We start from the raw sequence: 576,716 nt of genomic DNA on the forward strand, positions 1-576,716 counted from the left end.
CTAATTCACGCGGTTAGAATTTTTCTTTATAGAGTTTGCAGGTCAAGGACATTGTATGGGAATGGGCATTAGCAAGTAATGAAGGTCGCGTTTCATTTTAAAATACTAATGTTTTCATTAGAGGGACAACAATCTTTGTTTTTTTCCTTCCATTTTCTTCCCCTCATGGAATGTGTGTTCCTGTCATTCATCCACGTTTACACCCATTACACAGTCCACAGTTCTAAAACTATCACGAGGTTTTTTTCTCTGGCCTGTCTCAGGTGCTTGCTTGTCTTCATATGTAAATCAAAATGTTTGTCTACAAACTGAAAGTCACTTCTCATTCAAAAATGAATGAATAGACGGTAACCTTTTAAATTTGCCTAGCTATAACGTGTTTATACATCTCCTAAACTTGCACGTCCTCTCTGTGCCATCGTGAAGAATTGGTTTTTAAATTCTAAGTGGTGTTACCTCATGAAGCACAGTCTACAAAGGTATGCCACAGGGTCTCTCTGATTGTATTTTGTAGTCATCGTAACTTCGTAACCCCATTACCCTTTAAATCCTGTGAATTATAATCATAAAAATGGCATCATATAAAGCAGTGTGAAGGAACTCTCCAGGAGCTCTTAATTGCTTTAGGTAGCTCTCATAAAATCTGCTTTCCTAAAGACATTTACTGCAGAGCTCACTGCAGAAGCCCACACCTGTCCCTGATGGTACCATTTACGTTAATAGAAAGATGACTTAGTATCACTGCATCTTCCCAAAGGGGTAAGAATGAAGAGGGATTCTAAGGGCCCACTGAAACCACTGATGCTTAATACCTCTGATTTTTCACTAAAAAGCCATTCACTATAAATTTAGATACTTTTGAAGTCAAAACTTGGAAGTGTTCATAAGAAACCTTCATGAATCTGAATGAACAAAATTGTTGTAGATATCTTTGGCTACATAAGGACGTGTCGCTGCTGTTGTTGGGTGCCATTGAGTCAATTCTGACTCATTGTGACCCAGTAGGAAGGAACAGAACTGCCCCAAAAGTTTCCAAGGAGTGGCTGGTAGATTCAAACTGCCAAGCTCTTAACCACTGTGTCACCAGGGGTCCTTCAAGGCACGTAAACGTGTTGCTGTTGATACAGTAGACCTCAAATACTTCTGATTAGTTTCACACAGAATAAAGGTAAAACCTCAGTTAAGAGTTTAAAAGATCACAAACACCGAGCAGCACCCTAGGTCTATGAAGCATACTAAGTACTGAGAAAATGAATAGCGTTTCTCTCATAAAGAAGAGAAACGCTAGAGGGAGAAAATCAAGGGCCCAGGTAGACAGCTGAGAGTAAAGAGAATACACCATCTGAAAGTGCTCTTCTCCTTTTATCTCAGTGTTTTAAGGCATATAACTTCTAGTAGTTAGGAAACTCAAATATACTACTTAGCTGGTCACTAAGTTCAAACTTCTCAGCAGAGAAATTCTCTCACCAATAGAATACAACTTTCCATTTTAATAAAACAATACTAGAAAAACAGATTATGCTGGAGGACTGTTTGCTAGACTGCATGTATTCCATAACAAAACATCTGTATACAGATGATGGCCTCAAGGTTTATCATGTTCCCAGGTTTAATTTTTCCCGTTAAACTCCAAGAAAGAGTTCTTGAGCAACGCTCCCCCCCCCAAAAAAAAACATTGCTGTTGAGTTGATTCCGACTCATAGCGATACTATAGAACAGAGTAGAACTGTCCCATAGGCTGCAGATCCTTGTGGGAGCACATCTTTCTCTCTCAGAGCGGCTGGTGGGTTTGAACTGCAGACTTTTGGTTAGCAGTTGAGCGTTTAACCACTGTACCACACAGCTCATCTCTTTTAGCGAAAGGTAACAGAGTTTTTAAGTATATAAAAATAAATCACTAATACAGGCAGTGAATAATGTTTTGGGTTTGTTTTAGGTTGTCAATGTTTTTCTCTAAGAAGGCTTTAGAACATAGAAGAGTATGCAGCTCCTACCTTGGATTACGTAGAAGGTAGCACTTAGAAGGAGAGAAATTTACACTGATAGGTGTTTACGTTGAGGGGTATTTTTAAGGAGTTTGCTTTAAATGTGAAGGAAATCAGTATCACTTCAGTATTAGTCAAATTTCAAAGTAAGACCAGTGTCTTTTATTCCTGAACATAAAATGTGTGTACCCATTCTGAAGCAAGACATTCAGAAACGTTTGTAAAATTCTCTATCAGGTCCAAAAGTTTCCATGCCCATCTGTAGACCCTGAGGAAGGAGGTTCTTTGCGTAGGTTTAAAGTATACGATATTGTAACCATATGAAAGGACTACGCAGCCACAGAAGGGTTTTAAGATCTGTCCCTAATCTAGCATTCCACGTCCTTAGTCACGTCTTGTGGAACCTCTAGGACTCTTAAAGTCTAAAAGCATATTTTAAAAAGTTTTCAACTTGTTCCATTTAAATCTTAAGTGAGAAATCTCAGTTTAGGATTTTGTCATTGCCAGGTCGAACTTTGGTAAGGACTTGATTTTGTTCTGGCCGTGGCATAAACCCTGTTACCATCAGGCTGAGTCTGACTCATAGTGACCCTATAGGACAGAGTAGAACTGCCGTGTAGCGCTTCCAAGGAGTGGCTGGTGGATTTGAACTGCCATCCTTTTGGTTAGCAGCCGAGCTCTTAACCACTGCCCCACCATGGTGTAGATAATCAAAACGTTACCGAGTTTCCCTAAATCTGTACATTCAGGTTTGAGCTTTGTCTGTTCTTGGTGGTAGATAGATTCAGCGGTGTAATTTAGAGCCCCCCTCCCCTTTTTTTTTTTTTCTGATCGCTGTAGCTGCAGAGCAACCCTGTGCTGATGATTGGGCATCAGACCGAAAGTTAGCTGGTAAACCAGTAGTTGGTGAGTCAGCTCTGCTTCTTGGTGACCTCATGTATCAGAGAAAAACTGTGCTCCATAGGATTGTCAGTGGCTGATTTTCCTCAAAAATGCCTCTGGGTGGACTCGAACCACCGTTCTTTAAGTTAGCAGCCAAGTGCTGTTAACTCTTTGCACCACCCTGGGATTCCAAGTGAAAGTTAGGTGTGTTGAATTTGTGTGAACCTAAGCCAGTTCTACACCTCAGCTATAGCTCTTGAAGGGCTGGTAGTCACTGTTATGAAAAGTTTCAGGGAGGGGAATATTTATCTCTGAGAAAAGTAATTGGAAAGGTTGAAATGTTCAGAAGAAAACAGTATTAAAATCTAGACATCATTTTCCATTCTGCTGCTTTGTCACTGAGGGGGTGGGAGTTTAAGGCCTGGGCCAGGAATTTTAAATTTGAGGCCCTTATTGTAGATGTTCCATGGGTCCTCATTACGAGCTTTCAATTGCTAAAATTGAATTTTGGGGGTAGTATTTGTTAAGTGCTACGGCTGCTAACCAAAGGGTTGGCAGTTCAAATCCGCCAGGCGCTCCTTGGAAACTCTATGGGGCAGTTCTATTCTGTCCTAAAGGGTCGCTATGAGTCGGAACCGACTCGACGGCACTGGTTTTACTGGGTATTTGAGATAGTGAAAACCCTGGTGGCATAGTGGTTAAGTGCCACGGCTGCTAACCAAAAGGTCAGCAGTTCGAATCCACCAGGCACTCCTTGGAAGCTCCTAGGCTTCCAAGGTAGTTTTGTTTTGTCCTATAGGGTTGCCATGAGCTGGAATCAACTTGATGGCAAGAGATACGGCTTTTTTTTTTTTTTTTGGTTATTTGAGATAGTATTTTCTGAAAGAAAACTTTATTTCTTTAGTCTACTTGTTTGCCACTTTAAATGCAGCATTTAATTGGTTTTAAATCTTAGACCTTATTCACTGAGTAACATTTGTCCTAGGTGTGAACAGTAAGAAAAAATGGGATGCTCATTTGAAGTAATTGGTGTTGTATACATACTAGCCAGTGTGTTGGTCTGCTGCCCAGCTCCATTTGCATCATTCATGAGCTTTTACAGTGTGCACTGGGTGTCCCTAGGGAGCGTCAGTGCATCCTTCCCTGGGCACCGCCCTCCACCTGGAAGTGCACACCACCATGCAGAAACTTCACTCAGCTCCAAAGAGGGTAATAGGATCACCTGAGACCCATCCATGCTTCAACGTTGATGTTTCAGTGACTGAAAGTCATTTTGGCTATTCTGGTCAAGGAGCTATTCTAAAATAAGCGGACTCTGTAGAGCTGGGTGAAGAATGCCCTTCCGCGTTCTCATATCCCCTAAACCTTGTATGCTGTCGCTGACTTCATTACTGTCGTCCTGGGGAGGAGAAAAGGAGTAATATTACCTCCCCTCTTTACCCTTCTTATTTAAAAAACCCAAACCTGATGCCATCAAATTGATTCTGACTGATAGCGACCCTCTAGAACAGAGTAGAACTGCCCCAGAGAGTTTCCATGGAGCAGCTGGTAGATTCGAACTGCTGACTTTTTGGTTAACAGCCGGGCGCTTGACCACTGTGCCAGTAGGGCTCCTCCTATTATATAAGAATACAAATTGTCATCCCTTCTGGGTTCCTTGTTTTTAATCCAAAAGACCACATCGCAGCCCTTTTGCGATAGAATGACTCTTCTATGCCATTTGGGACAGCCTTACTGTACCTTGGGATGAACGGAGTTTGAAATAGAAAGTCTGGGATTTGAAAAGATGGGCGCTGTTTTGCTGACATTCTTTTACTTCAGTTATTGGGGGTGTGTGTGTATGGATTCATTTTTCACTGGCAATGAGGCTCATGCCTCATTGTGTGTTTTCCCTCTTTTCAGGGAAAATAGAGTGTTTCTAACGAGGGAGTGAGCGAGAAATTTTTATCCTGACATCTGTATTTGATGCAAAACATTTCTATAATATTTAATCACAGTATTTACATATTTTCATTGAAATTCTTTTTTTGGTTTGCTTGATAAGACTGAATGAGGAAGCATCTCTGGTCTATAATTATAGAAACACTGACATCTTCAGTCTGGCAGGGAGAGAGAGAGAGTGAGCTGGGGTTAGCGGCACCCGTGCTGCCGTGAGCAGAGCAGGCTTCAGGCAGGGCTAGGGCCTTGGCAGCTCCGCTTTAAAGCCTTCCATTGCCTAGTCTATAGGAGGAGATTTCAAAACCTTTTCTTTTACTTGACCTAAATGGAAACTAGTTCCCTTGTGCTTTCTGCTGACCCTCGGGCGTGTCGTAAAGAGCAACGTGAATGAGTATCAGGAACACTTTTTTGTTTTGATGTTTTTGTTTTTTTGATGGGCAAGGGAGTTAGCAATGAGCCTTTCCGGTTCAAGAACAACATACACAGTTTACACTCTAAGATTTTGAATGTTTAATACATTTTCTCTTTCAGACCTACTAAGTGAATAGACCAAAAAGCATACAGTAGGATAGCACAGTAGATAAAATGTAAGGGTGAATTTCTTATGGTCCAAGGGTTCCGTCACGGCCCCGGCCTTTCGTAGTATACGTGGTGTAGACTTGGCATCGCGTGTCATTTTGCTTTGCTCCAAATTTTAGAACTAGAAGTGTGCCTGTGTGCCCGCACGATTATCATAGCCTTTAGGATCTGAGAGGCAGCCCACTGAGGCAGCATTTACTGAAGTCACATCTTAAAAGGTAAAGTGACCTAAACATGTACAAGGCCATATTTTAACTATAATTAAGAATTAGTGAATATTACTACAGAACCTCGTGTAGCTTATCTCATGGAACTTTGGGGCAGTTGGGGGGGCCTTGCTAAATTCAGGAGTAAAGGAAACTGGTAGGAACTTCTGGCTTTAAAGCAAAATATTGCAAATTGCTGCCTGATTCAAATAATTTGAAAACCCAAATAAGGATTTTATTATCAGGAAATACTGTTTTCTAAACTTGGCGTCTACCTTTCAGACGGGGACGTAGAAGAGAGGGTGGAAGTAGTTGAAAGGGTAGGATCAAACAGCACCTGGTTTCTGCACCAAAGTTTCAAATAGGAGTAAATGAAAAGGAAGACCACTTAGAAGCCAGCCTAGGGAGGACTCGCCAGAAAGCAGCAGCCCCTGCTGCACAAACAGTGCCTTCAAAATGATTCTGTGTGAACTGCATGCAATCTCGTGTAACCATAAAGTGTAACCTGTATGTGCATGACGTGTTTCCAGAATGTGTAAAGTTAAGATTCAGCAGGAGAGGGGCCTAGCCCTGTCATTGGATGTATCGGCAAACCTGCTGGAGTTGATGGCTACAGTGTGACTTGAGTTTGCAGCATCAGACCCCTGTGTTTGCGTTAAGCAACCGTATCACGAAAATCAGATCCGTCTCCTTGCCTCCCTCTCTCCTACTCTGCAGCTTTGCTGGTTTTAACTGCTTCATTCTTCTGCTTCTTGGTATCTTTTCTTCTTTTGAAATAAAAAGACAAAATAATTCAGAAGAGGCTTGTATTTATTTTACCAGTTGCCCATAATGTACCAGGGGTGTATGTGACTTGTGAAAAAAGAGTTTTGTGTTCCACTTTCTTGGTTGTGATTCTGAGCTTAAGACATGCTCCGTTGTTCCCAAAACTCAGCAGTTACCCTTCTGCGCTTCCGATCTGTCACTAAGGAGAATGCCAGGCAACCTGCTGCGATTACCCTGAACGCGTTCTTCACCACGGCCTTAGCAACGCCGACTGAAAATCCAGTGACATCTTGGCTGTAGGCGTCCAAGGTTACAGTTGCAGACCCTCCATGGGCGGCTGCTGCGTGTGCTGAGCGCCATGTGCGCTGCATTCCCGGTGACTGTGTGATACTCTCCACTTTTTACTGTCAAGTACAAGCTTGATACATCGGGAGTGCTGGTGGTGTGTGCCTTCGAGTCGATTCCGAATCCTAGTGAGCCCATGTGACAGAGTAGAACTGCCCTATAAGGTTTTCTAGGCTGAACCCTTTATGGGAGCAGATTTCCAGGTCTTTTCTCCAGCAGAGCCATGGCGGGGGGCAGTGGGGGTGGGTTTGAATCTCCAGCCTGGTGGTTAATGGCGAGGTGCTTAACCATTGCGCCCCTGGGGCTCCTTCCAAGAGTGGCACTACCTCACAGTCCCTCATTGCTGTGAATGCTTTGGGGTTTGCAAGAACTGCGGGCACACGTATGACTTGATGTAACCATCTTGTTCCACTCTGGATTCCCTCAGAGGCCAGGTGCCTTTCAGCCCAGAATAGCTGTGAGTGTGTCTGTAAAGGTGAGGGCCTGTCCAGGAAGGAGCTTGCTGGTGCCTGAGTGGAAGGATGTGACCATGTTCGAGGTCTGTCCTTGGAGACGTCTTTAACACTGAAGTCAGGGAAGTGGAAGGAGGGCGGTCCCCTTCCCTCATTTCTCAATAGTAGAATGTCTGCCTTACCTCTCCTCCCCTCTTAAATATCTGAGAAGCACAGGGGTTGGGAGAGAAGAGGCTGTGGGGGAATGAAAGCACTTTGAAATTGTACCCTAGAGCCCCCTCCCCCCCAGGCTTCCACATTCTTTGATGTTTTTCATGCCAGTCTAAATCCCATTCCAGCAAGGAGGCTACGCTCCAAGAGACCGATAAAAGCTTTACAACGGCCCTCCTTTCCAAGTAAGCTACTCTTTGGAGCTGGTTGTCATGAGGTTTGATATCCTGAGATGGTGCCTTAATAACTGGCAGCAAGATGACCGGTGGCTGCTGAGCGGTATCTCAGGAGAAGGCAGTCCTGGGGCAGGCTGGGCACGGACCACGTGGCACACAGGAGGGGGCCAGTGCGAGCTTCGGGGGCTGTGTTTTAGCCCTTCTGTTCTCCCACTGTAAAGCGGAGGCTCTGGGTCTTTGAGGTCACTCCAGCTCTAGCGTTCTGTGGTTTTAATATGCTGAGAGCCTGCCACCACAGGCCAGCCAGGCTGACAGGGACACTCAGGATCCCAGGGCTCTGGAAACGGCCTCCTCTGACCCCCGCTGACAGATGGGCACAGAGAGGCCCCATGGGTCAGGGGCAAAGCTCCTCTCTGCAATCTGGGTAAAAAGAACCTCAGTTTGTCCTTTCTCATTGGTCACAGGCGCTGCTGCAGTGTGGGCCTTTGGCTGAGGGGTAAATTAGCATTGGGCTGACTTTAATATCTGTGTAGCCACTCCTGTGGAAAAAGGAGGCACTGAAGATCTATCCTTCAATACTTTGGGGAAAAAAAGTCACCTGGGATATTCCAGTGATTACTGTCATCCTCGGATGATTATAGGTATGAGCCATCACCCCGACCCCCAAGGCAAAAAGGAGCCCGAGAAGGCATCGTGACGATTACCCAGAGGTTTGCCTCTCTGTCCCGCTCCTGAGACAGGCAGGGGTCGGAACCCTGCAGATGGGGGCACGCAGCTAGCCTGGGACTGACCCTGCAGGGAGGCCTGATCCGCTGAGGTAAGGACGGAGGGATTCCAGCTGACCAGGCCACCACGGAAGAGCTGCTGTGGGGAACCCTCACAGCCTGGATTCCCCACCCCAACTCTGCCAGCTTTTTTTTTTTTAACTTCTAATTGAAGGAAAACTTTAAGACAGAAAAGAATACATACGGGTACAGCTCACTCAACAACAGAAATACACCCATTTGACTAGCACCCAGATCAAGAAACAGGATGTTGCCAGGACCCCAGAAGGCCCCTGGTCCTCCCTTCCAGTCTCTGTCCATACCCAGGACAGCACTTCTGATCTCTGAAGCCACAGGTTAGTGTCGCCTATTTCTGGGCTTCTGGGACCCTGCCCTTTCTTCGTGTTTGGCTCCTCTCAGTCATACGCGAGATTCCTCCACGATGTGTGTGGTGGTGAATTCTTGTAGTGTTCGGTTTGGGGCGCTGTTATGCAGAGTACTGCTATGAATATTCTGGCCTGTGTCTTTGGTAAGGGAACCCTGGTGGCATAGTGGTTAAGTGCTACGACTGCTAACCCAAGGGTCAGCAGTTCGAATCTGCCAAGCGCTCCTTGGAAACTCTATGGGGCAGTTCTACTTTGTCCTGTAGGGTCGCTATGACTCAGAATCAACTTGACAGCATTGGGTTTGGTTTGGGTTGGTCTTTGGTAAGCATATATATGGAAGCGTTTCTTTTGGATAGATAACTAGGAACAGGATTGCTGGGTCATAGTGTAGCCTGTGTTCAGCTTCAGTAGATTCTGACCCACTTTTAAAAGCACTCCTACATGAAAGGGACTGGTCAGCGGGGGGGAGAGAGATGCTGATGAAGAGTGAGCTAATTAAATCAGGTGGACACTGGAGAGTGTATTGGCAACTCTTGACTGGAGGGGGAGGGGAAGATAGAGAGGGAAGATGGCAAAATTGGCACGAAACGAGAGACTGAAAGGACTGACTCAATAGGGAGAGAGCAGGTGGGAGAAAGGAGTAAGATGTATGTAAACTTACATGTGACAGACTGATTGGAATTGTAAATGTTCACTTGAGGCTTAATAAAAGTAAAAAAAAAAAAAAAAACACTCCTAGCAGTGAGAGAGAGCCATTTACGGATGCGTCAGCTGGAAGGGCCTAGGGTGCTTCCGTCCACTAGAGCTCACTGAGTAGCCAGCGTCCACAGAGGAAACATCAAATGGAAGAACCAACCTGCTGCAGACCACCAACTTGAATTTGCTTCTATTTCCCTGTAAAACGGAATTAAGACATTTCTGACAGAGCTTCTTCTCCTCTTACTCATTGAAAATACTGTTCATGTCTACACTTATTGGTTTGGAAGATAAAATTTTTTTTTTTCCCTCAGATGAAGTGTTTATACTCAGTGAAATTCCTTTTTTAAAATGAGTTCATTTTAAATTGCCACCTCACGACGTACAGATCTACAGAGCAGTTGTTACTTCCTGATCTTCAGATTATAAAAAAGGTGTAAGCCAGGTCCCACTCTCAGGACAAAGGCAAAGAGGCCCTTGCCCAGTGCCCAAGAAAGGAGCCTGCCTTTTTTTGTTCTCCTAAAGGGCGCCATCTTCCAGCAGAGTTAACACGGCCTCATTATAGCTCAGGAATTTGCTTCACTTGAAGAGGTGATTCCCCCGTCAATTCCAGGATTAGGGCATAAAGTGAATGGTAAAATACAAATCTAATGCCAGTATTTTTTGGCACTAGGAGAAATTGCTTTTTATTATTTTTTTAACTGAGAGCTGTTCAAATTTCTGAAACTTCTTTCCTCTCCTAAATTTTGAGAAAAGGGACTTTTTCAACTTTGTATCACCCTGCATGAGGAAGTTTCCATCTGGGCAGCAGATGGAACTAGAAGTGGGATTTTTGCCCCTTGCGGGTCTCTGGTCCTTGCCAAACACTTGATGGCAGTGTCTCTGTGTCTCAGAGGTGCTTTCTGGCAACTTGGTGATGTGCACAAAGGATAAAAATAGCTACCCCAGGGGGCCAAGATGGCTGACTAGGTAGAAGCCACCTCGGATCCCTCTTGCAACAAAGACTCGGAAAAACAAGTGAATCGATCACATACATGACAATCTACGAACCCTGACCATCAAACACAGATCTAAAGAGTTGACCTGAATGACAGAGACTGAGAACAAACAACCAGGGGGAAGCAGTGGCTGTTTTCGGAGCCTGAAGCCAGCGTCCCAGTCAGGAAACCTTGGTGCCGGGCTTTGGACTGGGCGCAGGGGAGCTGAGCACAGCATCCTGAGACGGCGCAAACACGGTACACAGCCCTAGCCCCCAGAAGTGACCTCGGGGGAAGCCCAGCCAGTGCATGCAGGCAACGCAGCGATGCGGCTGACAGGAGGAGAAGTCACCGGGAGGCAGTGACTGGTTTTGGAGCCTGGAGTGCAGTGTCCCAGCTGGGGAACCTTGGCGCTGGGCTTTGGACTGGGAGCGGAGGAACTGACCACGGCTTCTGAGACAGCACAAGCACAGAACCTGGGCCTGACCCTCGGGGGCAATCTCGACCCAGCCAGCTGCACACAAGCTACACACCCCTCAGGAATCTCAGATAAAACAGTCATCACCAAGCAAGATAAGTAACTTTGTCTATATTCCCGGATGCTACTCTCTCCTATCTATCTGATCCCTCCCCTCCCTTTCCCAGGTGGTTTAATTAACATTGGAATTTCCTGGGCCAGAGAGTGAAGTGCGCTGCAGTTTTTCCTTCTTTTTTTTTGGTCTTTTCCTAACCCATTCTCCTGGCCTGAGAGAGGCAGCTACAAAAAACCCAGGGACCAAAAATTCTTCCCTAATTGGACTGAAAACACAGAACCAGCTCCAGCCAAACATATGTGATCCACAGTCTTGGGCTTTCATCCCTACAGGGAACAAGGTGGCTATTATAATGCAAAGGCAATTCTGATAGGGATGTGACTGTAATTGTTTTAGCAGATTACTGGAAAGACAAGTTTCCCAGGTCTGATATCTCTGCGTATTCAACAGAGCCCTCACTGACCCACAACAGGGAACTGAGGGCTGAAGCTCCCCCCAGACCACCTAGCCTCCTGCCTTAGGGGTCTAAGGAGGGTGACACCTACCAATCTGTAGAGGTACTTGCATTGGGGGCCTAAGTTACAGCTGCAGAGCCCACCCACCAAAGTGCTTTAGGAATAGAGACACACCTACCTCACTGGCATTTGGAGAAAGCCTGTCAGCATCCTGCCCCCACTGGAGTGTGAAGCCCTGCTGCTACCAGAATCTGGTGAACACAACTATCACCACTACTTCTCTAGGTGGATAGGAGACAATCTGCACCACACACTTGATGACCCCAAATCAGATTCTACTCAAGAATAGTGAATGGACTCTTAGGCTTATATACCTGGTAACAGCCCAAACCAGCTGGTAATAGGACGTAAGTGATTAAAGGGCTACAACAATCAAGACCGTGCAATCTAGTAGCCCATGTACGTATATTGAAAGAAAACAAAACAAGATAAGACTCAGTGAGCAAATATAGAATAAATCACTACAATATCTTAGAGATGGCTCGGAGACAGCAGTCGATATCAAACCACATAAAGAAGCAGACCATGATTGCTTCTACAACTCCTCAAACTAAAGAATCAAAATCTTTCCCAAATGAAGATACAATCCTGGAATTGCCAGATGCAGAATATAAAAAACTAATTTACAGAATGCTTCAAGACATCAGGGATGACCTCAGAAATGAAATAAGGCAATCTACAGAAAAAGCCAAGGAACACACTGATAAAGCAGTTGAAGAACTCAAAAAGATTATTCAAGAACATAGTGGAAAAATTAATAAGCTGCAAGAATCCATAGAGAGACAGCATGCAGAAATCCAAAAGATTAACAATAAAATTACAGAATTAGACAACGCAATAGGAAGTCAGAAGAGCAGACTCGAGCAATTGGAATACAGGGTGGGGGATCTGGAGGACCAGGGAATTGACACCAATACAGCTGAAAAAAAATCAGATGAAAGAATTTAAAAAAACGAAGAAACCCTAAGAATCATGTGGGACTCCATCAAGAAGAATAACTTGTGTGTGATTGGAGTCCCAGAACAGGGAGGGATAACAGAAAATACAGACAGAATAGTTGAAGACCTGTTGGCAGAAAACTTCCCTGACATCATGAAAGACGAAAAGATATCTATCCAAATGCTCATCGAACCCCATATAAGACTGATCCAAAAAGAAAATCACCAAGACACATTATCATCAAACTTGCCAAAACCAAAGATAAAGAGAAAATTTTAAAAGCAGCCAGGGATAAAAGAAAGGTCTCCTACAAAGGAGAATCAATAAGTTCAGACTACTCAGCAGAAACCATGCAGTCAAGAAGGCAATGGGATGACACTACTCAGCAGAAACCATGCAGTCAAGAAGGCAATGGGATGACATATATAGAGCACTGAAGGAGAAAAACTGCCAGCCAAGGATCATATATCCAGCAAAACTCTCTCTCAAATATGAAGGCAAAATTAAAACATTTACAGATAAACACAAGCTTAGAGAATTTGCAAAAAACAAACCAAAGCTACAAGAAATACTAAAGGAAATTGGTCAGAAAATCAATAATATCAGATACCAGCACAACACAAGGTCACAGAACAGAACATCCTGATATCAACTCAAATAGGGAAATCGCAAAAACAAATGAAGATTAATTTTAAAAAGAAAAAAACGCTCAAAACAGGGAATCATTGAAGTCAATATGTAAAAGATCACAATAATCAAAACGAGGGACTAAATACAGAAGGCATAGAACTGCCATATGGAGAGGGAAACAAGGCGATATAGGACAATAGAAATCAGGTTTTTACTTAGAAAAATTGGGGTAAATATTAAGGTAACCACACACACAAAAAAAAACCACAAAGAGGTATAACAATTCCATAACTCAAAATAAAAAACAAGAAAAACATAACGACTCAGCAAACATAAAGTCAAATACTATGAAATTAGGAACACACAATTTACAAAGAAAAATGTCTCAGCACAAAAAAGTAAGTGGAAAAATGAAATTGTCAACAACACACATAAAAAGGCATCAAAATGACAGCATTAAACACATACTTATCTATAATTACACTGAATGTAAATGGACTAAATGCACCAATAAAGAGACAGAGAGTCTCAGACTGGATAAAGAAACACGATCTGCTTATATGCTGCCTACAAGAGACACATTAGACTTAGAGACACAAACAAACTAAAACTCAAAGGATGGAAAAAAATATATCAAGCAAACAATACGCAAAAAAGAGCAGGAGTAGCAATATTACTTTCTCACAAAATAGACTTTAAAGTTAAATCTGCCACAAAGGATAAAGACGACACTACATAATGATTAAAGGGACAATTGACCAGGAAGATATAACCATATTAAATATTTATGCACCCAATGACAGGGCTGCAAGTTACATAAACTTTAACAGAACTGAAAAGTGAGATACACACCTCCACAATTATAGTAGGAGACTTCAACACACCACTTTCGGAGGACAGGACTTCCAGTAAGAAGCTCAGTAGAGACACGGAACACCTAATTGCTACAATCAACCAACTTGACCTCATAGACCTATACAGAACACTCCACCCAACTGCTGCAAAGTGTACTTTTTTTTCTAGCACACATGGAACATTCTCTAGAATAGACCACATATTAGGTCATAAAACAAACCTTTGCAGAATCCAAAACATTGAAATATTACAAAGCATCTTCTCAGACCATAAGGCCATAAAAGTGGAAATCAATAACAGAAAAATTAGGGAAAAGAAATCAAACACTTGGAAACTGAACAATACCCTGCTGAAAAAAGACTGGGTTATAGAAGACATTAAGGAGATAATAAAGAAATTCATAGAATGCAACGAGAATGAAAACACTTCCTATCAAAACCTCTGGGACACAGCAAAAGCAGTGCTCAGAGGTCAATTTATATCCATAAATGCACACATACAAAAAGAAGAAAGAGCCAAAATCAGAGAACTGTCCCTACAACTTGAACAAATAGAAAGTGAGCAACAAAAGAATCCATCAGGCACCAGAAGAAAACAAATAATAAAAATTAGAGCTGAACTAAATGAATTAGAGAACAGAAAAACAATTGAAAGCATTAACAAAGCCAAAAGCTGGTTCTTTGAAAAAATTAACAAAATTGATAAACCACTGGCCAGACTGACTAAAGAAATACAGGAAAGGAAAAAAATAACCCGAATAAGAAACGAGATGGGCCACATCACGACAGACCCAACTGAAATTAAAAGAATCATATCAGACTATTACAAAAAATTGTACTCTAACAAATTTGCAAACCTAGAAGAAATGGATGAATTCCTAGAAAAACACTACCTACCTAAACTAACACAATCAGAAGTAGAACAACTAAATAGACCTATAACAAAAAAAGAGATTAAAACGGTAATCAAAAAACTTCCAACAAAAAAAAGCCCGGGCCTGGATGGCTTTACTGCAGAGTTCTACCAAACTTTCAGAGAAGAGTCAACACCACTACTACTAAAGGTATTTCAAAGCATAGAAAATGACGGAATACTACCCAACTCATTCTATGAAGCCACCATCTCCCTGATACCAAAACCAGGTAAAGACATCACAAAAAAAGAAAATTACAGACCTATATCCCTCATGAACATAGATGCAAAAATCCTCAACAAAATTCTAGCCAATAGAATTCAACAACATATCAAAAAAAATAATTCACCATGACCAAGTGGGATTTATACCAGGTATGCAAGGCTGGTTTAATATTAGAAAAACCATTAATGTAATCCACCACATAAATAAAACAAAAGACAAAAACCACATGATCTTATCAATTGATGCAGAAAAGGCATTTGACAAAGTCCAACACCCATTTATGATAAAAACTCTCACCAAAATAGGAATTGAAGGAAAATTCCTCAACATAATAAAGGGCACCTATGCAAAGCCAACAGCCAACATCACTCTAAATGGAGAGAACCTGAAAGCATTTGCCTCGAGAACAGGAACCAGACAAGGATGCCCTTTATCACCGCTCTTATTCAACATTGTGCTAGAAGTCCTAGCCAGAGCAATTAGGCTAGACGAAGAAATAAAGGGCATCCGGATTGGTAAGGAGGAAGTAAAATTATCTCTATTTGCAGATGACATGATCTTATACACAGAAAACCCTAAGGAATCCTCCAGAAAACTACTGAAACTAATAGAAGAGTTTGGCAGAGTCTCAGGTTATAAGATAAACACACAAAAATCACTTGGATTCCTCTACATCAACAAAAAGAACATCGAAGAGGAAATCACCAAATCAATACCATTCACAGGAGCCCCCAAGAAGGGTCTAGCCCCCAAGAAGATGAAATACTTAGGAATAAATCTTACCAAGGATGTAAAAGACCTATACAAAGAAAACTACAAAGCTCTACTACAAGAAATTCAAAAGGACATACTTAAGTGGAAAAACATACCTTGCTCATGGATAGGAAGACTTAACATAGTAAAAATGTCTATTCTACCAAAAGCCATCTATACATACAATGCACTTCCGATCCAAATTCCAATGTCATTTTTTAAGGTGATAGAGAAACAAATCACCAACTTCATATGGAAGGGAAAGAAGCCTCGGATAAGCAAAGCATTACTGAAAAAGAAGAAGAAAGTGGGAGGCCTCACTCTACCTGATTTCAGAACCTATTATACAGCCACGGTAGTCAAAACAGCCTGGTACTGGTACAACAACAGACACATAGACCAATGGAACAGAATTGAGAACCCAGATATAAATCCATCCACATATGAGCAGCTGATATTTGACAAAGGCCCAGTGTCAGTTAATTGGGGAAAAGATAGTCTTTTTAACAAATGGTGCTGGCATAACTGGATATCCATTTGCAAAAAATGAAACAGGACCCATACCTCACACCATGCACAAAAACTAACTCCAAGTGGATCAAAGACCTAAACATAAAGACTGAAACGATAAAGATCATGGATGAAAAAATAGGGACAACCCTAGGAGCCCTAATACAAGGCATAAACAGAATACAAAACATTACCAAAAACGACGAAGAGAAACCAGGTAACTGGGAGCTCCTAAAAATCAAACACCTATGCTCATCTAAAGACTTCACCAAGAGTAAAAAGACCACCTACAGACTGGGAAAGAATTTTCAGCTATGACATCTCCGACCAGCGCCTGATCTCTAAAATCTATATGATTCTGTTAAAACTCAACCACAAAAAGACAAACAACCCAATCAAAAAGTGGGCAAAGGATATGAACATGCACTTCACTGAAGAAGATGTTCAGACAGCTAACAGATACATGAGAAAATGCTCTCGATCATTAGCCATTAGAGAAATGCAAATTAAAACTACCATGAGATTCCATCTCACTCCAACAAGGCTGGCATTAATCCAAAAAACACAAAATAATAAATGTTGGAGAGGCTGCGGAGAGATTGGAACTCTTATACATTGCTGGTGGGAATGTAAAATGGTACAACCACTTTGGAAATCTGTCTGGCGTTTTCTTAAAAAGTTAGAAATAGAACTACCATACAACCCAGAAATCCCACTCCTCGGAATATACCCTAGAGAAATAAGAGCCTTCACACAAACAGATATATGCACACCCATGTTTATTGCAGCACTGTTTACAATAGCAAAAAGCTGGAAGCAACCAAGGTGTCCATCAACAGATGAACGGTTAAATAAATTGTGGTACATTCACACAATGGAATATTACCCATTGATAAAGAACAGTGAGGAATCTGTGAAACATTTCATAACACGGAGGAACCTGGAAGGCATTATGCTGAGTGAAATTAGTCAGAGGCAAAAGGACAAATATTGTATAAGACCACTATTAAAAGATCTTGAGAAATAGTACAAACTGAGAAGAACACATACTTTTGTGGTTACAAGGGGTGGAGGGAGGGAAGGTGGGAGAGGGTTATTTTCTGATTAGTTAGTAGATAAGAACTACTTTAGGTGAAAAAAAAATTTTTTTTTTTAAAGGGAAGGACAATACTCAATACATGGAAGGTCAGCTCAACTGGGCTAGACCAAAAGCAAAGAAGTTTCTGGGATAAACTGAATGCTTCAAAGGTCAGCCAAGCAAGGGCGGGGGGTTGGGGACTATGGCTTAAGGGGACTTCTAAGTCAATTGGCAAAATAATTCCATTATGAAAACATTCTGCATCCCACTTTGAAATGTGGTGTCTGGGGTCTTAAATGCTAACAAGCGGCCATCTAAGATGCATCAATTGGTCTCAACCCACCTGGATCAAAGGAGAATGAAGAACACCAATGTCACACGATAACTATGAGCCCAAGAGACAGAAAGGGCCCCATGAACCAGAGACCTACATCATCCTGAGACCAGAAGAACTAGATGGTGCCCGGCCACAACGGATGCCTGCCATGACAGGGAGCACAACAGAGAACCCCTGAGGGAGCAGGAGATCAGTGGGATGCAGACCCCAAATTCTCATAAAAAGACCAGGCTTAATGGTCTGACTGAGACTAGAGAAATCCCGGCGGTCATCATCCCCAAACCTTCTGTTGGCTCAGGACAGGAACCATTCCCGAAGACAACTCATCAGACATGGAAGGGACTGGACAATGGGTTGGAGAGAGATGCTGACGAAGAGTGAGCTACTTGTATCAGGTGGACACTTGAGACTGTGTTGGCATCTCCTGTCTGGAGGGGAGATAGGAGGGTAGAGAGGGTTAGAAACTGGCAAAATTGTCACGAAAGGAGAGACTGGAAGGGTTGACTCATTAGGGGGAGAGTAAGTGGGAGTATGGAGTAAGGTGTATGTAAGCTTATATGTGACAGACTGACTGGATTTGTAAACGTTCGCTTAAAGCTCAATAAAAATTATTAAAAAAAAAAAAATAGCTACCCGGCATGCCTACAAGTTAGGAAAAAAACAAGAGTCGGAATTCTGGATTGGAGAGCTGTTTTCTGGAATCCTCATGGATTAATGTAGCAGGAATGGGTATTCAACAGCAGCGCTGGGATTGAGGCTATCAATTCCTAAAAGATGGTTATAGAGAGGGTGTGCCAAAGGGCCAGGACCCAAGAACCGTCTGTTAGGGTTTAGCATCAGAGTAACCACGGAAATCATCTGCCCCAGACCTACCAGACACTGACAGTTCAAAGACGCTCCCTCCACAGCTGTATCTCCCTGCCTCTAATAGACGAGTTGACCAGTTGCCATCCACTCCAATTCATGGTGACCCCATATGTGTCACAGGAGAACTGTGCTACATAGGATTTTCAATTGCTGATTTTTCAGAAGTAGATTGCCAGGCCTTTCTTCTGAGGCACTGCTGGGTGGACTCGAGTCTCTAATCTTTCTGTTAGCAGCCAAGTGCTAACCATTTGCACCACCCAGGGACTTAACCCGTTGCTGTCGAGTTGATTCCGACTCATAGCGACCCTATAGGACAGAGTAGAACTGCCCCATAGAGTTTTCAAGGAGCATCTGGTAGATTTGAACTGCCGACCTTTTAGTTAGCAGCTGTAGCTCTTAACCAGTATGTCACCAGCGTTTCCCAGGTACTTAGTCCACCTCTAATAGAGGAAGTGAGCAGGGATAGAATACCGTTAGAATTCAGCCAGGAACGAGATCCAATTCATTTGTAAATAATGCGAATGAGCTTGAAAAGATTATCTTGCCCAAGATGGTAGCTCAGCTTAAGGTTCTCTTTCCACAATAAACCCTATCACAAATGCACAAGAGCCTCAACACCTAGATTAGAACGGAATGATACAATCCACGGTGCCAAATTTCTGGAGGTGGCCAACTTCTGATGCCTTCTGTTGTTAGGTGCTGTCAAGTCAGTTCCGACTCGCAGTGACCCTATGTATAACAGAACAAAACGCAGCCGAGTTCTGAGCCATCCTCAAAATTGTTGTTATGCCTGAGCCCATCGTTGCAGCCACTGTGTCAACCCATCTCATTGAGGGTCTTCCTTTTTTTCGATGACCCTCTATTTACCAAGCATGATGTCTTTCTCCAGGGACTGGTACCTTCTGATAACATGTCTAAGGTATGTGAGATGAAGTCTAAGGAGCAATCAGGCTGTACTTCTTCCAAGATACATTTGTTCATTCTTTTGGCAGTCGATGGTATATTCAATATTCTTCCCCAAAACCGTAATTCAAAGACGTCAACTCTTCCAACTTCCTTATTCATTGTCCAGCTTTCACATGCATATGAGGTGAGTGAAAATACCATGACTTGGGTCATGCGCACCTTAGCCCTCAAAGTGACATCTTTACTTTTTAACACTTTAAAGAGATCTTTTGCAGCAGATTTGCCCAGTGCAATGTGTCATTTGATTTCTTGAGTGCTGCTTCCATGGGTGTTGATTGTGGATCCAAGTAAAATGAAATCCTTGACAACTTCAATCTTTTCTCCATTTATCATGATGTTGTCTTCTACCCACCCCTAACATTGTGAGGCAAGAGAAGAGGGAAAAACATTTATTAATCGCCTTTAAGATGTGGCTTCAGCCCTTAGGTCTGAGTATTGGTGGGAGGGAGGAGAGGAGAATATTGGTGCAATATTTTGGCTTGAATTAGTTTACAAAACAAAAATTACAATGCAAGTGTGACATTATATACAGTAAAACCTGGGAAAGCCAGAACCTGTTAAGGTGGAAAACTGTCAGAGAAGGAAAATTCAAATATTTGCCACTAAAACAAGGGATAGAAAAGTGGTAAGACTGTACTTTGTCAAAGATGGGAAACTTGCGAGGCCTGGAAAAACAAGTGGGTCTTGTCTAGTTCTGGCTTTCACAGGTTTCGTAATGATGGGGAAACATGAAGAAATAATATCTGCTGCCTGGGGGTAATGGAGAAACACAGCTGCAGTGTTAACGGAGGAGCTGGGCTTGCAGGACGACTAGGTAGTGTCATATGTCAAAGGGCATTTCCAGCAGGGAGAGCAACCATCTGGCCTTGGACTTGTGAGAGCGCATGAGCTGGTCAGCAGCAGCCCCATCAATTGGCAAGGCCAGAGTCCGGAGCCATGGGGTGGGGGCCTGGTGGGAGATGGTGTCAGGGGGAGGAGGGGGAAGAATTGGGGACACTGATCACTTTCCTCTGAAATCGCTCCACATGCTACCTTCAACCTCCTGGTTTTTAGGTTCAGAGGTCCTGTTTAGACAGAGGGAGATTGATTCTGGCTTTATGGAAGAAAAAGATCTTAAGGCTCTAGCACTGTGGGACGTTTGCAGAAGATATAAAAATGTGACAGGCTCCCCATCCTCTAGAAACCACAACGGTGTCTGGGTTGACATTCTTCCACACATTTAGACCCTGTGGGAATAACATAGCCACTTAAAAACTTCCATTCGAATCATTTTAAAGCATTCAGAGGGAAAGTAAAAATTCTTGGCCCCTGTAGGAAAAAGAACGGCTTCTCATTTAGTAGAAGATGGCAGTCACGCAGACGATGAGGTGAAGTTATCTGACACATGAGGGATACAGGAAATAATAAACCCCTTGGATCTGCTTTCCTGAGTCTGCTGAGTGAGAGCCAGGGGGAGACGCTCAAGCCAGGGCTCACTGGTATTATGGGAGCCATGGGCCCCATCTGGCGGGACACTCTGGGCCATAAGTAACAGAACACCCAACTTAAAAGTGGCTTAAATAATGGGTTTATTAGCCCACGTGACAATAAACCCTGAGGTGGGGGGCCCAGGGTTGTTAACTAGACAGCTTTTGATGTCACTGCTTTGTTCCCTCAGCCACCTAGAGGCCCGAGACCATCTGCCCCAGCTGCAGGGAGAGGGTGCTCTCCTGAGCACCTTTCCCTTTATTCTCAGGGAGGAGAACTTTTCCCTGGTCCCAGGTGGGTTTCTCTCAGGCCTCAGACATAGCTGGTCCTATGCCCACTGCTCTTCGTCAGCAGAGGGGACTGTTGTTAGCTGCCATCCAGTGGTCAACGAATCGTTCCCCCTGAATTATGGCGACCCAGGCACAACAGAACGAAATGCTGGTCCTGCGCCCTCTGCCGGCCGACGGTTGTATTTTCTTCCCCTCGGTCGGTGGCAGATCTGACCCGTTGGATCCATAGGCCGACTCCAGGGCAGCCAACAAACGCCCGAGAATGAAATCTCACTCCAGCTGACCTGGTCAAATCACTGGGGCCAGGTGCGTGGCTGGCCCGGCCGGAGAGCTGTCGCGAGGGGGCTCCTGAGGACAAGGGCACTGTGTGTACAAAACACCCACCCATCAATTTGGACGCCACAGAAGAAATGTTGACTCGACAGAAGCACACATGTACGACTTTCCTACATGTTCCCAAATGACTAGTCTTTGCCGGTGGGAGTGAAGGAAAAGCATGGCACTGTGCTGCTGTGTTGGTTTGGGGCTGTCCTCCTGATCGTCCCTGGCTTCCAAAGACCTGGCAGACGCTTTGGCAATGGGAGTTTTTCTCTGCTTTAAAAAATCCATCGCCGTGGAGTCCACTCCGACTCATAGCGACCCTATAGGACAGAGGAGAACTGCTCCATAGGGTTTCCAAGGAGCACCTGGTGGATACGAACTGCCGGCCTTTGGGTTGGCAGCCTTAGCTCTTAATCACTGTGCCGAAATGCCAGCTGGCTTCCTCCCCCACGGGTTCGCCCCCTCCACCGCCTCACCAGAAGGGTGTTGTTCCCATTCATCACCAAGGGAGAGAAGCAGAATTCATGGGCGTTATCACCAAATACCTGCTTTGAGCCACATTTGTCATTACCCGCCCCTCTCGTTCAGCAGCCTGCCCTCAGAGGGCCCCGGGTGCTCCATAAGCAAGACATGGGCTTGGTGTCAAGGGGTGCGCGGGCTTCTGGGGGCCCAGTGCACCAGGCAGAGGGTGGGGCGTACCCCACGGGCGGCGGGCCGGGGCCCAGGCGGCCTCCAGGAGCAGCGACCCACAGAGGCTGCTGCAGCTAGGAGCCGAACTCGGCTCGGTCTTCCTCTTGGCTGTGGCAGGCCCCACAGGGCTGTGTTCTGCGTCTCTGCGCAGTGCTGTTTCCATTTTCAAAGGCTTTGCATCACTCCTGGTTACCCCGTCACCGGCAACACCTGGGGTTTGATTCGCACCAGGGGGTGGATGGTTTGCGGGGAAACTACCCAGGCCTGACTCCAGCAGAGCCTTCCAGGAAAGTGAGGTGAAGGGCGGGGAAGGGGCAGCCCCTGCGCCCGCTTTCCTGGGCCCCGAGGGCCACCCGGGGCGCTCTCAGGCCCCAAGGAGCTACGGCGGCGGGTCGCGGAGCTCGGGCGACCCCTGGCGGTCGCGCTCGATGGCACTTTCCTCTCATCATGGTGCGCAGCGCCCTCTGCCGGCCGACGGCTGTACTTTCTTCCCCTGTCTTGGTTCGGGATGAGGACTTGATGTTAATATCCCTGTTTTACAGTTGAGAAAACTGAGACACAGAGGAGTAATCTGTCTACGGTGAAATTGGAAGGTAGGGGATACGGATCAAGGAGTTTTTTTTTGGGGGGGGCGGGATCCAGGAGTTTTGACTGCAGAGTCTGCGTTAAGTTCAAGATTGCTAATATGACCTCTTTACGTACCAAAACGTGCTGTCTGCGGAGACCTCCCCTGTGCCCAGCTGATAGGACCGCTCCAGGATCACCCACTTTTGGAGGGTCATCAGCAAAACAGAACGCGTCCTGACTGCGTGACCTGAATGGTGGGGGACTCAAAAGCCAGTCTGTGAAGAATAATGGAAAAAATGTGGGTTTTTAGCCTGGAGAAAGAACTTAGGGGACATGAGAGCACTCTTCACACACCTGAAGGACTGCCATGGGGAGGTTACTCGAGGACTGGGAGTGCCCTGGAATTCTGTGGGGGAGGCTGCAGGCAGATTTCTGCAATCCAGAATGTTCCACTGGTCATCTCTGTCCTCCAAAGAGAGGGGCAGCCTGGAGATGGCTCACTGCGGGCCTGCGAGCATGCCTGTTCTGCCACTTGCTGGCTGCCAAGGAAAGATTTGGGTGGATGTGGGATACCCTTTAAGGTGTTTACAGCCTCTTTGGAGGATTCAAAATCAAAACACAGATGCTTTGCTGTAGAATTGAGTAGAACTGTCCCATAGGGTTTTCTTGCTGTCATTTTTTACAGAAGCAGATCGCCAGGCCCTCTGAGGTGCCCTAGGAGGGTTTGAAAGGCCAACCTTTAGGTTAGCAGTTGAGCACAAACCGTTTGCTCAGGGCACTAATAAATTAGGAACAAGGCGGGAGGCCACAGCCAGCACTGTGGAGGGGACATGAGGCTGTCTTGTATGAATGGGGTGGGGATGCTCACTAGAGGATGAGTGCCACAGGGAGGTGGAGGCTGGACATGTCATAGGGCAGGACATGCCTGGGACAGCTGAGCCATGTCAGTGGGGCTGAGGGCTGACAACCTCTGATGAGGAGGCGCAGAGCTGTGGGAGGAGATGCTGGCAGGTAGAGGTGTGTTCCCGAAACCGCAGGTGGTGACTAAGGAGGAGTGCCCCGAAAGTCAGAATATAGCACCCCACCCACTGCCCAGCCCTTCTGCCACACAGGAGTCAAGGAGGAGGTGGCTGGCTATCTGACTGTGAGGTGGGGTGATCAAGGTGGGGCGGAGGCTATGGGACCCCCTGGGTAGGTGGGAGGGGGGCCCAGTTCCCACCCCATAGGCTCCTTCTGCCAACACCTCAGGGATCTTTAACTCCTGGTGCAGCCTCTTGGGAAATCCCTGAGTGGTGCAAACGATTAACAGACTTGGCTGCTAACTGAAAGGTTGGAGGTTCAAGTCTACCCAGAGGCACCTCAGAGGAAAGGCCTGGTGATCTGAAAAGTCAGCCACTGAAAACCTCATGGAGCACAGGTCTACTCTGACACACATGGGGTCACGGAGCTTACTTGGCAACTAATTTTGTTTTGCTTTAGACAGCCTCATACCAGGCATCATCCATTGGGCACAAAACAAGGGAAGGTTCTGGGGAGGCTGGTGGCTGCCCCAGCGGACTCTTTCATTTACAGAGGACACGGAGACCCGAGCGTGTGGAAGAGCGTTGTCCGCGGCCACCCAGCAATGGTAACAGCATCCAGATTTCTGACACCTAGTCAGGGTATTGAAAACGCGGGATCAAATTCCCCACTACCAAGCTGCCAAGTTCACCAAATTGATCTCCTTTCGTTTTAGGACGTCCTTAGCACTTACCGATCACCTACAATTTGCTGGGTGCTGGGAACACGAAGAGAAAAAAAGCAGCCTCTGCCACTGGCAAACATGTTGCTTCAGCGAGGTTTGGCTCGAGAGCATGGCAGGTTGGAGACCAGAAAGTTGTTTCATTTATGTGGTTTAATTTCTGAGCGCACGAGCCCTTCTCTAACCCTGAGCCTGTCTCGTTTTTCTTCTCCTCAAGGCTCCCCGGGGAGCTTTCTGCAGCCAGCGCCTACATTTTCCCAGCGCGGCTGCCTTGTGAAAGCAAGCGCGCTCCAGGCGGAGGCCTGCCCGCAGCCGCCACCCGCCCTGTTGGGCACCCAGCTCCTTTCTCAGCCAAACCTGTTGCTTCTAAGCCAAGGAGCCCAGGGTGAGCTGAGGCTTCATCACGACCTTGTCCTAGTGGAGACCCCCGCCTGGAAACTGGCTGCGAGCAGGGGCTGGGGAAACCCGGGCAGGGGAGGGGCTGGCCCAGAGAGGGCCCAGAGAGCTCTGGAACCCAGCACCCTCTCGGGGTTGCTATGGTGACCCGCGCTCCGGGCGGACCTCATCTCCTATTTCCCCTGCGTCTGCCCCGTGGCGCCTGTTACCTGCCACGGGGCTCCGAGTCTACTGATTGGTGAATGTTGTAGGTAATCATTTGGGACCTTAGGCAAAAAGTTGGGTGTTTGGGGTCGGAAGGGGGAGTGTGGTGGGAGAAGAACAAGATGGAAGAAGAATGCGCTGAGGTTTCTTCGGTTCCTGGTCCAGAAATTTCTACTCACCTCTGCAGGTACAGGACCCTCGGAAGCCACTGCCTTAAATGCCTGGTGGCAGGGGCGGATTAACCAGCAAGCACAGGTATGCGCGCCGGCTGGCTCGCAGCGAGCAAGGTATGCAGGGGCTTCCTTGTATTTACTTGTTAATATGCGGTGAGCACTTTCACAGGACTTTCACCCAGTCTTTGATGTCGGGGACAGGTGAAACTGTGCGCTGCAGATTGGTGGGAAGGCGCAGCTGGGCCCCTGCAGCGTGTACCTTGCTACTGGGTAATCCGGTGATTTAGAAAATAACATCGGAGTCATTATTCCCTGACCTTGAGCACAGAGAATGTGACCCAGCTGGAGGAGGGCTCACAAGGACACATCAAGTGGGCCCTGAGGTATAAATAGCCAGGATAATCTTGTAAAATATCTTTTAGGAAGCCTTTCACATAAGCCAATCGAAGACAAAAGACTTTCCACTCTTATCTTTTTCTATTAGCATGTAGTGAATAGAGAATTTGTTGGACGAATGAAGACCCCCGACTGTCGTTACTGAAACCTCTACCAATGATAAAGACAATTCAAAATGTAGGATCACAGTTTCTAGCCAATCTGTGAAAAGGTGAAGCTTTCAGTGGCTTTGCCCATTTTCTAATGTTAATATATACTGATGATTCTGTAATGTTCCTTGGCCTCCGGCAAACTTGGCTGTGGCAGCATGCTTGTCTGTTTCCCACTTTTGCTTTTCTGAATATATGCTGAATAAAACTTCCTTTTTGCTTTGGTAAACTTGGTGTTGTTTTTACCCTAAAACACAGGCCCTGCCGGGAGGGTCCCAGCAGTTTTGGCCTCTTTCTGGGAGGGGAGCAGAGTGCAGGACTGTGCAGGGGTAGCAGCTGTGGCCCTACCTGCAGCCACCAGGGTGGGGGTGGGGGTGCCCCATGGTGCCAGTTACCTGCCACTGGGCTCTGAGTCAGAGAGTTCCTCTGGCTTTCTAGGGTCATCAGATTTAGCAAACAAAAATACAGGGTCCCCAGTTATATTTGAATTTTAGATCATTAAATTTTTTAGTATAAGTATTTCCCAAACATTGCATGGGACATACTTACCCTAATCAAAACCAAACTCGATGCTGTGGCGTGGATTTCAATTCATAGCGACCCTACAGGACAGAATAGATCTGCCCCATAGGATTTCCAAGGCTGAAATATTTAAGAAAGCAGACTGCCATGTCTTTCACTTGCAGAAGGGCTGATGGGATCGAGCCGCCAACCTTAAAAGCCTAACACTTAACCACTGGGCTACTTATACTAAAAATGTATTAATTGTTGATTTGAAATTGAAAACTAACCGGATGCCCTGTATTACTGGAGTCCTGGTGGCACAGTGGTTAAGCGTTTGACTGCTAACCAAAATGTCAGCAATTGGAATCCACCAGCACTCCTTGCAAACCCTGTCCTATGGGGTAGCAATGAGTTGGAATCCACTCGATGTCATCAGCTTTGTTGTTTTTTTTTTTCACTTTCCGTGATGCAAACAGTTTATGCTTGTCTACTAACCTGAAGGTGGGTGATTCAAACCCAGTCAGCAGTGCCTTGGAAGAAAGGCTTGGCAACCTGCTTCTGTAAAGATTACAGCCAAGAAAACCTTATGAAGCAGTTCTACTCTGTAACACATGGAGTTGCCATGAGTCGGAATTGACTCTACAGCAATGGATTTTTTTTTTTTTTTTTGGTCCTGTATTTTATCTGGCAACCGTATGCTGGCTACAGGCACACGGATGGAGGAGCCTGTTCTAGGAAGGAGGTTGTGACTAGACGCCTGGGTGAGGCTCTTTCACACCTTCAGATTGCTGGATTTCAAAAAAGATGTCTTTGCCTATAGCTAATTGTGAAGCAAAGAGCAGGACAAGTGATACTTCCTCTTTGAATTGGTAAGAATCACCTGAGCACTAATTTAACACGTGTTCCTGGGTCCTCCTCTTTAGAGTGGAATTCACTGGGCCAGGGATGGGGCCAGGAATCTCCAGTTTTAACAGCCAACAGGGAATTCCTGCTTTGGGGCAAATTTGGAAAATACTGCCTTAGGACGTCGTTGTTTTTCATTCATTCATTCATTCACACAGCGAATATGCACTGAGTACCTGTAACATGTCAGACACTGATCTAGGCACTTCAGTAAACAGCTTGAAGAATTTGCAGGGCCCCAACCCTCATGGCCTAGTAGTTAAGAGCTATGGCTGCTAACCAAAAGGCCGGCAGCTCGAATCCACCAGGTGCTCCTTCGAAACTCTATGAGGGCAGTTTTACTCTGTCCTATAGGGTCGCTATGAGTCGTAATCAACTCGAAGGCAACATTTTTTTTTTTTTTTCCCCTGCCCTCAAAGGGCTCGCATTCCCAAGGGAGAGGCAGATAAACAAGTAAGCAACTACGTGTACACTGTAATGCCAGCCGTGGATGCTAAGAGAAATAAACCTGAGAAGGGCAGAGTGGATAGGGGTGGGGTGGGCTCTGTTAGATGATGCGGCAGGAGGGGCACCCCTGAAGAGAAGTCGGGCAGAGACCTGAATGAAAGCCAGGAGAGCAGCGACCGTGGGAGGGGGCATCGGGCAGGGTGAGGATGGAGGCAAAGGGAGCAGCAAGCGCTAAGGCCACTGCTGAGGAACCGCGGTGTGGTCTAGCCTCAGATTTTAGTGTGAGCTTGTGAAAGTGCCCTGTCTCTAGATAATCTAACTTTGTGGGTGTGGGGCAGGCAACAGACTTAAGGTTTTAAACCATCTCTCCTGAGAAGCACCATCTTGTGTCAGTCTTACCCCCTACCCTTTCTCGAATTTTCCCCAAACCGCCCAGGGGATTAAACTCACTTTCCTGGGGGTCAGAGCTGGAAAGCCCCTCTGAGGTCACCTGGGCCAAATGTCTCCTTGTATTGATTAAGAAACCAGTTCCAGGGGGTCTTTAAGGCCTTGCCCAAAGGGTTTGTTCCAATAAGGGTGCAGCTCTTTTGTGCCACAGAGAAGTGCCCTGTGGTCAGCTCAAGCATGTGGCTGAAAGGAGTCTGAGGAGCAAGAAAGTGGTTTTAAAGTTGCCCCCAGTCACTGTTGCTTTTCAGACTGGGACTCCTTACCACACCTCCTGCTGGGTGGTGTCCAACCTCTGCCATCCCCTACAAAGACATCGCCCACCTCCTGCCATCACCATTTCAGCTCTTGGTCCCCTGAACTTTGGAAGCACTTGCAGGTCTACCTCAAGCTAGAGTTCAAATTTGTTTCTTCTTTGAAAGAATAAGCGCCAGAGAGAAAGAACAATTAGAATTACCCTTGGAGCTATAGACTTAGAAAGCTCATTGTCCTTCTCCATGTGGGACAATTGTAGGTCTAACTTTCCCAGAGGAGCCTTGCTCTCCAGCCCCCAATGGTGTCTGAGAGCCCACGGCTGTGGAGACCTTCACCACAAAGGCCTCTCTCTGAGGGCACCTTCGTCACCCTGGCTCAGCACCTCCCAGGCCTGGGGTGGCGGGAGGGGGAGGAGGAAGGTTGAGGAGCAGGAATGAAAGTGTAGGGGGCATTGCCCTTGCCGGCTGAGGCTGAGGCTGAGGGAGAACAGCTTCTCCACAGCCTACGTGTGGCCTTGCCCTCTGCCCAGCACCCTCCTGGTGAAGGATACACCACCCGGCATCAGGCATCTCCCCTCCCAGGGAGCTGAGGTAGAAGCAGTGCCAGGCATGAACGCACCCAGAGCCTCACCCAAGAGTGAAAACGGGAACAGGAAATGATCTCAGTCACCCAGGCCACAGAGGGGTAGGTCCCTGAAAGCAGGGGCCTGGTCCCCTGTTCCACCCTCCTCCTCCACCAGGCTCCATAGCATCTTTCTGGATGGCTTGATCAGAAAGCCCCTGCACATAGTAGGAGCGTGCCTGGTGGCTGTGGACTGCTGTCTGTCCTCACCTGACCAGTGCACCCCCAGCCACCCTGCACCTGCAGAGGTGGAGGTGAGGGAAAACACTGGCACACCAGAGCAGGCCCCAGCTCTGGCAGCTGCGGTGGGGCCAGGCCAGTCATTTACACTCTCTGCACCTCCAGTTCCCCAGGCGGCTGTGGTGAATTTAAAGCCAGGACATGTGCCTGAAGGTGCCTGCCTTCTTGCCTGCCCTCCCTGGTGGCCGGTAGGTAGTTATCGGGAGTTGACATGTCCAGGGAAGAAGGCACATTTCGGGTGTCTGCCCAGCTCATGATGACCCTGTTTCTCTGGAGGCAGCCCAACAGAGTGAGCTGAAGAATCCTGGCCCTCCGTGTGGCCGTGTGACCTTGGGGGGTGTAATTCAACCTCTCTGTGCATCTTTTCCCACGTCTGCAAAATGGGAATAATAATACCTACCTCATGGGGTTGTTATAAGGATTAAATAACGCATCAGTACTGTGCCTGTGCTTAACAAAGATCAGCTCTTATTATGCGCCCAAGGGGGAATGAAGCAGAGACCAGTGGATGCGGTGGGTTGCTGGGCTCTTGACGTGTCCCAGCACCCCGACACCATGTGCCCTCTCACCTTTGAGTTCTTTGTGTTTTCTCATCCTTATCCCAGTGGATTGCCTGTTTTGTATAAATTATCTTAAGAGGGTCTTTGTTACTCATGTAACCGCTTCATAAGACTTGAATGTAAAACAAACAACTTTATTTTTCTAAACTAAATGAAATCTGACTCCCAGCCCACACCTTCTTTGGTTGTTTTTGGGGCTCCCCACCCCATGGGCCCAGGTTCCCAGGGCACAAGAGCACAATGAGGAGGCCCGGGCCCTAACCTGGGGGAAGGGGTGGGGGTGGGTAGGGGGCTTTGCAGGGCTCCTTCTGCTCCCTGAGCACTGCCTCCACCTCCAGGGCTCAGAGATGCCCCAGCAGGTCCTCCCAGGGGATCGCAGGCTACACAGCATCCCCCCTTACTGCCCTTAAGACTAGGGGGTGCTGTGGGCATTTGGCTGCCCCAGTTATGGCATTAGGGCTGCTGTAACAAAGTGCCACTAACGGGTGGCTTTAGAACAGAAATTGATTGTCTCACAGTTGGAAGTCCAAATCAGGGTATTGGCTGTGTTGGTTCCTTCTGAGGAGCCTGTTAGTGTAGTGGTTAAGCACTTGGCTACTAATTGAAAGGTCGGTGGTTTGAACCCACCAGCTGCTCTGAGGGAGAAACACCTGGTGATCTGCTTCGGTAAAGATGACAGCCTATGGAGCAGTTCTACTCCATCCTATGTGGTCCCCATGAGTCGGAATCGACTCGACAGCAATGGGTTTGGTTTTTTTTTGGTTCCTTCAGAGGGCAATGACTGTTCCATGTCTGTCTGCTGGCTTCTGGTGACACCCAGAAATTCTTGGTGTTCCTTGTCATTCTGGTCTCTGCTTAAGGGTCTTCACATGCCCTCTTCCCTCTGTGTTTGTGTCTCTTCTATTTTATAAGGACACCACTCAGATTGGGTTAAGACACATCCTACTCCGGTGTGACCTCATGTTAACTGATAACATCTTCAAAGGCCTTATTTCCAAACAAGGTCACGTTCAAAGGAACCAGGGGTTAGGACTTCAACAAATCTTTTCGGGGAACACAGCTCAACCCATTACACAGGCCTTCCCACTGGAGGAACCCCAAGCCCTAGCCTCCCTCCCTGCCTGGCCTCCAGTAACCTCGGTGGATTCTTCCAAGGGCCTGGCTGGTGGTTTTCTTTCTTTTCTGGGCTGCCCCTGAAACACAAAGGATCAGTTCACATTCCCTGTCCTCATCGCTCCTTCCCACTCTGCAGAGTCTGGTTGAGGAGGACAAAGGCCTGTCTGTCCTTCCAGGGTGGGGGCAGAGAATATTTCCTTCATTCTGTACCGGGGTGCAGACAGTTAATTTCACAGCTCTGCTGCACACTTGCAACCAAAGACGTCTTAAAGGAGGAAAAACGATGCGGTGCCAAGCCTTGGTCACAGCCCAGGGTGGCCCACCTGCACCTCTGTGTTCACATTGGAACAAGGGGACTTTCCCACGTCTATCTTCGTTGCACAGAGATGAGGTTTTGCATTTGCTTCTCAAGACCTGGGTGAGCCGGGCACTGTTACATCATCTTTGTGGATTCTACTTCCTGTCCCACCCACATACACATGTTCTCTGAGCCTGCCCCATCAACCACATCACCTTCTGTCTTAGTTTCCTAGTGCTGCTATAACACCAATATCACAAGTGGGTACCTCTAAAGTGTCTAGGAATGCTCACTTTTCCGTTCAAGTAAAAGCAAAGAGATTTATTGAGGGTAATATGATTCTCGAACTGGGGAAACACAGGCAGAGAGAAATCTACCAAGTGCTTCCACCTTCTGAGAGATGAGCCTTTTATATGTTAAGATGGGGAGGGTAAATGTGTGATAAGCCCCAAACCCATGGCTGTGGAGTTGATTCCTATAGAGACCCTATAGGACAGAGTAGACTGCTCCATAGGGTTTCCAGGGAGCAGCTGGTGGATTTGAACTGCCAGCCTTTTGGTTAGCAGCCATAGCTCTTAACCATGAGCCACCAGGGCACCAAACATGTGATAGCACATGAAAAAAAAAAATTTTTTTGCACATGACTAATAGTAAAATGGGGCAGAATAGCAAGAGACCATCAACACCATAATCTCTTTTAACATCAGCAAACCTGAGAGGGGCAGTGAGAGACCACCAACATCCAGGTGCCTCAGTTTGGAGTACTCCTACACATTCCCCCCTTATGATGATGAATCTCTGTAGAGATTCCTTGATCATTACAGTAAGAATGTTTTCTTCTGCAGGGGCTTCTTGCTGGAAACTTTTAGATGGCTGGTCATTGAGCTTTTAAGATCCCAGACACTGCTCACCCTTCTAAGTGTCAGCTGGGCACCATCTGGTTAAATGGATTACTTCACTATGTGATAGCTTAGACACTTTGCTATGTTTGAGCGTATTGTTGCAGCCACTGTGTCAATTCATCTCATTGAGAATCTTCTTTTTTCTAACACCCTACCAAGCATGATGTCTTTTTCTAGGGACTGGTACCTCCTGATAACAAGTCCAAAGTACATAAGATGAAGTCTCACTATCCTTGCTTCTAAGGAGCATTCTGGCTGTACTCCTTCCAAGACATATTTGTTCAATCTTCTGGCAGTCTGTGGTATATTCAATAATCTTTGCCAACATCATAATTCAAAGGAAGCAATTCTTCTTCTGTCTTTGTCATGGACTGAATTGCCGTTGTTGTTGTTAGGTGCCGTTGAGTCAGTTCCGACTCAGAGAGACCCCATGCACAACAGAACGAAACACTGCCCGGTCCTGAGCCATCCTTACAATTGTTGTTATGCTTGAGCTCATTGTTGTAGCCACTGTATCAATCCACCTTGTTGAGGGTCTTCCTCTTTTCTGCTGACGCTGCACTTTGCCAAGCTTGATGTCCTTCTCCAGGGACTGATCCCTCCTGACAACATGTCCAAAGTATGTAAGACGCAGTCTTGCCATCCTTGCCTCTAAGGAGCATTCTGGTTGTACTTCTTCTAAGACAGATTTGTTCGTTCTTTTGGCAGTCTGTGGTATAGTCAATATTCTTCGCCAACACAACAATTCAAAGGCGTCAATTCTTCTTCAGTCTTCTTTATTCATTGTCCAGCTTTCACATGCATATGATGTGATTGAAAATACCATGGCTTGGGTCAGGCACACTTTAGTCTTCAAGGTGACGCCTTTGCTTTTCAACACTTTAAAGAGGTCCTTTGCAGCAGATTCACCCAATGCAATGTGTCATTTGATTTCTTGACTGCTGCTTCCATGGGTCTTGATTGTGGATCCAAGTAAAATGAAATCCTTGACAACTTGACTCTTTTCTCCATTTATCATGATTTTGCTCATTGGTCCAGTTGTGAGGATTTTTGTTTTCTTTATGTTGAGGTGCAATCCATACTGAAGGCTGTGGTCTTTAATCTTCATTAATAAGTGCTTCAAGTCCTTTTCACTTTCAGCAAGCAAAGTTGTGTCATCTGCATAACGTGGGTTAATGAGTCTTCCTCCAACCCTGATGCCCTGTGCTTCATATAGCCCAGCTTCTCGAATTATTTGCTAAGCATACAGATTGAATAGGTATGGTGAAAGGCTACAACCCTGGCGCACACCTTTCCTGACTTTAAACCAATCAGTATCCCCTTGTTCTGTCTGAACAACTGCCTCTTGATCTATGTAAAGGTTCCTCATGAGCACAATTAAGTGTTCTGGAATTCCCATTCTTTGCAATGTTATCCATAATTTGTTATGATCCACACAGTCGAGAATGCCTTTGCAAAGTCAATAAAACAAAGGTAAACATCCTTCTGGTATTCTCTGCTTTCAGCCAGGATCCATCTTCCCGCACTATATCAGACAATGTTCTGCTGCTTATTCATAAGGTTTTCACTGGCTAATGCTTTTTAGAAGTAGACTGCTGGGTCCTTCTTCCTAGTCTTAGTCTGGAACCTCAGCTGAAACCTGTCCTCCATGGGTGACCCTGCTGGGATCTGAATACCGGTGGCATAGCTTCCAGTATCACAGCAACATGCAAGCCCCCACAGTACGACAAACTGACAGGCACGTGGGGATGGATTGAATCATGTCCCCCCAAAAATGTATCAGCTTGGTTAGGCCATGTGTGGTTGTCCTTCATTTTGTAATTTTCCTGAGTGTTATAAATCATAATCTTTGTCTGTAGTTAAAAGGATTAGGGTGGGATTGTAACATCACTCTTACCCAGGTCACCACCCTGATCCAATGTAAAGGGATGTGGCCTGCACCACCTTTTATCTCTCAAGAAATAAAAGGAAAGGGAAGCTAGCAGAGAGTTGGGGACCTCATACCACCAAGAAAGCAGCACCAGGAGCAGAGCACATCCTTTGGACCTGTGGTCCCTGTTCCTGAGAAATTTCTTGATCATGGGAAGATTGGGGACAAGGACCTTCCTCCAGAGCCAACAGAGAGAAAGCTTTCTCCTGGAGCTGACACCATGAATTTGGATTTGTGACCTACTAGACTGAGGAAATAAATTTCTCTTTGTTAAAGCCATTCACTTCTGGTATTTCTGTTATGGCAGCACTAGATGACTAAAACGGTCTTTCTTATTCATTGTCCAGCTTTCACATGCATATGAGGCGATTAAAAACACCATGGCTTGGGTCAGGCACACCTTAGCCCTCAAAGTGACATCTTTGTTTTTTAACACTTGAAAGACATCTTCTGCAGCAGATTTGCCCAATGCAATATGCTGATACCTGTCCATCATGGGTGACCCTGCTGGTATTTGAAATAACTGTGGCATAGCTTCCAGCATCACAGGGACACACCAGCCACCACAGTACGACAAACTGACAGACGAGTGGTGGTTTGAAAGCATAATGGTGACTTACACCTTATGTGATTTGAGAACATTATAGAAAAAACAGCCTGTGGGCTGCAGTTTGCCAATTCCTGATGTACAGAATGAGCTGTGGCCTACTCAGCGTGCTCTGTGACAACATTCCAGGTGGTGTTCCCTCTGTGTCTTTGCATCTGATGTTTCCTCAATCGGGATGCCTGGCCTCCACTCCCTCTCCACCTGAAAATCTCCCATTTGTCCCTTAAGATTCAGCAGCAGCCCTCTTGAGAGCCTTTCCCTGTCCACTGTACTTCCAGGCTGGCCACCTGGCAGCGAGATAGCTTGACCTCTGAGCAACACTAGACCCTGTGACCACACTTTCCTCGAAGAAAACACTGTCTTGCCCCGTTTCCCTGGTTTTCCATCTGCCTCCTTGTTCTCTCCTCCTCAGACTCCTTTTCTTCTGTCAGTCTCAGCTGCTAAGGTGTCTTGCTGCCCCTCACTCACCCTGGGTGCACTCCACCTCACGGCCTCAGGTGCCACCCGAACGCCAATGACTCCCGGGTTTACGCCTCCAGCTGGACAGCTCTGCTCTACATGAGGTTCTTGACTCCAACCAGACACCCACACCTGAATACTGCACACAGCCCAGATTCAGTGTGTCCACACCTGATCTCATTGTCTTTCTCCCCAAGCCCTGCATCCCCTTTCTGTCACACACTCGGCCAAGATGAGCATGGTCCCAGCTGGGCCATTCAGTCTCTTCCCTGGAAATCTGATACTGGGTGGAGTGGGTTTTTCTTTAGGCGGATGGGCCCATACTGTGTGGGTGAATGCTATGGGAGAGGTATGCTCCACCCCACAGGGCCTGAGGAAACCACTCCTGACAAAGGGCTGAGGGCAGGGTGGGGCAGGACTTCCCTTCTGGTCCAGGTGGTTTGGACTAGGTCATCATTACCCTGGTTTTCACAGGATACTGTGCGCTTCTCCAGGCAAAGGGGCTGGGGACAGGGGAGACTCCTCCTGGTGTCTCTGGCCTTGGGACAAAACAAGTGTACCCTATGGTCTCTTCTAGCCTAGCCTGGGAGCCCAGCAGGCCCGAGACATTGCTACCTGGACTGGCTGTTGGTGGGCAGCAGCAGGGGTTGCTGCCTGGTCTGGGTAGAGTAGCGGGCTGTTTGCCAGAAGCCTCTGACAGGCTGACTGCCCCAATGCCAGGAACGCTCAGAGAGAGGCAGTAGGGGCTCGGAGCGCAAACAGGCTTTCCTGGGGGAATTTATTGTGTAAGGCATTATTTTATGCAGAGGTCCCCGGGTGGTGCAAATGGTTAGCACTTGTAAAAATGGCCTGGAGGCAGAGTCTGACCTCCTCTAACTTCACAAGTGTGAGAAAGAGAATCAAGATCAACAGCCCAAGGCTGATCCCTGTGAGGTGGAGTTCAGACATGCCTGCTCTATTCGCCATCTTTACCACTTCTGACACCAACTGTCCCTCCTATGGCACTCTCTACTTCTCTGCCAGGTTGGATAATTCATTGCAATGGCCACACAGAATTCACAGACAATACTCACGATTATGGGGTTTATTAGGGAAGTAACAGACTACAATTTAGGTTGAGGGACGCCCAGAATACAATTCTTCCATCAGGACAGCCTCTTCCCAGCTGTGCTCACAGGCATGCCTCTCTCTGGCCTCTGGGCCTCTGCCCCGCTTGGGCAAGTGTTACAAAGCCCTTTTAGCTCTGCTGATAAGTGCCCGGAAACCCTGGTGGCGTAGTGGTTAAGTGCTACGGCTGCTAAACAAGAGCTCGGCAATTCGAATCCGCCAGGCGCTCCTCGGACACTCTGTGGGGCAGTTCTACTCTGTCCTATAGGATTACTATGAGTCGGAACCGACTGGACGGCACCAGGTCCCACCCCATCAGTAAGCCTCCGCCTAGCATCCCACCCCGTTAGTAAGCCTTGGCCTAAAAGCTCTTAGCTCTAGCTTCGTGGGTAGAAAAACTTAACTCCAACAAGTGCCTGGAAGCACCCTACTCCTCCAGCAGACCTCCCTCCCCAAGTCACTCAGCTTTCTTGCTCCTCGCTGTCTTCAGTGTTACAGCTCTCTCTCTTTCTGTCTCCTGGTTCCAGGAGCCTCTCCGTGCAAGAATTCTGGCTCCAAAGAACACACTTTGCTCTTGGCTGTTCTTTCTTGGTGGTGGTGGAACCCTCCCTTTCCTGCCTCTGGAATGGCTCATGTCAAGCCTAGTGGGATGGCAAAACTTACCAATCCTTTGGTGGGCCACAGTTACCCTATTTGCATAGTCCCACCCAATCACTTGGGTGGGAGTTACAAGACCATGGCGAGAAAGGCCACAGAAAAGTGATCCATTGCACTGAAGCACTCAACTACTAACCTAAAGGCTGGCAGTTCACACCCATTCAGCAGCACCATGGAGGAAAGGCCTGGCCGTCTGCTTCCATAGAGATTACAGCCAAGAAAACCTTATGTAGCACAGTTTACTCTGTGAAACACATGGGGTCACCATGGGTTGGAATTGACTTGATGGCAATGGGTTTGGTTTTTTTAATTTGGATTTTCTGTATCTTTAGTCCATCTAGGTTTTAATGTGTTTGAAGTTGAGCACTGAAGCCCCGTGACCCTGTCTGTGACCTGTAGTCCCTGGGCCAGCCACCCCTCTGGCCCACTGTCCTCCAGACCCCAGCAAATATCATCAGACCTGGAAGGAGGAGGAACAAAGAGTGGATGTGACATGAAGGAAGGAGTGGGCAGGCCCTCCAAGTCCTTCAAAAGCAGCCCCATCCCAACAGTTAGCTCAGGGCAGGGGCAGCAAGCCCCCTTTTCTCTTTCCGACAGAGAGGGGAAATGGCACAAACACTCAGGGACACCGAAAGCAGAGAAAAGTGGCTCAAAGGAGAAGTGAAATTACCAGCTTTCTTTCACTTGCACCCACTTGATCCTGGTGGGCAATGAGAGTGGGGTAGGGGGGGTTTGCTTGTTGAACTAAAATCCTTGAGCCAGGCCCTTGTTGGGGTGATAAGGAGAGGTGTGAGGGTGATGAGAGGTGGGGGGCTGACACTTCACATCCACATGAGGAGTTGCTCACAGGCTGGTGGATTTCTCACTCAATTAGCAAATATTTACTGACACCTACCACGTGCCACAGGAGGGGAAAGGGGCAAGCCCTGAAGGAGAGGTGTTAGGAGGTGGTATGGATACAAAGGAATGAAGCCTGAAGAGGTTAAGGGGGAGGTGGGGGGATGATTGGCAGCAGGTGGCCAGCTGCTGTGACAGCTTTTACCTTAGATTGGATTTTTCTTAAGCATGACAAGAAGAAAGTGCATTGGGACAGGCTGGCTTTCTGAGCAGAATCCAGACTTTGGCCCATTACAACCAATTTTGTTTCATGACAAAAATACTCTGTATCTTTAAAAAAAAAAAAAACCCAAACCTCAGCTAATTATTCCTATATTGCTGAAACGCTTATTATTCTCCTAAACCAGTCCAACAGCTCTGCTCCTTGCCCTTGGCTGAGAGGTCTGCTTCTACACCTCAGCTGCAGGGAAGGGCGGCCCTGACCACAGGCCCCACAGAGGTGTGGAAGTGCCTGGAGGCAGAGCTCAGCATGATTTTAAGAGAATATTCCCTCCCTGGAAACCCTGGTGGTTAGTGGTTAGGTGCTGGGGCTGCTAACCAAGAGGTCCGCCGTAGTGGTTAGGTGCTGGGGCTGCTAACCAAGAGGTCCGCTGTAGTGGTTAGGTGCTGGGGCTGCTAACCAAGAGGTCCGAGGTAGTGGTTAGGTGCTGGGGCTGCTAACCAAGAGGTCCGCTGTAGTGGTTAGGTGCTGGGGCTTCTAACCAAGAGGTCCGAGGTAGGGGTTAGGTGCTGGGCTGCTAACCAGGAGGTCCGAGGTAGTGGTTAGGTGCTGGGGCGGCTAACCAAGAGGTCCGCTGTAGTGGTTAGGTGCTGGGGCTGCTAACCAAGAGGTCCGAGGTAGTGGTTAGGTGCTGGGGCTGCTAACCAAGAGGTCCGAGGTAGTGGTTAGGTGCTGGGGCTGCTAACCAGGAGGTCCGAGGTAGTGGTTAGGTGCTGGGGCTGCTAACCAAGAGGTCCGCCGTGGTGGTTAGGTGCTGGGGCTGCTAACCAGGAGGTCCGCCGTTTGAATCCTCCAGGCGCCCCTCGGAGACTCTATTAGGCAGCTCTACTCTGAGTCGGGATCGACTGGATGGCAGTGGGTTTACCCCCTCTCTTGCTGTGGCTGCTGCTGTTGGTTGCCGGGGAGTGGGTTCTGCCTTACGGCGACCTGATGTGTACAGAGTAGAGCTGTCACTGTCCTCCCAGGGTATTCGAGGCTGTGCCCTTTGGGAAGCAGGTCACCAGGACTTTCTTCTGCACATCTCTGGGTGGGTTCTAACCACCAACCTTTCTGCTAGTAGCTGAACACTTAACTGCTTCACCACCAAAGGATTTTCGCCACCAGCTGCCCATAAAGAGATGACCTTGGGCAGGAAAACACAGGTCTGTGCTCCCTGTCCTCTTCCTCAGCCCTCATTCATTCCTCTGCGTTAACACTGGTCCCTCACCACCAGCATCTTCATCCGACCTGATTGCCAAGACCTTGCACCCTTCTATTCCTCTGCTGCCAGGATGTCCCTCCCTCTCACCTTTCCTTCACCTCTTTGTTCTCCGTCCCCTCTGCTCAGTCCTCTTCCTCTAACCCCTCTTAAGAATTGGGGATCTCAGGTCTTCATCTTGTTCCTCTTTTCTTCCAGCTAGACTCTGGCATGCGACTGATGCACAGGCAAGGACAGGTATGTGCCAATGACCCTGAACTCTATTATGCCCAGTCTCCTCTCTCTAAAGCTTGTTTCATGTACACTGTTGTGGGCATCTTTACTGGATATCTCAGCGGCATCTCAAATGTGTCATGTCCATAACTGAACCCCCTCCCCCAACACACACAAATCCTTGCTCTTCCTTTATTATTCTCTCTCTCTTAATGAATGATGTCACTCTCCTCACAGCCAAGCCCAGAAGCCTCGGGGTCAGAGGGATGCAGGCTTTGAAATTCAATCACCTGTGCTAAAATTCCACTTCTACCATCTCCTGTGTGATCCTGGCAAGTTCTTGAATCCCTCTGTGCCTCAGTTTCCTGGAATAAAAATAGTGTCCTTACTATATAAATATGTTGTTGTTAACCGGCCCCTGACTCATGGCGACCCCAGTGCACAACAGAATGAAATGCTGTCCAGTCCTGTGCCGTCCCCACAATCGATTTCGGATCAGCCAATGTTCCGTTGTGATCCATAGGGTTATTTTTGGCTGGTTTTCGGAAACAAATCTCCTGGCCCTTCTTCTTAGTCTTAGTGTAGAAGTTCAGCATCGTGGCAACATGTAAGCCTTCAGTGACAGACAGGTGGTGGCTGCACTTGAGGTGCATTGGCCCGGAATTCAGCCCAGGTCTCTCACGTGAAAGGGGAAGGATTCTACCACTAAACCACCAACGCCTTTTGTAGAGATATTGTTGTTGTTGTTAGGTGCCTTCAAGTCGGTTCCAACTCAAGGCAACCCTGTGTACAACAGAATGAAACACTGCCCAGTCCTGTGGCAAATTGACAAACATGTGGTGATATAGAGAAATAATGAGGAATAAATGAGATATTCCATGTGAAGTGGAGAGATATTCCATTAGAAGTTGATGTATAGATGAACGAACCAAAACCAAATCAGTTGATGTCCATTCTGAGTGATGGTGGTGACCCACGGGCGTCACTAGGGTTTGTGTCACCCAGTGTGGTAACTCCTGGTGTCACCCCCTGTGCTAATTACCACAATATTGTAGCTAAAATGCCAGAAAATTTGACCAAATCAGCGACTATAAAAACTCCAGCAGCAACAAAAACCACAGTGTGTGCTTGTAGCAGGGGCAGACAAAACTGCTGATTGGAAGCATCACTGTAATTGGGGAATAACGACAGCTCTGACCAGAGCCCAGGAGGAGGTTCAAAAAGTAAATCAGCATAGAGTTTTAGCCTTATAGGTATATTGATACATGTAAGCTGGGATTACAAAAATTTTTTTTTTGTTATTACTAATTATTTTTACAGAAAATAATAAATTTCTGCTGAAACAATGCACAAAAATGTTATAAACAGTCATTTTGGCTGCTAACTGGAAGATTGGCAGTTTGAACCCACCAGCTGCTCCTCAGGAGAATGATGTGGTGGTCTGCTTCCGTAAAGATTTACAGCCTTGAAACCCTATGGGGCAGCTCTACTCTGTCCCGTAGGTTCGCCATGAGTCAGAACTGACTCAACAGCAATGGATTTGGTTTTGTTCTTTTAACCTTGTTTTATTATTACTCACTAATGGGGGTGGACTTGTAATTGAATGGGGGTTCTGTCCTATTAGCCGAAGGAAATAATACAGACATACACCACCAACTGCAAGGGAAACAGAAAGTGGGAATTTATTGTTTACATAAACAAGAAGCAACCCTGGGGCCTAGCAGCCAAAAGACCACAAGCTCCCTGTAGAAGGGAAGCAGGGAGCTTTTACGTTCTAGAGTCCCCAGGATGCAGGGACTGGTTCCCGAAATCCAAAGCCCCAAGCCCTCCCATAACAAACTTGGAAATCTGGGTGCTGAGTCATGTTGCAAAGGAAGGAACCTGTTGCTCTGCAAAGAGGCTGGGGTGCTGCAGTGTGACAGAGAATATCTTCCCCTCCAGCAATGCTCAGGTCCGGGGTCAGGTAAGCACACGATTCTTTAGGTCCTGCTCATGTGCCAAGGTGCTTGTTCACACAGCTGCAGGGTTCTGGAGCCAAATTCAAACCACAGTTAGGGGCCGAGGTGGTGGGGGGGGCTTGGGCCAAACCACGGTCAGAGACAAAAGGGGGAAACCGCAGAGGAGCGGGGGAAGTCTCTGCAGAGATGTCGGGCTCACTTTGTTACTTGATCTCTGCTCACTCCCACTAGAATGTACGCTCCCTGAGGAGAGGGTTCTTATCTGTTCTCAGCACCCAAATCATGTTCTCTGATGAACATATGCTGAAATACATGGTGCTGTGTCAACCGCTACTCAATTTAGTTATCGCCAGCTGCCCGTGAGTTGATCCACCCCTAGTGACCCCACGTATGTCAGAGCAGAATTTAGTTATCGCCAGCTGCCCGTGAATTGACCCACCCCTGGCGACCCCACGTATGTCAGAGCAGAATTTAGTTATCGCCAGCTGCCTGGGAGTTGATACACCCCTGGCGACCCCACGTATGTCAGAGCAGAATTTAGTTATCGCCAGCTGCCCGTGAATTGACCCACCCCTAGTGACCCCACGTATGTCAGAGCAGAATTTAGTTATCACCAGCTGCCTGTGAGTTGACTCACCCCTAGTGACCCCACGTATGTCAGAGCAGAATTTAGTTATCACCAGCTGCCCGTGTGTTGACACACCCCTAGTGACCCCACGTATGTCAGAGCAGAATTTAGTTATCACCAGCTGCCCGTGAGTTGACTCACCCCTAGTGACCCCACGTATGTCAGAGCAGAATTTAGTTATCACCAGCTGCCCGTGAATTGACCCACCCCTAGTGACCCCACGTATGTCAGAGCAGAATTTAGTTATCACCAGCTGCCTGTGAGTTGACTCACCCCTAGTGACCCCACGTATGTCAGAGCAGAATTTAGTTATCACCAGCTGCCTGTGAGTTGACTCACCCCTAGTGACCCCACGTATGTCAGAGCAGAATTTAGTTATCACCAGCTGCCCGTGTGTTGACACACCCCTAGTGACCCCACGTATGTCAGAGCAGAATTTAGTTATCACCAGCTGCCCGTGAGTTGACTCACCCCTAGTGACCCCACGTATGTCAGAGCAGAATTTAGTTATCACCAGCTGCCCGTGAATTGACCCACCCCTAGTGACCCCACGTATGTCAGAGCAGAATTTAGTTATCACCAGCTGCCTGTGAGTTGACTCACCCCTAGTGACCCCACGTATGTCAGAGCAGAATTTAGTTATCCCCAGCTGCCCGTGAGTTGACCCATCCCTGGCGACCCCATGTATGTCCGAGTAGAATTTAGTTATCACCAGCTGCCCGTGAGTTGATCCACCCCTAGTGACCCCACGTATGTCAGAGTAGAATTTAGTTATCGCCAGCTGCCCGTGAGCTGATCCACCCCTAGTGACCCCACGTATGTCAGAGCAGAATTTAGTTATCGCCAGCTGCCCGTGAATTGACCCACCCCTGGCGACCCCACGTATGTCAGAGCAGAATTTAGTTATCCCCAGCTGCCCGTGAGTTGACACACCCCTAGTGACCCCAGGTATGTCGGAGCAGAATTTAGTTATCACCAGCTGCCCGTGAGTTGACCCACCCCTGGTGACCCCACATATGTCAGAGCAGAATTTAGTTATCCCCAGCTGCCCGTGAGTTGACACACCCCTAGTGACCCCAGGTATGTCAGAGCAGAATTTAGTTATCACCAGCTGCCTGTGAGTTGACCCATCCCTGGTGACCCCACGTATGTCAGAGCAGAATTTAGTTATCCCCAGCTGCCCGTGAGTTGATCCAGCCCTGGCGACCCCATGTATGTCCGAGTAGAATTTAGTTATCGCCAGCTGCCCGTGAGTTGATCCACCCCTAGTGACCCCATGTATGTCAGAGTAGAATTTATTTATTTCCAGCTGCCTGTGAGTTGATCCACTCCTGGTGAACCCATGTATGTCAGAGCAGAATTTAGTTATCGCCAGTTGCCTGTGAGTTGATACACCCCTAGTGACCCGACGTATGTCAGAGTAGAACTTAGTTATCGCCAGCTGCCCGGGAGTTGACCCACCCCTGGCGACGCCGTGTATGTCCGAGCAGAAGTGTGCTTCGGAGGGTTTTTCACAGCTCATTTTTAGGAAGTAGATCGCCAGGGCTTTCTCCTGAGGCACCTCTGTGCAGACTCAAACCTACAACCTTTGGGTTAGCAGCAAGCCCGTTAAGCTTTTGTACCGCCCCAGGCCTCCTCTAAGTTCAGTTACTGACTCTGCCCGAGATGGGGCCCTGCCGCTTCCTGATGGCTGTTCTGTTTAGTGCAAACTCCAGTCGGTGAGGCCTCCTTCCTGGACTCCGGATTTTGGTAACTGCTTCTCCTGTGACGTACTGTGTTCTTTTGTGTACAGTTTATGACATTTAATGAGAGCGAACATTTGTTCCAGGATTTCCTATCTGTCAGGAGCTGTGCCAAGTGCTTCACGCATTATCCCTTTTTACCTTTATTACAAGTGGTACAATTTAGGTACTGTCGTTATCTCCGTTTTACAGATGAAGAAAACAGCCACTGACTTGCCCAAGGTCACACTGCTGCCCAGTGGAGAATCTGGGACTCCCGATCCAGGAACTATGACTCCGGACACTACCATCTTGACCACGATGCTATGCCCTCCCCCCAAATAAACCCAGTAATATGCTGTCCAGTGGATTCTACAGATGAAGTGCACCCAAATACATCTTTTCTTATGTAACTGTTATTGTTGCTAGTTGCCATCTAGTCCATTCTGACTCATGGCAACCCCATGTGCGCACGGTAGAACTACTCCACAGGGTCTTCAGTGGTTGTGACCTTTTGGAAGCTGATTGCCAGGCCTTTCTTCTGAGGTGCCTCTGGGTGCGTTCCAACTGCCAACTTCTCTGGCTAGTAGTCAACACAATGAGGAGCATGTTTATATCATACATTGACTAAGGAAATAAAGGCCTCAGTGGGGCGGGAATATGTCCTCAGGCTGTGGCTGCGCTCCTTCTGTGAGGTTGGGCCAGGCCAGTGGGGGTCCTCAGGCTAACAGGTCCTCCGGGGGGTGGGGGTGGGTAGAAGGCACCCTCATCTCTGCACCCCTTGGGCTCTGGTACCCACCTCTTTAGGTGGTGTCTGCCTCAGCCAATGGACAAAGGCTGTTTTATTCATCTTGTTCCACTGCTCTATTGTACCTCTTCTCACTCCTGAAAACCCTAGGTTCTTTTCCCAGAGCCCAGGCGCACGGACATAGGCGTGGGCACGCTGGACCCAAACCTGGGCGCACACCCCCGGGCTCCCACAGGGCTCCAGGAGACCCTAGGAAAGTCCTGGCCTTGCCAGCCACCGAACTGTGCCCAGCGGGGCCTGGTCTCCGTTTTCTTTCCCGTGGCAGAGCGCGGACTGGGGTTCACTGAAAATGGGCCCCGGGCAGCAGGGCGTAGGCAGCGCTCAGACTCTGCCTTCCTCTTCCAAAACAAGACCACCATCCTGGGAGCTCTGGGCTGCGTAGCATCCACTCCTGGGGGTCTTCAGTGGCTTCTGCTGCTTGCCGCCAGAATGGTTGGTTGGACGGAACTCCACCAAACCCAGAAGACAGCTACACCCTGGCACTCCAGCCGCCCCTGTCTCTTTCCCTGGCGCCTCTTTTTTTTGGTCTTCTTAGACCATCTCAGACAGGTGGGGACAAAGTGACGGGAGCCTGAAGATTTCTGACAGGCACAATTCATAGAAACTTTCTTTCTTGCTTTTTAATAAAGGTGCTAGGAGGTACTGTCCTGTCCTAACAACGGAGCCTCTCGGGGTGTCTGTCTGCAAAAGACCAGCAAGTTAAATTACTCAGCTCCCCCAGGAGCCGGGGAAGGTGGTAACTGAACCACAGCGGACTGCAAATGGCGACCACTCTGAAACCAGACATTCTTCTTCCTCCACATTTGCTGTTCAAAGGCTATCTTATTACAACACAGCCATGCCTTTGCTTGTGAAGAAAGGACTGCAAGGGGCCTTCTGTGATGCGCTTTACAAGGTAGAGTCTGCAGAGTCATCAAGCCCCCCACCCGGACCCCCCGCCCAGCATTTAGTGAGCACCTGCTAGGCCCTGCCAGCTTGTTCTAGGGCTGGGACTGAGCAGGGAACAAAGACAAAATCCCAACCCTGAAGGAGCTATTTTTCTAAACATAAAAGGATCCACATATATATGTCTGGTGGAAAGTGCTAAAGGAAGTGTAGAGTGATGATGGGTTGTAATTTTCAATAGAGTGGTCAGGGAAGGCCTGACTGAGAAGGTAACATCAGGCAAGACCTGAAGAAGGAAAGGAGAGAGCCATGGGGGAGTTGAGGATGTGCTCTGGCCGGGGAGGCAGCATGTACAAAGGCCCTGACGTAGAAGCCAACAGCAAGGAGACCAGTGTGGTCCAAGCTGAGTGAGCCAAGGGAAGGGTGGCAGGGGGCGAGGCCAGTGACAGGCACGAGGGACAGGCAGATCCGAAGGGCCTAGTGCATCTCTGTGAAAGATGGAAAGCCATGGGAAGGTTTTGAGCAGACATATGACACAACCTCACTTGCATTTTAAGAAAATAAAAATCACTCATGGCTGGTAGCCTGCCGGGCAAGGGTGGAAGCAAGGAGTTCAATTAGGAGGCAACTGCAATAGTCCAGGCAAGAGACGGTGGCAGTGAGGTGGTGAGAAGTGGTGGGATTCTGAATATTCAGCACTTGGGTGGTAAAGCCAACAGCATTTATCGACAGGTTAGATGTCTCTCTTCTAGTGTAGAGTGTGAAAGAATAAAAAGAGCACTGGATTGGGTGACAGCAAGCATGGCTTCCAATTCTGGCCTGCCTCCTACTAGCCATGGGACGTGGATAAGTGAATCAACCTCAGTTTCCTTATTTGTACAAAGGAGGTTATTTGTGACGTCCAAAGGAGAAACCACAGGTGACAGCACAGACTGCCAAGAGAACACAGGCATCATTTAGTGCCCTCCACTGAGGCTCCTGTCAAATAAAGGCCAACACCCCAAATTTGGACTTCTAGCCTCCTGAACTGGAGAACACGAATTTCTGTTCTCTTAAAGAAAGTCACATACTTGTGGGATTTTGCTACCGCAGCATGAGGACACCAAGACACAGAGGCTTCCTGCTGGGCCCAATGACAGTAAGGATGGTGTGAGTCTTGAGCAACAGGGCCTGGCAATGAAACCAACACAGAGAAGGTAGAGCCAAGAGATGGGGAAGATACTGGATCAAGCTGTACCAGAAACACCACATCTCCCCCTGGACTTCCTGGTTATGAATCAGGAAGGTAGTATCCTTTTTTTTTTTTTTTAATAAGTGACGTTGGGCTTTCAGCTTACTGAAAGGGTCTTACTACGCAGCTGCAGTTCAGACAGGATCACTGCCTACAACTCTGCCAACAGAGTGAGGTCAAGTGAGCCAATGCGACCTTCCTCTTGACATGAAACCCCAAAGACTCCACTGGGAGGAGGCTGAGATATAGTTATGGATTGAATTGGGTCCTCTGAAAAGATAAAGTCCTAACCTCAGTACCTTGAAGGGAACCCTGTTCAGAAACAAGGTTTTTGAAGACGTTATTAGTTAGCGTCTTAGTTATCTAGTGCTGCTATAACAGAAGTGCCACAAGTAGGTGGCTTTAACAAAGAGAAGTTTACTTTCTCACAGTAAAGTAGGCTAGAAGTCCAAATTCAGGGTATCAGCTCCAGGGGAAGGCTTTTTCTCTCTGTTGGCCTTCTCATCAATCTTCCCCCGGACTAGAAGCTTCTCTGCACAGGGACCCTGGGTTCAAAGGACGCGCTCTTCTCCTGGCACTGCTTTCTTGGTGGTATGAGGTCTCCCTGTCTCTCTACTCACTTCTCTCTTTTATGTATCAAGAAATTGCCTCAAGACACAATCCAATCTTGTGGGTTGAGTCCTGCCTCACTAACACAATTGCGGCGCATCCTCCCTCATTAACATCAAACAGGCAGGATTTACAATGTACAGGAAAATCACACAATACTGGGTATCGGCCCAGCCAAATTGATACACACATTTTTGGGGGGACATAATTCAATCCATGACAGTTAGGTTAACACGAGATCATACTGGAGTAGGGTGAGTCCTGATCCTATTATGACTGGGTCCTTATGAAAGAGAAGACGTGATGCAGAGACAAGGAGACAGAAGGAGGAGGCCATGTGGTCTCCTCAAGCCAAGGAGTGCCTGGAGCCTAGGAGTGAGGCACAGGACAGGTTCTCTCTCAGGGTTCAGAAGGAACCAACACAGCCAGTACTCTGATTTATATTTCTAGCCTCCAGAACTGTGAGATGACGCCTTTCTGTTACATATATCCCAGTGTGTGGTGTTTTGTTATGGCCACACTGAGAAATTAAGACAGTTGTTAAAGCTAGAGTTGTGCTGACTGCTTGAAGACCGGCACGGCTGTGTTCTTCAGGAAAAAAATTGTATTTGTATGGATTCTTGGGGTGGTGCAAATGGTTAAGTGCTCACTGTTAACTGAAAGGTTGGAGGCTTAAGTCAACCCAGAGGCACCTGGGAAGAAAAATTCAGCCATTGAAAACCCCATGGAGCACAATTCTACCCTGACACACATGGGGTCACCATGAGTCCGAATCAACTCGATGGCAGCTAACGATAATATACATTTTAGTTATCTCAATATTTGGCACACCTCATAGCACCTGGTTGGCTGGCAAAGTGTGCCCTGACAAATCCTGGATAACCCAGTGCCCAGTGCCCTCGAGTCGATTCCGACTCATAGAGACCCTATAGGACGGAGTAGAACTGCCCCATAGTTTCCAAGGAACGCCTGGCGGATTCGAACTGCAGACCCTTTGGTATAATCATGAGAAATGTGGCAGGAGTTTTCCTTTACTGGGGGAGGGGCTGGTGGGCTTGGACAGAGGGCTGCCTTCCCCAGGGAATCTGCTGCTCACCCTGGATTATCAACTGCTCCTTGACATGGCTGGCACCTCCCTGCCTCCCTGATTTACTCTCTCTGTGCCTCTGCCTGGTACAACCTTCCCACCTTTCCTGTTGTCTGCTGAAATCCCACCCACCTTCAAGGCCCATTGTGAATGTTACCTCTTCCTGCCACCCTTCTTTGCTTGTCCCCAGCGTATCTCTTACTCCTGTGGCAACAGGTACTCCCAGGAGGCAGCATGGCAGAATGAAGAGAGGCAGGCAATTGAATCTTTGGCCCTGGGGAAGCAACAAGATTCCAGGGCGAGGTTGGGTCCAGGTAGAGTGGATCCAGATCAACTGCCAAGAGACGCCTGTGCTCTAGCGTGGGTGGAAGAGGTGGAATGATTCCCTTGGATCCATCCCCTCCATACCTACTCGCCCTCCACTCAAGGTGTTCCAGGGGGCCCAGGAGGACAGGATGGAGACAGATTTAGGCGAGAAAGTGTAAAAAGGGCATGGCAGGGGCATCTGACCTTCTCTAACTTCACAAGAGGGTAGGAGAATCAAGATCAACAGCCCAAGGCTGATTCCTATGAGGTGGCGCTCAGACATGCTTCTAACCACCAACCTTTTTCCAACTCTGACATCAACTGTCCCTTCCACAACACTCTCTACTTCTCTGCTGGGTTCGATAATTCTTTGCAATGGCCACACAGAACTCACAGACCATACTCAGGGTTATGGGGCTTATGAGGGAAGTAACAGGTTAGAAGTTAGGTTGAGGAACGCTCAGGATCCGGTTCTTCCATCAGGACAGCCTCTTCCCAGCCACCTCCCTCTGGCCCCTTGGCCTCCGCCCTGCTTGGGCAAGTGTTACAAAGCCCTTTTAGCTCTGCTGATAAGTGCCCTGAGGTACACCACTCCACCAGTAGGCCTCAGCCAAAGGTGCCTGGGAAGCCCACCTCGCTGTCTCCTGCCAGTCTTTTGGTTCTGCTGCTGCTGCTGCCGTTTCTCTGCTCTGCTTCTTGCCATCTTTGGTGTTATGGCTCTCGCTCTCTGTCTCCTGGGTCTAGGAGGGACTCAGTTCAGGGACCCCAGGTCCAAAGGACGTGCTTTACTCTTGGCTCTTCTTTCTTGGTGGTGGTGAGATCCTCTCCTGCTCTGAAAGTGGTTTAGCATGAGAGAGCTGGGGCTGCAGGCTCTCACATGCTTACGCTGTCGCTCTGGTAATAAAACCGAACCAAACCCATTGCCATCTAGTCGATTCCAACTCATAGTGAACCTATAGGACAGAGTAGAACTGTCCCATAGGGTTTCCAGGAACGGCTGGTGGATTTGAACTGCCGACCTTTTGTTTAGCAGCCTGAGCTCTTAAACACTCTCTCCAAATGCTCCCATCAGAGCACCTGGGAATGGGAGCCATGGGAAGCCTCCAGGCTGACTTTACACTGGGAGGTAACTTCTAGGCCCCTCCCCCCAGACTGACCGCACCCTAACCAGGACAACGTGACAACAGTCCCTGAGTTCCGCTTCCTCTGCTGTGTGCTTAGCACAAGGTGTTCATGTTCATTATCATCCAGTCGGATGGTGCAGAGAATAAATACTGTTCCAGCCTCAAGTAATGAAACGTCCAGAGGCAAGTGGCAGAGAAAGCTGAATGTTTTCATCAAATGTTGTGGGTTTGCATTGATCTCTTTTTCCTAAAGACATGCATTGGTCAATAAAAAAAATGAATAAAATCATCATGGTTCCAGGGCCAAGTCTAATTCTGCCGAGGGTAAAAAACCAGAAACAGACCCTATAAGGGTGGACTGAATAGTGGTTGTTCTGAGAAAGAAGCCCCGTGACAGCGAATACTGTTCTGAGCCCTTGAGGAGAAGGAACAGAGGGACAGAAGGACCAGTTGTGATGGCTCCCATTTCACCATGGTGTTTGCCTAATTCCAGCAGAGCCCTAATTTGGAAGGAAGCTGGTTCCAGGCCAGGTGCTGAGCGCAGCAGAGGGAGTGGGGAGCAGAGATGCCTCACACCCCCAGAGAGAGGGCAGCGTGGGCTTTGGGAGGCAGAGTCAGTGCGCAGGCTGGGAGTGGGGTGTGGAGGAGGGATAGAGGAGAGAGACTAGTGAGAAGGGGGCTTCCTCCTCCTCTAAATACTGTGCATGTAGTCTTCCAAATTCCCCTACCTCCCTGAGGCTCTCCCTGACCCGCCAGGCCTCTGGATGTCCTCCTTTCTGGACCCCTGGCCTCTCACAGCAGGACCACACTGCTGGGCCCCACCGCCATCCCCTGCCTGTCTCTCCCACTGGACTGTGACCAGGCCCTAGTACAGTGCCTGACACACAGTAGGTGCTCGAGTGAATGAATGTATGTCAACTATTGACCCTGAAAGGGACAGAACCTTGGCTGAGGGCTTGCTATGTGCCTGGCAGTTTGCTGAGTGCTAGGTGCCATCCCTTAGTGCTTCCTCCTATGTTATTTTCTTTCTGGCAACCACATTCTGGATCATTAAAAGTGCCTTTGAAATGCAACCTTTCAATTACAGGACCAGACAGATACTACCCCTGGGAAGGCGCCTTTTCCCAGATGCTCCAGGAACTCCTTGGCAGGATGCCCTCCCAGTGGGAAGCTGCCCCGTGAGCAGGGCATCACTAGGGTTGGTGTCACCCAGTGTGGTAACTGACGATGTCACCCCCGTCCGTCATGGACCTCCTCCCATGCCAGACCACACAAAATCCTCAGTAATGGTTTTCTATCAGTCTATCCTTCCCTCGCGTGCTCAGGCCGGGGCAGCTCCTCCTTGCGGCAGGGGACTTGCCCTCAGTGCCTCCCCAAGGCCGAGATGCTGGGAAATAGAGAGGGGTGACTTTCAAGCCAAGGCACTTACAAAAAAATTCTGCTGAAACACTGCACAAAAATTTTTATGGACAGTCATTTCAGTGTCACCCCTTAACAGTGTCACTCGGTGCAATCTGCACCCCGTCTTCCCTCACAACACCCTCCAGTGACACCACTGCCTGTGAGTTTATGTGGCTGTGGGCAGACCACAGGCATCCTGTCAAAGGGGGCCTGGGAGGGGACCCAATGGGTGGGAAGGGGGCCCTATTCCCCTTTGAGCCTGACTTGGAATATGGCCACCACCTCTCCAGCACCCAGGAGCCCCCAGAGAGGCCACAACCCAAAGGGTGATAACTAGAGGTCTCTGCAGACATATTTACCTCCCCTGTATCAAAATATTATCCCCCCCCATGCAAAATGGCATCTTCTTCCTTGAGGTTTCAGTCCTGTGTGTGTCCACTTTTGCCAGCTGGGTTTTGGCTGCCCCAATGTGTCACGGCCATAGCTCTGCCCACAGCTGCCCTTTGTTCTCTCTGGCACAGAGCCAGGCACAGCTGGGGAAGGGGCTGTCTAGGAAACACCTGGGGCAGCTGGGCAGAGATGAGCCGTGACCCTTGTTAACGGAAGAGCTCTATGTGGCCTACAGATGGCCAGTGCACTACACCTCCTGGGATTTTCCCGGGCCAAGTCCTCCATACCCCTCTCCTAGTGCTGGGCAATGCTAATTAAGATCAAAGCAACTCTGAAACTTACCCTGGGGGCACTGGGTCTTGGAAAGGCGGTTTACAACTCAACCTGGTGTCCTCTTCCAGAAATGCCAGGCTGCAGTTAAGCCGCCTTCTCCCAGGGAGTCAGCAACATCAAAACCCACCTTGCAGGGGGCACTTTGAAATCAACTTTATGGCAACTAATAATTAAGAATGATGAAAATCTTGTTGACAGGTATGATTTGGACATTTTCTCCTGTAAGTGTGGCAGAGCCACTCCTGTTCTTGCTTTTTCAGTCTATTCACCTGCTGAGCCAGGTGTGGCCAAGATGGGGGTGTTGAGATCCAGGAGCGCAGAGAGATGGAGGCAGGTGCATCAGGCTTCAGTTTTGTCTCCCTCTAGATGGTTCCAGAAACCTCGAGGGCCAGTGAAGTTCACCCTGCCTGTGCCCTCAAGATGCCTTTTATGTGGCTGTCCTGTTGTGATGTCTCCTCGTGGCTTCATCAGGATGTTCCATTTGACTAAACATCAAGCATCTCTCTCCTTAAATGGAGTTCCTGCGTGGTGCAAGTGGCTGCTAACCAAAAGGCTGGAGGTCTGAGTCCACCTAGAGATGCTTCAGAAGAAAGGTTTGGCGATCCCCTTCCAAAAACAAATCAGCCATTGCAAACTCAACAGAGCCCGGTTCTGCTCTGACACACATGGGGTTGCCATGAATCGGAGTCAACCCCACAGCGACCTGTTTTATCTTTAATTGGCATATCCCTATCGAAACTGTGTGGTCTCTTCAGTTTTCTGGTAAAAAACATTTTCCTTACAGAAGAAAGGCTTGGGGAACTGCTTCTGTAAAGATGACAGCCAAGGAAACCCTACGGAGCAGTTCTGCACTGTAACACATGGGGTCTCCGTAAGTCGCAGTCGAGTGGACAGGTTTACCTGCTGGCTGGACATTTTTTTTTTTTTTTGGACATGGGTGCACTAGTGGAGGGCAGAGTAACTGCTCACAAGGTTTCAGCATCAGGGCTCTGCTCCATTTCTAGTGTTTACACGGCAGCCTCTCGTAGGACAAGCTTCTGTTTTCATATTGCAGGTCTGAAACCACAGAGGCTGTGACTTCTCTGTGCTTCTTCTTTCATGAACTACCAGCAAGCCTCACCCATTTCCTGCCACACGTGCTTGATCTGCAACGACCATTTAATCCAGGATGTAGACACAAAAGCTAAGCCCAGACAATAGAGAAGCCATTCCCAGCCAAAGTTTCCAGCCTTGGCCACGGTTCTGAATCGCCTACTTAAAAAAACGAACAAACCAACTGCCATGAATCAGTTCCGACTCATAGCAGCCCTACAGAACAGGGTAGAACTGCTCCATAGGGTTTCAAAGGCTGTAAATCTTTTTTTTTTTTTTAGTAATTTTTATTGAGCTTTAAGTGAACTTTTACAAATCAAGTCAGTCTGTCACATATAAGCTTATATATACCTTACTTCATACTCCCACTTACTCTCCCCCTAATGAGTCACCCCTTCCAGTCTCTCCTTTCGTGAAAATTTTGCCAGTTTCTAACCCTCTCTACCCTCCCATCTCCCCTCCAGACAGGAGATGCCAACACAGTCTCAAGTGTCCACCCGATACAAGTAGCTCACTCTTCGTCAGCATCTCTCTCCAACCCAGACTTCCACGTTTTTCTCCAGCGGAGCGGGTAGTGGGTTCAAACTGCCAACCTTTCGGTTAGCAGCTGAGTACTTCACTACTGCGCCACCAGAGCTCCTTCCTAGTTAAAAAATGAAGTGTAATTATGCAACAAACCCCAAACCGTTTCACAATCCAGGCTTTTGAAATTGAATTTGGTTAACTCTACCTTATGTATGAAGACATCGATTTATCTCTTGTATTCGTTTTCTTGCAGCTGAGTTTTTGGAAAAAGCTCTTTGGATAGAAGCCGGGACTAAGAGCTTGAGGCTAGGTTTTTGTAGATGCAGATACCTCTGGAGGAGGCTGGTTATTGTTTATTACCAAAAGGACAGCTGGGCCAAGCCAGCAGTTAGCTGGCTGTGTTGATTCAGTGTACTATGTATTCAGTGTCGTCATGGATTGAATCGTGTCCCCCCAAAACGCATCTCAACTTGGCTAGGCCATGATTCCTAGTATTGTGTGGTTGTCCAACATTTTGTGAACTGATGTGATTATCCTATGTGCTGTAAATCCTAACCTCTATGAGGTTAATGAGGCAGGATTAGAGACAGTTATGTTAATAAGGCAAGATTAGGTGGTCTCTTGAGTCAATCTCTTTTGAGATATAAAAGTGAGAAGCAAGTAGAGAGGAGAGGGACTTCGTACCACCAAGAAAGAAGTGCTGGGAAGAAAGCTGGTCCTTTGGACCCAGGGTCCCTGCACTGAGAAGCTCCCAGACCAGGGGAAGATTGATGACAAGGATCTTCCCCCAGCACCAACAGAGAAAGCCTTCCCCGGGAGTTGGCACCCTGAATTTGGACATCTAGTCTCCCGAACTGTGAGAGAATAAACTTCCGTTTGTTAAAGCGGTCTGCTTGTGATATTTCTGTTATAGGAGCACTAGCTGACTGAGACAGGTGTACTACGTGCACAGCCTGTGTCAGCACCACTCAGGGAGACACTGAGGTCATATACAACTTGCTCTCGAAGTGCCTCAGTTTATGAGAGTCAACACCCACTTTAAGCAGCCAGCATCACTGGGTATTTAACTAGGGGCCCTCAGGGAGGGGATAAGGGCCCTCAGTGATGCAAACGGTTTATGCTTGACTACTAACCTAAAGGTTTGTGGTCAGAAGGAAACGGGGCACCCAGGGCAGAAACGGGGTGAGTGCTGACACACTGAGGGGAATGCAACCAATGTCACAGGGCATTTTATGCACAAACTATCGAATGGGAAACTAATTTGCTCTGTAAACTTTCACCTAAAGCACAATAATTTTTTGTTTTTAAAGTCCTGATAAAACTATCATTAGGAAACATTTGAAAACCCAATGTTTCAAAGTTATCTGTAATTTTATTGAAATCTTTTAACAAAAATTAAAATGATGTAAAGAAAAAAGGTTGGCGATTCGAACCTACTCAGCGGCACTGCAGAAGAAATATTCATATATATTACAGCCAAGAAAGCCCTATGGAGCACTGTTCTAATCTGACATACATGGGGTCACCATGAATCAGAACTGACTCAGCGGCAACGGGTTAGGGGAAGGGGACAGAAACTTCTAACCTTGGAGACATCTTTGAGTCCTATGCCAACTCTTTGGGAACCAGGAGAGACTTCAGGTGTCCTTGCCTGGCCTCTCTGAGTCCTTGGTACATCACGTACCACAGCCTCTGAGTTAGGTGCCCTTGAACCCAGCTTGGCCACTTGCTCCCTGTGTCACCTGGGGCAAGTCACCCAGCCCTTGTAGGTGTCAGCTGCTTCACCTGCGAAATGGGGACAAAGGTTCCCACCTTTTGAGGATGTCGTAATGATTAAGACAATCATGGCAGAACTGCACGTTGGCACCTTGTGGAGCTTAGTAAGTAGTAGGTAATATCACACATCTTTGTATTCTACATATGGTCAGTGGGCTGATGCCAGCATCAGCCTGACACTTCACATGGCTTTCTTTCACCCCCATTATATCTTTTCGAGATAATCATGCCAGGACACACGGCTCCCTCCCCAGCTCCCTAAATACTTCCTGGGGTGTCAGCCAAGAATTTGGCTTCCCAGGGACACCCCGTACTCCACCAGCCCTTTGTCACCTCCCTCCCCATAGTGGGATCATGCATGTCACAGGATCAGTGACGTGGATAAACTCTGATGGTCACATAACTCCCTGATCCAAAATGTCATCATAGCAACCATGTCGCCCTTCAGGGTGACGTATTTTCTTTTTTTTGTCCTTTTTTATTCCTTTACATTTTTTTTTTCCCCTGAGTTGACCCTGGCTCATAGTGACCCCATGTGTGTCAGAGTAGGGCTCTGTGCCCCATAGGGTTTTTTTTTTTTAGTTGTTTTAAAAATAGATGTAACACAATATTTGCCAATTCAACGTTTTTCAGGTGTACAACTTAGTGATATCAGTTACCTTAGTCACGTTGTACAACCATCACCCATAATTGATGCCAAATTTCCCATCGCCCTAAAGAGAAACTCAGTGCTTTCCAAACAATGATCTCCTTTATGAATTTAGTTTTTGATTCTTCCAACACATCTTTGTTACATGTCCACCACGGCCAATACCATGACGAGGACACAAAGACAATTAGAGATAATGAAACAGTGCTTGTCTTCAAGGAGCTCCCAGTTGAGGGTGAGGGACCAGGGTGAACGTCAGGCTGATGTGTGGTGACAGCGGGTGGGCAGTGGCGCAGAGCTCAGGGAACGTGCAACCTAGGACTTTGTCAGCCAATATGAGTGCCTGCACGCAGGTGGGGGGCCTCACCTATGGTCAGCTCCCCGTGAGCTCCAGCAAGGCCCCTCTCCCCTCCTCTACAGAAACCTCTTGGTCCCAAACACACCTGGAATGATTTCTGTGTGAGTCAAGCCTTTCATTCTTCCTGTTTAGGAACTTGAAACAGAAAACAAAGGAGTTGGGTATTGTTTGACTCTCTCAGGGTTCTAGTCCTTTTGCTTTCGGTTTCATCTGCTCACAGCGATAAGGTTTTGGAAGGGTCCCTAAGCTCTGTACCACCTGCGTGCTGTGCACAGAGGCCATGTGCCAAGAACAGGACAAGCGTGTCTGGGATGTCCCACCATCTCAGAACCAGACAATCCAGGCTCCTGCCTTGGGTGTATAAAACCTGCTAGGGAGTGCCCAGCCACTTCTGCCGCTTTGAAAAACCCCTCTGTTCTCTGCTGCTTTGCTTCACTGTCTGTTTGTGGATTATGAACTGCTCTCTTCTTGAAAGACATATAAAGAAGAAATATGACTGCAACAGCCAGTTGAGGCAGAGCCAGTAGAGGGAGCCCAGGGATGCCATCAATTATTGTGTTCAGAATTTCTAATATTTGGCACATGGGTAATGGACAAGAAATTTAAAAACCATCCAAATCTTTACGGGGTGGGGGGAGGGAGGGAGGGTGAGAGAGGGTTATTTACTGATTAGTTAGGAGATAAGAACTACTTTAGGTGAAGGGAAGGACAATACTCAATACACGGAAGGTCAGCTCAACTGGACTGGACCAAAAGCAAAGAAGTTTCTGGGATAAACTGGATGCTTCAAAGGTCAGCAGAGCAAGGGCAGGGGTTTGGGGACTATGGCTTAAGGGGACTTCTAAGTCAATTGGCAAAATAATTCTATTATGAAAACATTCTGCATCACACTTCGAAATGTGGCATCTGGGGTCTTAAATGCTAACAAACAGCCATCTAAGATGCATCAATTGGTCTCAACCCACCTGGATCAAAGGAGAATGAAGAACACCAAGGTCACACGACAACTATGAGCCCAAGAGACAGAAAGGGCTCCATGAACCAGAGACTTACATCATCCTGAGACCAGAAGAACTAGATGGTGCGTGGCCACAACCAATGACTGCCCTGACAGGGAGCACAACAGAGAACCCCTGAGGGAGCAGGAGATCAGTGGGATGCGGACCCCAAATTCTCATAAAAAGACCAGACTTAATGGTCTGACTGAGACTAGAGGAATCCCAGCGGTCATGGTCCCCAAACCTTCTGTTGGCCCAGGACAGGAACCATTCCCAAAGACAACTCATCAGACATGGAAGGGACTGGACAATGGGTAGGAGAGAGATGCTGATGAAGAGTGAGCTACTTGTATCAGGTGGACACTTGAGACTGTGTTGGCATCTCCTGTCTGGAGGGGAGATGGGAGGGTAGAGAGGGTTAGAAACTGGCAAAATTGTCACGAAAGGAGAGACTGGAAGGGCTGACTCATTAGGGGGAGAGTAAGTGGGAGTATGAAGTAAGGTGTATATAAGCTTATATGTGACAGACTGACTTGATTTGTAAACGTTCACTTAAAGCTCAATAAAAGTTATTAAAAAAAAAAAAAGCCATCCAAATCTTACCAACAGGGAGCAAAAATTGTCACGGAACACTCCTGAGCCTATGGCCAGAACAAAACAAGCTGATTTTCCCATGAGTGTGGGTGGTAACATGACCTTCAGGAGCCTTAAGTCTGGACTGCTGAAACTGGTGAGTGGTCCCTCATCACCCCCTCTGCCTGAGGAGAGCACTTTCTTTGAGAGCTTAAGGGACTCGGACCTTCCCTGAGCATGAGAGCAGTCCTCAGCTGATGCTGACCTGTGGGCCAGGTCTTAAATGCCTGGTGTGAATCCAGTGAGTACTTACTGCAACATGTAATTAAAAGGCAGAAAGTGTGGTAGAGGCCTTGGTGTGTATACGATGGGGACCAAGAGCTTGTTCAAGTAATTTGAAGGACTTTTTGCCACCTAGTTCCCAATTTTATAATCACATGGGGGTCCAAACACTGTAAGTATTTTTAGGGGGGTATTTTAGGCTTCCGAAGTATTTTCAAACTCCAGGAAAGGTTTTTCCAATTTAGTTATTATAAGCTGATTTGGGGATACTAAAGAACTCACCGAAGATGGCTGTGAGGTCCGAGAAGTAGTAGCAGAACCTGTCAGGGGGGATAATGAGAATCAAGATCAGCCCAAAGCTGAGCCCTGTGAGGTGGTCAGCCATACCTCCACTCTCCAAACTCTTTACCAACTCTTTGACACCAGCCGTCCCTCCCATGGCACTCTCTTCTTCTCTTCTGGGTTTGCTAATTTATTGCAATGGCCACACAAAAGTCATAGACCGTGGTTACAGTTAAAAGTGGTTTAGTAAGGAAGTAACAGGGCACAATTCAAGATCAGGATTGGGAAGCATGCAGGCGAAGTCTGGAAGGCCCCCCTCCGGCCCGAAGAGGAGAGCATATCCCTCCCTTCTTCAGCGCAGGATAGCTCTTTAAACTTCTCTTGGCCCTGCAAACAAGGAGGCCCTTCTCTCTATCATATATGCCCCCTCTCAGGCCCCTCAGGATAGGCCTTTTCTGGTTCCCTTAGGACAGGCTCCTCTCAGCCCCCTTAGGACAGGCCTCTCTGCCTTTGGCCTCTCCACCGTCAGGCTCTCTACTGCTAACTGACCCAGCTCATAACCAGTGTAGCAGTTTTGTTCAGTTCTCTTAGCTGCATTCCTAGCAGATTTCTGCCGCCTCCACCAACTCTGCTGCAGGGCCTCTTCACCTATGTTACAGCCCTTGACCCATGTTACCGCTCTTTTAGGAGGCTACTTACCTCCTCTCTCTCTCTGCTTTTTCTCCTCTCTTGCCTTTTCTCCTTTCTGCTTCTTTCCTCCTTTTCCTGCCTGAAAAGCTTTGTGGGGTTGGCTGCATATATAAGTAAACTCCCGGTCAATTTCAAGGCACGGCCTTCCCCGGGGCCATGAACTGACCAATCTTCTCTTGGTAGGTGCTATTAACTTCATTTGCATAGCAGCCTATAGTCACTTCATTTGCATAGTATAGTGACCAATCCCTGCAAGAGGAATACCAATCACAGGGCAGGCCGCAGCCCAGGGCCAGATAAAAAGTATCAAACCATCAAGTTGTTTAAAGCTTACTGAGGAAATGTCAATCAACCTGGACAAAAGTAACAAACTCTCTGGGGTAGAAAACTAGGGCAAGGTAACTCCTCAGGGCTTAGGGGGAAAGAAATCTCTCAAGTTGTTTTTCCAAAGAACCAAGACGAAAGGCCACATAAAAGAATGCATTTCACCATAATGGCACAAATGCTTTGCGCTTGATTGCTAACCTAAAAGTTTGCAGTTAGAACCCACCCCGTGGTGCCATGGAAGAAAAGACCTGGTGATCTGCTTCTGTTAAGATTATAGTCAAGAAAACCTAGGGAGCACAGTTCTATCCTGTAACACAAAGGGTCGCCGTGAGTCACAACGGATTCGATGGCAACTAACGACACCATCACCGAAGAACTCATCTAGGAAGACAGACCTAGTGATCTACTTTCAAAAATCAGCCAATGAAAACCTTATGGTCCAATCTGCAACCACTGTGGGATGGCACAGGACTGAGCAGTGTCTAGTTCTGCTGTTCACGGGGTCACTATGAGTTGGGGCCTACTTGATGGCGGCTAACAAAAACTCCCGCAGTCAATATCCTGAAATATATGTATATGTTTCAAACGGAGATGTAGCATTGGACATTGAATGCTTACACAGGCAGTCCCCAGGTTATGAGTCTCTGACTTATGTACAACCTGTAGTTACGAACCAACCTGTCAAGCCTATTATATTAAAATTTGAGGTACATACAATGGTCCATAACAACAAATGGGTACTACTTTGAGACACACATCACAACTGTATTACTATTATTACTGTATTATGTTAAATATGTTTTAGTGTATCTGGAAGAATTTCTTTAATTTTTTTATGCAGATAAGGTATATCATATACTACATACTAAGACAAACATTTGAGTAACAGATATTTTTTACGAGCCATATCTAACTGTTCCGGTTTACATACAAATTCGACTTAGAAATAGATTTAGGAATGGAACTTGTTAGTAATCTGGGAACTGTCTGTATGTCTAAAACACATGCCTTGTAAAACTGCATTAGAGAACGTGTTTTGAAGCTTCTCTTTCCTCCTCTGAAACCCAAATGAGGTGGGGTTGGGCAGGTTTGAGACATGAAGTCTGGGGGCTGATAGTGCCGGATAAGGATGGAGACCCCGGGGTCCAGGGGAATGTGCCAAACAATTTGGGACAGTACAAATGGGGTAGATTGGGGCACAGGAGCCCGGGAGGGGGTGGGGTATTGTCCAAGAGCAACGGGGTTCCTGGAGATGTGGCACTCGGATCAGGGCTTGGTTCTGCTTTGGCCACCTGGGCCCCAACTCTGCTTTTCCCTGGGAACCTGAACTTGATTCTGCTCAGGCCTTGTTCCCAGCCCTTTGGGTGCTTCAATAATATCAGTAATAATAACATATTATGATGATATTATAATATCCTAAGTGGCGCAGTGGTTCGGCTGCTAGCCAACAAGTTGGCAGCTCAAATCTACCAGCTGCTCCTTGGAAATCCTATGGGGCAGCTCTACTCTGTCCTATTGGGTCACTATTAGTCGCAATGAATGGCAATGTGTTTCTTTTTTAAATGGGTTTATGCTAATAGGGTTGACTGAAAATATCTTTAAAAATCATAATTTTATTAAGAGAAGATTGATAGTATTTATAGATATTTGTTGAGTAAATATTAATAGTATTAAATATTTTCAAAGTTGTTGTTAGTGGCTGGTGAGATGACTCTGATTCATGGTGACCTTAGGTACAGCAGAGTGAAACATGGCTCACTCCTGTATCATCCTCACAATCGTCACCATGTTCATCGTTGTAGCTATTGTGCCAGTCCATCTCACTGAGGGTCCCCCTCCCCCTCACGGGCCCTCTACTTCCACACAGTATCCTCCTCTAACAACTGCTCCTTCCTGAAGACATGTCCAAAGTAGGCAAGTTGGACAATGTTCGGCTGTAAATCATAAGGATTTCAGTGGCTAATTTTCAGAAGTAGATCTCCAGACCTTTCTTCCTAGTCTTGGTCTGAAAGCTCTGCTGAAATCTGTCTACCATGGATGACCCTACTGGTATCTTAAACACTGGTGGCATATTCCAAGTCCAAAATCACAGCAACATGCAAGCCACCACAGTATGACAAAGGACAAGCAGGTGGTGAATTTTCAAAGTAACTAGAAGAAATTTATGCTGCCCTTTTAAATACACAGATTGTATTGCACTGTACGACTTTTCCACGTATACGCTGTCCACTCAGCATATGGGCAGAAAAGTGTGTTTAAGGCATAGGCTGTGTCATGGATTGAATTATGTCCCCCAAAAAACGTGTGTATCAACTTGGTTAGGCCAGGATTCCCAGGATTGTGTGGTTGTCCTCCATTTTGTGATTGTAATTTTATGTTGAGAGGATTCGGGCAGGATTGTACCACCATCCTCACTCAGGTCACTTCCCTGATTCAAGGTAAAGGGAGTTTCCCTGGGGTGTGGCCTGCATCACCTTTTATCTCTCAAAAGTTAAAAGGAAAGGGAAGCAAGCAGAGAGTTGTGGACCTCATACCACCAAGAAAGGAGCACCAGGAGCAGAGCACATCCTTTGGACCCGGGGTTCCTGCACCCGAGAAGCTCCTCGACCATGGGAAGATTGAGGACAAGGACCTCCCTCCAGAGCCGAGACAGAGAGAAAGCCTTCCCCTGGAGCTGTTGCCCTGAATTTGGACTTTTAACCTACTAGACTGAGGAAATAAATTCCTCTTTGTTAAAGCCATCCACTTGTGGTATTTCTGTTATGGCAGCACTACAAGACAGGCTATTTATTTTTAAAAACTAAACATAAAGGGATCTGAGGAGCCTGCTCTGGACTCAGTAAAGGAGCCGCCCCCCGGTAACACCTGCAAAGGAGCTGTGGGATCCGGGCATGTCTTCCGTGGGTCAGGAGGTGGTTTTGGCCTTGGCTTATAGAGCACTGGGGGTTCTCTCCAGGGCCAGGGGAACGAGCACAGGAAGCATTAGAAAAAGTAAAATCGGAAAAATAAGTGGAAAGTAATTAAAGGGAGAAAACCCATTATACCCATCAACATCAAGTTGATGCCGACTCCTAGTGACCCTGTAGGACAGAGCAGAACTACCCCATAGGGTTTCCAAGGAGCACCTGGTGGATTCAAACTGCCGACTTTTTGGTTAGCAGCTGTAGCATTTAACCACTATGCCACCAGGGTTTCCATAAGAGAGGAGTTATTAAGTTATACAAATGACATTTTTTAAAGTGAGTTGCTATAATGCTCTTTTAGAGGCTAATGCTATGGGAAGCTTTGTAACGTTGGACTTTCAGTACTTTACAAATGGGATCTTTCTGTGTGGTCCAAGGTAAACCTTTCTTATTACATTACATAGGGAAAATATTATCTTACTGAGATTTCAGAAATCTAAGCAGGTAAAAACCATACCCATATAACCAAATCACCTTGAACTAGACTGAAAACCGAAAGGCTGGGAATCCCCAATTCAGAGAAACATGACTTGCTTTGCTGGGAGGGTGGGATCCCTGGAATACTAGCCTTTTGCATTAAAAGCAAGCAAACAAGAGAGTATTTTAAACAGTTTAGTACAAGTATGTAAGTTTAGTCTGCCAAAAGATTCATGCCAATTAATATTGAGAACTGTTGAACAGCTGAAAAGCAGACTCTTACATTCAAATAAATCTATGTCACAATTATGCTTCATCTGGTTAAAAGGTTATAACAGTCATGTGTATTTTCATTCACTTATGTAGGTGTGTGCTGTGAGTAAAATAACTCAATACACCGCTACCCTCCAAATAGGTCTGAGGTACAATCAATTAGCACGCTCTTGCTCAAGTAAAATAAAGACATTTAAAATAATTACGTAAATTTATTTTAAATATTCATCTCAAATATTTTATATCATCATCCTCAAACATGTTTAAGCAGATTTAATTGCACTGGGTACTGAATTAAGTATAGTAGAAAAATTACAGTGATCATTCCCTTGTTACCTAAAAGTGACCATCCTAAGATAGTCCTTTCAAAGTAAGATAGACAGGTAATCCAACCAACTTCAGTATTAGGGCATTAGAATGAAAATAGACCAGCCCTGAGTAAGATGGTAAGAGTAGGACCGTCATCAGCTCCTGTTTAACTTCAGGAGGGGTAATGACCAGGATCAGCCCAAAGCTGGTTTCCACGAGGCGGCGGTAAGCGGCGGTAAGACATACTTCCACTCGCCAACCTTCTTACCAATTCTGATACCAGCCATCCCTCCGTGGCACCCTCTGCTTCTCTTCTGGGTTCGATAATCTGTTGCAATGGCCACACAGAACTCATAGACTGTATTTACAGATAAGTGGTTTATTAAGGAAGTTAACAGAGTACAGCTTGGGATCAGGATCAGGAAGCATGTAGGCAGTCTCCCTTCTTCATTACAGGACAGCTCTCTCAGTTCCTCTTGGTCATGAAGGCCTCCTCTTGGCCCCCTGAGGACAGGCCTCTCTTGGCCCTCCCATCCATCACAACTGACTCCTTTGCTGGGCCCCTTCCGGGCCTGTTGCTGTCTTCAGTGTTACAGCCCTTGACCTGTGTTATAGCACTTTGGGAGGTTCTTTGCCTCCTTTCTCTGCTTTTTTTTCCTTCTCTCTTGCCTTTTCTCCTTTTGGCTTCTTCCTGCTTCCTGCTTCTTTCTGTCTCTAAAACCTCTGTGGAATTAGTTGTATATAAAAAAAAAATATATATAAGCAACTCCTTATCAATTTCAAGGCATGCCCCTCCCAGAGGGGGGCCACATTCCCTATTGGTAGGCCACAGATACTTCATTAGCATAGTAGGCTATAGACACTTCACTTGAACCCTGGTGGTGCAGTGGTTAAGAGCTCAGCTGCTAACCAAGAGGCTGGCAGTTCGAGTCCACCAGATGCTCCTTGGAAACCCTATGGGGCAGTTCTATGCTGTCCTACAGGGTCACTATGACTCAGAATTGACTTGACAGCTATGGGATTTTTTTTTTTTTTTTAAGTCACTTCATTTGCATAGTCTATTGACCAATCCTTGCAAGGGGCATACCAATCACAGGGTGGGCTGCAGCCCAGGACCAGAAAAAAAGTATCAAAATGTCATGGATTAAATTGTGTCCCCCCAGAATATCTGTCAATGTGGCTAGGTCATGATTACCAGTATTGTATGATTGTCTACCATTTTGTCATCCAATGTGATTTCCCTATGTGCTGTAACTCCTATCACTATGATGTAATGAGATGGATTAAACAACAAAAAAAAAACCAAACCTGTTGCCATCAAGTCAATTTTGACTCACAGTGACCCTATAGGTCAGAGTAGAACTGCCCCATAGAGTTTCTAAGGAGCGCCTGGTGGGTTTGAACTACCGACCTTTTGGTTAGCTGCTGTAGCACTTAACCACTATGCCACCAGGGTTTCCTGAGATGGATTAGGGGCAGTTATATTGATGAGCTCTTAAGACTAGATAGTGTCTTAAGCCAATTTCTTTTGAGATATAAAAGACAGAAGTGAACAGAGAGACATGGGGATGTCATACCACCAAGAGAGCAGTGCTGGGAGCAGGGTGCATCCTTTGGACCTGAGGTTCCCGTGCTGAGATGCTCCCAGACCAAGGGAAGACTGATGTAAACCAAGGACCTTCCTCCAGAACTGACAGAGAGAAAAAGCCTTCCCTTGGAGCCAGCGCCCTGAATTTGGGCTTCTAGCCTACCGGACTGTGAGAGAACAGTCTTCTCTTTGTTAAAGCCATCCATTTGTGGTATTTGTTACAGCAGCACTGAGATGACTAAGACAGAAACCGTCCTTGCTTACAGCTTACCCAAAAAATGTCAAATCAACCTGGACAAAAGTAATAAACCTGGCGTAGGAAACTAGAGCACAGGTAACTCCTCAGGGCTTAGGGGAAAAATCTTTTGTTTTTCCAAAGAACCAAGGCAAAAGGTCACACAAAAGGACTCATTTCACTCAAAGAGTCATGAAGGAAAGAATCCAAGGGTGAATGACAAGGATAAGTTCACATGCAAAGTGTGCACAAGAAGAGCTATGGGAGTTCCCTGCCCCCAGAAATATCAACAGAAAAGTCCACAAGCTGTATTCTGACCAGCTGGGAAGTCTCCAGTGTGACCTGACAAGTGGGAGTCACGTAATAATTGCATAATACGAATTGTGTGTGGACAACTAGAAGTTAAAGGCCAGGAGACCCACGAGGCCGCCCTGAGGACCAGGTGGGTTCAGGTCGTGCAAAGGGCACCTGGTTTAGGATCCTTAGACCTGGTTAGACTTTCTGCACCAGCACGTCTTTGCTGACTGTGACCCTGTGCAAGTGTGTGGGCCTCACTGAGTCTCAGTTTCCTCATCACAAAAATGGGGATGATGATACCTACTGTATCATTGAGTTGATTTGCAGATATAAACGCACAGTGCTCGACACACAGCAGGGGCTTATTAGACACTTGTCCCCTCCCCACCCCTTCGCCTTCTCTACCATACTGATGCCAACTGTGGTTGTACCTCACTTTTCCTATAATCAGGGTGAATTTTAACGATAGAATCGGAGCAATTACTGAATAATGTAGGTGCTAAATATTCATCTTAATGGACTAAGCCTTACCTTTGGCCCAGGTGAAGCAACGTGGTAATGGTGTATTGTCTAAGTGGGTACATTCCATCCCACACCAGAGCCCTTGTCTGGCCCTAGGGCAGATCCTGAGTGGGAGGTAAGGATGGGAGGCTGTACTCAGGGACTCACAGTTTAGCAACTGTCTTAGTCATCTAGTGCTGCTATACAGAAATACTGCAAGCGGATGGCTTTAACAAAGAGAAGTTTATTCTCTCACAGGCCAGTAGGCTCGAAGTCTGAATTCAGAGTGCCAGTTCTATGGAAGGCATTCTCTCTGTGTCAGCTCTGGAGGAAGGTCCTTGTCATCAGTTTTCCCTTGGACTGGGAGCATCTCAGCGCAAGAACCTCAGGTCCAAAGCACACACTCTGCTCCCGGTGCTGCATCTTGGTGGTATGAGGTCCCCATGTTTCTGCTAGCTTCTCTCTTTTATGTCTCAAAAGAGATTCGCTTAAGATGCTGTCTAATCTTGTAGACCTCATGAATATAAATGCTGCTAATCCATCTTGTTAATACCATAGTAGCAGGATTTACAACACATAGGAAAATCTCAACAAATGATAAAATGGTGGACAATCACACAACACTGGGAATGATGGCCTAACCAAGTAGACACATATTTTGGGGGGACACAATTCAATCCATGACAGCAACTGTGTCAAAAGAAACCATCACACCTATGCTTTAGTGTCTATAAAAAAAAAAAAAATTTTTTTTTTTTTTTTTTAATCCACATAAAATACACAGAAGGTTTTAAAAAGAAACATTTGATTACGCATTCTGGATTGAGAGATGATACCTAGTTCATACACTGTGATAGAGATGGCGCAGAGAGCAAGAGCAGGGCAGGGGAAGGATGAGAAGCACAGGGGAGGGCAGAGTCGCACTGAAGTGGGGGGTGGGGGAGTGCGATGGGAAGGACAGGGCCAGTGGCAGGGGACAAGAGAGACATGGAGGAGAGCCAGGCTCATAAGACAGAAAGCTTTCTAATTCAGCCTTGTAGACGCCCAGTAACTAGTGCAAGAGGTTCAGAACTTATTATAGTCTGGCATTTTGAAAAAACATATACAATTTCATAATTAACTAATGCATTCATTTATTCAACGGGGAGAAAAACAAAGAGAAATACAATATGCTTTCTGCCTTCCAAGAGAACCCAAAACCAAACCTGTTGCCCTTGAGTTGAAACTGACTCATGATGACCCCATGTGTTCGAGAGCAGAACTGCTCCATAGGGTTTTCATGACTGTACCTAGATGGTGTAAATGGCTTGCACTTGATTACTAACTTTGATGGTTCAAACCCACCTAGCAGTACCACGAAAGAAAGATCTAGTGCTCTGCTTTCATTAAGATTATAGGCAAGATAACCCTATGGTGCAGTTCTACTCTGTAAAACATGGGGAGGCCATGAGTTGGATTCAACTTGACAACAACAGAGTTAATCTTTATGGAAGCAGATAAGCCGGGCCTTTCTTCTGCAGTGTTGCTGCCTAGGTTCCACCCACTAACCTTCAGGTCAGTACTTCAGTGCAAACTGTTTGCGTCACCCAGGAGGCTTTCCACCCGTTGCTGTCAAGTCGGTTCCCACACAGTGACCCATGTGATTTTTTTTTTTTACCTAGACCTATATCCTGATGGAAACCCTGGTGGCATAGTGGTTAAGTACTGTGGCTGCTAACCAGAAGGTCGGCAGTTTGAATCCACCCAGGCATTCCTTGGAAACTATGTGGCAGTTCTACTCTGTCCTATAGGGTTGCTATGAGTTGGAATCGACTGGACGGCAATACGTTTGGTTTTTTATATGTTGATGACAATACCTCAATCTTGACAGCCAAGATCCCCTGGGGAATGGAGCCAAGTACAGTTGGCCCTCCATATCCACGTGTTCCGCACCTACAGATTCAACCAACCTCAATCAACCATGGATCGAAAATATTCCAAAAAGTAGAAAGTTCCGAAAAGCAAATCTTGAGTTTGCTGAATGCTGAGGCCTACGCTGAAACCACGTGAATGCAGTGACGTGCAGGCATCCCCTGCTGTAGCCTCTTGCCATTTCACAACCCTCAGTCTCTCTCCAGCACGTGTGGTTTGAGCATTGTTAACGCTGCATCTTGTTCGGTGTGCTCTGTGCACGCTTTGTTCCTCTGAAAAAATGGCACCTATAAAGCAATAAAGTGGTCAAAGCAATCCCTCAAAGGCGAAGCGTGGGGGGTTGGGGAGAGCGAGAGGAAGGCGTTTCTGGCCAGTAAGGGCTGGCTGGCTAGCTCTGTAAAGAGCTACAGCCTCCAGAACTTCAAGATGGCAGGTGAATTGGCATCGGCTGGTGCCCAGGCAGCATCAGTGTTCCCAGAAGAGCTCAAGAAACTCAGAGAAGAGAAAGGCCACCTTCCAGAGCAAGTCTTCAATTGTGATGAAACAACTGTTTATGTAGCACCTACATCGTATTAGGTATTGTAAGCAATGAGATGAATTACCAGCAGTTATATTGATGAGATATACAAGATTAGAGGCTGTCTCAAGCCAAACTCTTTTGAGATATAAGAGAGAGAAGCAAGCAGAGAGACATGGGGACTTTATATCACCAGGAAAGCAGTGTTGGGAGCAGAGTGCATCCTTCGGACCTGAGGTTCTTGCATGGAGAAACTCCTAGACCAAGGGAAGACTGATGACAAGGACCTTCCACCAGAGCCAACAGAGAAAGCCTTCCCCTGGAGCTGATGCCCTGAATTTGGACTTCTAGGCTACCAGACTGTGAGAAAATAAATTTCTCTTTGTTAAAACCATCTACATGTGGTATTTCTCTTATAGCAGCACTAGATGACAAAGACACTGGGTAAGCTGTAAACAATTTGGTTTGACTGGTCAAGAGACTATGCAAATCAAACAACTACAGACTAAGCAAATGAAGTATATGAAGTATCTGTGGCTTATCAAAAGGGGATTGGCTGGTTTGTGGCCCTGATGGGAGAGCCAGGCCTTGAAATTTACAAGGCATCAGTGTACATATGGAGCCAATCCCACAGAGGTTTTTCAGAAAGGAAGCAGGAAGCAGCAGAGAGGAAGAAAGAAAGAAGAGTGAAGAGGCAAGGAACCTCCTAAAAGAGTATAACATGGGACAAGGACTCTAACCCTGAAGATGGCAATAGGCCTAGAAGGGCCCTGTGGCAGGGCGGTGGTGATAGGCCCAGGCCCGTCCTGAGGGGGGCTCAGAACATCTAAGAATAACATAGCACTGCTTGGTTATTAGGAATAGTATCTTTTAGGTTCTTTGCAGACCTGGAATAGTGATTTCATGTCTGTGTCATTTACTTAGTTCAATATTCTAATATCATACTACCTTAACAGTTAAGGCAATGTAGGCTAAGGGAATTTGCCAAAAAATCACAAATGTTTTCTGACTTCAGAGCGCAGTGTACATTTCTGGGGTTCAGATTTCTACCCTGGGCAAAACAGACAATAAATAGCATCACAAAGAAGATTCCCATATAACCAAGGTCTTTCTAGGTCTAGGAAACCCTGGTGGTCTAGTGGTTAAGTGCTACGGCTGCTAACCAAGAAGTCAGCAGTTCTAACCTGCCAGGTGCTCCTTGGAAACTCTATGGGGCAGTTTTACCCTGTCCTACAGGGTTTCTTTGAGTCGGAATCGACTCAATGGCAGTGGGCTCTTTGGTTTTCTAGGTCTGAGAGATGGGCCATAAAAACAGTGCTTTATCCACATGGCTACATTTACTCAAAGGATGTCTTACGGGGCTTCTGTCAATGTAACCACCAAGCTAAAGAGAAAGCAGGCAGGTGTGTGCTCTTGGTGTTAGGTTGGAAAAGGTTCCCGGCTGACTTCTTTTTTTAAAAAAATTTTTATTGTGCTTTAAGTGAAACTTTACAAATTATGTCAGTCTCTCATACAAAAATTTATATACATCTTGCTATATACTCCTGGGGAAACCCTGGTGGCGTGGTGGTTAAGTGCTACAGCTACTAACCAAAGGGTTGGCAGTTCGAATCCACCAGGCAGGCGCTCCTTGGAAACTCTACATGGCAGTTCTACTCTGTCCTATAGGGTCACTATGAGTCAGAATTGACTCCACAACACTGGGTTTGTTTTTTTGCTTTTATATACTCCTGGAAACCCTGGTGGTGTAGTGGCTAAGTGCCACAGCCGCTAACCAAAACACTGACAGTTCGAATCCACCAGGAACTCCTTGGAAACTCCATGGGGCAGTTCTACTCTTTCCTATAGGGTCGCTATGAGTCAGAATTGACTAGATGGCACTGAGCTTCGTTTTTGGTTTTTATATACTCCCAGTTGCTCTCCCCCTAATGAGGCAGCACACCCCTTCTCTCCACCCTCTATTTTCGCGTCCATTCAGCCAGCTTCTGACCCACTACGCCCTCCCTGGCTGACTTCTTGACACCCCTTTGCCCTGTTCAGGCATGGATGCCCGCCCATCCCAGAATCTAGGGACAGAAATTCCCTTAAATTTACCTGGTAAATGAGTTAAGAAATACTTTGATTAAAACCACACTGCAAAATAGAGAACTTCCATGGCCAGCTTTAAACTCTTGACCTCAAAGGAAGGAAACCAACTAACCAATAATAACTTGGGGCGAGGAGACGGGAGGTTTAGGATCCATACTAGATTCGGAGCTTACGACGCAATGATTCAGCATTTTTGGCGTCAATTAGAAACAGACGTGGGGGAAGGAGGTCAAGTGGCGTCTCATAGTGTGGGCTGTTGTTAACTGCCACCCAGTGACTCCCACTCATGGCAACGCCATGTGTGGGTAAGGGATGGAATTTCCTGTTCAGTGCCATAAGAATAATTTCCTTCCCCACAAAACCCGTCGTGGGTACTCTGCGCGTTATAGGGAACCTTTGGGCGTCCTTTACCTTCCGCCCGCCGGCCCCAAGCTTCTGTGCAGGTCGCTTTCCAGAGGCGCCTCCCTCGCCGAGACAAAGAGCCCAGCTGGCCTTCGGAGCCGCTGCTTGGCCGGAGACTTCTGGGGAGTTTTAACACAAGAAGGAAAGCACTGGTAGGGTTTTGGCAAGAAGCACTCTGGAAGTTGACCGTTATCACTACGTGAATTTAACGTTCTCTTGGCAGCTTCCTACTGTTGCTTTCGCCAAGCCACGTCGCACCGCACAGCCTGTGCTGCGCATCGCCAGGCGGCTGCGGCGAGCGCGGGAGGGCCGGGCGGGGCGCGGGTCCGGGCCGGCGAGGGCGCCTGGGCGGCGGAGATAAGGCCGGGCGGACGGAAGGCTCGGGCCGCACCAGGCGCGCACCGGGCCGCTCCGAAGCCGGGCTCTCGGCCCTCCCCCGGGGCGGGACGGACACGCCACGGCGCGCTGCCAATCGACGGCGCTGGAGACCGTTCAAAAAGCCGAGGAGCCAATGGGAGCCCGCGGAGGGCCGGGCCGGGGCGGCGGGGGCGGCGCGCGGCCGGGTCGCGGGCCCGCGGGCGGGGGAGCGCGGCCGGGTGTCGTCGCGCGCGCGGAACCGCCGCCGGGTTGCTCGGCGGTCCTCCCGGAGCCGTTCGCGTTCCCGCCGGAGCCGGGCGCAGGTGAGCCCCCCGCGGCGCCCACCTCCCCGCGGCGCCGCCTCTGAGGGCCGGCAGGGCGGCGGGGGCGGCTGGCCCGCCGGGCGGGCGGGAGCTGAGGGCGGGCCGGGGTCCCTCCGCGGGGGTCAGACGGCGCCGGGCGGCCCGCTGCGGAAGTGGAGCTGCGCTTTCAAAGTGCGGACGTTTCCCTCCATTTTGGACGCGCCGCGTCGGTGTGAGAGGATGTCGGGGAGGGTTTGCGGGACGGCCCTTTGTCCCCGCCCTGCCGCGGCCGCCCCCTGCCCTCCGAGCGCCTTTTTGACAGATAAGCGGCTGGCTTGGCGGGGCCGGAAGGCCGAGGAGGGAGGAAAGGCGCGGCAGCCGGGCGGGACGGGGAAGCGGGTGGCAGCAACCGGCTGTTGGCGCAGCTCGTCACTGCCTGGAGGGTGCCTGACGTCTCGGCCGGGTCCTCGCCAGCGCGGACCGCGGCCCTGCGCGCTCGGATGTGTCGCGTTCTCTCCCCGGTGCTTCCGCACTCTCGCCAAACGGATATGCAGGCAGGCTCCTGCTTCAGCTCCGTCCTGTTTTTTCACATTTTAAGAGGATTTTTAAATTCTTCATAGTGACAGCCCCGCTTCCCACTCGCTGGGTGCGTATTTCCAGCTCTGGAGGGGCACTTAACTAAGCATTAGGTAGGAGAGGACCTTGTTCTGGGCTCTTCACCAAAATGAGTACACGGCGTGGCCAGGAGTCACACTGGGTACTCCCAGTGTCGCCACTAGAAACACGACACAAGCGTGGACGACCGAAGGGCTCAGCCCCGGAGCGAGTGTGCGGTGTTCACCTGCCGTGGGAGGCGCAGCGCCCCAGGGGTAGACCCGGACGCCAGTCCCAGGCTGCCAGGACCTTGCAGCCTAGTGGGGACACAGTTATTCAACAAAACGAAAAACGCGTGTAATTCTGTGATAACAAATTGTAACAAGTGCAGTGAAGGAGCGGGGAGGGGCTATGAGAGAAGGGGGGCTCGTCTAGACGGGGCGTCTGGGCCGCTAGCCCAGCTTCAGTTCAGTTTCTGGCAAGCTGTCAGGGAGGAGGGAAAGGAGTGAGTGGGAGGGAGTGATGCGTAGCACCAGGCCGTTCTGTCCCTGCAGCCAAGAAGGTGCCGTGCTTTCAGCCAGGAATTAGCGCTTCTTTTGCCCCGGGGTAGAGGGAGCCGAGGGAGGGGAGTTCCTGTTTGTATACTGCGTGGCAGGCCTTCCCTGAGCTCTGGTATTGAAGGGAGGCAGAAGAACCTTCATTTGCACTTCTCTTTCTCCGCCCCATTTAGACTGCTTTGGAAAAGTGGAGGAAGGATGGCCAGGGACCCTTGTAAGGTTGTGCTCAGCAGAGAATAGCAGCAGAGAACTGTCATGTTGATAAGCAGGAACAGATTGGAGCCAGAATGTGTGAGGGACTGAAATGTGTGCAGTCCTGTACAAGCTGACACTGAAGTTAGCGAGCATGAGGCTTAATAGAAGAAGAAAAAAAAAAAAGCTGGAGGGTCTCTATGTTTCCACTGCTTAAGGGAAATGACATTGTGTTCGGTAAACAAAATCTTTCTGTGAGACATTTGGCTAGAAGATTCTTTCTAAGGGAAGCCTGTCCATGTGAATTTCTGTTCATGACACGGGCTCATGTTGGGACTTTTGCATCCTATCTTGGCTAATTCACTCTCAAGGGAGACTTTGAGGATGGGATTGTACTGTATTGTTACGTGTGACTCCTGTGTGTGGCTGTCATGCACAGTGGCAATGCACAGACTATTGCTGACTTCACCTTTTAGGACATTTGTATATAACAGTGATCTCCTAAGGATGGTGCTTTTTTGTTTGTTTTGTTTTTCAACCACCATATGAAAGATCTCTATGGAGTCCCAACTCTTATTTAGCCTTTTTTTAGAATTAAGCTTAGAGAGCTAACAGATAACCACCAGATGTCTTAGTTGGCTTAGTCCAAAATATTTAATTGGTAACAGAAAAATGTTTTTGGCATTGACCTGTGTTCAGTATTACACAGATCAGGTGTACGTAGTCTGTAATAGGCACAGCAGAAATAAATGTATTTCTGATAAGTCACAGAATCTGTTGTTTCAAAGGACTTTTTAAAATGCAGTAGCCCTTAGGTGCTGAAGGGACTGCGCTTCACAAGTTTTTTGTAAAGAGTTGTTTGAAATGTAATACCATGGGGGGGTGGACAGGACTCCAGGTTAGCTTTACTAAACCCTGGTTGATCAGTGTAAGACATCTAGTGCTCATAACAGTAGTCTGATTTTGGGGGTCAAGGAAGGAGGAGTGGGTACAAGAGAAGAGCGAAGGACAGGACATTTCCTTCCTCTTTCTTAGTATTTGGAAGCTCTGAATTAAATGTTGAAATAGGCAAAGCTTGCTGTTGTCACCTTCCCTTTTTGTGCCCTTCCTCCACATCCTGAGGTGTCTCCTGTCCCCTTCTCCCCCTGCTTCCCAGGTGCCCCTCAGGTGACTTCCTCAGCCAGGCTGGAGTTCCTCCCCAAAGCCTCTGGGCTCCTCCCCCAGCCCCCACCCCAATCCGTTGATTGCTGCAGTGGTGTTGTCTGAGGTAGGTGCTGGGAAGAGAGCAGTCTCTTAACAACTGTGTAAATTGACATCCTCTCATCCCCAGATAAGTACTTGTATTTTCTCTTATCTACCAACCTGCCCACTGTCTTTCTAAACAAATGATGTTTGTTAAGTTTTTTTCTCAGGTGATTAAAGCTCAGTGAAGCAATGTGATGCTTAGGAAAGACCCACTCCTGAGAGTGGGTAATGCAACTTTCTCCTTTCTTAGCTCCACGGTCTTCAAAAGTTCCTCTTAATTGTCGTAGAATCAGCTCTGAGCAGCGGCAGAATAAGGCATGCAGGTTTACATGTTTGGGTGATGTGTTGGAGAGCTGAAGGTGACAGCATTTCTGTCATGCCATCTGCTTCCTGGGCTGGGCCCTTGCTGTTGGGCAAGGACGGAGGCCCTGGTTTGTCATGGGGAAACGTGAATCTGCTGAGCGGGGCGGGGAGAAGCACTGCTACCTAGATGCTAGAAGTGCCCAGCTGTCCTTGAGAAAGGAGGGCAAACAGGCCTCTTGTAAGTGCCAGTCCTTGCAGATTCCTTGTGGCTTCTGGGAGTGCCGCTTACAGAAGGGTTCGCAGGCACGTTTTGGTGCAGAGGGAAAGAATGTCAGGATTGGGGCTGATGTCTGCCGTAGGCTGGCGAGAGGTGGGCAGGCACCTGCTGGTCCAGGTAGGCGGTTGGCAGAGGACTTCAGCTGTGAGATTGAAAGCTTGATGAAAGAACCCTAAATTTGTTGTTGATGGTTGATTTGAAATGATTTTTCCTGTTGGTGGGTTATAGTGATGATAATTATGCATTCTTGATTTTCCCAGCCTGTTACGTAGAGTTTATCGTTCTCAGTATAGGTAATTGTTACAGGTATAATTAAATGCATTCTTAAAGCTTTTGTAAGACTATGCAAATTTACAAATCAGAAACTGTGTTCTGATTTTTGATTTGTGAGAAATACGGTCAGATGGGTAGCGATTTGGTGCCTGTATGTATTGGCGCAACTAATCCTTAGTGCCATTTACGTGGGCCGCAGCAGTGAACTCATGCTCTGTAGACTGATTCCAGTTGAGATGTGATACAGCGGAAAGCACCACCCCTGTGTTGTCCTAACTGCCATTCTGTGCAGTCTGTTTTATGCCTTGGACAAGATTAATGTCTCAAAGCTTCAGTTTCTCATCTTTGAAATGAGGGGCTGTATGTCCTCTCCTCCACAGGCCCGTCTGACCCTAAAATCTCGACCAGTTTAAAATTTTAGAAAGTCGTACATTAGCAATTGACCTGTGAAGACAGATTTAAACGTGTGTGCACTGACTCCAAATTTTGTCCTTTAAAACCTTTCAGATTAATCTTAGAAAATGCCAAGTAGGAAATTTGCCGATGGTGAAGTGGTGAGAGGCCGCTGGCCTGGGAGCTCACTTTATTATGAAGTAGAAATTCTGAGCCACGACAGCAACTCCCAGCTTTACACCGTGAAATACAAAGATGGGACTGAACTGGAATTGAAAGAGAATGACATCAAGGTAAGAGCGTCTTTGCTCGCCAGAGTACCTTAAGCGCGAAATAGGCTGCGGTGCAGTTTTTGAGCTCAGGGTAGTCACACTTCTAGATGTTGAGAGGCACAGAGCCCAGCTTCTGCTTTATGCCAGAGACAGTTTTTTGGTTTTTGGCCCCGGGCAAGTACGAATGAGGCGTAGTGCCTTGTCCCCGAGAAGCTTACAGTTGAATGAGGACAGACACTTACATAGGTCATCTACCTTGGCTTAGGATGTTCTGTGATTGAAGTCGGCCTTGGGTGCTGGTGGAGGGTCGGGAAGGGCAGTGTATTTCACGGAATGCTCTCCAGGCTCCTGGACTGAACACTGAGGACAAGTCGGAAGGACTCAGGTTGGGCGGCTTTAGCAGAGGGCAGTAAGCCAAAGGCTTTAGGGGCGGGAGGGGAGGCAGGGCCACAGGCAGCCAAGTGCAGGAAGGGTGTGGTGGGGGCCTGCCAGCCAGGAGGGTTAAGCTGGAGCCAGAACTGGGGTGCAGGGGTTTACATGCCATGCCCAGGGGTTTGGGCATCATCTGAGCACAGAGGGTTTAATCAGGAGGCGATGTTAATTAAAGTCTAGTTGAGGACTTTTCAGCCTATCTGGTGAGGTCCTGGTTTCTAAAATAGCTGATCCATGATGTACAAATAGGTATATAAAATGCCATAGAGATGAATTACTAGGGGAAAAAAAAATCCAAATAAAAGCCCCAAATGCCGGATTCAGTAGACATTAAGTTACTTTGTCAAAGTGCTATAAAAATTTCTCAACGCCTGTCCTCAATTTCAGTACTTGCCGTGACTCAGTAATGGATTGGTCCATGGACTACATGTTGAATGGCCTAGAGTGGGGTCCGGCAAGTTTTTTGAGTGAAGGGACAGACAGTAAATATTTTAGGTGTTGTGGGCCATACAGTCTCTGCCCACAGAGCCTGAAGTATTTTTATATATTTTCTGTTTCTATACTATTGCGCTCTGCCTTGTAGCGGGAAGCAACTCCAGACAGTATGTGAGTAAGTGTGGGTGTGTTCTGATAAAACTTTATGGACGCTGAAATTTGAATTTCATGTACTTTTCAGATGTCACAAAATAGTATTCTTTTGATTTTGTTCACCATTTAAGAACGTAAAAACCATTCATCACTTCCGGGCTGTACCAAGAGGCAGGTGCAGGGTTTGGCCTGGGGTGTGCCCACCCCTGGCCTAGATCATCAGTAGCAGCAGGAGGGCTGTTTTGCAGTGGGCAAGGGCGGGGTATGACATTGCTAAAGAATTCAAATTTTTTACTTGGGTTTCAAGATCTGCTGCTGTGTCTTATTCAGAGTGAAACTGAATAAAAAAAAATTGTTTTAATTGCTTGTGGGCTAATTTCTCTTGGCCTGTTATTTCTGTTTTTATCAATGTTAATGGCAACTCTTCTTGTATAAGTTCTTGGGAAAATGTATGGCTAGTTGGTTTGGACACATTCATTCAGGGACAAAGGCTGCATTTGTCTTAGGAGAGAAGGATTCTTACTGCAGCGTCTTTCATTGGCCTCTGGTTGGTTCTCAGATGTGACGATTTCTAGGGCTGGTTTTAGAGTTAGCGGTGGCCACTATTGCCTTTGTTGCCTCTTCTGTGTGCGTTTATGCTCTGTGGTAAAGCTCTTTGTTTCCTTCTCCCTTTTAGCCTTTAACTTCCTTTAAGCAAAGGAAAAGCGGCTCTTCCTCCAGCTCTCCCTCCCGACGCCGAGGGAGTCGGTCCCGGTCTCGCTCCAGGTCCCCGGGCCGGCCACCGAGGAGTTCCCGCCGGTCCGCCTCTGTGTCCCACCAGCCCGACGTTAAGGAGACCAAGAAGGAAGTCTTGGAAGTGAAATTGACCCCACTGGTGTTGGTACTTGTGTTTTGGAGCTCTTTATCCTTACGTAGGACTTAGTCTGTCCAGAAAACTGAAGTGTCGCCATCTGCCCCTTTATGTACATGTTTATGCAAATTACTTGCTCTCAGCGTGAAAATGTCATTGAAACACCAAATCCAAAGTGATGACTTTGGAAGATTATATAAAAAAATAAATATTTTGAAGAACAGAAAACAACTAAGTACCAAGGAAAAAGAATGTTCCTAAGTTACCAGAAGTCCTATTTAATGGTCTTGAAAAAGCAGTGTTTAAATTTGAAGTAGACATAGGTTATAGGTTGAACTGAATCAATTTTACATAGCGTATAAGCACTCATGTATGAAATATTGAGACATAGCTGTATTATAAACATATTTTTGGTTTCTTAACACCATTAAAGGAGCTCTGGTGGCACAGGGGTTAAAGCATTCGACTGCTAACTGAAAGGTCAGTGGTTCAAAACCACTGGTGACTGTGGGAGAAAGATGGGGCAGTCTGCTTCTGTAAAGATTTACAGCCTTGGAAACCCTGTGGGGTCACTAGGAATGGGAATCATCTTGATGGCAGTGGGTTTTTTTTTTTTTCTTTGTTTTAACACCATTATGCTTCATACTTTCCCTGTTCAAAGATGAGGGTGTTAATGGGATTACTTTCAAAGTGCAAGGTTGGACATAGCGGGGTGTGCAGGGCCTGTTGGGTCTCGCACAGAGGGTTTTAGATAGACCAAAGAGAAAATGTGTTTAAGTGAAAAGAACAGAATAAAAGTCACCCTTTAATTATCTCTTTTCTGGATAAAATACAGACTTTTAATAACTCAAAAAAAAAAAAATGGATTGTATACATACTGTTCGTATTCGTCCTTTACGTTTTAAAACATTGGGAATAACTATTCATGCTATATTTTTCTGCATCATTTTTGCTGGAAACCCCGGTGGCGTGGTGGTTAAGAGCTATGGCTGCTAACCAAAATGTTGGCAGTTTGCATCTACCAGCTGCTCCTTGAAAACTGCATGGGGCAGTTCTCCTCTGTCCTGTAGGGTTGCAATGAGTCAGATATGGTGGTGTATGGGTATCCCAGAAATTATACAGATACAACATAATTTTTAATATCAGCTCTTTTATTAATATTTAGCTTTTTTCTTCCTCAATTTTCATTTTTATAGGCGAGTGTTTTTATATAACACCTAACTTTTCCTTAGGGAGGTCTTACAAGTGGAGCTGCTAGTCAGGTGCACAGAGCCGACTGGAGGCTCTGGAGACATTGCCTCAAGGAAGCTTATTCTTATGTCAGTAGTATGTGAATGCCCGCTTTCTCATTCTGAGTAGGAGTATAATAATTTTTTTTGCCAATGTGATGGTCACAGATTTTCAACTCGCTGTTTTAATTTGCATTTTGCCAGTTACTAGTGAGTTTGAACATTTTGTCTGTTACCGGCTCTCTCAACCTTAACTGGTCAAGTGACTCAGGTTAAGGAACAAGTAGTGCATGTGGCTTTTTGTCGTGCTTTCATTGTTGGCATTAGTGATGGTTATATTTTTACAGCATACCTTATTATAGTCCTGGTGGCACGGGAGCCACAGAGGGGCTAGCCTTGGGCCCAGTGTGCACACATCGTGGGCCTGAGGAGGGTGTGTTGCCCATGAAAGACCAGACCTGGGCCGCGTGTAGCTTTGAATGTCACTTTATCATTGTTTTTGACTCACTTGTGATGTTTTGCGATAACTCGCCTCACTGTGTGAGCATCCCGTTACCATAGGTTTATTTATTTAGCATCAGGGAACTGAGTGGCCGTCAGCAAGGTTTGGGGCCAGCCGACTAGCTGTATTACAGAAATGTGTGTGTGGTTACTATGGATTGCGTCTTAGACATTTGAAGGCCTGGGAAGTTCAGCGTGGCTTCTCTGGTGGGCCCATTTTCTGCTAAGTGGCTCATAGGCGCTTTCGTAGACTTAGGCATGTGTTGAGCATCATCACTGCTCAGGTATGTCTTGATTTGAACTAGAACTTGATACTATATTAATGCCGTCCTCTGCCAGATAGCCTCCCGTGGAATATGCCTGTGTTCTCAATTTGTTTTTCTCCTGTTGATTTATCAGTGCTTTACTTCATCAGTGACTAACAAAGAAACAGAGTGACAGATTTTAGCCATACAGTGACTGACAAACCTTTGCAAGCAAAAATACTCCCCCTGTTCAGTCTGATAAGAAATCCTTTCTCTTTCTTGAAGAGAATATGCATTCAAGGAGAGAGATGGCATCTAGAGAAGACACATAAACTTACTGTCGCGGAGTCGATTCCGACTCGTGGCGACCCTAGGGGACAGGTTTCTGTGGCCGTAATCTCTATAGAAGCGGACTGCCACGTTTTTCTCCCGTAGAGCGGCTGCTGGATTTGAACTGCTGATTTTCGATTAGCAGCCGAGTGCTTTAACCACTGTACCACCACAGCTTTGCTTTTTTTTTTTTTTTTAAACAAAAGCAGGATAAAATTTTTCAGAATCAAGGCTGTGAAAAATCTTTGGTTTGTTTTAATTGTTTGATTTCATGGTAGTCAATTTTGACCACTCTTTTCCTTTTTAATAAGTTTTGGTTCTTATAATGAAAATGTTTTCTGTTCTTCCACGTAGAAGCCATTTGGAAATAGCATCAGCAGATACAATGGTGAGCCTGAGCGCATAGAGAGGAACGAAGTACCTCACAAAAGCATTCAGGTATGGGGCCGTTTTTTTTTTTTTGTCACAGGTAATTGGTTTTTTTTGTTAAAGTGACTTTCCCTAAAGACCAAAAAAAAAACCAAACCTATTGCTGTCTAGTCAATTCCGACTCATAGCGACCCTATAGGACAGAGTAAAACTGCCCCATAGGGTTTCCAAGAAGCCCCTGGTGGATTCGAACTGCCGTCCCTTTGGCTAGCAGCCGAACTCTTAACCGCTACACCACCAGGGTTTCACATTAAAAATCATGATATTTTCTTATCTTTTCTAAAATTTTGTCCTTAGATTTTTCAAGACTGATTGTAACCTCTTTTTAAATTTTATTTATTTTGTTATTGTTGTCGAGAATATACACAGAAAAACATACACCAATTCATAGTATCTCCATGTACCATTTGGTGATGTGACTGAATGTAAGTTAAACGGCTATACTGAGATGCCAAATTAATCAGTGTAGGTTGCATTAGTGATCATTGTTAATTACAGACATTATTTCTTACCTAGGAAAAATTACATTTGTCACAAGAGAGTAGTTATGGATCTACACAGTATAGTCTTCGACCAAGAAGAGAAGAAATCAAATTTAAAGAAATGGATTCTAAGGAAGAAAAGGTTGTTGCAAAGGCACGTGCATCGTCGTCGAGAACATTTGAAGTGACAAGCACACAGACGAAGGATTTAGAGTTTGGAGGAGTACCTGGTAGGCCTCTGAGCCGGGTCTCGGGAGGGCCAGCAAGGGGTGCGGGGTGAGTGGTGGTGCTGTCAGACCGGCAGCGTGTCGGACGGGCAGCGTGTCGGACGGGCAGCGTGTCGGACGGGCAGCGTGTCGGACGGGCAGCGTGTCGGACGGGCAGCGTGTCGGACGGGCAGCGTGTCGGACCGGCAGCGTGTCGGATGGGCAGCATGGGCAGCGTGTCGGATGGGCAGTGTGTCAGACGGGCAGCGTGTCGAACGGGCAGCGTGGGCAGCGTGTCGGATGGGCAGTGTGTCAGACGGGCAGCGTGTCGGACGGGCAGCGTGTCGGACGGGCAGCGTGTCGGACGGGCAGCGTGTCGGACGGGCAGTGTGTCGGACGGGCAGTGTGTCAGACGGGCAGCAAGGCCTCTGTGAAGAAACCTTAAGCAGGCCAGGAGTTGAGCCAGTGGAAATTGGGGGCACAGCCTCCAGTCAGAAGAACAGCAAATGCCAAGGTGGGAGCATTTTTCGGCGTTGTCACGGAGTAGGAGGAGTGCCAGCGGGGCTCTACTCCAAACTTCGGGCAGCCCGTTACTAGGTTTCGTGCAGAGAGGAGCAAAGAAGTGACAGGTAGGCCCACCTGACGGCTATGTTTAGGAAGGATGGTGATTGGTTAGGGAAGAGGGAAATCTGCTAATAATCTGACCTGGGTGACCCGAACAGAGGCCTGGAATCGGCAACGTTGTGTACCGTCCATTTGGTTCAGACTCATAGTAGTCTCCTAGGACAGAGTAGAACTGCCCCATAGTTTTCCAAGGCTGGAATCTTCACGGGAGCAGGTTGCCAGTCTTTTCTCTTGTGGAGCGACTGGTGGGTTCCAAATGCCGACCTTTTGGTTAGCTGAGTGCTTAGCCATTGTGCCAGCAGGGCTCCATGGAATCGGCAGTGGTGGGGGAAGGGGAATAGCTGCACACGTAAAATGGGGTGTGGTGTCTGCCCTGCCTGCTGGACTACTTGATTATGGGGGTCAAAGACTGGAAGTGTTCACTTCCGAAGTCCACCTTTAGCCAAAGTTTAGGCAGATCAATAAAACAAACAGTAATACACATGAGGAACATGCTTCTTATTAGTTCAGTCAAGTATACCAGACCAAATGGGCAACATCTGCCCAAAAACAAAGATGAGAAGGCGGGAAGGGACAGGAAAACTGGAAGAATGGAACCGGGGAACCCGGAGTAGAAAGGGAAGCGGGGAGAGTGCTAACACATTGTGGGGATTGCAGCCAGTGTCACAAAACAATTTGTGTATAAATTTTTGAATGAGAAATTAATTTGTGCTGTAAGCTTTCATCTAAAGCACAGGTAAAGATCTGAAGTGTTCAAAGGTTTGCGGTTATTAAGTGGAACTGGTAATATTTTATGAACTTATAAAATACTTCATGGCAGTGTGGTTCAGAACCCTCCATGGCTTAGCTGCTTCGTGTTTTGTAAGTGAAAGCCCTGGCTAGCTGGTCTGGTGGTGGTGGTGTTCATCAGCCTCACTTAAAATTTGTGTGTGTGCTACATGAATGTCATCTTATTTCAATCGTTAGAAATTTAGGAATATAAAGTTGTTTTTTTTTTTTAAAGATTAGACTGATAATTGTTAGATGTTCTAATCTTAGTTAGTTGGAGTTTCAGCAGTTTTACTCCTCCAGTGGTTGCATCTTCAGCATTGTAGGGCTTGGCTTCTCAGGGAGAATTTAGCCGTTCAGTGTTGGGTGCCCCCGTCTTCCCACGTTAATTCCCGTGGTTGCTTCTCCACTGGACGTGATAGGTAGAGGTTGGGAGTTGTTGACGCTACATTAGAAATTGGTTTCAGCCGGTTACCTGAAGTTGTGTTCTGACCTTAAAAAAAACCCAAATGATTCTTAAAAAAAAGCAACCGAAGAGGGTTGAAATGTGATTGTTTGCAGGCGCATGCCTCATCATGCTGGGCTTGCCGGTCCTCCTCCTCCTGTTGTTGCTGATGTGTAAGCAGCCGGACCCCAGCCTTCTCAACTTCCCTCCTCCTCTGCCAGCTTTCAATGACTTATGGGAAACCAGGGTGTTCGGGGCCTACCTTCTCTGGTTCTTCCTTCAAGCTCTGTTGTATCTGCTGCCCATTGGGAAGGTAAGTCTTTGTTAGGAGAGCATAGTATTGGGAGGCTTCCCTGCCCTCTCACCCCAGTTGAGTAAGTTTGCAGTAGTTCATACTGCCCTTGGTCATAACTACCACACCCACTTGGTTTTCATGAGCTGCTAACCGTTGTATCCTGTAACCCTTGCTTATTAAGCAGAACTATAAAAATTGACATTTTTTGTATGACTTTCCAAACCATGCAGAAAAGAATAAGCCGTTTTGCAAAATAGCCTAATGGTCAAGGTTGCTGCTGCTGCCAAAAAAAAAAAAAAAAAAGAAGCCCCCTCAGTATGTGTCATTTCAGATGCAGAATTTTAAACGATCAATAGGTAGCCACTGAGATCGAATGGACTTCAGGCTGTATTTTTACTTTTTTTTTTAAGTACAGTTGAGAGCTTCTAACTTTCATCCGTTTCAGGAATGTGTTGTCAAAGCTCTTCATGTTCTCTTGACACTCATGAAGTGGCCTGAACGTTTGTCTCCACTGCTTAGTGTAGTTTTTTTTTCCTCTTTGAGTAGAATCATTTATTTGGATATATTGAGAGAAACACGAGCTTCCCTAATCAATCAATCATTTATTTAAAGATCCCACCCTTAGGGCTTTGCAGGTTTGCCAACTGTCTGTAAACCAGGGGATCAGCTTCAGTAGGCGTGGCGTACCCGGTGCGGGAAGGCTAGACTGCTCGTTCTGAGTGCGTTGGAACCTCACCCTACCATTGCTGGCTTCAGCGGGGATTTTTGTGGTATGGACTGTCAGGCATTTTTATGGTGAGGCTCCATAGTAAAAATCACAAATTCAGATTAATTTTGGGTAAGTTAGTCTAAACTAGATAATCTATATTAAGGCAAGCAGTTTCGATAGTTAAAAACCCATAGTCACAGGCTAAAGCCCAGGACAGTAGTCACTGCACACCTTTAACAGGTAGGGCCCTTTTGAAATCAGCATGTGGGGTTTTGCTAATCCAGGCATCTCAATCAGGTTTTACGAGTTCTGTTTTAGAGCTAGTGAAAGGATAAGGTAGTTTAGTCCAAAACAAATGATACCATGTTAGTATTTTACAGTTTAAAAGGAATTGCTGCATTTCTAAATAGTTACTCTGGGGAGCAAAATAAAAATGTGGCTGCCATTGGGTAAGTGGACTTTTAATTTTAACTCATCCAGTTTAAGTCGGGTGTTTCTTGAGAACCGTTTGAGTGTGTGTCACTGTGCTAAGTTCCTGTGTGCTCCCAAGAGAAGAGATGAAATGGCCCCAGTCCATGAGGGGTTCCCAGTCTCTTCATGGAGACACAGGAATCACACAGAATGATGAAATCGCTGGGTGAGCATAGGTGTATAAAAGCAGAGCAGGTAAGTTTATGAGTGAATGTCATCAAACAGCACATGAAGACCCAGGATGTAAAATTGTATTTTGGATACTTAGGGTAAGAACCTGGCTGAGTGCAAGCCAGAGAAGTATGTATTCTATTTTGTAGGCAGTGGGAAGCCATTGAAGGTTTCTGAACTAGGAGGACACTGAATATAAAGGTGTCTTAAGCATACTTAGTCCTGTGGTGGAATGCCGGTGGTAAGAGTCGGGTGGTGGGTGAGGGCACTGCAGGAGTCGCAGCGTGCTGAGAAGAGGTAACTAGATTTACGTTTAAGATACAATTCTGAAGGTGGAATTGCTTCGTCAAAGGGTTTAGCAATTAAGGCTTTTGAAACATGGTATTAAATTACCCTCATAAAACATGATCCTCCTTTTTGGGTATGTTGAATTTTCAGTGATGTTAGAAGAAGGTATATATGTATGTATATCTCATATATATGTATGTTAGTGATGTTAGATACACACGTACATAAGTAGATAAGATATAAAGTGTGCTTTAAAAATTTTTTATTTTATTTTTTTAAGGTTGTAGAAGGGACACCTCTTACTGATGGAAGAAGACTCAAGTATAGACTAAATGGTGATTTTTTTTTTTTTTTTTTAAAGAACTTGAATTGATGACTTGAAAGCTGTAACTTCCCAGTGTTGTACTGTTTGAAACTATCAGTGCTGATTCTGGCAGAGCAGGAAATAGCAAATGACCTCTCAGAAGTCCAGAGGGCAGACCAGCACTGCTTCCATTGCAGCCACCACGTAACAGTGATGCGGTGTAAAGGACCATGGCCCCTCACTCACTCTTCCCCATCGTCCTGTTTTATTTTCTCAGTAGCACTTACCAGTCTCTGAAAATAATTGTGTCTGCATATTCCATCCTCCTAAGCCATCACCATGGCCTGAGCAGTCCTGCACTGAGGCGGGCTTCCCGGCCCACCCGGCCTCATATGCACTCCCACCCTCGCTCACTTGGCTCCAGCCAGCTGTCTTCCGGCTGCCTCTTGAACATGTTACTCTCTCTTCTCAGGGCCTTTGCCTGGAATACTTTCCCCCAAATGGCTGATGGCGGGCGTCTTCATCTCTGTCCTGTCTCTGCTCAGACGCTCTCTCTTCAGGGAAGCCTTCAGGTCTCTCTGTTTTATGTTCTCTAAGGTAGTCGTGCTTCCGGACATCAGGGTATTTGTGCATTGTGCATCTCCCATGCTAGAATGTCACTTTGTAGGCTGGGAGTTGGTTGTGTTCCTTGTGGTGCCCTTGTGCCAGAACAGCTACTGGGTGGGTAGGTGGCACTCATACATATGCATGTTAGATGTGAGGTAGTGGTCTCCCTGGGAATCTCAGGAAGGAGGCAGGCATCGCCCCCTTTTTCTTGATCAGGGCACCTCCCATGGAAGGGGTATGTGCTAAGGGAGTCAGTCAAGCTTCACCTTTTGAAGACTTGGAGAAAGCATAATGGGCTTTTAAGAAACGGATCTAAATTGTTGTCCTGGAACAATTTTCCGTTGGACTAAATGGAGTAGGGTTTTATTGCTTTTCTTGGGGATTACATTATACAGTTCGATTCTTGGTTTTTCTTACCCTATCAATTCTTACTTTTTTTTCTAAGTGGAATACTTTTTGTTCAGTAACTTATCTAGTATCCACTCTATCTGAAATCACTCTACTTTGAAGCCAAGAAATACTTGAGGTATCTTCTGCCTCTCAGTGCCGAGTGAGTAGAGCACCTGGCCAGCCCAGCACCTGACCCCTGGTGGATGCTCAGCCTCGTTGGCTGCTGCTGTCAGACTTTCCGTTTCCTCTTACCAGATCGCTTAGCTGATGGAACGTGCTGTAGGGTCTCTGACACACCGTCTCTCTTCGCGTCGCCAGTGCAGCTCCGGTGAAACTGATGGTCTGGGGACAGGTGGCTCGTTCACTTTTGTCGTCAGGTCTCTGGATAACGGTGTTCCGTAGGCTTTTCTGTCTGGAGTGCTGATTTAAATCTTTCTTAAGTAATCTTGGTTTCTTTGTTTCATACCCCTTTGAGGGGTATCTGCACTCAGAGACTGAGCAGTGTTTGGACGTGGGGCTGCTGGAGTGGAGGAGTAACTGGACTAGCTGCTTGATCCTTTTTGTTTTTTAAAAAAGCTTTGCCTCATCTACTTACTCTGGCCCTAGTATTAAGAGTTTTCTTTTAATGAGATTTTTATTATTATAACCTAGAGATTCGTAAGAAATTTCCAATGATTATTTTTAATCCACGTTTAAGTTAGAGAACATAAAAAACTACTTTATCTACCATTCCTTTTTCTTTACTGTTCCTAAATTTTATGAAAGTTATACAAATATTTAAAAAAGCTAAAGTAAAAATTGGAAATAGCATACTCATACTGTTTAGAGTAAACTTGATACGTGGAAAATGCACAGTTTAAATAATAATTTAAAGGTGGCATTTTATGTTAAAAAAAAGTTTTTAATTTTAGAATTCTTACAGATAACAGCTACCTCTTTTCTGTGTTTGATGGTTTATCCAAATATTATTTGGTGACTTACTTGGAACACAGCTCTTACAGGCACTCAGCTCCTAAAAGCAAGACTTTTCTTTAGCCAAAAGAAAAAGTGGATGGTCCGCTGAGCCTGCGTGTATGAGTCAGTGTCAGCAGGGCTGGCGGCAACGAGAGTGTCCCTGTGGGGCCTCACAGTGTGTGTTTTAATTTGGAGTTGATGTGAATGGCTATGGGTGCAGCAAGCCCCACCCATTGTCTTCCGCCCAGCTGGTGACCCCTGTCCCTCCTGGCTGGAGGAGACGTTTGTCCTGTGGCCTCTGCTTTGAGGGTGGGTTCTTGAGGTCTGTGTGTTCTTCGTGGTTGACTGACCAGGATCTTCTAAAAATGTTATTGACGAGTTAGTTCAAGTATAACAAATCACCTTACCGTTAGGTAGTGGCATTAGAGTTTACAATGAATGTTTGGCCCAGCTCTGTTAATAATTTGCCATTTGGCTTTGGGCCTGAGGATTTGGACTATGAATCTGGAGGTTCCTTTCAACTATTTAACAATTAGTGAATTTCTATCCACTCCTTTTCAGCCAAACTGTAACTAAAGTAGATAATGACCACTCACCATGAGAAAGAATAAGTACGTTAAAATATTTGAGAGATTGTGTGAGAAACGCACTGTCTACACCGAAGATCACATCCATCTCAGGGGCGTTGCTTGTTTGCATATTTGTGTATATTTTTAACCTGAATTGTGAATTTAAGACATTAAAAAATAACATTCTTTTTATTGGTATAAGTGTGTATGGTGTCTGGGTTAACATTAGTTTTTTTTTTGAAGGATTCTATGCTTTTGTCCTGACGGCTGTCATCATTGGAGCATCTGTCTGCTGGGGCGTGGAGCTGTATTATGTCTACAACCATTTCCTTCAGTTCGCGCTGGGGGCAACTGCTTTTTCTGTGGCCTTGAGTGTCTATCTCTACGCACGGGCTTTGAAAGTGCCCAGGAACGAACTGTCACCTGCCAGCTCTGGTGAGCAGCGTTAAAACGTGGGTTGAACAAGTATAGCCCAGAGCCCTAACTTCATTTTAAGGGAGGTGAAGAGAAATAAGAAAAAATTAAAAAGATGAAAAGATTTAAAAATGAATTTAAAGGGAAAAAAATCTAATTTTCCCTCATGCTTACCTATTTTTTCTTTTTAGTCATTTGATGACTGTGAGATATTTTGGTAACTTAAAGGCATCACAATTTATAACAGGTATTTTTTGTCTAAAATAGTAAACAGCTTAAAAAAAAAAAAAAGACACAAACCCAAAGCAGCAGAGGCTACACATTCGTTGCTTCTGACCTAAAATACTTAATTTTTAAAAATAAGTTGTTTATTTAAAAATACTGAGTCTACATTGAAAAAACCTTCAGTTCCCTTAAAATTGGAGGACCTGGCAACACCGGCCCCCATGTCTCCCTAGCTTCGGCCCTCCCACAGGGGCGGTGTTCCCCAGTTCCAGTTGGTCCCTGCCATTCCCTCGTATCTCTTCAGGAGCCCAGTGGCGCAGTGGTTAAGAGCTTAGCTGCTAACCAAAAGGTCAGCAGCTTGAACCCACCAGTCGCTCCTTGGAGATACTGTGGGGCAGTTCTGCTCTGTCCTAGAGCTGTGCTATGAGTTGGAATCGACTTGATGGCAGTGGGTTTGTTTTTTTGGCTGGGGGGTTTTCGTGGCATAGCAGTTAGTACTCGGCTGCTAATCGAAAGGTAGGTGGTTCAAATCCACCAGCTGCTTTGCGGGAGGAAGATGTGGCAGTCTGCTTCTGTTAAGATTATTGTTGTTGTTAGGTGCCGTTGATTTGGTTTTGACTCATAGCGACCCCGTGTGATAGAGTAGAACTGCCGCGTAGGGTTTTCTAGGCTGTAATCGTTACGGGAACAGATCGCCATGTCTTTCTCCCGCGGAGCCACTGGATGGGTTTGAACCACCAACCTTTTGGTTAGCAGCTGAGTGCTTAACCAGTACACCACCAAGCCTCCCTTGTGTAGCCTTGGAAACCCTATGGGGCAGTTCCACTCTGTCCTATAGGGTCACTATGAGTCAGAATCAACTTGTCGGCAGTGGGATTTTTTTTTTTTTAATGAGTCGGTAATTGAATTATGACTCATGGATAGTAGGTGATAGTACAATTTTAAAACCTTGTGACTGGGTTTGGAATACTGTGTGGTAAAAACTTTTCCTTTCTCAGGAAATGCTGTCTATGATTTCTTTGTTGGCCATGAATTAAATCCTCGAATTGGTGCTTTTGATCTCAAATACTTCTGTGAGTTACGCCCCGGATTGATTGGATGGGTATGTCTTTTTTGTTACATTTTTTCGGTTCTGTAGTACAGATTAATTTTGTATTTAAAAAGAACTGTAGACAATTTTAAACTAAGCAGTGGGTGGCATATTTTTAGGGATAATCATAGTTTTCTATAAATCTATTTACTTAAAGTGTTTTCTTACTCCAAATATAGTCCAGAGGTTTAAGATACTCAGTTATAGGTTATTAAAAACGGCAAAGTTTTTGTTTTGTTTTGTTTTGATTATACCAGATTATATTTGTGTAGGAAAGCGATAATATAGATGAATTCATATAAGAAAAAATTTTGCTTTTCCAACCCTTTTAAACAATTTTTATTTTGAACTGATTTCAGACTTAGAGAAAGTAGAGCAGAGTTTCCTTGTATCTCTCATTTAGCTTCCCCTAATGTTTAACATCTGACATAATAACCATAGTATAATTGCACTTCGACATAAAACAAAAATCCTCACAATTGGATCAATAAGTAACATCATGATAAATGAAGAAAAGATTGAAGTTGTCAAGGATTTCATTTTACTTGCATCCACAATCAATGGCCATGGAAGCAGCAGTCAGGAAATCAGGTGATGTATTGCATTGGGTAAATCTGCTGCAAAAGACTTCTTTCAGTTGTTAAAAAGCAAAGATGTTATTTTGAGGACTAAGGTGTGCCTGACCCAAGCTATGGTGTTTTCAGTTGCCTCAGAGGTGTGCAAAACTTGGACGATGAATAAGGAAGACCGAAAAATTAATGCCTTTGACTTATAGTGTTGGTGAAGAATATTGAACATACCAGGGACTGCCAGAAGAACCAACAAATCTGTCTTGGAAGAAGTACAGCCAGAATGTACCTTAGAAGTGAAGGTGGCAAAACTTTGTCTCACATACTTTGGATATGTTATCAGGAGGGACCAGTCTTTGGAGAAGGACATCATGCTTGGTAAAGTAGAGGGTCAGCAAAAAAGAGGAAGACCCTCAAAGAGGTGGACTGACACAGTGGCTGTAATAATGGGCTCGAGCATGGCAATGATTGTGAGGATGGCACAGGACCGGGCAGTGTTTTGTTCTGTTGCACACGGGGTTGCTATGAGTTGGAACCGACTCACTGACACCTAACAGCAACAGCAACGACAGTCATCAAAAAGAGCAGATAAACACTGGTGTAGTAGTATTCACTAAACCCACAGACCTTATTTGAATTTGACCAGTTTTTCCGCTAGTGTTTGTCCTCTTTCTCTGTTCTAGAATCCTCTCCAGGATCTCCGGTCGCGTTAGCTGTTCTTTCGTCGTTGTCTCCCTATGTCTGTAAGGGTTCCGTAGCCTTTCCTTGCCTTTCACGACCCTGACAGTCTGAAGAGCACTGCTTGGTGATTTTGTAGCGTGCCCCTCAGTGCGGGTTAGCCCAGTGTTGTCTCATGCCTGGCGTAAGGGCTATGCATTCTGGGCAAGAAAACCACAGAAATGGTCGCGTGCCCTTCTCCCTGCATCCTCTCGAGGGCTTCACCATGCCGATTTGCCTCATCGTTGTCGAGTTTCCTTTTGAAGGTCGTGTCTCCACTTCCCAGCTGTGAAGCGACTGTCTTTCCCCTGTAGTTGCTGAGATCTCTGGGGAGACACTCGGAGGCTCTACTTCCTTTGCTTATTTCCAGGTGCTTATGAACTTGGTGATGCTTCTGGCCGAGATGAGATTCCAGAATCGTGCTGCTCCGTCCTTGGCAATGATTTTGGTGAACAGTTTCCAGCTCTTGTACGTGGTGGATGCTCTTTGGAACGAGGTAATTAATTTTAGGAGCCAAGGCCTTGGAGCCGGACAGGTAGAGTGTGGTTGAGTGATGTGGCCCTCTTCCTTACACAGTGAGGGTAACACAGCCTGCCTCAGAGGGTGGTTTATACATGCAGCTCCCATAGCCCTGTCTACATTGTTTATACATGCAGCTCCCATGGCCCTGTCTACATTGTTTATACGTGCAGCTCCCATGGCCCTGCCTACATTGTTTATACGTGCAGCTCCCATGGCCCTGTCTACATTGTTTATACGTGCAGCTCCCATGGCCCTGTCTACATTGTTTATACGTGCAGCTCCCATGGCCCTGTCTACATTGTTTATGGGTGCAGCTCCCATGGCCCTGTCTACATTGTTCATACGTGCAGCTCCCATGGCCCTGTCTACATTGTTCATGCGTGCAGCTCCCATGGCCCTGTCTACATTGTTTATACGTGCAGCTCCCATGGCCCTGTCTACATTGTTTATGCGTGCAGCTCCCATGGCCCTGTCTACATTGTTTATACGTGCAGCTCCCATGGCCCTGTCTACATTGTTTATACGTGCAGCTCCCATGGCCCTGTCTGCATTGTTTATACGTGCAGCTCCCATGGCCCTGTCTGCATTGTTTATACGTGCAGCTCCCATGGCCCTGTCTGCATTGTTTATACGTGCAGCTCCCATGGCCCTGTCTGCATTGTTTATACGTGCAGCTCCCATGGCCCTGTCTGCATTGTTTATACGTGCAGCTCCCATGGCCCTGTCTGCATTGTTTATACGTGCAGCTCCCATGGCCCTGTCTGCATTGTTTATACGTGCAGCTCCCATGGCCCTGTCTACATTGTTTATACGTGCAGCTCCCATAGCCCTGTCTACATTGTTTATACCCCATAGCCCTGTCTACAGTGTTTATACATGCAGCTCCCATAGCCCTGTCTACATTGTTTTTATGTGCAGCTCCCATAGCCCTGTCTACATTATTTATACATGCAGCTCCCATAGCCCTGTCTACATTGTTTATACGTGCAGCTCCCATAGCCCTGTCTACATTGTTCATGCGTGCAGCTCCCATGGCCCTGTCTACATTGTTTATACGTGCAGCTCCCATGGCCCTGTCTACATTGTTTATACGTGCAGCTCCCATGGCCCTGTCTACATTGTTTATACGTGCAGCTCCCATGGCCCTGTCTACATTGTTTATACGTGCAGCTCCCATGGCCCTGTCTACATTGTTTATACGTGCAGCTCCCATGGCCCTGTCTACATTGTTTATACGTGCAGCTCCCATGGCCCTGTCTACATTGTTTATTCGTGCAATCCCATGGCCCTGTCTGCATTGTTTATACATGCAGCTCCCATGGCCCTGTCTACATTGTTTATACATGCAGCTCCCATGGCCCTGTCTACATTGTTTATACATGCAGCTCCCATGGCCCTGTCTACATTGTTTATACATGCAGCTCCCATAGCCCTGTCTACATTGTTTATACATGCAGCTCCCATAGCCCTGTCTACATTGTTTATACATGCAGCTCCCATAGCCCTGTCTACATTGTTTATACATGCAGTTCCCATAGCCCTGTCTACATTGTTTATACCCCATAGCCCTGTCTACAGTGTTTATACATGCAGCTCCCATAGCCCTGTCTGCATTGTTTTTATGTGCAGCTCCCATAGCCCTGTCTACATTGTTTATACATGCAGCTCCCATAGCCCTGTCTACATCGTTTATACGTGCGGCTCCCATAGCCCTGTCTACATTGTTTATACATGCAGCTCCCATAGCCCTGTCTACATTGTTTATACGTGCACTAGAACTTCATTTGAATACTTCAAACATAGAAATGGTTTCCCCGCAAACTTTTTCTTCCTTTTCCCTCCCTACATCCTTACAGGAAGCGATACTGACAACCATGGACATTATCCATGATGGATTTGGATTCATGCTGGCTTTTGGAGATTTAGTGTGGGTTCCATTTATCTACAGCCTCCAAGCCTTTTATTTAGTCCGTCATCCAAATGAAATATCTTGGCCAGTTGCTTGTGTAATCATTGCCTTGAAACGTGAGTATTAACTTCAGCCTCTGTGTTAAATGTTACATACTGAGTGAGGCTCTTGTGCTCTGCTACCTACATATTTATGACATGTTCCTTTAATGGCCATAATTAGCTAAGAGTGGAGTCATTAGTGATGGATCAGTAATAAAAAGATTCTGCGTCTTGCGAAAACAATGGATGCTTCATGCCTAGCTCCTTCTTCAGCTCTCTAGATAGGTACTTTTTAATAACAAAAAGCGAACCCACTGACTCATAGACCCCATAGGGTCTCTAAGGCTGTAAATCTCTACGGAAGCAGACTGCTACATCTTCCTCCCTTGGAGCTGCTGGTGGTTTTGAACCTCTAACCTTTCTGTCAGCAGTCCAGTGCTTTAACTACTGCACCACCAGGGCTCCCAATTTTTAATAAGCCATCTTTAAAATTTAATTAAAAATTAAATTTGTTTTAGTAACAGTTGAGCTTTTCTGTCGACTACCTGCTTTCTGCTAGGCACCTTAAAAAGTAGGAAGATTGGTCTTGCCTTCTGGAGGGGAAATACCACTCAGATACTTGTGGTGGGAGGCATATGAATGGGCACCGTAAGAGTGACTTACACAGACTGGCTGTGACGGCAGTTGAAGGCAGGGAGAGAACCTGTCTGTGGAGTACCAGGATTAATGGAGGAGGTGGTATTTGATTTGAGCTTGGAGCTTTAGTAGGTAGAATGGGGTGGGGAGATAGAGAATTCCGGCCAGGAAACAACTTGAACAGGGCGGAGTGGGGGCACATGGGAGGTGGACCCGGCAAGGAGTACAGTTTGGCAGGAGCTAAGGTCACAGCATGGTCAATTGTAGATTAGCTTCAGGAGGGTTTTTCTTTATCTTTCTGTCATTACATTGTTGATTAAACAGCTCCATCAGAGGGTAGGGAGGGAAGATAGCACTGAGTGTCAAATATAGCTAGTTTTGCTACACTGATAGCATTCCTGGGAGATGAAGAAATTCTTAGTTTTATCATTGGATTGGTTATCCATGTCAACCATGCCCTCTGTGTTATTCAAGGCAGCATATGCATGTTTTGCTTTTAAGCAAAAAATAGGGAGTAGCATTCTTCCTATTATTTTCTTGAGGGCTGACAGTGTGCTAGTTAATAGCCAATGATATGTCAGGCCCTGTTGATTTTTGAAATTTGAATAAAGGTACCAACTTGTATGCTTGTACAGAGATGCAGCATCTGTTGACATGTAAGCTGTTCTGTTACTGATTCTGAATTGTAGCTTTATTAATAAAGTGTTCATGTGATGGCCAGTGGGTACTGCAACTAATAGACGCCATTTCCTGTAATTCTGATTACAGCGAACTCTAGGATTGATTTTATTGTGACGCAGACTGTCTCAGGTTTTATTCATGGATGTAGTGTTTTGCCATCAAGGTTTTCCCCCAGGTGGACGCTCAAAGAGTGTTTGATAGTGAAATTTCAGGATAGTTAACATCTTTTGACATTCTGGGATTGAGAGTTTTTGAATTACTAGAAATCAGACTATTCTTCGTTTTGGAAATTTCCTCAGAGCACGGAAATAACTTCTCTAAAATTCTGTTCATATCAGATTGTATCTAAATTATTAACATATACACTTTAAAAAAATTACAGTTTCTGGATACGTAATTTTCCGGTGCGCGAATTCTCAGAAAAATGCATTCCGGAAAAATCCCACCGATCCGAGGCTTGCACGTGAGTGTTGATTTCTTTTCGTTTTCTTCTTTTAATTTCTATTTGTGTTATTTATATTACATAAATATTTTATGTCTCTGTTTAGAGATCATTAAAAATGTATTCTTATTTTTATGTAGATTTAAAAACCATTCATACTTCAACGGGAAAAAATCTTCTAGTTTCTGGGTGGTGGGGCTTTGTTCGCCACCCCAATTACTTGGGCGACCTCATCATGGCCCTGGCTTGGTCCCTCCCGTGTGGTAAGTGTTTAAGCAGCATGTGAATTTGACTTTTTCTCCAGCCACCCAAACGATGCACACGTCCTTTGCTGATGCATAGGGCTCCTGGGAGCCTTGGGGTCCCTCTGCCATGGACCAGGGCTGCCCGACCTGGGCGCTGTCTTCTCATATTGTAGGGCCCCTGGGAGCCTTAGGGTTCCTCTGCCGTGGACCGGGGCTGCCCGACCTGGGCGCTGTCTTCTCATATTGTAGGGCCCCTGGGAGCCTTGGGGTTCCTCTGCCGTGGACCGGGGTTGCCCGACCTGGGCGCTGTCTTCTCATATTGTAGGGCCCCTGGGAGCCTTGGGGATCCTCTGCTGTGGACCGGGGCTGCCCGACCTGGGCACTGTCTTCCTGTATTGTAGCACCTCATTATCCAGCTGCTGAGGGGAGTTAGGAATTTAGGGAGCCTGAGGTTTTACTTTCAACTTCTAAAAGCAAAATTTTCACATTTTTCCTGTGCCCGATAGCTTTTTTCTCAGCAGAATATATGGAAATTTAACTTTTTGTCCTTGACTCACTGTCTGTACAGTGTAGATTATGAAAAACTTTGGTTCTTAAGAAGGGAGGAAAATTCTGCTTTTGTTTGTTTTTTGTACCCGCCTTGAAAGTGTCTGGTAGTTTAGGCCACAGCCTGCAGTGTCCCTGCCTGGCCGGCCACACCCCCTGGGCTGAGGGCAGGAGAGGGAGGGGCCAGGAATTCAGATACTCCCTTCTGCCATACAGCAGTAGGGTTCTCCTGTGAATCACTTTAGTTGTTTTGCCCATTACTGGAGAAAATGAAGTACATAATCTCAAGGCGCATTTTTGCAGCTTTGGGAGGAAAGCAGGAAAAAGTATTGTGATAGTGAAAATATCTAATAGTACTTACCGTTATCATCCACAGGTTTTAATCACATCCTGCCTTATTTCTACGTAGCTTACTTCACCGTGTTGCTTGTCCACCGGGAAGCTCGCGATGAACACCACTGTAGGAAGAAATACGGCCTAGCTTGGGAAAAGTACTGTCAGCGGGTGCCCTACCGTATATTTCCATACATATACTGATCCTCGGCTAGCGTGTTCTGAAAATGCCTCTGATGTCCTGGCTTCCATTTGCAAAAACAAAAACAAAAAGTTCCAAAATGAGCCTTCTTTCATTGCACTGACAGGGTTTGCAAGCTTTCTTTTTGAGTCAGGACTGTAGAGCCAAGCTGTAAGTCTTTTAACATAGCTGTGATTAGTTTCACTAAATTGTAACAATTGCCATAAAGGGAAATATAAAGATGTTAGAAGTTTCATCTTAATCATCTGAAAACAAGATAGTTGTCTTATAAATTTACCGAATTAGATTACTTTTCAAATCTTGACTTTTTTGTTTTGCCAGTGGTTTTTCTTAAAACACTGTTAAATACTTTAAAAAAAAAATGCATTTATGTTTTTATTGCATTGAGAACAGAATTTTAATTCATTTCCTTTTTTAATTAAATCACTTACAGTCACATGATTTGAAAGTAAAAAGTGGTCCTTTGTTAAATACCATATGTAAGTGGGAGGAGAGAGAATTTTTAAGGGAGACCCTTAGTAGCGGTTGACTTAACCTCAGCTTCTAAAGCTGCTTTTGAAAATGTAAATACATAGCTTGCTTTTATGTAATATATGGTGACTTCAGATTTTTCTGTACAGTATTTTAAATGTGACATAATTGTCAGGGCCAAGTATCTTAACAAACACATTTTCAGTATTTTAAATTAAGTTTGGTGAAGTAATACATTTGTGGTTAAAAATTTTGGAACAAAAAATAGAATTCATTTAGTATTGTATAGAAGATGCTTTTAAAACATAGGAAGAATATTTTTCTTAATCCAAAGTTTGTGAATTTGGCTTTGCTACCTCAATTGCAGGTGTTTGCCTTTATAAATTGTTACAAATAGAATAAATATATATTTTTGGAGTAACATCACTATTTAAACATTTTTACACATACTGGTGTTTGAAAATCTGCCATTTCAAGATAATATTTTTGTATGTTTTTGACTTTTTTAATTAAACTTGTTTTTGCTACTGTTTAGTTCCTGCAGTTTATACTGTATTTTGTATATCCTTTATATTTACAAAACTATTTTTGTAAAGGAGTGTTGTGTTCAGCTTTAGAAGTCTCTTCATTTAAAAATAATTCAAGGGAATAGTTTAAAATAGTTTCTCTCTTTTAGTTCAAAAGATGTGCATACAAGGTAGCTTTAGCTGTTATGTTCTAGTGGATATAATCTTTATTAGCAAAGTCACTAAACGTTTGTATAAAAAGTTCAATTATTTTCAGTTTCTTAAACAGAGGGAGATGTAATAAATAGTGTATGTTTGGGTTTTAATGATACATTTTCTGTATGAGCCATTTATATGTGCATTGCAGTTTGAAGTATATTTAACTTAATGTATGTTAATGTGATCATGAAATTGGTTTGCTCTAGCATTCTGCAGCCTGTAGCTTTTAAACACCTTGTTGTGGTGACATTGTCAGTGTTTTTTAGTAGTGATGTGTGCAAGCAGCTTTATTCTCCTGGCATCAGAAAGATGGGACCCTCGCACTAGATTCACCAAGGAAGCTTTGGGAGAGGAAGGGTGTGGTTCTTTCCCTGGCAATGAGAAGAGCCTATTACCAACGCAGTGCTGCGATTTCTCGATGATACCAGCTGCCATTTGTTTTTAATTTTGTTTTTGACATGTTTATTTGACAAACAGAAGTTTTATTAAGTTTGAAATAAAGTTGAAGATGAAGATAAAAAGATGTTGCTTAGATGGAGCCTCATTATTCTTGCTGGGAACTCGGGGGTGGGGGCACAGGGCCCAGATAGGAACTCTGGGGGGCACAGGGCCCAGACAGGAACTCTGGGGGGCACAGGGCCCAGACAGGAACTCTGGGGGGCACAGGGCCCAGACAGGAACTCTGGGGGGCACAGGGCCCAGACAGGAACTCTGGGGGGCACAGGGCCCAGACAGGAACTCTGGGGGGCACAGGGCCCAGGTAGGAACTCTGGGGGGCACAGGGCCCAGGTAGGAACTCTGGGGGGCACAGGGCCCAGACAGGGAACTCGGGGCGGGGGGGCAGGGCACAGGGCCCAGATACGAACTCTTAGATTACCATTCCCTGCTTCTCCTCCACCCCCTTGTTTTTTAGAATCATTTGTTCAGTCATGGCAGCTATTATTAATACAGTAAACGTCAATAAAATCCTGCCTAGAAAAATATGTTTAGACATTAGTCTAATGCACTGACTCCTCACGGCTTGTTTTTAGTGGGAAGAGAGGTCTAGTGAAGTCAGAACCAGACATACGCTCTGTCTGTGACATCAGAACCAGACATACACTCTGCCTTTTTTAAATAGAAGACGATCCCTCTCCTTTGCCTCCGAAGTCTGCATGTGGTCCAGCAGTAGAGTGTTTGTGTTGACTCAGCAGCAGGGCAAAGTATTGCGAACAACTGCTTTACGCGTGTGTATTTTATTGTGTATAACAGTGCAGAAGTCAGTTCTTATAAAGGCACTCCGTGATACTGTGCCCCAGGTACTGTGGTTTTTACTTTAAAAGAGTCAAACCTACATTTCAGGTAATGCTGACCTGTACTTAGAACCCATCTGTGTAGACACTGCATACCAGGTTTTATGTGGTTGGATATAAACAGCTGGAAAATTGCCTTACATGTTGACGTTTTCACATGCAGATGGAGGAAATAGACTACGCTGTTCAGTCTGGTTGAACACGAATGTTTTATGGAGAGTGTTTACTACGTGTCCATGTCTTGGGACATGGGAATCTGATCAGTCAAAAACTAAAATGGTTTGGCATTGCATTTATTTTTCATTCTTTCATCTCACACAGCAATGCAACCCGCATTTTGATCCAGTGACTAGGAGGTTTCCGCGTTGGTAAACACACAGATGTTAAAAAGCTTGTGGATAAACTGGTAGTTGTCACATTCCTTGACCTTTGAGGGGTCTGGTAAATGGGGCATTCAAAAGTATAAAGTTCTGAGTCTGTCTGGTTAGAAGCATCTGGTTTTTCAGTAGAAATCTTAAAAAAAAAAAAACAACAAAAACCCAGTAGTCAAATTGCATAGCTCAGGCAAACCAGTCGCTCATGTTCTGTGCGCTAGATTTGGGGGATTTGTTACACTTTAAATATATTTAGGGTTAGGTGGTTAATGGGACTGCATATGAAAATTATGCCTGGAAAATATAGAGTATTGGGGCTTTATAACAGTACATGCATATTCTTGAGAAATAACATGGGATGTTAATACAGTATTTTAGGTTTTAGCAATATTTGGGGCTATTTTAAATGTACTTTGCTGTCTTAACCATATCATCACACTTCCCGTGTGAAATCATAGGAACTGGGAACTGGAAGGAATGACCTGTATTACTGAGAGAAAGCTCAGAAGATTAGGACTTAGTGATAGAGTTGGGTGGTTACCTTTCTTGGCAAAAAGTAGATTTCAGGAAAATCACAACAAATCTCAAGAGGCAGTGAGTCATCTAGTATTTTTTGTTCGTGATTCCACCTTGCCCCATCGATGAACAAACCAAAAACGTGAACTCCGGTGTGTGACAGGTCGGCGCCCTAAGATAAGAGGAAGGTCGGGTAAGTGGCTCCCCAGGCAGGACGCTTCTGTAATAGCGGAGCAAGACTTGCGGGGGCTCTGCCTGGAGAAGGACACTCAGGGAGGGAGGCAGACCACCTCCCTCCCACCCTCATCTGGGGCCATTCCCACCCAAGGCATGTCTTCCTGGGGCCGAAAATGAATAATTCTTGCCCTACTCTCAGCACTTAAATACGTTTGTAGGTTGGGCTCTATATATGATGTTCCTGAGTTGATGAGTATTTAAAACACAGTCAAGCCCCAAATTCCTGGAATTATCCTATAACCGAGCTTTTTAGAAGGAGCAAGTGAGAACAGCTTCCAGCACTGTGTGGTACTGGTCCTGGAGGAGGAGAAGACAGTCCTAGAACGGGCTGGAAATTTAGTAAACAGTATCGTGGCCCTTCAAATCAGTGGGGGCAAGATGGCAAGAGAGTGGCAGGGCTGCATCCTGTGCCCCTAGCCTGCGCCGCCGTCATCGGGCGTCCTCAGCCACTTGCTGAGTGCCACTGAGTCTCACTGCAAGCTAGGCAGGGGTTTCTGTGTGGGGCCGACCTGAACTCTGGAATGAGTGGGATGCAGGGTGGGCAGGCACTCCAGCTGCTGAGCAGTCGTGAGGAGAGGTTTGCCCTACTGACTTGAAATTTCACCTTTAAATCCTGACCTCAGCAGCATGCCGTCTCCATATATAACCAGTTACCCGGTTGCTATGGAATTGACTCGTGGTAACCCCAGGTGTGCCAGAGTAAAACTGTGCTCCATAGGGTTTTCAGTGACTGATTTTTTGGAAGTAGATCACCAGGCCTTTCTTCCAAGGTGCCTATGGATGGACTTCAGCAATAGGGCGAACTGTACCACCCAGGCGGTTCAGTGGTAGAATTCTCAGCTTTCAGGCAGGAGCCTGCGGTTCAGTTCCTGGCCAATGTACCTTATGCCCAGCCACTGCCCATCTGTCTGCGAAGGCTTGCATGTTACCATGCTGAACAGGCTTCAGCAGAGTCCAGACTCTGATTTATAATAGAGGATAGCTATAGTTGAAAATTATTTTATTGCTTAAATATTTTATTCTTTTATTTATAATTTTTCCCCTTAAAAAAGAAAGAGAAAGATGAGTTTTGATGGCACTGGACTTGAAAGTGGGGCTGTGCCTTGTTTATCCTGGTCTCTAGGGCCTAACAGAGTGCATGGCACCGTGGTAAGTGCTAAATAAAGGTTTGCTGAGGGATATGAATGAATGAGTGAATGAATGATTATCCTATCCACTTTTAAGTACTTCATTACCTTAAAGGCTTTCCTGACTATGTTGAGTTTCCTTTGGATAATTCTGGAGAACTCCTCATCTTCCATGTCAGTGGTGTCAGAAATCACTTGGTGGGTAAACGTGAGGGTGTCTGTAGAGATTCCTCGGGACCTTCCATAATCTTGAAGTACAGCGATAAGGAAGCCTTCAGAGAAAAACACAGACCAAGGAGCTCCTGTGAACCTGAGGGTTGTGTGCTCCCTAAACATTCCCTGGGGTTAGCACACTGACGTCTCCAGAGGAGGGAAGGGAAGAGTAGATGGGGAAGAGAGCTGGGAGAGGGAGGAGGAGGGCCAGGCTCACCTTAGTCAGCAAAGTGATATCTTTGCTTTTTAAGAACTTTACAGAGGTCTTTAGAAGCAGATTTGCCCCATGCTGCTTCCATGGGCCTTGACCGTTGATCCAAGCAGAATGAAAGCCTTGACAACTTCCATTTTCTCCATTTATCATGATGTTGTTCATTAATCCAGTTGTGAGGATTTTCATTTTCTTCACATTCAGATGTAATACATAGTGAAGGCTGTGTCATCTGCATATTGCAGATTGTTAATGAGTCTTCCACCAATCCTAATGCTGCATTCTTCATGTAGTCCAGCTTCTCGGATTATTTGCTCGGCACATGTAGTCCAGCTTCTCGGATTATTTGCTCGGCACATGTAGTCCAGCTTCTCGGATTATTTGCTCGGCACATGTAGTCCAGCTTCTCGGATTATTTGCTCGGCACACAGGTTGAAATAAATGTGGTGGAAAGATACAGCCCTGACGCAGACCATTTCCCGTTTGGAACCATGCAGTATCCCCTTGTTCTACTCAAGCGATTACCTCTTGATCCATGTACAGACTTTGCATGAGCTGCTTGAGCACAATTAAGCGTTCTGGATTTCCCATTCTTTGTAATGTTATCCGTAATTTGTTATGATCCACACAGTCCGACGCATTTGCATAGTAGATAAAACACTGGTAAACATCTTTCTGGTATTCTCTACTTTTGGCCAAGATTCATCTGACATCAGCAATGATATCCTTAGTTACATGTGGTTACAGATTGACTTCTGTCCCCCCAAAATGTGTGTCAACTTGGCTAGGCTCTGATTCCCAGTATTGTGTGGTTGTCCACAATTTTGTGATCTGATGTGATTATCCTATGTAGTATAAATCCTAACCTCTAGATGTTATGTTATGTTAATGAGGCAGGACTCAATCTACAGGGTTAGGTTGTATCTAGAGTCAATCTCTTTTGAGATATAAAAGAGAGAATCAAGTAGAGAGGAGAGGGGCCTCATATCACCATGAAAGAAGTGCTCGGAGCAGAGCGCATCCTTTGGACCTGGGGTCCCTGTGGTGAGAAGCTCCTAGACCATGGGAAGATTGATGTCAAGGACATTTCCCCAGAATTGACAGAGAGGGAAAGCCTTCGCCTGGAGCTGGCACCCTGAATTCAGAAGTCTAGCCTCCTAAACTGTGAGAGAATAAACTGTTTGTTAAAGCCATCTGCTTCTGGTATTTCTGTTATAGCAGCACTAGATAACTAAGACATATGTCTTTTCTGAATCTGGCTTGAACTTCTGGTAGCTCCCTGTTGATGTTTGACTTCAGCCATTTTTTAATTGTCTTTAGCAAAATTTTGCTAGCATGTGATATTAATGTTATTGTTTCATAATTTCCTCATTCCAGTTGATCATCTTTTCTTTGGAATGGGCACAAATATGAATATCTAACACACTTCTTAACTGCTGTCCTTGCCACCAGCTCCTCTTTTCCTTATTTAATCCACCCCGCATACATTTCCAGACTGGTAACTTCATCCTACTTCTTGATCACGTAAGGCCCTTGTCCAGAATCCACCATGTCAGAGCTCATGAAGTGAAGTTCAGTCTCTTCAGTTGGGCAATTGAAGCCCACCTCGTCCTGCCCCACCCTGTGTCTCCTCTGTTCTGCTGCAACATGAGATGCCCACTCAGAAAGTGTATCTTCCTGACTCAGTGTCTTTGCTCATGCCACTAGCCTTGGATACTTTTTCTCAAATTTCCCTAGAACTCTTCAAGGCCAAAGAAGCCAGAAGTGACCTTGCCCGCCTCTGTGCATATTTTAAAGGGCTTCAGGCTCCAGCAGGACAGGCTGCCAAGTTGCTGTTGAGTTGATTTCAATTCATGGTGACATCATGTGTGTCAGAGTAGAACTGTGCTCCATAGAGTTTTCAATGGCTGATTTTTTTAAAAATATTTTTTATTGTGCTTTAAGTGAAAGTTTACATATCAAGTCAGTCTCTCACACAAAAACTTATATACACCTTGCTACATACTCCCAGTTGCACTCCCCTTAAGGAGACAGCCTGCTCCCCCCCTCCACTCTCTCTTTTCGGGTCCAATTTGCTAGCTTCTAATCCCCTCTACCCTCTCATCTCCCCTCCAGGCAGGAGATGCCAACATAGTCTCAAGTGTCCACCTGATCCAAGAAGCTCACTCCTCACCAGCAACCCTCTCCAACCCATCGTCCAGTCCAATCCATGTCTGAAGAGTTGGCTTTGGGAATGGTTCCTGTCCTGGGCCAACAGAAGGTCTTAGGGCCATGACCACCAGGGTCCTTCTAGTCTCAGTCAGGCCATTAAGTCTGGTCTTTTTATGAGAATTTGGGGTCTGCATCCCCCTGCTCTCCTGCTCCCTCAGAGGTTCTCTGTTGTGTTCCCTGTCAGAGCAGTCATCAGTTGTAGCTTGGCACCATCCAGTTCTTCTGGTCTCAGGATGATGTAGTCTCTGGTTTATGTGGCCCTTTCTGTCTCTTGGGCTCGTAATTACCTTGTGTCCTTGGTATTCTTCATTCTTCTTTGATCCTGGTGGGTTGAGACCAATTGATGCATCTTAGATGGCAGCTTGCTAGTGTTTAAGACCCCAGATGCAATGGCTGATTTTTTGGAGGTAGATCACCAGGCCTTTTTTTCCAGGTTGCCTCTGGGTAGACTTGAACCTCCGACCTTTTGGTTAGCAGCTAAGCATACTAATGTTAGTACCACCCAGGGGCTCCAGGAAGATAAGCCCTGTTTTTTTTTAATCATCTTTGAGCCTGTAGCAGGCATACGCTGGCCTCATCTGAGGTGCTCAGTGATCACTGGCCACCCTGTCTCCCTCTAGCCCAGATCTCTCTCCTGAGCTCTAGACCCATATAGCCAGCTACTTACTGTCAGTTTTATTTGGGTGTCTTTGAGCACTTCAAACGCAACAGGCCTATCATTTTATTCTTCATCATTTTGTTCCTCTCCCTGTGTTCCTTTTCAGGAAATAGTATTAGCATCCACCCAGCTTTCCAAGCTAGAAATCTGAGAGTCATGCTTAAATTGCTCCCCCCTTCACGCTTCCCCATCCTCTCAAATATGGAGCCCAGTTGGTTCTGCTTCCTAAATGTCCTCCCTCTACCACCATCACCAGACTCCAGTTGCCGCCAGCAGTTGCCTGGAGTACCAAGCAGCCTGATACATGACCTCTGAGAATTAGTCTTGCTTTCTCCAGTCCATCCTCATCTTCTACCATACTGTAGTCATCGGATCATGACATCTCTTGCCTAAAACACCTCGGTGATTTCCCATTGCCACAGGATGGAGCTGACACCCTTAGTGTCTTACACAGCCCGAAGGAGCTGCTCATGCCGGTCTTTCCAGCTTCGTCCCACACCATTGTTCCTCTGGTTCTTACCACAATGAATGTTTGGTTTCTGTAATGTGGCTTTCTCCCTCTCACCTCTGGGCCTTTGAATGGTATTCTCTCTGATGAGAATGCTATTCCCAGTTTAGTGTAGTGGTTAAGCATGAGAATTTTCAGGTCAGGCAGGGTGGCAAGTTCAAATTTTGACTCAGTCACTTAGTAGTTGTATGACTTTGGGAAAATTACTTAACTTCTCTGAGCCAAATATAGATAATAGCAGTAACAACCTCATAAGACTGTCATGAGAATTGAATGACTTAATATATGCAAAATCCTTAGAACAGTACTTTGTTGTTGTTGTTAGGTGTCGTTGAGTCAGCTTCCACTCATAGCAACCCTATGTACAACAGAAAGAAGCACTGCCTGGTCCTGTGCCATCCTCACAATCGTTGCTACACTTGATCCCATTGTTGCAGCCACTGTGTCAATCCATCTCATTGAGGGTCTTACTCTTTTTCACTGACCCTCTACTTTACCAAGCATGACGTCCTTTTCCAGGGACTGGTCCCTCCTGATAACATGTCCAAAGTATATGAGATAAAGCCTTACCATCCTTGCTTCTAAGAACATTCTGGCTGTACTTCTTCCAAGACATATTTGTTCATTCTTCTCATGTATTTAGTATTTTTCACCAACACCGTAATTCAAATGCATTAATTCTTCAGTCTTCCTTATTCATTGTCCAGCTTTCACATACTTATGAGGTAATTGAAAATATCATGGCTTGGGTTAGGCACACCTTAGTCCTCAAAGTGACATCTTTGCTTTTTAACACTTGAAAGAGATCTTTTCCAACAGATTTTCCCAGTGCACTATGTCATTACATTTCTTGATTGCTGCTTCCATGGGCATTGGTTGTGGGTCCCAGTAAAATGAAATTCTTGACAACTTCATTTTGCTTCAAGTTTGTGAGGTCCAGTTGTGAGGATTTTTGTTTTCTTCATGTTGAGGTGCAATCCATATGGTAGTTTTTGATCTTTATAAGTAAGTGCTTCAAGTCATCTTCAGTTTTCAGCAAGCAAGGTTATGTCATCTGCATAATGTAAATTGCTAATGAGTCTTTCACCAGTCCTGTTTCCGAGTTCTTCTTCACATAGTCCAGCTTCTCAGATTATTTGCTCAGTGCACACATTGAGTAAGCATGGTGAAAGGATACAATCCTGATGCACAGAATAGTGCTTGGCACCTAATAAATATTATGCGAGTGATCCTTCTCTTCTCCCTCTATCCCCATCTGGAAAATGTGTAAGGGGTAGCATGCCTCAAGTCTCATCTTAGCTGTTTCCTTAGTGGCCTTTCCTGACCCTTAGTTTAGGCCACCCTGTTTTATGCTCTAAAAGGATCATTCGTCCATATATTCATTCAGAAGGTCATTTATTCATTCATTCTTCAAATATTTGTTGAGTGCTTTTTGGTGCTGGGATTGTATTAGATGCTAGGGATGCATAGGGAGTAAAAACAGGCCTCATAGGGCCTATAATCTAGTGTTTCCCCTTTACAATCACCATCACACCCTTGTCAAAAATTGTAACACGTTCTTGTCGGATGTCTCTCGTCCTGCTGGATGCATGCAGGTGGTGCCCATGTCCCAGCAAACGTTCATTCACTGACTCTTCTTAAATGAATAAATGAATGAGAATAGCTGAACCACAGAGTCAGCCCCTTGGGTAAGCTGTCCATCTCCGGGAATCCCTCTTAAAATGCAGTGGCCTCTCGAAGGTGTCTGGAGTCAACCTTTGACGTCATAGAGTCAATGGTTTAGAGATGCCCGTGAGCCACCTGTCAAGGTACAGGTGGGGTCTGACCAAGGTGGGTCTATTTTGGTGCGTGAGGAGTTGAGGGTGAGGGGAGGAAGTGGGTGGGAGTGGGAGGAAAGACTACTCTCATGTGTCATGAGGCCCTAGTGCATGAGGGACCTGGGGGAACTCAGGTGTTATGATCTGGGCCTCTCAGAAGGGGAGGAAAGAGAGAGTGTGACAGAGGGACTGACTACAAACTTGCCTGGGCCAGGTGTGGGTGGAGCTGATCCTGTTCTAATGCTCACCTTCTGGAAAGAAGAAGGCTGGGAGCCAGTATTTTGCAGGAAATCCTTCAAAGAAATCATTCTGAGCAGGGTGTTTGTATTTTTGGCTAACTGATGGGCTAGACTGCTTCCAAGCTGTGAGAACTCTCATATACCTATCGGAAAGCAAACCACAGGTTGGGATGGTTAACAGCATACTAATTGCGTATCTCCAGATGATCTGGCCAATTCCCTTCAGTCCCTCCCAATTTTCATCTTTTCCATCTCTCCCCAGTTCACGACCCTTGTCCTGTACTTTATGGGAAACCAGACATGGCTCTGAAGCTTGTGAGGGCAAAGAGATCACAAACCACTGGAAAGCAATGGATCAGGGTAACAAGGAACGTTGTTATCATAGCAGAAACTCTGGCTAGGCTATCCTGAATCCTGACGATTTTTAAATCACTAAGTTCTCTTAAAAAAACATGTAAAGAAATATGGGTCAGATGCAATGGCATCACTAGAGGGGTGCAGGGGGTGCAGACCACACCGGGTGACACTGTCAGAAGGGGTGACACCAAGATGACTGTCTATAAAATTTTTGTGCAGCGTTTCAGCAGAAATTTATTATTTTTTATAATAATATCCCTGTAGTTAGTTGTAACAACAAATTTTTTTTTCATAAACCCAGCTTACATGTATCAATATACCTACGAGGCTAAAACTCTATGCTAATTTACTCTCTGAACCTTCTAATGTGCTCTGGTCAGATGTCATCAATACCCAATTACAAGGATGCTTCGAATCACGTGGTTTCCTTTGCACGGGTCACAAGCACGGGCTGTTGTTTTCCTTGCTGCTGGTGCTTTCATGGCTGCTGATTTTGTCAAAATTTCTGGTGTTTTAGCTACAATATTGTGGTAACTAGCATGAGGTGGTGACATCATGACTTACCACACTAGGTAACTAGTGACAACCACTGGTGGTTGTCACTGGTGTCACTAGGGTTGGTGTCTGTATTTGGCCTGTTTTTAGCACTCACAGGTCAGTGGCTTGAAAGGCAATATGGCACAGACTTTGGAACCAGATTTCCTGGGTTGAAGTCTCAATACTTCTGCTTTCTAGTTGTGAAAGCTTGGGCAAGTAACTTCATATTTTTGTGGCTCAGTTTCCTCACCTCTGAGATGGGGATGAAGATGATGATAGTACCTACTTCACAGCATAGGGTTACCAGAGAATTAAGTGAGATAGCATGAGTAAGCCCTGAGAAAAATGTTTGACACACTGTGAGGCACTCATTAAGTGTTACCTACTCTCATGCCTCTCAAGCTCCTTTGTATTATGACTAAAAACACAATTTGAACAATTAGATGTAACTAATTTCGTATTTTCTTTGATATTTCCCCTACTAGTTTTCTCCATGCAGAACAATGGGAAGAGAAACGTACTAGGTTCTAGACCTATCTATGTCGCTTGGAGCAGAGCTATCTGGGATGAGACTCTCAACATCTTAGCTCTTTATCCTAAATTGAAAATGAGAATCCTTCCCTCGCTTCATTCACATGTTACTGTGAGAACCCAGAGAGGTCAAGAAGGTGAAACTATGTCATAAACTATTAAGCTCTAAAGGAACATAGGAAGAAACACAAAGCAACTTCCATCCATACCGACGATGTATTGCAGTGCAAGCCATTTTGGCCCAGGTATTGAAGAAATTCAGTCGCTGGATGAGATCGTTAACCCAGGGACTCAGGGGCTTACACGACTTGTAGGAGCATTTCTGTTGGGATTTGGAAACAAGCACATTGTGTTTTTAGATTTGTCTTTGGGATCACTAGGAACATATCAGAAACCTTTGGTAACAGACTCAATTGCCAGGGAGAAATAACCTGGCTAGAGGGTATCATTTTCCAACTGAAAGTACATGATGAGAAATCGAAAATTATTACCACAGCAAAACAGCATTATCTCAATGATACTGTGGATAAAACATTTTGAAGTTCCCATCCTGGCTGAAAGCTTTCATCCTTCTTCTCAAATCCTTTAATACGCACCTCTCCTCAAACCAGCCCCCAGGCCATGCAAATTACTGCCCCCTGACAATGTTGAACTTTACTGAGTCCTGTGACCCCAGACAACTGCAGAGGCTGACATCCCCCGCCCTTTTGTGTTCCAGGAGACGGCTTACGGCAAAGAAACATCCCTCCCATGTGACTTAGGTAAGGCTCAGGGATGCCTCTTGTTTACCCGCGACAAGGCCAGACAAAGACCCTCCAAAATCCCTTTCTTTGCCTCATAAACGATGAGCTGAACTGCTTGATTCCACTAATCACTTGGAAGAAAATCCTTCTCAACCAAACTTTGGTTATGATTCTCCCTTTCCAGGCCCCTGAACTCTGGCCCATCCTTAGCCTGACCATATTACCCCTCCTTAAGGACCCCTCGGAAGCCCTGGTGACGTAGTGGTTAAGAGCTATGGCTGCTAACCAAAAAGGTCGGCAGTTTGAATCCAGCAGGTGCTCCTTGGAAACCCTATGTGGCAGTTCTTCTCTGTCCTTTAGGGTGCTATGAGTCGGAAATGACTCCATGGCAATGGGTTTGGTTTGGGTTTTAAGGAGCTCTCCTGGAGAAGGGGCTGGCCTCAGGGTGAACATTCTCTCATCTGCTATGTGACCACACCACCCTGTCATCCCACTTCCACGCCTGGTTCATTCTACCCTGATTTACTTACTCCTCTCTGTAAAAGGAAACCCCCTTTCCTCTAACACTTGAGACACTTGCAGCTGTTACGGCCCAAGTACCCTCTACCGCACTATTGCGATACACCCCCACTCACCCCATCGTGACAGTCCCTTTCTCCCCTTGCAGTAACTCTTCTGAAGGAAGTCTCTCCTACCGAGTCTGGATTCGTTTTTGATTTAACAGCCTTCATACGCCATTAGGTATGAGTGATTCCCTGGCTTTCCCCTATATCAAGTTCTATCAATCCTCATCCACTGTCGGCTCTTTCTTTCCTCTTTCCCTTCTATTCTGGAGTAAAGCTGAGCCCTGACCTTGTGCTCTGCATGCCTGCTGGAGTATTTCCTGTCTCTTCTGTAGCTTCAGCTTTCCTTTCTCCACTCGTTTGTTTACAAATATGCTCTTCTGTCTCACAAACAAAATCCATCCAACACTCACACACTACTTGTGGCCCCCTGACCTCTTTTTTCTTTTCTTTACAGTCAGGCTTCTTGAAGTTCATTGATTTCTGTCCCTTATTACTATTGACTCCCAAATCTATTGTCCCCTGGTGTCTGCTCCCAGTGATTCATTAGAACTTCACTACCAAAATTCTACTTTACATATTCAGTGACATTCCCTCCCCTCCGCGCCCCCGCCACTATTGTCTTATTTGTATTCTCTGCAGCTTTTGACCAAGTTGAAACCGCTGGTGGAATAGTGCTTAAGAGCTATGGCTGCTAACCAAAACGTCAGCAGTTCAAATCCACCAGGTGCTCTTTGGAAACTCTATGGGGCAGTTCTACTCTGTCCTACAGGGTCGCTGTAGCCAGAATGAACTCGATGGCTATGGGTTTTCTGATTTTGACCAAGTTGGTTACATACCTACTTCCTTCTTCTAAAACCCTCTCTTGCCTTGGATTCTGTGACCACAGTCTATCTTAGCTTTCTTTCTAATTCTCCATTTTTTTTTTTAGGTCTCGTTTGTAGGCTCTTTTTTCTCCTGTCCCTCTCTATCTCAGTTGGAGCCCTGGTGGCACAGTGGTCAAGAGCTTGGCTGTTAAACAAAAGGTCAGCAGTTCGAATCCACCAGCCTCTGCTTGGAAACCCTACAGAGCAGTTCTACTCTGTCCTATAGGACTGCCATGAGTCAGAATCGACTCGAAGGCAACGGGTCCGTCTATCTCATGTGAACGTCCATGAGATGCGGAACGAGGTGTCTTCTCCCAGAGAGGCCTTGTGGTTGCTTTTCCAGGTGCACTTTACACTAAATTGAGGCTGCACATCCATTAAAGGGGGCAGTTGTAGTTTACAATTGCTCAGGAATAGGTTTTCTTTCTTTTTAACTTCCCCTCATGCCTTGTTTCTTTCTCTTGCAGATCCCTGTAGATTGAAGGGAGTGGGGTTTACATCTGGTTCACTCTAAGTGTGAGGGTGTAATCCTTTGGGATGAGTGTGTTATTTATCAGATACCTCACTTCAGTGGGCTTTGGGATTGGTTTTTGTTGTCCTTCCCTCCCCCAAAAAACTGCAATGTTGTTTTGTCAGGATTAGGAAATACCGTCAGGGCCAAGCACTTGGTGTGCTCCACTTAGCTTTCCGTGTTCTTGCTTTCCTTTAAGTTTTGTCCCGTTAATTCATCACTGTTTTGTCAGCTCTTTTATGCATTTAAAAAAAAAAAACCCGTTGCCATAGAGTTAATTCTGACTCATAGTGATCCTATAGGACCAAGTAGGATGGCCCCATAGGGTTTCCAAGGAGTGGCCGGTGGATTCAAACTGCTGATCTTTTGGTTAGCAGCTGAGCTCTTAACCACTTCGTCACCAGGGCTCCTTGCTGCATTTAGTGATATTAAATTTTTATTTTTAATAAAGTATTCTTAGTTGCTTTCAATGAGAGGTTGGTCCAAATAGCCTAGCCTGTCATTACTGGAAAAAACGTGTATATTCTTTGTAAACATTTAAAAATTTTAAACTAATTGAAAAATAATAGGAGTATGGTACATAATCAGAAAAGCACAAGAATATACAACAAAATATAAACGTAAAAGTAAAGCCTCTTTCCTCACCACCAAGACCCTCAAGTCTCCCTCATGTGAGGTAACCACTGTTAACAGTTTTTTTTGTGTGTTTTCTTCCAAAACTTTTATTTGGATTCCTTGAAGCTAAAGTATATATGATTTTGTATATACCTATATGTGCATATGTGTTTTTACAAATATGTTTTTATAATCGTTAAAAACCTTTTTTTTTTTTCATTTAACAGTACATCTTGGAGACCTTTCATAGTAGCACACATCTTGTTATTTGAACGCATCATAATTTATCTAACCAGACTCCAATCAATATTCATTCAAGTTGTTTTCAGCTTTATGCTATTATAAATAGTTCTGTGAAAAAATCTCTAAGATAAATTTATTTAAGTGGAATTTCCAATGTATAAAAAATGTATTAAACAACAACAACAAAAAACCAAACCCATTGCCATTGAGTTGATTCCTACTCATGGAGACACTATAGGACAGAGCAGAACTGCCCAGTAGAGTTTCCAGGAAGCAAGCACCTGGTGGATTCAAACTGCCAACTTTTTGGTTGGCAGCCACAGCTGTTAACCGCTACGCCACCAAGGTTTCCTTCCAATGAATAGTGACAGCAAAAGTACGTCAACATCTGCAGGTTTTAATGGTTGTATAATATTTCATCATGCAGAGGTACCATAGTTTACTATTCCCTTGAACTTGGGTATTTATGTCAATCAAGCAACTAAATAGGAAAGAACTGCTTACCTGCCACGATATAGGAACTCTTGTTTTAAGAAAAGAGTTATATATGTCCTCCAATTCTTGGGTGAGGATGATCTCTCCTTTTATAGCAAGTTGAAGATTTTTCAAAGATTTATGGATGACAGATAATAAGTTATCAAATCGTTCAATTTCTTGGTTCAAAAAGGTTAGCAAGACACAATGGATAAGGGGATCATGGCCTAGGGTAGAAGAAAAAGATACAAGTGTAATTACTGTACAGATAAAAGGGAGTTTTACTGGAGTGATACGGGTTTTGAAAGTTAAAATGAATATCACATATCTAGACCAAGGGCTGGAGAACACGTTCTGTAAAAGGCTAGATAGTAAATATTTTAGGCTTTGTGGGCCATACAGTCTCTGTCACAACTACTCAGCTCTGCCTTTGTAGCATGAATGTAGCCACAGGCAATACATAAATGAATGATCATGGCTGAAATACAGTAAAGCTTTATTTATGGGCACTGTGGTTAAGAGTTCGGCTGCTAATCAAAAGGTTGGCAGTTCATATCCACCAGCTGCTCCTCGGAAACCCTCTGGGGCAGGCCTACTCTGTCCTATAGGGTCGCTATGGATTGGAATTGACTTGACAGCAACAGGTTTGGGGTTTTTTTTCTTTTCTTTTTAATAATGTTCATGTGTCACAAAACATTGCTCTTCTTTTGATTTTTTTCCCAACCATTAAAAAATGTGAAAACCATTTTTAGCTTGCCGGCTGTACAAAAACAAATGGTGGGCTAGATCTGGCTCACGAATCCTGGTTTGCTAACCCTTGGTCTAGACTTAACGATAGCGCTATTTTTATAGTCTGTAGCTTGACATTTGGTTCCAAAATAAACCTTTATTAAAGGGTTAGGATATGGATGCTGAAACTTTGGCAAAATTACCGTAGTTCAGCATTTAGCCTCTTAGAGCTGAGCCTTGAACCAGCTCTGGGCAACCAGGCAGTGGCATCGCCTGAGGGCTGCAGGGGTGGGGGTGTGAACCACACCCTCACGCTGTCAGAGGCAGTGACACCAAAATGACCCCAGGGTCCGTGGCAGTGGCAGTGGTGGTGGGCAGGCCAGTGCCACCAGGGGAGGGGCCACCCAAGCAGTGCTGCCACTGGGGGGAGAGGAGGGTCTCTGCCTTGGCCAATGGGAGAGAGGAGGAGGTGCAGGGAGCCGCAGGGGGTGCGGGGGAGGGGCGAGGGCCACAGGGCAGGGTGCTTGGCCTTGCAGGGCGGTGGGGCTGGGCTGGGCTGCTCCACCCACGGGCAGGTTCCCTGGCCAGCCCCACACCGTGAGTCACCACACTGGGTGACACCACCCGTAGTGACACCACTGCAACCAGGCTTCCTCTGCATCTCCTGGGCCGGCCCTCAGTCCCCTGAGGACTGACCCGTCTAACCCCCACTGCCTAAAATGCTGTTCCAGAAGACAGGGAGGCAGAGCGCAGGGACCTAGACACTCCTTAGAGTCTTCCAAGCGGAGTCGCTCCCTTCTGGTTTGCTACGTTTATTATTCCTTCATTTTTGGTCTGGATGCAGCTCTCATCAAAATCATCTTCTTCCCTGCACCCTACTGTTCACTTTGGAGGCAGGCAGAGACAGAGATTCAGCTTTCCACCTCATCCCGGCCTTTTTACTTCTCTGGTACTTTTGTCCTGTCTTTAATCTACCGTCCTCCTGATACCAAAGTCCCCTGCTCAGGAGGCTGGGGTGAGAGGAGGAAGCTCACGTCCCATGCTCACCTCTGACGTTTTTATTGAGAGACTTCCAGATGGTACTTGACATCATGCTCTTTAACGTGTTTGTCACTCCCGAGCTTTCTTCTTTCTCTACGGTCAGTGGCAGCCGCTTCAGCATGTCAGATAACATTTCCATCACTAGCTTATCATTACTCTGCTCGTGACTGCAAAACAAGCCCAAAGAAGGACAGCACAGGTTGGTCTAATCCAGGAGGGCTCTGTTGTTATGTCCCGTCTAAAGGTAAACAGATTCACAGAACCACAAAACTGTGATACGGAAGATCTCATAGAGACCATGGCACTCGACTCTTCGTATAGATGAGGAACTGTCCAATACACATTAGACACTGTAAGGTAATAATGTATTTCAAAACATTTCTTCAGATTTCTTTGTATGGTGTGTATCATCTGAATGCATCTGTGTGAAGGAATTACCAAGACTGAAATAAAAAAAAAGGAGGCGACTAGACAGAGCGTGGTCAACTAGACTTGTAGTTTGTCAACTGCTTGTCAAGTTCCTCTGTGTTTACACAAGGAATCCCACTGGTCACACACTCAGTAGGTGGTGATAGGACAGTGTGGGTGTCTAGGCGTGATACAGGTCTGGGTGAGGTGTGACAGGAAGCAAAGCCATAAAACACTAAAGCTGGAGGGGCTCTTGGGATCCTTTTAAAGGTGTGGGGTCTAGAGCCCAGGGAGGTGATAGGACCTCCTTAGACCATCAGTGGATTTGTAGGAAGTGAGAAATGAGCATTTCCTCTTTCTGTTATTCTGTACACTAGTAGGTACTGATTTTTTGACAAACAGAGCAGGCTTCACACAGCCTAATGAATGTCATCCTTCAAAGTAAGTAATACTCACAGCTGCTGTTGTTGTATGCTGTTGAGTCAATTTTGACTCATAGCATCCCTATATGACAGGGTGGAACTGCCCCTAGGGTCCCAAAGCTGCAATCTTTAAGGAAGCTACAGCTGTATTTAGTCCAACAGTGCAGCGTCTGAGCCAGTTCACAAAGCACATGAAGTAATACATTTCCTTACGTTGCTGTCACCTGTTTTGACTTTAAAATAGGGTTACTCACTAGAATTCATCCAAGGTGGCTTCAAATGATCCAAAAGATATTCGAAAGTCAAATTTACCTTCCAAAGATAGAGATTTGTTACCACTGAGGACATAAAATGAAATGTGACAGGATCTTTACCAAAGACAAGTTTCTAACGTGTCTTGGGCAAGGGCTGCATAACTGAAATAATCACAACCTCCCCAGACAACCAGGGGACAGAATGCATATTTGGTATGTTTATTACAAGCGTTCCTTTATGATCATCTCACCCCTTAGAAGTATATTCGGTGAATGCTAACAGTATAGAATTAATCTTCAGAAGTTCAGGGCCAGCAGGAAACTCAAGTTGATATTCTGGGAATGTTCTGGGGAGAAGTTCTATATCGTATCTCTTTGAAGGAATATTTAACAATTTTTGACTAATCAGTGTTCCCAGTGAGCCCTTACCTGATGGTGAGACTGGCAGTGGCGGCTCTTGGTTGCATGGCAATGAGGCTTTCGATGAACTCCTGGCCCTGGGTCACCCTGCAGCTCCTTGTGGCCTCGGGGTGCATTCCTAAGACCTCAGGAGAGTCATCATCAGGTAAGGACTGGATAATGTATATGAAGTCCTCTATGTGTGCAGACTCTGGCACTGGCTGACGTATCTGAAAATTTCACCGCTTTGTTAGTTTTCACTAGCGAGGTATCTACTTGCAGTAGTGCATGGAGACAATATTTCCCCAAGAAATTTCATACAGAAGGCTTTTTCTTATTTGTGGGTGATATGTTCTAGATAAGCCTGTCAAAAGCAACACCTGGGACCACTCTATTAAAAGTGGAGTTGCACGCTATGCACATATAAGTTTCTTACTGGGAAAAGAAAGGAAGAAAAAAGAACAATTTAAAGGCTAGAGTGATTCTGACCACCAGCTGCCTCAATGAACTAGACCCACAGAGAACCAATGCTATCAATCTCAATTCATTTGACTTTGGTAAAAACCTATAGAAGGAACGTGAGAATGATCTTAATAATTGATCACTGACAAAGAAGAGCCAGGAGAGTGGATACTGGTGGCTTTCTTGATATCCTCAAGGAAAACACCGAGGAATTAATAAGGCCCGCAGAAAAATGTCAAATAACAGACTTAGAGTCACTGACAGAAACGACACTATCTGCGGAAGCAGCTAAGGTTACGACAGGGAACAAGAAGAACTGGCAAGTTGGAATTGCTGTGAAATTGCCAATAGTTAAAGCAACTAACCAGCTGAAGGAGCCTTGATGGTGTAGTGGTTAAGAGCTTGGCTGCTAACCAAAAGGTGAGCAGTTCAAATCTACCAGCTGCTCCTTGGAAACCCTATGGAGCAGTTTTACTCTGTCCTACAGGGTGGCTGTGAGTTGGAATCGACTCAATGGCAATGGATTTGGTTATGTTTTGGTTTTTAACTGGTTGAAAGATATGATCTCAGAATATAACCCGATAGTCTAATTCTGCTAAAGGAATTGCATGCTGTATGTTACAGCATAACTTACTCATTTACGCACACTTAATGTAACAGTCTGTATACAACAACCAGGCACACCGGACTTTGGGGGCAACTTAAAGAATTTTCAAGTGTAATTTTTATTTTCAGGGTAGGCTTTAGTCTCTAAATTTAACAAAAATGTTATTTTAAACAGTTTTTTTGGATTGGAATATTAAAAAAAACTCAGAGTTTCCTGCTTTAGCAAATAACTTATAAAGGATATAATTAAATGCCTTCTTCTTGGCTTCAGGTCATCAACATAGACTATTACAATCTATTCTATAGGTGCCTTCCAAATGAATCCCCTTAAAACATCACTTTTATCATTTTTCCTATCCATCCGTACTCTCAAGGCCCTCCACAGAGCTGGACATGATCTCTGTTCCCTTGATTATACCAGGTCCACTCCCAACTCATGGTGATCACCCACATGGCATTGCCTTCCTTCTCATCTTCCATTCACCTCTCCCATCAAAATTCTTACCCATTCAAATTTATGACAAGTCTTACCTCCGTATTCTAAAGTCAAAGGTAAGAGGAATTTTATCTTCTGCTAGCAGCCATCTGACAGGGCACAGTTGCTGGTTCTAACCCGGAGTTTTCTGCTCCACAAAGATGGAGCTTGGATGGAGGATAGAAACTTAGGGTTGGGGGTGGGGAGAAGAGGGGAGAGAAGGTGCTATGCTCTGAGCTGTGTCCCCTCAAATAAGATATGTCGAAGCCCTAACCCCGTCCATGTGAATGTGACCCTTTTTGGAAATAGGGTCTTTGAAAATGTTACCAGTTAGGTTAACATGAGGTCATACTGGAGTAGGGTGTCCTAATTCTATACGACTGATATCTTTATAAGAGAGGAGAACATAAACAGAGATAGGGAGACAGAGGAAGTATGTCATATGAAGCTATAACTGCAAACCAAGGAACACTTGGAGCTACCAGAATCTGGGAGAGAGGCATAGAACAATTTCTCCCTCAAAGCCTCAGAATCAATCAATAAAGACACCCCAATCTTAAACTCCACTGTAAGATAATAAATTTCTGTTCTTACAGCCCTGGGAAACCAGTCCAGAGGCCAAGAGAAAATGCAAAATTTCATCTTCTTTGGTGCTTGAGATAAGGGGCAAGGCTCTTGAGTGTACTATGTGCTCCTTGTATGTGCCTGCCCCCTGTGAACCTCAGTTTCCTCATCTGTAAACTGGGAATAGCATCTATTTTACATGGTTGTTTTAGCATTAAATGAGAAGCATATAAATTGACTAGCATGGGAGAGGTGATCAATAAATATTAGTTTCCTTCTGCTGTCTTCTGCTATATATTTTATACTCCAGGTCCCTAGAGGGTATGAACCATTTCTTTAGCATTCTATTTACTGCCTGGCATAATGGTGTGTTTAATAGGGTGATGGGTAAGTTACTTTTGTAATAATGAGGATTAATAAAAACGATTGAAAATGAACATTAAAATTTATTTAAATACAGATTTTAAATAATGCAACGATATTTGGTTAAAAGTAATACAGTAATTTAGGAAAATAAATTTTTTCTTACCTCATCACTAGAGAAACTGAAGTCATCTTTCAGCACTTCAGGATTACAGAATTTGTAGAGAAGGGTCTTCAAGCATTGCTTGTCAAAGTTATCAGTCACCCGTCCTCCGTAAATCACTTCTCCAATCAGATAACGCAGTGCCCTCCACGGGATGGTGGACTGTCTGCTCAGGACATTTTCCAGCATCTTTATGGCAACCTTTAGAAAATCCACTAGTCTTTATTATTTCACTACATGTCTTCAGCTTACTCTGGCATTTTAACATAAAACCAACAATTCTCAAACAGCTACATATATTTTCTCTTCACAAATACATGGAAGTAGCAAGAGAAATACAAATAGTGGATATTCATTTTATCCATTAATTCTTTTGTCATTCTTATTTAACAAACATTAAACTAATTAATTAATTAATTATTATTTTTGAATGGACAAAACAAGACATGGTAGTGAATTCAGAAAGTAGGGAAGGATAAACAAGAGAAGGTAAGTTTTCCCCCATCCTCTGCTCCAGTTACCAGGTCCCCTCTTCAGGCAATCATTCTTAGCATTTTCTTGAGTACCTTACACAGGTACATCAACTTATGGGCACATAAGTTGATGTTTCTCCTTCTCTCTTTGCCTTCCCTCACTCTTTCTCTCTTCCTCCCATTCCTCTCTCTGTCCTCCAACTCTCATCTCTCCCTCCCAACTTTCTTTCTGTTTTCCTTCCTTCCAGAAATGCTAGCTCATCATACACACTGCCCTGCAATTTGACAATATGTCTTGACTAACACCGTTCTACTCATCTGTCAGTTTGTTGTACTGTGGTAGCTTGCATGTTGCTATGATGCTGGAATTTACTCTACTGATATTTCAAATATCAGCATAGCCACACATAGTGTTTCATTGGATCTTCCAGACTAAGAAGAAAGGTCTGACGATTTGTTCCTGAAAATTAGCCAACAAAAACCTTATGGATTACAACAGAACATTGTCCAATATAACGAAGGAAGATGAGCCCCTTAAGTTGGAAGGCACTCAAAATACTACAGAGGAAAAGTTGCCTCCTCAAAGTAGAGTCGACCTTAATGATGCTGATGGCTTAAAGCCTTTGGAAGCTTCATTTGCTGATGTGGCATGACTTAAAATGAGAAGCAACAGTTGTAAACATCCGTTAATAATCAGAACATGAAATGTACAAAGTATAACTCAAGGAAAATTGGAAGTTGTCAAAAATAAAATTGAATCTTGCAGATTTATATCCGAGGCATTAGTGAGCTGAAATAGACTGGTATTGACATTTTGAATCTGACCATCGTGTAGTTCTACTAAGCTGGGAATGACAAATTGAAGAGGATTGGCATTGCATTTATCATCAGAAAGAACATTTCAAGATCTATCCAGAAATAAGACAGTGTCAGTGATAGGTTAATATAGATACGCCTACAATGAAGACCAGTTAATAAACTATTATGCACATTTACTCACCAACTACTAATGCCAATGATGAAAAGCTGAAGATTTTTATGAACTGCTGCAGACCGAAATTGATCAAAAGTGCAGTCAAGTAGCTAATAATTACTGGTGATTGGAAAGCGAAAGTTGGAAACAAAGAAGAAGGGTCAGTAGCTGGAAATATGGCCTTGGTGACAGGAACAATGCTGGAGGTCACATGATAGAAATCTGCAATACCAATGACTTATTCACAGAAATACTTTTTTTTTTTCAACAACACAAACAACAACTATACATGTAGACCTTGCTAGATGGTTTACACAGGAATCAAATCAACTATGTCTGTGGAAAGAAACAATGGAGAAGCTCAGTCTTATCAGTCAAGACAAAGCCACAGGGTGCCTGCAGAACAGACCATCAACTGCTCATATGCAAGTTCAAGTTGAAGCTGAAGAAAATTAAAATAAGTCCATGAGAGCAAAGTATGAGCTTGAGTATATCCCACCTAAATTTAGAGACCTTCTCAAGAATAGAATTGATCCATTGAACACTAATGACTGAAGACCAGAAGAACTGTGGGATGGCATCAAGGGCATCATACATGAAGAAAGAAAAGGGTCATTAAAAACACAGGAAAGAAAGAAGAGACCAAAATGAATGTCAGAAGAGACTCTGAAACTGGCTCTTGAGCACAGAGTAGCTAAAGCGAATGGAAGAAACGATAAAGTAAAAAGAGCTGAACAGAAGATTTCAAAGGGTGGCTTGAGAAGACAAGGTAAAATATTATAATGAAACCTACAAAGACCTGGAGATAGAAAATCAAAGGGAAAGAACACGCTCAACATTTCTCAGGCTGAAAAAACTGAAGAGAAAATTCAAGCCTCAAGTTACATTATTGAAGGATTCAAATAAGCAAAAAATTGAATGATGCAGAGAGCATGAAAAGAAGATGAAGGAATACATAGTCACTGTGCCCGAAGGACTGGTTGACATTCAGCCTTTTCAGGGGGTAGTGTATGATCAGGAACAGCTGATACTGAAGGAAGAAGTTCAAGCTGCACTGAAGGCGTTGGCAAAAAACAAGGCTCCGGGAGCTGATGGAATACCAATTGAGTTACTTCAACAGTGCATGCAACCCTGGAGGCATTTACTCGTCTATGTAAAAAAATTTGGAAGACAGTTACCTGGCCAATCAGCTGGAAGAGATCCATATTCATGCCCATTCCAAAGAAAGGCAATCAAATGGAATGTGACAACTATTGAATAATCATTAATACCACAGGCTAGCAAAATTTTGCTGAAAATATTTCAAAAATGGCTGTAGCCATACATTGACAGGGAACTGCCAGAAGTTCAACCCTATTCAGAAGAGGACATGGAACAAGGGATATCATTGCTGATGTCAGATGGCTCTTGGCTGAAAGCAGAGAATACCAGAGAGATGTTTACTTGTGTTTTATTGGCTACATAAAAAAATTAGACTTTGTGATCATAATAAATTACGGATAACATTACAAAGAATGGGAATTCCAGAACACTTAACTGTACTTACCTGGAACCTGTACATACTTCAAGAAGCAGTCTTTCTAACAGAACAAAGGGATATTGCATGGTTTAAAATTAGAAATGTGTGTGCAAGTTTGTATCCTTTCACCTTAACTTATTCAATCTGTATGCTGAGCAAATAATTTGAGAAGTTGGACTATATGAATAACAACGCTACGTCAGGATTGGAGGAAGACCCATTATACTGATGACAAAACCTTGTTTGCCCAGAATGGAGACAACTTGAACCATTTACTGATAAAGGTAAAAGACTACAGCCTTCAGTATGGATTATACCTGAATGTGAAGAAAACAAAAATCCTCACAACTGGTCCCATAAACAATATCATGGTAAGCGGTGAAGAAATTGAAGTTGTCAAGTATTTCATTCTACTTGGATCAACGACCAGTGCCCATGGAAGGAGCAGTCAGGAAATCAAACAATGCACTGCACTGGGGAAGTCTGCGGCAAAGATACCACTTTGATGACTGAAGTGCACCTGATCCAAGTGATGGTATTTTCAATCATCCCATATGCAGGCAAAGGATGGACAATAAGAAAGTAAGACTGAAGAAGAATTGATGCATTCGAATTGTGGTGTTGACTAACCAACAATATTGAATATACTCTGGACTGCGAGAAGAACAAACAAATCTGTTTTGGAGGAAGTACAGCTAGAATGCTTCTTAGAAGTGAGGATGGCAGGATTTTGTCTCGCTTGCTTTGGACATGTCAGCAGGAGGGACCAAGCGCCTGAGAAGAACATCATGCTTGGTAAGCAGAGTGTCAGTGGAGACCCTCAATGAGATGGACTGACAGAGTGGATTGAAACAGCAGAGATTGTAAGGATGGAGAAGGACTGGACAATATTTTGTTCTGTTATACATGGTACATAAGGTCACTTTGAGTTGGAGCTGATTCCATGGCACCTAACAGTGAGTATTTCCTTTAATGACCATGTGCAAAGGATTCTAAAGTGTGAAAGCGTTCTTTACTGTTCTCTTATCCTTGGTAATAATAGGACATATTGGTCTATTTAATTTATTTAATTGGTCTATTTAATTTAACTCTTGTGACTCATCATTGTTAATTTAATTTGTATTTCACCTTGCACTGGTTACTTTGAGCATCTTTTCTTATGTATACTGGCCATTTAGATTGGATATCCTGTACATTGTCTATATTTCCTTTGGATTGTTTATCTTTTTCTATGTTAACATGTAAGAATCCTTTTATGTTATAGATATTAGCTCTTTCTCAGTTATCTGCATTACAAATTTTATTCTAAATTTATTTGTCTACTGACTTGATTTTAGCATTATATGCCATATAAAAGTTTTTTTTTTTTTTATAGTGAAATATGACTATCTTTTATGGTTCTGGTTTCCAATTTTGGTTAAACTGTCTCCAACTCCAAGATTGTATATCTAATCTCCTAGATTATTTTTTAGAAGATTTGTATTGTTTTGTAATACATTTAACACTTACTCTACTCTAGGATTTATTTTGTATATGGTATAGCACAAAGGACCAAAGTTATTTTCTTCCAGCTGGATGGTCAGTTATGCCAGTATCATTTCATTAAAAAAAAAAAAAAATCCCTTTTTACTAAACTGGAATACTATCTGTATAAAAGATTAAAATTTCATAAAAACTTGGATATGTTTCCAAACTCTCTATTATATCCCACTGATTTCCTGTCTACATCTCTAGCAATGCAATATTAATTTTAATATAGTGGATTTTTAGTATGCTTTGATAGCTGGTGAAGAAAAGTCCCCTTCAACATTTTTCTTTTATTGTGTGTTTCTAGCTTAGTTTTCAACATCTCTTCTTCCATATAAAATTTAGGATTATTTTATCAGTTAAAAACCTTCCCTAGTAGGATTCTAAGTAGAACTGCATTATATTTGATTATTAATTTTGGAAGAATTGATAGTTTCTGGTATTAAGTCTTCCTATCTAATAACATGGAATGTATTTATTCAGAGAAGTTAAGGGTCTAGAATGAGCTATGGAGTCTGACTGTTGCTTGTCATCTGTGTAACGTAGGGAAGTTTTTAAGGTGTCCTATGCTTCTATTTTGCTATCTGTAAAATGAGGTCAATTGGTGTACTTACTTCATAGGGTTGTTATGAGAATTAAATAATCCATATAAAGTGATCAGAACATTTTAAGCTCCCAGTAAATGTCACTCCTCTTTCCTGCCCCTTAATTTATAAGGTTCTTTTTTTTTTTTTTATCCAGGCATTTTACCAGATTCTCTACTTCCAAAAGGTTTTCCCTCTTACTGGTCTCTCAGGTTTTCCGGATATACAATTATGTTGTCAACAAAAGGTACATTTCTCTCTTTTTATTCTTTTTTATAGTGTTAATATGAATTATGTAGTTTCCTTATCTTATTGAATTTACTAGCTCTTCCAAGACAGTGTTGAATGATGACAGTGATAATGGACATCCTTGTTTGATTCTTAATTTCATTTGAAACGATTTCAGTGTTTTCCTATTTAGAATGATATTCCCTGTTATCTCTTGATACCAGAAAAAAAAAAAAAATCCAAACCCATTGCTGAAGAGTCGAATGCCAACTCAGAGCGGACTCTAGAGGACAGAGCAGAACTGCCCCAAGGGTTTCCAAGGCTGTAAATCTTTATGGAAGCAGACTGCCACATCTTTCTCCTGCGGAGTGGCTGTTGAATTCAAACCGCTGACCTGTTAGCAGCTGAGCGCTTAACCACTGTGCCACCATCCAAAACACTGACATCACCAAATGCTGGCGAGGATATGGAGCAACAGGAACTCTCATTTACTGCTGATGAGAATGCAATATGGTACAGGCCCTTTGGAAGACAGTTTGGCAGTTTCTTACAAAACTAAGTATAGGCTTAAAATACAGTCCAACAAGTAAGCTCCTTGTTTTTATCCAAACGAAATGAAAACATCTCCACATGAAACCTGCATTCAAATGTTTATAGCAGCTTTATTCATAATTGTGAAAAACTGGAGGCAATCAAGAAATCCTTCAACAGGTGAATGGATAAACTGTGGTACATCCATACAATGGAGTATTACCCAGAGATTAAAAAAATGAGCTATCAAGTCATGAAAAGACATGGAAGAGCCTTAAATGCATGTTGCTAAGTGAAAGAAGCCAGGCTGAAAAGGCTAGATACTGGAAGATTCCAACTATATGACATTCTGGAAAAGGCAAAACTATAGAGGCAGCAAAAAGATCAGTGGTTGCCAGGGGCTCGGGAGGAGGGGGGAAGAATGAATAGGTGAGGCACAGGGCATTTTAAGAGCAGCAAAACTATTCTGTGTGATACTAAAATGGCAGATACCTGACATTATGCTTCCTGCAAAATCCACAGAACTGGACGACGCAAGCATCTAAAACAACGGACTTCATTTGATAGTAAGGTATCAGTATTGGTTCACTAACTGTAACAAACGTACCACACTAATGCAATATGTTAATAAATGGGAGAAACTGCCTGCAGAGGGGAGATGGGATAGAAAGGACTCTCTGAACTTTCTGTGCGACTTTTCTGTCACCTAAAACTGCTCTGAAAAATAAAGTGTACTAAAAACAAAAACCCTCAGATCTTTTATCAATTCAGGGAAAATAAAAGAACTTTCTTTTATTTTACTTTTCTCCATCTATTCCATTTTCTCTTCAGGAATTCATATTATTTGAATGCTAGGATTCCGTTCAATTATCTGCTAAATTTTTGCCCCAGGATTTTCATTTTTTTGGTAACTTTCTGTGTATGGTCTGGGTTATTTCTTCTATTTGATTTTGCTAGCCACTGAGTTAAGTCTCAACCATGACTGGTTTTCCCTTTAGTTCATCTATCTCATTTTTTTTTTTTTTTAATTAAAAAATCTTAGTGTGTATATACAGCTCCTGATGTGTTACCATGCTATATGGAGCCTGTAAACCAACGAACACCTCTTACTTTACATGTAAATGGTTCAGGCCCAAATACAACGATACCTGCCTATTTTTGTGATAAGGAATAATTTTTGGAGATTATTTGTAATTACCGAAGTGGCTACTAAGGAAAAAAAAACCTCCAAAATTTGGAAATAGGTAAAATGATGACCATAAGTCATTTCAATGTCATGCTGCAATGTTGTCTAACATGCTCGTTTAAGGGTTACCAAACAGTCCAGGAGTATCCATCCACCTTCGTGTTGATTTACTATTTACTAAAGATTAGTGCATTTTTGTAAGAGTAGATGATTATTTATTAGGAAATGGATAGACATGCAAATTATTCTTTTTTGAGAACAACGCAAATAAATTTTGTTCTGTGGAGATGGAAGTGGTTTCTCTCAGGTAAATAAGGTTACAACACAAAGGTTGCAGTTCTATCGCCTGTAGAGAATTTGCCAGCTTCGTACATAAGTCAGCAACCCTATTTCACTATTATTTCTTTCGGTGTCTATAAATACCTCTGCTCTATACTTTTTGGACCAGTTTTACCGACTTGCTGGTTCTCTCATTAATGAGTTAAATAAATCTTTGATATGTGCTCATTAAAAAAAATGATATGTGTGAAATATGTGTGTGCATGACTTTTTATATCCTTAAGGGCTCATAATTTTTCTTCAAGTCATGTGTCTATTTCTGGTCTATTTCTTGTGTTTTGCCTCTGCTGAATCTCTTTCATTAGATGTGTTGTTATTTTTCTTGGTCTTGTTGTTGGGCCACAGGTCCAGGTGTTGGGGAGCTTTCAGTGGTGGTAATCCTGCATCTGGAGGAAGACACATAGATGGCTATGTGCAGACGTAGCCCCGTGGGCTAGTAGATGGCAGTCAGAGTGCCAGTGCTCTGATGAGGCTATCTCCAAGTTGCCTGGCAATGAGCTAGCTAGCTGGGATTGAGGGCTCCCCCTAGTAGGAGAGGCTGTGTCCAAACTCATCTTCCCATTAGACCAGTGATTCCCACTTCCCTAATAAGAGGGATTGTGCATAAATTCTATTTCCCACTAAGTTCTAAGGTGCTAACAGTTGGAATTTCTAGACAACTCCCTGAACACTGGGCACCGAACTCAAACAGCTTGGTAACCCGGCAGCCTTATTTCTCTGCCACTGGCAAGGCTGCTCTCACATAAAAAGGGAGGACCAAGGAGCTGAAGGGCAGTTTTCTAAACTTCAGTGCCATGGTGTATCCAGTTGCTTCTGGCTTAAGCAAACCTCTCTGCAAGACGCCAGATGGAGAGCAGCACCCCGTGAATTCTAGCCTGCACCAGATGCCGCTGCTGGCATTCGCCCAAGCTCTTTGCATGACAAAGCGTCTTGCTAACATCTAGCCATCCATAATCCCATCATCCATTTTTCTTGCAGACGGTTTAATAAACACTAAAATTCAGTGTGAATATATGTGCAGAAATGGGATCATGCTATACTTGCTCTATTACAAACCAGTTTTATTAATCAATCCTATAAATGTCTATAAATGACTATCTCTTTCTACATCAATCATAAGAACTCTAAAGACATATATGTGGCAAAATGTGTGGCCTTTTACCTTGGTTCTTCAGAAAAACAGCTTGACAGATCTTTCCCCTAAACCCTGAGGAGTTACCTTTGCCCTAGTTTTCTACCTCAGAGGGTTTGTTACTTTTGTCCAGGTTGATTTATACTTCCTGGGTAAGTTGTAAACAACTTGGTTTTGTTACTTTTTGTCTGGTCCTGGGCTGCAGCCTACCAATCACAGGTATGCACCTTGTAGGGACTGGTCAATAGACTATGCAAATGAGGTGACTATAGCCTACCATAGTGACTGTGACCTACCAAGAGGGGATTGATCAGTTTGTGGCCCTAATAGGAGGGCCATGCCTTGAAATTGACAACCACAAAAAAACCAAAACCATTGCCGTCAATTCTGACTCATAGCGACCCTACAGGACAGAGTAGAACTGCCCCACAGAGTTTCCAAGGATTTGAACTGCCAACCTTTTGGTTAGCAGCTGTAGCACTTAACTACTACGCCACCAGGATTTCCAAAATTGACAAGGAGGTGTTGATACAAGCACAAAGGTTAGGGACAGAAAAAAGCAGGAAGAGAAGCAGAAAGAAGAAGCAAAAGGAAGAAAGAAGAGAAAGAAGCAGAGGAAGAGGAGGCAAGGAACCTCCTAAAATTGCTGTAACGTGGGTCAAGGGCCATGTAACACTGAAGACAGCAAAAGGCCCGAATGGCGCCCAGCTGCAGAGCTGCCAGCAACAGGTTTGGAATGGACCAGTCCTCGGGGTGGTGGTAGGGTAGGGGGTTCTGAGAGGAGGACTGTATGGCCAAGAGGAGCTGAGAGAGCTGGCCTGCACTGAAGAAGGGGGACTGTGTCTACATGCTTCCTGATCCTGCTCCTAGTTGTAGCCTGTTGATTCTGATCCCGAGCTGTACCTGTGAATTCTTTAATAAACCCCTTAACTGTAAGTATGGTCTGTGGGTTCTGTTTGGCCATTGCGACAGATTATCGAACCCAGCAGAGAAGTAGAAAGTGCCGTGGGGAGGATGGCTGGTGTCAGATCAATAAAAAAATTGGAGAGTGGAGGTATGTTTGACCTCTACCTTATGGGAATCAGGTTTGGGCTGATCCTGGTCATTATCCCCCCTATGGGATAGACAGGCTCAGGTGATGGTACTACTACCAGTCCCATTTTAAAATCGTTGTTAGTTGCCATCAAGTCGATTCAATTCATGGTGACCCCATGTGTGCAGAGTAGAACTGCTCCATAGGGCTTTCAAGGCTGTGTATGGCCTTTCTGAAGCAGATGGCCAGGCCTGTTTTCCTAGGTGCCTCTGAGTGGGTTTAAACTGCCAGCCTTTTGGCTAGTAGTTGAGTGCTTACCCATTTGTACCACTCAGGGACTGACTGTCTCTCTATGTATATATCCAAATTGCCTTCCAGAAAGTTAGTACCAATTTAATCCCCTAAAGCAGGATAAGATAGCACCTGTCTCTGCATTTTTTTTTTGGGGGGGGTTAATTTTAACCATTGTGTTAGTGAAAGATAGTATCTCATTGTGGTTTTTTTTTTTCCCCCATGAATGTCTTTTTTTTTTTTTATTGTGGTAAAATACAATTTAAGATTTACCTTTTTAGCCATTTAAAGTATACAATTCAATGGCATTAATTTTAGTACGTTCAAAATGTGCAACCTCTACCCCTATCTAGTTCCATATTTTTCCTCACCCCAAAAGGAAAACCCATACCCATTTAAGTAGCTATTTTCATTCTCTTCTGCCCCTAGCCCCTCGCAACCACTAATCTGATTTCTGTCTTGATGGATTTGCCTATTATAGATTTCTCATATAAGTGGAATCACACAGTAGGTGACTTTTGTGTCTGGCTTCTTTCACTTAGCATAACGTTTTCAGGGTTCATCCATGTGGTAGTATGTATCTGAACTTTGTTCCTTTTCGTGGCTGAATAATATTCCGTTGTGTGGGTACACCACATTTTGTTTGCCATTCATCTGTGGTTTAAGTTAGCATTTCTTTGATTTCTGATGAGGTTGAATAATTTTTCATAATACTATTGCCATTTTGTATTTCTGCTGTGACTTGCCTATCCGTGTCCTCTGCTTACTGGGGTATTTTTTTTTTTTCTCTCTCTTACTAATTTCTAAGAAACCTGCAGGTAATAAGTATATGAACCATTTGTCTGATATATAGTACAAGCACTTCCCCCCATATATTGCTTGCCTTTTGATTGAGCTTTGTGTAAGGTTGAAGAGAAGAAGTTCACACTGAGCTCACATTCCTTGACAAATGCCCACATGCAGCTGTTTTATCTGAGGTTCCTGGTTGGGTGCGGCAGCATAGACTCTGCTGCTCTGACAGCATTTCAGCTTGCAGTGAACATGGCAGTCTCTTGTGAACATGGAAAAGCCTAATGAGGACATGTAGAAGCCATAGAAGGTGACCTATCTAGGGTGGGTCTACATAACACCCAGAGGCAGGACCAAGATTTTCCTCAGAAAGCCTTTTCGTATTTGCAATAACAAGTAGGTAATTGTCATCAATTGAATTGTGTCTCCCCAAAATATGTGCCAACTAGGTTAGGCCATGATTCCCAGTACTGTGTGACTGTCTACCATGTTGTCATTTGATGAGATTTTTCCTACGTGTTATAAATTCTATCACTCTGATGGATTATCGGCAGTTACATTGATGAGATCTACGAGATTAGATACTGTCTTAAACCAATCTCTTTTGAGATATAAAATAGGGAAGCGAGTAGGGAGACAGGGGTCCTCATACCACCAAGAAAGCAGCGCTGGGAGCAGAGAGCGTACTTTGACCTGGGGTCTCTGTGCAGAGAAGCTCCCAGACCAAGGGAAGACTGATGACTAGGACCTTCCTCCAGGGCTGACAGACAGAGAAAGCCCTCGCCTGGAGCTGGAGCCCTGAAATTGGACTTCTAGCCCATTGGACTGTGAGAGAATAAACTTCTGTTTGTTAAAGCCATCCACTTGTGGTATTTCTGTTACAGCAGCACTAGATGACCAAAACAGTAAGCAAGGGTGCAACGTCCTGCGATGGGAACACAAATGCAAGAAAACTAACCTGGGAAAAATTCAAGCAGGTGCTGTCATGGTAGCTACCACTGTAGACACTTGAGCAATAAAGAAAACACCCCACGATAAAGTACAAATAGAAAGTTTTATATAGAGAACACTAAAGAAGGACTAATCGGTTAAACTTATTCTACCACCTCTGCCCACAATGGGTCAATGTAACCTCTCTTGCTTTAAAGGAAAAAGTAATAATGAAGAACACTTTTATAGTGATTAATGTATCTCAGGCAATGTTCTAAGTGCTTTACTTACGTTGATTAGTTTGCCTCTTAAAATGACTCCCAGCCCCCACTCTTTTTGCCAAGGAAACTGAGATCCAGAGAGAGGTTAATTAGCTTTTCCAAACAGATTAAATCCTTGCACAGCTATGCCTATTACAGCGGGTTGATTCCAGGAAATCTGGCTTCAAAGTCCATGCTTTCAAACACCATCCCTTATTGCCTTGTTACAGAGCTCTTAGCACGTGCAAAAACACTTGGTCTTTGTGTAGGGATGTAAGTAGGCTCTTAGATTGTATCCTACTGTCATTTATTTTTGCTGTTACTTACCTCCAAGTCCGAAGAGCTAAATTCATAAGGAATATTCCAGCCCAATATTCCATAATTTTTTCTTTCATGGATCACAGCATGGAAAAAACACAGATTGAATACAATTTTTTTCCACCATGGTCCACAGTCAGGATTCTCAAATATCTCCGCTGTTACCTCTCCACTCCCACTATGTCCGAACGTCTGAAGTAAATTACTTTTCAGTCCCTGGGGATATTCCACTGCAACCTTGAAAACAGACGTGAGAAAAGCAGCACATGAACACAGAAGCCAGCGCTGGGTCGAGTGCACTCCCCTTTGTCTAGCACTGGTTAAGAACGAGCTAAGAGTGTAACTGTTCTCAAGATTCGGTGGCAAATAAAAAAAAACAATTTTTTGGAGTTATTCTTTTCCCATTTGACAACCTTTATAAAAGGAAGGACTATGCTGGATTTTCTTTTGTCCCAATTCATATTTTAAAATGAGAGGTATAACATGGTGATTAAAAGCATTCCTGTTCTATCACCTGTGTCTGTCAGTGTGTTGTCCTGTGGTGGCTGGCACGTTGCTATGATACTGGAAGCTATGCCACTGGTATTTCAAATACCAGCAGGGTCAGCCGTGCTGGACAGGTTTCAGGGGAGCATCAAGACTGAGAGACACTAGGAAGAAAGACCTGGCAATTTACTTCAGAAAACTAGCTAATGAAAACCTTGTGGATTACAACAGAACACTGTCTGACTCACTTGCTTTGGACACATCATCAGGAGGGATCAATCGTTGGAGGAGGACATCGTGTTTGGTGGAGTAGAGGGAAACCCTAAGTGAGATGGATTGGCACAGCAGCCACAGCACTGGAAGACGCTGGTGGTTGTGAGGATGATGCCTGATCGGGCAGTTTCCTTTTGTTGCACACAAGGTTGCCATGAGTTGGAATCAACTTGATGGCAGCTATCTGTCAATCTATCGCTCTACCTATTGGGTTCTGGAAGCACAGCAGTCTGGAAACCTTGACAATAAACAGTTACTGAAGACAGAGAATATCTCCTAGGCTTGTATATCAATGACACCTAAGTAGCCTTAACAGAATCAGGGCTGCATGGCCTCAGCAAGGACGCAGATACAAGGGATGCCAGACGGTAGAGCCAACAAAAGTATCTAGTTACCAATGATGTTAGAAAGGAAAACAATTCACTTGGCGTGTTACTAAGTTGTTTTGCTTGCACTGAAAACCTTTTGGTTGACTTCTTAACTAGGGTAATTGGTGCGAGGAGGAACTGGGGAGAAAGGGTGTGGGGGTGAGGTGGGAGGCAACCAACTGGAGCAGTTTTTTTTTGAGACTGGCTGGCAAGTCTGACACTGCGAAGGGTCTGAAGTTTTACTCTACTTGCACAGTATGTATGTAGGTGTGTGTGTGTGTATACATACATATATATGTGCATGTGTGTGACTGTGTGTATATAATATATGCATATGTGTGTGTGTGCATGTGTGTATAGACATGAACACCAGACTTCTGGATCAGGCATCAGACTGACACTTCACTCGCAGAGCAGCTTGTGTTGGCTCTCCACGCTCCACTTCCTCACAGGATGATGCAGTGACAGCCCGGAATAACCTGTGGGTGTATGGTGGGCTTGTACCACAGGACAGGAACTTTGAAATTAGGAAAATTGGAGCTCATATAGAATGGCATACCTACCCTCTTCCCCTCGAGAGACACAGAGAGAGACTTCAGCTCTGGAATGTAAACAAATCTCTGGGAAGAGAAGTGGAACGTTTCTATGTTTTTATAACCCCTGCAGTGTGTGCAAATGACTTCGGGTTTTATTACCCTTAGTATGTAAGCAAGTGGCTCCAGGAGATTGAAGACAAGCTTTTCTAGGTCTATCAGCCTTAATGTGAGCAAATTGCTCTGAAAAGTGCATGAAAGAGGAGCTATTCTCTGTCTTTCAAGGCATGTTTACCATTCCAGCATCCTTTAATCCAGGTTGTTAGTAGTCTTTGCTCAGAAATCCCAGATTGTGCAGAAATGAGAAAATATTCATGGAGCATTGTATCCTGACTATTATGACTTATTCTTCCCAGAATTCTTGCTCATGTTTCTAAATATGGACATCTGCCCATCCTATAAGGAACTATATCTGAAGGGGAAGAGAGAGAGAGAGAGAAATGTGAGGGAGAGAGAGGGTAAGAATTAATATGTGCAAAATTAGTATTGCCTCAGCAAAAGAGGAAACCCCGGTGGTGTAGTGGTTAAGAGCTACCTCTGCTCACCAAAAAAGGTTGGCAGTTCAAATTCACCATGTGCTCCTTGGAAACTTTACGGGGCAGTTCTACTCTGTCTTATAGGGTTGCTTGAGTTGGAGTTGACTGGATGGCAGAGTTTTTGGGTTTTTTTAAGCAAAAGAAGGAAACCCTGGTGGTGTACTGATTAAGTGCTACAGCTGCTCATCAAAGGGTCGGCAGTCAAATCCACCAGACGCTCCTTGGAAACTCTATGGGGCGGTTCCACTCTGTCCTATAGGGTCACTATGAGTTGGAATTGACTTGATGTTTTGGTTTTTTGGTAGCAAGAGAAAGTTCCTTACATCTGATGTGAAAATTAATTTTATTAAATTCACAAAGCAGGTTCATGCCATATCAGTGGTTCCCCCTTCCCTTCCCTTTTTCCTTAATGCAGGAAGATTATGTCTGAGTCATATTTGTAAGGAAGACAGAGATTTATTCACTCTGGCAGTTGATCTTGTTAAAAATATGAATAGATTTTTTGGGGGCTTACTTTTTATTATAAAAATTTTCTAACATACTCGAGAGAGAGAGTCATATAACTGACTCCACGTATCCATCATTCACCTTCAACAACGGTCAACAATGGCCTCGTTGCTGAAATTAAGGGGAAAGCTCTCAGGCTTTCTTCATTGAGTATGATGGTAGCTGTGAATTTCTAATAAATCCCTTTTATCATATCGAGGAATTCCCCTTCTATTCCTACTTTGTTGAGTATTTTAATCATCAGAAGGTGATGAATTTTGTCAAATGCCTATCCTGTGCCAACTGAGGTGATCACGTGGTGCTTTTGTTCTGTTAATGTTGCGTATTATACTGGTTATTTTCTAATGTTAATGAAGGTGTGTGTCATTTGCATAAAAATAATGGTACATCTTTTTATTCCTATGAATAATGTTGGGATGATTACCGATCTCATCCTTGATTATTTTCTTAAGATAGGTCTCTAGAAGTGGGTCACTGGATTAAATTGGGTAAATCCCACTTGGTCATGGTATATAATCCTTTTAATATACTTTTGGATTGGGTTTGCTAGTGTCTTGTTGAGGAATTTTTATATCTATATTCATCAGGGATATTGGCCTGTAGTTTTCTTATCTTATGGTGTCTTTGCCTGGCTTTGGTATCAGGGTGATGTTAGCCTCATAGAATGTATTAGCAGCTGTTCCCTCCTCTTCTATTTTTTTGGAAAATTTAAGTAGGATTGGAGTCACTTCGGTAAATGTTTTGTAGAAATCCCCAGTGAAGCCATCTGGTTCAGGACTTTTCTTTGTTAGGAGGTTTTTGAACGCTAATTCAATTTCTTCACTTGTTATGAGTTGGTTGAGACCTTCTATTTTTTCTTGAGTCAATATAAGGAGTTTATGTGTTTCTAGGAATTTGTCCATTTTATCCTAGTAATCTAATTTGTTAGTGTACAAATTTTCACAGTATTTTCTTACGATTCTTTTTATTTCTGTAGGGTCGGTTTTAATGTTCCCACTTTCATTTCTAATTTTAGACATTTTCAGTTCCTCTCTCTTTTTGTCAGTCTAGCTAAAGGTTTGTCAGTTCTATTGATCTTTAAAAAAAAAACAGCTTCTGGTCTTGTTGATTCTATTTTCTGTTTGCTGTTTCATTTATCTCTGCTCTGATCTTTGTTATTTCCTTCTTTCTGGTAGTTTTGGGCTCAGTTTGCTCTTCTTCTTGTTTCTCAAGTTGTAAAGTTAGGTTATTGATTTAAGATCTTTCTTCTTTTTTATTATAAGCATTTACGACTATAAATTTCCCTCTGAACATTTCCTCTGCTCCATACAATAAGTTCTGGCATATTAAATAGTCTTTAAAAAATTTTAGTGGCAGCATACTATTTCATTATATAAATATACCATAATTTATTTGTCTTTTTCTGGTTGCTGAACATAAATTATTTCTTATATCTTTATGCAAATGGTGCACACCTTCTACGTTTGTCAATCTTCGTAAGTGTTGCTATGCCAGTTTTTTTTTTACATGTTGCTGTAAAAAAATTAGCATAGCATGATTACAAAAATACCTTGAGGGAGGAGGGTGCAGTTGACAAACAAACATAGAAGGTGTGTGTTATTTGTGTAAAAATATGGTACATCTTTTTATTGCTATGAGTAATGTTGGGATGATTACCGATCTCATCCTTGATTATTTTCTTAGGATGGGTCTCTAAGTGGGTCACTGAAACAAATTGCATGAAAAATTTAAGACTCTATATATATTGCAAAATTATCTTCCAGAAAAAATTTTGCCTTGTCAGCATTACGTTGGATTATTTCATAGTAGTCTTAACCCAAAATCAAACTTGTTGCCATTGAATCAATTGTGACTCATAGTACTCTTAAGAGCACTAACTATATCATAGCTGTTTTTAAAGCAATCTTTGCCAATTTGATGGGCTATCAAAAGTATCTCATTCTTTTGATTTGCTTTTCTTTGATACCTAGAGGCTAATTTTTTTCTTTATATGCTTATTGATTTGTGTCCTTTGCCAATTTTTTAAGGCAGCGTTAATGTTTTTCTTAATTATTTGTAGATGCTCTTCTTTATTATGAAAATCATCTTCTCTGTCTGTACAGATAAATCGTCAGATGTGAAAATCTCCTAATGTACGTACGCACTGATTACAACTATGTTAAAAATGCTTACACTGATGGAGACTTAAGGTGGACTTATAGTAATGAACCTCTTAAGATGACATGTTCTTTTAAACTCTATCCCTCTCTGCCACCTATTCTTCTGTCCCCATCACCTCTACCTTCCAGACCCCCCATTCCTGGCCAGAAATAGGAGGATGTTTGAGATCATAATTTACCAGAATTATATCTGTGACAATCCTGAATCTCAGACTAAGAGTTGTGGATTTCCCCAATTTGTGTTCTGTCTTTTCTAGGAGCAGCGTTGTTGGGAAGCAGCTTAGTATTGTCCACTTGGGTAAATGTATAATCAGCAGACTGGGAAGAGCTGGGGAGAGGTATGACAGGAAGCAGTTTCTTTATTTCCCATGAGTGAATCTGATTTCTCCTCAGGGTGGATTGGGACACTGTCAGAAAAGTGCCCATCCTCCCTGATTTCCTCCATCCCCATCTCAGTTCTGTTATGTTAAAGTTGGAAGAGTGGCTGTGTGGACCTGTCTGCGCACAGCACTCTGCTGGTGCCATTCGTCAGTTTTCTTTGCTATTAAGATTTGATCTTTTGGTCATCCAGACCCTTGTTCAGCAGAATTAACCAACTCTTAAAATTTATTCAACCTCAGTCGTGGATATGGGTGGAAATCACAGATAACCCTAAATTCAGGCTTTTTAGTCAATAGTTTCAACCTGATTTCTGCCAGCCCCCCTCCAGAGAATTAATGAACTATGAAATGGTTAAGGGGATCCGAAACAGGAAAAAACTGTAGAAGCAAATCGCAGGAAAAGGACATATATTATGTATTCTGGTTTACAACAATTTCAGAAGCCTAGTGTTTAGTGTCCTTGTATGAAAAAACAAACATCTAAACTGTGAATTACTTGAAAACAGGAATCTTTTCTGCTACTTAAGCATCCTTTCTGGTCCCTAGTACAGGGCTGAGCAAAGAGCAGACATTTTGCATAGCAAAATTAGCAGTTTCTTTTTAATTCAGAATTATGAATCCAAGGTGATTAATATTCAAAAAAAGTTCTTCAGTTAATACTAAAATCTATTATATTTGTCCTTACCTTTAAACTCTTTCGAAGAATAGGAACTGGGAAAGAACTGTCTGATTTTGAGCTTAACCATAATCTAAACTCAGGGTCTATTTTGACATTTGGACTACTAAATCTGCAAAGTAAAAAACAAATAAATAAATAAATATTTTGGCGTGAAAAATTTAAACAATAGCATATTCTTAGAATCATAGTGTTTCAACATTTAGCATGACCTTATAACTCATTATAATAATAAAAAATCTTATCAGATTACCATAACAGCTTTACATTGCAAAAGAATATGACCCATCAATTCCCATTTTTGAAAAGTAGATTTCCTTCCCCTAAGCACAAAAGCAATATATGCTTATTGTGAAAAAAACTGGACAAACTTACAAATTAAGAACAAGATTAAGAGTTCCATTGGCCAAATCTGGGACAACTGAGTGTCAAAAAAAATGATGATAGTAACAGATTACAATCTATTTAATAAAATAGGAATCCATGAGTCCATACTGATATAAGTAAATTAGTGAATAAATAAATGAGAGAGAAGGAAAAGATCTTTCTTACAGAAGAATATCATTTAATAAATGCAGAAGGAATGGTGGAGGTAGAAAACCACCATTTGGAAAATAACACAGTAACAATTTAGTCGGAAATTATCAAACAAGTGGATGAAAGTTTGAGACATATACATGGTCTGAAAGTATCTCTCCACAACTTACTGATTAATTAGAAAGGGAAAAATAGAAATTTTAGAGTGGAGAAACCTGGCAGATATCACTCTAATTAAAAGACAAAGTTAAATCACATGGTAACCGGAAAGAAAACACCTAAAAATTCCAAAAAAAGTAAAGGAGATGAGAACGAGAATGGCTCACTACAAAAAAACAAAAACAAAAAAACCCCATAAAAGCTGGAAGTACTAGAGGAAATAATGAATAAAGAAGGTATTCAGTGTTGATTTTGTTAGTTGCCATTAAGTCAATTCCAACTCATGGTGACCCCACTCATGCAGAGTATTCTAGGATACACACACACACAAATAACAAAATGGCACAAGTAATTTCTTATTGGTAATAACACTGACTGTAAATGGACTAAACGCACCAATAAAGAGGCAGAGAGTGGCAGAATGAATTAAAAAAAAAAAGATCCAACTATGTGCTATCTACAAGAGATATATCTTAGATCCAAGGATACAATAGGTTGACAGTGAAAGCATGGAAAAAATATTCCATGCAAATAGTAACCAAAAGAGAGGTGGGGTGGTAATTTTAATACCTTGACTTTACATCAAGATCTGCTGTAAGAGAAAAATAATACATTATATAATGATAAAAAGGTCAATTAATCAAGAAGATATAACAATTTTAAATATATATGCATCTAACATCAGAGCCCCAAAATATATGTAGCAAACACTGACAGAATTGAAGGGTGAAATAGACAACTCCACAACCACAGCTGGAGACTTCAACACACCACATTCAATAATGGACAGAACATCTAGAAAGAAGATCGATAAGGAAATAGAGGACTTAAATGACTCTATAAACCAATTAGACCTAACAGATATTTACAGAATACTCCACCCAACAAACAGCACAATATACATTGCTCTCCGGGGCACACGGATCATTCTCCAGGAGAGGCCACATGTTAAATCACAAAGCAAGTCTCAGTAAATTTAAAAAGATTGAAATCATACAGAGTATCTTCTTCAACCGTAATGGAATGATGTTAGAAATCAATAGAAAAGAATTTGGAAAACACAAATATGTAGAAATCATACGATGCTCTATAAACAACTAACAAGTCAAGAAAGAAATCAGAAAATACTTATAGTTGAATGAAAATGAAAGCACCACACATCAAAACTTATGGCATGTAGCTAAAGCAGTGTTCAGAGGGAAACTTTTAATGGTAAACACCTACATTGTAAAAGCAGACAAAACTAAATCAACCTAATCCTACAACTTGAGGAACTAGAAAAAGAAGAGTAAACCAAACACAAAGCAATCAGAAGAAAGAAAAGAACAAAGATCAGAGCAGAGATAAATGAAATAGAGAATAGAAAAGCAACAGAGAGAATTAAGACCAGACATTGGTTTTTAGAAAAGACCAGTAAAATTGACAAACCTTTAGCTAGGCTAACAAAGAAAAAAAGAGAGAAGATGCAAAGTCAGAAATGAAAATGAGGACATTAAAATAGATCCTACAGATATAAAAAGAATCGTAAGAGAATCCTATGAACAATTGTATACCAACAAATTTAGATAACTAGGATGAAGTGGACTAATTCCTAGAAACGCATAAATCTCTTACATTGACTCAAGAAGAAACAGAGAATCTCAAACCAACTTGTAACAAATGAAGAGACTGAATCAGCAAAAACCTCCCAACAAAGAAAAATCCTGGTCCAGATGGCTTCACTGGGGAATTTTACCAAACATTTATAGAAGAAGTGACTTCAATCCTACTTAAATTTTCCAAAAAATAGAAGAGGGGGGAACACTTCCTAACTCATTCTATGAGGCTAGCGTCAACCTAGTACCAAAGCCAGGCAAAGACACCACAAGAAAAAAAACTATAGACCACTATCTCTTATGAATATAGATGAAAAAATCCTCAATGAAATACTAGCACAACCAAACTAAAAGCATGTTAAAAGGATTATACACCATGACCAAGCAGAATTTATCCCAGGAATGCAAGGGTGATTTAACATTAGAAAAATCAATCAACGTAATACACTGCAGTAATAGAACAAGAAAAAAAAGAACCACATGATCATCTCAATCAGCACAGAAAAGGCATTTGACGAAATTCAACACCCTTTCATAATAAAATCACTCAACAAGCTAGGAATAGAAAGTAAATTCCTCAATAAGATAAAGGGCATTTATGAAAAAACTCACTGCTAACATCATACTGGAGTCCTGATGGCACAGTGCGTAAGAGCTTGGCTGCTAACCAAAAGGTCAGTAATTTGAATCGACCACGAGTGCTGTTATGATGCTGGAAGCTATGCCATCAGTATTTAAAATACCAGCAGGGTCACCTATGGTGGAAAGCTTCTAGACTAAGACAGACTAGAAAGAAAGGCCTGGCAATGCAAGCTACATTAAAAAATTAGTCAATTAAAATCCCATGGATCACAGATTGGGAGAAACTTTCCAGGAACTCTATATCCAGTAAGGGTCTGATAGCCGTCCCCCCGAACAAAAATGAAACGAAACACAAAAAAACTTCTACAACTTAACAACAAGAAGACAAACAATCTAACTAAAAAATGGGCAAAGGGCTTGAACAGGTATTTCCTGAAAGAGGATATTAAAATGGCCAATAAGCACATGAAAAGATGCTCAACGTCACTATCCATTAAAGAGATACAAACCAAATCTGCAATGAGATACCACCTCACCCCTATTAGAATGGCAATGATTAAAAAAAACCAGAAGACAACAGATGTTGACAAGGTTGTGGAGAAACTGGAACCCTCATCCGTTGCTGGTGGGAATGTAAAAGGGTGGAGTTGCTGTGGAAAACATTTTCACAGTCCCTCATTATGTTGCATATAGAGCTACCACATGACTCAGCAATCCCAACCCTAGGTATATACCCAGAAGTGAAGGCAAGAACATAAACAGAAACGTGTACACAAATATTCATTGCTGCACTTTTCACAATAGCCAAAAGATGGAAACAATAGAAATGTCCATTAATAAATGAATGGATAAACAAAATGTGATACATACATACAACGGAATACTACTCAGCCGTAAAGAGAAATGTAGTCTTGATGCATACAAGTTAAATAGGTCAGTCACAAAAGGACAAATACTGTATGATCTCACTTATATGAAATAAGCAAATATACAGAAACCAAAGACTATTCATGGTTACCAGGTGTGGGAGGCAGAGGGAAAGGAGGGTTTTTGCATAGAGAGTCTTGAGTATATGTCAATGGTGTGGAATGATTTGGAAAAGGATAGTGTCATGGATTGAACTGTGTCCCCCAAAAGTATCTGCCAACTTGGCTAGGTCATGATTCCCAGTATCATATGATTGTCTACCATTTTGTCACCTGATATGATTTCCCTGTGTGTTGTAAATCCTGTCACTATGATGTTAATCAGATGGATTAACGGCAGTTGTAGTGATGAGATCTATAAGATTAGATAGTGTCTTAAGCCAATCTCTTTTGAGATACAGAAGAGAGAAGCGAGCAGAGAAACACTGGGACCTCATACCACCAAGAAAGCAGTGCTGGGAGCAGAGTGTGTCCTTTAGACATGAGGTTCCTGCGTGGAGAAGCTCCTAGACCAAGGGAAGATTGAGAGCAAGGACCTTCCTCCAGAGCTGACATAGAGAGAAAGCCTTCCCCTGGAGTTGACACCCTGAATTTGGACTTGTAGCCTACTGGACTGTGAGAGAATAAATTCTCTTTGTTGAAGCCATCCATTTGTGGTATTTCTGACTAAACACTAGATGACTAAGACAGATAGTGACAATGGTTCCACAACTTGAAGAATGTAATCAATGTCACTGAATTGTACATCCAGAAATTGTGGAGATGACGTATGTTTTGTTATGTACATTCTCACCACAATTAAAAAATAAATTATGAGAACAACAACAAAACAAACAAACAAAAACCCTATGGATCACAACAGAATATTGTCCACTATAGTGCTGGAAGGTGAGGCTCCTAGGTTGGCAGGCAACAGTGGATTCAAACATGCTAGTGACCATGAGGATGGTGTGGGGACCAGGCAGCATTTTATTCTGTTGTCCATGGGGGTCACATGAGGGAGAGCTGATTTGATGGCAACTAACAACAACAACATCTACAACAACATCGTACTCAATGAAAAAGACCGAGAGCTTTCCCATTAAAATCAGGAACTAGACAAGGATACCTGCTCTCACTACTGCTATTCAATATTGTACTGGAAGTTCAAGCCAGAGCAATTAGGCAAGAAAAAAAAAAGGTATCCAAATTGGGAAGGAATAAGTAAAACTACCCTGTTTGTAGGTTACACAACCCTGTATACAGAAAACTCCAAAGAATGCATAAAAGAGATACTTGAGCTAATAAATGAATTCAGCAAAGTGGTAACATACAAGGTCAATGCCCAAAAATCAGTCAGGTTTTAACACATCAGGAAAGAGCAATCTGAAAAGGAAATTAAGGAAACAATTCCATCTACAATGGCATCTAAAGAATAAAATGAAAAGAAAAATACCTAGGAATAAATTTAACCAGAAAGATGAAAGACTTGTATATGGAAAACTATAAACATTACTGCGATAAATTAAAGAAGACTTACACAAGTAGAAGGACATTCTGTGTTCATAGAAAGATTTAATATTATTGACTTGTCAATACTACCTAAAGAAATCTATAGATTCAGTGCAATCCCCATCAAATCCAAACAGCCTTCTTTGCAGAAATGAAAAAGCCAATCCTCAAATCTATACGGAACTTAAAGGGCCCCAAAAAGCCAAAGCTGTTATAACGATAGACATATAGACCAATGGAACAGAATTGAGAGTCCAGAAATAAACATCTATAGTCTACTGATTCTTGACAAGAGTAGTAAGTCCATTCAATGGGGAAAGAATAGTCTCTTTAATAAACGGTGCTGGGACAACAGGATTTCCATAAGCAAAAGAATGAATCTGGCCCTATACAACATATATGAACACTAACTCAAAATGGGTGAAGGAACTAAACATATGAACTAAAACTATAAAACTCTTAAAATGCTTCTGGACCTAGTTTTTTTTTTTTTTTTTAAACGATGCACTTTTAGATATGACACCAAAAAGCACGAACAACAAAAGACAACATGGATAAATTCGACTTTATCAAAATTAAAAACTTTTTTTTGTCGAGTTTATCAACAAAGAGATAACCTACAGATTGGGAGAAACATTTTGAAAACCATATATCTAATAGGGGTTTAATATCTAGAGTATATAAAGAACTCTACAACTTAACAACAAAAAGACAAACAACACAATGAAAAAATGGGCAAGGGACTTGAATAAACATTTCATCAAAGAAATACAAGTCACCAACAAACAAATGAGAAATCCCCAATGTCATTAGTTATTAGGGAAATACAAATCAAAGCCACAATGAGATATCACTTCACATTCACTAAGATGGCTGCGATGAAAAAGAAACAAAAGCGGGAAACAACAAATGATGGTGAGGATGTGGAGAAATTGAAACACTTATGCTTTGCTAGTGGGAATGTAAAAATAGTACAGCCACTGTGGAAAACAGTTTGTTGGTTCCTCAAAAAGTTAAACATAGAAGTACCATATGACCCAGTAATTCCACTCCTAGGTATATACCCAAGAGACTTGAAAGTAGCGACGGAAAGACACATGTACACCAGCGTTCATCGCAGCACTATCCACAATAGCCAAAAAGTGGAATCAAACTAAAAGTCCATCAACAGATGAATGGATGAACAAAATGTGGTGCCTACATACATGGACGGAGCCCTGATGGTGCGTGCAGTGGTTAAGAGCTAACCAAAAGTTTGACACTTTGAATCCATCAGCCGCTCCTTGGAAATCCTATGGGGCAGCTCTACTTTGTCCTATAGGGTCGCTATGAGTCGAAATCGACTTGACGGCAGTGGGTTTGGTTTTTGGTTTACATACAATGGAATATTACTCAGCCAGTATTCATTCATGCTAAATATGAATGAAGCTTGAAGAAATTATGCTGAGTGAAGTCAGTCAGTCACAAAAGGACAAATAGTGTATGATGCACTTACATGAAATATCCAGAATAGGCAAGTATATAGAAACCAAAGTGTATTAGTGGTGTGTGAAGGAGGGGGAAAAAGTGACTTGTTGCTTAGGAGACATGATGAAAAAATTTGGAAATAGATTGTGGTGATGGTTGAATGACATGATGACGGTAATTAATGTTGTCACTGAATTGTACATGTAAAAAAAATGGAAATAGTAAATGTTTTACTACATATATATTTACCACAATAAAAAAACAAAGACTTAACTCAGCAGGAATGGGACAGATTGACATGAGTCTCTTGAAAGGATCAAGAAAGACGCACCATCACTTCTGTGGCGTTCCTGCAATGATGTATAACTGAATCTAACCATGAGAAAACATCAGACAAAGTCAAATTGAGGGCCACTCTACAAAATAATAGGCTTGTGCTTTTCAAAAATGTAAAGTGATGGCAGACAAAGCCTGAGGCACTGTTACAGATTAAAGGAGATTTAAGGGACATTAAGGGACACAATAACTGAGTGCAATGAGCAATCCTGAATTGGAACCTGGACCAGAACTTCTTTCTTTTCTGCAATAAGAGATATTATTGGGACAATTGGCTAAATATGAATATGATCAGTTCTGTTGATTAGATAATAAATAATGCACACTGAAATATTTAGGGATCAATGGACATTATTTCTGCAATTTATTTTCAAATGATTCAGCAAAAATAGACGTATTTCTTTTTCTAATAAAAATGGATGTATGTAATTATATTAGAGTGAGAAATGACCATGCAAATGTTAACAATTGGGAAATCAGGATGAAGGGTATAGGGGCGTTTTTGTACTGTTCTTACAACTTTTCTGCAAGTTTGAAATTATTTTTTAAAAGTTTACCACGAAAAAAAAAAAAAAAACACTGAACCAAAACCAAACCTCAAAACAAACAAAAAATGAAACAGAAAAACAAAAGTTGCCTGAAATTCCACTAAGTAGTAGTTATAAGTGCATTTTTTTCTCTTTCTGTCTTTGCATCACTCTTATTTTTAAAATAACATTATACTGAACATATTTTTTGTAGCCTGTTTTTTCCTCTCAGCAATATATTGTGAACATATTTCTTTAATTTCTAAATTTAAGAAATGTTTTTCTCTTCTTCCACTGTGAGCCGTTAGAGTGGTGGACCTGAAACTCTGCAGCCTTGATGTGATCAAGAAGTGTGAATTTCTTTTAATCATACTCTGATTATAAAATAATTTCTTCTTGTGTATCTTTAATAACTGTTATTAAGCTCCCCCCCCCCCATTTTTCCTAAATGACACACTGCTGTCTGCCATTTTCTTGTTTATGACTGTCTCTGGGATAGTGTCTGTCTGGCCCATGCTGTGTTCCCCGTGCCTAGAATAATATTTGACAAAGAGTAGGTGCCCTATAAATATTTCTTGAATGCATAATAAATGAAAGGCTGGTAGAAACTTTTGTATTATCTTCCAAATTTTGTACATATTGACGTGTGTAACTAAGTAATTTTGTCTTCTGTCCCTAACTCTTAAGTGATGAAATAAACGTGAAAAAGAGAAATTATTAAATAAGTTGCTTTTAAATTGGTAGAAGAGTAAGAGTCTGAGAATAGCAGGAATGGTATTAGTAAAGCTTGTAAGGCAGGAGTCAAGCATTTTGAATTTATAGTTTCCTTATGAATGCTCACAGCATAAAGGTCACAGCACAGAGAGGGGACCCTCATCTAAACACCTTTTTATAATACAATACTGGCCCCACAAAGTAAAGCAGACAGAAATGCCAGGCTGGAGAAAAAGTATAGAATGCCACCTGTTAAAATATTACCAATTGAACACATTGATAATTCGTCACTCAAAGTTATCACAGTCAACTTTCAACCACTTCCACTGCAAACAAGAAGGCTGAACCTAAGGAAATCTATGCCTGGGATGGTAAAGTAAGTGCTTTGGAGGGTACAGCCTAGAAAAGTGGGTTCAGCCAGAGAAAGTCAGAATAGGTACTAAATATAGGCTGGGAAATAAATCATCACTGAAAATAATATGAAAGATATTACTCTGTATTGGGAATCAAGTAGAATATTCAAAACTGTTATAGGTCAACACATATATATATGTATGTCTACGTATGTATATATATATCTATTGAGAAAGTTTGAGGAGAGAAAGTGATATACAAGATAGGGAGCAAAAACTAATGAGTTTTTCATTCTAATTAAAAACAGATGTATTCTTAGTGCAGTCTTCAAGTTCTTAGAGAAAAGAGAACTCATAGTTTAAGTTTCCTCTGAGCGGTCAACACATTATTTTATTATTGTTATAAGCACAGTATATGTTGCCATTTCCAGTTTTACTTAATAGGTTTGATAATTAATTTGATCCCTTCCAAATAAATGTAAAACTCTTACGATTCTATAATAGTGCAGAGCCGTGGCATAAACGATGCTGCAAGGTGGCAGTTCTGGAGGAAGACCCACTGTCCTGCTTTGATTCGTGCCTTAACAATGAGATCTTCTGCTTTAGCTGCCTGGCCCCGACCCAAAGAAATCATGGTCACATGATGCGTTGTTCCTTTTAACTCTTGTGCAAATCTCAGGAGAAGGCCGGTGGGGTCAATACCTGTGTGCCGGGAAGTATATAAAACTGTTAACTTACTTTATTCCTTCTTAAAAACACAATCCAGTATGTACTGAGCCGTGGCGGGAGAAGATGTAGCTATAGTGGAAGGACTATAGGCTCTGAAATTAGAATCCAGAATTCAAATTTTGGCTTCGTCACTTACTAGCCAAGTGACCTTGGTTTTCTAACATTTGGGGATGATAATATTTACCTCAGCAGTAACTGCTGGCTCTCTGCTCCAACGTTTATTTGTCCCTCTTCTGTAGATGAAAACCAAAAAACCAAACCTGTTGCCGTCGGGTCGATTCCAACTCACAGTGACCCTATAGGGTAGAGTAGAGCTGCCCCATAGAGTTTCCAAGGAGCACCTGGTAGATTTGCACTCCCAACCTTTTAGTTCGCAGTGGTAGCACTTAACCACTAAGCCACCAGGGTTTCCTCTGTAGATGAACCTCAGTGTTATTCCAGATGGCTGTGTACCCTGCTAAAATGTTACATTTTTAGCCTCTCTTGTAGCTGGGTATGGACATTTAAGTTTTGTGAACAGGTTTTGGCAGCAAAAGTTTTTTTTAGCAAAAGTGTCGTGTAATACTTTGGATGTCTTCTTAAAGGGAGGAGATGTGCCCTTCTTTCTTCTATTCTGTTGTTTACAACATGGATGTGATGGCCAGAGTTCCTAACTGCCACCTTGGGTCGAGTTTTGAAGAAATTGACAGCACTTCTTATGAGTATGTCAGGCTTATAACCAGTAACCAGTTGCTAGGAAGTCCATTCCAACTCATGGTGACCCCAGGTGTGCAGAGTCCATTCCGACTCATGGTGACCCCACCTATGCAGTGTCCATTCTGACTCATGGTGACCCCACGTGTGCAGAGTAGAACTGTGCTCCATAGGGCCTTCAAGGCTGCCGCCTTTCAGAAGCAACTTGCTAGGCCTTTCTTCCAAGGCACCTCTGCGTGGATTTGAACTGCCAACCTTTTGGTTAGTAGTCAAGTGCTTAACCAATAACACTACCCAGGGACTCCGTCAGACTTTTAGTCAGGTGCTTTACACAGGAAAAAGCTTCAAGTGAGAAAACCTCCAGGTGGAGGCACTCTGGACAAGGTTTTTGCTTAATGGGCTCAAACTTTTAACAATGGTTAATTCTGAAGACAGATCAGATTTGCAGGCTATGAAGAACAGAAGATAAACGAATACTTTGCTTAGGATCTGTACAGCAAACACAGGAAAAAGAAAAAAAAAAAAAAGGGTTTGGAGGACTACAAGGGCTTGGCCAGGAAGGCCAATTTCTGATAGTTTATTTTATATATAGTTATATATATAATATGTATTATATATATGTGTATATATAAATACAAATATATGTGTGTATGTACATGTGTATTTATAAATCAAGTTTAATCAAAACAGTTAATAAATGTAAGGGCGATCCCAAATTTCAGATCAATAATCCATGTTTGGAAGGCATTTTCTGCAGGAAAAATCAGCACCGATAAAGTTTTCCATAACTATGAATCTGGGAAGTCTTACTCCTTTTGTTCTTTTATATTTTAGAAAGATAATTCTTAATACAGGTTAAAGTTTTAATTGGTCCCTTTTCCAAAATATTTAAACACAAATAGGAAAATAGATTTTTTTTGATTTTTTAAAAATAATTTTTATTGTGCTTTAAGTGAAAGTTTACAAATCAAGTCAGTCTGTCACATATAAGCTTATATACACCTTACTCCATACTCCCACTTACTCTCCCCCTAATGAGTCAGCCCGCTCCCTCCTTCCAGTCTCTCCTTTCGTGACGGTTTTGCCAGTTTCTAACCCTCTCTACCCTCCTATCTCCCCTCCAGACAGGAGATGCCATCACAGTCTCAAGTGTCCACCTGATACAAGTAGTTCACTCTTCATCAGCATCTCTCTCCAACCCATTGTCCAGTCCCTTCCATGTCTGATGAGTTGTCTTCGGGAATGGTTCCTGTCCTGGGCCAACAGAAGGTTTGGGGACCATGACCACCGGGATTCTTCTAGTCTCAGTCAGACCATTAAGTGTGGTCTTTTTATGAGAATTTGGGGTCTGCATCCCACTGATCTCCTGCTCCCTCAGGGGTTCTCTGTTGTGCTCCCTGTCAGGGCAGTCATCGGTTGTGGCCGGGCACCATCTAGTTCTTCTGGTCTCAGGATGATGTAAGTCTCTAGTTCATGTGGCCCTTTCTGTCTCTTGGGCTCATAATTACCTTGTGACCTTGGTGTTCTTCATTCTCCTTTGATCCAGATGGGTTGAGACCAATTGATGCATCTTAGATGGCTGTTTGTTAGCATTTAAGACCCCAGACGCCACATTTCAAAGTGGGATGCAGAATGTTTTCATAATAGAATTATTTTGCCAATTGACTTAGAAGTCCGCTTAAGCCATAGTCCCCAAACCCCCGCCCTTGCTCCGCTGACCTTTGAAGCATTCAGTTTATCCCAGAAACTTCTTTGCTTTTGGTCCAGTCCAGTTGAGCTGACCTTCCATGTATTGAGTATTGTTCTTCCCTTCACCTAAAGTAGTTCTTATCTCCTAACTAATCAGTAAATAACTCTCTCTCACCCTCCCTCCCTCCCCTCCTCGTAACCACAAAAGTATGTGCTCTTCTCAGTTTATTGTATTTCTCAAGATCTTATACTAGTGGTCTTATACAATATTTCTCCTTTTGCCTCTGACTAATTTCACTCAGCATAATGCCTTCCAGGTTCCTCCATATTATGAAATGTTTCACAGATTCCTCACTGTTCTTTATCGACGCGTAGTATTCCATTGTGTGAATATACCATAATTTATTTAACCATTTATCCATTGATAGACACCTTGGTTGCTTCCAGCTTTTTGCTATTGTAAACAGAGCCGCAATAAACATGGGTGTGCATATATCTGTTCGTGTGAAGGCTCTTATTTCTCTAGGGTATATTCCGAGGAGTGGGATTTCTGGGTTGTATGGTAGTTCTATTTCTAACTTTTTAAGAAAACGCCAGATAGATTTCCAAAGTGGTTGTACCATTTTACATTCCCACCAGCAGTGTATAAGAGTTCCAATCTCTCCGCAGCCTCTCCAACATTTATTATTTTGTGTTTTTGGGATTAATGCCAGCCTTGTTGGAGTGAGATGGAATCTCATCGTAGTTTTAATTTGCATTTCTCTAATGGCTAATGATCGAGAGCATTTTCTCATGTATCTGTTAGCTGCCTGAATATCTTCTTTAGTGAAGTGCGTGTTCATATCCTTTGCCCACTTTTTGATTGGGTTGTTTGTCTTTTTGTGGTTGAGTTTCAACAGAATCATATAGATTTTAAAGATCAGGCGCTGGTCGGAGATGTTGTAGCTGAAAATTCTATCCAGTCTGTAGGTGGTCTTTTTACTCTTTTGGTGAAGTCTTTAGATGAGCATAGGTGTTTGATTTTTAGGAGCTCCCAGGTATCTGGTTTCTCTTCGTCATTTTTAGTAATGTTTTGTATTCTGTTTATGCCTTGTATTAAGGCTCCTAAAGTTGTCCCTATTTTTTCTTCCATGACCTTTATCGTTTTAGTCTTTATGTTTATGTCTTTGATCCACTTGGAGTTAGTTTTTGTGCATGGTATGAGGTATGGGTCCTGTTTCATTTTTTTGCAAATGGATATCCAGTTATGCCAGCACCATTTGTTAAAAAGACTATCTGTTCCCCAATTAACTGACACTGGCCCTTTGTCATATATCAGCTGCTCATATGTGGATGGATTTATATCTGGGTTCTCAATTCTGTTACATTGGTCTATGTGCCTGTTGTACCAGTACCAGGCTGTTTTGACTACTGTGGCTGTATAATATGTTCTAAAATCAGGCAGAGTGAGGCCTCCCACTTTCTTCTTCTTTTTCAGTAAGGCTTTGCTTATCCGGGGCTTCTTTCCCTTCCATATGAAGTTGGTGATTTGTTTCTCCATCACATTAAAAAAATTCGTTGGAATTTGGATCCGAATTGCATTGTATGTATAGATGGCTTTTGGTAGAATAGACATTTTTACTATGTTAAGTCTTCCTATCCATGAGCAAGGTATGTTTTTCCACTTATGTAGGTCCTTTTTAGTTTCTTGCACTAGTACTTTGTAGTTTTCTTTGTATAGGTCTTTTACATCTTTGGTAAGATTTATTCCTAAGTATTTTATCTTCTTGGGGGCTACTGTGAATGGTATTGATTTGGTGATTTCCTCTTCAATGTTCTTTTGTTGATGTAGAGGAATCCAAGTGACTTTTGTATGTTTATCTTATAACCCGAGACTCTGCCAAACTCTTCTATTAGTTTCAGTAGTTTTCTAGAGGATTAGGAAAATATTTTAAATACAGATACCTGATACTCTCAGAATTGAGTTTCCCCATCTTTTGATTGAAACTGTGCCATCACCTTAAGTGTTCGCAAACAGCTTACCGTCAGAGTGGATAAGTATCAGTGGAGTTCTGGCACTTGATTCTTTATATGGTTCTTTCAGGTTAATTTCAGTCGTATGAAGATATTCATTTCCCAGACTTTCAGTAACAAATTTTCTCACTGAATTCTTTAAACACTCTGGTCTAAGAATTTTTACCTAGAAAAGAAAACATAAGGTAAAATTTAAACACCACCCAGTGGAATACTCCGATGGTAAAATGAAACAAAACTAAGAAGTATTCACTGTTCAGCTTCTCAGTCAGCGTTTTCTGGTGTTAGTTGGAGGGGGCAGTTTAACGGGAGAGACGCTGTGTTGTGCGAAATCTGCCACCACTGCTCTTAACCTTCCTGTGGCCCTTCCTGGATACCAGGACCACTTGGGCCTCTATCTCTTTCAGAATCTGACTGAGATCTTGCTTTGGTTGTGAAGATCCAAGTCATCCTCCCTGATTCTGGGGGAAAACAAACAAAAAATCCCTAAAAAAACCTTTCCCCTTTCCCCTGGGTTTCTTCCTGCTCTGCTGTGCCTATCTGGAGAAAGGAAACCCCATGGTGTAGAAAAAGAAGGGATTAAAAAAAAAATCCAGGATAGCACAAGGGCCAGGGTCTGTTCCTGTACCATTTATGGCATTGGAGGCAGGCAGATCCCAAAAGGGTTAGGGAAGAAGAGGCTGAGGCATGTACTCTCAGTTCAGATTTCAAATTTGTTATCTTCTAAGGTCTTCCTCCTCCCTACCGAGCAGTATACAAGGGGTCAAGGAAATGTCAGAAGTGTTACTTGAACTGAACTTCCACGTGAGAGAAACGTTGAGAGTGGAATATAAGTGCTTCCTTCAAACATTAATGTTTGGTAAGTGTTAGCTTTTAAAAATGGATATATTTTCCTGATAAAATTCTAATTTGAAAGGTTTCAGTTAGTAATAAAGTTTTCAAAACATTTAGAATATTAATTTTTTTTTTTTTTCAGAGCAGATCTTACCAAAATAAGTCTTTGAAATGAAGTGAGTTTCTCCCAGGGAAAATTTATAGGACTACACATTTCTTCGTCTTCGTTCAAAAGTTCAGCTACTTCATCTAACGCACAATTAAAAAAAAAAAAAGGTCAGCTAGGTGTAAGTTAGAGAAGGAAGCTGAAATTAGCAATCAAAATGCTCTGGGTCACTAAAAGATACCACAATAAGAATTTTGTGAGGAATTTGTGACTTTTTAAAAACATGGCTGAATTCTTTTGAAGTGAGCTTTATTTTCGTGGATGTGAGGCATCAGTAACTATCCTTATAACTCACAAAAAGTGGCCATTAGGGTAATTTAAGTTTCAACTTGGTCCTAGTGAACTGGTTGATGAATAGTGATGTAACGACACGGTGGGCAGCTGAAAGAACAGAAAGAAGGGCCTAGCCACCAACACTTATAACCTGCTCCTGCATATGTAATGTTTTTCTGATGAATATAGATTGAGTCAGTAGTGATTCCAGAGGTTAAAGATCTCTATTCATAATCCACAGATACAGGAAATGGGAATCAAACAGAAATGCGAGGAGATTATCCCATTTTTGAAAAGTTTAAGACTATAATTTTTTTATACTGCTTCCTACTGGCTCACACTCTCTCGCCAGGTGGAAATGGGGTGGCTTTTATTTATTTATTTATTTATATTAACTTTTATGGAGCTTCAAGTGAACATTTACAAATCAAGCCAGACTGTCACATATAAGTTTATATACACTTTACTCCGTACTCCCACTTGCTCTCCCCCTAATGAGTCAACCCTTCCAGTCTCTCCTTTCGTGACAATTTTGCCAGCTTCCAACTCTCTCTATCCTCCCATCCCCCCTCTAGACAGGAGATGCCAACACAGTCTCAAGTGTCCACCTGATATAATTAGCTCACTCTTCATCAGCATCTCTCTCCTACCCACTGTCTAGTCCCTTCTATGTCTGATGAGTTGTCTTCGGGAATGGTTCCTGTCCTGGGCCAACAAAAGGTTTGGGGACCATGACCGCCGGGATTCCTCTAGTCTCAGTCAGACCATTAAGTGTGGTCTTTTTATGAGAATTTGGGGTCTGCATCCCACTGATCTCCTGCTCCCTCAGGGGTTCTCTGTTGTGCTCCCTGTCAGGGCAATCATCGATTGTGGCCACGCACCAACTAGTTCTTCTGGTCTCAGGATAATGTAGGTCTCTGGTTCATGTGGCCCTTTCTATTTCTTGGGCTCTTAGTTATCGTGTGACCTTGGTGTTCTTCATTCTCCTTTGCTCCAGGTGGGTTGAGACCAATTGATGCATCTTAGATGGCCGCTTGTTAGCATTTAAGACCCCAGACGCCACATTTCAAAGTGGGATGCAGAATGTTTTCATAATAGAATTATTTTGCCAATTGACTTAGAAGTCCCCTTAAATCATGGTCCCCAAACCCCCACCATTGCTCCGCTGACCTTTGAAGCATTCAGTTTATCCCGGAAACTTCTTTGCTTTTGGTCCAGTCCAGTTGAGCTGACCTTCCATGTATTGAGTATTGTCCTTCCCTTCACCTAAAGCAGTTCTTATCTACTAATTAATCAGTAAAAAACCCTCTCCCTCCCTCCCTCCCTCCCCTCCTCGTAACCACAAAAGTATGTGTTCTTCTCAGTTTATTGTATTTCTCAAGATCTTATACTAGTGGTCTTATACAATATTTCTCCTTTTGCCTCTGACTAATTTCACTCAGCATAATGCCTTCCAGGTTCCTCCATATTATGAAATGTTTCACAGATTCCTCACTGTTCTTTATCGACGCGTAGTATTCCATTGTGTGAATATACCACAATTTATTTAACCATTCATCCGTTGATGGACACCTTGGTTGCTTCCAGCTTTTTGCTATTGTAAACAGAGCTGCAATAAACAAGGGTGTGCATATATATCTGTTCGTGTGAAGGCTCTTACTTCTCTAGGGTATATTCCGAGGAGTGGGATTTCTGGGTTGTATGGTAGTTCTATTTCTAACTTTTTAAGAAAACGCCAGATAGATTTCCAAAGTGGTTGTACCATTTTACATTCCCACCAGCAGTGTATAAGAGTTCCAATCTCTCCGCAGCCTCTCCAACATTTATTATTTTGTGTTTTTTGGATTAATGCCAGCCTTGTTGGAGTGAGATGGAATCTCATCGTAGTTTTAATTTGCATTTCTCTAATGGCTAATGATCGAGAGCATTTTCTCATGTATCTGTTAGCTGCCTGAATATCTTCTTTAGTGAAGTGTGTGTTCATATCCTTGTGGCTTTTATTCTTCATTTCCCATGGTTCCAGATATAGTTATCTTTTGCACCTACTTTATATTTCAATGATATTTTCCCAATGTATAACTCTAAATACAACTTAAAAAATACAACTTAGATTATACAAACAGCCTTTTTGAATATAGCTAATGCAGGTTTCTTGAGTTAAAAAGAAAAAACACCCATGATACATGAACATCTAAGGTTACAAAATAGGTAAAATTAGAGTTATTTGCAAAATAATAAGATGTCTCACTTTACTAAAATGGTCAATAGAGAGTTTCTTTAAATAAAAGCTACTGGCTCTTATCTTAAAACATAGTAATTAATGGATCCCAGATGGATTAGTGACCAATGCAACAAAATAAAACAATAATGACCTAGGGAGAAAGATCTAGGGGAGACCTTGTTACTGAGAACTGGAAATCAAGAAGTTTTATATATATATATATATGTTTTTTTCTGGGTATATGTATATATGTATGTGTAAAAAAAACATATGTATATATGTATATGTATATATATATATAAAACTTCTTGAGATACATATATATATATGAGGACATAACTGACTATACAAACACTTAAACATTTGTATGGTACAGATACTATAAACAAATCCACTAGATAGTTAACAGACTGGGAAAAATGTTTGAATGAAGAGGCTGATATCTATAATAAGACAAAAACAAAGCAAAAACAAAGACATCAAACCCATTGCTGTCAATCTGATTCTGATTCATTGCAGCCCCGTGGGACGGAGTAGAACAGCTCCACAGAGTTTCCAAGGAGCTGCTGGTGGATTTCAACTGCTGACCTTTTGGTTAGTAGCCAAGCTCTCAACCACTGTGCCACCAGGCTCCATAAGACAAGAAGTTAATTATCTATAACATTAACAGAACTTTTACAGACTGGCAAAAAGGGGATAAGCAACTCAACAGAAAAGTAGGATAAGTATATGAATAGGTAAACACAAAGGTTAACAAACACTGAGAAGATACTTAACCTTGCTAATAGTCAAGAAGTGGCAGGGAAAAGCGAGGGTTAGAGTTCAAACAGATAAACAAAAAGGAAAAACTGTACTTAACATTGAAAGTTATTTAAAATAAGGTTGATTTCCTATGTAATTTTTTTTTTTTTTTTTAGTGATGGCAGTAGCAGTATGACTGATTTTTACTTTACTATATCTTATGTGGAAACCCTGGTGTGTGGAAACCCTGGTGGTGTAGTGGTTAAGTGCTATGGCTGCTAACCAAAGGGTCGGCAGTTCAAATCTACTAGGTGCTCCTTGGAAACTCTAGGGGGCAGTTCTACTCTGTCCTATAGTGTCGCTATGAGTCGGAATCGACTCGACGGCACTGTTTTTTTTATTTTTTTGATATCGTATGTGGGAAATCCTGGTGGCATTGTAGTTAAGTGCTATGGCTGCTAACCAAGAGGTTGGCAGTTCAAATCCTCCAGGCGCTCCTTGGAAACTCTATGGTGCAGCTCTACTCTGTCCTATAGGGTTGCTATGAGCCGGAATCGACTCGACAGCAGTGGGTTTGGTTTTTTGGTTTTAATATCATATGTGTGTATATATATACATACACACACGGTATTATATATATATATATATATATAAATTTTATTTTGTTGTAAGTGAAAGTTTACATCGCAAGTAGTTTCTCATTCAAAAATTTATACACAAATTGTTTTGTGACATTGGTTGCAATCCCTGCAATGTGTCAGGACCCTCATCCTTTCCACCCTAGGCTCCTCCTGTGCATTCGCCCAGTTTTCCTGCCCCTTGTTGCCTTCCTGTCTTTGCTTTTGGGCAGGTGTTGCCCATTTGTTCTCCTATACTTGACTGAACTAAGAAGCACATTCCTCACGTGTGTTGTTTGTTTTATAAAATAAAAAAAAACATTTGTTTTATAGATCTGTCTAATCTTTGGCTGAAAGGTGGATTTTGGGAGCGGCTTCAGTTCTGAGTTAGCACGGTGTCTGATCGCCATAGTCTCAGGGGTTCTTCTAGTCTCTGTCAGACCGGTTAAGTCTGGTCTCTTTTCGTGAGTTTGAATTTCCTTCTACAGTTTTCTCCTGCTCTGCTCGGGACTCTTTATTGTGATCCCTGTCAGAGCGGTAGGCGGTGGCAGCTGGGTACCATCTAGTTCTTCTGGGTCCTATATAATTTTTAAAGTGCATAGGTGGTATTAAAATGAAGGATGTTAAGTAGGCTTGTTCAGATTCAAAGTTCAAAACTAGCGTGGTGTAACGGAGCTAGTGTGGTATATTTAATTTCTCTGAAACTAATTCCTCATCTTATGATGGAGTTCATAACTATCACTTCACAAGACAGTTGTGAGGATTACTTTAAATAACATGTGAACAGGTTAGGACACAGTTATGTTCCTTCCTTCAATTTTTTTTCATTATATAAGACATTGGACTACTTTATAGAATGAAAATAAACAGACACACACATAAATAATTAAGATCGAATCAAAACACCCAATATTTTCTTACTTTTCTCCAGCGAAGCCTTTTCTGATTGGAAGGGCACGCTCGTCAGGAAATCTACGGCCTTACTGTTATTAAAAGCATCCCACTGAGATTTATTTGACAGAAGGGACTTGCACAGAAGTGAAAACGGCTCCAGCTGACTGCCGATGTACTGGCACTGCTTCCACCTGGATTCCGACAGCCACTGAAGATGCTGATTTTTACACCTTTCAAATATGCCTAATAGGAAGGGAAAAAGGATCACATTAGAAGAGATAAATCCTTTACCTTGCAGTTACTCGTTACAAAGCAGATGCTTAAGAAATATTTGTCGTTGAGACAAAAGCCATTTTATATAAAAATGAATTATATACAAGGTAATCGTAAAAGGAGATTTAAGTTTTAAAAATGGTAATATTTTATTAAAACTACAATCTTGGTAAAAGTTAAGACCCTTTGTTGCTCATCAGAGCACTTACAAGAAAAAATTGGGAACAACTTAAGTGTCAAACTTAAGACAGTGGCTAAGTAAATTTTGGTACATCCCAAACTGGAATGTTTTGCAGACATTAAATAAGGGGGTCTAAGGGTCGCTATGAGTTGGAATTGACTCGACGACAATGGGTTAAGTGTATTTGTTGACAAAGGGAACAATTTATGATGATGTAATAAGTGTGTACAACAAAACCACTTTTTCTTTTAAAGAATACTTACAGGTATTTGGGGGGGCGGGGAAGAAACCCAGTGCCGTCGAGTCGATTCCGACTCATAGCGGCCCTATAGGACAGAGTAGAACTGCCCTATAGGGCTTCCAAGAGCGCCTGGCAGATTCAAACTGCAGACCCTTTGGTTAGCAGCCATAGCACTTAACTACTACGCCACCGGGTTTCCTTCAGGGAAAACAGTGTAAGGAAAACAACATGAAAATATCAATAGTGGTTACCTTTGGATGGTGAAATTACAGATTTCTTTTCTTCTTTTTGCTTATATGTAAATTCTAATAGTTTTAATAATAAACACATATTGCTTGTATAATAAAAAATACCAAAGGAAGTTTTTTTTTTTTTGGTTTAAGTTATGGAGCTATTGGTGTCTATTTTTTGCAAACAAAAGAATATTAATAAATCCACAAAATCATTCATTGATTCAGAAGTGATTTACCAAACATCCACTATATACCAAGCTTTGGTACAAGTAAAGACAAACACATAACAGAACAAAAATATCCATATCTACCCTTCACAGCCACTGTTTCCATGCTTTCCTTCTGACTGCTAGTCTTTGCTAACAGTCTCCAAACCTTAGACAAAGGCTCCTCCAAACCGTTGCCTTTTTCCTCCCTCAGTGGGAGGGTCAGATCTCCTTTAAGTGTTATACTTTTTTGTGACTTAGAATGTACCACACATGAGCATTTGGAAAGATTAAAAAGTTGAGTTAGTTTGTCTAATCTTTTTGGATAAGCATGATCTTTGCGGTTCAAATTTTTAAGGGATTTTTGTTAGCAAGTGAGGGCAACTGTAGTTAGGAGGAGTAAAGTTCGACTCCTGGTGGTATCTGACCGGCGTGTGTCCCTATTTGGCTACCATTAGGTATTTTGCTTTGTGGGTTAGGATTACAATAACTGTAGTAATTGCCATTTATTCAGGCATTCATTAAAAAAAATTACTGTGTAGCAATTACGTGTTCAGCAGTGTAGGGAGTACAACAAGGAATGAGACATTGCACTTGACCTCAAGCTGCTTTGAGTCTAGTTAGTTACAGAAGCATTGACTGGGAGGGGCGCCTTAGAAATATTTTATAGTATTTTACGGGACACATGTTTTTAACAGGTTTTTACTAAATCCAGAGTGATTTCCTTTACTTACTGTTAATTTTAGGCTGGGGCATCACACCTTTAATATTTATCAACATGCCAGAATTTAAGAAGATATTCCATTCTTCATCTGATAAGGACCCGATGTCATGACACATTAGATTTTCACTAGCGTTAGTCTGCATGATTGCAATGCAAAGCCGAAAGGAGAAGCAAAGTTTATGTTGGTTAAATAGAGCTGAAGAAACCACCTAGAGAGGAACGATAACTGTTAGGCTAGCTCACCTGGATTAAATGAGTGTGCAAAATTCACATCAAAGAGTATCTTACCTTAAAAATATTTCTTGTCAACATCCCTATTGCCTTTTTAATATGCTTGCTCAAGGAGTTTTTCTCAATTTCCAAGTTAGGTTCTTTTGAGAGATTTGTAACTTCATGAACTTTTTCCTCCTTTTTTGAACTAGAAGCTGACTTAAAGTGTTCTTGTTCTTTGCTTTTGGAAATTACTGATAAGAAAAAAACCTGACGAAACCAGTCTAGGGAAAACCGGTACATGTAGTTGACATGTTTAAGATCAGCTACTAGAAAGTAGAGCAGGGCACCTTGCGTGGCAATGGGAAGGTAGCTTTCACGCATTGCTTGAATGGCACACTCTGCTTTTTCTGTTGCTTTGATGCGCTTTGAAATTTCACTTGAAGTCATTTTGGATTTTTTTAAGGTGTCTATGATATCTTCATCATCTAATATGCAACCTAAAGACAAACAAGAAGTGATTTTAAATAAGAGCCATTGTAATGCTAAATGGCTGTTTCCTCATTCCCTACTCTTTGTGTAACACTTTTGGCTGTTGGTTTTCTGTTGATTTTATTTTGGAGAGGGGCTCTCAAAGGCACACATGACTCCCTTCCCGTTCCCTCATCTTTTCTTTATACATATTACTTTAGTGCTTGTGGACTCTGTTTTTATTATAGGCATGTAGTAAGTAACTGTCTCGTTGTAAGGAAAACATTTTACATTGCAACCTACTATAAACATAAAAACATAGAATATGAAAATAAAAGTTTCAGACAACAGTGCCTTAACACTTTGTATTCTATTTTATTAAACATATAAACCTGATCATAACCAATGAAACTGATTTTTCAGTCAACTAATAGGTCGTAGTTCACCTTTTGAATAAAATACTGCTGTAGAAACCCAGACAATAATTCTCCTCCCTTCAAATGTTTGAAGCAGCTCTCATATTTCCATTTTAAGTTTTCTATTTTATGAGATAAATATTCCCATTTTCTTCAACTACTCTTTTATGATTTGATTTCTGGACCCCTGACCATCCTTGATGCTCACCTCTGGAAACACTTCAGTTTGCGAAGAGCCCTCTTAAATGTGGCATCCAGAACTAAACACAGTATTTCAGCTTGGTATGGCTATTGCAAGCCATAAAGGGATTATTCTATTCCATGATCTGAATACTATATTCTTATATATTCTTACTCAGATGAAGTTTTCCAGGTAATGTCTTTTACATTAGAGCTCTTTTTCCTTTTTGGTAAACATGGCTGCAAAAGCCGAGACACAGACTTCGTTTCTTTTTAAAAAGTCTCCTTTTAACACATGTCTTTCCGATGGGCCAAGCCAATGGCATGCTAAGGCAGCAATATGCACGAAAATACCTGGGAGGGAAGGCATAGCCTCCATACTACCTTATCCACTTTAAACTTTTTTTTAGTTTGAGGCTTTAATGGCAAAATATAGCCTCCTAAGGTCTTAAGGGGCAAGGATGCCAAGACTACGTCTCATGTACTTTGGACATGTTATCAGGAGGGATCAGTCCCTGGAGAAGGACATCATGCTTGGTAAAGTAGAGGGTCAGCAAAAAAGAGGAAGACTCTCAACAAGATGGGCTGATACAGTGGCTGCAATAATGGGCTCATGTATAACAACGATTGTGAGGATGGGCAGGACCGGGCAGTGTTTGTTCTGTTGTGCGTAGGGTCGTTATGAGTTGGAGCCAACTTGCCGGCACCTGTCAAGGTCTTAAATAATCCATTCACAAATATGAGGCAGCTTTATGGTATAAAAACATTAGTTCTTTGTCAAAGGTTATGTTCGTCAGTCATCTGCTGTTAACAGCTGTCAGCATTTTCTTTTAAAGATCAGCTTTTTTCCTCAACACATTTTTTGGGGCTCTTTAGCTTTCCTAGCATGGTTAACAGCCTGAAAGTATAACCAAATAAAAAAAAAAAGAAAAACCAAACCCGCTGCTGTTGATTCTATTCTGATTCATAGCGACCCTAAAGGACAGAGTAGAACTGCCCCATAGGGTTTCCAAGAAGGGGCTGGTGGGTTGGAACTGCTGACCTTTTGGTTAGCAGCTAAGCTCTTAACCCCTGCACCACCAGGGCTCCAAATGTATACACTATTGAGCAAATTCCTAAAGGTGCTAAACCAGTCCTAATGTTTTCTGCACATCTCAGGAGATTTTTACAGGCAATTTTGGAACATCAGTCATTCTTGTTTTTGCCACGGATCTCATAGCAAAGAGCTGTTGGTTGTAACACTTTGTCAGGGAAGGGATGTGTCTGGTTATCCAGTGCTGCTATAACAAATACCACAGGTGGGTGGCTTTCACAAACAGAAATTAATTTTTTCATAGTTTAGGGGGCCAGAAGACTGAATTCAGGATGCCAGCTCTAGGGGAAGGCTTTCTTTCTCTGTCAGCTCAGAGGAAGGTCCTTGTCTCTTTGAGCTTCTGCTTCTGGGTGATCTTCCTATGGCTTGGCATCTTTCTTTCCCCATCTCTCCTTCTCTCGCTGGCTTTTTAAATCTCTTTTATATCTCAAAAGAGATTGACTCAAGATACACCCTAATTCTGCCTCATTAACATAGTAAACATAACCTAACCCCCACTGACATAACCCAATCCACCTCATTAACATATAGAGGTTAGGATCACATCACAAAATGGAGGATAATCACATCATTTCACAAAATGGATGACAACAACACGATACTGGGAATCATGACCTAGCCAAGTTGACATTATTTTTGGGGGACACAATTCAATCCATGACAGGATGTCAGTGTTACGATGAATACTGCATAGTTGAGAGCTACATCTATTTGGTGGGGAGGGTTTGTAACCATACTGGGAAAGGCTTAGATTCATCACTGCACTCATAATGGCAGAGTCTGTCCTTGTCCCAGGAAGCCCAAAGCAGACTTGTGAATGCTGCTCTGGAGGGTCTTAAGGAATGGTTCTTCAACCAATGGTCTGAGGAGGAGAAGCAGGAGGACTATCAAAGACCAAGGCTACAGAAGCAGGGCCAACCGTGCAGAACTGGGCCTCGCTGCAGCCTTACAGAGCTCCTGTGGAATTTTTTTCTTTTTAAATAATGTCATTATTTTAAAAATCCCCATTCAATAAAAATTTAAATCATACAATAAGGAAAAAAAGCACTGATTAAAGTACTCAGAGAATGCTTTGTCTCTTAATCCACCACATTCCCCCGCTACCCCCAGAACTGGTGTTAACACATGGTAAAACATCATACCAAGTATCTTTCTATGTATGCATGCAGATGGATTGATAGATAGAAATGTTCATGAGAACTGGATCCTACTACAAATGCTATTTTTGAAATAACAATTACATTTATTTTTACTAGAATTTAAAAGAAAAAAAGTGATTTGTTGAATCTCAGATCTAAGTTTTTCTTTATGACAACATATTAGTTCCTAAAACAAGTATTAACTCTTTTAAGTCTAGATAAAATACTATGAAAGCTCAAGGATTTAATTTTACTTGGATCCACAATCAACAATGTACTGCATTGGGCAAATATGCTACAAAAGAACTCTTTACAGTGTTAAAAAGCAAAGATGTCTCTTTGAGGACTAAGGTGCACCTGACCCAAGCCATGATATTTTCAATTGCTTCACATGCTTGAGAAAGTTGGACAATGAATAAGGAAGACCGAAGAAGAATTGATGCGTTTGAATTATGGCGTTGGCAAAGAATATTGAATATACCATGGACTGCTAGAAGAACGAATAAGTCTGCCTTGGAATAAGTTCGGCCAGAGCGCTCCTTGGAAGCAAGGATGGTTAGACTTCGTCTCACGTACTTTGGACATGTTATCAGGAGGGACCAGTCCCTGGAGAAGGACATCATGCTTGGTAAAATAGAGGGTCAGCAATAAAGAGGAAGACCCTCAGTGAGATGGGCTGACACAATGGCTGCAGCAATGGGCTCAAACATAACAACGATTGTGAGGATAGCACAGGATCGGGCAGCATTTTGTTCTATTGTACACAGGGTCGTTGCGAGTAGGAACTGACTCCACGGCACCTAACAACAACTATGAAAGCAATTAAGGAATTGAATCTTTTTTTTTTTTTTTAAACAAAGGTACACATTTTAGCTTTAAATAGCATGGATTGACTCCTTTCCATGAAATATGTGATTAGCATTCAGACTTCCTTCCATTTTCTGATTTTTGATTGCTTATTTATTTGGTGACATTTCATCATCAAGTAGGCTTTTTTTCCCCCGTGAATTATAGGAGTCTGTTCATGTTTGAAAATGATTGCCTCTGCCTTCACATTTGTGATGGCTGAGGTTGTGTGTCTAGTTAGCTGGGCTATGATTCTCAGTGGTTTGGCAGTTAGGATGTGATCTGGCAGTTACATAATGATGTAATCATCCTCCCTTTTGTGATCTGATGTAGCCATCCCCCATTTTGTGATCTGTTGTGAGCAACCGGTCAGTTGAGAAGGGAGTTTCCTTGGGGTTGTAGCCTGCATCCAATATATATCCAGATGTTCTGGCAAAGCTTGCTTGCTCTGGATCCTGCATCCAGCTCACCAGCATCTGACCACTGGCTCTTGGGACTTGAGCCAGAGGCCTGCTGTCTTACCCGCAGATCCGGGGATTGGTAGGCTTCCACTGCTGATGTTAAAGATTATGGTGTTGATGGTCTCTCCATATTCCACCCCATTTTGCTATTAGTCATGCACTGTCCCACAGTTACCCCCTCCCCACCCCATACCACCATCCTACCAAATAAAAGGCATCACCTCTCCCTCAGAAGGCGGGAACTCTTGGTAGATTCCTCTCTGCTCTGTGTTTCCTCAGTTTCTGAATTGTATTACCCTCATTGAATCTCTTTGCTTTTACTTTAACAGAAGTGAACATTCTTACAACCATGAGCATTAAAAAACTGGGCGATTTCACATGAAAGCCTGGATTTTCAGCTTTTTGGAACAGAAAGATCTGGCAACAGTGGGCTTGCAACTCAGACCATTGGCCTTTTAGATTAGCTAAATAATAATCAGCAGTGAATTTTAGAATTGTGTGGAGACTTTAAAAAATGAATACAATCAAAGTCCCACCTTTAGGAGTTCTGGTTCAGTAGGTCTGTGGTGAAGCCCACTGGGCATTTGTATTTAAAAAAAGAAAGAAAGAAACTCCCCAAGTGATTCTTAGACAAATGCCCTTAATTGAAAACTGAAGCATTTGAAAAACTTGACAGTTCCAGTGAGTCAAGGGTGAAAAAGAACTGCCACCCACTGTTAGATAAATAGCATATTATCACAGTTGAGTTAGGGGCAGATGTATTAGTGTGTCTTGGTAATTTATGTTTCTTTATATTTAATTGTTGTAAAGTCTGTGTTTCTTAAACATTTCTTGTGGTGAGCAGGAAAATAGTTTCTACTGCTATTTTAATAAACAGCATATTTTTGACAGACAACATAAACCACTGGATTGTTTCTTATATAAGATCTTTCAGTTATTAATACTGAAGGACAGCCTAATCTTTGTCTCTACTATAACTTGATATATATAACAAATGTCTGGTACCTGAAGTACAGGCATAGAGCCTACAAGGGAATTAACCAGTTTTTTTTTAATAACATTTATCCTTTGATTTATACCAACTTATATATATATATATATATATATATATATATATATATATATATATATATATATATATATATATATATATTTGTTATATGATGGCAAGGAGCCCTGGTGGCGTAATGGTTAAGAGCTTGGCTGCTAACCAAAAGGCTGGCAGTTTGAATCCACCAGCCACTCCTTCGAAACCCTATGAGGCAGTTCTACTCTGTCCTATAGGGTTGCTGTGAGTTGGAACCAACTTGGGGGCACCTACCAACAACAATATGATGGCAAATGTCCCTGACATAATGAGCTTAAGCAAAGAAGAAACTGAGGAACATAAAAATTTACAATGTTTTAATTTTACAAGTAGAGAGGTTCACCTACGTTAATTAGTTATCGGGTAGTAATGGAGATCTGGTACAAAGCCAGAATGTGTCCTTAAAAACTTTTGATTCTATCCTTTACAAAGATGCACAGCTCTCTTAATATTATTCAGTATCTTGACTTACCTTGTGTTTTCTGCAGTAAATTTAATGTTTTTTCCTCTAGCTCTTCAAGAGTTATAGCATCAAGGGAAATACTCTCCAACAACTGGAAACGTTGATTTTCTAAATGAGGGACTTCATGCATTACCACAGTAGATAACAGTTGATCTTGTAAACCTTGGAATGTTACCGTGAAGTTGATCATAGTAACAAAGTTATGAACTGATGGAAGAAAATGAGGGTTGGCTATTTCTGTAGATATGTATAACCTAAAACATGAGAAAAGCACCAGTTATTCAAAGAACAGAGGAAAAAAGTAACACTAATTTGATTAATAACGTAAAATTTATTTTTCAGGGACGTGAACAGGATTAATTTTTAAAGTTATCCAGCCTTGTACACGAAGTAGGCTCTCAATTTATACTATGTGAATACATTTGCTATTTAAGACTTTAAAAAATACAACCATAAATTTGTTTATGTATACTTGGTTAAGTGCTACGGCTGCTAACCAAAAAAAAGGCTGGCAGTTCAAATCCACCAGGCGCTCTTTGGAAACTCTATGGGGCAGTTCTACTCTGTTCTTATAGGGTCACTATGAGTCAGAATCCACTCGAAGGCACTGGGTTTGGTTTGGGTTTTTATACTTAAAAAAAGCATAAGGATGAAGAAAAAGGCTAAATAATAGGAGTTTTGACAGTAGGTCATTGCAAATTCTGTGGTTTTGACTCTGAGTGAGAAACCAATGGAAGGATTTGAGTAGAGGAGTGACATGGTCTTATTTAACAGGACATCTCTAGCTACTATCTTGAGAAAAGCCTGGGGGGTGGGTGGGCAAGGATGGAAGCAGGAGACTGGTTAAAAGTGAGAGATAATGGTGGCTTGGAGCTGAGTAGTGACAGTGAGAGTGATGAGATACTAGATCTTGCTGAATACTCATTAAAAAAAAAAGTTGCTGTCTAGTAGACTCCAACTCATAGTGACCCCATGGGTGTCACACTTGAACTGTGCTCCATAGGGTTTTCAATGGCTGATGCTTCAGAAATGGATCTCCAGGCCTTTCTTCTGGGGTGCCTATGGGTGAACTCGGACCTTCAACCTTTCCATTAAGAGTAAGTGCATTTAATTCTCTGCACCATCCAGGGACTACTCAGTCCTCATGTTGTTTTTGTTAGCTGTCATCAAGTTGACTCCAACTCACAGAGATCTTATGTACAACAGAATAAAACATTGCCTGGTCCTGCATCATCCTCACAATTGCTCACAACTAGAGTTCACTGTTGCAACTATTGTGTCAATCCAACTCACCAAGGGTCTCCCTCACCCTCCTTGGCTCTCTACTTCACCAAATGTAATGTCTTTCTCTAGCGATTGGTCCCTCCTAATGATGTTCAAAGCAAGCAAGATGGACAATGTTCTGTTGTGATCCATAATGTTTTCTTTGGCTAATTTTTGGAAGTAGATCACCAGGCCTTTCTGCCTAGTACATCTCAGTCTGGAAGCTCTGCTGAAAACTATTCACCATAAGTGAACCTACTGGTATTTGAAATACCAGCATGGCTTCCAGCATCACAGCAAAGGTAAGCCAACAACACGGTGTGACAAAACTGTTAGTCCTCATGGAAACCCAGTAAAGCAGGGACTATTCCTCACTCCCCAATAAGATGCCAATATCTCATGGTCGGAAACCCTGGTGGCGTAGTGGTTAAGTGCTACGGCTGCTAACCAAAGGGTCGGCAGTTTAAATCCGCCAGGCGCTCCTTGGAAACTCTATGGGGCAGTTCTACTCTGTCCTATAGGGTTGCTATGAGTCGGAATCGACTTGACGGCACTGGGTTTGGTTGTGGTTTTTATCACATGGTCAGAAAGTGAAAGAGTGGGGATCCATCACCAAGTCTGCCCTCTAAAATAGTGCCCTCCACCATCTCCTCAAACACACGTATTTCAAACATGGGAACCAAGTTGTCAGTTCAGAAGAATGTAACTTCACTAGCATTTCTAGAGCTGTTGCTTAATCAATCATATTGTACCCAGTGAGAAACAAGAATGGGTTAACATGGTGTTTCTCACATGTATTTTGTAGAACACCATTTTCTGAAGAAGGTCCACTGACTAAAGGAGTTTTTAAATCTTTCAGGAAAGAGCCCTATTTAATTTTGTTTAATCCAGTGCTGAAAAACCTTAAAAACCACAGGATCCCTTTTTTTGAGTGACACTGAGCCCAGGGGAAAAGATACACTGAGCAACAGATTTAAGAGTCGGGACCACTTGGTAAAGAGTCAGTCTATCAGAGTCCCTGTGAAAAATCACATGCACAAGGCTAGGGACTGTTAAAATCATTTTCTAATCTCCCTTGCCGACGACTCACTCGCCCAGAAATCCTCTGATTATGAATGGGCTTTCTCTTAGCCTTTCCCACAGGACAGATGTGCGTGACCAAGCAACTCAAATGTCTTGTTTTCCTTTGGGAATGATATATTGGTGGTAATTAAATTTGACTATAGAGTAATACCGTATTTTTACACAAATAACTCGCACCTTCTATGTTAGTTTGTTGACCATGCCCTCCCCCCATGAGATATTTTCATAAGTGTGCTATGCTAATTTTTTGACACAGAGGTGCTTATGAAAATACCTTGCTGGGGGAGGGTGCAGTTGGCAAACAAAAAATAGAGGGCACAGTGCTTTGTGAAGTTGGCTGGTGGGAATCAGTTTCAGGCAGCCTGTTCTTTACTCCTGGGAACATGGATATAATGTTTTTTATCTCCCTAGGCAAAATCTTATCTTTTGGCTCCATATATCAAATGCGGATTTTTTTTTAAGCAGCAGAAGCTCCCCTCACCCTCTCCAATAAAACGTTAGGCAAACAGATCGAACAGAGCGTCTCTGGATAAAGTAGGGCCAGGCTTCCTGCCTGAAGACCTTTCATGGAACTCATAACGTCTCATGGGGCACAGTTTAAGAAACACTGGCTTGGAGTACTTGATAAATAAAATCTCTGTCCTCTACTCTGTGTATTGATGAATCTGATCGGTAACAAAATACCAAAAAGAACATTTAAAATGCAATCTCACTTCTTCCACCAGCACAGTGCAGACTGCATCTGAGTACAGGACTGAAACATCGGGCCTTCGATGTTGTCTTAAAAATACAGGTATTTTACTCAATTTTAATGTAAAAGGCATTACCTAAATTTGGAATTGTATTCGGTCTCAGAATCACCAATTCTCATGAAATACTGTCCTCTTTTCTTATAGATATCCTTCTTCAAAATTGCCTTTAAAGTTGGAGCTAACGTTTCAGGGAGATTCTGAAAAACCCAATAGACATAAAATGAAAACATCATTGTACAACAAATAAGGTGCAGTTGAGAAGACACCATAACCTGTTGCCATCAAGATGATTCCAACTCACAGTGACCCTATAGGACAGAGCAGAACTGCCCCACAGGGTTTCCAAAGAGCAGCCGGTGGATCTGGACTGCTAACCTTTTTGTTAGCAGCCAAGCTCTTAACTACCGTACCACCAGGCTCACAGCATTGTAAAAATTTAAATCTTATTACAAATCTGGACACCAGTGAAAGGCAGCTTTGAGAGATTTAACATGAAAACTCATTTTATTTACTTATTTATTATTTGGAGCCCTGGTGGCACAGTAGTTAAGTGTTTGGCTGCTAACCCAAAGGCTGCCAGTTTGAATCTACCAGCTGCACCTTCGAAACCCTATGAGGCATTTGTACTCTGTCCTATAGGGTCGCTATGAGTTGGAATTGACTTGACAGCACACAACAACAACAACATTTATTATATGTGCTCTGACAAAGTTACTTGTCACTTAAAGCTCTTCTAAGTGCATACAATGTAAGTGTGAACTGCATGGAATTAGGGAGGTAGGCCATATTGTTTGATACCTGCAAGAGAACACTCCCTCCTGTCTTCATAGCATTTTCAATTTTTTTGGTGTAATTGCTGTCCTCAATGGAGAGCTCCTGCAGTCTGGGCCCTTCCATCTGACGGATCCAGTTGTGAGCTTGTTTATGTGGGTCAATCAACAGGGGCCACTGCCGGCCGTTCTTGATCAAGATGGCATTCTCTGCTGAATACTTACCAAGAGGCAGCCCCTGATTGTGCCATCGGCGGATCTGGAAGGAAAACATTCATACTTTCACTATTTCATGAGCTTCTTCATAATGTTTAGTATCTTGTTGGATGCTTTACAAAACCAAATAGTTTCTAAAAGGACTAAGGAAGTTAACAATCTAAACGGCCCTGAATATGGAATTTTTGGTAAGGTGTGTAATCATTCACTGAATTACACTTTTCTGTTCATCAGACAGGACATGTAGAATGCCCATTGCAACAAGGATGCTCTGGGAGACAGAAATGAATGTAAGAGAGTACCTGTTTACAAGGAGCTTGAGCTCTAACGGAAGGACTAAGCATACATATATCGTACTCCTAATAATACAGAATTATACAAATATAATTATAGCTACTCTATTGAGCACCTACCACCTGCCAAGTACTTGTATGCATTATCTGTTCAAATCACTACAACAACCCTTATGTCTCAGATGAAGGGACTGAGGCTAAAAGAGGTTAGAGTCTTGCCTACGATCATACTGTCAGAATAAGGGCAAGGGCAGGGTTTGATTCAGAAGCTGACTCTAGCCCTGATAAACTCTCAGTCCTTACATGGCCTCTCTTTGCCTGCAGCTTCTCCTTCTTGCCAGTATCAGCAGGAAGACCTTTGGAGGTCAGAGAAGGAATAGGACATCAGGGAGTATTCCAGCCAAAGGCAGCAGGGGCCTCTCCAGGAGAAGCCAAGGATATATTAGATATGTTTTAGTTTTAGAACAGAAGAAAAAGTTTTTTTTTTAATAATTTTTATTGTGCTTTAAGTGAAAGTTTACAAATCAAGTCAGTCTCACATAAAAACTTATATACACCTTGCTACATACTCCCAATTACTCTCCCCCTAATGAGACAGCCCGCTCTCTCCCTCCGTTCTCTCTTTTTGTGTCCATTTCACCAGCTTCTAACCCCTTCTACCCTCTCATCTCCCCTCCAGACAGGAGATGCCAACATAGTCTCAAGTGTCCACCTGATCCAAGAAGCTCACTCCTCACCAGCATCCCTCTCCAACCCATCGTCCAGTCCAATCCATGTCTGAAGAGTTGGCTTTGGGAATGGTTCCTGTCTTGGGCTGACAGAAGGTCTGGGGGCCATGACCTCCGGGGTCCTTCTAGTCTCAGTCAGACCATTAAGTCTGGTCTTTTTATGAGAATTTGGGGTCTGCATCCTACTGCTCTCCTGCTCCCTCACGGGTTCTCTGTTGTGTTCCCTGTCAGGGCAGTAATTGGTTATAGTCGGGCACCATCTAGTTCTTCTGGTCTCTGGTTCATGTGGCCCTTTCTGTCTCTTGGGCTCATAATTACCTTGTGTCCTTGGTGTTCTTCATTCTCCTTTGATCCAGGTGGGTTGATGCATCTTAGATGACTGCTTGCTAGCGTTTAAGACCCCAGGAAAAAGTTTTATGTTTAAGCCTATGAGGAACTTCATGCTATCGAATTTTTTATAAAAGGAAATCTGAAAGATGATGATGAGCCTTGGAAAGTATAAATAATTCCATTGGTTGGAGTGTAGGCTGCATTTGAGTACAGGCAAAGGCAAGAGGAGTCAATGTGGTGAGAGAAATTAACTCTGAACCCAATAATACATCAGAGTTATTATTTTCTAATGCTAATTAATTTCCTGATTTTCATGTTTTTCTTTGTTAACTTACCACATAAATATATATCACCAAACACTACAGCTTCGCTTGTTTTTGAATTTTAGATAAATGGGCTCAAGCATAACAATGATTATCAGGATGGCGAAGGACTGGGCAGTGTTTTATTCTGTTGTACATGTGGTTGCTATGAATCGGAACGGACTCAACAACACCTAACAACAACAGATAAATGAAATCTTATAGTATATCCTGTTTTGTACCCAGCTTCATCCATGTTGCTGTGTAGCTGCATCCATTCATTCTCATTGCTTTAAGGCATTCCATTTTAATGTATCAAGATTTATTTATCCATTCTACTGTTGAGGGCACTTAAATTGTTTTAAGTTTTTGGCTATTATGAATAACAATGAGTATTTTTTTCTACATGCTTACTGATTCACTTATGTATTCCTGTTGGATAAAAATCTAGGGGTGGAATATCATAGAATATGTGTATTTTTAAATATTAGTATTCTGAAACAACTGTAGCATTTCACATTCTCATCAGCAATTTATGAGAGTTTCTGTTACTCCGCCTTCTTCCTAACTGTTGATAGTCTTTTAAATTTTAGTGCTATGTGGCAGATGCCTGTGGTATCTAATTTTGGTTGTAATTTGCATTTTGCTGATGAATAATGAGGTTAAGCATTTTTTCATATGTTTATTGGCCATTTGGATATTCTCTTTTGTGAACTGCCTATTCAAGGCTCTTGCCCATTTATCTACTAGGTTGTATGTCTTGCTTATTGATGTGTAAGTAGTTCTTTTTACACTCTGGATAGGGTCCTCTCCTCAATACATCTAATGCAAATGTCCCCTCTTACTCTTTGGCTTACCTTTTGGTATCTTTTGATGAACATAAGTTCTAAATTTTAATGTAATCCAATTTATTAGTTTTTTTCCTTTATTGCTAGTTTTGTTTGAGAAACATTTTCTTAATGTAGGGTCATATAGATATTCTCCTAAATTATGCTTTATTATTTTGTTTTTCACATTTAGGACCACAATACAGCTACAACTGAACTTTTGAGCGTGATGTGAAGTAATGGTCAAGTTTCTTTCTTTCACTTTATTTTTCTTTATGGGTATTTGATTACCTAGCACCATTTATTGAAAAGAATACCCATTCTCCGCTGCACTGCTGTATCACTTTTGCCATAAATCGAATGTCCATGTATGTTTGACTCTGTTTCTGGGCTCTGAATTCTGCTCCATTGGTCTAGTTGTTTATCCTTGCACTGGCGCGCACACACACACACAGACAAACAATATGATCCTCCTAATTACTGTGGCTTTAAAGTAAATCTTGATATTTGATATAGCAAGTCTTCCCACCTAGCTCTTCATCAACATTGTCTTGGCTATTTTAGCTCTTTGTCTTTTCTTATAATTTTTATAATCAGCTTGCCAATTTACACACACACAGACAACCCATGCACACATAAACAGGTTGGGATCTTGACTGGGGTTACACTGGATCTATAAATCAATTTGGAAGAATTGGCCACTTTAGAATACTGAGTTTTTCAATTCATGAACATAGTATAACTCTACAATTACTTAGGTTTCTTAAAATTTATCTTAAAGATATTTTATAATTTTCTTTATATAAATTTTGCACATTTTTCAATAGATTCATTTGATGTTACAATAAATGGTATTTAAAAACATTTCACACCCTGTTTGTTGTTGGTATAGAGAAATGCAGTTGGTTTTTGTATACCAACTTTAATCTAGTAACTATGCTAAACTTTTATTATTCTCATAATACACAGATTTTTTTGGACTTTCTAAGTACCTAATAAAAAAAAAATAATGACCTGCAAATAATTATATTTATGTTTCTTTCTTGTTTTCTAACTCTTTTTCTTGCTTTACTGCACCGTTTTTTTTTTTTTTCTAGGATCTCCAATACAATGTTAAATATAAGTGGAGATGGTGGACATCCCTTTTATGTTCCCATTCTCAAAGGAAAAGTTTTCATCAATCAATGCATCTTTTTTTTCCCCCAAATTTGATGTCTTCTTTGATCTATGATTAGTTTAGAAGTACATTTCCAAATTTCAAGAAATATGAGAGTTTTCAGAGTATCTTTAATTACTGACTTCTAGCTTAATTGCGTCTTGGTCAGATTACATACTCTGTGTGATTTCAGTTGTTGACATTTATTGAAACTTGATTTGTGGCCCATTTGTAATCAATTTTGGCAATGTTCTCTATGTGCTTGGATACAATGTGTAAGCTGCAGGCATATGTTGCAGTGTTCTATATACCCATTAAGTCCATTTGTTGATCATGTTGTTAAATTTTATCTATTCTTACTAATTTTTATGTGCTTATTCTATGTGTTACAGAAAGAGAGTGTTAATTTTAACTCTGATTATAGATTTGTCTATTTTCCCTGTAGTTCTTTAATGTTTGCTTTACCCATCTATCTGTTTGTCATACTGTGATGGCTTATGTGTTGCTATGATGCTGGAAGCTAAGCCACAAGTATTTTAAATACTAGCAGGGTCATCCACGGTGGACAGGTTTTAGTGGAGCTTCCAGAGGAAGACGAACTTGGGAGAAAGGCCTGGGGATTTACTTCCAAAAACAGGCCAACAAAAACCTTATAGATCACAACAGAACATGGTTCAACTCACTGTTTTGAACACATTATCAGGAGGGATCAACTGCTAGAGGAAGACATCATGTCTGGTGACGTAGGGGCCAAGGACGGTGAAGGAGACCTTCAGTAAGATGAACTGGCCCAGTGGCTGCAGTGATAAACTCAAACGTGCCAGCAGTTGTGAGGATGCTGCAGGGCCGAGCAAGGTTGCATTCTGTCGTACATGTTACTGTGAGTAGGAGTCAACTCAACAGTGTCTATCTATTTATCAATCTATCTATCGCCACCTACCTATCTATTAATTACAACAAACTTAGAATTGTTGCAAATATTTGAAGAAATAAACCAATTCTTTTTGGAAAGTGAGTTTATTTAATTTTGGCAATCCTTTTTTGCCTTAAAATCTATTTTGTCCATTTCTTTGTAATCTATGGTACATTTTCTCCCATTTTTTTATGCTCAATCTTTCCTTAGATGCGTTTTAGATGTGTCCTTTATAAAAATATATATGGTTACTGTTTTGTGCTTTGGTTTATATTTTCACACAGTCTTACGATCTTAGAGTTTTAATTGGAGCATTGAGTCTCATTTGTATTTAATGCAATTACTTATGCATTGAGTTTAAATTCATTATTAGAGTTACGAAAATTAGAAGACAGCATTTACTTCTGAGGTTTATGGAAGGAATGGCCAATCAGGTAGAGTTATCAGCTAGAGAACAGGTCTAAAACTACTCTTTGAGGGGCTAAAAAAGTATGCAATTTCTTTTTTATCCTCACAACATTAGCATAGAACTTACACAACAGACAGATAATAAATGTTTATTGATTAACTTTATAAGTGTAAGGTCTCTATTTTTGACTGTGTCTAAGAATACTCCCTACAGCTAATAAAGTTTACCAATTTTTTTAAACTAAAGGGTCTCAGAGAGAGAAACCGGCTATATTCATTAGGTCAGGGTAGTAGAAATACACTGAGAAAATGAATATTTTGTAACTCCTGCCCAGAGGATCAGAAACCGGAGAGATATAACAACTGAGGCATTAGAAGTATAGTTTTTTAAAAAACTAAGGTCTAGAACAAACATCAATATTTTCATTTTTCAAAATAATCTGGGGGAAGGATCCAAACCCATTAATGCTCAAATATCCAAAATTCAAATCAACAGTAGAAGCCCCACTCAACTGGGAAATACAAACATGGTACTACCTCATTTTTCTGTGCCATGACTTGAATTAGTGAAAATTTTGAAGACAAAGAAATGTTCCTTTCAGCGCATATATTCTCCCATTTATTCACAATCAGCTGGCGAAATTCTGCTGTTAACACTCCACTGTAGACAATGCACGCTGCTGAAATAAGTATGTCACCCAAAATTCCTCTCAGCTTCTTGTCTATTTGATTGATAGTTTCTTGCCATCGAATCTAAATGTTAAAACGAAAATTAGTTATTGATGTTTGATATAAAACCTAATGAGACATTTTAGGAAATTAATGATAGCCAAGTTTAATCTGTTGTTGCTATTCTCAAGTTGTAGTTGTGTGAAAGTTAATAATGGATAATGTTTAAAAATGAACTACTTCTGAGGAGAACGCTATTGCCATTCCCGGATTTGTCAATGGTGTCGTATTTCCTAAGATAGATAGACAACCATTTCAAGTCCTTTGTGTAATAAAGAAGGATAATTTTTTTTAAAAGATGAATTCATTATATTATTAATGGTGCTCAATAATAATAATAATCAACATTTATTAACTCCTTACTTATTTGCTGGACACTTGCATTTCAAAATCTCATTTGATGTCTTTAGTAGCTCTGTTAAGTAAATGCTATTTTCATTTTAAGATGAAGAAATTGAAGCTCAGAGAAGTTAAGCAACTTGCTCAAGATTACAAAGCTTCTGAGGGGTGTAGCTGGAACTTGAACCCAATTCTCTGGCTCCAGAGCCCCTGTTCTAAGCTGCTGTGTTGTATTGCCTCCCTCTTCAACCATGTATGTGCTCGACTGGTCAATGAATAAAGAACGTTGAGCAAGAGCCCTCTCTTCTGGAAGCTTAAAATCTGGGATAATACTGATGGTCCACTGCCTCTTGACATATGCTTGGCTCTCAGGGACATCAATCAACTTCTGAGGGCTGTGATCTCTCTTTGATTGGCTTGATTTCATAACCTCCTACTCCTGTCCTGTACAAGAGTCTTCCATGATATGTATTTATTTAAACAATCAAACCAAATTAAAATTATCTTGAGAATTTTGTAACATCCCTTGAGAAAGGTAAGGTGTGGCTAAGCCAAGATTTGAGTCAGCTCACTAGGGATTCAAGTACAAGTGGGTTAGTTAGAGGAGAGATACAAAGATGAGATAAAAGGGGACAGAAGTTTGACAAGACCCAATAAAATTCTTTTTCTTTCCTAAGGGACATATTGACAGGGAACTGCCAGAAATTCAGGCTGGTTTCAGAAGAGGACGTGGAACCAGGGATATCATTGCTGATGTCAGATGGATCCTGGCTGAAAGCAGAGAATACCAGAAGGATGTTTACCTGTGTTTCATTGACTATGCAAAGGCATTCGACTGTGCGGATCATAACAAATTATGGATAACATTGCAAAGAATGGGAATTCCAGAACACTTAATTGTGCTCATGAGGAACCTTTACACAGATCAAGAGGCAGTTGTGTGGACAGAACAAGGGGACACTGATTGGTTTAAAGTCAGGAAAGGTGTGCGTCAGGGTTTTATTCTTTCACCATACCTATTCAATCTGTATGCTGAGCAAATAATCCTAGAAGCTGGACTATATGAAGAAGAACAGGGTTATCAGGATTGGAAGAAGACTCTTTAACAGTCTGTGTTATGCAGATAACACAACCTTGCTTGCTGAAAGTGAAGAGGACTTGAAGCACTTACTAATGAAGATCAAAGACCACAGCCTTCAGTATGGATTGCACCTCAACATAAAGAAAACAAAAATCCTCACAACTGGGCCAATGAGCAACATCATGATAAATGGAGAAAAGATTGAAGTTGTCAAGGATTTCATTTTACTTGAATCCACAATCAGCAGCCATGGAAGCAGCAGTCATCAAAAGACGCATTGCATCGGGTAAATCTGCCACAAAGGACCTCTTTAAAGTGTTGATGAGCAAAGATGTCACCATGAAGACTAAGGTGTGCCTGACCCAAGCCATGATATTTTCAATCGCATCATATGCATGTGAAAGCTGGACAATGAATAAGGAAGACCGAAGAAGAATTGACGCCTTTGAATTGTGGCATTGCGAAGAATATTGAATATACCATGGACTGCCAAAAGAACGACCAAATGTGCCTTAGAAGAAGTACAACCAGGATGTTCCTTAGAAGCAAGGATGGAGAGACTGCGTCTTACATACTTTGGACACATTGTCAGGAGGGATCAGTCCCTGGAAATCATGCTTGGCAGAGTACAGGGTCATTGGAAATGAGGAAGACCCTCAACGAGGTGGATTGACAGTGGCTGCAACAATGAGCTCAAGCATGACAACGATTGTAAGGATGGTGCAGGACCGGGCAGTGTTTCGTTCTGTTGTGCACAGGGTCACTATGAGTTGGAACCTACTCGACGGCACCTAACAACAACAACAGCAACAAGGACATTGCCTCCCTTTTGGCCTTACCCATGCTTTATACGCTCAGCTTGGGTTGCTTCTGTGCTAGAAACGGAAAACTCAGGAAATGCTTATTGAAAGGTTTGCTCAGGCCCTTAAACAAAAACGTGCTGAGGTCTTATGAACAAGAGTAAACAAACTTTGATGTCTACAGTCTGTGGAAACCCTGGTTGCACAGTGGTTAAGAGTTATAGCTGCTAACCAAAAGGTCAGCAGTTTGCATCCACCAGGCACTCCTTGAAAACCCTATGGAACTGACTCCATGGCAACAGTTTTGGTTATCTTTCTGTAGTCTGTTATCTCTGCATTTATTTTATCTGAATAGGACGGTCTAATAATCTTAACGAACTGGATAGTAAGAGCTTTAGGAGGCATATGATGCAGGCTGCAGTGAGAATCATCTTGGAGTTCTGAAGTCGGTGTAAACCAAGGAAAGTCATGCCTTTTCATCTTCCAGGGCAGTTAGCAAGACAGAAGCACACTGCAAGCGCTTGGTGGCTAGTCTTCTCCGATTTGCTAATAGCTCTTTTTCAGCAACAACATCTTTGTAGGTTGCTTGCAAAGACAGCAGATGTTCTTCAATCTGAAAGATAATTAATTTGTTATTGAGACAAAATCTTATTTTCATTTTACCTTGAGAGTTTATCTGTCATTTATATAAATAGAAGGTATAACCACTTCATTTTTACATCCTGAAAAATCATCCTGGAAAGATGGAGTCTATTACAATAAAAATACACACTGCCATAAACCAGAGACTACATCAGCCTGAGACCAGAAGAATTAGATTGTACCCAGCTACAACCGGTGACTGCCCTGACAGGGACATAACAGGGAACCCCTGAGGGAGCAGGAGAGCAGTGGGATGCAGACCTCAAATTCTCATAAAAAGACCAGTCTTAACGGTCTGACTTAGACTAGAAGGACCCCGGAGGACATGGTCCCCAGACCTTCTGTTAGCCCAAGACAGGAACAATTCCCAAAGCCAACTCTTCAGACAGGGATTGGATGGGACTATAGGATAAAAAATGATACTGGTGAAGAGTGAGCTTCTTGGATCCAGTAGGCAAAGGAGACTATGTGGGCAGCTCCTGTCTGGAGGGGAGATGGGAGGGTGGAGGTGGTCAGAAGCTGGCTGAATGGACATGGAAATAGAGGATGGGGGGAAGGAGTTTGCTGTCTCATTGAGGGGAGAGCAACTAGGAGTATATAGCAAGGTATATATTAATTTTTGTATGAGAGATTGACTTGATTTGTAAACTTCCACTTGAAGCACAATAAAAATAAAAAAAAAATTTACACATTGTAGTAATTAAATGATTCCTTGATAGGGCCGCTATGAGTCAGAATCGACTTGATGGCAACGGGTTTAATTTTTTTTTTGTTTTGATAGTAAAGTTTGTTTTTTAAAAGTGACCTTCCTTCCCCAGCAGACTTTCTTGTAACCCTGGGATTTGAAGATTTATCATTCTCTGATTATTTTTCACACAGAAAATTTTGTATCATATCCAGGTTATTTCTCTAAGAAAATGGTTGAACTTTTTAACCCCAGATACACTGAGCAGACCAGAGGAAATGATGAGTTTTGAAGCTAGGCTGATAGGATGAACGGGCTGTTAAACTATCCCTCGATGTCAGTGGAAAACATCAGCTGTTTTCATAAATATCTGATAGTTTTCTTTAATTCCGATTATCTTGATAACATCCCGTCTCAAAAACAGCTGGTGAATACTTCAAGAAATCGTTGCCCAAGTGTATGGTTTAAAGTCAATAAAAGCCTCCATGATTTAACCCCAACCTTCCCCCCAATTCATCTCGTATTACTCCTTTCAATAATATTACTTTTCAGCCAGATTGGTTTATTCCATGTCTCCTAAACATCCCTTGAATTTTCTTATTTCTGGAATTTGGCTCACATCCTTCCTTATGCCTGGACTGTACTCTCTCATTAACCAAATCCATTGCTGTTGTGTTGATTCCAACTCATAGCAACCCTAAAGGACAGAGTAGAACTGCCCAAGGAGCAGCTGGTGGATTTGAACTGCCAACCTTTTGATTAGCAGCCAAGATCTTAACCACTGTGCTGCCATATTGTTGTGAAATGAGACAGGTAGAAGAGAGTAGTGAAGGCGAATTCTGTAACAGCTGAGTGGGTACACTGTTCATGTCTATAGAATATGTAGGGCCAGAAGGACTCTCCTAACATTTAATAGATGAGTTCCATCTGGAAGTTAGAGGGCAGGTGATAGAAGGCAGGGGAGTTCATAAATGGAGAACCTTGAACAAACAGTTCTCCGCAGATGCATAGGATATGTATGGCAGGCAGAAGATGAGCATCAGGCAGGTAGGCAAACTGTGAAAACAAGAGGACTTCTTTGAAGAACAGAGCAGTTCTTATGTTTTTGTCTGCTTCATTACCCACCTCCCCTGCCTTTTAAAAAATTCTTTTGAGGGAACCCCTTCCCTGCTACTCATGATCTTGTCAGGGCTCTCAATCTTTGTGCTCCAGCCCTTGCTGTAGGTATTGACATGTGACTCAGACTGGCCAATCATAGTGCTCTATCTAGCTGGCATGGAATTATTTCATTTGAGCTTGGAAGACTCCAGGGCTTGGTGCTGGTTAAAGTCTTCACCAAAAAGCAAACCTGTTGCCATCAAGTTGTATGGATTCTGACTCATAGCGACCCTATAGGACAGAGTAGAACTGCTCCCTAGGGTTTCCAAGGAGTGGCTGGTGGATGTGAACTGCTGACCTTTTGGTTAGCAGCAGTAGCACACCGTGGCTCTTAACCACGGCGCCGCCAGGGCCCCAGAGTCTTCACGGTGTGTTCAAATTGTCCAAGGTGCATCTGGAAAGTCACCCCAGAGACAGATGAGTCTGCACCTCACCATGAGGGTTAGTTTTTCTCAAGTCCTGGGCTCCAAGAGACTGGGGGCACAGGCATGAATTTTGGACTTGAGGAGTGAATACACAAAGGCCCCTACAGTCTTGGTAACATTGAACATCCTATTCTCTATAGAGAACACTGAGCTCCTGGGAAGTGGGAGCTGGGTAGAGGTAGACATAGAGGGTCTGATGAAGTTTTGAGACATGTTGTAGAGGGCCTTGGTTTCTGGCTCAGAGCAAGTTCACCCACTTCTTGACAGGTTATTAGGCTCAACACTAGGTATATCTTGCTATCCTGTTCCCAATAAGATGGCCGCAAAACTGCTGGGCACCATAAGTCTATCCCAGCAAGGATCTGGGTTGGGGTCCTGCTACCTTTGGAGTAGGGGCTAAGGAATAACTGCCTATACACTATCACTCACTGACTTCCTACCTCCTTGGTGCCTCATTGTTAAATGTGAGTCACAATAGTGCTCATCTCATAGAGCTGCTGTGAGGATGAAATTAACACAGGAAAGATGCTTAGAATAGTTCCTGGCACATTGTGAGTGTTCAAGAAGTTAGTTGTTCTTGTAGTGGTGGTTATCACTACTCTGGTGAAAACAATGGTGGGGCTTTGTACAAGTCTATACCCAGCAGCCAGCATGGCGCAGCACGGCTTTTCACAGCGCTCACACAGCAAGCCTCCTCTCTGAGTATTAACTGCCTAGTCATATTCTTTGATCAATGTTCCTGTTGAGCTGTTCATTTTTTACTTTGAGCATTTTGTAAATTATGAAACTATATCTGACACGTATATTGCAAATATTTTCCCTTCTTTGTTCTTTGTCTTTTGTTTATACTTTGTTTCGCATTTTTATTACATTTATTTTTTACATTTATAGTATTGTTCTGAGAAGTTCCAAGAAGGATATGCTGGTGCTTTAAATGATCCACACTGAGTTTACGGATTAATTTAGGGGAACTGGCATCTTTAGATTTCATTCAAGAACATCTTTTATTAGGTAGAGTTTTAAAGTTTGCTTTATGTTCATACTATACATCTTGTAATAAAGTTTATTCCTAGATACTTTGTATTTTTGGTTGCTAGAAATGAGATATTTTATTCCATTAAATTTTCTAACTGGTGTCTGTGTATAGGAAAGCTATTTATTTTTGGATATTAATTTTGAAAGTGTACACCTTAGCAAAATTTCTTATTGTTTGAAGTAGTGTTTCAATTCTCTCGAGTTTTCTATGCTATGTGTCTTAGTTATCTAGGGCTGCTATAGCAGAAATATTGCAATTGGATGGCTTTAACAAAGAGAAGTATATTCTTTCACAGTCTACCAGGCTTGAAGTCCAAATTCAGGGTGCCAGCTACAGGGGAAGGCTTTCTGTCATGGCTCTTGGGGAAGGTCTCTGTCATCAATCTTCCCCTGGCTGAGAAGCTTCTCAGCGCAGGAACCCTGCGTTCACAGTTAGCGCTATTCTCCTGGCTCTTGTTTCTCAGTGGTATGAGGCCCCGTCTCTCTGCTTGTTTCTCCCTTTCAGATCTCAAAAGAGATTGGCTTAAATTGTAGATTAATCTTGTAGATTGAGTCCCACCTCATTAACATAACTGCCACTAATCCTATCTCATAAAAAAACGAGAAACGCATTAACGTCATAGAGACAGGATTTATAACATGTCAGAAAATCACATCAGAAGACAGACAAACTGGTGGACAATCACACAAAACTGGGAATCATGACCTAGCCAAATTGATACACGTATTTTTGGGGGACATAATTCAATCCGTGACACCACCTAGTAAAAACCTACTATGTAACAATAACCCAAAACCACAATATTTGCAGCAAATATTAAATTTGCCTTATACTTTCCAATGAGTTATCTCGTATTTATTTCCTTTGTCTAATTACTTTGCTGAGAGCTTCCAGAACACTGTTAAATAATAATAGTGATAGTGGATATCCTTGTCATGTCTTGATTTTAATTAATTCGATGGTCATTAAACACTATTTCTTGAGTGCCTACGATGGACCAGGCATGGTGCTAAGCTCTAGGGATACACTATTGAGCATTTTTTCAGACAAAAATTTCTGTCTTTGTGGAACTTATATTCTAATGAGGGAAACAAGTAATAAATATAAGAAACAAACCACATACTACGTTAGATGGTGATAAGTATTAGGAAACAGACATAGTAGTAGAATGAACGGGACTGGGAGTGTTGAGGTGTGGGGGATTGCAATTTTTAAAAGGTGGTCAGTGTAGACTTAACTGAGAAGGAGATATTTGGGCAAAGACTTGGAGAACAGGGAGGGAGCCATGTTCTCCTTCCCCCCTTAGTGGGCTTTCTGGGGGAAGAGGGCCCAAGACAGAGGGAACAAGTGAGGCAGAGGCCTAGAAGTAGGAATGTGCCCAACATGTTTGAAGGAGAGAGAGAAGGTCTTTTTGGTTGGAGTAGAGTGAGCCAAGGGAAGAGTAATGGATGAGGCCAGATGGTCTACTAGGCCCTTGCAGGCCACTGAAAGGACTTTTGCTTCTATTTTCATTAAAGTATAAATCTGATTTTCATTTTAAAAGGATCACTCTGATGTGTTGATAACAGTTTGTAGGAGACACAGGCGGAAGCTGGGAGACCAGTTAGAAGTCTCTTTCAATAATCTAGCAGGAAATGATGGTGGCTTGAACCAATGTGATCGTAGTGGAGGTAGTGAGAAGTAGCTGAAGGTAGAATTAACAGGATTTGATGAAGAACTGGATAGAGGGCAATTGTGAGAGAAAGACAGGAGTCATGGATGATTCCAAGGTTTTAGAGCAGCAGCAAGAATGGAGTTACCATTAACTTAGATGAGGACTACTATGGATGGAGTAGTGCCATGGATTGAATTATCTCCCCCCAAAAATGTGCAGTTAGGCCATGATTCCCAGTATTCTGTGGTTTTCCTCCATTTTGTGATTGTAATTTTATGTTAAGAGGATTAGGGTGGATTGTAACACCACCCTTACTCAGGTCACCTCCCTGAGCCAACGTAAAGGGAGTTTCCCTGGGATGTGGCCTGAACCACCTTTTATCTCGCAAGAGATAAAAGGAAAAGGAAGCAAGCAGAGAGTGGGGGACCTCATACCACTAAGAAAGTAGCACCAGGAGCACAGCACATCCTTTGGACTCAGGGTCCCTGTGCCTGAGAAGCTCATCGACCAGGGGAAAATTAAGGACAAGGACCTTCCTCCAGAGCCGACAAAGAGAGAAAGCTGTTCCCTGGAGCTGACACCCTGAATTTGGACTTTTAACCTACTTTACTGTGAAAAAATAAACTTCTGTTTGTTAAAGGCATCCACTTGTGGTATTTCTGTTATAGCAGTACTAGATAACTAAGACAAGTAAGTTTGGGGGTGGGTGGAAGATCAGGAATTCAGTTTTGGACATGCTGAGTTTGAGATGTCTACTAAATTTCCAAGTGGAAATGTTGAGTAGATAGATGGATATATGTCTCTCAAGTTCAGGAGAATGCCCAGTTTGGAGAAATACATGTCACTCAGGATACAGATAGTATTTAAACTATAATACAGGGTAAGATCATCAAGATATTGACTGCAGATAGAGAAGAGGTCTGAGGCCTGAACTCTGGGGTGCTCCATTGTTGTTGTTAGGAGCTGTCGAGTTGGTTCCCTATGGGCAACCCCACGGTAAGTACCATTCTCACAATCGTTATGCTTGAGCTTACTGTTGCAGCCACTGTGTCAGCCCATCTGATTGAGGGTCTTCCTCTATTTTACCAAGCATGATGTCCTTCTCCAAGGACTAGTCACTCCTGAAAATATGTCCAAACTGTGTGAGATGAAGTCTTCCTATCCTTACTTCTAAGGAGCATTTGGGCTGTACTTCTTCCAAGACAAATTTGTTCATTTTTCTGGTGGTTCATGATATATTAAATATTATTTGCCAATATCACAATTCAAATGCGTCAATTCTTCTTTGGTCTTCCTTATTCATTGTCCAGCTTTTGTATGCATATGAGATGACTGAAAATGCCATGGCCTGGGTCAGGTGTACCTTAGTCCTCAAAGTGACATCTTTGCTTTTTTTTTTTTTTAAAAAAAAAAAAAAAAACATTTTGAAAGAGGTCTCTTGTAGCAGACTTGCCCAATGCAATATGTCGTTTGATTTCTAGACTGTTGCTTCCATGGGCGTTGATTGTGGATCCAAGATTTTATGAAATCCTTGATAGCTTCAATATTTTCTCTGTTTATGATGATGTTGCTTACTGGCCCAGTTGTGAGGATTGTTTTCTTTACGTTGAGGTGTAATCCATGCTGAAATCTGTAGTCTTTGATCTTCATCAGTAATTGCTTCAAGTTCTCTTGTCTTTCTGCAAGCAAGGTTGTATCATCTGTATATTGCAGGTTGTTAATGAATCTGCTTCCAATTCTTCATATAGTCCAGCTCCTCAGATTATTTGCCCATCACACAGATTGAATATAAGTATGGTGACAGGATACAACCCTGATGCACACCTTTCCTGATTTTAAACCACACAGTATCCCCTTGTTTTGTTGAATGACTGTCTCTTGGTTCATGTACAGGTTCCTCATGAGCACAATTAAGTGTTCTGGAATTCCCATTCTTTGACATGTTTTAGTATATTCAGTGGTTTTAGCATACTCACAAGGTAGTGCAACCATCACCTGATCAATTTTAGGACATTTTATCACTCCCCCCAAAAAACCCCATACTCACAAGCATTCACGCTCCATTTTCTCCCCACCTCTCCCCAGCTCCCCCAGGTCTAGGCAACCACAAATCTACTTTCTGTCTCTATGGATTTGCCTATTCTACACATCTAATATAAATGAAACCATATAATATGTGGTCCTTTGTGACTGAATTCTTTCACTAAGGATGTTTTCAAGGTTCATCCATGTTATAGCATGTATCAGTACTTCATTCTTTCTATTGTTAAATAATTTCCCATTGTGATAACTTTTGAAATCCATGAATTTTGGTTTGTTTATGCTTTCAAGTTTTGTTTTTTTTGACTGGCTTTTAGTGACTAAGAATTTCCTGGAAAACCAGGCACATCATTCAGGTTTCCAAATTTATTTACAAAAAGTTCTATTAATTGCTATAAAAAAGTAATGAACAATTAATTATATTAAAGTAAAAAAGATTTGTTCTTGAACTCTGCCTTTCCAAGTTGAATAAGTTTTCTTTTTCTTAAAGTTCTGAAGAAAACATTTCTTTTCATCTGGGGCTACTCCATTCTCTAACTTGAGTAGGGGACAGAGTAGGGCTGGTATTCGGTGGTATACACTGATGCAGGCAGAGCAGCTGTTAAAATATTGAAGTGTTTCTGTACTGGTTGTTAAATGGTCCTGCCCCGTACCCCTGAGGGTACCTCCACTGCCACCACACAGCCCACCCCAGCCCCATACCCCTCTTCACTACCCAGCTGGAGGCCTCCAGGACCCTGCTCCTGCCCCATGAGGTGTCTATTCTGCTTCGTGGGTGCTTGTGTCACACTAGTTGCTAAATATTTTGAATATCATTCCCAGACAGAGATGTTTTACAGTGTGGGAGTTAAGCACATGGGTTTCAGGCTGGACAGACCCAGTTAGAACACGGGTGCCACCACTGAGTAGCTCGACATCTTAAGCAAATTACTCAGTCTTTCTAATTTAGTTTTCTCATTTGTAAACATCTACCCTTCAGGGTTGTTTTGAAGATGAAATGAGATAATGTACAAAAAATACTAGCATAGTGCTTGGAACGTAGTATGTGCTCAATAAAAGTTATTATCAGCACATATCTAAGTAAAAACATATATACCATAAGCTGCAATGAAATATTAGCAATAAAATGAAGTATCAATACAAAGTAAATTCATTTAAAAATTGTTGTGAATTTCCTATGAAAATGTTTCATATTTTTCATATATCTGATTGGTAAGAAGGCCCATGAGGACAGGCAGGTAACATAAATACTTGAAGCTGGCTGGGGTCTCATGCTCCATCTACAGGGATAGCACTGGCTGATTATAGTCAGGAGAGAAGCCTAGTCCAGATCGCCAAGTTTCTCATTTTTAAAGAAAAGATAGAAATTCATATTTTAAATGAGATTGCCACAGTTTTAAAATGTCGACAATTGTATTAACATTTAGTGTGGCGAGAAAAACTGAATAGGCTAAACAAAGGATGTCAATGGGCTGACACTGACCCACTTGCCTGCCAGTTTGTCATCTCTGAAGTAGTACATTATTTCACTCACTCAAAATGTCTGTGAGCTAAGTAGGTGACAAGGGTTGATGATCATAATGGAAATTCTAGGTCTCATAATTAGACTCCATTTTTTCTTAGAACCAAGGCATTTAAGAAATAACTGTGCATTTAGAAAGCAACACAATAATTGAAATATACAGGGTAAGTTCAGTTTTTTAAAAACACGGATTGACTCTGGGTAAGCCTTTGGTAGACTGAAGTTATAAAGATCTCCTGTGAGAAATTTGATAAAGTGGTAATTTAAAATATATTTTTAAACAATAACAATTATTTATTTAGTGTTTTATTATGTGGCAGGCACTGACAAAGAGCTTTACACGTATTATTTATATTATCTTACTTAATCCTTACAATTAATCTCTTCAGGAGCTGTATTAATATCCATACTTTAACTTTATCTGATTAGCTTTATTGACATAATGGCTTTCTCTTTTTTTCTTTCATGTCTTTGTTTAGTTCATAAAGGTATTCAGACTTTAACAAATAAGAAATTTCTTACCATCTGTAAACCTCTTTGTTTCTCGGCCAACCTTTGTCGTGCAATTTTAAGGACATTTTGAGCTTCAGCCACTTGGATTTGTTTAGGGCCCATTACCTTAAAAAGAATGTCACAACTTTTTTAAGTGTTTAAAAAATCAGTTTTACTGTTAAAAATGCCACTGGTGTTTGGAAGATAGGTGTCAACTTTTAAAATAAATTTTCCTAAAATTATGGATACAAAAGGGGTATTTTTTTTATTATGGTAAACATATTAAGACAAGCAAATAAAGCAATACTAAGGTTGTCAAAAATAAAAGAATTTAACACCTGGCATCTGTATGAGTTATCATATGTTTGATTAAAGTGGTTTTCATTAGGTATTATTTTCCACAGAAGTTCATTTGAGCATTGTTAAACAAAAATTATGTCTGGGAATTTACGTATCATTTTCAAATTGTTGCAGATATTTAGGAGGAAAAAACATACCTTCTGTACTTCATGGTAGTTATTCAAAGCTATAACCCACTGGCACATAGAGCAACAAGCAACAGAAACCAGAGCAATCTTGTTTGGGTTGAAATCCGGTAAGCTTAAAATTTTTTTCAGCTTTATGAAAGCCTGGAGAGAATACAGTTCGTGTATTACATGAGAAAGAAATAATATAGATCTTAAATTTTCTCTAGTCTAAATTAGAGTGAAATTTAATTTCATAGAAGAAAGAGTCCATTACTCTTCACAACGGTGGAATCAAAGACAGATAGTTGGGTACAAGGTGGCCCCGGTACCAGTAACTTTTTTAAGAGGAGGGGAAAAGCCTCTATTAAAAACATCCTGTTGTTCCTATTGCTACAGTAGTTTTACCACAGTGTTAATAAAGGAATTCCACTTTAGAGCAAAAACAAAACAGGTTAACTTTCTCCCACGCTGGGGAATCTGATGTATAACACCAAAAACCCACTGCCACAGAGTCGATTCCAACTCAGGGTGACCCGATAGGATAGGGTAGAACTGCCCCATAGGGTTTCCAAGGAGTGGTTGGTGGGTGGTTTTGAATGGCCAATCTTTTGGTTAGCAGCTGAGCTCTTAACCACTGTGCCATCAGGGCTCTGGGTGTATAAGAAGTTCTGAGATCTCCTGTGCACCGTAGGTATGCAGTGACTAGGAACACTATCCCTCACCTTCTGTCTCCCAAGAGGCAAACTGGCAGACCCCTTTCCTGTTCACAGGTCTGCCTAGTCAGTGACGGCAGAGTGACCTGGGGCAGACTAGGAGGGCTCACTGAGGAGGTTCACTAGTTGAGCTGTGTCACATGCTTATGGACCCACCACATCCAAATGGTACAACCTGGTTTAGAATCAGGTGTGCAGTTCATCTACCTTTGGGAGTCATGATCAGAATGAAGTCTTTCTCTAAGATTCCTTTTCCTTTTCTAACCAGGCATCTCTCCCTTTGCCTGGAAGGATAGAGCTCGTTTGCAGAATAATTTAGATGGCAAGTAGTCCATCCTCAATTTATTATTGGTGTTCTTGTTATCATTTTAGAAATGCATTTATGCTTTTTGTTATTTCTTGGGATGAGCTATTAATTGTTGTTATTTTTTAAAAAACTGTTTTTAGTTTGTTGCTGAAGAGCTATTAATTATTGTTAGCTTGAGAGTTACAGGGAATCATATTCGCTAAGAATGCTTCAGAGAGTGAGCAGTTGTTGCATTAATTCATGAATAACATGCACATAACATTTTGCTAGAAAATTCACCTTGTTCACATGTTACCCTCTACTTCCTAATAGCACAAGTCATTATTGTAACTAATTAATTGACTGTGTAGTTAGCTATCTAAAGTATGTCTTCGCTGTTACAGTGTAAGCGTCATAACCTCAAGGAATGCAGTGGTCGTTAACTATCCTATCCCTGGAACCTCTCATAATGTCTCTCACCAGGAAGATGTTCCGCAAACACTTATTAAATGCATTAATGAGCACTCACTCCTTTGGTCTAAGACAGTGCCATTTATATGCCTAGAAAGCTGTCTGCCTCTGAGCTTAGCTACAAGTTTGCCTGCTATGTAACAGCCTAGTTTACATAGTCTTCCAGCCTCTACCCTTTATCCAATTCCAAAGCCATTTTCACTTTTTTGGGTATTTGTTACAGCAGTACCACTTCTCTATACCAAAATCTGTATTAGCTTCCTGTGGCTGCTGCAACAAATGACCACAAACTGGATGGCTTAAAGTGACAGAAATTTATTCTCTCATAGTTCTGGAAGTCAGAACTCCAAAATCAAGGTGTTGGCCTCTGGAGGCTCTAGAGGGGAATCTGTTCCTCACCTCCTCCAGCTTCTGGTGGCTCCAGGTATTACTTGGCTTCTGGCTGCATCAGTGGCATTTGGCCTTTTCTTTCTATTTCTACCTACAATGCTTCAGGGTCAGGCCCTTGTAACCTGTGGCTTACCCTGCATACCCCTTTGTTCTTTCCAGGAGACTTTCTCTAACATAGCCTGACCCATCTACTAGTGTCCTGAATTCTGCTGCTTGACCTGGACTTTGGCTCTTCTTTCTTCCTCCCTGAAGTACTACAGTAAATCCATATTCTTCTGAATTAAATTTGCTCCAGTAAAACCCTTTAGTAGGTGTCTGGGCTACCTTATTTCCTTTAAGTTTTTTCTGTGCTCCCATCTGTCGTCCTTCTCCACCCACGAGTTAATATTTGCAAAATGCTCAGAACAATGCCGGCCATGTACAGATATAGGAATAGTTGTTAAATAAATAAAAAGAAATCTTATTTGCACCGTGTAATGCACTCTGCCTAGAAAGACCTTCCCCTACCGGTGTCCTCTTACTTCTTTTTTCCTCATTATTTAAAGGGATTCTGAAATATGGCATTTTCCCATGTTGGTGACATGTTGCTTTTCCTTGATGCTTCCAGGAAACCTATCAAGTTTGGATATGCAGCTTGCTCCCTGGTCTTTTAACTCGCACCATTGGCTTCCAGTTCTGGCACAGAGTATGGTCTCTCTGGTTCCTATGGATTACGCATACCAACTGCATCAACTACGCATTCAGCAGAGATCGACTTTTTTTCCTGAGCACTTTTTACCTTCTCAGGTATGCTGTCCTTGTCAAGGTTAATCAGTTTTTTAAGGAAACCTGTTTCTGAAAGAAGTGACTTTGCTGTGGCCCAGGCAGGTTTCTTTTGCAGAAGAATACAAACTGCATTCATGACAGTCAGCACAAGGAAGGGAGGCCTTGTGTACACTCTGCAATAGACGATAAAAAATCTAATCACCATCACAATTGAAATCAAAGGCGCCTTGTAAATTATCTCAGAAGACAATATGCACATATTTTTGACAAGCATTTTGAAAAGGAGAACTATTTGTCAACATAGAGCTATGTCACTATTTGATCGTCTTTAAAAATTTGGGGTATCTTTAATATATGGGTCTCTTTGCACTAGTTTTTTTTGCTTTAGGAAGATTTACTGCTTGAAATCTAAAAATGTAGAACATTTGAGTTGGAGACTAATTCTTTTACCGTGAAAGAACTCAGTACAGAGTTACAGTAGGAATCTTCCTACTTCATTCCAGTGTTTATTTGCTGATGGGGACTTAACAGAGACACTGTGTGTGCGTGTGTGGTGGTGGTGGTGGTGGGGGGTGTTATCTCTATTCTTGCCATTAAAGGGATTCTGCAAGGTCCAACTCCCCTTAAACACATCCTCTGACGTCTCTTCATCATGATCTGAATTCCACCACAAATTCCACCACAAAGATCACAGCACTTTAGAGGGAATGGAGAGGAAAGGAAGATGGGAATTTGTCTTTCAAGTTATTAGTAACGTGTTCATTATTAGAACATTAGAAGCTGCCCCCTAGCTGTGGTACAGAGAGGTTACACAGCCAGAGTGTAGCATTGCCAGGATTCCAACCCAAGAAGCTCAGTACCAGAGCCCTTGTGCTTAACCACTGAGATACATTGCCCTTTGGAAATTAGGCTAAAGGCAACTTGAGCTGATTGCTCCCTTTTGGGAATAACTGCCAGAGAAAAAGAGAACAGTATCTTCTGGAACAAAGTTCCAGGCATAGTCTCTTCCCCCACCACCTGTGCCTTGTGACTTTGTTCCAAAGGACTGGCCCAGCTAGCTCCCTGATATTATCTCCTGACCCTCCCCCTGGCTCTCTGAGCTTCAGCCATCCTGGTCTTTGGTAGTTCCTGAAACCCACCAGGCACATTTCTGCCTTAAGACTTTTATACTTTTCATTTCCTTTGTCTGGAACACTCTTCTAGATGTCTGCTTCACTCAGTTCTCTTCTCCAATGTCACCTCATCAGAGATGCCTCACCCAGCATAGGCAGGGCCTTTGTCTCCTTTACTGCTGTAACCTCAGTGTCTACTACGGGGCCCGGCACATAGTGTGCACTCAATATATTTGCCAAATGAATGGATAAATTAATATATAAGAATGAATGTACATAAGTAAGGTAAAAAAAGGGGGAAAAGGCAAGAATTAACTCGCCTCCACTGTGTATTTGTTTTCACCTTTAGGTGGATTAACTTCAGCATTTTGACATGCTCTGCTCTTTGTTGAAAAAATGTATCTAATTCTTAAAAACGGAACAACAAAAAACAAAACCACCTTTCTGCTATTTTCTCCTCTTATCCCAAGAGATTAAAATGTGTTATTAACATCATTGTAGATTTGCTCTGTATTTCCCCATCTTTAACTGCATTATCATTTTCTATAAATCATGGTGCAATTCAAGGATGTAATAGGTGAATTCCCATTGTTTGTTGAGTTGGAGGGTTCAAGTTACCAATTATCTGACCAAAAGATTTAAATTAGAACCAACAGGTTCAGATGTTTGTACCCTAAAGTATTCCATTTCTTCTAATATTTTCTTCTATCATGTGTCTGTCAATTTGTGGTACTGTGGTGGTTTGAGTGTTGCTGTGATACTGGAAGCTTTGCCACTGGTATTTCAAATACCAGCAGGGTCATCTTTGGAGGACAGGTTTCAGTGGAGCTTCCAGACTAAGATAGACTAGGAAGAAGGACCTGGAAGTCTACTTCTGACAAAATTGGCCAGTGAAAACCTTATGAATAGCAGTGGAACATTGTCTGATACAATGCCAAAAGATGAGCCCCTCAAGTTGAAAGGCACTCAAAATACGACTGGGGAAGAGCTGCCTCCTCAGAGTAGAGTTGACCTTAATGACGTGGATGGAGTTAAGCTTTTGGGACCTTCATTTGCTGATGTGGCATGACTCAAAATGAGAAGAAACAGCTGCCAATATCCATTAATAATCAGAATGTGGAATGTTCAGAATATAATCTAGGAAAATTTGAAGTCCTCAGAAATGAAATGGAACTCAAAGATCAATATCCTAGGCATTAGTGAGCTCAAGCAGACTGGTACTGATCATTCTGAATCAGACAATCATATGGTCTACTATGCTGGGAATGATAAATTGAAGAGGAATGGTGTCGTGTTCATCGTCAAACAGGATATTGCAAGATCTATCCTGAAGTACAATGCTGTCAGTGATAGGATAATAACCATACACCTACAAGGAAGACCAGTTAATATGACCATCATTCAAATTTATGCATCGACCACTAATGCCAAAAATGAGGAGATTGATAATTACTGGTGATTGGAATGCAAAAGTTGGAAACAAAGAAGAAGGACAGGTAGTTGGAAAATGTGGCCTTGGTGATAGAAATGATGTCAGAGATCGCATGATTGAATTTTGCAAGATCAACGACTGACTTCTTCATTGCAAATACCTTTTTCACCAACATGAACAGCAACTATACACGTGGACCTTGCCAGATGGAAAACACAAGAATCAAATTGACTACATCTGTGAAAAGAGATGATGGAAAAGCTCAATATCATCAGTCAAAATAAGGCCAGGGCAGAACAGACCATCAATTGCTTATATGCAAGCTCAAGTTGAAGCTGAAGAAAATTAAACCAAGTTCACAAGAGCCAAAAATACAATCTTGAGTGAGTATATCCCTCCTGAATTTAGAGATCATCTCAAGGATAGATTTGACACATTGAACACTAATGACTGAAGACCAGACAAGTCGTGGAATGACAGCAAGGACATCATACATGAAGAAAGCAAGAGGTCATGCAAAAGACAGGCAAGAAAGAAAAGACCAAAATGGGTGTCAGAAGAAACTCTGAAACTTGCTCTTGAATGTCGAATAGCTGAAGAGAATGGAAGGAATGATGAAATAAAAATACTGAACAAAAGATATCAAAGGGTGACTTGAGAAGACAAAGCAACATATTATAACGAAATGTCCAAATACCTCAAGTTAGAAAACCAAAAGGGAAGAACGCTCTTGACATTCCTCAAGCTGAAAGAACTGAAGAAAAAATTCAAGCCTTGAGCTGCAATTTTGAAGGATTCTATGGGCAAAATACCGAATGATGCAGGAGGCGTCAGAAGCAGATGGGAAGAATATATAGAGTCCCTGTACCAAAAAAAAAAAACAAAAAACTGGTCGATGTTCAACCATTTCAGGAGGTAGCATATGATCAAGAACTGATGGTACTGAAGGAAGAAATCCAAGCTGCACTGAGGGCACTGTAGAAAAACAAGGCTGCAGGAATTGATGGAATACCAATTGAGATGTTTCAACAAACAGATGCATCGCTGGAGGTTCTCACTTGTCTATGCCATGAAATTTGGAAGACAGCTATCTGGCCAACCAACTGGAAGAGATCCATATTTGTGCCTATTCCAAAGAAAGGTGATCTAACAGAACGCGGGAATTATAGAATAATATCATTACTATCACATGCAAGTAAAATTTTGCTGAAGATCATTCAAAAGCCGTTGCAGCAGTACATCTACAGGGAATCGCCAGAAATTCAAGCCGATTCAGAAGAGGACGTGGAATGAGGGATATCACTGCTGATGTCAGATGGATCCTGGCTGAAAGCAGGGAATACCAGAAGAATGTTTACCTGTTTTTTATTGACTATGCAAAGGCATTTGACTGTGTGGACCATAATGAATTATGGAAAACATTGGGAAGAATGGGAATTCCAGAACACTCAGTTGTGCCCATGTGGAACCTGTACATAGACCAAAAAGCAGTAGTTTGAACAGAGCAACAAGCTCTTAACCACTGGTGGTGTAGTGGTTAAGTGATAAGGCTGTTAACCAAGAGGTCGGCAGTTCAAATCCACCAGGTGCTCCTCATAAACTATGGGGCAGTTCTACACTGTCCTATAGGGTCGCTATGAGTCAGAATCCACTCGATGGCAATGGGTTTTGATTTTCATATGTATGGGAAAGCAGACAATGAATAAGAAAGACTGAAGAACAATTGATGCCTTTGAATTATGGTGTTGATGAAGAATTTTGAATATACCATGGACTGCCAGAAGAACAAGCAAATGTGTCTTGGAAGAAGTACAGCCAGGATGCTTCTTAGAAGCGATGATGGGGAGACATCCTCTCATGTAACATGTTATCAGGAGGAACCAGTCCCTAGAGAGGGACATCATGGTTTGGTAAAGTAGAGGGTCAGCAAAAAAGAGGAAGACTCTTGATGAGACGACTGACACAGTGGTTGCAAAAATGGGCTCAAGCATAAGGATTGTGTGGATGGTGCAGGACCGGGCAGTGTTTTGTTCTGTTTTACATAAGGTCACTATGAGTCAGAACTGACTCGATGGTACCTAACAACACAATATATTTTCTTATGAGTTTCTCTTTAATTGCTTTCTCCCCTATGCTAGGAAGGTTGGGTTTGAAAAGAGCACAGCAAAGGAAAGCATTTCCCATTGTGACACCTTGTGGTAACGGATAACACTGCAGTCTCAAACATGCATGACTGCATTCCTAACACATTGCTGTCAAGTCAATTCCTGACTTTTTTTTTTTTTTTTAGTGATCCTATAGGTCTTTTTTTATAGGTCAAGTAGAAAGCTAAAGGATGTCTTTAGAGCTCTTTAATATTAAAAAAAAAAAAAACCTGTGGGACAAAATTTTTTTTCTTTGAATATACTCACTGTTGTCGAGTTGATTCTGGCTCATACCGACCCTATAGGTTAGAGTAGAACTGCCCCATAGGGTTTCCAAGGCTGTAAATCTTTAGGGAAGCTGACTGCCACATCTTTCTCCTGCGGAGCAGCTGATGGATTTGAACTGCTGATCTCTGGATCAGCACTGTGCCACCAGGGCTCCTCTACTGAATTCCTAGAGATTCCAAATGCTGTACAGCTCAATTGGCATAAGCAACAGAGATGTAAACATTATCTTCCCATTTTTGGAACTCAATGTCAAGTGTTTTTATTTATTTATTTATTGACTTTTCTCGTCTTTTATATAAGTGAGGTCATACAATATTTGTACTTTTGTGATTGACTTATTTCACTCAGCATAACGTCTTCAGGCTCCATCCATATTGTATGTAGCATGTATCAGAACTTCATTTCTCCTACTGGCTGAGTAGTTTTCCATTGTAAGTCTGTACGACATTTTGTTTATCCATTCATCTGTTGATGGGCATGTAGGTTTTTCCCACCTTTTGGCATTGTGAATAGTGCTGTAATGAACATTGGTATAAAATCTCTGTTTGAGTCTTTCAAGTCTTTTGGGTATATACCTAGGAGTGGAATTGCTGGGTCTTATGATAGTTCGATTTTTAGTTTTTTAGGACTCGTCAAACTGTTTTTCACAATAGCTGTACCATTTTGCATTCCCACCAGCAATGGATAAGGGTTCCATTTTCCCCATATCCTCGCCAACATTTGTTACTTGTTTTTGTTTTTATCTTAGCTATCCTAGTGGGGGTGAAATGGTTACCTCATTGTATTTTTGGTTTGCATCTCTCTGATGTCTAACAACGTTGAGCATCTTTTCCTGTGTTTGGTGGCCATTTGAATGTCTTCTTTGGTGAAATGTCTATTTGAGTTCTTCTCCCATTTTATGACTGGGCTGTCTTTTTGTTGTCAAATTGTTGAAGTTTTATATATACTTTGGTTATTAGAGTCCTTAAAAAAATATTTTATCATGTTTTAGGTGAAAATTTACAGAGCAAATTAGTTTCCCATTCAAATTGTACACAAAGTGTTCCATTACATTGGTTGCAATCCTCATACTGTGTCAACATTCTCCCCGTTTCTTCCCTGGTTTTACTTTCATCTAGTTTTCCTATCCCTTTCTATGTTCTCATCTTTACTTTTGGGCAAATTTTGCCCTTTTGGTCTCGTATAATTTTACTATGGAACATGTTCTTTTTGGGTGTTATTGTTTATTTCATAGGCCTAACTATTGCTTGGCTGGAAGGTGGTTTCCGGGAATGGTTGCAGTTCCAAGTCAGATGGGTAACTTGGGGCCATAGTTTTGGGGTTCTGCCAGTGTCCATCTGGTCAGTAAGTCTGGTCTTTTTTATGAATATGATTTTTTGTTCTAAATTTTTCTCCCGTTCTGTCTCAGATCCTCTATTGTGATCCTGGTCAGAACGGTTAGTAGTAGTAGCTGGGCACCATCTAGTTCTTCTGGTCTCGGGATTGTGTAGGCTGTGGTTCACGTGGTCCCTTAGTCCTTTGGACTAATTGCTCCCTTGAGTCTTTGGTTTTCTTCACTCTCCTTTACTCCGGACAGGAAGAGACAGTTAGTTGTATCTTAAATGGCCACTTGCAAGCTTTTAAAACCCTAGATGCTACTTACCAAAGTAGGATGTAGAATATTGTTTTAATGCACTATGTTATGCCAATTGAAGCAGATGTTCCCTGAGTGTTTATTAACTTCTTCTCAAATATATGCTTTCTGAAGATATTCTCCCAGTTGCTAGCTTGTCTTTTTACTTTTTTGTTAAAGTATTTTGATGAACAAAAGTATTTAATTTTTATGAGTTACCACTTATTTAGTTTGTATTTCTCTTTTTGTGCTTTTGTTATTGTATTAGATAATTCATTGTTAAAAGATAGGCCTGACAGTGTTGCCCCTGCATCTTCTAAGAACTTTATGGTTTTAGTTAGCACATTTAGGTCCTTAATCCATCTTGAATTTGTTTTTGTGTACAGTGTGAGGCATGGGTCCTTTCATTTTTCTGCATGTTGAAATCCAACTTTTCCAACACCATTTATTGAAGACACTCTTCTTTCACCATCAAACGGACTTAGCAACCTTGCCAAGTATTTTTATAATCACCATGGTTAATAAATTATCTGTCTAGTCTACGTAATATTGTATTTGGTAAATTCTAAGATATACATTTTTGCATCTCCAAGATTGGGATTCAGTTTATAACCAACCAAAGAAACACGAGCATCATAGTTTAATTGGAAGTATTTTTTAAGGATACACAAAATATTTGTATGCCTTATGCATTACAGTCAATAAAAAAAAACATCATAATATTGAGAAGGTATAGTGTTTGCCACACATAATGAAAAACTTAAAGTATCTTAGATTGGTAGAGATGACTTAATCTAGAAATGGAGTATTTTATTTTATTTTACCACGTGTTTATATTTTGCTCTGAGCTTTTCTAACCCAAAATAAACTTAGGTAAATTGCTTACCTTAATTCAGCAACATCAGCTTTGTCCAGAGCATTTAGAGCCACAATTGCCTTCTCGAAAGCTGGCAGTACACTTTTAAGTTCATTGGTAGTTTTCTACAACAAAGACATAAACCCCCAAATACATATAAATGAGTATAGTTGCGTATTTAAAATATTTATATTTTGAACTTGGGAAATGTAATTTGACATTTGTACAATGCTCTTACATTACATATCTTGACTTAGATATGTGCACAAATGCTTAGGCTGTTGGAAATATGTATCATAGTCCTAAATGCAGTATATTATTCAATCCCTGACGAGAAGTTATCTGTGGAAACCAAAAACACTGAGTGGCTTCCGCCTTCTCTATTAGACTCAATGTGACATTGATAATACCCTTTTGAGGTGTCGTCCAGTTAAAGGTGGAATTACTGTTAAGCCATGAAGCCTAAGCTTCAGGCCCCCTCGCTTGCACAGGCCCCTTCCAAGACCCCGAAAGGAACTCTGGTAATGTTTGCAGGGTCATACATTTTTCTTAAACTTGTACAAGCAAGACATTTTAATTGCCATCAGTTAAGACCATTTTCTTTTTACACTTTTACTTACGCTTTCTCATACTTCCAATCATGCCAGGTGGAGCTGGAATGGCTGCAGATATTTTTGGAATCTGGCTAAGGAGTAGAGTTGGGAATTATATTTATGTTGCCCACAGTCACTTCCTGTGTAATTAAGTTATTATAAGCAACTTGGAATAAGACTGACTTCCAGAAATACTCCTATTTGTCCACTGTTCCAACTTTCCTGGTGATGTGACATTAACGTGCAGGGCCAGAAGTTGTATTATAATATGAGCTTGTCCTATAGAGCCCAGTATCGGAAGTGTGTTGGTATGGAGGAGAAACAAAGTTTGCAATGTATAAATCCAGCAACTTGTCTGTGGAAAAGTCTTCCATTTATTGAATGCATAAAGTTGGAAGTATAGGGCTGGATTCTCATTGACACTTACTCAGAATGGAAGTTCAGTCCTTCAAGAATATACTTGATAGTGCAGCATATACTATTATAAACCTACCATACATTTTTTCTTTTTTTGATGATAATTGTGTAAAATACAGTTCATCAGAATACTTGAATTTTTAGATAATAAATACTGCATTTGGAAAGATGTTTTGGAATGTTTTTATGATATAATTTAGAAGTTACAGATTCCTCATATAGACATATGTAAAAGGTACCTTATGGAAGTATCTTTGTCTTTTTATTTATAAATAAATAAATAACCTGATAAAATTTTAAGAAATATGAAACAAAAGTGATTGAGTTATAAAATCAATAGAGATTATTCTGATATTGAGAAGCAAATTGTAATAAAAATTTTCAGGTCATACCAAAGGCAGTAATATATGAAGGAAAAAAACAAATTTAGGATAGAAGTAATAGCTGTCTAATAATCCTTTAATAAATAAATAAGAATGAATCATGATCACACTGGAAAAATTTTAATTTCTTCCTGATTTTGCAAGAAATACTGACGTCAATGATAATAACATAAAAAACCCATAAAACACCTCTATAATGAGGACACTGATGCAAAACTAGTTAATAAATATCATCAGTTCAAGAAGTATTAAAAATTAATCACTGCATAAGAAATCTTGAAACACCATATTGCTTATGCCAAATTTGATAGGAACCCTAAAAAGATTCATGGCATTCTCAATAATGTTATGAAGACTGGAAAAAACCTTTTTAAACTATCAATAATGAAAAACATATTTGATCAGTCACGCTTAAGATTCTATAGGAAAAAATTTCATAAAATTATTGTCATATGAAAACATTTCATTATCATATGAAGAAGTGATCTACGCAGTGAGAACATGCAGGAAAAAAGGATTATACGGGTGTATAAGGCAGTTAACAGTTCGAATTGGCCAGGCGCTCCTTGGAAACTCTATGGGGCAGTTCTACTCTGCCCTATAGGGTCGCTATGAGTCGGAATTGACTCAACAGCCCTGGGTTTCTGGGTTTGGGAAGGCAGTTAATTACTAAGCAATATTACGTTACTTTTCTAGATTTTGTGAAGTTTGTGATAATTGTTAACTTTTTAAAATGTATATTTTGTTTGATTTCTTATTCTAAATAAATATTCACATTCATATCTAATTTTGTATTAGCCATTTTTATGGATTGAATTGTGTCCCCTCCCCCCAAATATGTATTGAAATCCTGGCCATATGTCATTGCAATTTAATCAAGTGATTGAATTAGTGTATTTTTATGCAAACAACACATGCCTTCTACGTTTGTTTGCCAACTGCGCCCTCCCCCCAAGAGGTATTTTTGTAAGCATGCTATGCTAATTTTTTTCACAGCAACATGTAAAAAAAATTGGCATAGCAGTGCTTATGAAAATACCTTGAGGAGGGAGGGAGTAGCTGGCAAACAAAACATAGAAGGCACGTGTTATTGTGTAAAAATACAGTAGTTGGCCTCGGGTGGAGCAAATTGTATTCCATAATGTTATCTAACACAATGTACTCAATCAGTTGAGGTATACCAGTGTAGCATGGATCTGATTCTGGCTTGAATTTCTGGCAGTTCCCTGTTGATGTACTGCCGTAGCCTCTTTTGAATGATCTTCAGCAAAATTTTACTTATGTGTGATATTAATGATATTGTTTGACAATTTCTGCATTCAGTTGGATCACCTTTCTTTGGAATAGGCATAAATATGGATCTCTTCCAGTCTGTTGGTCAGGGAGCTGTCTTCCAAATTTCTTGGCATAGACAAGTGAGCACTTCTAGCACTGCATCTGTTTGTTGAAATATCTCAACTGGTATTCCGCCAATTCCTGGAGCCCTGTTTTTCGCCAACGCCTTCAGTACAGTTTGTACTTCTTCCTTCAGTACCACCAATTCCTGATCATATGCTACCTCCTGAAACGGTTGACATCGATCACTTCTTTTTGGTATAGTGACTCTGTGTACTCTTTCCATCTTCTTTTGATGCTTCCTGCATCATTTAATATTTTCCCTGAAGAATCCTTCAATATTGCAACTCGAGGCCATGGGTAACTTTGCTGGTACTTGAATACTGGTGCCCTAGCCCCCAGCATCACGGCAACATGCAAGCTTCCATGGTGTGACAAACTGACAGGCGTGTGGGGGATTTGAGTCCATAGTTGCAGCTGTTGTGCTAATCCATCTCACACACAGTCTCTCTCACCTTTGTTGGGCATCTCCTTCACCAAACGTGATGTTCTCCTCCAGCAATTGATCTCTCCTTATTACTTTTTCAAAGCAATCGAGTTGGACAATGTTCTATTGTGACCCATAAGGTTTTCATTGGCTAATTTTTGAAAGTAGATCACTGGACTTTTCTTCCTAGTCTAGAAGCTCCACTGAAACCTGTCCACCATGGGTAATCCTGATGATATTTGAAATACTAGTGGCATAGGCTCTAGCATTATAGCAACTTAAAGCCATCACAGTATCACAAACAGACTGGTGGTGGATACTGGGGGTATGGGCTCATATATTGTTTTTAAATTGATGGACACGCTTGATCAAAAACTTATGCACAGGGAAGACAGGTGAAACCCCATACACCAAGCAGGCAGTTCCTAGGACTGCATTGTTACCCGCAGATGTTCCTCTTGGAGGTCACATGTATTTCTGATATGGCCTGAATGAGTTTCTGTTTATTGTAACCAAGAGTTTGTCTCCTCCTAGGTTCCTCAAGGACAGGGACCAAGCATCTTTGTACTCCCAACTTTCATTTAACAATGTCTTGCCTGTAGTGGGTATTCAGTAAATGTTTGTTGAGATAAAAGTAAAGAGTATCCAAAGCTGGGGCACTGTGTTATATTTAAAAGCAGTCAACCTAAACTTTGGAGGATAGGGAATTTTTCAGCAATAATCTCCAAATGATTTTTATCGATTGTATTTTAATTTTACCTGAGCATATTCTTCCACAATTCTTACTTCTTCTGCCACAATTTCTTCATCCTGTTTAACAAGCATCTGAACTTTCTCGACGACTTGCGATTCTTTCTGTAATTTTTCCATTAGAATTTCTGTTTCCTAAGGAACCAAACAATTCTTAGAATGAATTTTAAGAGCATGAATTCAAATAGCTCATTTCCTTGTTGTAAATTTTTTTAAAATCAGCCTGAAATATATTTATCGAATAGGCTAATTATGATAAAGACCATAAACATCAAGTAATACAGTTTACATAAAGAATGATGATGAGTAATGATTTTTAGTATACTTGAGAGATTGCAAGTTACCACAGCACATTTCAGATGGATTTAATGAATTAACTAGGAGACCTTTCTGTATCAGTTTCTATAATTAGTTATGTACTATTATCACATTTGATTATTAAAATGTAATAATGTCACTATCTTGCTGTTATTCTTATTGTTTTCCAACTGAGGCTATAAGAGGTTAAGTAATTTCTTCAAGGTTACATAGCTACTCAGTAAAAAAGCTGGAATTCTAACCCATTTTATCAGTTATCAGAGCCTTTGCTTTTAAACACCATTCTATCTTAAACTATAAAATCTTTAAATGAGATTTCAAACTAAGTCTACCTTTGTTTTTTGTTCTATTTGAGGACCAAGAATCAAGAGCTCCTCCTGCATATCTGTAACTAGTGTGGTTGCTTCCAGGATCTTCGATAGGCCCATATGGAAACGATTCCTGAAGAAAAAAGTATTAAGAAGATATAAGATACAACAAAATATTAGCAAATATAATTCAGCAATACATAAAAATAATTATAAACCATGGCTAAATGGGTTTTATCCCCGGGATACAAGGCTGGTTCAGTATTTGAAAATCAATCAATGGAATCTACTACATTAACAGGCTAAGGAAGAACAATCATGTGATCATATCAATTGCTGAAGAAGAAGCATTTGATAAAATTCATGATAAACCACTACAAAGCCAGGATTAGAGGGGGACTTCCTCAAGTTGATAAAGAGCATTTTTACAAAACCTACAGCTAATAGCATACTTAATAGTTTGAAAGACTGAATACTTTCTCCATAAGATCAGAAATAAGACAAAAATGTCCACTCTTGGCACTCTTACTCACCATAGTGCTGGAAGTCCTAGCCAGTGCAGTAAGGCAAGAAAAGGAAATAAAAGGCAAACAGATTGGAACATGACATGATAGCTTACATGGAAAATTCCAAGGCATCTTGGAAAAAAAAAACCTCCTATAACTAATAAGTGAGTCAGCAAAAATCTATTGCATTGCTAAATATAAGCAATGAACGTGTGTCCCCTGAAATTAAAAATACAACACCATCTACAATTACTCAAAAAAGAGAAATACTTAGGTATAAATCTAACAAAACACATATACTACTTACATGCTGGAAGGTGACAAGAGAAATCAAAGATCTAAATAAATGATGGCACATACTGTGATCATGGATTGGAAGGCTGAACATAGTAAAGATGCCAAATCTCTCCAATTTGAAATATAGGTTTAATGCAACCCAATTAAAATTCCAGTAATAAGTTCTTATACATACAGGCAAGTTTATTCTAAAATTTATATGAAAAGGCAAATGAATAGGATAGCTAAAACAATCTGGAAAAAGAGGAATGAAGTGGGAGGAATCACTCTACCTAACTGTAACACCTATTATATAGCTATAGTAATCAAGACTGAGTGATAGTGGCAAAGCGACAGACATATAGATCAATGGAACAAAATAGAGAACCCTAAAACAGACCCACACAAATACAGGCAACTAATTTTTGACAAAAGTGTCTCTTAGACTTTTGCCAAATTTAATAGAGGAAAGAAAATCTTTCAATGAATGGTTCTGGAACAATTGGCTATACAAAAATTAACATTGACCTAAATCTCACACCTTATACAAAAATTAACTCAGAGTGAATCATAGATTTAAATGTAAAATTATAACACTTTTAGAAGAAAACATAGAAAATCTTCAGGATCTAGGGCCTGGTGAAGAGTTCTTAGACATAACACCAAAAACACAATCCATAAAAAAAAATTGATAATTTGGGCTTCATCAAAATTAAAAGAAGTTTTGTTCTATGAAAGACTCTGTTAGGAGGATAAAAAGACAACCCACCAACTGGGAGAAAATATTTGCAAACCATATATCTGACAAAGGATACTGTGGTGTAATGAATTACTCAACATGGCCCTTCTAGCCATGGTGTTTGTGACTCACACACAAAGATTTAGTAAGACTGCGCAAATAAGGAGCCTGCGACGGTGGGGTTTATATGTCAGCTTGGCTAGGCCATGATTCCCAATATCGTATGGTCGCCCTCTATTTTATGTGCTGTGGATCCTGACGTTCACATGTTGATGAGGTAGGACTGATGTAGGGTGTGTCTTGGGTGGCAGCCTTGCAGGAGGGCATGACTCAAGTTCTACCCTTACTCAAGTTATGCCCTTTCCTGGGGTGTGGCCTGCATCTAAGGTATATGTAAGGCTCTTTCTGAATCCCACATTCAGCTTTGATTTGTGATCAGTTGACCTCTGTTTCTTGGAATTCAAGCCAGAGGCCTGCTGTCTGACCTGGCGATTCTGGAATTCGCCAGCCTCTGATTCACCAGCTTCTCCTGCTGTGTAAGCCAGCAGCCTGTTGTCTCAACTGCTGGTTTGGGTTCGTCAGCCCCTGCAGCCAAGTGGGTCCGGAGAATCCTTCATCTGACCCATGGATTTCAGACTTGCCAGACTCCACGACTGTGTGAGCCATTTCCTTTACACAGTTCGTGAGTTCTGTGGGATGTTGCAGCAAATTAGGGAACTCAAAGACAGGAGGAGGAGTACTGAGGGGAGAGGGAGTGGTTGATATTAAAGATGATGGAGTGGTACAGCAGTTTGGAAAAGTTGAACATTTGGGACATCTTTAACCTTTGCCACACAGGAACAAGCTTTGTACTTATCCTTATAAAAGAAATTCTTTGTTTAGATACAAATCAAGAATATGTAAAGAGCTCTCAAAATTCAACAGTAAATAAACTGGACAATTCAGTTAAAAATGTGCAAAAGATATGAAGAGATATTAAAATGGAGAGGATATCTAGATGACAAATAAGCACATTAAAAAATATTCAACATCGTTAACCACTAGGGAAAAGCAAATTGGGACCACAATGAGATATCATTACACACTTAATAATTACAATAAAAAATAGTGACAATACTAAGAATAGTGTCAATACCAAAGCTCACAAGTGGAAAAACTGGAACTGTCATACACTGGGGAGAATATAAAATGGTATTCCACTTTGGTAAACAATTTGTTAGCTTCTTAAAAAACTAAACACATACCTACCATATGACTGGGTACTCACATTCCTGGGATTTATCTTAGAGAAATAAAAATTTACATCTACACAAAAACTTGTACATAAATGTTTATTGTAGCTACACTTGTAATCACTCCAAATTGGCAACAGGCCAAATCTTTCAATTATTAAATGAACTGTAATACACCCACACCATGGGAATACTACTCATCAGTAAAAAGGAATGAAGTACTGATACATTTAACAGCTTGGATGGACTTCAACGGCACTGTGCTGAGTGAAAAATCCAATCTCATTCCCTTTATGCAAAGGACAAAATTATAGAGATGGAGAATAAGATTAGTGGTTGCCAGGGGTTTGGAATGGTAGGGGCAGGAGTGTGGGTCTGACTAAAAACGGTAGCACAGGGGAGATCTTTGTGGTAATGGAATAGTCTGTCTCTTGACTGTAGTAGTAGTTACAGCAATCTACACATATAAAATAGCATAGAACTATACACACACATTGTACCAACATCAAATTCCTGGTTTTTATATTGTACTATAGTTTTTTTTTTTTTTTTATAGTTACATAAAATGTGACCAATGGGAGAAACTGAGTGACACTGGACCTTTCTGCACTATTTTTGCAACTTTTGGTGAATCTATTATTATTACACTATGCAAAGGCATTCGACTGTGTAGATCATAACAAATTATGGATAACGTTCAAAGAATGGGAATTCCAGAGCACTTAATTGTGCTCATGAGGAACCTTTACATAGATCAAGAGGCGGTTGTTCAGACAGAACAAGGGGAAACCGATTGGTTTAAAGTCAGGAAAGATGTGCATCAGGGTTGTACCCTTTAACCAGGCCTATTCAATCTGTATGCTGAACAAATAATCTGAGAAGCTGGACTATATGAAGAAGAACAGGGCATCAGGATTGGAGGAAGACTCATTAACAACCTGCGTTATGCAGATGACACAACCTTGCTTGCTGAAAGTGAAGAAGACTTGAAGCACTTGCTGATGAAGATTAAAGACCACAGCCTTCAGTCTGGATTAAACCTCAACATAAAGAAAAGAAAAATCTTCACAACCGGACCAATAAGCAACATCATGATAAATGGAGAAAAGACTGAAGTTGTCAAAGATTTCATTTTACTTGAATCCACAATCAACAGCCATGGAAGCAGCAGTCAAGAAATCAAGACATATTGCATTGGGCAAATCTGCTGCAAAGGGCCTCTTTTAAGAGTTGAAAATCACAGACGTCACCTTGATTGAGTTCTAAATAAGTCTGTTGTGCTATTCTCTTATGTAATCCTCATGCCCACTGCCCCTTGCTCTAAGATGATGGTACTCTGAGGAGGTGTCCACCAAGTTGATGGCACTTTGGGGTGGTGCCTGCAAGTAGGCTTTGAAAAGGACTGCACACACAAAAGGAAAAATACAGAGAGCAAAGAGAGAGTTTCGTAAAAGCAGGAACTCAGGGCCAGAGGCAACTAGGATAAACACAACCCCCAAGAACTGCCAGAGATATTGGGATGCATAGATAGGGCTCTATTTTATTCACAGCTGTGGGGGCTAGCGGGATATGGCTTGGTATATCTCCACATAGTTCATGTAGGCAAGGCTTAACCACAGCTGAGCTGAATTTTGGCAGAACAACCTGTGATCTTCCTAAAACATGAGAAGATGGGAGACTTCTGAGTAGCTGCTACAAGGCCATTTCCCACTCACTTCCCTATATTCCTGGGAGGCTATCATGAGACAGTTTTTATTGCCTCCTGGGTTCTGATGAGGCTTTCTGCCTTGCCCCTCTCCTTAGGGTACAGCTGCAGACTCTAAAACTGCTTTGTTGCACCATGGCCTGGGCTTTTGCAGTAGGGTGTCCACTATCCATGTTGCAGTCATCTGGCCCCTTTTGTTTTGGTGTCGTCTTGTGGGACAAGGGACATGGGGAGCTGGCACCTTTGGCTACTCTTGCTTTCACTGTTATTTTGTAATAACTTGCCTGAATCTAACAAGGGCTCATTGTTTCTTTACTGGCTCAATCTCTCAGCCTTACCTTGCCAAATTTAGTGCCCGATGTGAGGCTGGTAAGGCCACAATACCTTTTTGGAAAAAAGATGGGACCATGTGGACTAATTTAGGGAATGAGATAAGACTCCCTGTGATCTGGTAGAGCATACTCTTGTCTAGGATCAAGGCAAGCAGGGTAGGAGTAGGGGCTTCCCCACAGTCCTGCTAAGGGATTACGTGGGCTAAAGGACGTGGTCACCAGGCAATGATGCTTCCTGGGGTTTCGGACATGGCACTTTCCAAACTGCCAGCTACAGAGTCGAGTAGCAAAGGGAACTCCGGATTACATAGTCCAGGATAGCAGACCTGGCCACTCCTGGAAATAGACTACATAGGTCCCCTACCTTCCTCTTGAGAGTATCACAGGTTTATTACCACTCAGTGAAAAGGAGATGCTTTTTGGGATATGGTGCCGCCATCCCTGCTGCAGAAAAGATATGGGCCACATAATTCCATAACTCTTAGACTATGTTACATATTTGGATCTCCTGAACGCATCTAATCAGTTAATGGCGCTGTCTTTATAACAAAAAATACCCTTAAGTGTGTAACTATTAGGGACATTCCCTGGACCTTTCATGCCCCATGTCATCCCAAGGAAGTAGGTGCCATTAAGAATAAAATGTTGTCTTAAAGGAAACACTGACAGGACAACTGAGGCTCAGTTACTGGTGTAGCCCACACCAAAGGCAGGCAGTTTGGGCTTTAAGTGTTATAGTTTCCCCAAAGTACTCCCCATTTAAATAGAATGTTTAATTATGAGTTTGGGGATGGAGAAGAGGCCCAGGCTGGCTGTTAAGAGACCGAAACACGTCATTAGTCCTTCTCACTTTTTCTCCTCACGTGTGTACCCCTAGGAAATTGGGCTACTCGAATTTGTGAGTAGCAAAGAAGAGTTGGGACGTGGGAGACTCTAACCTGGTACTTCTTTTGCCACCTAGCTACACTTGGTGGATATGGGTGGTTATGGATATTGATAATAATGATCATACATACACAGTGACAACCCTTAAGGTGGTCCTGGTATGGCCTGCACATCAGGGGGTAGAAGATGTCCGACAATGGCACAAGGCATATTAGGAAGAAACAGCTGAGCCACCAGGGATGAGTCTAGGTAGATGGTGTGGGGAAGACTGGAAAAAGTGATTGTGGCAGGGATGGCTAAGAATGGAGAGCAGCAATCCCAGCTGGTGGGGAAGGAACACCTGAGCTTTTGGGAGGTCAGGGTTTGAGGGAGGGACCACTAATCCCATTAGCTTCCCTTAACTCTTGCCTGCAGGACATCTGGCCAATTAAACCCAGGCTGCCACCATCATCCTCAGTTTAACAAAAATCTTAATCTAAGAATTCTCAGAAATCTCCTAGGAGCTGCTTACTCCAAGTAGCCTTTACCTGAGATAATAAAACAAGATTAGCTTTCTGAACACTAACGTGATTCGTTTTAACCTTATCATGTTAGGCTATCACAACCATATTCTAGTTGTTAAATTTAACTGATAGTATATCTGTCATGCTCCCCCCCGACCTTATTATTTACAAAAAGGTAATAAAATTAGACCCTGCCCCCACATTAGCAAAATGCTGCTGTCAAGGTTTCTACTACTTCTTATGTAAACATTAGGCCTGTACTTGCCCACTACACATACAAACCAGTCTAAACTTTCTAGAATGAAAAAAAAAAAAAAATTTTTTTTTTTTTTTTTTGAAAGCTGATGAAAAATTGCATTGCCCTGGGCTTCCTGCTGATCAGTCGAGGCGCAGTATGTGTGATTGCCAGCACCCCTTGGTGTACCTGGATTAATGACATTTTTAAACTGGCTTGGCTCCATACAGGGACCCTGCTGTGGTCTATCTTCTGATTGGGCCTGATTACCCCACTGGGAGTCACAGTCATGGTCATGCTCATCCAATATTTCCTAAGACAGATAGAACAGATTTGTTCCAATCCCCTATCAGTACAATTAATTAGGGTATCTGATGGAGGGACCAAAATTTTTAAAAAGAATTCTCAGTTGGATACGTGAAAGGTCAAGGGATGGAGCTGTAGAGGAATAGCTCCACCCTGGTGCCCTGATGACTTTGTGCGTCTCTACATAGGTCCTCTAGGCAAGGTTTAACTAAAGAGGACCTAAGTCTTGGCAGAACGCCCTGTTATCCTCCTAGAACATGACAGCACAGGACACTTGTGAGCAGATGCTAACGACCATTTCCCATTCACTTCCCTATCTTCCTGGGAGGCTGTCCCGAGGCAGTTTCTCACTGCCTCCCTGGTTCTCATTAGGTATGAGGCTTTCCGTCCCACATCATCCCCTACCCTGTTCTTAAGGTACAGCTTCAGGCTATAAACCTGCTTAGCTGAACCACGGACGGGGCTCTTCGGCAACAGGATGCCCACTTTCTGCAGTGCGGTCATCTGGCCCGTTTTATCTGGGTGTCATCCATACGACAGAAACATGCAGAGCCGGCACCTCTGGCACTTTTGTTTTCATTGTCTATGTAAGCAATAAACTACCTGAGTCTTGTCTGATCTCAAAGTCTTACCTTTTCACTTGCATTTCCTTCTCCCGTGACTTCAAAATGTGTGCAAACGTATCCATGAATTGCAAGTAGTTCCTGGGAGTGATATAATAATGCCTTCTAGTCTCTTCAAAGAATTTTGGGCTCAGGTCTGTTATACTTTTGTGGATTTGGACACATGTTGGGGCAAGTTTTTCTTTTAAATTCTGAAAAAAAAAATTTTTTTTAAGAATTAAGAGAAAGCAATCCAAATATACATTACAAAAGGAGAAAATTGAACATTTTGAGTAACTTGACATAGGTTATCATTTCTGAGATGTGGAGATGTATAGAAAGGTCCTGGATGAAAGGGACCAAGGATATATGAGTTTTAATGGTTGGGATGGTGGTGGGGCAGAAGAGGCAATGATATGGTTAAAGATTAATCGCATGCCATACTCATTCTCCCAGGCTTTACCCTTACTTTCTGCTGCAGCCATGCAAGGATTTAGGGCACCAAGGTCAATGCCCAAGGGTTATCTTTATCTTCCATTTTTCTTTGAAAGCAGGTCATTAGCAGCAAGGTACTCAAGAAAGTTTCCTTGAGTAAAATAAATATGTAAAAAGTAAAAGTAAAGTAGAAAATGTAAGGACTCAAAGGATATACATATAAAGTGGGGAAAGCCACAGCAGAAAGAGTATTCCCTTTGCTTAGCTTGGGAGAATTCTGATTTAGACATAACATAGTCCTGGTAACCCACCGCCAATCCACCAAGCCTAGCCTAATAACTTGGTTACTTTTAACCCAGCTGCATTTTCCTCCTGGATTCATCCTGTCTCTGTCCTTCTTGGTCTTTGCTTTCCTTGAACACTTGAACAAGAAAGGATGTGAGCCCCTTCGTAGGTCTTGCACTGTTTCAGGCCTCTGTGCATTTACAACTTCTTTTGTCAACATCTCTTACTCCTTTTTCGTCAGCTGGGGCCTATGGAATCTTCGGTTGAATCACCCTAGAATAGATTCTTACTTACCGCGGCTCATGACCTCTGAGTGAATTTTGTGTGTGGCTTGTGCTCTCATTTTTTTGTAGTTTTGCTGTTGCAGCGAAGTCAGAGCAATTTACAAAGAATATACTGAAGTTTCCAGCATTCTCACCATAAGATCTGGTACCCAAAATGGAAGTTGCTTTTCCTTCATGAAATCTGCTGTCCAGCATGAAGCCAGAATGATGAAGAGACCCAGGCAATGAGGAACCTGGGCATCTTTGAAAAAGGGTGAGTTAGGGGACTAAAGAGATGGGAAGTCACAGAACTGATAAGTAGTTAAGACAAATCTTGACCTATTTCATAATTTGGCTTGTTGTTGCTAGTTGCTGTTGATTCGATTCTAGACTCACATCGACCCCACGTGTACAGAGTAGAACTGCTCCATAGGGTTTTCAAGGTTGTGATCTTTCGGAAGCAGATGACCAGGCCTGTCTTCCGAAGCACCTCTGGGTGGTTTTGTACTGCCAACCTTTCAGCTAGTAGTTAAGCTCTTAACCATTTGCTCCACCTGGAAATTCCTTTATTTGGCCTAGGGCTGCCTATTTTTTCTCACCAGTGTTCAGTGATGTTCAGAGACATAATACTGTCAGATGCTGTTAATAAATTGATACTTTCAGCTGTATGAGATTTTAAAATAGAGGTTATATTTACCTCTCTGCTTTCCAAATTGACCTTTTCTGTTAAGAAAGAATTGGCTACAACAAGCAGAGCTTCTTCTGGCCACTTTTCATACCAATCGATTGTGCAGGAGCTAATCATAGAAGGATATGCTCTACAAATTTGGCGGGAGTTATGTTCTGTAGGGCTCATGGTCATAAAAATGTGAAGATTTTTATGTATTCTCTGAAAATTAATAAAAATATAAATTGTTAAAATATATTCCACTGCTTTGAAAAAAAAATTATATTGCAACTTCCAAATAAAACTTGCTCTAATTCTTTTCTTAATGAGTAGACCAGAGACTGATCAATTGTGAACTGATTGCCTGACATAAAAGGAGTCCTTCTGAAGGAAACAACCAGTCCCACAGAGTCCTTCTGAGGAAAGCAGCCATGTTCTGCTCCAAGTGACCCCACTCTCTTGACTTCAGCTGGTTGAACTGGTTAGGGGAGGCACTGGACTCAGACCACTCCTTGTATAAACCAACTCTTATGAGGGGGCCTGGTGCTAGAGCTCTGTTCAGTAGAGGACCTTATATCAGATGGTAATAGGTCTGACTTTCCTCTAGAGTATTGTGCATTTATGCCCACAGAAGCTTAAAGTGAGAAAATAGTAGGATGGGTTAGAGCTGAAAGAAATAGAGAAGCAGAGACAGACAATATGGGTAGTGCACCAAAAGAGGTATTAGTAAGCTACAGCTTATTACAGCCAAGGATTACAACTAATCTATAGTAGATCCTAAACAATTTTGCAAGTCCTAAGCTAAGTGCTAGTTTCTATGGAGTATGCCTGGATCCCTTTTCCTGTAAGACCTGGCTGCGCTGCTATTATTCTGGGCTCTTGGCAGGTCTGGGCATGGAGCACGGATTACTCCCTTCTTATTTCCATATATCCTTTTATAATAGACCCACATTATTAAAAGTAGCCTCAGTGAGTCAGTGTTCCTTTTAATTCAAAGAGTCTAATTTGTACGAAGTGATAATATCTTTGAGTGTCAGGAAACCTATTTTGCTAAAATAATTATGGGAAAGCTGAAAGAAGACTACAGTAAGATTTCATCTTTTTTTCCTCCGGTCTTTAAAAATTTTTTATAAAAGCAATACTGTTCATCTTAAAATGCATATAATACAGCGGTGTTTAAAGTAAAAATGAAAGTATCTCTCTTTGCTTTACCTATCACCAAACTCCTACCTGGGAATATCCAGTGTTTTTATTGCTATTGTAAGACACTTCAAATCATTTTTGGAGATATGGTATACATTATATATAAATAATAAAGTAAATAATTAAAACGGATTTTTAGTTGGGATTCTTGATTTAATTTTTATTTCTGGAATGTACTATCCTTCGCACTCCAAATAAAATTTTCTTTGTCCTTCCTTACCATTTAAAATATATCAGATAAACCAACTATGTAACACAAGGCACTAGAATGCCATAAACTATCAGGATAACTGTTATCCTTCTTCATAACATGGCACTCTAAAATATAACACAATCCAACCCATTCATATCACATTCTTCTCTCTCAACTGGGGATTTCATTTCTGGAAGTTTTTATATCTTCTTGTGCCAGATTACTAAGTATCTGTTGAAGAATAGAGGGTGGCCCAGTTCAATCCTCAAATGACCCAATGTTAGTCAAAAATTGGCACCTAAAATAAGTTGACTAGTGGCAGCCTCCCAGTGAACATTTTGGTTGGAGCAATCACGTTCACTAAGCCATTTACTCAACCATCATGTCTGAAAGACAAAGAAAGACTAGTTCATTGGTCTAGTCTATGTCTCTCATCAAATCAGTTCTTTTGCAGTTACTCTGCTGCTGAGTTCATTCTGAATATTTTCTGCTCTATCTTTCTGTATTTATCACTTCCTGATCAATTCTAGGGGTACTAAAAGAGATGAAAGAATTCTTATTTGTTGCCTTTCTTGGTTGAAATGAAAACCTCATTAGCTAGGAAGAGGTCTCAGTGTAAGAAATAATGTTGGGATGTTATTTCTCATTTCATTGCCTCCAGCTGTTTTTTTTTTTTTTTTTAAAGCCATTGATGTCTGGTCCAGTTCAGATCCTTGTTAATCTTTGTATGTCTGTGTGTAGGGGTGGTGATTTTTGTAGTCTTAGGAAGTCATTTGAAGACCTAAAGAAATGATATCCATTTTTAGTCTCCAACTTGAAAATCATGTACAGAATTATTAGTGTAATCACTTTTAATTTAACGTCACAACTTAATAAAGTCGATCTACAAAAAAGTACCTTTTGGAAGAATGAAAGTAAAGATTCCCTATCATTATCCATATAACCAACTTGTTCAGCAAGAGGTCTAATCCTTTGTGCAATAGAGTCCAGCTCCTCATTTTCAAACAAGTCAGGTATTTTTCCTGAATTGAAAATGGAGTTCAAATCTTCCAAAAATGTCTCCTTAGGTGAAACATGTATTTAGTCAGGAAAAAAGAAAAAGAAAATTTGAAGGAGTAAATTATTCATATATTCTACTCTAAACACACCAAATTGAAAAAGAAATAGGGATAAAGGGGAACGGAGACTAATTTTTTAAAATGCTAACATTTTCTTAAATCAAAACAAGCAAAAAATATTTTTCTCAATCAAAATCAGCTTTGTTCAAATATTAGACAATATCTACTTAGTATGCGGTATGCCAAACGCTGTGCTAGGCACTGGGCAAGAGGTATGGATAGGTGGGTACAATAATGAACTGGGCAGAGAAGTCCTCTTGTTTTCAAGCAGCTCATAGAAGTCCTCAACGCACTACTTTTGTGTTTGTATAGTAAACAAAGTAGAAATAACATGGCTGAAGGAGTATTTTAATTTAACCAAGCTCGTCTCCATAAAAGGTTCCAGTGCCAACGGGAAATGACAGCGGAGCAGTAAAACAAACTTTACCAGAGGAGTTATTAAAAAGTATGAGCCTTTTGCTTTTGAGAGTAAATCCAAGCTTTCTTTAAAAAAAAAAAAAAAAAAGCAGCAGTAGCATTCTCTACTCCTCAGGACATTCCTCAGCTGCTGAGAGGTTCATGGTATTTTAGGCCATGATGAAGGGCAGAGAGCTGCTGGGCAGTCTCCAGTAGAGGTCAACAGAGGTGACATGGACTAGCTGACTTCCTGTTTCATCCATGACATGACGGAACTGCAAGGCTTACCAAATACTATGATTACGTCTCACTCTTTTTGATTCACATGGAAAAGACTGACATGACCAGAAGAAACCTGGAAAGTGTGGAAGGTAGATCCAATGATGTTCTAAATAACACGGGAGTCAAGGAGCCACATTCAACTGGGCTTTGACCTGATTAGTAATGGTTTTCCAAAAAGTGATTGATTAAATTAGGACAACGAGCTCTTTGCGTAGAAGAAACTATCTTCCAAAATCTGGAAGGAATGTCTCTGACAGAAACCTCAGCCTGATCTATACAGCAGGATATTTAAGTCTGGGGAGGGAGAGTATAGAGATAAAGCAGAAAAGCTGGGTATAATGGAGCACAGCAGCTATGACATGGTGCTTGGATTTACTCTCAAATCCTGATAATGGAAAAAAAAAAACATAACTCTAGGCAGAGAGGATCAGTATTAGGAGAAAAAAACAGATGAGAGTTAGAAATGATGCTCATACATGTTTATAAACATTTGTAGATCATGGATAATAAACAATGTTCCCTTGAAATTTTGCCACAAAGAAATAAATGCAATCCAAGACAATGGTTTTTTAAATTATGTTTTGCCTGTGGAAGGCTATAGCTTTTACAAAATAACCAAAAAACCCAAATAAACCAAACCTGTTGCCGTCGAGTTGATTCCAACTCATAGCGACCCTATAGAACAGAGTAGAACTGCCCCATACGGTTTCCAAGGAGCGCCTGGTGGATTCAAACTGCCGACCTTTTGGTTAGCAGCCGTAGCTCTTAACCACTATGCTACCAGGCTTTCCTACAGAGCTAATAAAAAAGATGAGCAATTAACATTTTTGCTTATGTGGTTAAAGAAAGTATATCCTGCAAGGGAAGTCCTAACCCTGATGGTGACATTAGAAGAGAGGGATAAAGGAGAGAAACAGAAGGCTCCGCGCTGTGAGAGCACACTGTAGATTACGTGGTCAGATAGTGGATACAGAGGATAGTTTAAAAAAATACACATCACAAAACAAGTTCAGATATAAGATGGATTATTTTAGCTACCTAGATAAATTATTTCCATTTCATTAACTACAAAGAAAATTATGAAGCCATGAAAAATGCTTCTGTTGTAATGGTATGTAAAACTATCTTTAGCATGATTACAAATATATAAACTCTGGGGATCAGGGCTGGATGAGGACAGAGAATAATGAAAAGAATTGATATACTAGGTTAATAGGACTATAGAGAAATATTTTCTTACTAATTTCCTTTTCAAAACTTATTTTATTTTGGGCTACTCAAACATCAAACTTGAGCAAATAATAAAGACAAAAAAGTGCTTACTTGATCCAGATTTAAATGAGCAACCATCAAAACAGTGGGGTTTCCTTCTAATCCTGTCTGAGTGAACACTTTTTTAAAGTCTTCTTTGAATTCTAGGTAGGCATAATTGTGAGATACAGGCACTTGGTACAGTTTGTATTCTGTCAAATAACAGGCCAAAGTTGTACAAGTTTCTTTTCCACATCCATCTATTCCAATCTTTGGGGGGAAAACAATCAATGTATGATTCTATATATATTCTGGAAATCTTTCAATGTATAATTTTCTAATTATTTGTGTTAGAAATTTAGATAGTAAAAATACCTCAGGACTATTTTTATAATCATGTTGGGAGGTATATTAGATACAATTTAAGTAGTTTATCAATTTCATAAGGCACATTCAATGTTTTCACATTTTCTTTTCATAGTCCCTTGAAATAGAGGAGATAACTTCACAGGAAAGATAACATAATCTAGAAAAATAACATAACCTATGGCTGTCAAGTCGATTCCGACTCATAGCGACCCTATAGGACAGAGTAGAACTGCCCCATAGAGTTTCCAAGGAGCACCTCGTAGATCTGAACTGCCAACCTTTTGGTTAGCAGCTGTAGCACTTAACCACCATGCCACCAGTGTTTCCAGAAAAATAATACAGGTCTCTAAATTATCATTATGTCACTGTTGATACTTGATTCTTCATTTATAAGACATTAGGTCTTCTATGTACTTTGAGTAACAAGCACTGAATACATACTCCTTGGTAATGATGGCAAACTATTGCCTTTTAAACCACTTAACTGAGGTATAATATACGGGCCATATCTGTTTTAAGTGTACAATTCAATGATTGTCAGTAAATTTACAGAGTTATGCAACCATCACCACAATTCATTTTTACAACATTTCTATTATTCCCAAAAAAGATCCCTCATGCCCATTTGAAGTCAATCCCCAACCCCTCCCTCAGCTCTTTGCTTTTTTTAGACATTTCATATAAATGGAATTATATGATATGAAGTCTTTTGTGTCTGATTTAGCATGATGTTATCGAGGTTCCTCCATGTTGTAGTGTGTACCATCAGTTTGTTCCTTTTTATCGTCGAATATTATCCTATTGTATGCACATACCACATTTTGTCACTCATTTGCCCACTAATGGGCATTTGGATTATTTCCACATTTTGGCTGTTAAGAATAATGCTGATATGAACATTCATGTCCTTCAGTGCATATTTGTTTTTCTCTTGCTAACATAGGAGTAGAATCACTCAGTTACATGGTGAATCTATGTTAAAGTCTGTAAGAAATGGCCAAATTGTTTCCAAAGTAGTTTTACCGTTCTACATTCCCACCAGCAATATGTAAGAGTTCCTGTTTATCTCATCTTTATCAACAATTGCTATCGACAATTGTCTTTTTGTTTCTTTTTTTAAAATTATAACTATTGAAGTGGGTGTGTAGGGATATCTTACTATGGTTTCAATTTGCATTTCTCTAATGACTAATTCTGTTGAGCATATTTTCATGGGTTAATTAGCCATTTATGTATCTTCTTTGGTGAAATATTCAAATATTTTGCCCATTTAAAAGGACAGATTATTTTTAAGAGCAGTTTTATGTTTACAGAAAAATTGTGCAGAAAGTACAGGATTCCTCTACATCTTGTGATGGTTAATTTTATGTGTCAGCTTGGCTAGGCTATGATGCCTATTGTTTGGTCAAACAGTAATCTAGATGCTGTTGTGAAGTAGTTAAATCAGTTAGCCTTCAGTAAAGCAGATTACCTGCCATAACGTGTGTGGGCCTTTAGAGTAAAAAAGGAGTTTTCCTGAGGGTATATTATGCCTCCGGACTATAAACAGGTATCTTTACAGAACTCTTCCACTACTCTTCACTCTGCCCGCTGCCTGACCTAGGGATTTGTGGACACAAAACTACAGAAATCTCCAGCCTGTCACCTGACCTATGGATTTTGGGAAAAAACAAGACTGTAGGGATTTCTAGCCTATTGTTTGACCTACAGATTTTTGGACTTGCTAGCCCCCCACAACTGCATGAGCCAATTCCTTAAAATCAATCAATGTATCCATCTATTTATCTATCTATGTCTTATTGGTTCTGTTTTTCTAGAGAACTCAGGCTAAGGCATTCTGGTACTGAGAGTGGTTCTAGAGAACAGAATCTTAAGGATGAGCTTTCTGAATTGGTTTTGGAGTTTCTGGAATTGCTTCTCAAATATGGTCAGATTTAAAGGCATTAGTGATTTTATTTCTAGGAGTAAAGAGAGCACTAATAGTCCTTAGGAGCCCTCATGGTGCAACAGTTAAGCACTTGGCTGCTGACCGAAAGGTTGATGGTTCAAACCCACCAGTGGCTCTGTAGGAGAAAAGATCCAGTGATCTGCTCCTGTAAAAATCATACCCTAGGAAACCCTATGGGGCAGTTCTACTCTGTCATATAGAATTGCTGAGTCAGAATCAAGTTGACAGTGTGCAACAACAAGTCAAATACTTATGAGAGATAAGGTTCTGAGCAATCACGCATTTGATACCTTAGAACATTTTTGTCAAACTGATGAGTAAAATGTAATTGGCTGATTGGTCCTACTTCCACTGGATAAAGTGGGAAAAGAAAAGGATGAGTTCAGGGCTTCAAATTTCCAGCTTAAGCACCAGATAAATAACCTGGAAGTTGCTATATGTTTCCTGAAAGAAAACCTTATCTTCTGTAGCCACAGAGCTGCGATTTCTGATAACCGAACCCAGAGTCTCATCCTATGAGTGGCTGAACTACAACATCAGTTGAATTTCCAACTGAAAAATGGCATGGCGAGGGCATCTGACCTCCTTTAACTTCACAAGGGGGAGAGAAAATCACCATCACCATCAGCCCAAGGTTGATTGCTATGAGATGGCAGTCAGACATACCTCCACTCTCCAGCCTTTTTACCAGTCTGACATCAGCCGTCCTTCCCATGGCACTCTCTACTGGGTTTGATAATTCATTGCAATGGTCACACAGAACTCACAAACCATGCATATAGTTATGGAGTATTAAGGAAGTAACAGGTTACAATTCAGTATACAGTTCTTCGATTAGGACAGCCTCTTCTCAGCCATTCCTGCAGGCAGGCCTCTCTCTGGCCCTCAGCCCCCTCTTCCCTTGGCCCCTTTGGCCTCTTGGGTCAGCTTGGCCACTGCCTGGGCAAGTGTTACAAAACTCCTTAGCTCCACTGATAAGAGCCTAAAGGTACCCCATTCTGCCAGCAAGCCTCCTGCCGGAAGGTACTCAGCTATCTTGCTCCATGGACCGGGAAGCCCACCACACTGTCTCCTGCTGGTCTCTTGGTTCTGCTGCCTCTGCTGCCATCGTTTCTCTGCCAGTGCTCCTCGGTGTCTCTCACCGTCTCCAGTGTTACAGTTCTTTTTGTCTCCTGGTTCTAGGAAGTTCTCAGTGCAAGGATCCAAATGATGCTCTCCTCTCCTAGCTCTTCTTTCTTGGTGGTAGTGAGGTCCCCCTTCCCACCTCTGAGATGGCTCATTTTAAGCCTAGTGGGATGGCAAAGCTGACCAATCCCCTCGTTAGGATTTCACAAGCACTTTATTTGCATGGTCCCACACCCACAAGGATGCCATGTACCTTATTTGCATTATTAGCAAGTTGTCCAATCCCCTTGACGGGCCAGAGCACCTTATTGCATAGCCCCATCAATCATTTGGTGGAAGTTACAAGACCATGGCGAGAAAGGCCATATGAAAGTGACTCATTGCAGAGCATCACCTTGCAAGGTGTCTGATGTTAAACTGAGGGAATTGATTGGGAAGAAATGTGATCATGATAACTGGAATGGGGAAATGTGGGCAGATCCTGATGAAGCTAGAGACATTGAGCCCCTAAATTCTGCTGAGTCTTCTTTACCAATAGAAGCATCCCTTCCATCCTCATCTGAGGAAATTAATCCAGATTTTCCTAAGGAACCTGTAATGGCCTCTCCTGAGGCAGGTGCCTTGAAAGATGCCGATGATTGCTCGCAGAACCCAATCCCACCACCTGTCTCTGCTTCGAGGCCTGTAACTAGACTCAAGTTTTATACAAGCACTGGTGAAAGCAGGCATCTTGCCTCATTCCTGATTTTAAGGGAAAACTTTTCAGTCTTTCTCCATTGAGTATGATGTGGGTTGTGGATTTTTCATAAATGCACTTTATCACATTGAGGAATTTCTCTTCTATTCCTAGTTTGCTGAGTGTTTTTATCATGAAAAGGTGTTGAAATTTGTCAACTGTTTTTTCTGCATCTACTGAGATTGTTGTTGTTACGTGCCCTTGAGAACTTCTAGTATAGTGTTGAGTAGAATTGCGAGAAATCCTTGCTTTCTCCCTCAATATTAGGAAAAAAAGCATTAAGTCTTTCACCAGTAAGAATGATGCTAGCTGTAGGTTTTTCATAAATACCTTTTATTAGGCTGATGAAGTTCCTTTCTGTTCCCCTTTGTTGAGAGTTTTTATCATGAATGGTGTTGGTTTTTGTCACTTTTTATGCAACTATTGAGATGATCATGAAGTTTTTGTCCTTCTATTAATATGATAATTGATTGATTTTTGGATGCTGAACCAAATATGCATTCCAGGATGTGTAAAACTTCTTACAAGTTGCTGGATCCTGTTTATTAATATTTTGTTCAGGCTTTTTGCATCTCTATTCATAAGGAATATTCTATTCATAATGAATATTGATCTGTTGCTTTGTTTTCTTGAGATGTCTTTGGTTTGGGTATCAAGGTAATACGGACCTCATAGAATGAATTGGAAAGTATTCCTTCCTCTACTTTCTTGAAGACTTTGTGAAGAATGGGTATTAATTTTTTCTTAAATTTTTCGTAGAATTTTCCAGTAAAGCCATTTGGGACTGGACATTTCTTTGTGGGAAGTCTTGAAATTATCAATTCAATCTCCTTTTTTGTTATAGGCCTATTCATATTTTCTAGTTCTTCAGTTTCAGTAATTTGTGTCTTTCTAGGAAAGTGTCCATTTCATCTAAGTTGTCTGATTTGTTGGCATATTATTGCCAACAATATTATTGCTCACAATATTATTCCCTTATAATCCTTTTTACTTCTGTTATATTGGTAGTGCTGTCCTCTTTTTATCCCTGATTTAATAATTTCGGTTTTCTCTCATTTTTTTTGTAATTTAGCTAAAGATTGTCAACTTTGTTGATCTTTACAAAGAACCAGTTTTCGGGATGCTCTATATTGCTCTTCTATTCCCTTTGCTAATCTTTATTATTTCCTTCCTTTTGCTTTTTCGGGTTTAGTTTGATTTCCTTTTTGTAGTTTCCTAAGGTGGAAGGAAAGAACTGAAGAAAAAATTCAGGCCCGAAGTTGCAATAGGGAAGGATTCTATAGGGAAAATATTAATTGATGCAGGGAGCATCAAAAGAAGATGGAAGGAATACAGAGTCACTATACCAAAAAGAGTTGGTTGCCGTTCAACCATTTCAGGAGGTAGCATATGATCAGGAACTGATGGTACTGAAGGAAGAAGTCCAAGCTGCAGTGAAGGCATTGGCAAAAAACAAGGCTCCAGGAATTGACAGGATATCAATAGAGAGGTTTCAACAAATGGATGTGCCCTGAAAGTGCTCACTTGTCTGTGCCAAGAAATCTGGAAGACAGCTACCTGGCCAACTGACTGGAAGAGATTCATATTTATGCCTATTCCCAAGAAAGGTGATCCAACAGAATATGGAAATTATTGAACAATATCATTAATATGACATGCAAGTAAAATTTTTCTGAAGATCATTCAAAAGCAGCTGCAGCAGTACATTGACAGGGAACTGCCAGAAGTTCGAGCTGGATTCAGAAAAGGACGTGGAACCAGGGATATCATTGCTGACGTCAGACGGGTTCTGGCTAAAAGTAGAGAATACCAGAAGGAGGTTCACCTGTGTTTTATTGACTATGCAAAGGCATTTGACTGTGTGTATCATAACAAATTATGGATAACATTGCAAATGGGAATTCCAGAACACTTAATTATGTTCATGAGGAACCTGTACGTGGATCAAGAAGAAGTCATTTGAACAGAATAAAGGGATACTGCATGGTTTAAAGCCAGGAAAGGTGTGCGTCAGGGTTGTATCCTTTCGCCATACCTATTCAATCTGTATGCTGAGTAAATAATCTGGGAAGCTGGACTATATGAAGAAAAATAGGTCATCAGGATTGGAGGAAGACTCATTAACAACCTGTGTTATGCAGATGACACAACCTTTCTTGCCAAAAATGAAGAGGACTTGAAGCCCTTACTAATGAAGACCAAAGACCACAGCCTTCAGTATGGATTACACCTCAATACAAAGAAAACAAAAATCCCCACAACTGATAAATGAGGAAAAGATTGAAGTTGTCAAGGATTTCATTTTACTTAGGTCCACAATCAACACCCATGGAAGCACCAGTCAAGAAATCAAAAGACACATTGCATTGGGCAAATCTGCTGCAAAAGGCATCTTTAAAGTGTTGAAAAGCAAAGATGTCACCTTGAAGACTAAGGTGTGCCTGACCCAAGCCATGGTGTTACCAATCACCTCATATGCATGTGAAAGCTGGACAACGAATAAAGAATACAGAAGAAGCATTGATGCCTTTGAGTTGTGGTGCTGGTGAAGAATATTGAATATACCATGGACTGACAAAAGAATGAAGAAATCTGTCTTGGAAGAAGTACAATCAGAATGTTCCTTAGAAGCAAGGATGGCAAGACTATGTCTTACATACTTTGGACATGTAATCAGGAGGGATCAGTCCCTGGAAAAGGACATCATGCTTGGTCAGATAGAGGGTCGGTGAAAAAGAGGAAGACTCTCAACAAGGCGGATTGACACAGTGGCTGCAACAATGGGTTCAAGCATAACAACGATTGTGAAGATGATGTAGGAATGGGCAGTGTTTCGTTCTTTTTGTACATAGGGTTGCTAAAAATCGGAACTGACTTGATGGACCCTAACAACAACAACAACAGGGTGGAAGGTGGAGCCCTGGTTAAAAGCTTGGCTGCCAACCAAAAGGTCGGCAGTTCAAATCCACCAGCTGCTCCTTGGGAACCCTACGGGGCAGTTCTACCCCATCCTACAGGGTTGCTATGAGTAGGAATCAACTCAATGGCAATGGGATATTGGGGTTTTAAAGGGAAAGTTTAGGTCATTGATTTGAGGTTTTTCTTCTTCTTAAATATAGATGTTTACAGCTGTAAATTTTCCTCTAACCACTCCTTTAGGTATGCTGCTTTTGTGTACATTCATCTCAAAGTATTTTATAATGTCTCTTGCAATTTCTTTTTTAACCCGTTGGGTGAAATTTTCGCATATTTATGAATTTATCTAATTTTATTCTGTTATTGATTTCTAATTGAATTCTGTTGCAGTCAGAGAACGTTGTTTGATTTCAATTCTTTAAATTGTTTTATGATCTAGTATATGGTCTATCCTGGAGAATGTTTCATGTGTGCTTCAGAAAAATGTGCACTCTGCAGTTTGAGGAGAGTGTTCTATAGATGTCAATTAAGTCAAGTTGTTTTACAATATTGTTGAGGTGTTTATATCCTTGCTGATTTTATATTTAGCTCTCTATCAATTATTGAGAGTGGAGGTATTGAAGTCGCCAGCTATTTTTGTTGAATTATTTATTTATTCCTTTAATTCTGTCAGTTTTCCCTTCACATATTTTGGGGCTTTTTTGTTACGTGTGCAAATATAATTGTTTTATCTTCCTGATGACTGATCTTTTTATCATTATAACATGTATTTCTTTGTCTCAGAACATATATATATATTTTTTGTCTTAAAGTATATTTTGTTTGGGATTAGTATGCCCATTCCAACTCTCTTATGGTAATTGTGTGGTTTACCATATTTCATCATTTCATTTTTAGCCTCTTTGTGTCTATGAATCTAAAGTGTGACTCTTGTTGAAAACATATAGTTGGATTCTGTTCTTTTTTTAAAAATCCAATCTGACAATCTCTACCTTTTTATTGGAGTATTTAGTATATTTACATTTAATGTTGTAATGGTATGATTTAATTTATATCTGCCATTTTGTTATCTATTTTCTATATGTCTCATATCTTCCCCCCCTTTATTTCTCCTTTACTAGCTTCTTTTGTATTAAACTAGTATTTTCTAGTTTTAATTCCTTTGTTGCCTTTTTACTATGAAAAGTAAAACTTTGTGCAAAGGCTTACATTTCTACATCAGTAAGCATATTGTTTTTGAAGGCATGGTTCACCTTCAAAGATACTGTATTAATGCTGAAGATACACTAGAGATGGTAGCAGATCCATCAATCTTATTCACATTAAACACCTTCCAAAAACAAATAACATTTTTACATGCTGATGAATTTTTTATGCAAATTGTAGAGAGGATAAAAATTCTTTTCCATGACTCAATGATTATGGTTTTTCATAAATGTAATGTCTAGACAAATGAAATTTCTGTAATGAAGTATATGTTATTGAATTTTCTTAAATTTTATTTTTGCATCTTAAAAACATCTGAAAAGTTTAAATTCCTACCAGTAACATGTGACTCCCTAGTTGTCGAATGACCCTTGTAGCTCTTGCGATATGTTCTATGGCTTCTTTGAAGAACACCATGGAATGAGAAATCTAGCAGAGGAAACGGGACACATAGTTACTGAGTACAGACAGAAAAACGATGAGGATTGTGGTTTCACATACAAGGATACAGGAGTGAGAACAGCTATTCTAGTAACCCAGTAATCTATATCCAGTAGGCTGGTTTACAATTTACATTTAGGGGAAGGAAATTTGCACAATAAGGATTGTTCCTGTGCCAATATTTGAGTGAGCAATATTAAGGAGGGTCATAGGGTTGAGAGAAGAGAATGAGTAGGAGAATAACAGCATCCATGATGCTTTTCTATTTCCCTGTCTTGGGCAGGTAAGATGAGCGGTAGGGGGAAAAGACTTAGCAAATTGTTTTATGGTATCCATGGTTTTATTGGCGTCTCTGTTCAAGCTCAGTGGGCCGTGAGGAATGAATTCCCTCATTTCTGACCACAACAGCTTCTTTGGGCCCTGTTGGCACACTCTGCTTTGAATTTCTTAACTCTATTAACTCTAGTCATTCAACTCTTTACAGCCTCATTTGTGCACCTTGTCTCTCTCTATACACACACACACACATTAAAATATTTGATACATACACATATGGTAAATGGGTTTGGTTTTGGCTATATATATATGTGTGTGTATATATATATAGCCCTAGAGGCATACTGGTTAAACAGCTCAGCTGCTAACCAAAAGGTTGGCAGTTTGAATCCACCAGCCACTCCTTGGAAACCCTATGGGACAGTTCTACTCTGGCCTGCAGGGTCATTATGAGTCAGAACGGATTGGATGGCAATGGGCTTTTTATATAGTGGGTGTCTTTACCTCCAAAGACGTTGAACTGAACTTCATTTGGAATTCGCTAAGTATACTGGCAAGTTTATTGTAGTCATTGGTATTCTGATAGATCTTTTTCCTATGAAGCTTGTTGATATCCAAGAAATCCACAAATACAGTTGAGTCATTCATCAGTTTTTCTTTGGTCCATGGAGTCTGTTGTAAGATAATAATTTTATAGTTATTTGTTAGTAGCACAATTCTACCTGTTGTCAAGACTAATGTACTATCTATGCAAGAGAAGCAGCTGGCACAGTGGATCCAGGATTTGGGAGTTCTTAACTTTTTTGTGTGCCATGGACCCCTTTTGTCAGTAAAACCTGTGGACCACTTCTCAGAATAATGTTTTAAAATGCATGGAGTAAAATACAAGAGTTACAAAGGAAATGCAAGTGTATTGAAATACAGTTCGATACATGGATTCTTTGGGTGTTTGGACCCCAGGTTAAGAACCCCTGTTGTGGGAGTAACATCTCGAGGCCCCACTGCCAATCTGAGAAAAGTGCTCTTCCCCTGTTGTGTTGTTAGCTGCCGCTGACCCCATCACCTTACTGATGACAACCCCATTTGTTACAGAGTAGAACACTCCATAGGATTTCTTGGCTGTAATCTTTATAGAAGCAGTTTGCTGGGCCTTTCTTCTGCAGAGTGGTAGGGTGGGTTCCAACTGCCAACCTGCGTGTTAACAGCCGATTGCAAACCGCTTGTGCCATGCAAGCTCCTTAGAAAAACAAACCAAATCCAATGCCATCGAGTCAATTCTGACTCATTGCAACCCTATAGGACAAAGAACTGCCTTATAAGGTTTGCAAGGCTGTAATCTTTACAGAAGCAGATTGCCACATCTTTCTCTCACGATCGGATCGGCTGGTGGATTCAAATTGCTGACCTTTCGGTTAGCTGCTCAGCACTTAACCATTGCATCACCAGACTCCTTACTCATTGCTAATTACCACCATGGACTTGCAACTTCTATACTTGCTTTCCTGCTCCGCTTTGCAAATTCTTGCCTATCCTCCATGCCAAGATCAAGGATGACCTCCTCTCTGAAGTCTGACCATTTCCGTCTCCCCTGAGACAAGGTGGAGTAAGTTACTCTTTCCTTCTTTGTTTCATCACTGTAGGCTGTGCATAGGTCTGTCAGAGCACTTAGAGAAACACCTTGTGCCCGTTAAGTCGCAAGGTGCTTGAAGGCAGAGCGCACACTAGTTCCACGTAACCCTCAGCATTTACCTCACTCAGTGCTCAGCACTGGAAGTTCCGATGGGCACTCAGAAGATGTTTGTTTAGTAAATGGTTAAGTGAAGGTTGGGAGGCAGTATGGCACTACAGTTAAGAGAGTATCTGGAGCCAGATATCCTCTCTTTGAATACTGGCTCCATGATTTAACCAGCTGTGTGACCTTGGGCGTGTTACTTATCCTCACTCTGCCTCACTTTCTCCATCTGTAAAATGAGGATAATAACAGGGCCTACCTATATCATAGGGTTGTTATGAAAAGTAAAATGTGTCATGATATGCAAAGCTCTTAAAACAGTTCCTGGCACACAGTAATTGTTAGCTATTATTATCATATTTTACTAAAAAAGAAAGCCAACCTATCAACTAAATGATATTGTATAAAAAATACTTAATAAGGAATAATTTACATCCTCTGTCCCTGTTTGGTCCCTGAGGAAGGTTTGGATCATATGGTCTTTAATTTGGGGGTATTGTAGCTGCTCCTGCTGTCCATAGGGCTGACCCCTGCTAGTGGAAGATCTAAGGTCCTGGCTTTCTCCATAGTCATTGCTTGCTCCTTTTCTACTGCCTCTACATCTATTCCTTGGTCTGGCAAAGTCTCAAAAGTGAGTTGCAGTTGGCATTCATAGAGTGTTTATGAAGTTTCCTGGGATAGTAATGAGCTCTCTTTAGATGGTTATTTTAGCAAAGTTTTTCCATTTCTTCATTCAATCCTTTATTTACTCATTCATTCCAGATATATTTATTAGCCACCAATAGGGAGTAAGGTAGGATGCTAAATTCTGGGGATTTAAATAGAAATAAAAATTAGTGTCTTTGTTCTCTGGGATTCATAGGTTGGAAAGAAAGACGCAATTACAGTAAGTTTTATGATAGGGAAAACCCATAAAAAAAAAACAGTCTTATGCAAATACAAAAAAAGCACACATAACCTTAAAAGCCAGACAAGGCCACCAAGAGGGAGGAAGCTTGAACTGAACCTTGAAGGATGGCTAGGGGTGAGTCAGGGGAAGGCATCCGCAGAAATAAAGGCAGAAGCAACAGAGACCACATTGAGTAAGATGAGTAGGGACTGAAGATGGGGCTGCAGGGGTGGGCAGGGGCCTGATTATGAAGGTCCTTATTTACCAAGCCAAGGAATTTAGACTTTATCTTAAGAGCAAGCTGGGCGTAACGTGATCAGATCAAGATTTTAAAAGCTCACTATGGGAGCATTATAGATTAATTAGGAAGAGGGTCATACTGGTGGCAAGGAGAGCTGTCAGAATGTGGTTGAAGGAATTTAGATCAGAAATCATGAAATTCTGGACTGGGGCAAGTGTTAGTGGACAGATAGAAGGGAAAAAAATGCAACAGATATCAAAGCAATAGAATCACAGGGTGAGGTCACTAATCTGATACAGGCATGAAGGAAAGACAGGAGACAAAGTTGATGCTCTTTTGAAAAATAGTTGATGCTCAAAGAGGCTTGGATGGTAACACCAGTGACTGAAGTAGGGAAGACAAGGTCAGGGCATGTGGAGAGGTGGAGAGGGTGCAGTGAACGGAGACTGAGAACATTCCTGCCCATGTTGACGTGAAGTTCCCAGAGTAACATGAGACAGACTTAGAAGTCAAACCAAACAAACCCTAAAGTTCTGGCTCTTTCCACCAAACCACCTTGCCTGTATTTGAAATGTAGATGTATGGTCTAGTTCTTTTTATTATTATGATAACTTACTTTTATTGAGTGTTTACTATGTGTCAGGAACTATTCTAAACATTTTACATAAATTAATACCATTAATTGTCATCACAGTCTTATGAGAGAGGTACAGTTACTATCCTTACTTTAGAGATGAGAAACTAAGGCACAGAGGGGCCCACGTGACCAAGCTTACACAAATTATAAATGGAACCTCAGCAGAGCCTATGTTTCTAACCTGTATATTCAACTGCCTCTCAGGCTTTTAGAGAAGAAAAGAGAGAATAGAAAGGGCTGGAGACTCGCATGTCTGAGAGAAAGAAGCTGGGGACAAACCAGAGGACAAACCAAAGAGGAGCCTCAAGCGGGGAAAGGAAAAACAGCTTCACACTGGAGGAAGCCCTGGGAAGTCCAAACAAGTGAGTGATGTGGCAGTGGCTGTAGAGACGGAAAAGGGGTCACCGCTGGGTTACTTAATGGAAAGGTTATTCTACCAGATGTTTAAAAAAGATTGAGGGATATGAAGTGATGTGGGTTAATATGAGGAATTGTATCAAGAAGGGTCTGGGCTGAAGAGCAGAAAATTTGGATTAAAGGAAAGTAATGAGGGGAGTGTCTAGAAAGAATTTTTAAAAGCTTTCTGAGCTTGTGATTTGTCTAAAAAGCCCTATGTATGTATACATATACACACAAGTAAATTTATATATAGGTATTCATGTTGTATTCTGAGTTTATACGCATGTGTGTATATCTACCTTTATCTCTATGTATAAAGTCTGTATTCTGAAATTCTCTTTTACTGTTGTAAAAATATAGTTGTTCCCTTGAATTTACTGTATTTCCTGGACTGCTATGAAAAAGGTGTGAGAAAATGGCACCACCAAGGAAGAAAAAGAAAAGAGGGGTCACCTTTGGAAAGGAAAGGTTCTCCTTAATTCTCTTGAGAGGAGTTAACAAAGAAATCTAGCAATGGAGCCAAGTTCACCGCCCCATTTAGACACAAGCCTTTTAGCGTAAATCTGTTTATTGAAACACTTTCTTTTGTGGTCTGGGCAGAAAGCTTGGCATTGAGGAAACCAAAGTTGAGTGGGATGGAGAGGAATGAGAGATCTTATCGAAGTCTCAAGAGTCTACAGTTTGGCTAATCCTGGAGAAAAATGAGCAGTTTTGAGGTCAAATGCATAAGCAAAAGCATCAAGACCTTATTATTTCCATCACATCAGATCTATGCTTTTATACACTTTCAAAAGAAGCATGGAATTAATAAAGTTTTTTCATAAATATTATAGAAATGTCTGAGGACTTTTCTAAAACAACGTTTTTACCCAAAACTCCATTTAAGATAACTTTTGAAATATAACTTTACCTGAAAATAGTTCTCAAGCTCCTTTGAAAGAAACTGATAGAAAAGTCCTTTTTCTGTGGGTTCGATTAAGCGATCATGAAACACTCGGGTGGCTTCATGAACAAAGAGCAGAGCAGCCATCTCTTTAGAGTTAATAACAGCCTTGTCAGCTTGCAGCAATCCTAGAAGAAGCTATTAGGAATTTAAAAATAACTTTTTTTTTTTTAACATAAGCAGGGTAATTTTTAAAGTGACATATACTCATAATTTTTGTATGATTATGTTCATAAAATAGAAGCAATTATCCAAGGTAAGAACTGTCAGTTTCTGTAAGTGATAACCTAAATTTGTGATGAAATAGGCAAGCTATAGTTTTTTTTTTTTTTTATAGGTCAGGGTAAGCTGGCATGGAATCACCGGCTTTAGGGACTCCTCAGCATGTCTAGGGAAAACCTTGTCAGGATGGGCAGACACATGTCTTAACTATGGTACCGGCATGGAGGCGGGGGGCTGGTGGTGTTACCGAGGTGCCTCTTTATGTTGATATCCTCTAAGATTCTAAGGTTGGATAAAAAAAATTTATAACTAATTTTCAAAGATTATATGTGCTATTTTGGGCTAAAGTCCCATGGCAGAAAGAGAAAGATATCAAATTCGTGAACTGTTTTTCTTATCATTTGTATTCTGAAAATTATTTGACCAAGGCTGATGACTAAATCAGTACTGTTGGCATAATTCCCTGGTATGAAAAACAAGTCTTATGAAAATTCATGCATGTTTATGAAATGTATACATGTTTTCATTTGCTGAGAGATAGAATAAAATCTTAGAAATAAAGCAAAACCAAAAATTATATAATGACCTTATTACTTCTTTCCCTGCTGAGATTCTTAACCAACATTCCAACAGTCATTGGTGGCGTCATCATTGAATTCTCCGCATGGAATTATTTTAACAATTCTTTTCAACTGACTCCTGGGATAAGTTGCTGATAAACAGCAGAACTAACTAACTTGAATTTCACTTTTTTTATTCCTTTTAACTATCTAATGTTGACACTACCAGTGAGTACAGAAATGAGAAACACTCTGAATTTAGTGAGTAAAATTATATTTCCTCAACTTAAAACTTAAACTAGAGAATGGATTTGACCACAAACCTTAAACATATCCCGAAGATTAAACATGTAGTGACACTTGGTTGGAGTCGGTAACATACTCTGCCGCACTTGATAATATATAGCTAGGGAACAACATATTAGCTCATCCTTAATTTTCTGAACATCGGATGTGAAGTTATTGACAGAGAAATACATTCCCAAATGGGCCTTTAAAAAGAAATTTCGTAATTTAGTTTGCAAAAACTTTAAGTATAGACTATGTCTGGCTAATCCCTACTAAAGCCTTGTACACTGTAATGGAGTGTTATATTCATTGGAAATGTTAACAACAGAATCGACTTAAAACAGGAAAGTAGACTATGCAAAGACACTCTGGATAGTGCAAACTGGGGGAAATTCTAATTAATCTGAGTTTGGTGTGCAGTCTAGAGGCATGTGCTGTGCGCTCTCTGAGAACAGTTTAATGCTCCGCCTATGTGCACACCAGGTATACTGGAACTTCTCCACCTCCGTGCTCCCCAGGGGACATTCCTGGAAGAAGTGTAAGGTAATACAACTATTACCTTTGTTTGAATTAGTATATGTGTATACTTTCTTTTAAATCAGGTTTTCTTGAAGTGTGGATTATTGATCGCTTACATCAGAATTACCAGGTCATTTTAAAAAACAAATTAAAAAAAAAAAATCTTTAAAATTTATATTGTAAAGAAGAAAGAAACACATGATCGGTTTTGAGGAATTTAGTAACCTTGCATTAGATTTATTTTTCTTATCACTCTAGATTCCAACTTGAGCCTTTTTTCCAATGAGATATTTTAGAATTTCTTCTCTCAGTGTTTTCTTTTATTCTACAGGGAAATGAAACTAGCAAGTCAATTCTAGCAAAAATCTGGTGTGCTCATTAAAAAACTCGATTCCTGAGCACCATCCCACGTATACTGGATCAGAATCTCTGAGAATAAATCGCTGGAAGTTGCATGTCCAATATGCATTAAGCATGCACCACATGTGTTTCTTATACACACAAAACACTACCAAATTATTATTTTTTATATTTAGCGACAAATTGTAACAATAGGCCAGAAAATATAGGGAGAGTAAAATCCACCTCCTTAAGAGAATTTTCTTTAAATGATAAGTGGTTTTAAATTCTTAATTTTAAAGTTTTTCATTTATTTTTTATCTTATGGAATTAAAAATCTTTTTTTTTTCCCAGTAGAAAACAAACTAGATCTATTACCTGGAAAATAGTATTTAAGGCACTTTGCGGAGGATGAGGCAATACCAGTATGGAAAAATGTTTGAGGAGACGTGGGCTAATATCCCTCCCTCCAGCTGGTGGAGCACAAGCTGCAACCAGAGAGAGATCTTGAATATTCTGTAGGAAGAATAAAAACTAAGAGTAACTAAATGCATCTGTAGAAAGTGAAATATGTACTTCCTTGCCCGAAATAAACTCTGTGGGGCAGTTCTACTCTGTCCTGTAGGGTCACTATGAGTTGGAATCGACTCCATGGCAATGGGTTTACGGGTTGCTCCCCATGGACAGAAGATTTAAAAATATTTAGGCAAAAATATTAAGAAAGATGTATAAACGGATTGCCATTTATTGCAATACAAAAATTATGGTAATAAAGAAATCTATCTTCGAGGAAGTAACCTATCCTAAAATGTAATTTCAAGACATGTTACTTCTAGAAAGCCTTCCAAATGTTATCAGGAATAGCCCATTTAAAAAGTGATCATTGGAAAATAAGCAATATGTTATTGCAATACGTTACTTGCAGAGAGGGTTCTGGTGATAAGTGAGAAACTAGGAGAAGAGCCTGGTTAGTGTGTCTCCAGAATGGTCAGAGTTGGCTTGGGGCGAGAAGATGCTTGACTGTTTACCTAATAACATCCATTTGACATATCACAGCATTATGGGGGTGGGTGGAACCATGATAATCTAGTCTATTCACAATTGAATGTTTTTAACAGCTTTGTTCCTGCCTATGCCCATACCCAAGGCCACAGAAATCTCATAAAAGGCCTGCTTTGGCTATTTTCTGAGATTATGCCACTCACCAGCCAGTGTGACTCATCCAGGATCCTAGGCCCAAGATGGTCTGAAACATGAGATTGTTCGTAATCCAATTGTCTACTTTTACAGATAAGGAAACTGAGGACTAGAAAGTTGAACTGATACAGTCAGTTCTGGATCACAGGGCTTGTGATTTCCAGAGAAGAAATCAGACAGGTGTGAATAAAGAAATATTGAATTTCGACATGTGTATTGATTTCAAAATACATCCATTAAATTCATTTTAGACAGGCATTTGAGGGAGAAAAGTGCATCCGAATACATTTTTTAAAAAACTTAAATTGTTCTTGCTTGGTTCAAAAATAACTGCACAGAAATACCTACTTTTTTTTTTTTTTTCCCTGACTTTGTAATACTTTTGAAAATTCATGATCTATGTTCTTGAAACTAGAGGTGCGGAGTCATTTTATATAGATATTAAGGATGTATATTCATAGTCCACACAGGAAACCCTGGTGGCGTAGTGGTTAAGTGCTACGGCTGCTAACCAAAGGGTTGGCAGTTTGAATCCTCCAGGCGCTCCTTGGAAACTCTATGGGGCAGTTCTACTCTGTCCTATAGGGTAGCTATGAGTCGGAATCGACTCGATGGCACTGGGTTTGGGTTTTTTGTTTCAGGTATTCATAGTCCACATTTTCACATATCTTTCTCATATGTACTAACTGCTGATGTGTTGAAAAATTTCATGAACTATTAATGCAGTTAACAAGAGAGCATTATTTGCCTCAGAAACTAAACCTCTAGGACATACTTGCAATTTTAACTAAGATTTTAACCTACTGAAAGTAAATGTCTGTGAACCTACAGACCTGTGCTAAATCGCAAAGATGAAATTGGCATGGTTAATTTAGGATTTCAACTTTGCTTAACATGTCCATACGGCTAAAAAACGGCTAGACTTTCTAAATTTCTCAATTCACGCAACATATTTATTATTAAGCAATAATATTTAAGTGAACAAAATCTTTGTATATACTGTACCTTCCATGCAATTTTTTCAGTGTCATAAATCCCTCCCAAATCTAATAATTGTCTGATCAGTTCCAGGGGTGGTTGTGCTCCATATAGTTCTGATACAGGCATATTCAGATCATCAATAAATACTACAATCTTAAGGAAGACAAAAGATTTTAAAACTTATTTATTAGTACTGCCTTTTTTTAAATTCTGAATTACACATGTTACCTATGCTACAAAGTAAAACCAAAATGATATGTAATAGCATATCTATTTTTCTATTAAAAAGTAGCAGACAAAATCCAATTTTGAAGATAGGGTTTTAGAGAATAGTAAGTTTTAAAAATAGCAGAAACTCTACTCAGCCTCTGTAGAGCTGCAATCATTATGTCCAATAGTAGTTATAAATGCCTTTGATGCTGGATAAAGAAATCTAATTGTGGTTATTACAAAAGATGATTATTTATTTAATATTTAATTATTGAGTGCCTACTATGAGCAAGGCACTGTTTTAGGTATTTATTTCATATGCACTCTGGTTTAGGAATAAGGTTGTCATTTGGAACTAGGCTTTTAGAATTCTGCAATTGTTGTTGTCATAAACAATCAGCATAAAATTCAGACATACTTCCGAGTTTTAAATCTGTGTGGTAACCTGTGCCAATATCATGCGCCGAAGTACACTCACTGTAATCTCTGTGTGCATTAGCCTGTTTATGTTGTGTTAAATTTGGTAAAACAACTAGCTAAAAACAAAACAAAACAAATAGCCATTGAATTATTTAATCCATAATTGTAAATACAAATATTTTAATAAGACACTCAATTTCCCCTCTTTTGTATCACAAATTGGATGGTTATAGACATAGTAATTTGACTGAAATTTCTCTTGCTTGTGTTTTTTATTTGTTGGATTAAGCCAGTTCATGTTGAGTCAACATAGACCACCACATTTTAATGCAAATAACACACTCATTATATGTTTTTTTTGCCAATCACACAGTCCCCTAGTGCATTATTTTCCTCGGTGAGCTATGTGCATTATACGTGTGAGCATGCTATTTATATGGGCATGTTACTTGCAAAAAATATGGTAGGTTGCCCAATTATTATTATTTCAAAATCCCTAAAATTGCCATGTAGGCAAAGACTCACTAAATTTATCCAAATCTTCAGTTGAAATCAAGGAAATATGAAGCAAACCTTGTATGAAATGGCAAGAGGCCCTGAATAACTAAAGCAATGTTGGAAGACAAGAACAAAGCTTGAAGACACTAAGTTGAGTGAAATAAATCAATCATAAAAGGACAAATATCATATCACCTCACTTATATAAAAGGAAAATAGCAAGCAAACGTATAGAGACCAAAGTTTATTAGTAGTTATCAGGCGTGCCACCTTTGCCACGAGACCTGAAGAACTGAACGGTGCCCGGCTACTGTTACTGAACATTTTGATCAAAGATTCTACAGAAGAATCTTTGATCAAAACAGGAGAAATGCAGACCAGAATTTAAAACTCTCACGGTCTTCAGACTTTCTGGAGCCACGGAGGCTGAATGAATCCTGAAACTACTGCCCTGAGGTAATCTTTAAACCTTAAACAAATGCATCCTCTGGAGTCTTCTTAAAACTAAACAATAGTTTAGCTTAATTAGTAAAGAAGGTCTGCCTTAAGCATTATGCTTTTTTTAAGATCTATCTGTATAGGATCAAACTGACACCAGCAAATAGAAAGATTAGATACGAAACTTCAGAGGACAGTGAGTTTATGGTACTAGGGGAGAAACAACTCCAAAAAAAGAGGGTGAGAATGATCGCACAACTCAAAGAATGTAATCAATGTCACTGAATTGTACATGTAGAAACTTGAATTGGTATACGTTTTTGCTCTGTGTATTCTTGATGTCAAAATAAAATAAAATAAATAATTTTTTTAAAAAAAGCTCTTGAAATTGATAGCTGTAGGGATTAAACTCAAGGGTTCCTAAGAAACCAAGTAATTTTCTTATCAGTGAATCCTACAAATTTCTTGACCCTGAGCTTCTTTTATGGTACTGGTCTGGAGTCACTTATTGTAAATTTCAATCGTGACAGAGTTTGGTTCTACAAATGGATGGTGAATAATGTACCAGGCAGACAGAGGGCAAGAATAGGGAATATCCAATACCTTTTCAACAAAGTAGGAGTTGTCTGAGGTATATAGCAAGGCTATATATTTTATATTCTTAATACCTTTCCTTGAGGCTGTGAATGTCAGAAGGTTCTCCTACTCTTACAGTCCCAAGTCCATGCTACAGGAAGAAAAGACTACAGAATATCTGGTAACATAGCAATTGGCATCGAACCCAGCTCCCAATCTTCTTTTAGGCTTTATTCAGAGTCCAGTAGCTTCTTCTGGCTTTGGTAATTCTGAATCAGTATAATTCATTATGTTGGAAACAGAATTATATTGATTCGAAAACCAAAGCCTCCAGTATTTATAAAGTGCATCTTCAAAGAATGTTTAGGAGTATAGGTTACACTTATCTTTATCTATTTATTAGTATTAATTAAAACAAGTAAATCTATCCCTTGTACAGTATAGTTAGGTTAGTCAACAGGTTTGGGATGCATTTACCCTGTTGTTCTTTGGTGCTCCAAGAGTGTCTTTAGTTCTTCTTACTAACTTCTTAAGAATCATCTCCTTGGTTTTGGCAGCCGTCGTATTGGTGCTAAAATGTATTGTAGAGACTATAATCCCTTTATTAATATTTTTAAGTGAACCATCATCAGTTCTAACTTCTGACTTCTTAACAGTCTTATCTATGAGGACAAATATGCAAAGAAAAGCAAATTTAAAACACTGAGAATATTTTTTGCTTTATTTTAAGGTGTTTAAAATTTGAAAAGTATTTACTTTTACTATATTATCATTTTCAAGCAAATTACTCTGAGGACAAACGAATGAGAGAAGGTACACCAATTCTGGAACTTTTCTAAACATTTCTTTACTTTTTAGTGGTAAACAGTGTCTCTTTGTAACCAGGCCCAAATGCCATAGCATGGAAGCCCGGAGAATACCAGTTATTCAAGATAAAAACACGTAACTGAGAAGTTACACTTTTCAGTATGCTATATTTATAATAAGATGACATGTGAAAGATCTAAAAGCAGTAGGCCGCTGTGTTCACCAAAGGCACTAAAATTAGGGTGCATTTCCTGCGTGAGGATCAACCAGAAGTGTTGGTTGGGACGGTGCTGTAGTAACTTGGAAGTTAAACTCAAACCGAGGACACTTTTAGCAGGGATCTTGTAGCCTAGCTCCCTTTCCCTTTTCACAGCTCCCTTTGGGCCACCCCATTATTTTCTCCTTGACAAGTAGAGTTGCCACTCCCCAAACTACAAAACTTTCAGAATTTTCAAGCTCCACAGGTGTTTCTATTGTATAGCCTAATTTAAGAACTCCTACATCATCATAACATTTCTACTGTACTGTTTTTAAATGCATTATAGAATAGATGTGGCCTTCAGTTACTTCTAAATTTAATTTATGACTCCACTGATAAACCAGGGCATCAACTTCCTGGTGAGCCATTAACATTCCACCTTGTGAGTAGGGCAGAACATCTTGAGAGGTATTGGTGGTTCAATGGTAGAATTCTCACCTTCCGTGTGGGACACCAGGGGTTTCGTTCCTGGCACCGGACTTCCTGTGTGGCCACCAGTGCCTGCTTCCAAAAGGGGTCATCAGGAGTCAGGGTCTGACAGCCAACAACAATAACACTTTAGAACGGTTTAAGAGGGTGTTGGCTATTTTTCAGGAGTTTTTCTTTCTTTTTAAAAAAATTCCCACCTAAGTTTTCAAAATGTTGAAGTTCTTTGAACAGTTCATCAGCATATTTTCTACAATTTTTAGTCTTGAATTGGACAGTGTGAAATGAAGTGCATGTGGCTGAGATAGGAAGGTTTTGAAATTGTTCGCACTGCTATACTTACCTGAATCTTCAGTTGCTGTTTTATGAGTTTCAGAAATCAAGATGCTGATATTCTGTTTCAGGCTATTGGAATAAAGTGTTTTAAGGATTAAAAATTAGCTTATTTACCATAGTAGTCATATGAACAACAACGAAGAAAGCAAGTAGCATGTGTGATTAATTTGAATTCTATTCCCTATAAGAAGTTTTTTTTTTTTTCATGTTCACACTTTTACAGATAAAATCGGTGTCACCATTAGAACTGATACTTGAACTTAAAACATGAACTTACCCTAAAAATCAAACTGGACAAATTCCTAGGATGGCAAGCTATTGGATATTTTCTATGGATTATCCTTTGTCCCTTTATAAAATGCATTTTGCCTGATGGATCACTCAGCCAAAGTCCCATTCACCTTCATTTTGCTCTTGTTTTTAGTTTTTTTTTTCTATTTGTTTGATTGAAAATAGTTACTTTTCTCCATTGTTAAAATCTGCTTTCCAGTTCAGTTTAGGAATAGAAAGAGTCAGGTGGGCTATTAGAGATGGGCTGGTGAAAAGAATGGTGGGTAGGTGGGGGGATTTAAGTATGGTTCCTAGGTTTCAGGCTTGAATAACGTGGTCTTATTTACTGAAAAGAGAAACGCTGGAGGAAGAATAGGTTTGGAAGAGAAAAAGATAAGTTATGTTTTGGCTGTGTTAAGGTTGAGATGGTCATGAGATACCCGAGTATACACATGACGTAGGCAGTTGTATGTATCGGTCTGATGCTTAGAGGAGAGGTCTGAAATGGGCTTCTCCACGCTTCTGTCTTCTATTCAATTAAAAAACAGGAGACTCCACTAATATTTTAACAGGATTCAATTTTACTTCAAAATTTTGTACTTTTTGTTTGTTCAATTTGGATATCTTTTTCTTTTTTTCAGGAAGAGGTAGACAATGTGACAGAGACAAAATTCTTTGTAAAGAGTACTTTTATATTTAATGAGAAGAAAATATATTTCTAATGCAGCAAAATTTTATTTGTATGTTTTAGTTGCATTTTTCCAGGAAGGAAAGTAATTTATAGCTATACTTTATTTTATGTTACATGTAGAAACTGAAGGACATCATCCTTGGTAATATAGAGGGCCAGTGAAAAAGAGGAAAGCTCTCAACGAGATGGATGGACACAGTGGTTGCAACAATGAGCTCAAACATAGCAACAATTTTGAGAGTGGCACGGAACCAGGCAGTGTTTTGTTCTGCTATGAATCGGAACCGAAGCAATGGCACCTAACAACACAACGATAAATAAAAACTGAAGTTTTAAATTTAATTACATTTAAAATAAATGTAAGAATTTCTCATTTAAAGGGATTAATCTAGTTGTTAATACTCTGGAAAAACATTTTCTTCTTAACTGTCTTTTTTACTAATTCTGCATTTTTACATAGCAGGTTTGTTTTTTTAAAACAAGGTGCATTTATATATTAAAGCAAACATTTTTTACCAGACAGTTAAATTTAGAGTTTAATATATACTACCTTGATTTTTTAATTTCATTATATAATAGAACTTCTCCTAAAATTGATCCATATTTTACATCAAATCCTCCTGGTCCCTCTAGCTTTTCAAGCATTTGGTTAATGGCAGTGGTTTTCCCAACACCAGGCTCTCCTAAGGAGAAAAAAAAAAATATGTCAGGTCAGATTTCTATGCAACGAAACATATGTCACCACGTTAAAATGAACAATAATGTTTTTCTTTATTAAAAAATTGCATGAAAGCATATTTTTGCCCTTCCTTTCTCTTTTTGTTGTTAAAAAAATTTGTTGTTAAGAGTGGCTAAATCAGGGAGTTAATATATACCTTCTCAAATCTGAATTATTTATACCTCTTGTTGTTGTGTTGTTGTTAGATGCCATCAAGTCAGGTCCAACCCATAGCAACCCTATGTACTACAGAACAAAAAACACTGCCTGGTCCTGCACCATCCTCACAATCGTTGCTGTGTTTGAGCCCATTGTTGCAACCACTGTGTCAATCCATCTCTCTGAGAGTCTTCCTCTTTTTCACCGACCCTCTATCTTACCAAGCATGATGTTCTTCTCCAGGGACTGGTCCCTCCTGAAAACATGTCCAAAGTATGTAAGACATAGTCTCACCACCATTGCTTCTAAGGTACATTCTGATTGTACTTCTTCCAAGACAGATTCGTTCATTCTTTTGGCAGTCCATGGTATATTCAATATTCTTTGCAGCACCACAATTCAAAGGCATCAATTCTTCTTCTGTCTTCCTTATTCATTGTCCAGCTTTCACATGCATATGATGCGACTGAAAATACCATGGCTTGGGCCAGGTTCATCTTAGTCTTCAAGGTGACACCTTTGCTTTTCAACACTTTAAAGAGGTCTTTTGCAGCCAATTTGCCCCAATGAATGTGTCTTTTGATTTCTTGACTGCTGCTTCCATGGGTGTTGATTGTGGATCCAAGTAAAATGAAATCCCTGACAACTTTAATCTTTTCGCCATTTATCATGATGTGGCTTATTGGTCCAGTTGTGGGATTTTTGTTTTCTCTATGTTGAGGTGTAATTCATACTGTGGTCTTTGATCTTCATCAGTAAGTACTCCAAGTCCTCTTCACATTCGGCAAGAAAAGTTGTGTCATCTGCATAACGCAACTTGTTAATGAGTCTTCCTCTAATCCTGATGCCCCATTGTTCTTCCAGCTTCTTGGATTATTTGCTCAGCATATAGACTGAATAGATATGGTGAAAAAATACAACCCTGATGCACACCTTTCCTGTCTTTAAACCATGCAGTATCCCCTTGTTCTGTCTGAACAACTGCCTCTTGATCTGTGTAAAGGTTCCTCATGAGCACAATTAAGTGTTCTGGAACTCCCATTCTTTGCAATGTTACCCATAATTTGTTATGATCCACACAGTTAAATGCCTTCGCATAGTCAATAAAACACAGGTAAACCTCTTTCTGGTATTCTCTGCTTTCAGCCAGGATCCATCGGACATCAGCAATGGTATCCCTGGTTCCATGTCTTCTTCTGAATCTGGCCTGAATTTCTAGCGTTCCCTGTCGATGTACTGCTGCAGCCACTTTTGAATGATCTCCAGAAAAATTTTGCTTGCATGTGATATTAATGATATTGTTCAATATTTTCCACATTCGGTTGGATCACCTTTCTTGGGAATAGGCATAAGTATGGATCTCTTCTAGTCATTTGGCCAGGTAGCTGTCTTCCAAATTTCTTGGCATAGACAAGTGAGCACATCCAGTGCTGCATCTATTTGTTGAAACAGCTCAGTTGATATTCCGTCAATTCCTGGAGTCTAGTTTTTCCCCAATGCCTTCAGTGCAGCTTGGACTTCTTCCTTCAGTACCATGAGTTTCTGATCATAAGCTACCTCTTGAAATGGTTGAACACTGACCAATGCTTTTTGGTATAAAGACTCTGTGTCTGTGTATTCCTTCCATCTTCTTTTGATGCTTCCTGCATCATTTAATATTTTCCCCATTGAATCTTTCACTATTGCAACTCGAGGCTTAAATTTTTTCTTCAGGTCTTTCAGCTCGAGAAATGCCAAGTGTGTTCTTCCCTTTTGGTTTTCTTTATACCTCTTACAAAAGGATAAGCTAGGAGGTAACCATTGCTTTTACCTCATGTTCATTTAAGCCTATCTCGAATATTTTGCTTATACCCCTTCCTGTCAAGTTGATTTTGACTCATAGTGACCCTATAATGTGACCCTAGCACAGCAAAAATACTACATAAAATTAAATTCCCTGAACATTTTTGCCAATACAATCTGAGGGAACACTTTGATAATAAACTTGCTGAAGCAGAACAGAGATCCATGACTTTACAATTCACCAAACTACTCAAAATAATAATCCCCTTATACCAAATCGGAGGCATGGTACAGGTTATCTGAGAGTTACAACTTCATTCTGAATGAATTCTTTGAGTATGGAACCTGGAAAGTGAGACTAATACCTCTGGTGAAAGGCAATGCAACTTACATAATTGGAAAAGGTAATCAATGGGCTGCAGTAAATGTTAAGAAAAAGTAGGAGCTGGACTGAATTACTCCTTTGGTAGTAGAAAGGACTGGAAAATGTTAACAATCAGTTGAGGAATTATGTGTGTAAATTAATTAAACCGATCAATGTTATTGTCAGCGGCTCTGGAAGGACCTCGGCCCCCAGGCTATGGACACCACACACACATTAATGCTGTAGTTCTTTGTCTTAGTTATCTAGTACTATTGTAACAGAAGTACCACAAGTGGATGGCTTTAAAAAACAGAATTTATTTTCTCACAGTCTAGAAGGCTAGAAGTCTGAATTCAGGGTGCTGGCTCTAGGGGAAGCCTTTCTCTCTCTGTTGGCTCTGGAGGAAGGTCCTTGTCTCTTTTCAGCTTCTGCTTCTGGGCTTGGCATCTCTTTTCCCCCATCTCTGCTTACTTGCTTGCTTGTTTAATCTCTTTTGTATCTCAAAAGAGTCTGTCTCAGAACACACCCTGTACTCATCCTGCCTCATTAACATAACAAGGACAGCCCATTCCCAAATGGGATTACAACTACAGGAATATAGGTTAGGATTTACAACACATATTTTTGGGAAACACAATTCGATCCATAACATTCTTCTGGAAATTGTCCTAAATGTAATGAAAAGATGAAAAAGATTGATAATGTCTTGTATGGGCAAATATGTGGGAAAATAGGCATTCATATACTGCTGGTAAGAGCATAAATTGATACAATCTTTGTGGAAGGCAATTTTGCCATATCAATCACAAATAATAAAATGATGCACTTTGATCCAGAAATTCTACTTCTAAGAATTCTAAGAAATCGTGGCTCTCAGAATATTTTGTACACATAAACCAACCAACTAAACTCATTGCTGTTGAATTCATTGTGACTCATAGTGACCCTATAGGACACAGCAGAACTGCCCCATAGGGTTTCCAAGGAGCACCTGGTGGATTTGGACTGCTGATCTTTTGGTCAGCAGCCGTAGCTCTTAACCACTGTGCCACCAGGGTTCCTTTTGTACACATAGTCCTGCAAAAATACATGTACAAAGATGTTGACTGAAGCATTATCTACTTTATAAAACTGACAACAACTAATGTCCAACAGTGGTGTCCTAGGGGTTTTTACTTACCTCAATACTACTTAGTCTTCACAAAAAATTAGGCATCACTAGGCTCATATTACAGATGGGGAAAAAAGAGGTTGAGAAAGGTTAACTAACTTATCTCAGGTCACACAGCTAGTAAACGGCAGGACTAGAATTCAAACTAAGAAGTGTTCCTATGAATTTAAAGCTCAAACCTTATAGAAATATCATATGATCCAGCAATCCCACTCCTAGGAATATATCTTAAAGAAATAAAAGTCATCACATGAATAGACATATGCACACCCATGTTCACTGCAGCATTGTTCACAACAGCAAAAAGATGAGAATAACTTAGATGCCCAGCAACAGATGAATGGATAAACAAACTGTGGTACATACACACCATGGAGTATTACACAACGATAAAGAACAATGATGAAGCTGTGAAGCATCTCCTAACATGGATGAATCTGGAAGGCATTATGCTGAGTGAAATAAGTCAATCACAAAAGGACAAATATTGTATGAGACCACTACTGCAAAAATTCATGAAAAGTTTACATATAAAAAAAAAACAATCTTTGATGGTTATGAGGGAGGGGAGGGGTGGGGATGAGAAAACACTTAATAGACAATAGATAAGTGGAAACTTTGGTGAAGGGTAAGACAGTTCACAATACTGGGGAAGCCAGCACAACCTGTACAAGGCAAGGTCATGGTAGCTCCATAGGCACATCCAGACTCCCTGAGGGACCAAACTGCTGGGTTGAAAGCTGTGGAGACCATGGTCTTTGGGAACATCCAGCTCAACTGGCGTAAGAGAATTTATAAAGAATATGTTTTACATTCTGCTTTGGTGAGTAGCGCCTGGGATCTTAAAAGCCTGTGAACGGCCATCTAGGATACTCCACCGGTCTCGCCCCTTCGGGTGGAAGGAAGAATGAAAAAAACTAAAGATACAAGGGAAAAATTACTCCAAAGGACTAATGGACCACATCTACCATGGCTTCTACCAGACTGAGTCCAGTAAAGCTAAATGGTGCCTAGCTACCCATCACTGACTGCTCTGACAGGGATCACAACAGAGGGTCCCAGATAGATCTGGAGAAAAATGTAGAACAAAATTCTAACTCAGAAAGAAAGACCAGACTTGCTGGCCTGACAGAGACTGGAGAAACCCCGAAAGTATGGCCCCTGGACACCCTTCCAGCTCAGTAATGAGGTCACTCCTGAGGTTCACCCTTCAGCCAAAGATTGAACAGGCACATGGAACAAAACAAGACTAAAGGGGTGCATCAGCCCTGGGGCAGGGACTGGAAGGCAGGAAGGAACAGGAAAGCTGGTAATAGGGAACCCAGGGCTGAGAAGGGAGAGTGATGACATGTCGTGGGGTTGTTAATCAGTGTCATAGAACAATGTGTGCACTGTTTGATGAGAAACTAGTTTATTCTGTAAACCATCATCTGAAGTACAATAAAAATAAAGATAAAAAAAGCTTAAACCTTTTATATTACAATGTTAGAATTACTAAAGGCGAAGAAATTGAGAAAAAATTTCCACATGCTGATGCCACAGTTTATAATCTGAGCTCAATTTTGTTGATTAATTATTCTTTCCAAATCCTGCTGGTCAACCTTTTAAAAATGTATTTCTCATAGTTTTCTATGTTACAGAACAGAAAACTAATTATTTAAGTGTATTCACATGGCTTTCAATTGTACTTTTGTGTTACAGTTCATGTGAGGAACTTAAAAGTAATAACTAGCTAAGCTTGTAACATCACTTCCTGAAAATTTGTAACCATAAAATGCAGGCCCCAGTCACATAAATTTCTTATATTTAAAATACGGACAAGGAAGATTGGAATTTGGGATGGAGGTGGAAAGTGGGGTTTGGAACCTGTGTCCAAGGTTGGGATCTGCCCTTAAGTAGACTCCCGCCAAATCGCTAAAATTTTTCAGGGTACATATACATTTTTTCTACTTGTAAGTGAAGACTAGATAGTCTCCAAGCCTCCTTCTAGCTCTGAAGTTCTTCTGTTAAATATTTTTAATACCTGTGAGAAGTACCGGGCAGGAATTCTTTAAAAGAAGGCTAATGAGGAAAGAAAGGCATATTGTATCTCTGGTAGCAGTATGATTAATGTACTCCCCACATTCGGTTATCTTCAAGAGGTTTTCATTGGATCCTTGGAAATCAGCTAGTAATGAAGTCCCTAAGTTAAAATAAAAAGAAAGTTTCAAACGACAGAGAAATAAATATTAACCTAATCTTCTGGGTACGTGATACTTTCTCAAGAAGTACATACATTATAAAACAATTTAAACACATACAGGCAAGAAAAAATTGTCGCAAGTGCCTCGGTGGGTGGGGGAGTCTCTGCTGATCTTAGACCTTGTCTCTCTCACATATACTTTGAGCTGGTGAACTCACTGCTGACATCCCTAAGTCTACCATATGCAAACTTCCTCACTTTCCTGCCCCAAACCTACTAATCTGTGCCTGTATGCTAGCATCTCCTCTTCCCTCCTGTAAGAACCAAGGAAGGAACTCCCCTGCCAAGGCTTCCTGCAATCTTTTCTGAAGAACCCTTGGGCAATCTTTCTCCCCTTCCTCCATCATCAGTCTTTTCCTTTCCACGGGGTTTTTCATTGTACAAACATTTATGTGCTAGTATCTTCTATCTTAGAAAAAACTAGTTGAATATAGGAAATTATATATGAAATAAAACACACGCACACACACACATACTCTCAAAGCAAACCTCTCTTGATTCCACAACTTTCGATAACTTTTACCCCCAATTCTTTACTCCATTACATATCCAAAAACTCTGAGAAGGATTAAATCCAAATAGTCTCCATTTCCTCATATGTTATTCACTTCTTTTTAATTAAAAATTAACTAAACAGCTAATACATCCACATGGTACACAATTCAAAAGCACATGAAGGTATGTAATAAACCGTTATTCCTTCTTATACTAGCTACCCAATTTCCAATCGGTTCTGTCTTTTGCTTTTATTATTTTTTTTAAGTGTCTTTCAGAGAGATTCTCCATATCAGCACATGAAAGACTTTTTTTCTGATCGATATTATCCTATTTTATGACTATACAATAAGTTATTTCACCAGTGCTCTGGTGACAAATTTATGATGCTTCCTTCAGCTATTATAAATAAGGCTGAATTTATGTATTATACATATGGCATTTTATATATATATGGGATTCATTTAAGTGGGACTGCTGGGTCAATATAAACTGGCAAATAATTTATAATTTTGATAGATATTTGTCAAATTGTTCTCCAAAGTTTGAGTCCTTCTGTCCTCAGACTCTTGTCAAAGGTATCAAACTTTTTGATCCTTGCCAACATTTATAGGTAAAAAATAGTATCTAATTTGCATTTCTCTCATTGTGTGTCAACTCTTTATATTTAAGAGTGATTTTAGAACACTGATTGACTAATACGGCTGAAATGAATAAATTACTCAATGAATGTTGAGTGACCCTCAAAACACACTCTTTGATGATAACAGATTAGGATTACTCTTTTTAAATAAAAAAATGTTACCCCCAAAAGCCCTACTCAATCATTAAAGTTGATTCTTGAAGCATGACAGGATGCCTAAACAAGCTGTCATATTCTGGCTTACCATGGAAAAAGTGCTATCATGACATTTAGATTCCTTTTATAGATTTGAGTTTGAAAGCTTGGCGGGGGCAGGTGGGTGGGCGGTTAATTTCTTCTAAGCCCTTATGGTAAATTCTGACCAGAGAAAACAATGCCTTAGGTTTGGAGAAAACACCTTTGGTTTCTCATCAGAGTGGTACAAAGATTCAAGTACATGCACTGATGATCAGTTATGCTTTTTCTATATAGTGGTAAAAAGCTAAGAATAAAAATGACCCGTTGCTAGCACTAACATATGATACACAATTCAGAGGTGTTACATGAATATGATCACCCAGTAATATTGTGACAAATTATTGTACAATAGAACTTTGGCATTCCCAACTCATTTAGGATTAGAACTTTCAGAATGATTCATTATTCTGACATCCTTGGTTGTTTTCTGTCAAAAACTCTTGCAACCAGGCTTTTATCTTCTTTGATGAGAGAAACCAGACCTCAAAGCAATTCAATTCAATTTGCATTTACCAAATTTCTTATATTTGCAAGAACTCTACAAGAAGCTTGGTCATTAAGTTCCTGCCTCAAACTTATACTAAGCTCTCAAAGTGCAAAGAGTTTCCATATGTAGAAGGAAACTGAGAATAAAAGCAATTTAGCATATGTGTATAGTTTTCAAATTATTATTCTTTTCTAATTAGCAACAGCCTTTATAACCAAGTCTAAGTTCTTACAAAAATGTTTCTCCTATTTTAAAGAGGTCCTCTCACTTTTCTCTTGTCAATAGTCACAACTGATTAAAAAATTATATTTCTATTAAAAGACCTTCAATGCACTACAGTTTTACAATGTACATCTGGCTCAATCAAATATATTCCAAATTTCTCAGAAAGTAATATTCACAAGTAATTTTTAAAGGCACTTTCTGTGAACATAGATCTAAACACAAACTTGGAATACATCAGTCCTCATGGTTGCTGACATCACTACTTTTTTTTTTTTTAATTAACTTTTATTGAGCTTCAAGTGAACGTTTACAAATCAAGTCAGTTTGTCACATATAAGTTTATATACATCTTACTCCATACTCCCACTTGCTCTCCCCCTAATGAGTCTGCCCTTCCAGTCTCCCCTTTCATTGACATCACTACTTTTATAAATAGAATACTCCCAATATTTCAGAGAAGCTAGGGTGTGATTCTTATAATTATTTTTACCTTTTTGAACTAGTGCCTGAGCACCAGGAACTAATTCTGACCAAGGTATGAATTCACATTGCTGTATATCCACAAAATACCCAAAGATAGAACGGTCACCAGTTGGTAGGTGGATGCCTACGTTTGAAAATGATAAACAAATCCAAATTATAAAAAAGTTAATTTATGGAATATTTAAATAATCATATGACCTATACTTGAATGATTTGATTGTTGAGCCACAATAAGTACTCACCAAGGATATGTCCAAATAAATAAAATGGTTTTACCTTTTCCCCCTAATATCTAGTTTATAAAAGTGAATTTTTATTAACTTTTTCTCCTTTTCATATCCAGGAAGCAAGGTGAATCATGATTTGATATTCTTTGAAATCTAATCCAGAAGTCTGCTTATTGCCATGTATTTGGATGTTATTAAATGCCAATAATATATTGCTTGTAGTCAAAGCAATACATTAGAGAACTTTGGTACTTAAAAATAACTATTACTAACATTTATTTTTCTATTACTAAAATAATAAATTCTCTTAGTAGAAAATTTTGGAAAATGAGGAGTAATAAAAGAATTTAACCATGGTTTTACCAAACAATGATAACAGTGTTAATATTTGATATTTTCTATCATTTAAAATTTTTTTACATACAGTAAAATTCACTTTTTTTTTTTGCTGTATAGTTCTATGAGTTTTTTTTCCCCCTACATGAGTGAATTCGTATAACCATCACCATGGATAGAATACAGAACAATTTCAACACCCTAAAGAATTTCCTAGTGTTGCCCCTTTGTAGTCAGTTCCTCCTCCCAATTGAAAATCTGGAAACCACTGATTTGTTCTTTGTTTCTATATTTTGGCCTTTTCCAAACTGTCACATAAACAGAATCATACAGTATGTAACTTTTTGATACTGGTTTTTTTTCACTTAGCATAATACATTTGAGATTCATCCATGTTGTTGTATGTATCAATAATTTGTTCCCTTTTATTGCTGAGTACTGGCACAACGCTCAAAGCACACAGTTGCTAACCAAAAAGTCAGCAGTTTGAACCCACCAGCCATTCGGTGGGGAAAGATGTGGCAGTCTGCTCCCTAAAGATTTACAGCTTGGGAAAACCTGTGAGGAAGTTCTACTCTGTCCTATAGGGTTGCTATGAGTAGGAATCGACTTGAAGGCAAAGAGTTTGGTTTTTGGTTTAGTATTCCATTGTATTTGATGTACCACAATTTATCTATCCATCCACTGAAAGACATTTGAGTTGTTCCAATTTTGGTCGATTATGAATAATAAGGAAGAAGTCCGAGCTGCTCTGAAGGCATTGGCAAAAAACAAAGCTCCAGGAATTGACGGAATATCAATTCAGATGTTTCAACAAGTGGATGCAGCACTGGAGGTGCTCATTCGTCTGTGCCAAGAAATATGGAAGACAGCTTCCTGGCCAAATGACTGGAAGAGATCCATATTTATGCCTATTCCCAAGAAAGGTGATCCAACCAAACGCGGAAATTATAGAATGATATCATTAATATCACAGGCAAGCAAAATTTTGCTGAAGATCATTCAAAAACAGCTGCAGCAGTATATCGACCGGGAACTGTCAGAAATTCAGGCTGGTTTCAGAAGAGGACGTAGAACCAGGGATATCATTACTGATGTCAGATGGATCCTGGCTGAAAGCAGAGAATACCAGAAGGATGTTTACTTGTGTTTTATTGGCTACACAAAGGCATTTGGCTGTGTGGATCATAACAAATTATGGGTAACATTGTGAAAAATGGGAGTTCCAGAACACTTAATTGTGCTCATGAGGAACCTTTACATAGACCAAGATGCAGTTGTTCGAACAGAACAAGGGAATACTGATTGGTTTGAAGTCAGGAAAAGTGTGTGTCAGGGTTGTATCCTTTCACCATACCTATTCAATCTGTATGCTGAGCAAATAATCCAAGAAACTGGACTACATGAAGAAGAATGGGGCATCAGGATTGGAGGAAGACTCATTAACAACCTGCGTTATGCAGATGACACAACCTTGCTTGCTGAAAGTAAAGAGGACAAGAAGCACTTATTAATAAAGATCAGAGACCACAGCCTTCACTATGGATTTCACCTCAACATAAAGAAAACAAAAATCCTCACGACTGGATTGAAGTTGTCAAAGATTTCATTTTACTTCTATCCACAATCAACAGCCATGGAAGCAACGGTCAAGCAATCAAAAGACTCATTGCATTGGGTAACTCTGCTGCAAAGGACCTCTTTAAATTGTTGAAGAGAAAAGATGTCACCTTCAAGACTAAGGTACGCCTGACCCATCCCATGGTATTTTCAATCACATCATATGCATGTGAAAGCTGGACAATGAATAAGGAAAACTGAAGAGGAACTGACGTCCTTGGATTGTGGTGTTGGTGAAGAATATTGAATATACCATGGACTCCCAAAAGAATGAACAAATCTGTCTTGGAAGAAGTGCAACCAGAATGCTCCTTAGAAGCAAGGATGGTGAGACTGCATCTTACATACTTTGGGCATGTTGTCAGGAGGGATCAGTTCCTGAAGAAGGACATCATGCTTGGCAAAGTGTAGGGTCATCGGAAAAGAGGAAGACCCTCAACGAGGTGGACTGACACAGTGGCTGCAACAATGAGCTCACGCATAACAGCCATTGTGAGGATGGTGCAGGACAGAGCAGTGTTTCATTCTGTTGTGCATAGGGTCACTATTAGTTGGAACCGACTCAATGGCACCTAACAATGACAATAACATGAATAATGCTATTGTAAATATTTGCTTTTATTATTTTATTTACAATATTTGTTTGGAATGACATCAAGGACAGGGCACAGGAAGATTAAAAAAAAAAATTTTTTTTTTTTTTTAGAGGTTATTAAAAAGACAGGAGAGGAAGAAAAGACCTAAATGAATGTCAGAAGAGATTCTGAAACTTACTCTTGAACATTGAGTAGCTAAAGGAAAAGAAAAAATGATGAAGTAAAAGAGCAAAACAGAAGACTTCAAAGGGCGGCAGACAAAGTATTTAGCCCCTTTAATTTCCTCCCATTATGACGTAGTTGCTGTGTATATACTATAGTGAAAGTATAGGACTGCCTTGATTTTCCAGGTCTGGCAAGTTTTCTGCCTTTCACAGGTTGTAGTCAGACCTCTTATATATATTTTTAGTGGAAAATGTTTGAGTTTTCCTTCTCTGAGAGGTTTTCGCCTCACACAGGTTACTGCTTTTGCAGGTTTTACTGTATATCTAGATACATCAACATGTGTCAGTGTTTCCAACTGTTCTATGTATACTTGAAAATATTATATATTTATATACATATGTATATGTATACAGATATCAATTAGGCCAAATTTATTGTTAAAATTACTTATAATTTATGATAGAGATAGGCAAAAAATCTCTTATTATGATTTTAGAATTGTTAACATCTCTTGGAATTCAGATTTTGTTATTCCAAGGCTATGCTGTTATATTTGTACACATTTACGATGATCTTTTTGGGTTATTGTTAATTTTTAATGTGCTATTCTTTATTCCTCTTACATCTTTTGGCTTAAATTCTACTTTATCATATATTATCATTACTCTGCTTTGTTTTGGTCTGTATTGCATCACTTATCTTTGTAATCATTTTATTCTCAACTATTCTATGTGGTTGAAATGTATATACTGATTTATACATTTTCCCAACAAATCTGAAGTTATTGACTATTTCTCTCCTATTCTCAAACGTGACAATACCTTAGCACACTTTAGCTTCCCACTGAACACCTCCCTCTTCCATCTTGTTATTTTTGTGTCGGTTTTTTTTTTTTTTATTATTACATTTTTAATACAAAAGAGCTTAGTTTACAATCGATAGTTAAATCAATTTGTTGACCTATTTTACTTAGTTAGATGCTCACCATTTTTCTTGTATCATGTTCCTTCCCACTGGGTTTACCAGTATTTTTGCTGAAGTACATTTTTAAATAATTCTTTTAAACAAGACATATAGGTATTTGACAATTTTGGTCTGAGTGGACCTGTATTTTGTATGTCTGAGTGGACCTTTATTTTGATATCATTCTTAAATGATAGTTTAACTGAGGATAAAATTTTAAGTCCCATCAGCACTTTGAAAATATTACTGCATTGCCTTCTGACCTCTATTGTTGCTAATGAGAATTTCTGTTTATCTAATTATTATTGCTCTGTAGATAGTATCTTTTCAAATGATAACCTTAAAAGATTTTTTTTTCTTGATGTCTGCAGTTTTACTATGAAGTGCCTAAATGTGTCTAATCTGTTGACTTATGTCAGTTCTGGAAAGTTCTCTGTGTTGTCTCTTCAAACGTGGCTTCTCCAACATTCCTTTAATTATTCTTATGGAACCTCTTAGCTGATCCTTCATCGCCCATATCTTTCTTTGTTTTTCTAGGTTTCAATTTACTTATTCATTTTTTGATGGTGCCCAGAGTGGAGTTTATCCAAGCTATTAAAATTTGCATTTAAATGACATTTTTCATTTCCAAATGTCTATTTTTTATATACCTATATGTTCTCTTTTCATTTCTACTTGTTTTTGTCCCATAATTTCTTATTTATTTTTAAAATGGATATTGCTCCCTCATTTATCTCTTTAAGAACTCTGAACATATTTATTTTAAATCTCTGTCAAGCCATAACCATTCCATCTGGAATGAATTAATATTTTAATGGGTGATTTTGTTGGTATACTTTCTTAGTATCCGTTTTCTTAATGTGTTTTAGACATTTTGTTTGGAGGCTGATTATGAGTGGGAGGTTTTTTTGCCTTTTGTTTCCCTTTCTCTAGACTGGTGGTTTTACAGTTTTATGATTGCTTCCACCTGTCTCTCCTCCCCTTCCAACATCCCTGTCCTAAACTAGGTTTTATATTGGTATTTCAGATGGTGAAACAGTCTCTCATATCCATTGTTTTGAAATAAACAATCTAACTGCATGAATAATTAACTTGCCTTTACGTTTATGGGCAGAAGAAACGTAGCATTAGAGGTATTTTTGGCTAATAATAATAATAAAAAAGAAACAGTTTATTTACCTTTTGCAGTTAGAGTCACAAAAAAGCTGATTCATTAGCTTCAATAACAAATTTAACACAAAATGCTTAGTGACTAAAAGTTAATTTCCATAGAAAATAACATAAAATCTTTGCCATCCAGATGCATTAAATGGAACCTTTTACAAACAAACTCACAAAAAACTTTAGGAGTTACATCAAACTGGTAGGATTTTTTTTTCAGTGTGTTTATTGTGCTTTATATGAAGGTTTACAGAGCAAATTAGTTTCTCATTAGATGATTCATGCACATGTTTTGTGACATTGATTATTAACCTCACGACATGTCAACACTTTCCCCTTCTTGACCTTGGGTTCCCCATTACCAGCTTTCCTGTCCCCTCCTGCCTTCTTGTCCTTGCCACTGGGCTGTTGTACCTGTTTAATCTTGACTTGTTTTATGGGCCTGTGTAATCTTTGGGTGAAGGATGAACCTCAGAAGTGAATTCACTACTGAGTTAAAAGGGTGTCTGGGGGCCATACTTTCAGGGTTTCTCCAGTCTCTGTTAGACCAGTAAGTCTGGTCTTTTTTTTATGAGTTAGAACTTTGTTCTATGTCTTTCTCCCACTCTGTCTGGGACCATCTATTGTGATCCCTGTCAGAGCCATGCACCAGTGGACCTCCAGTTGAGCAGCACAACACTGCCCATCAAGAAGGGGTGGGGGCAGCTCACAGGGCCATGTGGGCTGGAGAAAGGAAAGGAAGGAAGGGAGAGAAAGAGAAGAAACCAGAAAGGAAAGAAAACAAAACAAAAATGGCACTCAGGGAGCCTCCTGGAGGAGGTGGTGTGGACTTGGAGATGCCATGTGCCAGTAACTCTAACCGAGGGGTGTGGCACAGCCTGTCAAGAAGGCGTGGAGACAGCATATGGGGCTAGGTGAGCCAGAGAAAAGAAAGGAAGGAAGGAGGAGAGAGAGAAGAAACAAAAAAGACAAAAAAATAATAAATGAAAAACAAAACAAACAAAAAATGGTACTGAAGGGTCCAGCTGGTGGGTGAGGGGTGAACCTGGCTGCAGTGAGCTAGTGTCTCTCCAGCTGAGCAACTGTGGCTTGTTGGAAAGTGGTGGAGGCCTCATACAGGGGACAAGGGTGGGGGTGGGAAAGCTTGTATCCCTAGTTACCAGGTTCTAGTTACATGGAGTTGTCTCCTGTTGGGAGCTCCATGAAGTTGCTATCCCATGCTCCCTGTCTGTGTTCATTGAGATGGCGAATCCCTGATAGAGAATCTCCACTTCATAGCTCTCCTTGTTCTCTGTCAGTTTCTTATACCATTTGGTACTTGATTGAGTCCTTTATCCCTTCATTTGATGCTTAGGGTTCCAGGACTGATGTTTGTATCTGTTTTACTTAATTTTTTCAGTCTTTGCTGCAGAGGGACAGCATAGTGCGTCTGTCTATAGCACCATGTTGGCTCCGCTTCCAGGATTTGTATTTTGCAGAATGCTTTAACTCTCATTTTTATTTAACAAGGTTCTTCTAAATATATTCATGTTCAATATTCTGTCTCTTTTTGGCACCTTCATTATCAATCTCAAAGTTCCTTTAATCAGTAACAGCTAGTTAAAAGGGTTACTGTTTCAAATTATTAGAAAGTGTTCGAATGTATTGGAATACATTCCATTTGTCAGAACTGATTCACAAAGCATAAATACTAAAGAAATCTAAGACAATAAAATACTGTAGAAATTTTTTTTTTTAAAAAAAAGAAATATTAGGTTATAAGATTCTGCCTCTACAATAGTTCCTCTGGCGTGGTAATATGGATAATATAGATTTAGCTACACCGCTGATGGGCAGCTGTTCATATGTCAAGGCTTCATCTTTGTTCTTTTGCTCCTACTAGGCTCACAGCTTCTTGTAGCACCAAGGATCAAAACAGAACACAATTTCCTTAGTCTCCTTTCATTGAATAGAGGGTATTGGGGCACATTTATTAGCCTCTTTTACTCTTAATCTTTACATTATAAAATATAGATCTAATCAATATAATTCTTTATAACCACAGAGAGTTTTTAGTTAATAGTCTAAGCATGCTTATTTAAGCTTACCTCCTTGAGCATTGCTTTCGAACAATTCACGAACAAGGTTGTCAAAATCATAGGTTACTTTTGCAAGAGAATCAGGTTCAAAACTTGAACGAAATAGTATATTGTCTTCATGTTCATCTTCACGTTTTAAAGTTCCTCCAAATGCCCAAGTAAATGCAAACACAAAAAGCTTTTGAATCATTACTGTTAATCTGTCGGGATTTTTCTCCAGATACCATGTACTTTTAGCCCTAGGTAGACACGGATGGAAGGGCGAAAGTTAGAATTTTCATAAAACAATTCTTTAATTTATTTGAATATCATGCCAAAGTTTCATTATTAAAAAATTTAATAGAGTGAAGTATCAACATGAAAGTTTTAGAGTTACTGTATACTTTTCCTTTGATGATAATCATATAAATTACACAGTGCTACTGTATTTTTCAAGTACCTTATGTTTAAGAGATTTGCAGTCAACCTTTATTTTATTTATTAGGAGATATGGTTCACTTTTAAGTCAATTTATTAACTGTGCGTTAACCTGTCTTTTGGGAAAGAATATGATCTTACTCTGTGTAAAAAGACTTAAATAAATAGTCCTTAATTCAGTCCTACTTTGAGCCAAGTCCTAGAGGTTGGTTTAGTTTAAACTAGCTAAAGCCAGGGTGTATGAAACCAGGGGGACTCTTTTCCAGTACGGGTCAAATCAGATCATACCTCGTCTGCAGAACCCTGAAATTACTATAGTGATAGAACTGATAGTGATGGGGCTGAACAAGAGGTTTGGGTCCAATTTGAAGACATTTTGAATAGCTCAGAATTTAGCATTACCATAAAATTATTTATAAATTATGAAAAACCTAAAAATATGTTACTGAACTAAAATTTACTAGCAATCATTAATGTATAATGCATGTGCACAATTCTATTTGAAGTTTCTAGTCAATTTCAGGAGTTTCCATAATTCTCCAAATATTTATGAACAAAACAGACATGATCACTTTCCCAGGACAAAAAAAAAAAAAAAAAAAGTTAACCCACGGTAAGTGCAAAGAATGAAGAGTCCAGAGTATCATGAAGAATAATAATAGAGAATAATTAAGATTGTGGGAGTCAGGGAAAACCTCTTACCTTTGAATAAGCAGCAGTTAAATTGAGACCTGAAGAATGAGTGAGATTTGGCAAAATGTAGGACAAAGAGCCTTTTGAGCAGGAGGAATACATGTGCTAAGACTATGGGGTCAAAGGAGCTTGGCTATTTGAGGAATTGAAAAAAAAAAAACTAAAAAAAGCCAGTGTCATTGAGGCACAGAGAGAAGGTGAGCCTGGAAATGTAGGTAGGAGCTTTTCAAGCTGGGCCAAGTTTTTTTTCCTCCTGAGTGCAGTGAGAAACCACTAAATGGCTACAAAGAGAAAAAAAAAATTCTACTTTATGTTTTAAAAAGATCAAATTCTTGCATCTGTGTACCAGTAGACATGTACAACCACACTAATCACAGTAATACTTGCAATGGTAGAATGGATAAATAGACTGAGGTATACTTGTATAATGGAATACTAAGCAGTGAAATGGATGAATCACAACTATGTAAACAATGGATTAATCAGAAGCACGTGACGCTGAGCAAAAAATGAAAGTCATGAAAGATCATACAGAGTGAGTTCATTTGCTTAACATTCAAAAACGTGCAAAGCTAAACAATATGTTGTTCAGGAATATATTAATCAATGCAAAATTGAGGACAGTGGTTATCTCAGATGATGGGCTTGTATAAAATTCAGGATGGTACACAGAGGGCTTCAAAGATAAAACAATACGCTTTTTATATAACTGGGTAGTGTGTATGTGGAGTTTGTGGTATCATTATATTTTACATGTATTTTATAAATATTCTTTTATGGCTACTCACTATTTAATTAAAGAAAAAAATCATCTCTGGTTGTTATGTGGAGAATGGACCGTAAGTGTAAAGAGTACTATTGGAGAAATCAATTGGGAGATGACTGCAACGGCACAGGCAAGAAAAGGTGGCGGTTTGAACTACGATGGTGATAGCCAAGATGTACAGAAGTGAATGGGTTGGAAGGCAGAGCTGACAAGTAGAGTAGAAATGTTCTGTCATTCAAAAGCAAAGGTGCAATGAGTGTCTCAGGGACCCATAATGACATCTAGGAAGGCCTAGAAAGTAACCGTCCTGCTGTAAAAACAGCAGAAGATATGCAGAATAATTTCCACAACTACAATTTAATAAGCATTTACTACGTATCAGGCGCTAGGCTACACATCCAGCACATCACATTGTTAGTCCAGCTTTGACAATGAGGAAATCAAAGCTTAAAAATATTTAGTAACCGGGTCAGTATTTTACAGCTCATAAAGGATTCGTGAAGTAAATTCATGTTGATTTTATTCCTTTCTCAAATATGTACAGAGTCTGGACAAATGTATTCACATAATGTCTATTTTTTAAAAAACTGGCACCATGACTGGTGATCTTGTTTTAGATATATAAAGGACTCTAATTTGGAATAAAGTAAATTTAAGTGGAGTTGATACTACAAAATCACAAAAGTGCTGGTTCACTGACTCTCTGAAGGCCTGGCAGCCAGTAGGTACTAAACATATTCGATGAATGAATGTAACTGACCTCTTTGCAATAGCGTTGAATTTGACAGATGCTTTTGATTTTGAAGGATTTGTCTCCACGATTGAAGTGTCTCTCAAATCATCATCTTAAAGAGGAAAGGGTATTTTTCCATGATTAACAATCGACCTAACATGTAGTGATTAACTAATGAAGTTTAATCTTTAGCATTGTTTAATTTGAGAATTGCCACTGGAGAACATCTTTGGTTACACAGACAGTGTCTTAGAGTTACCTTGTCAGACCAAACTGGGAATTACTTTCCTAAGGAAAAGAGGAACAGTGGATGACCCTATATTTGCCTGAATTGATTCTTATTTATCCAAAGTATAAAACTGCATACTTTTGCTCTTTATTCTCTTCTTGCAACTTTTTCATAAATTTTAAATTGTTCCAAAATGGCAAGTTTAAAACATTCAGGTATCTCCCAAAACAGTGCACATTGCCAACTAAATAAATAGGTACGAAAATAAAGTGAAGCACTAAAAAAAAACTGCATGATCTCAAATAAGAAATTTATCAAAGTCAACATCAAACATGTGCACTTTAAGCAGGTTATAGCTGTCTCCCTCCCACCCTCCATCACCTCCCTTTTTTTGTCCCAGTCATCTTTTCCACTGGACACAGAGAGAGAATGGTTTATTCATACCTCATTCAAGCTTATTTTTCTTTTTATGTATTTGTTTTCTTTTTACTGAAATGACGTTTCCTGCAGAACACTCAGAAAATATTAAAAAAAAAAGTGCAGAAGAAAATAACAATAACCCATAATTCTACCACTCACAGAGAATAACCATTAAAACGTTGATGTTTTTCCTTATAGTCATTTATATAAATACTTTAGATTATATAAACACATTTTAATAATTTTAAACCTAAAAAAAACAAAAACAGACTTGGGATCTTATCCTCCTTTTTAACTTTAAGCCTGTTTTTATGTCATTAAAAATCCTTTGAAACATGATTTTGTTGCACCATAATTTATTAAGCCATTCTTCTACTGTTGGAATTCATATTATTGCTGGTTTTTTTTATTATAAATAATTCTGCTATAGATCAAGCTCCTCGTGCACAAATCTGTCTGCATTTCTCTGATTATCTCTTAATAATAAATTAATAATAAATAGAATAAGAGATACTAGGAGGAAGTACGTGAACTTTTTGGCATATATTGTCAAATGGCTTGCCAAGAAATATGGAAACCATTTGTACTTCAACTATGCTTCGCGTGTTTTAACTATCAATGTGTTTTGTCCTTTCAAAAAAGTCTTTGCCTATTTATTAGGTAAAAAACTTGTCCTACTTTCAAATAAAATTTCCTTTCCTTATCTGTAAGGTTAAAACTTTTAAAAATGTGTTTATTGAAAATTTTAGTAGTGTCAGCTTCCTGCTATAGTTAGCCAGGTGGAGCATAAAGTAAATCTGATAAATCTTGCTTCATCTCTCTAAAATAGAATCTTTCTGCTTTACTGAATGATGCCGGAGAAATCATGCCTAATATTAACTGGGGTTTAGGTCCTAATACATAATACTAGCCATAATCTCGTTCAGCAAGTATAATATACAACAAAACACCAAATATTTACCAAGGAACTTTTTAAATCAAAGATATACAATCTCTAGAACCTGATGAGGTAGATGACAGTCTTTTGCAACTGTGAAAGACAGCTGAACTCCTGTCTTCCACTAGATGATTACCTGAGACCCTCAAGGAAGCTTCTAATCCTTCCCTGTCATTTTCAACATAACACAACAAAGTCATGGTTTCTGCTCTTAAATGAGCCTGCAGTATAAAACTGTCAATTTATTCTACTTCTTGATTATTCTGCTTCTTATTTCCTGCAATGGCCATTCCAAACCTTTATCACTTACCTCAGATGAAACTTTCACACCTCCCTGAAATCACTAGACGACTTTGGCTCTTATTTCACTGGAAAAATTGAAGTCATTGGGCATGATCTCTTTCAACTTTCCACATCCCTTCCCCAAAACATTTTTTTTTTTTTACTAACTTTTATTAAGCTTCAAGTGAACGTTTACAAATCCAATCAGTCTGTCACATATAAGTTTACATACATCTCACTCCCTACTCCCACTTGCTCTCCCCCTCTTGAGTCAGCCCTTTCAGTCTCTCCTTTCGTGACAATTTTGCCGGCTTCTCTCTCTCTCTATCCTCCCATCCCCCCTCCAGACAAGAGTTGCCAACACAATCTCAAGTGTCCACCTGATATAGTTAGCTCACTCTTCATCAGCGTCTCTCTCCCACCCGCTGACCAGTCCCTTTCATGTCTGATGAGTTGTCTTCGGGGATGGTTCCTGTCCTGTGCCAACAGAAGGTCTGGGGAGCATGGCTGCCGGGATTCCTCTAGTCTCAGTCAGACCATTAAGTTTGGTCTTTTTATGAGAATTTGGGGTCTGTATCCCACTGATCTCCTGCTCCCTCAGGGGTCCTCTGCTGTGCTCCCTGTCAGGACAGTCATCGATTGTGGCTGGGCACCAACTAGTTCTTCTGGTCTCAGGATGATGTAGGTCTCTGGTTCATGTGGCCCTTTCTGTCTCTTGGGCTCTTAGTTGTCGTGTGGCCTTGGTGTTCTTCATTTTCCTTTGCTCCAGGTGGATTGAGACCAATTGATGCATCTTAGATGGCCGCTTGTTAGCATTTAAGACCCCAGATGCCACATTTCAAAGTGGGATGCAGAATGATTTCATAATAGAATTATTTTGCCAATTGACTTAGAAGTCCCCGCAAACCATGTTCCCCAGACCCCCGCGCTTGCTCCACTGACCTTTGAAGCATTCATTTTATTCCGGAAACTTCTTTGCTTTTGGTCCAGTCCAATTGAGCTGACCTTCCATGTATTGAGTGTTGTCTTTCCCTTCACCTAAAGCAGTTCTTATCTACTGATTAAGCAATAAAAAACCCTCCCCCACGCTCCCTCCCTCCCCCCCCTTGTAACCACAAAAGTATGTGTTCTTCTCAGGTTTACTATTACTCCAGATCTTATAATAGTGGTCTTATACAATATTTGTCCTTTTGCCTCTGACTAATTTCACTCAGCATAATGCCTTCCAGGTTCCTCCATGTTATGAAATGTTTCACAGATTCGTCACTGTTCTTTATCGATGCGTAGTATTCCATTGTGTGAATATACCACAATTTATTTACCCATTCACCCGTTGATGGACACCTTGGTTGCTTCCAACTTTTTGCTATTGTAAACAGAGCTGCAATAAACATGGGTGTACATATATCTGTTTGTATGAAGGTTCTTGTATCTCTAGGGTATATTCCCAGGAGTGGGATTTCTGGGTTGTATGGTAGTTCTAACTGTTTAAGATAACGCCAGATAGATTTCCAAAGTGGTTGTACCATTTTACATTCCCACCAGCAGTGTATGAGAGTTCCAATCTCTCCGCAGCCTCTCCAACATTTATTATTTTGTGTTTTTTGGATTAATGCCAGCCTTGCTGGTGTGAGATGGAATCTCATCGTAGTTTTAATTTGCATCTCTCTAATGGCTAATGATCGAGAGCATTTTCTCATGTATCTGTTGGCTGCCTGAATATCTTCTTTAGTGAAATGTGTGTTCATATCCTTTGCCCACTTTTTGATTGGGTTGTTTGTCTTTTTGTGGTTGAGTTTTGACAGAATCATATAGATTTTAGAGATCAGGCGCTGGTCGGAGATGTCATCGCTGAAAATTCTTTCCCAGTCTGTAGGTGGTCTTTTTACTCTTTTGGTGAAGTCTTTAGATGAGCATAGGTGTTTGATTTTTAGGAGCTCCCAGTTATTGGGTTTCTCTTCATCATTTTTGGTAATGTTTTGTATTCTGTTTATGCCTTGTATTAGGGCTCCTAGGGTTGTCCCAATTTTTTCTTCCATGATCTTTATCGTTTTAGTCTTTATGTTTAGGTCTTTGATCCACTTGGAGTTAGTTTTTGTGCTTGGTGTACGGTATGGGTCCTGTTTCATTTTTTTGCAAATGAATATCCAGTTATGCCAGCACCATTTCTTAAAAAGGCTTTCTTTTCCCCAATTAACTGACACTGGTCCTTTGTCAAATATCAGCTGCTCATACGTGGATGGATCTATGTCTGGGTTCTCAATTCTGTTCCATTGGTCTATGTGCCTGTTGTTGTACCAGTACCAGGCTGTTTTGAATACTGTGGCTGTATAATAGGTTCTGAAGTCAGGTAAAGTGAGGCCTCCCACTTTCTTCTTCTTTTTCAGTAGTGCTTTGCTTATCCGGGGCTTCTTTCCCTTCCATATGAAATTGGTGATTTGTTTCTCTATCCCCTTAAAATATGACATTGGAATTTGGATCGGAAGTGCGTTAAATGTATAGATGGCTTTTGGTAGAATAGACATTTTTACTATGTTAAGTCTTCCTATCCATGAGCAAGGTATGTTTTTCCACTTAAGTATGTCCTTTTGAATTTCTTGTAGTAGAGCTTTGTAGTTTTCTTTGTATAGGTCTTTTACATCCTTGGTAAGATTTATTCCTAAGTATCTTATCTTCTTGGGGGCTACTGTGAATGGTATTGATTTGGTGATTTCCTCTTCGGTGTTCTTTTGTTGATGTAGAGGAATCCAAGTGATTTTTGTATGTTTATTTTATAACCTGAGACTCTGCCAAACTCTTCTATTAGTTTCAGTAGTTTTCTGGAGGATTCCTTAGGGTTTTCTGTGTATATAATCATGTCATTTGCAAATAGTGATAACTTTACTTCTTCCTTGCCAATCCGGATACCTTTTATTTCTTTGTCTAGCCTAATTGCCCTGGCTAGGACTTCCAGCACGATGTTGAATAAGAGCGGTGATAAAGGGCATCCTTGTCTGGTTCCCGTTCTCAAGGGAAATGCTTTCAGGTTCTCTCCATTTAGAGTGATGTTGGCTGTTGGCTTTGCATACATGCCCTTTATTATGTTGAGGAATTTTCCTTCAATTCCTATTTTGGTAAGAGTTTTTATCATAAATGGGTGTTGGATTTTGTCAAATGCCTTTTCTGCATCAATTGATAAGATCATGTGGTTTTTGTCTTTTGTTTTATTTATGTGATGGATTACATTAATGGTTTTTCTGATATTAAACCAGCCTTGCATACCTGGTATAAATCCCACTTGATCATGGTGAATTATTTTTTTGATGTGTTGTTGGATTCTATTGGCTAGAATTTTGTTGAGGATTTTTGCATCTATGTTCATGAGGGATATAGGTCTGTCATTTTCTTTTTTTGTAATGTCTTTACCTGGTTTTGGTATCAGGGAGATGGTGGCTTCATAGAATGAGCTGGGTAGTATTCCGTCATTTTCTATGCTTTGGAATACCTTCAGAAGTAGTGGTGTTAACTCTTCTCTGAAAGTTTGGTAGAACTCTGCAGTGAAGCCGTCCGGGCCAGGGCTTTTTTTTGTTGGGAGTTTTTTGATTACCGTTTCAATCTCTTTTTTTGTTATGGGTCTATTTAGTTTTTCTAGTTCTGAATGTGTTAGTTTAGGTAGGTAGTGTTTTTCCCGGAATTCATCCATTTCTTCTAGGTTTGCAAATTTGTTAGAGTACAATTTTTCATAATAATCTGAAATGATTCTTTTAATTTCATTTGGTTCTGTTGTGATGTGGTCCTTCTCGTTTCTTATTCAGCTTATTTGTTTCCTTTCCTGTATTTCTTTAGTCAGTCTAGCCAATGGTTTATCAATTTTGTTAATTTTTTCAAAGAACCAGCTTTTGGCTTTGTTAATTCTTTCCATTGTTTTTCTGTTCTCTAATTCATTTAGTTCAGCTCTAATTTTTATTATTTGTTTTCTTCTGGTGCCTGATGGATTCTTTTGTTGCTCAGTTTCTATTTGTTCAAGTTGTAGAGACAGTTCTCTGATTTTGGCTCTTTCTTCTTTTTGTATGTGTGCATTTATTGATATAAATTGGCCTCTGAGCACTGCTTTTGCTGTGTCCCAGAGGTTTTGATAGGAAGTATTTTCATTCTCATTGCTTTCTAAGAATTTCCTTATTCCCTCCTTGATGTCTTCTATAACCCAGTCTTTTTTCAGGAGGGTATTGTTCATTTTCCAAGTATTTGATTTCTTTTCCCTAGTTTTTCTGTTATTGATCTCTAGTTTTATTGCCTTGTGGTCTGAGAAGATGCTTTGTAATATTTCAATGTTTTGGACTCTGCAAAGGTTTGTTTTATGACCTCATATGTGGTCTATTCTAGAGAATGTTCCATGTGCGCTAGAAAAAAAAGTATATTTTGCAGCAGTTGGGTGGAGAGTTCTGTATAAGTCAATGAGGTCAAGTTGGTTGATTGTTGTAATTAGATCTTCCGTGTCTCTATTGAGTTTCTTACTGGATGTCCTGTCCTTCTCCGAAAGTGGTGTGTTGAAGTCTTCTACTATAATTGTGGAGGTATCTATCTCACTTTTCAATTCTGTTAAAATTTAATTTATGTATCTTGCAGCCCTGTCATTGGGTGCATAAATATTTAATATGGTTATGTCTTCCTGATCAATTGTCCCTTTTATCATTATATAGTGTCCTTCTTTATCCTTTGTGGTGGATTTAAGTCTAAAGTCTATTTTGTCAGAAATTAACATTGCTACTCCTCTTCTTTTTTGCTTATTGTTTGCTTGATATATTTTTTTCCATCCTTTGAGTTTTAGTTTGTTTGTGTCTCTAAGTCTAAGGTGTGTCTCTTGTAGGCAGCATATAGATGGATCGTGTTTCTTTATCCAGTCTGTGACTCTCTGTCTCTTTATTGGTGCATTTAGTCCATTTACATTCAGCGTAATTATAGATAAATAAGTTTTTAGTGCTGTCATTTTGATGCCTTTTTATGTGTGTTGTTGACAATTTCATTTTTCCACTTACTTTTTGTGCTGAGGCGTTTTTCTTAGTAAATTGTGAGATCCTCATTTTCATAGTGTTTGACTTTATGTTAATTGAGTTGTTACGTTTTTCTTGGCTTTTGTCTTGAGTTATAGAGTTGTTATACCTTTTTGTGGTTACCTTATTATTTACCCCTATTTTTCTAAGTAAAAACCTAACTTGTATTGTTCTATATCGCCTTATATCACTCTCCATATGGCAGTTCTATGCCACCTGTATTTAGTCCCTCTTTTTGATTATTGTGATCTTTTACCTATTGACTTCCATGATTCCCTGTTATGTGTATTATTTTTTTTTTAATTAATCTTAATTTGTTTGTTTTTGTGATTTCCCTATTTGAGTTGATATCAGGACGTTCTGTTTTGTGACCTTGTGTTGTGCTGATATCTGATATTATTGGTTCTCTGACCAAACAATATCCTTTAGTATTTCTTGTAGCCTTGGTTTGGTTTTTGCGAATTCTCTAAACTTGTGTTTATCTGTAAATATCTTAATTTCGCCTTCATATTTCAGAGAGTTTTGCTGGATATATGATCCTTGGCTGGCAGTTTTTCTCCTTCAGTGTTCTGTATATGTCCTCCCATTCCCTTCTTGCCTGCATGGTTTCTGCTGAGTAGTCTGAACTTATTCTTATTGATTCTCCCTTGAAGGAAACCTTTCTTTTCTCCCTGGCTGCTTTTAAAATTTTCTGTTTTTCTTTGGTTTTGGCGAGTTTGATGATAATATGTCTTGGTGTTTTTCTTTTTGGATCAATCTTGAATGGGGTTCGATGAGCATCTTGGATAGATATCCTTTCGTCTTTCATGATGTCAGGGAAGTTTTCTGTCAGGAGTTCTTCAGCTATTTTCTCTGTGTTTTCTGTCCTCCCTCCCTGTTCTGGGACTCCAATCACCCGCAGGTTATCCTTCTTGATAGAGTCCCACATGATTCTTAGGGTTTCTTCATTTTTTTTAATTCTTTTATCTGGTTTTTTTTCAGCTATGTTGGTGTTGATTCCCTGGTCCTCCAGATGTCCCAGTCTGCATTCTAATTGCTCGAGTGTGCTCCTCTGACTTCCTATTGCGTTGTCTAATTCTGTAATTTTATTGTTAATCTTTTGGATTTCTACATGCTGTCTCTCTATGGATTCTTGCAACTTATTAATTTTTCCACTATGTTCTTGAATAATCTTTTTGAGTTCTTCAACTGTTTTATCAGTGTGTTCCTTGGCTTTTTCTGCAGTTTGCCTTATTTCATTTGTGATGTCTTGAAGCATTCTGTAAATTAGTTTTTTATATTCTGTATCTGATAATTCCAGGATTGTATCTTCATTTGGGAAAGATTTTGATTCTTTTGTTTGGGGGGTTGGAGAAGCTGTCACGGTCTGCTTCTTTAAGTGGTTTGATATGGATTGTTGTCTCCGAGCCATCACTGGGAAACTAGTTTTTCCAGAAAATCCTCTAAAAAAAAAATGCAGTCAGATCCCTATCAGAGTTCTCCCTCTGGCTCAGGCTATTCGGATGTTAATGAAGCTGCCTGGGAAGGGTGGGGAAGGGAACAGAGAGATAGGAGAGTAGCACCTCAGAATATAGCCAGAGTTGCTTGTCTTGCTTGGAATGACTATTATATCTGAGATTCCTGCGGGGCGCATCGCCTATGTGTCCTGGCTGTGTGGAGATTGCCCCCGGGGGGTCTGGCCCGCTGGAGTCAAGGTCAGATCCTCCGCTTCCAGCCCCACGCCCAGCGTCAAGGCTCCCCTACTGGGACGGTGCACTCTCGACTCCAAAATCAGTCGCTGCCTCCCGGGGACTTCTCGTCCCTCCAGCCGCGTTGCCGTGCCGCCTCCGCAAACCAGTTGGGCCGCCTCCCGGGGTTAGTTCAGGTGGGTGGAGCAGCTCCCCGTGCTTGTGCCGTGACCGAGTGTCCCGGCTGGGACGCTGTTCTCCCCGCTCCAATACCAGTCGCTGCCTCCCGGGGACTTCTCCTACCGGCTGCGTCCCATGTCGCCCGCGCGACCCAACTGGGCCCCCTCCCGGGGTTAGTTCAGGGGGGTGGAGCAGCTCTCCGTGTTTATGCCGTACCTGCGTCCAGTCCAAATCCCGGCGGGATGGTTCCCTGGTTGGGATGCTGCTCTCCCCGTTCCAAGACCAGTCACTGCCTCCCGGGGACTTCTCCTACCGGCTGCGTCCCACGCCGCCCGCGGAACCGGCTGGTCCCCCTCCTGGGGTTCGTTCAGGGGGGTGGAGCAGCTCTCTGTGCTTGTGCCGTACCTGACTGGTATGCTGGCTCCAGGCTCTGGAAACAATCGCTGCTTCCCCGTATTAGTTCGTTCTCCGTCTCTAAATCTGTGTTTGTTGTTCAGGGTTCGTAGATTGTTATGTATGTGATCGATTCACTTGTTTTTCGGTGTCTTTGTTGTAAGAGGGATCCGAGGTAGCGTCTGCCTAGTCTGCCATCTTGGCTCCGCCTCTCCTCCAAAACATTTTTATAACTATACCCATCTGTCTTAGCTCCTTAGTGCTGCTGTATCAAAAATAGCACAAGGGCATGGCTTTAAAGAACAGAAATCTATTTTCTCACAGTTCAGGAGGCTAGAAGTCCAAATTCAGTGTGTGGCTCTAGGGGCTGGTCCTTCCTTTTCTATTTCAGCTTCTAGTAGCCTGCAATCCTTAGAGTTCCAGGGTTTGTAGACTCATCTGCCCCCCTCAATACGACATAGAGTCTATCTTCACTCATGTGCTTTCTTCAGTGTCTAATCTGCTTTTCTTACACTCAGATCTCATTAACATAACCAGGAAAACCCTATTCCCAAGCAGGATTACATCCATAGGTAGTCCCTTGCTAATTAGTCAATTCTGACTCCTAGTGGCCCTATAGGACAGAGTAGAACTGCCCCATAGGGCTTCTCTTCCAAGGCTGTAAATCTTTACAAAAGCAGACTGCCACATCTTTCTCCTGCAGAGTGGCTGGTAGGTTCAAACCGCCAACCTTTTGGTTAGCAGTTCAGTGCTTAACCACTGTGTCGCCAGCACATCCACAGGTATAGGGATTAGGATTCCAACACATATTGGGGAGGGGTACAATTCAATACATGACACGGTCCTTACCTCCTTTCTGCTGATCTCAAAGCGATGTATTCCATATTCAAGGCTCTATCTCCCTACACTTTCTTGTAACGGATCTCTTCAAGACTCACCCAAAGCTATTTTCACTTCTCAGGCTTCTGTCTCGTTTATCTTGAACTTCTCCCTCTCTGTTCACAATTCTCATTCTGCATATTCTCCCCGGGTAATCTTAGTCACCTTCAGGCTAATGTCTGCCAAATTTTAATTCTTTGTCTAGAAACTCACCTGAGCTTCAAACTCATATATCCTGTTGGATAATTTGAACTGAATGTTCCACGAAATCAACATGCTAAAACTTAACTCACCATCTCTCAGAAACCAACTCTTCCTCCTAATTTTCTACTTCAATTGCTGACATCTTCATCTAGCTAGTCACTCAAGTCAGAAACCAGAGATTCATTCTTGACTTTTATGTTCATATACAATATTTCGCTAAGCCATGCCAACATTGCCTTCCAGATATTTTTTTAATAAACTGCTTTTTCTTCTTCCTAAATACCACCCACTGTCCTAGTTCAGGACCTCATCATCATTAATCTCCTAAACTGTCTCCTCATTTCCAATGTATTCTCAAAATCATTTTCTATACAGCTACTCAGCGATGTATTTAAATAGCAGTTCTAACTTGACCACCTCCTCCTTTGCTTAAAATCCTTCAATGTCTCCCTTTCGACTACAGGATAAAACCCAACCCGGTCTCATCTCTCCCCACTTTCTGCCTTGCACTTTACCATCCAGAAATATTGAATAGCTTACTTTATTCTATCTGCTCACCCTTTTACCACACTGCACATGGAGATACCATATAATTTCTCCCTTCCATACCTATATCTAAGTCAATTTTTAGATGCTATTTCTCTCAAATAGCAGACCAACAGCTCCTGCTATATAGCTCCACCCTCTGCAGCACACATGCCCCGACAAAGCCATTTTTTGATTTTCCTGCCTGATTAGAATAACACCATCAAGGCAGTGGATCAATGTGATGTTCTGTAGATGTCCACACTGTCCACATCTCTTTGACCATATTTTGACACACGGCTGAAGAGTTAACACAGTTCTGGTACAAAGCTGTAAATGCATATTGTTGATTATTCCATGTGAATGTGAACTATTTGAAATCTTTTCTGACAGGAAGAGAAAAGAATGCGTTTTCCAAATCAATGTCCACATACCATGTTTCTGAGACCACATTAATCTCTTCTAGAACAGACACCACATCTGGCATGGCAGTTACAATTGCCATGGTTCAGTTGGTGGCAGGGTACTGTCATCCTTCATGTTCCATCTTGTTTCTTCAGCCATCATACTAGTAAATTAAATGGAGATATGAAGGAGACACTACCCCTGCCTCCTTTAGGTCCTAAAAAAAAGGCTGCCACTAATTTCTACTATCTCCTGACCTTGGTATGTGGTATTGTTTTTTAATTACTATCTTGGTTGAAGTTGGGAGCACTTTCAGAGATTGGCACTTGTCCTTTCCCACCATGATAGCTTTTATCCCACAGGCCAAGGGCCCATTGTGGTACAACCACTAAGTATGTCAATCTCAGTGATGTATTCGGAGATCACAAAAATAGCCACCAGGTGGGCTCCCAGTAAACTCCCAATAAGCTGAACCTTGGTCAGGATTCCATATTCTGTTTATTACCTGGTCTCCATTTGAGTCCATTCTAATGTGGGGCACGATGATGCTTTAGGTTTCTGGATATCAGTATCACCTCAGAGTCTGTGTCGAACAGTCCTCACAATGTTTGAGTATTCCTCTTTCCCTAGTATAAGTTACCCAAGTAAATGACTATAGATTGCTTTGGAGAAAGACCAGGGTAATGATTATATTTTGTACTTGCTGTGATATTGCCCGGGGGTCCTAGCCTCCTCTTCATTCAGTGGGTTCTGGGTCTGAAACCTGGCTCAGGTCTAGAAATGGGCAAGGGATCATGGCTTTACATTGAGGAAACTATCTTCAACCCCCTGGTCGTTCATCCTTGATTTCTTCTCATGATATAAGTTGATGGTACCTTGTTGGCTGCTCAGATATTTTGTCCTTAGGGATGTCATATTCTGTTAATCATCTCCATAACTCTTCAAGAATCACCTCTGTCCCCACCCCCTTGGTTGCATTCTGCTGGTTTCAGGGTTCAACTCGTTCCATGGCTACCAGAGAACCTAATTCAGTAATGGCCTTTCCTACTGTCAGCTCTACCCTACAGAGAGCCACATTTGAACTTTTTTTAGTATTGGTGGTGTTCCACTTATCAATGCATCCCTCAGAGGATTGAAATGAGTCTGAAGGTTCAAAATTTTGAATGATAATTGCTCATACGTCTCCATTCTAAGTGCTGGGGTTGCTCGTTTAGTATTCTCTGAAGCTTGGCTACTCTGATTATTAAGTCCTGGACCTCATCTGTCATTGCCCTCCAGGTGCAGAAGGTTAAGAATCTCTTTGTACGCTACTTGGGAATATAAATATATATTTCAGTATATTCTTAATCTGTCTTTTACAAGTAATAGTATCTCTCTTTATTGCTTAAGGCAGTTTTCATCCTAAAATCAAAATTTGCTGACATTTAAATGGATAACTTACTTTTCTTTGGTTAACATTTACACTGAGTATCTTTTTTCTATCCCTGTATTTCAACCACTCTGTATCTTTTTAAATAACAGCTTTATTAGGATATAATTCACATATCACAACATTCACTTTTTTAAAGTATATGATTGTTTTTCAGTATATTCACAGTTATGTAAAATCACCACCATCAAAGTTTAGAATATCACCCAAGAAGAAAATCTGTATCTGTTAGCATTAGCTTTCTATTTTTCCCTTCCATCATCTCCTGGCAAGCACCAAAATACTTTGTTTTTAAAGATTTGGCTAATCCTGGAAATTTCATGTAAATTGAATCATTCAGTATGTGGCTTTTTACTGGCTTCTTTCAGTTTGCATAATGTTTTAAACGTTCATCCATGTAGTAATATGTCTCAGAACTTAATTTCTCTTTGTGTTTGGATAATATTCCATTATCTTATTGTGGATTATTTACGTGTGAAAATTCACTTCTTTCTTGCTGCTTTCAGGGTTCTCATCTCCTTGGTTTTTGGGAGCTTGATTACAATGTGTCTCAGTGAAGGTATCTTTGGGTTTACTGTATTTGGAGTTTGTTGAGCTTCTTAGATGTGTAGATTCACATCCTTTGTCAAATTTAGGAAACTTTCCTCCATTAATTTCTTCAAATATCCTTTCTGTCTCTTTCTATTTCTCTTCTCCTTCTGTGATTCCCATGATGCATATGTTGGTTTACTTCATGGTGTCCCACAATTCCATTAGGCTTTACTCAGATTTCTTGATACTTATTTATTTTTTGCTCTTCAGATTAAAAAATTTCAATTACCTTATCCTCAGTTCATTGATTCTTTCTTCTGCCAGTTCCAATGTGTGTTGTTGAATTTCTCCAGAGAATTTTCCATTTCAGTTATTCCATTTTTCACCTCCAGTAATTCTGTTTGTTTCCTTTTTATAGTGTCTATCACTTTATTGATATTCTCAATGTGTTCATGCATCACTTTTCTGATTTCCTTTAGTCTTCAATAGTGATAGTTTGTCTCTGTTTTGTTCATCTCAATGGGCCATTCTTTCTTATTTCTTTGTATGTCTTGGGATTTTTTTTTGTTGTTGTTGAAACAGGAGCATTCAAATATTATAATTTGCTAGCTCTGAGTCTTGGATTTTTCCCCTTTCCCAGGGTTTGGAAATATATATTTAATTTTGAAGGCTGTAGTAGTTAGTCTCCTCAGAAATCTCTATTTTTGCAATGAACGTCCATCCTCCTGGATGTATGTGGGTATCAAGGAGTCTGTTCCCCAGCCTGCGTCTACCTAGTGTTTCAAAAGTGACTTCCTTGTACTCCAGTAAAAAAAAAGGGGGTAGGGTGGAATGGGGTGGGAATAATGAGAAGAAAAAAGAAGGGAAAAAAAGAAGAAACAACATAAAAAAAACCTCTCTCTCTGAGACTTTGCAATGTGGATCTGTGCTTAGAGACCACTCTGAGGTGAAACCATAGGCTACACTAAGGTATTTGGTATGTGTACATTTTGCTGTGCTTGAGTCCTCAATGGCACTGGTTGTTTGCTGGGTGTGTGCATATGGATTTCTTAGTTTCCCCATATACACAGTGCTTTTGAAAGGGTTAAATTCTGCAAGAAACCCTCACATCAGCATTTTTTCAGCCCTTAGAAGCCTACTAAATTCTTCAATCACGCTAATTAGTCACAGATGGTTAAGAGCTTTGACAGCTGGCATGTGTTGTTCATTGCTTCCTCCCACCCTATGGGATCTTGGGGAAGCTGGCTAAGCTGGGAGGATCAGCCCTCTTCAATCCTTCAAGTAACTCCTAGATGGACTACAACAAGCATAAAAAAAAGTTGGCCAGTAAACGCAAAGTCTGCTCTGCACACTGCAGAATCAAAGAATGCCCCCCTCTCTGTGAGCGCAGTTCATGGTCCACCATTGCCACAGCTGCCGCTATCACAGCCACTGCTGTTGCAGAAGTGGGGAGGGGGAAGGTTACCAGTGGTAGAAACATTTTCCTACCATTTAAAAGTAGCCTTTTTCTTGATTTAGAGTCTGTCCAGTTGCTGCAACTCTCTGATTACTTTTTTAGAGACCTTAAAGAGCTGAGTTTTTGTTGTTTTCCTCGGTGATACCACAGGGATAAGGAAGTATAGAACTGCTTATGTGCCATCTTTCCAGAAGCTGGATATATCACATTTTATTTGTTCATTCATCAGTGATGGGCATTTGAAATACTTCCATTTTTTGGCTATTATGAATAATGCTGCTACATATATTTGCATGCAAGTTTTTATGTGCACATATGTTTTCATTTTATTTGGGTATATACCTGGAGTGGAATTGCTGGGTCACGTGGTAATGTTATGTTTAACATTTGGAGGATCTGTCAAAGTGTTTACCAAAGTGGCATTTTGTATCTTTTTGCTTTTAGGGCAATGCATGTAGGGAGAGGAAAAAAACCCCCCTAGATCTGTGTTTAAAAATCCAGTCAAAGAATCTCTATCTTTTAAATGAAGAGCTTAATTCATTTATATTTATTGTAATTATTGTTACATTGGAGCCCTGGTGGAGCAGTGGTTAAGCATTAAGCCTGCTAACCAAAACGCTGGCAATTCAAATCCACCAACTGATCCTTGGAAACCCTATGGGACAGTTCTACTCTGTCCTATAGGGTAGCTATGAGTCTGAATCAACTCAACAGCAATGGTTTTTTTTTTTTTTTTTTTAATTGCTACACTGGATTGATTTTATTTATTTTTTTTGCTGTTGTTTAAATTTCTTTTTTGTTCTTTCCTACTTTCAATTGTAAAGATCAAATATTTCCCTATATATTTGAAAGCTAAGCATTCTATTATTATTCCAAGGCCTAACCCTAACATATTAAGAGCCCTACTTATGTTTATTTTTCCCTATCACTTTTAATCTTCACTGCTATTTCCTTCCTGGTAAAATGCAAGTAACACTATTCTCTCGTCTCTCCTTGAACAACAACCTCCCTTCCTATCCACTTCATGTTGAAATTGTCTAGAATTTTATTTCTGGATTGCTATGTATATACTTCTGAGAGGTGTTTTTGATTACTTCAATAGTATTAAGTTTTTATAAATTTTCAAATCATACTTAACTTCCGTACTTCATAATTTTCTTTGATGTATTCCTTATAATAGTAAAGTGTTTCAAGGAGGGTCTTTGTGTGTCAAATTTTCTTAGGCTTTGTATATCTGAGACTATTTTTAATTTACCTCCTACCTATAAATGGCATATAAGCCAAATATAAAACACTTTGAAGATGCTACTTCATTTTCTTATTGAACCCAGTATTGTTATGGAGAAAATTGTTAATCTACTCATATTATTCTGTAGGCTTTCTCTCTCTCTCTCTTAGAACCTTCCTTTTGTCTTCAATATTCTTAAATCTCAATAATTTTTCCTTTGTTGAGAAATCCCATACCTGAGGCTCAGGTTACTGAACCTGCCGTAGAATGAAGCTGGAACAAGAGAACCTGGAAATATCCCCTGTCCCCAGTATGAGCCTTACATCAAGTAACAGACAACAGCAAACTACTGCTGGGGAAGGCACAAGTACACAAAGAGATACTCTCTGTGGAGCAGGTATGCAAGGTCTACAAAAAACTGAAGTGGAGCAGGAATAGGGAGAATGATATTCTGGGGCTCTAGGCCTCGAAACAAACACAAGGTAGCAGCAGTCCACTGGAGGAATTTGAAGTGTGTGTTGCACTAAAGGTAACTACAGTAAAAAGAAATTCTGAACCCAGCTCAATATCGACTAAACTCTCCCCCACACCCCCACATCCCAACAGTCTGGCAGATGAGGCATGCCTATTTATAGGTATAAATATGACATACCTCAGTCTCTACTATTGTTTTACACAATATCTGGCATTGAATTAAAAAATATGAGACACATAAATAAGCACTTAATAAGAAAAAAGTCCCATTTCCAAGAGATAAAGCAGTTAGTAGAATATATCCAGAGATGGTCCAGATGTTAGAATTGTATAGGGAATTTAAAATAACTATGATTAAACTGGAGCCTTGGTTAAAAGTCTCAGCTGCTAATCAAAAGGTTGATGGTTCTAACCCACCAGCAGCTCTGTGGGAGAAAGATGTGGCAGTCTGTTTCCGTAAAGATTTACAACCTTGGAAACCCTATGGGGCAGTTCTACTCCGTCCTGCAGGGTCACCATGGGTTGGAATTGACTCGACAGCAGTGGATTTGGTGATTAAACTAGTAAAGGATTTAATATAAAAGGCAGAAAGCATTCATAAACTAATAGGGAATTTCAGCAGAGAGAAAAATTATTTTTGTAAAAAAGAGTCAAATGGAAATGCAAGAAATAAAAAACACAGTATCAGAGATGAGAATTCTTTCAGTGGGTTTACAGAAGACGGTGTAGCAGAAGAAACCATCAGTGAATTGGAAGATAAGTCAATAGAAATTATCCAAATGTCAACACAAAGAGAAAAATAATGAGAACAATAACAAATATAACACCCAAGAGCTGTGGGGCAACATACCAATATACCATTTCTAGGTGTGGGTTTTTACTTTTCTATCTTGTTTAATATTCCAGGGTTCTTTTCAATCTGAGAGCTTATTTTTTTCTAATTTTATTAAATCCTTGGTAATTCTTTCTTGGAGTATGTCCTCCTTTCATTTATTAATTACTTTCTGGAATTTATGTTATATGGATGCTAATACTTAAACTTTTATCTTATGCATCTGTCAACTCTGTGTTGGTACATGTATGTATATATACACACTTATATATATTTAAGTATACATAGTATTTAATCTCATTATCCCATACTGATGCATTCTGGGAGAGTTCTCTGACTGGCTTCTGAATTATTCAGCTAACCATTCTGGCATTCAACTCATTTATCATGTCCTTTATTTTAACTATTAATTTTTTTACGTTTAACCTTCAGTTGATTCTTTTTTAACTTCCTCTTCTTGCTTTCTTTCCAGTATTCTCTTTTCTCTTTAAGAATATTTAATATTTTTATTTTGAGTTCTATTTTGTCTGCTCTAATAATTCTACTTTATCTGGTATAAATTGTTCAGTTTGTTCCCTTTTCCTTTACAGTGGTTGAATTTCTCAGAACTCATGTTATTTTTCTGTTGCTAATAGCTGCCTCAGAGCCCTGGTGGTGCAGTGGTTGAGCGTTCGGCTGTTGACCAAAAGGTTGGCAGTTTGAACCCACCAGCTGCTCCTTGGAAACCCTATAGGGCAATTCCACTCTGTCCGATAGGGTCACTATGATTCAGAACCTAATTGACAGCAATTTTTTTTTTTTTAAATAACTGCCTCAGCCTATGATATATACCTGAGATAAGGAACTAAATCTCAGGCCCTGACTTGCACTTCTGATGAATTTAAAAATGTGTTTCTGGGGAGGGAGCGGACACTCTTCAAGGCACAGAACTTGTATGTTAACAATCTGTAAACTAGCTCTTATTTAAGGACACTCTATTTCTCTGTTCAGTCGCTTAGGCTGTAAGATTCGAAGGGGGCTGGCAATAGGAGGAAATATGTTTTTACCTGCTTCCTACCCCAGTCAGGCTTTACTGTCAACATGATATTTTGCTACTGCTCTGATGTGTTACTGCTCCATGCTGTGGTGCACTCATTGGGAATTCGATTCCAACTCATAGTGACCCTATAGGACAGAGTAGAACTGCCCCATAGAGTTTCCAAGGAGTGCCTGGTGGATTCGAACTGCTGACCCTTTGGTTAGCAGCCATAGCACTTAACCACTACACCACCAGGGTTTCCTTATTGGCAATAGGAAGGACAATAGCCTATTTGGAGCTATGAGGTGAAGGAGAAAGGGCAAACTTAAATACTTTTCCCCACCTTATCTCTCATTCATGGCACCCAGCTCTCTTCTACTCAGGACTACTGTCCTCCCCCCGCCCCCCTCCGGCCAAGCATTCTATGTCACCCCAGGTATTTGTCACAATTTTCGTGTCAGTTTTGGGTTTTGGAGAGAGAGTTGGAAGCCTGTGCTTATTTCTCTTCTTATCAGGAACAAATAAAGCCAGTATTTGAATGTAGGCATTTTGACTCTAGAGCCCATGACTTTAGCCATAATGTTATACTGTTTTCTGAATTTGCTGCTGCTGTCTTCTTACATATGTTTCAGTACTGTCCATGTTTATACCTTTGCATAATTCCAGGCTCAACCTAGGATTTTGGACAGTTTCTTCCACTATTTCTAAGAATCTTTTAAAAATGGCAAAAGCATTCTTACCTAATAGAGACCCTAAAAGGATTCTCTACACTCATTTTTTTTTTTTTGTGACCCATCAACATTTATGTACAATACTAATTTACATTTATTGATATCTTTTCTATAAATGTTTTTTAGTTTGTTTCATATGCATGTCTGCTGTGGGTCCAAATATCCTGAATTTTTCTTGGAAGTAAGAAAGTGGCCTTCCTTTCTTTATTTTCTTTTATAAAAATCAAATAGAAGGTGATAAATAATCAGCATTTACCAGCTAAGATACAATATCATTAACGTGATTTAAGGGGAAAAACTCACTTTGTCCAAAGCCTCCATTTTTGCTCATGAATTCAAAGAAAGCATCGAGAATTCTACAGAGAGTTGTGATGATTGTTATGTCCTGTACAGGAAATGGCTGAAATTTCTGATACTTCTTCAGAAATTGTAGTCCATCTGTAACACTTTTTTTAATCATGAATTCAAGACAATCCACTCCTGTTTGACTCATAATTTTAGAAGTTTTCAAAAGCCATGATTTAACGTAAGGCTCCCATCCCAGATTAACAGGATCCTAATAAAAAGCACAAGATAATTTTAAGCAAATAAATAAAAATATAGCGCCCTCCTATTTTCTTACTTACGTTTTACTTACTAAATTCCTGTGATACTTAATAATACTTAAAAATATGGCTTCGAATCATCATGCATTAAAAGGAGAATGATTAAAAACAGAGCAAAGAATTACTTTTCACTGGAATGACTGATGGTTTGTAACTGTGGCTTTACAAGAAAATAAGCAACTGGGGGATTCTGTATACGGACGTGGGATTCTGTACAGGGATGTGGTGAGGGGAACTGCTAGCCCAGAGGGTCAGCCATAGAGTTAGCTTTATTTATCAAGTTCAGTTGAACAGACTACAGCAGTAGAGCATAGGGCTAATCATGGCTGATAATTATATGTATAGAAAACACTTATTTTTTTGGATCTATGACCTCTTTACCACTGTCTTAGTAATGTTTCTCACAAGTCCTGAGTGGTGAAAAAAAAATTCACACCAGCAGCCTAGTATGTCTGTTGAAAGCATTGCTTATTCACAGCTCTGGAAAATACTGACCACTCCAATTACTAAGAGTAGTATTAAAAACAGTAGTAATTACACTTATATTCATTTCAGGGTTATGAGGCTTTGGGGGACACACAGATTCTGAACTATTGGTTTCACTGTCCTGGACCAGAAGTAAAAATAAAATACACATAAAAAATGCTGTAGATAATGCCTTATTATCCTAAACAGCACATCTTATTTGTTATGAAATTTGATTTTGGAAACTTACCATATAGACCATTGCACATCGGCTGACGGTGGCAGGACTGGCCTGAGAGAGGGTGTCCACTTCAAAAATCACTCTTATTTTATTAGTTAAAGCTATTCTCTCACTGTTCGCTAGGCACAATGTTCTAGTGTCATCTAGCATGGAGTTTAGATTTTCCACCCACAAAGTATCCACTGGACCATCTAAAATAATCCACTGCCAATCAAAGCCTGGACAGAAAAATATTTTTAATGTAGCTGAGAATAATTTCACTAGAATCTTGCACGTATTCTATTTTATTTAGAAAACACTTTCTAACTAAGATAAAAAATGACCTCTTAGAAAACATGAGAGTGAATGTGTTAATATGTATTCTCCAATATTAAATATGAATAAATGTTCAAACCATATACTTAATAACTCTTTAAGCGATGTTTAGATATTCTTAGATTGCTGAATTATACATGATATATATATTTAAAATTTGGATAGAAAAAGATCCATGATATTCTCTTCTCCTTAATAGTATGGTTTGTGCATTTTCTCCTTCTACCCAGGAATATTTTTTGGAGATGCTGCGCCAGGAAACAGCAAAGAGAAATAGATTCCCTTTTGAGGAAAGAATTGAGTATCTAGCATTTAGAGTCTCATACTGGGAACCCATTTACTCCTCTTTCCACATTCTATGCCCACCATCCTGCTCCATGATTTTAGAAAATCTACTGAGCCAGCATGGGGGAGATGTGAATGGGTCACTATGTAGACAGAGAATAGTTAACCACCTGGAAGACACTGAAGGATCTCAGAAGAACAGGAGAGTAGAGCTAGGATCCATACAGCCAACACTCCTGCTACGATGGGACTCTGAATGGATTGTATTAAAGCTCCATGAAGAAAACTCAGTATGCCCAATTACCATCTCTCCCAATCGGATGTGAAAAAAGTGACACACAAAAATTCAGGAATTCTAAGAAAGAAGCAGCCACAAGAACCTCATTTCAATGTCTGGGTTACAAATGTACTGTTGGTGAATGTGCTGATATGAGGTTCAGCCTAGAGTGGTGAAAGCAATGGTTGGTGATCCTCCAGCAAGCCGTCCGCTCCTTTGGAGCAGGCACCGTCTCATATACGCCCTCTGTCGCCTGGCACATACCAAAGTGACTGGTATATAATAGGTATACAATTCATTTTAGATGAATCTGCTTGGGTCGATTTGATGATTTGGCCTGAGAATGTACAGACTGGAGTCCCACTTCAGAGGCAATCCTACTGTATGTTGGCATTGCTGCTTCTCAAACCATTATTTATTTCTATCACTGATATTTAACTGGTTCTTATGAGATATTAATGGTCATTTATAAATTCATAAATTATATAACACTTACAAATTATATTACATAATTATATACATATATAGAAAAAAAATTTTTTTTATAGCATAATATAATATTTGGTAATACTATAGAGATTTTAAATAAACACATGAGGGAAAGAATGGTACAAGAACAAAATATCACTAATAAAAATGTATTTTAACAATTGGAGTAAAGCTCATATTTGTTCAAAGTTTTTCTTCTACATTAATTAATCATATTTATTGACTTTAATGATAACACTTACCCTGATTTTCTGGAGTTTTAACATCTTTTTCCACATCCTTCTCAAAAATATTACCATCAATATCTGCTGCATCAGAGCCATCAAGTTGGAAAACCTAAAATGTGCAATCAATAATTTTTTAACTTTTATTTGATGACACATCCCAACTCAAATTCACTATCAATATGCCTTCTTGAGTGGTAGAAATATGAAAGACAGAAGGTTTTGTGGCTGAAAAGGCTAACACATAACCGGCATAGTATAATGTAACTGACTTGTGGCTCCAGGACATTTCCTTTTAGAAAATTATTTTATTTTAGTTTCTTTTTTTCACTGCTGAGAGAGTATATGCCTTTTGTATAATGTTCAAATAATACGGAAAAGCACAAAAAGTAAGCAGAAGCTCTCTGAATTTCCACCACCTATAGACAACCTCTTTGGGAAGGTAAGTCCCAGGCTTTTTCCAATTTTTATTCGTATTCTAAAACTCTGCAGTTGTCATCCTTGGACATAAGTCATTACGCTCTAGTGAATTTCCTTCTATAAACAGATTTATTTTTGGAAATGGGATTATGGGTCAAAAGTTGCATGTACTTAAATTTTTAAATGAATTCTATTGGATTTCTTTGCAAAAGGTTGTGGCAATAACACCTCCATAAACAAAGTGTAAGAATGTTTGTTTCTCTACATCCTTGCTAACACTGAATGTATTAGCTATCAAGTTTTGAAAATTTGATGAGAAAAAATGGTGCCTATTATTGTTATCACTTTTACTTCTTTGACTAAAAGTTGAACATATTTTCATACGTATATTGGCAATTTGTATTTATCTTCTACCAATTTCCCTGCTGCCCTAACTCATTTCCTTATTTAGTTGTCTGACTGTTTCATAATCATTTTTGAAGCCCATTTTATATTGGGGTAGTAACTAATTTTCCTATATGTCATAAATATTTTCTTCTAGACTACTGTTTGTTTTTAACTTTGTGGTAATTATTGCAGAAATATGTTCTTATTTATAGGAAAATTCTATTATCTTTTGTTTTATGATTTTCGGGTTTGCAGTCTTCTTCACTCTGAAAATATGCCTCTAAATATTATTGTATATTTGTTTTATCTGTCCCTAAATATTATTGTATTTTTATAGTTTTATTTTTACACTTAGATTTTTAATTCATTTGGAATTTTATTTCTGTGTAGGTAAGCATTTTTCTGTTTTCACATAGAAGAACAGCAATTACACAGTGAATTAAATAATGATGTCCCCACTGATTATAAATATTACCTCAGTTGTGTATTGAATTCATATATACATGTTTGAATACATACACACACACACACACACACGTACACACACGTACACACACGTACACACACATGTACACACACACGTACACACAGAGGAGGAGAGAGAGAAACGAGAGAGATTGGAATGATTTAGTCTTGAAGATTTGATAGAACTCGACTCTGAAATCATTTGTGTTTGTACAGATTTTTTAACTAATACAATGTTCTTTATAACTATATGTTGAAGTACATGCAGTTTTGCCTATCTGATATCCGTTCACTCCTTATTTCTTGATAAAATCTCAACTCTGTTTTTGGCAATGTGATGGATCATGATTGATGTAAACAATCATGGCAGTCCTGTTTGCCATTTTCCCATAATTCATTTCTGCTCAAAGTGGTCAAAATACTTTATCTGGCTAAAACGATCAAAGTGAAAAAGGTGCTGAGGAGTTTCTAGAAAAGCTTTTACTCTCCTTATTAAAGGGGAACATTGTTGCTGGCACTCTCTTTCCTTCCTTCTACAACCATGAAATAAAACATATATCAGGTTAAGGACAGCAATGCAGAAATTCAGGTCCCTGATAAGTCTATTCATGTTTTCTCTTCCCCTGAGTCAGTCTGATAAATACATTTTTCTAGGAAACTGCTCATTTAAGGTTTTTAATTTATCGGCACAAAGTTGTCCATAGTATTCTTTCATTATGTTGAAACTGCTCTATTGTTATGGCCACTTTTTGAATTTTTACATTTATTTTTTACCTTCTTATTTCTTTCTTGAGCAATCTTGCCAGAGATTTGACTATTTCACCAGTCTTTTCAAATAGCTAGCTTTTGCTTTTGTTGATTCTCTCTACTGTAGCTATTATTATCTTCCATCTGTTTTCTGTATATATTTACTATTGTTTTTTCTCTTTTCTTGAGTTGGATGCTAAGCTTACTAAATATCAATCATTGATTATGACATGAGTATTTAAAATGATATGCTTACTTCTGAATTCCACTTTAGTGCTATTTTTTATACATAATATTTTCATAATGGGTCAGTCCTAAGTATTTTTACATTTTCAAATGATTGATTCTTTGACCCATAAGTTATTGAGTTTAAAATTTTCAAATATATATCTTTTCTTTGCCTTTCTAGAATATGGTCTTGATGCCAATTCTTTGAAATATGTTGTCTTGTTTAATTCTGTACTATATAGTCAATTTTTATAATTATCCATGCTTACTCGAAAAGAATGCATATTATCCAGATGATGGGTGTAAGGGTCTATTTATATCTCCTTCAGATTAACCTTATGTCATTCAATTTTCCTACTTTCTTACTATTTTGATTAGCTTGTTTTATCGATTGCAATAAAATTTCTCACTATAATTGCTGATTTTTCAATTTCTCTATGGAATTCTATCAATTTTTAGATTATGTCATAAGTATATATTAGTTTAGAATTGCCATCTTTTTATACAATAACACACTGGTTTACTCTAATTTTATAACAACTGTTTTTATAGGTCTCATCATCTTCCAGTTTTTCTTCTTCTTCAGGAGTGTCATGGACCTTGGCTCTTCCATATAAATTTTAGAGTCAGCTTGTCAGCGTCTGAAAAAAAATTCTCGGTTTGCAATTTCAAAACTTACTACAAAGCTACAATAATTAAAACGGTGTAGTATTGTTGTCATTAAGTGCCACTGGGTTGGTTTCGACTCATACTGACACTATTACAGAACGAAACACTGCCTGGTCCTGTGCCATCCTAACAATTGTTCCTATGTTTGGGCCTTCTTTTTTTTGGATCCATATCTTTGAGGGTCTTTCACTTTTTTGCTGACACTCTACCAAGCTTGATAACCTTCTCCTGATTCCTCCTGATAACTGGTCCTTCCTGATAACATGTCCAAAGTATGTGAGATGAAGTCTTGCCATCCTCGCTTCTAAGGAATATTCTGGCTGTACTTCTTCCGAGACAGATTTGTTTTTCTTTTGGCAGTCCATGGTATATTCAATATTCTTCGCCAACATCAAAATTCAAACGTATCAATTCTCCTTCAGTTTTCCTTATTCATTGTCCAGGTTTCACATGCACACGAGATGACTGAAAATACCACTGCTTGGGTTAGGCGCACCTTAATCCTGAAGGTGACATCTTTACTTTTAAACACTTTGTTGTCGTTAGGTGCTGTTGAATTGGTTCCGACCTATAGTGACCCTATGTACGACAGAACTCTATGTACAACAGATGTCTTTTGCAGCAGATTTTCCCAAAGCAATACGTTGTTTGATTTCTTGAACACTGCTTCCTTGGGAGTTAATTGTGGATCCAAGTAAAATGAAATCCTTGACAACTTCAAAATTATCTCTGTTTATCATGATGCTGCTTACTGGTCCAGTAGTGAGGATTTTTGTTTTCTTTATGTTAAGGTGTAATGCACACTGAAGGCTGTAGTTTTTGATCTTCATCAGTAAGTGCATCAAGTCTTCTTCACTTTCAGCAAGCAGGGTTGTGTCATCTGCATAACGCAGGTTGTAAATGAGTTTTCCTCCAATCCTGATGCCCTGTTCTTCTTCATATAGTCCAGGTTCTCGCATATTTGCTCAGCATACAGATTGAATAGGTATGGTGAAAGGATATAACCCTGCTGCACACCGCTTCTGATTTTAAGTCACGCGGTATCCCCTTGTTCAGTTGGATGACTGCCTCTTGGTCTATGTACAGGTTTTCCATAAACACAATTTTCTGGAATCCCCATTCTTTGAAATGTTATCCATGATTTGTTATGATCCACACAGTTGAATGCCTTTGTATAGTCAATAAAACACAGGTAAATATTTCTCTGGTATTCTCTGCTTTCAGTCAAAGTCCACCTGACCTCAGCAATGATATCCCTCATTCCACATCCTCTTCTAAATCTGGCTTGCATTTCTGGTAGTTCCCTGTCAATGTACTGCTGGAATCATTTTTTAATATCTTCAGCAAAATTGATAGTTTGATAATTTCTGCATGCTATTTTTTTGTTGTTGTTGGATTACTTTTCTTTGGAATGGGCACAAATATGGATCTCTTCCAGTCAGTTGGCCCAGCAGCTGTCTTCTAAATTTCTTGGCATAGATGAGTCAGTGCTTCCAGCGTTGCATCCATTTGTTGAAATGTCTCAATTGGTATTCCGTCAATTCCTGAAGACCTGTTTTTTGCCAAAGCCTTTAGTGGATTTTAGACTCCTTCCCTCAGTACCATCGGTTCTTGATCATATGCTACCTCCTGAAATGGTTGAATGTCAACCAATTCTTTTTGTATTTGACTCTGTGTATTCCTTCCATATTCTTTTGATGCTTCCCACGTCCTTCAATATTTTGCCCATAGAGTCCTTCAATATTGAAACTCAAGGCTTGAACTTTTTCTACAGTTCTTTCAGGTTGAGAAATGCTGAGCACGTTTGTCCCTTTTGGTTTGTTCTAGCTCCAAGTTTTTGCACGTTTCATTATACTTTGTTTTCTTGAGCCACCCTTTGAAATCTTCTGTTCAGCTCTTTTACTTTATTTCTTCCTTTCACTTTAGCTACTTAGTCATATAGTGCTGCTATAACAGAAATATCACAAGCAAATGGATTTAACAAACAGAAATTTACTTCCTCACAGTAAAGTAGGCTAAAAGTCCAAATTCAGGGTGCCAGCTCTAGGTTAAGGCTTTTTCTGTCTGTTGGCTCTGGAGGAAGGTCCTTGTCCTTGATCAAGGAGCTTCTCAGGTGCAGGGACCCTGGGCCCAAAGGATACACTCTGCTCCCGGTGCTGCTTTCTTGGTGGTATGAGGTCCCCACTCTCCACTTTCTTCCTTTTCCTTTTATCTCTTGAGAGATAAAAGGTGGTACAGGCCATACCCCAGGGAAACTCTCTTTACATTGGGTCAGGTAGGTGACCTGAGTAAGAGTGGTGTTACAATCCCACCCTAATCCTTTTAATATAAAATTACAATCACAAAATGGAGGACAACCACTGAACACTGGGAATCATGGCCTAATCAAGTTGATACACATGTTTTGGGAGGGACATAATTCAATCCATGACACTGCAATCCATGGACTAGTTCTGCTGTACCTTATAGGGTTACTATGAGTTGGAACAGACTTGATGGCAACAGCTTTGTTTTGGGTTTGTATGTGATGATTCACTTCTCTCTTGCTGCTTTCAAGTTTTTTTTTTTTTCATCTTTGATTTTCAGAAATTTGATTATACTGTGTCCCAATGAGGATCTCTTTGGGTTTCCTACTTGGAGTTCATTCGGATTCTTGGACATGTAGATTCAAGTCTTTCATCAAATTTGTGACATTTTATGACATTATTTGTTCAAGTATTCTTTCTGTCCCTTTCTCTGTTTTGTCTCTTTCTGAAACTCCTGTAATGCATGTGTTGGTCCAATTGCTGGTATACCACAAATCCCTTAGGCTTTGTATTCTTTTTGCTTCTCAGACTGGAAAAGTTCAGTTGTTCTGTCTTTGAGTTTGTTGACTCTTTCTTCTGCCAGCTCAAATCTGCTGTTGAACCCTTCCAGTGAATTTTTAATTTCAGTTATACCTTTCAGCTTGGTATTTTTGTTTGGTTTTTTGTTTTAATTTATATCTCTATTGATATTCACATTTTGTTCATGCATTGTTCTCCTGATTTCCTTTAGTTCTTCGCCCATTTTTTTCCTTTACCTCTTTGAACACATAAATACCACTGTTCTAAACTCTTTGTCTAGGAAGTTATTATCTGGGCTTCTACAGGGGCTGTTTCTGTCACTTAATTTTGTTCTTTTTAATAGCCCATCTTTTCCTGTTTCCTTGTATGTCTTGTGATTTTTTTTTTAAACTGGACGTTTGAATATGATAATGTGATAAATCTGAAATTTAATTTCTCCTCTTTCCCTAGGGTTTGCTGTTGGTTTGTTTTTTAATGTTGAAAGCTGCAGTAGTCCATTTGTTTAGTGATTTCCCCTATTTTTTAAAACAATGCCTTCCTGATCATGTGTGGACAGTGAAGCCTATGTTTCTTAGCTTGCATTCAGCTAGTTTTTTATGGAGATTTTCTTGAATGCTGGGTGGCAAGAAAACCTCTTGCAGATTGGCTGTGTGCCAGGGCATTACTTCAACACTTAACCATGCTTACACTGAGGCTAGGGATTAGCCTGAGGTAAAAGCATAAGGCTGTCTCAGGTATTTTCTTGCCATGGGCATTCATGTGGCTTTCTCATTTTCCCCTTTTACATGGTAGTTTTGAACACTCTAACTTCCTTAAGAAAATTTTTACCAGGCTTCTCCTCCCAGTCATTGGGCTCCTATTGTATGTCTTAATCACAATCTTTAGCTCCAGGTGGTTACAGGTGGTTAGAGTTTTGGGCATTGCCTGATGATTTTCTACCCTGCATGAGCACTGAGGCCACACAGAAAAGACTGCCTTGCTTCAGTCCTTCAGATAGTCTCCAGACAGGTTAGAATAGACACACAAAATAATTTATGAAGCTTTGTTTTCTGTACAATCATAGACCAGGATCCCTCTGTGGAAATGTGGGCTAGTATTGCTTTAAGATAACCACCAAGCTGGGGATGGGGTAGGGCTCAGACATGTAGGCAACCAAAGCTTTTCTACCCTTTTGAAGTCGTCTTTTTCTTGATTTAGCATTTTCTTAGTTGCTGTAACCCTTTGACTGCTTACAGAATTCTCACAAAATTGGCTCTGCCAGTTTCTGCTTGTTGTTTTTGGCGTATCTATGGAAACCCTGTTGGCATAGTGGTTAAAAGCTATGGCTGTTAACCAAAAGGTCCGCAGTTGTAATTACCGGTGCTCCTTGGAAACCCTATGGGGCAGTTCTACTCTGTCCTATAGGGTCACTATGAGTCAGAATCCTGTCGTTGGCAACAGGTTTGGTTTTTGTTTTTTTTAATGGAACGTTGAAAGCATGGAACTGCTTTCTCCACCATCTTGCTCCAGACCTCTTTACTTTTTAATATAGAAAGCATTCTCATATCAATTAAAAGAAAGAGAAGCAACATACCAATAAAAATTTCATTTCCTTAGGATAAATTATTAGGAGCAGAATTCTAAATCAAAAGAAACATCTTATTTAAAATCTCAATGTATGTTCCCAAAATTATCCCCAGACATGCTGTATCAACTTCCATTTTGTACCTTTGTAAACAAAGAATATCGTTTTCCTTTTTTTTTTTTAATGTTTGCTAATCTGTTGTTGTTGTCAGGTGTTATGTGCCATCGAGTTGGTTCCGACTCATAGTGACCGTATGTACAACAAAACAAAATCTCTTAGGTTTCAAATATCATGTTGTTAATACATTGTAGCTAAAGATATTTACTAGTAATATTTACTGATTAGTATTGAGGATACAATTTTTAAAATGTTTTTTGACCATTCTTATTTATTCTTTGGTGAATTTGTATTAAATACTTTATTCATTTTCTACTGAAACATTTTTATACCATTAATTTGTAAGAAATCTTTGTATATTTTCCATACATGTTCCAAGTATTTTCCCAGTCTGTCTTTGTCAGTTTTGTTTTTGATGTGTTAATCCACATAGGAGGTTTTTATTTTCATGTAATAAACTTTTTTCATCTTCTACTATTTATGAGTTTTAATCTGGGAAGACCAGTGTTTTAACTAAGAAGCAGTATGTAAAATACAAGCATATTTTAATGACTTATATTTCTGTATATACATTTCTGTGTTATATATGCTGCTTAAATGATATATTCCTAGTTTATTATACATTCAAATCCATAAATCCATTAACAAAAAAGACAACTTAAAATCATAGTGCTCTTTGTAAAACTCTGTATTCTTTTTCAAATACCAGAAAATTAATTTCAATCATATTGACTTGACATATTTATATTTTGTGATTACACTTAGTATTAGAAATATAAAATTACAATCATAAGTACTGGTGCCCACTGAGACAAAAAATAAGGTGTTGGGCCAGGCATGACGATCTTTTTCTGAGTTTTCTAATTATTTTCATTTGTTATTTTGTTATGGTGACAATAAAAAAAAAAAAAATAGAAAGGGCCAAAATGTGTTTTAAGGAAATTTTATTGGAGAAAAATTTAATGTGGAGAAAATTAAATCTATTAACATTTTATCCCCTGTATATTGGTATACACAGGAGAAAAATGTGGTGGTCTGCTTCCATAAAGATTGGCAACCTTGAGAACCCTATGGGGCAGTTCTACTCTGTCCTAAAGCGTCACTATGAGTGAGAATCAACTAGATGGCAGTGGTTTTTTAAAAATTTTTTTGGTATATTGGTGCTGACAGAATCACTGATCTATATATAATCTTACTTATGATCTACATTAATTAAGTTATACTTCTCTCTGTGTTCATTTAAAAGCAAACACATTTAAAACTATTTTAAAACTCAATGGCATGTTTTCTGCCTTTTGATAGCTTTAATTTTTCTTTTTTTTAAACTGTTCATAGTAATTTTTAAATTTACTTCTACAGTAATATCTAATGATGCTTTAATATCAAGTCTATTGATAAACAAATATTCCAAATAATCAAATAAAAATATTAATTACATACTAAACTTACATTAGATAAATCTGAGATTCTTGACTTTAATCCAAGATCCATGTCTTTCTTCGAGTGCATTTTATCATTAAAATGTACATAATTTCGAATTGTTGCTGATAATAACCCATCAGTCCATTCCATTGTATTAGGATTCAGTTGTCCATATAGTTCATTAAGAGTGATACACTTTGGATTTAAAACACAAATATCTACTTTTCCTTTTCTTCCTGGAACCTGAAAAAATCCAAAATGGTGTTTAAAGGCATTAACTATAGTACAATTATTTATTTATTAGTTTATTTTATATTGTTATTATCAAACGGTTTTAGGAGAGATTGTTCACTCCAAAGGAAGATTCTCTATACAAGTGGCAATTTGCAAGGAATGGTAAAAATTGACTTATTGAACTTAGCCATGATACACACATAATTATTAAAAAAAAAAAAAAAAAAGAAGCTAAATACTACAATTGCACTTCTCAGAATAAAATGGAAAAAAAGTTCCATTGTGCCTCATCCAGGAACACAGTATATGAGCTGGTATGTGGTGTGTCAGGAGCCAAGGTTGAGTACAGAGGTGAGATAGAGTAGAACATACTTGTAATCTTCACATCTGAATTGGCACTGAAGATAACTCTCTTAACTCTAGTGAAATAATTCCAAATGATATAAAATCCATCCACCATTGTAGAAATCTCTGAAAGATAGTATGCGCACTTGATATGGGGTAAATAATTTAACTTTACCCAAAGAATTTGATGTTTGTCCTTGGTTCCTGAGCAACAACCTCTAAAACCTGGGTTTCCCCAGTGATTGAAGTGTCTTTGATGAGGCCTCCAGACCACACCTGAGAACTTATGCAAATGAGGTGCCTTTTGGGTGGAGGTTGGCCAGACCAGATATACCACTGTGTGCTATCAGTGGACCTCAGAGAGGGGAGGGCATGGTTCAATCAACAATGCCTCTACTATGAAGCCACAATAAAGGCTGTCGACATGGAAGGTTCACTGGCTTTTTGTTGGTGATAGACATCGATATGTGTGTGGGGGGTGGTGTGGGTGGGGAGAAAAGGGTAATGCATCCCTTTTTGGAACATAGAAGCTCAGTTTTGGGAACCCTCTCAGACCTCATCCTGTACACCTCTTCATTTGTGTCCTTTTTTTGCTATAATTGTAAGTACAGCACTTTCCTGAGTTCTGTGAGTCATTCTAGCAAATTATTAAACCTGAGGGAATCATAGGAACCAGGATGTCAGAAGTGGAGAAGCCCTGGATACCCCTGAGCTGGCATCCTGAAGGGGTAGTGGGAAAACCCCAACTTTGTAGCCAGTAGGTCAGAAGTGAGTGTTATGGGGACTCTCAAGCTTGTGGCTGGCATTTGAGGTCTTGGGAAGATTTGGTAGCCTGGAGAACTGTGCCCTTGAACTTGTGAGATCTGACCTAGCTCCAGGTGGATATAGTGCATATATAGCTGATGTCAGAACATAGGGGACCAGAACTGATAATAGACAGCATTTATTTGATCCTCATATTTGGTGTCAGAGATGAGGGAATTGATCTGATTTTCCCAGTACCTGGTAACAAATATTAACTATACTTTTATTGAAGAATGTGAATTTAAATGAGAGGCATGATGTTTAAGAAAGTTTGTACCTGTCTTTAGAAGCATTTTCATTATCTATAAAAAATCATAAAGCCAAAAACAATTTCTATACTTCCCTTGAAAAAGCATCTGTGGTATTTTCAATAGGACATCTCCAACTTTGATGTCATTAGCATACACTCAGACTCAATTATAAACATAGATGAAAAGATAATGAAATGTTTCTCATCTTAGTATAATTTCAGATACCTGGTATTTCTATTTTCATCACGTACGATGATGACACATAAGATTTAACTAAGCTCATGTAATCTCCCTCTGGAATCAGGCATTTCTCAAACCTAATATTTACAGGCACTGTAATTTTTCACTAAGTAGGGTAAAACAAAAGTCAGATTGCATAGTGAGATAAAATGAAACATTTTATTGTGAGTTTATCAAAATAAAAATTATTTAAAAATGGTAAAAATTAAATTTCAGTTAGGTAAAAGTGGTGCAGTGGTTAAGAGCTCTGCTGCTAACCAAAGGTTAGCAGTTCGAATCCACCAGGCACTCCTTAGAAAACCTATGCGGTAGTTCTACTCTGTCCTATAGGGTCACTATGAGTTGCAATCAACTCAATGGCAATGGGTTTGGTTTGATTTTACATCTGGAGGCCTGGTCGCACAGCTTAGCTGCTAATTGAAAAATCGGTGGTTTGAACCCAGTGGCCACTCCACAGGAGAAAGATGTGGCAGTCTGCTTCCTTAGAGATTACAGGCTCGGAAACCTTAAGGGGCAGTTCTATCCTGTCCTACAGGGTTGCTATGAGTCAGAATTGACTTGACAGCAATGGATTTGGTTTTGGTTGGTATATATTTAATGAATTATCTTCATTTAAAAAATTTATAAATCAAATTAAAGAAACCAAAAAATCTACCTATTTATCTATCTTGTCTATACATGAACATAATACATTTTGTATAATACAGTACTATAGTAAGTTATATTACCATATAACTTAATATCAAAAATATACAAAGAATCATTAAAACTCAACAATAAAAAGACAAACAATCCAATTAAAAAATAGGCAAAAGACTTGAAAATAAATTTCTCCAAAGAAGATACATAAATGTCCAACAATCACATGAAAAGATGTTCAACGTCATTGGTCATTAAAGAAATGCAAATTAAAACCACAATAAGATACCATTTCACACCCACTAGGATGGCTATAACCAGAGTCAGATAATAACAAGTGTTGCTGAGGATGTGAAGAAATTGGAACCCTCAACCACTTTACAGGTGTAAAATCGTGTGTACCTGTAGAAATCAGCTTGGCTGTTCCTCTAAAAGTAAAACATGGAATTACTATATAGCTCACCAATTTCATTCCTAGGTATACAGTCAAGAGAAATGAAAACAGATGTCTACGTAGAAACGTGTACGCAAATCTTTATACTAGCATGATTTATAATAGTCAAAAGATCGAAACAGCCAAAATGCCCATCAACAAACAAATGAATAAATGGATAAACGAATGTGGTATATGCATACAGCGGAATATTATTCAGCAATAAAAAGGCATGAAGCATGAATAAATCCTACAACTTGGACAAACCTTGAAAATATGAAGGTAAGTGGAAGAAGCAGACACAAAAGGTCACATATAGGATGCTTCCTTTTATATGATAAATCCATAATAGGAAAATCCACAGAGACAGAATGCAGATCAGTGGTTGCCAGGAGATAAAAAATAGGGAGGGGAAAATGTGGAATTATTACTTAATGAGTTGGGCTGCTCCTCTGGGGCGGTGAAAAAGCTTCAAACTAAAGAGAAGCGGCAGTCGCACATCACAGTGAATGCACTGAAGGCCACTGCGTCGCAGGCTGTAGAGTGGCTAATTCTGTGATGCGAATTTCATCTCAATAAACAAAAAAGAATGTAAATAATTTAAGTTTCCACCTTATGAACCTAGAAGAACATAATTAAACAAAACCAAACAGAAGTAATGAAATAATAAACAATATTAGAAATCAATAAAATAGAAAACCTAAAAACAACAGAGAAAATTAATGAAATTAAAAGCTTATTCTTAGAAAAGATCAATAAAATTGACAAACTTCTAGTAAAAATACCAAAAGAAAAAGGGAAAACTCAAATTACCCATATCAAGAATGAAAGAAAGGGTATCACTTTAGACCCTTCAGATCTTAAATTATTGGGGAATACTACAAATAATTCTATACACGTAAATTCAGCATCATTGATGAAATGGATCAAGCTGTCCTCAAAAAGCACCAAAATTCACTCAAATTTCATAAAGTGAATATTTCTATGATCATTAAATAAATTGAATTTAAAGTTAAATCCTTAAAGAAAAAGTTATCTCAGGGCCCAGATGGTTTCACTCGTGAAGTCTACCAAACCATCATGAAAGAAATAACATGAATTCTTAAGTCTTTTTTAGAAAACTGAAGAGGAAGGAACACTTTTAAACTCAATATACCTCATAAACAGACACAAAAATTCTTAAAATCTACTAACAAATCAAATTCAGCAATATAGACATTGAATATATCTTGACCAAGAGGCATTTTTCCTAAAAATTCAAGACTCTTTCAATATTTGAAGCCTTGCTTCTAAGGAGCATTCTGGTTGTACTTCCTCCAAGATGGATTTGTTCATTCTTCTGGAAATCCAAGGTATAGTCAATATTCTTCACCAAAACCACAATTCAAATGCATCAATTCTTCTTCAGTTTTCCTTTTTAATTGTCTGGTTTTTGTGTAAATATGAGGTGACTGAAAATACCACGGCTTGGGTCATGTGCACCTTGGTCATCAGAGACATCTCTGTTTTTAAGACTTTAAATGGGTCTTCTGCAGCAGCTTTGATCAATATATTGTTTGATTTCTTGACTGCTATTTCCATGGTATTGATTGTTCATCCAAGTAGAATGAAACCCTTGACAACTTCCTTTTTTTCTCCACTTATCATAATGTTGTTTATGTGTTCAGTTGTAACGATTTTCATTTTCTGTATGTTGAGGTGTAATCCATATTCAAGGTTGTAGAACTGACCTCCATCAGTAAGTGCTTCTAGTCATCTTCACTTTCAGTAATCAGGGTTGTGTCATCTGTATTTTGCAGGTTGTTAATGAGTCTTCCTCCAATCCTGATGCCACATTTTTCTTCATATACTCCAGCTTTTTGGATTATTTATTCAACATACAGATTGAATAAATAAAGTGAGAGGATACAATCCTACCACACACCTTTTCCAACTTTAAACCACTCTGTATACCCTTGTTTTGTTCAAAAGGCTGCCTCTTGATCCATGTACAGGTTCCACATGAACACAATTTAGTATTCTGGAATTCCCATTCTTTGCAATGTTATCCATAATTTTTTATGATCCACACAGTAGAATGCCTTTGCATAATCAATAAAACACAGGCAAACGTTTTTCTGGTATTCTCTGTATTCAGACAAAATCCTTCTGAAATCAGCAATGATATCCATGTTCTCTTTTGAATCCAGTTTGCTATGTACATATGATTGCAGCCATTTTTTAATTATCTTAAGCAAAATTTTGTTAGCGTGTGATTGTTAATGATATTGTTTGATAACTTCCGCATTGTTTGATCACCTTTCTTTGGAATGGACACGAACATGGATCTCTTCCAGTCAGTTGGCCAGGTAGCTATCTTCCAGTCAGTTGGCCAGGTAGCTGTCTTCCAGTCAGTTGGCCAGGTAGCTGTCTTCCAGTCAGTTGGCCAGGTAGCTGTCTTCCAGTCAGTTGGCCAGGTAGCTGTCTTCCAGTCAGTTGGCCAGGTAGCTGTCTTCCAATTTTTTTCTTTTTTTTACCTAGATGAGTAAGTGCTCCCAGTGTTGCATCTGTTTGCTGCAGCATCTCAACTGGTATTCCGTTAATTCCTGGAGCCTTGTTTTTTGCCAATGCCTTCAGTGTGGCTTGGACTTCTTCCTTTAGTACCAGTGGTTCGTGATCAAATGCTACCTCCTGAAATGGATGAACATGGACCAATTCGTTTTGGTAGAGCGATTCTGCATATTCCTTCTATTTTCTTTTGATGCTCCCTGCAACATTCAACATTTTTTTCCATAAAATATTTCAGTATTGCAGCTTGAAACTTGAATCTTCTCTTCAATTCTTTCAGTTTGAGAAATGCTGATCATGTTCTTCCATTTTGGTTTTCTAACTCCAGGTCTTTACACGTTTCATTATAATACTCTACTTTGTCTTTCCGAGCTGCCCTTTGAAATCTTTTTTTCAGCTCTTTTACTTCATCATTTTTCCTGTTTGCTTTAGCTGCTCTCCTCTTCCAAACTGAGGGGTTCCTCTTCCAACACTATATTGGACAATGTCCTATTGCTATCTATAAGGTTTTCATTGGCTAACTTTCAGAAGGAGATTGCCATGCCTTCCTTCCTAGGATGTTCTTGTCTGGAAGCTCTGCTGAAACCTGTCCGCCATGGTTGACTCTGCTGCTATGTGAAATACTGATGGCATAGATTCTAGCATCATAGCAACACATAAGCCACCACAGTACAACAAACTGACAGATGGGTGGTAGACAACAGTATATACTATTTTTGTAATTAAAAAAACTGTTTTTAATAAAACCAATTTCTGCCCATCTGGTTGTTGTAAAAGCAAAATGAGTTAATTCAAGTAAAACTGTTTAGCACAGCACTGGGCCATATTTACCAAAAAACAAAAAACCAAACTCATTGCTGTGGAGTAAATCCCAACTCATAGCGACCTTATAGGACAGAGTAGAATTGCCCCATAGGGTTTCCAAGGAGAGGCTGGTAGATTCAAACTGCTGACCTTTTGGCTAGCAGCTGAGTCCTTAACCACTGTGCCATGAGGGCTCCAGGCCCATATTTTAAACCCCAAAAACCCACTGCCGAGGAGTTGATTCCGACTGACAACGACCCTAAAGGACAGAGTAGAACTGCTCCATACGGTTGCCAAGGAGTGCCTGGTGGATTTGAACTGTATTCTTTTTTGTTTTTTAATATTGTGCATTTGGTGAAAGTTTATGGAGCAAATTAGTTTTCCATTTGATACTTCGTACATAAAGCATTCTATGACATCGGTTTCATTCCCCACAGTGTGTCAGCACTCTCTCCATTTCCGTCCTAGGTTCCCTGCTTCCTTTCTTCCTGATTTTCTGTTTTTCCTGCCTTCTTATCTTTGCTTTTTTGATCTGTATTCTATAAGTATTAGTTATTATTATAATTGTTTCAATAATTCAACTCCTATTAATTACAATAATGAGATTGCGTAAGAACTAATTTAGATCTTTTGAGAAGGTGAGTTTAGACTGAGGAAAGGATAAAGGGTTGTGAATTATGTTAATGATTTTGAGACAGGATATTGCACACTGACCCCCCAAATATTCACATAACCAAGGACATGATTTTCTAAGACTTACGGAATAAATTATCAACAATGAACCTTTAAATATAAAAGAACCGAAGTGCATACTACTTATTGGAGTCTAAACTTTATATTGGGGAAAAAAAGGCATTATGATTAAGTAGGGGTTATTCCAGGAATTCAAGCACAATTTAACATCGGTAAATTTGTCAACATAGCTTATCACATTAACCAATAAAAATAAAAAAGAAATGTTGAAAATAATTTAATAAATTCTAACAATCAAAAACCAAAGAGTTAGGGGATAGAATAAAATTTCCAAAATATGATAAAGAACATCTACCAGAGACCAAGAACAAACATCATATTAAATGGAGAAATATTAAATACACTGCAAATAAAGAAAGGAACAAGGAATTACACTTAACATTGTCTTGGAGAGTTAATCAAGAAAACAATAAGTGATATAAATATTGGAAAAGGGACAAAATTTATTTTCATTTATTACCTAAAATACAATTACAGCTTACAAATTCATTTAGTAAAGTGGCTAGATGCAAAAATAAATATACAATTCGGTATTTTTTTTTTACACTAGTAATTACCATCTTGAGATTTAATTGGAAAAAATTCCCATATGCTACAATGATTCATAGCTACAAAATCCTAGCAATAAAATTAACAAATAATGAACAAGACTTGTTACTGAAGCATACAAAATAATATCTGAAAAAAGAGACACATTTTATTTAATAGAACGTTACCTTTGAAACTGATTGCCTTTGTTCACATGGTAAGATATCCACGACTGGTAAAAATATTAAAGCTTTTTCTAAAATTTTTCTGACTGTTGTCTTTCCTCCACCTGTTGGGCCCAATAACATCACACCAACAGAAGCCTAAAACGAAATTTACAGGTTTATTCATTCATACAATATAATTTTTTTTTGCATTTATAAATATATCTCTGACTATATCCACTTACCTGTCCTTCAAATTATTGTTCAATCCATTATTATCTGGTTTCTGCCATTATTGAATAGGCTAATGTTAAAATCACCAGAAATCTCTTAATTTTAGAATTTAAAACATTTCTTTCAGTTCTTGATATTTAATAGTTTATCTCACTTTCCACTTCTCTTCACTTTTCCACTGGCTTCTGTAATATGATTTATCTGGGATTTCCTCCTTCTCTGACTTTCTTCTCTCTCTTGAGCACTGATTCTCTTTTCTATGTTAGTCTTCCTTAGTTAATCCCATTCCTCTGTCTTCTGTACATTGTCAATCCCATCAATTTGAATGTCTTTAACTATAATCTAGATCCTAATGACTTCTATCCTCTCATCTATTACAAAACTTTTTCTTGATTCCATCTTCTTTTCTCCATCCCAACCACAACTGCCTTATCTTGGGCCCTTACCATATATTCTGGACTACTTTAATAGCATTAAAGAAATTATTATTTTTTAGTAATGCAAGTATCACATAAATACTTTAAAATTCAAATATGGATAAAGCTAAAATATCTTTTCACTTACATTCCAATCTCAGTCCCCTCCTGGAGGCCTTGTGATTATCTGGTTCGACAGTCCCAGACTGTATAACTGACAAGGCAAGAAGGGCCCCAAAAGCCTTACTTGTCAAATGGAAACTGTATATTCATGAGTGCAGCCAGCCTGGCCACAGTGGTATCTTGTCTTTACATGGAAGAGTGGCAGCTGTTCCTCTGGGGGAAACTTTATATCCCATTGTACTTCCTGAAGACAAGTCATCGGCTCAAAAAATCCCTTTATTCACAAAGATTTCCTAAATGTCTAGTCTGGTTTACTGATGGTTTAGCTCAGCTAGAACCAGATGGCTCTAGCTATTCAGCCTCAGAGCCAGCTATGAAGAAACAAAGGCAGGCTTGCTTGGCCTGCCCAGTGGGCAACACTTTTTTTTTTTCCTTTATATCCTAGATGTTTATTTCCTCATCTGTTTAAGTCTCATGAACTTGTAAAAGGTAAAGCTTTTTTTATTTTTAATTGTACTTTAGATGAAGGTTTATAGAGCAGATTTGCTTCTCATTGAACAATTAATACACATATTGTTTTGTGACATCAGTTGTCAAACTCATGACATGTCAACAGTCTCCCCTTCTTGACCCTGGGTTCCTGTTACCAGCCTTAACGTCCCCTCCTGCTTTCTCATCCTTGCCCCTGGGCTGGTGTGCCCATTTAGTCTTATTTTGTTTTATGGACCTGTCTAATCTTTGGCTGAAGGGTGAACCTCAGCAGTGACTTTATCAGGAAGTGTCTGGGGGTCATGCTGTCAAGGTTTCTCCAGTCTCTGACAGACCAGTAAGTCTGGTCTTTATTTGTGAGTTGGAATTTTGGTCTACATTTTTCTCTAGCTCCTCTATTGTGATCTCTGTCAGAACAGTCAGTTGTGGTAGCTGAGCACCATCTAGTTGTGCTGGACTCAGTCTGGTGGAGGCTGTAGTACTTGCAACACTGACTTGAGCTTTTGCCAATAGCCTAGCTGTTTGGTCTGACACTTGGAAAACTATAGACTAGCAGATTAAAGACACTCCTCTTTGAGGCTGTGAACTGTGGAAACAAATGGAGGCTGGTGACCAAACTATCTGAGTCACACATGTAGATGACCATAGAGAGGGCCCATTCTTTTATGAGGCTACCAAAAATCAAGGTGCTGATCGAGCTTGCACTGTCCAGGTTGCCACGAATGCTGCCTGGATACAACATCATACTGGACATGGCAACATGTTCAGCATCATAGATTGAAGTAAAAAAGAAAAAGTGTATGTTTCAGATGCAGAGGCTACCACTGGATGCCAGTGACTGCTGCCCAAAGTTGATGCAGTTGTCACAAGGTGAGGGAAACTACATGGCACAGGGCATGACCTACAAACACTCTTGGCAGGTTGACTACATCAGATTTTTAGGGCTATCAGTGCTGCCTTATTGATGTTGACATTATTTCAAGCTATAGAGTTGTTATTCCAGTCCAGTCAGTTGATTCTGGCCACACAATTACGTGTCTTGAACTAATTTGTGTCATGTGTTTGGCTTTCTGGACCATTTGCAGTCTGGAAATGGTGCACCTATTATTATAAAAGTCACTTAACAATGGGATGGTAGTTCAGATATTTGATAGACCTTCAAGCCTCCCTACCATCCATGTTGTTGTTGTTAGGTGCTGTTGAGTCAGTTCCAACTCGTGGTGACCCTATGTACAACAGAATGAAACATTGCCTGGTCCTGCACCATCCTCACAATCCTTGTTACGCTTAAGGCCATTGTTGCAGCCACTGTCTCAATCCATCTAATTGAGGGTCTTCTTCTATTTTGCTGACCCTCTACTTTATCAAACATGATATCCTACCATCCATAGGCACCTAGTATTATCGAGCATTGGAACAGCTTCCTCAAAAATTCACTCAAAAAGATCTCTGACTCTTACCTCTCTTAGCTCCCTCACCTTCTTATTGTCCATATAACTTACAGCAAGGAAGCTTGGTCATTGAATGTGGGTGTCCCAAAAAAGAGATCATCTTCTTTTATCTGCTTCCTGGGTAATTTTCAGGATGAATGGTGCCATGGATTGAATTATGTCCCCCACAAAATGTATGTATCAACTTGGTTTGGCCATGATTCCCAGTATTGTGTGGTTGTCCTCCATTTTGTGATTGTAATTTTATGTTGAGAGGATTAGGGTGGGATTTTAACACCACCTTTACTCAGGTCACCTCTCTGATCCAATGTAAATGGAGTTTCCCTGGGGTGTGGCCTGCACCACCCTTTATCTCTTAAGAGAGAAAAGGAAAGAGAAGTAAGTAAGCAGACAGTTGTGGACCTCATACCACCAAGAAAGCAGCACTGGGAGCAGAGTGCATCCTTTGGACCTGAGGTCCCTGCACCTGAGAAGCTCCTCTACAAGTGGAAGATGGGAGACAAGGACTTTCCTCCCGAGCTGACAAAGACAGAAAGCTTTCCCTTGCAGCTGACACCCTGAATGTGGACTTGTAACCTACTAGATTGTGAGAGAATAAATTTCTCTTTGTTAAAGCCATCCACTTGTGGTATTTCTGTCATGGCAGCACTAGATAACTAAGACAAATGGGATGAGGTATTATATAGACCTGTTCTGAAAATTCAGGATTCAGCCCTGACTATTCCTAGACATGATGTTTCTTTCTTTCCCCTGGTGACAACTCCAGGTCAACCTGGTTGATACACATTCCATGTGGTAGTCCAACCAAAACGGGGCTTTGAGGATTCAAATTTAATTTTGTTTCAACCACCTGAATTTTCTTGTTGGACTGAGAAGATATTAAACCATAAGGATAATGACTACTTTGTTAAGTACAATGCCAGCTGAGTCTCAGTGGCTTATGCAGGCCAAAGTGGTACATAATAGGTCTCTGTAAATTTTATAAAATTACCCTTCTCCTTCTTAGGCCCAACCCTTTAATGCAACTTACTGTGTGTGCAAGTGCACTTGGTCCTTGTGTTGCCCAAACAGAATTAAGGCCCAGGGAACTGGTGCAAATGATGTTATTCTGGCTACAGCTGTTACTAACAAACTGTCCTTTGTCTCTAATTAGGAGTTTAGTGTCTTCTGCCAATATTAAATTGTGGCAGGCTAACATGTTAAATTACACACAGGGTAAAATCTTGACAAATATGCACATGGACGAAAAGATGCACATCATAAGATGACAAATCTCACCATAATTATTAAATTCAATTCTATCCCAACCAGAATCCCAACAGTTTTTTTGGGGGGTGGAAATTAACAGGATGATTTTATAATTCTGTGAAAGAGAAAGGGCCAAGAATAACCAAGAAAATTTTGAAAAGAACAATGGTAGCACTGGTATCATCAAATAGCAAGACTTAATATAAAGCTATGGTAATTAAGACTGTGTGGTATAGACATAGAGAGAGAGAAATAGACCAAAAGAACAAGATAAAAAGGAATCAACCATATTAGATATGAAAGCTTGATATATGATAGAAGTAGAAAAATAGTGGGGAAAAATCTTGGGGAAATTCGTTATCCATATGAGGATAAATAGATCCCTATCTGATACCCTGTCTACGGTAGAATAATATCCAAACACCTACAAGGAAAACCAATTAATACTGCTATTATTCAAATTTCTGTACCAACTACTAAGACAAGGGTGGAGAAATTGAAGATTTTTACCAACTTCTACAGTCTGAAATTCCTCAAATACGCTTAGTCTTCTATTGCTGCCATAACGGAAATACCACAAGTGGATGGCTTTAACAAAGAGAAACTTATTTGCTCACAGCCTAGTAGGTTACAAGTCCATATTCGGGGCATTGGCTCCAGAGGAAGGCTTTCTCTCTCTGTCAGCCTTCTCATCAGTGTTCCCCCGGACGAGCGCTCCTTCACACAGGCACCCCAGGTCTAAAGGACGCGCTCCGCTCCTGGTGCTGCTTTCTTGGTGGTATAAGGTCCCCAGCTCTCTGCTTGCGCCCCTTTCCCTTTATCTCTTGAGAGATAAAAGGTGGTGCAGTCACACCCTAGGGAAACTCCCTTTACCTTGGATCAGGAGGTGGCCTGAGTAAGGGTGGTGTTACAATCCCACGCTGATTCTTTTAATATAAAATTGCTATCATGAAATGGAGGACAACCACACAATTCGGGGAATCATGGCCTAACTAAGTTGATAAACACATTTTTTTGGGGATATAATTCAATCCATGACACACGCAATCAAGATGCACTGATAATTACTGGTGATTGGAATGCGAAAGCTGAAAACTAAGAAGGGTCGGTAGTTGGAAAACATGGCCTTGGTGATAAAAAATGATTCTGGAGAGTGCATGACAGAATTTTGCAAAACCAATGACTTCTTCATTGCAAATACCGTTTTTCACCAACATAAATGGTGACTATACACGTGGACCTGGACAGAGGCAATACACAGAAATCAAATCAACTACATCTGTGGAAAGAGACAATGGAAAAGCTCAATATCACCAGTCAGAACAAAGCCAGAGGCCGATTTCGGAACAGACCATCAATTGCTCATATGCAAGTTCAAGATGAAGTTCAAGAAAATTAGAACAAGTCCACTAGAGCCAAAGTACTACCTTGAATATATCCCACCTGAATTTAGAAACCATCTCAAGAATAGATTTGATGCATTGAACACCACTGACCAAAGACAAGACTAGTTGTGGAATGACATCAAAGACATCAGACGTGAAGAAAGCAAGAGGTCACTAAAAAGATAGAAAAGACCAAAATGGATGTCGGAAGAGATTCTGAAACTAAATCTTGTACTTCAAGTAGCTAAAGTGAACAGAAGTAATGATCACATAAAAGAGTTGAACAGAAAATCTCAAAGGGCAGTTCAAGAAGACAAATGAAAGTATAATAATAAAAAGTGCAAAGACCTGGAGTTAGAAAACCAAGGGGGAAGAACACGCTTGCCATTTCTCAAGCTGAAAGAACGGAAGAAAAAATTCAAGCCTCGAGTTGCAATTTCGAAGGATTCTACAGGGAAAATATTGAACGATGATAGAAGCATCAAAAGAAGATGGAAGGAATACACAAGAATCATTGCACCAAGAAGAACTGGTCAACATTAAACCATTTCAGAAAGTAGGATATGGTCAAGAACCAATGATACTGAAGGAAGAAGTCCAATCTGTACTGAAGGCAGTGGTAAAAAACAAGGCTCCAGGAATTTATGGACTACCGATTGAGATGTTTCAACAAACAGATGCAGCCCTGGAGGTGCTCACTCGTCTATGCCAAGAAATTTGGAGGACAGCTACCTGCCCAACTGGAAGAGATCCATTTTTGTGCCCATTCCAAAGAAGGGTGATCCAACAGAATGGGAAAATTATCAAACAATATCATTAATGTCACACAAAAGTAAAATTTTGCTGAAGATAATTCAAAAAGGTTTCAGCAATACATCAACAGGGAACTGCCTGAAATCCAAGACAGATCAGAAGAGGAAGTGTAAAGAGGGCTATCACTGTTGATGTCAGATGGATCTTGACTCAAAGCAGAGAATATCAGAAAGATGTTTATCTGTGTTTTATTGGCTAGGCAAAGGCATTCTACTGTGTGGATCATAACAAATTATGGATAACATTGCAAAGAATGGGAGTCCCAGAACACTTAATTCTGCTCATGAAGGAACCTGTCATAGACCAAGAGGCAGTCGTTCAAACAGTACATGAGGATGCCGTGTGGTTTAAAGTCAGGAAAGGTGTGTGTCAGGGTTGTATCATTTCACCATATTTATTCAATCTGTATGCTGAGCAAATAATCTGAGAAGATGGACTATATGAAGAAGAAAGTGGCATCAGGATTGGAGGAAGACTCACTGATAACCTGCGATATGCAGATGACACAACCTTGCTTGCTGAAAGTGAGGAGGACTTGAAGCACTTACTGATGAAGACCGAAGACTACAGACTTCAGTATGGATTGCACCCGAACATAAAGAAAATAAAAATCCTCACAACTGGACCAATAAGCAACATCATGATAGATGGAGAAAATATAGAAGTTGTCAAGGATTTCCTTTTACTTGGATCCACAATCAATGCTGATGGAAGCAGTAGTCAAGAAATCAAATGACATATTGCATTGGGCAATCTGCTGCAAAAAATGTCTTTAAGATGTTAAAAAACGCAAAGATGTCACTTTGAGGTCTAAGGTGCACCTGACCAAAGCCATGGTATTTTCAAGCACCTTGCATGCATGTAAAAGCTGAGCAATGAATAAAGAAAACAGAAGAACTGATGCCTTTGAATTATGGTGTTGGCGAAGAATATTGAATATACCATGGACTGCCAGAAGAATGAACAAATCTGTCTTGGAGGAAGTACAGCCAGAATGCTCCTTAGAAGCAAGGATGGCAAGACTGTGACTCATATACTTTGGACGTGTTATCAGGAGGGATCAGTTCCTGGAGAAGGACATCATGGTTGGTAGAATAAAGTGTCAGTGAAAGAGAGGAAGACCCTCAACGAGATGGATTGACACAGTGGCTGCAACAATGGGCTCAAGTATAACAAAGATTGTGAGGATGGCGCAGGACTGGGAAGCGTTTCTTTCTGTTACATATAGGGTTGCTATGGGTCAGGACCAACCCGAAGTCACCTAATAACAACAAAACAGCAACTTGATACCCTAAGGAAAAATATATTCCAGCCAAACTTAAAGACGGAAAATCCAAATATATAAAACTTTTACAAAAATTTAATAGAAAATCTTTTTGAAAAGAGGGTAGAGAAGATTTTAAAAAATAGGACACAAAAACAAACATTAAGAAATAATTGATAGATTTTTACAGCACCAAAAAATGTTTTCTGCGCAACTGAACATTGCAAACATTTCTAAAAAGCCAAGAGTTACAGACTTTATTAGTAATGCATATATAAAATCAATAATGAATTATGATATGAAAATACATAATAAAAAATCCAAACATTTACTAAAGAAAAAAACAAACAAATTGAGAAAACAGTGCAGTACATAATCTGGCAATTCACAGAAAACTCAAATGATTAATAAATATAAGAAAGGATATACAATCTTAGTAGTAATCAGGGGAATACACATTGTGATATTTTTACAGATGGTTCATTCATGGAGAATAGAAAATTCAAAAAAGGTGTAGCAACTGGATTCAGTGTTTTGCACCACATTTGTAGGTTTTTTACAAGTATGTATTAAGGTGAAAAAGATTAATTTATTGAACTTTAAGATGAAGGTCAAACAACAAAGTCTAGGAAAATAATCAATAAACTACTCTGAAGAACATCTTAATAGCTCTTTATTATTATTATTTGATTTCCCCTTGTTTGTATCCACTAAACCTAGAGCAAAGAGTGGCTAATACGCATGCCGCTGTGCACTTACCTGAAGTTGATTATGAAACTGTATGATCTTCTCTTTCTGAGCTGGGCAATGTTGTAGACCCAAGCACAGTGTTGCAATAGACACAGCTTTCTGAAAGGAAATAAACACACAGATTTAAAATGCATTGCAGTTTGAACCCTAAAATTTTTAATTCTCCAAAATCTCTCTTAACTAGATATCAATCATTGTACTTTAAGACAGCAGTTCTTAATTTTCAGTTCACCAAGCTTTCTGAGAATAATAAAACCAATTATTACTCTCCCCAGGAAACCACAATTCACACAAAATCTCATGTTCACAGACCCCTTATAGCAAATTCACAGACTGCTCCCCCAGGTTAAGAACCAGGCTTATGTAAAAACGAATTATTATGAGAGTACAACTGTTTAATTATCCCCACACTAAAAGACAATGTAAAGATTAATACTTTTTTGTAATTCTAATCATTAAGATAGGTTTTCAATTTTGCAATGCATATTCTAATGTTTCAATGTTAAGGATGTCCTAAGAAAGCAAATAAAATGTACGAGATTGAAGATATGATATGTTTTATATATGTATATGACATATACATCCCAAGGAGTGACTGCAGCTTGGAAAGATACTTATTATTTTAACACAGGAAGTATAAGGGCAGTGATGCTTCCTTCAAAGGGGGGTTATTTCAGAATGGATAAAATTGGTAACCATGGCTTAAAAAAATGGAATTTATCCTTCCTTTCTAACCAACCCCTGTCCATGCTATTTCTCATTCCTTGCATCTATACAATGGGCTATAACAAAGAAGCAGTTGAAGGAGACACAGAAAACTCAGCAAGACTATACGAATGGAGAAAAAAGCAGCTTCTATGGCACCTGGTGGCACAGTGGTTAAGTGCCTGGCTACTAACTGAAAGGTTAGAAGTTTGAACCCACCAGCTCTCCATGGGAGAAAGACGTGGCAGTCAGCTTCCACAAAGATTTACAGCCTACAAGACAAGGATGCCCTTTATCACCACTTCTATTTAACATTGTGCTGGAAGTCCTAGCTAGAGGCAAGAAAAAGAAATAAAGGGCATCCAAACTGGTAATGAAGAAGTAAAACTCCCCATTTACAGGTGATATGATATTATACATAGAAAACTCAAAAGACTCCACAAGAAAACTACTGGATCTAACAGAAAGATTCAGCACAGTAGCAAAATATAAGATAAACATACAAAAGCCAGTTGGATGCCTAGACACCAATAAAGAGAATGACAAAATAGAAATCAGGAAAACAATACCACTTAAATAGCCCCTAAAAAAATAAAAATACTTAGGAATAAATCTAACCAGGGACATAAAAGACCTATAAAAAGAAAACTACAAAACACTACAGCAAGAAACCGAATGAGACCTACATAAATGGAAAACATACCATGCTCATGGATAAGTAGACTCAACATTGTGAAAATGTCAATTCTACTCAAAGTAATCTACAAACACAGTGCAATCCTGATCCAATTACCAGAAGTATTCTTTAAAGAGATGGAAAAACTAATCATTAACTTTATATGGAAAGGAAAGAGGCCCTGGATAAGAAAAGTACTGTTGAAGAAGAACAAATTTGGAGGACTCACACTACCTGACCTCAGAATCTGCTATACAGCTACAGTAGTCAAAACAGCCTGGTACTGGCACAGCAACAGATACACTGACCAATCGAACAGAATTGAGAATCCATCCACCTATGGCCACCTGATCTTCAACAAGTGTGCAAAGCCCATCGAATGGGGAAAAGACAGTCTTTTTAACAAAAGGTGCTGGCAAAACTGGATGTCCACCTGCAAAAAAGTGAAACAAGACTCATACCTCAAACCATACACAAATAATAATTCAAAACGGATCAAAGACCTAAATATAAAACCAAAACTATAAAGATCATAGAAGAAAAAAATAGGATCAATGCCAGATTAACAGGATACAAAACATAACTAACAACACACAAACTCCAGAAGATAAGCTAGATGACTGGGATCTTCTAAAAATTACACACTATGCTCATCAAAAGACTTCACCAAAAGAGTAAAAAGAGAAACTACAGACTGGGAAAAAATTTTGGTTATGACAAATCCGACAAAGGTCTAATCTCTAAAATCTATAGGAAAATCCAACACCTCTACCACAAAAAGACAAATACTCCAATTAAAAAATGGGCAAAGGAAATGAACAGACACTTCAACAAAGAAGACGTTCAAGCGGCTAACAGACACTTGAAGAAATGCTCACGATCACTAGCCATTAAAAAAAAGAGCAATGCAAATCAAAACCACAATGAGATACCATCTCACCCTGGCATTACCGGCATGAATCAAAAAAACAGAAAATAACAAATGTTGGAGAGCCTACAGGGAAATTGGAACTCTTATGCACTGCTGGTAGGAATGCAAAATGGTACAACATTTTGGAAAGTGATATGGTGCTTCCTTAGAAAGCCAGAAATAGAAATACCATATGAACCAGCAATTCCACTCATAAGAATACATCCTAGAGAAATAAGAACCATCACACGAATAGACATAAACATACATATATTTACTGCAGCATTATTCACAATAGCAAAAAGATGGAAACAACCTAGATGCCCATCAACAGACAAATGGATAAAAAAACTATGGTACATACACACAATGGAGTACTACACAATGATAAAGAACAATGATGAATCTGAAAAGCATCTCACCACGTGGAAGAATCTGGAGGATATTATGCTGAGTGAAATAAATCAATCACAAAAGGACAAATATTGTATGAGACCACTACCATAAAAATTCATGAAAAGATTTATGCACAAAAAGAAACAATCTTTGATGGTTATGAGGGAGGGGAAGGGTAAAGGTGGAAAAACACTAAATAGACAATAGATAAGTGGTAACTTTGGTGAAGGGTGAGACAGTACATGATACTGGATTAGCCAGCACATCTTGCCCAAGGCAAGGTTATGGACAACCAAATTCTCTGAGGGACTGAATTACTGAGCTGAAGGCTGTGGAGAGCATGATCTCGGGGAACATCTAGCTCAATCGGCATAACATACTTTATAAAGAAAATGTTCTACATTCTACTTTGGTGAGTAGCGTTTGGGGTCTTAAAAGCTTGTGAGCAGCCATTGAAGATACTTCACTTGTCTCACCCTGTCTGGAGCAAGGCAGAATGAAGAAAATTGAAGACACAAGGGAAAGATTTGTTCAAATAACTGAGGGACCACAAGTACTACAGCCTCCACAAGATTGAGTCCAGTGCAACTCGATGGTGCCCAGCTACTACCACCAAGTGCTCTGACAGGGATCACAATACAGCATCATGGACAGAGATGGAAAAAAAAGTAGACCAAAATTCTAACTCACACACACACACACACACACAACAGACTTACTGGTCTGGCAGAGACTGAGGAACCCCTGAGAGTATGGTCCCCAGGCACCCTTTTAGCTCAGTAATGAAGTCACTCCTGAAGTTCACCCTTTAGGCAAAGATTAGACAGGCCCATAAAACAAAACAAGAATAAATGGACATACCAGCCCAGGGGCAAGGCCTAGAAGGCAGTAGGGGACAGGAAAGCTGGTAATAGGGAACGCAAGGTTGATAATGGGAGGCTGTTGACATGTCATGGAGTTGATAACTAGTGTCACAAAACTGTATGTGAACTAATTGTTTAATGAGAAGCTAGTTTGTTCTGTAAATGTGCATCTGAAGTACGATAATTAAAAAAAGATTTACAGCCTTGGAAACCCTATGGGGCAGCTTTAATCTGCCCTATAGGGTCACAAGGAGTCAGAATGAACTGGATGGCAATGGGTTATGGCAAGACCAATTGGAGGCAGGCATTAGCTGAGAGGATTTTTTGAAGAACAACTTTTTAAATGCAGTTGACTTAACTGCTCTACTTAAAGGCCAAATGTTGAGCAGTTATTGATGTAGAGGCTAAAAGTTCTCCATAGTTAGTAACATAAGGCTGGATACCAACCCGGATACAAGCAAGAAGTCACGCAGGTGTAGAATAGTGTGAGATAAGGATAGCACAGGAGGTACAGAGGAGCAGCAGAACTAGAATATAATCAAGGAGATAGCCAGATAGGTCATTCCACCTGGCCAAGAAGTTTTACAAAGTTCTAACTTTGGAAGGGTTATAAATAAATTCATATTCCTATTGTAAAGTATTCGTTGCTGTATACAATGCTGGATGTGAAACTATACGTAGTTTTTAGTCCATGATATCGTTTCAGTAATTCTCAATTAATCTTGAGTTAATGACATCCATATACTTTGGGTATTGTTAGAGACAAATATCTAAATAAAAGATGGACAGATCTTAATTGTCTAATGCATGCAGTTCAGATTCTTGTATCTCAAATGATCAAACAGTGCAAACAACACACTTACGGATTATTTCTTTAATAAGATGTATTTGTATTTGGATATGCTGTACAAAAAAGGTCATTGCGTAAGCCATTAAAGAGACAACATTAAATAAAAGACTGGATTACTCCAAGTTTAATATTAAAATCACCATAACTTTAAATTATGATCTTTGTGCCATATATGAACTATATAATGCAACTTGATGAGTAACAATTTACTAAATAGTTGACAGCTTGCACATTTACCAACATAAAAATTATACATATGAGGGAGTAACTAAATAAACTAATATTGTTGTACAAAAACCTTTTCCATAAGCTCAGACTGCCATAAAGAAACTTGTGAAAGTGATGAAAAGATGCATATACAATGAGGCTCAAAAGTAAAACCAGTAATGTACTTACAAGATTGCTATTAGAATGGCAATGGTATTTTTTAGCTGTGTCTTGAAAACATTAACAACAACACAAGAGGTGCTTAAAACTTAAAATTAAAGAAAAGAAAGTGGGGAAGTTTTAGGCCTTGCCTGGGAGAGACAGAAGAGTGCTTATGTAAGACAGAAGAAGCAAAACTTGTCAACTAACATTTTCCTTATTTTTCTCTATTAAAGTGAAAATCCTCAAAATGTAAGTTTAAATATTCAAAATACAGGCAATAGCTTTGAGACAAATCTCCGCTGTACTTTCAGAAACCACACTGGGCAAAAAGGAAAAAATATCCAATCACATTTTCATTAAAACAAGGGAACAATAAAATCTACAAAATCCCAAAAAACATGAAACAGCTATCAAAATAGCTAGGCTTAGACAGAGTTTGGACCTGCAAATTGTTGGTCTAGAAAAGTCCAACTCATTCAACCGCGTGGAACAAAGGATCTTGAAGTATATAAGACTCCTGTCAATTTAGAGAAATAAAGAAAAATAAAACTTTCTTCTAAAGGGCTAGAAGAGCATCAAAACTCATAACTAGATAAGCACCACAGAGCATAAACACAGAATAAACTCTAGCTGTTTCAGACAGAGCAGGAAAAAAGAGAAAACAATGAGGCAAAAAGAAATTAAAATAAATAATACAACAGTTATGAATCTTAAAATAATAGAAACTACAATAAACAAAACCTTAAAATCAATAAATACAGGATGGATAATCAAAGACTGGGTAACAAAAAACAAAGTGTACCAATATATTTGCTATAAGACATACAGTTCAGAGATAGAAAGTTTGAAAAAAGATGGAAAAAGAAATTCTGGAAATATGAACTTCCAAAGCAAAAAGTTGGGTAACAATCTTAACTTCTGACTAAATAGTTTTTAAGGTGAGACATAGCATATGTACTAAAGAGGAACATAATATACTGGTAAAAGAATAAGATATAAACATATGTACAACTTATAAATCTCAGCTCTAAAAAGCAAAAATTGACACAAGTGCAGGTGAAATAGATATATCAACAATTGCAGTTAAGATCTTAATACAGAAATTGATCAACAAAAAATAAGCAGAGATTGCAAAGCTCTAAAAAATACAACTAACAGGCTATGTGTATAACTTTATATTCAACAAGCACAGAATACATATTATTTTTGAGAAGCACTTACAAAAAAAAGACCACGCATTAGGCAATGTAGGGAGACTCCATAAATTCAAATGGATTAATTTCTTACAGAATATACAACTAAAATTAATACAAATAAAAGTTAATATCAGGAGAATAAAATCTCATACATTTGGAAACAAAATAACCTGAGTTATAAAAAGAAATCATAAAGTAAATTAAGAAATATTTATAACTGAATGCTAATTAAAACACTGCATGTCAAAATGTGTGGGAAACAGCTAATGCAATGCTTAGAGGGAAGTTTATAGCTTAAATACTTTAGGAGAAAATAGTAAAGATAAAAAATAAATAAACTAAGCATTCAAATCAGGAAAATGGAGAAAAGAACAACAGAACAAATCCAACCCAACACAACACACGAAAATAATGTAGAAAATAGAGAATCAAATAGAAAATAAAAATAACAGAGAAAATAAACAAATGCAAAAGCTGTCTGTTTGAACAAATTAATTATATATGGACTTCAAACAAGAATGATCAATAATAAAAAACTATAGCAGAGATTTTAAAATGAGAGTACTATGAACAACTTAATAATTTGAAAACATAAAACATGTTGGCATAAAGAATAAGGAACTTGAATTGATCAATAAGTAACAAAAATTAAAACAACATTCAAAGCCTCTTCTCACTACCTCCCCCAAAATCCAGACACAAATAGTGTTATAATGAGTTTTACCAAAAATTTAAGGGATAGTTCATTTTTATCTCATGTAAGATTCTCCAGAAAATAGAGCAGCGATTCTTGACCAGCTTATTTTTAAGAAATCGTAAAATCTTGTTTATAAAACCAGTTAAGGGCATTTAACTTATTAATGTTAAAAACCAAAAACCAAACCCATTGCCGTTGAGTAGATTCCGACTCATAGTGACCCTGTAGGACAGAGTAGGACTTCCCCACAGGATTTCCTGGTGGTGCAGTGGTTAAAACATTTGACTGCTAATTGAAAGGTCAGCAGTTCAAAACCACCAGTGGCTCTGTGGGAAAAAGATGTGGCAGTCTGCTTCTGTAGAGATTTACAGCCTTGGAAACCCTGTGGGGTCGCTAAGAGTCAGCATCAATTCGACAACAGTGGTCACTTATTAATGTAGATGTGAAAATTCTAAATTAAATATTAGCTAACTTAATCCAATAGTCTCCCACTCGTGTGTCAGTTTGTCATACTGCAGGAGTTCGTGTATTGCTGTGATGCTAGAAGCTATGCCGCTGGTATTCACATACCAGCAGGGTCACCCATGGTGGAGAGGTTTCAGCTGAGCTTCCAGACTAAGACAGACTAGGAAGAAGGACCCGGCAGTCTACTTCTGAAAAGAACTAGCCAGTGAAAACCTTATGAATAGCAGTAGAACACTGTCTGATATAGTCCTGGAAGAGAAGTCCCTCTGGTTGGAAGGCACTCAAAATACAACTGGGGAAGAGCTGCCTCCTCAAATTAGAGTCAACCTTAATGATGTGGAAGGAATCAAGCTTTTGGGACCTTCATTTGCTGATGTGGCATGACTCAAAAAGAGAAAAAACAGCTGCAAACCATTAATACTCAGTACCTGGAATGTACAAAGTATGAATCTAGGAAAATTGGATATCATCAAAAATGAAATGGAACACATTAGTGAGCTGAAATGGACTGGTCCTGGTCATTCTGAATCAGACAATTAAATGGGTTAGTATGCTGGGAATAACAAATTTAAGAGAAACGGCATTGCGTTCATCGTCAAAAAGAACATTTCAAGATCTGTCCTGAAGTACAATGCTGTCTGTGATAGAATAATATCCATACACCTACAAGGAAGACCAGTTAATACGACTATTATTCAAATCTATGCACCAACCACTAAGGCCAAAGAGGAAGAAACTGAAGATTTTTACCAACTTCTGCAGTCTGAAATTGATTTAACATGCAATCGGGATGCACTGAGAATTACTGGTGATTGGAATGCGGAAGGTGGAAGCAAACAAGAAGGATTGATAGTTGGAAAATATGGCCTTGGTGATAGAAACAATGCCAGAGATCACATGATTGAATTTTCCAAGACCAACAGCTTCTTCACTGCGAATACCTTTTTTCACCAACATAAGTGGCAACTATACATGTGGACCTCACCAGATGGAATACATAGGAGTCAAAGTGACTACAACTGTGGAAAGAGACAATGGAAAGGCTCAATATCATCAGGCAGAACAAGGCCGGGGCCGACTGTGGATCAGACCATCAATTACTCATATGCAAGTTCAAGCTGAAACTGAAGAAAATTATAACAAGTCCACAAGAACCAAAGTATGACCTTGAGTGTATCCCACATGAATTTAGAGACCATCTCAAGAATAGGTTTGACATGTTGAACACTAATGAGCAAAGACCAGACGAGTTGTGGAATGACATCAAGGACATTATACATGAAGAAAGCAAGAGGTCATTAAAAAGATAGAAGAGAAAGAAAAGACCTAAATAGATGACAGAAGAGACTCTGAAACTTGCTCTTGAACATCAAGTAGCTAAGGAAAAAGGAAAAAGTGATGACATAAAGGAGCTGAACAGAAGGTTTCAAAGGATCCCTCAAGAAGGCAAAGACCTGGAGATAGAAAAGCAAAAGGGAAGAACACATTCAGCATTTCTCAAGCTGAAAGAACTGAAGAAAAAATTCAAGCCTCAAGTTGCAACACTGAATGATTCTACGGGGAAAATATTAAATGACACAGGAAGTATCAAAAGAAGATGGAAGGATTATACAGAGTCACTATACCAAAAAGAACTCATCAGTGTTCAACCATTTCAGGAGGCAACATATGATCAGGAACCAGTGGTACTAAAGGAAGACGTCCAAGCCGCACTGAAGGCATTGGCAAAAAACAAGGCTCCAGGAGTTGATGGAATACCAATTGAGATGTTTCAAAAATAGATGTAGCATTGGAAGTTTTCACTCGTCTATGCCAAGAAATTTGGAAGACAGCTACCTGGCCAACCAACTGGAAGAGATCCCTATTTATGCCTATTCCCAAGAAAGGAGATCCAAGCAAATGTGGAAATTATCAAACAATATCATTAATATCACAGACAGTAAAATTTTGAGAAGATCGTTCAAAAGTGCCTGTAGCAGTGTATCAACAGGGAACTGCGAGAAACTCAGGCAAGATTCAGAAGAGGACGTGGAACCAGGTACGTCATTGCTGATGTCAGATGGATTCTGGATGAAAGCGGAGAATACCAGAAAGAAGTTTACCTGTGTTTTATTGACTATACTAAGGCTTTGAATGTATGGATCATAACAAATTATGGATAACATTGTGGAGAATGAGAATTCCAGAACACTTGTTTGTGCTCATGAGGAACCTGTACAGGCAGTCATTCAAACAGAACAAGGGGATACTGCATGGTTTAAAGCCAGGAAAGGTGTGTGTCAGGGTTGTATCCTTATACCATACCTATTCAATCTCAATGCTGAGCAAATAATCCAAGTTGCTGCACTATACGAAGAAGAATTTGCATCAGGATTGGAGGAAGACTCATTAACAACCTGTGTTATGCAGGTGACACAACCTTGCTTGCTGAAAGTGAAGAGGACTGGAAGCATTTACTGATGAAGATCAAAGACTACAGCCTTCAGGATGGATTACAACTCAACATAAAGAAAACAAAAATCCTCATAACTGGATCAATAAGCAACATCATGATAAATGGAGAAAAGATTGAGGTTGTCACAGATTTCATTTTACTTGGATTCGCAATCAATATCCATACAGTCAAGAAATCAAAAGACGTATTTCATTGTGCAAATCTGTTGCAAAAGACTTCTTCAAAGTGTTGAAAAGCAAAGATGTCACCTTGAGGACCAAGGTGTGCCTGACCGAAGCCATGGTGTTTTCAGTTGCCTCATATGTATGCGATAGCTGGACAGTGAATAAGGAAGTCCAAAGAAGAATTGACGCCTTTGAACTGTGGTGTTGGCAAAGAATATTGAATATACCATGAAATGCTAGAAGAACAAACAAATCTGTCTTGAAGTAAGGGCAACCAGAATGTCCTTTAGAAGCAAGGATGGCGAGACTACGTCTCACATACTTTGGACATGCTATCAGGACAGATCAGTCCCTGGAGAAGAACACCATGCTTGGTAATGTAGAGGGTCAGTGAAAAAGAGGAAGACCCTCAACGGGATGGATTGACACAGTGGCTGCAACAATGGGCTCAAGCATAGCAACAATTGTGAGGATGGTGCAGGACCGGGCAGTGTTTCATTCTCAGTTGTTACGAGTCAGAACTGACTGGACAGCACCTAACACCACCACCACCAACAATCCAGTAGTATATCAAAAATAAGGTGATCATAGAGTGTGGTACATTCCAAGAATGCAAGGATGGTTCAACACCAGAAAACTATCATTAAAAATATTAAAACGATGGATAGATATTGGATACAACTGCCATTATTTTAATATGACATGATGATTTACCAAGAAAAATCAAGAGAATAGACAAAAGGCTAGTTACTAGTGGGAGAACTTAGCAAGTTGCTAGATTTCAAGATCAACTTACCAAATCAATGGCATTTTGCTACACCTGCAATAATCAACTAGGAATATAATAAAAATTAGACAGCATTATCAGCCCAAACTATAAGTTATTTTGGAATTAACTTAAGTATAAAATGATACAATTAATAAAATTTGAGAGACAATGATGGTAAGAAATCAGGACACAGAATAAGCTTTTTCTGTCAGAGAGTCGGAAGGTACCATTTTTAATTTACAAAGTTAAGAAAACAAGAGTGTTAGCACTATTGCCTAAATTTGGGTTGCTGTTATTGTTGGTTGCCATCAGTCAATGTGACTCATGGGGAGACCATGAGTGCAGAGTAGAACCTGAGAGTTTTCAAGGCTGTGGGCTTTCAGAAGCAGATTGCCAGGCCTGTCTTCTGAGGTGCCTCTGGGTGAGTCTGAACCACCAACTTTTCCCTTAGTAGTTGAGGGCTTAACCATTTGTGTCACCCAGGGGAAGGAAGAGGGTATATACTAATTTTTACTGCTCCTATTAGAGAACTAATGGATTTGATCCAAATAAAAACTACGGACATTAGAGAAAGGTATAGTTGTAATGATTTAAAAAAAAAATTATTGAAAGGTATAGTTGTAATGATTACCCGTAGAATAAAAATATAAACCTGCATAAAAATCAGAAGACAAAGAATAAAAAAGCAAAAGCAAGTAAAATGAAGACTTAAAAAAGCTATAAAAACAAAAAAAAGATAACATAAAATAATATTCCAGAATTAAGATCAGATTTGACACGTCTGTAAATGTAACTAGGCTTATTTCATCTATTAAAAAAGAATATCTTCAGATTGGATCACAAAGAAAAGCCAACTAACTTTATGCTGTATAAAAGAGACACAAAACAGTGATTCATAAAGTCTGAAAATAAAAGAATGTACAAGACAAGCAAACAAACAGAAAACAGGGTTAACGGTCTTAATAACAAACAGTGAGTTCCAGTGAAAGGAAACAATGTTTAAAGGCCTGATGTCTGATAAGGACCTAGAGGAGCCAGAGAACAGTGAGATGTTCAGGGTGGAAAGAATATGGAGGAGAAGGGGGTTAAGGAAGGAAAGATAGGATATATTGGAAAAGTAGGATATACTAGGTCTAGCCAGATTGTGAAAGGCATTATACATCAAGATAATTAATCTGGATTTTTGTACTACAGGCAACATTGATCCAACAGTGGCTTTACGTGATCAACCATACGTTTCAGGAAAGCAACTCTGGTGGCCATATGGAAATATACTGGAATGCAGGGAGTAGTAGAAGGATATCTAACAGAAGAAGCAAGAGATATTGGGATTCTACCCAGACTAAGGCAATGGCGGTGAGGTTGTGTATGTAAGAGAGACAACAAAGTGCTCTACAATTATAATGTGTAATTTTAATGATCACAAAATATTTACATTTTAAAGTATTTTTAGTAACTCTGATCTAATTTGATTTTAAGAGTACCTCTATAAGGTAGGAAGAGCAGACACTATTATCCCCATTTAACTCTATAACCCCAAAAAATCCACTGCTGTGGAGTCGATTCCCATTCATTTGACCCTATAAAAAAAAAAAAAATAGGACAGAGTAAAACTGCTTAATATAGTTTCCAAGGAGCAGCTGGTGGATTCGAACTGCTGACCTTTTGGTTAGCAGCCGTAGCTCTTAACCATTGTGCTACCAGGGCTCCACTTGAAAGATGAGCAAATTGAGAGACAAAATATGTAATAGTCTTCCTTGTCTAAACATACGCAGTTCATTTTTCTTTCCGTTACACTAAAATGATATGCTAAAAGCTCTTTTTTCTCCCCAAGGGGGAAATATATATCCAAGTATTTTTTTCCCCAAAGTTATCACATGAATACAGTATTTCAGAAAGAACTATAATATTTTTAACCCTCATCTACTTTCTTAAATGATATTCCACATATAAATCATCTGTGACTGTTTTCAAAGGTCTTATTACCTCCAAGGCAAGTTGATTTACGTTGGGAACTGCAGCTCCAGGAAAAATATCTCCTATAATTTTTTCAAAAAGTGGGACATCATCAGGAAGAAATTTTGGTAAACTAGCTTCTCTTATAGCCTGGATAATGATCTGAGTTTCATCTGTTTCACAAAGACTCTCACCAGGGTTACTGTAATGGTGGAAGAAAACAAAGAACAAGTTAGCAGTTATGCTTTGCTGACATTAGAGACCATCGATATTCTTTTATAGGGGTGATTATTCCATTATTCTTTCCTGCTCTCCCTCACTACAAAGCAGCTATGTGGTTTGGCTGGGGTTAATCTGGTCTCCAGTCCCAGAGACGGCCCTGACTGGTCTAGAACAATGAGGGTAATGTCATTCCCCAGTGACTGCTTCCAGATGGGCATTGCATCAATCAGGGTTTTTAATCGCAAATAGCAGAAATGAACTCTAGGTTAATATCAAGTGAAAAATAACATGAATTTATTAAAAATCTCTATCAGGGCCAGAGAACTAGGCTTGCAGGGTATTTATCTAGGAACAACGGCCAAAATCATGCTACAGGACTGGTCCTATGAAGGCACGACTGCTACCATCAATGGGTCCAGAGAGCAGTGGTTGTCCCGCCAATACTGGGGCTTGCTGCCTCTGCGGCTTCTGGTAGCTGGATATAGCTGCTGCCACTGCTGTTACCCTCCCCAAAAAGGCTCTGGGTATAGCCTATTCCTTTCTTTTTTTTTAATTAGACTATTTTTTTAGAGGAGTTTTAGATTTCTAGAAAAATTTAGCAGAAAGTACAGAGAATTCCCAAATACCCCTTCTACTCCCACCCACAGTTTTCCTTATTAACACCTTGCATTGGTGTAGTACACTTGTTTACAGTGATGACACAATATTGATACATTATTATCAACCAACAGCAACTAACAGCAACAATATTATTAACCAAGGTCCATTTTTCATATTAGGGTTTATTCTTTGTGTTGTACGGTAGTATGGGTTTTCACAAATGCCTAATGTCATATGTCCACGGTTACAGTTTCATACAGTATAGTTTCACCTCCCTGAAAATCCCCTGTGCTCTACCTATTCACCCCTTCCCCATCAGTCACCCCAAGCCCTGGCAACCACCTATCTTTCTACTATCTCTACAGTTTGGCCTCTTCAGGAATGTCATGTAATTGGAACCATACAATATGTAGTCTTTTCCGACTGACTTCTCTCAGTAATTTCAGGTTCCTCCATGTCTTTTCCTGGCTGAATAGCTTATTTCTTTTTATCGTTGAATGATATTCCGTGTATGGATGTACTACGATTTATGAATTGCCCTACTGAAGGAACATCTTGGTTGCTTCCACTTTTCGGCAATTCTGAATAAAGCTACCATGAACATTTGTTTGCAGGTTTTTATGTGTACATAAGCTTTCAACTCTTTTGTGTAAGGTCTTAGTTTCTTAGTGCTGCTATAACAGAAATACTACAGAAGGGTGACTTTAAAGAACAGAAATTAATTTTCTTGTAGTTTAAGAGGCTAGAAGTCCTAAATCAGGGCACTAGCTCTAGGGGAAGGCTTTCTCTGTCCACTCTGGGGGAAAATCCTTATCTCAGCTTCTCTTGCATTCCTTTTGGCATACTCTGAAGATTTCCTTGAGGCATCTATCCTTCCCCCATTCATGCTTACTTGCTTCTGCGCCTAATCTGTTCCACTTATATCTCAAAAGTGATTGTCTTAAGACACATCCTACACTGATATAACTTTGTTAACATAAGAAAGAAAACCCTATTCCTAAATAGGATTACATCCACAGGTATAGGGGTTAGAATTTACAACACATATTTTGAGGCGACACAATTAATTCCATAACGGGTAAACCCAGGAACACGATGGGTTTCCATTCTGAGGACTCTGTCATAAGTCAGTTCTGATGTAAGTAGGATACCTTTTTTTTTTTTTAGTTTTTATTATTATTGCCTTTTATTACCAGTCTCTTTATAAAACTGATCTTTATTTGTCTTTGGGGGTTGACATGAGAATGATAACATCAGCAAAATACTCGCTGCAACACTGTATGTAGTACGTATTACTAACTATAAAATGACCCTCTATTTTACCAAGCATGATGGCTTTCTGATAACATGTCCAAAGTATGTAAGACGAAGTCTCACCATCCTTGCTTCTAAGGAGCTTTCTGACTGTACTACTTCCAAGACAGATTTGTTTGTTCTTCCGGCAGTCCATTGTATATTCAATATTCTTTGCCAACACAACAAATCAAAGGCGTCAATCCTTCAGTCTTCCGCATTCCTTGCCCAGCTCTCACATGCATATGAGGCAAATGAAAACACCATGGCTTGGGTCAGGCTCACCTTAGTCCTTAAACTGACATCTCTTCTTTTTAATGCTTTAAAGAGGTCTTTCGCAACAGATTTGTCCAATGCGATGTGTCATTTGATTTCTTGACTGCTGCTTCCATGGGCGTTGATTGTGGATCCAAGTAAAATGAAATCCTTGACAACTTCAATATTTTCTCCATTTATCATAACATTGCTTATTCGTCCAGTTGTTAGGATTTTTGTTTTATGTTGAAGTATAATCCATACTGAAGGCTGTTGTCTTCGATCTTCATCAGTAAGTGCTTCAAGTCCTCTTCACTTTCAGCATGCAAAGTTGTGTCCTCTACATATCGCAGGTTGTTAATGAGTCTTCTTCCAATCCTGATGCTGCGTTCTTCTTCATATAGTCCAGTTTCTTGGATTATTTGCTCAGCGTACAGATTGAATAAATATGGTGAGAGGATACAACCCTGACGCACACCTTTCCTAACTTTAAACAACGCAGTATCCCCTTGCTCTGTTCGAACGACTGCCTCTTGGTCTAAGTACTGGTTCCTCATGAGCACAATTAAGTGTTCTGGAATTCCTATTCTTCACAATGTTACCCATAATTTGTTATGTTCTGCACAGTTGAACACCTTTGCATAGCCAATAAAACACAGGTAAACATCCTTCTGGTATTTTCTGCTTTCAGCCAGGATCCATCTGACATCAGCAATGATATCCTTTGTTCCACGAACTCTTCTGAATCCTGCTTAAATTTCTGGCAGCTCCCTATAGAGGTACTGCTGCAACTGCTTTTGAGAGATCTTCAGCAGGATTTTACCTGTCTGTTATATTAATGATATTGTTTGATAATTTCTACATTCTGTTGGATCACCTTTCTTTGTAATAGGCATAAATACGGATCTCTTCCAGTCAGATGGCCAGGTAGCTGTCTTCTAAATTTCTTGGCATAGACAAATAAGCTCTTCCAGTGCTGCGTCCATTTGTTGAAACATCTCAATTGGTATTTCGTTAATCCCTGGAGCCTTGCTTTTCGCTAACTCCTTCAGTGCAGCTTGGACCTCCTTTTCCTTCAGTACCATCGATTGTTGATCATATACTACCTCCTGAAATAGTTGAATGTTGACCAATTCTTTTTGGTATGGTGACTCTGTTGTATTCCTCCCATCTTCTTTTGATGCTTCTTCCATTGTTTAATATTTTCCCCATAGAATCCTTCAACACTGCATCTCGAGGCTTGAATTTTCTCTTCAGTTCTTTCAGCTTAAGTAATCCTGGGGGTGTTCTTCCCTTTTGGTTTTCTAACTCCAGGTCTTTGCACACGTTATAGTAATACTTTACTTTGTCTTCTTGAGGCACCCTTTGAAATCTTCTGTTCAGCTCTTTTACTTCATCCTTTCTTCTGTTCACTTTAGCTATTTGACATTCAAGAGAAAGTTTCAGAGTCTCTTCTAACATCCATTTTGGTCTTTTCTTTCTTTCCTGTCTTCCTAATGACCTCTTGCTTTCTTCATGTATGATGTCTTTGATGTCATTCCACAATTCGTCTGGTCTTTGGTCATTAGCATTCAATTCATCAAATCTATTTTTTATTCCTAAGATGGTCTCTAAATTCAGGTGAAATATACTCAATGTCACACTTTGGCTCTTGTGGACTTGTTCTAATTTTCTTCAACTTCAGCTTGAACTTGCATATGAGCAATTGATGGTCTACTCCACGGTGGCCTCTGGCCTTGTTCTGATTGATGATATTGAGCTTTTCTACCATCTCTTTCCACAGATGTTGTCGATTTGATTCCTGTGTGTTCCATCTGGCAAGGTCCGTGTGTATATTTGCCGTTTACGTTGGTGAAAAAAGGTATTTGCAATGAAGAAGCCGTTGGTCTCGAAAATTTCTATCATGCGATCTCTGGGGTCGTTTCTATCACCAAGGCCATATTTTCCAACTACCAATCCTTCTTCTTTGTTTTCAACTTTTGCATTCCAATCACCAGTAATTATCAACGCATTTTGATTGCATATTTGATCAATTTCAGAGTGCAGAAGTTGGCAAAAATCTTCAAGTTTTTCAGTTACTACCACTATTATTCAAATTTATGCACCAACTACTAAGTGGCCTTAGTAGTTGGTGCATAAATTTGAATAATAGTGGTAGTAACTGATCTTCGTTGTAGGTGTATGGATTTTATCCTATCACTGACCGTGCTGTACTTCAGGAAAGATCTTGAAATGTTCTTTTTGTCCATGAATGTGATGCCATTCCTTTTCAATTTGCCATTCCTGGCATAGCAGACCATATGATTGTCTGATTGAAAATGGCGAAAGCAGTCCATTTCAGCTCACTAATACCTAGGATATCGATGTTTATGTGTCCCATTTCATGTTCGATTACTTCCAATTTTCCTAGATTTGTATTTCAGAAATTCCATGTTCTGATTATTAATAGATGTTTGCAGCTGTTTCTTCTCATTTTGAGTTGTGCCACATCAACAAAAGAAGGTCCCTAAAGCTTGACTCCATCCTCATTATTAAGGTTGATTTTACTTTGAGGAGGTAGCTCTTCCCCAGTCTTATTTGAGTGCCTTCCAACCTGAGGGGCTCATCTTCTGGCACTATATCAGACAACGTTCTGCTGCTATTCATTGGCCAGTTTTTTCAGAAGTAGATTGCCAAGTCTTTCTTCCTAGTCTGTCTTAGGCAGACGTTCTGCTGAAACCTGTCTGCCAAGGGTGACCCCACTGGTATTTGAAATATCAGTGGCAAAGCTTCCATTATCACAGCAACAAGTATGCCACCACAGTAGGACAAACTGACAGACACGTGGTGGTCTTTGAAACTAGCTGAGACTTATTTTCTGCCCCAGAACTATGGTAAGACTTATGTGTCAAGTGCAGTTGAAGATACATGAATTCTTCATTTGTTGACAAGCAAATATTTCTTAGCATGGGGTCCCTACAACTCTAGTTGCTGGATAGTTTTCTAAACAAAAGAGGAGATTTGGGAAAATTCTTTAAGGGAACAAGGAAGAAATGTGCCTACAGTAGGCAAAGAAGCACCCCCCCCCCCGCCAAAAAAAAGATCTTTTCACTTCCTAATCCCTGTAACTGGTGAATATTACCTCATGTGGCAAAAGATATGATTAAGTTAATGATCTTGAGAGGGGGCGCTTATCCTAGATTGTCCAGAACTAAATGTAATCACAAGTACCCTTATATGTGAAAGGCAGAGACACAGAAGACAAGGTGATGTGAAGACAGAGGCAGAGATTAGAGCGAGGAGGCCTCATTCCACAGAATGCCAGCAACCAGCAGAAGCTGGGTATGCAAGGAATGGACTCTCCCCTACAGCCTCTGGAGAGCGTGGCCCTGCCAACAACTTTGATTTTGGACTTCTGGCCTCAGGAAACCTGAGAAAATATGTTTCTGTTGTTTTAAGTCCCAGAGTTTATGGCAATTTGTTACAGTAGCCCCAGGAAGTGGAGACTTTTTTTTTTTCCCCCAAATAATTTAAACACCTTAAAGTGTATTTGGGAGTTATGGTTAGCTGCCCCAACATGATCTAGAAAGAGGAGGTAGAAAAAAAAGGAGGGTTAAATTACTATGCACCAGGAAATGAGAGAAGTTTGTAGTATTTTTGGGTACTTAAGAGATAAAATCAGAAGTCTTGGGAAGAATGGGGTGGAATACAGGGAGAGAAAGGGATAGAGAAGGAGAGAGAAAAGAGGCAAAAAGAATTATAATTTTGGGGGAAGAAGAGCCAAGAGACTTTTAAAAAGCAAAACTGTCTAATGTTAATTTTTAAGTTTTTGCTGTGTCTTACTCAGAAAAAAAGTTCCCCAATCCTCTTCATGGTATAGTCAGCTTCCCGCAACCACATCATCTATGTGGTGCTTTGGGGAAATCAAAGAAGTGGGACTGTCCCACTTGTGTCAGCACAGATCAGGGAGAAAACAGCTACTCTGAGTAACTGGAGACAGATCGAGAGTGCACTGGAAACAGGAACTCAGATCGAAGGGTGCCTGTGAGAACTGAGTTTTCTGGCATTTGAAAAAAACTAATGAGGTACTTTGAAATGACAACAGTACCACATTTATGGGGATATTCATTTATGTAAAGGACTAGGTGACTGTAAGACTCGAGGACTTGGGGACATTAAGGAGCGACACTTGGGTTTCACATAGGTACTATTTCTGTTAAATTTCCTAAAAATTAGAAAGCATTTCATAATAGACACCTGTTTACATGCCGTCAATATTATGTAGATAGGCTGCCATTTTGGAACGTATGCCTCAGTTCTTTATTTTTAAGAAAAAAAATGTTACAAAAAGAGCTGAAGCTTGGCCCTTATCCTTTGCCCAACCCCCTCATGCAACATTTTGTACTTTTTACTACACGTGTACGTCTTATGCAGTAAGCAATGCATGTTATTTTCTGTGTTAAAAAAATTCATCTAAATGGCAGCGTGTTGATGTATCCTTTTGCAACATGTCCATCACTATGTTTTTCATTTAGTTTTTTAATAGGTAATACATGCATATTGCCCCCAGTCAGACCAGTTCAGGATGATATACATTGAAAATTCTTTTCCTGAACCCTTGTCTCTTCCACCTTTTTCAGTAATGAAAAAGAATGCCTGCTTCCCTTAACCTCACCCACAGAAAGTTCTGCCCAAATTTTATATTTTTGCCCATTTGATAAAAGAGAAACAGTAGTTCAGTGAGTTTGTATTTCTCTCATGGGTGGAGTTGAGTGTATTTTCACATATTTAGGGTACTTTCAGGTTTCATTTTTTGAGAATGTCTGCTGATGTCCTTTGTCCATTTTTCTATCTGGTTGTTGATTTTTCCCCCATTTTTTTACAAATTCTTTTATGTATTACAGTGATGAGTTATTTGACTGTGATATTAGTTGCAGTATCGACATTTTGTGTCCTCAAATACTTTCATGTTTTATATTTTTTACATTAAAAATCTTGGATCCTTTTAGTTTATCCTGGTGAATGATATAAACCATGGTTGCACATTGATCTTTATCCAGATGGCTGTTAAATTTTCCCAACACCATTTGTTAGGAAGTCTATTCTTACCTCCTGATGTATAACATACTAAACGTCCATATGTATTTGGATCTATTTCTGGACTTTCTATACTGTCCCATCAGTTTGCCTTTCCATTCATGATCCAGTACCACAATGTTGTAATTATTGAGGCTTTATAATATGTCTTAGTACTTAAAGGGACATTTCTCCTTCATTCCTCTTGCTTTTCAGGAGTTTTCTAGGTAGACTTACTTATTTTTCAAGGGAATTTTAGGATCAGCTTGCTTAAAATCAAACAAACAAAAAAACTCTTTTTGTATTTTTTACTGGAGTTGTATTTCCACTCATAAATTAACATTTAGAGTATATACATCTTTATGATGTTAAGAATGTGGTGTATTTCATTTATTCAAGTTTTCATTTGTGTCTTTCAATAGTGTTTTAAAGTTTGCATCATGTGGGTTTTACACGTTTCTCATACAGGCATGTTTATGTAGGTCTTACATTTTCTTATTAAGCTATTGCTCTTCGAAATGGGATCTTTTATTCCTTCTATCTTTTATTATACAAAACGTAAAGCATACTTTTTAAAGAATAGGCTGTATTGGGGAAAGGTTGTTAGTTGCTGCCGAGTTGATTTCAACTATGGTGATCCCATGTGTGCAGAGTAGTTTTGTGCACTTTTTCTTCCTCTTTTTTCATATTGTTCAAACAACCTCTGCCATATTTTACTGTGACGCTCCAGGGGCTCCTGTTTTATATTATCATCACTACTTATAATTCTACACATTATTTTCCTAGTTGTGTGTAACACCCTTTGACCTACATTCTTTTATAAGTTTTTAAATTTTTTTTTACTATACTAAAATATATGTAAGAGTCCCTGGATAGTGAGGCACTTGGCTACTAACCAAAAGATTAGAAGTTCAAGTCCACCCAGAAGTACCTCAGAGAAAAAGGCCTGACAATCCACTTCTAAAAAAATCAGCCATTGAAAACCCTATGGAGTACAGTTCTACTGTGACACACGTGGGGCTGCCATGACTTGGAGTTGACTCAATGGCAACTGGTGGTGAGGAAAATATAAATACCATAAAATTTGCCATTTTAATCATTTTTAAGTGCATGGCATTAATTACATTCACAATGTTGTACAGTCACCACTATCTATTTCCAAAATTTTCATCCCTCAAACAGAAACTCTGTACCAGTGAGTACAATGGGTAAGATAACTCCCCATAACTTCCTCACCCCAACCACCAGTAACCGCTAATCTACTTTCTGTCTCTCTGTATTTGGCTATTCTAGATACTTCATATAAGTGGAATCATAACGATATTTGTTCTTTTGTGGCTGGCTTCTTTCACTCATCATGTTTTAAGGTTCAGCCATGTTGCACTATATATTAGAACTTCATTTTTCTTTATGGGCGAATACTATTCTGTTGTATGGTACACATTTTATTTAACCATTTGTCTGCTGATGAACATTTATTTTGCTTCCACTTTTTGGCTATTGCGAGTAATGCTGCTACGAACATTTGCCTACAAGTATCTGAGTCTCTGCTTTCAAGTCTTCTGGGCTTGTACCTAGGTATGGAAATACTGGGTCAGATGACAGTTCTGTTTTTAATTTTTTGAAGAACTACCAAACCGTTTTCCACTGCTGCTGCATCATTTTACATTACCACCAGTAATGCAGGAGGATTTCAATTTCCCCACATCCTTACCAACACTTGTTATTTCCCCTTTTTTTTTTTATCATAGCCATATGAAGTGGTATCTCATTGTTGACCTAACACTCTTAACTCAAAATTTAACTGACCATTTAAACTCCTGTTTCTTCTTTCCAGCCATTACTAACACCGTCTTCAGGGACCTCATGCCAAAATCATAGTGATCCTATCAAACGTTAAAATATTTGAGTTATTGAAGATTCTGAAGGAAAAATGGAACAATTTGGAAATAAATACATATATGGTTAAATTATTGATCATCTATGCTACACAGAGAAATAGTGATGTGGGTTTAAAAAACCCCCAGTTCTGGCTTGAGGACCATGGTTTCAGGGGACATATAAGTCAATTGGTATAATAAAAGCTACTAAGAAAACATTCTGTACCCCACTTTGGAGAGTGGTATCTGGGGTCTTAAACACTAGCAAGCAGCCATCTAAGATGCATCAATTGGTCTCAACCCACCTGGAGCAAGGAAAAATGAAGAACTCCAAAGACAGAAGGTAATTTTGAGCCTAAGAGACGGAAAGGACCACATAAACCAGAGACTACATCAGCCGGAGACCAGAAGAGCTAGATGGTGCCCGGCCACAACCAATGACTTCCCTGACAGGGAATTCAACAGAGAAACCCTGAAGGAGCAGGAGAGCAGTGGGATGAAGACCCCAAATTCTCATAAAAAGACCAAACTTAATGGTCAGACTGGGACTGGAGGGACCCCAGAGGCCATGGTCCCCAGACCTTCTGTTAGCCCAAGATAGGAACCATTCCCAAAGCTAACTCTTCAGATAGAGATTGGACTGGAATAGTGGATGGAAAGTGATACTGGTGAAGAACGAGCTTCTTGGATCAAGTGGACACATGAGACTATGTTGGCATCTCCTGTCTGGAGGGGAGATGAGAGGACAGAGGGGGCCAGAAGCTACTCAAATGGACACAAGGAGAGAGAGTAGAACGAAGAACTGTGCTACCTCATTAGAGGGAGAGCAATTAGGAGTGTATGGCAAAGTATATGTAAATTTTTGTATGAGAAACTGACCTGATTTGTAAACTTTCACTTAAAGCATAATAAAAATTAATTAAAAAAAAAATTCTGCTTCTAATGCTTTTGCTTCCCTAGCATACTGGTGCTCCTATGAGTCTCCATCTTAAGAGAAAGGCTGACAAGTATTGAAGAAAGGTGTTAGAGGCTATCAGTATCTGAATTAGATTTTCTCTGAAATGGAAAAGAGATGAATCAAAAGAATACTGAAGAGAAGAGCACTTTGGAGATAATATAGTTATGTGTCCAAACCATTTTCGGTTAGAAACACTCATTAAGCTGTCATATCCTATAACTGTAATTCTCAAAGTCTGGTACTCAGATCAGCAGCAACAGTACCACCAGAAAACTTGTCAGAAATGCAAACTCTCAAGCCCGCCCCAGACCTACCTGATCAGAAACTCTGGGGATGAGGCCCAGCAATTTGTTTTAAAAAGTCTTCCAAATTATTCTGATGCACAATAAAGTTTGAGAACTACCGCTCTGTATCATACACCTCCTTGCTTAGAGAAAGTATCTGTTAAAATAACAGATACTCTCATACTCTCTCCAGGTCTTGGAGGAACGGCTTGAAAGCTTGTTTACAAAATCCAAAAAAATAAGTTGCTGTCTAGCCGACTCCAACTCATGGTGATCCTACGTCTACCTGATTTTTTGGAAGTAGATTTCCAGACCTTTCCTCCAAGGTGTCTCTGGGTGGACTTGATCTTCCAACCTTTCAGTTAGCAGCCTATCTTATTAACCATCTGTACCACCCAGGGACTTATTTACATTTTGACTACATATTACCTTACATTCAAGTTGGTCCATGGACTTGATTTGTGGATAGGAATTCTAGCCTCACTATTTTTCCAGGTCATTCCCATACCAACACTATAAACAGAAAAGCCTCATTTAAAGTTACTTTTATTTTTTTTTTATATATAGTCACTTTAAAATATTTGGGAAAAGCTGTTCTTTACCTGTGGTGAGAGATGTTTGCTGCCTAATTCGAAAAGGTTAGCTAGCTTTCCAGAGAGTGTTTTTGAAGATTTGAAGCCATGTGAAAACAGCATTATTTCAGCAATCATTTGATAATGGGGCACCATCATTGCCACTGGGCGAAACAGAGATTTTAAGTTATCTGGGAGTTCTACTCGACCTTTGTATCTTCACAGGATAATGAAAACAAATACACAAACAAACAAACAAACAAAAACACCACTTTTCAGTTTTTCAAATGAGGAACCAAATAATATAATTTCTCCCCAAATAATTCTATAGCTTTTTACATGATCTTGGAAACCCTGGTGACATAATGGTTAAGAGCTATGGCTGGTAACCAAAAAAGGTCAGCAGTTCGAATCCCCCAGGCACTCCTTGGCAACCCTAGGGGCCAGTTCTACTCTGTCCTATAGAGTCGTTATGAGTCGGAATTGACTCGATGGCAATGGGTATGGGTTACATGATCTTTATCTGAAAACAGGAAGTTTACAAGGTCATTTGTACTGCACTTTTCATCTCACAGGTTTCTGGCTTATCATTCTTTTTTTCTGTTCCTTCTCCCACAATTCACCTCATATCAGTTTCTTTTGATTCTCTGGACTAGCAGAGTAATAAACCAACAGATAGTCATTGAACCTGTTTAGCTTCCACTCCCTGTAACCATCACATCCTTGTCCCTCCTGCCACTCTCATCAGCTTTTCTGTTCTCTTTGTGACCAACTGCAGGCCTTTTCCTTTCTTCCGCTATTCTTGAAGTGAAAATGCCTCTTGGTCAGAAAGCTGAATGTGAGATCATCCATATGGATAAGTGCAGAGCTGCAGCTGTTCATAAATTGTGGGTAGGGAGGAATTTAGAGATGGAGTGGAGGGTGAATGACAGATAAACTATGTCGGACAACTCCATCTGGGAGTATGATCTAAGGAAAGGATTTTGGCCTATCTCCACTCCTACCACAGATTCACTGATACTTACCCAGGATTCATGGTGATAAATATTGCACAAGACATATTGATACGAATTTCTTTTCCTTCCAGTACAAACCTATAATACATTACAGTATACGTCACAAAGAGAACTATTTTCTCTAGGCCAAAGTATGTAAAAACTACAAGTGAGTTTGGGAACTTTCCTAAGGTTGTGTTACATTTAAACCCAAACAGAGCTAGAAGCAGATTATCCGGTAAGCAACGTAAGCACAGGCTGACTTGTGCTTACCTTGTTTACTGTAGTATAAAAGTTTGGACAAAGTCCATGAGAGTAAACCCAGATGTGTCCATTAAGCATCAAGTTAGAAATATTAGATTTTAAGAAAAATTTAAACCTACAAGCCCACTTATGCCTATTAAGTAAATCGTGTGAGTTCCTGCGTTTATCGAAGAGGAAACATTTTTGCTTTTATTAGCAAACATTAGAAATTCTAACATAAAAATACTGTTATTGCGGGGCTTTTCATAAAAGCACATTAATGAGAGTAATCAGGCAGAAGTGACTTCAGGTATGTGGCCAGTAGGATTTTGTTTTTTAAAAAGGATGCAATGTAGAATGAAAGAAAAAGAGCTTTTGTTTGGTTTCTTCAAATACAATGTAGTATTGCCTATGAAAAGGTACTAAGAGAATTTAACTTGCAAGTTGCAAGAGAGTAATTAGAATATATTTGCCTTATTTTCCTGGTATATATATTTTCATGTTATTTGCCAAGCAAAGGAAACAGCTAACTGCCATTCTTTGTGTTACATGCTTCCAAAAAAAAAAAAAACCCTAACACTTGTTTTCGAAAAAAATATTTAACCATGATTAACTAAACAGTAAATGTAGGTTAGATTTTCATTCAAATATATAAACATATTAACAAATACCTGACAGAATAGCTGTCTTTTGCTTCCTTAATTGTTAGAATTTGTGAGGCAATAACTGAGAGAACTTCCATATCAATTCGATTGAATTCATCAAAACAACACCACGCTCCTGACTGAACTAGTCCAAACAAGAATTTTCCCATTATCTTTAAAAAAAAAAAAAAAGATTAATTACAAAAATTATTATAAAGCTGGGAAAACTTACTAGGATATTAATTTGTTCATGTTCTTCTCACCTTACTCAAACCAAGCAAACATCCTTTGCCCTTCCTCACCTCAGCTATTTTCGTAGGGCTGAACGCAGCACCAGCTTAGAAGCTGAGGAGTCACCTACTCTGCCTGTCTTTCATAAGAGCAGTAGCAACCTCTGATGTGCACAGGGACCATGTAGGCAAGGGTCACAGTTACGATCGCACAAGGTGGACACCACTCCCGCGGTCGCGGTTTACCTCACATGGCTATCTATACACTGGGGTAAGGAGTCTACAGTTTTCTGGCAGATGGCCTTTAAGTATCTGGAGGTAGCAGCCCCTTTTTCTGGATCAGTGCAAGACTCCTTCCGACTTAGGGGTGGGCTGCTGGTAGGTAACGCAGATGAGTGAATCAGGCCCCGTTTAAGACAAGAAATGGACTCTGGCCAGGCTTGAAGGCCTGGTTTCGGCCAGTTACTAGCCGGCAGGTCCAAGGCGGCCAGACCCTCTAGTGTTCTGTGAGAGGCTGGAAGCCTGCACTGTGATCTACTGATTTGTAAATGTTAGAAACTGAGACAGATAAAAATAACAAAACAGACAAAAACACTGTCAAGCCAAACAATACCTGTGGGCTGAATACAGGTTGAGGAGATTGTACTATACCTCCCAGAGAGGGAAGGGAAAAGGGATGAAACAGCTTGAGAGAGAAAACCTCAGATGCGAAGGGCGCACAAGTTGGTTCCTCCCACAGGGCAGCAAAGAATCGGATCTTGTCTTCACAAAATGTTTGCTATTGTGTTCACCATGGGAATTTTTTTGGTATTAATTTTGACTTTTTTTTTTTAAAGATTGCATTAAGATATTATTTATCTTAATTACTAGGTTTTTGGCTCCGCCTTAAATTTTCCTGAGGAGGCAAGTGCCTCACTTACCTCACTGCAGTCCCAGTCTGGAGTCCTGGTGGTGAAGTGGCTTAGAGCCCAGCTGCTAACCAAAACGTGGGCAGTTCAAATCCACCAGGCGCTCCTTGGAAGCCCTAAGGTTTCCCTGTCCTTATAGGGTCACTATGACTGGGAATTGACTCTACGGCAATGGGTTTGGTTGTTTGGTTTTAGTTCCAGTCCTGCTGGACCCCACTGGAGGGTAGTTTGCAGGAAGGTAGCAACAGACTCTGTTAGCTAGGTGTCTTCAAGATAATAATTACATTTGCTTATTTATGTTTATTGATATTTTTAAGGTGCTAACTGAGCACAGATTGGAAATGCAGGATCTCAGAGGTAATGTGCTTTGAACTCCAGATGAAATGACAACAATAAAATGTAAAAGGTTCAGACTTATAATGCAAAACAAAGTAAACTGTAGTGTTTGGAAAATCTGAATACATTTCTAACAGGAACACAGGTACATGAAATTTTAATAACTGATTCAAATATTTCACAATGTTATGTGTTTTAGATACTGTGCAGCCAAAACAAGACAAGGCTGACTTAAGGAGCAGTTCACTTGAACTAAAAACAAACTATAATTTTTAAATTTCTATTACATTCTAAGTTTTCATTATAGTCTATTCTTTAAAAGAATAGCATTTATGTTCTATTAATACTTAATATCTAAGGTAAATTATTTTTCTTGTTCTTTCCTTCCCCAAAGAATTCTTTTTATTATGTGTACAATATTTTCTCATGTGTATGTATGATTAAACTTACCTTATAATCCAAATTCTCGAAACAGTTGAAGACCACACAATGTTTCCCTAAGGACTGGGAAACAAAATATTATTTTAATGTATTTCTTGAATTATAACAGGAAATATTAATTTAAAAACTACTAAAGAAATGTCTGGGGCAGTTCTACTCTGTCCTATAGGGTTACTATGAGTCGGAATCAACTCGATGGCATTGGGTGGTAGAGAAATGTCTTTATTCTTTTGAGAAAAACTTTGCAATAAAAAGACAAATTAGATACCGAATTTAGAGATTCACAAAACTCAATATAGTATAAATGTAGTTATACTATTATAGTTTAATTGATTAGTAGATGGTTTTACACAAATGAGCTAATAAACAAAGAAGAAAACGTAACTATGCCCTTTGCTTTCATCCCCTGCTTCTTTCTCTCACACACAGTGCTACTAATCACAAAGACTAGCCAAAAGTCTGTGTATGAGGCTCAAAATGAATCAGCCCTACTGGAAGGAGGTAGGTGGAGAAAACTATGATTCATGTGTCAGTGGGTCAGCACAATGGTATTCTAAATAAATGCATTAGAATGCATACGTTGGCTTACTGAGATCTCAAGTCTCGGCACACAATAGGTATTAAAAAATTAATTGATGAATTGGATGAATTAATTAATGTGCTTGTTAAATGCTATGAACATATTAACAGCAGGAAAAGTGTGAATTTAAAATACTATTGAAGTTCGTGCAGAAAAGGAAAAAAAAAGAAGTTTTTATTCTGGATATTGAAATCCACTCACTTTTGCTAGATCTTTGGTAGTCTCGGTTTTTCCTGTACCAGCTGGACCAGCAGGGCAGCCTCCTAGATTCAAGTGGAGTGCTCCAGTGAGAGTTAACCAGCACCGTTCTGTGAGAGGTGTAATGACCAATCTCGGAGAACAGCCCAGGTACTCATAGCCGTAAGTAAAACTGGCATCTCCTTGAGATACGTAACACAACTTTTGCTTTTCGTTCCATTTATATTGCAAATGTCTGAAAACAACGTTTAAATGCTCATGTTATTTGGGAAAAACCGTTTGGGGTATATTTTCGCAAGCAGACATAAAATAAAAATTTTAAGTGGAAGTGTAGATTAAAAAAATCAAATAGAAATCAGAACATTAAAATCAAATGAAGAGTGATAAAAAATTTATCAGTGACCATAATCAGATATGAAACATTAGAACTCAGAAGATTACAAACACATGAGTGCTCTTCCCTCTCAGGCAAATGGTCTTGCTGACTCATGCTCCTTTGGTGTGATGTCAGCCTAAACAGAGGGTTTATGCAAGAAACAGCCCTATGATGTTTATTACGGTTCCCAATAAGAACACTTTTGAAGACACTGTGCCCTGAATCGTTATCACGAGGGTACTTGAGAGAAATGTTATTTGTTCTAACTATCAAAAAACATTTTTGGAACAAGCACTTGCTTGATGATTTAAGCACTAAGTCATTATTTAAATAGAAGATCAACTTTCAGAGCGTTCGCCTTTCTATTATTCTTCCCCCTTGCCGACCTTCTCAGTTCACCACACCCTTAGTATATCAGTTATTTTTCATGATGGCCCTAGCCAAAAAGAAATACCCAACTGTTCCTTTTAACTGCTAGATCCAGAACAGTTTAATAAGTATTTTTGTTTTAATGACACAATAGCTCGTTTGAAAAAAATTATACAAATAAATTGAGAGAAAATTAGAAAAAAACATTTTTTTTTAATTCTTAAATAACCAGTTACTTGCTATTTGGTGCACTGCACAACTTGTCAAACTTTGGGATCAGGCTGGACACTGCCAGCCTGATTTCCTGTACTACATAGATTTTTGAGAGATACTTGCTCTCTATTAGAGCAACTGCCAAAAATACAGCTTTGTAAAGATAAGAAGTCACTGAAAGATACGTGGCAGGATCTAATGTTAAAGCTGTGAACTACCCTGAGCTGGTAGTTTGCTTGATGTTTGACAGATGTTGTGTATTGCTGTGATTCCCTCAAAAATTTAAAATATCTTGCAGCATCTGTGTAAGTTCCCTGTGATACCTTGGAGCATCTTGGCACCTGGGTACAATGGCCCTAGATTTACAAAGTCTTATTAAAATCTCCTCTTTTCTAGTTTACTTTTCTATATATGCTCTTCCACTTTTTCATTTTCACTTTTTAAGGGAGCTAGTAGAAAGTAATAATGACATACTATATTTTTTGCAGGATGATGATTCATAAACATGGGATTTTCTCTTTAGCACTTGAGAAAGATTACAATTAATGGTGGTAAATATAACATACGAACATATGTAAATATAAAATATTCAGTTAAATATACTCAGCAGGGGTTTCAGCCAAATCAGCATCTTTCTGCTCTATTTTCCCTACAGTTTAAAGGAAACTGTCATACCTAAAACAAGGCAGTTTATGCTAAGTGCACAGTGTCTTTAGAAATTAACTTCTCTTGAGAATTAAAGACCTTAAATGATGCAGGTTGGACACTTGTTTTTCTATGAACAGAGGAAACCTTTAGAAAAAGATGAATTCAAGAGTTTGTAACATCATATTTATTATAGGAATTTTATGTTGATCCTCTCTTCTCACCAAGATTAGTGGGCTCTATTTTTCCATATACATCTGTATTTTATTAATTGATTCTGGGTAGGAGGAGGAAGTTTTGAGTTAGGAAATAGTCTGAAAGTGTTCTCCAATTTGTTTCCCAGCTCAGCCTGTTCCAGAATTGAGAGCACACAGGGGAAAGAAGAGGCTTGAGGAGAGCTCCTCTCGTACCCATTGAAAACCACTGCCCTTTGCCTCAATGACAAAGGGAAAATACAGACATGAGAAATGTGTAGTCAGTCAGGATGATGAAGCAAAGAAAAGCAAGAATGAGGGCAGTGTGATAGACAGTAGAAAAGAGAAACAAGAAGGCACAGGAATATGGTACTGAAATTGGTGCAGTTTGCTTAGTTTCTGTAACTCTCAGAAAATTAAAATTTGAGTTTGCCAAAGTTTGAGGTAGAGAATCAGTTTGCTAGAGATAGGTATGTGAAAAATAATTTATTTTATCTAGAGTTATAATTTAAATGCACTTACCTTGTCCACTCAAAATCGTCTGCATTGAAGATATTTTTAAGTAGTAAATCTCTCACTATATCCCTGCAGTGAACGTAAAGGGTAAGCAATGCCCCCTGTACAGCTTTTGTTCGAGAGTTATTAATATTCAGCACCACCAGACCTACAACCTCTTCTAGACGACCTATCACACCAACATGGACTTTTTCCAAATCTTCTCTTGAATGAGAACTCGCAAAACTTCTGATACAATCATTATAAAACATGATCTGGCTCTGAAAAGGTAAAATATAAACATGGTCATTAAAGTACGTTTTGTTTTACATTAAAACATGTTTTCATGATGTGTATGTGGCGTGTATATATGCGTGAGTGCATTTGTGCATGTGTGAAAGAGACAGCCCACACATTTGTACTTGAGGGTTAAAGAGGATTAAAGATTGAATTTTGATTAATGTCTGTGGGGGCTTTCATTAATAACTGAAAATATATTTATGACCAATATTTACACTTTCTAAATCTTGTATTCTTTTTTATTTATTAACTTTTATTGAGCTTCAAGTGAACGTTTACAAATCAAGTCAGACTGTCACATGTAAGTTTATATACACCTTACTCCATACTCCCACTTGCTCTCCCCCTAATGAGTCAGCCCTTCCAGTCTCTCCTTTTGTGACAATTTTGCCAGCTTCCAACTCTCTCTATCCTCCCATCCTCCCTCCAGACTGGAGATGCCAACACAGTCTCAAGTGACCACTTGATATAATTAGCTCACTCTTCATCAGCATCTCTCACCCACCCACTGTCCAGTCCCTTTCATGTCTGATGAATAGTCTTCGGGGATGGTTCCTGTCCTGTGCCAACAGAAGGTTTGGGGACCATGACCGCCGGGATTCCTCTAGTCTCAGTCAGACCATTAAGTCTGGTCTTTTTATGAGAATTTGGGATCTGCATCCCACTGATCTCCTGCTCCCTCAGGGGTTCTCTGTTGTGCTCCCTGTCAGGGCAGTCATCGATTGTGGCCGGGCACCAACTAGTTCTTCTGGTCTCAGGATGATGTAGGTCTCTGGTTCATGTGGCCCTTTCTGTCTCTTGGGCTCTTAGTTGTCGTGTGGCCTTGGTGTTCTTCATTCTCCTTTACTCCAGGTGGGTTGAGACCAATTGATGCATCTTAGACGGCCACTTGTTAGCATTTAAGACCCCAGACTCCACATTTCAAAGTGGGATGCAGAATGTTTTCATAATAGAATTATTCTGCCAATTGACTTAGAAGTCCCCTTAAACCATGGTCCCCAAGCCCCCGCCCTTGCTCCGCTGACCTTTGAAGCATTCAGTTTATCCCGGAAACTTCTTTGCTTTTGGTCCAGTCCAGTTGAGCTGACCTTCTGTGTATTGAGTATTGTCCTTCCCTTCACCTAAAGCAGTTCTTATCTACTAATTAATCAGTAAAAAACCCTCTCCCACCCTCCCTCCCTCCCCACCTCGTAACCACAAAAGTATGTGTTCTTCTCAGTTTATACTATTTCTCAAGATCTTATAATAGTGGTCTTATACAATATTTGTCTTTTTGCCTCTGACTAATTTCGCTCAGCATAATGCTTTCCAGGTTCCTCCATGTTATGAAATGTTTCACAGATTCATCACTGTTCTTTATCGATGCGTAGTATTCCATTGTGTGAATATACCACAATTTATTTACCCATTCATCCGTTGATGGACACCTTGGTTGCTTCCAGCTTTTTGCTATTGTAAACAGAGCTGCAATAAACATGGGTGTGCATACATCTGTTCGTGTGAAGGCTCTTATTTCTCTAGGGTATATTCCGAGGAGTGGGATTTCTGGGTTGTATGGTAGTTCTATTTCTAACTGTTTAAGATAACGCCAGATAGATTTCCAAAGTGGTTGTACCATTTTACAGTCCCACCAGCAGCGTATAAGAGTTCCAATCTCTCCGCAGCCTCTCCAACATTTATTATTTTGTGTTTTTTGGATTAATGCCAGCCTTGTTGGAGTGAGATGGAATCTCATCGTAGTTTTAATTTGCATTTCTCTAATGGCTAATGATCGAGAGCATTTTCTCATGTATCTGTTAGCTGCCTGAATATCTTCTTTAGTGAAGTCTGTTTTCATATCCTTTGCCCACTTCTTAATTGGGTTGTTTGTCTTTTTGTGGTTGAGTTTTGACAAAATCATATAGATTTTAGAGATCAGGCGCTGGTCAGAGATGTCATCGCTGAAAATTCTTTCCCAGTCTGTAGGTGGTCTTTTTACTCTTTTGGTGAAGTCTTTAGATGAGCATAGGTGTTTGATTTTTAGGAGCTCCCAGTTATCTGGTTTCTCTTCATCATTTTTGGTAATGTTTTGTATTCTGTTTATGCCTTGTATTAGGGCTCCTAAGGTTGTCCCTATTTTTTCTTCCATGATCTTTATCGTTTTAGTCTTTATGTTTAGGTCTTTGATCCACTTGGAGTTAGTTTTTGTGCATGGTGTGAGGTATGAGTCCTGTTTCAGTTTTTTGCAAATGGATATCCAGTTATGCCAGCACCATTTGTTAAAAAGACTATCTTTTCCCCAATTAACTGACTCTGAGCCTTTGTCAAATATCAGCTGCTCATATGTGGATGGATTTATATCTGGGTTCTCAATTCTGTTCCACTGGTCTATGTGCCTGTTGTTGTACCAATACCAGGCTGTTTTGACTACTGTGGCTGTATAATAGGTTCTGAAATCAGGTAGAGTGAGGCCTCCCACTTTCTTCTTCTTTTTCAGTAATGCTTTGCTTATCTGAGGCTTCTTTCCCTTCCATATGAAGTTGGTGATTTGTTTCTCTATCACCTTAAAAAATGACATTGGAATTTGGATCGGAAGTGCATTGTATGTAGAGATGGCTTTTGGTAGAATAGACATTTTTACTATGTTAAGTCTTCCTATCCATGAGCAAGGTATGTTTTTCCACTTGAGTATGTCCTTTTTAATTTCTTGTAGTAGAGCTTTGTAGTTTTCTTTGTATAGGTCTTTTACATCCTTGGTAAGATTTATTCCTAAGTATTTTATCTTCTTGGGGGCTACTATGAATGGTATTGATTTGGTTTAAATCTTGTATTCTTAATCCATTCATTCATCACTACGATAAGTAATAGCCTGGGAAATGTAACAACAGTAGAAAACTCCAAGAATGAAATTAGTGTTAACTGTTACCTTAATGAACTAAGAAGTAATACACCTGTGGTGAAAAAAAAAAATATACCTAGTACATGTTATTTCCAGAATCTTAATTTTCAAAACGTGTATCTAACACAGGTTATTTGATCCATCTTTTCATGCTCACTCTTCCTGTATATACCAGACCTGTGCAGTTTCAATTAGATTTTTTAGTATAAAAAAGAATCATTAACTGGAAACGTGGAGCTAAAGAAAAAAGAAAGAGAGGCAAATAGAAAAAGGTATGATGAGAAAGAAAGGAAAAAGTCAGAGAGATCAAAAGAAAGAACAATTGTTGACAGACACTGAGAGAGTGCATGGGTGAAGGGGATGGCAGGAAGGTGGTTTAAAGGTAAAGAAGAAGAACAAAGAGAGAAGGTAGGAACTGAACAGAGATGGAAGAGAGAAAAAGAGCAGAAATTGAGGGAGAAAAATGATAGAGCAGAATAGAAACAAGGATGGAAATGTCTATGGGGGTAGATTCCATTCTCGGTTTATCCTAGATTTAGAACAATACTAGATTTCTATTTCAGAAGACTACTGCCTCAAACACTTAGAGTTATACTAAACCTACACATTCATTCAACTAGTGGGTCAACAAGGCATTTGAGGCACTTAACACAAACTGGGATAATCAGGTTTGTGACGCGGGCGATGCCTGAATGAATCTTGAAGGATAAATACAAGCCATTTAGGTGAGTGTAGAAGTAGAGCAAATAGCATGTGTAAAGACTTAGAGACACAAAATTATGATCTATTTGGAATATTACATATAGTTTGAAAGGGTTAAGAGTTGAGAAGCAGTGACATAAACTGAATGGGGTCATCAGGGGTTTTAAATATAATATTGAAGCTTTTTTCATGAAAGAATAGCTGAATAGAAGTGGAAGAGTTCAATTTGCCTTTTAGAAAGATCCCTCTTGAATGCATTGTGGAGAGTAGTTTGGAGTAGGGAAAGCTACAGGGTATCCCCAAAAGTAATATAGTGGCTTTGGGGAAGAAGAAGAAAAATATTTGAAAAGCTATCAAGAAGGTTACTAGACTAAGGTCAGATTGACTCTGGAAGATAAAGGAGATGGATATTTCCAGGATATAGTTTTCTTGCTTGTACAGTTGACACAACATAGTACCTATGGCAGGAACGGCAGGTTGGGGAGAGGGGGCATAATGAATTTAATTTGTGATATGTTGAATTCGATGTATCTAAGAAACATATAAGTGGAGCTATAAAGAAATTGATCTGGACATAATTAGCATAGATAGATAAATAAATATATATACACATATATATATATACTTATCGGCATGATTAGGTTCCAAAGACCATATTGTTATGTGAAAATTGGCATTAGGTGAAAATGGAGGATGGCAACATTAGATCACAAAAGAGAGGATGACTACATCATTTCACAACTGCCAAATCACATCATTATACAACTGCCAAACCACTGAGAATCATGGCCCAGCCAAGTTGACACATAAGCTTAACCATCACAGCCAGCATTACCCTTGCTTCACACTGTGGCATTCATTACTGCCAGATGTATGTTGTCAATGGGTAAAATAGTCAGATTGTAGGTTTTTTGCTATTGTCATCAATGCAAAATGTTGGCTAATGAGAGAGTCGATAAGTGAGACAGAGGGGTGTGTGTGTGTGTGTGTGTATAGTGGTGAGATTTTTTTCCAGAGCAAGGTAAGAGTGTACAGGATGAGAAACCTGGTGTATCCATCTGTGTTCTTGGCTGCAAGCAACAGAAACTAACTCTGAGCTTTCCTAGAGGATGTTCTGGGCTCAAAATCAGCAGGTCAACTGGAGGCTAGAGACTGAGGTTTGGGAAGTGGGCAAGAGCAAGAATCTGGACAAGACAGCAGAAAACACAGCACAGTCAAGGTCATGCCATAGAAGAGTCTGGTCCAAATGCCACTGCACTTCTAATCTTGAGACATTTATTCAAGATCCACAGTGCCCAGAGAGACTATCCAGTGGTCCAAGTTCACTTCCTAGGCTGTGCTAACATAGGCTGAAGGAGGATTTGGCCCTGATGAGGAAGGATTTAGCTTCTGTAGTCGGAGGTAGGTTCTCTTTCTCACAAAAACTACATACATTGAGGAATCCCCTTCAAAAGGACCTGGGAAACTAACAGAAATTGGTAGGGGGTGGATGCCAAATAAGGAAAGTATTAACTATACCCAAGGAACTGAAATTATCAGCAAGAAAGTTACTGAAATGATGAGGCACACACAGAAGGAAGTGCATTCAGGGGTCCGAAAGATTAAGGGATACTTGAAAGGTCAAATGAGGTTTCAGTGGGTGCAAGAGCTGGGAACATGGGAGGTTGTAATGAAACTCTAAAACATTAGAGCTTAAAATTTCACATATAGAAGGGTAGGCTTCTAAAACTAAGACTTTTGACAGCTAACTATGTTTAAATTTCTCTCTTTCAAATATCCACTAAAGTCCCTGTAACTAACCTGTTGCCATCTGGGCAATTCCGAATCACAGCAACCCTACAGGACAGAGTAGAACTGCCCCACAGGGTTTTGAAGGCCGTAAATCTTTACGGAAGTAGACTGCCACACCTTTCTCCCATGGAGCAGCTGGTGGGTTTGAACCATAGACCTTTTGGTTAGCAGCTGAGCGTTTAACTACTGTGTCATCAGTGCTTCTTAAAGTACCCATAAAGGTACCTAAAATTATGCAAAATAACAACAGCTCAGGAAAGTGAGATTACTGGTCCATATTTGCTGGAATTTTAAAGGAGTTCTCAACTGCTATAAAAAAAAAAAAATTTTTTTTTTTTTTTTTTTTAGCTTGGATAAATCCATATTGAAATTCTTTCAGTGGTCAATCCATACAGACATCTCATCATTCCCACTCCCCACAGGCACCTCTTTTTACATCTACCCAGAGATAACTCAGTCATGTAACATATGCTGGATTGCAAGAGAAAGGGGAGTTGTAAATTTCATCCTGGGATGGGTAATTAGCAGTTGGCAGGGCAGACATGGGAAAAACTTTGGCAAAGTATGTTCAATGATTGAAGTTGAAGTCTATCATAAAGTATTTCCAGAAACAGAAAACAGGTGGTTTCTTATTGTTAAGCATGTCTGGAGACAATCCTTTCTTAGTAGAGCAAATTTGATTACGTGAATTCCTGTTAAACCATAGAAATGTGCAGGTTGATTCATTATAATTTTTCTTGGCCTTGCAAACAATAGTTTAAAGTCCTTCAGCTTAAGGGCTGAAAACTTTTGAGTCTCAATATTCAGTCAAGTGGACAGCAAAGGGGACCAAGGAGATTTGAGAATCATAATTTGTTGTCCACAATCTCAGATTATCTTAAAAATACTTGAAAACTGTGGTGGGTGAAGGCAAAGTAAAAAGATGTGATGATATTTTTAAACTGAACTGAGAACTACGAGGTCAAGCATGGTTTAAAAATACTTAATGGCAACCTCTGGCAATATGGCGTCTACTTTTATTACCCCAGGAAAACTACATCTCCGAGGATAGTGTTAACCCTCATAATTGACTTGACCTAATGGAGTTTTCAGACCTCTCTAGAGCATTTTAAAAAATGACTACTCACTTTTTCTAGAAAAAAAAAAAAAATCAAGCAAACAAAAAAGTCCTCTCCCCTCCCTTAGCTTCCATGACAATTCTCATAATTTTCCTTTTTTTCCTGACTACTCTTTCTCAGCCCTCTTCATGGATTCCCTTTCCTTTGCCTACTCCTTAAATGCTGATGTTCCTTAGGGTCTTTCTTTGTCCCTCTTTCCTGATTCTACAAGTTCAGTCAGGGAAATTTCACCATCTCCTGGCTTTAGCCACTACTCAAAAGAACTATTTTGGCTTTCTTGATGTCACACCCTCCTAGTTTTCTTTCTCTTTTGAGCCCCAGAAAAACAATAAACAGAAAATATGCATGTGGTAGGCTGAATAATGGCTCTCTGCAAAGCTATCCATGTCCTAACCCCCGGAACCTGTAAATGTGTTACCTTATATAGCCAAAGGGACTTTGCAGTGTTAAGGACCTTTAGATGGAGGTCCTGGATTATAGAGGTGGGCCCAATCTAATCACATATGTCCTTAAAAATCAGAGAGCTTTTTCTGGCTGTGAGCACAGGGAGATATAACTACGGAAGAATGGTCAGAGAGATGCAACATTTCTGGTGTTGACGATGGAGGAAGGGGCCACAAGCCAAGTAATGCAGGCTCTAAAAGCTGGAAAAGGCAAGAAAATGGATTTTCCTCTACATCCTCTCAAAAAAATGTCAGCCTTGCTGATACCTTGATTTTAGACCAGTAAGACTTGTGTTGTACTTCTAATCTATGAAACTGTGTAAGATAGTAAATTTGTGTTGTTTCAAGCCACAAAGTTGTTGTAATTTTTAATGGTAGTAAAAGAAAACCAATACAATGCAATATAGTGACATCCCAAGGAAGAAATTTATAGTTTATTTTCTTTCAACATTTTATTAAGGATATTTTCAAAATTATAGAGAAGTTGGGAGAATTATATAGTGAATACCTATATATCTACCAATTATATTCTAAAATTAACTTTTTGCTGTATTACTTTATCATAAATCTGCCCTTCTATTCATCTATCAGTACCACATTTTTTGATGCATTTCAGAGTAAGTTACAGATATCAATATCCTTCATAATGGTTTATTTTTTTAAAAATATTTGTTTTCTTGGCAATGTAGCCACAAACTAAATCCTTAAAGATGTACATCCAAGCAGCATTAACTTACCACAGTGAGTACCACTTGTCCTGGATGAGATACCACCCATACGGAAAAAATTTGATAGTTCCAATCTTCAACCCCATGACTTACAAATCTACAAACAAAAAGTTTTATTTTATTATTTATACCTAATCATTGATTATGGTCATTTAACTTATGATCAAGCATGACAAGGTCACAGGAGAATTTCCCTTTAGGATCCCTGACTTTTTATTCTAATTTAGGTATATGTATGGGAACAAAGAGAGTTAAAAGAGCCTTGTTGTTGTTGTTGTTGTTAGGTGCCATCGAGTCGATTTCAACTCATAGTGACCCCACGTGACAGAACAGAACTGCCCCATAGGGTTTTCAAGGCTATCTTTACGGGGATAGATAGTCAGGTCTTCTCTGAGGAGCTGCTGGGCGGGTTAGAACAGCCAACCTTTCAGTTAGCAGCTGAGGGCCTAACCGATGTGCTACCAGGGCTCCTTAAAAGAGGCTAAATCCATGCTTAATGTATGTTTCTTAAATTTCCCTTTAACATAATCTGCACTTTTCTAGTTTGCCATTGAGTTTCAGGGGTGGTAAAAATATTAAGTTAGGAGATGACATATATTAGCTTTGAATTGCTAATGCTACTGATGATAAAATTAGTATTTAAAATAATTTCTGCAGGATGGAATACTGAACTGAAACCACCAGATGAGTTTTAACAGTAAAGTCCTGCATTTAGCTTTAAAAATTGTTTATAATGGAGAATATAAGACTTATGAAAACTATTCAGACATTTTTATTTAAGACCAGTGTTAATATAAGCCAGTAGTGTTAGTATATGTTTGATATTGTTGTGTTTTTCTCTTTTTACAAATGCTTTAAATTTCTATACAGTCAAGTTGATCAATCTTCTGCTTTAGTTCCTCTGTCATTGATACCATGTTTTAGAAATTCTCAACACAAAGACTCATTTATTTTCTTCTAATACTTACATGGTTTCATTTTTTTTTTAACATATCAATCTTAAATTAATTTAGAATTTATTTGAACATTTGAACTGAAGTATTGATACTTCATAATTTTTGTGACTGCAAATAGTATTTATTTTTATTATGTTTTCTTATTTATCATTGTTGAGAAGAAATGTGTTTAATAACTTTTTATATATTTCAAAGCAATATCACTCGTGTGAAATGCACGTTTCATCAATTAAGATGAACCTTTTATTTTATTTAGTGCCTTTTGTGTTTAATCATACTCTGATATTACCCCTGTTTTCTTTTGTGTGCAGTTCCATGAAATATCTTCACTGCTTTTACGTGTAACTTTTCTGGACATTGCTGTATCTCTCAAACAGCATACATCTACATTCATCTTTTGACGAAATCTTCTTTTAATTAAGTTTTTTTTTCCACTTACATTTATATTTAAGATCTTTATGTTTGGATTTTGTTATTTAGTTCTTTGTTTTCTATTTTGATACTTTTTTCTCTTTGTTTATATTCACGTAAATATGCACAGAAACATGCTCTATTTTCTTTACTTTATTTCCTCTAGGGTTTTGGAAATGTTTATTCTCTTTCTTATAGTCTATCAGTAGAGATTCAATCAAGATTTCTGACTTAACAAACAATCCTACCTTCATCCTGAATCATATTCCTTTAAATGATAGAAAACAGATGGAAAAATAAATTTAAGGGAGCTGGAAAACAACAAAGGCTGTTCCAGGGTATGCAAGACTTGAAAGATTCCTGGCACATGAACTGAATTGTTCTAGAAAGAAGAATGGAGAAACCAAAGAAGACTACCGCCAAGGTTAACAAATGCAAATTGTAGAAGTGACCGCTGGCCAATCTTTAATCAATAACCAGCTGCCCTCCAGTTGACTCTGACACATGGGGACCCCAACATGTGTGTCAGAGTAGACCTGAGGCCCACAGGGTTTTCAGTGGCTGATTTTTCAGAAGTAGACTGTCAGGCTAACAGGGATGATGAAGGACCAGGGTCTAACAACAGGGAGAGGCCATTACCATGCCCAAGCATGCATGAACGGGTAAGAGGAAAGGGCAACGTTTCTGGAACCTGGTGAGAACTGAAGACTTTGGAGAGGGGTTATGGCTGAAGGTAAAGGAACATAAAACCAAACCAGGTGCCAGCAAGTCAACTCCGACTCATGGTGATCCACGTGAGCAGAGTAGAGCTGTGCTCCCTAAGGTTTTCAATGGCTGATTTTTTAGAAGTAGATAGCCAGGCTTTTCTTCTGAGGCTTTCTGATGGACTCAGTTTCCAATCTTTTGTTTAGCAGCTGAGTGTGTTACTTACTGCACTACTTATGAACCTATATTTTGCCCGAACTGCAGCGAGGCACAAAGGGAGCCTCACATTTGCCTTACCCAACTGGATGCCAGAGGATAAACAGATCCAGCTACACAATACACAGGCATGACCGTCCCAAGTACATACATGACAACAAAGGGCAGAGAGTGGATCCTCTGAGCATACAGACTAACTGGTACTGACAACCAGCACTTTCACATTGGTTAAAAAAATCAAAGTAAAATCCATTTTTTATACTTGATGTAGTAAACATTAATATGACACAGAAATGCTGAAAATAACATTGTGATACAAATGTTTGTGATCATGGGAACAAGTGAGATAAATTATTAACATCAGAAAAAATAGCGTTTAAGTAAAAAACTAATAACTGGTACAAATATTGATAAATTAAAGATATAATCTACTAAAAAGACTTGTGTATAACAACATAGAATCAAAATAGATAGTAAATGTTAGAATTTAAAAAACAAAATTGAAAACCTAAAAAAGTTAGAAAATACAGTTTAATATAGTTTTCTAAGAAATAAAGTGAATGAAGTATTATAATGACATGTGCAAAGAGCTGGAGATGGAAAACCAAAAGGGAAGAACATGCTCGGCGTTTCTCAAGCTGAAAGAACTGAAGAAAAAATTCAAACCCCGAGTTGCAATAGTGAAGGATTCTATGGGGAAAATATTAAATGATGCAGGAAGCATCAAAAGAAGATGGAAGGAATACACAGAGTCATTATACCAAAAAGAATTAGATGATGTTCAACCATTTCAAGAGGTAGCATATGATCAGGAACCGATGGTACTGAAGGAAGAAGTCCAAGCTGCTCTGAAGGCATTGGCGAAAAACAAGGCTCCAGGAATTGATGGAATACCAACTAAGATGTTTCAACAAACGGATGCAGCGCTGGAGGTGCTCACTCATCTATGCCAAGAAATATGGAAGACAGCTTCCTGGCCAACTGACTGGAAGAGATCTATATTTATGCCTATTCCCAAGAAAGGTGATCCAACCAAATGTGGAAATTATAGAACAACACCATTAATATCACACGCAAGCAAAATTTTGCTGAAGATCATTCAAAAACGGCTCCAGCAGTATATCAACAGGGAACTCTCCAGAATTTCAGGCCAGTTTCAGAAGAGGACGTGGAACCAGGGATATCATTGCTGATGTCAGATGGATCCTGGCTGAAAGCAGAGAATACCAGAAGGATGTTTACCATTGTTTTATTGACTATGCAAAGGCATTCAACTGCGTGGATCATAACAAATTATGGATAACGTTGCGAAGAATGGGAATTCCAGAACACTTAATTGTGCTCATGAGGAACTTTTACATAGATCAAGAGGCAGTTATTCGGACAGAACAAGGGGATACTGATTGGTTTGAAGTCAGGACAGGTGTGCGTCAGGGTTGTATTTTTTCACCATACCTATTTAATCTGTATGCTGAACAAATAATCCGAGAAGCTGGACTATATGAAGAAGAATGGGGCATCAGGCTTGGAGGAAGACTCATTAACAACCTGCATTATGCAGATGACACAACCTTGCTTGCTGAAAGTGAAGAGGGCTTGAAGCATTTACTGACAAAGATCAAAGACCACAGCCTTCAGTATGGATTACACCTCAACATAAAGAAAACAAAAATCCTCACAACTGGACCAATGAGTAACAGTGTGATAAACGGAGAAAAGATTAAGTTGTCAAGGATTTCATTTTACTTGGATCCACAATCAACAGCCATGGAAGCAGCAGTCAAGAAATCAAAAGACGCATTGCGTTGGGTAAATCTGCCGCAAAGGACCTCTTCAAAGTGTTGAAGAGCAAAGATGTCACCTTGAAGACTAAGGTGTGCCTGACCTAAGCCATGGTATTTTCAATCACATCATATGCATGTGAAAGCTGGAGAATGAATAAGGAAGAGCGAAGAAGAATTGACGCCTTCGAATTGTGGTGTTGGCGAAGAATATTGAATATACCATGGACTGCCAGAAGAACAAATAAATCTGTCTTGGAAGAAGTACAACCAGAATGCTCCTTAGAAGCAACGATGGCGAGACTATGTCTTACATACTTTGGACATGTTGTCAGGAGGGATCAGTCCCTGGAGAAGGACATCATGCTTGGCAGAGTACAGGGTCAGCGGAAAAGGGGAAGACCCTCAACGAGGTGGACTGACACAGTGGCTGCAACAATGGGCTCAAGCATAACAACGATTGTGAGGATGGCACAGGGCCGGGCAGTGTTTCGTTCTGTTGTGCATGGGGTCACTATGAGTTGGAACTGACTCGACAACACCTAACAACAACAAAGTGAACAAAAAATAAATAAGGATATAAACTTGAAAATTGAGAAAAGTTCAACATCAGCAAATTTATTAGTGACATCCACAAATTAAAAGTGAAAGGATATAAAAACATTTGATGTGATTAAACATTCTTTAATTATAAAAACTCTTTGCAACTAGGAATAGAATGAAAACATCTTTACCTTGATAAGGGGTATGTTTCAGAGCCTAAGCATCACAACAAATGACTAGATGTTGAAACAACAGAAGCCTTCCCAATAAAACTAGGAACAGAAAAGAATGCTCACTGTCATGTCTGCTTTTCAGCGTAGCACAAAAGTCATCATCCAAAACAACATGGAAAGACAAGGACAGTTTAAAAAGAATTGTAGAGAAACAGGACTATCATGATAAACAAATGATACGATTGTCTAACCAGAAAGCCCAGGGCGACAGTTGGAAAACTGCTTTTCTCTCTTATATGAGTGTCCAGATGCATTCTGGGGGGAATTCCCTGCTCACAGAAGTGCCCCTTACATGTTAAAATGATTCTCATTACATCTGCTCAGGAGTAACAACTGGGGCAAAGGCAAGCATATGTGGTTATTTTATAGTAATAATCTGCTCTGTTCTAGAAACCTCGTGTTGGCATTCAGGATAATATTAATAAATATAGATATTAAAACTTAACAAAGATCAACAGCTCTTCTATAACCAACAATAATTAGAAATGTAGTAAGACTGTTCTAGGCAAATTAGTTTTAAAAATTCACTCTCTGAGGCTCTTTCTTCACTCTAAACAGATAGCAATGATAGACTTAAATATTAAAAGGAGAACATTAAAAAGACTAAGCCAAATAAACAATTCCAGGAAGCAAAAGTGGAATGGAAATGGAAAGAAGTGAGGTGGGCAGGAACCAGGGGCCTACTGAGCTCCAGGCACGGGTGGGTGTCAGTTCAGGTCCTGGCCAGTTTTCAGATACATATGAATCTCATAGTACACAAAAACTGTCTGAATGTTGTCCATCATTACACCCTCAAATTGAAATTTGCTCTGTTAAGATGGTTATTTTCCATTTAGTCATGTGCCATCATGTTCCATCAAAATCTATTTCATAAAAGACTTTACTCCTTTTACCTCTCTAGATGTTTCCGACTTAGATTAGTAGATAATTAACCAAGTTAAAAATATATATATAGCATATCTATAAAATATAATTTTAAGGTTTGAAATTGTACTTACTTTTTTAACAAATCAAACATGCTTTTCTCTACATTCACTAGCCACTGTTCTACAGCACTTCTTACTCGAATTTTCCTACAATTAAAAAAATAAGTAAAATTATTTTTATTCCTGATTCATTACTTTGATGTACCTGCAGGCTAAGTTTTCTATACATTTTTATAATATTTACAGGCCAAAGGGCTATAATTCTATATTAGCTTTTGATTTTTCTAGATCTTAATTTAGAAAACTATGCAGAAAAACATATCACTAGCTTAAGAAAATTCTGCTATCAAATAACATGACAAATTATAGTGCAAAACATAGGATTCCTCATAGGATCTTTTAAACAGCAAGCCTAGGTCAGGGTGGGGTTGGAGTTTTGACAGATGGGAAGACTTGGGCACAGCATTTTTTAAGCAACTTACATCAGAAACCACATGCCAGAGGTTAGAGAGCCCTCGCTGGGGCTGGCACATGGAGCCAGTGTAATGGATGAGCCTAGCTTGTTATTACAATATCAGAGGTCAGTGGTGGCAATCACAACCTCAAGCAGACAGCAAATTTCCTTCCTATCTATGTTCACATAATAAAATCAAATAAAAAGCAAGCACTAAAAACAGAGTAGAAAACCAGGCAGAGATTTAATGACAGAGCAAAATGAAGGTGCAAATTAGAAAGCACCAGGAATTTCAAGAGTCCTTTCTTAACTTTCAATCAAAACAAAGGCGAGAAAAGTATTTATCATATTGAGTATGGAAAGTTAAGAGTGTATTTGTACAAGGACATTATCTTTGACTAAGTGGTCTGCTTAGCAAACTTCTTTGAAATATCTGAACTTTCCAATAAGAGGTTTTAAATAACAAGGTTTTACAGTTTGTAACATGTACATATCGTACTTTGGCAGCACAAGACTTTCTCCTTCAGCAGATACCAGCATCGTTACAGCAGGGGGGCCAATTTCTTGTTTGCATATCATTAAATGTCTTACATTTTCAAAACATTTCACAAGATGAGGCTGTGAACCAGAAACAAATGTAAGCAAACCTATAAAATCCTGACCTGGTCAGGAAAAAATATTGCTGAGCAAAGTATTACGGCATTACCTGTACAGACTCAGGGTTTTTACTATAAGCTAGAATGTCAAGAAGTTCAGCGTTGCTAAGAAAGTAAAATCTTGGAAAAATTGTTCTTTTAATTTCGAGGTAGTCCTGTCCAGAACCAAAAGAAATGCCATTCAGAATATGTATTTAACCATGATATGAATCACACGCTTATCTGGGCCTACATTTGCACACAAAGTCACAGTCTTAAAGCTGCAGTTTAAGTCGTAGTAGGATCAGTCAAAATAACATGCTTAATGAAAGATACACTTAAATTGCTAAAAATTATTTTTAATAAAGCAAAACCAAAATGAAAATAGGAACAACAAAACTCTTACACATACACACCCCATTTTATCACTGATCGCTAGTAAAGCACTGTGTTTTGACATTATCAGCATGGCTTTCCCATGCTCCAAACTTGCTGCTCTTATTTCTCTGTATGTGGAGTTATCTTGTGGAATACGTTATTTCAGCAGATGACCTCACATCCTACCATACAGAGAATTCCTGCATTTCCTCCCTCTCCCCACAAGCAAGGTGCATGCACACCATTCTTCAGTCTTTTCCTTGTCTTCAGAGGAAGACATACCCATTCATTTATGCCAGGCTAAGCTCCTTTTTTTTTTTTTCTTTTAAGCTCTGCTTGTTTTATTTATTACTTTCCTGTATCTTCAATCTTTCCCATGCAACAGGCTTCCCCCACTTAAATTTCTTCCATTAAAAAATATAGGCAGTCTTCCTTCTCCCTTTTTTCTCCCTAGCTACTGTCTGTAAACTCAAAATCTCTACTTATTTCTCAGTCATTTTCACTCCCTGCCATCTGGCCCCTAAAAACGAAAAAACAAACCCATTGCCACCAAGTCGATTCCGACTCATAACAACCTTATAGGACAGAGTAGAACTGCCCCATAGAGTTTCCAAGAAGCGCCTGATGGATTCGAACCGCCGACCTTTTGGTTAGCAGCTGTAATATTTAACCACGATGCCATCAGGGTTTCCATCTGGCCCCTTCTGTTACCAAATTTACTAGAAACTTGTCAGTCTTCATGTTACCTGATATTTCTGTAGCATTTGACTTTATTGATTCTGCTCTGTTTTGATTTCTAGGATTTCACTCTCTTGGTTTTTTTCCATCTCTCAACCACTTATCATTCTCCTTCGAGTGTCTACTGCACCTTAAAGTTGACATCTCTTGGGACCCATCATTATCTCTCTTCCTACTCACTATTCTCTTCGTGAGCTATTTTATACATACCCACTAGCTCTTCAGTTCAGATCACTTCCTTTGAGCTCCAGATCTACATACCAAATTGGCAATTGAAGATCTTCACAGGAATGTTCCATAAATATTAGATTTTCAATACTAAAGTTAGTTGTTTCCACACAAAACTTCTCTTCCTGTAGTTCCTATCTCTGTCAGCGAAATCATCCTCCACTTCATTGGCCAAGCCAGAAGTCTAGGCACAATTCTGGACTTATTTCTTTTATCCTCTGCTCACTTGGTCTGGTAAATCCTGGTTCTACCTTCTTTCATCCTTACCATGGCCTTACTTTACAAAAAAGAAAAAATAACAAAAAAAGCTCAAACCCATTGCAGTTGAGTCGATTGCAACTCATAGTGTGACCCTATAAAATTGGCCTTACTTTAGGCCCCCAATATTTCTAGTCTTCTAACTGGTTTCTTTGTATCTATTCTCACTGCCCTCAATCTGTACTCGGCTTCCTTCCACAGAGATATCTCTAAATTAAATCATTTAACTCTCCTGCTTTAAATCTTTCAGTTGCTGCTCAGTGTCTCCGAAGTCAAAACATATTGTGATATTCTAAGTCCTTCATCTTCTGTTCCCTGCCTCCCTGGAGAATCTTGTATCTCACCATCTTGTTCACAACTCCAGAAAGTGCCCTACTTGCTCGTGCCTCCATATCTTTGTCTTTTTCCCTCTTCCTAGGATGCTCTTCCCACTCACCCACCTCCTCCCTGACTCCACCTGGTTAACTCCTAAACTTCTTTCAAGAACCGGGTCAGTTGCTTCCCCCAGAAAGCCTTCACAAATTTCATGAAGGTTATTTATCCTCTTTGATATGGTCATAGCATCCATCCTATCATTTTCTGTTTTTTTAAAATCTTATCCATCCTAGTGGGAGTTAAGTGTTATCTCATTGTGGTTTTGATTTGTATATTTCTGATGGTTAAAGACATGAACATCTTTTCATATGTTTGTTGGCCATTTGAATATCCTCTTGGGTGAAGTCTTCTACCCAATTTTTGATTGCACTATTTGTCTTTTTATTGTTAAGTTGTAGAAGTTTTTTTAAACATATTTTGAATATTAGACCCTTATCCAATATATGGTTCCCCAAAATTTTCTCACAATCTACAGTTTCTTTTCATTTTGCTGAAAAAACCCTGTGATGAACAAAAGTGTTTAATTTTTATGAGACCTCACTTATCTATTTTGTCTTTTGCTCTTCATGCTTTGTTATATCAGATAATCCATCATTAAAAACTAGGCTCAACAGCCAAGCCACTATCTTTTCGTATAAGGATTTTATGGTCTTATTTTTCACATTTAGGTCCGTTTTCCATTTTGAATTGGTTTTTGTGTGTGGTGTGAGGCATGTGGAAATCCCATTTTCAAAGCATCATTTATTGAAGAGGCTTGTCCTTCCCCACTGAATGGTCTTAGTGCCCTTGTCAAAAATCAATTGACCATAGATGTGTGAGTTTATTTCTGGACTCTCAATTCTACTCCATTGGTCTATGTGTCTGTTATTATACTGGTACCAAGCTGTTTTGATTACTGTAGCTGCATAGTATGTTTTTAAATCAGGAAATATGAGTCCTCCTAGTTCTTTAGAATTGCTTTAGCTATTCGGGGCCTCTTGCCATTCTACCTCTGTAAAGAAGGCTGTTGGAATTTTGATCAGGATTGTATTGAATCTACAGATTGCTTTGGATAGTACTGACATCTTAACAATATTGAGTCTTCCAATCCATGACACAGAATGTCTTTCCATTTGTTAGGTCTTCTTTAATCTCTTTCAGCAGTGTTTTATAATTTTCATTATTTAAGTCTTTCACATTCCTGATTAAATTTATTCCTAAGTATTGTCTTCTATTACATGCTATTGTAAATGAAATTGTTTTTTAATTTCCTTTTCATATTTTTCATTGCTGGTGTACAGAAACACAAATGATTTTTGTGTGTTGACTTTGTACCCTGCCACTTTGCTGGATTCCTTTATTAGCTCTAGAAAATTCTTGTGGAATCTTTGAGATTTTCTGTATATGGGAACATGCCATACATGAATAGAGATAATCTTATTTCTTCCTTTCCAATTTGGATACATTTTAATTCTTTTTCTTGCCTTACTGCTTTGGCTAGAACTTCCAATACAACACTGAGTAGGAGTGGTGAGAGTGGGCATCCTGGTCTTGTTCCTGATTTCAAGGGGAAAGCACTCAATCTTTCTCCATTAAGTATAATGTTGGATGTTGGTTTTTCATGTTGTTGTTAGGTGCTGCTGAGTCATTTCTGACTATTAGTGACTCCACTTATAACAGAAAGAAACATTGCTCAGTCCTGCGCCATCCTCAAAATCATTGCTAAGTTTGAGCCCATTGTTAAAGCCATTGTGTCAATTCATTTTGTCAAGGATCTTCCTCTTATTTGATCACTCTCTACTTTACCAAGCATGATGTCCCTCTCTAGGGGCTGGTTCCTCCTGATAACATGTCCAAAGTACTTGAGATGAAGTCTCGCCATCCTTGCTTCTAAAGAGCATTCTGAGAGTACTACTTCCAAGATAGATTAGTTCATTGTTCTGGCAGCCCATGGTATAGTCAACATTCTTTGCTAACACTATAATTCAAATGCATCAATTTTTCTTTGGTCTTCCTTCTTCATCATCCAGCTTTCACATGCATATGAGGTGATGGAAAACACCATGGCTTGGGTCAGGTGCACCTTAGCTCTCAAAGTGATATTTTTGCTTTTTAACACTTGAAAGAGGCCATTTCAAGGAGATTTGCCCAATGCAGTACATTGATTTCTTAACTGCTGCTTCCATGGGCATTGACTGTGGATCCAAGTAAAATGAAATCTTTGAAAACTTCAATATTTTCTCCATTTATCATGGTGTTGCTTATTGGTCCAGTTGTAGGATTTTTGTTTCATGTTGAGGTGTAATCCATACTGAAGGCTGTGGACTTTGATCTTCATCAGTAAGTGCTTCAAGTCCTCTGCTTTCAGCAAGGAAGGTTGTGTCATCTGCATAATGCAGGTTGTTGGTGAGTCTTCTTCCAATCCTGATGCTACATTCTTCTTCATACAGTCCAGCTTCTTGGATTATTTGCTCATCATACAGATTGAATAAGTATGGTGAAAGGATACAACCCTAACACACACCTTTCCTGATTTTAAACCATGAAGAATCCCCTCATTCTGTTTGGATGACTGCCTCTTGGTCTATGTACAGGTCCCATTCTTTGCAATGTTATCCATAATTTACTACGCTTCACACGGTCAAATGCCTTTATATAGTCAATAACACACAGGAAAAATCTTTCTGGTATTCTCTGCTTTCAACCAAGATCCATCTGACATCAGCAGTGATATCCCTTGGTCCATGTCCTCTTCTGAATCCAGCCTGAAATTCTGACAGTTCCCTGTCATTGTACTGCTGCCAACCATTTTTGAAGTCTCTTCAGCAAAATTTTACTTTGTTTGATATTAATGATAGTTTTGATAATTTTCACATTCTGTTGAACCACCTTTTTTTGGAATGGCCACAAATATGGATTCCTCCCAGCTGGTTGGCCAGGCAGCTGTCTTCCAAATTTCTTGGTGTAGACAAGTGAGCACCTCCAGTGCTATATCCATTTGTTGAAACATCTCAGTTGATATTCCATTAGTTCCTGGAACCTTTTTTTTCCGCCAAAGCCTTCAGTGTAGCTTGAACTTCTTTCTTCAAAACCATTGGTTCTTGATCACATGCTACCTCCTGAAATGGCTGGATGTCGACCAATTCTTTTTGGTCTGGTGACTCTGTGTATTCTTTCCATCTTCTTTTGATGCTTCCTGCTTTGTACAGTACTTTGCCCATAGAAGCCTTCATAACTGCAACTTGAGGCTTGAATTTTTCTTCAATTCTTTCAGCTTGAGAAATGCAAAGCATATTCTTCCTTTTTGGTTTTCTAACTCCAGGTTTTTGCACACTTCATTATAATACTTAATCTTCTCGAGCCGCCCTTTGAAATCTTCTGTTCAGTTCTTTTACTTCATCATTTCTTCAGATTGTTTTAGCTACCTGATGTTTAAGAACAAGTTTCCAGGTCTCTTCTGACATCCATTTTGGTCTTTTCTTTCTTTCCTGTCTTTTTAATGATTTTTGCTTTCTTCATGCATATGTCCTTGATGTAATCCCACAACTCGTCTGGTCTTTGGTCATTAGTGTTTAAAGCATCAAATTTATTCTTGAGATGGCCTGTAAATTCAGGTGGGATATACTCAAGTTTTGTTATTTGGCTCTCATGGACTTATTTTTCTTCAGCTTCAACTTGAGCTTGCATATTAGCAATTGATGGTTCTTCACAAATGCCCTTAATCATATTGAAGAACTTTCTGTCTATTCCTATCTTATTGAGAGCTTTCATCAAGAAAGGGTGTTGGATTTCATCAAATGCCTTTACTGCATCAGTATAGATGATAATGTGGTTCCTTCCCTTTGTTCTAGTAGTGTGATGTATAACATTGTTTGATTTTTTAATGTTGAACCAGCCTTGCACTCCTGCAATAAATCCCACTTGGTCATGGCGTATGACTTTTTTTAAATATCCTCTTGGATTCTGTTCACTAGTATTCTGTAGAGATTTTTTGCATCTATATTCACAAGGGATATTGATCTGTAGTTTTCTTGTTGTGTCTTTGGCTTTGGTATCGGGGTAATACTGGATCAGTAGAAAGAGTTAGGGAGTATTCCTTTCTCCTCTACATTTTGGAATTGTTTGACAGAAGTGTCAATTCTCTAAATGTTTAGTAGAATTCCCAGTGAAGCCATATGGTCCAGGACTTTTTTGTTGTTTTTGTTGGGAGGTTTTTAGTTACTGATTCAATATCTTCACTTGTTATATGAGTTTGTTCAGATTTTCTGCTTCCTCTTGAGTCAATTTAGGTAGGTTGTGTGCAACCAAGAAAATAACCATTTCATCTAAGTTATCAAGCTTGTTGGTGCCCATTTGTTCTCAGTATTCTCCTATGATTCTTTTTCATTCTGTTGGTCAGTTGTAACGTCTCCACTTTCATTTCCCATTTCGGTTATTTGCACCCTTTGTCTTTTGTCTCTGTCAGCCCAGCTGATGGTTCATTTCCCATTTCGGTTATTTGCACCCTTTGTCTGTTGTCTCTGTCAGCCCAGCTGAAGGTTCATTTCCCATTTCGGTTATTTGCACCCTTTGTCTTTTGTCTCTGTCAGCCCAGCTGAAGGTTTGTCGATTTCATTTGATCTTCTCCAAGAATTCACTTCTGATTTCATTGATTCTCTCTATTGTTCTTCTATCTTCTGTTGCATTTATTTATGCTCTGATCTTTGTTTTTTCCTTTATTCTGGTTGTTTTAGCCCTTAGTTTTCTCTTCTTTTTCTAGTTCCTCAAGTTGTAGAGGTAGACTATTGATTTAAGATCTTTCTTTTCTTTTAGGCATTTCTTGTTATAAATTTCCCTCTGAGGTCTGCCTTTATGGCATCCTGTAGATTTCGGTATGTTGTGTTTTCATTTTCATTCAACTCCAAGTATTTTTTTCAAATTAATTTCTTAATTTCTTCCTCGACCTATTGGTTGTTTAGTAATATATTGTTTAATTTCCATGTATTTGTCTGTTTACCAGTTTTCCCTCTAGTATTGACTTCTATTATTATTCCCTTATGGTCAGAGAAGATAATTTGTGTAATTTCAATGTAATTTAACTCACTGAGACTTGTTTTGTGACCGAGCATGTGGTCAGTTCTGGAGAATGACCCATGTGCACTGAGGAAAAATGTATACTGTTCAGTTGTTGGCTGAAGTGCACTTTGCCTAAGGTCATTTAGATTGTTCTATCTACAGTTTTTTCTTCTGAAAGTATTTCCATTAGCACAGATGACGAAAATTTGAAATAGTGTCGGCAGTTACAATAAAAAAAGAAAATCTGTGTTGCAATTAGTTTCTACAGTTAATTACATTACATTTTGTAGAATAAAATAATTCCCCACTTTAGGATTGCTATAATTTTACCTCAAGACTTTTCTTTATTTTTTCAAGATATATGTTACAATTTTTCAGAATTTCAAGGACTCCCGCAGAGGTGGTTATTCGCAAAGCATCCAGTTTGTTTTGTATTTTTGACATTACTTCTTTCCACATGGATATCACCTTGAAGAATAGTTTTGTTTCTGCTGGAAGCTGCCTTTAGAAATAAAATTAGAGATGATTTTATTTTTCAGGGACACTATAATTAAAGCCTATATTTTAAACTCATTTGCCACAGAGTTTTCATGTTATACGGTTTTTCATACTGTATTTATATGTAATTTATAATATATTTTGATGTTTTTATATTTTTAAAGATCAGTCATTAGTTAAAGATATTTTGGGTGCTTATTATGTACAAAAGGAGTCCAGGTGGTGCAGTGGTTAAGGCGCTCAACTGCTGACCAAAAGGTCAGCAGTTCGAAACCACCAGCGGCTCCGTGGGAGAAAGATGGGGCAGTTTGTTTCTGTAGAAATGTACAGCCTTGGAAACTCTGTGGGGTCTCTATGAGTGGGTTTGGTTTGGTTGGTTAGGTACAAGTGTTATACATAGTAGAAAATACTAGGATGAATTAGACATACATCCAGCATCTTATACAAGGTGTCAGAGAACAGTACAATGTAATAAGGTCTAATACTTTATATGAGGTATAAGATAGTTACATATATCAAACCAAACCAAACCAAACCCAGTGCCGTCGAGTTGATTCCAACTCATAGCGACCCTATAGGACAGAGTAGAACTGCCCCGTAGAGTTTCCAAAGAGCGCCTGGCAGATTTGAACTGCTGGCCGTTGGGTTAGCAGCTGTAGCACTTAACCACTACGCCACCAGCGTTTCCAGTTACATATAAGTTCTACATATTATAAAGTAAGTAGAAAGTGATTGTTCCTAAGAAATGAGATAAAATACAGGGCTATTGAAATTCTGGAGTTAAAATGAGATCTTGGGAGAGCTTCTTGGAGGAGAGGCATTTGATCTGGATTTTAAAAAGGAGTAGAGATTTGTCATGATGAGAAGTCTTGACAGGATATTCAGCCTAGGAGTCTAAAGGTGTGTATAAGAAAATTGTACTTCTATTTGTGATTATCTGATCTTAGAGGATAAGGAAATGTAAGGCAAGTGTTTGCCTAATTATAGAAATATTCCTTTACAGAATATTATTATTTCTTTCTCTTGGAAAAGGAAAGCAAAACCTACACGTGGCATGATAATCCATCGAAATACTAATTTTGAGTTTTTTTCTGATGCTGTTGGAGTTGAATGAGGTGAGTACTTTCAAAGGTGTGTGGTTTCACCTTTGAATACTATCAGAATAACTACAGATTAATAGAAGAGTCCCAAGCATTCCAATGACAAGAAATACACATGTATAACAAATATGGATATTGTTGGCTGCAAAGTAATACATCTAAACTGTTCTCTTTTGGAAAACTCAATGCCTCCCCTTTACCCTCAAAATAAAGTTCAAAACACTTAACTTGATATTCAAGGTCTTCCATCAACTGTTCTAATCTGCCTTTCGTAACTTTGTACCTTATTTCAGAATGGCTCCTAGACTGGTTTATGTGATTTACTGGGCAGTACTTTAAACTCTGCTTAGACAATACACATGTCTCAATTTAAGAATTCTTAAGACCAATCACTTTAAAAACTAAAAGTCCAATTAATTTGGATGCTGTAAATAAAAAGATAGAATTTTCAACAATTGTCCAGGCCTTCAATTCTTCCACGTGGTCCAAAGTAAGAAATTCTCATTATGTATAAATGCTCCTAAAAGTGTAATTATTGTTCACATGAAAACCACACTAATACTAATACACTAATGCTCTGGAACTAAACAGATGGACAATATTGTGCTTTAAGGATTATAATGATGAATTTAACACTTTTCCCAGTCCTTTATATCAAGAATTGAGAAATAAGGCTGTAATCTCCTTTTATGAAAGAAAATAACCATAACAGTGACTTGGTAGGTTATACTTTTATGCTTACAAGTAGGATAGTTTTAGAGAGTTCATTGAAGAACTGAATTCTCAAGAATTACAGAAAATAAATTATCCGCTATGCATTTTTCCACTTTTTATATGATATATATTAAGTTTTTTACCTTTGTATTTCTAAAGAATGAAATATTGGTTCAAGATAAAGCCAATTTCTTTGACAATTCATCCATTCCTCAAGAGTGTAAGAGAAGAGAGCCAAGTTTTGATCCCATTCTTCCACAAGATCCTGCAATGATAAATACACATACACAAACTCTAAATAAATTAATCCATAAGTCACATAATAGGAATCGAGATCAAAGGTGATTATCAGTAATTGGCATTCAGAAAGTAATAAATAAAAAAAAAGGGTCACTTAAATGAATATAAATTTAACTACTTTTGGGAGAGGTTTAAATGTCCTGTTCATCCAATTTTGTCTTATTTACTTTAAAATATACAATTTTTTTCTTTTTTTTTTTTTGTGCTTTAAGTGAAAGTTTACAATTCAAGTCAGTGTCTCATACAAAAACTTGTACACACATTGATATATAACCCTAGGTGCTCTCCCTACAATGTGACAGCACATTCCTTCTCTCCACCTTGTATTTCCTGTGTCCATTCAACCAGCTCCTGTACCCATCTGCCTCCAGACAGGAGCTGCCCACATAGTCTCATGTATCTACTTGAGCTAAGAGGCACAGTCCTCACCAGTATCATTTTATGTCTTATAGGTTCAGTCTAATCTTTGAAGAGTTGGCTTCAGGCATGGTTTTAGTTTTGGGCTAACAGAGAGTCCAGGGGCCATGACCTCTGGGGTCCTTCCAGTCTCAGTCAGACCATTAAGTCTGGTCTTTTTACTAGAATTTGAGGTCTGCACCCCACTTTTCTCCTATACCAACAGGGATTCTCTGTTGTGTTCCCTGTCAAGGCAGTCATTGGTGGTAGCCCAGCACCATCTAGCTCTTCTGGTCTCAGTCTGAGGGAGTCTGGTTTAGGTGGCCATTTCTGTCTCTTGGGCTCATATTTTCCTTGTGTCTTCGGTGTTCTTCATTCTCCTTTGCTCCAGGTGGGTTGAGACCAACTGATGCATTTTTTTATATGGCTGCTTGCTAGCTTTTAAGACCCCAGATGCCATCACCAAAGTGGGATATAAAATATACAAATTTTTTGTAAAATATTTGAGCAATATGCATATATATACAGAAATTAACATGAGTGTCTCCCACTCAACACTTATTTCCCACTTCCTATCAGAGGAAGCATAACCAGAGTTTGGTATGTATATTCTTTCACTCTGTTTTAAGCATTTTTGTACTTATGTACATATACATGCAATATTTTTAATATTTTACATAAATGGAACCATATTACATACACTGTTCTGTAACTTGTTTTTTTTACATAGTAACATTTTTTAGAAAGATTATTTCTAGTTTGTTGTGTTTTTATCATGAAACAGTGTTGGATTTTGTCAAATGCTTTTTATGCATCTATTAAGATGATCATGTGTTTTTTAATCTACGAACAAAATAAGAGTTTATGAGCAGTTGTTTTGTTATTAGGTGCCGTCAAGTTGATTCCTACTCATAGAGACCTTAGGTACAACAAATGAAACACTGCTTGGTCCTGTGCCATTCTACACAATCATTACTATGTTTGAGCCCACTGTTGCAGCCACTGTGTCAATCCATCTCGTTGAGAGTCTTCCTCTTTTTGGCTGACCCTCTACTTTGCCAAGCATGATGTCCTTCTCCAGGGACTGATCCTTCTCAATAACATGTCCAAAGTACATGAGACAAAGTCTCACCATCCTTGCTTTTAAGGAGCACTCTGGCTGTACTTCTTCCAGGACAGATTTGTTTGTTCTTCTGACAGTCCATTCAATATTCTTTGCCAACACCATAATTCAATAATCCAACAAACTGACATTTTTCCCTATATATGTTTGTGTGTTTGCAAATAATATGAATTTCATGAGATACATATATCTACATATGTAGTCAATCATGTGAATTTTGCTATTCTACATACCTATATTGTACATTTCTTGTTGAGTTTCCTTAAGTTTTCAAATGATTCTCAGGTATGTTATTGTATATGAGGCTTCCTAAGCAGGGAATATCAGGGAACACTGAGATTAAACTGACCCTGTGGTTCAATTCCTAATCATGCCGGGGTGGAGGTGGAGGCTTACGTTTGTTCTAGAAGCAACTCTAAGGACATAGTGGTATAGAGGGATAGTCAGCCTTTAGGAGGAATAGCCCAGGAAATGAAAATGAAGCATTCCATTTCAGCAAGCAGGACAGGACCTCAAAACCTTGGCATGGACACTGTTAGAATGGTGGATATTTCTGGCAGCAGTGGCACTGCTGGTAAAAGACACGATTTACTGGGTCACATTTTCACATGATCTAAATTTATACTGTCTGCCCAAATTAAACTTTGACATTTTCTCATGAACAATGAATTTTTCCATAAAATTATTTTTTAGTATTCAAACTAGTCAATCTCATTTCAAAATAAACATATGAATAACATATAATTTAAAAGTGTATAGAAATGCTAAAACATTTCCCTTTGCCATAATATTTACCTTAATGGGCCCAAGATAGGAGGATCCTTTAAGTGTTGCAAGTATGACTTGAGACTCTTCTAGTTGAGCTAATACGTCATCTATAGAAGAAATTATTAGGATAGAGCAAGCCTCTGTGTGATGAAGAACCAAATGTAAAGGAGTACTGTTCCAAAGATCAATAATCTTAAATAGCATTTTTTCAAGAGCAGCTTCATTAGTTGCTGCAGTTGATATTTCATTTATTTCCTCTTCATACTGAAACATCTAAAATAAACAAATTATTCTTTAACATACATAGAGTGAAACAAATAATTCCTGATACATATGAAAGATTTAAATGCATGCTTTGAAGGTCCATCAGTAGTATTGACAATCTGATTCCAGTTAGGTTTACATTCTAACCAAGGACTTTAAGGCCTATCTTTCATGACCGAGCCCTTTTCAATCATTCTATTTCACATTCTTTAGTGAAAATTTCTAACCACATTTATTTCTTCTGAATCTAGTCATTGTAGAGAATGACTGGATGGCATTAAGTATTTCCTTCAGCTTTCTTTTCTTTGCAATAACGCCAACTACCTAACTTACTTTGTGACATGATTTACTCTCCACAAAAATACTTGGATTATAATCATCTAAGAGAACGCAACTCTATAGACCCAGCTTTCCATAACTTCCCTTTCTTTGCCATATCCCTATGGAACAAGCGTCTTTCAAAATATGTTACTGAAGCATTGACTGAAAATTCCCATAGGATAAGATCCTGATAGATCTCCAGATTCACTCATGGTAATGGAGATGACTCAGGAAGCTTCTCATCTCCACATCTTAGAATTAACTAGCTGGGCTGATTGTTTTAATCCCTAGTTAAGGAAGAAGAATCTACCACTGTTCTAGTATGTTATCTCCATGGGGTTAAAGAATGATGCCTAACTCCTATGTTTGATAATGCAGTTCTGTGGGGACAATGAACCAATATAATTGGTTTTCATCATCTCTCTTATGGGTCTCAAAGGATGAACATAAGAATGGTGAAATTAGTTGACTTCTTATGGCCTCGTTGTTGTTAGGTGCTGGTGAGCTGGCTCCGACTCTTGACGACCTTATGTATGACAGAACAAAACCTTGTCCAGTACTGTGCCATTCTGACAACTGTTGCTATGTTTGAACCCGTTGTTGCAGCTGCTGTGTCAATCCATCTTATTGAGGGTCTCCTACTTTTTTGCTGACCTTCTACTTCACCAAGAATGATGTCTTAGTTATCTAGTGCTGCCATAACAAATACCACAAGTGGGTGGCTTTAACAAAGAGAAATTTATTTTCTCACAGTCTAGTAGGTTACAAGTCCAAATTTAGGGCGTTGGCTCCAGGAAAAAGCTTTCTCTCTCTATCGGGCTCTGGAGGAAAGCTTTCCCTGGTCGAGGAGCTTCTCAGGCACAGAGACCCTGTATCCAGAGGATGTGCTCTGCTCCTGGTGCTACTTTCTTGGTGGTATGAGGTCCCCAACTCTCTGCTTGCTTCCCTTTCATCTCTTGAGAGATAAAAGGTGGTGCAGGCCATACCCCAGGGAAACTCCCTTTACCTTGGATCAGGGAGGTGACCTGCGTAAGGGTGGTGTTATAATCCTACCATAATCCTCTCAACATAAAATTACAATCACAAAATGGAGGACAACCACACAATACTGGGAATCATGGCCTAATCAAGTTGACACATATTTCTGGGGGGACACAATTCAATCCATGACAACATCTTTCTCCAGCAATTGGCCCTCTTGATAACATGTCCAAAGTAAGCAAAATGAAGTCTCACCATTCATCACTGCTTTTCTAAAAAGCATTCTGGCTGTACTTCCTCTAAGACAGATTTGCTTGTTCTTCTGACATTCCATGGTATATTTAATATTCTTTGCCAATACCACAGTTTGAATGTTTTAATTTTTCTTTCATTTTCCTTTTTCATTGTCCATCATTTGCATGTATATGAGGCAACTGAAAATATCATGGCTTGGGTAAGGCGCACCTTAGTTATCAAAGTGACATCTTTGCTTTTTAAGACTTTAGAGAGGTCTTTTGCACCAGATTTGCCCAATGCAATACATCATTTGAGTCCTTGACTGCTGCTTTAATGGGCATTGATTGATGATCTAAAATGAATAAAATCCTTGATAACTTGAATTTCTTTGCCTTATAATGATATTGTTTATTCGTCCAGTTATAAGGATCTTTGTTTTTTTTTTTTCAGGTGTAATCCATACTGAAGGCTGTAGTCTTTTACATTCATCAGCAAGTGCTTCAAGTCATCTTCACTTTTGGCAAGCAAGGTTACGTCAAATGCATATCTCAGGTTGTTAATGAGTTTTCCTCCAATCCTGTCATCATGTTCTTCTTCATGGAGCCTACTTTCTCATATTATTTGTTCAGCAAATAGATTGAAAGAGTAAGCAGAAAAAATACGACCCTGCCATACACCTATTCCAATTATAAACCATGCAGTACCCCCTTGTTCTGTTCCAAAGACTGCCTCTCAATCCATGCACAGGTTTCTCACGAGCACAGTTAAGTGTTCTGGAATTCCCATTTTTTGTAATGTCATCCATAATTTGTTATGATCCACACAGTCAAATGCCTTTGCATAGTCGACAAAACACAGGTAAATATCTTTCTGATATTCTTTGCTTTCAGCCAAGATCCAGCTGACATCAGCAATGATATCCTTCGTTCCACATCCTCTTCTGAATTCAGCTTGAATTTCTGGCAGTTCTCTGTTGACGTAGTGCTGCAATTCTGCTGAATTATCTTCAGCATGTGATATTAATGATATTGTTTGATAATTTCTGCATTCTGTTTGATCGTCTTTTCTTGGAACGGGAACAAATAGGGATCTCTTCTACTCGGTTGGTCAGGTAGCTGTCTTCCAGCTTTTTGACACAAATAAGTAAGCGCTTCCAGTGTTGCATCTGTTTGTTGAAGCATCTCGATTGGTATTCCATCGATTCCTGGAGTCTTGTTTCTCACCAACGCCTTCTGCGCAGCTTGTACTTCTTCCTTCAGGACCAGTGCTTCTTTATCATATGCTACCTCCTGAAATGGTTAAACATCAACCAATGCGTTTTGGTACATTGACTCTGTGTATTCTTTTTATCTTCTTTTGATGCTCCCTGCATCATTGAAATTGAGGTTTAAATTTTTTCTTCTGTTTTTTTAGCTTGAGAAATGCTGATCATATTCTTCTCTTTTGCTTTTCTAACTCCAGATCTTTGCACATTTCTTTATAATACCCTGCACCTTGTCTTCTCAAGCTGTCCTTCGAAATCTTCTCTTCAACTCTTTTACTTCATCATTTTTTTCTGTTTGCTTTATTTACTCTGTGCTCAAGAGCAAGTTTCAAAGTCTCTTCTGACATCCATTTTGGTCTTTTCTTTCCTGTCTTTTTAATGACCTTTTACTTTTTTCATGTATGATGTCCTTGATGTTAGCTCACAGCTCTTCTGGTCTTTGGTCATTAGTGTTCAGTGCCTCAACTTTATTATTAAGATAGTCTCTATCTCTAAATTTAGGTGGGATATATTCAAGGTCATACTTTGACTCTTTTGGACTTTCCTTGATTTTCTTCAGCTTCAGTTTGAACTTGCTAATGAGCAATTGGTCTGTTCTGCTCAGCCCTTGGCAAGGTCTGTGTGTAGAGTCGTCATTTGTGTTGATGAAAAAAAGTATTTCTGATGAATAAATCATTGTTCTTACAGAATTCTATCATGCAATCTCTGGCATCACTCCTATCACCAAGGCCTATATTTTCCAACTACTATTCCTTCTTTTTGTTTCCAACTTTCACATTCTAATCACCAGTAATTATCAACACATCTTGACTGCATGTTTGATCAATTTCAGATTGCAGCAGTTCATAAAAACTTTGATATCTTCATCTTTGGCATTCATGGTTGCTGCACAAATTTGAATAAGTCGTATTAATTGGTCTTCCCTCTAAGTATATATTGGAAACCCTGGTGGCATAGCAGTTAAGTGCTACAGCTGCTAACCAAAAGGTCTGCAGTTTGAATCCACCAGGTGCTCCTTGGAAACTCTACTGTGCAGTTCTATTCTGTCCTATAGGGTCGCTATGAGTTGGAATCAACTCAACGGCAGTGGGTTTGGTTTGATTTTTCTAAGTTTATGGATATTAACATCACTGACAGGGCTGTACTTCAGGATAGACCTTGAAATGTTCTTTTTCACAATGAATGCAACTCTGTTCCTCCCCAATTAGTTGTTCCTTCCGTAGTAGACCACACGATTGTCAGATTCAAAATAGTCAATAACTGTCCATTTCAACTTACTAATGCCTAGGATATTGATCTTCAAGAGCTCAATTTCATTCTTTATGACTTCCACTTTTCCTTGATTCATACTTTGTGCATCCCATGTCCCAATTATTAATGGATATTTACATTGATATTTATTTTGAAATGAGCCATATCCATAAATGGAGGTGTGGAAGGCTTTACTCCAGCCACATAAAGTCAACTCTACTCTGAGGAGGCAGCTCTTCCCCAGTTATTTTTTGAGTGCCTTCCAACCTGAGGGGTTCAACTTCCAGCACTATATTGGATAATGTTTTGTTGTCACCCATAAGGTTTTCATTGTCTAACTTTTGGAAGCAGATAGCCAGGCCTTTTTCCTCGTCTATCTTGATCTGGAAGCTCTACTGAAACCTGTCCACCATGGGTGACTCTACTGGAAATTGAGATACTCGTAGCATAGCTTCCAGCATCATAGCAACATGCAAGTCACCTCACCAAAGTACGATGAATTGAAAGACCCAGTGGTGGTCTTATGGCCTTAAGTAACAACTTTGGGAATGAAGCCAACCTCATGACATAGATTATTCAGCCAAAGCCAGATAAGGAGCCATAGAACCATTAAGGTTCTATGTTGAAGAACAAACTCTGTGCCTAATGCTGACATTCTGAGATTACTAAAGACAAAACTCAGGGCTGATAATGTATAAGGCAAAATTTTAGTCCAGGAATTTCTGGCTTTGTCAAGCTTTTATGGTCAAAGTTTGGACCTGACAAAAATTTGGATCTTGCAATTGACTTAGGAATATCTTCGAGGTTTCAGATGAGCCTGAATGTCTATAATTAGTTATCTTCCTCTACTGTAAAGCAGATGTCATTTTAAGGTGAAAATATCAACCATAAAGTAATACTGTTCTTCCTATGCATACCACTGACCTCCTCTAATTATTTAGAACCCTATGAGGTATTGCAGGCCGCCAGCCGCTACCCTCCAGGCCTATCTACAATAACTTTTATTGCCTGCTATACTTTAGTGCTTATCATACTTAGTTTGCCAAATTCCTACCCTCTACCAAATGTGACCTGGAATGGTTTCCAATGACCCAAGACTTTGAAAATTAATAAATCATCAAAATTGTGCTAGATTTTCAACATGCTGTTGTGAATAAACCTATCAGTTGTCATTGGCTCACAAGTTCTGAGTTTATCTAGATAACTTCCTGACTTCACTTCTTGGCATGGAGAACAATTGGGAGGCTATGATAATGACCCAGGAAAGGATGAGAGATCTAGATAGGATGAGGAGTGTGGGAGCGAGAGTAGATGCAAAGATTATTTCATGATGTTTAGCCTAAGCAATTGGAAAAATGCAGCTGCCATTAACTGAGATTGAGAAGGCAGAAGGAGAGCAGACATTGGGAGTAGAAATGGCAAATGAAGAGTGCATTTTTGGACACATTAGTTTTGAGATATCTCTTAGACATATAAATGGAGATGTTGAATAGGAAATTGGATATGTAGGTCTGGAGTTCAGGAAGGAGGTTGGTGTTAGGGCTGCAGATACAATCAAATTATTAAACTGAATTAAAATTATCTTTGAAAATTCTTCTTTTTGAATTACTTTTAATTTTTTCCATGTTCTTCATTACAACAAATCATTCAATAGAAAATTATAGGCATGAAATTCTAATTTTACTGTATTAGACACTGTCAACTGTAAAACTAGAAACATAAATGAAGCTTATTACAGCAGGCATGAAAGCAGAAAATTCTTTGACCAGGAAAATTATGGAAAAAAAACCAATTTTTATAATAGAACTTACATAGCCAATAAAATAGTTTAATTATGCAGTTTAAATATCAAATTATTGGCAGGGCCCTCCTAACATGCTCGTAATGTATTTTCATTTTATATAAAATGGAATATAGTATGTGTGTGATTTATTCTTATAAAAGGTATTCTCTATAAGAAGTGGCATCATTAAGTAGTAACATATGAATTTCATTTGTCACACATGAAAACCATTATGTTTTCTAATCACAAAGATAATAATGGCACAATAGCTAACCCAATGTCTCTAATTAAACATAATTTCTTATCACCTATAACCTACTGTTATACTACTTTCCGAGACACTCTATAAAATTTTCTCTTTTCTAATTCCTATTCCTTATAGATTTAATTGTCTATTTAAAATCAGTCTGTCTGGTATTTCAATATATCTTTTTAAGCTACTTTTATTTACCTTGAGTGTTAGAAGATTCTCTACTGTACAGTTTTTATCAAGGGAAATTGACTTTCCGATAATCTCGTGGAGAGCATCCCAATGCCTTGGCTTGAGACAGGGGTTCCCCAGAGCTATGATGATGGGCAGCTCTTGTTTAAAGTCTATCACTGATTGCTTAAAATATGTTACCATATCGTTTTTAGGTAAACCTATAAACAACAAAAAGTTAGTACGCTTATCATATGTCCATCATTTTTTAACCAGAAAACAAATTGAGAAAATAAATATTGTCTTTAAAATATGCTATTTAATATAATGGCTTACCAGTTATCAGTCTGCATTAAAATAATAAGCTTTGGTAACATTACCCTGCTATAAGAATCAACTATGGATTAAATTAAAGAGAAATAGTTATCAGAGCTGATGAATAGGACCCCAGACCATCAGAGCCAAGTCATTATGTAAAATTTGATACCAGAGATGGCCAGCTACCTCAGCATTTCCCCGTTTTCATCGACAAGATAGATAGGCAGACTCGCAGATACACACAGACATATTCAGAAGACTGTCGTCAGTTTTAGAGTTTTAAATTTTGCTAAGGAAGAAAATTAAGAAAAATAAACCTACCGTCACTATCATTTCTTAAAGAAGACATTTAACACCAAAATGTAGGAAATGTAGGTGCAAACTATGTCACAGGCCAGAACTTGTCTATCATCTGAATTGACAAACCACTGAGGTATAAGACTCAAAACCTATGCAATTAAAGGCTTAGCTCTTATAACCTTTTTACCCAACTTACAAAAGTAAAGGGCGGCAGAGCCAGAGAAACCCATTCATACAGATGGAGCTTCTTTTGTAATTTCATGTTGAACAGCAAAATGTTTTTCAAGCTCCTGTTAAATAGAAGGACAAGCTAATAGCTTTGGTTTTTGCCGGACTAGACTTTGGCAAACAGCAAGATTTTCTTTAGGAAACTGCGGATAAAAGAAGGCATTGTCTACTTGCTCCCTTATATACTGTTTTCTGAAACATATGTATGACAAAATATTGAGTGCAAAGGCACAAAACAATCATCTTAATAGTGAGATTATGGGTGGTTTCTCTCTTTTCTGAGCTTTTTGTGATATTGTTATATTTTTTGTATAATTTAAAAACCAGCAAAATAAAATGCTTTTTTTGGTGACCTTTCTGGAGAAGAAAGTATAGTTCGAGGTAGAACTGAGAGATGAGGGGAGAGTCAAAAAAGGGTCACAGGGTCAGCATCTTTGCATCAGCAAATGATTACAAGTTTGATGGTTGGTATAAGGGAAACTTCCCAAAATGATTCTTTAGCAATTTCCCCCATTGCCCAAAGGATACTGTATGCATACACAGTTAGGCTTTGGGTACAGATTCTGCAGCTGGGGCCAAACCCTAAGAAGAGCAAGAACTAGGGTGAAGTGCCTGGGGTTCTACCCTAAAGAACCAACTTTAGAAGGTTAAAAAATTGTCAGTATTTTAAAAAAATTTTTGAAAATTTTCATCTCTTTCTTGCCTCAGCAAAGAATCCCTACCTATACTCCTGTCCTGTCTCTCCAGCCCACAGCAACAGAGGAAGAAACAAGGCCAAGAAGAATGATTCTGCTGGCCGAGTCTGGTTTGTATAATCCTGGGTGGGAAAACTTGAGAATGTTTTTACCTTTTTCTAGTACCAAGATGATCTGCATCCATTTAGAAACGTTTCTCTGTACTGATTCTGTATCAAGACTTTGAAGAGAACTAGTTCTCCATTCCCAAAAGAGCGTTCCCCATTCCTCTTGTGCATCCCATAACAATTTTCTCAAAGTTAAGTCACATTCGATTTCAGAGATCTCCGAAAGCACAATCTGTGCCATTTCCTCCATATTAAGAGAGTGCATAGGAAATTGAGACTCATCGAAACGATCCTGAGACGTTGCATACGTTTTAGCTTTGTTAGATAAACTTGCAGCTTCCTCGGAGAGAGTCCGGATCATCTCGACGGCTGTTGACACTCGAGTACTGGTACATAATAGAACAGGACTTCTTATCTAAAAAACAACAGCAAAACATTTTATAAGAGACCAAAATGTTCACACCTTAAACATGTTTTACTGACAGTTAAAGCATTTCAGTATACAATCTAAGCTTTAACAAACATTATTTGCAATTGTCACGTGAAAAGATTATCCTTAATTTATACCATTTTTTTACACAAATAACACACACATTTTTTTGCCAACCACGCAATTCCCCTGCACATTATTTTCCTATGCGTGCTATGTGCTTTACATGTGTGAGCCTTATTTATGCGGGCGCGTTATTTGCAAAAAAAAAAAAAAGGTAGTTTGTGTTAATTATTATTAATTTTAACTATGTTTTTTATTCCATAATATCTATAGTTTATTGTATACCTTCTCTATCTCAGGCATGTGGTAGGTGTTTTACATACATTACCTTATTTATTAAATCCATACAACAATCTTGCAAGATAGAGAGCATTATTCACAATTTCACAAGGAGGTTCTTAAGTTATTAATCACGTGCCACGAACGAATAGGAAGTAGTGTTTCCAAGGTATGACTCTATGGCAGCTTGAATCCAAAACTTATTTTTCTTTCTTTGTCTGATACTGTTAAATTTTGTATTGCTTTTATGAGACCTATCAACTGCCTTGTATTAGAGTTTTACTATTGCACATCAAATTGTGGACATTTTCAATAATGATTTCCAAACTTTACTATGGTTTTCCCCTGATTTATCCTTTACTGAATAATAAACTCCTTAAGACTAAGGACAGTCTCATTGATTTTGTTGTTGTTGTTCTTGTACACCTCCTAGAATCTAGGACAGTAAATTAAACAAAGCAGGTGTATATCGAGTAAAAACAAAAAGTTATTGATAGAATGAATAAATAAATTTGGGTCCTACCATTTTATTCTAAAAAAAAAAAAATCCAATCTGTGAAATTGCTTACAATATTGTATTATGTGCAGAGTGGTCATTCAAGAAACACCAATAACAATCATAACAGGACGGATGTATAAAATAGGCAGTATCTGTGATAAGAGGAGAGGGCTTAATATATAATCTGTAATAGTAACACCTATATAATGAAGATACAATAAAATTTTCCTTAGGCTTCCCCATAATTTCCCATTCATTAATTTTAATTTACATTTGTAAATTGGCTATCTTGAGAGAGAGGGAAAAGTATTTCCAGGCCTAATCTTACTCGCTCAGGTGGAGTCAAGGTAAAGCTTTGCCCGTTCTACCAGCAGTCCCTGAATTGAGATCTTCAAAGAACAGTATCAGCTATCGGGTATATGAATTAAATGGAGCTTAAAGGGCTATAAAACTGAAGTTAGTAGTAAAGTATGCACATCCCACCCCATCCTTGCCACTGAACAAAGCTGTAAAACCTAGGCAGGTTGCGTGGAGCAGCTAGATGAGGACGCTGAAAGCAAACAGTAGCAGGCAGACTGGGGAAGAGGATTCGAAGTACCACCAATTTGGCACCAAGTTTACCAGTTTTTTTTCCCCCAGTGTCCTCTACCTAAACTCAGTGTACTAAGACCTGAGAGTAAGCTTCAGGACACAGAGAAATCTAGAAGAACCCTCGAGTTGTGACTTGAGGAGCAGGAAAAATTCTTAATGCTCAGAGATAGTGTGGAAGCCCCTGCTTCTCTCTCTCTCTTTTTCCTTTGTTCTCTCACATCCAAGCCCCCAAGCAATCCCATGGTGGTGTTAGCAGCTGGTGACAATGGTGGTGTTAGCAACTGGTGACAACGGTGGTGTTAGCAGCTGGTGACAATGGAGCCTGCAGGAGCCAAAACTCTTAGAGAGAGGAACTTTCTTCTTTGCGCAAGTGAGCTGTGTTTCCGGAAGGGTCAATTCTCATTGAGTTCTTCTGTCTGTGTTCTCCCGTGCTTTGTTCTTGATACGAGTGCAGCTGTGGAAGTGCATGGCAGAACACAGTAACTAAAACACCAGTTTTCTATCCAGAAGATTGAAGAGTGCTAGGAAACTGGAAAGTACAGGGAAGAAGATTGCGGAGAGGGAGGAACTCTGGAAAGTGACCACATAAATTTGTTTATGAACTCCTGGGCTCACTCCTGAGCTGCAATTGTGTAGATCTGGTCCTGCTTAGCATATCAAAGGCTTTGGAAACTGAATTTACAGAGAGACCACTGATGGAGCGCACATAGTATAAAACTGAACAGCACCGCAAAGGATTTAAATCTGAAATGATACAGGAACCACAGCCCAAAGAAAGTAGGTTGGAACTTGTGGCCTGAACCTAGCCAGGACCACTGGCTGCTAAAATAAAAATACCAACATTCTCCATGAGACTTAAATAAGACACAGCATCTCAGAGTGTAATAGTAATTCAAAATATAAGATCCAAAATTATTCAATATAAAAAGAACTAGGAAAATCCTAATCCACATGGGAAAAGTCAATCAACAGACACCATGCTGAGATGACACAGTATTAGAATTATCTAACAACGGTCACTGTTAGTCAGAATCAGCTTGACAGCAATGAGTTTGGTTTTATTATAAAAATGCTCCATTGAGAAATTATAAATACTCTTGAAATGAGTGGAAAAATAAATAAAAAGTCTCAGTAAAGAAAGATATAAAGAAGAGCCAAATGAAAGTTTTAGAACTGAAAAACATAATAACCAAAATTAAAAGTTCACTAGGTTTGGCTAATAAAAGAACAGAGATGACAGAGGAAAGAGTCACTGAACTTGAAGTTATATCAATACAAATTTTCCAGTGTGAACAAGAGAGAGAAAAAATATTGGAAAAGATCAATACAGCTTCAAGGGCTTACAAGATAATTAACAAAGTTCTGAAAAAAAAAAAAGTCCAACATTTGTAACACTTGTGCCATCAGAATCCCAGAAAGAGAGAAGAGCGAGTTATTGAAAAAATATACGAAGAAATAATGGCAAAATGTTTCCTAATTGACAAAGCACAAATATCTACAGGTTCAAGAAGTACAGAAAATCCCAAACAAGGTAAACCCAAAGAACTCCATGCCCAAACACATCATAATTGAACTGCTGAAAATTAAAGACAAAGACAAGATCTTGAAAACAGCCAGAGAAAAATGACACATTATTTCAAGGGTAACATTAACTTATACTGACTGTAGATTTCTCATCAAAAAAACCCTGAAAGCCAGAAGAAAGTGGCAGGGTATTTTTAAAGTGTTAAGAGAAAAGAATTTTCAGCTGAGGATCCTATATATCCAGTGAAAATATTCTTCAGAAATGAAGGTGAAATGAAGACATTCTCAGTTTAAGGAAAACTAAGAGAATTTGTTGCCATCAGATCTACTTTAAAGGAATATCTAAAGTAAGTTCTTCAAATAGAAGGAAAATTATACCAGAAGGAAATATGAAACATCAGGAATGAAGGAAGAACAATAGAAATGGGTAAACAGATTACTCTAGAGTTAAAAAAAACATGTATGAAGGTTGAAATAAAAAATTATAACATCTGATGGGATTTTCAAAGTATGTAGATATAATGTATAAGACTGTATAATACCCTACTCCAAAAGCTAACAATCTTTCATTTGAACTGCCATAGACTTCTGATATCTATGCATCTATCTCCTCTTTGTTCTTCACACTGCCACCAGATTGATACTATCTAACCAATCTTTAAAAATAGAAAAAACTTCTTAGAATTAAAAAAAAAACTTATTAGCGTGACCCAGTCGGACCCTGCATGGTTTGCTCCCTGCCTATTTTTTTAGCCTAATTTTATCTGTTTCCACTGTAGCCACATTGGGCTTGGTCCAACAAACATGATGCTGAAGCCATTTAAAAATCCCTAATAGAACGTTTTGAAAAAGAATATGAGGAAAAACTCACCTATCAGATATCGGCGTGTAGCAAAAGTACAACAATTGAAATAATGGGGTGCTAGCACCCAGCAATGACCAGAACATCAATGGGAACAGAAAGTTCTGCAACAGAATGAAGTATCTGAAGACACTTCAATTAGCATCCAGCAATGACCAGAACATCAATGGGAACAGAAAGTTCTGAACAGAATGAAGTATCTGAAGGCACTTCAAATCAATGTGGAAAGGATGGATCATTTAATAAATGGTCTAAGGACAGTTGGCTACCTACTCATAAAAAAACTAAATTTAGATCCTTATCTCCTGCTGAATTCCAACATATATCACAGATGGAAAGAAAAGATTTAAATGTAAAAAATAAAGCAATAAAAGTATGAATAATTCACAGGTAACTCTTTATGTGAAATTAGGGTAGAAAAAGACCTCTTCAGTAGAAAACATGTAAACTGAAAATTTATGTTCAGGATTAAAATTAAAATAAATGACATATTGGTAAGATATATTTCCCAAGGATTACCATTCTTAAAATTTAAAGTACTCTTACAAGTCAATAAAATAAAATTGGACACATCAATAAAAAAATGGGCAGAGGACACAAAATCACAGAAGACAAAATGAACCTCACTAATAATGTTTCAGACTGCCAAAGAAGGGGGGGGGGGGGAAGACAAGAAAAAGAAAATAACTAGTATTTACTTTCTAGTATTATTTCTAGTATTTACTGGTGGGAATGTATGTGGATAAAAACATTTGGAAGGTAATCTGACATTTATTCTTTATCAAATATTGACTGTGCGTTTACTACATACCAAGCTCTGTTTTAGGGGAAACATCAGGGAACAAAACAATATGTATCAAAAGTTTTTTAAAAAAAATTTATGCTCATGAGCTATTAATTATCTTTTGGGAATCCTTAAGAAAAGTATTAAGAATATGCACCAAGATTTTCAAGGATGCTAACACTGGCAAAAATCTACATGGCCAAAATAAGAGATTGATTACATACATTTGAGTACATTCATATAATGGAATTATGAAGGTACTGAAGACAATGATTTGCATTCTATATTTATTGACATGCCGAGATGTCATGATACATTGCCAAGTAAAGAAATCAGGTTATAAGACAATAAGGATAGTATGATACCAATACATATAAAACTATATAGAGAAAAGTCTGGAAGATATACACCAAAACAATAGAAAGGGTTTTGTCTGGGTGGAGCATATCTGGTGTTTATACTTTTCTCCTCATCTGTGTTTCTATTTTCTTTCTGAAATGTAACAAAAAGATAACAATAATGAGGGCAAGAGGGGAAAACTGTATGTGGAGTAATCTCAGCTCTAGACAATTTTTTTATATTCATAACGAAGGATGTTGGGGAGATCCATCACCAAAACAGTCTTTCTGTGATGCACCCTAGAAGGAATACAAGTCAACTTGGTAATAGAAAGGTTGGAGGCAAGTTATGAAATACTGGCTAAAAACCTTCTGTGTGGAATTCTATTATAGGGTTCAATGAAATCTGAGTTTCTTGCCAAGGTCAAACCAGGAGTATTATGTTGAACTCGCTTCCACAAGAGGAACTACCCATTAACTTCACCTATCCTGTTGGGTACTTTCTGTATATATGGCTTGTCAACTATCTAACGATAATGTATGGTAGAGACAATTGATTTTTAGATCACATAAGTCTTCATAAAGTGCCTGGATTGTACATGACGGGAAAAACAAAACTGTTCCAACTGTTCAAGTAGTCTACTAGCATAATAGGAAAGGAATTTTAGTCTTTACTCAGATTGAGGTTTATAGAGCAGTCAACATTGAAGAGGATGAGCGATTCATTAAAGAGAGCCAGGAAAGCTGTTCGACGAGGCTAGAGGAAGAAAGATTCCAATTTCCCCTATTAGAATACTGAGGTTCTCTAAAATTGTTGCTGTTATGAGAAGATTTCTTACTACCATATAAATCAATGAATAAAACCAATTTTCAAAAATAAGATAAAATAAGGAAATATCAAACTGGAACAATAAGAGTTAACAATGATCAGATAGGCAGAGCCAATATGGATAGGCAGAAGTACCATGCCATCCCTCTGTAGCAAAGACCCAAAAAACTAAGTAAAACCTACAAACGTCAATCCTGGAACCCTAAGCACCAAATGGAAGAATAAAGAACTCGATCAAGCACAGAATGGAATAAGAAGCTGACAAAAAAACAGACGAGGAGAGCTACAAGGTGGGGGTCCCCTATTAACTAACATGCCCATCAACAGATGAATGGATAAACTATGATACGTACACACAATGGAATAGTACGCAACGATAAAGAACAATGATGAATCCGCTAAACATCTCACAACAGCTGGAGGGCATTATGCTGAGTGTCACAAGCAATCACAAAAGGACAAATGTTGTATAAGACCACTATTATAAAAACTCTTGAAAAAGGTTTACACACAGAGAGAAACAATCTTTGATGGTTACTGGGGAGGGGAGGGAAACTCTGGTGGCGTAGTGGTTAAGAGCTACAGCTGCTAACCAAAAGGTTGGCAGTTCGAATCCACCAGGAGCTCCTTGGAAACGCTATGGGGCAGTACTACTCTGTCCCATAGAGTTGCTATGGGTTGGAATCGACTCGAAGGCAGTGGGTTTGGTTTTTAGTGGTTAGGGAGGGGATGGGTAGGAAGGGAAAAACACTAACTAGACAATAGATAAGTGATAATTTTGGTGAAGGATACGACAGAACACAATTCTGGGGAAGTCAGCACAACTTGACCAAGGCAAGAACATGGAAGCTTCATAGACACATCCAAACTCCCTGACAGACCAAATTGCTGGGCTGAGGGCTGGGGATCATGGTCTTGGGGGACATCTAGCTCAAACGGCATAGTACAGTTTATAAAGAAAAAATTCTACATCCTACTTTGGTAAGTAGCATTTGGGGTCTTAAAAGTTTGTGAGTGGCCATCTAAGATACTCCACTGGTCTCGCCCCATCTGGAGCAAGGAGAATGAAGAAAACCAAAGGACAAATGGACCACAACTACTACAGCCTCCACCAGACTGAGTCCAGAACAACTAGATGGTACCCAGCTACCACTACTGACTGCTCTGACAGGGATCATAATAGAAGGTTCCGGATAGAGCTGGAGGAAAATGTAGAACAAAATTCTAACTCACAAAAAAAGGCCAGACTTACTGGTCTGACAGAGACTGGATAAACCCCTAGAGTATGGTACACCATTTTAGCTCAGTAATGATGTATCTCCTGAGGTTCACTCTTCAGTCAAAGATTAGATAGGCCCATAAAATGAGACTAAAGGGGCACATCAGCCCATGGGCAAAGACTAAAAGGCAGGAGGGGACAGGAAAGCTGGTAACGGGAAACCCAAGGTCAAGAGTGGGAGAGTGTTGACATGTCATGGGGTTGGCAACCAATGTCACAAAACAATGTGTATTAATTGTTTAATGAGAAACTAATTTGCTCTGTAAACCTTCATCTAAAGTACAATAAAAGAAAAATAGAAAAGGAGGGTGAGAATGGTTGCACAACTTGAGGAATGTAATCAATGTCACTGAATTGTACATGTAGAAACTGTTGAATTGGTGTATGTTCTGCTGGGTATATTGTCAACAACAAAATTTAAAAAAAATTTTTAACAAAAAAGATCAGATAAAAGTAAGAGATAAGTCAAAATAAAAGGATAAAAATCAGAAAACGAAAAGCTAAAAGACAAAGCATTTCAGATAAAATAAAATTCAAATGTAAGAAAAATTTAGAATAAGTATTAATACCTAACATTAATTGGGCACTTATTATGTGTCAGGCATGATTCCAGCTGCCTTAATACTACTACTACCCATATTTAACAGACGATGAAACCAAGGCACACAGCTAGTAAGTGCCAAAGCTGGGACAGAAATCCTGGGAATCTACTTCTAATAAGGAAATCAATAAATAAAAACTTTAAATGATGAAAACACTTAAAAATAGTCACGGTAGGCCAAGTAAATCTAGACCTAAATTATTCAGGAGACAAAAATATGAAAAAGTTTTAAAACAATGAAAATAGGAAACAAGAAAACAAAAAAGGCGCTAACATAAATGTCTAGAGGGTCCTCTAGGCCAAGGCAACTCTCCTGGCAGGAGCTGGAGGACAGAAAATGGAATGCTTTATGTCCTATAATTTCCTCCCACTTATGCTTCTTCCTCTAGTCCCATTCCTATCTCTAGCTAACAATAACCATAGAAGGGGAGCTGGAAGCCTTCAGTAAACAGCCAATACTAACAGATTTTCTTTATACCTCATACGTTCTCATAATGTAACAACAAGAACAGTGAAAATGAGTATCATCAATTCACAGTATTTAGAATTAGCTACCACACAGAACTACTGATCCTTCTTGTTTCCAACTTTCGCATTCCAATCACCAGTAATTATCAATGCATCTTGACTGCATGTTCGATCAATTTCAGACTGTAGCAGCTGATAAAAATTTTCTATTTCTTCATCTTTGGCCCTAGTGGTTGGTGCGTAAATTCGGATAATGGTCATATTAACTGGTCTTCCTTGTAGGCGTATGGATATTATCCTATCACGGACAGCGTTGTACTTCAGGATAGATCTTGAAGCGTTCTTTTTGATGATGAATGCAACACCATTCCTCTTCGAGTTGTCATTCCCAGCATAATAGACTATATGATTGTCTGATTCAAAATGGCCAATACCAGTCCATTTCAGCTCACTAATGCCTAGGATATTGATGTTTATGCGTTCCATTTCATTTTTGATGATTTCCAATTTTCCTAGATTCATACTTCATACATTCCAGGTTCTGATTATTAACGGATGTTTGCAGCTGTTTCTTTTCATTTTGAGTGGTGCCACATCAGCAAACGAAGGTCCCAAAAGCTTTACTCCATCCACGTCATTAAGGTCAACGCTACTTTGAGGAGGCAGCTCTTCCCCAGTCATCTTTTGAGTGCCTTCCAACACGGGGGGCTCATCTTCCAGCACTGTATCAGACAGTGTTCCGCTGCTATTCATAAGGTTTTCACTAGCTAATGCTTTTCAGAAGTAGGCTGCCGGGTCCTTCTTCCTAGTCTGTCTTAGTCTGGAAGCTCAGCTGAAACCTGTCCTCCATGGGTGACCCTGCTGGTATCTAAATACCGGTGGCATAGCTTCCAGCATCACAGCAGCACACAAGCCCCCACAGTACGACAAACTGACAGACAAGGATCAGTAGTTGGAAAACATGGCCTTGGTGATAGAAACAATGATGGAGATCGAATGATAGAATTTTGCAAGACCAACGACTTCTTCATTGTAAATACCTTCTTTCACCAACATAAATGGCGACTATACACATGGACCTCGCCAGATGGAACACACAGAAATCAAACTGACTACATCTGTGGAAAGAGACGATGGAAAAGCTCAATATCATCAGTCAGAACAAGGCCAGGGGCCGACTGTGGAACAGACCATCAATTGCTCATATGCAAGTTCAAGCTGAAACTGAAGAAAATCAGAGCAAGTCCATGAGAGCCAAAATATGACCTTGAGTATATCCCACCTGAATTTAAAGACCATCTAAAGAATAGATTTGACGCGTTGAACACTAGTGACCGAAGACCAGACGAGTTGTGGAATGACATCAAGGACATCGTCCATGAAGAAAGCAACAGGTCACTGAAAAGATAGGAAAGAAAGAAAAGACCAAGACGGATGTCAGAGAAGACTCTGAAACTTGCTCTCAAACGTTGAGCAGCTAAAGGAAATGTTGAGCAGCTAAAGGAAAAGGAAGAATTGATGAAGTAAAAGAACTGAACAGAAGATTTCAAAGGGTGGCTCGAGAAGACAAAGTAAAGTATTATAATGACATGTGCAAAGAGCTGGAGGTAGAAAACCAAAAGGGAAGAACATGCTCGGCATTTCTCAAGCTGAAAGAACTGAAGAAAAAATTCAAGCCTCGAGTTGCAGTAGTGAAGGATTCCATGGGGAAAATATTAAACGATGCAGGAAGCATCAAAAGAAGATGGAAGGAGTACACAGAGTCATCATACCAAAAAGAACTGGTCGATATTCAACCATTTCAAGAGGTGGCATATGATCAGGAACCGATGGTACTGAAGGAAGAAGTCCAAGCTGCTCTGAAGGCATTGGCGAAAAACAACGCTTCAGGAATTGATGGAATATCAATTGAGATGTTTCAATAAACAGATGCAGCACTGGAGGTGCTCACTCGTCTGTGCCAAGAAATATGGAAGACAGCTTCCTGGCCAACTGACTGGAAGAGATCCGTATTCATGCCTATTCCCAAGAAAGGTGATCCAACCGAATGTGGAAATTATAGAACAATATTATTAATATCACACGCAAGCAAAATTTTGATGAAGATCATTCAAAAATGGCTGCAGCAGTATATCGACAGGGAACTGCCAGAAATTCAGGCCGGTTTCAGAAGAGAACATGGAACCAGGGATATCATTGCTGATGTCAGATGGATCCTGGTTGAAAGCAGAGAATACCAGAAGGATGTTTACCTGTGTTTTATTGACTATGCAAAGGTGTTCGACTGTATGGATCATAACAAACTATGGATAACACTGTGAAGAATGGGAATACCAGAACACTTAATTGTGCTCATGAGGAACCTTTACATAGATCAAGAGGCAGTTGTTCGGACAGAACAAGGGGATACTGATCGGCTTAAAGTCAGAAAAGGTGTACATCAGGGTTGTATTTTTTCACCATACCTATTTAATCTGTATGCTGAGCAAATAATACGAGAAGCTGGACTATATGAAGAAGAACGGGGCATCAGGATTGGAGGAAGACTCATTAACAACCTGTGCTATGCAGATGATACAACCTTGCTTGCTGAAAGTGAAGAGGACTTGAAGCACTTACTAATGAAGATCAAAGACCACAGCCTTCAGTATGGATTACACCTCAACATAAAGAAAACAAAAATCCTTGCAACTGGACCAATGAGCAACATCATGATAAACGGAGAAAAGACTGAAGTTGTCAAGGATTTCATTTTACTTGGATCCACAATCAACAGCCATGGAAGCAGCAGTCAAGAAATCAAAAGACGCATTGCATTGGGCAAATCTGCTGCAAAGGACCTCTTCAAAGTGTTGAAGAGCGAAGATGTCACCCTGAAGACTAAGGTACGCCTGACCCAAGCCATGGTATTTTCAATCACATCATATGCATGTGAAAGCTGGACAATGAATAAGGAAGACAGAAGAGCTCATGCCTTTGAATTGTGGTGTTGGCGAAGAATATTGAATACACCATGGACTGCCAAAAGAACGAACAAATCTGTCTTGGAGGAAGTGCGGCCAGAATGCTCCTTAGAGGCAAGGATGGCGAGACTGTGTCTTACATACTTTGGACATGTTGTCAGGAGGGATCAGTCCCCGGAGAAGGACATCATGCTTGGTAGAGTACAGGGTCAGTGGAAAAGAGGCAGGCCCTCAAAGAGGTGGACGGACACAGTGGCTGCAACAATGGGCTCAAGCATAACAACGATTGTAAGGATGGTGCACGACCAGGCAGTGTTTCGTTCTGTTGTGCATAGGGTTGCTATGAGTTGGAACCGACTCGACGGCACCTAACAACAACAACCACACAGAAAAACTTGAAATGGTCCGAAATCTTATGACTCTTACATGAAAGAAGCTTGTTAGTTTACCAATTTGACAAAAATCCTAAAATCTTACGTGACATTGTCAGTAAGTTGTGAAGCTGAAACAAACTTTCCTAAATTATCAATAATAAAAAGTAAATTCCGTCAACCAGGCTAGAGGGAAGACTGAACTTTCACTCGATTTTTTTCTAGTCTATGTAAAAGATATAACAAAGACCTTAATATATGAAGAGGCAACTAAAAAACATGCAGCCAAAAACTTACGAAAGAAGTAATTAAGAGGCATATCAGACAATTAATGAATAAAATATGGCAAAGGGGAAATTTTGTGATGTGTGTGGTACATGTCAATTTTTTAAATTTATGATTTCTTGTAATTTTCTCCTTATTCTAAATAAATATTCACTTTGGTTTCTAATTTCGTATTCCTTTTCTTAAAGAAGTTGGTCAAAATGCATAAATAAGCTTCAGGGCTCCGACAACATGGGCTCCTACTGACTAAGGTTGTTCGTGCTACAAAGATCAACCTGTCAGCAACAAAGATCAGCCTTGGGTTCCTGATACAGCACCATCCTTCAATCATACTATCTAGCACTTAGCGACAAGTCGATTACATTGGATCTCTTCCATCCTGGAATGGGCAGCAATTCATCTTGACTGGAATGACACACATTCCAGATAGGGGTGTGCTTTCTTGCTCTCAGAGTTTCAGTTCTCACCAACATCCAAGAGTTTACAGAATCTCTGATCCATCTACAAGGAATCTCATATAATATCATATTGGGCTAACGGACCCACTTTATAGAAAAGGAGGTGCAACAGTTGTCACATGACCATGAGATCCATTGGTCTTATACGCCACACCATCCAGAATCTGTCAGTCTAATGAAGCAATGGAATGACCAAATGATAGTGAAGGTGAAGCACCAGCTTGGAAAGGATACCCTTAAAAAGGATGGAACTCTATCCTCAAGGATATAACACACACCCTAAATGAATGAGAAAAAAAAATTTTTTTTTTGTGCTGTGTCCTCAATAAGTAGGATAGTTGGATCTAAGAACCAATGGGTAGAAGTAGAAGTGATCCACCCACTCCCAGTGAATCACTTGGGGTATTTGTGTTTGTGGGTTTTGCAAGTCTAGGCTCTATGAGTTGTAATACATGTGCAGTGGCAGAGGCTTTAGTTGGATCCACTAACCTTCCTCTTGTGAATTTCCCAGAAATTAGCCATAGTCCTGGAGGAGCTGTTTCCAGATTGGTGGCTTTATACAAACCACGCGGATCCAAATGGCACAAGAGGTGGGCAGTCGTGGATGCTTTTGTTTGTTTCCCAAATCTACCCACTTCAAGAACAAGATACTCCCCCAGCTGCTGAGTTCATTCCCAGGAACTGCCTTTGGCCGAAGGAAGCTTGATCATTCAAGATTATAGTCCCTCTGCAAGTCCACAGTGAATGTGTAAAGATCAAGCCCTCTTAATTCAAGTTGGGATAACTCTGCAGGGTCATCCCTGTTCTGGAGATTCCCTGTGGGATCAGCTAAATCTTTTTCGACTTCTCCCTATGTCCAATCTTGATTCCATTAGTCTCTCACGGATGTTGCCGTCAAGAGCATTCTCCAATAAACTCCCTGCATGCAAATCTCCACTGCAGACCCAGTGTCCAAGGGAACCCAGTCTAATGCATTTATCAAATACTGCACAGGGAAACCTGTGAGAGCTGGAACTTGATGTGACTGTCCTGTTTTTTGGGGTGGTCTCCCAAGTTTTCCCCCTTTGACAGGGTGCAGTCACCACTTTTCTATCGCTCCCTATTTAGTAGAAACTATTTGAGTTCTTCTCTGACAGGTTTCTGCCTTACACAGGTTCTGGCTTTCTCAGGTTTTACTGAATAAACAGGCTAAACTACATGTGTGCCTGTACAGTTCATAGATTTCTAGTAGTATTTTAAGACTACAATTGGATATGTGCATCAAGTACTTTCATACAGCTAATTCTTTTCACCTTTGTCATATCTGTGTGAAACAGTATAACCCCACTGTATAGATGGATAAATAGATGCAATAAATAACATATACATAGAAGGTGCTCAAAATATCTTGAATAAGTATGAGAGTAATAATTTGTAGCGGTACTGAGGAAAGGGTAGTTATAAAAAGCAAGGGTTCTGGAGTCCTGGTTCTTTCTAGCTGTGTGATCTTAGGCAAGTTGCTTTACCTCTTTATATTTCAGTTTTTTTTCATGTAGATAAACAGGTAAATTACGCAATCCCTGTAAAATGCCTAGCATAGTTCCTGATACTTAGTAAGTGCTCAATAAATATTAAGGGGCTTATTTATAGTTTGCTTCTCATGATAAGTGAGTTGGAACTATCATCACCACTTGGCCCAGAAGGCCCAGAAAGATTTCAGGGGTTTTACCCTTTTTCTGCCATGGGCCCCTCTGGCAATACGCTAAAGCCCAGGGGAAAAGTTACCAACTCTGCTGTGGTTTGTTGTCTACATTCATTCACAATTGAAGAAAATGCTAAATTTCAGTTAGAGGTTAGTGAAAATGGAGATGTAGTTTTGTTTCCCATTCAAGTTCACAAATCTTCAAAATCGTGTCTAATAATGTAGATTCTCAGGTGAAGAATTCTTAAATTATTTACCCAAGAGAAATCAGCACAAAGTATACAAGATAAGGTCATGGTAGCTACATAGACACATCCAAACTCCCTGAGGGACCGAATTGCTGGGGTGAGGGCTGTGGGGACATGATCTCGAGGAACATCTAGCTCAACTGGCATAACACAGTTTATAAAGAACATGTTCTAAATCCTGCTTTGCTGAGTAGTGTCTGGGATCTTAAAAGCCTGTGAGCAGCCATCTAGGCTAGTCCACTGGCCTCACCCCTTTGGCAGCAAGGAAGAATGAAGATAACTGAAGATATAAGGTAAAGATTAGTCCAACGGACTCATGGACCACATCTACCACAGCCTCCACCAGATTGAGTCCTGTAAAACTAGATGTTGCCCAGCTACCACTACTGACTGCTCTGACAGGGATCACAGTAGAGGGTCGTGGCCAGCGCTGGAGAAAAATGTAGAACAAAATTCTAACTCAAAAAGAAAGACCAGACTTGCTGGCCTGCGAGAGGCTGGATAAACCCTGAGAGTACAACCCCCAGACACACTTTCAGCTTAGCAGTGAGGTCACTCCTAGGTTTTACCCTTCAGCCAAAGATTGAACAGGCCCATGGGACAAAACAAGACTAAACGGGCGCACCAGCCCTGGGGCAGGGACTGGAAGGCAGGTGGGAAAAGGAAAGCTGGCAACAAGGAACCCAGGGTTGTGAAGGGAGACTGTCGACATGTCGTGGGGTTGTTAACCAATGCCATAGAACAATCAATGTATTAAGTGATGAGAAACTACTTTGTTCTGTAAACCTTCATATAAAGTACAATAAAAAAAAATTATTTACCTAAGATTCCACATAAACCAAATACCCAAATACCTAAGTTTACACAAGACTAAGACCAAGCTGATGATCAACTCAACATCATGTTTGGTATAGTAGAGGGCCACCAAAAATGAGGGAAACCCTCAATAAGATGGATTGACGTGATAGCTGCAACAATGGACTCAAACATACCAACCATCATGAAGATGGCGCAGGACTGGGAAATGTTTTATTCTGTTATACGTAAGCTTACCATTAGTCAGAGCTGACTTGACAGCAACTAACAACATGAAGATAAAATAGATTTTTAATGAGAAAACAAAAATAAACTTACCTTTTCCTTTAAATTAATAGCATCAACCCGTAGACCGGTGATATACGCTTCCAAATTTTCTTTGAATTTACCAAAAGTGGCCTCTTTATTTGCTTCACTTAACTTCACAGCTGTTTTTAGTTGACTAAACTTGATAAGAAGGATTTTATATATGGCAACTTGCTCTTCTGGAATATGGATCTGGTAATACTTTACGACTGCATTCAGCTGAGCAATTATTAAGTACTCTTTTTCTAATTTAGATATTTTTGAGGAAATGGCATCCACGAAAGTAAAATGTTCCACAAATTCTTCTATTTCAGTGGGTTCACATTCTAGCTTTCTCAGTGATGATTCTACTACCTGAAAATCATGGACACATCATTGTAATTACACAATGATATTTCAGGATTATAATACTCTTTTTAACTTATCTAATTAAAAATAATAAATAATAACAATGATAACTTTAGAAAAAAATGAAGATGTCATCCAGACATAATTTAAAGTATTGCTTAAATTCTAGGGCATTAACGTGGTCAGATCCTTCTATTGTTAACAGAATGAACTTGGATATATCTCCTACATAAAATAAATGTCACTAACACACAAAGGAAGCACTACAATGTATAACTTTTTTCACAAGAAATAAATGTAGTAACAATAGCAAGAGTATGACTGAAATGTGAATAGGCATAATAACTGCTACCATTTTTTGAGTGTTTATGTGCTCGGCTTTTTATATACATGATCTCTCTTTATTCGTATGTTTGCTAATTACGTGTTACCTCTGGTTTGCACAGGAGGAAACTGAGTCACTAAGGGATTAGCTAGCTCAAGATCAGTAATTTAGTGTGTTATAGAGCTATGATTGAAACTCAAATCTGATTCTAAATCCCATTGTTTTCCACTGTGCTGTTGTTCCCTTGTAGCCATTGTAACATCCACACTTTTCATAGGTATATGTATATAATTTCATAAAATTTTCAAAGTAATTGTATTTCTATATTCAAATCACAATTTTATCATACTTTCCTCATGTTTCAAGGTTTCTTAATGAATATTTATGCATAATTTTGGAATCAAGTCAGTTCAATTTTCAATCTTCATAACCTTGAATTAATTCCCTGTGTATGTTTCTTTAATTATTGAAACAATATCTTATTTGATTATGAAAATAACAGATGCTATGCACTGATGTTCAGTGCAGCACTATTCACAATAGCCAAAATGTAAAACAATCTAAACGTCCATTAACAGATGAATGTATAAGCACAATGTGGTATATACAGACAATGGAATACTACTCAGCCACGAAGAGAAATGCAGTTCTAATACATGCTACAACATGGATGAATCTTGAAAACATTATGTTGCATGAAATAAGTCAGTCAACAAAAGGATAAATATTGCATGATTCAACTTACATGAAATGGGGAAATGTATAGAAATCAAAGTTTATTAGGGCTGTGTTAGTTTACCTAGTGTTGCTATAACAGAAATTCCACAAATGATTGTCTTTAACAAACAGAAATTTATTTTGTCATAGTTAAGGAGGTTAGAAGTCTGAATTCTGAGCGCTGGGTCTAAGCAAAGGCTCTTTCTTTTTCTGCCCCTCTGGGGGAAGGTCCTTGTCTCTTTTCAGCTTGTATTTCTAGGTTCTTTGGAGATCACGTGGCTTGTATCTTCTCCTTTTGTGCTTGCTTGCTTACTTAATCTGCTCTTTTATACCTCATGAGAGACTGACTGAAGACATGCCTACACTAATACTTCCTCATTAACATAACGAAGAAAACCCATTCTCAAATAGGACTAAAACCACAGGTACAAAAAATAAAACAAACCCGTTGCTATCGAGTCTGTTCTGACTCATTGTGACCCTATACAACAGAGTAGAATTGCTCCATAAGGATTAGGATTTACAACACATATTTTGGGGGGACACGATTCAATCCATAACAAGTGTTCCCAGACATAGGAGGCGGGGGGAGGGCAAATCTTGCTTGTGGGGCTCCAGGTTTCTGCTAATGGTGGCAGAATAATTTGGAAACAGATGGCGATGGCTGCACAACATAATGAACATAATCAGTGTCACTGAATAGAAAGTCACCTACTAATTCATCAACTAGAGATGTTCTTGTTGGTAGGTGCTATCGAGTCAGTTCTGACTCATAGAGACCCTATGTACAACAGAACGAAACACTGCCCTGTCCTGTGCCATCCTCACAATCATCGCTATGTTTGAGCCCATTGTTGCAGCCACTGTATCAATCCATCTCGTTGAAGGTCTTCCTCTTTTTTGCTTACCTCTACTTTACCAAGCATAATGCCCTTCTCTAGGAATTAATTGGTCCCTCCTGATAACGTGTACGTGAGACAAAGTTTCACCATCCTCTCTTCTAAGGAACATTCTGGCTGTACTTCTTCCAAGAGAGATTTGTTTGTTCTTCTGATACTCCCTGGTATACTCAATACTCTTCACCAACACCATAGTTCAAAGGCATCAATTCTTCTTTGGTCTTCCTTATTCATAGTCCAGCTTTCACATGCATATGAAGCAATTAAAAATACTATGGCTTGGGTCAGGTGCACCTTAGTCCTGTAAGTGACATCTTTGCTTTTTAACACTTGAAAGAGGTCTTTTGCAGCATATTTGCCCAATGTAATATGTTTGATTTCTTAACTGCTGCTTCCATGGGTGTTGATTGTGGATCCAGGTAAAACGAAATCTTTGACAACTTCAATATTTTCTCCATTTATCATGATGTTGCTCATTGGTCCAGTTGTGAGGATTTTCGTTTTCTTTATGTTGAGGTATAATCCATACTGAAGACTGTAGGCTTTGATCTTCATCAGTAAGTGCTTCAAGTCCTCTTCGCTTTCAGCCAGGAAGGCTGTATCACTTGCACATGGCAGGTTGTTAATGAATCTTCCTCCAGTCCTGATGCTGCATTCTTCATCACATAGTCCAGCTTCTCAGATTATTTGCTCAGTATACAGATTGAATAAGTATGGTGAAAGAATACAACCTTGAAACACACCTTTCCTGATTTTTAACCATGTAGTATCCTCTTGTTCTGTTCAAATGGCTGCCTGTTGGTCTATATACAGGTTCCACATGACCACAATTAAGTGTTCTGGAACTCCCATTCTTCTCAATGTTATCCATAATTTGTTATGATACATAGAGTCAGGCTTTGTACAGTCAATAAAACACAGCTAAACATCTTTCTGACATTCTTTGCTTTCAGCCAAGATCCATCCAACATCAGCAGTGATCTCATTCCATGTCCTCTTTTGAACCCAGCTTGTAGTACTGCTGCAACTGTTTTTCAACTATCTTCAGCAAAATTTTACTTGTGTGTTGTATTAATGATATTCTTCGACAATTTCCGCATTGTGTTGGATCACCTTTCTTTGGAACGGGCACAAATGTGGATCTCTTCCGTCAGCTGGCCAGGTAGCTGTCTTGCAAATTACTTGGATCAGCCAGAGATAGGCACTGTTAATCCATCAGAAATTGTATTATGGTGCTTGCATGCACACTTTTGTTACAGAGTTTATAGGAAAAAGCTTTAAAATCAGAGAGGCTTGTGTTTGAATCCCAGCCCCAGTATTTACTAACTGTGGGAACCTAATCAGGTAACTTCAGTAAATTCTGGGACACGAGGCAGTCAGAAACAGGATCAATAAGAAGAACTTTCAGAATAGATTCCTAAAAAAAAAAAACCACAGAAACAACTTTTTGGAACTGAAAAAAAAAAAAACAAGATTCTTCTAGCTATAAAAATTTGGTTCATAGTTACTAACCTATACATTGTGCTCAGTGTATGCCAGGCAGTGTTTAAGAAATTCACAACCCATAACTCATTTAATTCTCACAACCCACTAGGTTAGGTAGTAATATTATCCCTATTTTGCATACGCAGAAACTGAGGTACAGAGAGAATAATATATTAAGTAAGGTCTTTCAAATAGTAAATGGAAGAACTAGGTTTTTTTTTTGTTTTTTTTTTTTAAATAAATGCATTGAAGCATGATTCACATACAAAAATGTTAAATGTAATTTCTGATAAATTTTAATATATGTGTGTAACTACCACCATAATAATAATAAAAAAATTCCATTGCCCAAAAAAGACTCTTTGTGCCTCATTCCAAACAATCTACTCCTATCCCTGGCCTCAGAAAACCACCTATCTGCTTGTTGTTGCTACAGCCTAAATTTGTCTTGGTCAAGTTTCATATATATGAAATCATATGGTAGGTACTTCTTTGTGTTCAGTTTCTTTTGCTCAGCATGTTTTTGAGATGCACACAAGTTGTCTTGCATAGTAGTAGTTTATTTGTTTTTATTTCAGAATAGTATTCCAATGCACAAATATGACAAAATTTTCTTATCCATTCATTTGCTAATAGCCATTTGGGCTGTTTCTAGGTTCTGGCAATTGTGGGTAAAGTTTCCATGACTAGTTTGAGTACAAGTCTTTGTCTTCATTTCTCATAGATAAATTTGCTAGGCCAAATGGTAAATGGACAATTGACTTTTTAAGAAATAGCCAAATAGTTTTCCAAAGTGACTGTAGCATTTTGCATTCTCACCAGCAATGTATGAGACTTCTAGGTCCTGCAGATACTTGTACTTGGTTTTACCCATCTTTTTAATTTTAGCCATTCCAATGGATGTGTAGTGGGATCTCATTGTAGTCTTGATGTGCACTTCCCTGATGTTTATGATGTTCTCATTTCTGGGTCTATTTCAATTGCTTTATCTTTACCTCTTAATTATGAGTCACATTTTCCTGCTTCTTGACATTTATTAATTTCTGACTGAAAACCAAGCATTGTTAATGTTGCATATTATATGTCTTATTTTTGTTGATTTCATTTAAAGAGTACTGTCCTTTATTGGACTTGATGGCAATGGGTTTGGTCCTCCATTTTGTCATGTTGTTTACTGCAGATCAGTTTGATTATTTTGACGCCTGTTTTTAATCTTCGATTTGGTAGGTATAGAATGGCCTTCCCTTTAGGAATAGCTCAGCTTGATAGGTCAGGTGTAATCCTCTGGGGTCATTACTAAATGCCCTGTATGATCACTGAGGCCCGCCAACCTGGGTATTTAGAACTTAACTTATGTGAGCTCTGGAAATTGTTCTGCTTGCAACTTCCCAGTTGTGGACTTTCAATCTATGTCTGTAAAGCCTATTTGGCAAAGAGTCATAGGGTCCCCTATGCAGATTTTGGGGGCTAATTTTCTGCATAGATCTCTTCTTTATAGGACTCTGTCATGCAAGTTTTGGCCATCTCCTCAACTCAGTGAGGCCTCTGGGCTCTGTGCTTGCAGTCCAAAAATTGCCTCCAGGAAGAAAAGCTTTCATCGCTGTTCCCCTTATCTCTAGGATTTACAGTCCTGCATTGCTTATTATCCAGTACTTGAAAGTATTTCTTTCAGATATTTTGTTCAGTTTTCTAATTGTTTGTGGCAGAAGGTTAAGTCTAGTCCCTGTTTCACCACAGTAGTTGAAATTGGAGGTTTTGAATTTAGATAGTCTGGTACCACCAGCAGTGCTTGTAAATACTGCAACCTGATTTCACTCTACGTAATAAAATCTAAATGGATGAAGATGGACTTTTCTGGGAATTTTTATGAGTGTTACATAAAGATTGTGTTTTAATAGAAGAAACATAATGCTGTTTTAGTAATTGGAACTAAAAGTACTCAGGGAACTTAGTGAAAAGTAGTAGTTGATGGGGAGAAAGAAGTTAGATTATGCTAACATCTGATTTTTAAATGAAGAGATATTTAGGAAATGACACCATTTTAAAGGTCTTATTTTACTGGGGTGAGCAAATGAAGTGGAGGAACAGTGTGTTACTGGGTAGTTTGCTTTTAATAATAGAGAAACACATTTGATTATGAGTATCAGGAGAGGAAATATCATTAAAATTATTAAGAAGCACATACCAAGACACATCAAAATCAAGCTCTCAAAGATTAAAGACAAGCAGAAGATTCTGAAATTGGTGAGATAAAAGCAAAAGGTGACATATAAAGGAGCCCCAATAAGATTAAAGGCTGATTTCTCCTCAGAACTCCTGGAGGTCAGAAGGCAATGCAAACAAATGCTGAAAGAATGAAACTGTCAACCAAGAATACTGTATCCTGCAAAGTTAGCCTTCAACAGGGACAGTTAAATTAGAATATTCACAAACAGAAACTACAAGAATACATCTCCACAATACCACCTCTATAAGAAATACTAAAAGGAGTACTTCAGACAAGAAAGAAAGGACATCAAAAAGAAACTTGGAGCCACATATAGAAAGAGCTCCAGTAAAGGAAATTTCTCAGACAAAAAGAAGGGCAAGTTTTAAGGTATTCTCACACTTGATAGTTATAAAGAATATGACACTCCTACTTTATAATGGCAAATACATAAAAAATAAACATGAATTTAAGTTACAGGACACAAGCCCTACAAAGAAACAATTGAGGGGTCAACAACATAAAGGAGGAGGGAGGAACTATAGGGGTGTAGGGTTTTGTATCTTACTGAAGTTAAGTTGGTATCAATTTAACACAGGTTGTTATAAAAGAAAAAATATTAGTTGCAATATTCATGGTATCAAAAATAAAGTATCTAAAAAATATATAAAAGTAACAAAATACAAAAGACAGTAGAATTAGAGGTAATAAAGGACAGAGAAGACATAACCCACACAAAAAACAAATAGCAAAATGGCACAAGTAAGCTCTTTCTTACCAGTTACCACAGTGAATGTAAATGGACTAAATGCTCCAGTCAAAAGGCAGAGAGCAGTACAACAGATAAAAAACATGTCCCATCTATATGCTGCCTATCAGAGATGCATCTTAGGCCCAAAGACACAAATAAATTGAAAATTAAAGGATAGAAAAAAAAAATATTCCATGCAAGTAATAAAAGGGTTGTGATCTTAATTTCAGACAAAACAGACTTCAAGGCAAAATTTGTTATAAGAGACAAACAATGACATTATATAATGATAAAAGGATCAATCTATCAAGAAGAGATAACAATTATGAATATATATACACCCAAGCACATAAAGCAAACATTGAAAGAACTGAAAGGAGAAACAGACAGTTCTACAAAAACAGTGGGAGACTCTAACATACCACTCTCGATAGCGGACAGGACATCTAGAAAGAAGGTTAAGAAGGAAACAGAAGACCTGAATAACATGATAAATGAGCTAGACCTAACAGACATATAAATAGAGATCACTCCACCCAAAATAGCAAGATATACATTCTACTCCAGCAGGATTGGTAGAAAGCTCCTTGTCAAAGACCATATTAAGGGTGTGATTTTTTCTACTCAAGTCTATGTTTCAAATGGCCTCAAAAAAGCAAACATAATTTTAAGGGTGGTAGGGAAGAACAGAGCACCGAGGCAGCAACTGAAAGCCAAAAATTCTCAGGTTTAAAAGTGATGCCTAGATTTAAACATGGAATTTACCAAAAAAAAAAAAAAAAATTTTTTTTCCAAAGAAATTCTGATACTTGCTAGTCATTAATGATATTTCCTAAGGCATACCCAGGTCTCCGAACTCATACCAACAGGAGATGCATTGCTATGCCTGTTCAGAGTCCAGCAAGCACAGCTGCTCCAATGCCTAGCTTGGATGCGGCCATAGAGAATCAGCAACCCAGAGAATCATCCTCCAGGGCATTAACTAGGGGTCGCAGAGGACAAAGGACCAGGGAGAGTCTCTGAGAGAACAGAGCCAGAGGCTGCCAGACTAGCAAACCAAGAAACTTACCCTACAAAGAAGGGGATTCTCACTACTTTTGTCCTGCAAGATTTGGTATATTTGCACTACACAATTCTAGATATTTGTTTGCCATTTTCACTTTTACAGGATGGGAGTTTTATAGTTACCCTGTCCCTTCTCCTCCATTGTATATTGGGTAGGTGAAGGCTTATAACTTGTCTTTTATTTACAGTTCACCACCACTTGATGTACACCACTGAGCATGAACTAGAAATAATAAAACCTGAGTGGTATATAGAAACTGATTTGTCTTCCTTATATCCTTCATTATGGTAATAGGGGCAACATTTATTCCCCACTAGGGTCTCCTTCCATGAGGAGGCAGCTTCACTAGCTGAACTCTCCTGGCATCTCTTCTACTCCACATTCACTGTATATCAGGGGAGGAAATGGGACTTCTGTGTCTGGTGAGTATGGAAAGAGAAACTGGGCAGGCATAGCCCAGGCCCTTCCTCTCAAAAGCAACCTTGTCCAAAGTGAGTATTGTGTTCTGTTCTGCTTTCTGTTGTTCAGTGAATGGCACTCACTCTAACCAAGGTGTTTCAATAGTTTTTCAGTGCTGGGTGGGTTACATCTCTCTAATTATGGGCTTTGATTTTGGGAGAGTTAATTAATTTCAAACAAATATAAGCCATACACTCCAGGGTTCACTTTATTAGTAATAATTTTTTTTTAACCTCCTTTTGCCTTAATCTGTTGTCTTATTTTTCAGTTGCTTCAGTACTCAGTCAGATAAGAGTGGTACTGCCCCCTAAAACTCAACACACAGGAAAAAGGGAATGATTAGCCAAAGGGGTAAACTGAGGTAGATACTATAAGTTGGCTGATTCAAAATCCAACCCATTCCATTTCTTGCTTGCCTTCTACCATACAAGATGAGAAGCTCAAAACTTGCCATCACAGCTAGATCCCTTTGTAGCTGGGGGTGACCATGTGACCCAGTTCTGGCAATAAGAAATAAAGAGAAATTTATCACACTGCTTCTGCTTTCTCTTTGTCCTTGCCTGGGAATGTGGGCATAGTGTCTATGGACAGGAGTTATTGTCAAGTTGAACACAGCAGAAAGAACGAAGGAGGCTGGTTGACTGATGGCATCACAGCTATTGTACCAGCCCTGGATTACCAACACCAGACTCCTTTTAGCATGAGATAAATAAACTTATTTAATCAACTATTGTTTGTTGAGTTTTCTGATAGTTGTTAAGGAATGCAATCCTAAAGGTAATAGACTAATTTTGTGTACGTTATAGAATTGTTAGGTCTCTGGGTGGTACAAACAGTTTATGCTTGATACTAAACAAAAGGATGACAGTTCAAACCCACTCAGTAGTGCCACAGATGAAAGGCCTGGCAACCTGCTTACAAAAAGATTATAACCGAGTAAACGCTACGGAGCTCAGTTCTACTCTGTAACACGTGGAGTCGCCAAGAGTTGGAATCGACTTGACAGCAACTTTTTTTTGTTTTGTTTTAATAGGATTGTTGTTGGCTAAAGATAATGTATAGAAACCATTTAGTTTCAGATCTAGCACACAGAACATTTCACCTAAGGGACACTTTTTAGTTCTTTCTTAAACTCTTTGCAGTATTAAACACTGCTAAATGTTTCCTCCTCAAAATATTCCCTTGCTTTCTTCTCAATCCTTCTCACTATTATTTCGCAGGTTCCTTTTCCTCCAGCTATCCCAAAACATTGACGTTCTTCAGACTGCAGATGTAGGTTCTCTTTCCTTCACACTCCACACATGTGAACAAGGGCATTCTCATTCACTTTGATGATTTCAATGACAATTTTTGTATGCTGATCATTCAAATCTGTATTTCCAGGGTAGACTTCTCTCCTGATACCAGACATGTATACATGACTACCTCTGCTTCAACATTACACGGCTTAACAAGTATTATGCTTCTTCTTCCAATGAATTGTATCACTGTTGCCTAACCAAAAGTGGAAACCATCATTAATTCCTCTCTTTCTCATATTCTTCACATTCAATCCATCACCAAATCCTGTTAATTCCACATCCTAAATATATCTCAAATCCATATACACTTACTCCTTACTTATCGACCATCTCTTTATCTTCATTCAGCATTTATGACAATAGTAAAAAATCTACTGTCCCACTATTTTGTGCATTACTGATGAATGCCTGGCAGTAACGAACACTGAGGTGCGAGGTGAGAGTAATGCTGGCTGTAATGGTGAAGGTTATGTGTCCACTTGGCTGGCCCGGGACTCTCAGTGTCTGGGCAGTTATACAATGTAATTTGGCAGTTATGTAGATAAGCGAGGAGCAGGTGGGCTTCTCAGACTCCAAATTGTTACTACCCTAGTTTAAGCTATCTTCAGATTGGAGGAACAACTTTCTTCTCATCTTGAGCCACTTCTATCCATTCTTCACACTGCAGCCAAAGTGGTTCTTACAAAAATTAAAATTGTGTCATGACATTTCCCTGCTCCAAACCTTGCAATGATCCCCATAGTCTTAAGGATGATGTTTAGAAGTCCCTGACGCGGTTTATAATATCCTTTACCTAATTCCTTAACTTCACCTCCTGCCAATTCCTCTTTACAGACTATTCTACTATGCAACCCCATGAGCCAGCAGCCTGCTGCCTGACCTATAGATTTTGGGTTCGTCAGCTCCTGCAACGACGGGAGTCAGGAGAAGCCTCCAGTCTGTTGCCTGTCCCACAGACTGGGGACTTGCCAGCCTCCACAATTGCATGAGCCATTTCCTTCAAAGAAATCTCTCTCTCTCTCTCTCTCTCTCTATATGCTTCACTGGCTGTGCTCCTCTATAGAACCCGACTGAAGACAGCAGCCATCCTGGACAATGTGCACGAGAATCATACTCTATGACTGGCAGAGTGGTGAGCTAGAAGATGCATATGTCCCTGATGACTTCATGAAGCCATCGCACCAGCTCTAGGTTGTCTCTCTCTCTGCACTTTTACTTGAGAAAACTAATTTTATCTTGTTGAAGCCACTGTTATACACACACACACACACACACACACACACACACACAGACATATAGTCATATAAACCGAATCTAAGTTAAAGTAATACGCCTGGAATGTTCTTTCTCTTCTCCTCCCATCGCCTCTACACCACTCTCCACTGGCCAGCTAACTCCTACTCTTCCTTTAGATGTTGGAACTTCATGTAGCAAGTTGTCCACGACCCTGCCTGGGTTAGGTTAGGTACTTCTGCTATATGTTACTACAGCACCTCCTACTTTTCATGTAAGAGTAGCTACATTTTATTAGAATTGATTGTTGAATATATATTTTCTGCTAGACTAGACTATGAATGCAACAATGAGTGTACCCTTCCTAGGGACCTAGTACAATATTTGGTATATATAATAGATGCTTAATGAATATTTGTGGTCTGATTAAATAAAGGAACAAATATTAACTATTATTATAAATTTATATTGGTAATCAGACCTGAGGCATTCCTGAGGGAGCTTATATAGACCATGGCTGGTCTACTAGGATCTACATCTGTCCTAGAAAATTACATGGGTGATAGGTAGAAATAATTAATGAATGGGTATGTTATTTTGAGTGCTCCTAGATTTTCATACTTTCTTGGCTCTGATATCTGTGTAGAAGTTCCAAACCACTGTGGTCTGCCCACCCAAAAGCCTTCTCAAAAAGAGGTCAGCCCTAACACACAGTGAAACCCCAATATTGGTCAATATTGGTTCTAAAAGGCTTATCTCATATACTCCATAACCTGTTGGAGCTTACATTCTAGTGAAGGAGATGATCAACAAACAAATGAACATATGACAATGTCAGGTAGTGATACACGTTATAAAGACAAACAGGGAAAGGAGGAAGAAATGGTATGGGGTGCAATTTTTGATACAGTGGTCAGAGCAGGTTTCTTTGAGGAAGTGACATTTGATCAAGACGCAAATAAATGTAATATATATTGGAATTTTCTGAGGATAATACTTATCATGTATATTTTCTAAGTTCATATTTTAAAATTATAATGGACTAATCTGTAACATTCTTAAGCGATAGAAAATTTCCAAATACTTGCCTGCAAAAGACTGGCATTCTTTTCTTGAATTACAGATCTCAAGAGGGTGTGGCTCATATTTATGACGTCATCAACATATGGTAAGCATTCTGACTGATAATCAATACTCATAACTTTGAAAATACCAATGCGCTTCTCAATGGTCATATTCACAATATATCTAAGATATTTTCTGAATTTATCTAGTATTTTCTTAAACTGTGCTGAAGTCAATTCTCCTCTCATAGATGACATTTTCATACTCATGGTTTTGGCTTTTTCTACCATGGTGCAGTACTTTAGAAATCTGCAGCTGTACAAACTAACTAGGCTCATTGAATTACCAATAGCAGTCAGGAGATTCACAATCTATAAATAAAAATGATAAAAAAAAAAATCAGTCAGAATTTTTATTTTAAAAGTAAAAAAGTGTGTTCTAATAGCTAACAGTTTCTGTTGAAATAAAATAATTGTCTTATGTGGAGTTCATCTTGCTATGCACTACTATTAAATGTCTAAGTATGTTGGAGACAGAAGACTTCAGAAAATTTAGATGACATTTTTATATTTGGCTTTTACATAAAGGTTTACTAAGCTATTTAACTTTATAATTAACATATTATTTTGACCCATATACTGGAAATACCAATCCATTTATTTCTTTGTTTGCCGTCCTGTTTTAGCATATATGCTCCATGCATAGCCCTAGAAAGGGCAACTTTATATACCATGTGACCCTACCCTATTCCCAAGGCACAGCTAATTCGGATGGGTAGAATCCTGATCCAAGTTAAATCAATTAGATTTTCTTGTGAATTCGAACAAATTATTCAGGTAGATGATAATGGAAAGAGCTGGAGCCATGGCAAATAAACATACTGAAAAGCCAATATGATGAAGGAGCCATAAAAGAGAAAGCTCATTTGCACAGCAGATGTTGGAAAAGGCATACAGAAATGAGCATAGCTGAGAGATCATGGGGAAGACAGATGGGGATGGTTTTCCAACTGGCATGAATCACGACACTCTAATCTTTCAATGAACGCATCTCATCACAGATAATTTCAGTGGGTTCCTGCTACTTAAACAAAGATTCCCTAAGATAAACTGTTTTTAAGCTTACTTTATTTTGGTAGACAGGGTCCGTTTCAAAAAGGATCTGACAATCTGGCCATCTGGTCTTCTTACATTCTCTTACACTTTCTGTCTTATTAGGTAAATCCATAATTGAAGACAAATCAATAAAGATAGACAGGCGGGGATCTTGGTAAAGAGGAATAATCGTGGCTAAAATATACAATTCAAATGTTAGTATTTTCAGACATCTCACTGCAAACAACACTTCAAAATTATCCATGATATCCAGAACTACTGAAAAACGAGGTTGATTTATTATGACGACTAGACAGTACTCTATACTGATGGATGGAATTTAAAGATGTGTGTAGCATCTAAAAGAATAAAATATCTAGGAATAAATTTAACAAGGCAGATGAAAGATTTTTAAACAGAAAACTATACACACTGCTGAAAGAAATTAAAACCAAACCAAACCTGTTGCTGTTGAGTCAATTCCGACTCATGGTGACTCTACAGGACAGAGTAGAACTGCCCCATAGGGTTTCCAAGGTGTACCTGGTGGATCTCAAGTGCTGACCTTTTGGTTAGCAGCTGTAGCTCTTAACCACTACACCACCGGGGTTTCAAAAAAAATTAAGAAAAACCTAAATAAATGGAAAGATATCCACTGTTCATGGACTGGAAGACTGAACATTGCTAAGACATCAATACTGTGCAAAGCAATCTATAGATTCAATGCAATCTCTATCAAAATTCCATCAACATTTTTAGCAGAAATGAAAAAGCTGATCCTTAAATTTTGGCCTTGAATAGCCAAAACAATCTTTAAAAAGAGCAAAGTAAAAGAACTCATACTTTCCTATTTCAAAAATACTGTAGAGCTACAATAATCAAAATAGACAGACATATAGGTAAACAGAACAGAATTGAGAGTCCAGAAATAAACCCATGCATATATGGCCAACTGATGTTGGACAAGGGTGCTAAGTCCATCCAACGGGGAAAGCATAGTCTCTCCAATAAGGGATGCTGGGACAACTGGATCTCCACATGCAAAAGAATAAAGCTGGACCACTAACTCACACCATGTATAAAATTTAACTCAAAATGGATCAATGACCTAAATATAAGAACTAAAACCATAAAACTCTTGGCCTAACCATGTCTATAAGTGAGGAGTGGGTGTATATTCATACAATGGACATAAAGGGAAATGAAGTTCTGATACATGCTACGACATGGATGACTCTTGGAAACATTATGCTAAGTGAAATAAATCGGACACTAAAGGGCATATATGATATAACCTCACTTACATGAAATATCTAGAATAGCAAATGCATAGAGACAAATGCTTATCAGTGGTTACCAGGGGCTGCGGGGAAGAAGGAGTGGGGACTCATTACTTAGAGTACTAAGTTTCTGATTAGGGAGATGAAAATCATTTGTAAATCAACAATGGTGATGGTTACACAACATGGCAAATACAAGTAAACCCACACAAAACCCACTGCCATCAAGTCGAATTCCAACTCACAGCAACCCTATAGGACAGAGTAGAACTGCCTCATAGGACCTCCAAGGTTGTAATCTTTATGGAAGTAGAGTGCCTCATCTTTCTCCCACAGAGCTGCTGCTGGGTTCGAACTGCTGACCTTTCAGTTAGTAGCCAAGTGCTTAACTAAAGCGCCACCAGGGATCTTTAAATGTAATTAATGTCACTGAACTGTACACTTAAGAATGGTTAAAATGGTGAATGCTTTGTTATACATATTTTATCAAATAAATTTCAAGCAAAAAAATATATATGTAGATGTAAAGGTTTGGATTTAAAATTATGGAAGAAAAATCCATACGTAACTGATTGGGGGTACGTGATTAAAACAGAAACTGAGAATAAGTTCTTCAGTTAATAAATGTTTGAAGTGAATCCGCTACGTGGAGAGCACTGTACCATTGTAAGATTACAAAGATTGGAAGGAGCAGCCTCTACTGACAAGGAGTTCACAGTCTAGCTGAATAACTGGATGTCCACAGGCAAAAAAATGAACCCCACCCCACACTTCACACCTTACACAAAAATCAACTCAAATGAATCATACACTTAAATAAACATAAATCTATACAACCTGTAGAATAAAATAGGGGAGGAAATCTGTGTGACCTTGGGTTAGGCAAAGGATTTTTAGATACAATACAAAAAGCACAATTGATAAAAATAAATAATAGATAAAATGGACTTTTTTTGACATTAAGAAGTTTAGTTTTGTGAATGAAAAGAAAAACCACAGAATCAGAGAAAATGTTTGCAAGTCTTATTTCTGATCAATGATTTGTATGCAGAATATATATGAGGATCTCTTACAACTCAACAATAAGTAAACAAATACTCCAATTTAAAAAAAAAAGGACAAAAGCTTTAAAGAGACATTTGACCAAAGAAGATATACAGATGGCAAATAAGCATATGAAAAGATGATCAATATCATTAGTCATTAATGAAATGCAAATTAAAACCACTCTTATTACACACCTTCACACATATTTTAAAAAAAAAAAAACAAACCATTGCTGTTGAGGCGATTCTGACTCATAGCAACTCCACAGGACAGAGCAGAACTGCCCCAGAGGGTTTCCAAGGTGCACCTGGTGGATCTCAAGGGCTGACCTTTGGGTTAGCAGACGCAGCACTTAACCACTATGCCACCAGGGTCTCTTCACACATATTAGAATGTTATAAAAATCAGGCAGTAGTAAGTGCTGGTGAGGATGCAAAGCAACTGGAACTCTCATAGAGGGAAACCTGTGAGAGCTGGAACTTGACAGGATGGCTTTGTTTTTCCAGGTGTCCCAGGTTTTCTGCCTTTGACAGAGTGAAGTCATCACTTTTCTACCCCTGTTCAGTGGAAAATATTCAAGTATTCCTTTTCTGACAGGTTTCTGCCTAACATAGGTTCTGGCTTTCACAAATTTTACTGTATATTGCTGGTAGGAATGCAAAATGATACAACCACTTTGCAACCCAGCTTGGTAGTTTTTATAAAGTTAAACATATACCTACCACATAACCCATTAATCCTACCCTAGATATTTACCCAAGAAAAAAGAAAATTTGTACTCATATGTGATTGTTTACAGCAATTTTATTCATGATTGTCCAAACTGGAAACAACCCAGATGTGAATGCGTAAACCAGTGTGGTACATACAGACATTAGAATACAACTCAGTAATAAAAAGAACAGACTATTGATTCGAGCTCTCAACCACTGTGCCGCCAGAGCTCCAGAATGGGTACGTGAGCCTGTATTTGCATAATCTCAAAGTATCTTCTCCCAAATATTTATTAACTACGATATTATAAATTTTATATATATTTATAGTACACTTTATATATTAGAAAATATAGTAACTATATAATGGAGAAACCTGAACTACACAACTTTAACTAAGAGATCAAGGTTAACATCACCAATAACAAGACATACTAACACCATGTATTGCCTAATATGATGCACTGAAAAGAGCATACGACCACTGTGGTATTCTTCCCCAAAACGCAAAACCTCAAACTCATCATGAGACAACATCAGGCAATCCAAAATTAAGAGACAATCTATAAGGTAACTGACCAGTACTCTTCAAAAATCTGAAAGTAATGAAAGACAAGGAAAGATGGAGGTGACTTAGGAGATATGACAACTAAATGCAATGTGGGATTCTGGTCTGGATCTTGGAACAAAAAATGAGCATTAGTGAAACAACTGGGAAAATCCAAATAAAGTATGTAGTTTTGTTAATAGTATTGTACTTACGTCAGTCTCTTAGTTTTAATAATTGCACTATGGCTAGAGAAAGCATGTGAAGTATATGGGAACTCTGTACTATACTTTGTAACTCTTCTATAAATCTCAATATAAAAATGTTTAAAAATTCAAGTGGTAGAAACAGTTCGTATCAACAACAAAAAAGAAATGAAAATGATGAGATGTTCAGATCCAGGCAATCCAAGGATGAACAACAAAAATTCTAGTGGGAGAGAAAGGAATACATGAAAAGAGTGAGAAGACTTAGTTCTTCAGATTGAAAACCCTCACTGAGTTGTAAGAAAGATTAATACATATCTAGCTTTATTGCAGTAACGTTTCTAACTCCAAATGATAAGTTACTAGACAGAAGTGACAAGTTATTTACAAATATTTTCAAAGGAAACAAGTCAGAGTAGCATTAGACTCCTCATTTGTAATATTTGGAAGCTAGAAGACAATGGAAGAATCTATAGATTACCGAGAAAAATGTGGGGCGTAGGGGAGAGTCATTCTAACAAGGGACTATAACTGTCACGGAAGAAGAACTTAAGTCTATAGTGTCATAAGATACAAAAACCTCTGGATTTTACTCAGCTGTTTCAAATGGACGAAAGCAAAAAACTAAATCCATTTTACTCGGATCCACAATCAATAACCGCGGAAGGAACAGTCAAGAAATCAAAAGATGCATTCCTTTGGCAAATCTGCTGTGAAGGACCTCTTTAAAGCGCTGAAAAAGCAAAGATGTCACCTTGAAGACTAGGGTGTGCCTGACCCAAGCCATTGTATTTTCAATTGCATCATATGTATGTGAAAACTGGACAGTGAACAAGAAACACTGAAGAAGAACTGACGCCACTGAATTCTGTTGTTGGCGAAGAATATTGAATATACCATGGACTGTCAAAAGAACAAACAAATCTATCTTGGAAGAAGTAAAACGAGAATGCTCCTTAGAAGCAAGGATGGCAAGACTGCGTCTTACATACTTTGGACACGTTGTCAGGGGGAATCAGTCCCTGGAGAAGGACATTATGCTTGGTAAAGTACAGGATCAGCAAAAAAAGAGGAAGACCCTTAATGAGATGGATTGACACAGTGGCTGCAACAATGGGCTCAAGCATAACAACGATTGTAAGGATGGCGCAGGACCTGACAGAGTTTTGTTCTGTGGTACACAGGGTCGCTATGAATTGGAACTGACTCGACCACACCTAATAACAACAACAACAAAGCCAAGAATTACAAAAACTGTGGTATTTCTTGATTTTTAAAACAAGCCTATGTTTTTACGCTTTTTTCGTCATAATGATAAAAAAATACAAATAAATTCGAGATATCTAAGAACATGCTGATTATATTTCAGCCACTTTTGGGGAAAGAAGAAACTTAATTGGTGGTGGTAATCATGAAACAGAGGAAAATAGACTGAATTCCTGGGGTTTGCAAAAAGTAATCAATGCATTGGATACCAGCTCAGGCTGGACAGAGTCCTTTGAACTCAGCAAACTCTGGTTATATGACTGGAGAATGATGCAACATTGAGGGAGCTGCCAAGGGTCCTATAGTGTTAAGATCTTTTTAAGATTTAGCTCATGGGAAAGCGACAAAATTTTTTGGTCAGGCCAGTAATTTCCATGTAGTTTCAGATTGTGAACACACAGCTGGAAAAAATATTAAAAATCTATTTAAGGGTAGAAACAACGTATTTGTTTGACATAAAAGATATCGCTTGTTGGCTGTATCAAACCAAACCAAACACGCTGCCATCAAGTCAATTTGCTATATCGTGTCATAAAATTCTGTAGTACGTTATTGAAAAAATAAAAGCCTTGGGCTATTTTCCTAATTCCCCTATTTTATGCATTCTATGGCTATTTGTATAATTCACTCATCTTCAAATTATTCCAAGTGCACATTGTTTGATCCCACAGAGTATTTTTTAATATACCATAAATGTGTTTGTCTGTCATAATCACCGGCAAAAGTATCAAGATGCCTAAATCTATGAAAACGTTCCTATATAAGACAATGCATCCAACTAAACTTTTAAAATACTTACTTATACACTTTTCAATATTAGTCACCATATTTTGAATTTTTATTGAAAATGCCAATCTGTTGGGAACTATAAAGAGATTTGTAGGGAACTCCGGAATTCTGAGAGAAAACAATAAAAGCGTATTTCAGATGACTGTAGTAATTAGCATATAAAATACAATTACTTGTAATTTCACAAATGCCTAATACTTACTCTTCATATGTGCATTTATTCTCAGTCTCAGTTGCAATTTCCATGTCTATTAGAATCCATTGAAAGAGAGAATAAAAAACTGATATTAATATCAGCAAAATGAAAAATTGATATATGCCAGTGCTTTCCAAATACCATAAGAATAAACTGGAAAGGTCATGAGAAAGGCAGTATTCAAGGAGTAAACCCCATCCCAAGATTCTGATTAAGAAGGTCTGAGATGGAGTCCAAGAGTCTACATTTTTAACAAGCATCCCAGTTGCTATTCATCCTGATGAAGGGGGCCTTCAGGGCCCCTCAGTGAGAAATTGTACGTGAATTGAAATGAAAATGAATAATGGTGTTATCACTTACATGTACCACAAATAGCCTGAGATTAGGTTTACGCTCACTTGAGCATTATCTTAAAACTTTTTAAAATTGTATACCTATAAATTGATAATGCGCAAACTAAGAATATCTTTCACTTGTTTCCAACTGTTAAGATATTTCCCTCCATTCTTAACAGTCTTATTCACCTTACCTAAGAGACGTCCTTCAAGATTGTAACTAAATTTTTTTGTTTTATCGACTTTTGCAGGCAGTTCTTCACTATCATCTGATATTTCATCTTCAAAATACACCACAGATTTCCTAGGGTGCTCATCATATTCAGAAATGTTTTCCTCAGAATCTTCTGGAGCGTAACTCTCAGCAGGAATTCTCAAACGCAGATGTACTTCAAATACTGGCGCATATATTTTTCTTAAATCTGTCTCCACTTTAATACTATTCAAAATCTAATGTAACAGATAAGGTATCAGTGACAACATAAGGCTAACAGGGCATTTATTTTTAATTTAGGGTAATACAGACCTAAATTTTAAATGATAAATCATAACTGTAGTATACTTGAATACCACTGTCTTACCATATACATGATACTTCCACGTTAAAATGAATAAATCAATATGGAATAAATGGTACATTATTAGGCAAAAGTTCCCCCAAAAAGACTTAATAAATTGATGCCACAAAAAAAAGAATTTTTTTTTTTTGTGCCACAGTGACTCCATAATAATCAGTGGAGAGTTTGTTAAAATACATATTTCTAGGCCCTATCCTTGGAAATTTTGAGTTAAAAAGTTAGGGGCAGAGCCTATGAATCTCAATCATTTAAAACCCGAATAGGTCAATCTACTGTGTGCCCAGGTTTAAGAACTACAAATCAAGAATACATTTCAAATCCATTAATATGGGTCCCAGTTTTTCACCTTAACATACATGTACTAGCGTAGGTATCCCCAGTGAAAAATAACAGGAGTATTTAAGGTACAAATATGTTATTTACACACTGTAATTGCTCTTAGGTTCTGTCTAGGCTTGGGTTCTCAATCTGCTGATGCTTCCTATCCCATAAATAATCTGTCCTGCTTGAGGCATAATTACCAGTATGTGTTTCTAGTTTCTCAGGGCTGTCATCTGAATCACCTACTACAACTCCAGCCTTTAGTTTCAATCATTAACAAATAAAGGTAATTAACAGTAAAAATAAGCCCCAGTAGCAGGCTTTTAGGATCCCTGGTGGTACAGTGGTTAAGCACTCAGTTGCTAACCAAAAGGTTGGTGGTTTGAACCCACCAGATGCTCTTCGGGAGAAAGCTGTGGCAGTCTGCTTCCATGAAGATTACAGCCTTGGAAACCCTATGGGCAGTTCTACTCTGTCCTATAGGGCGCTATGAGTTGGAATCAACTAGATGGCAGTGGTGGGAGCAGGCCTTTAAGCTGCTGGGGAAGAGCATGAGTAGATGACAAAGGCAATTTGGAAGTCTTAAAAGCTCAGAAAGACAATTCCTAACCAATATATAATGTGCTACTTAGCTTGTTCAGGAAAATAAAAATAACTCCTATTTAATTCTGAAATGAATGAACTTTGGGCCTCAAATACTTTCTAACATCAGAGTTTATAAATATTTTGCATGAAATCATTCTTGAAATATAATTATAAAAACTATTGAATGTGTGCTGTTCATGTCCTAGGTACCGTATTAAACATATTACCTTCATCTCATCGTTATAATAACCCTGGCAGACAGAAATCATTACTTCTCTTGTACATACAAAGAAACTGAGAGTCAGGAGACTTATACTAATTTGTCAGAGTCTGTGCTGCCAGCAAGTGGAAGGGCTGAGGTGGAACCATGGGCCTGTGACTCCAAAGCTCATCATTATAATATGAACTGCGGCTTCAAGATCTTTTTGTAATAAACAGAATTTTTTTTTTTTTAGTTGTTATGCTTTCTGTACCAACATGAATGGACCAGGAAATAGTTTTATTTCCTCTAGGTTATAAACTACAAGAGAGAAACAGTCATGTCTAAATGAAAATATAAACTCTACAGCACACAGTGGGGAAGGGAGTGGAGGAAGCAGCAACAGTGATTCCCAAATCCACGTTAGCCCTGATCTCCCTTTTGAAATTCAGATCTATATTTCCAACATCCAAGGAGAAATTTTCATCTGGTTGCCCACCCCTGACTTCAAAACATCTCCAAATAAACAAAATATCTGTCTTATCTTGGGCTGGATATAAGTGAACCCCAAAAAGTTCAGCACAGGCAAAAATGGAGCAAATCAATGTCCAATACTAGAGGGCAAAGTATGATGTCGTTGTTGTTAGGTGCCACCAAGTCAGTTCTGACTCGTATCAACCTTAGGTACAACAGAAGGAACGCTGCCTGGTCCTGTGTCATCCTCACAGTTGCTGCTATGCTCCAGCCCATTGCTGCAGCATGAGTACCATGAACTAAGAGTATGATCAATTCAGTTATCCCTACTTAATGGCCTCAAAAGTGAAATAAGTAATCAGAGAACAGGAATAAGATAATTAGTTAGAACATGATGAAGATATATTTTAATCACTTAGAAAAGGATAGATTATTCAATAAAATATGTTAATACATTTGGGGAAAATTAATTTAGCCATCTCACAATATATACACAAATATAAATATAATATAATTATTTAAATGTTAAAAATAAAACAACAAAATTATGAAAAAATGAATTGAATATATTATTTTGGTATGGGATTTTTTTTTTTAATATGATACAAAAGAAAGAAACTATAAGGAAAACAGTGAGAGATTTTTATTACACTAAAAAAATTTTCCTCGTATCAGAATACTATTAACAAAATGAAAAAACAAATGACACACTAGGATTTTTATTTTCAATATATGACCTGTATTTTGTAAATAGTTTTTATAATTCAATAAGAAAAAAACCTCCAACAGAAAATTAGAAAAGGACATCAAAAGGCCATAAAATTAGAAATACAAATGGTTAATAGAAATAAGAAATACAAATGACTAATAAGCATAAGAAAAATATTCAACATCATAAGTAATCATATAAGTAAAAATTAAAACTAATTAATTTCAAGTTTCAGCTATCAAATGAGAAATAGCCAGTACAAAATAGGATTAACTCAAAAAGGCATTCCTAAGCAGAATATAAATTAGTATGACCGTCTCTGGGGAGAAACTTTGCAGTGCATATCAATAGCCTTAAAAAGGTCTGTACCAGTTGCCATCATGCCGAATCTGATTCATGGCAACCCCATGTGTATCAGAGTAGAACTAGGCTCCATTGGGTTTTCAGTGGCTGATTTTTTGGAAATAGATTGGCAGGAAGGAGTCCCTGGGTGGTGTTAATGGTCAAGTGTTGGACTACTGGCCTAAAGGCTGGTGGTTTGAACGCAACCAGAGGTGGCTTGGGAGGCAGGCCTGGTGATCTGTTTCTGATAGGTCACAGCCAAGAAAACCCTATGGAGCAGCTCTACTATGCACACATGGGGTCAGCATGTGTCAGAATCAATCAATGGCAACTAACAACAACAACAGATTGAAAAAAAAAAAATTTATTCTGAGGCACCTCGGGGTAGACTCAAGCCTTCAACCTTTTAGTTAACAGCCATGCATGTTAACCCTCTGCACCACCCAGAGACTCCAAAAAAAGTCCAGTGCTGATTTAATCTTAATCCTAAGCAACAATTAAGAAGGATACATAAATGTACATTCTGAAATACTTCTATCACAAAGTGTTCATAAAAAAAACTAGCAGAAGCAACTAAAATAAAGGTCTCTTTAGAGCACAGGCTGGGGATATGAAGCCCGTAATAAGAAAATATGCAAGGTCTTAATGAAAAAATTTATAAAAGGCATCGAGTGACTTTAAAGAAGACTTAAATAACACAATCGTGATAGGAAGATTCAATGTCATAAAATATTAATTCTCCTTCAAATTATCTATGGATTCTAGGCAAGGTCAATCAAAATGCAAATAGAATTAGGATTCTAAAGTTTACATGGAAGAGCAAATGGCTGGGAATAAGCAAGACACTCTTAGAAAGAAGAAAAAAGGGAACTTGCCCTACCATATACGAAGACTTATTTCAAAGCTACAGAATTAATCCACTATGGGATTGGCACAGTAATAAGCAAGGTACAGTAATATACAAACACACCAACAAAATAGCACAGGGGAGCCCAGGAACAGAACTCACACATATGTGAAAATATATGGTAAAAATGATTAAAAAAATAGAGCTGCCCTTGCAGATCAGCAGGAAAAGGATGACCTAGAGGATAAATTGTGCTGTGATAATGGCTACTTATATAAAATACATGAAAATGGATGCGTACTATTATGGATCAAATAAATTGTGCCCCTCAAAAATATGTGCAGTAACTCCTAGCGATGTATCCTAGAGAAATAAGAGCCATCACACAGACATATGCACACCCACGTTCACTGCAGCATTGTTCACAATAGCAAAAAGATGGAAACAGCCTAGACGCCATCAAGAGATGAATGGCTAAACGAATATGGTACATACACACAATGGAAACAGATGAATGGATAAACAAATATGGTACATACACACAATGGAATACTAGCAATGATATGACGCATCTGCAAAGCATCTCACAACATGGGTGAATTTGGAGGGCATTATGCTGAGTGAAATAAGTCAATCACAAAAGGACAAATATTGTACGAGACCACTACTATAGAAAAACTCAAGAAAAGGTTTACACACAAAATGAAACAATCTTCGGTTATGGGGAGGGGGAGGGATGGAAAAACACTAAATAGACAATAGGAAAGTGGTAACTTTGGTGAAGGGTAAGACAGTACACAATGCTGAGGAAGCCAGCACAACATGACCAAGGCAAGGTCATGGAAGCTTCATAAAAAACCCAGCGCTGTCGAGTCAATTCCGACTCATAGCGACCCTATAGGACGGGGTAGAACTGCCCCACAGAGTTTCCAAGGAGCGCCTGGCGGATTCAAACTGCCGACCCTTTGGTTAGCAGCCGTGGCACTTAACCACTACGCCACCAGGGTTTCTGGAAGCTTCATAGACACTTCCAAACTCCCTGAGGGATTGAGTTATGGGGCTGAGGGGTGTGGGGACCATGGTCTTGAGGAGCATCTAGCTCAACTGGCATAACATTGTTTAAAAGAAAATGTTCTATATTCTGCTTTGGTGAGTAGCATCTGGGGTCTTAAAAGCTTTCAAGTAGCCATCTGAGATACTCCACTGTTCTCACCCCATATGGAGTAAGAAGAGAAGGAAGAAAACCAAAGACACAAAGGAAAGATTAGTTCAAATGACTGATGGACTGCAAGTACTACAGCTTCTACCAGACTGAGTACAGCACCACTAGATGGTGCCCGGCCACCACCACTGACTGCTCTGACAGGGATCATAATAGATGGGTCCAGACAGAGCTGGAGAAAAATGTAGAAGAAAATTCTAACCACCACCCCCCTCCCCACACCACACACAAAAAGACCAGACTTACTGGTCTGACAGATTGGAGAAACCCTGAGAGTATAGGCCCTGCACACCCTTTTAGCTCAGTAACGAAGTCACTCCTGAAGTTCACCCTTCATCCAAAGATTAGACAAGCCCATAAAATAAAACAAGACTAAAAGGGCATACTTGCCCAGGGGCAAGGTCTGGAAGGCAGGAGGGGACAGGAAAGCTGGTAATAGGGAACCTAAGGTGAAGAAGGGGAGAGCGTTGATGTGTTGTAAGGTTAGTAACCAATGTCACAAAAAAATATGTACACTAATTGCTTAAGAAGAAGCTAGTTTGTTCTGTAAACCTGCATCTAAAGTACAATAAAAAAAAATATGCATAGTAAATCCTAACCCATATACCTGTGGATGTAATCTCATTTGGGAACAGATTTTTTTTGTTATGTTAATGAGACTATATCACTTAAACCTAGCCAATTTTGAAATACAGAAGGAGCAGATTAGTCACAGAAGCAAGGAAGCATGAATGGGGATACATAGATGCCACGTGGAGATCTCCAAGGAACACAGAGAAGAACACTAGAGAAGAAGAGATAAGGACTTCCCCCAGAGCAGACAAAGTCTTCTTCTAGAGCTAGTATCCTGAACTCAGACTTCTAGCATCCTAAAGTGTGAGAAAATAAGTTTCTATTTGTTAAAGCCACCCGCTTGTGGTAATTTTGCTACAGCAGCACTAAGTAACTAAGACACTTCTTGTTCTCCTGTGCATGGGGTGGCTATAAGTCCTGCACCATCCTCACAATTGTTGCTATGCTTGAGCCCATTGTTGCAGCCACTGTGTCAATCCATCTCGTTGAGGATTTCCTCTTTTTCACTGACCCTTTACTTTACCAAGCATGATGTCCTTCTCCAGGGACTGATCCCTCCTGACAAAATGTCCAAAGTATGTGAAACATAGTCCCACCATCCTTGCTTCCAAGGAGCATTCTGGTTGTACTTCCTCCAAGGCAGATTTGTTCGTTCTTTTGGCAGTCCATGGTATATTCAATATTCTTCACCAACACCACAATTCAAAGGTGTCGATTCTTCTTCGGTCTTCCTTATTCACTGTTCAGCTTTCACATGCATATGAGACAACTGAAAACACCATGGCTTGGGTCAGGTGCACCCTAGTCCTTGGGGTGACATCTTTGCTTTATAACACTTTAAAGAGATCTCTTGCAGCCGATACACCCAATGCAAAGCATCTTTTGATTTCCTGACTGCTGCTTCCATGGGTGTTGATTGTAGATTCAAGTAAAATGAAATCCTTGACAACCTCAGTCTTTTCTCTGTTTATCGTGATGTTGCTTATTGGTCCAGTTGTGAGGGTTTTTGTTTTCTTTATGTTGAGGCATAACCCATAGTGAAGACTGTGGTCTTTGATGTTCATCAGTAAGTGCTTCAAGTCCTCTTCACTTTCAGCAAGCAACTAAGAAAGTTACCATACACCATACAGAAAAATCATTTTCAGAGGAACTAAAGACTTAAATGCAAAGAACAAACTTTAAAACTTTTAGAAGATCGTGGGACATTTCAGTTAATTGGCTTAATATAGTATTGCATGCTTCTGTTCTGCCTCCTGGTTTACTGCGTGTTCCCTGGAGTCTTAAAAGCCTCCCACCAGCCGTCTAATGTACAACAATTGGTCTCTCTACTCACCTGGAGCAACAGAGAAAGGAAAGTCAGGAACAGAAGGAAGAAATGGAATGTGTGGCTAATTGCCTCCATGAACTGCTATTTTTGGTGCCCAGCTATCATTACTGAACAACTTGATCAAAGAATCAACAAAGGAATCCTGATCAAAACAAGAAAAACCCAGAATTTCAAATTCTCCCAGATTCCAGACTTTCCAGGGCCATGGAGGCTGGATGAGCCACTAAAAATATTGCCCAGAGATAATCTTGAAACCTTAAAACAAAAATATCTCCTGAAGTCTTCTTTAAACCAAACAAGTTTAGTTTAATTAATATAAAACATGTTTTTTTAAGATCCAGATGGCACCAAATGGACGACAACAGCTCAAAAGATTAGATAGGAAACTTAGGGGACAGTGAGTTTATGTTAATGGGGGAGAAACGCCTTGGAAAAGGACGGTGAGAGTGGTTGCCCAACTTGAAGAATGTAATCAGTGTCTCTAAATTGTACATGTAGACACTGTGGAACGGGATGTATGCTCTGCTGTGTATATTCTCACAGCAAGAACAAAATAAAATGAACTACTTTAAAAAAAAAAAGATAAAAGAAAACAGAAATTTAACGTAAAAAAACTTTTAGAAGAAAATACGGGAGGTATCTTTATGACTTCAGGATGGAGAATAATTTCAAACACTAATATAAATGAATGGAGCTCTTGTGGTGCAATGGTTGAGAACTTGGCAGCTAACCAAAAGGTCTGCAGTTTGAATCCACCAGCTGCTCCTTGGAAACTCTATGGGGCAGTTCTATTCTGCCCTATAGGGTCACTGTGAGTCAGAATCAACTTGATGGCAACAGGTTTTTTTTTTTTTAATATAAATATTAAACACCATATAAAGGAAATAAAAACAAAACAAAAAAAAAGGTCATCTAGTGGGAGAAGATAACCACAATATATATAAAAAATTCCTACAAAATAATAAGAAATCCCAATAGGTAAGTGGGCAAAACACACAGAAAATGAAACATGAGTCACCGATAACATGAAAATTTGGTCACCCAAACTAGCAATTAGGGAAATAAAAATGAAAAGCACAGCGAAATACCATTTCACACCCATCTAATTGGCAAAAACATTAGGTTAGGGAGAATATGGAACAATGAAAACTTCTGCACTTCTAATGGTTGTGTAAACTGGTACAAGCATTTTGGAAAATAATTTCACATTACTCGCTGCAGTTGAAAATATGCGTACTTTTTCATCCAGAAATTTCACTTCTTAGCAATATTCCTAAGAGAAACACTTGTTCATATGTACCAGGCGGAGACATAAACAAGAATGTTTGTGGCAAAAATGTATGCAATAACAAAATCAAAAACTAAAAATAACCCATCAACAGTAGAATGGGGAAATAAATTGTTTTATTCAGGAAGGATACATAGAAGACATTAAAGATTTTGAAGCTCAGTGAAATCTATATGGGTATTTCCTTAATTATATTTAAACTGTACTCATGCAGTATACATTTTTGCAGGTATGATATATTTAATAAAGAATTTGTAAATGCACTACATATATTGGGGCAGTTCTACTCTGTCCTATAAGGTCGCTATGAGTCGGAATCGACTCGACAACACTGGTTTTTTTGTTTTTATATTGTACAAAGTTCAAATTATGTAGAAATGTATATATAAGAAGGCAAAAATTACCCAGAATACCACTACCTATGGATAATCACTGTTAATATTTTAGTACACATATTTCCAGATTTCAAACTACATGTGGACACTTTCCTTTGTTACCAAATATACCTGAGATATTTTAAAATGGAGAAAATTATAAAGCACATATTATACGGTATTATCTCACAAAAACATTGCTTTTGCCGAATAGGACAAGCGCCTACCATATAAAGTTTAACCCCCCAAAAAAACAATGCCAGGGGAGAGGGAGACAATCCTTCATGGCAAGAAAAGATTTCCTAATGGATGTTACTCTAGGATTCCTTTGATTTTTTTCATACTTGCCTTGTGTTATTTTAAAGTTAAGAACACAAATCAACAAAAGTGCTTTTAAGAAAAGCAAAGAGAGTTTGAAGAGCACAGTAGTGGAAGCAGAGAAAAGTGGATGCTACTTTAGTCGGGGGGGGGCCTTCTCTGACCATTCCCATATAAAGTAGCATACAATATCACTCTATATTCCCTTACCTTCTTGTATTTTTCTTCATAGTACTCATCACTCCCTGAAATCACGTTTATACACTCTTTCCCCCAGGAAAATACAAACTCCAAGACATTAGGGAATTTGTTCTACCCACTGCTGTATCTCCAATGCTTAGTTCAGCACCCACCGCAAAGGGAGTACTCAATAACTATTTGTTGAGTGAATGAACAAAGAAACCAAATGAGATAGGAGCAGGTGTTCGTGTTAGGCAAGAAATTGTGAGTAGTAATCATAAATCACATTTTTCATTCTAAAACAGAATTCATTTTATATAAAAAAATCTATGTTCATATTTTTAAGGCCATTTTACCTCATTAATATCAACTTCTGTTTTTACTTCTGATTTCAGAATATGAGTAACATACAGGTGTAAATCATTGAGTTCTTCATGGTCATTTTTTAAAGACGCCTTGTCAGTGAAAGGTAAAATGTCCTTGTATATTCTAGATTAAGAAATGAAAAGAATAAAAAAAGAAGCATTATCTTTCTAAAATCATATATCTCATTTCAGCAGGATGAAGAACAGTTGGAAGAAAAAAAACATTCTACAAATCTTAATTGAGGAGACTAAGTTGAAAAATTAAGCATTTTTATGAGAGGTGTAGATTTTAAAATATATATAATTCAGGAATACTTTAATCCTGATTGTTACAAAGAGGAAGAAACTACCATAGTGTTATTTATAAGATACACATCTAAAATAAGATGAAAAAATTAAGGTTCAAATAAAGGCATTAGGAATTCCTGGCAACGAGACCATAGCAACAGAATAGCGAGTTGTTTTTCTTTTTAATCTTCCCATATTTCCTCATAAAAACAATACAGAGGAACTAGAATAGCTAAAGAAAAAAAAAATCACAATTATATCTTCAACCCCAAAATACACGTAAAGAAAAACCAAATCCACTGCCATCAAATCGATTCTGTTGGTAGGACCCAACAGCAGTGGGTCCTGTGAGGCATCAAATATCACCAATAAATGCTCAATCTCAAAACGAGAGGATCCCATGATGAGCAGAAGGCAAGTCAAGTGAATCTGAGAACAACCATTGAGGCTGGCACAGGTCCTTGCTGGCTCAGAACTTCTGGTGAGTTATATTGCAAGAAAAAATAAAAATAAACTAAAGAATCTTTCAAAAGATTTTAACATTTCATTTTGTACAACTCTACACCCAGTGAAAATATACTTCATAAATTAAGGTGACATAAAGATGATTTTAAACAATTAAAAACTGAAGGAAGTAATCTCCAGCACGAAAGATGATCCCAGACAGAAAAATAAACAAAAGGAAAGAACACAAGAAAATGGTAAATATAAATGGATATTGAACATTCAAGACAATATCTGTACTGACTTCTGGAGTTTAAATTATATGGACAACTAAATATGCATTTAAAATACATGTAAAACAAGGGTGTAAAAGGTAAGAGGAGGATAAATGGAACTACAAAGTTATAAAAGTTTTAGCAGAATCATGAAAGTGGTATAAATAGTAATAATAATAATTTGCATTAGTCTGTAAGGATGCCTACTTTAGATTAATCAAATATTTTTTATTCTTTCAGTAATTCTCTATTATCTTTTCAGTGTTACATCCATTTACTATCATTTAGGGATTGCCCTAGAGCAGGGTCGGCAAATTTTTTCTCTAAGGGGCCACATAGCAAATATTTTACCCTTTGTGGGCCGTAAAGCCTCTATCATAACTATTTAAACCTGCGTTTGTAGTGCAAAAGCAGCCACAGATAATACATAAACAAATGGGTGTGGTGATGTTCCAATAAAATTTTATTTACAAAAACAGGTGGCAAGCTGGATTTGTTCTATGGGACATAACTTGCTGACACTTGGTCTAAAAAGAAAATTAAAAATTACCTATAGAAAAGCTATTATAACTAGTAATGAACTTAGAAGGTCACAGACACAAGATTAATACACAAAATCAATAGTTTCTCCATGCTGTCAGTGAACAATTAGAAACTGAATTTAAAAATACAGTACCATTTACCATAGCACCGAATGTAGAGTTGCTAAAATAAAAGGAAGAAATGATGAAGTAAAAGAGCTGAACAGAAGATTTCAAAGTGTGGCTCGAGATGCAAAGTAAAGTATTATAATGACACTTGCAAAGAGCTGGAGTTAGAAAACCAAAAGGGAAGAATACGCTTGGCTTTTCTCAAGCTGAAAGAAACGAAGAAAAATTTCAGGCCTCGAGTTGCAATATTGAAGGAGTCTACGGGGAAAATATTAAACGACATAGGAAGCTTCAAAAGAAGATGGAAGGAATACATAAAGTCACTGTGCCAAAAAGAATTGGTCAACATTCAACCATTTTAGGAGGTAGCATATGATCAAGAGCCGATGGTACTGAAGGAAGACGTCCAAACTGCACTGAGGGCACTGGTGAAAAACAAGGCTGCAAGAATTGACAGAATACCAATTGAGATCTTTCAACAAACCGATGCAGCACTGAAAGTGCTTACTTGTCTATGTCAAGAAATTTGGAAGACAGTTACCTGGCCAAGTGACTGAATTAGATCCACCTTTGTACCCCTTCCAAAGAAAGGTGATCCAATAGAATGAAGAAATTATTAAACAATACCATACACAAGTAAAATTTTGTTAAAGATCATTCAAAAGTGCTCACAACAGTACATCAACAGAGAACTGCCAGAAATTCAAGTTGGAATCAGAAGAGGACGTGGAACAAGGGATATTATTGCTGAGGTCAGATGGATCATGACTGAAATCAGAGAATACCAGAAAAGACGTTTACCTGTGTTTTACTGACTATGCAAAGGCATTTGGCTGAGTGGATCGTAACAAATTATGGATAATATTGTGAAGAATGGAAATTCCAGAATACTTAATTGTGCTCTGAGAAACCTGTACGTAGACCAAGAGGCAGTTGTTTGAACAGAACGACCGGATACTGGGTGGTTGAAAGTCAGGAAAGGTATGCATCAGGGTTGTATCCTTTCACCATACTTATTCAATGTGTATGCAGAGCAAATAATCTGAGAAGCTAGACTATATGAAGAAGAATGTGGCATCAGGATTAGAGGAAGACTCATTAACAACCTGTGATATGCAGATGACACAATTTTGCTTCCTGAAAGTGAAGAGGACTTGAAGCACTTACTGATGAAGATCAAAGACCAGAGCTTTCAGTATGAATTACACCTCAATATAAAGAAAAAAAAATTCTCACAACTAGACCAATAAGCAACATCATGATAAACAGATACAATATTGAAGTTGTCGCAAATTTCATTTTACTTGGATCCACAATCAACACCCATGGAAGCAACAGTCAAGAAATCAAAAGACACATTGCATTGCACAAATCTTCTGTAAAATATCTCTTTAAAGTGTTAAAAAGCAAATATGTCACTTTAAGGACTAAGGTGCACCTGACCCAAGCCATGGTGTTTTCAATCACCTCATATGCATGCAAAAGCTGGGCAGCATATAAGGAAGACTGAAGAAGACTGATGCCTGTAAATTATGGTGTTGACAAAGAATATTGAATATACCGTGGACTGCCCCAAGAACAAACAAATCTGTCTTGGAAGAAGTACAGCCAGAATGCTCATTAGAAGCAAGGATGGCAAGATTTTGTCTCATACACTTTGGACATATTATTACTTGGTAAAGTAGAGGGTCAGCGAAAAATAGGAAGACCCTCAACAAGAAGGATTGACACAGTGGCAGCAAAAATGGGCTCAAGCATAACAATGATTGTGAGGATGGTACAGGACGGGGCAGTGCTTCATTCTATTGCGCTTATGGTCGCTATGAGTTGGAACTGACTCGACAGCACCTAACAACAAGTTATAAATCAAATAAAAATATGCCATATTCATACACTGAGCAGTATAAAACATTGATGAGAGAAATCAAAGAAGACCTAAATAAATGAAAAGCTATACCATGTTCTGGACTTTGAAGACTGTTAAGATGTCAATTTCCCCCATATTCATCTATATATTCAAAGCAATACTAATCAAAATCCCAGCAAATGTTTTTTTTTTAAAGTAATCTACAAGCTAACTCTCAAGATGTACAGAGAAAAACAAATGAATTAGAATATCCTAAACAATTTTGAAAAAGAACAAGGTTGGAAGAATTATACTACCTGATTTTAAAATGTATTATGGTTATCAAGACCAATAGCACTGGTTAAAGGGCAGACGCACAGATCACTGGAATAGAAAAGAGAGTACAGAAATAGGCTCACACATATATGATCAATCAGCTTTCAACTAAGATATCAAGGACAATCTTTCAACAAAATATGCTGGAGTGACTGGATATTCATATGCAAAAATATTTACCTCAACTCACTTGTTGAAAGAGACAAAAATAAACTCAAAAGGTATCAGAGATATAATGTAAAACCAGGAAGTATAAATCTTCTAGAAGAAACACTGGAGAAAATCTTTGTGATACTGAGTAGGCAAAGCTTTCTAAGTTAAGACACCTCACCCCTCCCAGCACAGCAGAGAGACAGCCCAGAGCTGCCCCACACCACCAGCTAGTGCACACATCTCCCAGACAGATTGTTCAGGGTGTCCCTGTCTTTCCCTGTCCCAGCACAACAGAGAGATGCCCAGGAGCCTCTCTGTACCACCAGCCAGCACACTGATCTTTGGTGCACAGGGAAAGATCCTTGATCTCAGACACCAATACTTAAAGCACAGTTCCCTGTGACAAATTGTTCAGGGTGCCCCACCTTTCTCCCTCCCAGTATAGCCGAGGGATGGTCCCAAAGGACTGGCAGCCTCCTCACACCTCCATGCCAGTGTAGTGCTGTCCTGTGCACTGGCAAAGACTGGGTTTCTGGCTCCAAACTTAAAGCACAGATATCCCAAATAGACTGTTTAGGGCACCCTCTCTCTTCCCATCACAAAGCACACTCACAGAACAGGGGAGGGAGTGGTAACCCAAAGATTAAATGCAGCACCATACTGAGGGCAAGCTGATCAGAATGTGTTATCAGATTTGTGTGTCAGAAACAAAAACAAAAACTGAACCCTTGGTCTGGCTTGAACTGAGATACCACAAGGAAGGAGAGGATGCAGCAATCAAAGGCTAAAGATGGTGTCCTCCTAAGAGTTTCTTGCAGAAATTTGTACTTTCAAAAGTAATGTATAACTGGGGAAGTTGAGAAAACCAATACCTTGTAAAAATGTCCCACTTTTAACAAAAAAAATCACAGGGGATACAAAGAAGTTGGAATGATGGCTTTTTCAAGTTAACGAGATAAAGGGAAAGAAATAGTACTGGTGGAAACCCAAATAAGGAATAGAATCGAAGTATATAATACAATAACATTAAACACACTTAATGAACTAAATGAAAACAGAAAGAACTAAAGGAATTTAGGAAAATAATGCATGAACGAAATGAGAATATAAAAAAGATATGAAACACTACAAGAAGGAACCAAACAGAAATACTGAAACTGAAAGACACAACAACTGAAATAAAAAAAACTCAATGGAAGGACTTAAAAACTGATTTGAGCTGGCAGAAGAAAGTGATCTAGAGGATAAGGTAAACATAATTGTGGTGGCAGAGGAGCAGCAAGAAAGAAGGCTCAAAACTGCTGAGCATAACCTAATGGAGCTGTGGGACATCACCAAGCAAACTAACATACTCATTATGGGAATTTCCGAAGGAAATGAGAAAAAGAGTCACAAAGAATATTTGAAGAAATAATGACAGAAAACTTTCCAAATCTGTTAAAGTCTAAAAATCTATGAAGTTCAATGAACTGCAAGTAGGATATACCCAAAGAAACTCACAGAGACACACCGTAATGAGGTTTTCAGAAACCAAAGATAAAGAAAGGATCCTGAAAGCAGCAACTAAGAAGTGAATAGTCACATACCAAGAATCCCTAATATTAAGTGCCAATATCTCCTCAGAAACTCTGAAGGCCAGAAAACAATTGAATGACATATTTAAAGTACTGAAAGAAAAAAGAAATGCCAACCAAGAATAACTTTTTCAAGAATGAAGGTAAAATCGACATTCCCAGATAACAAAAGCTGAGAGACTTCATATCCACTAGGCCAACCCTATAAAAAGTGCCAAAGGGAGTCCTTCAGATGGGAAAGAAAGACACTAGAAAGTAACTCAAAGTCATATGTAAAAAAAAAATCTCCATTAAAGGTAATTGTATGATCAAGTATAAGGGCTAGTTTTAAGGAATTATGACTTGATAAATCTAATTGTTACGTCCTCCATGCTTTATACTGACAAATACATAAAAAATTAGTATAAATATATGTTACAGGGCACATGATATATAAGTGATAAATACCAAATAATCAGGGAGGAGGGGAGGAAGAATACAGGTATAGAGTTTTTGTATGTTACTGAAGCTAAGTTGGTATCAATAAAAACAGGTAGATAAAAATGCAAGTTGTTAAATTTAACCATCATGATAAAAACAAAAAAACCTAAAAAATACATACAAAAGGAAAAGAGAAGAGGATCAAATTGTTCACTACAAAAAATAAGCAAAACACAAGCATTGGCAGTATTGGAGGAAATAAGGGATGAAGAAGACATAAAGTACACACACACACACACACACATTAAAAAATAGCAGATGTAAGCCCTTTATTGGTAATTACTGTGAATGCAAATTGATTAAATATTTCAATCAAAATGCAGAGGATGGCAGAATTAATTAACAAAAAAAAAAGACCCAACTATATGCCCCCTACAAGAGACACATCTCAAACATAAGGACATGAATAAGTTGAAAGTGAAAGGATGAAAAAAATATTCCATGTGAAGAATAATTAAAAGAGAGCTGCTATGAGGATTTTAATATCAATGTAGGCTTTAAGTAAAAACTATAACAGAAAAAGAAAAATATTATATAATGATAAAATAATCAATTCCTCAAGAGAGTAAAACAATTATAAATATATATGCCCCTAATACCTCGGGGCATATATATTTATAATTGTTTTACTTTTTGACCAGAGCCCCTAAATATATAAAGCAAATTCTAGCAGAGTTTAAGGAAGAAACAGTTTTACAGTAATAGTAGGAGACTTCAATACAACACTTTCAACAATGGACAGATCGTCTTGAAAGAAGATAAGCACAGATATAGAGAAGCTGAGTAATACTACAAAGCAATTAGACCTAGGAGACATATATAAAGCACTCCACACAACAACAGCACAAAATATATTTTTCTCTAGTACATATGGGTCATTCTCCAGGACAGACCATATGTTAGGTCACAAATCAAATCTCAGTTAAGGCAAAAAGACTAAGAACATACAAAGTATATTCTCTGACTACAATGGAGTAAAATTAGAAATTAATAACAGAAAGAAAATTGAAAAATGCACAAATAAGTGGAAATGAAACAACACACTATTAATCAACCAATGAGTCATGGAAGAAATCAAGAGAGGAATTAGAAAATAGTTAGAAGCAAATGAAAATGAAAGCACAACATACAAAAACAATGGGACACAGGAGAAGCAGTGCTCAGAGAGAAATTCATAATGGTAAATACATACATTAAAAAAGAAGAAAGACCTTAAATCGATAACATAATTTGACAACTTGAGGAACTAGAAACGAAAAAAACAAACCAAGCTGAAAGCTTCCAGAGGGAGGAAATGAACAAAGATCAGAGCAAGATAAATGAAATAGAGATTAGAAAAACAATAGAGAGAATCAATGAAAGCAGAGGCTGGTTTTTTGAAAAGATCAATAAAACTGACAAACCTTTAGCTAGACTGACAAAGAAAAAGGCAGAGAAGATGAAAATGTCTAGAATCAGAAATGAAAAGTGGGACATTACAATCAACCCAATAGAAAAAAAGGATCGTAAGAGAATACTACGACCAACTGTATATCAACAAATTACATAACCTAGGTGAGATGGACAAATTCCTAGAAACACATAAATTTCCTACACAGACTCAAAGAGAAATAGAAGATCTCAATAAACATATAACAACCGAAGAGACTGAATCAGTCATCAAAAACTTCCTCCCAAAAAAGAAAAGTCCTAGACCAGATGGCTCCACTGGGGAACTCTACCAAATATGTACACAAGTGATTCTGATCATTCTTAAACTTTTCTTTAGAAATCCAAGAAGGAACACTTCTTACCTCATTCTCTTAGGCAAGCATCACTTTACACCAAAACAGACAATGATACCGTAAGAAAAGAAAACTACAGACCAGTATCTCTTCTAAATATAGACATAAAAATCCTCAACAAAATAGTAGCAAAACAAATTGAAAAGCACATGAAAAGGATTATAGCCATAATCAAGTGAGATCTGCCCAAGGAATTGAAGGGTGGATCAACACTAGAAAATTAATTGATGTAATGCCCCACATTAATAAAACAAAAGAACCACAAGATCATTTCGATCAGTGCAGAAAAAGTCATTTGACAAAATCTAACACACTTTTATAATAAAAACACTCAATAAGATAGGAATAGAAGAAAAATTCTTCATATAATACAGGGCATTTTTGAAAAACCTACAGCTAATAATATACTCAATAGAAAAACACTGAGAGCTTTCCCCTTAAAATCAGGAACAAAACAAGGATGCCCACCCTCACCACGGCTATTCAGTATTGTACTGAAAGTTCTGGTCAGAGCAGTTAGGTAAGAAAAAGAAATAAAAAGTATTCAAATTGGGAAGGAAGAACTAAAAGTATCCCTTTTACCAGATGACATGATCCTATATATAGAAGACTCCAAAGAATCCACAAAAAAAACTACTAGAGTCAATAAGTGAATTTACCAAAGTGGCAGGATACAAGATCAACACACAAAAATCAGCTGGGTTTCTACACACCAGCAATGAGCAATCTGTAAAGGAAGTTAAGAAAAACAATTCCATTTACAAAATCATCTAAAAGAATAAAATGCCTACAAATACATCCAACTAAGGAATACATCTAACTAAGGAAGTTAAAGACATGTACACTGAAAACTATAAAACATTATTGAAAGAAATTAAAGACGACCTAAATAAGTGGAAGGATATTCTGTATTCATGGATTGGAAGATTTAATATTGTTAAGATGTCAATACAACCCAAAGCAATCTATAGATTAAATGCAATCTCCATCAAAACTACAACAGTCTTCTTTGCAGAAATGGAAAAGCCAATTCTCAAATTTGTTATGAAATGACAAGGGACCCCAAATAGCCAGAGTAATCTCAAAAAAGAAGAACAAAGTAGCAGAACTCACCCTTCCTGATCTCAAAATATATTACAAAGCTACAGTAATCAACACAGTCTGGCACTGGTACAATGATAGACATATTGACTAACAGAATAGAATGGAGAGTCCAGAAACAAACCTGTATATCTACGGTCAATTGATTTCTGCTAAGTGTGCTAAATGCATCCAATAGGAAAGAAGGGTCTCTTTAATAAATGGTTCTAGATGCCTAGATTTCCACAGGCAAGAGAACAAATTTAAACCCGTATCTCTCACCATATACAAAAACTAACACGAAATGGATGAAAGACCTAAATGTAAAAACTAAAACCATAAAACACTTAGGAGAAAACATAGGGGAAATGCTTCAGGACCCAGTTCTTAACACTTAATTCTTAAACATGAGACCAAAAGCACAAGCAACCAAAGACAAAATAGATAAAAAGGACTTCATAAAATTATATACAGTGAAACCAGTGATAGCCAGAGCTCGATGGGATTGCCTTGTTTTTCCAGGTCTCACAAGTGTTCTGCCTTTGACAAGATGCAGTCTTACCACTTTTCTATCTCCTCTTTTACTGGAAAATACTTGAGTTTTTCTTCTCTGACAGGTTTCTGCCTTACATAGGTCCCAGCTTTTGCATTCATATATACATGTATATATATGTTATGGATCAAACTGTGTCCACCAAAAATGTATGTCAACTTGACTAGGCTATGACTCCCAGTATTGTGTGGTTGTCCACCATTTTGTGATCTGATGTGATTATCCCATGTGTCGTAAATTCTAACCCCTATGATGCTGATGAGGCAGGATTAGAGGCAGTTATGTAAATGAGGCAGGACACAATCTACAGGATTAGGTTGTATCTTGAGTCAGTCTCTTTTGAGGTATAAAAGAGAGGATCAAGCAGAGAGGAGAGGGACTCATACCACTAAGAAAGCAGAGCTGGGAGTGGGGTGTGTCCTTTGGACCCGGGTTCCCCCTGCTAAGAAACTCCTAGGCCCAGGGGAAGATTGAGATGACAAGGACCTTCCCCCAGAGCCGACAGAGAGAAAGGCTTCCCCTGAAGCTGGGACCTTGAATTTGCACTGCTACCTCCTAAACTCCTAAACTATTTAGAAAATACATTTGCTTGTTAAAGTCATTCACTTGTGGTATTTCTGTTGTAGCAGCACCGGCTGATAAAAAATAAATAATTTTTTTTTTTTTTTTTACTATAAATAATATCTGGGACACACATTAAAAAATTACTCATTGCTTACTTGAAATCAGGTTTTTTTTTTTTTACTTGAAATCCAAATTTCACAGACCATCTGATATTATATATGACAACCTACCTATGCACAATTTTGAAAAAAAAATTTTTTTCCTAAATTTTAAGGACAGTGTTAAGTAAAACATTAGCAAAAAAAAAAAAAAAAAAAACAACCACCAGGGTTTCCAAGTAAAACATTACCAAATAATAAATTTAGTTAATTGCAAAGATGAGTACAAATGACACTTTACTACAAGAAGAATTTCCAAATTCTGGCTTAAATTATTAGGTATTTCCTTCATAAGTGGCAATGTAAGCTTACGATTATAAATTCATTTTATTAAGTCCAAAGTGTGATTTACCTGATAAGATCTTCATTCTTTCCTTCCTCTGAAAATGGCATTCTAGCAGAGGCATTAAATAAATCCAAAAGTAGCATGACTGCAGTGTTCATAAGTTGACGGATGAGTTCTTGAAATATGCAGTCAACCAGCATCAGAAACCTGAAAATTGTTTCTAATAAGCGTCGATATTGAGGCAGTTTGAAATGTGTTGTGTCATAATCAGAGAGGCCTGACTCAAAGTATTTTTTTAAATCTTCCTTTTCTGCCACCTACAATTTAATAAACAATTGAGAAACAAGTGTTTATTTCCTATGTTCGTACAGCATGAATTTCAGTTTATAGTATTTTTATAGCCTGGAAAACGCGCTGGAAGTATACTTTCATCAACAACTTTCATTAAAACTTTACCTCATGCTTACACTACTTTCAAACAGCAGGCAAAAAAAAAAAAAAACCAACTCATGTGTGCTCAAGTCTATAAAGCTTAGTCTCACTTAGAGGCAGCTAACTCAAGTGTATGGAAGTGAAACAAGGAAGTTGTAAAGGATAGCCACATGTTCCTCCATAAAGAGACCTTTCTCAAATACAGAGTCATCAATGAGGAAGAGTCAAGTCTATATACAGGGTTTCCTAAAACCAGTCCAATGCTGTCTTTATGGTAGGCTATAGCAATTTGACTTTTTAAAACACATATGTGCTACAAAATACAAAATTAAAAATGCAAGTCAATTAAATCTGATGTTACAGCTTTATTTTTTAAAGAATATAATGACAGGGAGAAAAATGTAGAACAAAGCTCAAATTTCTTAAACAGTCCAGACTTACTGTATAGGGTCGGTATGAGTTGGAATTGACTCAACAGAAACAAGTTTTTTGGTTTTACTGGACTGGTAGAGACTAGAGGATCCTCTAAGACTACTGCCTCAAGATACCCTTTAAATTTGGAACTGAATCTACTCCCAGAGGTTGGTCACCTTTCAACCAAATAATAGACTGGCTCATAAAATAAGCAATATCACCCATGAGTACTGTTTTCCTTTAAATAATCAACTATATGAGACAAATGGTCATATTTGGCCTAAAGCAAATACATGAAGGCAAGGGGGGCAGGGAAGCTAGATTAATGCAAGCAGGACAACTAGAATGGAAACAATGACACATTGTGAAAAATATAACCAATGTCACTGAAGAATGTTTGTAAAAAATGTTAAAAGGGAATCTAATATGCTGTGTAAACTTTCACCAAAAATACAATAAAATAATAAAAAATAAGATTTAACACTAAAAAAAAAAAAAAAAAAAGACATCTCCTAAAATGATTAACATAAGAAGTTACTGGAGAATGGCAAGTTTTGACAAAAAATATAGAGTGGCATCAGTACTATTAGTATCTCCAAACATTTCTAAATTGTGCTCCTAAAAATAATCCTGAAGTTACTCAATATGGTTCATTTTATGAACCTTGGAATTTTAAAAAGTGTTCCCAATTTTTATTGAATTTATTTGTTCATGTTTTCAAATTTTTTGCCCCATATTTGGAAAATATGGTCTTGGTAATAGAAACAATGCCAGAGATCAAATGATAGAATTTTGCAAGACCAACTATTTCTTCACTGCAAAAACCTTCTTTCACCAACATAAACGGCGACTATACTCATGGACCTCATCAGACAGAAAACACAGAAATGAAATTGACTACATCTGTGGAAAGAGACGATGGAAAAGCTCAATATCATCAGAACAAGGCCAGGGGCCAACTGTGGAACACACCATCAGTTGCTCATATGAAACTTCAAGCTGAAACTGAGGAAAATCAGAGCAAGTCCATGAGAGCCAAAATATGACCTTGAGTATATCCCACCTGAACTGAGAGACCATTTGAAGAATAGATTTGATGCACTGAACACTAGTGACTGAAGAACAGACGAGTTGTAAAATGGCATCAAGGACATCATACATGAAGAAAGCAAGAGGTCATGGGAAAGACAGGAAAGAAAGAAAAGACCAAGATGGATGTCAGAGGAGACTCTGAAACTTGCTCTCGAACATTGAGCAGCTAAAGCAAAAGGAAGAATTGATGAGGTAAAAGAACTGAAGATTTCAAAGGGTGGCTCGAGAAGACAAAGTTAAGTATTATAATGCCATGTGCAAAGAGCTGGAAGTGGAAAACCAAAAGGGAAGAACACGCTCGGTGTTTCTTAAGCTGAAAGAACTAAAGAAAAAATTCAAGCCTCGAGTTGCAATAATGAAAGATTCTACCTGGAAAATATTAAACAACGCAGGGAGCATCAAAAGAAGACAGAAGGAATACACAGAGTCATTATACCAAAAAGAATTAGTCAATGTTCGACCATTTCGAGAGGTGGCATATGATCGGGAACTGAAGGTACTGAAGGAAGAAGTCTAAGCTGCTTTGAAGGCACTGGCGAAAAACAAGGCTCCAAGAATTGATGGAATATCAATTGAGATGTTTCAACAAACAGATGCAGCGCTGGAAGTGCTCACTCATCTATGCCAAGAAATATGGAAGGCAGCTTCCTGGCCAACTGACTGGAAGAGATCCATATTTATGCCTATTTCCCAGAAAGGTGATCCAACCAAATGTGGAAATTATGGAACAGTACCATTAATATCACAGGCAAGCAAAATTTTGCTGAAGATCATTCAAAAACGGCTACAGCAGTATATTGACAGTGAACTGTCAGAAATTCAGGCCGGTTTCAGGAGAGGACGTGGATCCTGGCTGAAAGCAGAGAATACCAGAAGGATCTTTACCTGTGTTTTATTGACTGTGCAAAGGCATTCCACTGTGTGGATCATAACAAATTATGGATAACATTTCAAAGAATGGGAATTCTGGAACACTTAACTGTGCTCATGAGGAACCTTTACATAGATCAAAAGGCGGTTGTTCGGACAGAACGAGGGGATACTGATTGGATTAAAGTCAGGAAAGGTGTGCATCAGGGTTGTATTCTTTCACCATACCTATTCAATCTGTATGCTGAGCAAATAATCCAAGAAGCTGGACTATATGAAGAACGGGGCATCAGGATTGGAGGAAGATTAACAACCTGCGTTATGCAGATGACACAACCTTGCTTGCTGAAAGTGAAGAGGACTTGAAGCATTTACTAATGAGGGTCAAAGACCACAGCCTTCAGTATGGATTGCTCCTCAACATAAAGAAAACAAAAATCCTCCCAACTGGACCAATGAGCAACATCATGATAAATGGAGAAACGATTGAAGTTGTCAAGGATTTCATTTACTTGGATCCATAATCAACAGCCATGGAAACAGCAGTCAAGAAATCAAAAGACACATTGCATTGGGTAAATCTGCTGCAAAGGACCTCTTTAAAGTGTTGAAGAGCAAAGATGTCACCTTGAAGACTAGGGTGCACCTGACCCAAGCCATGGTATTTTCAATTGCATCATATGCATGTGAAAGCTGGACAATGAATAAGGAAGACTGAAGAAGAATTGATGCCTTTGAATTGTGGTGTTGGCAAAGAATACTGAATATGCAATGGACTGCCAAAAGAACGAACAAATCTGTCTTGGAAGAAGTACAACCAGAACACTCCTCAGAAGCAAGGATGGCAAGACTGCGTCTTACATACTTTGGACACGTTGTCAGGGGGAATCAGTCCCTGGAGAAGGACATCATGCGTGGCAGAGTACAGGGTTGGCGGAAAAGAGGAAGACCCTCAACGAGGTGGATTGACACAGTAGCTGCAACAACGAGCTCAAGCATAACAACGATTGTAAGGATGGCGCAGGACCAGGTGGTGTTTCGTTCTGTTGTGCATAGGGTTGCTATGAGTCGGAACCGACTCACCAGCACCTAACAGCAACAACAACAGTCATCCTTTTCAACTTGCAGTCTAATTTTTAAAAAACATTATTTTATTAGGGTCCTCGTCATCTAGTGCTGCTGTAACAGAAATACAAGTGGATGGCTTTAACAAAGAGAAGTTTATCCTCTCACATTCCAGTACATTAGAAGTCCAAATTCAGGGTACTGGCTCCAGGGAAGAGCTTTCTCTCTCTGTCAGCTCTGGACAATGGTCCTTGTGATGCGTTAGTCTTCCAGTGGTCTGGGAGCATCTCAGCGCAGGAACCTCAGGTCCAAAGGATGCGCTCTGTTCCCAGCACTGCTTTCTTGGTGGTATGAGGTCCCCACATCTCTGCTTGCTTCCCTTTCCTTTTTATCTCTTGAGAGATAAAAGGTAGTGCAGGCCACAGCCCACAGAAACTCCCCTTACATTTGATCAGGGATGTGACCTGGGTAAGGGTGGTGTTACAATTCCACCCTAAACCTTTTTAACGTAAAATTACGATCACAAAATGGAAGACAACCACACAATGGTGGAAATCAAGGCTCAGACAAATTGATACACACATTTTTGGGGGGACACAATTCATCCACGACATTTAGTTTTCATGCTGCCTTTCTTCATGTTTCATTTTATTTGTTTTAAAAAAAATTAATTTGGTCAGTTTGCCAATTTTGCAAATTATTTCCAGTACTAGCTGACTCTCTCGTTTTATCAATATAATGCTATTCTTTATTGATAGGACAGTTGCTTGAAGAACTGGGCTAAAAAAAGGCAAGATGATTTCTATACTAATTATGGGATCTGTCACACTGGACCTGCCAACTAGAATACTAGCTTTATTAAAAACAGGGTGCAATAAATTTTCCCTGATACTACTCATGATACCGTTGCTTCTTTAGACAGCTGCCTGAAGGACAAAGTCATCTGCCTAAGCCTGAATTCAAAGCCCTTTCTAATCAACTGTACACACCTTTCCTGGTTTATCTTGGAGCCCTGGTAGCACTGTGGTTAAAAGCTTGGGTGCTAACTGAAAGGTTCGCAGTTCGAACCCACCAGGCTCCTTGGAAACCCTATAGGGCAGTTCTACTTTGTCTTATAGGGTCACTGTGAGTCAGAATTGACCCAACGGCAACAGGTTTGGTTTGGTTAGCCTCTCATGCAAACCATCTCTTTGAGGGCAAGGGGATCCATGGTTTCCAGGAGTGGCCACGTGATTTGAAAACTTTAAGTGCATAATGCATGGATTTTTTTTTGATGATAAAATGGTGAGGCAGGGTCTATTAACTATATGAAATTTGGATTTTTAGCACTGGTACCAAGAAACCTTAAATAGCTTAATAACTGTATTAGCACAAAAGTATACAATGACATCCTGGTCTTTTTAATGAATGTTGGTGAGGTAGATGAAGATTACGGCACTTAACATGTTAACCTGTTCTCTATCATCACAGGGTATATTTTGGGTCTGGTATATCTCAATTCTGACTCCAGTTTTATATCACTGATGGTGGCGCCTGGTTTCTATTACACCAGTTTTATAACTTTGGTGTATTTTTCCAGAGCAAGGCAGTCCCAAACACTGCCCAGAAGTTTCTCAACCTCTTTGCACCTCAGATTTGCTTGAGGAGCTTTTATAGTGCTGCCTGGGTTCTGGCCTCAGAAATTCTGATGTAATTGGTACAGGGTAGGTCCCAAGCTTCAATTTTTATTAAAAGCCTCCTTGGGTGGCTCCAGTGTGCAGCCTAGCAGAGAACTGCTAGTCTAGATTTTGGCCAAAGTAATCAGACATTTCTGGGCAGTTTCAAAAATTTGTGTATTCATTTCCAAATTTTATGTATGCTGAATCTTCCTGGGAAGTCAAATTAATGGGAAAGATGTTTAATAACTACTTTTCTTAAAGGGTGCAGCCATTGCAACAAAGCCTGGTTCATATTTACTGAAATCTGTGAACTGCTTTTGAAATTGTGATTTTATTTCCAACAAATAGCTCTAAAGTTCCCTAAGATCTGATTCCACTGTACTCAGGGAAATTTTCAGTGAGAAACAAATGCAGTCCAGGTACACTGTGTTCAATTCATGTATCACGTTTGAGACTGCACACCAGACCTACTGAAACAGACACCTCTTGTTTTACCAAGGCTTGTAGGTGATTCTCTTGCCCTGTAAAGTTTGAGACCCGTGTTCTTGGCATTTAAGTACAAAATGTCTTAACAAAATAGCAGAGAAAATAGCAATGTTTTATAATGACAACTGTGGGTGAGATTTTACTTTGTTATCTATCTACCTCTTAGTCTGCTCTACCTCAGTGGGCTAAGTTACATTTTAGTCAATCCCCTTTTGATTTACACAATCCTTAACCAGATGTCCTCTGAGCTTTTCTGCATATGACTGGGCTTGGGGAGATTAGGGGACTGTGGGGAATAGTATAGGGAATAAGAAGCTTTCAGACTCTGCAGATTTGGTTGGCATAAATCTCTGTACTTCATTTCTTTTCAAAAATTAAAGTCCTAATGTCACTTCTACTCAGTATCTATCAAAAGTTGCCTTCGTAAAAACAGTATTTGAAAATTGTTTGAGGGAGATCTAGTCCATCTATTTTTCCAGAGAGCAGCAAATATCCACCTGGACGCAGCCAGAAGGGGCAGCAGATCCATAACTAGATAACACTGCATCACTCTCTTATCAAACTGAGTCTGCTTAATTATGCTTTCATGTATTCGCATTTCCTAAACGGGACCGATTCTGACTCATAGTGACCCTACAGGACAGGGTAGAACTGCCCCAGAGTTTCCAAGGAGCACCTGGTGTATTTGAACTGCCGACCTTTTGGTTAGCAGCTGTAGCACTTAACCACTACGCCAACGGAGTTTCCCCTATATGGGACAGCTATATAAAATAGTCTTGTGGGACAAGTCACAGCAGACCAGATAAGAATGCTTTGAAGACATTATTCATTATATTACTGAATCCTCTTTATAAAATTCTCAGGGAAATTTCGTCTCGTCTATTTACGCTTCTCCTGAGCCATGGGCTTTTCTTTGTCTTATGAATATTGTGAACTTTGTAATGAATTGCATTTTCCCTTACATGCATCTCGAAGGTAGACACACACACGTAAACACACACACAGAGCTTTGCATTTTTACACAGCACTTGGAAAAGTTCTTGCACCTAGTAAACATACAATACTAGTAGGTTGGTTATTTAGCCACCTTTGTCTCTCTACCTGCCCATTTCTGACCTTCTTCCAGAAATGCAATTTGGAGCAACTCCTTCAGTCAGTACGTAGCAGCCTCGATAAATAGAGAGGATATGATTGAAGAATTACCTTTAGAATTGTACTTTTCATCTTCGAAATTGCTTTATCCCGGATATCCTCTAGCTGTTTCAATGCCCGCGCAGCTTGCTGTAATTGTTCTTCACAAAATTCATCTAGAGAATATGTACGAGACCTATCCAGCTAATTAAATGATAGTAAAGGTTGAGTGGTGAAAAGTCAAAAGGTAAAAATATATATATATATAAAAAAAGATAAACTGTTGTGGTCATCTTTTTCACGTCATAAAGAAGAGCATATCTTATACTTCCTTCTTTATGTACTTTATGATTTATATACTATATGCCTTATACGCTCTTCAGATTTAAACATCCAGTTAAACCTAGCTAAATCTTGATAAAAAGACAGAAATGTACATTATTATTTGAATCATAAATAAGATCAATCCAAAGCAGAAAAATTCAAGAATTGAGGTATTTTAGAAATATCCATGAACCCAAGGGAACCACCAGTCCCAGGAATTACAGTTCCACTGGTCTCTTGGAAGTCCCAATTATTTGTAAACTTAAAAGTATGAACATTAAATGCGGTTTAACGGTCTAAAATAAAATAATTCAAATGAAGTAAATTCTACTCTGGATTTATTCAGAATTCAGCAAGAAGAAATCTGTCTGGTAATACAGAAACTGAACATTTGATCCGTTCTTCTACATCTAATCATTCTTTCCTTCAGTATTTTTCTCTTTTCCCTACACCATGTTAATTCTCTTGCCAAAATAAATTTTCATCAGTAAATACGCAGGCATCTTTATCCTCATTTATATTGTAAAATTTACAAATGTTATGTTTCCAAAAATGAAAAAAGATTAAAAAGTACTGCTCTAGCCTTAAGTTTTTGAATTTAATCTTTTATTTTTTTTTTCTTCTAGTCCCATCTCTGGTTACCAAGTCCTAATTTTTCCAAGTAAACTATGTTTCAAAAATATCCCCTCCTTTTTGATCTCACAGCCAGCATCCTAACTGAAGTCCTTATTGCTTGTTGTTGTTGTTAGGTGCCGGCGAGTGGGTTCCGACTCATAGCGACCCTATGCACAACAGAATGAAACACTGCCCAGTCTTGCGCCATCCTTACAATTGTTGTTATGCTCGAGCTCATTGTAGCAGCCACTGTGTCAATCCACCTTGTTGAGGGTCTTCCCCTTTTCCGCTGACCCTGTACTCTGCCAAGCATGATGTCCTTCTCCAGGGACTGATCCCTCCTGACAACATGTCCAAAGTATGTAAGACACAGTCTCGCCATCCTTGCCTCTAAGGAGCATTCTGGCTGCACTTCTCCAAGACAGATTTGTTCGTTCTTTTGGCAGTCCATGGTATATTTAACATTCTTTAACAACACCACAATCCAAAGGCATCAACTCTTCTTCAGTCTTCCTTACTCATTGTCCGGCTTTTACGTGCACATGATGTGATTGAAAATACCATGGCTTGGGTCAGGTGTACCTTCGTCTTCAGGGTGACATCTTCGCTCTTCAACATTTTGAAGAGGTCCTTTGCAGCAGATTTACCCAATGCAATGCGTCTTTTGATTTCTTGACTGCTGCTTCCATGGCTGTTGATTGTGGATCCAAGTAAAATGAAATCCTTGACAACTTCAATCTTTTCTCCATGTATCATGATGTTGCTCATTTGTCCAGCTGTGAGGATTTTGCTTATGCCTGCATTATTCCAATACTGTATTATTTGACTTCTTTAACCCGTGTATCTTCCCACTTTCAAATTTTCCCACAAATCAGTATCACATTAATTTTCCTAAAATAACATGTTCAGAAAGTTTCAATAGTTGTTCTAAAAGAGTAGTTCTCAATACAGTACAGTGCTCTGTATTGGAACCATCTGAGGGACTTGTTAAAAATGTAGATTACCAGTATGGCTCTCTGCACCTCCCCAAGGGGTGAGATACGAAAATCTACATTTCTATTAAGCATCCAAAATACTACCCAATAGAACAAAATTCACTTTTGAATATGAAACATGATGAAAAATCCCAACTCTGTCTATAGTTGGTTCTGTGCCTTGAATAAATCACAGTCTTTCTAGGACTCAGTTTTGTCATTTGAAAATTTACTAGTGAAGGAAATCATGCCATTTGGAGATCTTTTTGAATATTACCCATCCATAGTGATGGTTTACTTACAGATCATAAATCTGTATTCCTTTGATTCAAAACTCCATTTCTTCTAGTTTCTGTACACCAGTCTTTATAAAGATTATACCAATCTTTATTAGTATAGTAGTATACTTGCACCCACCTTTACAAGGTATATGGCAGATGGATTATCTTCATGTCCATTATCTTTTTTGAGGTTAACTGCATCTTCACAAAGTCCTCTGATATAAAGCAAACAGCCTAGAAATGACTCATCAGCCCAAAAAAGATGGCGGCACAAAAATGACCTGAAAGTTAAAAATTTTTTCATGGACTTCTCTCTCATTCAAAATGAATGAAATTAATTTAGAGGTAACTAGGATAATTTACTTCATATGCCTATATTTAAAATATACATCTACCACATTTTAAATTACATTAATAAAGATTTGTACACATTAGGAGTTTATTGCTGATTATGCTGTAGGCAAGGTTGTGGGTACTGGGTGTGTTAAGTCAAAATGAAATCAGAGAGGGGAACAAATGATGATGTTGTTCTGTTACACCACAGAGTTCTAATAATTTTTAGATATTAGGCAGTGATATCCAAAGAGAATTATAAAAACAATTTTCTCTACCTTTTCCTCAATTACAGGAAAAAAGTCAATAGGTTAGGACAGTGGCCAAGGGACCATTTGGAAAATGTTTCTTAAATTTTCCAACCACTTATATCCTAAAGTAGAAAAGATGGGACCTTTTTTTTTCTCTTCCTCTTTCTACTGGTCCATTAACGGTCACAGAGGTGACTCAAACCATGGTTAACAAAAGCGGAAAGAAAAGAATGGGTGGAGAGAAGACCATATTGAAAGACAAGGCTCTTTGAAAGCTGGATCAAGAAAAACAAAGTGTGTGAAGAGGAGCCGTCTGCCCTTCATTGATCCCTTGTGGGGTGATTGATTTTTCAGGATTATCAAGCTCATAATATACAAAAAAAAAAAAAATGATTAAAAATTAGCTCTTCCCTGTCTTTCCATTTTATAGGTAAGAGCTTTATACACCATGAAGCTGGTGAAACTTAATTTCTTGGAGGGTTTTCATGGCTCCTCCCAAAGCCCTGTGTTATTTATCTTAAAGAAGGCCTCCTCACATAACATGAAAGCTTATCATGGTGTGCAGAAGAATTTGTTCACTGACACTCCTCCAGGTATCTGGTACAGGGAGGGGGAGATCGTGCTAAAGACTAGTGGTACATCCTGGAAAGAGAAACGTCACAAAAAAAGCAAAATCAGTCTTGGTATTTATTAACAAGAGGGTGACATCAAAACTCAGGTAGTAATGAACTCATATTACTCAGCACCATTTAAGTTGTCTTAGACAACTGTATTCAATTTTAGTTTTCATATTTTAACACAGATACAAAGAAACTTGGGAGGGTGCATCATAAAAATAATTATATGGAAATTTCCATATGCACATAATAGTGAGATTTGATACTCACTCTGGAAAAAAGTTTGGTAGTTTCTTAAAAACCTGAACATGCAACCACCACATGACTCAGCAATTATACTCTTGGGCATTTACCCCAGAAAAATGAAAAGTTATGTTCACACAAAAACCTTTACACAAATGTTTATATCAGCTTTATTGTTGTTGTTGTTAGGTGCCATGAAGTTGGTTCTAACTCACGGCAACCCTGTGTACAACAGAATGAAATACTGCCTGGTCCTACACCATCCTCACATCATTGCTATGCTTGAGTCCATTGCTGTAGCCACTGTGTCAACCCATTTAGTTAAGGGTCTTCCTTTCTTTCACTGACTTACTCTACCAAGCATGATGTCCTTTATTAGTAATAGCCCAAAACTGGAAAACACCCTGGTATCCTTCAACAGGTAAATGATTAAAAACTGTGTTATAAGCATACTATGGAATACTACTCAGCAATAAAAAGGAACAAACTATTGATACATGCAACAATCTGGATGAATTGCCAGGGGTTACGCTAAGTGTAAAGAGCCAATCCCAAAGGTTACATATTATATGGTTCCATTTACATAATATTCTTGAAATGACAAAATTATAGAAATGGAGGATAGATTAGTGGTTGCCAGGGATTAAGGAGGGGGTGGGGACAGAAGGGAAGTGGGTATGGCTATAAAAGTGCAACATGAGGGATCCCGTGGGGATGGAAATGTTCTGTATTTTGACTACATCAATGTCAATATCCAGGGTGTGATACTGTACTGTACTTTTACAAGGTGTTCCCTTTAGGGGAAACTAGGTATAGACTCAAGGAATCTCTGTATCATTTCTTACAGCTACATGTACAACTATATCAAAATAAATACTGAAAAAGATGGCTCCTGGAGACCCTACAAAATAGGATTAACTGTCATGGATTTTGGATGATTTAATCATTCTTCTTCTTAGAGGATAAAAGTTATATCAAATGACCAATAGAACTCATCAAGGTTCTGCCTACCACTGGTTTCTTCAAATCATAGAATGGTATATTTGGAAATATACTAAGTATTTCGTGATCTTTAAAAAAAATTAAGATGGGTTAAATTTAATCATAAGGCAATGAAATGTGACTTTCCAATCACTGAATTAAATATATAACTGCTTGCACCCTACATTTTTAAAATTTTGAAATTTTATAAGTATATTGCATATCAAGACTTACCTGCTCTTCTCTGTCTTAATTCTTTTAACATTAATTTTCCAGGTAACAAATGCTTTATTAATTCTGAAAAGAAAAACACTTCTTACATTCTAGATTCATAAACCATGTATTTATGTGGAATACATTTAGTAAAGGCTTAGGAATATTAGAAAATTATCTAGAATATGCTTCATTCATCCTGAATTATCTAAAAGAAAGTACTAAAAAGGCATGTAACTTTTCTCCCAAACTGTCAACAGAATGTAGAACAAAAGGTAAACATTAATAAAAGTCATTATAATTCTGATAGATGCACAATTCATTTAGCTGTAACAGTCCAATAAATATAAATCATTATTTTCCTTTTATAAAAAACCAAAACCAAATCCATTGCTGTCAAGTTGATTCCCACTCAGCACCCTATAGGACAAAGCAGAACTGCCCCACAGGGTTTCCAAGGAGCACCTGGGGGATTCAAACTGCCAACCTTTTGGTTAGCAGCCATAGCTCTTAACCATATGCCACCAGGGTTTCCTTTCCTTTTACAGTACAGTAAAACCTGCAAAAGCCAGAACATGTGTTGGGCAAAAACCTCACAGAAAAGGAAAACTCGAGTATTTTCCACTAAAACGAGTGATAGAAAAGTGGTAAGATCGCATCCCGTCAAAGGCAGAAATCTTGTGAGACCTGGAAAAACAAGGCAGTCCTATCAAGTTCTGGCTCTCACAGGTTCCGAATACATGTATTCACTTGTTGTTGTTGTTACTGTTATTGTTAGGTGCTCCTGAGTCAGTTCTGACTCACAGCAACCCCACGTACGACAGAATGAAACACTGCCCAGTCCTGCGCCATCCTCACAATCATTGCTGTGCTTGAGCCCATAGTTGCAGTCACTGTGTCAATCCATCTCGTTAAGAGTCTTCCTCTTCTTTGTTGACCCTATTCTTTACCAAGCATGAAGTCCTTCTCCAGGGACTGGTCCCTCCTGATAACACGGCCAATGTACATGAGATGAAGTCTCACCATCCTCAGTTTTAAAGAGCATTCTGGCTGTACTTCTTCCAAGACAGATTGGTTCATTCTTCTGGCAGTCCGTGGTATATCCAACATTCTTTGCCAACACCATAATTCAAAGGCATCTATTCTTTTTCAGTCTTTCTTATTCATTGTTCAGCTTTTGCATGCATATGAACTAAAACCAAACCTGTTGCCGTCGAGTTGATTCTGACTTATAGTGAACCCTATAGGACAGAGCAGAACTGCTCCATAGGGTTTTCAGGGAGCAGCTGGTAGATCTGAACTGCCGAACTTCTGGTTAGCCGCTGAGCTCTTAACCACTGTGTCAGCATATGAGCTGATTGAAAATACCATGGCTTGGTTCAGGTGCACCTTAGTCACCTGACATCTTTGTTTTTTAACACACAACATCTTTGGTTTTTAAGAAAGAGGTCCTCTGCAGCAGGTTTGCCCAATGCAATACATAGTTTGATTTTCTGACTGCTGCTTCCATGGGTGTTGACTGTGGATTCAAGTAAAATGAACCCGTGACAATGACAATATTTCTCCATTTATCATGATGTTGCTTATTGGTCCAGTTGTGAGGATTTTTTGTTTTCTCTATGTTGAGATGTAATCCATACTGAAGTTTGTAGTCTTCAATCTTCATCAGTAAGTGCTTCAAGTTCTCTTTGCTTTCAGCAAGCAAGGTTGTGTCATCTGTGTATAACAAGTTGTTAATGAGTCTTTCTGCAATCCTGATATACTCGCCTACTACTTTCAAAAGAAACTCATTTCAAGAAGGGTCAAGATCAATTTCAGTGATAATGAAAACATACATTAATAAGAAATGTTTGCACAGAGGTAAGTAAAAAATAAAAATATGTAATTTTGATCTTATTTAATATATTAAAAATAAATTTTTTTTTGTAATTTAAAAAACTCAAAGATAAAATCAAGAAATGCACTTGTGAGAACCTACCTGAAGAGGAATTGAAAAGTTTCATCGACAACTTTAATACATGAAATAGACATGTTCAACTCTCTCTACAAATCCCTCTCAACTCCTCTAAGTGAATATTGCTTCATGCTTTATACTAATTTAGTGCTATATCACAATCTCTCACTCAGTACCCTTTCCATCTTGAGGAAAACAACTACATTTAAATAAATACTGAGATGTGATAATTGTTTGCCAAAGGGAGATTCCTTACTTAACGGTCTGTGTGGAGGGAGGAATGGTGAGGACAGGAGTGTCCCAAAGGCCAACCAGCCAGTTTTAGTGGTGACATAGACTGATTTTGAATCAAAGAAAACCAAAAGAGGCCTGGAGCCATCCAAGCAGTTCCAAGAGTGTCCCATGATGTCCTTATTCAAAGAGACATGCCTGAGGCCTTAGAAATCAGAAATGTCTCAAACAAATCTAGTAATCTGACTTAAAATCAAGCTCCAATTTGGCATTCCAAATAAGTAGCTATTCCACTTTAATCTAGATTCATTGAGTCATGGTAGCTCAAGATCCTAGAAGATCTTGAACTTTGCCAGGATCTAAAAACTCTGAAGAATCACAGGGGAGTCCAATGACAGTGTGAAGTGTATCTGCACCAGGCCACAGAAACTAACACTCCAGAAAGCTGATTAGGCAAAAAATTATTATTTATCTCTTTTTGTAGTCTCCAGCACCAGGTCACAAGAAAAGACAGGCATTAGAAGGGAAACAAACAAATTATCAAACTAGATACAAACACTAAAAGCGTAACAGTTTGGGACTATTTGTGAAGGATCAAAGTGTCCAAGGAATAATGATGTAATGCAATATAATGTAGAACTAGGCACATTTTTCAATGATCTTGAATTGACAAATTCCCCCAATCTCCCTTATGCTGTCTTATTTTTCTTCATAATATTAAATCTTTGCCTGACATTTTACATATGTATGTGTTTATTATCTGTTTCACCCATGATAATACAGGTTCTTTGAGAGCAGAGAAATTGTTTGGTTTGATCAACATAGTATACCCATCATCTAGAATAACACTTTTTCATAGCAGACCCTAAGAAAACATTCATTTAATGAATAAATAAATGCATAAAAAACACAAGGTAAGATAAATATATTCCATTTAAGTTTGCTTGAGAATAAAGTATCTTTTTTTATAATATTACCCAAAATGGCTAAAATTAAGAGTTTTAACTTAAATAGGTAAGCTTCCTTTGACCTAAAAAAATTTTTACAGAATAGTCCACTTCCTCTATAATTTCCTATAAATATGACTATCCCAGAAGTTGCTTTTCCAAACTACAAATAAATGGTTTTTCTTCATCTCACCGGAAATTGAGGAATATTTTGAAAGTCTGTAGTAAGTAGTAACATTTTCTTTCCATTAGCCATTCCACAATAGGTAAGAGTTCTACTTCTTCTGTATCACCTACTTTAGTAACCTGCAAATACAAAGCACAAAGCCTTATTTTTAAAGAAATATGTGCTGTTTTTAAGAAAGCCTATATTTGGCTCATCACCTACTTTAGTAACCTGCAAATACAAAGCACAAAGCCTTATTTTTAAAGAAATATGTGCTGTTTTTAAGAAAGCCTATATTTGGCTCATAACTACTACCTTTATAATTAAGTTTTTTCTAGATCTGAACCCCCAGCCACTTCATTTACACACAAGCTTGATTTCCCTTCATACACCACTTCTATACTTGCTTTTTTCTAACACTCTTTCTTGTGCTCCAACAGAGAAAAAAAAGAGACTTCTTTCTCACTTTGGGATACTTTACACTGAATTTTCATATTTTCTAAAAAAGTAATATTTTGGAACTCAGTGTTAACTACAGGGCTGTGGTAGTCACCAAACTCCTACCCAGACATTCACAAACTACATGCCCTTCATCAAGGAATTCTCTCTCTCTTCCCAAGGACCCCTCTTCCCCATTTGAATGTTAATATTTTTGTGAAATTTCTTCCAGAAATAAAAATGCTTATATCAGCACATATGTATCTATATGTACTTTTTTTTATTACTTTGATGCTTCCTTTTTCATTTAATATTTCAGATTAGAGATATTCCCATATCTGCAAATACTGATCTACTTCACATAGATGTGATCCTCCCCTTGCATATTTAGAGTGTGGTTGGGAGGCTAGGACAGCAGAATCAGGCAGACAAACCTTAAATAAATGATCAAACAAAGAACTATACAATTACAACTCGTGATTGTATCAAGGTGCTATGTAAGAGTACAGGAAGGGGATTTCTCCCACTGAAAATAAAGTTTCTGACAACTTCTGCCAATAAAGAACACGTTATTATTATTACCATTATGATTGTTACAGGTTCTGTTATGTCAGTAAATGTCTGCTACCGTCCTTAAAAGAAAATGACACCAAATATTAATAAAGTATTTAAGAGGTGAAAAGTTTTCTTAAAAGTTGAATCCTCAAACCTAAAAATCTAAAAAGAAGAAAGATATGCCACTATCAAATAACTTTCTCTTAAGAAGGTTCTTAAACACAAACAGAATTCAGTTCATTGTTGAATAAATTGCTCCACGAATCACCAGGTGTGTCTGAAACATGCAGAGAAATGTATTCTATTAAATTTTCATTGGAAAATCTTTTTTCTATTATGATTCTGAAAGCTGAAAACATCCATTACTATTACCTTGGAAATAAATGAAGCAGTAATAACCCAAAATTCTTTGCAATGTCTGGCTCTGTGAGCAGAGACCGCCTGAAGATCATACGGATTGTAAAGAACTTTGGGGTTACTCCGAGGAAGGCAGTACACATATTCTCCATCATCTCTCAAAGGTTCCTGAGGTTTAAAAAAAAAAAAAATTTACTCATTAATTTCACTAAGTTAACTAGTAAAATGGCCAAACACGTTACTAACTAAATTGAAACAATTTTAATATAGATTGAATATAAAAACAATATCATCAAAGTTAACTGTATCTAATCAAAGCTCAATAAAATCAATCTCAAAAGATTTAATATTTAATTTTCATTCTTAAATGTGTTGATGAAACATTCATGAAAATTTATCTATATGCTTATTTAATTAACCCATGCTTGCTAACTCAAAGAACTTGACAACATACCTTTTACGTACATGTCATGTTGTTAATTCTTAGGTGCCGTTGAGTCGGTTCCGACTCACAGCAACCCTGTGTACCACAGAAGGAAACGTTGCCCAGTCCTGCAAAATCCTCACCACTGTTGTTATGCTTGAGCCCATTGTTGCAGCTACTGTGTTAATCCATCTCGTGGAGGGTCTTTCCCCTTTTTTGCTGACGAGTCACTTTACCAAGTATGATGTCCTTCTCTAGGGACTGGTCGGTCCCTCCTGATAACATGTCCAAAGTATGTGAGACCAAGTCTTATCGTCCTTGCTTCTTAGGGGCATTCTGGCTGTACTTTACCCAAGATGGATTTGTTCGTTTTTCTGGCAGTCCATGTTATATTCAATATTATTTGCCAACGCCATAATTCAAAGGCGTCAATTCTCCTTGGATCTTCCTTATTCATTGTCCAGCTTTTGAATGCATGTGGGCTAATCGAAAACACCATGGCTTGGGTCAGAAATACTTTAGTCCTTAAAGTGACATCTTTGCTTTTTAACACTTTAAAGAGGTGTTTTGCAGCTGACACGCCCAATGCAACGCATTGTGTGACTTCTTGACTACTGCTTCCATGCATTGATTGTGGATCTAAGTAAAATGAAATCCTTGACAACCTCAATCTTTTCTCTGTTTATCATGCTGTTGCTTATTGGTCCAGTCGTGAGGATTTTTGTTTCCTTTATGTTGAGGTATAATCCATAGTGAAAGCTGTAGTCTTTGATCTTCGTCAATAAGTGCTTCAAGTTCTCTTCAGTTTGAGCAAGCAAGGTTGCGTCATCTGCATGTGGCAGGTTGTTAATGAGTCTTTCTCCAGTCCTGATGCTGCATTCTTCATACAGTCCAGCTTCTCAAATTATTTGCTCAGCACACAGGTTGAATAGGTATGGTGAAAGGATACAACCCTGATGCACACCTTTCCTGATTTTAACCCACTCAGTATCCCCTTTTTCTGTTCAAATGACTGCCTCTTCGTCTATGTACAAGTTCCACATGAGCACAATTAAGTGTTCTGGAATTCCCATTCTCTGTAATGTTATCCATAATATGTTATGATCCACACAGTTGAATGCCTTTTGCATGGTCAATAAAACACAGGTAAGAATCTTTCTGGAATTCTCTGCTTTTTAGCCAAGATCCATCTGACATCAGCAATGATATCCCTCATTCCACGTCCTCTTCTGAATTCGGCTGGAATTTCTGGCAGTTACTTGTCAATATACTGCTGCAGCTGCTTTTGAATGATCTTCAGCAAAATTTTCCTCACATGTGATATTAATGATATTGTTTGATAATTTCTGCATCCTGTTGGGGCACTATTCTTTGGAATGGGCACAAATATGGATCTCTTCCATTCGGTTGGCCGGGTAGCTGTCTTCCAAATTTCTTGGCATAGAAAAGTGAGGCCTTCCAGTGCTGCATCCGTTTGTTGAAACATCTTAATTGGTATTTCGTCAATTCCTGGAGCCTTGTGTTTTTCGCCAATGCCTTCACTGCAGCTTGGACCTCTTCTATTGGTACCATCGGTTCTTGATCATATGCTACCTCCTGAAATGGTTGGACACCAACTAGTTCTTTTTGGTATACCAACTCTGTGTATTCTTTTCATCTTCTTTTGATGCTTCCCAAGTCGTTTAATATTAGCTCATCAAATTCTTCAATATTGCAACTCGAGGCTTGAATTTTCTCTTTAGTTCTTTCACCCTGAGAAATGTCGATCATATTCTTCCTTTTCAGTTTTCTAACTCTAGGTCTTTCTTTGCCCATGTCATTATAATACTTTGTCTTCTTGAGCCACTGTTTGAAATCTGCGCAGCTGTTTCACCCCACCGTTTCTTCCTTTTGCTTTAGCTACTAGACCTTCAAGAGCAAGTTTCAGAGTCTCTTCTGACATCCATTTTGGTCTTTTCTTTCTTTCCTGTCTTTTTAATGACCTCTTGCTTTCTTATGTATGATCTTTGATGTCATTCCACAACTCATCTGATCTTCTTCACTCATTAGTGTTTAATGAATCAAATCTGTTCTTCAGATGGTCTCTAAATTCAGGTGGAATATACTAAGATCATACTTTGGCTCTAGTGAACTTGTTCTAGTTTTCTTCAGCTTCATCTTGAACGTGCACATGAGCAATTGATGGTCTGCTCCACAGTTGGCCCTGGCCTTGTTCTGACTGATGATATTGTGCTTTTCCATTGTCTCTTTCCACAGATATAGTCCATTTGATTCCTGGGTATTCCATCTGAAGAGATCCACATATATAAAAAAAAAAATAGTCGCTGTTTATGTTTGAGAAAAAAGGTATTTGCAGTGAAGAAGTCGTTGGTCTTGCAAAATTCTATCATGCAATCTCCAGAGTTGTTTCTATCACTAAGGCCATATTTTCCAACTACTGTCCCTTCTTCGGAAACCCTGGGGGCATTGTGGTTAAGACTTACGGCTGCTAACCAAAAGGTTGGCAGTTCAAATCCACCAGATGCTCCTTGGAAACTGCAAGTGGCAGTTCTACTCCGAGTGGAAATCGACTTGACAACAAAGGGTTTGGTTTTGGTTTTGTTCTTTCTTTTTTGTTTCCAACTTTTGCATTCCAATTACCAGGAATTATCAACGCATTTTGGTTACATGTTTGATTTTCAGACTACAGAAGTTAGTAAAAATTTTCCATTTCCTCAACACTGGAATTAGTGGTTGGTGGGTAAATTTGAATAATAGTTGCACTAACTGGTCTTCCTTATAGGCGCAGGGATATTATCCTATCACTAACAGCACTGTACTTCAGGATGGATCTCAAAATGTTCCTTTTGAAGATGAACGCAACACCATTCCTCTTTAATCTGTCATTCCTGGCATAGTAGACCATAGGATTCTTCAATTCAAGATGGCCAATACCAGTCCATTTCAGCTCACTAATGCCTAGGATATCGATGTTTATGTATTCCATTTCATTTTTTATGACTTCCAATTTTTCTAGATTCATACTTTGTATATTCCACTTCCCATTAATGGATGTCTGCAGCTGTTTCTTCTCCTTTTGAGTTGTGCCACATCAGCAAATGAAGGTCCTGAAAGCTTGACTTCATCCACGTCATTGAGGTCGACTCTATATTGAGGTGGCAGCTCTTCCCCAGTCATATCTTGAGTGCCTTCCAATCTGAGGGGTTCATCTTCCAGCACTATATCAGATAACTTTCTGTTCCTATTCATAAGGTTTTTACTGGCTAACTTTTTCAGAAGTAGACTGCCAGGTCCTTCTTCCTAGTCTGTTTTCCTCTGGAAGTTCAGTTGAAACCTGTCCACCACAGGTGACCCTCCTGGTATTTGAAATAGTGGTGGCATAGCTTCCAGCATCACTGCAACATGCAAGCCACCACAGTACGACAAACTGACAGACACGTGGGAATATGTGGAGATAAATACGTCGTGCATCTACTAAATTTGTCTGCCAACACCAGAATCATCTTGGTCACAGTAAATTTATCATTTATTATAATAATGATGGTTGTTTAGTATTATAATAACAATAGCTAATATTGTTAAGGAAGTAGTGGGTATTTTAATAAGCAGTAAGTGTTCCACATACACCATCTTCACAACCACTATAGAAGTTTCATCTCTTAAACTTTAATTTCTTAAATTTAAAGAGATTAACAGTCCATCCTTTTAATCTCATTAAACAGATGCTAAAATTAGTATGTGGAGAAGTTAGGTAAATTGAAAAAAGTCACACAGCCAGGGATTTGCAGAGTAGGGAGCTGAATACGAGTCTGACTCTAAATTCAAGTTTTCAGCTACTGCAATACACTGTAATGCCTCTCCCTCATTGACCTCACATTATTGCTGAGAACTCAGCTATTCCACACAAGAAAAAAATTGTAATTGAAATTTTATTCTTTTAGCTTTGAAACTTATAACCTTTACTAATGAAAATAGTTCTAAAACAATAAAAAGTAAAATGAAGTTTAATTTAATCTTTCCTGGTGATTAAATTTTATTATAAAAGAGCATTTAGTATTTGCTATTGTAGGATAGTTATACCCTCAGAAGCTACTGAATTGAGTAACTAAACAGTTCCCAATTATTATCGTTTGAAAATCTGGATCAAGTTTTACAGTCTTTTGGTTTTGTTTTTTGTCTCCTCTCTTGAAAGATTATTATTTGTTTCTTGTCAATTGTCTCATTTTCAGTTTCTTATTTTGGCTTCAGATATAATATGTACCAAGAAACCTTAAAAAACGAGTTTAAAAACTGCAAATAAGATGAAATAAATAAGCTCTGAGTGATGACTTGTATAGTGCATAGGCTTTGTGGCAGTTATTTGGCTATTTGAGGCATTTCTGTTCTAAATTATGTTTCAAAACATAAGGTTACCAGGACCTTAAGATAGACACAATTATTCTAAATGAATGATATATGTAATTAAAGAATTCAGTTATAGAAATATAAGAGTATTATATTCCAATTAAAATATTTTTTCAATTAAAAACAAGTAAATTTTAATATTCTCAGTTCATTCCTTCACATACAAATGAAATGTACCTTATTTGAGAGTCCAAGGATATTAAGCCCGAGTACAGGCTATGAGGAAACCCTGGTGGTGCAGTCGTTAAGTGCTACGGCTGCTAACCCAAGAATCGGCAGTTCAAATCCGCCAGGCTCTCCTTGGAAACTCTATGGAACAGTTCTACTCTGTCCTATAGGGTCGCTATGAGTCGGAATTGACTTGAAGGCACTGGGTTTGGTTTTTGGACAGGCTATCAGTTGTGTTATTTATTTATTTATTCACTACCATGACCTCTATTTGCCAGCACCATACCACACACTTTCTCTCATTTAACCTTCAAAGCAACTCTCTAAGTATTATTATCCCCATTTCAAGGTCAAAGAAACTAAAACTCAAGAAAGGTTAAGAACCTAAGATCACACAGTGTGTGTAAATAAAGACTCAAAACTAGGTGAATCAGATTCCATTACACATGTATTTTTTTCTTCACATTACGCTGCCTCTGAACGATGATCGAAAGATCTTTTACTCTCATGGTGACAAGCCAGAGCCAAACCAAAAACCAAACCCACTGCCGTCTAGTCGATTCCAACTCATAGTGACCCTGTAGGACAGAACAGAACTGCCCCATAGAGTTTCCAAGGAGCGCCTGGTGGATTCGAACTGCTGCCCTTTTGGTTAGCAGCCGTAGCTCCTAACCACTACACCACCAGGAGTCAGCAAACCGTGTTTTTGTAAATGAAGTTTTATTGGACTGCAGGCATGCCCATTTGTCTACATATTGCTTATGGTTGTTTTCACACTGCAATGACAGAGCTGAGTAGATAAAACAGAGATCATAGTCTGCAAAGTCTAAATATCTATTATGTAGCCCCTTACAGAAGAATTCCCTGGAAGAGTGGTGATTTTCTATCGTGCATCAGAATCACCTGAAGAGCCTGTTAAAATGCTGGGCCCCAACCCCAAAGTTTCTGATTCAGTAAGTCTGGGGTGGAAATGGAGCCCTGGTGGTGCGATGGTTAAGAGTTCCACTGCTAACCAAAACATCATCAGTTCAAATCCACCAGCTGCTCCTTGAAAACCCTATGGGGCAGTTCTACTCTATCCTATAGGATCACTATGAGTCAGAACTGACTCAATGGCAATGGGTTATGGGGTGGAAACGACAGTATGCATTTTGAATAAATTTCAAGGCGACAGTACTGATGCTGCTTGCCTGGTGACCAACTTTGAGAATCCCTGATCTAGAACCAAGAACAGATCCTATTCAAGCTTAGATCAGCTGTAGTGAAAGAGGCCTCAAAAGGAAGACCTTGGCTCTTATCACATCCTCCCCCTCCCTCTGGTCATGTGACCTTGGAAAAGACAAAATTTCTCTAAAGAAAGATAAGGATAACGAGGTAAGAATAAGGAGAAAATGGAAAGACTAAAGAAATACAGAGATCAAGAGATGGAAAAGCAGGTGCCAGGGAGTAAGAGAGTGAGAACATAGAAGGAGCAAAATTACATTACAATTTCTTCTCAAGTCACAAAAAAACTGATACATAGGAATAAACAAACAAAAAGAGCAGATTCAGATTTCAGGGAGATCTCACTCCTTTCTGGGAATTCAGTCAGAGGATGGGATGAGAAAGGACAAGCACAAATGTTCTGCTGTGCTGTAGACTGAAAATTTATAGGTCTTATATGTTCTCCCATTCTTTACATAAGTGAAATGAAATGATGGGAAATACTTTCCATAAGCATTCACTGTGAAACGATGATTGTAGCTTGATATGAATGTAATGTTTGATTTTCATGTAATGGCTGAAATGAACAAAATAAAGATTAATACACAGGTTTAAATATTGGTTTTTACAGTTCAAAAATTGAATAAAATATAATCATACCTTTAGAATGATCTTAGTTGCAATCTCAGAACTTTCGTATTTCAAATCATGCTGCAGTAATATAGTTTGCAAACCAAGCTTTTCTCTTAACCTCTTAATATGTATTATTGCATCATCGCCCTTTGGTACTGATTGAGAACATAAAAAAAAAAAAAAAATCCAATATAAGTGCATATCACCTAAGAGTAATGTGTAGTATTCAAAATATTTCTACATGGCGAAAAAAATTTACACAAAAATTATATAATTAGAGTAGAAAATACAGCTTAAAATTCAATTTTAACAGAAGCTGGGAAAGGGAACAGTATGTCTCCTTTTAGGAAAGATGTCAGGAAAGAGCTACGTAATTCCACGACTACACAAGTAGTTAGCAAGAGAAGAGAAAGGGAGCAGGAGCCACTTAAAAGGGCTTTCTTAATAAAGATCTAAACTGAGGTGGAGACAGTAGGATCAGAAGGGAAGGGATAACAATGCAAGAGGGAAATATTCTTCCTAAGAATACTTATCCTTTTTAGTCTCTTTACGACTAATGATTCTCTCCTTCTTGAAACATTCTCTTCTCTCGGTTTTTATCCATCGTGTTACAGGTTGTCCTGCTACCTCTCAAACTTCTTTTCTTGGTAAAACAAATCATGGGAGAAGTATACAAATAGTCATGCTGGCAGAACTAGCAATCCTAAGAAGTCGTTCCAGATTTCTGGTTTCAGAGATCATAAATAGCTTCTCTGCTAAGAATTAAAGGAGTCTTGAGCTATTACTGTTTAAACAGAGCCAGCACATGGTTGAGGCACTTGTAGGACCCTTCAAGTCAGTGCCTTCTTAACTTTTGTTCCCTTGGTACCTCGCTTGCCTCACCCTAGTCCTGGCCCTGCCAGTTGCTTAAATATGGAAATAAATCTAAAATACTGAATTGAAAAGAAATATAATTAAGCTTAGGTATGAAATGGAGGAGACGAGGTACAGAAAATTAGTATGAGGAGGTGACATAAACAGTACTGTATTTTTTACACAAATAATGCACAACTTTCATGTTTGTTTGCCAACCACGCCCTCCCCCAACAAGGTATTTTTGTAAGCACCTATGCTAATTTTTTGCCAAACCCCTTGCGGTTGAGTGGATTCCAACTCATAGCAAATCTACAGGACAGAGTAGAACTCCCCCACAGGGTTTCCAAAGAATGCCCGGTGAATTCGAACTGCCAACCTTTTGGTTAGCAGCCATAGCTCTTAACCACTATGCCGCAGGGTTTTTTTTTACAGCAGCATGTAAAAAAAGTTGGCATAGCAGCACTTATGTAAATATGTCGTGGGGGGAAGACACAATTGGCAAACAAGTGTAGAAGGCTGGCATTATTTGCATAAAAATACAGTGAGAGGATAAGTAATATTATAGATCGAGATATAAAAAACATAGTCTACAACTACAGAAATAAAACTGGTGTTGGCGTAGGAAAAGAAAAACCGATTAGTAGAACAAAATAGAGTCTAGAAATATAACTATGTCTGAAAGATAAACTGGAGCACGTTAAGTGATACAGCTGCTAACCAAAAGGTCCGAAGTTCAAATTCCTTAGAAACCCTATGGGGCAGTTCTACTCTGTCCTCTAGGGCCGTTGTGGGTTGGAATCGACTCAGCGGCAGCAGGTTAAAAGGTAAATTAGTAAGTGAAAAATCAAATCAATAGAAGATTATTTAATAAATTATAATGGGAAAGTGGTTAGCCATTTGGAAATAATGCAGTTATATGCATACTTTATACCATTCACAAACATAAAATACAGATGGAGTAGAGAACTAAATATGGAAAAATAAATTTTAAAAGTATTAGTATAAAAAATATGGGAGAATATGTTTATAACCCTGGGTAGTGAGGTTTCCTAAACAAGAATCAAAGCACGTTACAAGGAAAACAATAATAAATTTGACTCTATCAGACTTAATAACTTACATGCAATAAAAGCCACCATAAAAAGTTAAAAACAACAGATAAGTTGGGATAAAATGTTTATAACCTATATAAGGAACTAGAGATTAATATACCAAATATGTAAAGAACTTCTACCAATTAATAAAATATAGACAAATATTTTAATAGAATGATGACCAATTTATAGGAAAAGACAAATGGCCAGTAAACATGAAAAATATGTTCAATCTCATTAGTAAGCTGGGAACTGCAAATTAAAACAACAGTGAAACATTTTTCGCCTATCACACTAATAAAAAATTAAAATGGAAGATATCAATGGCTGGCAAGGGTACCCTCTCATGCAAAGTAGGTAGAAATATAAATTAGTACATCCACTTTTGAGAGTACTTTGACTGACTTAATAGATACTATGTTCACACTCTTGACTCAAGAATTCCACTGAGAATGGATTTTGAAGGAATTAAGAACCACCTAAATGCCTAACGATATGAAAATAATTAAATGACTACACTAGAGAATGCTATGACACCGCTTATAAAACACTAAGGTAGATCTCTATGTTCTAACTTGGAAAGATTGCCCCAAAAAATTATCTGAAAAAAAGTTGGAAACTAATGTGTACCGTATAAATCCTTTATTTTAAAAATCTACAAAACATTAATTGCATATTTCTGAGGGTGCTTACATATTATATCAATATTAGTTATTAAAATTAGTTCAACCTTGTGTTAAGGTGAACAATGGGGACTTTTGCCTTTTATATTGTTTGAATGTTTATATACGAATACTTATTTGTATTACTTTTGAAATTAAAACAAAATTTTTGAAAATCCATTAAACTGTGATAAGCAATATTCAAGATAAGAGACTTGGTATCCCTGTCACTGGAGACAGGGTCAAGTGGGGTGCGCAATAACAGCTTCAGAACAGTGAGGAGAATACAGCTCGAGCTTTGGCTTCAGGAGGAAATAGAAAGTTCCTGATGAAAAATTTTTGGCACAAAAACAATTTTTTAATCATAGAACAAATTCGAAAAATTAAGATATAGAATAAAAATGAAGAGACTGCTGGGAAATGCAGGCAATTTAGGACACACTTAAAAAAAAGAAAAATTTTACAGAATGAGTTGTAAAAAGCTGGAAAACAAACAGATTTTATAAAGAGCTGGATTAATTCAGAGATGACAGAATAATGGCTATTTACTAAAAATAAACAATATATTCTACATTTAACCTTGGAGAGTGTGGGGGGCAGCAGTGGCACCAGAACCTGTCCAACTTCAGCGGGGATAACAATCAGGATCAGCCCAAAGCTAATTCCTAGAGCTGGAGGTCAGACATGTCTCCATTTGCCAACCTTTTTACCAACTCTGACACCAGCTGTCCCTCCCACGGTACTCTCTACTTCTCTCAGGGCTTGGTAAAGCGTTGCATTGGCCACACTGAACTCACAGACCATGCTTAAAGTGGTTTATCAAGGAAGCAACAGGGTATAACTCAGGATCAGGAAGCATGCGGGCAAAGTTTGGAAAGCTCATCGGAAGGGGAGAGTATATCCCTCCCTTCTTCAGTGCAGGACAGCTGTCTCAGCTCCTTCCAGCTGTGTTAACAAGCAGGCCCTTCTCTCTGCCATCCATGCCTCCCCTCAGCTGTGCAGGCCTCCTCTCGGCCCCCTGAGGACAGGCTTCTCTTGACCCCCTTAGGACAGGCTTCTCTCAGCCTACTCAGGACAGGCTCCTCTTGGTCCTGCCATATGTCGCCACAGATTCTGCTGCAGAGCCCCTTCTGGGCCTGTTGCCGCTGACTTGCTGCTGGGCTCCTTCCGGGCCTCTTTAGTGTTATGGTCCTTGACCCCTGTTATAACTCTTTTAGGAGATTCCTTGCCTCTTCTCTCTCTCTTGCCTTTTCTCCTTTCTGCTTCTTTCTAGTTTCTGTCTGAGAAACCGCTGTAGGGTTGGCTGCATGTATACACAGACTCTTCGTTAATTTCAAGGCATGGCCTTCCCACCAGGGCCAGGACTGACCAATCTCCTCTCAGTAGGCCACAGATATTTCATTTTCATAGTAGGCTATGGTGACTTTGCGCAGCATACAGTCCCTTCATTTGTATAGTATATTGATTGACCAATCCCTGCAAGGTACACACCAATCACAGGACAGGCTGCAGTCCAGAGCCAGACAAAAAGTATCATACCTCAAGTTGTTTACGGCTTACCCAAGAAATGTCAATCAACCAGGACAAAAGTAACAAACCCTCTAGGGTAGGAAACTAGGGCAAAGGTAATTCCTCAAGATTTAGGGAAAAATCTCTCAAGCTGTTTTTCCAGAAAACTAAGGCAAAAGGCCACAGAAAGGAACTCATTTCACCAGAGAGAGTAATGCACTTCCTTGGCATGCTGGGTGTGTGGGTCTGAATAAGATACCAATTCCTTACATCAGAACTATGGGGAGACTGGCCTAAATCCAACTTTCCCATTGAGTCCAGAAAATAGATACCAAGGGCAAATTAAGTATTTCAAAGTGTAAGAGGAGGTAGCCTACCGTAGCCTACCAGAGAAAAGCCATGGGGTGGGGGGGAGGGGCAGGGAAGAGGGCACAGAATAAAGGCTGAAATTTATTTTGTTTATCTAGATACAGTACAACATCATGACAAATGGAGAAAAGCTTGACGTGGTCAAGGATTTCATTTTACTTGGATCTATAATCAACGCCCATGGAAGCAGCAGTCAAGAAATCAAACGACATATTGCATCGGGCAAATCTGCTGCAAAAGACCTCTTTTAAGTGTTAAAAAGGCAAAGCGTCACTCTGAGGACGAAGGTACACCTGATCCAAGCCATGATATTTTCAATCCCCTCATGTGGATGTGAAAGCTGGACAACAAATAAGGAAGACTGAAGAAGAATTGATGCCTTTGAATCACAGCGTTGGCAAAGAATATCGACTATACCGTGGACTGCCAGAAGAATAAACAGGTCTGTCTTGGAAGAAATACAGCCAGAGTGCTCCTTGGAAGTGAGGATAGTGAGACTAACCTTTTGGTTTGCAGACTGAATAAGTATGGTGAAAAGATACAAGTCTGACGCACACCTTTCCTGACTATACATCACACAGTATGCCCTTGTTCCGTTCGCATAACTCCCTCCTGGTCTATGTACAGATTCCTCATGAGCACAATTAAATGTTCTGGAATTCCCACTCTTTGCAATATTATCCATAATTTGTCATAATCCACACAGTCAAATGCCGTTTCGTACAGGTAAACAACCTTCTGGTATCCTCTGCTTTCAGCCAAGATCCAACTGACATCAGCAATGATATCCCTCGGTCCATATCCTCTTCTGAATTCGGCTGGAATTTCTGGCAGTTCTCTGTCAATGTACTGCTGTAGCTGCTTTTGAATGATTTTCAGGAAAATTTTACTTGCATGTGATATTAATGATATAGTTCGATAATTTCTCCATTCTGTTGGATCAACTTTCTTTTGAATGGGCACAAATATGGATCTCTTTCAGTTGTTTGGCAGGAAGCTGTCTTCCAAATTTCTTGAAATAGATAAGTGAGCACCGCCATTGCTGCATCTGTTTGCTGAAACATCTCATTTGGTATTCTGTCAGTTCCTGGAACCTTGTTTGTCGCCAGTGTCTTCAGTGCAGTGCGGACTTCTTCCTTCAGTACCATCAGTTCTTGATCAGGTGCTACCTCCTGAAATGGCTGAATGTTGACCAATTCTTTTTGGTACAGTGACTGTATATTTCTTCCATCTTCTTTTGATGCTTCTTGCATCATTCAATATTTCGCCCATAGAATTCTTCAGTACTGCAATTCAAGGCTTGAATTTTCTCTTCAGTTCTTTCAGCTTGAGAAATGCTGAACATGTTCTTCCCTTTTGGTTTTCTAAGTCTAGGTCTTTTCATATTTCATTATGATACTTTACCTTGTCTTCTCGAGCTGCCCTTTGAAATTTTCTGTTCAGCTCTTTTACTTCATCATTTCTTCCTTTCAATTTAGCTGCTCTACATTCAAGAGCAAGTTTCAGAGTCTCTTCTAACACCCATTTTGGTCTTTTCTTTCTTTACTGTCTTTTTAATGACCTCTTGCCTCCTTCCTGTATGATGTCCTTGAAGTCATTCCGTAACTCGTCTGGTCTTTGGTTATTAGTGTTCAAGGCGTCAAATCTATTCTTGAGATGGTTTCTAAATTCAGGTGGGATACACTTAAGGTTGTATTTTGGCTCTCGTGGACTTGTTCTAATTTTCTTCAACTTCAACTTGAACTTGCATATGAGCAATTGATGGTCTATTTTTCGGTCAGCCCCTGGTCTTGTTCTGACTGATGACATTGAGCTTTTTCCATTGTCTCTTTCCACAGGTGTAGTCAATTTGATTCCTGTGTATTCCATCTGGAGAGGTCCACGTGTATATTCGCCATTTATGTTGTTGGAAAAAAAGGTATACGTAATGAAGAAGTTGTTGGTCTTTCAAAATTGTAGTATGTGATCTCCAGCATCATTTCTATCACCAAGGCCATATTTTCCAACTACTGATCCTTCTTCTTTTTTCCAGCTTTCACATTCCAATCACCAGTAACTATCAATGCATCTCGATTGCATGTTTGATCAGTTTCAGACTGCAGAAGTTGGTAAAAATCTTTAATTCCCTCATCTTTGGAATTGGTTGGTGGGTAAATTTGAATAATAGTCCCATTAACTGGTCTTCCTTGTAGGCATAGGGATATTATCCTATCACTGACAGTGTTGTACTTCAGGAGAGATCTTGAAATGTTCTTTACGACAATGAATGTCACACCATTCTTCTTCAATTTGTCATCCCCAGCATAGTAGACCATATGATTGTTTGATTCCAAATGGCCAATACCAGTTCATTTCAGCTCACTAATGCCTAGGATATTGATGTTTATGTATTCCATTTCATTTTTGGTGATATTCAGTTTTCCTAGATTCATACTTCATACATTCCACGTTCCTATTACTAATGGATGTTTGCAGCTGTTTTCTGTCATTTTGAGTTGTGCCACATCAGCAAATGAAGGTCTTGAAAGTTTTACTCCATCCACGTCATTAAGGTCAATTCTACTTTGAGGAGGCATTTCTTCCCCAGTCATATTTTGAGTGCCTTCCAACCACAGGGGCTCATATTCTGGCACTATTCCAGACAATGGTCTGCTGCTATTCATAAGGTTTTCACTGGCCTGTTTTTTCAGAAGTAGACTGCCAGGTCCTTCTTCCTAGTCTGTCTTAGTCTAGAAGCTCCACTGAAACCTGTCCACCATGGGTGAACTGCTGGTATTTGAAATAGCGGTGGCATAGCTTCCAGCATCACAGTAACACTCAAGCCACCACAGTATGACAAGCTGACAGATGTGTGGGGATCTATATCTATCAATCTGTCTGTCTGTCTACCTACCTATCACTCTCTCTCTATATATACATACATTTAGTGTATATATGTATGTATATATAGAGAGAGAGAAACAGACAGAGACAGAGAAGGAGAGATTTATCTCAAGGAAATGGATCATGCAGTTGTAGAGGCTGGCAAGTCCCAAGTCCGTGGGTCAGGCAGCAGCCTGGAGGCTTTTCCTGACTTACACAGCTGCAGGAGCTGAAGAGCCAGGATCCACAGATCAGACAGGAGGCTGCTGTCTCACAACCTGACAAGGCTGACAAATCCGAGATTGGCTGGTAAGATTGCAGGCCACTGGCCCAAGTCCCAAGAACTGGAGGGCAGATGTTGACGAGCTGAATGCAGGATTCAGAGTAGTGCAAAAGCCCGTGAGCTTTACCAGAAAGTTCACATATACTGGATGCAGGCCACATCCCCAAGAAAATGCCCTTTCAACTGATGGGCTACTCATAGCAGATCTCTTCATGGCAGTATTTGCATTATATCAGATCTCATCATGGAGGCGATTACATCATTACACAACTGCCGAAGTACATCATAACTGCTAAACCACTGAGAATCACGGCCCAGCCAAGTTGACACACAACCTTAGCCATTGCGTATAGCTTTAAATGCCTACATTAAAAACTAAGAAAGATCTCAAATCAGTAACATAACTTTACACCTTGAAATACTAGGAAAAAAAGAGCAAGCTAAGCCCAAAGCTACCAGAAGGAAGGAAATAATAAAGATTAAAGCAGATATGTTTAATACAGCATAGAAAATCATAGAGTGAATCAATGAAACCTAAAATTGGTTCTTTGAAAAGATCAATAAAATCAATAAACCTTTAGCTAAACTTACAGGGGAGAAAAAAAGAAGATGCAAATAACTACATCCAGAAATGAGTGTGGGGACATTACTACTGACCTTAAAAAATAAAATAAAGGATCATAAGAGAATATTATGTACAACTATATACCAACAAATTAGATAATCTAGATAAAATGGACAAATTCCTAGAAACACACAAATTACTTAAATTGAGCCAAGAAAAAATAGAAAATCTCAACAGATCCATAAAGAGGGAATATGTTGAATCATAATCAAAAACATCTCAACAAAGGAAAGTCAGGGCCAAATGGCTTCACTGGTGAATTCTACCAGATATTTAAAAAAAATAATAATTTGGACCATTCCTGCTCCAACTCTTCCAAAAGACAAAAGAGGAGGAAACAATCTCTAACTCATTTCTGAGGCCAGAATTGCCCTGATACCAAAACCAGAAGAAGGTACCATGAGAAAAGACAAGAATATTATCAATATCTTTATGAAACAGATGCAAATATCTTCAACAAAATATTAGCAAACTGAATTCAACAGCATATTAAAAAGGATTATACACCATGACAAAGCGGGATTTATCCCAGTAATGTAAGCAATGGTTCAGTGTAAGAAAATCCATCAATGTAATACTTTATATTAATAGAATGAAGGAAAAGAACCACATGATCATCCCAATTGATGGAGAAAAGACATCTGACAATATCCAACACTCTTTCATAATAAAAATATTCAGCAAACTAGGAAGAGAAGGTAACTTCCTCAATATGATAAAGGGAATTTATGAAAATCCCACAGCTTACATCATATTCAATGTTGAAAGACAGAAAGCTTTCCCCTAACACCAGAAACAAGAGAAGGATGCCTGCGTTCACCACTATTACTCAACATTGTACGGGAAGTACTAGTCAGAGCAATTAGGCAAGAAAAAGAAACAAAAGACATCTAAATCAAAAAGAGAGAAGTAAAACTATCTTTATTCACAGATGACAGTATTCTATGTATAGAAAATCACAGATTCCACAAAAAAGCTACAAGAGCAAATAAACAAATTCACCAAAATTGCAGGGTACAATATCAACACACAAAAACCAGTTGTGTTCCTATAAGCCAGCAAAGAACAATCTGAAAAAGAAATTAAGAGATTAATTCCATCTACAAAATCATTTAAAAGAATAAAATACCTAGGAAGACTATACCTAGGCATAATAAGGAGGTAAGAGATTTGTACAGTGAAAAATATAAAACATCGATGAAAGAAACTTAAAAAACAAATAAATGGAAAGATCTGCTGTGTTCACGCATTTAAAGATTAATATTGTTAAGATTTCAATACCACCTAGGGTAACATACAGATTCAATGCAATCCCTATCAAAATTCCAACAGCCTTTTTTGCAGAAATGGAAAACCAAAAGAAAGCCAAACCCACTGCCGTCAAGTCGATTTCAACTCATAGCGACCCTACAGTACAGAGTAGAACTGCCCCACAGTTTCTAAGGAGCACCTGCTGGATTCGAACTGCCAACCTCTTGGTTAGCAGCTGTAGCACTTAACCACTACGCCACCAGGGTTTCCGAAATGGAAAAAGTGACCTTCTAATTCACATAGAATAGCAAGGGTCCTCAAATAGCCAAAACAATCTTGAAAAAGAAGAGCAAAGTAGCAAGACTCACACTCCCCATTTCAAAATGTACTATAAAACTACACTAATCAACCCTGTGGTATTGTATAGGGATAGACATTTAGACCAATGGAATAAAATTGAGTGCAGAAATAAACCCATACATCTATGGTCAAATGATTTTCAACAAGGGTGACAAGTCCATTCAATAGGAAAAAAAATAGCCTTTTCAACAATTGGTGCTGGGGCAACTGGATTTCCACATGCAGAATGAAGTTGGACACCTCTACCTCATGCCACATATGAAAATTAACTCAAAATTGATCAATGACCCTAACATAAGAGCTAAAACCATAAAACTTCTAGAAGAAAACATAGGGGTGAATTTTTAAGACCTTGTATTTGGCAATGGATTTTTTAGATCTATCACCAAAAGCTTGAGTAATAAAATAAAAAATAGTAAGTTGGACTTCAACAAAATTAAAAACCTTTGTGCATCAAATGGCATTATCAAGAAAGTGAAAAGACAACCTACAGAATGGGAGAAATACTTGAAAATCATATATCTGATAAGAATTTAGTATCTAGAATATATAAAGAATTCCTACAACTGAAACAACCCGTTAAAAAATGGGCAAACAGACATTTCTCCAAAGAAGATATAAAAATAACCAATAAACACATGAAAAAGATGTTCAACATCATTAGTCATTAAGGAAATGCAAATAAAAACCAAAATGAGATAACACTTAAAATCCACTAGGCTGGTTATTATCAAACAAAAATAAAACAAAAACAAATAGAAAATAACAAGTGTCAGCATGATTTGGAGAAACTGTAACTTTCATCCATTGCTGGTGGGAATGTAAAATGGTACAGCCACTGTGGAAAACTGTTTGGTGTTTTCTCAAAAAGTTAAACATGGAATTACCACATGACTCAACAATTCCATTCCTGGCTATATACTCAAAGGACTGAAAGCAGAGACTCAAACAGATACTGTACACCAATGTCCATTGCAGCATTATTCACAATAGCCAAAAGGTGGAGTACCCAACAACAGATGAATGGATAAACAAAATATGGTATATACATACAATAGAATATTATTCAGGCATAAAGAGAAATAAAATTCTGATGCATGTTATGACATGAATGAACCTTGAAAACACTGTGCTAATTTAAATAAGTTCCCTCAGATTGTCAGCAGAACATACTTCCTTGTGACAATAAGAGTCACAGCAGCTTGCATCTTCAAAGCCAGCAAAGGAGAGACTCAAGATGGAGTCTGCTAGCAAGACAGTCTCATATAACATAATCATGGAAGTGACATGCCATCATCTTCGCCATATTCTATTGGTTAGAAGCAGTCACAGGTCGTGCCCATGCTCAAAGGGAGAGGATTACACTATAGCTTGAACACCAGGAAGTCTGGATCATGGGGCTACTTTAAAGTCTGTCAAAAAAAAAAAAAAAAAAGTTTTTTTTTTTTTTTACCACATCTATGCAGGTTTCCTGGTATCTGAGGTATTTACAGTCTGGGGGATCTTCTTTGAGGAAAAGAAGAAGCCTCTGTAAGTGAAGAACCCTGAGCTTAAACTTCAATGACTTTATAATAAATCTATCTCTGGCCCATGGTATTTCAACAGAAAACAGAAAAGATTCCTAAAAAAGGAAAACTATAGAACTAAAAATATTAATACAAATAAGAATTTCAGGTTTAGAGAAATAACAGGAAAATGTTAGTGGTGGAAAATCTGTTTAATTAAATATACTATTTATCTGGGGATTTAAACTCTGTCAGACAAGGACATAACACTTAGAAATAAAGTAATAGCATCAAATTATACAATAAGGATAAAACAAAACCACACAGCTTTATCTTATTTATAGTTTCATAACGAAAACCTTCAGGAATTGTTCTTAATTAAGAAGACAGGCATTGAACAGTGTTTGTCAATTTTTCAGTCTAATGAACATTTTAGCTTTTCAAAAAGGATTTTTTAAAAATTCTTAACCATTCTTAAGTGACCACACACTTAAAATTCAGTGTGACTGTTTCTTCCAAAGTTAGTGTCCAACATAAGCACACAAAGCCACAAACTAATTTGAAAAAGTGTAATGTCTTCTAAACGACGTGGTTCAGTGATACTACACACCTGTTCTATCATATGACACATGCCTGGATTTCACCACTTTTGAACAAGCAAGAGTTTGATTCTTTTTTCCCATTGATTTATCTTTCTTCTTACGGCAATCTGGTTCTGCAGCAACTACAGGTTGTTGAGTTATATTTTCTTTAACGTAATCTGAAAAGAAAACCTTCATTAACTGAATGACCAGCATGGACTGTAAATCGTACCACAGGAACTCCACATACCAGGCAGTACAGTCAATCATTACATGAAGCAGTATAAGGTAGTGACAAAGAGCACAGGTTCTGAGCCACACTGCCTGGAGTCCAGTCTCAGACACCGGCTTTACCACGCCCAGCTCTGTGAGTTTGTAAGCTATCTGTCTGCCTTGTTTTCCTCACCTTTAAAATGCGAAGTGTGATAGTAACAGCCTCATAGGGTTGCTGCTATGAGGATTAAATTTCTTAATACATGTAAAGCACATAGTAAGTGCTTACTGGTAATTAGTTCTTGATTTTATTATCATGATAAATCTTCAAAATGTATATCCTCATACAAAATAAGTATACAACAAAACCCTTTTTATTAACTACCCTTTGGTAACTAAGCACAGAAAATGTTCAGATACAAGTGTAGGTGAGTAACAAAGCCTATTGCTCACATTTCTTCTAAGACTTACCTAATTGGTGGATTTTCAGTACACAAAAGAATGGGAAATTATTTAAAATAGGGCTCTGTAGAAGCAGGTAAATTTTATTTGGTCTCCTCTTTCATTTAATAAATATTTACATAATACAAAGCATTGAGCTACATAATTATAGGTAATGTAACAGGAAAAAAGGTAGGGAGTCTCGCCTAGTCTTTCAGGAGTCCTGATCATATAGTGGTAATTGTAATATAAAAGTACACAGGACTAAAGTTGCTTCCAGATTGTTTTGTTTAAGATGTGTAAGCCTTAAGCATGTAGCATGTTTATGTGGTGACAGAAAAAAGCCAGTGGAAAGGAAGATGACAGAAGACAAGTGATGAGCCCAAAGTTCCCAAGGACATGGCAGAAGAGGAGCTTCAGAAGTGAGGTGGTGGGATTTACCTTAAGGGAGAGGAGGAACAGTAACACCTCTGAGACAAGTACTGTATGCAGATGGAGCTGGGGAGCTGGAAGTTAGATGTTTCCATCAGGTAAACCAGGAGGCATAATAAGAGAGGTTTTAGGTTAGGTTGTTAAAATTTAAATAGACTTTGTGAGCAATGGGAACGTTAAAGGAATCCATAAAATGAGCATTCGTCAGCACTGAGTGCTCCACTAATGCTGGAGGCTGCTAGTTAGGAAAAGAAACTAACAGACATGATTGTGCAAGTTTTCTGCAAAATGGCTTACCAGCCCAAGTGCTAAAGCAGAGAAAATCAACAATTGGATTGATTAGAGTTGAAGTTTTGCCAATCTAGGTGCAAAAGAAAGAAATAGGAAAATGGATTTGAAGATATTGGTAACAAAATGGCTGAGCCAAAAAGAAGACAAAAGCAGAGACCAAAGAGTAACCCTTATGAAAATGTGGAAGAGCTAGATAAAAAAGGAAGCTTGGTCAAAAAAATTAAAATACTAGAAATGGTAGAATTTGGGATGGGAGAAGGAAGACTTAAAAAATGGAGGTATGTAGAGGCATAAACAGGACATGGGTAGACAGGGGCAACAAAGGAGTAGGGACAATACAGCCAGAAGGCACTGGGGACATAAGGGAATGTTGACACGTTGACCCACATTTAGGGTCTTTACCTCACAAAAAAATCAGATGATATGCCTGACAGTGATGTGAACTAGAATTGCCACAGAAATGTCAGATATTCTTGGTGGTGGTATCACTGTTGTTATCTTTATTATTACTATCAATATTTAGATTACATTCCCTTTAAGAGGCAAGCTTCGTATATGACAAGTTTTGGACTGACATTGTTAATTACTATGACTGATAAAATTAGTAAAGTACCAAATTTTATATTTTAAAAGTGGACTCTAGGATTTCAATATATTTCACTGGCTTTCTTGACTTTTTTTTCTTGACTTAATGCTATGAAAAACTTCTTTCCAGCTCCTTAAAAGAAAACATAAATCAACATGCCTGGATATTGATTTTGATAAATTTTTCCGGTTTCCTCTGACTTCAAGGATGCAGAAAATGTTTTAAGTGTTTTGTATTTCCCTGTTCTCTTTTTTGCCATTTTAGCTGGTTGAGTCTCTGGTGGGGGCACGTCATAATGTTGCTCGTCATGGTTTGGAAGTCTAATGTGACAGAGAAAACAATTCTAAGAAGATAAATGAACAATCACAACAATAAAATACTGAGCTGTTAGCATATTACCTAAAATTTTTCGTTTTAATTCAAATAGCTTCATAGACTTAATAAATACTGTATATTCTCTATAATGTGAAGATTAAATCCTTACTCTGTACTTTACAAAACCTTATCCTTTCAAGTGATTTTTGGATAGACACTTTGAAAAGCAGATCTCAAATATTTACATGGAGAGTCTAGTTAAATGCCAAATGCGTCCGTTATTTGCATAAGAAAATAAATATCATAAATTATCATTGAAATTTTAAAGCTGGAAGAGATTTAGTAATCCTCATTTCATTTAAAAAGATGAAACGCTACCCCATTAAGATAGTGACAGAGTAAGGTCCTCCCTCAGTGATGTAAACAGTTAAGCACCCTTAAAAAAAAAAAAAAAACCCTGCTGCCATTGAGTTGATTCTGACTCATAGCAACCCTACAGGACAGAGCAGAACTGCCCCATGGGGTTTCCAAGGACTTGAACGGCCAACCTTTTGGTTAGCAGCCGAGCTCTTAACCACTGTGCCACCAGGGCTAATGGTATAACAAACGTATTTTATCAGATGAATAAGGTAATACTTCTCTTCAAATACAAATAAAACACAGCTTCTTTGAACTTACACATGGATAGCTTATTAGGCATTTGTTAAGGATTGAATTGTATTTCCCCAAAACAATAACCCCTATATCTGTAAATATGACTCTGTTTGGAAATAAAGCTTTTCTTTTTTATGCTAATGAGGTCATACTGGAGTAGAGTGGGTCCTAAACTTAGTCCCTTCTCAGTGGTGTCTTGTAAAAAGAGCAGAATGGGCACTGCTGAGAGAGCTCCATGTGAAGTCTGAGGCAGATGAACACCAAGGATTGCCAGCAGCTATGAGAAACTGAGACAAAGGACCTTGCTCTAGAGCCAAAGCCCTCGATTCAGACTTCAGATTCCTAAGCCGTGAGAAAATAAATTTCTGTTCTTTAAAGCCACTTGTAGTATTTTTTGTAACAGTTGTTTGCTGTTGTTAGTTGCCGTCAAGTCAGCTCCGACCAAACCAAACACTTCCCAATCCTGTGCCATCCTCACCATCTTTGGTATGTTTGAGCCCATTGTGCAGCCACCATGTCAATCCATCTCGTTGAGAGTCTTCCTCTTTTTTGCTGAACCTCTGCTTTACCAAGCATGACGTCCTTCTCCAAGAACTGGACCCTCCTGATAGCATGTCCAAAGTACTTAAGATGAAGTCTCGTCATCCTCGCCTCTAAGGAACACTCTGGCTGTACTTCTTCCAAGACAAACTTGTTTGTTCTTCTGGCAGTCCATTCAATATTCTTCACCAACACCATAATCCAAAGGCATCAATTCTTCTCCGATCTTCCTTAGTCATTATCTAGCTTTCACATGCAAATGAGGCAACTGAAAATATCATGGCTTGGGTCAGACACATCTTGGCCATAAAAAGTGACATCTTTGCTTTTCAATACCTGAAAGAAGTCTTTTGTAGCAGATTTGCCCAACGCAAAATGTCATCTGATTTCTGGACTGCTGCTTCCACGGGTGTTGACTGTGGATCCAAGTAAAGCGAAATCCTTGACAACTTCAATATTTTCTCTGTTTATTGTGATGTTGCTTTAGGTCCAGTTGTAAGAATTTTTGTTTTTTTCATGTTGAGGTGCAATCCATACTGAAGGCTGTCGTCTTTGATTTTCAACAGTAAGTGCTTCAAGTCCTCCTCGCTTTCAGCAACAAAGGTTGTGTCATCTGCATATAGCAAGTTTTTAATGAGGCTTCCTCCAATCCTGATGTCGTGATCTTCATATAGTCTGGCTTCTCGGATTTGCTCAGCATACATATTGTATAAATATGGTGAAAAGATACAACCCTGACGCACACCTTTCCTGATTTTAAACCACATAGTATTCCCTTGTTCTATTCAAACGACTGTCTCTTGGTCTGTGTACAGGCTCCGCATGAGCACAATTAAGTGTTCTGGAAGTCCCATTCTTCACAGTATTATCCATAACTTGTTATGATCCACACAGTCGAATGCCTTTGCATAGCTTCCAGCACCCCAGCAAAAGGAAAGGCACCTCAAGACAACAAATTGACAGATGCTTGGTGGGCCATCTTGATAGTGTCTTGATAAACAGAAGTTCGTAATTTTCATACATTATTATTTGGCACTGGGCACTGGGTTATTATTTATCTATATTTTCTTTTATGGTTTGTGTTTTTTTATGTTTCATTTAAGAAATCTTTCCTTACTCCCAGGTGATGACAAAATTTTCTTGAAATTTTTCCTAACAGTTTTAAAGTGTTGCCTTTCACAAGTGTTTTAATTCATAGGTAAGTCCTTGAATCCTGGATTCTTGGTCTGGCATGAGCAGCAGACCAATTTATTTTCCCCCCATAGGATATACTGTTGTCTGAGAACTGTTACTGAATACTCCTCATCTTTTCCCTCACTGACCTGTAACACCAAGTCAGCTGTTGCTCAAAAATTCCATGTATACAATAGTCTATCCCTGTTTCCATAACACACTGACTTAATTATTATGGCTTTATAATAAACTTTTATAGCTGTAAGTCAAGATCTCTCATATTTTCTTCTGCTTAAGGAGTGTTTTACATATTCTTGGCTTTTCTGTGTAAATTTTGTTGAGTTCTGCCATTTCTATTGGACTGCATGGCATCAAAATCCATCTGAATTAAAGGTCATTGAAAAATATCTTTTAATATAGACATCTTAAAATATAGGGCCTTCCATTCATGAACCTCAATTTATTAAGGGTTCCTTTAATGCCTTTCAGTTAAACTTTTAGAATTTTCTCCACCATGAATAAGGAAGACTGAAGAACCGATGCGTTTAAATTACGGTGTTGTCAAAGAATACTGAAAATACCATGGACTGCCAGAAGAATAAACAAATATGTCTCAGAGGAAGTACAGCCAGAGAGCTCTTTGAGGCATGGATGGCAAGACTTCATCTCACATACTTTGGACATGTTATCAGGATGGACTGGCCCCTGGAGAAAGACAGCATGTTTGGTAAAGTAGAGTGAGCGAAAAAGCGGAAGACCCTCAACGAGATGGACTGACACAGTGTCTCCAACAATGAGCTCAAACATAGCAATTGTGAAGATGGCAAAGGACTGGGCCATATTTCATTCTTTTGTACATGAGGTTGCTATGGGCCTGAACCAACTCAATGGCACCTAACCACAGCATCAATTTTCCCCAAGGCCAAACATCATTTTTTTTAATTATATTTTCTGGGTACCTTATTTTTTATTGCCATTATAAATGATTTAATTATATTTTCAGTCTGCTGCTACCCTAAAAAAAAAAAGATAGAAGCGTAATTCATTTATGTATAGTGATCTTAATCTAGCAGCCTTGCTAAAAACCAAACCAAGTGTTGTCAAGTCAATTCTGACACATGATGACCCCATGTGTGAAGTGAAGAAATGCACTTCATAGTTTTCATGGCTGTGACTTTCCGGAAGCAGGTTGCCAGGCCTTTCTTCCAAGGCTCCTCAGGTGGGTTCAAACCGAGACCCCTTCAGTTGGTATTTGAGCACTTACCCGTTTGCACTACCCAGGGACTCCTAGCTTTGCTAACCTCAGTTATTAAGTACAACACTTTGTAATTCTTTTGTACTTTCTTTGTAGGCCGTTATATCATCTGTTAATGATTACAGTTTTATTCTCCTTTTTCCAAAACTTTTATCTCTTTTCCTTATTGCACTAGGATCTACAATAGAATGTTGAATAGAAGTGGCGATAGCAGGTATCCTTGACCAAGTTTTTGAATTTAAAGGGAATGCTTTTAACACTTCGCCATGATGTGGTATTTGCCTTTAGGGTTTTGGTAGATTCCCTTATATCAAGTAGTTTGCTAAGTGTTCTCTTCATTAAGAGATACTGAAGTTTATCAAATGCTTTTCTTTCTTTAACCTATTAGTGGTAAACAGTACTGATGGACTTTCTAATGTTGAACTAACCTTGCATTTCTGAGATTAACTCAACTTGGTCCTGATGTATCATTTTTTATACACTGCTGTACTTAGTAGGCTAGTATTTTGTTTAGGGTTCTTCCTTCTAAGTTCATGAATTAAACTGACTTGGAAGGTTGTATAAACTAACCTCATATTGAGTTAGGAACTCTCTATTTCTGTTCCATAAACAATGCTGTGTAAGAGTAGAATTATCTGCTTCTTGACTGTTTGTTAAAACTAATCTGTAAAACTGCCGGAGCCTAATGGTAGTGATTTGTATGTGTGTGGGTGGGAGGGAGAGTGTTAGTGGTATATGCGGACCTAAAACCGGGGTGTTTGACATGACTAGGACAGGCTGTCTAGAAAACCCTATGGGGCGGTTCTACTCTGTCACATAGTGTCGCTTTGATTTGGAATAGACTCCACGGTATACCATAACAACATAGATCTATATAAAACTGTTATAACCTTTGGAATTGAACCTCTTATCATAAAATGGTAGCCTTATTTATCTTGAGTCTCTAAGTGGTGCACACAGTTAATGTGTTCAGCTGCTAACCGGAAGGTTGGAGGTTTGAGTCCACACAGAGCTGCCTTGGAAGAAAGGCCAGGCGATCTATTTCTGAAAAATCAGCCCTTCAAAGCCTTATGGAGCACAGTTCCTCTCTGACACACGTGGGGTCGCCATGAGTTGGGGCCAGTTCGACTACAGCTGTTTTATCTTGAGTTACATGTTTATGTCTTTTTTTGTTTCTGATACCGTAGTAGTTTTCTTTCGATACTATAGGAATAAATCTTTGTATCATATGTTTTTCCATCTTTTTACTTTTATCTATTGGCATCCTTTTGTTTTTCAGGATGTTTCCACAGCTCGCATTTTATTTTTTTTCTCCTGTTAGACACTTAAAAAACAAAAAAAAATTTAATCCATTTCCATTTCTTGGGATTACACATAGATTTTGGATTTTTTCTGCCACCTTGTTTTGTGTTTTCTATGTATCCCTTTTCTTCTTTCTCTCCTGTTTTCCATCTCTGTATTTTCACTTTTCTTTCTGGGAAATTTCCTCAGCTTTGTCTTTTAGCTCTTCTTTTAATTTTCATTTCTGCTATTATATATTTAATTTCCAACAGCTATTTTTTTGTTCCCCAAATGTTTCACATGACTGTTCTCTCATCTGTCTGATGAGCTAATGATGGGTTTGTGGTGGTTACCGTTGTTTATAACTTTTCTTCTTCCTGCCTTACCTATTTCCTCCAAGCTGCCCTAGTTTTTGGTTTTCTATCATGCTACAAACTTTCCTCAAATGTCTCATGATCTTGAGCTGTTTGCTCATATTTAAGAATGCGGCACTAAAATGGTGATGAAATGGTTCTTCATGCATTGGCAGAGTTTGTCACTGTAAGATGATCTGGGGCCTTGTTCGGGTACTCCCAATTTCATTATCTGTAGATCTTTTCTTTTGGCTAGTCAGTTTTCCCAGCGAAGAATTTTCTTACCTCTGGCTATAAGCTTTCTCAAACAGGAAAGAGATTAAAGGTCACCTTGATTTCAGTAGAGTAGTTCCATTTTCAGGTGTGCTTGGTGTTCTCATGTCCAGAATCTGTTTAATATGTCTAGACAGTAAACCTCTTGTCTAATGAAGTGAAGGAAGAATGGTCTCTTGGCTGTCAGAGGTGGGTAAGGGGATCTGGGTTTTAACTGCTTCTTATATAGACTTTTAGCCTATTGGTTTCAGTCCCAGCTACTCTGCCACTTTCAGAGGTACCTGGAATTTCCAATTCCTGAATTTGGTGGGGATTAGGGGAGAGTGTTCCGCAGCATAGATTAGCCTGCTTTTAGGTTTCACTTACTGACACTCCCTCTCTGCTCTGCTAAATCAATAATCATTTATTCATCTGTTTTCACCAGTATCTATAACTTGCTTTTGTCTCATCTCTCATTCTCTTGTGGGTTTATTTCTTTTTAATCCTGTGATGGTTAAGGTTGTGTGTCAACTTGGCTGGGCCATGGTCCTCGGTGGTTTAGCAGTTGTGATGTAGTTTGGCAGCTTTTTAATGATGTACTCACTTCCATAATGAGATCTGATTTAATGTCATCCCCTCCGTGATGAGATCTGTTGTGAGGCCAATCAGTTGAAAGGAAGCTTCCTTGGGGGTGCTGCCTGCATTCAATATAGGTGGACTTTCTGGCAAGGCTCGCTGGCTTTTGCTTGCTGTGGATCCTGCAGCTGGCTCTTGTTTATCTGACCCGTGGTTCTTGGGACTTGAACTAGCAGCTTACCTGCCGATCTTGGGATTCATCAGCCTCCATAGCCTGTAAGCCAGAGGGCTGCTATCTCATCTTTCGTCTTGGATTCACTGGGACCTGCAGCTCTATGAGTCAGGAGAAGCCTCGAGCCTGACCCACAGCCTTGGGAATTTCCAGTATCTACACTGCGTGAGTCATTCCCTTTATACAAATCTCTCTATATATTACATACACACTGGTTTTGCTTCTCTGGAGAACCCAGCCTAAAACAAATCCTTAACTGTCATTTTAGTAGGAAATGTGGTTCAACCCACCATGCTTAAATAGAAGTCCAGTAATAATATTTTCGAATATTTTCTTGCCTTCAATACTTTTTTTTTTTTTCTTTTCTTCTGGAAGGACTCCTACTTTATACTTCTAGTTTGATTGTTCTTGGCTCATAATTTTATCTCATTCTTTCCAGATCTTTACTCCTTCCTAATACTTTCTGGAAAGGTTTTCTTCCTGACCTTACAGCTGATTAATTGATTGTTGACCTCAGTCCATTCTATTATTCAACCCATCAATGTAGGTTTGGTTTGTTCTTAAACTATGATATTTTTCATACTCAGTATTCCAACTGATTTTAAGAGCTCAAAGTTTCTGATTCAAATTAATATTTTCTCATTTCTTTGAGGGTATTTATTATGCTTAAATTCTTCTGCTTTCTGGTCCATTATTTCTGCTGCATTTGGTATAGGCTGGAACCTAAGATAGCACCAAGTAAAATCCAGAAAGTTTCAGGAATTAGCACTACCACGAACCTCTGAAAGAGGTTGTAGGGTATACGAGGGCTGAAATCAGGTAGGCTGGAAGTTTGTTTAAGAAGCAGTTAGAATTCAGATCCCCTTACCACCTCTCATAGCCAAGAGTATGCTTTTCCAATAATTTATCCATTTTTCCCTGTGAGCTCATATCCTGTCTTAATTGGTAGAACGTAATGAGGGTTGTTGCTTAATCCCAGATCTATCTTGTAAAGACATGGAAGTAAAAAACAACCAACAGCCTCCGGCTATACCTACTGATATCTGAGATCTGGCTACTGCTGCTCCCCCTTTGTTGTCATTCTTCTCTCCCAAGCAACCCTACCTACCTACTTACGTACACACACACACACACACACAGAGAGAGAGAGAGAGAGAGGAGAGATCCTTTCCTTCAGGGAATCTATAGTGCCTCCTCCTGGGGCACTGCTCTTTTTCTTAATTGTAACTACACAGCCTTGTAGGGAAAGAGGAATGGAAGAATGACAGAGGGAAAGACAATGCTCTGGTGTAGACATGACTGTCCACTCCTGTAATTATCCACTTATTCACCTCCTACCCTTGGCCCACATTGAGTGCTGAGGTGATAATAGCTCTCCATCCCCCAACTGATTTGGCTGGTGGTGCGGCTTTTCTGTTTTGCTGGCAGTGATGGGTAGACCCAGAGGAAGACGGACAAGAAAAAAGCACGTCAGTCTCCCAAACTTCTCCATCTGCTCTGAGCTGACATTTCCTATCCATAGTCCACCCCTAGAACCAACCACCTTTTGCCTTCTTGGGGTTTCTCAGTTGTTGGCTAGTTTCTCATCTCTATCAACTTCCCTCTCACTTTTTTTTTTTTGGCATATCCAAGGTTGGTTTGGGGAAAGAAGTCAACAGCCAGTGTTAATTTTCCTATCTTGCCAGGAACTACTTGCCTTAGTTTTCTAAACTCCATCACTCTCAACCAATCTTCATATGACATTTTTAGTTTTTCACTGTCAGAATGGCTTAGCACTATGTATTGCTGAAATTTTACTTTTTAAAAAATATTTCATGTTTATTACTTCTTATTTACCTTGTTTTTAAGTTTTTTTCTTCCTTGTCCATCTCTTGATTCATAGTAGTTCTATCTGTATACACGTCTCCATATTTTTTTCTGAACGTAACTATGAAGTAACTGGATATGAAAAACACATTCACATTATTTTTTAATATAAAAGGCAATTTGACAGCTATAACTATTGGTATTCAAAACTGCATATGCATTTCCTACCTTTTCACTAGGCTTAATATTCCTATTACCTTCAAGTGTTTCTTGTCTATAGAATAATTTCCAGACCCTTCATTACGTTATTATTCTCTGGGCAGTCTCTATTTTGTCCAACTCCTTCTTTAAGGCAAGGATTTTCCTTCTTACATTGATGGGCTTATGTACATACAATTTTAATTTATTTTAAATTCCATACTAAAGATAATGATAAGTTTTAAGCTCACCTTCTCAGAGAGGATCCTCAAAAATAACTAGGGAAGTCAACAGAACTTGTAGGCTGAGTTGTTAAATTAATGTCACCATTCACTAAGCACCAAAAGGAAACTACCAGCATTCCTCATAAACTAAAAAGGAGGAGCCTCTTTCTGATTACTGCGGGAAATCTAACAAGGTACAGAAAGTCTCCAAATTAAGATGATGCACTGCATGGAGGTATACTGTGTCTAAAGAACTTAAGTAAAGATCTAGCCTAGAATCAATGTAGGATAGAAAAAGCTTTAACTTGCAAATGAATAGGCTTCAAATAAATCAAATAAGACAGAACAAAATAGGCCAGAGGCAAGAGCCGTTCTTATAGGAACAGAAATCACATCAGATATGATGTCGACAACTACAATATCCACGTATGACAATCTACCTAGTGATCAGACTCAGGGTTCATAAAGAGAAATTTTTTTTTCTATCAAAGTCAAAATCAGGACCCAAAGAGTAAAAGCACACATAACAAATTTGAAAATCATCCAATTACTGAGCCATAATACAAGTCTCAATAAATTTCAAATGATTTTGCATCATACAGCCCAAATTACATTACCACACTATAAAGACATTAACAGCAAAATCCTTTAAACTTGGAAATTAAGAAACACATGTCTAAATAACTCATGGCTCAAAGAAAGAAATAATAATGCAAATTTGAAAATAGTAAGAATGAAATGGTGAGACACTAAATATTAAAACTCGTGAGATATAGTTATATTAGAAAAGAATGAGACTGATTATCTAAATTAAGCACCTAAATTAAAGAGTTAGAAAAAGCAAAATTTTATCAATCCGAAGGAAGTAGAAAAAAGAAATTGTAAAGACTAAAGCACAAAACAAAAAACAAAACAAAACCCACTGCCACTGGAGCCGATTCCGGCTCACAGAGACCCTAAAGGACAGAGTAGAACTGCCCCATAGGGTTTCCAAGGAGAACCTGGTAGATTCAAACTGCTGACCTTTTGGTTAGCAGCCATAGCTGGCAAAAGGTTAAAGCAGCACAAATTAGCAAACCTATAACAAAGAGGACCAAAAGAGCTAAATATTGTTATTGTTAGGTGCCCTCCAGTCTATTCTGACTCATAGCAACCCTATGTACAACAGAAAAAAACAATGCCTGGTCCTGTGCCATCCTCGCAATCATTGCTATGCTTGAGCCCACTGTTGCAGGCATTGTGTCAACCCATCTTCTTGAGGGTGTTCCTCTTTTTCTCTGACTCTCCACTTTACCAAGCGTGATGTCCTTCTCCAGGGACTTGTCCCTCCAGATAACATGTCCAAAGTACCTGAGACAAGTCTTGCAATTCTCACTTCTAAGGAGTACTTCTTCCAAGACAGACTTGTTCATTCTTCTGGCAGTCCACGGTATGTTCCATACTTTTCTGCAAACACCATAATTCAAAGGCATCAATTCTTCAGTCTTCTTTATTCATTGTCCAGCTTTCACTGGCATATGAGGCAACTGAAAATACCATGGCTTGGGTCAGGTGCTCCCTAGTCCTCAAACTGACATCTTTGCTTTTTAACAATTTAAAGAGGTCTTCTGGGGCAGATTTGCCTAATTCAAAACATCGTTTGATTTCATGACTACTGTTTCCATGGGCGTTGATTATGGATCCAAGTAAAAAGAAATCTTTGAGAACTTCAGTATTTTCTCCATCTATCATTATGTTGCTTACTGTCCCAGTTGTGAAGATTTTTGCTTTATGTTGAGGTATAATCCATAATGAGGGCTGTAGTCTTTCATCTTCATCAGTAAGTGCCTCAAGTCTCCTTCACTTTCAGCAAGGTTGGACCATCTGTATACTGAAGATTGTTAATGAGTCTTCCTCCAATCCTGATACTGTGTTCTTCTTCAGATAGTCCAGCTTCTCAGATTATGTGCTCATCAAACAGACTGAATAAGTATGGTGAAAGGATACAACCCTGATGCACAACCTTCCGGATCCCAAACCACCCAGTATCCCCTTGTTCTGTTCAAACAACTGCCTCTTGGTCTATGTACAGGTTTCTCATGGGCACAATTAAGTGTTCTGTAATTCCCATTTTTCACAATGTTATCCATAACTTGTTATGACCCACACAGTTGAATGCCCTTGCATAGTCAATAAAACACAGGTAAACATCTTTCTGGCATTCTCTGTTTCAGCCAAGTCCATCTGACATCAGCAACGATATCCCATGTTCCATGTTCTCTTCTGTATCTGGCTTGAATTTCTGGCAGTTTCCTGTCGACGTACTGCTCCAAGTGTTTTTGAGTAATCTTCAGCAAAATTTTACTTGTGTGTGATATTAATGATATTGTTCAGTAATTCACACATTCTGTTGTATGAGCACAAATATGGATCTCTTCCAGCTGGTTGGCCAGGAAGCTGTCTTCCAAATTTCTTGGCATAGATGAGTGAACACTTCCAGCACTGCATCTGTTTGCTGAAACATCTCAATTGGTATTCCATCAATTCCTGGAGCCTTGTTTTTCACCAATGTCTTCAGTGCAGCTTGGACCACTTCCTTCAATACCACCAGTTCTTAATCATATGCTACCTTCTGAAATGGTGAAGCATCAATCATTTTTAGTATAGTGACTCTGTGAATTTCTTCCTCCTTTTGACGCTTCCTGCGTCATTCAATATTTTGCCCATAGAATCCTTCAATATTCCAACTCAAGGCTTGAATTTTTCTTCAGTTCTTTCAGCTTGAGAAATGCCAAGCGTGTTCTTCTCTTTTGGTTTTCTAACTCCAAGTCTTTACACATTTCATTATAATACTTTACTTTGTCTTCTTGAGCTGCCCTTTGAAGTCTTCTGCTCAGTTCTTTTACTTCATTATTTCTTCCTTCTGCTTTAGCTACTCTACATTCAAGAGTAAGTTTTAGAGTATCTTCTGACATCCATTTTGGTCTATTCTTTCTTTCCTGTCTTTTTAATGACTCTTTGCTTCACATACACTATCTCTGATGTCATCCCACAACTCGTCTGGTCGTCGCTCATTACTGTTCAGTGCCTCAAATCTATTCTTCAGATCGCCTCTAAATTCAGGTGGGATATACTCAAGTTTGTACTTTGGCTCTCATGGACTTGTTCTAATTTTCTTCAGCTTCAACTTGAACTTGCATATGAGAAACTGATGGTATGTTCTGCAGTCGGCCCCTGGCCTTGTTCTGACTAATGATAGTGAGCTTCTCCATCATCTCTTTCCATAGATACAGTTGATTTGATTCCTCTGTAACCTATCTGTTGAGGTCAACATGTACAATCGCCATTTATGTTGTTGAAAAAAGGTATTTGCAATGAAGAAGTCATTGGTCTTGCAAAATTCTATAATGTCATCTCTGGCATTGTTTCTATCACCAAGGCCATATTTTCCAACTATGGATCCTTCTTTGTTTCCAACTTTCTCAGTCCAATCACCAGTAATTATCAATGCATCTTGATTGCATGTTTAATCAATTTCAGACTGCAGATGCTGGTAAAAATCTTCAACTTTGGCTTTAATGGTTGGTGTGTAAATCTGAAAAATAGTAGTATTAACTGGTCTTCCTCATAGGTGTATGGACACTATCTTCTCACTGACAGCATTATACTTATTAGATCTTGAAATATTCCTTTTGACAATGAATGCAATGCCACTCCCCTTTAATTTGTCATTTACAGCATAGCAGACCATTTGACTGTTTGACTCAAAATGGCCAATACCAGTCCATTTCAGCTCACTAATGCCTAGGATATTGATGTTTATGCCTTCCATTTCATTTCCGACGATTCCCAATTTTCCTAGATTCATGCTTCACACATTTCAAGTTCTGATTACTAATGGATGTCTTCAGGTATTTTTTCTCATTTTGAGTCATGCCACATGACCAAATGAAGGTCCTGAAAGTTTTACTTAATTCACATCAATAATGTCAAACCTACTTTGAGGGTGCAGCTCTTCCCTAGTCGTATTTTGAGCAGCTTCCAACCTGAGGAGCTCATCTTCTGGCACTGTATCAGACAATGTTCTGTGCTATCCATAAAGTTTTCACTGGCCAATTTTTTTAGAAGTAGGTTGCTAGGTCCTTCTTCCTGTGAAACCTGTCTACCACGGGTGTCCCTGCTGGCCTTTGAAATACCAGTGGCATAGCTTCCAGCATCTCAGCAACATACAAGCCACCAAAGTACAACAAACTCACAAGAGATCTAAATATTAATGGATACAAAGACTTATAAAGATGTCAATTCTTCCTTTGTTGGTCTTTATAGCCAATACAGCTGCCATCAAAATTTCAACAGTTTATGTTTTACAGTCAATCTGATTTGCAGCAACCCTACAGGACAAAGTAGAACTGCCCCATAGGGTTTCCAAGGCTTGATCTTTATGGCAGCAGACTGCCACATCTTTCTCCCGCAGAGCAGCTGGTGGGTTCGAAGCACTGACCTTTTGGTTAGCAGCTGAGTGCTTAGCCACTGCACCACCAGGGCTCCTAACATTAGACTAGCATCCTAAAATTATTTTTGAAAGAATTAGAAACAAATGAGATGTCTTTCCAGCAGGTGTTAACCCCACAGCCTTACATCCCTGGCTGGGGGTCAGTGCAAATAAGTCATGATTTGTAATCTGTCTCAAACTATGGCGGTATAGCTGACTCCACAGCTAAGACTGTACTAGCTCAACAGAAGACTCTCAACTCTTTAGTTAGGATTGTTTTTAGGTTCCCTTCTTGGCCCAACAAGGTGTCTGTGTGACAGCTAAAACTTCTTGTTGCACATGGACAAATTCCACTGGATAAGTTGAACAAGCTGTAACCAAAATCTAACAACAAGCATGCCTGTTACACCAAGTAGAATCTCACCCCAACTGGGGGTTTAATCTGTTTAGCTGGCTCCCTATTAATGCAGGGTCTTGGATGCATTCTTTAATCCAAACAGCAATTATAATTATGATTACTGTCTTCTGTAGAATAAACAAAAGTGTTATAAATTGTTTTCAGGGTCTTTGTAATCAATCTACCAACATTCATTCCCTCCACAGAACAATGCTTCTAGAAAAAACTGTTCTTGTCTCTGAAAGTAAAAATAATCAAGCTATGGAGTCTTGACCTGATCAAACCAGATCACGACATTTCTCAAACACACTGTTGCTCCGTTAATCAGTCAATCACCCACTCTGCCTCTGGTTAACACTGCCCCAAGCCTTAGTTAAAAGGAGCCCTTTCCGGCTGCCAACCGAAAGGTCGGTGGCTAGAACATACTAGCCGTTTGACAGGGGAATGATGTGGCAATCTGCTTCTATAAAGATTATAGCCTTGGAAATCCTATGGGGCAGTTCTACCCCTGTACTACAGGGTCTCTCTGAGTTGGAATTGACTTGACAGTCATGGACTGGGTTTGGTTTTGGTTTGGAGTCTTAGCTATGGCATGTTGAAGACCTGAAAATAAGAGGACATCATCAGACCTTGGTCAGCGAAAGACCGTGCAAAAGAAGGCCCGCGAAAAGGCAAAATGAGATGGCAGTAAATTGATCAAAGACCTTCTCTGAAGGTCTTGATCAGAGGGGGAAATTGTTAAATGAAGTAAAAATGGAGTCATGTGGTTGCCAAAATGGCATCCGCAGTCAAATGGACAATGCCTCTAAGACTTGTCTTTACGGAGACTTAAGCCTATTTCCTGTAAATCAGGCTACCCTGGCTGACCAACGAAATCCTGACATTGCTTCCACCCTCACTAATCAATGAAACCCTGGCAGTGTTTCAATAATAAGTTGTATAAGACAATCAGAAATAAGCTTTGGCTTCTGTGTTTTGTCAATATAAGCCAATCACTGCTGATATTCAGAGGAGTACCTTTCCACATGTGGTTTGGTGCTACTTGACTTGTGAATCTTCTGTCCAAATAAACCTCATCTAATAGAGTAAATTAAAAAAATAATTAAAAATTTATGTTACTGGGCACACAATGTATAAAGATGCAATTTGTGACAGCAACACCATAAACGGAAGGGCAATGAAGCTATACAGGAGCAGAGTTTTTGTATATTATTGAAATTAAATTGGTATCAATTCAAACTAGACTGTTTTAAATTTAGGATGCTAAGTATAATCCCCTTGGTAACTGCAAAGAAAATATCTAAAAATACGCAAAAAAAGGACATGAGAATGAAATCAAAATAAATCACTACAAAAAATCAACTAAACACAAAAGAAGGCAGAATTGGAGAAAAGGGACAAAAACGGTATAAGACACACTGAAAACAAATAGTAAAATGGCAGAAGTAAATATTTCCTTATTAGTAATTATTTTAAATGTAATAGGTTAAACTCTCTGATCAAAAGGCAGACACTAGCAGAACGGGTAAAGAAATATGATCCAACTATACACTGTCTATAAGAGACTGCCTTTAGATCCAAAGTTATAAACAATTTGTAAGTGAAATTACGTTTAAAAAATCCATGTAAATAGTAACTATAAGAGCTGCGGTGACTATGTTAACATCAGACAAAATAGTCTTTAAGTCATAACTGTTACAATAGACAAAAGAGGACATTATATAATGATAAAAGGGTCAATAATTCCTGTTATGGATTGAATTGCATCCCCCAAAAAGACTTGTTGTTACCCTAATGCTTGGTCCTGTGAATATGAACTTTTTCAGAAATAGGGTCATTGAATATGTTATCATTTCACACAAGGTTATATTGGAGTAGGGTGGTCCTACTCCAGTATGAGCGGACATACTGACACCGAGACGGAGACAATAGGAAGAGAGCCAGGTAAAGACAGAAGCAGAGATTGGAGTGATTTAAAGCCAGTGAGTGCCAAGGATCATCAGCTGTCACCACAGACTAAGACAGAGGCATCCAACAGATCATCCCTCAGAACCCTCAGAAGGAATCAACACAATGGCCAACACTCTGATTTCAGACTCTCACCTCCAGAGCTGTGAGGAAGTTGATTTCTGTTCTTATAAGTCACCTAATTTGTGATATTTTGTTATGGTAACCATAGGAAACTAATATACCACCCTACGTGATCTACTGATTCAACACAATCCCTATCTAAATATCAAAAGCTTTTCTTTCGTAAATGGAAAAGCTGATCCTCAAACTCATAGGGAATTGCAAAGCTTCCCAAATAGATGAAACAATCTTGAAAAAGAACAAAATAAGACTCACACTTCCCAATTCTGAAACTTACTACAAATCAAAACGGTTATCCTTATACCTATTGGTATAAGGATACACATACAGAACAATGAAATATAATTGAGAGGACAGAAATAAACCCACACACCTTTGGTCCACTGATTTTTGACAAGGGTGCCAAGACCATTCAACGAGAAAAGAATAGCCTCTTCCACAAATCATCTTGGGACAACTGGATTTCCACATGCAGTAGAATGAAGCTGGATACCCCTACCTCACAACATATATGAAAATTAATTGAAAATGAATCCATGACCTAAATATAAGAGCTAAAACCATAAAACTCGTAGAAGGAAATACAAGGGTAGGATGTTAAGAACCTTGTATTTGGCAGTGGATTCTTAGGTATGACACCAAAAGCATAAGCAACAAAAGAAAAAATAGTAAATTGGACTTCATCAAAATTAAAAACTTTTACATGTCAAAGGACACTGTTAAGAAAGTGAAATAACCTACAGAATGAGAGATAATATTTGGAAACCATATATCTGATAAGGGTGTACTATCCAGAATATATAAACAACTCCTAAAACAAGACAAACAACCCAATCGAAAATGGGCAAAGGACTTGAATAGACATTTTTCCAAAGGAGATATACAAATGGCTAATAAGCTATTAAGCACATGAAAAGAGGTTCAACTTCATTAGTCATTAGGGAAATGCAAATCAAAACCACAATGAGATACCACCTCACAGCCACTAATACGACTATTATTAAAAAAAAGGAAAATAACAACTGTTGGTGTGGATGTGGAGAAACAGAAACACTCATCCAATGACGGTGGGAAGGTAAGATGGTGCAGCTGCTATGGAAAACTGTTTGGCAGTTCCTTAAAAAGTTGCATACAGAATTACTACATGACCCAGCATTCTGCTCCTAGGTATAAGCCTTAAGAACTGAAAGCAGGGGCTCAGATACAGTGTTCATTGCAGCATTATTCCAATAGCTAAAAGTGGAAAAACAAAGCAAATGTCTATCAACAGATGAATGGACAAATTTGATATATACGTACAGTGGATTATTATTCAGAGAAACGAAGTTCTGACACATGCTACGATACAGATGAACCTTGAAAATATTATGGCACAAAAGGATAAATGTATGATTCCACTTGTGTGAAATATCTAGAATAGGCAAATGCATATAGATAGAATGTAGATTAGTGGTTACGAGGGGCTGTGGGAGGGAAAAATGGGGAGTTATTGCCTAATGGGTATAGAGTTTCTGTTTGGTGTGATGAAAAAGTTCTATAAACAAACAGCAGTGAGGGTTACATAACATTGTAAATATATACTTGCCACTGAATTATACACTTTAAAACGGCAAATTTTACAGTACATTTTGTTAAAAACACAAAAAAATTAAGAATTTGTTTATCAACACTCTAAAGAAAATAAAAAGACAAGCTAATGCTGTGAGATGATGTTTGCAAAATACCATGTGGTATATAGTCTCCATAGACAACCACCATTGACTCCTTCCCTCCTTGTACATGTGTGCCACCCCATTCTTCAAAATGTGAAATCTATTTCCCCTCCTCTTGAATCTGGGCTGGCCTTAGTGACTTTCTTCGATGAACAGAATGCAGCAGAAGTAATGTTATTTCAGTTTTAGGCCTAGCCCTTGAGGGGCCTGACAGCTTCTACTTCCCCTCTTTAAGGTAACCATTCTGTAAGAAGTCTGACTACCCTGAGACAACCATGCTTCAAGCTAGCCCTCCAATGAAATATGTGGAAAAACTCAAAAGCACCAGACATATGCGTGAAACCTTCTTGCATCTTCTGGTATCTCCCAACCCATCCTAGCTGTCAAATGAATGCAACCAAATGAGTGACCCAAAACTACATGGAACAGAAAGCTACCCATCTCAACATAGAATCAAGAGAAATAGTAAATCATTGTTGATTTAAGCCACTAATTTAAGGTAGTTTGTTACACAGCAATAGATAACTAAAACAAATATATATGGCAAAAAATTAGTCTCAAGAATATACAAATCAGTCCATAAGAGTAAGTCCATAAGAAAAGCACAAATATACAGACACATACAGAGAGGCATAAGGTTTCCATTGTCATCTTCCCATGGAGTCAGGACACATTAATTTCCCAGAAATGTGTGACAACATGCACTGAGTACTGCCAACCAGGGAATCTCACCTGAGCTTTGGTGTAGAGTTTTTGTTGGGGCTTTATTACATAGACTTGATTGACCATGTGACTGAACTCGGTCTCCAGGTTGACTAATGCTGCAGAACCCAGATCCCCCACTTGAAATCACAATTCAGATGTTGTTCGGTGCTGTCACGTCAGTTCCAACTTGTAGTGACCCTGTGCACAACAGAACGAAACACTGCCTGGTCCCATGCCATCCTCACAATTGTTGCTATGCTTGAGGCTGCTGTTGCAGCCACCATGTCAATCCATCTCGCTGAGAGTCTTCCTCTTTTTTGCTGACCCTCTACTTTGCCAAGCATGATGTCCTTCTCCAGGGACTGATCCCTCCCAATAACATGTCCCAAGTATGTGAGATGAAGTCTCGCCACCCTTGCTCCTAAGGAGCATTCTGGTTGTACTTCTTCCAAGACAGGTTTGTTCGTTCTTTTGGCAGTCCATGGTACCTTCAATATTCTTCGCCAACACCACAATTCAAAGGTGTCAATTCTTCTGCCATCTTCCTTCTTCATTGTCTAGCTTTCACATACATATGAGGTTTTTGAAAACACTATGGATTGCGTCAGATGCACCTTAGTCCTCAAGGTGATATTTTTACTTTTTAACACTTTTAAAGAGATCTCTTGCAGTCGCTTTGCCCAATGCAATGAGTCTTTTGATTTGCTGACTGCTGCTTCCATAGGTGTTGACTGTGGATCCAAGTAAAATGAAATCCTTGACAACTTCAATCTTTTCTCCTTTCATCATGATGTTGCTTATTGGTCCCATTGTGAGGATTTTTGTTTTTTTATGTTGAGGTGTAATCCATACTGAAGACTATGGTCTTTGATCTTCATCAGTAAGTACTTCTAGTCCTCTTCACTTTCAGCAAGGAAGGCTGTATCATCTGCATATTTTAGGCCGTTAATGAGTGTTCCTCCAATCCTGATGCCCTGTTCTTCTTCCTATAGTCCAGCTTTTCGGATCATTTGCTCAGCATACAGATTGAGTAGGTATGGTGAAAGGATACAACCCTGATGCACAGGTAAACATCTTTATGATATTCTCTGCTTTCAGCCAGGATCCGTCTGACATCAGCAATGATATTCCTGGTTCCACATCCTCTTCTAAACCCAGCTTGAATTTCTGGCAGTTCCCTCTCGATATACTGCTACAGCCACTTTTAAATGATCTTCAGCAAAATTTTGCTTGTGTGTGATATTAATAACATTGTTCGATAATTTTCTAATTCAGATGGATCACCTTTCTTGGGAATAGGCATAAACATGGATCTCCTCCAGTCAGTTGGCCAGGTCTTCCAAATTTCTTGGCTTAGACAAGTAAGCAATTCCAGCACTGCATCCATTTGTTGAAACATCTCAATTGTTATTCCGTCAATTCCAGGTGCCTTGTTTTTTGCCAATACCTTCAGTGCAGCTTGGACTTCTTCCTTCAGTACCATGAGTTCCTGATCATATATTACCTCCTGAAATGGCTGAACGTCAATCAATTCTTTTTGGTACAGTGACTCTGTGTATTCCTTCCATCTTCTTTTGATGCTTTCTGCGTCGTTTAACATTTTTCCCACAGAATCCTTGGCTACTGCAACTCAAGGACTGAATTTTTTCTTCAGTTCTTTCAGCTTGAGAAATGCTGAATGTGTTCTTCCCTTTTGTTTTTCTATCTCCAGGTCTTCCCATATGTCATCATAATACTTTACTTTGTCTTCCTGAGCTGCCCTTTGAAATCTTCTGTTCAGCTCTTTTACTTCTTTTCCTTTTGCTTTAGTTATTCAATGCTAAAGAGCAAGTCTCAGAGTCTCTTCTGACATCCATTTAGGTCTTTTCTTTCTCTCCTGTCTTTGTAATGACCTCTTGCTTTCTTCATGTATGATGTCCTTGATGTCATTCCACAACTCGTCTGGTCTTCACTCATTAGTGTTCAACATATCAAATCTATTCTTGAGATGGTCTCTAAATTCAGGTGGGATATACTCAAGGTCATACTTTGGCTCTTGTCGACTTGTTCTAATTTTCAGTTTCAACTTGAACTTTCATATGAGTAACGGATGGTCTGATCTGCAGTCAGCCCCTGGCCTTGTTCTGACTGGTGATACTGAGCTTTTCTACTGTCTCTTTCCACAGATATAATCGATTCAATTCCTGTGTATTCCATCTGGCAAGCACCAGGTGTATAGTCACCATTTATGTTGGTGAAAAAACATATTTGCAACAAACATGCAACAAACAAGTTATTGGTCTTAGAAAATTCAATCATGCGATCTCCAGTATCATTTCTATCACGAGGGCTATATTTTTCAAGTACCGATCCTTCTTTGTTTCCAATTTTTGCATTCCAATCACCAGTAATTATCAGTGCACCCCGATTGCATGTTCCATTAATTTCAGACTGCAGAAGTTGGTAAAAATCTTCAGGATCTTCATCTTTGGCCTTTGGGGTTGGTGTGTAAATTTGAGTAATAGTCGTATTAACTGGTCTTCCCTGTAGGCATATGGAGATTATCCTATCACTGATCGCACTGTACTTGAGGACAGATCATGAACTGTTCTTTTTAATGATGAACGCACTGGCATTCCTCTTCAAGTTGTCATTGCTGACATAGTAGACTGTATGATTGTCTGATTTAAAACGGCCAATACCAGTCCATTTCAGCTCACTAATGCCCAGGATGTCAATGTTTATGTGTTCCATTTCATTTTTGATGATTTCCAATTTTCTCAGATTCACACTTCATACATTCTAGGTTCCAATTATTAATGGATGTTTGCAGCTGTTTGTTCTCATTTTGGGTCGTGCTACATCAGCAAATGAAGGTCCCAAAAGCTTGACTCCATCCACATCATTAAGGTCCACTCTACCTTGAGGGGGCAGTTTTCCCCAGTTGTATTCTGAGTGCCTTCCAACCTGAGGGGCTCACTTTCCAGCACTACATCAGACAATGTTCTGCTGTTATTCACAAGGTTTTCACTGGCCAATTCTTTTCAGAAGTAGACTGCCAAGTCCTTCTTCTTGGTCTGTCTTAGTCTGGAAGCTCAGCTGAAACCTGTCTGCCATAGGTGACCCTGCTGGTATTTGAATACCAGTGGCACAGCTTTCAGCATCACAGCAACACACAAGACCCCACAATACAACAAACTGACAGACGCATGGGAGCAATTCAGAAGAGGCAGTACCAAAAACCAAAAAAAAAAGAAACCGTGCCATCCAATGGATTTCAATTCATAGTGACCCTACAGGACAGAGTAGAACTGCCCCATAGGGTTTCCAAGGATGTAAGTCTTTGCGGAAGTAGACTGCCACATCTTTCTTTGGAGGAGCAGCTGGTGGCTTGAACTGCTGACCTTTGGGTTAGCTGCTGAGCACTTTAACCATTGTGCCACAGGGCTCCTCAAGAACAGTATACACACCAAAAGCCAAAAAAAAAAATTATAGACAATAATACTGAGGAACATAAATGTAAAACTCTAAATATTAAAAAATTAAGTTCAATACTGTGTTTATTATGCATTACATATTAAGTATATATTATACATAATTATAAAATATTATGTATATGTGTATGTGTGTATATTGTAATGTATTTTAATGGAGTTTATCTCATGAATACAAGTATAATATCTATTACTGTAGTTCCATATACTAACTTATTAGAAGAGATATGGGGCCCTGGTGCAGCAGTAGTTAAGCATTTGCCTGCTAACCAAAAGGTAAGCAATCTGAATCCACCAGTTGATCCTTGAGAACCCTATGGGGCAGATCTACTCTGTCCTATAGGGTCACTATGGGTCCTAATCGACCCACAGCAATGGGTTTGATTTTTTTTTAATAAGATATATATATATATATAAATAAATATATATATCTGACTCGACAGCACTGGGTTTTTGGTTTTTTTTTTTGGATATATATCTACCTATGAAATCATATATGTATATTTGTGTTACATATATATAGTCCCTGGGAGGTACATATACCTAGGCTTAGCTGCTAACCAACTTGCTTGCTAATCAAAAAGTTGACAGTTTGAGTCCACTCAGAGGCTCTTCCCAAGAAAGGCCTTGTGATCTGCTTCCAAAAATGGAGCAAAGCTCTACCCGGAGTCCACGCCACAAGCAACTGGTTATACGTTACAAAAGAAATGGCGGCAAACTTTTTGAAAGTACTTATTATTCATCTATGATTAAAAACCATACCCATTGCCATCGAGTAGAATCTGACGCATAACGACCCTATAGGACAGAACAGAACTGCCCCACAGGGTTTCCAAGGAGCACCCGGTGGATATGAACTGCCGACCTTTTGGTTAGCAGCCCTAGCACTTAACTACCACGCCACCAGGGCTTCCATGATTAAAAAACCAAAAAACTTCTCAATAATCTAGAAATAGACGGGAATTCACTTGGTCTAATAAACAGCAACTCAAAAAAAAAAAAAAAAACCCTACGCTAACAAGACCAACACCAGGCTGGTCCCTCAGGGCCCAACTCGTTCTCCGTGTCCGCCCCTGCGGAGCTCGGCAAAGCGGACAGGAATGGCGGGCGTCGCTGAGGGTCCGAGGAGCCTGACGCGACTCCCCGTCGCCCTTACCCGCAGCGCTGTGGCCGAAGCTCGCCCGCCCCTCCCTCCAGCCCCCGGGGCAGGCAGAGGCCCCAGCGGGCAGTGAAGGTCCGGGCTGCACAAGCTCAGCGCGACTGCGGAGGGGCAGCCCCACCACCGTTCCACAAACCCCTTCTGGCTGTAACCGCCCGACCAACACCGTATCGTTTTGACTGGCCTCGCGCCTGGAGCTCGAGAGGCCCCGGAGCCCAGAAAGATCACGAATCGGCGGGAACGCGGCAGGAAGCGAGGTGTGAGCTAAGGGTGGCGCAAAGGATGCTGGGAGGTGGGCCGGGGCGGGAGGCGGGCCGGGGTGGGAGGGGCCTAGTAGATGAGGAGGTGGCCCGAGGCTCCTTGGAGACCCACTCCAGCGAGGGCACAGCCACGAAAGGCGTAATGACGCCGATTTTTTAAGACTTTTAACATTTTTGTTTTCTAATATTTTTATCAAAACCACGAATCTGTGGATCTAGCTCATTAAATTATAGAAAATATCTGCCACATAATTAAAAATGTCAAATAAATTACCCGAATCACACTATTGATCATAAACCACCACAGGTCTGTCAGTTTATGGTACTGTGGTGGCTTGCCTGTTGCTGTGATACTGGAAGCTATGCCACTGCTATATGAAATACCAGCAGGGTCACCCATGGGGGACAGGTTTCAGAGAAGCTTCTAAACTAAGACTAGAAGAAGGACCTTGCAGTTTTCTTTTGAAAAAATTGGCCAGTGAAAAACTTACGGATAATAGTGGACATTGTCTAATATAGTGCCAGAAGATGAGCCCCTCAGGTTGGAAGGCATTCAGAATATGATTAGGGAAGAGCTGCCTCCTCAAAGTAGAGTCAACCTTAATAACATGGATGGAGTCGAGCTTTTGGGACCTTGGTTTGCTGATGTGGCATAACTTAAAATGAGAAGAACCAACTTCAGACATCCCATTAATAATTGAAATGTGGAATGTACAAAGTATGAATCTAGGAAATTGGCAGTTGCCAAAAATAAAATGGAACTCATAAAGATTGATATCCTAGGCATTAAACCAAAAACAATAACAAAAACCAAACACCAAACCAGTTGCCCTTGAGTTGATTCCAAATCATAGCGACCCTATAGGACAGAGTAAAACTGCTCCCATAGGATTTCCAAGGAGTGGTTGGTGAATTCCAACTGCTGAACTTTTTGGGTAACAGCTAGCTCTTAATGACTGCACCAAAAAGGCTCCTAGGTATTAGAGAGCTGAAATGGACTGGTATTATCCATTTTGATGATCACATGGTCTGCTATGCCAGGAATGACAAATTGAAGAGTAATGGTATCGCATTCATCATCAAAAAGAACACTTGAGGAACTATCCTGAAGTACAGCACTGTCAGTGATAGGATACTATCCATACACTTACAAGGAAGACTAGTTAATATGACTGTTTTTCAAACTTATGCACCATTTGGTATCTTAATACCAAAGATGAGGAAATTGAAGATTTTTACCAACTTCTGCAGTCTGAAACTGATCAAACATGCAGTCAGGATGCATTGATAATTACTGGTGATTGGAATGAGAAAGTTAGAAACAAAGAAGGATCAGTACTTGATGAATTCTGCCGTAACACCCTGTATTTTTCCTTTATGGTATTCATTACAATTTATAATTACATATTTATTGGTACAGTTATTAGTTTAATGTCAGTCTCCCCCACTAGACTTAGGCTTCATGAGGACCTATTTTCTGTTTGATTCAACGCTGAATTCTCAGGACAATGCCTAACATATAATGGGTTCTCCACAAATACTTATTAAAGAAATAAGATTGTGAAGTAAATTAGTCTTAGAGTGAAAAAGGAGTCCCTGGGTGGCACACACAGTTAAGTGCTCGACTACCAACCCTAAGGTTGGCAGTTCAAACCCACTCAGAGATGCCTTGGAAGAAAGGCCTGGCTAGTTGCCTCTGAAAGGTCACAGCCTTGAAAACCCTATGGAGCAGTTCTACTCTGCACGCATGGGGTCGCCATGAGTAGGAATCGACTCCATGGCAACTGGTTTGGGTTTTGGTTTTACAGTAAAAAAAAATTTTTTTAATGCAGATATCAGGACCAATGTAGGTCTCATAATTTTCTTTCTTTTTCATCTCTAATTTTTGAGACTGAAATTTACCTGTTTTTGAAAAATTCTCCCTAGTCTTTGTCAATGCCTACGCCTCCAAAATATGAATAAAGCAAAAACCCACTGCCGTTGAGTCGATTCTGACACATGGCAGCCCTATAGGACAGGGCAGAACTGCCTCATAGGGTTTCCAAGAAGCGGTTGGTGGATTCCAACTGCTGACTTTTTGGTTAGCAGCCCTAGCTCTTTTTTTTTTTTTAAATAATTTATATTGTGCTTTAAGTCAATGTTTACAAATCCAGTTAGTCTGACACATATAAGCTTATATACACCTTACTCCATACTCCCACTTACTCTCCCTCTAATGAGTCAGCCCACTCCCTCCTTCCAGTCTCTCCTTTCGTGACGATTTTGCCAGTTTCTAACCCTCTCTACCCTCCTATCTCCCCTCCGGACAGGTGATGCCAACACAGTCTCAAGTGTCCACCTGATAAAAGTAGCTCACTCTTCGTCAGCACCTCTCTCCAACCCATTGTCCAGTCCCTTCCATGTCTGATGAGTTGTCTTCGGGAATGGTTCCTGTCCTGAGCCAACAGAAGGTTTGGGGACCATGACTGCCCGAATTCCTCTAGTCTCGGTCAGACCATTAAGTCTGGTCTTTTTATGAGAATTTGGGGTCTGCATCCCACTTCTCTCCTGCTCCCTCAGGGATTCTCTGTTGTGCTCCCTGTCAGGGCAGTCATCGGTTGTGGCTGGGCACCATCTAGTTCTTCTGGTCTCAGGATGATGTAACTCTATGGTTCATGTGGCCCTTTCTGTCTCTTGGGCTCATAGTTATCGTGTGACCTTGGTGTTCTTCATTCTCCTTTGCTCCAGGTGGGTTGAGACCAATTGATGCATCTTAGATGGCTGCTTGTTAGCATTTAAGACCCCAGACGCCACATTTCAAAGTGGGATGCAGAATGTTTTCATAATAGAATTATTTTGCCAATTGACTTAGAAGTCCCCTTAAGCCATAGTCCCCAAACCCCCACCCTTGCTCCGCTGACCTTTGAAGCCTTCAGTTTATCCTGGAAACTTCTTTGCTTTTGGTCCAGTCCAGTTGAGCTGACCTTCTGTGTATTGAGTATTGTCCTTCCCTTCACCTAAAGTAGTTCTTATCTACTAACTAATCAGTAAATAACCCTCTCCCACCCTCCCTCCCTCCCCCCCTCGTAACCACAAAAGTATGTGTTCTTCTCAGTTTATACTATTTCTCAAGATCTTATAATAGTGGTCTTATACAATATTTGTCCTTTTGCCTCTGACTAATTTCGCTCAGCATACTGCCTTCTAGGTTCCTCCATGTTATGAAATGTTTCACAGAGTCCTCACTGTTCTTTATTGATGCGTAGTATTCCATTGTGTGAATATACCATAATTTATTTAACCATTCACCCGTTGATGGACACCTTGGTTGCTTCCAGCTTTTTGCCATTGTAAACAGAGCTGCAATAAACATGGGTGTGCATATATCTGTTCGTGTGAAGGCTCTTATTTCTCTAGGGTATATTCCGAGGAGTGGGATTTCTGGGTTGTATGTTAGTTCTATTTCTAACTTTTTAAGAAAACGCCAAATAGATTTCCAAAGTGGTTGTACCATTTTACATTCCCACCAGCAGTGTATAAGAGTTCCAATCTCTCCGCAGCCTCTCCAACATTTATTATTTTGTGTTTTTGGGATTAATGCCAGCCTTGTTGGAGTGAGATGGAATCTCATCGTAGTTTTAATTTGCATTTCTCTAATGGCTAATGATCGAGAGCATTTTCTCATGTATCTGTTAGCTGCCTGAATATCTTCTTTAGTGAAGTGCATGTTCATATCCTTTGCCCACTTTTTGATTGGGTTGTTTGTCTTTTTGTGGTTGAGTTTTAACAGAATCATATAGATTTTTAAAGATCAGGCGCTGGTCAGAGATGTCGTAGCTGAAAATTCTTTCCCAATCTGTAGGTGGTGTTTTTACTCTTTTGGTGAAGTCTTTAGATGAGCATAGGTGTTTGATTTTTAGGAGCTCCCAGTTATCTGGTTTCTCTTCGTTATTTTTGGTAATGTTTTGTATTCTGTTTATGCCTTTTATTAGGGCTCCCAAAGTTGTCCCTATTTTTTCTTCCATGATCTTTATCATTTTACTCTTTTTGTTTAGGTCTTTGATCCACTTGGAGTTAGATTTTGTGCATGGTGTGAGGTATGGGTCCTGTTTCATTTTTTTGCAAATGGATATCCAGTTATGCCAGCACCATTTGTTAAAAAGACTATCTGTTCCCCAATTAACTGACACTGGGCCTTTGTCAAATACCAGCTGCTCATATGTGGATGGATTTATATCTGGGTTCTCAATTTTGTTCCATTGGTCTATGTGCCTGTTGTTGTACCAGTACCAGGCTGTTTTGACTACTGTGGCTGTATAATAGGCTCTAAAATCAGGTAGAGTGAGGCCTCCCACTTTCTTCTTCTTTTTCAGTAATGCTTTACTTATCCGGGGCTCCTTTCCCTTCCATATGAAGTTGGTGATTTGTTTCTCCATCACATTAAAAAATGACATTGGAATTTGGATCGGAAGTGCATTGCGTGTATAGATGGCTTTTGGTAGAATAGACATTTTTACTATGTTAAGTCTTCCTATCCATGAGCAAGGTATGTTTTTCCACTTATGTAGGTCCTTTTTAGTTTCTCGCGCTAGTACTTTGTAGTTTTCTTTGTGTAGGTCTTTTACATGTTTGGTAAGATTTATTCATAAGTATTTTATCTTCTTGGGGGCTACTGTGAATGGTATCGATTTGGTGATTTCCTCTTCGATGTTCTTTTTGTTGATGTAGAGGAATCCAAGTGATTTTTGTATGTGTATCTTATAACCTGAGACTCTGCCAAACTCTTCTATTAGTTCCAGTAGTTTTCTGGAGAATTCCTTAGGGTTTTCTGTGTATAAGATCATATCATCTGCAAATAGAGATAATTTTACTTCCTCCTTGCCAATCCAGATGCCCTTTATTTCTTTGTCTAGCCTAATTGCTCTGGCTAGGACCTCTAGCACAATGTTGAATAAGAGCGGTGATAAAGGGCATCCTTGTCTGGTTCCCGTTCTCAAGGGAAATGCTTTCAGGTTCTCTCCATTTAGAGTGATGTTGGCTGTCAGCTTTGTATAAATAATAAAAAAATGGATGCCCTTTATTATGTTGAGGAATTTTTCTTCAATTTCTATTTTGCTGAGAGTTTTTATCATAAATGGGTGTTGGACTTTGTCAAATGCCTTTTCTGCATCAATTGATAAGATCATGTGGTTTTTGTCTTTTGTTTTATTTATATGGTGGATTACATTAATGGTTTTTCTAATATTAAACCAGCCTTGCATACCTGGTATAAATCCCACTTGGTCATGGTAGATTATTTTTTTGATATGTTATTGAATTCTATTGGCTAGAATTTTGATGAGGATTTTTGCATCTATGTTCATGAGGGATATAGGTCTGTAATTTTCTTTTTTTGTGGTGTCTTTACCTGGTTTTGGTATCAGGGATATGGTGACTTCATGGAATGAGTTATGTAGTATTCCGTCATTTTCTATGCTTTGAAATACCTTTAGTAGTAGTGGTGTTAACTCTTCTCTGAAAGTTTGGTAGAACTCTGAAGCCGTCCAGGCGAGGGCTTTTTTTTTGTTGGGAGTTTTTTTTATTACCTTTTCAATCTCTTCTTTTGTTATCGGTCTATGTAGTTGTTCTACTTCTGATTGTGTTAGTTTAGGTAGGTAGTGTTTTTCCTAGGAATTCATCCATTTCTTCTAGGTTTTCAAATTTGTTAGAGTACAATTTTTCATAATAATCTGATATGATTCTTTTAATTTCAGTTGGGTCTGTTGTGATGTGGCCCATCTCGTTTCTTATTTGGCTTATTTGTTTCCTTTCCTGTATTTCTTTAGTCAGTCTAGCCAATGGTTTATCAATTTTGTTAATTTTTTCAAAGAACCAGCTTTTGGCTTTGTTAATTCTTTCAATTGTTTTTCTGTTCTCTAATTCATTTAGTTCAGCTCTAATTTTTATTATTTGTTTTCTTTTGGTGCCTGATGGATTCTTTTGTTGCTCACTTTCTATTTATTCAAGTTGTAGGGACAGTTCTCTGATTTTGGCTCTGCCTTCTTTATCTATATGTGCATTTATGGATATAAATTGACCTCTGAGCACTGCTTTTGCTGTGTCCCAGAGGTTTTGATAGGAAGTGTTTTCATTCTCATTGCATTCTATGAATTTCTTTATTCGCTCCTAATGTCTTCTATAATCCAGTCTTTTTTCAGCAGGGTATTGCTCAGTTTCCAAGTATTTGATTTCTTTACCCTAATTTTTCTGTTATTGATTTCCACTTCTATGGCCTTGTGGTCTGAGAAGATGCTTTGTAATATTTCGATGTTTTGGATTCTGCAAAGGTTTGTTTTATGACCTAATATGTGGTCTATTCTAGAGAATGTTCTATGTGCGCTAGAAAAAAAAGTGTACTTTGCAGCTGTTGGGTGGAGAGTTCTGTATAAGTCTATGAGGTCAAGTTGGTTGACTGTAGCAATTAGGTGTTCCGTGTCTCTATTGAGCTTCTTACTGGAAGTCCTGTCCTTCTCCGAAAGTGGTGTGTTGAAGTCTCCTCTATAATTGTGGAGGTGTCTATCCCACTTTTCAGTTCTGTTAAAGTTTGTTTTATGTATCTTGCAGCCCTGTCATTGGGTGCACAAATATTTAATATGGTTATATCTTCCTGGTCAATTGTCCCTTTAATCGTTATGTAGTGTCCTTCTTTATCCTTTGTGGTGGATTTAACTTTAAAGTCTATTTTGTCAGAAATTAATATTGCTACTCCTGCTCTTTTTTGCTTGTTGTTTGCTTGATATATTTTTTTCCATCCTTTGAGTTTTAGTTTGTTTGTGTCTCTAAGTCTAAGGTGTGTCTCTTGTAGGCAGCATATAAACGGACCATGTTTCTTTATCCAGTCTGAGGCTCTCTGTCTCTTTATTGGTGCATTTAGTCCATTTACATTCAGCGTAATTATAGATAAGTATGTGTTTAGTGCTGTCATTTTGATGCCTTTTTGTGTGTGTTGTTGACAATTTCATTTTTCCACTTACTTTTTTGTGCGGAGACTTTTTCTTTTTAAATTGTGTGTTCCTCATTTTCACAGTATTTGACTTTATGTTTGCTGAGTCGTTATGTTTTTCTTGGTTTTTATTTTGAGTTATGGAGTTGTTATACCTCTTTGTGGTTACCTGAATATTTACCCCTATTTTTCTAAGTAAAAACCTAACTTGTATTGTCCTATATCATCTTGTTTCCCTCTCCACATGGCAGTTGTATGCCTCCTGTATTTAGTCCCTCTTTTTGATTATTGTGATCTTTTACATATTGACTTCAATGATTCCCTGTTTTGAGCGTTTTATTCTTTTTAAAATTAATCTTAATTTGTTTTTGTGATTTCCCTATTTGAGTTGATAACAGGATGTTCTGTTCTGTGACCTTGTGTTGTGCTGGTATCTGATATTATTGATTTTCTGACCAAACAATTTCCTTTAGTATTTCTTGTAGCTTTGGTTTGGTTTTTGCAAATTCTCTAAGCTTGTGTTTATCTGTAAATGTTTTAATTTCACCTTCATATTTGAGAGAGAGTTTTGCTGGATATATGATCCTTGGCTGGCAGTTTTTCTCCTTCAGTGCTCTATATATGTCATCCCATTGCCTTCTCGCCTGCATGGTTTCTGCTGAGTAGTCTGAACTTATTCTTATTGTTTCTCCTTTGTAGGAGACCTTTCTTTTATCCCTGGCTGCTTTTAAAATTTTCTCCTTATCTTTGGTTTTGGCAAGTTTGATGATAATGTGTCTTGGTGATTTTCTTTTTGGATCAATCTTATATGGGGTTCGATGAGCATCTTGGATAAATATCCTTTCGTCTTTCATGATGTCAGGGAAGTTTTCTGCCAACAGATCTTCAATTATTCTCTGTGTATTTTCTGTTATTCCTCCCTGTCCTGGGACTCCAATCACACGCAAGTTACTCTTCTTGATAGAGTCCCACATGATTTTTAGGGTTTCTTCATTTTTAAAAATTCTTTTATCTGATTTTTTTCAGCTATATTGGTGTCAATTCCCTTGTCCTCCAGATCCCCGACTCTGCATTCCAATTGCTCGAGTCTGCTCCTCTGACTTCCTATTGAGTTGTCTAATTCTGTAATTTTACTGTTAATCTTTTGGATTTCTGAATGCTGTCTCTCTATGGATTCTTGCAGCTTATTAATTTTTCCACTATGTTCTTGAATAATCTTTTTGAGTTCTTCAACTGCTTTATCAGTGTGTTCCTTGGCTTTTTCTGTAGATTGCCTTATTTCATTTCTGAGGTCATCCCTGATGTCTTGAAGCATTCTGTAAATTAGTTTTTTATATTCTGCATCTAGCAGTTCCAGGATTGTATTTTCATTTGGGAAAGATTTTGATTCTTTAGTTTGGGGAGTTTAGTTTGGGAGTTAGTTTAGTTTGAAGCAATCATGGTCTGCTTCTTTATGTGGTTTGATATCGACTGCTGTCTCTGAGCCATCTCTAACATATTATAGTGATTTATTTTATATTTGCTCACTGAGTCTTATCTTGTTTTGTTTTCTTTCAATATACGTAGATGGGCTACTAGATTGCGCTGTCTTGATTTTTGTAGCCCTTTAATCACTTATGTCCTATTACCAGCTGGTTTGGGCTGTTACCAGATATATAAGCCTAAGAGTCCCTTCACTATTCTTGAGTAGAATCTGATTTTGGGTCATCAAGTGTGTGGTACAGACTGTCACCTATCCACCTAGAGGAGTAGTGGTGATATTTGTGTGCACCAGATTCTAGTAGCAGCAGGGATTCACACTCCAGGGGGTCAGGATGCTGACAGGCTTCCTCTAAGTGCCAGTGAGGTAGGCGTGTCTCTATTCCTAAAGCACTTTGGTGGGTGGGCTCTGCAGCTGTACCTTAGGCACCCAGTGCAAGTACCTCTACAGATTGGTAGGTGTCACCCTCCTTAGACCCCTAAGGCAGGAGGCTAGGTGGTCTGGGGGGAGCTTCAGCCCTCAGTTCCCTGTTGTGGGTCAGTGAGGGCTCTGTTGAATACGCAGAGATATCAGACCTGGGAAAACTTGTCTTCCCAGTAATCTGCTAAACAATGACTGTCAGATCTCTATCAGAATTGCTTTTGCATTATAATAGCCATCTTGTTCCCTATAGGGATGAAAGCCCAAGACTGTGGATCACATATGCTTGGCTGGAGATGGTTTTGTATTTTTAGTCCAATTAGGGAAGGATTTTTGGTCCCTGGGTTTTTTTGTAGCTGCTTCTCTCAGGCCAGGAGAATGGGTTAGGGAAAGACCAAAAAAAAAAAAAAAAAGAATGAAAGAAAAACCGCAGCACACTTCACTCTCTGGCTCAGGAAATTCCAATGTTAATGAAGCCGCCTGGGAAGGGGAGGGGAGGGATCAGATAAATAGGAGAGAGTAAGCACCCTGGAATATAGACAAAGTTACTTATCTTGTTTGGTGATGACTGTTTTATCTGAGATTCCTGAGGGGCGTGTAGCCTGTGTGCGTTGGCTGGGTTGAGATTGCCCCTGAGGGTCAGGCCTGCTTCCCGTGCTTGTGCTGTCTCAGAAGCCGTGGTCAGTTCCTCCACTTCCAGTCCAAAGCTCAGCGCCAAGGTTCCCCGGCTGGGACGCTGCACTCCAAGCTCCAAAATCAGTCACCGCCTCCTGGTGACTTCTCTACCCGCCAGCCACCTCCCTGCGCTGCCTGCATGCATTGGCTGGGCTTCCCCTGAGGTCACTTCTGGGGGCTAGGGCTGCGTCCTGTGTTTGCGCCGTCTCAGGATGCCGTGCTCAGTTCCCCTGCGCCCAGTCCGAAGCCCGGCGCCAAGGTTTTCTGACCGGGACGCTGGCTCCAGGCTCCGAAAGCAGTTGTTGCTTCCCAGTGGTTGTTCATTCTCAGTCTCTGTCACTCAGATCAACTCTTTAGATCTGTGTTTGATGGTCTGGGTTCATAGATTGTCATGTACGTGATTGATTCACTTGTTTTTCTGAGTCTTTGTTGCAAGAGGGATCCGAGGTAGCTTCTACCTAGTCAGCCATCTTGGCCCCGCCTCCCGCAGCCCTAGCTCTTAACCACTGTGTCACTAGGGCTCCAAAATCTGAATACACACCTCAAAATTCACCTTTTTGGTTAAACCCACAGCAGCTGTGCAGTCAAGTTACATTTGTATGTGAACTTATTTGAATTGTGTTTTATAGATTTTAAGTCTTCACATTTTTGTTGTGAATCTTTTAAATCCAATGCTTGTTAACTAGTGGGTACACAGTAGCTTGTCACATGAGAAATGAGCTCTTTCTTATGCTAAGATAGAAAGGCCTGGGATTATGAGCCAGCAAACAGGAGTCCAGCCCAGCTGCTCTCCTTTCTATCCTTGTAGCTTGGAGCCATTTGCTCCAACACTTGAAGTATTTGTTAGAGCTAAAAGAAATCATAAAGGCCATCTGGTTCTTCCTTTCCATTTTGCAGATGAGGAAGATTTTACGCTGTTTTATGTGTTGTTCTTACATCTCACAGACAATTTTATTTTATTTTCCTAAAATGAAATTAGTCAATATTAAAATTAATGCCCCAGTTTATCCAGTGTCTTCAAATCGTGAGCTTAGAAGTTAAAAGTACTGGTTTGCTTTTTTACTCTTACTTCCAGCTCGTTTGATGCTTCAAAAAAAGTAGTATGAACTAAAATTCAGTATTTTAGGTTATCTAAATACCCACATTGCTAAAAACCTGATGTGTACCCAGAAGTTTGCTTTTAACTCTCAAATCCATTCTTGGTTAATTCTAATTTGAATTTCTGGAAAATCTGAGTAATGACTAATCTTTCATTTTTTATTTCTATTTTTTTGTTAAATCTTACTTGTTTAAATACAAATTTGGAATGAAGTTCCCTGGCAGGTTTCATGTATAACAGTTCTGACTGGCTGAACGGGGCTAATGTTGCCATGAGGACTGGGTCTCATACTGCACTTATCAAATGTTTGCTTTCGTTTTACTCAGGTAATTGGTTTATTTTCCAGCTGGTTTCTTTTCAGTGGTAATGGGAACTTCCTTCCATCAACCCTTATGTAGCCCTGCTAGAGTCAAAGATATCACTCAAAAAAAATTTTTTTTTTACTTTAAGAAAACTACTTAGATATTTTAGTTCTGCAGCAAAGTAGAATTCTGGGAATTTGTTCACCTTTTTTTTTTGACAAGCTCGACTACTGGATAAGGAGAACAAGTATAAAATGAACTGAATTTTATAAAGCAATTCAACACGTAAGCAAATTCAAATAATAACATAATCAAGTATAAACTGCATAAATGGATAAAAAGAATAATGTTAGCGTGGTATTATTTGGATTTTTAGCAAGACATTTGGTAAATGTTATCATGGTACCCTATGGACACGTGTTAGTGGGAAAGGGCTTCTAATGCCATGTTGCTGGGCCCTCCCTGGCCCAATCTCATTTAAAGTTTTTATTAAAAACTTAGACTTTGACATCTATGGCAAGCCGATTTAGGTATGTACAGCGTAAGACTGAGGTGGGTCACTTAACATGTTAAATGACAGACCCAGGATCCAAAACAAATAGTAAACTGGAATGATGGACCAAATCAAACATGATCCAGTTTCATAAGAATGCATGTAAACTATATTTGGGTTTAAAAAGCCTGCTTGCCAAAACATAAAGGGAGTAGATGTGGCTAAAATATGGTAATCACGAGAAAGTCTCAGATTTTTAGCTGACTGTGAGTTCATTGAGTTAACAGTGTAATTTGATTGCCCATAAAGCTAATCCTCAAATATCCTAAGGAAGAGAAATAAGACATGTTTGTTCTTCGATGCCCTGGAGCATATAACCACAAATGTATGGAAATTCTGTCGTCGCATGCCATCAAGTTGATTCCAACTCATAGTAACCCTGTATGACTCAGTAGAACTGCCCCATAGGGTTTCTTAGGCTGTAAACTTTACAGGAAGAGATCACCAGGTTGGTGGCTGGTGGGTTTGAACACAACCTTTTGGTTAGCAGCCAAGCACTTAACCATTACACCACCAGGGCTCCTACGAAAATTCTATGGAGGCAGATTTATATTAAATATAAAGGGAAATTTTTAGATTAGTCGAGCTGTCCAGCCATGGATGTGATAATCTTGAAGTTTCTGCCACGGAAGAAAGCGCTCAACCAGAGGCCTTGCCATTTAAAGGAAATGTTGAAGGGAAAGTTGACGCACTGAGTATAAGGTTTGAGTCAATGATGTTTAAGGTCCCTTAGAGACAGACAATCAGATGGACTGCTGGGGAGCTAGCAAGCTATGCACACAGCAGATATTCCTTCCACCGCTGAGCCAGGGTGTACCTTGGAATCCACCAACAGTTTGGAGTTGACACTCTAGATGCCTGCATTAGGTTCATGTGTCTGCTTTAACAAATTACCACAAACTTGGTGGCTGAAAACAAAAATGCATTCTTCTCTCACAGTTCCAGAGAACAGAAGTCTGACATTGGCTTCACACAGCCAAAATCAAGATGTCAGCAGAGCCACATTCTCTCCAGAGAGTCTACGCAAAAATCTAAATCAGAAACAAAAACATGATGCTGGAAAGAAGGTAGGAAAGGCTCAATCCCCAGCATTGCACTGACTCAAAAACCATGCATTATTCCTTACTGCATCAGAATATTTTTTCTGCTTCAGACAGTTCGATGGTCTCTTTCCCTATCCCCATTTATCCACTCAAAGACTGCAACTTCAGGTAGATGAATACCTAAAAGGACTAGAAATTATACTAAAAAAAGCAATTGCCTCTGAGTCAATTCTGACTCATGGCAAACTCATGTGTTTTAGGATAGAACTGTACTTCGTTGATTTTTCAATGGCTGTGATCTTTTGTAAGTGTATCTCTGGATCTTTCTTCTGACCTGCCTCTGGGTGGATTAGAACCACCAACCTTTCAGTTTGTGACTGAACGCCTAACCATTTAGCCATCCAGGGATGCAAGAAATTGGGCTAAGGGCTATTTATAGCAACCTTAATGCTGATTCTAGGTATGAGAGAATCTTCTAGCTCCCAAGTTAATATTGAGAAGAGCCAAAGATATGTCACATACCTGGTCTCTTGGCCCACACCAGACTGGATAGATGTCTCAGTCAAAGATTATTAAACAAACAAAAGAACACAGTAATAATAGCAACACTTATAGAATATTTACTGTGTGCCAGGAACAGTTTTAAGTTCTATGTCAGTTATGCATTTATTGACTCTAAGCTCTGAGTGCACCTTTTAATATATGTTCTGTGATAAACACTGGAATTCCTTTAGGTATTTCTCCTTTATGGAGCTCTGGTGGCACAATGGTTAAGCACTCAGCTGCTAACCAAAAGGTTGGGGTTTAAACCCAGCAGCTACTATGCAGGAGAAAAGACCTGATGATCTGCTCTCATATGATTACAGCCTAGGATACCATATGGGGCGGTTCTACTCTGTCCTTTATGGTAGCTATGAGTTGGAGTAAACTCTATGGCACACAACAGCATTTCTCCTTAGAGGGTGCTGGAGGAACATTGCAGGAGGAAGAGGCTCTCCTGCTCTTTCTTCTATGACCTGGGGTCAGCGGTGTCAGTGTGACAACATCCAATAGTGCCTGACCCAGCCGCAGGACCCTTGTGAGCTTGCAGCCTTGGCCTAGCAACAGCCTTTCCACTGGAAACTCTTATATCTTATCCAGTTAACCAGTAGCTGTTGAGCGGATTCTGATTCATGGTGATCCCATGAGAGTCAAAGTGGAATTGTAATCTATAGGATTTTCAATAGCTAACTTTTCAAAAATAAATACCCAGGCCTTTCTTCTGAGCACAGTAAATATCATACAAGTATTGCTACCATTATTGTGAATCTCCGAACTTCTGGTTAGCAGCCAAATGTGCTAACCATTTGCACCAGCCAGGACTCCTTTTTATCACAGTAATTTTTTTTTACATTAAACTTCCACAGTTTAAGGGTTCAGGTTAAGATGGTGTCTTAGTTAGAAGCAATGTAATAACCCCCTACAACAAAGACTGGGGAAACTAAATAAAAGAGACACAAATAACAACCTCAGACTTCTGAACATCAAACAGAGGGCTGAAGAATCCAACAGAGCACAGATGGGAAGGAGAGATAGAATGAAACCAGCAGGAACACGGAGAACATCTCACAACACGGATGAATCTGGAGGACATTATGGTGAGTATTTGTCACAAAAGGACAAATACTGCATGGGATCACTATTTTAAAAACTCATGAAAAGGTTTACACAGAGAAAAAAACAATCTTTGATGGTTATGAGGGAGGGATGAGGTGGGGGGGAACACTAACTAGACAGTAGATAAGTGGTAATTTGGTGAAGGATAAGACAGTACACAATACTGGGGAAGCTAGCACAACTTGAGCAAGGCAAAGTCATAGAAGCTTCATAGACACATCCAAACTCCCATAGGGATCAAGTTACTGGGCTGATGGCTGGGGATCAGGATCTCATGGGGGACATCTATCTCAATTGGCATAACATAGTTTATAAGGAAAATGTTCTACATTCTACTTTGGTGAGTAACATCTGGTGAGTAGCTTGTGAATGGCCATCTAAGATATATCTACCAGTCCCACCCCCTCTGGAGCAAGGGAGAATGAAGAAAACCAAAGACACAGGGAAAGGTTAGTCTAAAAGACTAACGGAACACAACTACCACAGCCTCCACCAGACTGAGTCCAATACAACTAGATGGTGCCTGGCTAACACCACTAACCACTCTGACAGGAATCACAATACAGGGTCATGGACAGAGCTGGAGAAAAATCTAGAACAAAATTCAAACTCACACACACACACACAAAAAAAAAACTCACAAGACTTACTGGTCTGATGGAGACTAGAGAAGGTCTAAGACTATGGCCCCCAGACATCCTTTTAACTCAGTACTGAAGTCATTCCTGAGGTTCATCCTTCAGCCAAAGATTAGACAGGCTCATAAAACAAACAAAAATACACATAGCTCAACCATGTATATGAAACTAAATGGACACACCAGCCCAGGGACAATAATGCGAAGGCAGGAGGGGACAGGATCGGGGACAAATGGAAATAAGAAACCCAAGGTTCAGAAGGGAAGAGTGTTGACATGTTTCAGGGTTGGCAACCAATGGCACAAAACAATATGCGTATTAATTGTTTAATGAGAAACTAATTTACTTTTACTCTGTAAACCCTTACTTAAAGCACACACACACACACACACACACACAAAAAAAAACAAGTGGTCAATGAGAAAAAAACAGATAATAGAACTACTGGCCAGAGAATTCAAAAAGCTGGTATTAAGACTCCTCACAGAGATCAAGGAAACCATGGAAAAAAGAGTAGAAGAATTCAGGAAAACAATACAAGAACAAAATAACAATTGAATAAACAAATAGAAACATTACAAAAACAAGAACTAGAAATTCAGAAGCTTAATATCAAAATAACAGAAATAAACCAGCTCAATGGAAGGACACAGAAGGAGATTTGAAACAATGGAAGAAAGAATCAGTGAAATAGAGGACAAAACCATTGATATCACTCAAAATGAGGAAAAACAGAAAAAAGCTGGAGGAAAAATGGTGAAAGCATATGGGTTGTATGGGATACCATCGAGAGGAATTATATACGCATAATAGGAATTCCAGAAAAAGAAGAAGGAAAAAAAGTAGAGAAAGGATCTTTGAAGATTTAATGACAGAAAACTTCCCAAATATCATGAAAGACGAAAAGACTATCCTCCAAGAAGCTCAATGACCACCGTGAAGGATATACCCCAAGAGAAAGTCACCAAAGACACATCATAATCAAACTATCCAAAGAAAAAGAAAATTTTGAAAGCAGCATGAGGAAAGTTAAATATTACCTACAAAGGGCCCCAATAAGAATAAGTACTGAATTCTCGTTAGAAACTATGCAGGCAAGAAGACAATGGAATGACATATACAAAGCCCTGAAAGAAAAGAACTGTCAAACAAGAATTGTATATCCAGCAAAATTATCATTGAATGATGAAGAAGAAATTAGGACATTCTCAAACAGGCAGAAAATAAGATAATTTATAACCACCAGATCAGCCCTGCAAGAAATGTTGAAGAAGTTCTTCAGATAAAAAAGAACAACAACCCAAGGTAAAGGCACACGACAGCATCGCTTTGATACCAAGCCAAGTAAAGATGGTCTGTAAACAGTAAAATAAAATGAAAAAGTGACTACAGTGAATATGTCAAACAAAGTTGTAATTGGTGACCAAGATCAAAAGGAAAGGGGGAATGAATGGTGAGGAAGTTAAGGTGATTTCAAGATATACCCAAAACCAAAAACCAAACCCATTGCCATTGCATCAATTCCAAATCACAGTGATCCTGTAGGACAGATTAGAACTGCCTCATATGGTTTCCAAGGAGCTACTGGTGAATTTGAACTGCCTCTTCTATTCCATATTGTACTGAATCAGTCTTAGAGCAATAAGGCAAAAAAGAGAAATAAAAGGTATCCAGGTTGGAAAGGAAGGAGTAAAACTATCCTTATTTGGGGATGACATGCTCCTGTACATAGAAAATCCCAGAGAATCTGGATCTAATACAAGAATTCAGCAAAGTTGCTGGTTACAAGATTAATGCACAAAAATCAGTTGGGTTCCTTTACACTAACAGGGAGAATTCCAAAAAGGAAACCAAGAAAACAATACCATTTACAATAGCCCCCAAAATGATAAAATACCTAGAAATAAACCTACCCAGGAATATAAAAGACTTATACAAAGAAAGGAAACCCTGGTGGTGCAGTGGTTAAGTGCTATGGCTGATAACCAAAAGGTCGGCAGTTCAAATCCACCAGGCACTCCTTGGAAACTCTATGGGGCTGTTCTACTCTGTCCTATAGGGCTGCTATGAGTTGGAACTGACTTGATGGCAATGGATTTTTTTGGTTTGGTTATACAAAGAAAAGTATAAAATGCTAATACAAGAGACTAAAAGAGACCTACATAAATGAAAGGCCATTTTGTACTCATGGATTGGAAGACTTAATTTTGTGACTATGTCAATACTACCCAAAGTGATTGTCATGGATTGAATCGTATACCCCCCAAAATATGCATCAACTTGGTTAGGCCATAATTGCCAGTATTGTGTGGTTGTCCTCCATTTTCTGATTGTAATTTTCCTATGTGTTGAAAACCCCAATCTCTGCCTGTGGTTAATGAGGAAAGATTAGATTATGTTAAGTAGGTTGAGGGTGGGATTGTAACACCCTTACTAAGGTCACATCCAATGTAAAGGGAGTTTCCCCAGGGTGCGGCCTGCATCACTTTTTATCTTACAAGAGATAAAAGGAAAGGGAAGCAAGCAGAGAGTTGGAGGACCTCATACTAACAAGAAAGGAGTGCTGGAAGTAGAGTGCATCCTTTGGACTCAGGGTTCCTGTATGCAGAAGCTCCCAGTCCAGGGGAAGGTTGATGACAAGGCCCTTCCTCCAGAGCCGACAGACAGAGAAAACCTTCCCCTGGAGCTGACACCCTGAATATGGACTTCTAGCCTCCTAGACAGTGGGAGAATAAACTTGTTTGTTAAAGCCATCCACTTGTGGTGATTCTGTTATAGTGACTCTAGATAACTAAAACAGTGATCTACAGATAGAATGCAACCCTGATCCAAATTTCAACATTCTCTACTGAAGTGAAAAAATTAATCACCAACTTTATACGGAAAGGAAACCAAAAAACAAAAAAACCCACTGCCATCAAGTCGATTCTGACTCATAGCGACCCTATAGGACAGAGTAGAACTGCCTCATAGAGTTTCCAAGGAGCACCTGGCAGATTTGAACTGCCGACCTCTTGGTTAGCAGCCATAGCACTTAACCACTACGCCACCAGGGTTTCCATGGAAAGGAAAGAGGCCCCTAATAGCCAAAGTGTTATTGAAAAACAAAGTAGGAGGCCTCACACTCCCCAATCTCAAAACATCCTATTAAAAAAATAAAACAATACAAAACCCATTGCCATTGAGCCGATTCTGACTCATAGCGACCCTATAGGACAGAATAGAACTGCCCCATAGAATTTCAGAGAAGCACCTGGTGGATTTAAACTGCTGACCTTTTGGTTAGCAGCCCCTAGCACTTAACCACTACACCACCAGAGTCAGCCACAGTAATCAAAATGGCCTGATACTGGTTCAAAGCTAGACACCAAGATCATTAGAATGGAATCGAGAACCCAAAAATAAATCCATCCATGTGTGGACAACTGATTTTCAACAAGGGGTCAAAGTTCAATCGATGGGGAATAAACAGTCTCTTAACAAATGTTGCTGGCAAAATTGGATATCCACATGCAGAAAAATGAAACAGGACCCATACCTCATACCATACACAAAAACTAACTCAAAATTGATCAAAGACCTAAATGTTAAAGCTAAACCTGCAAGATTCTTGGAAGAAAATATAGAGACAAAACTATGGGACCTAATTAAAAAAAAAAAAATATGAAACACAACTATGACTGCATAAACAGCAGAAGTCAAATTAGTAAATGTTGTTAGGAGCTGTCGAGTCGGTTCTTACTCATAGCAACCCTATGTACAACAGAACGAAACACACTAAGGAGCATTCTGGCTTTACTCTTCCAAGACAGATCTGTTTGTTCTCCTGGCAGTCCATGGTATATTCAGTAGTCTTTCCCAACACCATAATTCAAAAGGCATAAGTTCTTCCTCTGTCTTCCTTGTTCATTGTCCAGCTTTCACATGCATATGAGGTGATTGAAAATACCATGGCTTGGGTCAGGTGCACCTTAGTCCTCAAAGTGATATCTTTGCTTCTTAACACTTTCAAGAGATCTCTTGCAGCAGTTTTGCCCAATACAATATGTCATTCGATTTTTTGATTGGTGCTTCCATGGGTGTTGATTGTGGATACAAGTAAAATGAAACCCTTGACAACTTCTATTTTTTCTCCATTTATCATGATGTCACTCCTTGGTCCAGTTGTGAGAATTTTTGTTTCTTTATGTTGAGACGCTGAGGTGTAATACACACACTGAAGGCTGTGGTCTTTGATCTTCATCAGTAAGTTCTTCGCGTCCTCTTCACTTTCAGCAAGCAAGGTTGTGTCATCTGCCTAACGCAGGTTGTTAATGACTCTGTCTCCAATCCTGATGCTACACTCTTCTTCATGTAGTCCAGCTTCTCGAATTATTTGCTCAGGATACAGATTGAATAAATGTGGTGAAAGGATACAATCCTGACACACACCTTTCCTGATTTTAAACCGCATAGTATCCTCTTGTTCTGTTTGAATGACTGCCTCTTGGACTATGTACAGGTTCCACATGAGCACAATTAAGTGTATGGAAATTCCCATTCTTCACAGGGTTATCCATAATTTGTTATGATCCATACAGTGGAATGCCTTTGCCTAGTCAATAAAACACAGGTAAACATCTTTCCAGCATTCTCTGCTTTCTTGGCAGAGAATCTGACATCAGCAATGACACCCCCTATTCTACGTCCTCTTCTGAATCTGGCTTGAATTTCTGGCAGTTCCCTGTTGATGTACTTACTATTCAGCAAAATTATTTGCATGTGACATTAATGATATTGCTAGGACTGGGTACAAATATGGATCTCTTCCAGTTTGTTTGCCAGGTAGCTGTCTTCCAAATTTCTTGGCATAGACAAGTGAGTTCTTTCACCGTTGCACCCATTTGTTGAAATATCTCAATTGGTATTCTGTTGTGGAAAACAGTGTGGCAGTTCCTCAAAAAAGTAAAATGAAACTACCATATGACCCAGCGTCTTAGTCATCTAATGCTGCCATAACAGAAATATCACAAGTGGATGGCTTTAACAAACAGAAGTTTATTTTCTCACAGTCTAGTACGTTACAAGTCCAAATTCAGGGTGTCGGCTTCAGGAGAAGGCTTTCTTTCTCTGTTGGCTCTGGAGGAAGGTCCTTGTCCTTAATCTTCCCCTGGTCAAGGAGCTTCTCAAGCACAGGGACCCTGTGTCTGAAGGACGTGCTCTGCTCCTGGTGCTGCTTTCTTGGTGGTATGAGGTCCCCAAATCTCTGCTTGCTTCCTTTTCTTTTTATGTCTTGAGAGATAAAAGGTGGTGTAGGCCACACTCCAGGGAAACTCCCTTTTCTTTGGATCAAGGAGGTGACCTGAGTAAGGGTGGTATTAAAATCCCACCCTAATCCTCTCAACATAAAATTACAATAGCAAAATGGAGGACAATCACACAATACTGGCAATCTTGGCCTAGCCAAGTTGATACACACATTTTGGGGGGAACATAATTCAGTCCATGAAACGCAGTAATTCTTCTGCTAGGAATATACCCAAGAGACTTCAAAGCAGCAACACGAACAGAAATATGTTAACCATTGCTCGAACCAAAACCCATTGCCATCCTGTGGGTTCCAATTCATTGCCACATTACTCACAATAGCCAAAAGGTGGAAACAACCTAAATGCCCATCAACAGATGAATGGATAAATAAACTGTGGTACATACATGCAATGGAATACTACTCAGCCAGTAAGAAAAATGAAGTCTGGATACATGTTATAACATGCATGGAACTTGAAGACATTATGCTGAGTGAAATAAGTCAATCACAAAAGGACAAATACTGTATGACCTTACCTGTATAAAAAGACAAGAACAGGTAAATGTATGAAGATCAAAGTTTATTAGTTACCAGGGATGGAAAGAGGGAAATGGGATGTTATTGCTTATGGAACACTGAATTTTGGTTTATGGCGATGGAAAAATCACATTAAGGCTAAGGGCTGCATAGCTGATTAATATAATTGATGTCAATAATTTGTACACCTGTAAAAGGTTGAATTGGCAAATGTTGTGTGATAGATATATTTACACAACAACAACAAAAAGCAGCTGCTTAGCTGCTTAAGTACAACCAAATACCTCATGGAATTTGGTTTCTTGGTTTGGAGGTTTAGGGTCATGATTTCATAGAATATCCAGTTAATTGGCCTAATATTTTATTGAGTACTTCTGTTCTACCTCCTAGTTTACTGCATAGTGCCTGGGGTCATAAAAGATGGCAAGCAACCATCCAAGGTACAACAATTTGTTTCTGTTTGCCTGGAGCAACAAAGGAAGGGGAGTCAGGAATAGGAAAAGGAAATGGAATGTGTGGTTAATCGCGTCCATGAACAACTGCCTCCTTTGCCATGAGACCAGAAGAACTGAATAGTGCCCAACCACCATTACTGAACATTTCGAGCAAAGATTCTATAGAAGAATCCTGATCAAAAGAGGGAAATGCAGAACAGAATTCCAAATTCTTATGGAACCTAGTCCTTTCGGAGCATGGAGGCAGGAGGAAGCAATGAAACTATTGCCCTGAGATGATCTTTAAAACGTAAACCAAAAATATCCCCTGTAGCCTTCTTTAAACCAAAATAGTAGTTTAGCTTAATTAGCTAAAAAGCCTGCCTTGACCATTCTGCTCTTTTAAGATCTACCTATATGGGATCAAATTGACAACAACAAATGGAATGATTAGATAGGAATCCTAGGAGGCAGGGAGTTTATGTTAACGGGGGAGGAACAATTCAGAAAAGGAGGTTGAGAATGGTTGCACAACTTGAAGAATGTAATCAACGTCACTGAATTGTACATGTAGAAATTGTTGAATTGGTATGTGTTGTGCTGTGTGTATTCTCAACAACAACAACAGAAGTAATATAAACTATTTTTTAAAAAAAGATTACGGACAGCCTCCAGAAGCTGGATAAGGCAAGAGAATGAATTCTTCCCTAAAGCTTCCAGAACACAGCTCTGCCAATACTTCAGTTTTAGCCCAGTGAGACCCATTTTGCTTCTGACCTCTAGAACCGTAAGATAATAAATTTGTGTTTTTTAAGCCACTAAGTTTGTGGTAATTTGCTAAAGTAATAGGAAACTAATATATATATATATATATATATATATATATATATATATATATATATATATATATATATAGTTAGGGATAAAAAACAAAATCAAAGCCATTGCCATTAAGTCAGCTGCCGTCAAGTTGATTCTGACTCCTGGCGACCGCATGTGTTTCAGAGGACTGTGCTCCATAGAGTTTTCATGGCTGTGTTGATTCTGACTCCTGGCGACCGCATGTGTTTCAGAGGACTGTGCTCCATAGAGTTTTCATGGCTGTGACCTTTCAGAAGGAGATTATCAGGTTTTTCTTCCGAGGCACCTCTGGGCAGATTCAAACTGCCAACCTTTGGTTAGTAGCCCAGCGTTCAAGTCCGAGGGTGATGCAAACGCTTAAGCACTAAACTACTCATCAAAAGGTTGATGATTCGAATCTAGCCCCCCCCCAAAAAAAATTATTTTATTTTATTTTTTAGCCCAAGGCGCCTCAAAAAAAAGACCTGGGCTGGAGAGATACAGGTAGGATATGGGGCTCCAGGGCTCAGGACCTGGAGCTCTCCAACAGGAGCTGGACCCTTGGCAGGGGCCACCTAGCAAGAGCTGGGAGGGGGTGTCTGCTGAGAGTTGTAATCACAAAAGAGTTGCAGCCACTGCTGGAGACACCCCTCAAAGAAGGGAGGAAAAAGTACCAGGTGCCATTGGGTTGACTCTGATTCATGATAGCAGGTAGTCTGATGACTGTATCACTTTCTAATATCTCCTTCCTAGGACTGAGTGAAACTTCTCAGGGCTGTGGCTAGGGGAAATGTCTGTCCTAGTCCTCATCTCTTTCCTGACTTTCATTTCCTGCTGATCACGTGCCAAATCAGCCTGGTCACTTCTTTATATCACTGCCTTTGATACTAAGTATTGATTATATCCACTTGGAAGTTTTTCCAAAGTTAGGCTTTAAATATTGTCACGGATGCTGTGGATGCCCCGCCCCAGGTTCCCTCAGCCTGACTCTGGCTGTGACAGCTTCTGTGTACACTGAGCGCTTCCAGGACGATAAGACAACCCCCAAGGACTGGGATCCAATGCTGCCGGGGGCAACTCTCAATTGCCAGGGGGCTGCTACTGGTGGATATACGCTGTAGCTTTCTCTTCCTTTGATGGTATTTTTTTTTGAGGTGCATCCACACTGCTCCTTTGTGGGTCCCCAATGGGACTGAGCCCCCATTGCCTACAGAAGTAACTCACTCAATCATGCCCCCATTATTGACTTTTCTCCCTCCCTGTTTCACTTTTCCCCCACTCCTTTACTTGCTCCTAAATCCTTGTTTTATGGTCTGATTTTAGGGGAACTCAGCTAATAAAAATGTAAAATCCAATGTAAAATCTTCCTAAAATGTCGGCTGTTCCTCGTACTGCTGGAATGGTGTCTTTATCTTACATTGTGCTCAGCTGCCTCTCTGATTTCTTGGTGCTGTATTTGGCGCTGGAGTGGGGCAGAGGAAAGGAGGTATTTATACCCCAAAAAGGCTTTTGGGAAGGGGGTGACAGCTTTCAGGGTGAGTTCAACCGAAAGAAAAAAAAAGGGTATCATATTTTTTCAGAAGTCCATGGATTCTGAGATATTATTTGTGTATCACTATTAAACTCAACCTCTGGCTATAACTTCTGCCACCATTAAGTAGGCCATTGTCTGCCAATCCTGGTTTGCATCAAAAACATCTGGGGAGTTCTATACAATACAAATTCCTTGGTCCAACTTAGACTTACAGAATCAGTCTCTCTATGAGTCGGGTGTGGGTGTGTGTGTGTGTATGTGTGCCTGTGTGCATGTATGAGTAAAGCCCAGTTTGCGAACTGCACAGAAGTTTGATGTAATTTTCCTACCTCTGTGCCCTTAACTTGGAGGAGGATTACGAAAGACCGAGAGAGAGTGTGGGAGTGGAGGCTTGTAATGTGCAGCAATGGAGTCGTCAGAATTTTACAGCTACATAATGAGGATGACGTTATGACTATGTCAAAAAGCCTGGTATCCAGGTTTGCAGGGGTGTCTTAGATCAGTCCTTCTCTAGGACAGCTTGTGATCTGAACGGTGAGGGCAAAAGCCACTTTGATGATAATGCGTTATCCTGGCATATCTTTTATGTAAATGTAACCTTCAGGCGAGGAAGGCAGAGGGACAATATAATGACTGAATCAGATATGCAGATAGTCAGCACCTCACGAAGTACTGGCATACAATCACAAGGCTGAGATGCTCATAACTTGATATTTAGGCAAAAAAAAAAAAAAAAAAAAACGCCTTCAACTCATTTGGCACGGTTAAAACAGGGTTTTCTTCAGTCTATTTTCAATACAACATTAAGTAGCAGACACTATACCAACCAAAAAAATCTTGTGAAACTGTGAATCTAGAAAGCTGGTGGAAAAAAAAAAACTCTTCTCACTTGCTATCTCTTTCATGAAATCGTTGTAAATGAGGCTTTACAACCATTCATTGTGCTTTGAAGAATTTGTTAAACTTTCTGATATCATAAAACACCTTTGCAATGAAATCTGTCAGCTGTTCGATTTTCATCAGTCCCTTCATCAGTCCCGTGACACTTAGCAATGACTAGACAAAGTGCCGTGGTGGGAGCAGTTTGTTTCTTCCATCTTCCCCTTTGTGCAACTTCTCTAAGTCTCCTGGGACTCCAAAAAAGCCACTACACACTGCATTGCCTGGAACAAAATTTTAAATGAATGCATGAAGAAATGAATGAAGGAGTGAGTGAATGTATGCATGCTTTTCAGAGCCCCACATTCTGATATTCCTGATTGGCCCTGCCGGCAAGCCCTTACATTCAATAATATATTTGCCAAATAGTTACTGGACAACAACGAGTAACACCATTTACCTGTCTTCAAAGTCTTTACCAAAAAATCAATATAGAACAGACTAAAATAAATGTAAAAAGGAACAGATAAAGTACAACCAAAAGGAATTGTCAAAGTTGTCATGGAAAACAGAGAAACATGGATTAGCCACTAGGGCTCTGCTAGTCTATCAGTTTGTTGTACTGTAGTGGCTTGCATGTTGCTACGATGCTGAAAGCAGTGCCACTTGGATTTCAAATACCAGCAGGGTCACCATGGTGGACACCTTTCAGTGGAGCTTCCAGACTGAGACAGACTAGGAAGAAAGGCCTGATAATCTACTTCCAAAAATCAGCCAATGAAAACCCTAAGGATCAGAACAGAATATTGTCCGGTATAGTACTGGAGGATGAGCCCCCTCACTTTGGAAGGCACACAAAATACACAGTAGCTGCAACAATGGATTCGAGCATACCAATGATCCTAAAGATGGCATAGGACCAGGCGATGTTAAATTCAGTCATACACGGGGTCGCCATGAGTCAGAGCCAACTCCATGGCAGCTAACGATGATAAAAAAAAAAACAAAACAACAACAAAAAAAAACCACGATGATAGCAACTAGAAAATGCTGAGGAAATTAACCAGAAATCACTCAGAATTTCCAAGCTGAGGCTTGGGTGCATTGAAAGTCAGGCCTATTCTGCAGCCCAGGAGGAGAAAGAGGGAAAGTAGACAGGATGAAGACTCCTACTTGGGGCCTGGCGCAGTAGAAACGTAATCATGTTATAGCCTCCAGGGCAGGAAGGACAAGCCTTTTGTGCCAGCACTGATAGATCCATAGTGATGGCCTCCAAGCATGCTTTGAGAAGAAGTCTTAGGCCAAGTCTGAACTCCAGCTACCAGCGACTGGGAAAGAGGCGGGGGTGGCCACACAGGAGCCAGGAATGTACGTCCCTGAGTCCCAGAGGATGATGTCTGAGTCCAAGTTCAGCAAGGCATACAGTGTAGCCAGAAGAAAGCAAATGTGCTGAGCTAATTTGAGGATAGGAAAGAGATTGTAAATGATGTGTTTGAAAAAGCTGGATGATGATGACATCAAGCTCATCAGCAAGGGCCTCCAACCAACGTATAAAGAAGCTTCACCCTCATTATGCCTCATGTTAAGCTTTCAGGTTCCACGGAACAAATTAATACGCTGTACCATCCTTTTTTTTTTTTTTTTTTTTACCATTCTTGACCAATACACTGAGCAATCCATTAAGATTGAATTAAATAAAGCACATGTACTCAAGAAAGGTTTGTTTTAATAGTTTTTTTTTTTTTTTTGCTTATGCCTTAGATTATGAGCATTTGCCCAAAACTGAACTTATGTTATATAAAATTTCCACAATTTCTTGAAATGAAACAAGTATCTGGCAAGTGCTTAATAAACCAGCGAATGATGAAGAAACAAAATCAGGGTCCTCTGGGAAGCGAATCAACCTCAAAATAATTAAGAACTATTTGTTATTTTGTACTTGGTTAAATATATTTAGATTAAACATGCCAACGACCATGAAGATGGCACAGGACCAGGCCATGTTTCGTTTTGTTATTTATAAGATAGCCATTGAGTTGGAGCTGCCATGATGGCAACTAGCAAGAACAACAAAATATTAATTGACATTATTGTTAAAATTGTTAGGTGCCATCAATTCTATTTCAACTCTTAGTGACTCCATGTGTTGCAGAGTAGAACTTTCTTATACCGTTTTCTAGGCAGTAATCTTTACGGGAGCAGATGGCCAGGTTTTTTTCCTGCAGAGCCACTGGGTAGATTCGAACCACCAACCTTCTGGTTAGCAGCTGAGCACATTAACCATAATGCCACTGGTGGTAGAAATGCTCTAAAGGCCCCAAAATAAAAGCCTCTACTCAAATGAAAATTTTGTTATTACATTTTTTTTTTTTTTAATTTTTATTGAGCTTTAAGTGAACGTTTACAAATCAAGTCACGTATAAGCTTATATACACCTTACTCCATACTACCACTTACTCTCCCCCTAATGAGTCAGCCCTTCCGGTCTCTCCTTTCGTAACAATTTTGCCAGTTTCTAACCCTCTCTACCCTCCCATCTCCCCTCCAGACAGGAGATGCCAACACAGTCTCAAGTGTCCACCTGACGCAAGTATCTCACTCTTCATCAACATCTCTCTCCAACCCATTGTCCAGTCTCTTCCATGTCTGATGAGTTGTCTTCGGGAATGGTTCCTGTCCTGGGCCAACAGAAGGTTTGGGGACCATGACCACCGGGATTCCTCTAGTCTCGGTCAGACCATTAAGTCTGGTCTTTTGATGAGAATTTGGGGTCTGCATCCCACTGATCTCCTGCTCCCTCAGGGGTTCTCTGTTGTGCTCCCTGTCAGGGCAGTCATCAGTTGTGGCCGGACACCATCTAGTTCTTCTGGTCTCAGGATGATGTAAGTCTCTGGTTCATGTGGCCCTTTCTGTCTCTTGGGCTCTTAATTATTGTCTGACCTTGGTGTTCTTCATTCTCCTTTGCTCCAGGTGGGTTGAGACCAATTGATGCATCTTAGATGGCTGCTTGTTAGCATTTAAGACCCCAGATGCCACATTTCAAAGTAGGATGCAGAATGTTTTCGTAACAGAATTATTTTGCCAATTGACTTAGAAGTCCCCTTAAGCCATAGTCCCCAAACCCCTGCCCTTGCTCCGCTGACCTTTGAAGCATCCAGTTTATCCCAGAAACTTCTTTGCTTTTGGTCCAGTCCATTTGAGCTGACCTTCTGTGTACTGAGTATTGTCCTTCCCTTCACCTAAAGTAGTTCTTATCTACTAACTAATCAGTAAAAAACCCTCTCCCACCCTCCCTCCCTCCCCCCCTCGTAACCACAAAAGTATGTGTTCTTCTCAGTTTATACTATTTCTCAAGATCTTATAATAGTGGTCTTATACAATATTTGTCCTTTTGCCTCTGACTAATTTCGCTCAGCATAATGCCTTCCAGGTTCCTCCATGTTATGAAATGTTTCACAGATTCCTCACTGTTCTTTATCGATGCGTAGTATTCCATTGTGTGAATATACCATAATTTATTTAACCATTCATCCGTTGATGGACACCTTGGTTGCTTCCAGCTTTTTGCTATTGCAAACAGTGCTGCAATAAACATGGGTGTACATATATCTGTTTGTGTGAAGCCTCTTATTTCTCTAGGGTATATTCTGAGGAGTGGGATTTCTGATTTGTATGGTAGTTCTATTTCTAACTGTTTAAGATAACGCCAGATAGATTTCCAAAGTGGTTGTACTATTTTACATTCCCACCAGCAGTGTATAAGAGTTCCAATCTCTCTGCAGCCTCTCCAACATTTATTATTTTGTGTTTTTGGGATTAACGCCAGCCTTGTTGGAGTGAGATGGAATCTCATCGTAGTTTTAATTTGCATTTCTCTAATGGCTAATGATTGAGAGCATTTTCTCATGTATCTGTTAGCTGCCTGAATATCTTCTTTAGTGAAGTGTGTGTTCATATCCTTTGCCCACTTCTTGATTGGGTTGTTTGTCTTTTTGTGGTTGAGTTTTGACAGAATTGTATAGATTTTAGAGATCAGGCGCTGGTCGGAGATGTCGTAGCTGAAAATTCTTTCCCAATCTGTAGGTGGTCTTTTTACTCTTTTGGTGAAGTCTTTAGATGAGCATAGGTGTTTGATTTTTAGGAGCTCCCAGTTATCTGGTTTCTCTTCGTCATTTTTGGTAATGTATTCTGTTTATGCCTTGTATTAGGGCTCCTAAGGTTGTCCCTATTTTTTCTTCCATGATCTTTATCGTTTTAATCTTTATGTTTAGGTCTTTGATCCACGTGGAGTTAGTTTTTGTGCATGGTGTGAGGTATGGGTCCTGTTTCATTTTTTTGCAAATGGATATCCAGTTATGCCAGCACCATTTGTTAAAAAGACTATCTTCTCCCCAATTAACTGACACTGGGCCTTTGTCAAATATCAGCTGCTCATATGTGGATGGATTTATATCTGGGTTCTCAATTCTGTTCCACTGGTCTATGTGTCTGTTGTTGTACCAGCACCAGGCTGTTTTGACTACTGTGGCTGTATAATAGGTTCTGAAATCAGGTAGAGTGAGGCCTCCCACTTTCTTCTTCTTTTTCAGTAATGCTTTGCTTATCCGAAGCTTCTTTCCCTTCCATATGAAGTTGGTGATTTGTTTCTCTATCACCTTAAAAAATGACATTGGAATTTGGATCGGAAGTGCATTGTATGTATAGATGGCTTTTGGTAGAATAGACATTTTTACTATGTTAAGTCTTCCTATCCATGAGCAAGGTATGTTTTTCCACTTGAGTATGTCCTTTTTAATTTCTTGTAGTAGAGCTTTGTAGTTTTCTTTGTATAGGTCTTTTACATCCTTGGTAAGATTTATTCCTAAGTATTTTATCTTCTTGGGGGCTACTGTGAATGGTATTGATTTGGTTATTTCCTCTTCGATGTTCTTTTTGTTGATGTAGAGGAATCCAGGTGATTTTTGTGTGTTTAGCTTATAACCTGAGACTCTGCCAAACTCTTCTATTAGTTTCAGTAGTTTTCTGGAGGATTCGTTGAGGTTTTCTGTGTATAAGATCATGTCATCTGCAAATAGAGATAATTTTACTTCCTCTTTGCCAATCCGGATGCCCTTTATTTCTTCGTCCAGCCTAATTGCTCTGGCTAGGACTTCTAGCACAATGTTGAATAAGAGCGGTGATAAAGGGCATCCTTGTCTGGTTCCCGTTCTCAAGGGAAATGCTTTCAGGTTCTCTCCATTTAGAGTGATGTTGGCTGTTGGCTTTGCATAGATGCCCTTTATTATGTTGAGGAATTTTCCTTCAATTCCTATTTTGGTGAGAGTTTTTATCATAAATGGGTGTTGGACTTTGTCAAATGCCTTTTCTGCATCAATTGATAAGATCATGTGGTTTTTGTCTTTTGTTTTATTTATATGGTGGATTACATTAATGGTTTTTCTGATATTAAACCAGCCTTGCATACCTGGTATAAATCCCACTTGGTCACGGTGAATTATTTTTTTTTGATATGTTATTGAATTCTATTGGCTAGAATTTTGATGAGGATTTTTGCATCTATGTTCATGAGGGATATAGGTCTGTAATTTTCTTTTTTTGTCACGTCTTTACCTGGTTTTGGTATCAGGGAGATGGTGGCTTCATAGAATGAGTTGGGTAGTATTCCGTCATTTTCTATGCTTTGAAGTACATTTAGTACTAGTGGTGTTAACTCTTCTCTGAAAGTTTGGTAGAACTCTGCAGTGAAGCCGTCTGGGCCAGGGCTTTTTTTTGTTGGGAGTTTTTTGATTACCGTTTCAATCTCTTTTTTTGTTATGGGTCTATTTAGTTGTTCTACTTCTGAATGTGTTAGTTTAGGTAGGTAGTGTTTTTCCAGGAATTCATCCATTTCTTCTAGGTTTGCAAATTTGTTAGAGTACAATTTTTTGTAATAATCCGATATGATTCTTTTAATTTCAGTTGGGTCTGTTGTGATGTGGCCCTTCTCGTTTCTTAGTCGGGTTATTTGTTTCCTTTCCTGTATTTCTTTAGTCAGTCTAGCCAATGGTTTATCAATTTTGTTAATTTTTTCAAAGAACCAGCTTTTGGCTTTGTTAATTCTTTCAATTGTTTTTCTGTTCTCTAATTCATTTAGTTCAGCACTAATTTTTATTATTTGTTTTCTTCTGGTGCCTGATGGATTCTTTTGTTGCTCACTTTCTATTTGTTCAAGTTGTAGGGACAGTTCTCTGATTTTGGCTCTGTCTTCTTTTTGTATGTGTGCATTTATCGATATAAACTGGCCTCTGAGCACTGCTTTTGCTGTGTCCCAGAGGTTTTGATAGGAAGTATTTTCATTCTCGCTGCATTCTATGAATTTCCTTATTCCCTCCTTGATGTCTTGTATAACCCAGTCTTTTTTCAGCAGGGTATTGTTCAGTTTCCAAGTATTTGATTTCTTTTCCCTAGTTTTTCTGTTATTAATTTCTAGTTTTATTGCCTTGTGGTCTGAGAAGATGCTTTGTAATATTTCGATGTTTTGGATTCTGCAAAGGTTTGTTTTATGACCTAATATGTGGTCTATTCTAGAGAATGTTCTATGTGCGCTAGAAAAAAAAGTATACTTTGCAGCAGTTGGGTGGAGAGTTCTGTATGTCAATGAGGTCAAGTTGGTTGATTGTTGCAATTAGGTCTTCCGTGTCTCTATTGAGCTTCTTACTGGATGTCCTGTCCTTCTCCGAAAGTGGTGTGTTGAAGTCTCCTACTATAATTGTGGAGGTGTCTATCTCACTTTTCAGTTCTGTTAAAATTTGGTTTATGTAACTTGCAGCCCTGTCATTGGGTGCATAAATATTTAATATGGTTATATCTTCCTGATCAGTTGTCCCTTTTATCGTTATGTAGTGTCCTTCTTTATCCTTTGTGGCGGATTTAAGTTTAAAGTCTATTTTGTCAGAAATTAATATTGCTGCTCCTCTTCTTTTTTGCTTATTGTTTGCTTGATATATTTTTTTCCATCCTTTGAGTTTTAGTTTGTTTGTGTCTCTAAGTCTAAGGTGTGTCTCTTGTAGGCAGCATATTGACAGATCGTGTTTCTTTATCCAGTCTGAGACTCTCTGTCTCTTTATTGGTGCATTTAGTCCGTTTACATTCAGCGTAATTATAGATAAATAAGTGTTCAGTGTTGTCATTTTGATGCCTTTTTATGTGCGTTGTTGACCATTTCATTTTTCCACTTACTTTTTTGTGCTGAGACACTTTTCTTTGTAAATTGTGAGACCCTCATTTTCATAGTATTTGACTTTATGTTTGTTGAGTCGTTATGTTTTTCTTGGCTTTTATTTTGAGTTATGGAGTTGTTATACCTCTTTGTGGTTACCTTAATATTTACCCCTATTTTTCTAAGTAAAAACCTAACTTGTAATGTTCTATATCGCTTTGTATCACTTTCCATATGGCAGTTCTATGCCACCTGTATTTAGTCCCTCTTTTTGATTATTGTGATCTTTTACGTATTGACTTCAATGATTCCCTGTTATGAGCTTTTTTTTTTTTAATTAATCTTAATTTGTTTTTGTGATTTCCCTATTTGAGATGATATCAGGATGTTCTGTTTTGTGACCTTGTGTTGTGCTGGTATCTGATATTATTGGTTTTCTGACCAAACAATTTCCTTTAGTATTTCTTGTAGCTTTGGTTTGGTTTTTGCAAATTCTCTAAACTTGTGTTTATCTGTAAATATCTTAATTTCTCCTTCATATTTCAGAGAGAGTTTTGCTGGATATATGATCCTTGGCTGGCAGTTTTTCTCCTTCAGCGCTCTGTATATGTCATCCCATTGCCTTCTCGCCTGCATGGTTTCTGCTGAGTAGTCTGAACTTAGTCTTATTGATTCTCCCTTGAAGGAGATCTTTCTTTTCTCCCTGGGTGCTTTTAAAATTTTCTCCTTATCTTTGGTTTTGTCAAGTTTGATGATAATATGTCTTGGTGTTTTTCTTTTTGGATCAATCTTAAATGGGGTTCGATGAGCATCTTGGATAAATATCCTTTCGTCTTTCATGATGTCAGGGAAGTTTTCTGTCAGCAGATCTTCAACTATTTTCTCTGTGTTTTCTGTCCTGCCTCCCTGTTCTTGGTCTCCAATCACACGCAAGTTATCCTTCTTGATAGAGTCCCACATGATTCTTAGGGTTTCTTCATTTTTTTTAATTCTTTTATCTGATTTTTTTTCATCTATGTTGGTGTTAATTCCCTGGTCCTCCAGATTTCCCAGTCTGCATTCTAATTGTTCGAGTCTGCTCCTCTGACTTCCTATTGCGTTGTCTAATTCTGTAATTTTATTGTTAGTCTTTTGGATTTCTGCATGCTGTCTCTCTATGGATTCTTGCAACTTATTAATTTTTCCACTATGTTCTTGAATAATCTTTTTGAGTTCTTCAACTGCTTTATCAGTGTGTTCCTTGGCTTTTTCTGCAGTTTGCCTTATTTCATTTCTGAGGTCATCCCTGATGTCTTGAAGCATTCTGTAAATTAGTTTTTTATATTGTGTATCTGATAATTCCAGGATTGTATCTGCATCTGGGAAAGATTTTGATTCTTTTGTTTGGGGGGTTGTAGAAGCTGTCATGGTCTGCTTCTTTATGTGGTTTGATATCGACTGCTGTCTCCGAGCCATCACTAATAGTAGTGGTTTATTCTATAATTGCTCACTGAGTCTTATCTTGTTTTGTTTTCTTTCAATATACATGGATGGGCTACTAGATTGTGCTGTCTTGTTTGTTGTAGCCCTTGACTTACTTATGACCTATTACCAGCTGGTTTGGGCTGTTGCCAGATATATATGCCTGAGTCTATTCACTATTCTTGAGTGGAATCTGATTTTGGGTCATCAAGTGTGTGCTGCACCCTAAGACCTATCCACCTCGAGAAGTAGTGGTGATAGTTGTGTGCACCAGATTCTATTAGCAGCTGGGGTTCACACTCCAGGGGGGGCAGGATGCTGACAGGCTTCCCCCAAGTGTCAGTGAGGTAGGTGTGTCTCTATTCCTATAGCACCTTGGTGGGAGGGCTCTGCAGCTGTACCTTAGGCCTCCAATGTAAGTACCTCTACTGATTGGTAGGTGTCACCCTCCTTAGACCCCTAAGGCAAGAGGCTAGGTGGTCTGGGGGGAGCTTCAGCCCTCAGTTCCCTGTTGTGGGTCAGTTAGGACTCTGTTGAATAAGCAGAGATGTCAGACCTGGGAAACTTGTTTTTTCAGTAAATCCGCTAAAAAAAAATGCAGTCAGATCCCTATCAGAACTGCCTTTGGATTATAACTGCCACCTTGTTCCCTGTAAGGATGAAAGCCCGAGATTTGGATCATATATGCTTGGCTGGAGCTGGTTTTTAGTCCAATTAGGGAAGGATTTTTGGTCTCTGGGTTTTTTGTGGTTGTTTCTCTCAGGCCGGAAGAATGGGTTAGGAAAAGACCAAAAAAAAAAGGGGGAGGAAGCAAAGCTGCGGAGCCGGAGCCGTTCTCCCTCTGGCTCAGGAAATTCCAATGTTAATGAAGCCGCCTGGGAAGGGGAGGGGGGGATTCAGAAAAACAGGAGAGTAGCACCCCGGAACATAGCCAAAGTTGCTTATCTTGCTTGGGATGACTATTTTATCTGTCGCCTATGTGTGCTGGCTGTGTGGAGATTGCCCCCGAGGGTCTGGCCCACTAAAGCCATGGTCAGATCCTCCGCTGCCAGTCCAAAGCCCATCGTCAAGTTTCCCCTGCTGGGGACGCTGCACTCCCGGCTCCAAAACTAGTCACTGCCTCCCAGGGACTTCTTGTCCTGCCAGCCACGTCGCCGCGCCGCCTGTGCGGACTGGCTGGGCCCCCTCCCGGGGTTAGTTTAGGGGAGTAGGGCTGCGCCCTGTGTTTGTGCCGTGAGAAGATGCCGTGTTCAGCTCCCCTGCGCCCAGTCCAAAGCCCGGCGCGAAGGTTCCCCGGCTGGGACGCTGCACTCCCGGCTCCAAAACCAGTCGCTGCCTCCCAGGGACTTCTCCCACCAGCTGCGTAGCCACGCCGCCCGCGCGGACCGGCTGGGCCCCCTCCCGGGGTCAGTTCAGGGGTTAGGGCTGTGCCCCTTGTTTGCGCCATCACAAGATTTTGTGTTCAGCTCTCCTGGGCCCAGTCCTAAGCCCGGCGCCAAGGTTACCTGACTGGGACGCTGGCTCCAGGCTCCGAAAACATTCACTGCTTCCCCGTATTTGTTCGTTCTCCGTCTCTGTCATTCAGGTCAACTCTTTAAATCTGTGTTTGTTGTTCAGGGTTCGTAGATTGTCATGTATGTGATCGATTCACTTGTTTTTCCGAGTCTTTGTTGCAAGAGGGATCCGAGGTAGCGTCTACCTAGTCAGCCATCTTGGCCCCGCCTCCTTGTTATTACATTTTATATGACAGGATTTAAGTTTGCAATTCTAACAAATAGTAGATGAGTATTTATTAACATTACTTAATGGAAAACTCAGGTATAAAATATTTTATGCGTTTTTTCAAACAAAATCTGAGGTCAGTAAAATTTCTTCTGGTTCGTTCTGTGGACAATTAATGGGCCAAAACTTTAACAATTCCTTTTCTGTAAACCAATATATCCTCTAGTATTTTTAAAATCCAGATAGTTATAACATACAGGGATTTTTAAAATACTGGTTCATATCTGCCCATTTGAACTGACCACAGAGGCAAGGCAAATATGATTAATGGAATGAATTGGTTTAGAAAAAAATAAGACTAGAGGATTATATACTATTATTTTAAGTAACTAAGCACACAAGCAAAATAATAGTAATAATCTTTAATGAACCAATACAGTAAGGTCTCTACAGCCCTTACTGAAAAACCATAACAGGGTTATTATAAATGTTTTCTTACAAAAACAGCGTAAGAATAATGAAACCATAGCTACTGTTTGGAGTTTGAACTAAATTAGCTTCAGATTTCATTAAGTCACACCCTAATATAGCCACTAAAAAAAAAAAATTAAAAAAAAACAGCAACCAAAAGAGAGAAAAGCTGGGGATACTAACTCCTGGCTATTTTAGTTTTAATAATTACCCCCTTCCCACCCCCCACATTATTATCCAGTAATTCGGAGCTATAAATGTGAGGTTTTAGAGGCAATCAACACGTGTTCAAAATGGCAGGATAGCATTACGTAACAAGTACATTTCTTCCTCTTGAGTTTATTCAAAAAGTACAACAACAAAATGAAGTTGAATAAAATGGGGAGTGAGCTCCTTGGGGCTTACAACTTTGTCGTGAGCTTTTGTGTGGTTTAATATATGTTCCAAAGAAGGACATCATTAATGTATTCTTCTTCAGCTGTTAACCAAGATTACTTGAACCATGACTTTTCCAGTTTCAGGAGGTGACATACCTTAAAACCACCGGGTGCTCATTTGCTGCAAAGCTTATGAGCATGAGCCCTGGCATTAGACCTTCTGGGCTCAAATCCTGGCTCTACTTCTTACAGTGTTTCCTTGGGCAAATTATTATTCTTCCTCTGCCTCAGTTTTTCTTCTGTACATTAGCGATAATGGTAGTATATACTTCATAGGATTGTTATGGGAGTTAAATGACCTAATTCATGCATTGTGCCAGATATGCTTCCCACATGGTGCTTGTTGCTATGTTGGTATGGCAGACACTGTTGTTTACCTACCCAACTCCCATTCCTCCCCTCATTCTTTGCTTCCAAAAAAAAAAAAAAAAAAACCATTGCCATCGAGCTGATTTTTACTCATAGTGACCCTACAGGACAGAGTAGAGCTGTCCTGTTGGGTTTCTGAGGCTATAATTTTTATGGAAGCTAACCGCCACATCTTTTTCCCACAGAGTGGTTGGTGAGTTCAAACCTTCGACCTCAGGGTTAGCAGCCAAGCTCTTAACCACTGCTCCACCAGGGCTCCTTTTTTCCTTGTTTGTGGGAACCCAATTTTGTTCAGATTATGGGGGGCCATGTGCTTCTAGGGAAGTTAAGCCTCTCCTCAGATCCAGGGGGTGAACCTTGATTACTCTGCTAATCCTGGTAATTCCATCCCTTTACCAGTGACTGGTTTAAGATAGATGTGTGACACAGTGGCCAACCATATGTGAGGGGAAATCTGCTGAGGGGAAACTGAGAGGATTTTTCTCACTCTTAAAAGGGAACACAAAGAGTAAATACATCTCTTCTAGCCTTAGTACATAGCTATTCAAGGATGTGCCACCTGGTAATGCTGCCTTCTTCTTAGAAGCATGAGGTGACCTGGTTAAGAAGAGAGCAGAGTGGAAGAATGACACTGGTCATCACTGGTCCTGATGACACAGCTGAGCCTCTGAATTAACCACCCATGGGGCCACCAGTCTCGGACCTTCTTATATGAGGTAATGAATCTCCCTTATTGCTAATACACTCGTTCTTCATAAACGTGACTGTACCTACAGATCACCTGGAGATCTTGTTAAAGTACAGATTCTGATTTAGTAGGTCTGGGGTGAGATTCTTCTTTTCTGGGAAGATGGGTGATGCTGTTGCTGCTGGTCCACAGACCACACTTTGTGTAGCAAAGGATCAAGCCTCTCTTAGTTGGGTTTTCTGTTATGTACAGCTGAAAATATCTAACTAATGACTTCTGTTAGGGTGTACACCAGGTTGAATAGCATCCCCCCAAAATTCATGTCCACTTGGAACCTCAGAATGTTTTCTTATTAGGAAACAGGGTCTTTGTAGATATAATTAATTAAGATGAGGTCATACTGGATTATATAAAACCAAAGAAGCCCATTGCCATTGAGTCGATTCTGACTCATAGCAACCCAATAGGACAGAGTAGAACTGAACCATATTGTTTCCAAGGCTGTAAATCTTTATGGGAGCAGACTGCCACATCTTTCTCCTGATATTGAATTATGGTGGTCCCTAAATCTTATGTAACTGGTGTTCTTATAAAAAGAGGAGAGGACATACAGGAAAGGTCATGTGAAGATGGAGGCAAAGATGGAGAGATATGAGCCAAGGAACACAACAGACTTCAGGCACGCATCAGAAGCTAGCACCAGACAAGGCAGAATTCTTTCCTGGAGCTTTCAGAGGGACATGGCCCTGCCAACACCTTGATTTCAGACTTCTAGCCTCCAGAGCTGCTAAGAGAATAAATTTCTATTTTTTTGAGCCATCCAGTTTGTGATAATTTCCTATGGCAGCCCTAGGAAACTAATATAGAGTACTTTTGGTTGTGGAAGGAATTTGGAATTAATGGTGGGAAGAGATAGAGAAAACAGAAAACCCACTCATCATCTCTGTGGCTGGACTTGAAAACCCTGGGAGCCCTTATTGTATCTTGTGGATAAACTAGCAGAAGACTGTAGAGAAAGAAAGGAAGCAGGCAGAGACGTACAGAAACAAGAGAAAGAGAGAGAACATTGCCTGGGGGCTGAAGGTTTGCTGGTTTCCAGTTCTATTTTTTCCTGAGGCCCAAGCCTTACTACCACCCTTTCTGTTCAAGCTAGGTCAACTTGATTTCTGTAGCTTCCCAACAAATAATTGTGATTAGTACAGTGCTAAACCAACAGGGCCAAGTGGCTACGGTTTTTTTCTTTTTTTTTCTCAAATTGGAAGCTCCCCTTCAGAACAGAAACATGGTTTTCATTTCTACGTGTTCTATGACATCCAGTATAGTACAAAGACTTTACAATTATCGATGATTATTTTTAATTCCTTAGCACCTAACATAGTGTCTAAAAGACAGTAGATGATTAGTAAATTCGAACTTAGTGAATCAAATGGTAGATGTATACACCAGAGCCTTACGTGGGACTATGTGTGTAGTTCGACCAATTCTTATCCATGTTAATATCCCTCATATAATTTGCTTTTACCAAATTTGTTAACACTGAGCTCCTTTGTCTGTAAGGCTATTCTGGATATTTCGCATTAATGGAATCACATACTATGTGGTCTTTTGTGGCTGGCTTCTTTCACCTAGCGTATTGTAGCATGTATCAGTACTTGATTCTTTTTTGTATTAATAATATAATGTTGTACAGATATATCACATTTTATTTGGGCTGTTTCTACTTTTGGCTATTATGGATAATGTTGCTATGAACATTTGTGTACAGGTTTTTGTGTGAACATGTTTTCATCTGTCTTGGGCACATACCTAAGAGTGGAATTGCTGGGTCGTATAGTAACTCTGTGTTCAACACTTTGAGGAGCTACCAGACTGTTTTACAAAGTGTCTGTACCATTTTACACATTCCCACCACCATAGCACTTGTTATTATCTCTCTTTTTTATTATAGTCATCCTATTTATTGTTGTTATTGTTGTTGTTAGCTGCCCTTGAATCACACCCCACCCCCAACTCGTGGGACCCTGTGCACAAGGGAATCAGACCATTGTGATCCATGGGGTTTTTATTGGCTGATTTCTGGAAGTAGGCAGCCAGGGCTTTCTTCCTAGTCTATCCTAGTCTGGAAGCTCCACTGAAACCTGTTCAGCATCACAGCAACACACAAGCCTCCAGTGACAGATGGGTGGTGGCTGGGCTTGAGGTGCATTGGCTGGGAATCGAACCCTGGGTCCCTTGTATGGAAGGCAAGAATTCTCCCACAGGACCACCGCTGCCTTCACAGCCACCCTAGTGGGTATGAAATGGTCTCTCATTGTGGCTTTGTTTTGCATTTCCCTGAGGGCTAATGAATGTCATCTTTTGACTGATAAGATGGTTTTTTTTAGAAGAGATGAGTTTTTCCAGATCAAAAGTCATCTCTTGGGTGTAGAGGATGTTTCGAATTGGCTTTTTTCCCTCCAGTGTAACAATTTTCATATATTCTAACTTATTTAAAAATTAGAACAACCTGCCCATCATCATTTTTATCCAGGTGTTTCATACACGTATCCTGTTGAAGGGCATACATATTTATTACCCCCTCCATAGTGCCTACTACAGTAATTCTTTCTATGAATTAGATATTTTTTAAATGAGTATTGAAAAAATAAAGCAATAATAGTCCAAAGAAAAGTTATCTTTACATTAGCAACTGTTCTCTGAAGAACAGCCAGCAGCAGCTCTCAAAGGATGTACCTGCACAGAGCTTCTAGGTTATTACACCTGCCTGTCAGAATACACGCTGTACTGTGAAAAGCAAAAACAAACAAACAAAAACAACACTCCACCAGCAACAACTTCCCAAACCACAACTGTGTAAATCAGAAGCTATAGTTTATGACAAAAAGTCTAAGGGACTGGAGGAGGTTAATGAATTTGAAACAGGCTATTCGGATTTAATCTTCTAGCTTGATTTAGAATCTGGTTAAGTATTTTCTGCATCCAGGTGAAAGTGGTAGAACTCCTGTGAAGTGAGCTTACAATCAGGCCTGTGGAGTGGGAAGAGCATGAAACTGGAGCTAAGAGACGTTGACGGTCACATCAAGTCTGCTGCTAACCAGCTGCGTGACATTGGACATGCCACTTCTCCAGACCTCAGTTTCTTTACCTATAAAGCCGGTATCATGGATTGAACTGTGTTCCCCCAAAATATGTGTCAACGTGGCTAGACCGTGATTCCCAACATTGTGTTGTTGTCCTCCATTTTGTGATGTGTTCTAAATTCTAGCCTCCATGAATTGGAATCAACTCAATGGCAACAGGTTTGGTTTTTGTTTGGTTTATGCCTGTGGTTATGGTACCACTTGGGAGTGAGCTGTGTGTTATGTTAACGAGTCAGGATTAGGTCGTGTTAGTGAGGATTAGGGTAGGGTGTATCTTGAGTCACCACTCTTCACCGCCCTGCAACAAGTAAGCAGAATTAGGGTGAGATATAACACACTTACCCAGGTCACAGCCCTGATCCAATGTAGGGGGAGTCTCCCCTGGGTGTGGTCTGCATCGCCTTTTATCTTGCAAGAGATAAAAGCATAACGAAGTGAGCAGAAAGGGAGGGCCCTGACTACCCCCAAGGAAGAAGAGCCAGGGTGGAATATGTCCTTTGGACCCAGAGTTCCTGCGCTGAGAACCTCATAGGCCCAGGGGAAAACTGACGCCAAGACACATGGAGATCTCCAAGGAGTGCTGGGGCCAACGATGTTGGAAGGAGACAAGGACCTTCCCTCAGAGCCAACAATGAAAGAAGGCTTTCCCCTAGAGCTGGAGCCCTGAATTCAGACTTCTAGCCTCGTAAACTGTGAGAGAATATATTTCTGTTTGTTAAAGCCATCCACTTGTGGTATTTGTGTTATAGCAGCTCTAGATAACTAAGACAGTAGGACTACAAGGAGATGGACTATATAATCTCTAAAGTAGATTTTATTTCTTAATTATGGAACATTAGAAGTGGTTTCTCAGATTCCTTAATTAATTGCCTCCTCCAACCTTCTAACTTCATTCCAAACTAACAGGAACAGATTTCTTATACATGGAAACCCACTGTTCCCCTTTATCAAGTTTTTCATAGTATAGTCTACAAACCACCTCCATCAGAAACCTGGGGGGTGGGGGGTGGGTATCTGTTAAAAACACAGTTTCCTGGAGTCATCCCAGACTTAATGAATCAGGATTCCTAGGCATGGGGCCCCAGAATTTACATTTTCAACAAGCTCCCAGGTGAGTCTTATGCTATTAATAATTACTGTTTATTATTTGGCACCACAGAAGAAAGGCCTGGCAATCTGCTACCATAAAGATTACAGCGAAGAAAATCCTATGAAGCATTCTACTCTGTAACACATGGGGTTGCCATGAGGCAGAATCCACTGATGGCAACAGGCTGTTTTTTAAAAATGTGCATGGATTGTTTTGAATCTCTTATATTCATTAATTCATACAATCCTCACAGCAACTCTATGATGTCCAGTTATCTCCATCTCACAGATGGGGAAACTGAGGTACAGATTCTCTGGCCTAGGGACACAAAGCTAGTAAGTGATGACTGGATTTGCAAACCCCATAATCTGATTCCAGGTATTGAGCTCTAACCTCTGGGTGGATTTGAACCTCCAACTTTTCAGTTAGTAGCCCAGCTCTTAACTGTTCGTGTCGCCCAGGAACTCCGGTAGAACTCCTATCACACACAAAATCCTACTTGAGGTTCTTCCTAATCATGGTGTGGAAGCTTAACTCAGGTGAAGACAGCGTGGAGTCCTGCCAGCAGCCTAACATTGCTGCACTCCCAGCATTTCAAGTTGATGGAGCTGGAGGCCTCATCTTTTCCCTCCCCTGTGCCATTAAGAAAGTGATAACAACACTAATTACAATTATAATTGTTTTTCAAAGATAAAATGATGTTCTCTGGAGAGAGTGCCAGCTCAGTAAAAGTGCCAGCAGCATAAACTACAAACTGTGAAAGCTTTAAATCTAGGCACAGCCAGAAGTTTTTATTTCCACAGTTCTTGAAAACTGCATACCCAGTGCCGTCGAGTCAATTCCGACTCACAGCGACCCTATAGGACAGGGCAGAACTGACCATTAGAGTTTCCAAGGAGCGCCCGGCAGGTTTGAACTGCCGACCCTTTGGTTAGCATCCGTAGCACTTAACCACTATGCCACCAGGGTTTCAGAAAACTGCATAGCACTTGCAAAATCTGAAATGATCCCAAGAATCACATAGATTTAATTATTTGAAGTTAAACTAGCTACTTTTGCCAATTACTCTTAAGGCAAAAAAGGAGCACGTACTATAGGGTTGCTATGAGTCAGAATTCACTCGACAGCAGCAGGTTTGGTTTTTTAATAAGGAGAAATGTGTTTTATAATTCAATAGCTAAGAGAATCTTCTATAAGAACAGAAAACAAATATTTGAAATAAAGAGATGATATAAGTTTAAATTCCGGGCTCAACTCCACCCCCCAAAAAATGTAGTGTGTTTTGTAGTATTCCAGGCTTCAGCCCACCATCTTTCTTCCTCCCCAAACCATACATATGGATAGACCCATCGAAAAACACTTTTAATTCTCCTGGAACCCATATTTCTGGGGTCCATGGAGTTACAGTGACCCACCTAAGCCATTGACCTGAAGATGATCTTTTGAACTTTGACCCTTGCTTAAGCAGACTAGACTCCTAAAAGTTACCTTTAAGGCAAACAGTAGTCTTGCTAAGCAGTCAGATCATTTTGCCTCAGGTGTTGTGCTGATTTGAAAAATTCAGTCAGTTTTGGGAAACAGAAGCTCTAGGATGGGGCTAGAAGATGTGTTTTACCATAAATTGTTCTTATGTAAACACTATCCCCAGCCTTTTTCCATGGCAATGGTGATAAGATGGGCTGCAAGAGTCTTTGGAGGGTCTCTCATCTTTGGAACATTTTTGAGTCGATCCAAAATGTTGCCCTGATTGGCAAATCATATATTAAATAAACTTCAGTCAATTTCTATTATTGGCTTAATATGATTTTTGTTTTAACACCATGTGTTTTTGTACACACACACACACACACACACACAGAGTAATGAAAGGACAATTTGGGTAGTATTTAAATTTATGTAAGGCAGCATAAACCCATTGCTCCAAGTGGATTCTTACTCATAGCGACCCACTTTAGGAAGAACATGGAGTTTTGGAGTTGGCAAAACTGGGTTTGAAATCTGCCTTTACTACAGTTTAAGTGTGATCTTGGGCAGCTTATTAAACCCCTAAGTCTCTGTTTCCCACCTTTTTACAGTGGCACGCATTAGTGCTTGAAAGCACTGAGAAGTGGGAGGTAACTAATTTAGGGACTTCTGTGATACTAAGGGAGACCTGGTGGCATAGAGGTTAAGAAATTGGCTGCTAACCAAAAGATTGCCGGTTTGAATCCACCAGTCGCTCCTTGTAAACCCTGTGGGACAGTTCTACTCTGTCCTGTAGGGTTGCCTTGAGTCGGAATCAACCTGACCTCAATGGGTTTGGTTTGATTTGGTGATACTAGGAGTCTCTAGGTGGTGTGAATGGTTAAGCACTAGACTACTCACTGTAAAGATTTGGCAGTTCGAACCCACCTACCCAGAGGCGCCCTGAAAAAAAAAGCCCTGGTGACCTGCTTCCCAAAGGTCACAGCCTTGAAAACTCTGTGGAGCCCAGTTCTACTCTGACACACATGGGTCACCATGATTTGGAGTCCACTTGATGGCAACTAGCCTGCTTTTTGTTTTTGTGATATACACATGAGGTCACCGTGAATCGGAATCGACGTGAAGGCAATTAACAACAATAAGCACAGATGTTTGACAAATCTTGGTTCCCTTCCTTCCATTCATTCAACTGAAAACTGAAACTACCTGTATGCTCCCTCTCTTTATTGTGTACGTTAGCATAACTTTACTATTCTATTGTCTTTATTAGCACTACTTCACTATTCCAGGATTCTTTTGCCCAAGCAAACAACCCGGTTATTCACTACGGGAACTTCCCAAAAGACCCATCAGCTCTTCAGTAGGAATCAATGTACTAACACTCCTCCTTGCTTCATATACACCCTTGCTGTTTCCACCAAGCCTAAACTGTTCTTGTCCCATTGTCCTTATCCCATCTTAATCAAGGCCCTGAGATGACTAAGTATTGTCAAGTTTCTGCTTGGTTTGGCTTTCTGGGCAAATTTTACCATTATCGGGGTTCAAGAACAGGTTTTGGAAGTTAATGGGCAGCTGGATAGCCAGAGGCTTACCTCCCCAGCAGTATGTGTTTGCATTTCAAAGGAGGATAAAACCAAAAACTCCTAAAAGGAGATTGTGCGTGGCCAGTGAGATAAGGGAAAACCGGGGAGAATGTATAGCTCCCAAAGTCTAATGTGAAGAAAAACTTCCCAATGTGTTATTGTTGTTAGTTGCTGTCAAGTTGGTTCCAACTCATGGTGACCATGTGTGCACAGAGTAGAACTGCTCAATAGGGTTTTCAAGGCCTTGTGACCTTTCAGAAGGAGATCGCCAGGCCTGTCTTCCGAGGTACCTCTGGGTGGGTTTGAATCTCTAGCATTCCAGCTAGTAGTCAAGTGCTTAACCATTGTGCCACCCAGGGACTTCTAGGATATTAAAAGAAAAACCAAACCCATTGCCGTGGAGTCAATTCTGACTCATAACAACCCTATAGGATAGAGTGGAACTGCTCCATAGAGTTTCCAAGGAGCTCCTGGTGGATTTGAACTGCCGACCTTTTGGTTACCAGCCACAGTGCATAACTACTACATGACCAGGATTTCGTTCAAGACTATTAGAAGGTCATAAAGTGATAGGGGAAAAAATATAGAAGAGTAAGGGGAATTGGGAGTGCCTGAGGAGGGGCAGGCAGGTTGTAGGATCATATAGAGTGAGATTTGAGCAAAGGGCTTGCAGGAAGTGAGGTAGTTAGCCTGACGGACATTTGAGAGGACGGCGGCCAGGCAGAGGGAATAGCTAAAGCCAAAGCTCCAAGGCAGAAGCGTGTGTTACTCTCCCGAGAGCTGCAATCTTCCTGTGTATCACAAAGCGTCCGCTGAAGTTATGAGTAATTCCAAAATCCTTCCTCTGACTCTACCTTCACAGATTTTTCTATTTCGACATCCACATTGTTTTTGTGATCAGTTCCCATCAGAAACGCAGCACTACAACTGTAAGTGTGCAAGAGATGGGAGTTAATAAATTATACCTGACATTTCCAGGCGGAAGTCTCATTAGAAGGATTAAACTTCAAGGTGCTTAGGAAACTAAACAGTTTATAGGATTTGTAGCAAGAAAATGCCACAAGTAAGGCCAAAGTTTTAATGGCAAAACACAAAAGGCACTGAAATGTCTTTGCCTGTCTAAGCCCTTTTGCAGTACATGAGAGAGAAACAGATCTCAGCCTTTAAAAGTCAATAAAAGATTATTGCTGATCATGAACATGTCTTTGCTTTGGTACTTTTTATTTTATTAAATTAGTAAAACTAAGTGAGTCCCATACCATAAATAGGTAGAGAGCACTTATTATGCCCAAGAACTATGCCAGGTAAAAAATAAGACAAGACCTGTCCTTAGGCAATTCAGTTGGACACATATAGAGAAACATGTCAATAAATAGTTATAACACAAATGGTTGCAAATAACAGAAGGACAATTCATCAGGGTGATGAGGAAGTGGCACTGGAGCTAGGATTTGAAAGATGACAATAACAAACACAACACTACTGGCAGTTTGTCAGGCACCATTCTAAGAGCTTTACAACTAGTAGCTCACTTAATCTTAGTCATGTTGCTGTGGGTTAGAAATTGTTCTTGATCCCAAGTATAGGTGACACAAATGATACACAGAGAGATTAAGGGACTTGGCCAGGATTAGCACAGCTAATAAGTGTTTTTGTTGTTAGGTGCCGTTGTCGATTCTGAATCATAGCGACCCTATGTACAACAGAACAAAACACTGCCCAGTCCTACACCATCCTCACAATTCTTGCTATCTTTGAGCTCATTGTTGCAGCCACTATATCAATCCATCTTGTTGAGGGTCTTCCTCTTTTTCACTGACCCTCTACCTTACCAAGCATGATGTCCTTATCCAGAGACTGATCCCTCCTGATAACATGTCCAAAGTATGTGAGACGAAGTCTCACCATCCTCACTTCCGAGGAGCACTCTGGCTGTACTTCTTCTAAGACAGACTTGTTTGCTCTTTTGGCCGTCCATGGTATATTCGATGTTTTTCACCAACACCATAATTCAAAGGCATCAATTCTTCTTTGGTCTTCCTTATTCCTTGTCCAGCTTTCAAATGCATATAAGGCGATTGACAATATCATGGCTGGGGTCAGGTGCACCTTAGTCCTCAAGGTGACATCTTTGCTTTTCAATACTGTAAAGAGGTCTTTTGCAGCAGATTTGTCTAACTCAATAGTCATATATATAGGTAATAAGGAACCCAGCCAAAATAGAATCCATGCAATCTGGTACCCAAATAGGTGCTCACCGATGCTTCTATGCGTCTTCTCTAACGAGAGGGAGTTTCTCTGCTCAGGCAGAGAAAGGGAGAAAGACATTTAACAGAGGTGGATCTGTGTTTGTAAAAGCGTTGGGGATCAGGGAGAGCAGTTCTATCCATCCACATCTGTGTGGTCTGCTTAACCAAAACATGAGATGGTCACCGAGTAGCAGCTGAGTTATTCAAGCCCCAGTGCTGGAGCAGGGTGCTTTGGCAAAACAAAACAATCAAACAAATCTGCTATCTCACAAACATATGAACAAAGGTGCTTTAAGTTTCTGCTACCAAGATCATTTCTTCGGATCACAGCCATGTCTCCAAAACTGTCCTCCACTACATCATAAGGGGCCCTGAAAGCAGGAGGCACAGATCATTATTTCCTTGGTGTCTGAGGCTGGGTTCTCTGGAGGAGCAAAACCAGCAAAGCATGTATGTTGTATATAAGTATATACACAGAGAGAGACTTATTTCAATGAAGTGGCTCACACAGTAGTGGAGGCTGGCAAGTTCCAAATTCGTGTGTCAGATGTCAGGCTAGAAGTTTCTTCTGACTCATGCGGTTGCAGGGGCTGATGAACCAAAATTGGCAGGTCAGGCAGCAGGCTGCTGGCTCACAGGGTTTCGGGAGCAGGCGAATCCCAAAATCTGCAGGTCAGGTGGAAGGCTACTGACCCATGTCCCAAGAACAAGAGGTCATAGGATAGGGAGTCAGATGCAGGATCAAGAGAGAGTGAGCTTGGCCAGAACATCCATATATACTGGATGCAGGCCACGCCCCAAGGAAACTCCCCTTTTAACTGATTGGCTACTCACATCGGATCACAAAATGGAAAATGATTACATAATATCTGCCAAACCACTGAGAATCATGGCCTAGACAAGTTGACACATAACCTTAAGCATCACACTTGGGAATAAGAAAGAAGAGGGAAGGGTCTGGAACAGAAATTGCAGCTGGAGAAGGCCTGCCTTGGGGGTGGAGGTCAGTTCCCTGCAGTGCTCCAGCCTTTGGAAGGAAGACTATGCTTAGAGTCCTTTCCACCCTGTGTGTCTCCAGACAAGGAAAGAGCATGAGCAGGGTTAACTGGGGATAATCACTTCCATTCATGTAACTGTCCTATCCCATATCCGGATACTTGCAACAGACCTCTAACTGGTTCTCTGCCTTCAGGTTGCACCCCCTTTCTGGAGTCTGACCAATCTTCCTAATACATAAATCTCACTCCCTCCCTTAAAGCTTTCAGTGACTCCCCATTGCCTTCATAACAGCACAGCACTCCATTTCTCTATCATTATGCCTTTCACTTAGACCTCTAACTCATGTCCTGAGCTGGAGCAAATACACACTGTGCTTCAAACACTCAACCACAAGACCGAATGCACCCTGCCGCTGTCCACTAGCTTTCCTCTGCCAGCAAACACTTGTCATCCCTCAACACCTACCTCCCATCTGTGAAGCCTCTCTTGACTTTCATTTATTTAGAGTTTTACCTTCATTGCAATGCTTAGCAGTCTACCTCCACCAGCGAGTGGTCCTTTGGCCTGAGCTCACCTGGGGAATGTGCTCAAGAAACCAGTGCTTGGGTCCCACTCCCAGGGAGCCAGACCCAGTTGGCCTGAAGTGAGGCCTGGATAGAGGAACTTTGAGTTCCTGAAGGGCTGGGATTCTGGTATTTATCCTCAGCATATTCTCCTGTGCCTGACATAAGGTAGAACTCAAACACAAATCATTCGTCTGTTGAATACATAAGACAAGTGACATTCACAACCACTCTATGAGTCAGTACTGTGGTTATTCCATTATGCGGTTGACTCAAGGAAAGTTGAGGCTCAAGGAAATTAAGTGATTTGTCCACGGTTACAGGGAGTGGCAGATCGAGGAAATGAATTTAATTCTTCTGATTGCAAGTCTAGTGTTCTACCTTCTGTACCACACTTCTTGCTCCTGAGGAGGAAGGAGATCTGAGGAAGGTCAGCACCCAGCATTGTGCCCACCTAAGATGGGAACTAGAAGAACCAGCCCCATTTGAAGGAAAGCATTCCCTGTTAGTTGTATCAATGCCATGTCTGGGGTGGGGGAGGGGAGCTTGTCTACTTGGTTCTCTGTAATATTTCTTGAATTTTGAAGGTTCTTCTTTAAACTTATCTTCCTTAAAACTTTTCCCTTCCTCTTGTTTTTAATGAATTATGAGCAATCACTTATTTATAACCCATTTACAGCTGCCTTTATGGGATAGAAAATGAACTACTTGCCAAAGTAATTACCCTTTTTGTAGACTTAGAGCAAATGCTCACAGCCCATTCCTTTCTAAATGGCCTTTGTGCTAGGTTTCTGCTGTCTCCTTTGGCCTGCCTGAGTCTATGCTTGTTATGGGTCCTTCCTGGTGCTATTTTTCTAACCCACCCTAGAAGCCAGACCAGTTTATCTAGAAGCTGGCTTCCTCATGCAACAGACCAAGCGTTTTAAGGAAAAGGCTGTTCCTTTCCTAAAGATTAGACAGCCTTCTCTGGACATACAGGCTAGTAAAATAATTTCAGAGATGATATTATTTTAGGTAAGCTGACAAACCAGACAGCAAGATGGGACGCCTTACAGCTTATCTGGCTTAGGGCAGGAAATATTTGAGCATTCATGCCGAAGGAAAGACAACTGCCACTAACAAGTAGTTATTACCTTGACTTAATAGTTAATATTTATATATGGGTATAGGAGCCTGGTAATGCAAGTGGTTTGTGATCGGCTGCTAACCTAAAGGTTAGCGATTTGAACCCACCCACCCGCTCCCTGGAAGACCAAACCCAAACTCATTGCTATTGAGTCAATTCCAACTCATAGTGACCCTATAGGACAGAGTAGAATTGCCCCTATAGGATTTCCAAAGAGCAGCTGGTAGGTTCAAACTGCCAATCTTTGGTTAGCAGCCGAGTACTTAACTACTGTACCACCAAGGCTCCATTACAGCCAAGAAAACTCTGTTAGCAGTTCTACTCTGCAACACATGGGGTCACCATGAGTCAGAATCAGCTCCATGGCAGTGGGGTTTTTTTGTATATTTATATATGTGTATATAACCATATACACACACAGCAACACATTGTTCATTCAATCATCATTCATACGATTTCTGTGAACTAAGCCCTGTAAAAGAAGTTATCACTCTTTCTTTACACATTTCCTTTGTAATTCAATTTTTACTGAATATTATCTTTGAAGTCTAAAACCCTCCTAAACCCTCCCAACACCAAATATAATTTTTAGAGGCTATACTAAACTAATATTTAAGAGAATGAGGTTAAAAAATCCAGTAGGATTGGAAGTTCATTACAGATTGAATTTCACTGGTATGGTTTAGTTAAGGAAAAGGGTTTTTAAATACAAATGTGTTAGGCCTACAATCAACATTATCCTAGTATTCTGCTATCTGACCATAGCCTCAGAAATTGTCAGCTCTGGCCTTTCCTTTCCTATTTCCAATGATTACAAGGAAGACTTTGAACTTAGTTCCAAAGTTTGCCTAAAAATTAACTGGTAAATGACTGTAAGAGATCTAAAGATACTTTCAGATGTAGTTGGGCTGTAGTGACTTTCAGGCTTTACTCAGGAATGAAAGTTACGCAATAAGCAGCTGTGAGATTTTATGCTAGTCACTGGGCCCCCTCTTGGCCCCGGTTTCCTTATTTGTAAAATGAAGCATCTGCAAATCTATGATGAAAATCTAGGAAGGATGGCATAATCTGTAACCAAAAAAAAAAAAAAAAAAAACCAAACCCATTGCCATCGAGCTGATTCCAACTCATAGAGACCCTATGGGACAGAGTAGGACTGCCCCATAGAGTTTCCAAGGAGCGCCAGGTGGATTCAAACCACAGACCTTTTGGTTAGCAACCATGGCACTTAACCACTAGGCCACCAGGGCTTCTGCATAATCTATCGGAGGGAAAAAAGAGTTGCAGATTATGTGAAAGATTTTAGCAGCAGAGTCTTACAGCCACAGGATGGAAAAGGCAGGGTGCTTGTCCCTCTAGGCCCAGTCCACACCCAGGTGTCCCATCTCGCCTGCCCCTCAAAATTGGGGAGAATAGGCGAAAGGAGATGGAGGGCATGGGAGGGGAGAGGGAAGGAGGAAGGAGAGCAAGAGAGAAAATGAATGAGCGAACGACATGAGCGGCTCAGTTAGTAAAGGCAATGAGTTAGCATTCACTGTTATAGATTAAATTTTGTCCCACAAATAGATGTGCTGAAGTCCTGGTACCTATGAACATGACCTTGGTTGGAAACAGGTGTTTGAAGATGTTATCAGGTAAGTTAGCACGAGGTCGTATAGGAAGAAAGTGGGTCCTAATCCAATCTTAGTGGTGTTCTGCAAAAGACAAAAGATAGAGACATACAGAGGGAAGATAGTCATGTGGCCACGGAGTTATACCTGCAGCTGCAAGCCAAGGAGTGCCTGATGCTACTAGAAGCTGAGAGAGACAAGAAAGGATCTTCCCCTAGAGACCCCAGAGAGAGCATGGCCCTGCTGGCCCCCTGAATTTGGACTTCTGGCCTCCAGAGCTGTGAGAGAATAAATTTCTTTTCTTACAAGACACCCAATTTGTAGTATTTTGTTCCAGCAGCCCGAAGAAATGAATACACTCACCAAGCCTGATGCTGGGTACAAATCTGGGCAGAAACAATAGTTGCCAGAGTCCCTACAGCCTCCTGCCCTTTCAAAGTCTTCTAGAAATTCTCTGTGACAAGACACTGGAGCCACCTTGCTTGGGCTCTGCAGCCACACAGCCCTTGGGCAGCTGGACAACATGCCCCAGTCTAAAGAGGCCTGGCCAGGCTGATTGCCCACCCTGCAGCTTTCTCACAGTTGCTGTTTATCTTGAGGACTTTTTAATGATGGCTGTAATTCCAGAAAATTTGTGTTTGAATTATGGCACCTTAGGTGGAAGAGAACCTAACACTTATTCAATTCCACCCTTTAACTTTATGGGTATATAAAACGAAAGCCACGTTTTATTACAACATACACAAAATAATGCTTTCAGGTATCTGAAGGCTTCATAAACATGAGCATTCAGTAATGATGACACACTTTATAGAGGACCTCCATTGAAAGGTGACGACCTATCAATCCATTCCCTTCCAATGGTATACAGTAGTTTCTCATTGTGGTTTTAAATTTTTCCCCCTAATGACCAGTAATGTTGAAGAGATTTTCATGTGCTTATTTGTCAACCATGTGGTTTCTTTGGCAAAGTGTCTTTTAAAATTCATTTGCTCATTCAATGTAGATCTGTTTGGTGTTTCATACTCAATAGTGCCCGCCAGGCAAGTTCTAGGCCCTCGGGACCCTGTAGTGAATGAAATAATGTCTCTACTCTTGTAAACATACAGTCTACAAAAGGGAGACAAACAAAAATTTAACAATTTTGGGTAGCGATGAGAACCATGAGGAAAAAATAAGCAGAGGAAGGGAATAAAGAGTGAGACGTTGGGGCTGTGCTAGTTTATAGAGGCTGGTTACATTTGGGCAGAGAGTGAAGGGAGAGAGGGAGCCATGTGCCTGCTTTGGGGAAAGGTATTCCAGACAGAGGCAACAGCAACTGCAAAGGTTTTGGGGTGAGGCCTTGTTTAGTGTGCTCAAGGATAGGAAGGGGCTGGGGGAGCTGGGTTGGTGTGAGGGAGAGAGTGGTAGGAGGTGAGGAGGGCAGGGAGGCCTTGGGGACCAGATCATGCAGGGCCTTAAAGACCATCACTTGGATTTTGGACTTGACTCTGAGTGAGAGGGGAAGCTATTGGAAGATTTAGAGAAAACAAGTGATATGATCTGACTTACCTATTAAAAGCACCACTTTGTGCGGAGAGGGTGGATGCAACACAGGTTGGTTGTTTTTGTTATTATTACTATTATTCGCTGGTATCTCTCTGCCTGAGGAAGCAAATGTCTCTCCTTCTCTTAGAATGGGTATTTGATGTTCAGACCTTAAAATGTGGCTCAGTCTCCCAAAGACATTGCTATACGATTGTTGTTGTTGTTGTTGCTAGGTGCCGTCAAGTTAATGTCGCCTCACAGCGACCCCATGTGACAGAGTAGAACTGCCCTATAGGCTTTTCTAGGCTGTAATTTTTACAAGCATAGATCAGCAGGGCTTTCTCCTGTGGAGCTGCTGGGTGGGTTCCAACTACCAGCCTTTCAGTTAGCAGCCGAGTGTTTACTGTCAGCTGTCTTGGTTTCTTACAAAGTTGACGCTTCTCCAAAACCTAGTAGGGTTAATAAAACATGGTAGCATCACACAATGAACTACTATGTAGCAGTTAAAAAGGAATGGGCTATATTTATAACCACCCATCTATGTCAGTGGAGTCCCTGGGTGGTGGAAATGGTTAACACACTCAGCTGCTAATTGAAAGGTTGGAGGTTCAAGTCCGTCCAGAGGCACCTCAGAAGAAAGGCCTGGTGACCTACTTCTGAAAAATCAGCCACTGGAAACTCTATGGAGCACAGTTCTCTCTGACACACATGGAGTCGCCATGAGTTGGAACCGCCTCGATGACTTTTTTAAATCTTTATATGCACAGATCTCAAAAACATTATTTTAAGTGAAGAAATTTGGTTGCTACTGCAGCATCCCAGTGGCCTCTAAATTGGAAGGAAGAGAGGAGAGAGAGAGAGAGAGAAATTAGACTAAGTTCTCAATGTATTTCTAAAAGGACACACCGGTTCAGCTGACACGCGGAGGTCTCACAGCAGAAGCCGAAGCAGCCCGTCTTGATGCCACTTCTCCTGATGCCACTTCTCTTGATGCCACACTTGTCCCTGACAGCTGCTTATGATGCTGCCCACTCACGGAAGGCCTTGCTGGATCAGAGAAGCCCAGTCTCTAGCTGTGTCCTTTTTTCACTTGGCATTCACATCACTTGTTAGGAAGAACTTACCCAAGTGGATGCACTTTTACTGAAGGGGACATTGACAAATTCTTAAAAAAAAAAAAAAGCCAAACCTTTTGCCATCAATTCAATTCCAACTCATAGTGACCCTATAGGACAGAGTAGAACTGCTGCATAGGGTTTCCAAGGAGGAACTGGTGGATTCAAGCTGCCCACCTTTTGGTTAGCACGCAGGCTCTTAACCATTGCTCCACCAGGGCTCCCAATTCTGACAACTCTGGCCTCCCCTTGTTCTTGAACCAAACTCAGCATCGGCAAGGCCATATGCACTCCCAGAGCCCATCAACAGGCACCGTCAAACGGCATGTTTCTGCTTTTCTTTCCAGGCAATGTTTTTCACAGGTATGTTGGCCACGGTTCCCTGCAGAATATAATTAAGTGCACGTTGTGGTGAGGTGTGTTAGTTTCCTAGAGTTGCTGTAACAAAGTATCACAAGCAGGGTGGCTTATAGCAGCCGAAATTTATTGTGTCACAATTCTGGAGGCTAGAAATGCAAAATCAAGGTGTGGTCAGGGCCATGCTCCCTCCGAAGGCTCAAGGGAAGGTCCTTGCTTGCTTCTTCCAGTTTCTGGTGGTTCCTGGCAGTCCTTGGCAGTCCTTGACTTGTAGATGCATCACTCCGTACCTGCCTCCATCTTCACATGGTCGTCTTCCTTCTGTCTGTGTGTCTGTGACTCTTCTCCTCTGTGTATAAGGACACCACTCAAATGTAATTAGGACCCACCCTACTCCAATATGACCCCATGTTAATTTAACCAATAACATCTTCAAAGGCCTATTTAAAGTAAGATCACACTCACAGGTTTCAGGGGTTAGAACTTCATATCTTTTTCAGGGGACACAATTCAGCCCATAACAAGAAGGAAAGATATGCTCAAGGAAAATTAAGATGTGTGTGAGTTGGATTGCAATAGAAAGGGTGGTATCTTGGAGGTAGGTCATTAAAGATGAGTAAGGTTTTAAAAGGCAAAAAGAAAAACGTGGTTAAGGAATTACAGATGGAAGGGGACATTCAAGCAGAGGTGCAGAGATGTTCCCAATGAGGCATTAACCCCTAATTCACATTGCATAGAAGTTGTGCCCAAACAAGGGTTGATTCACTTACATGGGAATGATAGTCACTGTTCAGGCACTGTATATTGTAGCTATAAATGTCACCAGGGATCATTTGATTCAGTTACCTCTTCCTAAGAATATCCGGAGAGTGTCCTCAAACATAACAAAATTATTAGCTGAGAAGAAATCAAAATCACCCTTTGGATATGAAATATATAGAAGCAAGAAGGGTGATGAGACTTTGTCTTGCTTGCTTTGTAGATGTTACCAGGAGAGACCAATCCCTGGAGAAGGACATCATGCTTGGTAAAGTAGAGGGTCAGCAAAAAAGAGGAAGAACCTCAACAAGATGGGTTGACACAGTGGCTGCAACAAGGGGCTCAAACATACCTACTATTGTGAATTGGTGCAAGACTGAGCAACATTTCATTCAAGGGGGCCGCTATAGGTCAGAGCCAACTTGGTGGCACCCAACAACAAGCAATATGATAACCCATTGCTGTCAAGTTGATTCTGACTCACGATGACATGTGTTACAGATCAAAACTGAGCTCCACGGGGTTTTCTTGGTTGTAGTCCTTACAGAAGCAGGTCCCCAGAACTTTCTCCCACAGCACCTCCAGGTGGGTTTGAACTGCCTACCTTGCAGTTAGTAGCCGAGAGCAAACCACTCGTGCCACCCAGGGACCTAGGAACACGATACATTTAGTGAGTGTACATGTGAAGCCCCTAACAAAGAGAGGCTGGAGCGGCATCTCTGTCATTGTCTGCAGGCTCTTCTTTTGTCAACCAAGTTCTCCAATCTGAGTCCCCTGCTCCACTGGGTCTCCCTCCAGTTGGATTCTGTATCCTGTGTTGTTCCAGTCTTCCCTTGGTCAATGCTGGTATGCTAACTAGTCTGCAACTTTTCAATGTTCTCTCCTTAAACATTCTATTTCAACTCATGAGAGTTCAGAGATTCCATTGCCACTGTCTTTGCTATTTTTGTTTCTGTCCCTAATTGCTATTGGAAACAGTGGTCCCGTGCTGGCATTGCAGAGGTTGTGAATTAAGTCTCCATATCCTCTGTGTGGGGGCAGTGGTGTTCAGTGGTAGAATTCTCACCTTCCACATGGGAGACCCAGGTTCAATTCCTGGCCTATGTACCTCACGTACAGCCACCACCCATCTGTCAGTGGAGGCTTGTGTGTTGCTATGATGCTGAACAGGTTTCAGTGGAGCTTCCAGACTAAGACAGACTAGGAAGAAAGGTCCGGCAATCTATGTCCATAAATCAGCCAGTGAAAACCCTGTGGATCGTAAAAGCCTGCTGTGCATGGAGTCCCCATGAATCAGGGCGCAGACTCGGCGGCAGCTAACAACAGGAACACCCTCTGTGCTGCTGCAGTGGGAGAGGACTTCGAGTTTTCTGTGGCATCAGTTGGGGTAATAGCTATTTTCTGGCCTGTAAGACCCCTCCCATTATCAAAATTCCCTTTCTCTTACGCTGACATCATATGCAGCAGAAGAGTATGTTTTAAAGTAAGCGAGGAGGGATTTTGGATTTAAATTCTGGCTTGAGTCTATAAATTGGGTGACCACCCGAGAACATTATTTAGCCTCTTTGATAGTCCAGTTCATTTATCTAAAAATGAAGATGATAATGCTTATCTCAGAGCTATGACAATTAAATGAGACAACAAGTCAAATCATTATAAAGAAGGCACACAATAATTCCTCCCTTCCTCCTGTCACCAAAACTGTCCCCACTGCAAAGGAACCCCATGCTCAGTGCAGCAGCGGGTTAGCCAACAAGGGACTAAACCTGTTGCCATCGAGTCAATTCTGACTCATAGCAACCCTGTAGGACAGAGCAGAACTGGCTCATAGAGTTTCCAAGGAGCAGCTAGTAGATTCAAAGTGTGGACCTTTTGGTTAGGAGCCGAACTCTTAACCACTGCGCCACCAGGGCTCCCTAACAAGAGACTAATTTAGCTTAATTCCTTCTTTGCTAGGACAGAGAGGTTCACCTGCAACCCTGCTGGTTGAAAGGGAAAAAAAAAAAAGAAAAACATGTAAAAGAAAGAAAAGCAAAAAGAGAGCGAGAGAGAAACATTCTAAATTCCATAATACTTTTTGGCTCTGGGTTTGACTGATTCCTTCCCACCTAACCAACCTAATTGCTGTCAGATTGATTTTGACTCATGACAACCCCATCTGTGTCAGAGAAGAACTGTGCTGCACAGGTTTTCAATGATTGATTTTTTGTGAAAGTAGATCACCAGGCCTTTCTTCCAAGGTACTTCTGGGTGGACTCGAACCTTCAGTCTTTTGGTTACCAGCCAACGTGTTAAGCATTTGCATCACCCAGGGACTCTTCTCCCCACCTAACCAAACCTAAACCAATTGTCTTCAATTCCAACTCAAGGCAACCCCATGCTCCATAGGTTTTCTTGACTGTAATCTTTATGAAAACAGGTTGCCAGGCCTTTCTTCTGTGGCATTGCTGGGTGGGTTCAAACTGCCAACCTTTAGGTTAGTAGCTGATTGCAAACCATTTGCACCACCCAGGGACCGCCCCCTCACCTAAGTCAAAGAACCAAACCCGTTGCTGTGTAGTTGCCTCTAGGCCCCACCAAATCAATCATCACTGGGCGAGTAATCACAGTCTGAGAGGGAGACTGGCATGGGCCCCTTCATCAGGACAGAGTTTATCTTACTGTCCATGCCCAGGACACACGCCCTGCTGAGTATTGACATAGTTACAGTCCTTTCCTCAGCCCTTAGGAAGAAAACAAGTATCTCCTTCAGTAGTTGTTCATTTGTTATCTCTTGGGCGCAAGGCATAGTATTAACACTTTCTTCCTGGTCTGTCTTCGTCTGGAACGCACACCTATTCATCAGATCCAGAATAGCTGTGGTCTTTATTTTCCAGGAACTATTCTGTGGCATTAGGTCCTGCTACGCTGAAGAGCCTTCCTTCTCAATGGCACACATGGAAATAAGCTTTTTTTTTTTAGTATGTGTTGGCAGTTCGAATCCACCAGGCGCTCCTTGGAAACTCTATGGGGCAGTTCTACTCTGTCCTATAGGGTCGCTATGAGTCATAATTGACTCGATGGCACTGGGTTTGGTTTTTTTTTTTTTTTTTTGGATGTGTAGAGGTAAGGAAGGCACTGAGGAGTTCAGGAAGAGAAGCGATGGTGGGGTTAGAGAAGCGTTGCAGATAGTCTGTCTGCTTTATGACTTACCTTGCCTCTACCTCCCTTGGTGGTACAAAAGATTAAGTACTGGGCTACTAACCAAAAGTTTGGTGGTTTGAACACACCCAGAGGCACCTCCTTGCTTCGAAAAGGTCTCAGCCAGTGAAAACTCTGTGGAGCGTAGTTCTACTCTGCAACACGTGGGACTGCCATGAGTCCACTCGATGGCAACTGGTAACTCCAGTTCATCTTTCAAAGTCACGCCATTTTAGGAAGTATTTTCCAAAGGCGTAAGAGTTCCCGGGGCTGTCTACAACCTACCACAGCTCCTTGACAATCAGAAGGACAGTTTTCTCCTGAGCTATGATGAGAGTCATAGGAGGAAATATTTTTAGAAACATAAATCCCATACCCCTTCGAAATCAAATGAGAACGTAGTCTTTTCAGTAGTGATTTTGACAGTGTTATTTATTACTCCACCGTTGAAGAAAAAAGAAACATATGGTGCCCCAACACCTTTCAGATCCATGGATGTGGATTTAAGTTGTTTGTGAAAAATATCTCAGTTCTATACTTAAATGTCTGCAAAACAGCTGCCATCGCTGCAACAATGTGCAATTCTTGGTGGCATTTGGTAGACTGACAACAAAAGAAATTGGTACTAGATGTACTACTGATGTCACTGGAATAATTATACGACCGAACAGTTGCTGAAATCTATTTTTAACATAAATCTCAATAATAGACATATAAAAATGAAAGATTTTGTAAACCTGTTATAGAGAGAATAAAAAGACTCAAATTTAGAGAATCGAATTAAGCTAGGAAGGTCTCTAGAAGGTTACTAATGGCCAGTCTACTAATAATGAAGTCATAATGAAGTCCTGCCTCCTCCAAGCTAAATTTCCCTGGTTCTCTAAGCCTTTCTTCTTAAGAGCCTACAGCATTCTTACTCTCTACTGAATGCTCGTCAGGTTGTCACGGACCCTTATAAACCATGGCTCCCAGAATTGGGCGTAAATTTTCTATCTGGGCCAGCTGGTAGGGAACCTGGGAGAGCTGAACCTGGCTCTGATTCCCAAGATTGAATTAACTTCTTTGTCAACCATAATATTCTACAAGTAGTCCTCGACTTATGACAGGGTTCCATTCCGACGGCTCCACTGTAAGTCAGTTCATGAAATAAGTCAAATGCCTCTTTTTTTTTTTCTTTTGGTTTTCATTATTGTTGTCTTCCATTATCAGTATCTTTATAAATCCAGTCATTGAACATCAGTAAACGTCTGAAAATGGTAATATCAGCAGGCTGTGCACTGCAACATTGTGTATAGGTAATACGTATCAATAACTACAAGATATACAATCCACCTCCCCTCCAAAAAAACAAAAACAGACAGTGTGGTTCGTGGTAACTCTAGCACACTGAAAGTGGGGGACTACCTGTATTGATTCATACTGAGGTTAGGTCTACTAAACTTCCAGATATTTTTCACATGAACCACTGTTTAGATAAGTTTTCCCATTTTGTACTTTGTATTGTTTTTAACCTAAATAAACTTACATTTCACCTTGTATTTTATCTTTAGTGTATGGGTTCAACATTTCAGCTTGTTGAGATCTTTTAGAAGCTTGACTCTGCCATTCCTACCTATCTCTCCTCCAGCTTCATAATCTCTTCAGATCGGAGCAGCCTGCCTTGTAAATCTTGATCCAAGTCAAAATCAGCAGAGCACTGTGAAGACAGTGCATTGCTAAGGGCCACAAGAAACCTCCTTTCTGTTTAAATCTGACCCATGCTCTGTGAGAAGGTCTCCTTCACAGTCACGGACCAGGGTTTGGGTGAATGTAGATTGGGTAAGGAACGGACTTTACTGGAAAAAGGAGAAATTAATAAAACGAGGTTTAGCAAGAAAGGCGGAGGTCAGTGTCTAGTTTCCTAGTGTTGTCATAACAAAATACCACCGTATGGGTGCCTCTGAAAAACGGAAATTTAACAGAAGTCTGAATTCAGGGCATGACGCTAGAAGATCTTTCTTTGTCTCTCTCAGCTTCTTGTAGCTGCCAGCAATCCTTGGCCTTCCTAGAATTGTGGATGCATGTGTCTCCGTTGTCGGTCTTCCTCTTCCCCCTGTGCGTGTCTCTGTGCCTATTCTGCTGTTTTTATAGGACACCACTCAGAAGAGATTAGGTTTAGGATCCACCCTACTCTGACATGTCCTCACTAACGTAACAAAAGAAAATTCCTGTTTCCAAACAGGGTCATATTTGCAGGTACAGGGGTTAAGGCTTCAACACATATTTTGAAGGAGACAATTCAATCCATAAGTCAGTTCTCCCTTTCTCCCATTGTCCTCATGAAAGGTGGCTGGGACCTGGGCATTACACTGGACTTGCCATGTGGGCTTGTCTTCCAAAAGAGAGACCTTGCCACCAGCTGCTTTCCCTTCTTTAAGGGCAAATCTGAACAACATTACTGGGGAAGAATTGGGCACCTGGCAGTGGGGATTTGGGTGCCAGCTGTTTCCAGGAACTTCCTGGGGAAGCACGCTGCCAGTGTCTGCAGCCCTTGGGTCCATGGGATGTTGCAATCCCATCTGCTCAAGTGAGGATGCCATGGGTCCTTTCAGCAGCCGAGTTGAACTGCAACCTCCACCCACTGAAGGAAGGAGTGTCCCAAATCCCAGTTGGCTTGTTGTCCAGACAACATAGAGGAAGTTCCCAGGGTTAGTTTTGCTCAATTCTGCCTCTCCTATCACCCTCATTAATTAAAGATTCTTTGATTTTAGCCTTTTATTCAACTACAAATTTGTCTAAGAATATTGACTTCCAACCCTAATTCTCCCTCTTGTCTACAAAGAAATCAGTAAAAGCCTTGTTAAACACACAATCTTCGTCAAAAACTGACATTACATGTTATATATACGCACACATTTTTATCTGCTCCTTCGCCAGAGCATCAGCTCTTCGAACGCAGAGCCTGTGTATTATTCTGTCACCCACAGTGTTTAACCTTCTGCATTGTTCAGAGTAATAGCAGCCATGTTTATTGACTGTACTAGTCTAGGCAACGTTCTAGATCTTTTACATCCGTTATTTACTGAATGCTCACAACTCTTCCAAGAGTACCCATGGATAACCCCCATTGTACAGGGGAAGAAACTGAGGTTCAGAAAAGTTAAGTATCATCCATGAAGTACATGGTAAGTAACAGGGCTGGAATGCTTGCAATCATTAGCCATTAAAACCTAGAAAAAAAAAAAAAAGCCATTAGAGAGATGCAAATCAAAACTACAATGAGATACCACCTCACACCTGCAAAACTGGTAATGATTAAAAAAACAGAAAACAACAAATGCTGGCAAGGTTGCAGGGGGATTGGAACTCTTATATATTGCTGGGGAATTATAAAATGGTACAACCACTATGGAAAGCAGTATGGCACTTTCTCAAAAAGCTAGAAATAGAAATACCATATGATCCAGCAATCCCATTCCTCGGTAACTATCCTAGAGATATAAGAGCAGTGACACGAATAGATATATGCACACCTATGTTCATTGCAGCAGTATTCACAATAGCAAAAAGATGGGAACAACCTAAGTACCCATCAACAGACGAATGGATAAACAAATGTGGCACATACATACAATGAAATTCTATGCAATAATAAAGAATAATGAGCCTGTGAAACATAACGTGGATGAATCTGGAGGGCATTATGTTGAGTGAAATAAGTCAGTCACAAAAGGACAGATATTGTATGGTCTCACTTTTTTTAAAAAAGTCAAGAATAGGTATACACACAGAAAGCAACGTTCTTTGATGGTTAACAGGGATGGGAAGGGGAGAGAGGAATCACTCTCTTGAAAGTGAACACTTGTTATTTTTGGTGATGGGAAAGGCAATACCCCATATGGGTGTAGTCTGTAAAACTTGTCCAAGGTGAATGAAGACACTAAGAAGTATGTAAGAATAAGGGACAATTTCAGTAAATGCTATAATGTACAATTTTGTAACAACAATAATAATAACCAAAAACATGTATGTGTGGCTCCACAGGCAGACATGTATGCATGTATGTGATCAGAAGGCATATACAATTATATGGGAGTGCATGTACAGGTGTATCTGTAGGCATATGTACATACATGTTTGTGTGCACTGTGTATATATTCATATATATAATAAACCATGTAGGAGGTATTATGGATAATTCCTAGACATAATCAAACACCTCTCTGGATTGGATTACTGGGCTTGAAGGCTTGGGACCATAATCTCGCAGGACAACACAGTCAATTGGAATAGCACAGTTCATAAACATAATGTCCTACATTCTAGCTTGGTGAGTAGTATCTGGGGTCTTAAAAGCTTGCGAGTGGCCGCCTAAGATACAGCTGTTAGTCTCTACTTGTCTGGAACAAAAGAGAATGGAGGAAACCAAAGACTCAAAGAAGCAACTAGCTCACAGGACTCATAGCCCCAGTGAACCTTGGGTTCATCTAGCCTGAAGCCAGAAGAACTAGATGGTGCCCAGCTACCACTACTGACTGTCGTGACCAGGGACACAATAGGTCCCCAACAGAGTGGAAAAAAATGTAGAACAAAGTTCAAATTCCTAAAAAAACTGCAGACTTACTGGACCGACAGTGACTAGAGGAGCCCCCGAGATTACCGTCCTTAGATACAGTTTGAACTTGGAACTGAAGCTACTCCTGGTGGTCACTTTCATCCAAGCAACAGATTGGCTTAAAAAATAAACAATATCACCCGTGAATACTGTGCTCCCTTAAATAATCGATTGTATGAGACCAAACAAAGACGAGAAGGCAAGGAGGGGCAGGGAAGCTAGGTTAATGGTAACAGAACAGAAAAAAAAAATGGAAATAATGAGAACATTGACACATTGTGAAAAATGTGACCAATGTCTTGGAACAAGTTGTATAAAAATTGTTAAATGGGAACCTAATTTGCTATGTAAACTTTTACCTGAAACACAATTAAATAATTTTAAAAAAGAAGAAGAGAGTTTACTGACTATTCTCTAAGTACAAAGAGAAATGGCGCAGATACACCCAGCTTTTGAGAATGGACTTGGGGAGCCTGCTGAGTTGGTTGCTGATTGAGTAACAGACTTATCTGACATTATAAGAAACTATCGTATCAAAACCAAACTCTTGTGCCCACCACTCCAGGTCCCTCCCGGTTACCTCATCCTCCACTCCTAGTGGTTCAGCACGGACCCTTCATTCTCACCCAGACAACTGATTTCTTGATTCAAGAACGTCAAACACACTTGCTCAACTCAATGCTTTAGTGCGTGACATACCGCTAACCTAAAAAAATCCATCCAATTCTTTTTCACCAATCTGTAGTTGCCATTTATTTCAAGACCCGATGCAAAATTCAAACCTTGAAGAGACTTTACCTGATTCAACCCATCATCAACATGCATTTACCACTTCTCCTATGAGAGAGGGAGAATACAGGTGAGAAGCGGGAAGTCGGAATGACTTGATGGCAACGGGTTTGGATTTTTGGGGTTTTATAACCTTGCAGTTATCTGTTACTACCACTAGGTGGGGGTCTTATAAAGAGAAGATGAAATGCTGACTCGGTTTCCTAAGAGAAACCAGAAACACTGACAAATTAGAAGCTGAAACTTATAACGCAGGAAAGTAAAATATAGCAGGCAGTAAAATATGTGTATATTTAGTCAGAACTCAATAATAGGTAAAATGCAAGTTTGCAAGAAGCCGGGACTACCCATGCGAGGTTTGCACTGTGTGAACTTGTGTGTGATCCCCAGCAATCGTGCATTCCACCATTTTCTTCATGAAGAAACCAAGGATGTGAAGTGATTTATCAAAAGAAAAAAAAAACTAACGTATTTATGTTATTTTTAAATTGTTTTATTCCATTTCTTGATATCTCTGGTGTATTTACCACCATCCATCTGTATCTGTCAGTTTGCCGTACTAGGGTGGCTTGTGTGTTGCTGTGATGCTGGAAGCTTATGCTACCAGTATTTCAAATATCAGCAGGGTCACCCATGGTAGACAGGTTTCAGTGGAGCTTCCAGACGAAGACAGACTAGGAAGAAAGGTCTGGCAATCTACATTTGAAAACTAACCAATGAAAACCCAATGGATCAGAGAATATTGTCCAAGACTTTGACTTGCTTACTTTGGATGAGTCATCACGAATGACTTATTGCTGGAAAAGGACATCGTGGTTGGTAACGCAGAAGGCCAGTGAAGGCAAGGGAAACCCTCAATGAGCTGGATTGACACACTGGCCACAACCGTGGACTCAAACATACCGACAATCATAAAGGTGGTACATGGCTGGGTAATATTTTGTTCTGTTATACATAAGGTGGCCGTGAGTTAGAGCCGGATCTACAACAAATAACAGCATAGTGTATTTATCTATTAAGACTATAGGTAACAGAAGGTAAGGATTTACATCTTCTAATTTATTTGATTCTCTCACATTCTCTACAAAGTACATAGGAATAACAATATCTCCAGCTGTAGCAACTATTTTTGACCACCTATTATGTGGCAAGTATCATATTAAATCAAAAAACCAAACCTGTTGCTGTCGAGTCGATTCCAACTTATAGTGACTCTATAGGACAGAGTAGAGCTGCCCCACAGAGTTTCCACCAGGGCTGACCCTCGGACCAGGTCTGTATTATCATCATTCCCGTTTTTTTAGATGAGAAAACAGAGGCTCAGAGATGTTAAGTAACTTGATCAAACGGCACAGAGATGGTTAAGTGGAAGTGTGGGAATTCAAACACAGACATGATGGAGACCAAGGTGCACTGGTTTTCACTGTGCCTATAGCCTGTCAGCGCCATGCTGGGCAGTCAAGGCAGCTCCAGAAACACTTGTTTCAGAATGTGGGCTTCCGGTTTCCCAGTGGAAAGAACTGGAGGTTCAGTGCCTTCTGACACCCTAGCTGAACTCACAGGGAAAGCAGCTCTAGCTCTTTTGCTCTTGGAGCCGTAGAGTAGAGGAACCCTGCGGTGTAAACACAACCAAGCCTTTTGAACTTCCTGGCCATGTTTCATGGAAACCAGTGGGAGGAACCTGGGAGGGACCAGGTGAATACCCCTTTCATCAAGTGTGTATTCAGCATCTACTATCTCCCCTGTGGTGCAAAAGGTTAACATGCTTGGCTACTAGCCAGATGGTTGGAGTCCACCTAGAGGCATCTCAGAAGAAAAACCTGGTGACCTGCTCCGGAAAAAATCGCCATTGGAAACCCTGTGGAGCACAGTTCTACTTAGACACACGTGGGATTGGTGTGAGTCAGAGTCAACTGCATGGCAACTTTTTTTTTTTTTTTTTTAATGTCTTCTGGGATGCAGAGATGAGCAAACTTGGTGCCTGGCCTCTGAGCTCAAAATCCGGTGGAGCAGACAAACAAGACTTCAGTGGGGTGAGGGGAAAACGACTCAGGAGGAGAGCAAGGGGCTGGGGAGTCAGAGGCAGAGCTCTGAGGAGGGGCTCCGTCTGCCACTGCAGTCAGAGGGCATTACAGGGGGAGGTTACTGCCCTCACCAGCTCCTCTCCACCCCTTTGTTTTGGTCCCCAGCAGACGGCCTGAGATCAACTCTGCCGTTTGTTTTAATATAATTAAACATCAAGCAGTGGCCTGAGAAAGTATCCCAATGGCGTCTTGACCTGCATTTTTCCCAGGCGCGCTGGGTAGGTGTCCACATCACCAGCAGAGGGCACTGCACCTCAGCCGGCTTCCATGGGAGTGTACAGGCATAACACATTGTAAGAAAATTCTGGAATCTGGGTCCTTGTGATTAGACTCCTGTCAATAATTTGCTTTGGGACATTTAAACTAAGCATGCTTTGCAGAATTCGGCTGGTATATGTATTAGGATTCCAGAATGTGATGAAGGAAATCTGGCTGTCCATTGGAGGTCAGGTGTGTGGGGCACCTCAGGAGGTGTGTCTTCTGGGATACTGTCCTCCAGTGGCTAATGGCAGTGGTCACTGACTAGCATCTGTGAAGCCTTCTTCGAGGATCATCTCTTCCAACGCTCTCAGCCATCCTAGGAGCACGTGCTCTAACCATGGACATCTGGTGGGAAGCCCCAGCCAGGTGGGGGCTGGGTGGGAAGCACTGAAAGCCTCTGTCTGGTAACTACAGCAGGCTCAACAGCGTTCCTTTTGATCACAAGCAGTTGTAGTTCATTCAGGAGGAGGGATACTATGGCCATCCCAGAGGAGTGGCCAAAGGACCTGAGCTCAGAAAGGAACTGCTGGCCCTTGCCTCCACTCACCTTCTGGAAGAGGCTTCCCAAGCTACCTTGTCAGTCAGGCTTCATCTTGTCAGTACAACTGCAGTGACCACTGGCCTTGGTGCTACACAAGAACGCTCCGTTCTGCAAACTTCTCAGCGCTCACTCCTCTGAGCCCTGGGCTCGGCACTGGATGTGGCAATAAAATGAGCCTGGCCCCCAAACCTGGAACTCGGTCTGAGGAGAAAAGGAGTAAGTCAACAAATTAAACATTTATTTGGGTGAATATTTGGCCACTAGACTGAAAGGCACAAATATTGGGACTGTGTCTGTTTTGCTCCACACTGAATTCTCTGCCTGGCTTTGTATCTGCACATAGGTGCCCCTGAATACACAGTCCCTGAATAAGTGAATATTGAAACAAGGTAAAGGAGACAGCACTCATTGCTTATATCCATACCACAGATTATAACCAAAGAAAACCGGTCTCCTCTACCTTTAAAAAGGAGTCCTGGTGGCATAATAGCTAAGCACTTGGCTGCTAACTGAAAGGTTGGATGTTTGAACCCATTCGGTAGGTTCTCTCTACAGGGAAAGACTTGGTGATCTGCTCCTGTAAAGATTATAGCCTAGAAAACCCTATAGGGCAGTTTTACTCTGTCACATGGAGTTGTTATGAGTCTATAATCAAGTGGACAGCACCTAACAATAACGGCCTTTAAAGTGTGCTCAGAACATTTAGAAGTGGAGTAGGGCACTGGTGCAGAATGACTAAAGATAATTAAGGCCCATGGCTCATTTACCTTCACACCAGTGGATACCCATGTTTAGAGGGGTCATTCCCACTGGGAAGTTCCTCTACCCTGGAGGTGTGATTATTTTTTCTGGTTCATGTAAGTGACCCAAATGCATATAGAAGCTCCACAGATGACTTTAAGCCTCAGTGATAAGGTAGATAGAGGTCCTCACCACCTGGGTCCCATCTGTGTAGGGTGGGGGGAGCTGCAAAAGAGCACAGTATCCCCTCAATTGTCACACACTGAGTTTGTAAAGCAATGATCTGGTGAAACCTGTAGATAAAAGCTTCAGGGAGATCACCTTCAGTCTAGTCCTACATTGCAAGTGTAAAGATAGTAGCATTCACTTTGGAAAATGACCTTACTGTCAACCAGGCAGATGCTTTCAGATTATGATCCCTGGTTCACTCACTCACTCTCCTGTTCTTGAGGCCCCATTTGTGAGACCATCAAGCAGGTTCTGACAAAAGTCCACATGTGCAGAGGTCTCATCTAAGGTAAAAGTCTCTAGTCGTGATGTTTTCTTACAGTCAGTGTGACTAAGGAACGATGTGTCCCTCCTGCTGAAATGCTCATCAGAACTAGAACCACAGGTTTAAGCTGCGTTATTGGAAAGTGACATCTGTCAGGAGCCTACAAGGAATTCCACTCTCACATAGAATTAATTATTCCACCTGACCAGTATTTGGGCAAGATTTAGGGGTCTCATATAAATAACACTCAGTTCAGATAGGAAAAAAGACCCAAAAACTTTAGCCACATTGAAGCATGAATGAGTTTGAGCAAATGTGTTCTTCAGATTCTTGGCTGCCAGGCCCTCAGCTGTCCACCCTGCACAAAGAGGAGGCCCCTTGGCAATATCCCAGGTGAGCATCCAAGGAGAAATCCTGATTACAAAGCATGGCAAGAGACACTAAGGAATACTGTATATAGAAAGACACTATCATGGTTCCTGTCTTTCAAACACGTGACATCAATCTGGGGAGCTACATAAAAAATTAAGTTTCGTAAAATTGTAAGTGGAGTTAGCTAGATAGTAATAGCCAGTTAATGGTTAATTGGCAACTGAATGACATAGATAACAAGTCTTTAGACATTAGAAAATAGAGCCACTGTAAACCAGATGGACGGCTTCATGGATGACGTGGAGCTGCAGACAGTCCTTGAAGGTGGGTAGGTTTGGGAACTGACAAGAAATTACTTCTTTTATCCTACCTAGTTAGCCACAAAGGCTGACCTTTAACGCCTGGAGTCGGCTTTTCCCTGGAAGGTCTGGTGTTGCTTGTATTTTGACTGTGGCCTGTTTCCACGGATAACAGTCAAGTTCTACCTGATAATTATTTATTTACCATATTGCAGCAAGAAATAGTAGCTCATTGATTCTCATTGGTACATAGAATTCCATTGGGTGAATATATTACAATGTGTCTGTTCTGTCGATGAGCATTTGAGGAGCTGACACTTCGGAGCTATCATCAACGGTGCTGCTAAGAAAGACCCACCCGACTGAAAACCAAGCCAGTTGCCATCACGCTGAAGTATATCACCAGGCCTTTCTTCCAAGGGACCTGTGGGTGGATATGAATCCCCCAACCCTTCTGTTAGTAGCTGAGTGCTTAAATGTTTGTGCTACCCAGGGCCTCCTACTACCCATCCAGTTAGTAGTTGGTAATATTGAAATTAGTTCTAATTTCCTTAACTATCAATTTATTTGGCACCAAGGGGTGGTCAAGTTTCCCACCCCTCCCAAAAAATCCTAGAGCCCTTAAGAATTATGCCAAATCTACTCTTTATAAATGGAAAAGCAAAGCCGGGATGACAGCACATCTGTTTACACAATGGTTTACTGAATATTTTAAGCCCACTGTTGAGACCTGCTCAGAAAAAAAGATTCCTTCCAACATATTACTGCTCACTGACAATGCACCTTGTCATACAAGAGCTCCGATGGAGAGGTACAAGGAGATTAATGTTGTTTTCATGCCTGCTAACACAACATCCATTTTGTAGCCCATGGATCAAGGAGTAATTTCAATTTTCAAGTCTTATTTTTTAAGAAATACATTTCATAAAGCTATACCTGCCATTGATAGTAATTCCTCTGATGGATTTGGGCAAAATAAAATTTTTTAAAATTGTGCTTTAGGTGAAAGTTGACAGAGCAAATTAGTTTTTCATTCAACAACTAATACACAGATTGTTTTGTGACACTGGTTGCCAACCCTGTGATGTGTCAACACTCTCCCCTTCTCCACCCAGAGTTCCCTGTTTCCATTTGTCTGATTTTCCTGTCCTTTCCTGCCTTCTTGTCTTTGCTTTTTGGCTGGCGTGCCCGTTTAGTCTAGTATGTATGTTTAAACTATGAAGCACATTGCTCAAGTGTGTCTTTGTTTTCCCTCTAAACCCATTAAACCCACTGCCATCGAGCCAATTCCGACTCACAGCGACCCCATAGGACAGAGTAGAACCGCCCCATAGAGTTTCCAAGGAGTGCCTGGTGAATTTGAACTACCAACCTTTTGATTAGCAGCCGTAGCTCTTAACCACTACACCACCAGGGTTTCCTGTTTTCCCTACAGACCTGGCTGAAGGATGAACCTCAGGGGTGACTTCAGTAAGGTCAAAGTTTTTAACCAGGTCTGAATCTAGTCCTGATCACAGAGGGCTGTGACGGGCTATGCAGATTGATAGTGACAAAACAACAATAATAAAATGGAATAAAATTTGCCTCAGACCAAATGGAACTCAATACCTAAGTCAGATCACAGAACTGTAGAACACCTTAAACTCCTGGGGACACTCTGACCCCATAAACTTGTCATCCTCTCGTGCCCAACTTCCCACGGTGTTAATAGAACATTTAATCCGTCATTAACGTGCCGTAGTCACCCTTCCCTCAACGCCTGCTCATATTACCATTTTTGTTGATGACAAATCCCAAATTTAATTATTCTTTTTGCTGAGAGAGATACTGTTGTGTTTCAAACGGCTTCGCCCCCCCTCCCATCCCTTTTTCTCTATCTCCATACGCATTTGCCTTTGAGCTTGGAATCAAGCTGATTCATTATGCAGGAAACAAAATAAAAATGATCTCTAAATAAGCAATGCATAGCAAGCCCCCAGCGTTTGCAGTTAGAAACACACACACACAGTTTTCACTGTAAGAATTTTCTACCTTATTAGAGTTGACGTTTAGCCCCAAATTTGAATTGTAGAAAGTGGCTTCTCTAAAATAAACTGGCAGCGGACTGATGACCTCGCCATCTGCATGAATTATTTTAATTTTGGAGTTTAATAAAAGATGTAGTTGCGAATGCTGCATTTCCACTTTGTGGCTTTACCACCTTTCCTGTTTCCTACATGAAATAATAGAAAAAGAAGGGGAGGGGTACGGGAATGGAGACAGACGGCACCAGCAAGGGAGTAGGCATTACATTGGTCATTAGCTGAATCGTGACAGTGGGGGGGTCATGTGGATTTCACAGGTACAGTTAGGAAGCAGGTGGAAACATTTATAATGTGGAGTAAACACCATCAGTCTGGCAATTGACTCTATAAATACTGTGTTCAGGATGAAAATTTGGGAGGAAAGTTGTGTCAACACGCCTAAACGATTTTTCTACATCATTGATTAGTTCTTAGTTTGGGAAGGAAAATGTTACACTTGAAAACCTGTACATTTTTAAGTTGTTTTCAGGAAGGAACACTAGATCAGGAACCCAAAGACCTGAGTGCCGGTCCTGTCTCTGTCTGTATTAGCTGTGTGACCTTAGGACAAGTCACAACCTCTCTGGGCTTCTTCAGTGAGTCTCAAATGAATGAGATAAATGATGTAAAAGTGCTCTGTAAATGGTAGACTATTGCAAATACTATTGCTCTTTACAGCCCTGCTTCCTGCCGATGAGATAAAACCACGGCAAGATAATTCCCTTAGGGAAAATGAGTCTCTCAAAAATAATGCTGTTGCTAGTTGCCATCAGTCGGCTCTGACTCATGGTGACGTTATAACACAAAGAAAGATTGCCCGGTCCTCCAACATCTTCATGATCATTTGAGTCTATTGTTGTGGCTATGTGTCAATCCGTCTCACTGAGGGTTTTCCTTGTTTTCACTGGCCCTCTATTTTATCAAACATGATGTTCTTTTCTAGTGATTGGTCTTTACTGATGTGTCCAAAGTGAGTGATTCGAAGTCTCGCCATCCTCTAATAATATAAAATTCTCTACTCTGCCCCTCTGTGAAGTTAATTTTTCTATTCTGCCCGTGGACTCTTGCCAGGTGTGAAAGGTCCACATTACGTGTAGGTGACCCATCTGTATGCTGTAAGTAGAATTGGATTTGTCCTCATGATGGCCATGGTTTATTGCCCCATAACTAGAGCGTATAAGCGTGTGTGTGTTGGGTGGCGGTGGGGTGCAAGAGGAGGAGCATGGACAGGGTTGGGGGAACTGGGCTTCCAGGTTATCTATGAACGTTTTTTGACTCTACAGATAAATTGGAAGGGAAAAAATGTTTATCTCTTTTCTCATGGAAGGCTGATGACTCTCTGGGGCACACCTTCCCTGTAGTCTCAGAAGGGAATGCCTCTGCGGTGTGATGCAATGAACTCTCAGAAGGCCTCCCAACTCACAGGTTCTGCAATCACCTAAGTACCAAAAGTCCACCCTCAGAGAGTCATTGCTTGGAGTGAGATGGCACCCAGGTGGGATATGCACTTTTAGCATTTAGATAGGATAAGTAGGTAGGTACCAAATCATTTTTCCAATGTCATGGATAACCTTGGATAACATCATGGGCCTGAGGGTTGGGATAGGGGTGGGGTAGACACAGAGACAGGAAGAAAAGGTGTAAGCTTGCAGAATGCAAGCCTGGCATTGGGTTCAAGGGAATAGAAAATACGGGCTCTACCCTCAGGTGGTCAGTCTAGTGATGACCCCAAACATAAGCAGTTATGATGGAAAGTACAAAGACATGGAAATCTATAAATCACAAGCCTGTACTCTCATCTCATAGGTGGGGAAACTGAGGCCCAAATGCAATAAGTGACTTGCCCAAGGTCACCCTGCTGGTGGCAGGATCACACCAAGGATCCAGGCCTCCCACCTCAGAGACAACAGCTCTTTTCGCCACCTCCTTCCTCGGCCTTCTTGCTTATTCCATCTTCCCAGAAGGGCTGTAGCTTATCTGGCACCTCTAATGTGCCAGGACTGTGCTGAGCTTTTACACAGATATTCTTATTTTAACCCTCCAAATAAACCTCATGGGAAACATATTGCATTACTTGTAATTTTACAAAGGAGTAAATTGAGTGTGGAAGTGATCCCTAACTGTCCATCAAATCTACTGTTTCCTTCTCCCACGGTTATAGGATTGTAGCCAAGCAAAGTAAGCTAGACTACATTTCCCAGTCTCTCTTGCAGCTAGGCATAGCCATATGACTAAGTTGTTTCCATCAGAATAGAGGCAATGGGCATACCTCCTGGGCAGAGCTTTAAAGACGTGAGTGTGTGTCTCAATCCTGTGTTTCTTCTTTCACTGATTAGATATAGGTGATATGAAGGGCCTTAGGAGTGTTATGGATTGAGTTGTAGTCCCCCAAAATATGTATTGAAATCCTGGCCATGTGTCACCATGATTAGATCGTGATTAAATCAGTCTGCCTTAGGTAGAGCAGATCATTTTCCATAATGTAATTTAATGTAATGTGATCAGTCAGTTGAGGTAATACAGGGTAGGGTAGATCCTAAACCTCATCACTTCTCAGTTATGAAAAGAACAATAGGGATTCATGTGCACTTGCAGGCGGAGATAGATACCACGTGAGGATCATCAAAGAACCAAGGAATGCCCGGGACTACTGACAAGGAAGAAATTGACACAGTTGAGGCCCTAATTTGGACTTTTAGCCTCCAGGACTGTGAGAAAATCAATTTCTGCTTTTTAAAGGCAACCACTTGTGGCATTTGTGTTACAGCAGCACTAGGAAACTAAGACAGTGAAAGTAGAGACACAAGATAGAAGGAAGCAGTTTCTTGAGTCACTCTGTGAAAGAGAGCCTCCATCACCTGAACTAGACCATTTAGTAAGCAAGAAATAAATTTCTATATTGTTTCAGCTATTAGATAACTGGGTCTATTTATACCACAGTTAGCTATCCTAACAATCACAATAAGATTTAACCTATAATGGTTAAATAAGATACACAAGATCACACAACAGTGCAGTGGCCTGGTCATGATTTTTATTAAGGTCTGACTAAGTCTAAAGTCGAAATTGTGAACCATTGGTCTTCAAACTGGAACATAAGATAATCCAGTATTGGAGAGGACAGAGTGAAGATATTAGAGATTCTATGGGTGGCACAAATGATTTGCGCTTGACTACTAACTAAAAGGTTGGTGGTTTAAACGCACTCAGCAATGCTGCAGAAGAAAGCCTTGGCAATCTACTTCCACAAAGACTACAACCAAAAACACCCTATGAGCAGTTCTACTCTGAAACACATGAGTTAGAATCGACTTGACAGCAACATTTTTAATTAATATTTTGTGTATTTTTTAAATGTACAGTTGTATATAGATGTGATTTTAAATAAAGATATATATATATATATATATATTGGTGACAGGATGGGATGAACTGTCTAAACATCTGGCTGAGCTCTTCCGACTGTGGAGATGGGCGCTCTGTGAGAGTTTTTTCCCTGCGGTTACTGCCTATTACATTCAGATTTCAGACCAGAGGTTATTTTGCAGATGTTACTGCCTTTTTAATGTTTCCTGATTAGTCTTTACCTTCAAGCCTTCATCTTTTGAAAGTAAGGAAGAGAAAAGAAAAAAACCTTTCTTCGCTTTTCCTGCGCTGTTCATCCTCTCTGGAGCCTCTCCACAATGCTCTCTTCAGAGCCTATGGCCAGAGCCTCTCTAAAAATAGATATTTCAATAACCAACACACAGACTTGTCAGTGGTTTCTACCCTTTGGTGTCACCAGTTTCCTCCATTTCTCAGGCATCGTGCTTCTCTCTGCCCTGCGTTCATTTGTGCTCATGCATGTGAGTCTATGTAAGACGCTTCCCCTGAAGCACAGAAGTGACTTTCCTGCCAGATGGTAGGTTGCTGTGGCCTGGACTGCTTGCTACACAGCTTCTCTGCAGCTCTTCTAAGTGTCTTACATGCTGCTTGGCCTCTTCAGGGTCAAGAATATCAGCCCAACACACAGCATTTATTGGCACCCTTTAACCATGCTCTTCCCTCTTAGGCTTTAAGGGACGATTCCAATTACTATCACTGCATAACAAATTACCCCAAAACTTAGTGTCTTAAAATAGCAACATCTATTTTGGTCATGAATATACAAAATACGGGTTTGGTGGGGATGGCTTGTCTCTGCTCCACTTGGTTTCTGTTGGGATGGTTTGAGCCTGGGAGCTGGACTCGTCTGAAAGCTAACTTACACATATACCAGAAACCAAGCCCATTGCCATTAAATCAATTCCGATTTCTGGCTGTCACCTAAGACCTTAGCTAATGCCGTTAGTCAAAACAACTACACATGGCCTCTCCATGTTGCCTGGGCTTCCTCACAAGATGGTGGCTGGGTTCCAAATGAGAATGCCTTGAGAGAGTGGGTCATTCACCTTTTATGGCCTCGCCTTAGAAGTCACAGTGTCACTTCAACCACATTCTATTAATCAAGGCAGTTACAAAGTCCCACCCAAGTTCAGGGGAGGAAAAATAGCCTCCATCTCTTGGTGGAGGAGTGGAGAGATTCTGGAAGCACATGTGGAAGTAGAAATACATATTGCTGTAGCCGTCGTCAAAAAACACAGTCAGTCACAGACCTTCTTGTGACAGTGGTGTCCTGGGCTCTTCTGGTGGAGAGACTTTATTTTCTTACATTTCTAATTATCATAGAAGTACTCACGGCTACATCAAATTGCAAACTTCATATTTCTTGTTCTTTGACATAAACACTCAAAATTAAAACAGAAATTCTCACTAATATTATGGAAAAAAATAGAACACATACCCTCTGTGATTTCATAGAAAATATAACATCTCTGTTTGCCAGGAAAAAAATAAGATTATTGCTGTTTATGCCAGCATAGAGTGTGATCTTACATTGATATTTGTTCTGACACTGGTAGGAGACATGATTCTTCAAGAGCTTTCAAAATAAATTCATCTCTTGCCGTCTGCACACACACTTCCATCTGTTCATGGCTGACACGGGAGGCGGTCCAACTTCCTTCAAGGTCATTGGAAGCAAACTTTCATAGCATTGCAGTAGACCCTTTTACTCAATAAAATTACTTATAGAATTATTGGGTGAATGCATTTCACTACCCTTCAACCAACGGCTCTCTTGGATTTGTCTAAAGCATCCCACTGAGATTGAGGCAACATTTCAGCACGTCCATAGCCATGTTTGTGAGAACTGAAGCTGTGGAAAGCAAGAAAACCTAATTACCCCGTGAAACGTGCTCAAGATTGGCCAGCCCCACTGAATTTGCCTTAAAAGTAAAATCGGAACTTGCCTCTATGCCTCAAAGGTACACCATGAAATTAGAAGTTGGCCATTTACCTCATATGGCTATTCTCTGGCTCAATAACTCATCTTATTAAATATTCCTACTCATTAATCTTCCCAAAATAGAGTCTGTTCCCAATTTCTACTGTCTCCATCCTAGTTGAAGGCCTCACTATCTCATGTCTCATGCAATCACCTGACTGGGCTTCTTGTCACCAGGCTCCCCCTTCCAACCCATCGTCTGAGAATGTTGGATTCCAGCTCAAAAGCCTTCAGTGACTATGAACGAAAATTTACATTTCTTCATCCAGCATTAAAGGCCCTTCCTAGCTGGCTCTGCACTGAGTTCCACTTTCATCCCGCTTATTTTTCTTTACGCATATTCTCTTCCTCCCAGAATGAATCACCAGGGTCTCCCAACAGAACCTGTACTTTTCTATTGTATGCCTCTGCACCTGCTGTTGCCTCGGCCTGGAGGGCTCCTCTCTTGACCTGTCCAGATCTAATTAGAATCTTCCATGCAGCCTTCCCTAATCCCTGCAGCTGGAAGGGATTTATCCCTCCTACGAACTCTCAGAGCACTTTATCTGTACTTGTTCGTTTGTTGTTGTTGGTTCCTATCGAGTCAGCTCCAACGCATAGCAACTGGCTTGGGCTGCGTTCTCTAGAGGAGCAAAGCCAGCGAAGTGGATATACAGATCTATAAAGACAGATTTATTTCAAGGAAATGGCTCATCCAATTGCAGAAGCTGATAAGTCCCAAATCCATAGGTCAGCCCTGAGGCTGGAGGCTTCTCTTGAATCATGGGGTTGCAGGGGCTGAGGAACCCCAAATCTGCAGGTCAGGTGGCAGGCTGCTGGTCCACAGCGTTGCAGGAGCTGGCAAATCCAAAATCTGCAATCAGGTGGTACGGTGAAAGCTTCTCATGTTCCGAGAGCTGGAGGTCAGACGATAATTAGACAAATGCAGGATTGAGAGAGACAGTGAGGCTTGCCAGAATATCCATTTATATCATGGATGCAGGCCACACCCCAAGGAAACTCCTCTTCCAACCGACTGGTTGCTCACACCACATCACAAAATGGGAAGCAATTACGCAGTGTCTGCCAAACCACTGAGGAGTATCGCCTAGCCAGGTTGACACATAATATTATCCGTCACAGTGACCTCAGGTATAACACAATGAGACATTTCCAGGTCTTATGGCATCTTCATGGTTGTTGGTATGTTTGATCCCACTGTTGCAGCTATTGTTTCAGTCCTTCTCATTGAGGGTTTCCCTTGTTTTCACTGACCCGCTACTTTACCAAACAGCAACCCCTTTTAGTTACTTGTACTTATTTTCTCTGTCTTGTGTTATAGTTATTTAAGAAAATGTCTTAATGTTCTTATTACACTAGTCATTTCTTGTGGGTAGGGTATGTGTGTATCATTCATTCATGAAATCCCCAAAAGCATCTAGCACAGCATCTGACACATGGGCCTCAAACTCAGTGTTTATCACCCCAAACTCGCTGCTTCCCCTCCAGATGTGTGCCTTCCCCGACTGCTCTATTCTGTTACTGCTCCATTCTTCTACTATACTCCTAACACTCCTCACCGCCACCACCACCACCAAACCAAATCCCTTTTCTGTTGGTTTTTCTTTTGTAATCCTTTGCATCTGTCTTTTCATTCTATTTGCTCCTGATTGTTACTACCTTTGTCTACTCTTTTATGACCTAAGTGATTATAATAACGTCTGAAGATGTCCTCAAATTTATCTGATAAAAAAGGCCAGTTTAGTATTTCAACAGTACTGCTTTATGTGAGTGCTCTCTCTTTCTTAGAAACTATAGACAGTTCCTGATTGCCCTCTGCTCAAGCCCAAATGCCTTCATCTGACATTTGAGAGTCCTTTCTTTCCAGGTTTACGTCTCAGTTTTCCTACAGTGGACTCTGTTCTCTAAACTGAAGGCTAAACTGGCCTCAATCCCAAGCCTGGATTCTGCCTTTGCCTCTTGGAATCCTAACCATCCTTCATCCTCAGTGAAATTCTTCTTTTTGCTGACCCTCTGCTTTACCAAGCATGATGTCCTTCTCCAGCGACTGACCCCTTCTGATAACATGACCAAAGTATGAGAAACTTAGTCTCACCATCCTTGCTTCTAAGGAGCATTCTGGCTGTACTTCCTCCAAGACAGATTTGTTCCTTCTTTTGGCAGTTCATGGTATATTCAGTATTCTTCGCCAACACCACAATTCAAACACGTCAATTCTTATTCAGTCTTCCTTATTGATTGTCCACTTTTCACATGCATCGAGGCGATTGAAAACACCACAGCTTGAGTCAGACGCACCTTAATCCTCAAGGTGACATCTTTGATTTCAATGCTTAAAAGAGGTCTTTTGCAGCCGATTTTCCCAATTCAATGCATCTTTTGATTTCTTGACTGCTGTTTCCATGGCTGTTGATTGTGGACCCAAGTAAAATAAAATCCTTGACAGCCTCAATCTTTTCTCCTATTCATAATGATGTTGCTCGGTGGTCCAGTTGTGAGGATTTTTTTTTCTTTATGTTGAGGTGCAATCCATACTGAAGGCTGTGGTCTTTGATCTTCGTTAGTAAATGCTTCAAGTCCTCTTCACTTTCAGCAAGCAAGGTTGTGTCATCTGTATAAGCAAGTTGTTATTGTGTCTTCCTCCAATCCTAATGCCCCATTCTTCTTCATATAGTCCAGCTTCTTGGATTATTTGCTCAGCATACAGATTGAATAGGTATGGTGAAAGGATACAACCCTGATGCACACCTATCCTGACTTTAAACCATGCAGTATCCCCTTTTTCTGTTCGAAGGACTGCCTTTTGATCCATGTACAGATTCCTCACGAACACAATTAAGTGTTCTGGAATTCGCATTTTCTGCAATGCTATCCATCATTTGTTATGATCCACACAGTTGAAAGCCTTAGCATAGTCAATAAAACACAGGTAAACATCTTTCTGGTATTTTCTGCTTTCAGCCAAGATCCATCTGACATCAGCAATGATATCCCTGGTCCCACATTTTCTTCTAAATCCAGTTGGAATTTCTGGCAGTTTCCTGTCAATATACTGTTGCAGCCACTTTTGAATGATCTTCAGCAAAATTCTGCTTGCATGTGATATTAATGATATTTTTGATAATTTCTGCATTTGGTCGGATCACCTTTCTTGGGAATAGGCATAAATTTGGATTTCTTCCAGTCAGTTGGCCAGGTAGGTAGCTGTCTTCCAAATTTCTTGGCACAGACGAGTGAGTACTTCCAGCACTGCAATCGATTGTTGAAATATCTCAATTGGTATTCCAGCAAGTCCCAGAGCCTTGTTTTCTCCAATGCCTTCAGTGAAGTTTGGACTTCTTCCTTCAGTACCATCGGTTCCTGATCATATGTTACCTCCTGAAATGGTTGAACGTTGACCAATTTTTTTTTGGTATAGTGACTATGTATTCCTTCCTTCTTCTTTTAATGCTTCCTGTGTCATTTAATATTTTTCCAGTAGAATCCCTCACTGTTGCAACTCGAGGATTGAATTTTTTCTTCAGTTCTTTTAGCGTGAGAAATGCTGAGTGTGTTCTTCCCTTTTGGTTTTCTATCTCCAGGGTTTTGCACATGCCATCATAATACTTTGTCTTTTCGAGCCACCCTTTGAAATCTTCTGTTCAGCTCTTTTACTTCATCATTTTTTCCTTTTGCTTTATCTACTTGGTGTCTAAGAGCAAGTTTCAGAGTCTCTTCTGACAACCATTTAGGTCTTTTCTTTCTCTCCTGTCTTTTTAATGACCTCTTGCTTTTTTCATGTATGACGTCCTTGATGTCATTCCACAACTCATCTGGTCTTCGGTCATTAGTGTTCAACACATCAGATCTATTCTTGAGATGGCCTCAATAAGTTTGTACTTTGGCTCTTGTGGACTTGTTCTAATTTTCTTCAGTTTCAACTTGAACTTGCATATGAGTAATTGATGGTCTGATCCGAAGTCAGCCCCTGGCCTTGTTCCGACTGATGATATTGAGCGTTTCCACAGATGTAGTCAACTTGATTCCTGTGTATTCCATCTGGCAAGGTCCATGTGTACAGTCACCATTTATGTGGGTGAAAAAAGTTATTTGCAATGAAGAAGTCGTTGGTCTTGCAAAATTCAATCATGCGATCTCCAGCAACATTTCTGTCACTGGGGCCATATTTTCCAACTACCGATCCTTCTTTTTTTGTTTCCAAATTCTGCATTCCAATCATCAGTAATTATCAGTGGATCCTGACTGCATGTTTGATCAATTTCAGACTGCAGAAGTTGGTAAAAATCTTCAGTTTCTGCGTCTTTGGCCATGCATCTGTCAGTTTGTCGTATTGTGGGGGCTTGTGTGTTGCTGTGATGCTGGGAGCTATGCAGCCAGTATTCATATACAGCAGGGTCACCCATGGCAGACAGGTTTCAGCTGATCTTCCAAACTAAGACAGACTAGGAAGAAGGACCTGGCAGTCTACTTCTGAAAAGAATTAGACAGTGAAAACCTTATGAATAGCAGTGAAATATTGTTTGATATAGTGCCAGAAGGTGAGCCCCTCAGGTTGGAAGGCACCAAAAATGCGACTGGGGAAGAGCTGACTCCTTAAAGTAGAGTCGACCTTAATAACGTGGATGGAGTCAACCTTTTGGGACCTTTATTTGCTGATATGGCACTGCTCAAAATTAGAAGAAACAGCTGCAAACATCTATTAATAAGAAGAACACGAAGTGTATGAAGTATGAATCTAGGAAAATTGGAAATGGTCAAAAATGAAATGGAAAGCATAAACATCAATATCCTAGGTGTTAGTGAGCTGAAATGGACTGGTATTGGTCGTTCTGAATTGAACAATCATATGGTCTACTATGCCAGGAATGACAACTTGAAGAGGAATGGTGTTGCATTCATCGTCAAAAAGAACATTTCAAGATCTGTCCCGAAGTACAACATTGTCAGTGATAGGAAAATATCTATATGCCAATATAGTGCTGGAAGATGAGCCTCTGTTGTTGGAAGATACTCAAAATACACAGTGGCTGCAACAATGGACTTGTGCATACCAACAATGGAAACCCTAGTGGCATAGTGGTTAAGTGCTACGGCTGCTAACCAAAAGGTCAGCAGTTCAAATCCACCAGGAGCTCCTTGGAAACTCTATGGGGCAGTTCTACTTTGTCCCACAGGGTCGCTATGAGTCAGAATCAACAATGCAATGGGTTATACCAATGATGGTGAAGATGGCACGGGACAGAGCAATGTTCATTCTGTTGTACATGGGGTCACTATGTGTTGGAGCTAACCCATGGCAACCAACAACAACAGCAGGAAGATATAGAAGAAGCACAGGAAGGACACAATCAGAATTGTACTTTGAAAAGATCACTTTAGTCTTAGTGGGGAGAAGAGTTTGAAGGAAGGCAACCATGAATTCAAGGAGTATGCTGAAATATCAAGTATCTACCATTCCTCTAAAAAATGACCTATGACCCGCCCAGTATGACCAACTACGCCTCCATGAGGAGCCTCCTCTTACCTTCTCACTATATCCAACCCCTTCCTCGAGTTACAATAGGCAAAAGAATAGGCAAGCTCATTAAGCATTTGGGTTTTTAGATGTTAAGCTCTATTATGGATTGAATTATATCCCTCAAATATACGTTTTGTAAATCTTGACCTTTCTGCCTGTGGTTATAACCCCATTTGGGAATGGGTTGTCTTTGTTATATTAATGAGGCAGGATTAGTACAGGGTTTATCTTGAGTCAGTCTCTTTTGAGATATAAAAAGAGATTAAATGAGTGAACAGAGAGAGAAATGGGATAAGATAGATGCCAAGACACATGGAAATCTCTAAGGGATCAGGAAACAGCTGAAGAGACAAGGAGTTTCCTCCAGAGCCAACAGAGAGAGAGAAAGCCTTCCCCTAGAGCAGCACTCTGAATTCAGACTTCGGTCTTCCTAAATTGTGAGAAAATGAATTTCTGTTTTTTTTTTTTTTTTTTAAAGCCATCCACTGGTGGTATTTCTGTTATAGCAGCACTAGATAACTAAGACAAGCTCCGTGTATTTGCAAATGGATTCGTTAAGAACTACTCAGGTGGTACTGCCTCTTACTGCTCTTTTCTCATGCTAATTGCTTTCCATCTCCTCTAGTCATAAATAGAAGTTCCCACACTCAGCAGCAAAGTACTGATCGTCTGTTCTGTGCCTGCTCTGTGCTTGGTACTGAGGAGGGATAAGTACCTTGCAGTACTCATAAACCCCCCGAGGGAGAACACCGACAGGTGTGACATGCCCAGATGAGTAAGGTCTCAGCTCTGTCTGGGCTGTGTCTGCACCCAGGATTTATACCTGTCTGGGCGTGTCTGAAGAGTCTTTGGGGGCGGGGGGGTCTGTAGGCATCTATTTGTCTAAGTGAACTTGCAAGGGAAGAAGCCTACCTGGTCAAGGACGGTGGAAGGGACCAAGGGAAAAGGAAGGGATAGAGAAAGATGGGCCCCATGGACTGTCCCAGACCTGTGGAAAGAGTTGCTGTAGGCACAAGCTGAGGGAGCAGTTTCCAGAAGCTTCTGTGAGACACAGGGGAACACACACAGACCTGAACGTAGGAGAGGGCCCTCACTTCTGCTTGGGACTCGGGGGGACTTCATCTCAGTGAAGACTGCGGGCAGGCAGACACCTTTCCTCATGAGGGTGGGCAGTTTGGTGGGCCTTGGGAGACCGCGCCCTCTCTTGAACACGGGTGTTTGCCTTATGGGTGAGCACCAGCTGTGAGATTCCAGCTCCATGGGCTAACATGTGGGAGCATGAGACAACTTTTGTGGGTTCACGTGAGAAACCCTAGAGACCTCCAGGAATAACTGGCAAGGTTTCAAAGCAGAACCGAGGGTCTTTCCTTGCGCTTCTGGAAACATGAATCAGGGAAATCTTGTTATGCTTGGTCATCTTCCTCACACAGAGGAATTATATATCATGATTCAATATACAGGGATATTCACTACACACAATCAAAAGCTTCTCAAAGCAAGATATAAGGCTCTACTTGTGTAAGGTGCCCTGATCTAGTTTGTCCTGTTTTATTCTTACTGTATTCCATTCTTTACAAATGCTGCTGTTGGAACCACACCACAAATTGAAAAACAAAACAAAACATTGAAATAGGCATTTTCCAAGTTTCCTCCCAACTCTTTATAATAAAACCAATTCGCCACTCTAATGCAAGATTGTGGCAAACTCTCAGTATTTGGATTTGAAGGGTTTGGAGGATTCACTCTCGCAATCAGGTTCTGTTTCTGCCCTATGGAATTTGATTTCCTCTGTATATACTACATGACCTTGAAGAACGAGCGGTCCCCTGATTGGACAAAGCCAAACAGAGAAGTTGCAACGATACTGTTAACAGCTGTGGGGAGAAAGAGAGTGCCTGTGTACTGGAAGGAGAGCCTTGATGCTGGCTGAGATTTCTGAGAAGATGGAAGAATGACCCTGCAGGGGTAGAGTAAGGGAACTTGCCTTCTCCAAGGATGGTGAGTGGGGAGAGGGAGGAGACTACGTGAAGGAGGGTTCTCTGCACTCCATGACACCCGTTCCCGGCTCCTTGGTCTCCATGAAAGCTAATGAACACATCCAGTGCTTGATGTAAGTGGCCTTTTCGTGGGTGGCCACAGTGAAGGAGTCAGGTTTGTATTTGTTTTCATGAAGGGCATAACAGAGACAACACACACAAATGCAGGAGCAGGGCTGGAGGGGGCAAGAGGCTGCCCCCAACTTGTGGTTACTTTCTATTTCTCAGATAACCTCACAAAACCCCCATTTTATAGATGGAAAAGTCAGTTAGGTCATCCTGTAATTAAAAAGCTAAATTTGGACTCAGAACCCAAACCCAAACCAAACCAGAAAGTCTCAGCACAGGGACCCTAGGTCCAAAGGATGTGTTCCACTCCCTGCGCTTCTTTCTTGGTGGCATGGAGTCCCTCTCCTCTCTGTTCGATTCTCTCTTTTACATCTCAAAAGAGAGTGACTCAAGACACAACCTAATTCTGTATATTAAATCCTACCTCATTAACATAACTGCCTCTAATCCTGACTCTTTAACATCATACAAAAAAAAAAAAAAATTATTGTCCTGTTGATTCTGACTCATAGTGACCCAATAGGACAGAGTAGAACTGCCCCATAGAGTTTCCGAGGAGGCTGGCAGCTTCAAACTGTCAGCCTTTTGGATAGCAGCTGAATTCTTAACCACTGCACCACCAGGGCCAAATCTTCTTGTAGTGCACTTCCAGCTCCTTCTAGAACGAACCCCGCAGAGTGCAGGGTGACCAACCACTGGGGCATAGGAGGGTCAAGGACCCAGCATAGGGCTCCCTGCCTGTTGTTTGCTCTCCTTTTATCCAGGGCTTTGTTTCCCAGGATGAGAACAGCTGTACGAGGCAGCAGAGCCGACCTGCCTGCCTCAAGCTACGTTGGGTTTTGTATCTCCTGACCGGTAGACACTGCATTTTTTGGAAAGAGCACATATAATAGCCACTCACTCTTGCCTTCAGGTGAAGTCACAGAAAGCTATTCTCCCATCTCATGAGTGCGAAACATTATCACCCTGTGATTCAGGCTGACCCAGGAGGAAAACAGACAATGGAATCCACAATTCAGTTCCCCATTTATGCCAGCCCTAGCCAGCTACCGCGTTTTACCCAGTAGGGGACCAGGGAGGCAGACGAGGCCCCCTCCAAGTTTGTGTCTCATTTCAGGTTCGCTTTGTCACACAAGCACACTGAAATCAAAGAGCCAACTTTTGACAAAAGGACAAGGAGAACAACGACATCAAGCCAAGTGAAGTCGCATTTATAATCACCACTCACTCTCCACCACCCAATAGGGCTGATTAAAACTTGACAGAAGGCCTCCAGGACTGACCTGACGTGGTTATTTTGGTTACCTGCAGTCAATAATTGCTTATTCTTCAGGCCACATTTCCTATTGTGCTCAGGACTGCTTGTCTCAGTAACAAACTCCTGGGGTAAATGCAAGTGACTTGGAAAAAAAAAAATCAATAATTCTTTTATTTATAATCTAAAATGAATCCAGTGTGGTGTTCTCAAATTTCACTCGCCCTGGGTATAACATAAAACACTAAGAACTTCAGCACAGTCAGGCAGCTTCAGGCAGCAGCCACATATACAAGCGAGCGCATGCGTGCACACACACACACACACACACACACACACAGAGTCCCCAAGTGCAGGCCACACGCAGGCACACAGAAAGGGAAAGAGCTCACGTCTAACTCACTTTGAGAGCAGATGTGTGTCAGGAGAGAAGTCAGGACTTTCCCACTTCACTTCCTCTAATCTTCAGAACAATCTTCTGAAGGAAATATGACCATTGCCATCTTACAGACAAACTCTTGGCAAGGCCGCATAGTGAGTAACAGCGACTGAATTGTGGATTTCAATATACTCCAAAACACGTATTGGGTCCACACGGCCTCTTATGTGCATTCCTGACCTGGAACCCTACTCACGTGTACTCCTGACAGGGAACCCTTAAACTCCTGACAATACCATGTGGGATGGGAATTCAGAAAGAGTTAGGCCAAGTTAGAAGTCCCTGGGTGTTGTAAATGGTAAGTGAGTTTGGCTACTAACTGAAAGGTTGGAAGTTCAATTCTACCCAGGGGTGTCTCGGAGAAAGGCCTGGCTATCTATTTCCAAAAAAGCAGCATTAAAAGCCTTATGGAGCACAGTTCAACTCTGACACATACATGGGGTCACCATGAGTTGGAGTCAACTCAACGGCAACTGGTTTGGCCAAGTTAGAGGGAGCCTACTTTTCTCCTTTGCTTTCCTGGTCCCCTTAAAGCAGTTTCATGCGTGGCTCCAATGGGCATTGTCCTCAGATTCCCGCTCTTAAGGGCTGAAGATGTACCCTCCAGACGCTCACCTGGTTAAGACCAAAAGAGCACTGCATGTGGAATGGAAAACCTTGTAGTCCTAGCTCTCTCGCTATGGGGCTACTTTATGACTTCTGTAGGCCCTAGGCACTTTTGCCTTCGTGGGCTTCTTCCTCCATTAAAAAATGCTAATAAACATACTTTACGACTGTATTGGTATGTTGTTAGGTGCCATTGAGCCAGGTCCGACTCATAGCAACCCTATATATAACAGAATAAGACACTGCCTGGTCCTGTGCCATTCTTACAATTGTTGCTATGCTTGAGCTCATTGTTGCAGCCACTGTGTCAATCCATCTTCTTGAGGGTCTTCCTCTTTTTTGATGACCCTCTACTTTTCCAAGCATAATGTCCTTCTCCAGAGACTGGTCCCCCCTGGTAACATGTCCAAAGTACATTAAGATGAAGTCTCACCATCCTCACTTCTAAGGAGCATTCTGGCTGTACTTCTTCCAAAACAGATCTATTCACTCTTCTGGCAGTCCATGGTATATTCAATATTCTTCACCGACACCCTAACTGGAAGATATCAATTCTCCTTCAGTCTTCCTTATTTATTTTCCAGCTTTTTCATGCATATGAGGTGACTGAAAGTACCACAGCTTAGGTCAGGGGCACCTTAGTCCTCAAAGTGACATCTTTGCTTTTTAACACTTTAAAGAGATCTTTTGCAGCAGTTTTGCCCAATACAATATGTCTTTTGATTTCTTGACTACTGCTTCCATGGGCATTGATTGTGGATCCAAGTAAAATGAAATCCTTGACAACTTCAATCTTTTCTCTGTTTATCATGATGTCGCTCACTGGTCCAGTTGTAAGGATTTTTGTTTTCTCTGTGTTGAGGTGTAATCCATTTTGAAGACTGTGTGTAGTCTTTGATCTTCATCAGTAAGTGTTTCAAGTCCCCTTTGCTTTCCACAAGCAAGGTTGTGTCATCTACATATCACATACTGTGTTGCTGTGATGCTGGAAGCTATGCCGCCAGTATTTCAAATACTAGCAGGGTCACCCATGGTGGACAGGTTTCAGAGGAGCTTCCAGAAAGACAGACTAGGAAGAAGGACCTGGCAATCTACTTCTGAAAAAATTGGCCAGTGAAAATCTCATGAATAGCAGTGGAACACTGATACAGTAGAGGAAGGTAAGCTCCTCAGGTTGAAAGACACTCAAAATATGACTGGGGAAGAGTTGTGTCCTCAAAGTAAAGTCGACCTCAATTATGTGGATGGAGTCAAGCTTTCATGACCTTCATCTGCTGATGTGGCACGACTCCAAATGACAAGAAATAGCTGCAAACATCCATTAATAATTGGAACGTGGCATGTCCAAAGTATGAATCTAGGAAAATTGGAAATTGCCAAAAATGAGATAGAATGCATAAAGATCGATATCCTAGGCATTAGTGAGCTGAAATGGACAGTGTTGGCCATTTTGAATATGGTCTTCTACGCCGGGAATAACAAATTGAAGAGAAATAGTATCACATTCATCATCAAAAAGAACTTTTCAAGATCTATCCTGAAGTACAACACTGTCGGTGATAGGACAATAGCCACACACCTAAAAGGAAGACCAGTTGAGTTGGTGTAGAGATGAACGTAATCCAGACTGGATTCATTATTGTATGTTCATTATCATTATATTCATTTTTCTTTCTGATTTTAAAAGAAATTAAAATTAACACATCTTTGTGGACCTCTTAGAGTATCGTGGTCACTGTGCTTACTGTGGAATGGTGTAAACAGTTAATGTGGTCATCTACTAACAAAAAGGTGGAGGTTCAAGTCCACCCAGCGGTATCTTGGAAGAAAGTCCGAACAATCTACTTCCAGAAAATCAGGTGTTGAGAACACTGTGGAGCAAAATTCTACTCTGACACACGGTCACCATGAGTCAGAGTCAACTCCATGGCAACTGGTGCCTAGAGTACCTAACGATGTGTCACAACTAGCTGGGTGGCCTTGAGAAGGTCATATGACCTTTATGTGTTTCCATCTCCATATCTGCAAAACCAGCCTGCTTGCTCCACAGGGATGGTCCCTGGATCATGGCAGATAACTGACTATAGCATCTCAGAATTCAGCCAAGCACGGCCTATTGCTTACAGCCGGATCTGGAAGACAGCAAGGGCCTGGAACGTGGAATGAGGCCAGCTCAGCGGGGTGGGGCAGAAGCCAGAAGGGTACTTCTCACCCCTGAAGAGGCCCAGGCGGGCCCAGCTGGTGTGCACAGACAGACAGCATGGCGGTCACAGTCACGGGGAGGTTGCTGACCTCGGTGTCTCAGCAGTACACAGAGCATGGCTGTTTAGATGCTTGGAGCCTATGCCCTCTGCCCAGCAACTCTCGCCAAACTGGGCAGGAGGAAGGAAGACATAATTCAAAATATATTTCCAGATTTACTTCTGACTGCCTGATTTCAACTGGAACTTTATTTTTCTGGCTTCCCGTACTCTTTGCCCTTCTAGTTTGGCAACCCACTTTTACATTTCTCACAACTCTCAACCCACCTGCTTCATGCCTGTGTTTATAGTTTGCATTTACACTCTTGACCAGGGGATTCTTCAGGCCAGGGAACCCAGCAGCAGTTGCTCCTTGGCTCAGCCACACATCTAAGTATGCTCATGTGTAGCTCTGGCTGGGCAGGTCCTGATGCCCTGGCCTGTATTAAAGCTGTGGGGGGCTAAACCAGACAGTGGGGAGTCCAGGGCAGGTGACTCTGCAGTGTAGACAAAGGAAGGGGCAGAGTCTCTGCAGGGAGCAGCAGGGCCCAGGCTCCAGACCAGCAACCACCTAAATGCTCATACCTAGAAGAACTGTTGGATAAATGATGGTACAGTGGAGTACCATGCAGCTGTACAAGAGAATAAGGAAGTTCTCCATGAATTCATGCAGAGAACTTCCCAGAACACAGCGTTAAGTGCAAAAGCTTATCTAATGTATGCTATCTTTTGTGTAAGAAAGAGGAGGGATAAAAACTACTGTATTTTTACACAAATAATGCTCGGCTTCTATGTTTGTTTGCCAACAGCATCCTCCCCCCTCCCCATGAGATATTTTTGCAAGTACGGCTATGCCAATTTTTTTTACATGTTGCTGTAAAAAAAATTATTGTGCCTACAAAAATACCTTGCAGAGGGAGGGTGTGGTTGGCAAACAAATGTAGAAGGTGAGCATTATTTGTGTAAAAATGTGGTATACATGTGTCTGCTCTTTTGTGAAAAAAGAAACAAAGGAAAGATAACCAGAAAGAATAATGAGGTTGGTTATCTAAAGGGGGTGGTGGGAGTAGTGTGGAAAGGGTGAGAAGATGAGAATTGAGTAAAAGAGAGGGGAAGGGGAGTTGACACCACTCTGAGTAGAAGGAGAGAAAGGAGAAGAAAAAGCTCTTCCAACTGATACACGTAGAGGAGATGACAGAATTAGAAAACCACCACAGGGAAGCCACCATAGCATTAATTGTTTCACGCTAAAGTCATTAACGGGTGATGAATTTAGTAGGAGAAAGCATGAGAAACAGGATAATTACATAGCTTCAAAGTATTTCCCCATAAAATACTTATTAATTAGAAAGGTAAAAACAGTAACTTTATGTGGAGAAATTTGACAGACACCACCTTAATCAACCGATCAAATTTGATCTCACCTGTAATAAACAAATTGACATCATGTGCCTCCTGACATGCACTGAGAAGGACACACCACCGCTTCTGTGATATTTTTACCCAAAATGCATAACCTAAAAATATCAGACATACTCCAACTGAGGGACATTCTTCAGACTAACTGGCCAGTACTCTTCCAATATTTCAAGGTCATGAAAGAGAAAGAAAGGCTAATGGATTCTCCCATATTAAAGGGACTAAGGAAATAAGACAAATAAATGCAGCCTGTGACCACGGACCTGGGAAAGGACATCAGCGGAACAACTGGCAAACTTTGATAAGGTCTTCGATTTGATTCGTGATTTTGACAGCTGCACCGTGGTTAGGTAAAAGAATGTCCACATTTTTAGGGAACACACACTGACATATTTGGAGGTCAATGTTTTCAAATATTTCAGAAAAATTGTGTGTGTATGAATAAATAGAGAACAAATGATTAAGCAAGTGTGGTAAAATGTTAACATTTAAGTAATTGGAGAGTCTGAGAGAAGGGTATATGGGAATTCTTGTACTATTTTTTTCTAAGCCTGAAATTATTTCCAAATAAACAGTTAAAAATATAAGATGAAGGCTAGTTGCTCATATGAACATGAAAGGCACCTTTTAAAAAAGGTATTACAATTAAATTGTTTGGAATGTAACTTTTAAACTGATAAATAGCACATAAGGTGGTTTTAAAACTGAGGTGGGATGCACTCTGTCTGGACAACTTGCAATTTTGATCTATATGTTTTAAAGTTCGCTAATGATAAACCATAAAATATTTCTGTTGAGAATTCAAGAATCATGGACTTTCATTGCTGAAAAGAACTCATAAGAACAACTACTCCAACTCTTCATGTTAACAGTGAGGAAGCTGAGGCTCAGAGAAGTAAAGTGCTTCCCCAAGGTCGTAGCAGAGCTGGACAATCACCATCTGTGGTGGATGGAATGGCAGCCTCCCAAAAGACATGGCTACCTCCTAACTCCCGGAGCCTGCGAATGTTACCTTATTGGAAAAAAGTATTTTTGAAATAGAATTGAGTTAAGGATCTTCAGATGAAATCATCCTTAATTATTCAGGTGAGCCCTAAATCCAATCCAAATGTTCTTATAAGAGAAACACAGAGGAGAGACACAGAGAGAAGAGGAGAAGGCCATGTGAAGACAGAGGCACAGATTGACAGGATGCAGCCATAAAACCAAGGAACACCTGGAGTTGCCAGAAGTTGGAAGAGGCAAGGAAGGATTCTCCCCTACAGCCTCCAGAGTGAGCATGGCCCTACAAACACCTTGATTTTGAACTTCTGGCCTCCAGAATGGTGAGAGAATAAATTTCTACCATTTTAAGCCACCCAGTTTATGGTCGTTTGTCGTGACAGCCCTAGGGAACTAATACACCATCATCATTCCAATGTAACAACTAAAAAAAAGAGACCCATAGAATCCCTGATGGAGCAGGAGAATAGTGGGATGCAGGCCTCAGATTCTTGTAAGAAGACCAGACTTAATGGTCTGACTAAGACTAAAAGGACCCTGGAGGTCATGGTTCCCAGACCTTCTGTTAGCCTAAGATTGGAACCATTCCCGAAGCCAACTCTTCAGACAGGGATTGGACTGGACTATATAAGACAGAAAATGATACTGGTGAGGAGTGAGCTTCTCGGTTCAAGTAGACACATTGAGGCTATGTGGGCAGCTCCTGTCTACAGGTGAGATGAGAAGGCAGAGGGGGCCAGGAGCTGGCTGGACCGGCACGGGGAATACAGAGTAGAGAGAAGGAGTATGGTGTCTCATTAGGGGAAGAGCAGCTAGGAGTACATAGCAAGGTGTATACAAATTTTTTGTATGAGAGAGTACTTGATCTGTAAACTTTCACTTATAAGTGCAAAAAAAAAAAGAGACCCATAGAGGCTGACCCAAGCCCTCGCAGAAGAAACATGTGATAGAACCTAAGACCAGAAACCAATTTACAGCCGGACTCCTTAAGTAGGGCTGGAGAACCATCTTAGCCACTAAAATCTTTGCCCTGGGCTTGTGGCATGACCTACATTTTACAATAGTGATGTCTCATAATGTCACTTCTAGAAACTTGTTCCCTGAAAGTCCTGCATCAGGAGGTCCCAGCCAGTGATGGCTAGGTGGATGAGCCTTAGGAAAGACACCAATTATTGGGAGCTGTGACAGACCCAGAGGAATCTGATATAATTTCTGGCCTAGGGAAGATTCGTTCTGTTGTGCATATGGTCATTAACGGTCAGAAGTGACTCGACAGCACCTAACAACAACGGGACGATCCCTACCATGTAGGTGTCTGCTTGGGCCTATAAGATTCAGAATGGTCTGGATAAAACTTGCTTAGCATAGTCTACTGACAGAGTAGTGGCCTTGGAGTCAGAAGACATGGGTTCTAGTTCAGGCCTCACCTTTTTCCATAATGTGACCCTGAGTAATTCAGTCTTTCTGAGACTTAATTTTCTCTGCTTAAAACGGAGATCATCCATGCCCCACTAGAGCTGATAATATTACCGCTCCACTGAGATTCCCTTGGAATCCTTTTTGCTAGTTTTTTTTTTTTCTTTCCTTGTGTACCTTCCTGTCAAACAGAAGGCAAAGCCAAGACTGACAGATTCAGTCAATAAGAGAAATAATGAGGCTTTGTTAGATTCAGACAGCTTATTATTTACACTGACTCTAGAAAGCAAGAGTAGCCAAAGGTGCCAGCTCCCTGCAGCCCTTGTACAGGGTGACACCAAAACAAAAGGGACCAGATGACTACAACACAGATGTTGGGACACCCTGTTGCTGAGGAGCCAAGGGCATGCTGCAGCTAAACCATTTTATAGCCTGCAGCTGTACCCTACGTGAGGCAAAGCAGAAAGCCTCATACCTAATCAGAACCCCGGGCGGCAATGAGAAACTGGCTTATGACAACCTCCCGGGGAGACAAAGAGGCAAGTGGGAAATAATCTTGCAGAAGCTTCTCCAAAGCCTCCTATGCTCTTGTGTTCTGGGAGGATCACAGTGTGTTCTGGCAAGACTTAGATTTGGTTGTGGGTCAAGCCTTGCCTATGTGGTTTATGTGGAGATGTGCAAGGTGGCCAGGGTACCACGGGGGAGCCACTCTTCTACATTCATGGGTTTGGTATGCTTTTTGCTTCCAACAGCCATACCTGCACCTCTTTTTCAAAGGACTTCCCCCTACATTAGGAAAGCAAGGAATATCTGGGAGTTTTTACATCCCCTACTCCCAGGATCCCTGGTGGCACAATGGTTAACTGCCTGGCTGCTAACTGAAAGGTTGGCAGTTCAAACCCACCCAGTGGTTCCATGGGAGAAAAGACTGGGGATCTGCTCCCCTAAAGATTACAGCCTAGAAAACCCTTTGGGGAAGTTCTGTTCTGTCCAAGGGGTCACTATGAGTCAAAAATTGACTTGAGGGCACCTAACAACAACAACAACTCCCAGGGAAGCCCCTAACCAGTGACTGGTGCAAATGTAGGAAAAGAATGAAAGCTCTAGCTTCCCTGCCCCAGAGAAGTGTAACTAACACTCCGGAGTCCCCCTGAAGGATCAGCCTGAAGCTCCCCCCAAGGAATTTTGCCTGAGACCTCATCGCCTTGCTTGGCTTCTTCCTTTTCTGTCTCCTGTTTCCTCCACTCCCTTAGTGCTTTCTCCTGGGAGCCACTTCCAGAATTAATCACTCGCACCAGAATCTTCGTCTCTGGGGAACCTGTCTGAAGACACCTGCTAACCACACAAGGCTGTTGTGAGAACCAAAGATAATGTATGTGAAAGAACTTTGTAAACCAAAAGGCCCCCAAATGTAAGGTGGCAGTTTATCACTATGAACATTTCGGAGCCTGTCTGTCGTAGGCAGTATGATGGCCCCCAAAGAAGCCCATGTCCTAATCCCCAGAACCAGTGAAGATGTTACCTTACATGGCAAAAGAGACTTGCAGATGTGATTAGGTTAAGGATCTTGAGATGGGGAATTTATCTGGATTAGCTGGATGGGCCCAATGTCATCACAAGGGTCCTCACAAGAGCAAGGCAGGAGGGCCGGAGAAAATGTGACAATGGAATCACGGGCCAGAGAGAAAGATTCGAAGATGCTATACTTCTGACTTCGAAGATGGCGGAAGGGGCCAAGAACCAAGGAATGCAGGTGGCCTCTAGAAGCTGGAAAAGGTAAGGAAATAGATTCTTTTCTAGAGCCTCCAGAAGCGACACAATCCTGCCGACACCTTGATTTTAGCCCCCTGGAACTCATTTTGAACTTCTGACCTCCAGAGCTGTAGATAATACATATGTGTTATTCTAGGCCACTAAATCTCTGGCAGTTTTTTGGAGCAGGAATGGGAAACTAATGTATCATCCTACCCCTAAACCTCTCAGCTAGGCCCCAAACTCAGATTTCTCTGAAAGTTAATACATGTGTCTGCATCAGTTATCTATTGCTACATCACACACACACACACACACAAAAACTAGTGACTTAAATTATTTATCGTTTCTCCCAATCCTGTGGATTGATTGACAGTTCTGCTGATCTTGCCTGGACTGGCTCATGCTGCTGCCTTCAGCTAGTGGGTGGCTGCGGGCTGGGCTGAGCCGGGCAGTTGAGCCATGTGATCTTTAATCCCTGCTTTCTTCACAGTTTGACAGTTTCAAGGCAACAA

At 40.1% G+C, this 576,716-nt stretch overlaps 2 protein-coding genes and 1 long non-coding RNA gene across 6 annotated transcripts; 2 read left to right on the forward strand and 1 right to left on the reverse strand.

Moving 5' to 3' along the window:
- The first annotated feature begins 22,415 nt into the window (after positions 1-22,415).
- LOC135228662 (uncharacterized) lies at positions 22,416-25,145 on the forward strand. Its single transcript, XR_010319439.1, has 3 exons — positions 22,416-22,843; positions 24,390-24,444; positions 24,553-25,145. It is a non-coding gene; the product is annotated as an uncharacterized LOC135228662 (long non-coding RNA).
- A 46,424-nt stretch (positions 25,146-71,569) lies between these two features.
- LBR (lamin B receptor) lies at positions 71,570-97,930 on the forward strand. 4 transcript variants are annotated; one of them, XM_064276832.1, is made up of 15 exons: positions 71,612-71,668; positions 74,147-74,257; positions 75,596-75,774; positions 77,450-77,653; positions 80,283-80,366; positions 80,874-81,069; positions 82,999-83,195; positions 85,097-85,151; positions 87,883-88,074; positions 89,277-89,380; positions 91,025-91,150; positions 93,033-93,201; positions 94,826-94,906; positions 95,026-95,148; positions 96,053-97,930. In XM_064276832.1, the coding sequence occupies exons 3-15, from the start codon at positions 75,610-75,612 to the stop codon at positions 96,211-96,213; spliced, it is 1,857 nt and encodes a 618-aa protein (XP_064132902.1). In that variant the 5' UTR covers positions 71,612-71,668; positions 74,147-74,257; positions 75,596-75,609; the 3' UTR covers positions 96,214-97,930. The 4 variants fall into 4 exon arrangements, with proteins under 4 accessions (XP_064132900.1, XP_064132903.1, XP_064132902.1 ...); XM_064276830.1 differs by lacking the exon at positions 74,147-74,257 and having other exon boundaries at positions 71,570-71,668; XM_064276833.1 differs by lacking the exon at positions 74,147-74,257 and having other exon boundaries at positions 71,570-71,668; positions 96,086-97,930.
- A 945-nt stretch (positions 97,931-98,875) lies between these two features.
- On the reverse strand, positions 98,876-460,969 carry DNAH14 (dynein axonemal heavy chain 14). Its single transcript, XM_064276952.1, has 85 exons — positions 460,965-460,969; positions 460,460-460,591; positions 458,338-458,492; positions 446,380-446,507; positions 439,530-439,688; positions 438,198-438,310; positions 434,894-434,956; positions 432,371-432,515; positions 430,113-430,244; positions 422,959-423,209; positions 412,413-412,545; positions 402,914-403,169; positions 402,391-402,436; positions 402,199-402,296; positions 396,372-396,535; positions 395,270-395,617; positions 383,404-383,745; positions 367,762-368,131; positions 366,099-366,289; positions 359,574-359,819; positions 357,103-357,224; positions 354,978-355,149; positions 347,708-347,812; positions 347,501-347,619; positions 346,620-346,694; positions 340,786-340,873; positions 332,844-333,097; positions 330,528-330,759; positions 329,756-329,809; positions 327,859-328,004; positions 326,975-327,043; positions 325,980-326,166; positions 324,065-324,141; positions 314,861-315,032; positions 302,369-302,458; positions 294,211-294,345; positions 286,472-286,687; positions 277,619-277,712; positions 276,020-276,228; positions 274,960-275,255; positions 268,902-269,003; positions 253,250-253,479; positions 246,102-246,218; positions 243,306-243,464; positions 237,636-237,771; positions 236,135-236,196; positions 234,777-234,961; positions 232,182-232,310; positions 230,358-230,495; positions 229,157-229,324; positions 228,019-228,189; positions 223,715-223,882; positions 222,830-222,922; positions 214,266-214,463; positions 212,044-212,208; positions 209,781-209,972; positions 208,131-208,312; positions 200,804-200,912; positions 200,163-200,288; positions 196,219-196,313; positions 188,758-188,917; positions 186,150-186,281; positions 185,683-185,778; positions 176,471-176,611; positions 173,587-173,802; positions 167,905-168,135; positions 167,182-167,303; positions 164,018-164,262; positions 157,931-158,352; positions 157,653-157,851; positions 155,797-156,027; positions 151,027-151,121; positions 150,048-150,204; positions 145,406-145,616; positions 136,237-136,339; positions 130,259-130,486; positions 118,140-118,337; positions 115,534-115,733; positions 114,027-114,187; positions 112,281-112,477; positions 108,445-108,557; positions 106,820-106,953; positions 101,062-101,225; positions 99,615-99,761; positions 98,876-99,212 (listed from the first exon to the last, which is right to left on the reverse strand). The coding sequence occupies exons 1-85, from the start codon at positions 460,967-460,969 to the stop codon at positions 99,000-99,002; spliced, it is 13,830 nt and encodes a 4,609-aa protein (XP_064133022.1). The 3' UTR covers positions 98,876-98,999.
- Between the last annotated feature and the right edge of the window lie 115,747 nt (positions 460,970-576,716).

This window comes from Loxodonta africana, chromosome 25 (assembly GCF_030014295.1).
Source record: "Loxodonta africana isolate mLoxAfr1 chromosome 25, mLoxAfr1.hap2, whole genome shotgun sequence".
In the NCBI taxonomy this organism is placed as follows: Eukaryota; Metazoa; Chordata; class Mammalia; order Proboscidea; family Elephantidae; genus Loxodonta; species Loxodonta africana.

Coding starts and splice junctions, on each gene's coding strand:
- DNAH14 (XM_064276952.1), bottom strand. Junction 368,132..383,403: donor CTATTAATTTAAAGGAAAAG/GTAAGTTTATTT, acceptor GTTGTTTTTTAG/ATAAGAAGTCCTGTTCTATT. Junction 130,487..136,236: donor TTCTTCGAAAGAGTTTAAAG/GTAAGGACAAAT, acceptor TCTGTTTTCAAG/GTTGCAGTGGAATATCCCCA.
- LBR (XM_064276830.1), top strand. CDS start 75,610: ATGCCAAGTAGGAAATTTGCCGATGGTGAAGTGGTGAGAGGCCGCTGG. Junction 88,075..89,276: donor ACTGTCACCTGCCAGCTCTG/GTGAGCAGCGTT, acceptor TTCCTTTCTCAG/GAAATGCTGTCTATGATTTC. Junction 95,149..96,052: donor GGCTTGGTCCCTCCCGTGTG/GTAAGTGTTTAA, acceptor TATCATCCACAG/GTTTTAATCACATCCTGCCT.